This window comes from Lissotriton vulgaris, chromosome 3_1, assembly GCF_964263255.1.
Source record: "Lissotriton vulgaris chromosome 3_1, aLisVul1.2, whole genome shotgun sequence".
NCBI lineage: Eukaryota > Metazoa > Chordata > Amphibia > Caudata > Salamandridae > Lissotriton > Lissotriton vulgaris.
In genome coordinates this window covers 818,952,793-819,529,508 of record NC_141689.1, presented here as the reverse complement: position 1 = coordinate 819,529,508, position 576,716 = coordinate 818,952,793, and the positions used below count along the sequence as shown (strand labels likewise).

Genomic DNA, 576,716 nt, shown 5'->3' with positions numbered 1-576,716 from the left:
CCTTCTACATAGCTGATCCGAAGCTTAGATCTATTCTCTGTGCTCATCTTAAACTGACTGTCTGTGTCAACAGCTCAATATAATGACATTAAATGTCCTTCCCATTGTTCATATAAGAAGCGAGAGTCACATTCAGCTTTATGGGTTTTAGTGCCTTTACCAACAATGCACCAAAAGTCCCAAGTGTTTTTCATGACCATTGTCGAATGTAAATCCATCCATTTACATTCGTGTTCTCTTTTTTTATTGCAATGGATTTTGCTTTGCTTATAGGGAAAGCATTATGTATACTCACCTCTGACCTCAGCAGCTGCCTTAATTTCTTTCTATACATTGTCATTTGTAGTTTAACTTTAAGTTCCATTGAAGATTTGCATTTCTACATGCGAGGATTTATTGAAACTACTGTAGCTAAGAAGTTGAAAATATGAGCAAGAAGAGAAGTAAAAAGATCAGTATCTCTCTTGGGTGCTTCGATTTTTTTTCTTTTTATTGACAGGAAGCTGATATAAAATGGTTAAGCCCAGATCTTATGTAGTAGGTTTCAAAATTCACAATGTTAGATTATTCGTTTCTCTCTCCTCACTGTGAGTTATTCATTGTCTAAATTTGTATCTGCTCTAAATTCCACTTTATTAACACTTTGGATAATATCTTGTGGGTTATGATCATCAGTCTCTGGTCTTAGTAATATTTTAAAATCCTGTAAGTTGTCAAAATCATTATGCATGAATGTATAGTCAATGGCAGATTTTTGCCTATTGTTTAAAAGTTGGTTTTGTGGGTTGATCATCCAAATGTCTACCATTTAGATGGTATAGCCCCAAGTCCATGATAGAGGAGTTAACCAATCTGCCCAAGCTGGTGAATGTCACATCTTTGAAGACCGGAAAGGGGACTGAAAGTTGTTGGCCTATAGAATCCCCTTGGAATACTGTTTACCCTTGTTGGAACAAAGTTATTGTTAAAGTCACCTGATTTTGGAGCTTGGGATTGAGCGTAATAAAGTTCAAATTTTTGGAGAATGGTTGCTAGTCTCCTCCTGTCCAGGGCTTCTAAAGTAGGACTGTAGATATTGATTACATGAATTTGAGTGGTCACAGTATACTTAAATGTTAGACCTGATACTCCTGAGGTAGTACTTCACTAAACGTTTTGCTTTTTCCTCCAGGGTTTTTCTGATTATCTGTTAGTGGCCTTAGGGCTCTTGGCACTTTTCCACATAAAATGCAGTGTGAAAGTATGCATGCCATTTGTGCACATGTTCGAAAGTGGTGCTTACCTTACGTCTGAAGCCTGCCATTGCAGGCCTCTGTGTTCAGACTTGTACCTATGATGTTTTGAACAATGTAAGAGTGTCCGTCAGTGTGGCGTTAATATAGTGGAGATAGCACGTAAAAATATGAAGCCAGCTGTGGTTGTTCAAAACGCTGGCCCAGCTTTCAAGAAAAAATTCATGGTTTTTTCAAGAAACCCTCACTCACCCTAGTGGTGACATGCTTCATCATCGGGTCCACTGGGGAGATCGAGTACCTCCCCAGTGTGCTACGACGCCAGGAGACTGCGGAGCAGGTTTTGTGAGAGTGAAGAGTGAAAAAAGTGTGGTTAAAAATGTCAGAGGTTGTCCCAAAAAATCATTTATTAGCTGGTCAACTTTACATATTAAAATTAAGAACTATGTGCAGGGAAACTATCCAAAAGAAATACTGGTGTTTCCCTGTTAGGGGAAGGTCAACATGTTTCTGCCCTTTAAGTGTTTGAATGTACAGGGCTTTCGTCAGGACCAGTAAGCGAGTGTTGCCTCAACAGGTATAGGCGCGCTAAGGCCTACCCTGCCGTAGGCAGTGAAAGTTAAAAAGTTGTACTATGTGTAAAAATTGGTGCGTGAAATACAAACCAAAAGGCTAGGGGATTTGCCTCTATTGCGAGGAGCCCAGAAGTTTGTATTGATTGGGGACTAAGAGTGCCCTTGAACCCTATCTCTCCCTTTGTTGACTGGTTTTGAACAATGTGTCAAGTCTGCCATTGCAGGCCTGAGTGTGGGAAATTGCACTTATGCTCAGGTTGGCCTTTGCAAACCACTGGCCAATTCTGAGGGGACCTTTCACTACCACTAAAGCATCACTAGGATAAGTCTTGAGGGGTCAAGCAAGTGGTAGGAGAATGCCAAGGCAGGCAGGTACACATGTGGCTTACCTGCCCAGGTGGTGAAGAATACCCATGTGTGTTTTCATTACATATAAGGTTTGCCCTTCCCATAGGTTAACATGGGGGAATGGTTGAAATTACATCAAGCTCCAATAGTGATTTACAGTGGAGCAGCCTCATCATGTTTCCTATCATTGGATTTGCTGGTAAAGGTGGGTTTGTCATTAAGAGCTAAGAAACGCCACTTCTAGAAAGTGGGCAGCTCTCAGCTCTAAAACTCTTTGAATACCTTTAATCGTGACTTCAGCTCACACTGGAGGCTGGGGAGCACATCTGTGCATTCCCCAGCACCAGCTATAAACACTGGGTACGCAACTGGAATGAAAGATGTCTGCCATTTGAGGGCCGGACTGGATAGAATAGAGGGAGAGGTTTTGACACTTCTGGGAAGACAGATCATGGCCCCACTAAAGATTTAGATCTGCATTCCATGGCCTCATGGCAGACAGCAGTGAAATGTATGGGAAACATAAGTGGTTCTGAACCCCCCCCCCCCCAAATTCAAAGGCACACTACAGTAGAACTACTGGTGCCATACTTCAGTAAGGAAGGGATACACTTGTGGGGGTGCGGAACAGGCCATCCTGGAACTGCGTGGTGCACACTGCAAGAGGAATCTGTTGTGCATAAGGAGTATTACTGCCATTGGAAGGGAAGGTGCACCCTTCCTGAAAAGTGTCCAGCTTGGGTTGACTACTTGCTGCTGTGTAGCACCCTGAAGTGTGCTCTCCAAGGGCGTGTTGGCTTGCCTCCTGTTCTCTTGTGGAGTTCTCAGGGACATAAAAGACCTCCCACGAGGGACACACACCATCTACGTGTGACACCTGGAGAGCAGTACCCTCTTAAGTACCCACATTGTCTGCTGGATGCCAACTAGTAGCGCAGCATGAGCATGGAACTAAGTATTGTGCCTGGAGTCTGGATTGCCTTGTGCAAAGCCCCAAAAGTACTACCTGCATCTAACGAGTGTAGCACCCTGCATACTGGTTGCGGGATCCAGCAACGCTCGTTTTGTTGATTGTGCTGCATCTCTCTCGTGCGACACGCCAACTGCATGCTCATTGCGTGTGGTGTCCGATTCACAGGTTTCAACCTTCAAAGGCAGGTCTTAACCGTAATGTTGCCTCATTCTACCTTGTGCTGCACTGCTAAACTTGTGCCTGTGTGTGTAATTGGAATTGTCTAGAGAAATACGTATCAACGCACACCAGGCATTGAGGCTCACTTCCAAGAAGGTACAGAATTTGCAACTCTTCATTGTGTGTTACCGGTGTTGTCTGGTGCGACCCATATCAATGCGCACTGGACATTATGCCTCATTTCCAGGGAGGTACAGAATTCGCAACTCTTCATTGTGTGTGACTGTTACTGTTTGGTGTGACTTGGATCAACGTGCACCTGATGTTGTGCCTCCTTTCCAGGGAGGTTCTAAGTTTGCAACTCTTCTTGACCAGAACTGTCAGTGTCACTCATATCAATGACCACCAGATGTTCTGCCTCATTTCCTGGGAGGTGCGGGGGAGGGAATTTGTGTTCCATTGTGCCCGGATTGCCTGGGTGCTACTTTGATCGATGTGTGTCTGACCGGGTGCCTCCATCTTCTGAGAGCATCCCCTGCTTCATCCTCCATTCATCGATTGTTCCTTTTGTGTCCTCATTGCTGCGGATCAGCTGCCCTCTCCTTACCCAGCCCGAAGTCTTTGTGTTGCCACTGCCAGCTAGTATTTCCTGGATAGGGCTTGGGTGGTGAGAGTAATTGACAGGGCTAAGCAACGCTTTCGAACGCGATGGGAAGCAGGTCACCAGACTGCTAGATCCCCCCTGCTGTGGGCTGGTGCCAGGAGGCCAACTGTGGAACCCTTTGATTGAAAGACTTTAGCCCTCAGGCCGTTTCTGCTCCGCACACCGTGGGTGAAATCTCCGAGTGGTGGCCAAACCTCCATTTGTTGTCTGCCACCTAATTAGCCTTCCTACCTACCGCCACCTCCTTCCTGGGACCATGACTAAGTGTGACTCCAGCTGCAATCAGACTAGTATCGGGGAAAGGTTCTCTATCTCCAACCCGTGAGAGTAGGGTAGTCGGGTTAGCTAAAAAGTTGAGGAGGGTTTGAGCCATGGGGTCTGCATTTGGTATTATCTACTGACCTGCTGGATATCAGTTGCAAAGCATTACGGTGCTGCGTGCGAGTGTGCTCCATACAGACCTGCCTGATATCTGTGGCACAACGTATCAGTGCTGAATGAGAGTGACTGCATGAGGATCCTCCTATTACTAATTACACCATAGGTCTGTGTTGCTTCACACGTTGATTTTTTGCCAAAGGAATACTACATTTGACATTGGTTTTTACTTGTGCGACCTTGGCGCACTGTGCTGTTTAAAAGTGTTGTAACTATCTGTGTGTACACATTTCTGATATTGCAGTGATCTGGGGTGCACCCTATAACTGTGTGGTATTGAATTGTAATAATTGCCAGAGTGAGCCTAGTTCTGACAATGTTTCACATTGCATAAGGATGCTGGGGGGGAAGTAGGATCTTTCCCAAGTATGCATACTACTGATGTCTTTTTAGCACGGTTGAGCCTAGTACTGCTAGTGATATTTCAAAATGTGATTTATGCGCAGAAATATAGGATGTTCATTTTATGTTAATTAATGTGTGTGTTGAATACAAACTTAATTTACATACACTAAGTGTGATGTCTCTTTTGTTACGCTCAGTGTATTTATTGTGAGAGAGTGCTGTGCCAATGCTTTACACATTGCCTCTGTGATAAGCCTGGCTGCTTAGTGCCAAGGGTGAGCGCAGGTTACACAGTGAGTGTAATAACCCACCCTTGATGGGAGTAGTAGGTTCTCCCTGACTAGGGCATCACCTCAGCCAACCAGAAAGTGCCAGTTCCAACATTTACCCATACTACCAAAATGTTTTAGCCCCTTAGGAAATTACATATTTGGATACTCCAGAACCACAGCCCAATAGTACCAATAGACCTCCACTAGGTCTACCGAAAGGGCCTTAAGTTGCTGATATAAACAGGTATATATAGTTTTGAAAGTTTAACTCTGCTGTCTTCCATGTTTCCTGTAAACTGAGGATGTCTTAAGCATTCAAAAACGGTGTCATTTGTGATGATTTTTTTTCTGTCTGTCCCAAATGGTGATATTCCAAGAACATGCCTGGAGAGACTCTTTGACATGGCTTAGGTCTTCTTTGTCTCTATTAGGAATAGAGACAGTCTGGGTCAGATCAGTATACCCCAGAACTGCTAGTGGTTAAACCTGGACCAGTTTACTCACTTTACTGTTGAAGCATAAGGTTATTTCCAAATTGTCGGTAACCATATTAACTGTTGTCATGTGAGACAATGCAGTATATGAGGACTTATGCTTCAAACTAGAGGGAGAGAAGAGGGAGAACAGTGGAGCACTCATCCTCCTCAAACTTAAGCTATGCACACATTGGAGATCCCTACTCTGTAATGTGGACTATCCAGGCCACTTTCTTATGAAAACATCATAAATGCTTTTTTATAGAACGCATACCCACCAGGGTTTCCCCTTCATGGCCTACTTCATTATTGGGTTCCTTTCTGTCTCCTGCGGAACGGGGCATGCTGCTACCAATTCGCTGCATGGTAGCATTAGGTAATATCAGACTATATGGAAGAAAATAAGAGTTGGGGTGGGGGGGTCTGTTAAAAAAAACCTGGTTGGTAGCAACAGTTTCTTTAATAAGTGCCCCAGTTGGTATGATTAAAATCAAAAGAGCAAAGTGGAAAGTTGAGAGGGGTACTGTCAGTGGTTAATTTCAGCAGGGGCTTTCAGGTGCTCAGCACCTGCACTTCTTTCACAGGGCCGGGGCTACAATTTCAGACCCTGCAGGTGGTGGTCTCAATATTAATTGTTAAAATTCAAAATAAAAAGAATAACATGCATTGCATGTTGACTGGCTGGTAAATGTTCATAGACAGCCCAGCATACGCCTGTCCAAGCAGGCATGATTGTGTATCGCTACATTAGTGATGATGTCATCTCGCCGATCACAAATCCAAGAAGTCATCAACAAAATATGTCTTGCATTCTATTCCCGAGTCTGCTGCACCCTGCCACTACCCGAGCCTAAGCCTCCCATTGGATAATTGTGGCTGAGGGCAGGCTCAAAATGGAGTTGAGGCAAGGAAGCTGCGAGAGCGCATTTGGAACTTGAGCGTGAGGGCTCTTGAGGAAGAATAAACAAAAGTAAGTGTGGACTTTCCACTTGCTGTGTAGCCAGCGTAGCATATCCTGAAGCCCTGCATTGCTGCTATCCTCAACGGGCTTGATGCGGCTGTGGCCCAACACAACTTTTGAGCTCTATGGCGTCACCTGTAGAATCTATGCGCTGCACCCCAGCATGGTAATTGCTGAGCGTGCGTGAGTCCAGTAGGCACCACAGCCCTACTTACCGGCATTGGCAGCATTACGCCTGGGGACAATGCCTGTGCTGTAGCAGGTAGGGCCACAGCAAGCTGAGCAGTGGATGCCAATGCCGTCACCATCCCTGGACCTATTAATTACAGGCAGCACTAGTAGTTACATCACCTTCTGTGCTCGAGCAGCTACCTGTTCTGCAAATAACCCAGTTATACTTCACTGATTAATATATGCAAAAAAAGCATTTTTATTTTGTGTACATTTTGTTTTTGCACTCAGTGTAGGTAAGAAAGTAAAACATGTCATCTTCCTGTTCTTTAGGAAAGACAACAGGAAAATGCAGAGTTCAAAATAGCAGGGACATGTACAGGCTGACAACAGGGGTCACAGGCAGCAGCAGTGTTGTAGAAGAGAGAGAGAGCAGGAGTAAAGAGGAGAAAGAAACAACAGGAGATGAGAGAGATAAGACAGAGCTAAGTAGAAGAAAAGGAGAGCAAATCAGATACAAAGAGAAAGCAGCCATGATGTGAAGAAGAGAGTATGTCAGTTGCCGAATTTCATGCTTTTCCAAGGAGTATGTGAGCACCGCGTGCAAAATGCATTTAAAATGAATTACTTGCCGTATAAATTATTGATGTATTATTAAATGTATATAAAGATTTCTCTAATTGAAAAAAAATACAAATAGTGTTCTGGGTATCTGTAAGAAAAGCTAATATTTTTTTCCTTAAGTGATGATGTGCTCAATCTATACAGTCAAATACTTGACGAGGATTTTTGTGTGTGTTTTTTTCTTAACAACTATACTCACCAATAAAGTCAAAATGCTGTTTTGAAAACTCCTTCATCAGCAACATGTACGGTAGAAAGTTCAACCACTCAGACAGTAGAAAGAAACGAGGGATTTATAAACCTTCATATACCATTAAAACGTAATCCATCAGAAAACTATACCATACTTCCACAATATCAGGAGCATCAGCTGCACAGTCACGGTCTAGGTATTTCATTAGGTCTGATCTTTATAAACCTGACCCATCTGGTAAAGATAGAACAAAATACTAGACGGTTTTACAGCACTAGATTTATGGCTTAACTCAGCTGGTGTTAACAATGTTTTATGACCATCAATGATGCTTCTTTTGCTGCATATTTCAAATGTTCAATATGTTTTTACACAATGTGCTAAAACGAAATGAGCAATCCCTGCTTATTTATGGGTAAAACAGTGTATTTATTCGATTACCTCTGTTATGAGGACTCACTGTCTGCTTCACTTTTTTTAATTCACTGTTTTGAATTATCTTCACTTGCCAAAACATTCCAAGATCAGTCTTTATAACTACATAGTAAAAAGAGCCATTCAATAACTGCCACTTTTAATATAATTTGACCGTTTTTTTAATAGAACTATAACTTTTCACTGTGAATATGTGGAACACTCGTTATGTGAGATGTGCTTTCATTCAGCCAATACCACGTTATATTTAAAACTATTTTTTCCCTGAAAAGTTATGTTCAATTAATAAATATATGTTAATAGTCCAATTTATTACACTGTCACTGTGGTTCATACTTTGTTTGACTAGCTTATGATTACTGATATGTAAAATGCAATAAAATGTAATTTTGAACCATTTTATTTCAATGCCTAGAGGGGAGGAGGACACGAGGTGCTGAACGCCGACCTCGGTCAAAGCAGAACTAACTCTCCCAGAATTTGCAAACCCTTTTAATCGCAGTCTGGAAACGTGTTAGAACCTCTCTCAGTGTTCTTGTACACGCAGAGAGAGTTTTTCTTTAAAAAGTGTTTTAAATTGTAAAAAGCTTGGGCTGCACCAGCTGTTAGCTGCTCTGGGACTTCTTGGCCTGCACCATTTTGTAGGCCAAGGAGGTGATAGCAGCCTCAAAGCTCTGCTTGCACTTGCAAACACGGCACCGGGCAGATATAAATCACCACAATATTTTTAGAGGACTGCTCCTCAAGGTGGCTGAGGAGATAAAGATAGAGCTACCAAAGTCTCACCTACACCTCTGACGAAATGAAGGTGAAAAAGGCGCAAAAGGCTCTCCCAACCATGGGTAATGCCATGAATCTGCCATATGCCCTCCACCCACGGGGAAGGCAGAGCAGGGGAATTATCCCTTACTTTTGGAAGAGCAGAGGCCTAACAAAATTCCCTACCATCGCTCTTGGGAAATCCCCTCCAAAGCCAAGAGTATAGTAGTTCATACAACAATTTCCTCTGTTCAGCCCCGTATTTTGGCAAGGAGGAGTAAGTACAAAGAAATATATCCCGATTTTGTGCGTGGAAAGTCATGGCTAGAAAGAAACCCCCGCCTTTAAGTACAGCATGGGAGCTACTAAATAGACTTCTGTTCATGAGTGATACGAATTTATTTCTTGAAATTCACCAGGCCTTGGGCAATGCAGGATACATTTATCCTCATTAAGGCCGGGGTCCAATAACTATAAGATTGGGTTCCAACCAAAAAAACTAATTAAATTCAATGGAAACAAAATTCAGTTCAGTTAAGTTAACAGGAGTTCAATAGTGCCTGTAATTTAAATCCTCCAAAAGACCAGTAACAGACCAGGTAAAGTAGTATAAGGACCTTAACTTCCTCCTCCACCATGCTATCTTTATAACCTCATACATTATTGCACACATAAAATAGTGTTACAACATTATTATCAATAAAGGTCATTTGAATAATCTGTACAATTAATTGCATCAAAATTACAAACATATTAAATGTGAAAAGACAGAATAAATTACACTAACTATAATGTTTTCTGAGGAGTAACAAATGACACTGAAATACACATCAACACATCCGCCTATGAAGAAACTTATGCATAATCTCACCACTCTACCCGCATCAACTTTAAACTGAAAAATTACGGAGGTTATTCTATTGATATATATATATATATATATATATATATATATATATATATATATATATATATATATATATATATATATATATATACATATATATATGTTGTGAAAGCGCCGCATCAACCTCCGGCTGGAATCTATATATATATATATATATATATATATATATATGTATATATATTCAGTGAAAAAAGCAGAGGTTTTACAACCGTTATAGTGAGGAATTAGCATTTAAAAAACCATTGAAATTCACTAAAAAAACATAGGTTTCACATTTGTTATAGTTAGGAATTAGCGTTTAAAAAACCTTTGAAATTCATTAAAAAAAACAAAGGTTTCACACCAGTTATAGTTAGCTGAACATTTTACTCATACAAAACCATTGAAATTCCCACGTTATAGTTAATTGGACTCACTATAACTCGCGCGCCCGCAATCCACTGCTGATGATGTCACATATGACATCATTCATGACATGGTCAGTGACATCACTGATGACATCACTGATGACATCGCAACTGACATCACTGATGACATCATCTATGTGATAATATAATGCACCTTTTCACACTCTAATCTAAACTTTGATACATCCAGTATTGAATACAGACTACCATTCATGAAACCATTGACACACCAATACTAGTTACTACATACACACTCACTGATTCCTAAGTTTACACACACATCCACTCATTCACCCATACAATCACTCATACATACAGTCTCTCATCAATGCAACACTATCATATGCACTCATACACCTATACAGACACTGACACACTACCACTCAACCATGGACTTACTTACAAACCTAGTTAGTCATGCAAAGAATCAATCACACTCCCATTTCCATATGAGATTTCACTGCTTCACTTTTAGGACACCGTTGCGTCAAAATCTTGCGCCTGCCTCACAGCAGGCGTAAGACTGACGCAAGCCCTTTCACATGGGGCTGGCCCCATGTGAAAGGATGCATTGCTGGAGTTGCGTCACTTTTGTGACACACTCCAGCAATGCATCACTTTTGCGCTTACAGATACTTCAGAAATACTGACGTATCTGTAACTCCTTGCGACATATTGCGTCATACATTAAATATGACCCATGAGTAGAAGACTGAAGGCCTCATTTATGAGGCCATCCGTCACTTTTACGCCACCGGTGCGTCTCTTTTTGTGATGCACCAGTGGTGTAAAAATGCACCTTGTTGTTTCATATTTACAAAGTGACGCATCTAGGTAAATGCGTCACTTTGTAAACCCCTGTGCCACATTATACCTGTGCCAGGTGTAATGTATGCAAAGGGGGCGTATTGACGCAAGAAAGGGTTGTAGAAGTGACGCAGTGAAATCTATGAGATTTCACTGCGTCACTTTTAGGACACCGTTGCGTCAAAATCTTGCGCCTGCCTCACAGCAGGCGTAAGACTGACGCAAGCCTTTTCTCATGGGGCTGGCACCATGTGAAAGGATGCATTGCTGGAGTTGCGTCACTTTTGTGACACACTCCAGCAATGCATCACTTTTGCGCTTACAGATACGTCAGAAATACTGACGTATCTGTAACTCCTTGCGACATAATGCATCATACATTAAATATAACGCATGAGTAGAAGACTGAAGGCCTCATTTATGAGGCCATCCGTCACTTTTATGCCACCGGTGCGTCACTTTTTGTGATGCACCAGTGTTGTAAAAAATGCACTTTATTGAGTCATATTTACAAAGTGACGCATCTATGTAAATGCGTCACTTTGTAAACCCCTGTGCCACATTATACCTGCACCAGGTGTAATGTATGCACAGGGGGCATATTGACGCAAGAAAGGGTCTTAGAAGTGACGCAGTGAAATCTATGAAATTTCACTGCGTCAATTTTCTTGCGCCTGCCTCACAGCAGGCGTAAGACTGACGCAGGCCCTTTCACATGGGACTAGCCCCATTTGAAAGGATACATTGCTGGAGTTGCATCATTTTTGTGACACACTCCAGCAATGCATCACTTTCCTCTAAACACTCTACTATATTTTTTTACACTGTTTTTCCCCATGGTGCGCTCAGGGTGCGCGAACCGGAGAGCGTACCCGGGAACGCACCCAGCGCTTCAGGGTCCTTCTAGGCCTCCCTCAGAAAACCTAGGGGGTCAGGGGGTGTCTACTCTGCCCCCTTTTAATTATTTCCCCCTTTCTTTTTCACCTCTTGTGTCTCGATTCTACCGAGACACAAGATGGCGGACTCTCCGGACTGTTTAGAATGTTGACAGACACCCGACAGCCAATCAGCTTTCCGCTCACGCACTCCCGTAGCGCGCCAGGTGCGCTCCCCGGTACGCGCACCGGTGAGCGCTCGGAGCGCGCCTGTAGATATATATGTGTTTTTGTAGTTAATTTTCGTAAAAACCACTGAAACAATTTTCACCAAACATAGCAAAGGCACATCTGCGTACCAGTCCCTACAATTTTGCCAAGTTTGGCGTAATTCTGTTCAGCGGTTCGGGCTGTAGACTTGGCAGACCGTCCTATGGAAATTAACATGAAGAAAACACGTTTTGGGACCCCCCTTTTTTCTCAGCCCCCACTTGACGAATCCCCCCGAAACTTTCAGGGAAGGAGCGCAGCGGAGCTGGCCAAAATTTTGGAAAATTGCACACAAATTCCTCAACCGGCGCAAGAGTTATTCCCAATAGAATGTTGCGGATTTCCTATGGTAGCCAATCCTAACTATAACTACCTACTGGCGACTGCCGGTAGGTAATATAAATATATATATACATACATATATATATATAGATGGAATCCGGGTTACCGGAACTGCCAGAGCTCGCCTCTTGACCTGGACGATATTGCTGGTAGTTTTGGGGTCATTGACTTCATGCTGGGCGAGGTATGATTCTCATCCTTGCTCCTGCCTCATTGACACCAGGTTCAGGAGGTTGAAACGGTTTGGGGACTGGAGGAGACGGTGGCATTCCTGTGTCATCGGGCTTCGGAGGGTTCATTAGCAGCACAGCTCTGTCTGACCCCGAGCAGTATCCACCAGGCAAGACTCAGAACATTGCATCCTGGTACCGGTAGTCGCCGTGCATAAAGCGACGTACTAGGATAACTGCCATTGGTACTTACCCGGAGGGGCGGAGTAGAGCTCACACCTATTAGGAGGGGCGTGAGAAGTGCCGCCTCCTATCCTGCACACACCCGTGGTGCTGAGGAAGGCTTGAGATAAGCTGAAATGCATTCGCCGTGAACGGATGATGTGAACTTTCCTTACCTGCAGCACGGGAATAAAATTTGCCTTCTCCTACTCCCCTGGTTGGCCTCTTCACTCTCGTCGTTTGAGGAGGTGATGTGTTTACATTTTGCAACGCGGAATCCAGTGCCGCATTCAAGAGGCTCCCGTTTCTGCAAGCTGGCTCTGGTTCGACTGGACGCTACTTCGGTGGTTTTTGATGGAATCCGGGTTACCGGAACTGCCAGAGCTCGCCTCTTGACCTGGACGATATTGCTGGTAGTTTTGGGGTAATTGACTTCATGCTGGGCGAGGTATGATTCTCATCCTTGCTCCTGCCTCATTGACACCAGGTTCAGGAGGTTGAAACGGTTTGGGGACTGGAGGAGACGGTGGCATTCCTGTGTCATCGGGCTTCGGAGGGTTCATTAGCAGCACAGCTCTGTCTGACCCCGAGCAGTATCCACCAGGCAAGACTCAGAACATTGCATCCTGGTACCGGTAGTCGCCGTGCATAAAGCGACGTACTAGGATAACTGCCATTGGTACTTACCCGGAGGGGCGGAGTAGAGCTCACACCTATTAGGAGGGGCGTGAGAAGTGCCGCCTCCTATCCTGCACACACCCGTGGCGCTGAGGAAGGCTTGAGATAAGCTGAAATGCATTCGCCGTGAACGGATGATGTGAACTTTCCTTACCTGCAGCACGGGAATAAAATTTGCCTTCTCCTACTCCCCTGGTTGGCCTCTTCACTCTCGTCGTTTGAGGAGGTGATGTGTTTATATATATATATATATATATATATATATATATATATATGTATATATTTATATATATTCAAAGTAAGCCTACCTCTTGCTCCGTGAGCAAGAGGTAGGCTTACCTCCAAACACGTAGGGGTTGTTTTTTGCCAATAAACCTAAGCACTGCTAAAACGATTTGGTCCTCGACTCTGGTGTCTTTGAATAAGAGGATTACGCGAGGAATTTGATGAATTTTGCGGTTTGGCGATCCCGCCGAGTGCCCGCTGAAGCAGCGGCAGAATCACGCCAACTTTGTCTTTTGGATATATATATATGCCAGAAGGTAGTTATAGTTAGGACCTAGTTTCCATAGGAAATCCGCAAAATTCTATTGGGAATAACTTTGGCGTCGGTTGTTGAATCTTCGCGGATTTCTCAAAGAAGATGGCCTGCTCTGCTCTGCTCCTTCCCTGAAAGTCTCGGAAAGATCCGTCAAGCGTGGGCCGAGAAAAAAGGGGGGTCCCAAAACGTGTTTTCCCCATGTTAATTTCAATAGGACGATTAGACACGGCTACAGCCCGAACCTCTGAATGGAATTACACCAAATTTGGGGAAATGGTAGGGTCTGGTACGCAGATCACGCTTTTGGTTAAATGGTGTAAATCCCTCCAGTAGTTCCTGAGAAAACCAAAAGATATATATCTGGGCGGAGCATAAACCACATATCTTATCGTGAGATCTGATTGGCAGTCAGCACTTCATCCAAGAAGTGTTGGCAGCCATCTTGGGACCAATATACATGATAGCACCTCATTAAAAAGCATTGCAGTTAATAGAAGGTTTTAGGACTTTAGTTACATTATAAATCATTTGTTGATGGTACCATACTCATTTTAGGAATTGTGGTGTGTTCTAAGGTGATTTTACCATGTGGAAAAAGCCTTCTGCTGGGATATCATGAATCATGTTTGAAAGAAAACTATTATCTCATGCTTTTCCCACAGTGGTTTGGAAGGGGATCTATAAGCTAAACTGAAAGCATATTTTCTGTAAATTCACATTATCTTTCTCAGTCATGTGAGAATAAAGTCTGACATTCTCAGTAAAACATGTACATCCAACAAGGACAGAAACTGTCAGTTGATTCCTAGGGTTCTACTGCAGCTTCACAGAGTGTTCTAAAGAACAACTAGAGCGCTAACAGTCCTACTTATTACAAAGGTATGGCACACCTGAAGCCATCTTGATTGGAATAAAGTGGTAACTCTTAAAACATTTCATTTAAAAGGGAACAACATGAGGGGGTATATTTTGCCCTAGAAAGTATGATTAGTGCTGCAGAAAGAAAAATTAGGGCACATTTTGAGTGACTTCTCAAATCCTCTTCTATTTCATTAAAAAAATTCTAACATGCAGTCTCCCAAGATGGCCACCAGAGACAAAAGAGCCCAAACGTAGCCCAAATATCACCCAGATGCAGCCCAAGTATAGCCCAATGACAGAATGTCCCAGAGTGTTCTAAAGAGCAACTAGAGCGCTAACAGTCTTACTTAAGACAAAAGTATGGCACACCAGAAGCCATCTTGATTGGAATGAAGTGGTAAGTCTGAAAACATTTAATTTAAAAAGGAACAAAATGAGGGGTTCATTTTGCCATAGAAAGTATGATTAGTGCTTCAGAAAGAAAATTAGGGCACATTTTGAGTGACTTCTCAAATTCTCTTCTATTTCATAAAAAAATTCTGACATGCAGACTGAAACATGCACTTTCAATACCAGCAGCAGACTTCCCTGGTGAGCAGTAGCTTTACTACAGTGATCTAATAAGCAACTAGCGTGCTAATATTCTGAATTTATGGCAAATGTGTGTCACGTCTGAATGCCTTCTTGATGGAATCAAAGTAGAAAACTGAAAGTATTTCCTAATGAGAAGACTGTCGTACATGAGGAAATTAGGAAACTAAATAACAAATAAGTCTCCCAAGATGGCCACCAGAGACAAAGAGCCCAAATGTAGCACAAATATCCCCCAGATGTAGCCCAAGTATTGCCCAATGACAGAATGTCCCAGAGTGTTCTAAAGAACAACTAGAGCGCTAACAGTCTTACATATGACAAAAGTAGGGCACACCTGAAGTCATCTTGATTGGAATAAAGAGGTAACACTTAAAACATTTAATTTGCAAAGGAACAAAATAAGGGGGTTCATTTGCCAAAGAAATTATGATTAGTGCTGCAGAAAGAAAAATTAGGGCACATTTTGACTTCTCAAATCCTCTTCTATTCCATTAAAAAAATTCTGACATGCAGACTGAAACATGCACTTTGAATACCAGCAGCAGACGTCCCTGGTGAGCAGTAGCTTTACTACAGTGATCTAATGAGCAACTAGAGTGCTAACATTCAGAATTCATGGCAAATGTGTGACACATCTGAATGCCTTCTTGATGGAACCAAAGTAAACAAGCATTGAAAATGCAATAGATCTCGCCCTCGTTTAAGTTAAGCCATTCTGTTTGTACTGAGGTGGCTTTTTAGCTTTGCTTTTATTAGTGTTTTTCAAACTTTCTTATAAATAACATGCATATCTATGCATATATGTATATGTATGCATGCATTTATATTTGTATTTATATAGATATGCAGATTATATATGTTTATATATGTATTTATATATATATATATATATATATATATATATATATATACATATATATTACCTACTGGCGGTCGCCAGTAGGTATATATAGTTAGTACCTAGTTCCCATAGGAAATCCGCAACATCCTATTGGGAATAACTTTGGCGCTGGTTGATAAATCTTCGCAAATTTCTCAAAGAAGATGGCCCGCTCCGCTCCTCTCCTTCCCTGACCATTTTGGGGGGATTAGTCAAGTGGGGGCTGAGAAAAAAGGGGGGTCCCAAAACGTATTTCCCCCATGTTAATTTCCATTTCCATAGGACATTTAGACACGGCTACAGCTTGAACCGCTGAACGGAATTACACCAAACTTGTCAAAATGGTAGAGTCTGGTACGCAGATCACGCTTTTGGTTAAATAGTGTAAAACCCTCCAGTAGTTCCTATGAAAATTAAAAGAGAAAAAAATTATATATCTGTAAGCGTGCACCGTGAGCGCACCCCGCGATTTTTCGGGAAAAAAATTTGGGGGGGGGCCTTGGGGGGCTTCTCTATTTTATTTTAATCTCAAGGGTGCCCACCCCTCGTTTTGCCCCCGAGATCACCGCCGCGGCCCGAGCCGCCTCAAGATGGCCGCCGCCTGGTTGTGGGCGGGGCCGGGAGGACGTGGTTTCCTTCGATGTGCCCGTCCGGTCTCCCGTGCCGAGGGGGAGACCGGGTGATGCTGCCAGCCCGAGGAAGAAGTGTGGGCTGGTGCGGGGCTCCCGTGTGCCTCTAAGGCATGTTCTCTTTCAAGCAGGGGCAGCGCGCCGGGTTACACGTTCCTGACAGTCCCATAAGACGAGTCAGGGGAGACTTGGAGACAAGAGGCAGATGTTTTCAAAGCTCAGACTGGGCCACGTTTCCTCTCGTAGGGCAGTGTGAAGAAGCACTGAAATTAATTGTAAAGGCAACCCCCACCCACCCTTACTTATTGACGTGTTTATGCAGCATTTCCAGCAGTGTGCGTTGTGACAGGTACCAGGGACTTGTGTCTTCCTGCAAATCAACAACGCGTCGAATAGAACAAGAGACATGCAGGGTCATACTTCTACGAACAATAATGGAAGCATACATAATACACAAAGACGTACACACGTCGAGACATGCACACGGTCAAACACACATATACAAATACACAAGCACTGGAATAGACTGGTGGCATTTTAAGGGTGCATTCGTTCGCCGAAGGTACTCTAAGCAGAAGTGATCACATGTTACACCCTCAAATGCAGATGTTATGTCGATATAATGGCACTTTAATCATAAATAAAGCATTAATAAACATTCATGTGTCTGAACACACATCTGCAAGAGTGAATGTACGTTCCTTTTGGGTGCAGATCTGTGCATTCGAAACCGCTGCACGTGCCATTATTTCGACATAACATCTGGATACACAGAGGGACTAGGTTTGCGACTATTGCATCCGTTATCTTTTCGGAGGTGCGACTTTGTTCACTGTGGTTATGGTCGTCACATTTTCTTTCTTATTCAGAGACACAGCGCCCGCTAACCTTTCACCAGGCTTCGTGGCGGTGACAGCGTGGATTCAGAGTGGAAGGGACAGGCCTTTTTCTCTGTCTTCTTTAGTGGGCAGATACCTACTGGCATCGTCTGTTTGAAATGTTTTGCCAGCCTCCTATAACAAGGCTTTCACTTCATCTGTGTGGGGGATGGCTGCAGGGTGCTGGGGGCAGAATAACCCATGAGGGCCTGCGCTGGAACATTCCTCTCCCTAGGTTTGTGTGTGTGTGTGTGTGTATATATATTATATATATATATATATATATATATATATATATATATATATATATATATATATATATATATATATATATATATATATATATATATATATATATATATATATATATACCAAATCCTGATTCGAAAAAGTAAACTCATTCACCAGGAACGGACCACCACGAAAGGTTTGAAGTTTTCAGTGCAGTTTATTGATGCCTCTCACAACATGATGCGTTTCAGCCGGGTTGCCCTGGCCTTGATCACATGACGTGCCAGGAAAACACCACCCATAAATACTATGAGAACATTAGAACCCCTCCCATTATTTACATGGAAAGGGTGGAAAGACTAGCGATTATTTCAAAAGTGCAAGCTCAAGTCCTGAGATCTTAACAAAACCCATGTTTTCACAATTAAAATTATACATGGTTAAACAAGGCTTAAATATTTATATAAATATTTAAAAGCAGGTTTTTGCAAAAATATTTCATTATAATTAGAAAGAAATCCGGGGCAAGTGCCCAAATCCAAATTCATTTAGAGGACTTCAAATATTGCACAATTTGACAACGAAGAAAAATGCTCATTGTAGAAAATACCCAATAGTGCAAATAGTGAAATGTGGCTGGATTAATAGCCATCCATTAATAAAGAAATTAAAATCAAATAAGTATGCAGATGCAATCATCAAGCAAGATTTGCAGAAACAAAGTGAATGAATAGATCTTCAACTTTCCCCTGATATCATGAGTTCAAAATTGAAAGTTAAAAGGAACAGTTCAAAGCGTTGTGTGAATAAATATATAAATATATAAAAAATTAGGTCATCTAGTTGGAAAAATTTAGAGTACAATGCATTTCATCAAATAACTACAGATATTTACAATGGATTAATCACCCTTTTCCAGAGAGTCCATCAGTCAAACTAGAACAAGCTAGAAAACCAATAAAATAACACACAATAAAAGGTTATACTAAAAAATCCATTATTTCAATAAATATATACCCATAAAAAACCTAAATTAATATATATACACATACACACAACTTATATTTGCAGATCACAATTAATCAAAAAAGTAGACATGTTCAGAGTACGGATCCAAAGAGAGAGGATAGGAATCTGATATTGAGCCCAATATCAATAAACCAGAATCATATAAGTATAAAACCAACACTATTTACATATTCATAAAAAGTGGACCAAATCCTTCCCTGTATTTAAACCATTAGGTATTTTGGTGTTTAGCCTAACTATGTATTGACTCTCTAACTGGCGGAGTTTTTTCTCTCTATCTCCACCCCGTATTGATTTCGGAACAGAGTCAATTACATAGTACTTTAGATCCTCCAATTTATTTTGATGCACAAGTTTGAAATGGCGGGCAACCGGATATGATGGATCAGAGTTTACGATTGCCCGCAAGTGCTGGAGGATCCTATTAAACACAGGGAGTTTGGTACTGCCAATATATGTTCTGTATTTTTGCACGACCTTTCATTCACATTTATTTAAGGCGCCTAATGTTCATAATATTGTTTAGTAATGTTTCACCTGGCAACCGATAAAGTGTGAATTATCTAGGAATTTAAACACCTTGATAGAGAGGTTAAGTTAGCTATCAAGGAATTTAAACACCTCCTTAGAGAGGTAAGTTAGCTATCAAGGAATGAAAACACTTCGATAGAGAGGTAAGTTAACGAATGGATAAGTGTATTAGCCGGAGTAGAGGAAATGAAAGTTATACATTTTAAAGATAAGGTTTTACAGTCCATGGCTCATTAGAGCGTCAACATGTGTTAAAGTTAACAACGTTACATTGTTGTGCTGTTCAGTCATATAGAACTTACCGGGGAACGTAATATGGACATTTTGCCAAGTAATATTGAGCATTAAATATAAAAATGTAATACAGCAGGGCTACACATCCACCACCCACCCATCCACTATCCATCCACCCACCCATCCACCCATAAATTCACCCACACACTCATACAAATCCATCCATTCATCCGCACCCCCATCCACCTCTTTCTCTTGTGATACAATTCAGATTTCTCTAACTGGACAATGCCAGTGCTTGGACAGAAATGCCCGTGTAGGGATCTGGAGAGCTTGATTTATTGTCTTATGCCACTTTCTTGCAGTGTCTGTGTTTTTTACCTTAATAAACATGACAACCACAATTGTTCACTGAAATACCCTGCCCCCCTCCGATTTATATGGACTGAGAACTGAGACACCACAGTGTGGCCTTGAAGTCACGAAGGGCCCCCACTTGGAGACACAGTGCCCGCTAACATTTCACCAGGCTTCGTGGTACTGGCAGCGGTGGCAGCGTGGATTCAGAGTGGAAGGGACAGGCCTTTTTCCCTGTCTTCTTCAGTGGGCAGATACCTACTGGCATCTTCTGTTTGAAATGTTTTGCCAGCCTCCTATAACAAGGCTTTCACTTCATCTGTGTGGGGGATGGCTGCAGGGTGCTGGGGGCAGAATAACCCATGAGGGCCTGCGCTGGAACATTCCTCTCCCTAGGTTTGTGTGTGTGTGTGTGTATATATATATATATATATATATATTATATATATATATATATATATATATATATATATAATATATATTAATATATATATATATATATATATATATATATATATATATATATATATATATATATATATATATATATATATAACCTACTGGCGGTCGCCAGTATGTATATATAGTTAGGACCTAGTTTCCATAGGAAATCCGCAACATTCTATTGGGAATAACTTTGGCGCTGGTTGATGAATCTTCGCAAATTTCTCAAAGAAGATGGCCCGCTCCGCACCTCTGGCACAATCAGGGGGGCAGAAGCAAGAAATACGGCACAATCAGGGGGGCAGAAGGCAATAAATACGGCACAATCAGAGAGCATCTTGCTCCGGTCCAAAAATCGGATCCCTAGGGCTGCTCAGGTGGTCCCACAAGGATATTAACATATTTAAACATTATCCGCTAATAGAATTAGCATTTTAAAAACCTTGCAAATTCACTGAAAAAACCATACGTTTCAGGCCTTATTTAGTTAGGAATTAGCATTTTAAAAACCTTGTAAATTCACTGAAAAAAACATAGGTTTCAGGCCTTATGTAGTTAGGAATTAGCATTTAAAAAACCTTTGAAATTCACTGAAAAAACCATAGGTTTTAGGCCTTATATCGTTAGGAATTAGCATTTAAAAAACCTTGAAAATTCACTGAAAAAACCATAGGTTTCAGGCCTTATATAGTAAGGAATTAACATATAAAAAAACATTGAAATTGCTCCTATATAGTTAGTTGGACTAACTATATTTGGCGCACCCCGCAATCCACTGCTGATGATGTCACATATTACATCATTCATGACATGGTCAGTGACATCACTGATGACTTCACTGATGACATCTCAAATGACATCCCTGATGACATCATTTGAGATGTCATCAGTGATGTCACTGACCATGTCAGGAATGATGTAATATGTGACATCATCAGCAGTGGATTGCGGGTGCGCCAAATATAGTTAGTCCAAATAACTATATAGGAGCAATTTCAATGGTTTTTTATATGTTAATTCCTAAATATATAAGGCCTGAAACATATGGTTTTTTCAGTGAATATATATATATATATACACATACATACATATAAATGCATATGCATACATATATATATATATATATATATATATATATATATATATATATATATATATATATATATATATATATATATATATATATATTATGTGTATATGTGTGCGTGTAGAGAGAGGTAAGAGATAGATGTGTAGAGTTAGAGGTGTAGAGGTAGAGAGGTAGAGACTAGTAGAGAGAGGTAGAGAGTGAGTAATAGAGAGTAGAGAGTGAGTAGTAGAGAGTAGCAGAGAGCAGTAGAGAGAGTAGCAGAGAGTGAGTAGTAGAGAGTAGTAGAGTGAATAATAGAGTGAGTAGTAGAGAGTGAGTAGTAGAGAGTGAGCAGTAGAGAGTAGTAGAGAGTAAGTAGTAGAGTGAGTAGCAGAGAGCAGTAGAGAGTGAGTAGTATAGAGTAGTAAAGAGTGAGTAGTAGAGAGTAGTAGAAAGTGAGTAGTAGAGAGTGAGTAGTAGAGAGTGAGTAGCAGAGAGAGAGAATAGTAGAGAGTGAGTAGTAGAGAGTGAGTAGTAAAGAGTGAGTAGTAGAGAGAGAGTAGTAGAGAATGAGTAGTAGAGAGTGAGTATTAGAGAGTAGTGGAGTAGTAGAGAATGAGTAGTAGATAGTAGTGGAGAATTTTCCAAAGTTTGGCACAGCACCACTTGCACAACAAGTCCAATCAAATCATATCACTTTGAGTCCTTATTGAAGCGCTGAATCTTGGTGTATATTCAAATGCTTTTATTTTCCTTAAGTTTATATACCACAGCCAGCCGACGCATTTCGTTCTGTACAACAGAACTTCTTCAGGGCGTTCTTATTTCCTTCAAGTTATGTCGGTATCCTGTTGTCATATAACTAGATATTTCTTCCAAATGTTAGACGAGTCGTAAGTACATTCTTATTCAAAGTGACTAGGGATCAATTTTACCCACACAATTTGGGCAGACTTGAGTAATTTATAGCATCCTCAAAGTCCGTCTTCCAAAAATTCCAAAGTATAGGACATGATAATGCAAATCCAAATGTTTCTCAAGAAAAGTCATTTTCAATTGTTAAGAATATCGGCGTTTGTGCAGATATGACCCACGGACAAGGTTTATGACTTTTCTTGAGAAACATTTGGATTTGGATTATTATGTCCTATACTTTGGAATTTTTGAAAGACTGACTTTGAGGATGCTATAAATTACTCAAGTCCATGGATGCTGCTGGGAATGCCCCCAGCAACACCCATTGCACGCCCCTTTAACGCAGGATATTGCCTTAAAGGGACTGATATTTATCAGGCAGGATTACGCCACAAAAAGTGGCTTAGTCCTGCCTGATAAATATCACTTAGTCTTCTGCGCCCCCGGAACGTCACAAAAAGTGACGTTCCGGAGGCGCAAGGGGCTCGTAAATAAGGCCCCATAGGCTGAACAATCGTTATAGTTAGGAATTAGCATTTCAAAAACCTTTGAAATTCACTGAAAAAACCATAGGTTTCACACCAGTTATAGTTAGCTGGACATTTTACTCATACAAAACCATTGAAATTCCCCCGTTATAGTTAGTTGTACTCACTATAACTCGCGCGCCCGCAATCCACTGCTGATGATGTCAAGTATTACATCATTCATGACATGGTCAGTGACATCACTGATGACATCTCAAATGATACCCCTGATGACATCACTGATGACATCATCCAGTGAATGTGGTTTGCTTTGATATTTAAATATGTATTATAAATACACTACTTTGCATTGAAGAAAGGATGGATATATAAATATAAATATGTGCGTGGTGGATTTAGTAACAGTGCCATTGATTGTTTCCTTGACTAATTTGTAGAGTCTCACTATATATAATGTGTAATTACTAAACTGTGTGAAAGTCTTTATTGCTTTGTCTTAATTGCTATGTTAAAGACTATGGCCCAGATGTAGGTAAATCTGATTTACCGACTCTAGAATACCGAATGTTACCGATTCGTTATTCTAGATTCGGTAAATCAGATGTAGGTAAAAATTCGGTAATTGTTACCGAATCTGTATGATTCGGTAATTACCGAATCGGTATTTACCGATTCGGTAATTGTCATTGATTCCTATGGGCCTACAGGCCTATAGGAATCAATGTCATTTACCGAATCGGTAAATACCGATTCGGTAAAATTACCGATTTTGCAAGGGTGACAGGGTGTCACTTTGACACCCTGTTGCACCCCTGATTTTGCCTTGTGTGCCATGTGACACACATACATGCCCTTAGGGCATGTCTGTGTGCCACACGGCACTGGTGTATATGCACAGATGTGCATGTACACTGGAATTCGTTATTTACCATGTAATAGTATTACATGGTAAATAACAAATCGGTAATGGCCTGTGGCACTGATTTCAGTGCAACCTACATCTGTATTTACCGATTCGGTAAATTTACCGATTCGATATTTTACAGAATCTGTAAATTTACCGAATCGGTAAATATACCGATTCTGTGAATTAAGCCTACCTACATGTCAAATCCCAAATACCGGTCGGTAACGGCCGAAATTGTCCGTTACCGACCGGTAATTGGCAACCTACATCGGGCCCTATATTTGGTATTGGTTTCTTAACTGAGTATTTGTATGGGTAAATTAATGTCTATGTGGTTTGGTGGGGGGTGTGTGATTGTCAGTAGGTATATGAAGTTAAGACTACATGTTATAACAGTTGTTTCAGTGAGTGTATATGTTTATGGGTGTGGTGGTGATGAAATATTTCTCTCAATGGTACATCTCCAATATACTTGAAAAAAAAGGCAGTGTATGTGACAGTTATATCTAATTAAGTGTGCCTAAGACTTAGTGATTGTATGAGTCACTATATGGATAACTGTATACTTGTAATAGTGATTTTAAATCACACTAAGTGTGAGTTACTATCTATATAAATAGATGAAGTGGTGTTTGTATAAGAGTGTAGGTGAGTAAATGTAAGTATAATCAATTGTTTGCATAAGTCAGAAGGATGTCTAAATCCTTCATCCACTCATTCTTCAATATGTAAGACATATTTTAACTTTACAGAAAAATACAGTCACTGGATGATGTCATCAGTGATGTCATTTGAGATGTCATCAGTGATGTCATCAGTGATGTCACTGACCATGTCATGAATGATGTAATATGTGACATCATCAGCAGTGGATTGCGGGTGCGCGATATATAGTTAGTGCAACTAACTATATATGCGAATTTCAATGGTTTTGTGTGAGTAAAATAAGGTTTTGTAAATGCTAATCCCTAACTATATATGGTCTATAACCTATGGTTTTTCAGTGAATTTCAATGTTTTTTTAATAGCACATATCAAAAGCTGTAAAATGTATTTTTCTTTTAATGGAAAAATATATTTTATATGTTTTTAATATAATTTTTTATTGCATCTGCCAAACCCTGACCTCTTAATAGTGCACTGTGGTGGAAATGATTTTAGCACTATGACTGGGGTTGGTCTGGAAATGCTTTTAAAGGACACCTTTCATCAATTGATGACACTTTTTCCCCAAACTGCCTTGGTATATTCTAATATATGCCAAAGACAGAACTGTTCCAACCAATTTTGTCCACAATTTGAGAAAGAACGGAAACATGTGAATAAATCTGTTTCTGCTTACATGAGAGACTTTAGAATGGGTTCAATATACAACAATAGCTTGCGTTACAACATGCAAGACATCTACAGAGGAGATGGTGTGCACTTCTCAGATGAGGGGAATAGAATATTCCTCCTGAATTTAAGACTGTGCATTTGAACCTACTTGTAGGTACCTAAATCAGCCACAGAACCCAATAGCTCATTTCAGAGCTACCCTACCTCTGATCATTCAAAACGTTTATCTTTTTCTAACTTTTTCACTATTTTTCACCAAAGTACGCTCCCCGGTACGCTAACCGGTGCGCGTACCGGGCGCTCCCCTCGCGATTGTTTTTTTTTTTGCCTATATGAGCGTCCTAAGCCCCCCTCAGAAAACCTAGAGGGTCAGGAAGTGTCTACCGTGCCCCCTTCTACCTATTCCGAACATTGTTTGCCCTCCATGTTGTGTCTCAATTTTACCGAAACACAAAATGGAGGACTCCCGTAACGCTGCCGGTTCCCGTACCGGGGCGCGCACCGGTAAGCGCTCGCTAAAAAAAGGTGGGAAAGTAATTTACAGAAAAACCACTGGAGACACTTTCATCAAATATAGAATAAGCCCTATTACATAGCAGTCCCTACCATTTACCTACATTTGATGAAATTCCATTGAGACATTTATGCTGTAGGCCTGACTAAATATCCTGAGGTAAATGTCATGACAAAAACACATATGAAGTGTTAGAATTGACAACCAATTAAAATGTTACTTTCATTTTCTACTATTTTTTCATGACATTTTATTGGTTATGTACCTGAATATATATAAAAAAAGAGAGAGAAACACAGCCATTTTGACTACTTTTTCCTGAAGTACATTTCAAGAGCATTTTCACTGACAACTTAAACTTCTTTTTGAAAGGTAAGATGTTATTTTAAAAATTTGAAAGGAGAACTATGTTATGTACTTTAAATTAATTTAGGAAAACATTTTCAGATAGTTATATACTGTCCCTCTATAAGAGTTAGTCATTGAGAAAGGCTTAAGTATTTAAATTATTGATTGAGTTAGGCTTCTGTGGTATAATTATGAATTTACTTAGGCTTCATCACAGGCACTTTTTAATAGTTCTACTTCCTGCCTGAAACCATACAGTGCCCAAAGATAACTTCACTGTTAAAAACTCACAAGTACCTGTCTGAACTTAAACCCAACAGTGCCCTATCTCTACTGATATATATATTTTTTTTGCAATTTACAGCAAGAAAATGGAAGCACAACAGAAAGAAAATAATATTTCATTTCAAATTAAAATGGAAACCAATACAATGGAAGACAAAGAAGAAATAGACTTTTTGGATGACACTGTAGACCAAGAATTAATTAAATGTGTTGAAGAATGTGAATCATGGAATGAAAAGGAGGACATACCAGATGAATTAATGTACAAATTCTTTTAGATTTTGAAAAATCAGAACAATAAATTTTAATTTTAAAAGTTAAAATTGTTTGGGACATTATTCTTTTTTATATGAAAATTATGAAATAGTACCCAAAAACATATAATATAAAGTGAGACTTAAAATATACTGTGCACCTTTTTTGTGTTACATAGTAAGTTTGCTCATAGTTACTTCCTTTCTCCAACTATATTATCTCCAATGTGTATTTAACATCTCTTTATCATCTCCTGCCTCCATATTGTTTCTGCTTTCCTGACAGACTATGGTATGAATTCCATATACCACAATAACTTCTGAAACAACATGCAAGGTATCTACAAAGGAGACGGTGTATATTAATTTTTAAACTATGCATTGGTACCTACATGTTGCTACTTAAATAAAATAAAAAAAAATAAAAACAAAAATAACAATCAATAAACATACAATATTTGAAAAGTCTATCATTCATTTTTTCCAATAGTACGCTCCCCGGACCGCTTCCCGGTGCGCGTACCGGGCGCTCCCCCGCAAATAAAACATTTTTTTTTTTGCCCCGCGGGCCCCCTTTAAAGCCCCCACATCAAACCTAGGGGGTCAGGGAGGATCTACTCTGCCCCCTTATGGTCATTTCCCCCTTTGTTTTGGCCACCTCTTGTGTTTCGATCCTACCGAGACACAAGATGGCGGCCACTCTGGACTGTTTGGAATGTTGACAGACACCCGAGAGCCAATCAGCTTTCCGCGCGCGAACTCGCGTAGCGCGCTGGTACGCGCCCTGGTGCGCGTACCGGGGCGCGCTTACAGATATATATATTTTTTTAACCTAAATTACTCAAAATCCACTGGAGCACATATCTTGAGACCTAGCAAAGGCACATCGGGCTACCAGTCCCTACAATTTTGCCAAGTTTATTAGAAATCCATTCAGCCGTTCGAGCTAAAAGTGAGTCCAACCGCCCTATGGAAAACTCAATGTTAAAAACACGTTTTGGGACCCCCCTTTTTTCTCGGCCCCCACTTCACGAAACCCCCCCTTTCAGGGGACGCTCAGAAACAAAATGTACCATTTTCCTGAAAATTTCAGCCAATTCCGTCCTTCAACGCCAAAGTTATTCAACATAGAATTTTCTGAAATCCCTATTCAAAAAAATCCTAACTATATATATATATTTATTTTGTATACCAGGAAACGTACGTTGTGACATTCCACCAGATACTGCCAATGTATTGGAATGAGCGTGTGGCTGCAAAATGGAGATTTTGATACCTGGTGTATATATTCACTGAAAAAACATAGGTTTCACACCAGTTATAGTTAGCTGGACATTTTACTCATACAAAACCATTGAAATTCCCCCGTTATAGTTAGTTTTACTCACTATAACTCGCGCGCCCGCAATCCACTGCTGATGATGTCACATATTAAATCATTCGGTCGCCAGTAGGTAGTTATAGTTAGGACATAGTTTCCATAGGAAATGCTCCATTTTATTTGGAATAACTTTGGCGCGGTTGACAAATCTCATACACATTCTCAAAGAAGATGGAGCACTCCGCTACGCTCCTTCCCTGAAAGTTTCGGGGTGATTTGTGAAGTGGGGGCCAAGAAAAAAGGGGGGTCCCAAAATGTGTTTTCCCCATGCAATTTTCCATAGGGACCTTCAGAGCCGGATACAGCCCGAACTGCTGAACGGAATTACACCAAATTTGGCAAAAAGGTAGAGTTTGGTTTGCAGATCATGCTTTTTGTTAAATGGTGTAGATCCATTCAGTAGTGCCTCAGAAAATCAAAAGTAAAATCATAGATATATCTATAGACGAAGTACGGTACGCGTACAGTATACGTACCGTACCCTCCCGAGCACGAGCTTAATGCTAATTGGCTGTCAACATTCCAAACCAGGAAGTGTTGGCAGCAATCTTGTGCCTCGGTAAAGCCGAGGCACAAGAAAACAGAAAGAGAAACACGAAAACGCAAAAAGGGGGCAGGGTAGAAACACCCTGACCCCCTAGGCCTGCTTAGGGGGTCCCACAAGGACCCCCAGGGACCCAATTTTTTTTTTAAATCACGGAATACGCATAGGGTACGCGTACCCTGCCGATACAAAAAAAAATACTTTTTAGGGGTTAGGCCCTGGGGGATGAGGTCCCCAGGGCCCAAAAAATAGAAAAAGAAGGGGGCTACACAGCCCCCTTCTTAAAAACAACAAAAACAACAAAACGGGATGGGGAGGAGGCCACACCCCCTCCCTGCACCACTCTGAAAACGCACCCCCTGGCACGTTTGCAGAGGGGGAAGTAATTCTCCTTGAATACTAGGGGTCCCTGGGGGCCAAGTAGCCCACCAGGAACCTCCAGTATGCACCAGGGAACTGCATTGCAGAGAGGTGTAAAAAGGGGCTTTCTGGCGGGCTAGTTGGTCCCCAGGGACACCCAGTATTCAAGGAGATTTAGTTCCCCCTCTGGAAAGACACCAGGGGGCTGTGATGCAGAGCGGTGTAATGAGGCCGTGCCCCTTTTTACACCTCTCTGCAACGCAGCCCCCTGGCGCATACTGGAGGTTCCTGGTGGGCTAGTTGGCCCCCAGGGACCCCCAGTATTCAATGGGATTTAGTTCCCCCTCTGCAAACGTTCTGGTGGGCTAGTTAGCCCCCAGGGACCCCCAGGATTAAAGGGGATTTAGTTACCACTCTGGAAATGCTGTTAAAGGCAGGGGAAACCCAATAAACCCTTGTAGGCTTGGGCACAGAGTAGTTGAGGTCAGGGGGTGCTACAAGGGACTTATTTCAAACAGATTTGAAATCATTAATGAGTTGTACATACGTAACAAACTCTTATGTATCCACAGGATAACCGTCTTGTTTGAACTGCAACACATATATTGGTGGAAGGTGAAAGGAACATATAGAGCAAAAATCGTATTGAATGTTCAAAATTTTCTCTTTACTGAAAACAGAAGTAGGGAGACAAATACAAATAAAGTGAAGCAAAAAAGGTCATGAAAAGAGATCAATCAAATTTACACTACAATTCATAACTGAGAACATCAACTCCAGGTATTTAAAGACACAACCAAAATTAATTAATAAAGAAGGGTTGCGAATTGGTGACAAGGCAACCAAACAGGAGATGATGGAGTGTCGACGTTTCGGTCTAGGTAGCATTCGTCAGATAGACCATCATCAGGACGGTGTTTTTTATGCAGGAAAAACTCCCTTGAATCCTACAGTGGATTATTTATGAGCACGGAAACAGCAGTGGCATATGGCAAAGATGTCGCATATGAGTGCATGAACAACAATGACGTGTGGCCAGAATGTCCGACACGGAGCTTCAACTTAAATTTGAAAGAATACGCGTTGAAGCTGGTTGCCAGATTTCACGTAAGGATCTAATTTCCAAAGTTCTTGAAACAGACTTGAGAGCCGGCAAAAAGACGCGTCGTCGTCAGTTGTTTAGTAAAAATATGCCACTGCTGTTTCCGTGCTCATAAATAATCCACTGTAGGATTCAAGGGAGTTTTTCCTGCATAAAAAACACCGTCCTGATGATGGTCTATCTGACGAATGCTACCTAGACCGAAACGTCGACACTCCATCATCTCCTGTTTGGTTGCCTTGTCACCAATTCGCAACCCTTCTTTATTAATTAATTTTGGTTGTGTCTTTAAATACCTGGAGTTGATGTTCTCAGTTATGAATTGTAGTGTAAATTTGATTGATCTCTTTTCATGACCTTTTTTGCTTCACTTTATTTGTATTTGTCTCCCTACTTCTGTTTTCAGTAAAGAGAAAATTTTGAACATTCAATACGATTTTTGCTCTATATGTTCCTTTCACCTTCCACCAATATATTTGTTGCAGTTCAAACAAGACGGTTATCCTGTGGATACATAAGAGTTTGTTACGTATGTACAACTCATTAATGATTTCAAATCTGTTTGAAATAAGTCCCTTGTAGCACCCCCTGACCTCAACTACTCTGGAAATGCGCCAGGGGGCTGTGTTGCAGAGAGGTGTAATGAGGCCACACCCCTATTTACACCTCTCTGCAACGCAGCCCCCTGGCACACACTGGAGGTTCCTGGTGGGCTAGTTGGCCTCCAGGGACCCCCAGAATTCAAGGGGATTTAGTTCCCACTCTGTAAATGTGCCAGGGGTATGCGTTGCAGAGAGGTGTAATGAGGCCATGCCCCTTTTTACACCTCTCTGCAACGCAGCCCACTGGCGCATACTGGAGGTTCCTGGTGGGCTAGTTGGCCCCCCTGGACCCCCAGTATTCAAGTGGATTTAGTTCCCACTCTGGAAACGTGCCAGATGGCTGCGTTGCAGAGAGGTGTAATGAGGCCATGCCCCTTTTTACAGCTCTCTGCAAGACAGCCCCTTGGCTCATACTGGAGGTTCCAGGTGGGCTAGTTGGCCCCCAGGGACCCCCAGTATGCAAGGGGACTTAATCCCCCAACTTAGAATGCGCTACGGGGTGCATTTGCACAGTGGTGAAGGTAGGGGGCGGGGCTTGAGGTGATATGTGTGCAAACATGCCGTGTGGCGCGTTTTAAGTTGGGGAATTAATTCCTCTTCTGTTGTAGATGATTCAAGGACTCTAGTAAAAATTCCCGATTTCATGCCCTTATGTGGTTATATCAAATCATACCCTTATATAGGCATAAGAATCATACCCATATTAAGACATAGCCAATGCAGTCCAAATACAGCAAGGCTACTCCCATAGACTCCTAGAAACCCCAACGCGTTCTTAAACACACCAAGCCTCCAGCAGCCCGGGAATTTCCCCTGCTTCTGTATTGATTTGTCCTAGAACTCCTGTAGTCCTGAAAGAACTGCGAGTTCTTAGTGACGTCTTATGTCCAACCTTACATCAAACTCGGCACCTTCCAGGTTTAAATATACCAGCATCTGCCTTAAGCAACACACAGTGGTTTGGAGCAGATCTGCTATCTACTTGCCCGACGCCCTACTGATGCGAGTGCCGAAGGAAGCCGACCCTCCCTGCTGACGCACTGAGAGAGATGCTGTCTTCTCTCCTGTCGAGAAATCCTGCTCCAGTGTTTCCCTGTCACCCTTGCGGGTTGCTGGGAGATCGAGTCCTGAGAAAGAGATAAAAGACCTCCTTCATTCTATAACCAAGGTACGGAGCTGATTAGACCCATAGAGAATTCTTGATTCAGATTCTTGGCAAAAACGATAACTCATCTACTCCTTCCCTATACTAGGCTTAGGTTAGGTACACCGGGGTAGGCGTATCTTAGAAACACCAGCTGAGTATGTTTAGTCATTATTTTATCATTGCATGTATTTTATCTATTTTAAGTATCTTATGGCTTAGAAACCATATAAATGCTTTTACAGTATTAGTTCATAATACTCATTTTACTGTACACACTTTACGTTATGACACGTTTTGCAATTGTGGCAATTCTCTTCTCTTGCATGAGAAAGTAGACTGCTCAATAAATAACCTTTTTTTTTGTAAAACCTTCGTCTCTCAATTTCTCTGCACTCCTGGTGAAACTAAGCATGCACAATTGACTGAGTGAAATAGCTATCTATTGTTTCCGCGACTCTGGAGATATACTCCTTATTCTGGGGGAGCAAAGTTGTCATGTTTATGCGGTTTTCAGAAACTAATCCCTTCTTGTCTATTCAGGAAAGCTAACACCTTCTTGTTTACTCGAGAAAGTTTCTAGTGACCTCTGAGCTAGCTGCCATTTCATAATTAAGTCTAACATATTCAATAGAGACCTAGTGTACCTCAGTCCTATGTCTACACTGTCATTTGTGTTATTCCAATGCACAGAGCCTATTGGGAATATAGGAACTACACTACATGGCACCCAATGTTTGGTAAGGTGATAATTTAACGCTAGATACTAGAGTAACTCAGTCGTGCTTTGCACACAGACCCCTTTTTTCCGTAAAAACTCCAATAGACGTCTGGAGTGGGTAAAAGGTTAATATCCACCAGAACTTAGTAGGAAGAGATTCCTATGTAATAGTTTTTGGTTTAGTCAACGTTGAAGGATACAGTGTTCCAAAATATCGTGCACCTAATCTTTGTTTCCTTGAAACTTGCTCTGCAAACTTTCATTAAAAATTGTCACCTAACGGCGACAACAACGAAACCGGTGGAGCTGCAGTAGATGCGACTCAACCAGGTTTTGACGTTACAGGGTTTAATGAAAATGACCTGGATGCGAAAATCATCCAGGTAAATGTAAGGGAGAGTGTAACTATAAAACTTATAGAAAATGGTGTATCATCGAGAGGTGGTACAGTCATATTTGTGGTAGAGGCACATGAATGTCGGCAGACAGAGGTATTCTATTCTTGGATACATTTTCCAGCAGCAAATGCTGTAACACACGAGTTCCACTACTACAAAGCAGTGGAACCTCCAGTGGAATACGTTCCTTTTGAGGACGTTGAAATTCCACTAACTTACCAGGAGCACCAGCTCTGGTTTAATGGTGCCCTAAAACATCAAAATCACATTACAAGGCTCGGTTCATTAGGTAGACCAGGAACCACATGGCCGGTTCTAGCCAGCTATACACCACATCCTGACATTGAAGACATTTCAGACAGAGAACTTTTGGTTCAACTAGAATAATTAACAAAGGCATATAGACAATTAGTTCAATTGACAATTGACAGTACAACCTGCCGCCAAAACTTAAAAGAAACAGATATAGCAGAACAACCTTTTGAACTTGCCAGAATAATTGAAAAATCCTATGAAGAATTAGGTAGAGACAGTTTGGGTGGGGAAACCACTAAAACCACAACTAACTGAAAATCCTGAAAAAACGTTTATTAAAAACAGTCTAATAACTCCTAAAAAGAAGTGGGAGGGTAAGAAGCAAACCACTCCAAGAGAAAAACAGTTTCAGACCAGAGGAAGGTCTCCCCAATGCAGAGATAGATCTCCAGACCAGGGGGGCAAGTCTCCACAACGTGAGCCCTCTGAGAAAAGATATAACCTTAGAAATAAGGAAAATTTGAGAAAACCTGACAGATATAAAGATATTGATACACGCCCCTCTCGATATTTTCAGACTTCCTCACAGAAATCGGAAAGAAGAGGACGGTCAGAACATAAAGAAGAGCGTGTCAAGTCCAAAGACAAAGAACCTGCTCATCAAAGTAAAAAATTACAGTTTCCCAAAAAGAAGGTAGCCAGCATTAAAGTAAAAGATGCCGAGGATTCTGAGGACACAACTCAAGAACGGAGAATGGGCCCAGACAATGCTAGACAGCACAGCAGAAGTGACCATAGCAAGATCCTGATGAATCTTCTGGAGACAGTGGACACGAATGAATACATTCAAGTGGAAACTGCAGAGACCAGAGTTAGCGTGCCCCATAAATTATATGAAATAACATTACGTATAGAGGGGGACAAAATTAGGAAAATAAGAGGTCTCTTCTGGGAAAACCTATCTAAAGGTTATGATATCCTTCTAGCAGAAAAGGACTGGCCACCAGAGTTTGCCAGGGAGTGACCACATGGCGAAGAAATGATTATGCCTGCCTTCTCAAATCACATTCCAATTCATAAAAAATACACATATGCTAGAAAATGGGCAGTGGCCCAAGCTCCTGCATTATGTAAAAATCATGTAGGATGGGATGAGGATTCTCCTCACCATAAAATCCAGTTAAAAAATCAACATAGTGCACAAAGGCAGTATCCTGTTAAGCAAGAAGCTAAAAAACAAGTCAGGGAGATCTTAGATCAACTTGAGTACCAGGGGGTGATTAAAACATGCACCTCACAAATGAACAATCCTTTGTTTCCTGTCTCCAAACCAGATAATTCATATTGTCTAGAATTGGACTACAGACACTTAAACTCTTGTTGCAAAACATTTGCAGTACAAAATTCACACAGTGCAGCACCGATGAATAACATTGTGTGCAAAAAATATAAAACAACATTATATATTTCACAATGGTTTCTTCTGTCAAAACATTGCACTAGAAAGCAGGTATTTGACCGCTTTCTCCAGTATGGGGGCCTAAAAGCAATTTTGTCGTCTCCCTCAGGGATTCAAGAATAGCCCACGATTATTTTCAGCCAGAGTAACAGAGTTACTACAAATGTATGATGATGAGGCATTATCCTATGTTGACGATATCTATCTAACAGACGATGACCTGGAGACACACTTGAAAAGAGTGAACACCATAATACTTGGGTTCGCATCTGAAGGGTACAAATTTAACTTTAAAAAGTCACAAATTGCCCACCTCACTGTCCTCTTTTTAGGATATGAGTTATCAACTGAAGGCAAAAGCCTAGCAGGTAACTTCTTAGAGAAGTGTGCAGTAAAAAACGCTGAATACAAATGCTTTTAAACAATGTAGTAAATCAGTATAAAAAATATAACAATTAATACATTTAAAAATTATCATTTACAAAACCTTAGAAATTCACTGAAAAAACCATAAGTTTCAACCACGTTATAGTTAGGAATTAGCATTTAAAAAACCTTAGAAATTCATATATATATGCAAAAAAGAAGGAGAGAACTCTGGGTAATTCCCAAGTTTAGGTGGAAGGCACCTCCTGTATACAGCACCCTCATCACCAGCGGCACTCTAAATTTGCTCACCTCAAATGTTTGCTTTTCTATCAAAGTTTTTAAGCATGGGATTAGCACAGTGCTATCCAAGCCGAGATAGAAATGGACAAAGTATTTTGCCATTTGTACAACAAAGTCTTTATGCATAGGATTAGCATAGTGCTATCCATGCCGAGCTGTAAAAGGACAAAAGCCATTTAACACTCCAGGCACAATATTACAGCTTTGGATTGGTAAAATACCATCCAATCCTTTGTCCATAGCTTTTTCAGTGAATGTCTAAGGTTTTTTAAATGCTAATTTCAAACTATAATGTCTCTGAAACCTATGGTTTTTCCAGTGGATTTCTAAGGTTTTTTAAATGCTAATTTCTAACTATAACGTCACTGAAACCTATGTTTTTTTTAATTTCAAAGGTTTTTCAATTCTATTTTCTAATTATAATGTTCATTAAACCTATGTTTTTTTCAGTAATTTAGGAAAAGAAATTAGTGATATTTTGTAACTTTAATATCCTAAAAATATTTTTTGTAATTTTTTGTGAATGTTATTAAACGTATATAATATCTTCTTTTTTTTAAAAATAGTAAAATACATTTTTTTGGGATAAAAAAGTGGATTCGCGCACCCATCGTGTGCCTATCTCGGTGGGTGCGCGGATTCAAACCGCCATATTGGTGAAGTTGTGAAGGACACGCGTTTCAGCCAGCCACCTCTGCTTTTCTAATTATAATATTCAGTAAACATATGTTTTTTTCAGTAATTTAGGGAAAAAAACTGTGATATATTGTAACTTTAATATCCTAAAAATAGTTTTTGTAATTTTTTGTGTTTGTTAGTAAAAGTATATAGGGGCATATTACCAACAACTAGCCATAATTATCGCTAGGTTGGCTTAGCGGCAATAATTTTATCGCCGTGTAGCGACGATTTTTATCGCTTAGTAGCCTTGATATTATCAAGGTTTATCTCCTAAGCGATAAAAATCGGCCGAAATGCATGAATATCGCTGAAAAGTCAGCGATATTCATGCATTACCGAGAAATGCTCTTAGCCATGTTATCCACCTCCCATTGGATCACATGGCTAAGAACTGCTCAGGGCAGGTGTTAGCTTTTGGAGATATTCGCGCTTAGCGCGAATATCTCCAAAAGTTGGTAATAGGAGATAGAGATGTTAGCGACTGTTTCCAGTCGCTAACATCTTGGCACGCCCACTTTGCATGTCATTAGTGATAAATATCACTGACATGCAAAGCGGGTACCAAGATGGTCGCTATCTCCTACTAGCTGTCGCTAACTGGTGTTAGCGACAGCTAGGTAATAGGGAGATCATTTTATCTCTGCTTTCTTGGCTTTTAAAGCGAAAAAAGCGGAGATAAACCCCCTTGATAATATGCCCCATAATGTCTTCTTTTTTATCAAATTCTAAAAGACATTTTTTTGGGGAGAAAAAAGTGGAGTCGCGCATCCATCGTGTACCTATCTCGGTTGGTACACGGATTCAAACCGCCATATTGGTGAAGTCGTGAAGGACGCGCGTTTCAGCCAGCCTACTCCGCTTACGCTTACAGGGAAGGAACGACAATGCTACATGTCCCAGGTCTTCCCTGTAGTGATCTACTGATCACAGGTCTAGTTGTCAGCATGCCACAGCTACTCCCTCACGGTTGGTTTACATCCACACCGCACCCATGAAGCACAGGAGTCAGAGGACATGTCACTCTGCCAATAAAAAGGGTCGGGCGCACGTGCTCGATGCCATTTCCATTCTCTCCCATGAACTGAAGTGCAAAGAGTTGGTGGCAGCCAAGGCACTTTGCCCGACACGTGCCTCCCGCCACGTGGCGATGGCTTTAGTTTCACTGAGTTAGTGCCACAAGAGCTGAGCCGGTGTGCAGCCTGCGATAATGCGTAGGCCTCGAGACACCATCCTGGCAATCAAGACCCGATTTGAATTGTGAGCTCGGCTGGACCGTGTGTACGCCACACAAAGAAGACTCCTTGGTGAGGTGCATTTATATGTTTTCGGCCATTGCGATATCAAGACCCAGAATCATAGGTACAACCTTCTGGCTGCCAAGGACGTGGGCCTGGCCTTGGAAGTCGCTTCAGCATGTTGTGGGCCCTCTTGGACACACACCGTTGGCAGAAGGTGAGCAGAGAAGCGTGTTTGCGCAGCGGTGGGCAGTCACCTCTAGGCGGCAGGAGTGGATGAGGAGCAGCAGCCTGGGTGCGCAGGGGCAGGTAGACACCGCTGGGTGGCGGGTGTGGATGGGGTGCAGCAGCCTGGGTGCGCAGGGGCAGTACATCGATGAAGGAGTGTGCAGTTGTATGTTCTCTGCTATTACTGATTCTATACTATGTTTCAGATGAGTGAGCTTGAGGGTTGCAGTAAGTCCCGGCACATGGTTGGAGACACACCGGTGGTGGAAAGGTAAGCTGTGAGGGTTTTGTCCGCAGTGTCGGCACTCAATCTCCCTCTCCATCTCTTCCTTTCTCTCTCGTACACTTTTTCTCTCGCTCTTTCTCTTTCTCTCTCTCTTCCTCTCTCTCTCTCACTCTTTCTCTCATTCTCTCTCTCTTCCTTTCTCTCGCACTCTTTCTCTCTTCCTTTCTCTCGCACTCTTTCTCCCTGTCTTCTCTCTCTCTCACTCTTTCTTACTTTTTTTCTCTCTTCCTCTCTCTCTCACTCTTTCTCTCTTTCTCTCTCTCTGCTTTGATGGACGCATGACGCACAATCTTATCTTGCTTTTTGCCTTGCATGCTGTGATTCACAGATTGTCGAGGAATGACACGCCATGGCTGTACCTACTTTTATTTTGTTGTTTTTGTTTAAATAAAATGTTTTATATGTAAATCCATAGATGACTGATTCTCATTTGTCCAGCCTCATATGCATCCAGTGCGGCCCGCACGGAGCACGCATCATCGCAGGCTGCCCACACTCTCAGTGCTTCACGTGCCACTAACTCAGTGCACCACAAGTCGTCGCCACGTACCCTTATTAAGGCAGAATTCATTAGACAAAAGACATTGCTACCAGTGCAGCCCGCCCGGACCACACATCATCGCAGGCTGTGCACACGCTGAGTGCTTCTGGTGCCACCAACTGTGCATTTCAAGTCAATGCAATGTGGCTGTGGGCCCTTCCTGACGGCTGCCTCCGGCCTACACTGCAGTCAGCAGGGATCACAATTCAAATTCAATCTTGATTCATTAATTTCCCAGTCCAGTAGGCAACTAACTATAACGTAATCCATGTACAAAAGGGAAGGTGCACCAAAATCAAAGTCAATGTACTCCAAGAGTATCCAAACAATATCCCTTTAGTATCCTTACTTCAAGAACTGGTTTTATATCAGTTATAGCTTCAGTTCAATGACCAAATTCATCTTGCAAGTCCAAAGGAACACTGAATGACAGTCTACACTGCGGACAGCAGAGCTCACAATTCAAATTCAGTTTGATTTATTAATTGCAGAGAGAACAGTATGAGAGTGAACTCTATGTCCTCGGATTTTGTCAAAAGGAAGTGACAAAAAGCATTCCTCTATGTCTGTGATAAATACTGCCTTCGATCCACACTGCGGACAGCAGGGCACAAATTTAGATTGAGTCGTGATTGCAGATGAGGCAGTCCAGTAGGAAAGACACATTGTCCCCAGTGCGGCACGCCCGCACCAAGCATCATCGCTGGCTGCGCACACGCTGAATGCTTCTGATGCCCCTACCTCAGTGCATCACAACTCATGGACCCTTAATGATAGAATCGTTTGCGTATGATTTCAGATCTGTGGCCCCTACCTCAGTTCACCACAAGTCATGGACCCTTTACTGTAGAATCTTTTGTGTGTTATTTCACAACTGGTGCCCCTACCTTAGGGCAGCACGAGTCATGGCCCCTTTATGATTGAATCTCTGTGTGTGATTCAATGATTACTGTTGTACTTGCTGCCAGCACCAACCATTCCCTGAGGGCCGGCTTACACTCACCCCACAGGTATCCAGCACACACGTCACTGGTCATGTGACCTGGTAATAAAAAGGAACTGTGCGCACGTGCCCGTACCCAGTTTCACTATCTATCTAACTGTGTCCCTGTGTTCATTATGTATGCATGATGCCCCTGGGCCCTACCACATTACATTGTGCTGTACACAGCGCACACAAACATGTTACCTCTGGCAGTGGGGAAGACTTCGGTTCTATAACTTTGTCTGGGTCATTATATAAGTATATGGGTAGAGACTGGATCATTACAGTACTGCAAGGAGAGTATATAGTGAATATATAATTTCTTGGGGATTGATGGAGTGATTGGATAAGTACATATGTTGGCGGAGCCTAACCCCATGCACAAGCTTGGCTCTAATTGGCTGCCCTCCATGTGCCAAAAACTGTAATTTGGGCTTTCCATGGCCCTGTATTGCTACAGCTGCAACACTCTACTGAATGTGCAATAAACATTCATATCCACACAGATGTGTCATGTCCACAATCTTTCATGTGTGGAAGTATGGATGAATGTATGGTCAGTGATTCCCCCTACCTTCCATGTTGGACATGTTGTGGGACTTGGGTCACAGGGTGACACATTTGCACTTGCGGCCTGGGTAGCGGCAGCACTATCTATCTATGCTATTTCTATGCGGAATTTGTTAAGCGCACGGACACCCAGGGGTTTCATGGCGCTGAAGAAAACAGATGAGAGATGGATAGTGAAGGGTCAGAAGGTATAGTGTTCTAACCGTACGCTTGTTTGAATAGCCAGGTCTTCAATGCTCGCCTGAACTCTGTCAGCTTGGAGCAGCTCCGGATAGACAAGGGCAGAGAGTTCCAGGTTTTTGGGGCGAGGTATGCGAAACTGGATCCGCCGAGTCGTTTCTTTTTAAATGTCGGCACCGTAAGAAGGGATAGGTGGGCAGACCGAAGCTCGCGGGTCGGGACGTGTTTGTTGATGAGTTGGTTAATGAACCTAGGGCTTTTTCCGTGAAGAGCCTTGAAAATTATGCAGCCTGTCTTAAAGGTGATCCGATGGGTGATGGGGAGCCAGTGGAGGGAGGCTAGCAAAGGTTTGGCTGACTTCCTGCGATTGCTCTTGAAAATTAATCTGGCTGCTTGATTTTGCACAATCTGCAGGCGTTTAGAGATGGTGAGGGGGAGGCCGAGGTAGATAGAGTTAGAGAAATCTAATCGCGAGAGGACTAGTGCGAGTACTGCCTGGATGAGAGCAGAGTGGGACAGCAAATGAGCAATTTTTTTAATCTTTCTTAGTTGGAAGAAGCAAGAGGAGATCACTGTTTCGACCTGGGTTTTCAGAGAGAGATCGGCGCTAAGAGTGACCCCGAGGCTTTTCGCTGACTGGGAGGGGGATGGGGGTGTGCCCATTGAGGGTGGCCAGAAGTGGGGCCCCCAGCTGAGTGCACTGTCGCTAGGGAGTACTAACTCAGTCTTTCCTGGGTTTAGTTTAAGGTGGTTCCGATCCATCCAGCTCTGGATATGCAGCATGGTCTTTTGGAATTCCTCGATGGAGTCCGGGGAGTTGAGGGGGAATACCAACTGCAAATCGTCAGCATAGTTAAAAATAATTACTTTTCTGTTTTTCAGGGAGTGCAGAAGGGGTTTGATATAAAGATTAAAGAGTAGGGGAGACAGTGAGGAGCCCTGTGGGACACCGCAAGTGGTTGGGAGGGTGGGAGCTGTGAAGTTCTCCAGCTTTACCGCCTGAGACCTGTCTGTCAGAAAGGACTTAATCCAAGAGAGAGCCCCGCCACTGAGGCCAGCTTGTTCGACACGGTGTAATAGTATAGTATGGTCCACCGTGTCGAACGCGGCCGATAGGTCGAGTAGTACGAGGGCCTGATGAATACCATTGTCGGCGTTGGTCCTTAGGGTGTTCTGCACGGCGAGGATCACCGCCTCGGTGGAGTGTGCCTGGCGGAATCCCGCTTGGTTGGGTTCGAGATAGTCTGACGTTTCGATGAAGTTGGATAAGTAGCTGGTTACATAGGCTTCCAGTAGTTTTGCACAGTAAGGGAGAAGGGAGATGGGGCGATAGTTAGAGAGGTTGGAGGGATCGGCACCTGGTTTTTTGATAAGAGGAACCCGGGTGGCATTTTTGAAGGAATCGGGTACTATTCCTTGTGAAAGGGAGGTGTTCAGAATGGGGAGTATGCTCTGAGGGAGTATGGTATAGACCTCTTTCAAAATATGCGGGGGGCAGGGGTCGTTGGGTGAGCCCGATTTTACTCGGTTCATTAGTTCCAATAGTTTAGGTGGGTCAATGGGGGGGATGTCTTGCAGGATGTTGGGATTTCTACAGATGTCCGACTCGTCAGCTGCAGGGTGGTTGGTTTGAATGCTGTTTTTTATGTTGTCGATCTTCTCCTTAAAGAAGTCGTTGAGTTGGTTACACAGCATTTGAGATGCAGGTTGGGAGGGGGCGGTTCTGGCGTCATTGCAAAGATCGTTGATGACTCTGAAGATTTCCCGTGATTTGTTTTTGGTGTTGGAAATTTTATCTGAAAAGAAAGTGGCTTTAGCAGATAAGATAGAGTCCTTGTAATTTTTGCGGGCTGTCTTATAGAGTGCTCTGTCTGTGGCGTGGTAGCTATGTCTCCACTTCCTTTCGAGTTGGCGGAGTTCTAGTTTCTGCTCTTTCAATTTAGCGGAAAACCATTTGTGGGCGTCCATGCGACGGGCGCGAGAGAACTTGGAGAGAGGAGCCACTCAGAGTACGCTTTGTCCGTCAGATTGATGTCTGGCCCCTGGGTGGGGATGGAGTTGGTCAGGGTGGAGAGAAAGTCTTGGAGGTTTAGAGATCTCCATTTCCTGACTGATCCTCCCGGGGGCGCGTTGTTTTTTTTGGTGACCCTGAGTGGTAATAGAGAATTGCAGTAAGTGGTGGTCGGACCATATGCATGGTGAGGCCGTGGGGCAGGAGGTAGAGATATTGTGAGACCAAATGTGGTCTAGGATATGTCCCTTTTCATGGGTGGGGGTCGAGACATGTTGGTGGAAGTTTAAATTAGAGAGGAGTTCGAACAGTTCTGTGGCGTGAGGACCAGCATCTGCGTTGTTGTACCAGTAATTGAAATCTCCAATGACCATAACCTTGTCGTAGTCAACGACTAGACCTGCTATTTGCTCAGACAAGGAGGCAGGAAAGGAAGGCATAGATGTGGGTGGACGGTATATCAATGCTAGCACCATGGTGCCTGTCTCGGTGTCGGATTTGATAACTAGGTTATCCGTGTCTGGTAAGTCTAGGGGGGGTGAGGAGGTAAATGTGTGGTCTTTGTGAATAATAGCGGCAACACCTCCCCCAGCTTTACCTGGTTTTCTATTTGCAGACAGGGACATGGGACATCCACACCAGTTGATTCCTCATACAGTCCAGGGCGGAACCATGCCCAAAGCTCCGGAGTCATTGTTCACAGGCTCATGCAGTACTGGCAAACGCCAGGCCAGCCCACTCCGCTTACGCTTACAGGGAGGGATGACAACGCTACATGGCTCTGGTTTTCTTTGTAGTGCACTGCTGGTCACAGGTCTAGTTGTCAGTATGCCACAGCCACTCCCTCATGGCTAGATTACACCCACACCACACTCATCAAGCACAGGCATCACAGGACACGTGACCCTGCCAATAAAAAGGGCCGGGCGCATGTGCTTGACGCCATTTCCGACCTCTCTCACGGGGTATCCATGTGATGTGCATGTGGGCATGGAGGCCCAGGGGCCTGCAACATCACATTCCACCAGCCCAGAGGTGACATGATGGTGTCGGCACCACGTTACCCAATCATAGAGGGTCCATGACTTTTGGGGAACAGACTTGGTGGCACCAGATGCACTGTGGCCGGCACAGGCACACCACCAGTGGATGGTGACTTTCGGTGCACTGAGGTAGGGGCACCGTAAGTGCTGAGCAGGTGAGCAGCCTGCGATGATGCCCTATCCCGGCGGTCCGGGCAGTACAGGTTTTGTGTGCCCTGCTGGACCGCAGTGTTGACCTCAGCCATCGGACAGCAGGGGTCTACCGCCACATGGTGCGGCCTCGCTGGTCACAGAGTTAGTGGCTATTTTTGAAAAAGAGCAGTAGCACCGGGTTCAGTGCTGATTTACAAAAGTAATGCGCCAACTCTAGACACCCATTAACATAATGTACTCTATAACAATCAATTTAGAAAAATATTTTTTTATTTTATTGGTCTTTGTATTTTATATTGATATAAAAAATAGTTAAATATGTCTAATCACATTCAATTTATATGTCATACATTTTAATACATAAATAATTGCACTCTACCACATATATTACACAATGCTTGTGGCATATTGTGTACAGAAGATATTAAATGTGAGAAATATAATATGCTGTATAATTGTGAACTTCAGACAAATTAGCGTATTGATTTACTGGTGTAATATATGTCGTTTTATCCTTGATTCAGGGGCCCGTGCGTTTTCCCCAATTCACAGACTTAGTCGCAGAGAGCGGGTGTGCAGACTACGATGATGCTGGGTGCACTGGTATGTCCGCGGCCATGGCAAAATCAAGACCCAGCACGAAATGTGAGACCTGGTGGCCTGCAGAGTGGGGCTGCATGATGTGGAGGGTGCCCTATCTGTGCTGACCAGGCTTGGGGCTTGCAGCGCCATGTGGTGGGCCCTCTACTCTACACGCAGGTGGCGGAAGGTGAGCAGTGAGGCCTGGGTGCGCAGGGGGGCAGACACCTCTGGGCGGTGGGAGTGGATGGTATGCACAAACCTGGGTGCGCAGGTGCTGGCAGACACCTCTGGGAGGCGGGAGTGGATGGGGTGCAGCAGCCTGGGTATGCAGGAGCGGGTAGACACAACTGGGCAACAGGAGTGGATGGGGTACAGCAGCCTGGGTGCGCAGGGGCGGGAGAACAATGAAGGCGTGTGCAGTTGTATGCACTCTGCATTACTGAATCTATACTATGTTTCAGATGAGTGAGCTTGAGGGCTGCAGTATTTCAAGGAAAACGTGGTTGGAGACACACCAGTGGCGGAAAGGTGAGCAGTGAGGCCTGGGTGCACAGGGACAGACAGTCACCTTTGGGCGGTGGGAGTTGATGGTGTGCAGCAGCCTGGGTGCGCAGGGGCGGGCAGACACCTATGGGCGGCGGAAGTGGATGGGGTGAAGCAGCCTGCGTGCACAAGGTCAGCACAGCGATGAAGATGTGTGCAGTTGTATGTACTCTACCATTACTGATTCTATACTATGTTTCAGATGAGTGAGCTTGCGGGCTGCAGTATGTCACGGCACATGGTTGGAGACACACCGGTGATGGAAAGGTGAGCTGTGAGGGTTTTGTCCGCAGTGTTGGCACTCACTCTCCCTCTACATCTCTTCCTTTCTCTCTCACTATCTTTCTCTGTCTCTTACTCTCTCTCACACTCTTTCTCTCTTTCTCTCTCTCTAACTCTTTCTCTCTTTCTCTCTCTCTTCCTCTCTCTCTCTCACTCGTTCTCTCTTTCTCTCTCTCTCTCTCTCTCTCTCTGCTTTGATGGGCGCATGACGCACAATCTTATCTTGCTTTTTGTCTTGCAGGCTGTGATTCACAGATTGTCGAGGGATGACATGCCATGGCTTTACCTACTTTTATTTTGTTGTTTTCTGTAAATAAAATGTTTTATATGTAAATCCATAGTTGACTGTGATTCTCATTTGTCCAACCTCACATGCATCTTCATTGTTATAATTGTGCAACATTAGCTGATTTGTTACGTTCCAGATTTTGGAAGATTGTTGTCACATTTGTTTGTCGGGAGTCAGGGGGGATGGTGGATAAGGGGATGGTGGCGGAGGTGTTGGGGCACTCTTGGGTGTCTGAGCTGCATGATCGTTGGCTCCATGGCATCTGTTGTCATTCAGGTGTGGCTGTGGGCCGGGCCACCTATCATGTTGCAAGTTGTAGTCCGACTTTACACCAGGTCAGAGCAGGTGTAAACTTCCTGGTGTTAACGCACCTTATCGCCTGTTTAGTGTTCTCTTCGCCGATCTTGCTGGTCGTTGAGAATATTGCGAAGTGGTGTGTTTGCTGCTTTTTGCACGGGAATACCTACTCTGCATCTCATTAGTGATATTTGCCGGGGGTCATCCGTGACAATGTTTTTTGAGGCTCCTATCACTGGTAAACTGGTGATATGGGCTGTTTGCACCAGCTTGTGAATGACGAGTTAAATTTATCACCATTTTGGCTGCAATAAAGTGCTGTTAATTTGGTGATGTGTCCTTGACAATATGCCCCTCTGTGTTTTAAACACCTGAGAAGTACTTGAGTGCCGCACTGGGAGCTGCGCACCCAGCGCGTTCATACTAGGGGCCGCACTGAGAGCCACGCACCCAGCGCGTTCGCACGAGGGGGCCGTGCTGAGAGCAGCGTACCCTTCGTGTTCCCACTAGGGCGCTGCGCTGAAAGCCGCACTAAAACATTCACTTTTATTAATTTACATTCGCCTCAGGGGCCCATCCCCCAAGGCATGCCCACATCTACCTATTTTATTTTTATTTTTAAAGGGGAGGGGGGCTGCGTACACCCCTCCCAGACCACTTCTGGCCCCCGGGACCCCATTATCCCAGGCCTGGCCTCTTCGTTGGGGACCGTGTGGGGAGACCCAATGTCCCACGGTCCCGCCAGATTCCCGCCTCCTGCGGGTGCCGGCATTGCTTTTGGGCAACAGGAGCTGCTAACATGCAGCTTCCCTTGCCCAAAAGCAATTCTCCTTTCTTTTATTGAAGCAAGAGGAAGTTTTCCTCCTCTCGCTTCAACTAAGCAAACCAGGGTTTGCTATCACAGGGTGGAAGCCATGCTCCCGCCCTGTCCTAGCAAACAGCAATGTCCCGGGGGTGGACACCTCAGGAGATTGCAGAAGCCGGCCCTAGTGGGTGGCGGACCCCAGGGCCATCAAGAGCTCCAGGAGGGGTGACGTACTGCCACCCTCCCTCTACTTTCAAAGCCCCAAGGTGGTAGTGGTCCCACGGGGCTGCAGGAGGGCTGTGTACCCTCCAGCACCTCATGTATATAGCCCCGAGGTGGTGGCGGTATAATTATATGATTGCCCCCGGGTCCTGGCCCACCTGGGGGCTCATATAAATGAAGTGGGGGAGCCCCCGCTTATTTATTATAATTTTTTTTTCTTCCAGATTCAAGCAACCAGCGTGCTTTCGGACATTTTTTAAAATAAAAATAAAAATTGGGGGTGTCCTTGTGGTACCCCCTGAGCAGGTCTAGGGGGCAGGGTGTTTGTACCTTGCCACCTTTTCTTCACTTTTAACTTTGTTTTACTGTTTTCTTGTGACTCAGTACTACTGAGTAACCAGATGGTGCCTGGTTTGGAGTGTTGGCATCCAATCACAATTGAGCTCTTGGTCGGGAGGGTTCACGAACCCACCGCATTCCTAGATATCGAAACTTTTATGTTTTTAATTTCTCAGCAACTACTGAACGGATTTCCATCATTTAAAAAAAAGGTCACTTCTGAACCAAACACTACCTTTTTGCTAAATTTGGTGTCATTTTGTTCAGCAGTTCGGGCTGTAGCCTTGGTAAAGTTTCCTATGGGAAATTGATTTTCCAACTTTTATTTTTTTAATTTTTCAGGAAACACTAAACGGATTCACACCATTTAACAAAAGGACTCTTTCTGAAACAAGGGCTACCTTATTGCCAAATTTGGTGCAATTCCGTTCAGCAGTTCGGGCTAAAGCTGTGTCTAAAGTTTCCAATGGAAAATAACATGGGGAAAAAGGTTTTGGGACCCTTCTTTTTTCTCGGCCCCCGCTTGGGGAATCACCCCAAAACTTTCAAGAGAGGAGCTGACCTGAGCTGATTACAAGTTTTGAAAATTTTGCGTAGATTCATAAACCGTCGCTAAAGTTATTGGAAAAACAAAAAACGCTTTTCCTATGAAAACTAGGTCCTCACTATAACTACCTACTGGCGACCACCAGTAGGTGATATATGTATATACACAAACAGCATCTGTCCCGGTAAGGTGAACTCTGGGAGTTGCAGTGCCTACAACACTGCTTCTGATGTCACGTGATCAGGGACTGTAAGTGCTTCCACCAATGGGATGGTACAGGACTATTTAAAACGCGGTTGGGGCAGCATCCTGTTGAACAGCGGCATCCGAAGAAGGCTGTTTGAGCCGAAATTGCATCATGCCTTATGCTGTGAAATAAAAGGCTTCCGAAGAAATTCCCCATGTGGCCTCTACCTTTCTCCTTTCTCGGCTGGAGGGGTTCTGTATGTATGTGTATATATATATATATATATATATCAGCTCCAAATTTCCCCCAGGAACGAAGGAAGTGGCCGCACTCTTGTTGTAAGTTTCAGCAATTTTAGTAATTTATTTGCACACAAACAGGACGCGTTTCGGCATACGTGCCTTATTCCACTGTGTCAACGTAAATGAAGGCTCCCGCCATTTTATACATTTAAATCTCGAGGTTTTTTTTGCTCGGAAGCCCACAATTCATAAGCATAGAAAGCGGACAAAACATTTCTCGTCACTTTGGGGGCCTTTTTGAAGTTTGGCTATATACAATATTCACATAGATTCATATGTATATATGCTATGATAAAGTCAAAGTAATTCAAATTTAATTCTTTCAAAAATAATGCAGATTAGAGGTCCGACGTACATAGTGTAATTATATACAAAACTTATTTTTATGTACATAGTGACGGTTCGTCCCACTTTGCTAAGTCTGCAAATAACATAATTGAGCCCTGAATGGGCTAGTAGCATTACCTGCCGCTTCAATATCTTTGCTAACAACATAATTGAGCCCTGGATTGGCATATGCATTAATGATATTTACAAATCAATCATATCATTAGGAAATCGGGGGTGTGTATCACTAATTGGATTCATTGTCTTCATAATCGGTTTCACATTCGAATCCTAAAAAATAAGCCCATATATTACCATAATACAAGAACATCTAACATATATACAGGGACATCACTGTGCTCCAACTGCAGATGCATCAGAGCCCACTTATCCCAGGTGTATGCATAAATCTTCTTCAGAATTAAGGCCAAAGGGAATGATGGTATGCAAATCAATGATGTATCTCGATTCGAGTCTATGTCATTTCTGTTCCCTGTTGCCGCCTCGTTCACTGACAGGAACGTGGTCAATACAAAAGAATTTGAGAAGTGTGCGATCACTATTATGGCTTTCAGAAAAATGCCTTGCCACTGGGTATGAGGGATCTCTGTTGTCATTGGCACAAGCATGCTCCAAGATTCTGTGTTTCGCAGGATGTATGGTACTGTCTACGTACATTTACATGCATGGGCATACCAGACAGTAAACACATTAAGGTGTAGTGCATGTTAAGAATGTATTGATCTTCCTCTTATCCTGTCTGCCTGGGACCTTATAGGCTAGGACTTTAGAACTACTCTTGCAAGCCTTGCATTTAGAGCAGGGGAAAAATCCTGTCATTGTGCTCAATTTTGGGACAAAGGGGACTGGTTCATAGTGGCTCTTTACCAGGTGATCTTTGAGTGATCTACTATGTCTAAAAGTCATCTGGGGATGTTCTAGTAAATCTTTACTGACTACCAGATCTGCCTTTAAAATGTGCCAATTACGAAACAAAATTTGTCTCAGTACCCCTGCATCACCAGAAAATGTGGTGATGAATCTACAGGAATAGATCTCACGCTCAGTGGATTGTCTCTTTTCTTTCAATAAGCTGCTTACCAGTAGGTAGTTATAGTTAGGACCTAGTTTCCATTGGAAATCCGCAACATTCTATTTGGAATAACTTTGGCGCCAGTCGACGAATCTTCGCGAATTATCAAAGAAGATGGCCTGCTCCGCTCCGCTCCTTCCCTGAAAGTTTCGGGTTGATTTGTCAAGTGGGGGCAGAGAAAAAAGGGGCCCCCCAAAACGTGTTTTCCCCATGCAATTTTCCATAGGGACCTTTAAGTGAGACTACAGCCCGAACTGCTGAACGGAATTACACCAAATTTGGCAAAAAGGTAGAGTTTGGTTCGCAGATTGTGCTTTTTGTTAAATGGTGTAAATCCGTTCAGTAGTTCCTTAGAAATCAAAAGTAAAACCATAGATGTATTTGCGAAGTTGTATTGCAACCGTACCGTCCGAGGATTATATGCGTCCCATTACGAGCACGAGATGCATGCTAATTGGCTGTAAACTGTCTGTCAACACTCCAAACGAGGAAGTGTTGGCAACCATCTTGTACCTCGATAGAACCGAGGCACAAGTAAATTGAAAAGCAAGTGCGCAAAAGGCGCAAAGGGGGCAGGTTAGAAAAACCCTGACCCCCATGACCAGCAATCTTTTGCCCCTTGAGCAATATAAATATTTGTTTATACTTATGGTTCAGCCCAACCGGCTATAGAGACTAGGCACCAATATTCGGTGGCATGTTCCACCTTTTTTGGTGTAATATTGGACAGAAAATTCCAACCACAGAAAGCTCGCACATAGTGCTTAGGGGACTGCACTGCACAGTTAGCTGAACTAAAAGCCTTGCATCTAGCCCTAGAATATACGGACGCTGAATTCCCCACACTTATAGTGTATGATTTGTATTATTATAAGCAGGCTTTTAATGAAAAATGTGTATTATTGGCTTTGCTGAATTTCACAAAAATAAAAGATAGGTTGCCATTGACTCATTTCATTCATACATTGAGTCATCAGTCTGTGGGACCACACGTTGTATGGAATTCTTTGGCAGATGAAGCTGCCAAATCCACAGTTGCGACTGCAACTGTTGCTGTGATTACTCGTTCTCATATGAGGGAAGATGACAATATATTGGTTGCCATTAGTGCAAATGCTACGACAACCCTTTGCCTGGGGGCTTTCTTGCTGAATATACATACCATTTAAGTGAACAAAAGGTTCCCTTTCTTAAAATTCCATAGGTTGGTGAACATTTGATTCCCAACCAAGACCTCTGGCTAGCCTTAGTGACAGCTGTACTTGAACAGGTATGGCAGCCACAATTTCATTACTACAGCAATGGTATTGGTGGAATGGCTTAAATAACCAGCCCAAGAAATATGTTCTTTGTTGTGGCATTTGTCAACAAATTAAAAGTTCTACTGTTGCTCACTCACCGAAGACACACCTGTTAAGATCCAACAAACCTTTTGCCTGCATTTATTTGGACCACCGTGGTCCTCTTAATTCGGACATAGTGTTAAATGTAGCCTGCTTGAAGTTAATTCTTTCTCAAGGTTCCTCTGGGTGTGACCACAGCGTTCACCTGACCTTCGCACTATTATTAAAGATTTGCAAGTCGGAACACATGATTGAACTGCATTCCAATCAGACCAGGGACCTGGTTTTGCCTCTTAGGCTTACAGGGATACCATGGCTTCCTTGGATGTAGAGGTGTATCACTCTTTCCCCCTACTGTCCTGAGGAAAATTCGGTAGTGGAGAGGATGAACTGTGATTTAAAGCAATCCTTAATAGCTAGGGTATTGGTTTTAGTGCGTAGTTGGATCATTCACCTCTGTGGGGTACAAAGAGCACTTAATGACTGCCTAAATGATCTCTGGGTGTCCGGACCCCAAACAAGGTCCTTTTTGGCATCTAAACGTATGTTCCAGACATTGACAGTCCAGACATTCCTTTTACATATATAATCATTATGCTGTCTTACAGGATTTACAAAACCTCTGCAACAGCCAATCCAACGAGCATTTGAAGACGTCTGTTTCTACCCGAACCATGGAGCAGCAAGCACCTTTGGGCTAGATTCCACAAATTGGGGATTTCGTAATAGAAAAGTTTGCAATGAAAAAGGAATTCAGCCCACTATACCGTGCACCAGAGCCAGTCATTTGCATTAAAAGTACTAGAACTGTAATATTGCCACTGCTGGCTGGTTCTAAAGACAGTTGTTTTGTCTCCATTGATCACATCAAACTACATCATGTGGCTGATTCTAAGCAGTAGGCCACGAGAAATCCTTGGTAGTTCCCTGACTCATCTCGCTACCATACAGAACATTGCTCTACAGCTTGTGAGCAACAACAAAGTGTGGGGGAGGGCAGTGAATGAACTTCAGTAAATTCTTGATGCCGCTACAAATGCCAGCCATGTAATGGAAGTGAATACTGTACTTACTACTGCATCGCCTGCAGACGATGTCGATTATACTGATCCACCTCTTGTGGGATCTACCAGTTCTCTTACTGCACCTGTGGCCTCTGTTTTTCAACAATCTGCTTAGGGTTATGTTGTGGAAATAAATGACTTTTCAGCCGACTCTTTTGATAGTTCCACTGTTCTAGACACTTCACCTACACAGGCCTGCGTTTTAATTTCATGGCTGAAACACACTTATCTGGTCTGTCCTTGGATACATGTTTGGAAAACACTTTCCTTGGTCTTTCTATTTGTTTGGATTGAATTTGTGACTGTTTTCTTCTTGATAATAAATGCCCATTACCTTCTTGAATGCTCTGCCACAGAACTGGTTGACGAGGTGATAACACCTCACTCATCTTCACATGAACTGAAAAGAGACCTGTCCCTTGTGAACATTTCAGCTGTCCTGGTAACTGATGGAATTGTTTGGGATAAGGTCCCCAGTGATATTTTCGGCCTTACAGAAATACAACAGATTCTTTACATTTTTAAGCTGTCTACAGTAGATGTTATTGTACTTGTGTTACATTCTGACAATTGGGATATTGACACTGAAAACTCCATACTCTCAGAGCTGGAATATTATACTGTATTTGAAAGTGAAGCTTTGTATCTAAATTCTGCTAATTATGGTGAAATGCTCTGTTATCATCATTATGGACATCATTATTTACATTGAGCCAGTGTTCAACGCACACTTTTTAATTACGCGCAATGGGAACATTGTTCAACTACCCCAAATGGGAGCTTTAAAAAATATTGGGATATATCAACATATTTTTATGGACAAGATTGATAAGACCCGAAATTATTTTATTTTACATTTGTTCCCTACACCTGCAAAGAAATATATGCAGACAGAAACCAAGGTAATATGTACATATTTGTTTTCTTCAAATAGTTATCCTTAAGAAGTTCTTAGTATTTGAAGGATACCATTGACATGAAATCAGGTTGGAGTGCCAAACATTGACAAGTTCAGGGAACACAGATCTTATTTAGACCCTGCTTAATTCAATCACAAATTATGTTTCTAAATAACACAGTTCAATAGATTCCTTCCATTGCCCGATTTGATAATTGGCAACATTTAACAAATTATAGTGAAGAGCAGCTGAATATTATGGCACAGAATGGTACATTTAATTCCACATTTTCAGGTCCAAACTGGTGGTCAATGTGACGAGTGGACACATATGGTTATTATGCTCATATTTTTTATTCTACACCGATGTTTAAAGCAAGCAGATCCAACCCTGGTTATTCCCTTTCTTAACACTCAGGGATAGTCACTACCTATTTAGTAGGAAAATTGTGGCAACAATGGTTTGAACATTCCTTGCTATCTGCAGGAAAACAACATCTTTCCCTCCTGTCGGAAGAAATGGACCTTTCCGATTTCTTGTTTGGGCCTAAGTCTCCGCCCTCTAAAAGATTTATTTACGCAACTTACAATGAAATTTGGGAATTATCTAAAATGGAAGCAGCTGCACATTTAAGGCAAATTGATCAAGATAATTTGGATAAAGTTCTTGCTGTCTTTGATAATAGTATTAATACGTTGTCTTCTCACATTTACAGTTTAAATAACACTGTGTCATCTGTTATCAGTATTATGCAAAATAACATATTTAATATACCATGGGCGAAGTCAGATTAGATCTATCATGCTGTTTAGTTAGACTCTTCAGGTTCTCAAAAATGTCCTTGTGCTATGGCATTACCTAAATTCTATGCAATTATTCTTGCCTTTGAACCTGACATGTAAACAGAGACTCATGGGACAATGTTACATATCGAGAAGTTAGAACAATTGCCCTTTACTGCGGCTGAAACACCCTCCACTGTGTGGTAAGTTCTTGGCATAATATCTTTGCCAAGTTCCAAATCCCAGTTCACATCTTGCATGAAAAATTTGGCGGTAGGTAGATATGAAGCCATGGGAGGGAGTTTTAGTCATGAATTGTAGTCACTTCCTTTTGATTGCTGATGTGAATTTGCAGACAGAGAGGTATTCCTTACTGGTGATGAATGTGACTCATCTGTCGGCAACTCACTTGTTTGTAAACACTTTACCTCGATGAAGCATGCAAAACTTCTGTAGCAAATTTGGCCTGTTTTCTAAAAGGAGTACCACCCCCTTCAATTCTCCCTCCTTATCACTGTCCTTTCCAGATGGAAGTTATTTAATGTTAAGCGACCAAGACTGTTGTGGAATGAAGGTGTGATGAGGGGGACCCTATGACCCTATGCGACATGACGTTCAACATCCACCCTTGAACAAAACCCTATTGTTTAAACCCTTTTCTAACCAGCAAATGGAAAACTGGGAAGGAAATGAGGACATTCCATGCAGACCCGAGACTGGATTCCAAGAAGAACACTGTTTCTTTAATTGGGCGGAACTCGAGCCAAACCACGCCCACGAGTTCGCGGTAAAACCCAGCATTGAACACACACAGGTGTGTTCATCACCCGGAGGCGGAGTAGTTGGTTGGAGAGACGAGGAGAGCGACGGAGCGTAGTGAAGTACGGGAGTAAAGAAGGAGAAGACAACCGGAGGGGAGCCTGGAGCAGGCAGCGGAGACGCCGGAGGAACCCGATACCCCGAGGAGGAGGAGGCAACCGGAGGCGAGCAGAGAGAGAGAGCAGACTACAGCGACAAGCCAGGAGGCCAACGAGAAGGCGCTTCACCCAGCCACACTTCAAGGGAAGTGTGGCTCTCGCAGGTACGGTCACGCTTTGCGGGCTGGGCGGGACGTAGATGGGCTAAACCTCCCTGAAACCTCACACGGCTTTCCTCTGCACTAACCCCCCCTCCCTTCACCGAACCGGCACCATAGGACTCCGGGCTTTGACTGTTGTGCACGTGTGACCCTCACTCCCTTCCCTAAGCATTGTGAACAAAAGCACCAGGACTAAAGCCTGTCCTACATATCTTTTCTTTTCACATACCGCGACCCTGAGTTGTAAGGCAACAAGGCTGAATACCGGACTACCAGTCCCAGAAGTCCCCGGGAAAGGAGAGGAACCGGAACAGAGAGACGCAAGGAAAGGCAGTCCGCCACGGAGACAGAGACCAAAATCCCCCTACCCTACTACCGGAGGGTAATTCAGCGCAGACGCATCCTAAAAACAATAAAGCCTGCATTACCCCCAGTACCTGTCTCTGTGAGTCTGTTCCCACCCCTACAGAAGGCCAGAATTCTGTATGTACTTTCTGCTTCCTAGCTAGTGACCTGCTGCAATAATGTGCTTTTCCCTCCTACACATGCAGTATTTGATAGTCTGTGATAGCCTTCCATCCCAACTTTGAAGGCAGATTTTAACAAGCTAAGCCAGCTCAAAGCATTATAGTTTTCAAAAAGACGCGGCATCAACATCTGCCAGGGAGACCTTCGAACTGCAAGTTGCAAGGTCATCTAGGAAAATACAGTCACTTTTAAGCACAAATCTCACACTGCATTTCGGCGAGCTTGTCTTTCAAATTTGTAATGCTTCCACTACTGCTGTTATAGCGCATTTTTAAAAAAAACAATCAGGACCGGCTTAGTCAGTACCTTCCAGAACAGCTTCGGAGTAATACCAACCTTTATACATTCGCTGTTTGAGTGTTATTGAGGGCATACCGTTGGTGTTATTCCTCATTTACGGCATTTTGGTTCTATTTTTGCTACACTGCAACTGATGTTCCATTTCAAAGCCCACTGGCACTGGAACGACCACCGGACCAGCTGTGCCGTGAACACATGATATGATTCTTTGGAGTCCCCCAGCTCCAGGTACTGAACACTGACTGGTCATTGTCATTCCGATCTGTCTGGTTTACCTGAGTACAATCTGTTTTTCATTGCCTATGGTGTTTCTTCGAGTGGGCAATTGCCTGTTCCTATGGACATGAGCCTGGTGATCAGTTCCATAACGACCCATTTTCAGAGTTCTGCCATGAACTTGCAGCTACTTCAAGATGCATTGTATAAGCTGCTCCCAACTTGGTAGATGGTTGCTTCAACACCAGGATTTCCAAACTCTGGCTCTAATAACACAGATGCAAAACAACAGACTACTTCCTCAGCATTGGCTGATACGAGGATCATGTCTGTTCTTTGGAGCTTTTTAATGGGGCTCTTGAGGAAGCATTGTCTGTCGATAGTGAATCTGTTCTGGATCCACTAAACACTGATCTTGTGGAAGAAGTCTTGGGTGCCCATGGCTCAACTTATGTCGGCCACCTTCTCGAAATTTTCAGATTAATTTTCTATACTGCTATTATATTTGAATATTATGCTCCTTAGCATCACGTTGAATTTGCTTGGCTTGTGCAATTTATTATTTTGTTGGTCGCTAAGTTACTTTCCCCACCAAGGGGAAGGTGTAGTGATGTCCCTTCTGGGCCCACATTGGTTCTCCCTTAGTTTAGCGTATTAGAGGTTTTAGGCTGCCTTTGCTTTGCACAGCCACACACAACACATTTGTTTTTGCTCCATTATTTTAGGAATATGCTGAACGTGTCGTTTGTTATTCAGTGATTTTTCCCAGGAGTCAGTCTGCACACTTTGTACAAGCTTTCCTGGAATACATACAACATAATGTACTGTATCACTACATTCTGATTTGCTTGCTGCACAACACTTACATACATGTGTAAATATTGCAAACCTGGTCATCCGTATAGTCGCGGGTGCCATCGGCTTTGCAAGTATCACCTTTAGCTTTACCTTTGTCCGGTCAACAACAGCTCCTAATGTTTTAGACATGACATAATAGCACAGTTGCAGCTTTCCAACACAGTAGTTTTACCATATAAACTGTGTCTTGTCCCTTGAGGGTAGAGAGAAGAATTGCAGCAGAGAGACCTGTTTGGAACAAACACACACGGAGCCTGACATGCAGCCTTGCTTAAATTGAGTTTTCACTCATGATGTGGCCCACCTAACTAGATACACCAGGTATGGGGGTCCGTTACTAATCCCAGAGATCACTGATATATCTCTTTGTTTACACAGTAAGCATAGGTAGAGACAGATAGATAATTTGCTATGGTGGGGCTGCTTATTGTTTACAGCTTGCAAGTAATGCTGATTACGTTGCTTAGTTGCATTTGTCTACTTATTACATCACATTTTCTGCATAATAGATTACGATAGTTTCAATAAATCTATTGAAAATTCTCATTGTGTCTTTCCTTTGTTTACTAAGGACATGCATGAGTGAGAGACAAAAGGTAATGTGGTAGAGAAACTCAGTCCCTACATTCTGCTGTCCTGTCATCCCAAGGCACAATTATGCTTTACCCGGAGAATCCCTGCAAAAACACATCACCATGATGATTTGGGAAACAGAGCAAAAGGCTTGAGGAGCCCCCATCATGGGTTGGGTTTCCCAAATACCCAGAATTTCATCCTGAAGAATCCTAGGAAGAAGAACCAGGAAGAACATGGAGATGCTGAGAGCATACTCCCAGCTGACAACCCCATGGAGAAGAATGCAGGCACGTGAGATGGTACCGGAGGGCCGTCTGCCGTAAGGTAGGTGTTTTAAGGAGCAAATGTGATGGCCCTCAGGCCTCACCCCCACTATTCCCGCACCACTTGTCCCGCCCATCCGGGAACAGAATGAGGGTTGCTCCAATAAAGAGGTGCCACTGGGAATGAGTCAGATGTGACTTCTGCACATTGATGGAAAACCTTAACAATGTCAATAGGTTAACATTTGAAGAGCGTGCTACTCACCCGGGGGGGTCTCAAGGCGCTGAGGAGCGGGCAGCTACTGGTCTAACAGCCAGGTCTTGAGTAGTCTCCTGAAGGTCAGCAGGTCCTGGTCAGACGCAGGTGGGTGGGGAGGAAAACGGCGGAGCTGCTAGGGGGGAGAGACGACCTGGACCGGAGTCTGGTGTCAGTAGCCAGTTGTCGAGGTATGGGAAGACTGGTATTCCCAAACTCCACAGATGAGCTGCAACCTCCACCAACATATTTATATATATATATACATAAAGACATTTATAGAGCGCATGGAAGGTACGCCATCTCGGCGTGTCCCCGCGCTAAGAGAGAAAACTCATTTAGGGGGAGAGGACAGTGCGAGGCATAGGGCATTAAGTAAGCTATAAGGAGAACAGATGAGTTTTAAGTTGCCGTCGGAAAATAGTTTCTGAAGGCTCCAGGCAGAGATTGATGGGAAGTTTGTTCCATGCTGTGGCAGCCGCCACTCTGAAGGACCGACCTCCCATTTTTTCTCTCCTGTAGCGGTGGTTCACAAGCGTGCCCATACCGCTAGATCTCAGTGATCTGCGTGGTTCATACCTGGTAACCAGACCTTTCAGATAGCCGGGGGCTTTATGCCAGATGGTCTGATGACATATTAGGAGTGCTTTGTACTTAATTCTTTTTTTCACTGGGAGCCAGTGGAGGGCATCCAGGGTGGTTTTAGAGTTGGCTCAGCGTGGGAGTCTAAGCACTAGGCGGGCTGCAGCATTTTGCAATATCTGGAGTCGTCCTATGCTTTTACTAGAAGCTCCCAGGAAAAGGACATTCCCATAATCGAGGCGTGACGTAATCAGTGCCTGGGTCATAGTACGCCAGGTCTCCAAAGGAAGGAGATCTAGGGTTTTGTTGAGAGTCTTTAGGACTCCAAAGCACTTGCCTACTAAACGGTTGATGTGTGTCTCATAGGAGAGTGTGGGATCCATCCATATCCCTAATATTTGTGGACACTGACGTGCACCGGTAAGACCAAAGGGGAGCACAGAGAACTGAAAGTGGCCTTGGCCTACCTGAAAGGGCAGGTAGCATTTGTGGAACTACTGGACCGGGATATAGAAACAGACATCCTGCAAATCTAATGCCAATATCTAGTCTCTTGGGTCAAGTGAAGACAGAACTTGGGCCAATGTTAGAATTTTGAACTTGTCCTTCAAGAGGAAAAAGTTCAAAGGGTGCAGATCAAGGATAAGATGGAGACCTCCATCCTTTTTCAGCACTAGAAAGTAATGGGAGTAACAGCCCATCCGTATCTTTGATAGCAGCACCCTTTCAATAGCTGCTTTGGCCAAGAGAGCCTGAACTTCTGCTTGGAGTAGGGACAAGTGGTCCTCAGGAAGTGTTGGAGGGTAAATAATCTTCGCAACGCGGTCAAAACACTGCGGTGCCATTACGATGTGTCTTTTACAACGCAAGTCATTACCACGACTTGCGCTGGAGGGCGCTCTAGGCTAAGGAATAGTAGATTTACTATTCCAACACCTTCCCTACTGTACGTAGGCTGGAGTTGGAATAGTAAATCTTACTATTCCTAAGTCCGGCACCCTACAGCGCAAGTCGTGGTAACAAGTTGCGTTGCAAAAGGTGCGTTGTGATGTACCTCGATCATTTTGATCGCGTTGTAACATCATACATCCTGTTGGAGTGTAGGTGTCATACTCGAAGGTGCAACACTATGGAGCACCCATTGGTCAGATGTGCAGCTGAGGGAACATTAAAGCTGCTTTGCTGAAGCCATGGGAGGAGGGGTTGGGTAGAAAGTGCCCCCTAGGGGTTTGGAGAATGTCAGCTTGAACTCCGGCCTCTACCTCGACAAGCCTAGAATGCTTATTGCTGCTGTGGTACACACGCAGCTGGAATCCCATGGCAAATCCTTGAAAGGGGTTGAGTTTGTTGATTGACTGGTGAACAGGTGGAGCTAGACCTAGAGAGCGAGTAGTGGCTTTGATCTCATTAAATCGTTCCAAGGCAGAGCCCCCTTTTGCTCCAAACCACCTATGAGGGATTGTTGGACATTGGAAGAGAAGCCTGCTAAGTGATTGTGATCGTAGCTGTTTCACCGATCACCACACTGGTTCCAAATGCCCTAGACAGACAGTTGGTTGTATCTATGTCCGAGCGAATTGAGTACTTGGCTGCACCCTGGCCAACCAGAATAAGGTGGTGTAGGGTTTCCAGCATTTCATCTCGGACAGCTGGTAATATATCTGCCACACTGTAGCAAATAGATGCCTAGGAAGCAAATGATATGGGCAGACCGAAGGACAGGGCTGGCGGAAAAAAACTCATACGGTTAGTGAATGTCTCCATGTGCTGTGACTCTGTCGGGGGGAGTGGTGGTGAACGTGTTAGGGTTAAGGCGATGAGTGGATGCGTACACCACTGGAGTGGGGTATTGGAGTATGAAATCTGGATTCTGGGGAACGGCTCTAAGCAGCCTTGTCACTTACCTATTTACCTGGGCACAAGATCCTGGCTTTGCCCAGGTGCCCACTAAGCACACTAAGGGGTTCATTGAACAGAAGCAAAGGTTCTTAGTTTGTTTGGCCTTGGTTGTGCACCATAGTCAGGACATTAGTTTTTTACCTCTATTGTGGGCAGTGTAAGGTCCAACATGTTTGCTGACCCCTTAATCACTGTGGCAAAGGAAGCAGGCCCATCTGTTACCATGGCTAGATCAGGTGAGGAAAGACCAATGTCTGTAGAGGTGTCCTGTCTACTGGCATCAGGTAAGTCCAAAAATATGCATCTTGGTCATAAGGTATATCGCCAACGTCACTGTCATCATCAGCATGAGTTTGGAAGGTTTCTGGGTCAGACTACAGGCATGATATGTGTGACCTTGGGAGTGGGGTGAGACCGAGTTACGACGCCTGATAAAACTACCAACTCTGCCTCTGGATGTTGCACTGGGGCTGGAACCAGCAGAGCTGGGCTCAGAGACAGGGCAGGCCTCGAAGCAAGGTTGAGTGGTGCTGTCTGGGACAGATCCATTTGTGGTAACCCAACTGGAGATCATCTAGGATCCTTAGGGCCCAAAGACACCCCAGAGGGATCCAGTAGAATACCAAATATTCTGTCCAGGGTCATTTTAAATATCTAGACTTGTTGAGGTGTTGCTGATGGGCTGGGGAAGTCAGGGTGCATCCGGATTAATTGTGGAATCAGTTCCGAGAAAGGGGAACAACTCAACAGTGTAGAGGTTCTTGCACCACCATGCAACTCTTAATGGTGGAAGTGGAGGGATAGAAGGGACCAGTGCTTTGACTTCTTGTACTTATTCAATTTCTTAGGCCTGTCTGAACTCCTGGATTTTGAAGGCAACCGGTCACAAAAGCGGTCCCTGGAGCGAGAGTCGAACCACACCTTCGCCTTTGTCCGGGCCTTCTTCGACTTCCTCTGTAGTTCAGCAAGGCTCTCAACTAAGAGTTTCAGCAAAATCTAACGTCCTTAAACTTGGCAACAAGGCTCCTGAGGACATACAATATGGACATCTGAACTCACTGACCAAAAGCATGGATTTTCTGAAGGAGGCAAAGAGACTGTCTACCAGAGTAGAAAAGCTGGCATGTGGTGCTAACAGTAGAAGCTTGACCCAATTACCTGCCAAACGGAAACCATACTACCATACCTACCTAGGAAAGTCAAAGCTGCAGCTCTCCAGAAAAGTACACCCGGCTATGATTACGCCTTGTAGAACATATCCTCAGGGGATAAAGCTTCATGGGGGTATTTGGGATGTTAAACCCCCCCCCCCCCCCAAATAAATTTATTTTCTGATAAATAGTTGGGGACAGGTGCTGTCAGTTGGGCAGGTGAGGTTTCTGTTGGGATTCACCAGGAATGTTTACATACACAGACACTCTCTCCCTCTCTGTTTTGAAAGTCCTCAAATATGTGGGTTAATTTACAAATGACTATGCTTTCTTTCACTTAGTATTCCCACCAATACACATTCTACTCCCTTTTTATTGTCCCCTAGGCCCCTCTAATGCACCCTGCTAATCATATAATATATTTTAACATCATATGGCATTGGAAAATATTAAGCTCAAATCACTCCCAATCTTACTGATCAAGCTACACCTCTGTGTATCCTTTTTTATAATTCTATTAAAGATTTTTTGGAGGAGGTAATAAAAGTATATAACTCAGTTAGAATACTCACTCAAGTAACTTTGGTCTTCTTTAAAATAAATGTCTACTCCTTTTGAGCTCATATAATAGCCTTCATTAGAGCAAAGGAATGGATAGCGTTACTTAACTTTGCATCTTGTTATGCTCTAGATCCTATGTGGTGCACACTCCTGCAACTGATGGTGTGGCTCAGAACCTTTAAGTTATTTTATTTTAAACTGAAGGCTTTTTATTTTTAGATGACTTGTGGTACTCCATTGACACCCACATTGCACCAGGACACAGGCTACACCTCAGATTGTGTTCTTCTCCACATGGGTAAGTGCATGTGTGTAAGAGTAGTGTTCTAATGTCTGTGTACTTGATTAGCAAATCAAATGTATATCCATTGGTTAAGATGTGCTTCCATTCAGGGTGTTGAGTTGGGCGCAGATGAATCTATGGCAATACAAGCTGTAAGTCGATTATTACAGGTAGTGTTTCCATTTGGAGAAAGTGTAGCTATAGACCACGTGGTGTGTACAGATTGAAAATCAGTACCCATACCTATCATGCAGTGGCTTGAAAGAAAAGGCGAATGATGTTTGGGACAAAGTTTTAAGTCATGTTTGCTCAACTAACATTTCTTGGGTGTGAACGTCCACAAACTAACATTTTGTAAAAGAGTAAGTGGAACTCCATGCAAAAGTTTTACAAATTGAATATTTCCCAGGAATGCCATTGTGGCACATTTTCTATGAGTGGGAAGTGCTCTTGTTATGGGTATGCACATTTCATGTATCTTAGGCATAACAAAGCTAAATGCATGTGACAGTTCACATTGCTAGCACTGCCTTTCAGGTACGGTTGCCAAGATGTGGCTTCACGAAAGCAATAAAAGGTTGTTCTGTGTTTCTAATGGAGCAAATACTGTTAATTTAGTACATGATTCTACACACTAGTTGATATCAAGATTGGTATCAACAATCAACTCTTACAAAGACTTCAGACCACCCAGAATGCTGCCGCCAGACTCCTTCTCAATGTGCCCCGCAACGCACAAGTCACGCCCCACTTCACAGAACTACACTGGCTCTCAATCCAGAAGCGATGTCAATTCAAACTGCTCACAGACACATACAAAGCTTTCCACAACGTTGGACATGCCCACTTCAACCACCACCTCAACATCCACCAGCCTAACAGACAACTGCGCTCTGCCTCACTCTTCCTCATGCAAGTACCCATCAACCACTGGAGCAAGTCAGGAGGATGCTCCTTTTCCAATGTTGCCGCCAAATCCTGGAACTACCTTCCTCACCACATCAGGACCTCCCCATCCCTTCTCGAATTATTCAAGAAATTGAAGACCTGGCTTTTTGACTAAGAAACCGATCGGCCTACTTACCTATTCCAGCACCTGGATAGCCCTTGGGTGAAAATAATCACACTATACAAATCCGCATAACATCAAAAGGCAATAACCGTTTTTGCAAAAAACAAGGATGAGTGAGTCGGAGAACTCAATATAGGTGAACCTTTGTGAAGAGTTCCTCAACTGATAAGGCTTGAATTTTTCTACCTCTTCGGTGTGGCGCCGCGGCCAGGGTGACTGACTCTGGAATCTGGGGATCACGGTTCGATCCCCAGGGCCGGCTGCAGATTAGCCCAGCACCATGTGACTCTGGGCAATAGCTTGCTTAATCTTCCCGACGGCCCCCAGCGCCTAGAGACCCTTACGGGTGATTGTGCGCTTTACAAATGTGGATTATTATTCTTAAAGAAGTAATAGGCACCAGAAAAAAAACTACCTTGCAGAATAGTAACTCTAGTGTGCACAAGTGGGGTGCCTCGAAGCCCATTACGTCCTGTTGCTGTATAACAATGTCACAGCTGACCCAGCGGCTGTGTTTGTAACGGCCGGGGAATATTTTTTCATATATATGTTGATGCAGGTATGTATAGTTTGACTGCAATAGTGTTAAATGTGCTCATATGAAGTAGATACCTACTACCAGTGCTGGGGTCTAGACCAAATGGGCCCGGTTCAGTCAATGGGTAAATGCTGCAAAATGGACTTACCTGGATTTCGGCACCACCAGGGCCATTTTCTTTGTGGTCAAGATGCTGTTGTGAAGGGGGGCCTTGGAGGCATCTATCCATGTGGGAAATTGAAGGGAAAAAAAGGAAATGGGTGGGTATGCGCCCCAAATCCTTAGATTCCACCAACTCGAAGCAGGTGGACTTCCTGCCATGGTCATCACAACGGAAAGCCGACTCGTAAATCAGTTGGCGTGAACTTGTCAGAGGGTGGTACAGACAGCTGCATACCCCCTACCGCCATTGAGGCAGTCAGCGAATGGCTGGGTGTGACCCTCCGACGGTCTTTCGTTCTGCATCAGCCAACATCGTAATACGGTGGGCGGATGGCCAACGAGGCGGCAGGGTTTCTGATGCCGTTTTGACTGCAGTTCCCTTATCGCCAAGCTCGTAATCAGGCCCTTAGTTTTATTGGTGCCTAGTGCACTTTCCTTACTAAATTTAGAATCATTGGCAACAGGGGGAAAAGAGTAAGAAAATTACCCTTTGTAGTTTATCCATAGAGTATTGCCCAAGGACTGTGGGTGTAGTTACTACAGGAGAAGCTTTGACTCTTTGCATTCTCTTGTGTCACAAATAATTCTAATGTTGGAGTTCCCAAGAAGCAACAGTACTGGAATCATGGAATTTTATATTTCACTCGTATGTTCCCTGATTGGAGATCTCCTCAACAAAACCAAAGTCATTGTCCATAAGAGATGTTATGCCAATAAATGTATCTTATGACGTAACACCCAATGCCAAATTGTAAGTTTGGGCAGTTGTAGAGACAGTGTTACCTTGTTGCTCTATGCAGTATATGGTTGAAATATGTACTTTTGAAATCTGTACCACTTTGTAGCAAGGAAAAAGTTACTTACCTGTGGTAGCAATCATTCTTGTGTACATCCTATCGACCGGCAGATTCTTCTCCTCTTCAATATCCCAGGTTTCAGACTGTATCCAGAAATCTTCAATAACCCTTCTGCACTGGTAGGGAGTGCTGGCTCTGTTTAAGTCTCAGAAATGATGCTACTGTGACATCACTGGAGATATAAAGTTCCCATCATGGTGCCCTGCCATCAGTTTCCTATCCATTTGTTCCACATCTCAGGTAAAAATCAGACTGAGAAGGTGTAGTATGATATTCAGACTTCGAACTTTTCAACGAGTACAGTGTTCTGTGACCATTCTTTGGAATGGGGCGGTGAGTGGGATTGGTGATAAACCTGCAGGTACACTGAGTATCCATCAGTACAATAGTTACAGCAGATAATTAACATTTTCTTCTGATGGATACTTCAACCTGCAGATTCCTCACCTTAAGCAGTACTCCTTATGTGGCAGGTCTGAAGGAACAGAGGACAGAGCAAGCAAAGCAGCCATCCCTTCTCACCTGACCATTAAAGCAGAAACTGCAGCAGTGCTTTGTGAAGGTGTGAAGGAAAACTCTAATTGCAGCCCCACAAATTCAAGTAACTGTGACCCAAATCCCACTTGCTAAGGCTGAAGCGTATAATTTTGCCACGTGGAGAAGGCTCTGAGACCCTACTGTGGTTCCATTTCCATTAAAACATAGCAAAGTTTACTACAGAGAATCAACCAGCGGGATAATATCCTCTTTTAGCCTTTCCTGCTGCCAGCATAACTAATAAAGAGTTGCTTGCCAGGCTTGACCTCTTTTGATGTGGAAACTGATTCTGGGATTAAACCTGTGGGGATTTCCTCCTTAGTAGGATGTGGCAGGTGATAGAAGTAAGGTAAGGTGATAGATTGCCCCGAGTAGAATGGGGTCACCATTTTTGGCATGAAAAGCGGTTCTAGTTCAAAGAACAAACTTGTTGGGGGAAAACTTGCAGAGAGAGACCTAACGCTCTGTGCCTGTCAGCTCATTGACTCACCTTACCGAAGTGACTGCCATTAGAAAAATTGTTTTCAATGTCAACATATGCAATGACAACTGGTCAAGGACTCATAGGGAGATCACATTTAAAAAGTCAATGCCAAATTCTTACCACTGAGGCATGACAAATGGAGTGGGAACTTACAAATTTATCAGCCCTTTCAAAAACCTCATAACAATGCAGTGTTTAAACAAGGTTGATCTGGGAGGCAGAAGCATGCCAGTAGAGCAAATAGGTATCCCTTGACTGTGCCCACTATGCAACACTGCTGAGTCAAGGTCAATGCAGAGTGAAAGGTTGACAATAGGTGGGCCTTTAAGGCATCCACGTTGTTTTCCTGTTTCACGGCACCAAGCGATAAATCTAATCCACACTCCAGAACACATTGTCTTGGTTGAAGGGTGGCGTTCTGAGAGAATTATATCTCGGACGGCAGCTGAAATAAGCTTATGACCCTGCTCAATTCACAAGCATGAAGACAGAGGCTCTGGAGATTGTGATGCAGAACCTTTCCCTGCAACTGGGAGAGTAGGTCCATCTAGAGCAGAAAACAGAGCACGTGGCGAAGGGAGAGGTGCAGAATGCTTGCTTACCACACCTTCCTTGGCCAATCCAAGGCAATCCCTGTGACAGTCCTAATCTTAACTACTCCTCTATCATGTAGTTCACACGAATCGCAGGACCTGTGCGTTTGTTTGGACAACTTACATTTTGGGTGAGGTGTCTAGACTGATTCCAAGCACCCCCGCAGGATATGTTGGTCTAGAGACCAGCTAGCTCACAGTGCCACCAAAAGCTCCCCTAACCTTACCAGGGAGCGAATGGTTTCTGCCAACCGCTGAACATGACAACCCTTACCTCTTAGGGATCGTGGAAACAGATCAGAACCTTTCGCTCAGTCACTCGTGCTTACTTGTGCTTAAAGAAATATACAGAATACACAGTGGGACGTTTTCAATATATTTATTAAACCAATGTTATTCTTGTATAGAATACATGTGCCAAATATCAACAGGAGAGAGAGGGAATCTAAGGAGCACTCTTGGTCCCCCAGCTCATATAATCAAAACAACGAAGGAGTGTGCCTTCTCAGAGGAAGAGCAAGCATGAAGAATCAGACTTGATTCTTTAGAAAGCCCTCGCCCTCCAACGTTAGTTGGTGACATGCTTCATCATCGGGACCCACCAGGAAGGCCAAATGTCCCCTTGGTGTGCTTCAACGCCAGAATTACTGCGGAGCGGGTTTGTGTTGTTTGAGTGACAAGTGAACGTGATTGTGTGGTGGTTTAAAAAGGCCTAGATTGCATCCAAAGATAATTTTATTAGTTGGCCAATCAGACACAAATAAAAACAAAGTAAGGGATATATGAGCTGGATAGATTAATCAGCTATATCCCACTGTTAGAACTGGGGGTCTCTAGTTGGCAGAGGTAGGTACCACTGTCTAAATAGGGACCCTTGCTTCTAGTCAGGGCAAGGAGATAACCCTCTGAGATAACCCCTGCTCACCCTCTAGGTAGCTTGGCACGAGCAGTCTAGGCTAACCAGAGGCAATGCGTAAATTATTTGTACCAACACTCACAGTAACACAGTGAAAACACCACAAACTGACTCCACAGCAGTTTAGAAAAATAAAGGTATTTAATCTAAACTACACAAGACCAAAACGACAAAAATCCAACATACACAGTTCAAGGATATGGTTTCAAAAGAGTTCTTCAGGTTATAAGGTAAGTTCTTTAGGTTGCGATAAAATAATCCACAGATGCGTGAAAAGTTCACAGTTGCGTCACGTTTACTCACAGTACCTTTTAGGTGCAACAAAGTTCCAAAAGCAGAAGCTGGTGTGGTGGAAAACAAGCAATGCATTGCTCCTGAGACCCTGGGGAGGCGATGGACAGCCCCGATGCAGCAGCGGGCGTGCTGTGACGAATCCGGTCTGTATGGGGAGGAAGGCCACTTGTATGGATTCCGGTGCGGAGGTTCCATAGGAAGTTTGTTCTCGCAAAGGTATGATGCGACAATCTCATAGGGGCTCCTAAGATATCCGGGGCGACGATGCGCGGTCCAACGGTGATCCTCCCTCTCGCAGCTCCTCGATGCGATGGTTCTGCGACGATGCTCGCAGCGACGTGATGTGGTCCACAAGCAAGCGGTGCGGCGATCTCACACATCGACGACAGGCTCTGCGACTACACTCGCAGAGATGTTCGACTTTCCCGCACCGGTCTGGTGCGTCCCGCAAACGAAGGATGCGACGGCTCTGGCAGCGGCGTCAGGCGCTGTGACGATCTCGACCTTCGTAGCTGCGGGAATCTTCTCGCACTGTCGGGGATGCGCTCCGCAAGCGAGCGATGCAACACTTTTCAGTTGCAAAAGTGTCTCAAGCTTAGTTTCAAGCTTCCCAGCACAGGTACAACTTCCAGAGGCCCCACAACTGGATCAAGCACTCTAGGAAGGACAGAACTCTCTCAGCAGAGTTCAGGGAAGCTGGGGGTGTAGTCCTTTTGTTCCTGGGACTTCAGAACAGGGAGCCAGCTTTTCTCAGGCCCTTGGAGATTCCTTCAAGACAGGGGACACAGCACACAGCAAAGTCCTTCCCCTCTCCTTGGCAGCAAAGCAACAGCAGGTCAGTCCAACAGAGCACAGCAGGATAGTCTTCCTTCTTCAGAGTCAGCTTTCTCCTTGGCAGAGGTTCCTTCTTGATTCCAGGATGATCTATCAGGTGTCCAGGGGCTGGGCAGGGCCCAGGGAGGCGAGCCTTCCCTGGACCAAGCAGCAGCACGCCCCTGGCAGGATTCAAGTTGGCAACAATAACATTTTGTAAGGGGACACAGCCCCTTTTTATACAGAGACATTTTTTGTCTAGCAGGGTGCAGGCAGTGTGAGAACCAGCTACAACTGGTTATAGGGAACTCCTTTCACAGGCCAGGCTAGGGACATCAGACGCACCCCAGGGGGTGGAGCCAGCATTGTGTGGGGAAAACCCAGCCCCATTCAGGACCCAGGTGTATTCCTCCCCTCACATCAACATGCTAATCTCAACACTCACCACTGGGGCAGACCCTCCCGGACTCTTGGAGCCAGGCTCACCAGCCAATCACACGCCAGACACAAATTACACAAATATGCCAACTTCTAAAAGTGGCACTTCTACACTAGACACAATCATGCCGCATATATCATTGCGCAGCATTCAATCTCGCGAGTTCGCACATACCAAACTCGGCCCTGCACTCCTCACACATCAGGAACTACCATGGTCAAACATATATTTCCCATTCATTCCTATGGGAGGGCAGGTCACTCTCACCACACATACACAGAGAGCTCATGCACTTTACACTGTACCACAGTGAAAAAGTGCGCAGAGGCCTAAAATCACCAACACCAGGTTCCAAAAACAGGCTAGGAAAAAGCAAAAAGTTTCGGGGTGAACCTGCCAAAAGCGCCAGGTCCAACACCCACTGTGCGTGGTCAACATGTTTCTACCCAAATGATATTAATAGCCAGGCATTCTTCAGGACCAAAGTGTAAACCTCAGCAATATGAGCGCACTAAGGCCTATCCTAACCTGAGGTCAAGAATATGAAAAATGTAAATGATAGTAACACACTGTTACTTAGGCTTAGGAGTTCCTCATATCTGGAAGAACCAAAATATATCTTTAACAGAAGACAGACAAAGACAAACACACAAAGAAAAAAAACCAATGATTATTCAAATTGTAGTTATCGTGCGATTGTAGTTTGAGATTTTCATGCACTGGTGCTCCTCGCAAAGTGCACTAAAACCATAACTCTGAGAGCAAGGGTGTACTATGGTGAATAATAATGTGCACATGTTTTTACATTATCGGTAGTAGTAGCGACTTAGTCAGCTTATATTGGGAAGGTACCTCATTATAAGCGCTATATCACCTGCGCGCCAGCTAGGGCATTAACGGTTAATGTTATGTTAATGGGAATTTATTAAGCGCACTTACACCGGGTGGCTTCATGGCGCTGACCAGAGGGCAGAAAAATACTGAAGGCAGACTGGACAGGCTACAGCTGCCAATTATCCCAAGTTATGAGCTAGCCGAAACAACCAGGTCTTGAGGAGCCTCCTAAACTGCATGATGTCGTTATCAGTAGATCTGTGGAAAACCGCTGTCTATATCTAAGGAACAAGCTGGTGTTACTAGGCGAGTTAAAGAAACACATTCAGGAGATATCTTACATGCGGTGTAATGATTAATCACACCATGGATCTCAGAAGGGGGTGGTGGCAAGTAGGCACACCATGTAGGGAAAAACGAGGGGGAGGAAGAAGAAATAACCAAAAAATAATCAATTCTGACACCAAAAGGCAAGCAAGTTACTTATTTCGTGTTGTAGCAGAGTCTCACTCACGCTGTCAAAGCCAAGCACCCGCTCAATACCTGCTGCAACCCTTATTAACCGGACTCCGTGGATGGGTGATCCGATGTCCCTTGTGTTGTTGTAAAGGAAATGGGGAAGTGAAGAAACGCCTCCCGGACGGGGGCGTGGGAGTGACTATACACATCATCGCGTGTGCGTCTAAGACGCTGGATCAGTTCTGCCAATCCCGTTTAATGTCTTTCGTGTAAAGGCAGCTCAGCCAATCGTGGCTGTAAACAGAAATCATGTTCACAGTAGCACACTGTGATCTACTGCACCGCTAACTTCGGTGTGTAGTATGTTCAAAAGAAAATTTATTGGTATCAGGAAGCTCACTATCCCAATACTGCTGTAATCAATGTTAAAACTGCAGAGTAGCAAATGTCAAAGCAAGAATTGTGAAAAAATGGCTTTTGTAGGGGAAAAACCATGGGAAGGAAATGCTGTCAGAAAACACGGGGCAGGTTCAGTCTATGAGTCATGTGTGTTGTAGGCACTGTTCCCAATAGGGTGCGCGCTTGTGCGCCCGTGCACCAATACTTCATGAGTTGTAGTGTCTATTTTGAAGCGCGCACACTGTGAGAGACCGTTCGCACCGACACTTTTAAAAAGCGTGTGGCTCAAAAAACCCGTTGAGGGAGGCTGAGGAATTGACTGCCGTGAAGAGGAGAACACAAATTCCCTCTTACACAGCAGCCTGTGGGGGTCATAGGTCACAGCCCAAGCTTAGCAGCAAGTGGCTTCGGAACCTTCTGCATGCCTTTAGTAAAAGAGCGTACCTGCTGGGAGAAGATTGTGTACATGTTTGAAGGTATTCATGTTAATTGCAGTGCCATGTGAGCACTGCAATTACCATGACTACTTTCAAAAAATTTACACAATCTGCCCCAGCCTCTCTCTGTTAACAAAATGCATGCAGCAAGTCCAGAAGCAGGGCGCATGCTTTCAGAATCACTAATATATATTAGTGATTCTTAAAGCAGACGCCATTATTCTGGACTTGCTGCATGCATTTTGTTAATTGAGCGGAGCCTTAAAAATGCACACAATCTGCCTTCTATAGCGCTCTTTTAATTAAAGGCATGCAGCAAGTCAAGCAGGACGACCTCTGCTTTATAAATCACTAATCTATATTAGCGATTCTGTAAGCACACACCCTGTGCACTACATTGCAACAGGACAGCACCTCTGACATGCTGCTCCGTGTCCGTAAATTTTTTAAGCACCATACATACAAGCTACTTCCATGGTACTGTATGTTCGGCATAGTGGTTACAAGGGTAAGAGCGGTGGATTTGGTTCCGTTAATGGATTACCACTTCCTGATTGTCCTTGTTAGCTTTGTGCTAAATAGCCCTTGAAATCAAATCCCCAGAAAACAGACATGTTGTCAAGCGCACAGAGCCAAATTTGATGCCACTTTTATTCTGGCTTGAAGGATGGGGTGTTGAGTGTGTGACCTACTCTTTTTGGGGCGAGTCAGAAGGTTGTTCTTCCGGTTGTTCTTCAAGTTGTGCTGCAGAGACCCGGTGAATTAAACACTACAAAAGGGTTGATTTCAAGCAAAGCCTGCAGTAAAAGCAAATACTGGATCGCACGCTTCTTTTAAGGCTTTGTGAGCAAAGCTGCATTTTCTACTTTAATCCCTGTTTACATTATCATTTTACTTCGCAGATCTGTTTAAATAGCTATTTTATTTAACATTCAAAAAAGGGTATTCAGATGTCTTTCCTTTTTTTCCTGCATCTCTCAGATTTATGGTTTGTGTTCAGCTTTCCGTTAGAATGTATCTAGGGACAGGCAGAATGTCATTTTGCCTCACTTTATTCTTAAATAATTAGCCAAATTAGATTTCCAATTTAAACAAAACAAATTTAGCTTGATACTGGTACATAATGGCTTTGACGTGTAATTGCCAACATGACACAACCAGTGTACGCCAGTCACAAACAAGAAGGTCTGCTCCCAGGGACGGGCTGGCCATAGAGGGCAACGTGGGTTTGCGCATTAGGTTGGAAGGGTGGAGACTGGTTTTACAGCAGCGGGGTTTTTTTTTTTTGCTTGGGGCTGGCTTTGCAGCAATGCTGTAATATCAACCGCAGTATCAAAAGCAGCAGGGTTGGGGTCCGGTTTTGTTAAACAGGAGTGCTTGACACTTGCCCACCCCCTGCAAGTGTCAAGGGGGGCCAACTCGACAAAATTACCAATGCTGCTTTAGGATCCCCATCTGTCACTGCCTGCCCCATTAAGCAGGCCTCCTGCTTTCCAGTACTTACCCAGTTATCTGCACAATCAAGCAGAAACCCCTGTCACTGCACTCATACACAAGGTCAGATTCCTAGCGCACATAGCCTTGTCTGCAGAGCACAGAGACCTTCCACTGCTGCACACAAAGGAAAAAAATGAGAGGGAACATTGGTTGAAGATTGAAAAATCAGCATATGATGTTATTCATCTTACATGGTAAAAATCCCCAGGGGGTGAGAAGGATGTATCCAGTTGTAATATTGGAAAATTCATAGGGAAAGTGTCCAATGTCAATGAAAATGTTTCCTTTATCAATCCTAGGGTACTGAGAAATCAGCATTGCAGCACTGTGCCCCAAGGAATGTTGTCATAAAGCCCTTGCATGTGTGTGTCCAAACGGTAGACCCACCTTTGCTCTTTTTCGAACAGGATCTGCTGTATATTTCTCCCTGCTCTGACCTGTTCGATAATTGTCCACCTCAAGTCATTTGTTGTGTGGTTCTGTTATACGAAGTGCTGACTTAGTTTGGTCGTTATTCACCTACACCTAATGTTGCTTCTTTACTCAAAAAAGCGTTGCTTAACTTTACGTGTTGTCATGCCCACATAATGCAACCCACACGGGCATGTGATCAGATAGACCACATTCGTGGAGTTGCAGTTAGTGTGGGCACACGGTGTCCACGTTTTACCTGGCGCAAGGTCGAGGTCCTTTGTGTGTGCTCTTAGGTGGCAAATGCTGCAACTTGCACAAGGAAAGTGACCCACTACTTTCGGCAAACCCCATGCGTCAGTTATAGATGAAGTGTTCATGGTAGCTCTGTCTATAGGGCGTGTGTGAACTAGGGTGTCTCTGAGGCTCCGTTCCTTTTTAACTGAAAACAAAGGCTTTTTCCATGTCCTATTACTGCTAATAATTATCCTCCAGTGTTTGTTTATTGCTTTTTTAACACTATTTGATGCAGTACAGGTCAGGGGGATTTCTTTACTCTCCCTGGCATTGTCTTCTAACAATGTCTCTCTCGGCTGGTTCCGTGCTCTTTTGTAACTTTTGTTGAGGACTCTTTCCGGGTAGCCCCAATTTTTTAATCTGGAGGTCAAGTCAGCAGATTGGTTGCGAAAATCATCCAATTAGCACAATTTATTCTAATCCGAAGATATTGCCCATATGCCAAATTTTCCCACAGGGGTCTTGGGTGGAAGCTCGAAAATTGTAGCAGGTTATTTTTCGCCGTTGGTTAATAATGTGTCTTGGTAGTAAGACTGCCCTCTGATTTAGAGATAACCACATCCAGGAATACAACCTCCTGTCTGTTGCAAGTGTGGGTGAAATTGAAGAACAAGTCAAAGGTATTATCCAAAGTAGGAAGTCATTCAGGAAATCTTCTGATCCTTTCTATATCATGTGGATATCATCAATATACTTTTTCCAAAAGAATATAGAAGAGATATATGGGTTGTCAGCACTTAAAATAAATTTGCGTTCAAAATCATGAACAAAAGATAAACGTTCCCGAGCATACATCAGAGAATTTTCGTGAAAATGGACCCCATCTAATGCAGTGTGGAGTACTCTCCTTAAATACCAACTCAATTACTATATATACGAAGAAATTCAATAAAAGAAATGGAAACAGTACCTATTTTGCATTTAGAATACTATTGATCTTTGGACTCGATAATACATATCCTATTGAAGCTGGAAATTCTATATGCCCTGAGGAAGTCATTTGGGAGATTGTGTCCCATGACGAAACTCGTGTTGGCATTTTTTTCACTGGCTACGTTGATGTGAATTTAATGAACATTCATGAAGAATTCTCTGATGTATGACGAGACAAGACAAAGAGAAATAAATATATAAATAAGGAACTGATTCTTTGGACTATTGAAATTATCTTTAATTTTCTAGAGACACTTTGGAGTTTTCTTGTGCTCGGGAACGTTTATCTTTTGCATTTGAATCCTTTGTTTTACAGAGGATTGTCTTGGGGTCGCTGGTGGTCGCTTTCCCCTGTTCCCTTGAGCCACCTTACTTGGAGATCACTATATTAGTTGGAAGTGCGCATATTTTACCCAGCCACCTCCTGTTTTGTATTCAAAATCATGAACGTAAAGGCCCGGGACAAATGTGCTGCCCATGGAAGTCCCAGTTGATTGATGGAACAGGTTGCGTTTGTATTCGAAGAAGTTATGTTTGAGTGCCAATGAGGCACACTCCAATATTAACTCCTTTGGTGTCTCGTACTCCCAAGTAGTTCCGTCCAATGCCTCACCCAGGACTCTGATGGTATTGACCTGGAGAATGCTTGTATACAGACTCTCTATATCGAGGGTCACAAGTATGGTTGAATCTTCATCAATTGTCACTTCCTGCCAAAGGTTTAGGAGGCTCTTTTTATCCTTGAGATACGTTGGTGTCAGTTGGATTAATGGTTTGAGAAAAATGCCACAAAAACGTAACAGCGGCTCAAGTAAAGAGCCGATACCCAAAACAATCGGGCATCCTGGAGGAGGTGTCCTGTTTTTATGTGTTTTTTGTAACATATAAAAGTAGGGTATTATGTTATCTCCCACTGTCAGGAAGTCAGCCTCATGTTTGGTGATATGGCCATTCTGCCTCTTTCACTATGTTCTTAATCCGGGTCTTCAGTTCAGGTGATGGGTTAGTATGTAGTGGTGTGTAGTTCTTCCTGCCATCCAGGAGACATTCACATTCTCTATCGTAATCCACTATATTCTGGATAACAACGCCCCCACCATTATCTGCTGGTTTTATTGTAATAGCAGTGTTTGGTTGTAAGCTCTGGAGAGCCTGAAACCCAGCTGCACTTACGTTTTTAAATGTTTTGGACTCTTCAAATGTCTCAATTTCATGAAACACAGTGTAGGAAAGTAGGCTCTGCTTACTATGGTTACCCCACTTTTTGTTGGTGCTTCATTGTTTTACGACTTTAGTCTGGCTGGGACCCTGCTATCCAGGACCTCAGCCTAGCTGCTTCCTCTCCAAATTGATTGCATGTAATATAGGTGCACTCCAGTTTGGTTACTGGAGTACCCTTGTGAGTCCCTAGTATATGGTACACTAAGTACTAAAGACATAGGTACCCCAGAGGCCTACCTGGGGCTGCAGCATGTATTATGCCACCCCTGGGAAGACTTCCAAAAGGATACCACAGGACTGCTACTGCAGCCTGGGTACGGTGGTGCATCCACCCCTTTCTGAAATATAGGTCACCTATATCTACCTTAAGTCACTGCACATAGAAATATGTGCTGGCCTTATCAATCCTGAAGGCAGGGTGCTTGGTTTCATGTGAGAGGGTGCCCATGCATGAGCAGGGCCCCTCTGCAGCCTTTGGAATCTATTCTCTGGGGCTGTACTGTGATGCAGGCAGACCATATACTCATAAATGCATTATAACCTTGCGGTAAATGCTAACTTTGGAATGGCTGCATGGAAACATGTCATGTTTGGAATCCTTCCCCCACCACCAGTTCTGGCGGTGGGGGTAGAATTCCACCCTTCTATGGGGAGAGACATGTACACACCGGAATACCCGGTGACAGTTTAAAAGAACCCTGGCATCACAAAATGGATGCTGCAGCCACAGACACAAGTCTGGCCTCCTGCTGCTGACCAAAACTCTGGCAGGGGAGGACTGGACAATAGGTTTCCTGTCACAGGGAGGTGTAACCACCTCCCAGACAGGCCTTAGTGGATTGGGGCTGGGTGGGTGCACTCTGAGAGTGCTTTGAAGTCTGCACTGGGGGCACATTTGGTGTCCCTGTGTATAGCCCAGCCCCTGCTCTAGATTTAACCTGGACAAAGGAAATGGGTGTAGCCGCCCCTCTTTCAAAACCCCCCCATAGGTGGGTCCCTGGAGTTAGTCCAACCCCTTTCTTAGGTATAAGTAAGGAACCCATGGCAAAAGGACTTTAGATATCCTTGGATGAAACTCTACAACTAAATCCTGGAACTTTGACGCTCTACTCCAGACTAGAGGACTGAAGAAATCTCCCTTGGGGTCAAGGAGTGACTCCCCTGCTTGGCAGGCACCAAGAAAGCATTTGCCGGTCTGCATCTCTGAAGTTCTTGATGGATTCCGAAGTACCTGCAGCCCAGGAAGAGGCTTTCCAGACTTCTCAGATGCTGACCCGAGTCTCCAGCAAAGCTGAGATCCGCAGCCCTCGTGAGTGACGTGGAACAGAAACTCCTGAACACCATGTACATTTGCTAGTGCATTAACGTCTCTTGAAATCGTGCTTTGGGTTACTTGTAGCCCCAGCCCTGAGCACCATTTGCACTGAAGACTGTGGGCCTACACTCCACGAGTGTTCTGTGAGCCTGCTTCTTGCATCCCTGCTTGAGGCCCCTTTGCGATCCAGGGTCCGTTGACTGGTGGGTCCCCACAAAGGTAACTCTGATTTTCCTTGAGCTTCCCTGGTTGCTCTAGACGTGCCCTCACTCTTCATTGTGTAGTGAGTCCCTCGGACCTTGCTGGTCCACACCGAAGCATTTCTTTACTTTCTGCATGGGTTGCTGTTGCCAAGGCTTGTTGGGTCCAATCTGGGCACCTACATCGCAGCACTCAACATCCTTTGTGGGACAGCTCAATTCCAGATCCTGGTTGTCATCGACGCCTCCTGGTCCTTGTGGCTGAAGAGTCAAGCTTCACCTCCTTCACCTGAAATCACCCGACATTGGTGGGCATCCGCCTATCATGCTCCTGGTCACTGGCAAGAGGCCCAGACTCTGTCCTCTCTGCTTTCAGGTTCTTCTCATCTTTGATCCAGACTTGGATCCACCTGGACACTTTCCTCTTCCACGGCAGCAGCACTTTGAAGCAGATCGCCATTGGAAACAACGTCAATTCCCGACACTAAAAGACACCAGTGTACTCTGCTTCCCTGGGTGAGGTAACTCCAGTACTCCAGTTCCCCCGTGGGTGTTGGGCCTAGAATCCCTTAAGTCTAAAGGGATTTGCTCAAAGTCCTCTCCTAAGTGTCATTTATCTTTAAATTTCCAACTGCGACTTTCCCCATAGAAGCTAACGCCGTCCCCCGGCTGTGTTCACACACTGCACGCATCCTCTGTGGGTCCTCTGTGTCACTACCTTGGGTGGTTCCTTGCGGGCCCAGCAATTCTACAGGCTCTAGGCCTTGTGTCTAGCAAAGTCGTGGTTCTTATACTACTTTCTTAATATATGGTTTGGTACGCCCCTAGGGCTCAACGTCTATTGTGCTAATTTACTGTGTGCTTTTAAATTTTCTGTATGTACTTTTGCCTTTAGCCTCATAAAGAGACTAATGGGATGTGTTTAGAATAAATACATATATTTTATATATATACCTGGTGTGGTTCTCCTTTCATTTGGTCATTCATGAGAATATAGACTGGTAAAACAAGCTGCTTTACATTCCTTCAAGACTGAGCCTGAAGGCTGCTCTCCACAGCTACCACTAGTATAGCTTTCAATAAAGGTTGTCTTTTAACCTATCATTAGTAAGGGTTGTTTGGACTGGTGCAAGGTGCCCACTAGAATAGTGGGCAGCATATGCCAGGCCAACTTTTCAAAGACCCCCTGCTCAAAGGCTGTAATTTCTGCTGGCACTGAGTGAGGGGGATGGGTAAAGGATGATTTTAACCTCAACCCAGTGTTTACTGGGTTTGCATGTGGTTCATTGGGTTCGCATGTGGTTCATTGGGTTACTTACCCTCGAAGTAGGCTTCCAGTTTGAGCTTTTTGAAAAAGTCAGCTAACTCACAATGTGGGTAAAACTTGTCCAATCGCACAGTTGGAACAAAACCAAGGCCCTTTTCTAGAACTTGTTTTTCAACAGGAGATAGGGTTGTGTCAGAAAGATTAGTGATTAAACTCTCTGGGCTCTCGTGCCCGCCTGTTGGTCTCGGGACTTGCTGCGCGTGTTGTTGCCCACTGTGTCCTCCTGCTCCCACCAGACCTGATTTGGCCCTCTTCTCTTGTCCCTTCCTCTCCGGCCTCTCTCTAAAAAAGGAGAGCGATAAGAATTCTGATGAATTTGCAGTGCCTGTATGTAGGCTGGATTCCAGCCCATCATTGGGAACTGGGGGTGTTGAAAGTACATAGGGAGCATGCCACCCCCAGATGTAGGAAAGGGTGGCCACATTCGTTGTGAGTAATTCTGCCTGGGTGTGCCCCTAATTCCATCCCTTTGTCTTTGTCTGTAGCTACCGTTACTTGACCCACTAGTAGTGGAAGCACTGTCATCAGAAATGTCTGAGTTGGTGGTGTTCTTGGGAGGGGGTGTAGACTTTGTTACAGACAAATCTTTTCAGATCTTTTTGAAATTTAGGGGCATATGTATCAATATCCCGTTTTGCGAATCTCAAATTACGAGAATTTGCGATTCGCAGTTTCAGGTTCATAAAACGGGATGTATGTAAAAAATCGCTAACGTTTTGCGATTTCATAAACTTTGCAAAAAAAATCTCAGAATATTGTTTTGCGATTTCTTAATTGCGAAATTCGCAAAATAAGAAATCGCTAAATCGGGAATCTGCAATACAGGTGCAGCTTGATGACATCACAACTAGGAAGTTGGAGCGACTAGCTGCACCTGTTTGCCTGAGCCACAGTTAGAGGCAGTTTGGAGTGTGTTTGGAGGCTGCACAGCAAAAATCAAGAACCCCAATGGAGTCTCAGACAGAACAGGAGGGCAAGGAGGGTGAGAAGAGGAAAAAGAAACATAAATTCTCAGAGAAAGAGCAGGAGGTCCTCATAGAGGAGATGGTCTGCAGCCATGAGCTCCTTTTTGGGAAGAAAGCCCAGACAGTTCCAGAAGCCAGAAAAAGGAAGATATGGCTGCAAATACAGGAGAAAGTGAATGCTGTGGGTGTGACCCATCGTACCATCGAAGAACTGTGCAAGAGGTGGTACGATATGCTCCAAAGGTCCAAGGAGAGGGTGGCCAGACTAAAGGAGTCACAGAAGACCGGGGGAGGAACATCCACAGCAGTAAAGAAAACACCCCATGAAGAGCTGGTGGACCCCACTCTCCTGCCTGAGATTGTAAGTGGTGTGGCTGACATTGACAGCCCCGACCCTGCGTCTAGCAGTTAAGGTAAGATGCATGGCAAATTATTTTTGCATACCTCCCCATAGCATGCACACTGTCTAGAATGTGTAAAATAAACACATCACTTTTCACTCCGGTCCACTCCTTACAACACACACAGCAATGCATCATGGGAGTTGTAGTTGGATGTAGGATAGTGTGTCAATGAGAGATAGGAAATCATGTTTAAAATGTGAGTTACATTTAAGCCAAAAAGATAGTGTCAGGTGTCAGATAACTTAAAAGTTTGAAACTTTATTGAGTCCAAAATGCAGACAAAATACAAACTCATGTGTCCCCCTTTACCTCCACAGCACAAACCAGGGCACCTGAGGACAGTGCAGAGGGAGAAGACATACCAATTAATTTGGAGCACTCAGATGATGGGGGCTCAGGTGATGACTCACATCAGACAACCATTACGCGCAGGAAGCACACATATGGGCCCGCACTGACTCCACTGGAGGACGACTTAGATGCCACAGAGCAGGCAAGTGAGGATAGAGTGGCAAGGAAGGGAGTGTCTGACATTCGTGGACATGAAAGACCACAAAACAGTGTGGCAGTAATTGAGGCATGGATGTCAAGGCCCAGGAGCAGCACTGGCACAGAAGAGGAGCAGACTGTTTTTGCAGGACTTGAGCACAACATGCTTAAAGTTCAGCGCCTGCAACAAAATTCATTACGTTCAATTAACAGGCAGCTGAGCACCCTCAACAAAAATCAGCAGTACATGGGGGAGGGCATCATGGCCATGGCAGGTGCCATACAAAACCTACGTGACACTCTACAACGTAATAAAATTGTCAGGGGCAGGGCTGCCCAATGTGCCAACGCACGACTGCTCAATTATACAAAGGTAGTGAACCACCTCTGCACCACCAACAGCAACTTCACCCGTCGCAGCATTACAATGCAGCTGCAAATGACACACTGCTGCCAGGACATTGCAAGAGGGCTGGAACAGGTCACAAACACAGAGGAACAAATGCAAACTGCAAACTCTGGTGGCAGCACACTCATGGTCTCTGGGGAGAGCGAAGAGACCTCCAGTAGAAGTAGCAACACTCCTACATTGCCTGATGCACGACGACGCAGTGGCAGACAAGGTGCAGCACCTAGGCAGTCAACGGAGGGCACTCAGGCTGAACACTGACCTGCACCAATCCGTCATCTCAGGTGGTGAATTAAACATTTACACTTTTGTGGCAAGGGGTGAAGCAACCAACCAAAACAGATTTTGGAAATTATTGGTGAGTACCTTCACTGTGTACTAAACATGTGCTGGGTACTGCAAAAAATATTGTTTGTGAAGTGTGAATAAACACATCACATTTAACAAAAAGCATTTTGGCTCATCACCTTCATTTCTAACCTAAAAGTAGTTTTGTGTGATCTCAGTCCGTCTCTGTCATCCAGCAGCTGCCCCGACTCCTGCTGCTGCCCTGCCAGGGGGAGGTGGGCAATTATCATCCGATGTGTCTGTGTCGCTCACATCAATTGTGGTGCCTTTCCTCATAGCCATGCTGTGGAGCATTGCGCAGTTTGTCACGATTTTACAGCATGTCTCTTGGCTGTATTGCAGTACCCCTCCACTTTTATGTAGGCATCTGAACCGGCTCTTTAGTATTCCAAAGGTACGTTCTATGACGCTGCACGTTGAACTGTGTGCTGTTATACCTCCTCTCCCTTGCATTTGCTGGATCCAGATACGGGGTTAGGATGAAGTTTCGCACTGAATAGGCACTATCACCTGCAGGGATACAAATAATAGGTAAGTCAATGTTCCCCCCCCCCAAAAGATGTAGTGGATGGATGTAGGTGTGCCATTGCTTTACCTAGCAGGTATCACTCTTCAGCACTCAGACGTCTGTGTATCCCACTATGTCTGAAGATGAAAGAGTTGTGTATGCTGCCAGGGTATTTTGATACAATGTCGTTGATAATGTACTTAGCATTGCACACAATCTGTACATTCAGAGAATGGTAGCATTTGTGGTTCCTGGACACATATTTTGTTGCTGCTGGGGGTGTGAGGGTCACATGGGTCCCATCAATGCAGCCAATGACATTGGGGAAACGTGCAATTTGGTAAAAGTCAAGTTTGGTTTGCTGTAATGCCTGTTGGGTGCTGGGGAAAGTATATATGATGTGCTAGCCTATGCAGCATTGCATCCAGAAAGGCATGGAAAAGCGAGATAGTGCACTCTGTGACACCCCGCCAACCTCTGCTATGACTCCTTGAAAACTCCCTGAGGCCTGGAGGTGCAGTGAGCACAGGACCTGCACATGGATGGGAATTGTTTGTGTCCTGCGCATTGGGTGTTCCAAAATGGGTTTCAGCTCCTCAATCAGGTCCAAGGTGGTCTGTGGGTGCAGCCTGTGCTTCTCATGGATGTCCTCCTCAGTCTGCTGGAACAGCGTGATGCGCAGCCTGAAAATACATTCCTGTCTCAGTCTCCTCTGTGCAAGGGCACAGATACGCAGCCTCCTGGCTATCACATATTGTGCTGCCATTGTGGAAGTTTTAGTTGCATTGTGGGCTGCTTTTTTATACCTTGCAACTGGTTACCACCTGCATGCACTAGGTGGTAAATGCGATTTCTTAATTTGCGATTTTTCAAATTTGCAATTTGCGATTTTTTGTTACATTTCATTGCGATTTCTTATTTTGCGAAGTCCTGTTTGCGACTTTCGCTAACAGAGAAAATCGCAAACTAAGAAATCGCAAAGATATTCGCAGATTTCATGTTATCTCTCATTTTGCGATGCAATTGTGCCTCATACATCTGAAATAGCGAATTTTTAATCGCAAACGCAGTTTTTTGCAATTCGCAGCATTTGCTCATTTGTCACTTTAGATTGAATCAGGCTTTCCTTGTATTCTGTTATGTCTTTATTTATCTCAACTATTTTTTTCTTGAATCCTGTTAATGTTGTTTTAAAATGGTTTTCTATCTGTTGGATTTCAACCATTAATGCTTCTGATAGCCTCACAGCTGTTTTAATAATCAGCACTAGCCAATCGCGTGTGCAATACCACGCGATCATGGCCTATTCTTTTCTGAATACGGCATCTTCCAAGAAAATGCGTGGTGCATTTGTCACCAAGAGGCCTCTTGGTGCTGTATTTGTATGAAGGTATTCAGTGAGAATGGTCCTGTGTAGGATTGTCCGAATCCTATTCCGTTTTTGCTCTGACAGCTTATCCCACTCACTGGTGTGTGTGATTGCTTGTGAAATTGCAGGCTCTGCAAACATGGCGGACCTGCCAAAATGGAGTCCACCTCTGAGTCTGCGTAAGAGAGACCTAAGTTTTCCATGATGTATATATGTAAAATAGAAGAGAAAAAGAAAAAAGGGAGGTCTGAAGATATCACACCTCCTCAAGGCTCTCACAGCAGTGCGCTGCCTAATGCCAAATATCAATGGGAGAGAGAGGGAATCTAAGGAGCACTCTTGGTCCCCCAAATCTTATAGTCAAAACAACGAAAGAGTGTGCCTTCTCAAGAGAGAGCAAGCATGAAGAATCAGACTTGATTCTTTAGAAAGCCCTCACTCACCAACCTAGTTGGTGACATGCTTCATCATCGGGCCCCACCAGGAAGGCTGAATACCCCCCCTGGTGTGCTTCAACGCCAGAATTACTGTAGGGAAAAATGAGGGGGAGGGAGAAGAAATGGTAAAAAAATAATCAATTCTGACACCAAACGGCAAGCGAGTTAATTATCTCATGTTGTAGCAGTCTCACTCACGCCATCAAAGCCAAGCACCCTCTCGGTACCTGCTGGAACCCTTATTAACTGGACCCCGTGGATGGGTGATCCGATGTCCCTTGTGTTGTTTTAAAGGAAATGGGAAAGCGAAGAAACGCCACCCGGACGGGGGCGTGGCATGACTGTACGCGTCATCACATGTGTGTCTAAGACGCTGGATCAGTTCTGCCAATCCTGTGTAATGTCTTTCGTGTAAAGGAAGCTCAGCCAATCGCAGCTGTAAACAGAAATCATGTTCACGGTAGCACACTATGATCTACTCCACCGCTAACTTTGGTGTGTATGCTCAAAAGAAACTTTATTGGTATCGGCCAGCGCACGATACCAATACCTCTGTAATCAATGTTAAAACTGCAGAGTAGCAAAACTCAAAGCGAGATTTGTGAAAAAATGGCTCTTGTAGGGGAAAAAACACAGGAAGGAAAAGCTGTCAGAACCCACCGGGCAGGTTCAGTCTATGAATAACGTGATTCATCTTTCATGGTAAAAATCCTCAGGGGGCGGAGAAGGATGTATCCAGTTGTAAATTTGGAAAATTCATAGGGAAAGTGTCCAATGTAAGTGAAAATGTTTCATTTAACAGTCCTAGGGTACCAAGAAATCAGCGTCACAGCACTGTGGACACTCTTTCGTTGTTTTGACTATAGAATACATGTGCTGAAATAATTCGTAGACAGAAGCAGATGAAAGAGATTACAAGCACCAAAAGTGTAAACAGTAGATACAGTGCTACCATGGTGCTAAAACAGTGTATATATGCAGGCACATAAACAAGGCAATAACCAGGCGTACTCCTACTATGCAACGCTACTCTACGTGTACCTAGAGTGTGTGTAGGTGTAGAGCCAAGAATCTCCTCAAGGGACGATCCAACCCCATTACCAGGCAGGAGAGAATAAAGGACCCCCGTCTTGGTCACGAAATGGACACCCCTCACGAGATAACTGACCGCTGTGTGGTGAAGTCTCAGCATGCAGGGACCCTCGCTGTCAGCTGAAGTGCCTCCTTTGGTAATCTTATTGCATGCTCTTTATTTATAATAAAAAGCAGCCTTTTGATGTGTGTATAGATTAGCGATGTTATGCAAATGTAGATAGTCCTGTCACCCCGTGGATGAAGATAGAAATGACATATATACATAGTGCATAGAAGGGCCTTGTACATGATGTTCGAGGCATCGTGATAATGTTGTGCAAAGCTAGATGTGTAAACAAAGTAGTTTCAGGGAAACTAATCCAACATTGTCGTACATGCAAATATGTGCAAAAGGTCACAGCAGAAATGTTAATGTGAAAAATAGGAAAATGTCAGAAATAGGCAGCTTCACTACATGGGTCTAGCCTGGGCACGTAACACCCACTCCTCATACTAAGGGTTAATATATAAAAGCTATCTAAAAGCTGAGAGACTACAATCAAAATTAACTAAAAGGACTATAATCACTTTTAAAACCATCTAATAGCATTCCCTTTAAAATATTCATAAATGCCTTAAAAAGTCATTACACTATTTGAAATCCCAAGTACTCAGAAAGCCATGGTGCCTAAGAAAATAAAGCAAAAGCCGCTTTGATTCATTTTGCTTAAAAAACAGACCAAATTGTTCCCACCACACGGAAAAGCCAATTGTTTATATGTTTCCAGTGGTAGACGCAACATTACTGTTGCCCACAACTGCAGATGACAGTCTCAGAGGCGAACTACAAAGCAGGTTTATAGAGCAAAGATAATTCAATCCAGTTCCCACAGCAGCTCCTAAAGGGGGGACTGCATCCTGTAAGCATAGTGTTAAACCGATCTTGCATTCATCAGCAATGGAATACCCTAGGGACAACAATACCCATGGGCCTTTAAGGGGTCCAACAGTACTTCAAAGTCCAGTGGCACAAACAATTGTGATCCTAGGCATAGATCCAAAATGCATTTATTTCTCCAAAGGAGGCAGTGGAATACATGTTGAGGGCAGTGAAGTCAAACAGGCCTGAAGGACAAGATCCGATGCTCATTTAGTTCTCAAAGCCGAGGTGTGCCGAAGCTCTATACCATGCACTCACGGCATTGCAGCACAAGCAGTGCTGTCTCCATTCTGGGTTGAACTGGGACGCCCATTGCGGAGCAGAAAAAATAAAATCAGGATTCCTGCCAAAAGTAGCAGGACAAGTGGGAGCCTTCCAAAAACACTTCTAAACATGGAGTGTGTGAAAGATAGTATAACTCCGAAAATCATCTGAAAGGTGCTAACCAGTTCAGAGCTGATCCATTTAAAAAAGGGCACAATACCTTTTGTATCAGACATGTTAAAGATACAGTGAACCAGCTCCCCAAAATACAGTGGGAAGTTAGTGTGGAGTAATGTCTATATTTCAGACAAAGACCTTGCAACCTGGAGATCATACGTCTCTCTGGCTGAAGTTAAGGCCACATCATTTTGAAAAAGCATGGTTTTCAGTTTGCTCTGAGAATCAAAGAGTATGTTGGAAACATTTATCGAAAGCCATAGTGTTGCCTCCCTAACTGTGCGGGTAGGTGGAAACAGTTCTTGTGTGCAACAAGTGACTATGGAATAAACTGTCACCAGATAAGCGATAGTCGGATCCATTCCACAGCAACCTTGATCAATCAGTATGAAATAGCTCCCACTCCAGAGCAGCTTGAAAACAGGATGAATCACGGCAGCCGGAGAACCCTTAAGATAACAGGGCAAGTTTGCAACTGAAGCATTGTTGTAACATGAAGAAAAATGTCCTTGCAAACTAAAGACCCGCCTAAAGCATCCTCACAGTCAGAACCACCAAGGAAAACTTCTGTGTTCCGTTTTCTGCATCTAAACTTGAAAGGCAACTTCCAGTACTCATGCACATAACCTTCCCCTAATGCTTCATATTTGCCTATCTGCTGGTATTGGAGACAATACTTGAACTGGAATGTCATGAACGGCAGGGTAATGACAGCATGGATTATCCAGTCAGTGGAGTATGTCTCAGCCACGGTGAAAGGTAATTGGTCTAATTTTTAGGTTGGGCATGCGCCGCACAGGAAATCGACCTCTTGGAATCACTTCAGCCTCAGGAGAAGCTTGTGCATGTGGTGCTCACATGCCATTGGCCTTTGCGTCTGGCTTTAGCATGCAATTGGCCAAAGGCATGTAGATGTCCCAGCTTTTAGGGAGATGTTCACTCCCACAGCGTTTTGCTCTCGGGAGCGAGCAGTGGCACGCAGGGGCCATTTGTTTTTAATTTGCTTGGCTGTGCTTGTTGATTTTGCAATTCTGGTCACCCTACTCTCCTAGGAAAGGCCCCGCTTCGGTGAGTTTACTCTGGCCCTGAAACAACTTCCGACGAGCCTCAGGTGCCAGGGTTCTGATAACATGAAGAAAGAAATGTGTTATTTACCTGTAACAGCAGTTATCCAGTATTGGTGTCTTTCATAGATTCACATGCCTGAATCCTTCCCCGTCGTCGAGACGGGAGCCTCCGGTAAATAAAAAAGTAATGTCCTATAGACATACATAGAGAAAATAGGCCTAAGGGCCTCCCCTTAGTAGCCTTTCTTTGTCCTTATGTAAAAAGGACCAAACTCTCACAGTCAGCCAATCAGCTCTGACCTCCCTCTAGAACCTTCCTGGGAGGAGCCTCAGTCCCTCAGATTTTCGTACGCACCCAGCTAGGTTGGCGTAATATTGTCCGAGAGGGATGTGAGTCCTTCCAGGGGAGGCGGGAGGGTTGCATGTGAATCTATGAAAGACACCAATACTGGATAACTGCTGTTACAGGTAAGTAACGCATTTCTTATCCAGTATTTGGGTGTCTTTCATAGATTCACATGCCTGAATCAGAATAGCTAGCAGTCAGATATGCACATTTGTGAAGTAATGTCGCTCTGCAGTCATGTTAGACAATGCATATATTATCACATAACATGGAATGACAGCATAAGTAAAATACCACAAGAGCAAAGAATGTGCATACCTGGATGGCGGGATGTAGGAAGGCTCACCTCACTGAAAGAGATGGCGAAGCACCGCCTGGCCCACTGCCGCATCCTTCTGAAGTTCGATATCCAGGCAGTAGTGTCTGGAGAAAGTGTGCAGTGACTTCCAGGTCGCCGCTCTGCATATGTCCAAGATTGGCACCCCAGCGAACAGTGCTGCTGACGTGGACATCGCCCTGGTGGAGTGAGCAGTAACATGATCAGTCAAAGGCCGTCCGGCCTTGTCGTGGCAGAATGCAATCGCCGAGGAGATCCATCTTGAGATGCTTTGCTTCGTGAGAGGCAGGCCCATTCTTGGACTGCTGTATGCCACGAACAGTTGTGAAGATTTCCTGATAGCCTTAGTTTTATCCAGGTAGAACTTTAGGCATCGTTGGAGATCCAAAGAATGCAGTGCCCTTTCTGCTGCTGTGGAAGGGTTCGCAAAGAAGGACCTAAGGACAATTGGTTCATAGAGATGAAAGTCCGAGGGCACCTTTGGTATGAATTTAGGGTTCGGTCTCAGCACCACTCTGTCCCGTCTGAACTGCATATATGGTTCCTGAATGGACAAAGCCTGCAGCTCGCTTACTCTCCTGGCCGATGTTAAAGCGAGCAAGAGCGCCGTTTTCCAGGAGATGTATTTAATAGATGCTCGATGAATGGGTTCAAACGGACGTCTCATGAGTTGGTTGAGTACTAGATTCAGTTGCCATGTCGGAGGGACTTTCCGAGGCCTTGGAAAGGATCTGTAGAGTCCCTTCAGAAATTGCTTGACTAGCCTATTTGACCACAGAGAAGGTCTCGTGAAAGTTCTGGTGAACCTAGAGATAGCAGCCAGGTGAACCTTAATGGATGCATGTGCCAGTCCTGATTGTGCTAAATGTAGAAGGTATGGCAATATCTGTTCAGGGGTGACAGCGAGAGGTCGCAGGCCCTGGTCTGAACACCAAAGGCAGAACCTTTTCCACTTGAGAGAGTAGGTTTTGTTCGTATTGTCCGCTCTCGCTTTCGCCAGGACATCCCTGCAGTCCTGTGGGATATTTAGGTCACAGAACTCTCTGTGCTCAGGAGCCAGGCCGGTAACCTGAGCGATTGCAGGTTCGGGTGTTGCACCTGCCCGTTGGACATTGTCAGCAGGTTCGGGTGCCGCTTCAGAGGAATCTGTGTCCTGATGGAGAGGCGATGAAGATCCGAGAACCAGTCCTGCCTCGGCCAGAACGGGGCAATTAGGATCAGGGTACAAGGCTCCGCCTTCATCTTCCTGAGAACCCTGGGAATCATCAGAAACGGTGGAAAAGCGTACGCAAATACGCTGAACCAACCGATGGAAAAAACATTTCCGAGTGACCTTGGTTGGGGACGCCAGCTTGCGTAGTTTGGGCATTTGGCGTTCTCCTTGGTGGCAAACAGGACGATTCCTGGGGCCCCCCATTTCTGAGAATATGTGATCCAGCATACTCTTGTCGAGCTCCCATTCGTGGGAGAGGGATTTCTGTCGGCCTAGGGCGTCGGCAATGGTGTTGTCCTCGCTCGGGACATAGTCCGCCCTGAGCGTGATCCCATGGAGTACAAGCCAGTTCCAGATCTTTTGCGACTGGCGTGATAGAGTGAGCGAACGCGTTCCTCCCTGTCTGTTGAGATAGTGCATCGTCGTGGTGTTGTCCGTTCTGACAAGCACCTGGGAGTTCTGGATGCGTGGTAAAAAGGCATGTAGTGCTAGATACACAGCCCTTAGTTCCCGAAGATTGATATGGAGTTGCTTCTCCTGAATTGCCCATTAGCCGCTTATTTGGAGATCCTGGAGGACAGCTCCCCAGCCTTCCAGGGGTGCATCCGTGGTGATCACCAGAGGTGCTGCTGGAAGTAGGAATGGCAGTCCTATAGACAAATTCCTGTGATTTCTCCACCATTCCAGGCTCTTGGATATTTGTGGTGTTATCTTCACAATGTCCTCGAAAGAACCTGTCCATTGGTTCGTGAGGGCTTCTTGCAATGGGCGCATCCTGAGTCTGCAGTGAGGGATGATGAGTATACAAGAAGACATCATTCCTAGGAGAGATTTGTAGGTTCAAACTCTTAGGGACTTCCTTGATGCCACAGCCGTGGCCAGAGATATTATCCTGTTTTTCCTGTCCCTTGAAGGAAATGCGCTTGCGCATTCCGTGTTCAAGGTCGCCCCGAGGAAGGTGATGTTTCTTGTTGGGGTCATGCAGGATTTCTCGTGATTGAGAGTCAATCCTAGCTGGTGAAAGAGATTGGTGCAGCCGTTGGAGGATTTGGTCGAGCCTGCAGCTGAAGGTGCCGTTACCAGCCATTCGTCGAGGTAGGGGAAGACTTGGTGACCCATTTGACGCAGGAAAGCTGCCACAGGTGAAAGGCACTTGGTGAAAATCCCCGGTGCGGATTTGAGGCCAAACGGTAGGACTTTGAATTGGTAGTGCTGCCCTGCCACCTCGAATCTCAGGAATTTTCTGTGCCCCCTGAGAATCGGGATGTGATAGTAGGCATCCTGGAGATCCAAAGATGTCATAAAATCTCCTTTTTCCAGTATGCCTAGTATTTCTTGGATCGTCACCATCCTGAACGACTGACTCTTCAGGAAAGAGTTTAGTGCTTTGAGGTCTAGTATGGGCCTCCACTCTTTCTCCTTCTTGCGTTTAAGAAAGAAGCGGGAATAGAATCCTTTCCCTCTTTGAGACGAATGAACTTGCTCGATCGCTCCTTTCTTCAACATCGCAGATATTTCCTGGAGCAGCAGGCGTAGATGTTTGTGCGGAAGCCTGCGGGGAGGGGTTGCTCCAGCCAACTGGCGGAACCTTGTCATTGCGATATCCATCGCGCAATCTATAGTTTCTGACGCCGATTCTCCACCATCTAGCAGAATCCACTTCGGATGAATCTGGCAATTCCGACAGGTATGTGGCTATGTGTGCCCACAATTGTCAATGATAGCGTCCCAAGAGCGCTAGGGCATTCGCGGCCTTTACCATCATTGCCGACATTGAGGAAAACCTGTTCCCAATGTTGTCCACTCTTTTTTCCCCCCTTATCAGGAGGAAGCGACAAAGGGGCCGAAGGATTCCTGGAGTTCTTCTGGGTCGTCTATGTCACTACGCAGTCCGGCTTAGGATATCCTGTTAAACACGCCAGTGCTGTATCTGGCGCCCTATACCCCTTCTGACTATAGGTAATCGATAATCGTTAATGACCTTAATGCTTTCTTGAGAGGTTCTATGAAGTCATACAAGAAGCAGTCCTGTTCTTGAGAGGCAATTGAGATCTTAAAACGTTGAGCAGCCTTCTCTACCACCTTATAAGAGATTCCAGAATTGTCGGAATTTCCCTCGTCGACGAGCCAGTCGACGAGATCGCAGTCATAGACTATGCCGTCGTAGACGAGCAGTCATAGACGAGGCCGTCGTAGACGACGCCATAGACGATCCATCGTAGATGAGCCATCTTAGATGAGGCCATCATAGACAAGGCCATCATAGACGAGGCCATCATAGACGAGGCCATCATAGACGAGGCCATCATAGACGAGGCCCTCATAGACGAGGCCCTCATAGACGAGGCCCTCATAGACGAGGCCCTCATAGACGAGGCCATCATAGACGAGGCCATCATAGACGAGGCCATCATAGACGAGGCCTTCATAGACGAGGCCATCATAGACGAGGCCATCATAGACGAGGCCATCATAGACGAGGGCCTCGTCGACGCCGTAGACAGGCCGTCATAGCCGAGCAGTCATAGACGAGGTCGTCGATGGCGATGCCGTCGTAGACGAGCCATCGAAGACGAGCCCTCGTAGATGAATCCATCGTAGACGAGGCCATCGTAGACGAGGTCAACGTAGACGAGGCCAACGCCAACGCCGTAGACAGGCCGTCGTAGACGAGCAATCATAGACGAGGCCGTCGTCGACGCTCTCGTCGTCGACGAGCTGTCGTCGACGAGCCATCATAGACGAGCTATCGTAGACGAGCCATCGTAGACGAGGCCATCATAGACGAGGCCATCATAGACGAGGCCATCATAGATGAGGCCATCATAGATGAGGCCATCGTTGACGCCATAGACGGGGCCGTCATAGACGAGCCGTCGTAGACGAGGCCGTCGTCGATGAGCCGTCGTAGACGAGCCGTCGTAGACGAGCCGTCGTAGACGAGGCCATCGTAGACGAGGCCATCGTAGACGAGGCCATCATAGATGAGGCCATCATAGAAGAGGTCATCGTCGACACCATAGACTAGGCCGTCGTAGACGAGGCCGTCGTAGACGAGCCATCGTAGACGAGCCGTCGTAGACGAGCCATCGTAGACGAGCCATCGTAGATGAGCCGTCGTAGACGAGCCATCGTAGACGAGCCATTGTAGATGAGCCGTCGTAGACAAGACCATCGTAGACGAGGCCATCGTAGACGAGGTTGGCTTCTTAGTCTTTACCTCAGACGGTATAGAAGACGCCCTTCTGAAGGGTCCTATGACCAGAGGAGGTGATTTTGACGGCTCAGAAGTCGTCTTTTTTACATGATTATTCTCCAAAAGCCAGTCCTGTACTCTCCTTTTCCACAGAGTGAGGAGATTTTGAAAGACTGTGCCCAGAAGACCCATGAGTGGTCTTTTTGAGGGCCTTCTCAGGACGTTCCCCTGAGGAATGAGTCTGAGGAGATTCTCTTCTCTTTTGAGGTCTCCTAGACGTTGAGGACAACGCCTCATCTCGGGCACTGGAGAAAATAAAAAACCTCCTTTCTGGTCTTAGTGTCTCAAAAACTTACTTGAGAAAGTGCTTAGAGACCCCGGGGTTATATAGCGCTATATAAATCGAAAGAAATAAATAAATAAAGTGCGACAGACTTTCAGTCCTTGGCCTGCAGTAGACAGTAAATGCAGTCGGTGTGAGGATCAGAGCAGAGCAACCTCTTCCTTACCAGACCTTCTTTAAAGAATGTATTTGAAGATAATCCATAGTAGAAAAGAATCCTTGACAACAAAGTCATTTAATGAAGTGAAAAAACACAGAATCTGAGCAGAGCTCAGAGGGGACTCCCTTAGCACAACGTGCGGTAGAAAATCTGAGGGACTGAGGCTCCTCCCAGGAAGGTTCTAGAGGGAGGTCGGAGCTGATTGGCTGACTGTGAGAGTTTGGTCCTTTTTACATAAGGACAAAGAAAGGCTACTAAGGGGAGGCCCTTAGGCCTATTTTCTCTATGTATGACTATAGGACATTACTTTTTTATTTACCGGAGGCTCCCGTCTCGACGACGGGGAATGATTCAGGCATGTGAATCTATGAAAGACACCCAAATACTGGATAAACAAGATGTTTAGAGCCTCACTTTTGGCGCAGTGCAGAGAGAACGCAAGCAAAATTTGGCATCATTTTCAACAACAAAAAACAAATCTGGAACATGGAGCAGGTCTGATGTATCCTACATTGAAAAGATGGGGTGCCAATACAGTGTGCTTAGCAGATGTTGGAGATACATTTCTTTCTCTCCCTGGTGTTTGGCAAACAGTAGTAAGGCAGGGAGGGCTCTTTGTTTTTTACTTTTCAAGCCTCCTGCCCAATGGATCTGCTTTCCACCCTCTATTTCTGGTCCCATGTGACTGGCGTGCGCCATTCAAGGTTTAATGAGCAGATGGCCATCTTTAAAGGACCTGTAAAGCCGCACAAGGGGACGGGCTACTCTGACCCTGCTCTTCACCCCATCAAAAGAAACAGGTGCAGCGTGCCCCCTTGTTACAGCGCATGTACAATGTGAGCTGCTCCTTTTTATGTGCATTGCATGGCAGTCAGCTGATAGCAACATAGAGATGAGATCAAAACGTTTCAATTACTTTTTGTATGATTCAGAAACAAAGATATTAATTTTATTATTAGAATATGTTTATCTGTAGGAGCTAGTTGTGCAGAAAACAAATGTAAATTATTCTTTTAAAAACTCTCCAAACTCTCCAGGACCAACCATCATTGTGTACATCTTGCCTTCACAACGCCCACAGTACACCACCACCATCACCCCCCATCGCAGCTGGATGAAGGCCACCAAAGAACATCTCGTTAACTCCCTTAGCATCACTACTCCGCCAACACCCATAGACCCCAACACTGCAGCGCACAACCTCCACAATCGATATCCAACTGCGCTGACTCCCTGGCACCCGCCAAGAAACGACCAGGCAAATAACACTCCAAGATGGCCAGCTGGTTCACTCCCCCCCACCACAAGTTCAGATGCATCTGCAGACATCTTGAGAAGGGATGGAGGCGCAACAAAACTCTGGAAACTCAAGCAACCTTCAAATCCACCGTCAACGCACACCACCTCCACCTGAAAACCACTAAGAACATGGCCCTCCAAGACACAATCAACGCCAATGCACACAACAGCAAGGAACTCTTCACCATCATCAAGGAGTTCACCAGGCCCGACAGAGAGACCACAGAAGTGCCCCCCTCCCAAGACCTTTGCAACAAACTTAGCCCCTTCCACCACAAGATTAGGAAGATCTACAACAGCTTTGACACCACAGATCTGGCCACCATGCCCGCCACCATAGTACACAACCAAGCTGTACCCCAACAGACCGTGTTCTGCTGGACCCCTTTCACAACAGAGGACATGTTTAAGACCATGAAGAGCATCCACTCAGGTGCCACAAAAGATCCCTGCCCGTACCACATATTCCACAGAGCAGCCGCTGCCATCGCCCCCCAGCTTTGCCACACCTTCAACTGCTCCATTGAAACTGACACCTTTCCCGATGACTGGAAACACGCCGAGATCAACCCTCTGCTGAAGAAGCCATCTACAGACCTGACAGACCTCAAAAACTTCAGACTGATCTCACTCCTCCCCTTCCCAGCCAAGGTCATAGAGAAGGCCATCAAAACCCAACTCTCCAAAGTGAACCACGTTAAGGGCACCTCCCAATCCGGCTTCCGAAGCAACCACATCACAGGGACTGCATTCCTCACCACCGCACACAACATCCGCTCCCTCCTCGACCAGGGCAAGACCGCAGCCTTCATCCTACTAGACCTCTAGGCCTCCTTCGACACCTTCTCGCACTGCACCCTAATCCTAAGACTCCATGACTCCAGCATCCACGACAAGGCTTTGAACTGGATCCACTCCTTCCCAATCCTAACTGACCCTATCTAGCTTGTCAGACTACCGCAATTCTTCCAAGAACTATTGGAGATCAGTGGAGTACTCCAGTGTTCCTCCCTGAGCCACACCTTCTTCAACATATACATGGCCTTTCGCAGACATAATCAAAAGCCACGGACTCAACATCATCTACTACGCTGACGACACCCAGCTGATCCTCTCCCTCACCAATGAACCCACACCTGCCAGAACCAACTTCCACAGTGGACTAAAGTCCGTTGCTACATGGATGCAAGACAGCTGCCTCAAGCTCAACTCAGACACAACCGAATTACTCATCCTGGGACCCTCCCCTTCATCCTGGTATGACTCCTAGTGGCCAGCTGCTCTGGGCTCTCCCCCCACCCCGACGGACCACACACACAACCTCAACATCATACTGGACTCATCACTCACTATAAACCACCAAATCAACGCAGTTCACTCAGCTTGCTTCAACAAGCTCTGCCTGCTTCAAAAGACATTCAGATGGATCCCGACAGAATCCAGAAAGATGGTCACCCATGCACTCATCACAAGCAGACTCGACTATGGCAACACACTCTCCACGGGGATCACCCAGAAACAGCTCAAGAAACTACGGAACGTCTAAAACTCTGCAGCCAGACTGGTCCTCGACGTCCCCACCGTAGCCACATCACACAACACCTCAGACAACTCCACTGCCTCCCAGTCAACAAGAGAGTCAATTTCAAACTCCTCACTCACACCTACAAAGCTCTACATGACGACGGACCAGCATACCTGAACCACCGCCTCATAATCCACGTACCCAACAGATAACTCTGATCCTCGCAATTCCCCTCGCCTTCATACCCAGGATCCAGAAGAGCAGAACAGCAGGAAGGTCGGTCTCCTACCTTGCTGCCAAGACCTGGAACGCCCTGCCCCTACACCTCTGGCAATCCATGTTGGTGACCCAATTCAGGAAGGACCTCGAGACCTGGCTCTTTGAATGATCCTCCACCCAGTCCGACCAGCAGCCCCCCTTCTCCAGCTCCATTAGACCCTCACGGGTGAATAGTCACACTATATAAGTCCTTGCTTGATAGATTGGTTTGCCTCAGTGCCACCTAAATAAAGATTCCTGACTATCATACACCAGACTGGATGAGAGGAGCCGGATGGCCACACTGCACTGCACCGCATGTCATACATAGTGCCTGGGCGTCTTGCACAACGATGGGCCGCATGCACACATGGGGTGGCGTTGACACCGGGCTGCTCCTCCATGTAGGTGGACCGAGTGGCTGGGAGTCTCTGGCCGCTGGGGCAGGTGACAGAGGACCCCCTGGACTCCTAACTATATCCTGTACTCGGGGCATGTTGAGAAAACAGGTACCTCTATCGAGCAAACGTGAGTTTCCTTGATGGCCGCATCAACAAAAACACAGTCGACTTCACCCTGGTGTGTGCAGATCATTGCAAGCTGACTGACAAGGTACACGACATTGAGCATGAACCGGCTTAAGTCCACCATATTGCCCGGAATGCAGTGTTAGAGGTACAGCAGAAAATGGCACATGTGAAGTCACTAGAAAGAAGAGCGGAGAGTGTGGAGCTCTGATCCTGGCAGAACAGCGTGCAAGTGGTGAGTCCGCCCGAGGGAGCAAAAGGAGCTGATACAGTGGCATATACTGAGACATGATTGCGTGATCTACTGCCAGCAGTGTACTCTCCCCATTCTTTGTGTGGAGCGGGCCCATCGAGCGCTGACGAGCCATCCACCACTGGGGACAGGTCCTAGATCCTTTCTCTTCTGCCTCCTATAGGGATTGTGATGCTGTCCTAAGTGAGGTACGCAAGCTGGGGAAGGTGCAAATGGATAACACCACAGTACCCTTCTTCCCTGACTATGCCACATGGGTGCAGAGGCAGAGTGTGTCATTTCTAGTGGTTAAGCGATGCCTCCGAGAATTGGGCATCAAATACTCCCTCTTCTTCCCGGCATGGTTGCGTTTGGTCTCAGATGGTAACACGTGATTCTGTGACGCAGCTGAAGAGGTCTGGACTGGGCTGGAATCTACTAGTCGCCAGTTGCTGCGGACAACGACTGAAGGATCTGAGCAACAAACTGTCATTCACTGAGCCAGTTGTAGTGGGAGGCATAGGAGGAGCAGGCACCCACCGCCACAACTTCAAGCCAACCCTAATCTGGAGCAGGTTGTGCAAGAGAGGCGGAAGGCACCACATGCGGTAATGTGCAATTGCAATCAGAGACAGGATCCCAGCACTTTCCCTGAATGCTCCCCTAGCAACAATGGCTCCACTGCGAAGTGGCCATTAGGAGTGGAGTATGGGCGGCCCCTGGATGTGACTACTCAGATGGCAGATGACCTAATTTGAGGTTGAATGGTTGTGCGTCGCTCCTTCTTCCACAGTTCCAGATGGCTCTGGAAAATATCTGACTTTCTGCAGTTTCCGGTCTCCAGCTTCCTGTTGACGACGTTCCTGTCTACCGAGGTCAGCACTCAGAGGGCATCAGGTCCAGTCTTCACCCAAAGGGAACGAAGCAGTTGTTCAGGTGAGTGATGAATGACAGTGGTGGTGGTCTTATTGGTGCTTTCACTTGATATGGCAGGAGGTTAATGGCGTTGTTGACCTTGCCAAGGATGAATTGCGCGAGTTCTTTTATTGTCCAAAGGCCTCATTTATGTAAGCCTAGCAGCACTGTGCACCACTGAAATGTCCCTTTTTTGACATTCCGGTGGCACAATGTGCCACAGCATGTTAACAAGTCCTTGTAAAACCACTTTACGTTGTATTTCATGGCCTTGTAAATAGGTGCCCCTTTCACGCATGAAACTACATGAAAGGGGGGTTCCATGGGTGTTGCTCTGGGCGTTCCCACTCAAAAGCCATGTAATCTGAAGTATTCACAGATTTACGAGAAACCAGAAACCTAGGAATGTGTCAGAATCTAACACCACCCCAAGGGTGGCGTTTGGCAGGCGCGACGAGGATGAATGTTTTAATTTCTCTTCTTTTTTTATTTTTCCATGTGTGCAGCATTCAGCAGCACACATAGAAAGAGGAAATCGGCTGGATTGATTGATTTTGTGCAGGAAGATGTCCCTTACTCAACAACATCAATCAGCTCCACAACGCAGGCACCCTTGTTCCATGGCGCAGGGGTGCCTGCGTTGTAAGCGATTGTGCTGCAACACAAGGGAAAAAGACAGGAATGCACCCTATCTTATTGATAGGGTGCATTCCTGCCCTTTTGTTTGGTCACAGGGCGGCGCAGCAAAGTGCCTTGCAGCGCTGTCTAGCACCAAAGCGGATTAAATGAGACCCCAAGTGTGTTTGCACCATTTTTAAGATCAGGTATTTTATGACTTTAAAAGCTGCCTCTAATAGAATTAAGCGGCTGTTTTCTTTCTTTAGTGATGTACAAGGAAATCATTGTAAATGTTACGTGGTGTGTTTTGCAGGAGTTTTTATGCAGGAATGCCTACCTTGCATCACATTTTTGGGAAATCACGCTAACAGAAGTGCTGCGAGGAAAAATTCATGTTAACAGTAGAACAATGCTGCAACTTGTAAATACGGCCCTAAAAAAAAGCTGCTGTAACATTCAAAGATGTTACACTACGGCAGCTTTAAGCACAGCCAAAGTCTTTTCTAAATAATGAACCCTGTCGATCTTGCGCAATATCTAAATTTTCCATAGTTCATTGTATATTCCATACAAGAAGCGTTTTTGAAGTGGTTTCCGAGGACCTCCCAGAGATCCATGTCATCAGAAAGAAGGGAAACCTGAGAGAGTGCTGAGGTTTTTACAGAATCAAGGCACAACTTTACAACACTTTATGAGTTCATCACCGCAGAGTGTTCTGTCTTTACATATCGCTGATCAGGTCTATTTATCCTAAACCCTTCGATGTTGCCCAGGAATCTAGATTGACACCCATTTTTGTCCACAGGCCAAACCATCCATCCCTTCAAATTGGGATATGATTATTTAAAAGAACCATTTCACATCATGGTATCTAGTATATCCTCACTGTAGTGTGTAATAATGCCAGTTCTCAAAGATTGAGAACGCGGAATACGAGGTGTGTTCAAATCCTTCATCTTGGCTATTCCAAGACCGGAAGTTTATTGCACTGTTTTATTCAGGAGAATCATTTCATGTGGTATGAGGCGGTAAATAAGGCCTCCATTCCATGAAACTGCGAACTTTTGTCCCCCAGACAGATTTTGTGCCTATGGTGTCTTTCCAAAAGTCGAAACCCTGTACAGACGGTTGGGAAAAAAAGGAAACATAGTATATCAGATTGGTGTTTGTTAGTATATTTTTTTTCGCTGGTGTTGGTGCAAGTCTATAATAATAGGAGGTTGGGTCTGATCTGTCAAAACCAGAAAAATAAGCAAACTTTCGTGCAAATATTTTTGAACTACCTTTCTGGTGGTGTTGGGCACTGTTCCCATTGAGTGCAATTGTAAACATCGCATGGTCTGCGAAAAATATTGTGACCATAATGTTGATAACAGAACATGTCGTCAAAATTAGATAAACCATCATACAATTTATCATTAGAAAATGCAGCTGATTGCTGTAGGTCTGCAAGCAAATTTGCCCAGTTTCAATGTCCCAATGATCAGAGTAAGTACTAGAGGTGATGATATAATTGAAGGAAATTTTAAACAAATATTGTATTTGTAAAGGTTCAGTAGGACCATGCACATCATACAATAACCTATCCCATTCTATTCTTTCAAGAACTGGAGCTGCTGTAATTTTCACTAAGGACAGGTCCCTTCGTTCACGGTGCAATGATGCATGTGGTCTCAGAACCAAGTTCACAAGTTGTACTGCCGATCATCCTGGGAATAGTGTCCATCAGGAGTAGAAAAAAAGCCAGTTACCAAACGAATCAAGATGACCAGGAAAAGTAATCCAATTGTAATCCAGAGATGTATCCATGGAGCACCAAAATATATGTATTTTCTATCAGTCAAAGATAGAGAGTATGCACTTGTAGCTGAAAAAGAGAGGCGGTGGTGGTAGCTCAGGTTTACTTGAATCCGATAAGAAGTCGTCATAATGAATGAAGTAGCCAGAGGCCATACAGTCTATTTTTGGCAGCCCAGCAGGTTTTGTAGAACTAGGAGATGACTTGATCTGTGGCATATTGACATAGACGTCATCAATTTGTTGAATTGATATTTCTGTACATGTTGACTGTACAGTTGTAATTGTTTCAACACGAAGTATCAATTCATTGCTATTTGCAGCTTCTCTTTGCAGAGGGGAAACTTCAGTAGGTATTAAAGCTTCCATATGAACTTCCTGAATGGCAGCGAGAGGAGTGTAGTGGCTATATAGGAGCCCACCAGGCCTACTGTTGAGAATCGGCCACATAGTGTGCTTTGATCAGGTCAGTGGAGACATACCTTTTGATTCTACAACCAGCTAGGGGCGGAAGAAGTACAGTTCTGGTACCTTCGCCAGCCTGGAAAGGTACAGGCACTTTGTAAGATGGCCCAAATTCTTTCTTGTGCATAATGTTCTCTCAGACTAAGTCTCTAATCTTCGGGACCCAGGCTGGTCTTGCCAGTACATCCTTCACTTCTCCACTGGTTGTACGTTTTACTTGAATGTTACTTTGTGCTCCTCAGAATTCATTGAGTTCCTGTAAAACAGCCAAATCTTAATTAATGTCAAATGGTGTTTCTGCTGCCACTGTGCTGACATTGTTGAGGTCTGGTACCCACATTATTACGGCAAACAGGAGTTCATAAGGAGAATGACCCCCTAGGGATTTTCTTGGAATGGCATTGAGTGCCCACTGGACTCCATATGGGTGATTGACACAACTGCCACCCAAGCTTTATACCCTTGCTGCTAAGGACTGCTTTAAGTCACGTTTTTTTTTGCTCAACTACCAAATTTCCCTCGGATGGTGGGTGTAGGAGTACTGAAAGGCCACAAAGGAACTTCCCATGGCTTCTTGGGAAGCCTGAGAGCTATATGCCGGGCCCTGGTCAGAATGTAGTGTGCCAATTGTGTATGCCCCGATGAAGACTCTCAAATCCTTTATAACAGTTCAAGCATCAGCTGAGCGCTGTGGCCAAACCCACAGGAATCTGGCTCGAGAATCCACTGCTGCAAAGATGTACTTGTAAGTCCCGTCCAAGCGTAATGGGCCACAGTGATCCAAATAAATAACTGCTAGAGGCTTGCCTGAGATCACTAGGGGTGTCTGAGGTGGACATCCTGAGGTTCCGTGAGAATCGTAATGGTGTTTTTGACTCGTTCGAATATGGACGAGTTTGGTATCTATGAACCGCAAATGACGAGTTTAGTGGGTGTACGCGTTTTCGCTACGCTGCCTTGAACCGTTCCTCTTATTCGTGGGTTTCTTCATCTGAACCCACGGGTTCCATTTTAGATACGGCATCCATTTTGTTTCTTGCCCTCAAGTAGCCAGCGAACGGACACTGTCCGCTTCGTGACCCTGGGATTCCCAAGCTCTTGCGGAAGACATGTGTTCCTTTGAGGGTGTCTTTATGACGAGGGGGGTGACACTGCAAAGGCAGATGGCTTCGCTCGAGGCTCTTCTTGCCGTGCCGGTCTATTGTTTCAGTCGTGCATGCATTAGGCACGAATCCTTTGATCCTGCAATCGTGCTTCCGATATTGCCCCCTACACTCTTTTTCAATCTGTTGTCTATCTTTGTCTTCCAGGCACCTGTTTCTGTCTCTTTTCTTAACTCGTTTACAGCCAGAATGGAATGTACTTAATGGTGGGATAACGTACTTTTACAGTTGGGAACCGGCGATGTTACTGTAATTATGTTCCGGGCCCCTGAATACATGGAAGCAACCCTTTTGAAGTTTACTGTGGGAACTGAGTTGTAACCTTTTGTTCGCCATGTTGTGCTATGATGAAAATATGTATAAAAGGAGCGATCCACTGTTGCAATTCGAAGCAGTCTCTCAGAACCTACACGTAGTGTACTTCTTGCGATTTCTGTATCCCTGCAGTAAATGAACGCTGATCTTTGACGCCGAAGGAAGTGTCCCGTGTCTCTGTGATTTGTACGCCGGAACAGGTAACCCACAAAGGTTTCAGGTGTTGTCCCCTGGCACCGCTGGGCCTTAGAATGGCCCAGTCCTTCAGTTGGCGCCCAACGTCGGGCGACATCAGCGGTACCGGTCCAAAGCCCGACGATCGTGAGGAACTTCGTGTGAAATCTCCGAGGGAAGGGGCACCCCGCTTCATCGATCCTGTTGTCGAAATAAGTGGTCCGTAGACTTTTCCCGCGAAGATTCCCGCCTCCTCACGGCTGCGACGGACTGATGCCCTGACTGTTGACCTGTTTTGGCACCTGGCGTAGTCCTTTGTACGGTGAGACGATAGACGGGCCTTCCTGGTGACGCCATTGTTCTTTCAGTTAAATATTTGTGGGTCGCTCCCAGAATCCTTGGTTGTTACTTGGTTGTTTGCATGGTTCCATTGCATTTGTGGTTCTTAGTTGTTGGTTCTTAGTTGTTGGGTTTTATTTGACGATTGCAATTGCCAAAAACCGAGGGTCTTGCATTTTTGCGAGGACATCGTAATTCGATAACCCTTGAAGTTTGTAAACTCGGTTAGTGTGCACGATGCCTGGCCGTAGTACTTTGTTTGGTTTCCTTAAATGTTGCGGTACGGATTCCCGATTATAGGACTCATGTCCGATACCTCCAGTTGGAACTCCGATCTATGAGCTCTATAGTCGCCATGGAGTAGGTCCTATCGTATATAATGATTATTGGATTCGCTACACTAAAGACGATGGTGTCCTTAGTTGGCCACCTCATGGTAGTTTCGAAACTGCAATTTTGGACAATCTCGAAGCAAAATTGTTTAAAAAGAAAGCTAGGCCGGCCATGTTTGATTCCTTTTGGTTATGGCGCAAAGAGGCCAAGCAGAAAGAAATCAAACAGATTAAGAAAAATAAGAGAGAAGGTATCATTACGGTGATGAAAAAAGCAGAGCAGTTTCAGCGAGACATCGAAGAGAAGGAAAAGGAAGTTTTTGCTAGACTGCAACATATGGCGGTGGATAAGTGTTATCCTGTTTTATCGTTGAGTTCTGTTAAGAAGGGAGAAGAAGCGGTAGAGGACCCTTTGTTGTCCTATCTACTGAAATCACCACTTCCATACGCTCAGGATACTACAGCTCCTGTGGTTCTTCCTGTCCCTCAACCTGTTGTTCCGGCAGCTGCTGGTCAGCCTGCCGTTGGTCCTGTTCTTCCGAATCCTCTTGTTCCTCAAGTTATCCCTGTTCCCTTACCTGCCCATCTTCCTACTGCTCCACTGCCTATACCTTCTCAGTCTGTTGTTCCCGCTACTTCTGCTCTCTTGGCTACTCCTACTGCTCCTACGTTCAGTCCTCATGTTGTTGCCCCTGTACTTTTCTCCTCTTCTCCTGCTGTCCGTAGTCGCATACCTAATGCTGTTGCCAATCTTTACTCTCCATTTGGACCGATCCTAGGGTCCAATGTTTCTGATGTCTCTCAGAGACGAAGTCAAATTCCTGGTGGTAGGGAGAGTGAGACGCTAGTGAAAATGACGCGTAAATGGATTAGGCATCCTGCTAAATACACCCTGCGCATAGTTTTCGACACGTTCTCTCAATTTAATGAGCCCACACAAAGATTTGTGTTTGAGGAAATGTGTAAATCCCTAAGAGAGGAGTGGGATAATGATGAGGTAGACAATGTACCGTCTGAAATGACTGAGCTCCAGAATCAGTTTTCGAACGGTATGATTGTGGGTGGTAATGTTCGACGTGCTTTAGAGCGTATCTTATCCTTTCGATCTACAGTACAACCTCGAGCATTGTTTAAGGACGAAACTGAGGAGTGGATGGCACAACCTGGTCAGTATCCCATGCGAGAAGTTCCTCCAGTGTGGATGCCAGGTGATGCTGCTGCTAACCCTGCTATTTTGCCACACTTCCAGAGAGTCTGGATACACCTCCCATGGAAGCGATCGGAAGTTTTGCAGGTGAAACAATCTTTGCCTGACCCCCGGAAAAATCCGGCAGGTTATTACAAGGAGCTATCTCAGCTAGTGGATGCTACTATTATGAACCTTGCCGACATTGATATGTTGTTTGGTAACGTAGTACCTCAACCAATTTGGGCAAAAATCCGTCAAGAGAATCACGTAGCTGAGTTAGGCGGTGATTGGGCTGCTCTTGCGGCGGCGGACGGACGACAAGTTGGTGGGGCTAAGCCTGAACAGATCATTACGGATCTGCCACAACGAATAATTACTCTTATGAAGACACTTATGCCAGCAATGAGAGTTAACTGGGATAAACTGTCTGCGTGCAAGCAAAAGAAGGACGAGAGTGTCTCCGATTTCTTTACCAGATTTGAGGAGGCATTCATCGATCACAGTGGTCAGTATATGAGCACTGAGGGAGGTCAGCGATTGTTTGTAGATAAATTTGTGTCGAATTTGTTGCCTGAACTCAGCAACAAATCGAAAAATTCCGAAAGTTCGTGGGCTGTTTCTACCTCTGCTCAAATATTAGCCACGGCTCAATAATATGAAACTAGAGAGAAGGAAGAAAGTGATTGTGCGGATAAGAAAACGAAGGATCTTAAAACTAAGGTTCTGTTGCAGCAAGCGTATCCCCCGCGCTCGAATCAAAATGACTCACAGCAGCAAAATCGATCGCAATCACAGTCTTCTAGGACGCAGTCACGTACTGACTCCTCTACACCGAGATCTATGCTTGGATATAATCAATGCACATATTGTAGGGGTGAGGGCCATTTGAAGTTTAATTGTCCGGTTTTACGTGACCGAAATAATGGTGTTTCGGCTAGAGGAGGTCGTAGTGGTCCTCAACAGGCATCACGTGGTAGAGGTCGTGGTGTTACTCAGTATCAGAATGAGCATTCTACCACTTCATCAGACTCGAATAATTGCTTTGATCAGCAGGGTTCATCGTCTGGTAGATCTGCACAGTATCATGTGGACGACTATTACGTCGAGCATGATATCGATGCTGACGGTAATTACTAGGACAGCCACAGACAAAGAGAGGGAGTAGTATCAGTTCCGGTTGATCAGAGAGGGCCTTACGTCGCAATTGCCACATCGGGCGTAGTTGAGCCTTTTCTGTTGGACACTGGTGCAGCGAAAAGTTCCATCATGCATTCGAAACTCCCTGGCGCACCTTTGTCTGGCTTAACGAATGTTTCCGTTGGATTCTCTGGCGCCCCCGTTAGCAATCCGGTTTCTAGCCCTTTGCCCCTTACAATTGGGCCTCGTGAGCTAGAAGCTCCTTTGATTTTAACTACTGGTTGTGGTGAGAATCTTTTGGGCCTGGACTTGTTGAAATGGTTATATGCGACTCTGTACTGTTCTCCTGCGGGAGTGGAGCTTACATTGGGTCAGAGAGTGATCTCTCCTATGTACTTGTCAACTGATAAGCTCCCACCGGAATTGATTTCTCTTCCTGAGTCTTTGTAGGCAACAGGTCCCAATGACGTGGGCCTGATGGACATATCACCTTATGTTGTCCAATTGAAATCAAATGTGCGATTACCACGTATCCCCCAGTATCGTATCTCTCTTGATGGTGAACGAGCACTATTAGCGATCATTTATGACTTGATCAAGAAGGATGTTATTGAGGAAACTCAGGGAAATGTGTGTAATAGTCCTGTGTTACCTATTTTGAAACGAACTGATCCATCCAAGCCTCCTGTGTACCGTTTTGTCATTGACTTGAGAGAGGTAAATAAAATTGTGATTCCACAATTTCCTGTGGTGCCCGACATTACGGCTTTACTGACTCTGATTCCAGCCTCTGCCTCTTGGTTCTCGGTAATCGATTTGAAGAATGCTTTCTTTAGCATTCCGATTGCTGAGGAAAGCAGAGATCTATTCGGCTTCTCATTAGGTGGTCGCAGCTTCAGGTTTAAACGCGCTCCTCAGGGCTACTGTGAGAGTCTATCGATCTACAGCCAAGCCCTAAAGGGTCAACTTGATGCGTTTGTGTTACCGGCTGATGCGGCCTTGATTCAGTACGTTGATGACTTGTTAGTGGCTGCTGACGCTAAAGAGATTTGCAAAACTGCTACAGTTTCGCTGTTACAGCATCTCTGTGACTTACATCACAAGGTGTCACCTTCTAAGCTGCAATATTGTTGTCAAGAAGTAACCTATCTAGGTCACTTATTGTCAAAGGAGGGAAGAAGGTTGACCCCAGAAAGAATTGCAGCAATCGCTCAAATGACTGTGCCAACAACTCAGAGAGATGTGCGTGCCTTTCTAGGTATCACGTCATACTGCAGGCAATGGATTCCAAATTTTTCATTGTTAGCGAAGCCATTGTTAGCCCTCACGTGCAAGGATGTTCCGATTCCTTTACCATGGACCGAAGAGTGTCAGAAAAGTTTTTCTGAGTTGCGTGATGCGTTGTGTTCGGCTTCTGTGTTAGGTCCTCCTGATTACAGTAAGCCGTTTACACTATACGTCACGAGAGAGAGGGTTGTGCGTTGAGTGTTCTGACGCAACAATTTGGCGGTAAGCAGCGTCCATGTGCATATTTTTCCTCGACCTTGGACCCAGTAGCTAGAGCATTGCCGAGTTGTCTAAGAGCGACAGCGGCAGCTGCGGTGTCCATCCGGCAATCTGCAGGACTGGTCATGGATAATATGCTTACGGTGATGGTTCCGCATGCAGTTGACACTCTCTTGAATCGCACAAAAACTCAACACTTGACGAGTGCAAGGTTGTCTGGTTATGAGTTGACGCTTTTGGCAAGTCATATACAAATCAAGCGCTGTAATGTGCTGAATCCGGCGACATTGTTGCCGACTAATATGGAATCAGATGATGTACCACCACATGATTGTTATCTACGAACTGAGGAAGAAACGAAGTTGACCTAAAAAACACTCCATTGGCAGATCCCGATGGTATTCTGTATGTTGATGGTTCATGTTTTAAGTTGCCGAATGGTGATGTGACGACTGCGTATGCTGTAGTGACGTTGAGTACGGTTGTGGAAACTGCGAGATTGAGTCAGAATTCAGCGCAAGCGGCAGAGTTGATTGCGTTGACGAGAGCGTGTGTTTTGTCTAAGGGAAAGCGAGTGAATGTGTTTACAGATAGTCAATATGCGTTTGGCGATGCACATAGCTTTGGTCGTTTGTGGAGAGAAAGAGGATTTATGACATCGCATGGCACGAAGATCCAACACGGACAACTCGTGAACGATCTTTTGGACGCACTTACATTGCCTAAGCAGGTGGCAATCATTAAATGCAGCGCGCACCGAAAGGTTACGGATGATGTTGGTCGTGGTAACGCGTTTGCGGATGAGATTGCAAAGGAAACAGCAAAAAATCTTGCAACCCGAATGTACGTTACGAGTTCAGTAAGGTGGCCGGCTGAGACTGGTATGTGTGAGGACACTGTTGAGAGCGTGAAAGCGATTCAGAATGAGGCCACCGTAACTGAAAAGACTAAGTGGAAAGAAAGCACGGGAAAGTTAGATGCGAATGGATGTTGGATTGATTTGTCGGAATGTCAGATGTGGATGTTACCGGATGCATATGTGCTAGCCGTTGTGACTATGGCTCACGGCTTGTCACATATTAGCGCGAAAGGTATATGTAAGTTGCTGTCCCCTGTATGGAAGAATGATGGTATTGCTAAGTGTGCTGAGAGAGTGGTCAAGAATTGTATGGTATGTATGATGTATAATCCTGGCAAGGGCACCCCCACTCCACCTGGCCATTTTGCTCCTCCTACATATCCCTTTGAGGTTATCCAATTGGACTTCATCCATATGGAGAGATGCAATAACCTGAAGTACGTTTTAGTTGTGGTTTGCGCGTTCTCCAGATGGATTGAGGCCTATCCTCTTAAAGATAATACTGCCCTGTCCACAGCGAAAGTCCTACTGAAGGAATACTTTCCTTGGTATGGAATGCCACGGATTGCATGGTCAGATAACGGAAGTGAGTTTGTGGGGAGTGTGATGAAGAGTGTGTGTAAGGGCCTTGGAATTCGACAAAAATTCCATAGCGCCAATCATCCCCAGTCAGCGGGTTTAGTTGAAGGGTACAATGGTACTCTGAAACTGAAACTTGCTAAGATTCAAGCTACGACTGGTCTGTCATGGCCTGATGCCTTGCCTCTAGCTCTCTTGTCGACCAGGGCGACTGTACACTCTCGAGTAGGGCTTAGCCCATATGAGATTGTGTTCGGCCGTCCTGCGAACATTTGGGGAGTCCTGAGGCCTAAGGCCTTTGATAGTCTCGAATATCCAATGTTAATTGATTATCTTCATGATCTGACTGCTAAACTGAGGTTAATTCATCAACAGGTCTTTGAAGCTCTACCGGCACAGACAGAGGGTCCTGGACATCGGCTCCAACCGGGTGACTGGGTGGTCACCCGCAACTTTTGGAGAAAGCGTAACTTGGAGCCGAGATTTGTGGGTCCCTTCCAAGTCCTGCTGGCTACAAGGACTGCAGTTCGGTTGGAAGGCCGAAAGAATTGGGTGCACGCCACCCACACCAAGAAAGTCCCGATCCCTTTGCCAGCAGATTCTTGGGTGAGAACTGGAGTTGCTGCAACAGAAACTGAGACCCCAATACGTTTTGTGCCGTTCAGTGATGCTCAACCTGTAGGAGACAATTCATTGCAGTCAGACACATCTGTTGAATCATCAGCATTGGAGAATTCGAGGCTTGAACTGTCATCTGATCGATTAAATACTGTTCCACAATCTGAACAATTATTTGAAGAACAGACTCGACCTGGGAGAAGTCGATATTTCCTTCGTTCTCGTGACAAAGACTAATAAAGACATCCCTTTTTGTTTTCCCTTTTGAATTCATATTACCCCCTTACTGTTGCCGTGAACATTATGAACAATTGCATCCTCCATTAATTTTTGAGTTTCTTTTTACGTGTGTTTCTCTTCTTCCACAGCTAGGAGATTTGCATTAAAATTGAATGTTTGTTTAAGAAAACCTTTCATCCGGGTTGACCGTAGGGCCTTGCTGGTACTTCCTTCTGTTTATCAGGTTCCTGACACTAGGTCGGTTACTTTTGTCGTTTCCTGGGAACTCCTGGGAATTGATAATCGCTACTCAGAACGAAGTGCGTCAAGAACGTTACGGACGGTTTTTTAGAGGATGGATTTCTCTAAGTTGTTGGAAGTAGAGAGGATGTCGGCTCAAAGATCAAAACTACATGAGGTTGTACGAACAAAATGCTTTCTGTTTCAGGTATTCCTGCTGTTTCTGACTGTTTCTATGCTATTGGTGAGTGGAGTGTATTTTGGAATACAGTCGTTATTGCCGTCCGCTTCACCTACTTCTTCTTCTTCTGAACTAAATTCTATTCCCACTGTTTCTCCACATTCCTTTCATCCTCTGCCCCAACATGAACAGGTTAGACGTGCGGAATTCATGAACAACTCCTTTGTCCAGCTCCTACATCCGCATCAGTTGGTGATGATTACTACTAACTGTTGGGTGTGTGGGTTAATGCCACATACCATGGATAGGGGTATTCCGTATTTGGTTCTTCCTTACAGCTCCCAGGGGTCAGCTCGAGCATTCCAAACTATGTTCCGTAGTGCACTAGATTCCTACCCCATCGAGAGCCACGCTCTGCAGGTCTTGGTCCCGGCCCGTACCACAAGACTCTGGCAATAGCGATTGCTGACTTAGATAGAGATATTTTTGATGCATCGCTTATTCCAGAGGAAGAGGTGCGAGCATACAAGGATCTGAGTGAGGCTGAGTATAGTATGTCAGTGGGTGATAGACAGCTTAAGAGCTCGTCTCCGATCTGGATCGTACCCCACCTCGGTAATTTCTGTTTGCAAGGTCTTGGTCGAAATCCGCGAGCTCAGCTTGGGAAGAGTGCTTGCACTGAAACGTATGTTTTACCAATGCTCTCTTCCCCTGTTTTCCTGACTGCCAAGGGTACCTACTTTGTATGTTATGATCGCGCATATACGTGGTTGCCCCGTGACTTCTCGGGCACCTGTTATATTGCGAATCTTTTACCACCGACTTTTACAGTTGCCTCGGACTATCACAAGACCAGAGTTATGAGAGGCGTTATCAGCAAAGAGGACACTGCTGGTCAAGAAGCAGGAGACTTCTTTAAGGGTTTCCTGCCGTTTTGGGGACCTATGGTTAATAGTAGGAACCTGAGACAGTTGACTCGTGTGGTAGAATCGACTGCTAATATAACTGCAAGTGCTCTTGGTAATCTAACAGCAGAGCTTCAGGCGGATAGGCTTATGACGTTGCAGAACCGTATGGTTCTAGACGTTGTTCTTGTAGATAGAGGTGGTGTGTGCAAGGTGATCCATTCGAGTTGCTGCATTTTCATTCCTGATAACGCTCCAACTGTATATCAAGCCATCTCGAAGTTGCATAAGATCTCCGAGTCCATACACGTGGACGTAGGTGATTGGACGCTACTAGGATGGTTTTGGGGCCTAATGTCGACGTGGGGTTGGAAGATTCTGATGATCATCGGGGTTGTTGTGATGTTCCTGTTCACGTGTTGTCTTTGCGTGCAGTGTGGTCCTGCCTTATGTGGCCTCTGTGCTACAACGTGTATAAGACGGCCATCTGTTACCAAAGAAGCATTGATGGATAGAATAATGTTGCAGCAACATCTGAACGATCTGATGAATATCGAGATCGAATCCGATATCGACTAGTGCTTGCCTACATGAGGGCAAAAGGAGCGTCTGAGGTTCCGTGAGAATCGTAATGGTGTTTTTGACTCGTTCGAATATGGACGAGTTTGGTATCTATAAACCGCAAATGACGAGTTTAGTGGGTGTACGCGTTTTCGCTACGCTGCCTTGAACCGTTCGTCTTATTCGTGGGTTTCTTCATCTGAACCCACGGGTTCCATTTTAAATACAGCATCCATTTTGTTTCTTGCCCTCAAGTAGCCAGCGAAAGGACACTGTCCGCTTCGTAACCCTGGGATTCCCAAGCTCTTGCGGAAGACACGTGTTCCTTTGAGGGTGTCTTTATGACGAGGGGGATGACACTGCAAACGCAGATGGCTTCGCTCGAGGCTCATCTTGCCGTGCCGGTCTATTGTTTCAGTCGTGCATGCATTAGGCATGAATCCTTTGATCCTGCAATCGTGCTTCCGATATTGCCCCCTACACTCTTTTTCAATCTGTTGTCTATCTTGGTCTTCCTCGCACCTGTTTCTGTCTCTTTTCTTAACTCGTTTACAGCCAGAATGGAATGTACTTAATGGTGGGATAACGTACTTTTACAGTTGGGAACCGGCGATTTTACTGTAATTATGTTCCGGGCCCCTGAATACATGAAAGCAACCCTTTTGAAGTTTACTGTGGGAACTGAGTTGTAACCTTTTGTTCGCCATGTTGTGCTATGACGAAAATATGTATAAAAGGAGCGATCCACTGTTGCAATTCGAAGCAGTCTCTCAGAACCTACACGTAGTGTACTTCTTGCGATTTCTGTATCCCTGCAGTAAATAAAAGCTGATCTTTGACGCCAAAGGAAGTGTCCCGTGTCTCTGTGATTTGTACGCCGGAACAGGTAACCCACGAAGGTTTCAGGTGTTGTCCCCTGGCACCGCTGGGCCTTAGAATAGCCCAGTCCTTCAATCCTATGGTGGAGCCCTTCATCTGCTGGAAGATGTCACATTTGAGGACACAATCTTTAGTCTGTTTTGTAAGACCAGGCCATCAATGGTGATGCTTCAGTAAGGAAATTGTAGCATTGACCTCTGTGCATGCTGACCCTAGACCCTCACGTGCAGCAACTATTAAACCCAATATATGATCAGAGTTTGGGATTATCTGTCCCCAATATATGATCAGAGTTTGGGATTTTCTGGCCCCCACTCCTGGAATCTGAACATACAGACTATTTTGTGCATCTAACTTGTAGGAGTCCTTGAGTGCAAAACATTTTGGCAGGTGGGTGTCGTTGTGAGCAGCACTGACGGCCACCATGATGTCTCTTTCTATTCTCGTACTTGAATGAGTTACTGTAGCAACAGCAGCAGTGTGGACTGTTACCATGGCTGCCTCATCGACAATGAAATTCACTTCAACGTGAACGCCAACACTCTGATGACTCAATGTGTGAATAACATGAGCCAGTGGCAAGCATTCTTTCAGCTTTGCCACTTGTTCCCAAAGCAGCTTGTGCTTGGTTGTGCAACCCTTGGAAACTCAAAATCCATTTTGGCCCAAATAGGGAAGATAGTTGTTATATGACTGAAGACAGTAGTATGAATTGCACACTATAAGTATGAGGAATTCAGGATCCGTACTTTGTAGTTCCATTATCAGGGCTTAAAGTTCTGCTGGATGCAGTGTACAGTCCCCTAAAGACTGAGTGTATGTTTTTCAGGATGGAACTTTCCATCATGCATGCTCCCCTTTACTATAGCGCAGCCATGGATTGTTGGTGTTCTTTCCCTATGGCATGCTGATCAGATCCATCGGTATAAATGATGTTCTCATATTGATCTAGAGGCATTATCTCATTCGACAGAGGATATTCTTGTTCGTACTGAAGAAATGCGTGTTTGTAATATAAAATTGAATCTGTAACCTACTTCTGTTGCAGTGAGAGAGTTAGCCCATTGAATCCAACATGGATGTAATGCTTTGGCATTTGCAACGCTTGCTTTAGCAATGGACTTTAAGGTTGGTACGCGGATAATGACAATTATTTGCGTACCTTGAGCCACTGCTCTCTCCCTCACTACAACAGTATGTACTGCCATGAGAATTTTCTCACTGGGTGCAATTGCATTTCAGCTTGGGTGTATAAATGTGATTTGTATGCAATGGGTAATGTGTCCCCTTCATTGAAAGTGATATAGGTGTACCCGTTGGATCCAGCGACTTCGCAGATAACCAAGTTAGTTGTGTTTACACGTGTGTGCAAATGTTTGGAAGCTATCATATCAGCTTGTATGGAACGTAAGATGTTTGTGTGTTCCTGTGTCCAATGGTTGAGTGAAAAATCAGGACTGATTAAATCGTAGAATCTTTCTACTCATTCTGCGCAAAAAAATGTATGTTCTGCTAAACTTTTCAAATCCTAAAATGGATTTTAGTGTCGCTTGAGTCGTTGGAGCAGTGCACATTTCTCTAAATAAAGTGCTACCAGGCTTTGCCTTCACTTGACTACTCATTTCCCAGAAACAGGACATTGAGGTGGGCAATTTTTAATTTTTTAAAATGTCATTTGTAACCCAGGTGAGCAAACCCCAGAATTATGTGGGTTCCTCTATCCAAGTGTTCCATTAACTCTTCGTCCACCAGATAGAGGTCATCTATATTGGCCTGCTCATCAAAATTTTGAAGTAATCCTGTTCCCTGTTACCCTGTCTGACAACAGTCCGGGCTGTTCTTATACCCTTGATGTAAATGGCAAAATTGACGCTGTGAACCACGTGCTGAAAATACGGTCACATATCTGTTTCCAGGCCCTATATTCTGGCAAAAAAACTATTTGAGATATCTAGTGTTGTTTTGTATTTCTTACGCACAATGTTTATCATTAGTGTGGCACTATGTGCATTTTGCATTGCAAATGTGCGTGTTGAAGTGTTCAGGTGTCTGTAGTCTAAGAGTAGACGGTTTGAAATGTCCGGTTTCATTACAGGAAACAAGGGATTATTCATGGATGAGGTGAAGTTTTCTATCACACATTGGTATTCAAGTTGTTCTAGGCTTTCCCTAACTTGTTTTTAAGCTTCATGCTTAATTGGGTACTGTTTATGGGGTTGAGGAGTTGATTTTAATGGGATCTTGTGATGAGGTGACTCATCATCCCACCCAACATGATTGCGGTAAAGTGCAGAGGACTGATTAAATCGTAGAATCTTTTTACTCATTCTGCGCAAAAAAATTTATGTTCTGCTAAACTTTTCAAATCCTAAAATGGATTTTAGTGTCGCTTGAGTCGTTGGAGCAGTGCACATTTCTCTAAATAAAGTGCTACCAGGCTTTGCCTTCACTTGACTACTCATTTCCCAGAAACAGGACATTGAGGTGGCCAATTTTTAATTTTTTAAAATGTCATTTGTAACCCAGGTGAGCAAACCCCAGAATTATGTGGGTTCCTCTATCCAAGTGTTCCATTAACTCTTCGTCCACCAGATAGAGGTCATCTATATTGGCCTGCTCATCAAAATTTTGAAGTAATCCTGTTCCCTGTTACCCTGTCTGACAACAGTCCGGGCTGTTCTTATACCCTTGATGTAAATGGCAAAATTGACGCTGTGAACCATGTGCTGAAAATGAGGTGAAGTTTTCTATCACACATTGGTATTCAAGTTGTTCTAGGATTTCCCTAACTTGTTTTTAAGCTTCATGCTTAATTGGGTACTGTTTATGGGGTTGAGGAGCCGATTTTAATGGGCTCTTGTGATGAGGTGACTCATCATCCCACCCAACATGATTGCGGTAAAGTGCAGAGGCTAGCACTAATTCCCACTCCTGCACATATGAATGTTTTGCTCACCAAGCCACCCCAGTTCAGACATGGCCATATGCAAATCATTCTTGACCCTGTGCCTCATGGGAACAGTCCAGACCGAAACGGGTATCCCGTGCTCACTAAGCCACTGGAGTCAAGCTATCCTGGCTGAAGACGGCTGATAGCCGGAAACCAGTCCTAGGATGCTTGATTCCGGTCCAGGGAAGACATGGCTTGGCAGTTCGGTCTGGACTGCTCCCATGAGGCACAGGGTCATGGCTGATTTGCATATGGCCATGTCTGAACTGGGGTGGCTTGGTGAGCAAAATAACAATGGATTAAACCCAGATCTGTGACTGGGGGTGAATGTTTTGTCATTGTGCAAGATTCCGTCCATCATTTAATGTGTTTTGCTGTTCACCCTTTGTGGGAAGGGTATGCCCAGACGTGGGTCCCGTGCTCACTAAGCCACTGGAGTCAAGCTATCCTTGCTGAAGACGGCTGATAGCCAGAAACCGGTCCTAGGATGCTTGATTCCGGTCCAGGGAAGACATGGCTTGGCAGTTCGGTCTGGACTGTTCCCATGAGGCACAGGGTCAAGACTGATTTGCATATGGCCATCTCTGAACTGGGGTGGCTTGGTGAGCAAAATAACAATGGATTAAACCCAGATCTGTGACTGGAGGTGAATGTTTTGCCATTGTGCAATATTCCGTCCATCATTTTGTGTGTTTTGCTGTTCACCCTATGTGGGAAGTGTATGCCCAGATGTGGGTCCCGTGTTCACTAAGCCACTGGAGTCAAGCTATCCTGGCTGAAGACGGCTGATAGCCAGAAACCAGTCCTAGGATGCTTGATTCCGGTCCAGGTAAGACATGGCTTTGGAGTTTGGTCTGGACTGTTCCCATGATGCACAGGGTCAAGCCTGATTTGCATATGGCCATGTCTGAACTGGGGTGGCTTGGTGAGCAAAGTACGATGAATTAAACCCAGATCTGTGACTGGGGTGAATGTTTTGCCATTGTGCAAAATTCCATCCATCATTTTGTGTGTTCTACTGTGAGATGCTCATTCCGCGCTACTATCACTAAATAATCCATCAGGTTCCGGCAAACTATTGTGACTTCTGCAGCACTGTCCAGCATCATCACTGCCCACTTCCCATTCAGAAGCTGAGTCCTCAGTAGTCTGGGCATGTCTTATTTTAATCCATGCTACCTTCTTATTTTCGAAATTAGGTTTTTGAGTCTTTTGTGTGTCCTCCTAAAGAATGTAGTCTGATGTAAGATGTGTTTCCCTTTTCAGCTTCACATCCTCTTCTGATCTGCGCTCTGAGCATCCACCTCCCTCCGAACGTGTATCGGATGAATCCTGAAAGGAACAATAGAAACGTATATCAGTATCCTGATACTTGTCAGGCTTTCTAATATTATCATGGTTTCTTAAATTATATTTTTCCTCAGTTGTTTCCTGTTGAGGAGACCAACCCTGTGATTGTGTATTATATTGTTTATTTCTTTGGTTATTGTCCCATTTCTTCTTGGAAGAATCGGGTGCTTGCTTAGAGTTATCTTTTTCAGAATTACTCTTAACCTGTGGTTTCCCAGGTCTGGCTCCCAAATTATCTCTACCTACCGTAGCAAAGGTTTTTTTTATAATTCTAGGCAATTCCAGCTCCTGCTGTGCAGGAGTGAACTCCCTTAGGCGTTGGTGTATAGCCTATGTTGCTGCTTCCCCTTTTATGTTACTTAACATAATTGTTGAAAAAATGGCCCCTTAGTTTCATTTCCAAGTCCAGGGCAGGTCCTGCCCCGTACACATTCTGTACTTGTTTCAGAACCTCAGGTAAAACTGCTATTGAAGGGGTACCATATGTACTGGTGTAAACTGCAGCGAAAACTGCACCACAAGTGGCACAATCTTCCGGGAGAGCCATCCCCATTGGCCAGTAAATTGTCATGGCCAATTGACCAGACCGAGTTTAACATTTTCTACGGTATGGGGGTGGGTGCCTTTAAACCAATATATGTGTGTTGAACAAGTTACTTACCTTCGGCAACAATGTATCTGTAAGAGACATACATTTGTTATAGATTGAACAATAAAGAACAGAACGACCGATCAGGGTCCAGCTCAACCAAGACACATGTATCATCAACAATCATAGGTTGGTGCAAAAGACAGTTCCCACACCCATCGTCCCAAGGTGCAAATTAGGTCACAATGTTCATGGGAAAATGGAAGGTGCACTCGTTGAAATTAGATCACTTAGTCCCCCCCCCCAAACAAATTCTTTCTTTATTCTGTTAATCTTTTACAAGAGCGGCACACATACAACACGTTTCGTTCCAAGAAGGAACTTCGTCAGGGCTCTACGTATGGTAAGCCAATAGGAGATGGAAAGTGTCCATAGAGGTGCAAATGACAAGTTCACAAGAGGCACAGCATGCTGCGTCAAGTCAGTAACAATAATCTATTTAGAAGATGGGTGAGTTTACCCAAAGTGGCTAAGCAATCCACGTGAAGCCGCGTCTCATCCCAGGAAAGCGGAGTCATGGAAGGAAAAGTTTCTTCCTATAGCTAATCTGTGTACAACTTCACAGTACCAGAAGATAGGTGGCCAATATGATAAAGACTTGTTGCAATTAAAAGAGTAGACACAAGATATGATTGAGTATCCTGTAATTCTATTTGAATGTAGATATGAAGGTGAAAACAATTATGTAGTTCCTGGTGATAATACACACAAAGATAACGAGAAAGGCAATGGATGACATGTGGCTGCCTGACAGATGCCATCCGGCAGAACTCCACATCCCAAAACAGTAGTAGCTGCCGTCGCCCTGGTAGAATGGGCGTGCAGTCCTACTGGAGGTTCCTTTTTAGCAAAAGAATAACAGATCTTAATGCATGGGATGACCCATCGAGAAATGGTACGTTTGTGCACTGCCCGACCTTTCTTGGCACCTACATAACCCACGAAGAGTTGATCATCCACCCGGAAGTCTTTGGTGTGGTCGAGATAGAAAAAGATTGAACGTTTTGGGTCCAGACAGTGGAGTCTCTCCTCCTCTTTGGATGGGTGCGGGGTGGGAAGAAGATGGGCAATGTGATAGTCTGGCCTATGTAAAAAGAGGTAACCACTTTGGGCAGAAAAAAGGGCCTAGTACGGAGAACTACTTTGTCCGATGGACAGCAAGAAAGGGAAGCCCGGAAGGTAAGGCTTGAAGCTCATTCACCCTGCGACAGAGGTGATGACAAGCAAGAAAGCAGTCTTCAAAGTAAGGAGACGAAGAGGACAATTATGCAGTGACTCAAAGAGAGCACACATAAGATAAGGGAGGCTAAGATTCAAGATCCACTGGGGCATTACAGAGGAGAAGGAGGAAATAGATGAGTTATGGCCTTCAGAAATCTATTAGCAATAGGGGACTTGAAAAGAGAAGGCTGCTCAGGAAGGCGAAGAAAGGCCAAAATGGCTGAAAGATAGCCTTTCAGAGTGCTCAGAGTAGAGCCCTGCTGGCCCAAGGAAAGAATGAAGATGAGACCCTCTGGAAGAAGGGCAGAAAGGGGATCCACAGCCTTTGCTGCGCACCATGCCACAAATGCCACAAATTTGCCATGCCACAAATTTGTTTCATCTACAGGCGTATACCAATTTAATGGAGGGACGCCTGGCTGCCAAGATGAGATTACAGACTTCGGGAGGAAGGTCGAAAGCTATCAACTGTCGCCACTCAATCTCCACACAAGGAGGTAGCGACTGGACAGGTTCGGGTGGAGGAACCTGTCCCCTGCTGCTGCAACAGATGATCCTCCCGAAGAGGCAGTCTGATCAGAGGATTGACGGTCATGCTCAAGAGTACGGGGTACCAGACTCTTCGTGCCCACTCCGGAGCCACAAGAAGTACTTGGGCCCGTCCGCACTTGATCTTCAGAGCTCTGGGTAGAAGTGGTAGAGGGAGAAAGGTGGACCGGAGGCCGCAATTCCACTCGTGACGAAAAGCAGTGCTGAGCGAGTGCCGCCTTGGAAACTCCAACGCGCAGAATTGCTGACATTGCACATTCTCTACAGTGGCAAATAGATCTAACCAAAGCTTTCCCCACTGCTGAAAGAGACCTTGCACCACCTCTGAGTGAAGACGCCATTCGTGATCAATTATATACCGGCGGCTGTGTTCGCCCGCCCTGGCGTTCAGGGATTCTGCCAGGTGTTGAACCACCAGGGACATGCCCTGATGTTCCAGCCATGTCCAAAGGCGAAGAGCCTCTTGACATAGGGTCCACGACCCCACCCCGCTCTGTTTGCTGCAATACCACATGGTAGTGGAGTTGTCCGTAAACACCTGCACTACTCCGCCTTTGACAGAGGGAAGGAATCCCTTCAGTGCAGTACGAATCACCAGGAGTTCCAGAAGGTTGATGTGGAGCCCGGACTCCACCGGAGACCAGAGGCCGCTGATCTCCTCCTCCCCTATGTGGCCGCCCCATCCCAGAAGTGACACATCTGTCTCTACTGTGAACTCTGGTTGGGGAAGGGGGAGGGATCCGCTGCTGACCCAATCCTGGTTCGTGAGCCACCACTGCAGTTTGCAGTCCCCCCGAGATCAGGGCGACATCGGAAAGATTCCCCTGATGCTGTGCCTGCTAGTACTTAAGGTCCCCCTGCAAAGCCTGCATATGCCATCTGCCATGATCCACCAGCAGGATGGAGGAGGCCATGAGGCCCAGCAGCCCCACCGAAATCGGGGATAAAGGCTGAAACATTGGTATCATAGCCTCAATATCCCGGACTTGTTGCTCAGCAGGATAAACCCGAAAATGCATTGTGTCCAAAAATGCTCTGAGGAAGACGAGCTTCTGAGAGTGAATCAGGTGCGACTTTGGCACATTGACAGTGAACCCCAGTGAATGCAGGAAGCCCGCAGTAGTCTGGAGGTGGGATACAGCAGCCTGGGTCGAGCCCGCCTTCAACAGTCAGTCGTCGAAATAGGGGAAGACTGAAACCCCTGATCTGTGCAGATGAGCTGCGACCACCATCATCACTTTCGTGACACCAGAAGGGTGCTGGTAAGGCCAAAAGGGAGCACAGTGAACTGAAAATGCTTGTGGGCTACCGTTAACCATAGGTAATGCAGATGGGCAGGCAAGACGGGGATGTGAAAGTGAGTGTCCTGCAAGCCCAACGCTACCATCCAGTTTCCAGGATCGAGGGTAGACAAGACCTGAGCCAAAGTTAACATCTTGAACTTCTCCTTCCAGAGGAAGAGGTTGACGTCCCCGAGGTCTAAGATAGGATGCAGGCCTTTGTCCTTCTTGGTTACCAGGAAGTAGTGGGAGAAACAACTACAACCTACTTCTTGCACAGGGACGAATTTGAGAGCTCCCTTGACCAGGAGAGCCATAACTTCCTGGAAGGGAAGGGCCAAATGATCCTCCAACATGTGATGGAGTGTAGGTGGCATTGATGTAGAGGTAGTCTCGAAGGGGAGTGAGTTATCCCTTCGGCCTATCTGCAAAACCCACCTGTCCGGCGTGATGTTGGGCCAGTGGGGGAGGTGATGGTGGATCCTGGCTCCCACTGGCAACTGGTGGCCCTGAAAAGTTGGACTAGGAAGGCTTGGAGGCTACTGCAGGGGGAGTATTAGTGGACTGGCCCGCCCGCTGGCCCCCAGACCTACAGTGGGTCCCATGTTCCCGGCTGCAGAGAGGCTGGGTAGCTTGTGCAGGCCTGTGGCTCCGGGTGGAGTGTGGTTGGGCGAAATGGCGAATGGAAGACTGCATGGGATGAGTGGTGGCAGTGAGGCCCAAGGATCTGGTTGTAGCCCTAATGTCCTTGAAACGCTTGAGCACGTTGTCCACCTTGTCACCAAACAGGTGACTGCCATCAAAGAGCATGTCCAAAAGGGTCGATTGAACATCCCCAGAGAGATCTCAGCCAGGGGTAGCACCGCAGAGCTACAGACAGTGAAATCGTTCTACCCAGCGAGTCAGCGGTATTTAGCCCACAGACGTTGTTGAACTTTTCTGCGTCGCTACCCTCTGCAACAGCGTGGGTGAGCAAGGCCCGGGCCTCTTCCAGGCACTGTGGCAGCACTTGCACAACTGTGTCCCACACAGAGTGTGTGAACGGCCCAAGAGACATGCAGTGTTCACCGACCGCATCCCAAGATGGTCTAGCTTCTTGGATTCCCTATATGGGGGAGCAGTAGGGAACGCACCTTTGGATGTTGAGGCTTTGACCACCAAGCCCTCTGGGGTAGGGTGTTGGGAATGGACAAGTGGGTCACCCGGGGAAAGGCAGTGGTGTTGGGCAATCTTCCTGTCCACAGGAGCCCCTGTGCAGGCCTTGGACCAAGTGCCAAGAAGGATGTCAGTAAGGGTCTCATTAAAAGGCAGTAGTGGCTCCGAAGAGGCCGCTGCCAGCTGAATCACCTGTCAGGAGATTAGTCATGACTGCCACCATAGGAATCTCAAGGCCCAAGGCCTCAGCCGCCCTACGCAACACCACAATGTAGGAGGCTCCCTCCTTCAGAGCCACGGTTGGGACAGAAAGCACACCAAGGTCTGGGGAGGTATCCAGACACCTGTCATCACCCAGCTCCTCTTGCCAGTCCAGCTCCTCAAGTTGGTCTGCTAGAGGGTCACAAGACCCCTCCCAGTCCTCCCCACCCTCACTTGGCTGCCACTCAGGGGGGTAGGGAACACCAGGGAAAAACAGCGGTACAAAGGTACCCTATGGAACCGGTACCGACGTCAGTCTAGCTCAGTGTCCAAGTCAGGGGTGAGGCAGAGGTTAACGCCAGCTGGGGGCACGGATGGCGTCGGGGGCACAGCCACAGGAATCGGTGCTGGGGAAGTGAGCGTGAGGCATACAAAAAAATGCAGTAACGAGGCATACTCCTACTATGCAACACTAGTCTAAGTGGACATAGAGTGTGTGTAGGTGTAGAGACAAGAATCTCCCAAAGGGATGATCCAACCCCATTACCTGTCGGGAAAGAAAGAAGGACCTCTTCTTGGTTGTGAACTGGACACCACTCACTAGAGTTCAGACCGCTTTGTGGTGAAGTCACACCATGGAGGGCCGCTCTGTGTAAACTGAAGTGCCTCTTCTGCTAAACTTATGGGATGCTTTTTATTTATAATCTAAAGCAGCCTTGTGATGTGCATACAGATTACCGTTGTTATGTATATGAAGATAGCCATGTCGCCCTGTGGATGAAGATAGGTCTTGTACATGATGTTCGAGGCATCATGATAACATGTGCGAAGCTAAATGTGAAAACAAAGTAGTTACAGGGAAACTAATCCAACATTTTGTGCATGCAAATATGTGGAAAAGGTCACTGCAGAAATTTTAATGTGCAAAATAGGACAATGTAAGAAATGAGCAGCTTTGCTACATGGGCCTAGCCCCCTGGCATATAACACCTCCTTAGAGCCTGAGGAATCAAGTGTTTGGGAGGAAACCCATAAGTGGAAAGATCAACCTCAACCTAAACACATTCACTTTCACTGATGCTGGCAAACACAACAATTGGCAGAGGCCATTGCCCCAAGCAACAACTTGAGACCTGCCCACAGAACAACATCCAGATTCAGACACCACTCCTGGTGTCCCGCCCGCCCGCCCCCCCCCACCCCACCCCACCAAAGGCTTCCACTCAGACTATCAGCCCTAACATTCAATGACCAGGCTAGATGATTGGCAATCAGCCAAATTCCATGCTGTTGTGCACAAGTCCAGAGCCTCAGTGCTTCTCAACAGAGAATAACCCCCACTCCTCCCTGTTGGTTGATACAGCGCCTCACAATTGCACTGTCTGTCAAGATCCGGACAGAATATGAAAGGATGAGAGTAAGGCCATGGGCACAAGCTCAATTGTCCACGGCTCAAGTTGATTGATGTGAAGAATGTGCTCCTTTGGTGACCAGAGCCCTATGATCTCCAGTTTCTCCAAATGAGTGACTATTCCAAGAGTGGAGGCATCCATTACCACTGAGGTCATGGCAGGTAGAAAGGCATCACCACAGTAGGATCTCCAACACAGACGTGGAAACTACATCTGCTGCAGCATCCCAGGAGATTACTATGGTGTCCCACATATCTCCTTCATGCTGAAACCATTGCCTGCGGAGGGACCACTGAAGAGCCCCCATGTCCCAGAGAGCATATGTAAGTAGAGAATTCAAGATGTCAGGTGACCCAGCAAGAGTAAAATCAACAGGACTGGAATCAGATCCCCCTATCGGAATATCACAAGCATAACCTCAATGTCTCGGATCCTAGGGAAAGGAGTGAAGGCTGAAATGTTATCCAGAACTGCCTCTATGAACAGGAGGTGCAAAGGTGTGATTTGGCATATCAATAGAAAAGCCCAGTTTAAACATAAGGATGCAGTTGATTAAAAGTGGCACACCATTATCTACAACAATCTGGTTTTGAGCAGCCAGTTGTTCAAGTGCGGAAACATTGGGATTCTCTTCTCATTCTCCTGAGATGCACTGCCACCACTGTTATGACCTTCAAGAATGTTTGAGGTACTGATGTCAATCCAGACAGTAGGATCACAAACCTCAGACTTCAGGATTAGTATGTGAAAATATGCAGCCTGCAAGCCTAGGGACACCGTCCAGTCTCTAGCTTTAAGAGCCAAATGAACATGAACCAGGAAAGGTATCTTGAACTTCTGTTTGCAGAGAAATAAATTCAACATCTTGAGGTCATGGATCGGACTAAGACCACTGCCCTTCTTTTAAAAAAAAAATATTTCTTTATTGGCATTTCGTCAGTTCAACTGCCGAACAGTTACAAAGTTTCAACAATAGGAGGTTAGAATGGCAAGTGTATTTTCACAAATATTTTGCATATCTTATCTGTTTCTGCCACACGTCACCCTTTCACATTTTTTACAGATTAAATCTGCTTTGTAATAAAGAAAATAATAAGGAAAATTACCATTTAGGGTGAGTCTCCCAATGGCGTTTTCCAGAAAGAGCTAGTGCTATGGTCTTTTCCTCCATGTCAGTTCAATTGTTTTGTGGTATAAATGTGTGCATTTGATTTTAGGGAAGGCCAAAATTATCGGTATCCCCAGTGCCTGGGGAATATAGCAGCAAATATGACTTTAAATACTCCCATATATCTTTTTGCCTGGAGGATGGTGGTAACAATTCTGAATATATGGACATTTGTTCCTGACAGTGTAATCATTCAGCCAAGCTTTAAATTTGTCAGCTTTCCCGGGTCCCCATCTGCATGCCACTCTTCTTTGGCTATACATATATAAGGGTCCCAGTGAGACAGCGTATCAAAGACGTACGCAATGAATTAATCAAAACATTTCGGAACACAGAATTTATCATGTTTAATAAACCCAACACTGTCTTTGAATCACAAAGTGCTATTCAATCAATTCAAATATTTTGACATAAAAATATTAGAGCCCCAAGCACAGAAAGGGGAGGAAGTGTAGGGTGTGAAATGAAAGAAAGTAAAGTGATTCAAAAGAAAGAGCTAAGTTTCATTTTCAATACAAAACATTCATTATTATTAAAGAAAAGGCTGTAAATTATTCAAGCCAATGTTGCAATTGAAATAGTACACAAATCATTCTACGGTCACAATCATAAATATTTTAGTCATGGATAGTGCCGGATGACGAGACTGGTAGAGCCGTCGACGTTTCGACCCCTATATGGGAGGTTTACTTGAGCCCTTAAACGGGGTCTTCATCAGGACAGGCAGTGTAGTAGTGGGGCAAGGCAATTCTAAAAAATAAAGAGGACTAAGTAAATTCCGGACAAAAATTAAATTTAAAATTTATCTATACAATAAAAAGAAGGAAGATTTACCATGGTTTTTCGGGCCAGCCGGCTCCGATTGTCAGGAATCTGAAGGACCACCTTCCGTGTGGTCAGGTGTTAGTGGGCTTAAAGGTAAACTAAAGAGGAGCAAGAATGGACTTCGATCAGTAAATCAGTCAACCTGCACAGCAATAGAGCCAGGATGGACTTTATTCCAAAAAGGGGTCTCACTTACATGGATCTTTCACTTTAGGACTAGAGTCAGTCCATCCATGTAGAAGGACTGCTGGGGTATATCGGGATATCTTCTCCTAGACTGCCGCTAAAGGAGAAAGACGATTGAGGTTTTAGCCTAAAAACTCTATAAGGTATAACTGTTTAAGAAAATGCGATCCCTGAGCAAAAACTTACATTAATCAGGCGGTCGCGGTGGATTTCAATAGTCCAAAACAGTGGCCCTTGGGGGTAAAAGCTCATCACCGTTTTCAAAATCTCTGAAAGATTTAAAGTAATAGAACGGATATTAGTAGCTTCTTCTCTGTAGTCATCGAAAACAGCAAAAATCTGCCGAGGTATAGTACTTACTGAAAAGCGTAGCCGCAGCCACGGTCTCTCGTTACAAAGGTGCTCACTTCTTCGTATACGTGAAGCGAATGCACTTCCGTGTTTCATTTAAGAGCTTAGTGGCGTGGTCACGTGGGTGACTAAAAAGTGAAGAGATACTACTCAAACTGTGGGACAGCAGGACAGGTGTTTTGAATTGCCTAATCCATGTTACAAAATAGGTCAAACCCGAATTTCAAGGTTAAAATTAGATTAAAAAAACGTGTACCTCTCACGCACGAGGGTGTAAACGTTATTCATTATTACAGTTCTAGAATATTGTTCAGACACATCACGGAACAGTAAAATTGGGATGTAAGTAATCAATAATTATGGTGAGATACAGTCTCACATAGTAGAAGGCACATTGTAAATTGTTCGATACTAGAACTGATTCAAAATCGTGCACCTCTCCAGTATGAGGGTGTAGACGTTATCAATTAGTTCACTTTTGAAACAATTAGAAGTTATTTTGATACATGTACATTTTCAATAACTACTATGATCACTGTCCCAATGCTGCCATCTGGGCATAGCTACTGTCCGTTTCATTGAGGCCATTTGTAATTGAGTTAAATGTGGTCATCCATTTCAATTCCCGGGTATTAAGCACTGCCGCCAAATTACCACCCCTTCTGCCCAAGGTAATCTTCTCTATGACTAGCCATGTCAAATCCTGTGCAGTGTGTCCCATTCTTTGACAATGCTCTACTAAGGGGGCTCATGGAATGGCACACCGTATCCTGCTGCCGTATTGAAAATGAAACTTAGCTCTTTCTTTTGAATCACTTTACTTTCTTTCATTTCACACCCTACACTTCCTCCCCTTTCTGTGCTTGGGGCTCTAATATTTTTATGTCGAAATATTTGAATTGATTGAATAGCACATTGTGATTCAATGACAGTGTTGGCTTTATTAAACGTGATAAATTCTGTATTCCGAAATGTTTTGATTAATTAATTGCGTACGTCTTTGATACGCTGTCTCTCGGAGACCCTTATATATGTATTGCTTAGCACCCAGGTCCCAGCGACTTTTTGGGTAAAACCCTAACACTCTTCTTTGGCTAGCAGTAACCCCAGTGAAACGAATCGCCTAACCAACACATTTACATTCTCCATGTATCCCAACAGCATGAGTGGGGTAAGTTGTATCTTGGATCCCGTCAAATGTGTCAAGGCTTAGGTTATCTCCTCTTACGAACCAAAGATCCATGCCAGGTGCAGGAAATTTGCACCTTCTGCCCTATATCTGTCGCACTTGTCAGTCGTATGTAAGCAATACTGATGTAGCTTCGCCAGATTGCATTAGGTAAGGTGCAAAAACCTATAAGATAATACGTAGTCGACTACTACCCATTATCTTCTCTGTTTGTTGGCAGCAGTAGTACCACTGCTTGGCACTGAGGGGAACTCCCAGCTTAGCTTCCCACCCCTATCGAGACCCGCCTTCTGCTTCCTCTGAGTATTACGATACAGCTGTATCATGTATGACTATGTACGTGGGATTAGGTGCCTCAAGCAGCGGGTGTAGGGGGGTCAGTGTGGGTGGCCCATTCGAGAAGTCAGAAGTGGATGATTTGATATTGTGTCTAAATCAGTTGTACAGAAATGATTCTTTTGGGGTTGGTAAGTAATCCTCAAAAAGTCATCTCGGTTCCGGACACTGCCTTCTTTCTATACGTCCCACCCCATGTATACATGTTGAATCTGTGAATCATCTGCCGGCAGACCGCCTTCCTTTCACGGGGAGCAGGGGTAGGGATATGACAATGGTAGCCTGAGGAACACCATAACCTGCTGTGGATTAGTGAAGAAGTGTTACTTCCCCTGGTTGTAACTCTAAGCCGAGCCGGGTATAGCATGGTGTATGGGATATTGGCCTGTTGAAATTTTCTCTTAACTGGGAGGAATTCTTTTCAGGCCTCTTGGACCGCCATTGTAAAGTCCAGGTAGATGGCTACGTTGTTGCCTTCGAAAGTGAGTGTGCACTGCTCCCTGACCAGCCTAAGGGCCTCATCGCCGCCTCGATAATTTAAGAGTCTAGCCACTATGGGCTGTGGGGCAACCCCTGTAGGAGGACAAGCTGTGAGCGATCGGTGAGCTCTTTCCACCACCAGCAACAGGGAGAAAGTGTCATTCCCAAAAGTAGAGGTGAGTATTCGCTCTACATATTCCTTCATTTTCCCAGTGTTGGTGGTCTCCGGAATACCAAGTATCCTTATTCTGTTTCTCCTTGACCTCACCTCTAAGTCCTCGTTCCTAGACGCTATGGCTCTTAGTAGGTGTTCCACGTTGCTCACTTGTTCTTCTCTCTGTGAGGATTATTCCAATTCAAATATTTGGTGATCTGTTTCCTCCAGTCATCCATCGTGTTTCTCTTTTGGGCTATGAATTTCATGCGGGTACACATGCTGTCCATCTTGGACTCTATTGAGGTGAGGCTATGGTTCATTGCTATGAGGAGCATTGTCATGTCGTCTTCTCTGCCTGGCTGGTCTTCACCTGCTCTCTCCGCCGTAGTATGCAAAAGCACAGAGAAGCGTCAGGGCAAACCCTGCACAAGTCGTTTACCGTGTCTTGGCTATATGGTTCATGTGGTTCAATGTGGTTCAATGAGCCGGGGACGTGACCTTCATACAACCCCAATAACAGAGAAGAAAACTTCCCCCCCAATTTAGACACAATTGGCTCAGCACTCAACTAAATAAATAAATGCTTAATAAATGGATATTAGTGTCAATAGTCCATCACACATGAGAATAAGGTGGTATCTCCCAAATAAAACACGTTGTTAGGCGTCTCTGCTGTAAAAAGAAGTGATTTTTATTCTTTTATTCTTTGGAAATTCCTCAAAATCACAGCACACATTTGACAGAAGACTCGTTTAGTCCCTCTTGGGACTTCGTCAGGGCATAGCATGTAACAAAAATGTTCCACAAGTTCTTGTCGTTTAGTTTTAAAATAACGAGAAAGGTTGTGCGATGAGTAAATGGGAAATGTATCTCCCAAATGTGTGGTCTGGTAGTCCGGTTGAGTTGAGTGGAGTACAGAGCCAATTGTGTCTCTCCACCATAGTGTAGCTGTCGTCCTGACTATAATTGCGGGCAGATTTGTGGGGCTCAAATGGCAGTTTTGACTGCTTACCCTCTACCCATTTCCGGAAGACGAGAGAAAAGCCCTCAAAAATGGTGCCATGCTGGGGGGTCAGCACCGTAATATCAGTCCCAGCTAGCTCCACATGCAGTGACCAGCATCAATGTTTTCCAACCTGCAAATCTCAAGTTCTGCCTTACCCTCCCAAGGCATCTGCAAGAGGCACAAGCAGACATCTGTCCCCGGCCTGCTCCCCACGTGTGCTAGGCAGCCAGCAATAGCAACATGCTGGGCGACGCATATGGCCACTTTGTGTGCAAAGGTGGGAGGGGCAGGTAATTTGGCCAGTGTTTGGCCAGTGTCATGTACACAGAATTCCTCACCTGATTCCCTCGCTATGATAATGAGGCATTCACCGCAGGGGTTCTCTTCCACTTCTGTAACTACTGCTCATGTCAGAACGCAGGCCCTTGCAGCCCACTGTCATGTAGTAATCCTGCTGCTCCACCCATTCCTCACTGCTGTGCCATGGAGGAATCTGGGTATCACCTCTTCAGCCGATTCCTACATCGGGAGTGGTTCTTCTTACTTCGGCAGTGCCATCCTGAGCCGCCAGGTCCGAGCGGTGCAGCCTAATATTTCTCACTGCGCCAGTCTCACAGCTCCAGAGCCGGAGACACGGCATAGTTCCACAGGCCTCTCTACACCATCACTGCTCTGGGAGGATGCATGGTAGTAGAAAATAAAAATCTACACTTAATCAATCAATCATAACACTTGTATAGCGCACTACTCACCCGGAAGGGTCTCAAGGCGCTTGGGGGAAGGTATCTGCTACTGCTCGAACAGCCAGGTCTTGAGTTGTCTCCTGAAGGCGAGATGGTCCTGGGTCAGCCGAAGGTGGATGGTGAGGGAGTTCCATGTCTTGGCCGCCAGGTAGGAGAAGGATCTGCCTCCGGTGGTTGCTCTTCGGATGCGTGGTACGGCGGCGAGGGCGAGGCTAGTGGACCGTAGCCAGCGGGTGGGCGTGTAGAAGGTAAGGCGGTCGTTGAGGTATTTGGGGCCCAGGTCGTGGAGAGACTTGTGTGCGTGGGTGAGGAGCCTGAACGTGATCCTCTTGTTGATGGGGAGCCAGTGCAGGTCCCTCAGGTGGCCGGAGATGTGGCTGCGTCGGGGGGTGTCCAGGATGAGTCGGGCGGAGGCGTTCTGGATGCGTTGGAGTCTTTTCTGTAGCTTGGCTGTGGTTCCGGCGTAGATGGTGTTTCCATAGTCCAATCCGCTGGTGATGAGGGCCTGGGTGACCGTCTTCCTGGTTTCGGTTGGGATCCATCGGAAGATCTTGCGAAGCATGCGTAGGGTGTGAAAGCATGATATGCCAGCCTATGTACTTTCCGGGACTTCGCACAGCATTTTGAATCAAATTATGTGGGCTTACAGGGCAGGAATATGCTGTTTATCAGTCCTCGACTGAAGAAGCCTCACTTAGGTGCGGCCATCTTGCTGGCCCGCCCTCTAGCGCCCCCACCACCGTCCTTCTTAGGGGCCAGAAAGTACCAACTTCCTGTTTTGACACAAACACTACAGGTCTCTGGAATGGTGCTGCCATTTCTTCCTGCAGAAAATAGATAGTCATTCGTCTCATGGAACGGTGGAGGCGGGATCTGTTGTCCGCTGGAATGGTAGGGCATACCCCCAGTCTGCACTTTCAAGAGTTCTTTGGTCCAAGATTTTGGCCTGCCAGCACTGTAGGTAGGACACTAGTCCTCCAACAGATCCCATAGGTGAATTCAAGAGCAAACTAGAGTTACTTTCTCTGTGGTGCAGGGGAAGAGTAGGAGGAGGCGCATTCTTGTGGTGGTCTGTCTTTTTCCCCTGTACTGTTTAAACATAGGATTATGGGATGGTGTTGAGTAGAATGTTGTATGTGAAACCTTTGCATGAAGCCAAAACACATTTTGTCTGCCATGGTCCTTTTTGAGCAGACAGCAAGCAAACCACGACTTGCCCAAAACTGAATTAGTCAAAGGTTGCCTGATCTGTGAAGAGTTTTGCACCATCAAAAGGTAGGGTTAATTAATGTTACCTGAACATGTGAAAAGAATAATGAGGACCTCAACCGCCTAAGGCATCCCAAGGACATTGAGGAAAATACTGTAAGCACAATAGTCAGCCATGTCCAGGCCTACTTTGATTATGGGCTTGGAGGCATCCTTCCCTTTCTTCCATTTTCAGAGCAGTGCTCCTTTATGATTGCGAGATGAGGGAGCACAATATGGGGCTACTACCCCAGTGCAAGGATATACCTAAACAGTGGTCATGCTGCATTTAGAAAATTTAATACTAGACTACCCACAGAAATTATTATTTTGCCTCCAGTTGTGCTCTTCATAGACTCCCTGTCTGCTGGTGAGGTTGGGAATACACGGGAAAATTCCTTTGGGCAGCATGAACCTTAGACCATCCAACTCTCCGGAGAAGGGCAAAACAAAAGAAAATAGAGCTGGTAAATATCTCCTGGCTATCTGTTAAGCCTGTTAATGGCCGGAGCCGGTGTAGGCTTTCACCACACTGCTAAAACAGGGTCTAAGAGTGCATCACTTAAGAGGAAATGTGGCTCAGATGCTTGCACTGATGGTTGCAGTATCTCCGTGAGATGGTTAACCTTGCACTCCGAGAGTAGTTGTAATTCTAGCAGATCCACTGATTTGCAGAGCACTGATTGATAGGGAGCCACCTCAGGAAGTAGTCGCAGAAAGAAACTTAATTTCAGTTTCAGGGGAAATGTCAAAACTAATAGCCAGTTGCAAAGATAGAAAATCTGCCATCTCTGAAGTGGAGTGCTCGCAAGTTCAAGAATTGTCTCACAGTTTCTTTTTCGGGGATCCGGAAGTAGAGAGAACACTCCTTGTTATTGCTGATTATTCTGAACTCCTTGTTCGTATTTGTAGGCACTTTTATCAATAGCATTTTTGTTTGGAATAAGAAAGGTCCCCCTTCATGGCTCTGGAGAGCATAAACATCTGCCTCAAATTCCCCCCACAACAAGCTGTAGTATTTGAACCTGCACATAAGCACACACAAATATCAAGTGTGCGCGGCACTGAGACCTTTCAGTAATATGGAGTAAGACACAGCGGGGCTCTATGCTCATGGAGTCACACTAAGTACACCCTTCTGATTGGTGCGACTGTCATCTCACTGGTTGGTAGAGGACTGACAGCGGTAGCAGCAAAACTATTATAGTGGGAGGGCAAGCCTTTTTACCTGCTTCTAGATGGGAGAGCAACCTACCAGCCTCTCTTCTTTGGCAAATCACAAATGGTTTAGTGGAAACATGGCGGTTAAACCTTTCGGAAACGCATCATCACAACAGGTGGTTTCAACAATAATGCTTGATCTGGTAACTGTAAAGAGGCCGACAAATAACAATTAACAGTGGCCAAAGCAAGTACTTGTTGGGGTAAATATAGCACAAAAAACAACTTATCTGACAATGTGGCTTGTAACGGTCTTGTGATTTTAAAACTGTTCTTCCAGTCCGCTACAATTGGGTCCTTCACCCATTCATGTAGCACATGGATGACGCATGCATGATTACTGAGGTGTGTGGAGAACCTATGATGTGGTTGAGGCCACACCAGTTTCCATTTTCTATGAGGCATGCTTCAATGGTATCTAATATAGAGGGTTAGAGGGAGAGTAAGATCGAAAATTTTGAATGCAGGTATTCTCCCAGAACATTCCAGAAATCCTTTGTAGTGGGTCAAGTTGAGGAGTTTTAAAGAAGGATACAGAGGAGCCCTTTGAAACCAGGCAGTTTCCCACTGCCCCCTTCAGTTCCTTTGTTTTCTAGGAGAAGCTAACCCCTCCTCAGGTTAATAGGTAGTTAAGTAGGGCTGTCTCTCTTGCCTTCATGCTCATTATGGGTTGTTCCAGTCATCCTGCTCACACTTGCAATAAAAACCATGGCTGGACCAGGATGTGTGGAAATAGCAAAAGGACAGAAGTGCCCACAATTGTATTCAGAGCAGAAATGCTGAAATAGACAAGGACTACCTGTAATTTGGGTATGGGGCAGCAACTTCAAAGTCTGCCAAGATCTAAAGAGAAGCTTGGAGCTCCACACTACTAGTGACTAGGAGATTCCTTCCAGCTCATGGCAGTGGTACTGACAGCCAACTTCCCTTTCCTTGAAAAACGCAAGTACTTTCCCAGGTGGGCTGCCGGATAACTAATTTGATGTACAAGATGAATGACCACTCAAGAGGGGGTACTGAAGGTGCCATTGCATGAACATTCTACTCAGAAGAGGGGGTTGCAAAGGAGCCTAGGTGAGGTGAACTGATGCTGCTACTGTGACATGAGGAAAACCATGCAATGCTTTGCCACGAGAGGTCTGTGGGCCTGGATGAAAAAGTTACTTGCCTTCAGTAACGCTTTTTATGGTGGACAATCAATTTAATTGCATATTCCACAACTTGTAAATACCCCTAAAACATTTCTTTCCGCAATCCCCTCACACACTTGTAGGTGGGACTGTGAGGATCTGCATAGACACCTTGCCACCCGATAAGTGATACCAGAGCCACATATAATTGTCATCTCATCATGCTGACATCAGTTTTGTGGAAACAAGTGTAAACCCCTTCAGAGAATGCATCACAAAAGGTGATTAGAACAAGAATACTTGATCTGGTAAACTTAAAGAGGCCGACAAAGTACCTTTAACAGTGGTCACAACAAGTCCTTGCTGGGCTAAGATAGCACAAAACAGAATACATCTGATAATTTGGTTTGAAACTGTTCTATCTGACAAGTGCACCAAGCCACAAACTTCTTACATCATGAAGCTTGAATTTTTTTTATGGATTAGTACCTGGCTACCAAGAGGAGATCCACTACTTCAGGAAATTAAACACAGTCAGCCATTGTAGTTCAATCGCCACGCAATGAGGTGTAAATTGTGCAGATCTGGGTGAAGGGCCTGTCCTCCTTCTGGGGGCAGCAAATCCTCCCGAAGCCGCAGCCTAAGCAGTAGACAGATTCTCATGCCCAGGTGTTCCTGGTACCACACTTTCTTATTCCAATTCAGAGCCACTAAGATGACCTGGACCTGGTTTTTCCTGATCTCCATAACTTTGGGCAGTATAGGCAGAGGTGGGAATGGGGAGACATACAGGAGTCTCGAGCTGCACTCTTGGCAAGAAAGTTGCACTGGGACCTCCACACGTAAAAGCTTGTACATTACACCTTCTAAGAGGTAGTGAAAACAACGAGCAAGGGTTCTCCCCATTGCTGGAAGACTCCCCGTACCACTTGGGGAGTAACAGCCACTTGTGATCTGCTAGGCAATAGCTCTTGAGTTTGACAACCCTGGCTTTCAAAGATCCTGCCAGGTGATGGACTATCAGGGAATCACCCTTGTGGCTCAACCAGTTGCAGATGTGCAGAGCCTCTTGGCCTATCATGTTCCACAAGGAGGATGAAGGTGGCGAGAAGGCCAAGAAGCCTTAGGCTGCTCTCACTGAGATCCAGGACAGAGGCTGAAACATCTGGATCATAGCACGAATGTCCTAGACTCATTTAGGTGGTGTAAAGGCTTGAAAGAGCATAGTATCCGGGACTGCTCCGATGAATGGATGCTTCTAGGAAGGAGTCAGGTGTGACTTTAGCACATGAACAACCATGGGGAACTGGTATGGCCAAAAGGGAGCATGCAAACTGAAAATGCTTGTGGCCAACCCTGGACCGCAGGTAACGCCTGTGGTACTGCAGGATGGGGTTGTGAAAATAGGAATCCCACAAATCCAGCACTGTCATCCAGTTGCGTGCATCCAGGGCAGATAGAACGTGGACCAGCGTAAGAATCTAAATTGGTCCTTCTTAATAAAAACATGAGGGCGAAGTCCTAAAATAGAAAGAAGCCATCAGTCATTCTTTGGTACTCGGAAATAACATCCAGTCCCTATTTCTGACGCCGGTACCCTCTCTATGGCTCCTTTGAAAAAAAGAGGCTAAACTTCAGGCTGCAGGATGGACAAATGATCCCCCAAAAGCTGATCTGTAAAGGGGAGTATATGAGGTGGATCGGCATAGAATGGTAAGGTGTACCCTCATCTGACAATCCAGAGTACCAAATGATCTGATGTGATGCTCGGCTACCCTTGGAGAAACTGTTGAATCCACTCTCCAACTGAGTGGCCACTAGACAAGGGGAACAAGTTAATACAGTTTGTGCTGTGGTAGAAGGGGTGGGTAATTGGGTAGTGCACGGTTCCGGAGGATCTGGATGCTATTGGCTTGATCCACAGCCTTGGCCTCAAAAGGGCTGGGAGGTCTGTTGTTTTTCTGGTCCTTGAAATTGCCTGTGTTGAAGCCCCCTCCTGAAACCTTGAAAGGGGTGGAACTGTATGGAAGCCGCTGTACAGGGGCAGAGATGCTAAAAGTCTTTTAAAATTGCATGTCCATCAGAGACACATGGAAGTGAACTGGAAAATCCTAAATCTCATCCAGCTGTGATGCCTAAGCACCACACTGGTACAAATGGCCAAGTCTAGGCAAAGCACCCAGATAACGGAATTCACTGCATCCTCCCCATCCTGGATAATTTGTGGCAGGCCTACTCTGCATTCCTCTGGGGCCGTCAGCAAGATCTTACCAACCGTGTCCCACAATGTGTGTAAGTAATGTCTCAGGAGAAAGCGGACATTGACTGATCTTAAAGCCCGACTAGCAAAGGAGAACATTTGTTTCCCAAAGGCCTGCATTTGTTTGAACTCCATATCCAGAGGTGTAGTGTGAAATGACTTCAGGTTAATTGTGCTCGTAGATGCCTGGCCAACCAATAGTTCAAATATAGGATGTTGTGACAGAAAGGCAATGTCTCCTGGCGCGGGTCCATCAGGCAGCCAAGAGCAGGGGTTGGCCCTTGTTCTGAGTAATGCAAAGGAGTTTCATTGACTAGTAAGAGTAGTTGAGAGAGTCTGTCTAGGCTACATGACTTCAGTGAGCACTATGTTTTAACTTCAACAGAGGGTAACTGAAGATTAAGAACTTCTGCAGCATGGCGGATAACCACTGCTTAGGATGCTGATTCTTCAGTAGAGGAAGTGGGGTGGGGTGAGAATTTAATCCAATGACTGGGGAAGTATCAAACCCACTGGCCTCCTGTAGATACATACAGAAACTATCATTATTTTGGTCGTCATATTGATTATCATCTAGACCCTATTTGCTATGGTCTGAATTTGAGCCAAATATGTTGAATAGTGAATTTCTGTTCTGAGGCAATGGTAGAGTTCTCTCTGACTCTAAAAGAGGCTGTATCAATTGTGGCAAAATTGAAGGACAATGCGACTTCAGCAGATGAGGGGCCAAGTTCTGTCCTGAGTCCGAGAGCACAATGGGTTCTTCCTCCGGTGGCATCAGGCCAGCATTGATGTGGGAGGGATGGGCGTGTGTGTGGTGCCTGCATCGGATTAGGCATCAGCTGTTGAGTTGGGCTAGACAGTGTCGGGAACTGCTTCAGATGCAGTGACCCGATTGAAGGCCTCCTTGGATCTGTGGTGTTCGAAGGGGCACCAAAGGGAGCTGGTAGGATGCAAAAGATACACCGCATAGCCTCTTTGAAGACTTCCACAAGACAATAAGAGGGAATAACAATATTATTACACAATCCATTAAATTAATAACTTTTTGCCCTTCTTTTTTTAATCTTTTGTAGGTCGAGAATTCGAGACCTTTTGTACATACTTTAGTATATACTTATATGTACTTTGTGGGCTCTGGAGATCAGCCCTAGGACTTGTCTGCTTCCGATTAGGGACATTTTTTACTGTTCAACTGCCTCTATTTAACTGTCTTGATAGAAAACGAGTAGAGGTCAGTAAAATATCAGAATTGCTTTCTGCTTGTTCAACTGCCTCTATTTAACTCTCTTTATAATAAACGACCACCAGAGGTCAGGAGGTCAGTAAAATACCAGAATTGCTTTCTGCTGAGTGGCTTTCTTTTTTTAATTTGCCGGAAATATGCATCACATTTTTGTTGCTGTATTGCATTTTTTTCGGTTTTGTAAATATATAGCTATATGTTTTGTAATTCCTTATGAAACTTGCAATACTGGAATAAAGTGAATCTTTCTTTTTTTAAATATTTTTCTGGCAACTGCCTCTATTTAACTTTGTTAGTAGGAAACGACCAGCAGATGTCAGTAAAATATCAGAATCACTTTAGCATTCTCTAGATTCCAGTCCATAGAAATGGTCTTCCACGAGCACCCGTACACAATAATATTTTTTTCAGAACTTATATTTTCAGTGATATGACCACGAAGACCCTGATTTCATAATAAAAAAAGGGCTTAGGACTATACCATTTCCCACTGAAAAGCAATATTTCTCTCCATGTGCTCCCATATCTGGTGTGTCACGCAGTTTGGTGCTTACTTTCCCTCCATGTTAAGGAACAGTAGATGTTTCAGCACCCAGGCTAGAGTGCTGCATAGCTGAATACATTTAAGGTCCCAAAGGCGAGATTGATTGCATTGTAAATGCTTGATAATTTACTGTATGACTACAGGGAGGTGCTCCCTTCACCATTACCAGATGACCAAGTTAACTCACATTAAATGTAAGGCAAATCAGTGAGTGCATGCATTGAATTCCCGCATGGCCACATAGCTATTGTTGCAGTGATATAGTAATTTCGTTGGTACACATGATTAAACGTGTTTTGCAGTGTGCACAATATTTGGGGGTGCTGTTTTTTAAATTGTTTTATTTATAAATGAATGCTTTTTATTTTTACATTATTTGCTGGTAAAAAACATTAATCCATTAGTGCAGGTATGAGAGACTCATGCCTTCATCACATTACATGATTGGTATACAAAGCAGGAAGACAGTAGAATAGCTCTGAAGAAGGCAGTTAATCTGTTCTGGGCATGTAATAAGGATGAAACATGTTGGCAAATTTGACTGGACGCTTGACTCATTGTTTTTCAGTAGGCATCCAACCAATTATTGAAATGAGATTTATTAGTGGTTATACCCCAAGAAATGTGTATACATTGTTATGGACACCCTGCTTATATCCAGAGAAGACATATTACGAACTCCCAAACAACAGATGAGTCCACCAAGGTTGTATCTCTTCACCTTGATATGGTTAGGTCAGCAATGGTGAAGCATGCCATGGTAACCTGAGAGTAAGATAACCTTTCCGTGATCTGTTGTGAACACCTGCTTTTTGGTTTTCTCTGGGGATAAAAATCATTTAGCTCAAAGATTGGATCCTGACACTCTTGGGGTCTTAAATGCTGTAAGAGAAGTAGTAAGTGGGCCCTAAGCCTCTCTCTTTGTCATTGTGCATGTACGTAAGTCCAATTAAGTAATTTATCACTGAGAACTGTCCGAAGCACTAGGTAAACTGCGACTGCCATCTGCATTTGGATTAAGAAGAAACTTAAAGTGCCAAGGGAAGACTGTTATCACAGGTGTATCACTGCTGAAATTCAAGGTGCACAGTGCGAGTTTGGGTGGAAGGGCCAGAGGAAGATCCAAGTGGCAAATCTCCAGAACCACAAGCACCACACCACCTGGTGTGCTTCCTTCTAACTGGTGCTAGCACTGCAATGGCTTAATTGAGGTTGAAAGTACCAGTAGTACTGAAATGTGAATAGTGATGCCCATTAGCTGGGCTGAGGCAAGGAGTACAACATTCCTACTAGCTGAACCTTGCAGGATGCATACCACCCAGAAGGGTTCGACCTCCGCTGACCAGTGACCCTTGCAGTCACTGCCCACTGGAAGGACTTCACAGTCCGGTACTGTGACACTCTCCCCAGAACTAGGGGGAGAGAAGAGTGCATAACTACTGGGGCAGATAGAGAGAATTTATAATGCTTTCCGGTGAGCAACTATTTGAAGCAGTGTCTGCAACTCTTCTATTAAGATGGTTTTTGTTGAGTTTGGGAGTTCATTATAGAAGATTTGCATGGCAGGTCAGAAACTCCAAACAGCAGCTGGGTTAAATAGTGGATTCGAGGTTATGTCCTCCCATTGTGGGATGTACAACCACAGCATTCGCTTGCAAGGTGCTCGGGATGAGAGGAAGGTCATTGCTTGGTGGTAGAGGTACATACAGCACAAACACCCCTGGCTTGTATCTGCCATTGCCACGAAAGGCTTATCTGGAATAAAATCCTGGTCTTCCGGTTATCCTTCAAAAAGCAACTGCTATTGGCAGTGTTGTCTTGGCTCCATTCGGAGTCCTCAGGAGTGTAGGTCTACTTTTCAATGTTCTCCAAATTCTCATCTATTTGTGGTCCAAAGAGATGTTCAGCATTAAAATGTAAGCCAGTGAGGTTTTGTTGGACCTTTGATCAAAAGCCACAACTGGGCAGACTGGCATGATGCTGTAGCAGTATATAGATCTTCAGTTGTCTGTAGACTGTGTCTGCATAGCTTAAGTCACACTTCATGTCGCATTTAGGGATGACCTTCTCTTAATCATTAATGTAATTTGCTTTTTTGTTTCAATTTCCTCCCACTGATGCTTGGAAGAGGCATGGAGTCTGCAACGCGACAGAGCAGCAGCGCTCATTTTTTTTACTTTCATAACCAGTGGAGTATTTTCTGTTTCTTGCATTAGAGCTTTTAGTATTCTATATATAAAGCCAATGAATCAGGAAGCAAATTGTGGTATTCTCCTCTTTTCACATTATGTTTTGCATGCTTAGCAAAGTAGAATGTAAGACTTAGCAGCATGTCATGGGGGTCAATAGAATGGCATTATGTCGTAGAGTTAGGGGTTGAACGAGTAACAGTTGCTGTTGATCTATGAAGCAGGTTGGATGGGATCTTCTGCAGAGAATAAAAATATCTTGAATATCACTTATACTGGAGCCTGCATCTTAAATTCTACACAAATGCCCACAAATGCGTATGAAACCTTGTAGTACAACATTGATTTTTTTCTGCACCATTGGTGTAACAATTCCACCTCAGGAGACTAACATTTTTCCCACAAAACTTTGTTTTTAGGTCTTGGCCTGTTGTCAGCAGCGCATGCGTTGCTCTCGTCATACAAGACTTCTTGGAATCAATAAGATTCCAGAAGCCTCGTCCCAGTTCTGCCTTCAGCTTTCATTCGTACGCATCACTTGGAGTCACAAATTATGCCTAAAGCAGTGCAATGATTGCACTGAAGGCATGCCAATCATTCCTTGCTGCCACCCTGTCTCCTTTTAGGCACGCCCACTGGGATTGGATCGTTTCCAGGCAGATTTACCCTTTTTCTTTAAAGGACCCGCAACACCTTTTTTTCTAATTTGCAGCGTCGTCTACACGCTTGTAATGGCGGCTGACAGCCTCACCTGCTTCAGGCCCCCACCCTCATAAAATGTGGAATTCTGATGCATCATCAACGCAACTCATCTCACTGGTGTTAAGCTTTTTAAAGCAAACTATTCATGCATTCATTTGCACATAATGATGAGCTGATACGTATATTTCTTGTGAGGAGGAGTTGGACTACAGAGGTATGTTTGAATGGTCAGAGCCTTTAGAGCCAGAGAACCAGGTCAGCAGAGCCGCTCTAGAGCCAGAGGCACAAGTTACTACTTGTGTAATGATATATCTGTAAGAGACATTAGTTAGTGATGGATTCCTTACCTTAGAATATCCCCAGGCGTCAAACTGGATCCGGAAAGTTCTGCTTAGCAGTACCCCTGCGCGTCAGTAGGTGGCTTCCTGCGGCTCCGCGTCCGTCACTGGAGTCGTAAGCGCCTAGATGGCATCACAGAGACTACTTAGGCGCCACCCATGCGCGCTGACGTCAGTTCTGTACATGACTTTCCGCGCCAGGAACGCAGAGCCATGCAAGATACTGATCATTTGTGCATAAAAATAGGGCCCAGAAAGGGATGACCTTAACCCTAGTAATCAGAATGCAGAACGGGGAGGATGGGTGGGGGCTGGAAGGAATCTATCACTAACTAATCTCTCTTACAGATATCTGAAAGAGACACAGTAGTGATAGATTCCTTACCTTAAAATAGATACCCAGCAATACCAACCCCGGTGGTGGGTCTGCAAACAAGATTACACAAGAAAGTCACGAAGCACAGAACGGCCAAAGAAGCCGTCCCTCCGGACCGGACTGTCAAGGCAGTAGTGCCTAGTAAACGTATGCAGCAAGGCCCACGTAGATGCCTGACAAATGTCCTGCAAGGGAATGCCGTGTCCCAAGGCAGTAGTGGCTGCCGTTGCCCTGGTAGAATGGGCATGCAGCCCCACAGGAGGCTCCTTCTTAGCCAAGGAGTAACATGCTTTGATGCACAGAACGACTCACCGGGAGATGGTCCGCTTGTGCACAGCCCGACCTTTTTTGACACCCCCGCATCCCATAAAGAGCTGGTCATCCACCCGGAACTGTTGTGTACGCTGCAGATAGAATGAGAGTGCCCGTTTTGGGTCCAGACGGTGGAGCCCCTCCTGCTCCCTTGAGGGAAGAGGAAAGAAGGTGGGCAAAGTAATGGTCTGCACGATGTGGAAGGGCGTAACAACCTTCGGCAAGAAAGAAGGGGGGGGGGGGGGGGGTCCTTAAGACTGTGTGTATCAACAACAAGAGAGTAAGGATATTCAAGAGGTCACTCCTATATCCCCAATAATAAATGCAAAAAACAACTAAAGAGTGACTTTTCGGTGCTGTGGTCACGAAAAATAAAACCAAAATCACCAGAAAAAAAAATCTCTCACCGTCAGTGACGAGGCGATACCAAAACTGAAGGCAGGAAAAGAGTGAAACACATACAAAAAGACAAAGAAAATAACTTATATTTTGTTAAGAAGAACCCTCCCTCACCCTAGTGGTGACATGCTTCATCATGGGGTTCCCACTGGAGGAACCGAATGTCCCTCCAGTGTGCTTCAACGCCTGATTTACAGCGGAGCAGGTTATTGTGAAAAAAGGTTATTTTAGGTATGTGTTGTGTGAAAGTGATAGTGAGGTTAAAAAATATCAGCAGTACCAGAACCAACTTTATTCAACGGTCAGCTAATATTGTTAAAAACAGTGTATTGCATACTTTTAGTGGTAATATTCTTGACCACTTGTATCCTTTAAGAATTAGGTCGACATGTTTCAGCTGTCTGAAATTATTAATGCAGCTTTCTTCAGGACCAAAACAGTGAATATCCCCGGTGGTCCGCGCTCGCTAAGGCGTATCCATACTAGTGGATATATTGTGTGAAAAGATATGTTAAAAAATACCGGAATTTTCTGTGTCTGCAACCCTAGTATTTCTAGGGGCCAAAAATAGCATGATCCGATGGTGCTGTAGTCATAGGCTTAGCGGAGGGGGCACTATTCACGCTACGACCTTTTGCACGTAGCGTCTCGCCGCCATGAACCTGCTCAATTCACTGCCGCCGCCCGGATAGTGATAGTCCTTAAGACCACCTTTTCTGGATTAACAGAAAGGAAAGGAGGTTTAGAAGAAAGAGCCTGGAGCTCACTCACTCTTCTGGCAGAGGTGATAGCTACCAGGAAAGCAGTCTTAAGAGTGAGAAGACGTAAACAACAGTTCTGAAGTGGCTCGAAGGGAGCGCACATCGGACAAGACAAGACAAGATTTAAGTCGCACTGAGGCATTATGAAAGGCAAAGGAGGGAATGTATGCATAATGCCTTTAAGGAAATGGTTCACAACCGGGGACTTAAAAAGAGAAGGCTGGTCTGGAAGCCGTAGAAAGGCGGAAATGACATGAAGATAACCTTTGATAGTGCCCAGAGCAGAGCCCTGCTGGGCCAAAGATAGAAGGAACTGAAGGACCTCAGAAAGAGGGACAGAAAGAGGATCCACAGCTTTTGCTGTGCACCATGCCACAAACTTGTTCCACCTGCGGTTGTAGCCGTTTTTGAGAGGGCCGCCTGGCCGCCAGAATGACATCACAGACTTTCGGGAGGAAGATTGAAAGGTGTCAACGGTCACCACTCAATCTCCACGCATGGAGGTGAAGGCTGGACAGGTTCGGTGGAGGACAGTCCCCTGCTGCTGCGACAGAAGATCCTCCCGAAGAGGCAGCCGGATCAGGGGATCGATCGCCATGCTGAGTAGCTCGGGATACCAGTATCTACGTGCCCAATCCGGAGCCACAAGGATGACTTGGTCCCGGTTGCGCCTGATCTTCAGCACTCTGGGCATAAGTGGTATAGGGGGAAAAGCGTACAACAGACCACAGCTCCACTTGTGATGAAAAGCATCGCCGAGCGAGTGCCGCCTAGGAAATTTCAACGTGTAGAATTGATGATATTGCACGTTCTCTTCGGAGGCGAATAGATCTAACCAAGGCTCTCCCCACTGCAGAAAGAGACCTTGCGCCACGTCAGAGTTCATACGCCATTCGTGATCCGCCAAGCACCGGCGGCTGAGTTCGGGGAGAACCTGCCAGGCGTTAAACCACCAAGGTAATGCCTTGATGTTCCAGCCATGTCCAGAGGCGCAGAGCCTCCTGACATAAGGTCCAGAACCTCAACCCGCCCTGTTTGTTGCAATACCACATGGCGGTGGTGTTGTCCATGAACACCTGCACTTAGCTTCCCCGGACAGAGGGAAGGAAGGCCTTCAGTGCAAGCCGGATCGCCCGCAGGTCCAAAAGGTTGATATGGAGAGGCCTCTGATCTCCGCCTCTCCCACATGGCAACCCCATCCCAGGAGGGGCGCCTCCATTACCACCGTATTCTCCAGTTGGGGAAGGGAGAGGGCTCTGCCATGGACCGAATCACCATTTTTGAGCCTCCACTGCAATTGTTGAGCAGTGCCTTCCGAGATCTGGACATGATCGGACAGGCTGCGTCACTGGAACTTCAGGTCCCAATGCAGAGCCCGCATATGCCATCTGGCATGTCTCACCAGCAGGATGCAGGGGGCCATCAGGCCGACTAGTCGTAGGGTCACCCTGACTGAAACCCAGGAGAGTGGCCGAAAGATCGGAATCATAGCCGGGAGGATAAACCCAAAACAGGGTCGAATCCAGAACCACTTTAATGAAGGGGAGCTTCTGAGAGGGACTCAGGTGCGACTTCAGCACGTTGATGGAGAAAACCAGAAATTGCAGGAGGTCGGCCGTAGTCTGAAGGTGGTTGACGACTGCCTGGGGCGACCCAGCCTTCAACAACCAGTCATCGAGGTAGGGGAAGACTGACACCAACCTGCAAAGGTGAGCCGTGACCACCGCCATCACCTTCTTGAACTCCCGAGGGGCGCTGGTAAGGTCGAAGGGGAGCACGGCAAACTGAAAATGCTCCTGATCTACCGTGAACCGCAGGTGGGCCAGCAGGACGGTGATGTGAAAACAAGCATCATGCAAGCCCAACACTATCATCCAGTCTCCAGGGTCAAGGGCAGCCAGGGCCTGAGCCAGAGTCCGCATTTTGAATTTCTCCTTGCGCAGGCCCCCCTTGTCCTTTTGGTGGACCAGAAAGTAGTGGGAATAACAACCACTCCCTACTTCCTGCCCAGGATCGCACTCAAAGGCCCCCTTGGCCAAGAGGGCAGTGACTTCCTGTTGGAGAACTAAATGATCCCCTGATATGCGGTGGCACCGAGGCGGCATGGCTGGAGGGGAGGACTGAAAGGGAAGGGAATAACCCTTGCAGATTATTTGCAACGCCACTTGTCCGTTGTAATATCGCGCCAGTGGGGGAGGTGGTGGCAGATCCTGCTACCCACTAGCGTGAGGTGCTACACAAAGCTCAGACTAGGAGGTTTTGGAGGTAAGAGCAGCGGGGGCAGAGGTGGACTGACCCGCACACTGATTCCCGACCCGCCCTTGCGGAAGCTGCGACCATGGCTGCGTTGAGGCTGGGTCTGCACAGGCTTGTTAAAGGAACGTGCCTGGGTGCCTCTGCTCTGCCCACGAAAGGAACGTAAACCAGAAGTGGACGGGTTCTTTGCAGAAAGACCCAAAGACTTGGCCGTGGCCCGTGAGTCCTTAAAACACTCTACAGCACAGTCAGCCTTGTCGCCAAAGGGGCTAATGCCATCGAAGGGCATAACCATGATCGAGCTCTGGAAATCGGAAGAGAACGCAGTTGAACGCAACCAGGCGTGGCGTCACAACGCCACCGATGTAGAAATCGCACTGCCTAGCGAGTCTGCGGTGTCCAAACCTCACCAAATGGCGAACTTAGCTGCATCCTTTCCTTCAGCAATCGCTTTTGAAAAGAACAGCCTGGACCTCCTCAGGACACTGACATCGGTAAGGGCATCATCGAAGGGAAGCAACGGGTCCGATAAAGTAGACGCCGTCTGGAGCACCTCAGTAAGGAGGTTGGGTTTGAGGGCCACTGTGGGGAGGTAGAGATTGAGGGCCTCCGCAGCCCGACGGAGCACCATTGTGTAGGAGGCACCCTCCTCCATGGTAGGCGCAGGAGAGGCAAACCCCGTGTCAGAAGAGACATCAAGGTTGCCTGCGTCCTCCAGGTTGTCCACCCAATCTTGCTCTGAGTCACATTGCCGGGCAAGAGGGTCTTAGCACCCTTCCCAGTCATCGTCCGCCTCTGGCATAGAGGGGGGCTGGTCGCCAACTGGGGCCGGACCGGCGCTGCATCCCAATGCGAATCTCAGATCGGAAGAAAATGGTCCTGGAAACGGGGCAGGGTGGGATAAACGGCAGTCAGTGCGGCGCAGAGGGTGGCACCGGAGCCAACGGCGCAGGATCCTGTGGCGCCAGTGGCAGAGCCGCCAGGCCAACAGGATCTGGACACAGGACCGCGGGGCCCGAAGGAGTGCCGGCGGGGGCCCGAGGCCTAAAAAGGTGGCCCATGGCAGCAAGAAACTCTTGCACCTGTTCGGGAGTCAACGACGGAACCGGGTATGGCAGGTAGGCTGCCGGACTACCAGCCAGGCTCCCTGTGCCCCTCGTCCGCCTCCGGGGAGCGACGGGGGGCGGACATGTCGGAGAGCGAACACGCTTCTTCGACTTCTTTTTATGGTGTCGCATACCGGAATCCGAAGGCGAAGACTTGGAGCCCAAGGAGCGACGGCTCCGGTCCTGCGAGGGGTCCCAGGAACGGCCTCTAGACCCAGAGAGGTGACGCAACGAATGCTGAACCTCCAGAAATTTCCGGCACCGCTCCTGCAAGGCCTTGGGGGCCAAGCTCGACAGTCCCGGGAGTCGTGGTCTGTCTTCAGGCAGTAGAGGCACACATCGTGGGGTCCGCCATAGACATATTACGGCAGTATGCCCCACAAGACTTAACGCTGGCTATCCCTACGTGCACCAGGAGAAAAAGGGGCGAGACAAAAAGTCTCAAAAGAGTAGTCAAAAAGTGACTAAGGTACATGCTCAATCCGGATCTGCGCTTGCTGTCGCAGCAAAAGAAAGAACTGTCGTCAGCATGCATGGGTGGTGCCCGAGTTGTCTCCGGGATATCATTTCGGCGCTTACGACGCCAGTGACGGACTCAGAGCAGCAGGACGCCACTTTCTGATGCGCAGGGGTACTGCTAAGCAAAACTTTCCGGATCCAGTTTGACGTCTGGGGAAATTCTAGGGTAAGGAATCTATCATTAACGTGTCTCTTTCAGATAACCAGGTTAGCAGAGCTGCTCTAGATGCAGAGAACCAGGTTAGCAGAGCTGCTCTAGAGCCTAAGAACCAGGTCAGCAGAGCTGCTGTCGAGGAGAGAACCAGGTCAGCAGAGCTGCTCTAGAGGCAGAGAACCAGGTCAGCAGAGCTGCTTTAGAGCCAGAGAACCAGGCCAGCAGAGCTGTTCTAGAGCCTAAGAACCAGGTCAGCAGAGCTGATCTAGAGGCAAAGAGCCAGGACAGCAGAGCTGCTCTAGAGGCAGAGAACCAGGTCAGCAGAGCTGCTCTAGAGGCAGAGAACCAGGTCAGCAGAGCTGACTTAGAGCCATAGAACCAGGTCAGCAGAGCTGCTTTAGAGCCAGAGAACCAGGTCAGCAGAGCCGTTATAGAGCCGGAGAACCAGGTCAGCAGAGCTGCTCTAGAGCCTAAGAAACAGGTCAGCAGAGCTGCTCTAGAGCCAGATAAACCAGGTCAGCAGAGCTGCTTTAGAGGGAGAGAACCAGGCCAGCAGAGCTGCTCTAGAGCCTAAGAACTAGGTCATCAGAGCTGTTCTAGAGCCATAGAACCAGGTCAGCAGAGCTGCTTTAGAGCCAGAGAACCAGGTCAGCAGAGCCGTTATAGAGCCGGAGAACCAGGTCAGCAGAGCTGCTCTAGAGCCTAAGAAACAGCTCAGCAGAGCTGCTCTAGAGCCAGATAAACCAGGTCAGCAGAGCTGCTTTAGAGGGAGAGAACCAGGCCAGCAGAGCTGCTCTAGAGCCTAAGAACTAGGTCATCAGAGCTGTTCTAGAGCCAGAGAACCAGGTCAGCTGAGCTGCTTTAGAGCTAGAGTACCAGGTCAGCAGAGCTGTTCTAGCTGACACGGACTGACTAACAGACACTGATTGACAGACATGGACCGACTGACACGGACTAACTGACCTACACGGACTGACTGACAATAACTGAAACTGACTGACACTGACTCTGACTGACCGACTAACATTAGGTCTCACCTTTCATTAAGTTAAAGCCCTTTACTTCGCTATACAATACCATTAGCAAAGCAAATGGCTTTAACTTAATCAAAGGCGAGACCTATTGCGTTTTCAATGCTTGTTTAACCATTTGGCAATATTTGTGTTCTATACAATGTCTCTGAAAGAATCCTGATGAGAAAAGTTTTTCCTTTTCTCAATCCACATACAGTTTAACCTCAGGATGCCCAGCAGGTCTTGCTGGGACCGCATGATACATAGATGATCAGGCAGGGAGGCACTTACTGAGTATAGCTTCCATAAGATTTGGTTCTGTGCATTGCATCTGCTTGGCAATCTTGGTATGATTCATCTTGCTTGTCTACAAAGCCTGGTTCGTCATGTGAAGACACTGTGTTTAATGGGTGCTTTTCCTTGTAAGTGGAATAGATAGCGTGTGGTGAGCAGGGCTGGTATTGTGTTCTAGGAGTGGTATTCCTTTTATTAGGGAGTAGAAATACCCTGATGTCTTAAAAAATAGCTTCCTCAAAAGCAGCCTACAGTTTTTGTGAATGTGAAATGTGAGGGGTTTCAGCAACAATGTGCTCCATCACCAGGTCATTATGAATTGCCCTTCAGAGCATATCTGGCTGTATAAATAGCTCTGCATCTTCCTGTCGGGGTAGTTGCTCACTCAGCTTTGAACTGTAATTCAGATTCAAAACAGTTTTTGGAGCATAATTCTTTTATGACTATCTCAACTCAGAGGTGTTTTGTTCTTTGCTGCAAGTATCTTTTATTGCTCAAAGAGACTTTCAGCAACAAATGGTCATGATTACAGTGGCCTGCGCAAACTGTTGAGCCTTATTTGACGGTGAATGGTTAAGGCATGTTACTCACAGGCCATTCCTTTCCATGGAGTCGAGGCTCCTCCAGAGTTTTTTCCCCAACATGGAAGAGCTTCTGTATATGGCCATGGTGTCCTTTCAAGGCTGGGGGTATTGGGATAGGTCTTTGGTGTCAGGCCCCAAGATCGTAGGAGTGGCCTTTGCCCTGGGTAGGTGTTATAGGGCGGATCGAAACGGGTCATCTCTGGAGACAGGGGACATTGAAATGGTACTTCGCTCTTCATGGGCCTACAAAAGACTGAGGCCCTGCCAACCTTTAAAAAAAACCTCTGAGTCAAAGTCCTCAATGTCCCCTGCTACTGTGGGAGGGCGTAGGTGGAAACAAGTGAACCAGCCATTTTAGAAATCTATTTAAAATAGGAGATTTAAAAAGAGAAGCTTAGTGTGGCAGCCGCAAAAAGGCAGAGAGAGAGCAGAAAGGTAACCCCTGAAAGTTCCCAAAGAAAAGCCCTGCTGGGCAAGGGTCAGAATGAACAAAAGGACAGTAGTAAGAGGAGCAGAAAGAGGGTCAATAGACCTTTCTGTACAGTATAATACAAATTTATGCCAACGGCAGGTGTATACTGACTTTGTGGAGGGCTCCCTGGATGCCAGAATAACATTACAGCTCTCAGGAGGAAGGTCAAAAGCCATCAACTGCAGCCTCTTAATCTCCACGCATGGAGGCGCAGAGTTGACAGGTTCGGGTGGAGAACCCTCCCCTGCTGCAACAAAATATCCTCCCGAAGGGGCAGCCTGATCAGAGGATCGACACTCAGAAGCTCTGGACACTAGACTCTTTCCCCAATCCGGCGCCACAAAGATGACTTGGGCCCGGTCGCTCCTGATCTTCTTCAGAACTCTGGGCAGGAGTGGTATGGGCTGAAAGGCGTACAATAGGCCTGAGCTCCACACGCGCCGAAAAGAATCAACGAGCGATAGCCCCCTTGGAAACTCCAGCGTGCATTGCGTGTTCTCTGCGGAGGCAAACAAATCTAACCAAGGGTCTTCCCACTGCTGAAAGAGACCACGCACCACCACCAAATGGAGACGCCATTTGTGATCCGCTAGGCATCGAAAGGCGACATCGTCTGGCCTTGCATTCAGAGAACCTGCCAGATGTTGAACCACCAGGGTTATGCCATGTCCAGAGAAACAGGGCCACTCGGGAAATGGTCCATGACCCCACCCTGCATTGCGTGTTGCAGTACCACATGGCGGTGGTGTTGTCCGTGAACATCGGCACCAACTTCCCCTTGACAGAGTGAAGAAATGCTTTCAATGCCAAGCAAATCGCTCGGAGCTCCAATACGTTTATGTGGAGTCCCGTCTCCACCAGTGATCCCTGAACTCCATCTCTCCCAAGTGGCTGCCCCATCCCAGAAGTGAGGCATCCATCACGATTGTGAGATCCGGTTGGGGAAGGGAGAGCAGTATGTCTTTGACCCAATCTCGGTTCGTTAACCACTACTGCAGATCCTTTGTAGTTCCTTCAGAGATCTGAACCACGTCTGTGAGATTTCCCTGATGCTGTGCCCATTGGAACTTCAAGTCCCACTGCAGAACCTGCATACGCCATCACGTGTGACTTACCAACAGGATGCAGGAGGCCATGAGGCCCAACAGCCTCGGAGTCAAGCTCACCGAAATGCAGGATAGAGGCTGAAGTATCAGAATCATAACCTTAATATCCTGGACTCGCTGCTCGGGAGGATAAGCCTGAAACTGCACTGTGTACAGAACAGCTCCAATAAAAGGGAGCATCTGAGAAGGAGTAAGGTGTGACTTCGGCACTTTTATAGAGAACCCCAGCGAATGCGGGAGGTCTGCCGTAGTCGGAAGGTGGGAGACGACTGCCTGGGGCGAGGACGCCTTCAACAGCCGGTCGTCAAGGTAGGGAAAGGCTGAAACCCCTAACCTGCGTAGATGAGCTGCAACCACAGCCATCACCTTGGTAAACACCCGAGAGGCACTGATAAGGCCGAAGGGAAGCACAGTAAACTGAAAATGCTTGTGGCCTACCTTGAACTGCAGGTAACGTCTGTGGCCTGGCAGGATCGGAATTTGAAAATTTGCATCCTGCAGGTCCAACGCCACTATCCAGTCTTCTTGGTCTAAGGCAGATAAGACCTGAGCCAATGTGAGCATTTTGAATTTCTCCTTTTTGGAGGAAAAGATGGACAGTCTGAAGATCCAAAATTAGCTGAAACCCCTTGTTCTTCTTTGGAATCAAAAAGTAGCAGGAATAACAGCCACTGCCTACTTCTGAAACTTGAACCCTTTCTCTCGGCCCTTTGCCCAAAAGAGCTGTAACTTCCTCTTGGAGCAGCTTTAAGTGATCCTCCGCCAGCCGATCCGAACTCGGCAGAATAGTAGGAGGAAAAGAAAGGAAAGGAAGAGAATAGACCTCCTGGACGATCTGCAAGACCTACTTGTCTGTTGTAACAGATCTCCAGAAGGGGAGATGATGACAAATTCTCCCACCCAGTGGAGAAGTGTGGTCCTGCAGAATCAGTCTAGTGGTAGACTACTTCTGGCCTCCATTCTGAGGATGGAATGTACCATGTCCACGTACATGCATGGTTTGGGCAGTCTGTGCGGGACGGTGGTTAGGATAGGGTTGACGTGGCTGGAAACCCCTTCGGTTGCTCCGAAAGGAACACTGACCACTATAAGTGGAGGAGAGGACCAAGGATCTGGCCGTAGCTAGAGATCCTTGAACGTGACCAGGGCCGAGTCTGCCATCAAAAGGCATGACCATCAAATTGGCCTGGACATCCCCGAGAAACCAATTGTGCAAAGCCAAGCTTGGCGCCTCAAGGCCACTGTTGTTAAAAAAGACCTGTTCAGCGAATCGATCGTATCCACAACATATTGTGAATTTTGCTGCATCTCTCCCGTCCTTGACAGCCTGGGTGAGCACAGCCCGGGCCTCCTCCAGGACTTGTGGCAGCACCTGTGCAACCATCTCCCAAAGAGAGTGGGAGAAACGGCCCAATAATCATGTGGTATTCACTGACAATGCGAGACTGGAGGAAGAAAACATCTTCCCAAATGAGTCCAGTCGCTTAGATTCCCTATCCGGAGGGGCAGAAGGGAATGCGCCCTGGGAAGTAGAGGCCTGCAGCACCACTTTCTATGGTGGGGTGTTAGCTGAGGAACTATAGGTTTGCCTGGTGCTGGGAGATGGTGGCATGCAATTGTCATATTCATAGGAGCCCCTACACTAGGTTTGGACCAAGTTCCTAGTAGGATGTCCGTAAATGCCTCATTAAAGGGCAAAAGGGGTTCAGACGTGGAAGACCCAGATTGAAGCACTTCTGTCAGATCAGTCCTGACCTGCACGGAGGGCAGTTCCAGTCCAAGGACCTCAGCTGCCCTCTTAACCACCAAAGCATAGAAACCCCTTCCTCCGTAGCAACTGTAGGTGGAGAGAGCATTCCAGAGTCTGGGGGAAGTATCCAGACCACTGGCTTCCCCAAGTTCCCCATACCAGTCCATTGTCTCCTCAGACATTCCGGTTCTCTAGAGGGTCTCCAGACTCCTCCCATTCCTCTCCTGATCCTAGCACTTCCACGAAGTGCTGTGACAACATAGAACCCCTGGGTTCTGTCGACGTCTGAATGGGCATTGTACGACGCTGTTCCGGCTCTGTGTCATTGGAGAGAAGGATGGGGTTGCGCCGACAGCCACCGGCGACGCTGCTGGCACAGACGTCAGGTTTGACACCAGGAATGCCACATTGGTATGACCGGCATCAAACCGGATCCGAGATCAGATCCCCGAGGCCCCTCTGGCGCCGAACCCGATGGGCCCGAAGGCTCACCAACGGGGTCGTTCCACTCAAATGTGCGGCGGATGGCCTCTTAAAAATCCTTCATTTGAGCTGGAGTCGCTCCGGCTCCTGGAAATGGAGGGAGGCAAAAAGTTGAATCTGGCTCTGCAGAACAGAGCAAAGAGCGTCGGTGCTCCCTACCTCTTTCGACGACGGACGCCAGTTGAGGTGAAGTCGATGTACGCATGGACTTCTTCTTGTGCCTCTTCCCAGAGTGTCCAGATTACCTTGAATGGGAGGAAGAGGACTTAGGGCTCCGTGATCGATCCGGCGACCTTCTTCGAATGGGATTGTGACCTCCTCGGAGTCTTGCTCAATTATGTCGATTGCCAGGCCGTGAGCAACTTTAACGCCTGCTCCTTCAAGGTCTTCAAAGCCATCGCCCTGCACTCTGAACAAGACTTCGAATCCCGGTCGCATTCAAGACACCACAGACACAGAGGCGGCTCTAAGCTCATGGCGGCCCTGGGCAGTGAGAGTAGGTAGGGGGCCACGGAAGAGGGGGTCCAGGCGGGGAAGAGCGCGGAGGCCAGTGAAGGGGGGTGGGGGGGGGGGAGTCAGGGTGTTTGGAAGTGGAACAGAGCCGGAGGCTACCAAATCCCTGCCAGGGGCCGCCACGCAAATTTGTATCCATCCTCAGAGGATTATTATATTAAGGATATATATATGTGTGTGGCCCCTAGGGTTTGGTGGCCCTGTGCAGGTGCACAGTGTGGTAAATGGTTTCTATCTCTTTTCCCTCTCTACTACTTTATCAGAATGTCCTGTGACATCATGGAATGTTTGTGTGCCTCACTCTGTGCAGATTGTCAGTTGGTCATCACAGGCTGAGGAGCTGGTAGCTCTCTCCTGGTGGGGTTTCTCCTTGTAACTTCCTATCCTGTAACCTGCCACCTTACTACCTGCTAATAAAGAGGGATCTACTTCTACACCTGGACTACGCATCCTTGTTTGTGTACCACATTTTGGCTACGTTTTTGGTCTAACCTTTGCTGCAAAGAAGGAATACTGGAACTCAGCTATAAGGAAACCAAGGACTGTTCTACATTTAAGTAAGTTTATCTCCTGGAGATCAGAGTAATGCCCAGTAAACCCCACCAGTGTCCTTTTTACCTGGACAGCCTGCACCCTGGGCGTCTGTGTTGTGAGAGAACTAACTGCCATTTCTCTGTCATCTGAACACTGTCTGTTCCCAGCTACAAGAGCCACTGTCTCAGCGGGCCTGATCACACTGTTGTGCCTTCTGGTCTTCTTGTGTGCATTGACAGTTCGCTTCTATTACAACCAGTGTGTATATTGTGTGTTTTCACAGAGGGTGGGCATTTATTTTGAGCACTATTTGTGTTTGCTCTTATTGAGGTGCCCTGGCGCTGGCAGTACACTCTCAAGCACAGCAACCTTCGTCAGTGAAGTCACGTGTTTTTTTAAAGTTGGTTTTTGTGGAACCTGAGTGTCACTTAACATTTTCAGTGTGCCGTTGGGATTTACCCGTTCTCGCACTTGTAGGAATGAGTGACCGCCCCTCCTTCACTTTTGTGCCGGCATCCTTCAATTTGGAAGTACGGAGCACATGTTCAGCTTTGAGGGTGCGAGTGGCCGCCCCTCCTTCACTCTTGTGCCGGCATCTTTTGGATTGAATATGCACACGGGCGCATGTACAACTTTGGGGGTGTGACTGGCCCTTCATGTTTGAATTTAAAAATGCGCACAAGCCGCGCACATCTTACCTCTTCACGAGCGGCATCTATGACGTTCTTCTTTGTTCCTCTTGCCTTGGCTGCCCTCAGGAGTCTTCGCACAGCAACGTGCCATGAGCCATCCTGTGTGCGTCGTGCGGACGTACCGCCATCTTGGGATTGCCTTACTCTGGTCAGTTTGTGACAGCTTCCCATGCAGTTTCTCCCGCACGAGCGTTGCCAACCACGGTGTAATCTTCAGTAAAATTACAAGCGTCAAGCACTTTTGGCATATCGTCTTGCTGTTTCGTTGGTGCTTCTTGTGGAGTTGTTGCTTTTGCCTAAGTTTCCCTTCCAATGCTCAACATTAGATGTACTTCTTCAGCAGTTTTCTTCCCTTGGCTGGATGTCTCGTCTTGCCTGCACGTCACCTGGTGTCAAGTCACTCATCGGAGTTTATGGACAATCCTGGCCATGAAGATCTTGGGTGAGAAATCGCTCACCGGAGCTAAAAACTTTTTTTTTTTCTTCAATAGCCTATGCTTTACCTAATTTGTATTTTGGTGTATGTTGAAGGTTGATGTGTGTGTTGGGCATAATGGATTCTTCTATTTACCTTTGGGGGGTTGTAGTATGTCATTGTGGTGAACTTTTTAGTATCTCCGTGCATGTTGTGGGTGGGTGACATACACCTAGAGTTACACAGAACTTTCTCTGGGTGATCTAGTACTTTTTGCTGTTCTCTTTTGTGTGGAGTTTAGTTTCCTAAGGCAACATCTCACCCTACGGTGTACCCTTATTTAGGGGAGGGTCTGTGGCTAGTCAATGCCATATTTTGAAACTAGGGGGATGTTGTACCTTATGGTGTACCCTGTATATTTATATATAGGGGACGTTTGGTCTCACAGGGTGTGTTTCCTGTGTTTTACCCTGCTTTGCCAGCTAGGGTGTTTGTGTCTACTTAATACCCCATCCATGTACTTAGGGTTAGTACTTATGGTGTACCCTTACTTAGGGGAGGTTGTGGGGTTGTGGTGCCTGTCAGTGCCTACATTTTGTTTCCTAGGGTCTTGTTGTTACCCTTTGGAGAAGTTACGTTGCGCACTTTTAACGTGGTGTACCCTTTTATTAGGGGAGGTTGTCTGCATGTAACTATTTTGCTCAAAAGTTTCAAGGATTAGTATCCTTGTGTACCCTTTTCTGGGGAAGGTGGTGTGCGTTGTCAGCGCCGCCATTAAGTGATGTCGCGTTGAACAATTTCTACATTGTTCAATTGTGTACCCTTTTGTTAGGGGAGGTTGTCTGTGTTGGTCTAAGTTGCATCACTCTTTGTGGGTAGTCAGGGTGCGTTGTCAGCGCTACCTCTTGGTGTAGTTCCTCCACTTTTGTTAGTGTGTGGATACTGTGTATTTTGTTCCAGGGGCTTTAGTTTCCTCTGGTGTACCCCTTCTTGGGGAGTTGTTTTGTTCCACAGTTTAAAGGTTGCCTTTCTTGGTGTACCCTTAAAGGGGAGGTTGTAGTGCACGTCTTGCATTAGCGATGAAGACTAGTGTTAGTCTTTATTTCAGGCCTTTTCCCCTTTTTCTGTGAAGGTTGCTAGTTCATCTTATTGTGCTTATTTCCATCTGCACTCATTTTGTCTTTCAAGTGTTACACCCTGCTTGATTTGCCAGGATCGCTACCTTGTTTTATTAAGGAGGGTGGATGGGCATGTTATGTAATTTGCATTTGTGCATCTTATGTTTATCTTTCTACATGCCTCTTTTTATTGTCCTTTGTTTCTGCTTTCACGCTTGAGTTTCCTGCTTTTCAAATTGTCTCTTTGACTAGCTCTTGTGTCTATAGTCTCCTTTGAATTCTTCTGCTGTGTCTTAACTTCTTTCTTGCTGTTGTTCGCTAACGGAAGAGGATGTGTGGTAAATGGTTTCTATCTCTTTTCCCTCTCTACTACTTTATCAGAATGTCCTGTGACATCATGGAATGTGTGTGTGCCTCACTCTGTGCAGATTGTCAGTTGGTCATCTCAGGCTGAGGAGCTGGTAGCTCTCTCCTGGTGGGGTTTCTCCTTGTAACTTCCTATCCTGTAACCTGCCACCTTACTACCTGCCAATAAAGAAGGATCTACTTCTACACCTGGACTACGCATCCTTGTTTGTGTACCACACACAGCTTGCACATGCCTAAGGCCGCCCCTGACAGACATACACGGTGGGGATCGGTAACTGACATTGTGCGGGAAAAAGTCCTGGACGGTTTAAACCACGTCTTCCTTTCCAACATCCCTAGCACACGAAGTCGTCAAAAATAACAACAAAAGTCGAGAAAAAAGCCTGCCAAGAAGCGGCCGAGGAGTAGCTCTTCCTGGATCGGCGCTTAACTGGCACGGAAAGAAAAGAACTGACGTCCGCTCGTCTGGGTGGCGCCTATGTAATCATGGTTACATCATAACCGTCATCATGCGGAGTCGAATGGAGCCACCCGATGTCTCTAAGGGGTATTGCTCAGCAAAGTTTCCGGATCCAGCCGGACATCTGGAAAATTCAAAGGTAAGAAATCTGCAGCTAGAAATCTCTATCAGATTTTCTATTTTATACTTTAGGACCTGTACTCCAGATCCTAAAAATACTCATAGGTATCTTCAGTGAAGTAAAACACAAGATACTCTTCTCTAAGCTACTCAATGTTGTCATGGTATATCAAGGATTTAAGTGGGCTATCTGCGTGCTTCGTAAAGGAGCATGGCCTGCTACAACAATGTAAAACTATGATTATAAGCAGGAAACTTTTCAGTCCCTTAGTTCTGCAAATGATAAGTAAAAATGTGAGCGCTTGAATACATAAATCAAAATATCTAATTGTTACAGAAATATATTTTTTTAAATGTACAGAAAAATAAAACAATGACCTAAAGACAATGTTGTGAGTTCTGGCATATGCGTATTGGTACAACCATACTTTGCCATTTATTTATTGTTTTTTGAAAAATAAAACAAAGTCAGTTTATAGGAAAACTATTTTAATTTACAACAGAGTTCTGTCCCAGGTGTAGCAAAATCATCATCGTATTTGCAATTAAAAGGCACATAAGGTATATAAAAACTTAAGAAAAACTCAATAGAAAGACAAAATATTCAATGCAATTTACAGCACTAATAGTACTTTAACATATGCAGTAAATGTTTATGTCACAAATAGCAGATATTAACAATTTAACATTTTATCATAATTGAGAAGATCTATGATTGCCAGCCTGTTTCAATAACATGTTCATTTGAGGGCATGAATAGTATTGCACATAAAATGCATAATTAAAATGTCTTCTATTAAGATACAAAGTCTCAATATGGATCTACTCTATCCGACAGTAAGAGCACCCTATTCGAATTATAAAGTTACATTTATGCTTTCAGGCAAACCTCCGATATGAAAAGAAAACCGATGTCCAAGCAAGGGATACATTTGCAAAAATGTCAGCATGTAACTTCTTCCGAATCAGAACTGTCAAACTTGGAATGTGGACCTAAAAAAATAAACAAAAAACAGATGATAACAGCTCATCAAGAACGAAGTACAATGACCCATTTTCAGGGGTCTGTTCTCCCAAAATGTACTATTTAGGTCGTCACGTATTTTCTCAAGCCTTGCAAATATATAAACTGAGGTCATTTCAGTGCATAAAACAGATTTTGAACGGTTGCGTTGCTTTCACCATCAGAGGTTTCATCTGTCTCGAATTAGTTGCAAAAACAAATAGAAGATGGCTGCCTATTCCATGGTCAAAAGGGTATCTGAGCAAGCTCCTCTTCAGTGAGCCCCAGTCTCCAGACCAAAGTTAGATGCTAAACCTTGGGTTTTTGCCTATGCACGATTTAGTTTGGTGTTCCTGCTACTAAGCAAATTAGAACATCTGCGTATTTCCTATTGTATTAGTAATTGTTTAATCCGCGTTCAGATATTGTGCAGTCACAACACGTGGGTGTAAGCCTACATCTTTTCGGTATTTTGAAGTAGAGAAGGCTCATCACCTTATGTTAATTTAAAATGATGCAGTTATTTGGAGGGTTTGTTTTGTATTCCAGCTCCTCGGCGGGAGACTGAAGCTGTTTCCTATGGCTGTAGAATCAGTCACGCAGCCTTAAAGCCCCTATTTATTTCCAGGGCTGGCTTTCCTTCAATTATTCAGTGAGAAATTCAGTTTTGATCTTACAAATATTTCACACAAAAAAATCCTAAACGTTCTAGGAGGTATGGAAATGATTAAATATAGGCTTCACTTCAGTGCTTTATAAAATAATTGTCAATGATGTGAAGCGTTAAACCTCGTTAAACAAAAAAGCGTACAATCAAGGCAAAACTCATTGCTATTCCTTAACATGGGACACACGTGGTTAAAAATACCCCATTTATACAATGAAAAACGTACAGGAGTAAATTTTATTAAAACAGACACAATGCTAATATCACGTTATTTTTTGGAAGGGCAGATCAATACCTTGAAAGCAATTCTAGAAAACGTATTTTATTTTAAATAAAGATTGCAAATATATTTTAACATTTAACATGTTGATACTGCCAAAGTGCTTCTCAATGCTCAATAAAAATATACGATCCATTAGGACGCCTGGATAAAAACAGACTGCAAACAGATGCTCTCATACTCAATCATGAAATTGGCAAAATAAAGAATGGCTTAAATTCTTTGTTTTATAATGGATAAGGTAATCCTTATTAAAATAATAGTATATCAATAAGGCTCAATTTCAAGTGTTAAAAACATGTTAGGTGCACCATTGCTTTGTCATGCTCGAGTCGTTGTTCCGCACAGCAGGTCTTTGTTTATCCGTCCAACTTGAGAGAATCAGAAACGATTCAGCACTGAAAAACGTTTTGTTTCATAAATGGCAATCAATAATCCATGTGTAAATCTCTTCCGAATGGAAATCCAAGCACTCGACACTGGAAAACATGGTTGCATCAGGGGAAACAAGCTATTTCCGGGTAGAAACGACATTCAATTTAGTATCGACTGCACAGCTTGCTTGATCGTTAATGCAGCTTTGTCCAGTTCATCATCAGTCTGCTCTATGGTTACAATAACACGAATGCTGTAGAAAGGAGAGAAACAAAACAGGTCAATATTTAGGGCGTCTTAGTGTGGTGCACTAGAGTTATAAATATAAGGCGCTGGATTTTCACTACATTGGTTATTCCAGAGAGTTTGCTTGATATTCTTGACTGCTTTGTTCAAGCACTGATAAAGCACTATATCGAAAAAATAAACTTAAGATGGCGCCACGGTTTGAACCCGCAGCAACCATGCCTTACTAAAGCGCTCCCCTCTGTGAATCTGCAAACGGTCAGAGATAGCGCTTCTTTTGTGTTATCCGCCACACTGCACCAGTTCACGCAGGGGACACCTAGTTAAGGGTGTGCCAGAGAGCAAACCGGTACAGTGTGCCGGATAAGTAATCAGGCGGTGTTGAGGATAACGCAAGACTTGTTACTTTACAACACAGCACACAATAAGCAACTCCAGTTACATGTGACAAAATGCATTCTCTTTCGAACTTTTATTGATGAATGGAATTGTGCCAATAGCTTATTGGGCTGACCATGTCACCAAATAAATTCATGCTTTGTAAATCTGGATTACTGCTTTCTGATGGGTAGGCTGCAATGCTATTGATACGCTTCCCACTGCAGAACAAATGATTCACAGAATACACATATTATGAATGTTGAGATAAGGATATCACTGTTGATTTTCTTCGGTGCAGAGCTTTGAGGAGTCCTGTCTCTTTATCTCTTAGGCAAATAAAGAATATGCGCCAATATGTCCTCTCAAGTCGGGCGTGGATGACCCGAGGAGCATGCCAGCTCATTCAAAAGGGACCACATTTTTGTGCTAATTGCCAATTCTTTGAAAAGGGATTGCGTTAGATTTCCTTCAGAGCTATTGCACGGATTTAAAAACCATTTTCCCCACACACTGTCGGCAGAAAAACCATTTAGCCCTGCAATGGAGCTCGATTTTCTTAAGAATCACAAATTAACAGTGAAAAGTAAGGTAGGTAAAATTCCGAGTCATACAATTAACCCTTTCTCTCAGTGTTTTGCCTCCAAATGGGACCATGAAAATTATACCAGATACAGCATGAAGTCAATTTCTAATGCATAGGGGAACAGTCTAGATGCTGGGACTACAGTCGTTTTCAATCATTTTCTTAAGTACTGGACTGAATAAGAAGGTTGGCCCATATGCCGGTATATTTAGCTAAAGGGTCCTAATACCAGCTGAAGACAAGTGATATCAGAATAGTTTTTGAGAACTTAGTCCAACAACCCATGCCAAGATCCTTAGGGGGAATAAACGTGGTCTCAAATTATAATAGCCATCTCCAGATAAAGATGGCTGTTGTGCCAATTCGGGCAAAGGCTGCATAAGTAATAATGAAAAGATGCAATATGTCCACAAGTTTGAAAGAAATGAAAATAAAAACACTAATATTGATATTTTACAGCTAACAGACAATAGACCATAGTAAAAGCAATGGAATGTTAGACATGAAGATTCAAGGCCTTAGTAAAAGAACTGCAAAAAGAATGGAGTTGCACCATGCCAACTCACAAAAAAAAAAGAAGTTCCGTTAAGTGTGTCGACAACATTGAGGAAAAAACGAATGAACAATATTCCAACAATTTTTCAGTCAAAAATATGTTGAAAGCAGTATCCTTTGTAGAATGCACTGAACCTTACCCACTGTGGTGGAATGCTTCTTCATCGGGTAGGTGAAATTGTCCATAGGAGGGGAATTTCCCAGAGGTTATCAAACCGTGCGGTCCGTAGGTTTCTAGTGGGTTTTGTGGTCATACTTCAATAAAAATTTTGATTTCTAAATCTGAGCAGTTTTCCTACTACATTAGCCAAAAATATTAAGACACATCCATGAACCATAACTGCAGAATTTTAAATCCATACACTACTATATGTTTCTCAGATCTGCATGATCTGAGAAACTTGATGATTGGGAAGAATGTATGTACACCACCACATTGAGGCCCACAACCTCCATGAACAAACCGATATTGACCTCTATCAGATGGCACTTAAAGTAGCATAGCAGGAAGAATGCCATCCCCATTCAGCAGTGACACTCTACAGCGTCACGAGAGAAGTCATTTATAATGACAGTAAGCTGGAAATTAGGTTAGACAGACCACAAAACATCACAAAAAAATAATTTAGAAAAGTGTATACTTTGGTCTATTCCTTCTGAGAACACAAATTACTTGGATCTTTAGTATTAATCGATGGAACCCACAGGTGGTAAGACAATGAAGAACATATGTTCTTCTCTTGCCCTCACCTGCAGTCCAACTGGCACAATGTCCCCCTACAGCTACAAAAAAACTTTTGTTATCCCTTCCAATAATGTTACTAGGATCTTATCTGGCAGATATCCCCAATGAACCTCTTTGCCATATATCTTTACTTCCTTGACCTTTAACTCAACATTGCGATCAAAGTAATAATGAATGATTGGTAACCTGGTAACAAGGTATCTTACCATACCTGGTGGGCCTGGGTTACCTATCTAAGAAGCACACAAATAACCCAATCTAGTAACAAAGGCTGCCCTGTAACATCCAAACGTATTTGGGATACGCTTGATAGCTTTATTCACAGCATGCCTCAGGCCACAGGTTCTATCCTCGTCACCACTACTTCGGTTTTTGCCACCTCTCATACTGAATCACATGACTCCACCTCTCTCTCCCTCACCAGAGACCCCTTCCCCCACTTAGATATAGTAACAGACACACTCGTAGGATGTGTACAGTTGGAATATGTTTCTGCTTACATTCCTCAAGACTCATACCTCCCCTATACATCAACGCTCCAACCTTAAGTCAAACTCTCTGGGTATGGTCTACAGATAATAGTATTCTACGAATTCTGTCAACAACAACAGATTGATGTACACATCATGTAATTACTCATTTTAATTAGTCTTTTCTTTCCCTCCTTGTTTCCTTCTGGATAGTTTTCTCCTTATTAAAGTACCAATAAAAACACCTTTAACACAAAACAAAGACGGCACCCAAAGTAGCTTGTAAACTCTGCAGCATTAGGAGCCCTGTGGCCTAAAAACACACATGCCCATATCTGCAAAGCAGACCGGGCCTCGGCATCTGCTCGTGATTATACTACAAGAACAGGAGCTTAAATAACGCTGATCCTGGCTCATCCAAAATAATATGCGAGAGGGGGGAACAGGGCACATGAGACTGCAGGCACACATACAACGCTTAGTAGGTATTCCTAAGATCTTTTAGGTAAATATGGGCACACATTTTCCCTCTATTATGACAGGCTAGTGCACTAAAAGGGTGCCACGTCCCTGCATCCTACAGGGGTCCTGACAAACTAGAGCAGGTGTAAGACCATCTGATACATTAAATGCATCCCATGAAACAGGCTTTTATAAAAAAAATAAAAAAAGAATGTCTAATGAGTAGCGATCTACTAGGACTTCTAGTTTGCCGTGTTCACTCAAGTGCATGTTGAATATGTAGAGTGTGCACACGTCAGAGTGTGGGTTAATATCAATGGATCAGTCTAAAAAGGTCACGTGGCAGTGCCAATGTTTAATACGTATGCCGGTTTACGTACCTATGCATGTTCTTTTGTTTTGTAGGTTCTCCAAATTATTAGCACGAGTTTCAAAGTATGGGACACACTTAAAGGGTCCTTCCCAAATACAATATAGATTCATCATTTGATATAGCTTTATGAAGCAGATATAGACCTAAGTAAAGTAGGGTTCTACGCTTCGGTCTGGAAAAAAGCCGTCGACTAATCAAGGAGGAAAGGTCAGAAATGTGTTGATTACAAATTTGAACCAGAAAACAACTCATGTTCCATTCGTCCAAATTTGTTTTAACATTGTCAAAAATAACACTGTAAAATAAAAGCATAATGCATTTGTCAACAATAGGCAATTTATGAATCACCGTACCCACTAATTACTATTTCCACTGACATCACAATCCCATCCAGATAACGGTAATAATGATCTCCTCAAAAGACCACCCTCTTTGAGGGGCACGCTGGGTGTTGCACCCAGCGTGCAGCATGACCCAATGATGAAGCATGCTACGTCGGGGGCCAAGGTCAGTGTCAGTGCCCCTCAAAGAGGGTGGTCTTTTGAGGAGATCAATGTTACCGTTATCTGGATAAAGGATACCCTTAGGGACAAGAACGACAGAAAAATCGTTGCAAATATTTTACTTTGTTTTTTCCACAAGGTTAGTCCGAAATCTCACAGAATGTCACATCTTTAAAGCAGTCATGTTAAGTGAGAACATGTGACAGACAATCAAAACCCTCTTTTCCCTTTTGCGATTTTTGGGTTACACCATGTCAGTCATAAAAGATAACAGAATTAATGTCAACTTAAGCCTTTCAAATGTAATCTCCAACATCCATTCCCTATGGTCTCACTTCATGTGACCTGTCAAATGTAATATGGATGATTGGGTGTTGAACAGGTGGATCGTCCTGGCAATTTTATTCTTTTGTCCTTTTTCTTCAATCCTTGTATGTTAGGAGATAGTAGTCGTTTAGGAGTTATTTCAACAAAGTATTATCAGATATGTCCCCAGGACTGCTTTCAGGGAAGTAGGCCAATAGGGATATGAAGTATGTGAAGTAACACTACAATCAAAACATCATGGGGGAGATTTTACAGAAAATCCCATGAAAATACAGGCTAAGCTTTACCCTGCTAACAAGACCCACAACAAAGGAGTAAGCATGACTCTGTTTCTAGGTGCTCTGGGGTGGACATCTGAAGTAGCTATCAAGCTACAGCTTCCCTAAGCTAAACATTGATGCTTAACCTCCTCTTTAGGTTGCTCCTACCAAGTAATGCAAGCATTCTGGTTGTGAAAGGCTCACTGTGAACCCATCCATTGCTTACTATTGGTTCACTTTATTGTCAATTATAGGCTGGTTCTTATTTGTTGGCTTACCTTCCTATTCTTGTTTATTGATCCTACCCTAGCGGCTCCTTCCAATCCTTTTCTTTGGCTGACTAGTTCCCTTCTACTGCTCACATTAAGGGAAGTACTTTTTCATTCAGCACTCCAATGAGAGGACATGTGCTCTTCTAGCGCTCCCTCATGTACTGCTTCATACCCAATTCCCCTCCAAATAGCCCCTTAACCCCAAGTGCTGCTCCCCACCCCTCCCAGTTAGACTGTAAAAGTACAGCAAGAGGGATATTTTTGCTAAAATATGGCTGAAGAGAAGATTTTAAGGGCTGCTCATGTTTTCTCGCCTGCATTTCACACAGCATGAAAGCACAAGGTCTGGCGTACAAAGACTTTAAAAGTGCCGGGGGAAGTGTAGGCTGCAGGACTCACCCACCCAGCTGGCATTTGAGGGAGAAGGTGGACTTATGACATGTCTCCCAGAGGTCCATAAATCTGCTCCCTGGGCTACTGCAGAAGATCAAATCACCACATCTAATAAATTAGGCCTTGGCAAGCGTTTCCCTTTACGGTCTGATAACTTCCCTATTGTTTTTACATTTTACTCAGACGTTCTGATTAGAAGTATTTAAAAAAGAAAGCATGACATTAAGGAATTGAACACTAAATTCAATTAACAGTTTTGAGGCACCATAGATAAAAGATTGCTTTTCCTCCACTATTTCGAAATGGCTTTTTCTTTTACTTTTTAAAAAATATTACTTTACAAACATTTGCTAAGTCAAGAGCTCAGTACACCCATTATAAATGCGCAACCTATTGGCTTCACCACTGCTTGTTGAACTTCTGTCCCACAAGGAAAATGCTTTGGGAAATTAAGCTACAAGTTACAGATGGATTAGTTATGAATGGGCTGCAATAATGTATGCATGGTGGTAATTTTTTGCAAGATCAATGGAACCCTGATTTGTAGAGAAGAGGAGGGAGAAGATAGTCCCATCAGATAGCACTGCTCTTTTTAAGACCTACTTGTGGCATTCCTGAAAGCTTCTGTAAACCGCATCGGTCTTCTCATTTTGGACTCCCTCGAAGTTGGGGGAGGGTGGTTTGCAGGTTCATTGTTTATTCAGGGGTCTACAACTTTATCTGAAAAGAGCTCTACTTATGTTCAATAGAGAGCAACTAATATTATTAGTGTTGCATAATCTCAATTTTGTTTTATGTATATTAATTCAACCAAGCAAAAGCGTTCTAATTTAATAAGATGGGCTGCACACAGGTGAGCAACTCATATGTAGCTGGAGAGCTACAGCAGCTCATGAGTTGATGGTTAGAGACCCTTGGTTTAGATGTATTCACAGTCTTTTTAGGGAAGCGCAAAGAATCTAACATGCCTACTTGTTAAGGAGTACATTGTACTGTGTTTGCACAAGCAGTGGCTTTTACTTGAAGACTGGGAGAAAAGACTTTAGGATAAGATGGACTGCTCGGAGTTCTAGAAGATTTATATAGTAAGTGGAATTCCCTTGATCAGAAGAATGGCCCAAATGTGTCCCAACATGGAAGCATTGGTCACCATTGTCTGTCAGGATCTCCATATGAAAAGTTATTCCTTGCATCAGGTTTTTCGGGTGACGACAAGGCAAAACACTAGATAGCTGCATAAGAAAGAACTAGCCTGTCTTCCCAATTGCCTCTATTTTGGTACCGTGGATCATCCAGAGACTGGGGAAGAAGCCTTATTTGGAGGCAGGCATGTTGCACTAGAAGAAAACACTATTCCACTGACCCAATAAAAGACGAGGGAAGGTAGTTTCCATCCAGAAGAAAAGATTTTGCCTTCTGACTGTATAAACCACTCCTAGACGGTGTATAGACTGTAACCGGAGTGGATTGGGCTCTCAAGAACAAGCTACTTATCTTTGATAATGCATTATTTGGTGGAGACAATATCTAGTTGAAGATTCCTTACCTTTCAATCTCCCATGCGTCCAATGGGATCTGGAACTTTTGTATGAGCAGTATCCCTGCACGCTGTCGGTTGGCTCCATTCGGCTCCACATGGAATCATTGGCGCAGACTGATGTTGCAGTGCCTTACATAGACCACCCAGGTGAGCGGAGGTCAGTTTATTTTCACGACTATCCATGCTAGGAGTGCAGAGCCATGAATTGGACTGACTAGTGAGTGTCCAAACTAGGGCTCTGAAAAGGAGATCAACCGTAGGTCTACAAATGTGTCTGCAGAGTGGGGAGTCATGGGTGGGTCTGTAAGAAATCTGCAGCTAGATATTGTCTCTACCAGATAATGAGTTACTGAAGGTAAGTCACTTTTTCATCTGATAGAGACTTCTAGCTTCAGATTCCTTACCTTTGAATAGATACCCAAGCCATAACATCCTGAAGGTGCCCAGAGGACACATTACTAGACTGTTAAGTCCTGCAGGACTGAACAAGCGAAATGCCCATCCCCTTCGAATCAGACTGTCTAGGCACTAGTGTACAGCATACGCTGCTACCTGACAGATGTCCAGGACTGCCACTCCACGAGCCAAAGTTGTGGTTGCAGCCGTCCCTCTGGTGGAATGGGTTTTTAAGCCTTAAGGAGGCATAGCAGATCTAAATACAGATAACAACCCAGTGCAAAATAGTTAGTTTCTAAACTGCCTGACCTTTTTTTAGATTCCACCTAGCCCAAGAAAAGTTGGTAGTCCACCCGGAACCTTTTTGTGCGTTCAAGGTAGAAAGACAATGATCTTTTTTGGGCCCAGAAGATGGAGTCTCCCCTCTTCCTTAGAGGGATGTGGAGGAGCATTAAAGGTGGGCAGTGTGACTGACTGACCCAGGTCACCACTTTCTGTAGGAAAGAGGCTCGGTGTGAAGTACCACCTTTTTCAGAAATATCATAAGATAGGGAGGCTTAAATGACAAAGCCTGCAGCTCACTCATCCTCGGAGCAGATGATATTGGCACTAGAAATGCTGTCTTGGTAGTAAGAACGGTGATGGATTAAACCCAGATCAGTTGACTGGGGGGTGAGTGTTTGATTTGCTCAAATGCTCCGTCCAACATCCCCTTTTATATCGCTTTGTTCGCCCTAAGTTAGCAGGGTATGCTCAGACGCGAGTCCCTTGCTCACTTGGCCACTGGATTCAAGACAGCCTGGCTGATGAGGATTATGAATCCGAAACCGGTCCCAGGATGCTTGTTTCCGGTCCAGGGAAGACATGGCTTGGCAGTTCGGGCTGGACTGTTCCCATGAGGCACAGGGTCAGACTGATTTGCATATGGCCATGTCTGAACTGGGGTGGCTGAGTGAGCTAAAGAACGGTGATGGATTAATCCCAGATCAGTTGACTGGGGGTGAGTGTTTGATTTGCTCAAACGCTCCGTCCATCATCCCCTTTTGTATCGTCTTGATAGTAAGCAACCAGAGGGGACTCGAGGGGAACACCCATGAGGTAAGTGAGAACCAGGTTCAGATCCCACTGAGGCATTATGAAGGGAGTAGGAGGAAACATGTACAAGTCCTTTCAGGAACTAGTTACAATAGTGGACTTGAATAAAGAGGGTTGGTCAGGCAGCAGTAGGAAAGCGAACAGAGTGGAAAGTTAACCATTGGGAGGGCCCAGAGCAGAGCGCTGCTGGGCAAGGGTAAGAATAAAGAGAAGAGTATCAGAAAGAATGTCAATAGACTTTTCTGTACAATATTTTACAAATGTTTGCCAACGGCAGGCATATACCGACGGTGGAGGGTCACCTGGCTGTCAGAAATAACTATACAAACGTTGGGAGGAAGGTTGAAAGGATTTAAACTGTCGCCACTGAATCTCCACGCCAGGAGGCAGAGAGTTAACAGATTCGGGTGTGCGAACCCTCCCCTGCTGCTGCCACAAAAGATCCTAATCAGAGGATAAATGCTCATTTTCAGAAGCTCGAAATACCAAACTCTCCGAGCCCAGTCCGGAGAAACTTGAGGCCCAGTCGTTCCTGAACTTCGTGAGAACTCTGGTGAGGAGTGGTATGCGTGGGATGGCATACAGGAGGACTGAGCTCCACTCGTGCCAAAAGGCGTTGCTGAGCGATAGCCGTCTTGGAAACTCCAACGCACAATACTGCTGACAATGCTCGTTCTCTTCGGAGGCAAACAGATCTAACCAAGGCTCTCCCCACTGCTGAACCAGACCTTGAGCCACCTCTGACTGGAGAAGCCATTCGTGATCCATTAGGCATCGACGGCTGAGTCTGCCCTGGCATTCAGAGAACCTGCCAGGAGTTGAAACAGCCGGATTATACCCTTCTGTTCAATGTCCCGAGACGCAGGGTCTCTTGACAAAGAGTCCATGACCCCACCCTTCTTGTTGCAGTACCACATGTCGTGGTCAATGAACACCTGCACTAACTTTCCCTTGACAGAGGGAAGAAATGCTTTCAATGCTAGCTGGATCGCCCAGAGCTCCAACAAGTTGATGTGGAACCCTGAATCTGCCAGAGTCCACTGATCTCCTCTCCTTAATGCTCCCCCCATGCCAGGAGTGACACATCTGACACCACTGTGAGGTCTGGTTGAGTAAGGGAGTGGTGTCCTCTGACACAATTGCGGTCCGTTAGCCACCACTGCAGGTCCTTTGCAGTTCCTTCCGAGATCTGGACCACATCGGAGAGATTCCCCTGATGATGCGCCCACTCGAACTTCAGTTCCAACGTCAGAGCCGGCATACGCCAACTAGCAAGCTTTACCAACAGGATGCAGGATGCAGGAGGCCATGAGGCTCATCAGCCTCAGAGTAATTTGACCGAAATCTAGAATAGAGGCTGAAGCATCGGTATCATAACCTGAATATCCTGGACTCGCTGCTCAGGAGTTTAGGTCTGAAACTGCAGTGTCCAGAACCAGACCTTTGAAAGGGAGAGTCTCAGAGGGAGTCAAGTGTGACTTCGGCATGTTGATAGTGAACCTCAGCAAGTGCACGTCTGCTGTAGTTAGGTGGGAAAAAACAGTCTGGGATGAGGACGCCTTCAAAAGCCATCAAGATAGGGGAAGACAAACTCCTAAACTGCGCAGATGAGCTGCGATCACCGACATCACCTTGGTGAACACTTGAGGGGCTCTGGTAAGGCCAAAGTGTAGCACCATGAACTGAAAGTGTGCATGGCCTACCTTGAACTACAAGTAACACCTGTGGGCAGGCAGGATAGCGATATGAAAATACACATCCTGCAAGTCCAACGCTACCAGCCAGTCTCCTTGGTCTAGGGCAGACAAGACCTCAGCCAATGTGAGCATCCTGAATTTCTCCTTTTTGTGGAAGAGATGGACAGTCCAGAGGTCTAGAATAGGAAAAAGATCTGCGTTCTTGTTGGGATATCAGAAAGTAGTAGGAATAAAACCACTGCCTACTTCCGATATTAGAACCCTCTCTATAACCCCCTTGGCAAGGAGAGCTGTTAACTCTCGGAGCAGGATAAGATTATCTTCCGCCACCCATTCTTGAGATGGCAGTAAAGGAGGAGAGAAAGACTGGAAATGAAGGAAGTAATCATTCCGAATGATCAGCAGACCCATTTGTTCGATGTTATGGATTGCCAGGGGAGGAGATATCAGATCCTCCCGCCAACTGGGCTCCCATGGTCTTGCAGAATCAACCTAGGAGGACCTAAAGCCTGCAACTGCAGGGGGGGTTGGTGGCAGAATACTTCTGGCTACCATTCCCACGAGGTCGGAATGCATTGCGTCCACGTCCTCGCACAACTTGGGAAACCTGTGAAGGACAGTGGCTGGAGCATGTCTGACTCAGTTGAAACCCGCTTCCACAGCACCAAAAGGGTCAAAAAGCAGACTGCCAGTGAGGTGTCACTGAGAGGCCCAAGGACCTGGCCATAGGCTGCAAGTCCTTGAAGCGCTCCAGCACTGAGTGGGTCTTTGAGTCCGATCAAAGGGCGTGTCCATGAGGTTGGACTGGACATCCCCGAAAAGCCATATGTTTTCAGCCTGGCATGGCGCTGCAAGGCCACTGTCGACGAAACCGCTCTGCCCAGGGAGTCAGTCGCATCCAGATCACACCTAATGGTGAACTTTTCTGCATCCCTCCCATCTCTCACTGCTTGGTAGAGCTCAGCCTCCTCTGGCACCTGTGGCAGCACATGTGCAACCGTTTTCCATAAGTATGTCAGAAATGGACCAAAAAGCATGTGGTTTACACTGACCACAATGCTAGGCATTTTCCCCAAGTCCCACATCTTTCCAAGTGCATCCAGCCTCTTTTGGATCCCTGTCCGGGAGTGCAAGGGGATTTTGAGGCTTGGACCACCAAGCTCTCAAGAGTAGTATATTGGCTAAGGAAACTTGGATCACCCAGGGCAGGGCAATGGTGGTGTGCTATTGTCCTGTTCACAGGAGCCCCTGTGCTAGGCTTGGACCACATGCCTAGAAGGACATTCGTCAGTGCTTCATTAAAGGGCAAAAGGGGTTCGTATAAGGAAGCCCCAGGCTGAAGCACTTCAGTCCAAAGGTTAGTCTTGACCTGCACCTAAGGCAAATCCAGGCCAAGGACCTCTGCTTGCCTATTCACCTCCATAGCATAAGAAGCTCCCTCCAACGCAGCCACAGTAGGTGTAGAGAGCATGCCAGTATCCAGGAAGGTGTCCAGTCCACTGGCCTCATCAAGCTCCTCATATCAGTCCAATTCCTCACCGAGAGTGTCCAGCTGGTCTTCTAGAGGGTCCTGTGACCCCCGCCCACTTCTCCTATGAATGAAACATCCTCCAAAAGTTCAGGCAACTACCTAGAGCCCTTGTGCTCTGTCGGTGCCGGAATTGACTTCGATCGACAATGATCAGACTCTTGAGTTGTTAGGAATCAGAATTGGGCTGGCAGCGCTGGAAGCATAGACTATGGGAACAGCATCAGGGAAGGTCACATTAGCACAACCCGCGCTGATCTGGGATCAGATGCAAGAGCTCCACTGGAGCCAAGGCCGGAGCTGTTGCCGTGTAACCTGACGGGGCCTCTTCCGACCCCATGAGACCCAGAAGCACACCAGAGGGGTCAGCCAGCTGAAATATCCGATGCATGGCCTCGTAAAACTCTTGTTTAAGTTGGGGTCGTGTGGCCCCCCGGAAACAGCACCAGGTCCACAGAACAACGCCTGGTACGCCAATCTTACTCACTCCTCTTGTCAATTTTCAAGTGACACAGTGAAGTTGAAGTCTGTTTAGGCTTCAAGTGCAATGAAGAAGACTTAGGGCTCCTGGATGGGGCCTGCAACCTTCTCTTCCTCAATCGGCACCGGGACCTCTGAGGAGTCACTCTCGTTGGTGCTGACTGCAGGGCTGCAAGCATCTTTAGGGACCACTCCCTCAAAACTTTAGCCGCCATGGCCTGGCAGTCCAAGCGCGATTTTGAGTCGTGGTCGAGCTCGAGATGCCATTAGCACACAAGGTGCAGGTCAGTAACCGACATGGCGCGGTGACAGTCGCCACATGGCTTCAACCCTACCTTTCTAGAGGTCATCCCTCGACACACAATGAAAAAATATTTGCCAAAACTTCGAAAAAAGTTGGCCAAAAAGAGACAAAGAGGTAGTTCTTCTCTAGATCAGCGCTAACTGGAGTGGAAAGAAAAAAACAACGTTAGCAAGGTGACTGTGCAGTCATATCCGGTCCCTGCAACGCCATGCAGAACAAAATGGAGCCAGACTATGGCGCGCAGGGATACTGCTCACGCAAAAGTTTCTGGATCCAGTCTGATGCCTGGAAAATTCAAAAGTAAGAAAGCTGGCCTGGGAGACTATCAGATGGATAACTCCTGTTGTATGGATGTGCTTGCTACCTTTCACCCCTGAAAATGGAATTAGAGGCTCAATTAGTTGAAACCCAAAAGAACTTTAAGCTTTTACATAGATTGTACCAAGGACCATCGAATGAACTATCAACTAATGGCGCGATTCTCTGGAGCAAAGAAAGGGAAGGAGTGCAAAAGAGGACCTTGATGAGGTGGATAGTCCTCTACATTATGATCTGCTATGCACTGGTCAAGAAGCGGCCCTGGAAGGTCTGAAGGCTCATTCCACCACAGCATAGGCTACTACCACGGCATTGGTGACAAGTATGTGGGGGAGGGGGACAATGAAATGTCCAAGGTATCTGCTGCTATCTATTGCATGTCTTTTGCAAGGTAAAGAATCGGAGGTTAAAGTATTCATCAGAATAGTGAGTTACTTAACTTCGGTAACACTCTTTGTGGTGGATAACAACCGGATTCTTCAATGCCTCCCACCTGCAAATTCTGTGGGGTGGCTTATTTTTAACATATGAAAACAGGCCAAGTTTGTATTCATTGCACTGTTACCAACCATTGTTCATGCTCCACATCAGAGTGTGGAAAAGGAAGAGACAAGAAATTAATGTCAGTGAGCAGGGGCAGTGCTTATATGTAGCTCCGTTCCATTACATCCAGGTCTGTATGGAGTCAGTATGGAGTCAGCATGGAGCTGCACGATTGTACCTAGCAGTATGCGGATTCGGATACAGTCTGGTGCCTGGAGACATTCTAAGGTGGGGAATCTGCGATTTGAAGTATCCATCGAAATGAAACATCTTGTAAACCTATGGCTCATTTCAAATCACCTTAATGTAGCTGGAGACAAGCTAGATAAAGGGTTAATATCCAGAATGTTTCCTTTTTTATCCACTTGTTTGTTTTTTTTTAATCCAGAAAGAGTGGATACAGTCTTTTTTAAAGCCAGTAACTATCAGGAATACATTACCTTTACTTACTTGAAGTTGGCAACACTCTCCAAAGCCTGTTTCCCGAAAATAATGGCGATGTCCTGATTTAACCTCTCCTGTTGGCACTAAAACAGCATCATTTGAGGTTACTGCAGGAGGAAAAGACTTGAACAAATATGTAATATTGGACAATATTCAGTGCCCATGTCTTTTGTGATTTATTAACACTCTTGAAGATGGTTTGACATGCTTCCCTCGACTGGAAAAAATGACCAAAGAGGGTGATGAGAAATCACTTTTTACCTCCAGTCTAGTGCTTGTGTTCCGCAGTAGAAGCCATTGTTTATCTTCTACCTTTGGAGGGACCGCTCTGATATTATGACTGCCATTTATTTGTACTGCTGCTGGTCTGTTGAGGAGTTGCAACCCTCTGCTAACGGTACCAACTATTCTGGGGACATAACTGATTCTTCAGGTATTCTTTCTTTTTCTCAAGTCCAACTGCTCTAGGGATGACCGCGTCTGAGCTCCTAGACAGTGTAGTTGGTCAACAAAATGTTTACAGGGAATGGTAGCTTGGGCAAACACGGTTGTGTTTCAGGACTCTTAAAAGACCCTTTTTACCCCTCAAAATATCCATGAGCAGCTAGAACACTAGTGCTACCACCACCCTGATGACTTTGTATGAGTTAATCATCTCATCAATGATTAACTCATGAAAATAAGGCCATTTATCCCGAAGATCATCTTCCACAAACTGTTGTAGAGTATATTTATATTCGATGGCCTACATTTTTCTGCACACTAAAAGCTGCTTTTGGTGCAGCAGATGTACGAAAACATTCAACCGAGAACAGATGTAGAACTAACATCACCATGGCTTAGAAGTATATTTCTGGTTTTAAGTTTCAAAAATCACTGAGGTCTTGGTAGACAGAGATGGCATTAGGAGGGATAATTTAGGTGCATCTCTCACCAGACGCTGTAGATCAGGATACTGCCTCTAAAATGGAGATGCCTGAAGCAATCAAACAAAGTCTAGATGGCAAAAAGTGTAAGACAGAGTACCAGCAACTGAGAGAAAATGAAGCCGAAGGCAGAACTAGAAGTGGTGAAGCTGGATATGGAGGGATTGTGGTGGTCAATGAAGGCAGAGTGACTATCAGTACTGGCGAAGCTCTTCTGGAAGTAGGATGGGTAGGAGAAGGTACTGACAGAAAAGTTACTTTTGTCAGGAATTGGTTCTAGAATATTCTGAATTTGAGAAGGGCATACAGATCATAAAACAAAATTGACCACATAACACCCAACTGACAATGCATAGATGGGTTATCTCTTAGATTATGTTTTTGGAAGACAATTGATAAAGATTTGATATTACATATACTGAACAAAAGAACAAAGATTTTTAGTTAACCTTGGAGGAGGTAGGTGCTTTTCTTCTTTTTCCAAATAGCGAGCTTGCGTTAATGCAATTTTTCTGTTCATGCACTTAAGGGAGAAAACAAACAGTAGTTAATAAACTCAGCTTTTACAAAGGAATTAAAATCTACATTGAAATACATTACGTACTCCGCAAAGATGAACAATACAAAGTCAATCAAACTTATCATAAATGGACAGGATTACAATGAATATGAAGTAACTTCCCTGGTACAGATTTACATGATACCATTGCTAACACTAACCCGCTCTTATGCATAATCGGTAAATGAAAGTCTGAACAGTGTCACAGCACAATGAGCTCACTGACGCGACCACATACTAAGGCTACTGATACTGCTATTGGTCCTAATATTGCTCCAGATTCAACTATTCATCTTACTAGAGAAATGAAAGACCATTTCACTCTTTCTTTGCATACCATAAGCAGACAGCATGTCCTAGTGACCCTTGCAATTCTTCTAAATGACCATGTCATTTGAGGCAAAGTAGGGTTGCTAGCATTCAGTAAAAAAAGTCTTCATATGCAAATAAATCCCCATTCCGTAATGCATTTTATATTTCAATGACTAATGGCCGACATTCAAATCTCATTGTTCAAATTAAATATCAGCAGAAGGAGAACATTGATCCTGGAAAAATGCATCAAAAATAAAATCAACCCAACTCTTGATGTAAACAACCTCATTTCTACCTACATTCAACCTCAACTAGGGAAAAACTAAATAAGTCCCTGGTTTCACCCTCACCTAAGAAAAGAACACTATCAATCCCAATGCACACAAGATGTCGGCAAAAACTTGATTATTACCAAGAGCAAGAACTTTAATTGCACAACCCCATAAAGGTGGAGTGATCAGATCAAATATTATCTTTTTGGCAAAGGACAGCAATGCAGTTGAGACAAAAAACTATCACACAGAAACAGGTCGCTATTTAAAGAAAACACACATACCTGAAATCTAGAAACAGAAATACAAACAAGCGAGTTAGAAGCTGGAAATTCACTTTGATGGAGTACTTAATCAAAAAGGATGGTGAAATAAAAGAAAATATGCCCCCCAACGTCAGCAGTGGATGAATGCACACAATCAAAACCAAGGGTTAAACTAAATGCTCCATAGGTAGGACAACAGAATAATAGGGAGCAAAGACTCTGAATTGGGAGCAACACATTTTTTTTGATTAGGCACCATATATGCTCACTTGATGGTTTCTTTGTCGAAGTAGTATTAATAATAATGCATACAGTCTTGAGCCCATACAAAAAAACCAAAAAACAACCCAATTACCCAACTTTGCCAAAACGAACTATGCAACTAACCTAAAGTTAAAATATACAGGGCTCTGTCCACTTTAGAAAGAGCATGACTTAAGGTCGTGGTCGCGCTCCAAACACCACAGCCGCATGAGGTGCAGGTCTGTCATAGACATCGCCTTGTGACAGGCGTCACAGGGCTTGAAGCCGGTCTGACATAGGGGCATCCCTCGCGCACCAGACGTCGAATGACTTGAAAGGAAGTCGACAAAAGTCACAAAAAGTGTAGCCAAAAATAGGCTGAGGGGTAGCTCTCTCTGGATCTGCGCTAGGCTGGTGCGGAAAAAGAAAAAACTGACGTCAGTGCGCAGGGGCGTCGTCTATGTAGGCACCGCAACGTTATCCCGGCGACTACAAGGCCGGAAGCGGAGGCGACCGACTCCACTTACCGACGCACAGGTGTACTGCTAAGAAAAAATTCTCCGGATCCAGTCTGACGCCTTGGGGTAATTCTAGAGCAAGGAATTCTAAGGTAAGGAATTTATAACTAAGTCTCTTCCCGATAGGGGGCAAATATAAACAAACAGACAAAAAAAGCATAGTGCATAAGGAACAGGTTACTTACCTTTGGTAATGATGTATCTGGTAGAACATATTAGTTGTAGATTCCATACCATAGAATTTTCCCCAGGCGTCAGCCTGGATCCATTGATTTTTCAACAGCAGTACCCCTGCGTGTCTGTAATTGGTGTCGGTCAGCTCCGAGTCTGTCGCTGTGGACGCCGTGGGACCTATACAGATGCCACCCATGCGCACCGACGTCAGTTCTTAACACTGCCTTCCACGCCAGAAGTGCGGAGCCATGGAAGACAGTGACCACTGGTGCGACAAAACTAGGGCACTGTAGGGAAGTCCCTATCCCTAGAAATCATTTTACAAAATGGGGAGGATGGGTGGGGTGGCAAGGAATCTACAACTAATATATGTCTCTACCAGACATATTGTTACAGAGGCAAGTAACTTGTTCATCTAATAGACACTATTAGTTGTAGATTCCTTACCTTAGAGCAGATACCCTAGCAATACCAACCCCGGGGGAGGGTCTGCAAACCAAGATCACACTAGGAAGTCCTGGAGGACCAAACAGGCAACGTACCCGTCCCACCAGACTTGGCTGACAAGGCAGTAGTGTCTGGTAAGTGTGTGCAGGGATGCTCAAGTCACTGCCTGACAAATATCAAAGACTGTAACTCCGCATGCTAATGGTCTAGTGGAGTGAACACGTACCCAACAGGAAGTTCCTTCTTCTCCAATGATTAGCATATTTTAATGCAGAGGACAACCTTTCGAGAGATGGTCCGTTTTTGCACAACCTGACCTTTTTTGGTTCCCATATAGCTAATGAAGAGTTGATTATCTACTCTTTGGTACGATAGAAAGACAATGCACGTTTTGGATCCAGTCAGTGGAGTCAATCCTCTTCTTTGTTGGGATGTGGGGGTGGGTAAAAGAGGAGCAGAATGATGGATTGTCCCACATGAGAGTGTCCACTTTAGGGATGAAAACAGCTTTCCTTTGAAGCACCACTTTATCTGGATGGACAGACAGATTAGGAGGCTTGGAAGATAAAGCCTGGAGCTGGCTAACTGCGAGTAGAGGTGATGGCAATAGGGAAAGCAGTTTTAAGAGTTAGAAGCTTGAGAGGGCAATTATGAAGAGACTTTAAGGGAGTGCACATAAGAAAAGTCAAGACTAAATTAAAGGTGAGTAAGGCCCTTAGGGAACCTATTTACAATGGGAGACTTGAACAAGGATGGCTGATCCCGAAGTCTCAGAAAGGCAGAGATAGCTGCAAGATAACCCTTAAGAGTGCCCAGAGCAGAGCCTTGCTGGACCAAAGAAGGCATGTACAAGTGAACCTCTGAAAGAGGGACAGAAAGGGGATCAACAGCCTCTGCTGTGCACCATAACACAAATCTGTTCCATCTACTGGCGTATACCGTTTAGTGGAGGGATGCTTAGCTGCCAAGATGACGTCACAGACTTCGGGTGGAAGGTGGAAAGCTGTCAAAAGTCGTGGCTCAATCTCCACGCAAGGAGGTGGAGGCTGTACAGGTTGGGTGTAGAACCATCCCTGCTGCTGCGACAAAAGATCCTCCCAAAGGGGCAATCTGATCGGAGAATCAATGACCATGCTCAATAGGTCGGAATACCAGACTCTTCGTGTCCCGTCCAGAGCCGGAAGAATGACTTGAGCCTGGTCATGCTTAATCTTCCTGAGCACAAGTGGTAGAGTCAGAAAGGCGAAGAGGAGGCAGATGCTCCCCTCATGAAGAAAAGCATCACTGAGTGAACGCCGCCGTAGTAAATCCAATCCGTAATACTGTTGACATTGCGCATTCTCTTCGGAGGTGAACAGCTCTAAACAAGGCTCTCTCCACTGCTGAAAGAGACCTTGCGCCACCTTCGGATGGAGACACCATTCATGATCGACCAGACACTGACGGCTGAGTTTGTCTGCTCTGGCGTTCAGAGAACCATGTTCCAGCCATGTTAAGAGGCGCAGAGATCTTGACATAGGGTTCACCACCCCACCCGCCCTGTTTGTTGCAGTACCACATGGAGGTGGTGTTGTACATGAACACCTGCACCACATTCCCTTTGCGAAAGGGAAAGAATGCCTCCAGTGGTGATCTGATCGCCCAGAGCTCAGGAAGATTGATATGGAGATCAGACTCTGCAGGAGACCAGAAGTCTCTGAGCTCAGCCTCTCTCTCTCAGGTGGCCGCCCCATCCCAGGAGCGATGCATCTGTCACCACGGTTACATCTGGTTGGGGGAAGGGAGAGGGATCTGCCTCTGATCCAATCTTGGTTTGTTAGCCTCCACTGCAGTTGTTGTGCCGTTCCCTCCAAGATCAGGATGTAGTTGGAAAGATTCCCCTGATGCTGCGCAACTTCAGGTTCCACCACAGAGCCCGCATATGCCATCTGGCATGATCCATCAGCAGGATGCAGAAGGCCATGAGGCCCAACAACCTCAGAGTCATTCTCATCGAAATCCAGGATAGAGGCTGAAACATTGGTATCTTATCGTGAATATCTCAGATTCTCTGCTCTGGAGGACAGGCCCGAAACTTCCAGAACCACCCTGAGGAAAGGGGGATGAGAGGAAGTCAGGTGTGACTTTCGCACGTTGATAGTGAAACCCCAGCGAGTTCAGGCGGTCCGCCGTAGCCTCGAGGTGGGAGATGACAGCTTGGGGCAAGCTCAACTTCAACAGCCAGTCGTCGAGATAGGGAAAGACTGGTACCTCTGATCTGCGCAGGGGAGCTGTGACCAACCCAATCACCTTAGTAAACACGCGAGGAGCACTGGTAAGGCCAAAGGGGAGTACGGTAAACTGAGTGCTCGTGGCCCACCGTGATCTAGAACGTCTGTGGGCAGGCAGGACGGGGGGATATGGAGTAAGCGTACTGCAAGTCCAATGCTACCTTCCAGTCTCCTGTGTCGAGGGCATAAAGGACAGGGGCCAAAGTCACCATCTTGAACTTCTCCTTCCAGAGAAAGAAGTTGAGGGTTCAGAGGTCTAGGATAGGAGGCAGGCCTTTGTCCTTCTTAGTGAACAAACAAAACAGGTGCCGGACAGTATCAATTGGGAAAGACAAATACACACCTAGTATAATGAATTGCTAGGCTGACAAACCATTTGTGTTTAGTCACTTGTATTTTTTATGAAAAAGGGTTATGGAAAAATGCTTTGGCATCAAAGAATTCACACCGCATTTACAAAGGTTCACAAATACATTGAAAAAACCATAAACAATACATTACATCAAAACATAAACATATGACAATTATGATGAGTCAAGACAACAGTGTAATGCCTCAAGAAATTCTCTTTGTTGAGGCACCAATCCTAAATGCAAAATAAACAAGTGGACCGCTATGATGACAAACTAGCCTACTTGTTTTTACCACCACTAGATACACATGAATTGGTTTGTCAAATGGTGCAGAAATAGGAAATCACAAAACTATGTAACAATGTAGAATTGTGTGTTAATTTTATTCCTATTATGCCCTGATGATTCAGTATCTGGGTGGAGCAGGACGCCGACGCGTTTCGAACCCGTTCAGTAATTAATGGGTTCTCCTCAGGACAAGGATTGGGAAGGTCGTTGTCACTGAAAGTTAAATTAAAAAAATGGTATCAATGGAAAGCTGACTACTACCTCACTTCAACTCAACCACTATAGAAGAATATGCAAATACCTTATGCTGGAAAATATCAGGATGCTTCCTGTGGAAAAGACGGTATAGACCCTAGTTAGTCTCTGTTATTTAGAATACACTCTGAGCCACCATGTACATGTTAGCGCTTGTAGGCACGTACCTTGGTGTTAATTGTACATGCACCTGTCCGGAATGCCCAAGTGCCCGGAATCAATAAATGCGCCTGAGGGAGGTAAAACAAAGTGTCACCATCCCATAAAAAATGCCTGTAACTGTGCAACACAATGTGTGTCTACTCGGTCCTACCTTTGTATGTAGGAGTTGAGTGCCTACAAGCGCTAACATGTACATGGTGGCTCAGAGTGTATTCTAAATAACAGAGACTAACTAGGGTCTATACCGTCTTTTCCACAGGAAGCATCCTGATATTTTCCAGCATAAGGTATTTGCATATTCTTCTATAGTGGTTGAGTTGAAGTGAGGTAGTAGTCAGCTTTCCATTGATACCATTTTTTTAATTTAACTTTCAGTGACAACGACCTTCCCAATCCTTGTCCTGAGGAGAACCCATTAATTACTGAACGGGTTCGAAACGCGTCGGCGTCCTGCTCCACCCAGATACTGAATCATCAGGGCATAATAGGAATAAAATTAACACACAATTCTACATTGTTACATAGTTTTGTGATTTCCTATTTCTGCACCATTTGACAAACCAATTCATGTGTATCTAGTGGTGGTAAAAACAAGTAGGCTAGTTTGTCATCATAGCGGTCCACTTGTTTATTTTGCATTTAGGATTGGTGCCTCAACAAAGAGAATTTCTTGAGGCATTACACTGTTGTCTTGACTCATCATAATTGTCATATGTTTATGTTTTGATGTAATGTATTGTTTATGGTTTTTTCAATGTATTTGTGAACCTTTGTAAATGCGGTGTGAATTCTTTGATGCCAAAGCATTTTTCCATAACCCTTTTTCATAAAAAATACAAGTGACTAAACACAAATGGTTTGTCAGCCTAGCAATTCATTATACTAGGTGTGTATTTGTCTTTCCCAATTGATACTGTCCGGCACCTGTTTTGTTTGTTCACTAAGAGTGGTCCAGCCGGTCAGGGACAGGACCCAGCCTTTCCCCTTTTTCCCTTTGTCCTTCTTAGGCATAAGAAAGTAGCGGGAATAACAGCCACTTCCTACTTCTGCACAGGGACCCTCTTTATGGTCCCCTTGCCGAAACGAGCTGTAACTTCATCACAGAGAAGTGCTGAATGATCCTCTGACATTCAGTCGTAGGAAGGTGGCATGGAGGGAGAAGTAGTCGCGAAGGAGTAGCCCCTTCCTACTATCTGCAGAACCCACCTGCCCGACGTGATGGATTGCCAGCGGAGGAGATGGCGGCGAATCCTGCCGCCGACCGGCTGATGATGGGCCTGAAATGTCAGACTAGGAAGGTTTGGAGGCAGGGGGAGGGGGTTGGACTGGCCAGTCCGCTGGCTAACTGGCCCATGAGAACACTGGGTCACACATCTACACAGAGGCTGGCAGCTTGCATAACTCGGTGGCTGGTCCGTAGTAACGAAAGGGACAAAAAGCAGACTGAGGTGGGACAGGTGGTAGCTCGAGATTTCTTGAAGCATCAAGCACTGAGTCTGCCTTGTCAACAAAAATGCAATCAAAGGGCATGTCCATCAAAGAAGATTGTATATCCCACAAATAGCCTCAAGTCCTCAACCCGGAGTAGCGTCTGAGTGCTACCAATGAGGCAACTGTTCTGCCAAGTAAGTCGGTGGTGTCCAGTCCACAACGTATGGTAAATTTGCTGCATCTCTCCCATCCGCGATTGACTGGGAGAGAGCGGCCTGGGTCTTCCATGGGCACCTGTGTAACCATATTCCAGATGGTATGGGAGTATGGGCCCAAGAGGCAAGCGGTTTTCACAGACCGCAATGCCAAGCTGAAGGAAGAAAAACTCCTCTTCCCAAGATAATCCAGCTTCTTGGATTCCTTTTCTGGGAGTGCAGAAGGGAATGCACCTTTTGAAGAAGAGGCGTGGACAACCAATCTCTCAGGGGAGGGAGCTTGTGTAGGGAACACTGGGTCACCCGGAGCGGGCGGTAGCTGCAGCAGATTGTCCTGACTACAGGAGCCTTGTGCTGGGCTTGGACCAAGTGCCCAGAAGGACATCAGTGAGGGCTTCACTGAAAGGCAAAAGGGGTTCTGAAGTTGAAGCCACAGGCTGAAGTACCTCAAAGGAAAGGAGCTGGAGGCCAAGGACCTTGGCCGCTCTTACCACCACGGCGTAGGAAGCCCCCTCCTCCACAACCACAATAGGGGGAGAAAGAAAGCGGGAGGGGGGTGTTGGGGGGTTGGGAGGGGTTGGAGTACAAATCACTGGCCTCACCCAGGTCCATTCACCAGTCTATACGATCATCAAGCTGGTCGACTAAAGGGTCTAGCTCCCCATCCCATTCCTCTTTACCACCTCTTGGCACAAAATAAGCACTAGGGATGAACACATGCCCGAAAGTTTTTCAGCTTCGCAACAGACATCGGTCCGGCTCCGTGTCCACTTCGAGGACGAGGATGGGGTGAACGCCGACCGGGGGAACGGTCGACGTCAGGAGCATCGGCACCGAAGTCGGGGACGGTAGAGTAAGATCGATCAGTGTCATTCCTCATCTGATAGCAGATCCAAGGGGCCCTTCGGAGCCGAATGCATAGGGCCCCTGACCGACTACACCGGGTCCGAAGATGCACCAGCGGAGCAGGGCTGCCCAAAGATTACATAAAGAGCCTCATAGATCATTTGGATCTGTGCAGGAAACGCTCTTGCTGGGAGGCATGGAGTCTTCTTAGAAGGGGGCTTCAGGGACAGAGTTTTTGAGCGATGATGCTCAGAGTCCAGCGTCACGTCAGCCGACGGGGTGAAGTCAAAGAATGCCTGTGCTGTTTCGATTTCTTTTTGTGCTTCCCTGACCTTCCCGTCAACTTGGAATGCAACGAGGAGTGCGGGCTCCGCAACCATTTTTAGGACATTCCTCTTGAATGAGTTGAGCACCGGACCTCCAACAGCTTTTGGTACTGCTCTTGCCGGGCCTTCATGGCCCAGCACTCCGAGCACGAGGTTGCACTCCATTCATCAGAGGCACATGAGGTGCAGATCCGTTATGGAGATCGTACGAGGACAGGAGCTGCAGAGTTTGAAGCCGGTCCTACGATGGAACATCCTCGACCCACCAGGAGTCCAAGTCCCCCCCAAAAAAGTCGACAAAAGTCAAAAAAGGATTAGCCAAAAAACGGCTAAGGGGTAGCTATCTCCAGAACTGTGAGTAGGCAGGGGCAGAAAAAGAAGGAAATGACATCAGCGCTTGTGGACAGCGTCTATATAGGTCCCTTGACATCATCCCGGTGCCCACGACGCAGACGATGGACATGGAGCCAACCAATGCCATCTATCGATGCCCAGGGATACTGCTGTAGAAAAGTCTCGGGATGCAAACTGATGCGAAATTCTACGGTAAGGACTCTACAACTAATAGTCTCTGCCAGATGCTGCAGTTCAAAGTATATGTCCCTAAATTATTATCCCATGCACAAAATGTAAGACTGCTTTACGTGCCATAAAAAACAAGGTAACGGCCAATGTGACGGGAAAGAAAGAGTGATTTTGTGAAGAGGTGCACTATCGTCAGCAGTTGGCATCATCAATATCTATTTCAGTGGCCAGTAATTTGTGTATTGCCCATTTAAAGGCACTGAAATGTATGGAAAGGCAAGGCATGTCTCCAGTTCACTAACATGGTGCAAGCAGGGGTCTTGTAGTCACTGCACATTAATGGAATAAGCTCCGATGCCTGTGCAATCAATTCAAGCCATTAACAGCATGGTTTAAAATGCCAAGGCACCCCGAATCGGATGGGGCCTGGACTATGGTGGTCGCGACTGAGCAGCCCATGGGTGTTGGGGCAGCATGTGACGCCACCAGCCAATAGTGGGTTGGTGACTGGGCCTCAGGCACGCAGAAATCCAGAAGCAGTTTAAGTGATCCAGGGTCACGCCCATTCTGGTTCGTGCTGCTCCACACCCCTTTCAAGAGGCTGCGAAACAGTGAAGCAGTCGCTTTTCTGCTCCACCGACAGAGCATTGCTGGTCCCTCAACTGGGGGCTGGTTTGCCCGAATGCTGATCATTCTGGTGTGGAGATTGAGACTGATGAGGGCCTGTGTGCTTTGCGCGAGTGTAAGACGGCTCTTTACTGCCCGCATGCACAGTGTGTGATTTGTGAGGGCCAGTACTGCATACATTGAAGCTGTAGGAATGAGGATACTTAGACTGCATGTGAGGAGTGTTGCATCATATGCATGTGGGGCTTGGGTTAAGTCAGTCAACCCTCAGCTTCAGCCTGGTATGTGGAGGACCCCCGAAAGGCTTACAGGGACACCAACATGTCATGAATCCTGCCCATTTCCCTACAGGTCGGTTTGCCCCTGAGCAAGTGATTAAAAATCCATGGCTTGGCTAGCTGAGACGAATAGTTGTTTCCACATGGACAGTGTGAGACTGAGGGGCTGTTAGGCCCAGTACGTACATAGCAAAGGTTAAGTAGGGGTGTAGCTACTCCCAGAGTGCCACGCTCGACAGGCTGGCTGCCTCAGGGTGCCCTCCGCTGCTCTGTTGCTTGTGGGAGTGACCCGATCACCTAGGTGCTTGGTGACTGTTATTTTCTTAGGTGAGCGAAGGGACACAAAGCAGGAGGATTAAGGGCGGTAATTGATGCCCTGGGTAAACGTAGGGGGATTCTTTGGGATACTTGACCTCCTTTAGGGCTGGGCAAGGGGGAAATCTCATGTTTTGTTCTATTTTTTCCAGACAGAGGCAGACATGCAAAGGCGCACAGAGGTATGCAGGTTGCTCATGAGGTGGGGGAAAGGAGGCGGTTATCTAGTTGTCGCCCAATCAGGAGTGTTGGTAATAAAGCACTGAAGTGCGCTCAGTGGGGCATGGAAGGTTTGGTGAGCTATGCGAATCTGAGGGAGTGACCATGTGTGGAGGCACAAGCGGATGTCCTGTTCAGAGGCCCAGAATTACAAGTGCTCTTGGTAATGCATTTTGTTTGTAGTTTTCTGAGCCAGGCTGTTTGTACTGCCAGGCCAGGCCCTCCCTGGACTGGAAACAGACTGGAATGTTCCCATTGGGAGCAGGGTCAAAATTGAGGCACCTGAAAGGTTTCATCGGTCTTAGGCATTGATGGGCACTGGAATGGTTTAATTACAGCTTAAAGCCAGGCGCCATAGGACTGTAAGTGTATTTAGGTATTGCCTCACAATATTATCCCAAGCTTGAGGAGATGGAAAGGTTTTGTGGCAGACATTTGATGGGCTATGGCTGCTTTATAATTGCTTCTCCGCAGAGGAGCTGTGGGCAGGGGCATATCCATGCCTGGGGTGGCTCAGCATCTTCTTAGACCAAGGTATGCAGGTTACAAAATCTACAGCGGTTTTATTTGGCATTTCAGTTCGTTGAGGGTTTATTTAACTTGTATTACCTTTGGGAAGCAGGTGCACATAGAACATATCCTGGGGGGTAGCCGCGAGGATGATATTTCCTTCTGTGGTCCTTAGCCCTGTTAGACGTTGCAGGCATTTTAACACTTTGGGGGGAAAAACTCAGTTTCCTATGCTGATCTGCCCCATTGGGTGCAGTAGATTTCTACTGGCTCAAACCTTTCCTATCTTCATCGTGCAGTAGTACCCTTTAATCGGAGGAGTGCTGCTTCTGATCCATAACAGCGTGGATTCATAGTAGTAGGTAAATTTAGTAGACTGTTTGTGGCAATTGCGATGCTTCCCCAATTTAAAGATGGGTATAGTGTTGGTGCACACAAATATAACACAAGCTGCACCGAAGAACAATCTTCGGAAGCATTAAGGTGTACAATTATTCAGCGTACCGTCTGCGAAATAACTCAGTCTTGAAATGGTCATTAACCGCCCGAGGAATGCATGCGCAGTCATTGCTCTAGAAGATTTGAAACAGCATTTACGTGATTAGAAGTGGCAGGGTATAATGTTGAACGAAAAAACAATGGCAATATTCAGCAAGGCCTTGTTTATGGTTCCTCGAACCACTATTTTGGAGATGGTCAGCTCTGGCTGTGCCATAGTTCTCTAAAATAGCATTTTTATTAACTTCCTTTTCAGCATAATGTCATCTCTGCAAATATACACTAGGAGGGAGGGTCGCAGCATGGTGTATTTTCTCGCCGACTCTCCATGGCAGGCCATTTTATTTCTTTTTCAAGGTGACATCCAGTATTTTTTATTTTTTATAGGTTGCCCCTTTTGCAGCCGTTTTCTAGTTCCCAAGAGGGGATTTCCCCCTTTTCCTTCCCCTCTTGGCTTTCCCTATACACATACACACTCTTCCTTCTCAGTCTTTCTGGGGAACTCTGTGCTTTATTTTGCTAAACCTTTTGCAGCCGTGCCTGGTGGTGGGGGTCAGAGTTAATTAGTGGCTACTGGTAAAAGCATTCTGGCAGCAGTGAGAAGGCCTGCTAATAGGACCTCGGCCCAAACACATTCAGGTGTACTGGGTTTTCTTAAGAGCATTTTTAAAGAACTGACACTGCCTTGACAATGTCATTCATCAATTTCTCGTAATGCTGAGGCAACAGTATGGTAGGCTTCTTGGGAAAAAATGGCTGACGTGAGATCATCACATTTGGGAGTTCCTCCGGCAGAGTTCTTGGGTGTATTTGGGTCCACAGTAGCTCAATGGCCAACATCTTCCCAATGAGAAGTGGAATTTTTATAATGGCAGTTACGGTCCCTTTCGGTTCATCTACTCTGATACCTGCCCTGCCACCCGGTAGGAAGTTGCCTACAGACAAAGCAGATCACCAGCATTAAATCTTCCAAGCATTATGGTAATTCTGGGGGAACTTATGTGACTCCATAATATTCTGTTATGAATAAAGGTATGAGGTGGTGCTTCACTTTCTAACTGATAACCTGGCTATCAAAGGGAGGCAGGTCACCTAGAACACGACTGCTTCCTGCAGAATAAGCGCCTGGACAGTCAAGAACAGTGGTTTGTGCTGAGAAACACGTTCATGACTGTTTTGCTTTATGTTCGATGTCTTTACGGCTCCTTTTTTCACTGGCGCTTGGTGTCTTGTGGTACCTGGCTCTATGGGCTGTAGGGGACCGGCACTAATATGCAGTGAAGGCAAAAAGACTATTCCTTTTTCCACTACAATGCTGCGCAATGCGTGCATTGTCCATTGCGCATTTTCCTCATTGACCCCTTTTTGTGTTTTTGGGCCATTTACTGGGCTAGGCTGTTTTTGAACTAGGTCAGCGCTACAGAAATACCAGATACATGCAGTCATGATACCCCAGCTTATTTGGGTGATACTAAACCATGCTTTTACTCTAAAATGTCCAAGTGGATTTAGCAGGGGATATTTGCGACGGTTGCTTTACATGTTGACATGCAACCATTTGAGTATTTTAGTGTCCTTGATGTGGTCGGATAGTAAAAAAGTCTGTAACAACCGGTTTTGTTTGATACCAATGGGAAGTGGCCTTGGTTGCTTACTGCTGTGCTGCTAGTCTCGCGTTTTGTTCCCTGCCTCTCATGTTAACTACAGCTGTGCTAATATTCGGTCTTAGTTTCGGCGGTTCATTCAGATTTCACTAAAAGCACCTTGACTTCGTGGTTCAAATCAAGTCCTGGCAAGTGTTCTTTCAATGTCCACAAGGATTTTGAAGTCTATATTACTATAGCCAGTCATATGAAGCTGGCGGTGATCATGACCAGCTGTTGAGGGGTGCCCAGGCCGCCAGATGAAGTTCACTGGATTGGGTTGAAGGGGACACTAGGGATAGGGTAGTCTGTGGCAAAAAAAGCTGGGAAGACAGTAGTTGTGTTTTTGGCAGATGGCAGTGATGCAAGATAAGCACAGCTTTTTGTGGTCCACAGTTACACATTCTGGGTCAGACCAGAGGGTTTGGGAAGGGGGGGGGGGCTCATTATGTGTCACACAGCCCCTGCGGAATGAGGGTCACCCTGTCGGAAACTCTGGCAGCCATTGTGGTACACTCGTGGGTCTGTTGTGGTTGACGACTTAACAGATCTGCTATAGTATTTTGTACTCCTGGGACATGTTGGGCTAGAAGGAATATGTTCTCAGGTATGGCTCACCTCCATATTTCCTGTGCTAGTTGAGATAATTGCAGGGAGTGCTTGCCTCCTTGCTTCTGTATGTAATACATTGCTGTCATGTCTGTGCGGACTAACACAGCTTTGTTTGCTACTTGCTTCTGGAAAGCTTTTAGTGCCAGGAATACTGCTAGTAACTCCAGATTGACGTAGAGTAATTTTTGTTGCGGTGTCCACCTGCCTTGCATGGTGAGTGCAGTAGGTGGGCTCCCCCACCTAATGCCTAGAGCGATGCTTCCGCAGTCAAGATTATCTGAGGAACTGGCTCTAGGAACGGTGGTCCCTTGGAAAGGTTTTTTGGTGTTCCACCACTGCAGAGAGCGATGAGTTTGGCCGTCTACCAACACTAGGTCTGTTAAGTGACCTTGAGTCTGGTTCCATTGACGTGATAAGCACTCTTGCAGTGGACACATTTGAAGTCTTGCATGGGGTACTATGAAAATGAAAGAGGCCATCATCCCTATGAGTTGCATGAACACTCGTGCAAGGAGGGAGTGTTGTGGCTGAAACTTTGTTAGGAGAGTTTGCATGCTGGCTATCCTTGCTGGGGTGGGATAAGCTAGCGCTGTTGAGGTGTTTATTGTGGCACCTAAGTACTGTTGTACTTTGGATGGCTGTAGATGAGACCTGGTGTGGTTTATTGTGAACCCCAAGTCGTGGAGCAGCTGGATGGTGGCATGAGTGTGTACTGCGCATTGATTGTGCGTACTGGCTTTTATGAGCCAGTCGTCGAGGTACGGGAAGACATTGATGTGCTGTCTTCGTAGATGCGCTGACACCACTGCCAAGCACTTGGTGAACACCATTGGTGCTGTTGTGACTACCAATGGGAGTACTTTGCACTGGTAGTGCTGCCCGTCTATTATAAACCTGAGATACTTCCTGTGAGCTTTGGGAATGGGAATGTGGAAGTATGCGTCCTTGAGGTCTATAGTAGCAGGAAGTCGTTTTGTGACAAGAGAGGAAGGACTTGCTGGAGTGTGACCATGTGAAAATGGTCTGCTGTATGTATATATTTAGTGGTCTGAGGTCTAAAATAGGCCTTAGAGAACCGTCCTTCTTTGGGATTAGAAAATACAGAAAGTAAACCCCCTTGTTTTGCTGGTGCAGAGGAACTAGTTCTATTGCACCTTTTTCTAGCAGAGATACTACTTCTTGCTTTAACAGTGACAGATGTTCTTGTGACAGTGGACTCGTGACATTGGTGGTATGTTTGGGGGGGTAATGTTAATTCTAGACCGTAACCTGAATGAATAATTTGCTGCACCTACCGGTCTGATATGATGTTGATCCATGCAGGCAGGAACTGTTGGGAGTCTTCCCCCCACAGGAGTGGAATGTTGGGGGGAAGGGGAGGAAAGTCATTGGGTAGCAGTGGTGGCAGAGCGGGAGGTGTTCTTGCCTCTGCCTTTATTGTTGTTACCACTGTAACCCCCTCTCTGGGAGCCCTTGGTGAATGTGGATTGGCCAGGGGTTTTGTAAGAAGAGGATGGACTTTCTGAGAAGTAGCCTCTTGTGTTGCCTCTGTACGATGAGCGACAAAATGAACGTCTGTGAGCTTGCTGCTGCAAGGCTCCCATAGATTTTGCAGTGTCAGGGTCTTTCTTCATTTTATCCAAAGACACGTCAACATTTATTTATTTTTATTTATTTATTATTAATCTTGTAGAGCGCGAACAGCTACCCGTGAGGGTTTCCCGGCGCTAATTGACATTATAGCATAGTAGTCCAGTAGGAGATAAAGCACAGAAAGCAAGATTTAAAGGCTTGGCAGCTTTCAGAAGGGAATTATTGGGCAAAAAGCCAGGTCTTAACGGCTTTGCGGAAGCGAAGATGGCAGTGCTCCACTCGTAGATCTAAAGGAAGAGATTTCCAAAGTCTGGGTCCCAGTACAGAAAAAGAACGACCGCCCGCTCTGGTGAGCCTAAACTTAGGCACACAGAAAAAATGTTGGGAGGAAGAGCGGAGGGAGCGTGCGGGAACATAGGGTATAACGAGAGACTGGAGATAGGTGGGGGCGGCTTCAATCTTTATCTTATGCATAAAGCATAGTGTTTTGAATTTAACTCGTTTGTCAAGGTTAAGCCAATGGAGTTGTTTGATGCGTTTGGAAATTGGGTCATATTTCCGACAACCACACAGAAGCCGAGCAGCGGCATTCTGGACTAGTTGGAGACGGCGCATAACCGCACTGGTCGCCCCCAGATAGAGCACATTACTGTAGTCCAATCTGGAGGTCACCAGCGCCGTTACAACAGATCTCTGGGTGTCAGAAGGCAGGATCCAAAAGATTTTTCGCAGCCACTTAAGGATGGTAAAGCAGGTGAAATGAATGAAACTTATATAGCGCACGACTTACCCTGGGGCATCTCAGCGCTTGCTTAGGGAACCCGTCCTGGTATTCCCCTGTGAGATAACCCTGGCAAGGTATCCACAAGGTGAAAGCCAGGCATCCCGCCGCGAGGGGCCGTTGTGAAGATTAAGCAAGCTATTGCCCAGAGTCGCAGAGTGTGAACTCGTGAGTCGAGGAGGCACCGGAGCGAGAATTAACGAGTCCGTGGAATTTTTGAGCCCAAGACCCGCCGAGGCGGGGAATTGAACCCTGGTCCCGGGCCGAACTCAGGCTCCAGGTCTGCCGCCTCTAACCCCTGAGCCACACTTCTCCACAGGTGGCTGCAACCTTATTAGCCTGATCCTTCATCGATAGCTCCCTATCGATAATGACCCCGAGATTTCTCGCTCGTTCCGATGGAATGGGTAAGTCTCCCATAGTTGATGGCAAATGTCTCGAACTCCATAGGTCAGGCTTATTACCGAAGACAAGCACCTCCGTCTTATCGCTATTGAGCTTAAGAAAATTACAGCTCATCCAGCGGGAGATGTCCCTAAGACCAGATTGTAAAGAAGAAAGTGATGAAGGGTCAGCTTGGGATAGGGAAAACACAATCTGTGAATCATCAGCGTAAGTAAAGAGTTTAAGACCAGAGTGAGCAGCAACATGTGCTAGAGGGACAACATAAAGATTGAAAAGAAGAGGACTTAGAATAGAACCCTGGGGAACACCATAAGGAGAGAGATAAGTGTTGGAAGTGGAAGTGTTGGAGAAAATTTGAAAAATTCGATCAGTAAGAAAGGACGAAAGCCAGTGCAAGGCTTTGTCACATATACCAAAGGAGGCAAGACTACCGAGAAGGATACTGTGCGAGACAGTATCGAAGGCTGCACTGAGATCGAGCAATATCAGTGCAGCCGTTTCCCCTCGATCGAGTAGTTGGCGAATATTCTCAGTTACTCCTAAAAGAGTGGATTCAGTGGAGAAGCCTTGACGGAAGCCTGACTGGGAGGGATGAAGGAGATTGTTAGTGACAACAAAGCGAGATAAATGTAAATGAATATGCCGTTCCAAGATTTTCGAAAAAGCCGGCAACAACGAGATTGGACGGAAGTTAGCAGTAACATTTGGGTCCGCATTGGGTTTCTTAAGAAGTGGAGTCACCATTGCATGCTTCCATCTCTGAGGGACCGTAGCTGAATCAAGAGAAGCATTTAACAGAGTGCAAATTGAATCAAGTTGAGGAAGCTCAAGTTGGCGTAAAACCGAAATGGGTAAGGGATCCATCGGTGAGCCAGACTTAACGTTGTTTAAAATTTCCAGGAGGGTAGCGGGTACAAGATTAGGCCAAGTCTTCAGTGAGGCCAAAGGGCAAGGGGTGGTGAGGGATAAAGATACACTAGCAACGGATTTCTCCTGGGCTGCTATGTCTTTATAAATTTTATCAATTTTTGATGGGCCAAATAGGTGTGTTTCATCAAATGGCTGATTAAGTATGGAGTTTTTCACCTCAGGTTTAAAACCTGAAATACGTAGCCAGGCATGTCTACTTAGTAAGGCGCTGGTGTTGATTGCCCTTGAGGCAGTATCTGCAGCATCTAGGGCACAACGGATTGAAGTATTTGTGATATTTTTACCTTCCTGTATAAGTTCATTAGCCCTGTTCTTGTATTTGTCTGGTAGGTGCTGCATTAGGGACTCTAGTTCGTCATAATGTGCCCTGTCGTATCTGGATAGCAAGGCTTGGGTGTTGGCAATGCGCCAGATGTTAGCTGATTGTGCCACAGGTTTTTTTGCCAGAGGCGTCAAGGAGTTTAGATTCTTTGTCTGGTGGGGAGGCTTCCGCTGTTTGGGAATTAGCACGTTTACGTGCATTGGATACCACTAAAGAATCTAATTGTGTCGGACCTTTAATATAAGCTGGGTCTGAAGGGGCAGCTTTATATTTCTTCTCAATGTGGGGATTGAGGACCCTAGCTCTAACGGGGTCTTTAAAAACTTCTGTTGCATGTTTGATGACGCCCTTAAGCATTGGTAAGATGGTTGTAGACCTTTGTGTGTTGTGAAAGGTGTCTAAGAGGAAGTCTTCCTCCACTGTGTCAGTGTGTAAGTCCACCCCTTGATATGGTGCAGCCCTATGGACTAGCAGGTTAAAACCTATGGTGTCCTCTGGTGGGGAAGGTCTGGAAGGATAGGCTTCATCCTGTGGGACATAAGTCACATCAGGGGTGTTGTAATCATCCATGGATTAGGTGACTGAGGGGGACTATTAGCCTGTGGTGGGAAATGTGCACCTCCACCTCCATAATCAGAATGTGTGTCTACTTCATGGTCTGGATTAGGAGATGGTGTAGGTGAATGCTGTGGTGGAGGAGGTGTTTGAATAGGAGCAGTATGGGGAGGTGGAGCAGAAGGGACCCTTAATGGAGAGGTTGCAATGTTGCACTTCTTTGCAGGGGGAGGAGGTACAGGCGCCTCAAGTGGTCTCTTGGAGTCAATTGTCCAGTTTTGGGATCCTTTGCAAGAGTCTTTTTTTGTGGATCTGGTGTAAAAAGTTCTTGTGTGCCAGGTACATCCTTTGGGGGGGTCGAAATTTTCGGCTCCGTACGTTTTTTAGGCACAGAGTCGTCAGTTGGCTTAGGAGTGTGCCTTTTCAAAGTGTCTTTTGAGGGAACCTCTTTTCGGTTCCGAGGGTTTTCTCGGCTCCGATGCATGTGAATCTGGAGCTTTGGCTGATTTTTGGCTCGGCTCCGAGTGCAGTTTCGGTGTCGATGAAGCGCTGCCAGTCTTCGGCGCCGTGTGCTTGGATGTCGAAGCAACGGTTGACGTGGAAGAGGAAGATGGCTTTTTCTTTGGTGTCGGTACTGGGTCGGCACCGGAGTAGGCTGGCTCAAGCCCGAGCCGCCTGAAGGCTTTGTTGTCTTCTTTGCCGGAACCCCGAAGGCGGGGCTGTTAGAAACAGTGTCTCGTGTGCACCCGAGCCCGAAGGGGAGGGTGTGACCGGAGCCTTTTTAGATGGTGTTGAGGAAGGGGTGGGTTCGACTGTCTTACTTACGACCCGTTGAGCTGAAGTTACCTCCTCGACGTCTGAGTCTTCGGCATGTGATGATCAGATACTCTCTTCGGCGTGCTGGTGTTCTGGCACGTCGACGCCTTCATCAAAGATGTCGTCGGGAATCGGAACCGAGGAGAGAGCCATAGTTCTGCGAGCTCGTCGGTCCCGGATCGTCTTCTTGGAGCGGAATGAGGCACAAGCCGAACAGTCTTTGACCTCGTGGTTCAGTGAAAGGCACAGGTTGCACACCTCATGTAGGTCGGTGTGGGGAAACTTCGACCCACATTGAGGACACTTCTTGTGTGGCGTCCTTTCCATGAGCCAGAAAGTGAGGCCTAGGTAGGCCCGAAGGCCTTCGTCGACGACCGGAATCGAAGACTTCGAAGGTGGTAAAGATTCGCCTCTTAGATTGCGATCGAGACAATGTCGAAATGGGTGAGGATTGCGCGCCAAAGGAAATTTGGTTCCAAACCGGAGCGCAGGAAACACATCCAAGCCCAATGGCGGAAAAAAACTATCTGGGGATGGAGTCGATGCCCATGCGCAATGTGGTCCTAAGGAGGAGTCACCTATCTCGTGACTTCCAAAGAACTTTTCAGGACAACAACAAACTGCAAACATCCGGGCCCAACACCAGGTGGCGATCTATGCATAGTGTACAATCTGCAGCTCATATGCCTCGAACACAACATTTACACAAAGACAATAAGTACTGTGGGAACCGTGACTAGCCATGTACACAAACCAAACGTGCATGGCACCTCTGCTACACACTGCAGGGAGAGATGGGAGCAAAGTATGTGCGACAGTGGCAAGTGATTCTCGATTATAAAAGTATACAAGGCAAAGTGTTGAGGGGATGTGTTGGACAGACTTGGTAAATGTCAACGTACACTGATGGTGTATTGAATGAAGTGGACAATGGACGTTACCATGATAGTACAGTCTGTAGGGAAGACTACGTAAACATAGCGGGTGCGTGGCCCCTCCCCCCAAATTCTTTAGCATAGTGGGCTGGCTCGGCGTACGCAAGGCTAGCGTAGGGGTATGAATAAAAGGCACGTTTCTCAGTGTACGGTTCTCTTACGGAATGGCGAACGTGTCTGCCAGGTCTGCGCAGCCTACACCGCCACGAGGCTGCCCACGTGCGCGAAGGTGACTGCGTGAATGATGCTCTCAGCGTGCTGGTACTCGGAAACCGTCATGGACGCTGCAATGCATATATGCCGCACAGTTCACCTTTTGACACCGCCGTATGTGAAAGAGGGCCCACCACGTGCCAGTGGAAGCTCCTGGGCAGAGGTCTGCAAGCTCGGAAGGCTCCGGAGATCAACGCTGGATACCGCGACACAGGCACACAGCGCCCAACCTGAGGCCCAGCAGCGTGCAGTGGTCAGTATTCTACTAACACAGTAGTCGAACAGGTACCAACAGTGGAGATGAAGGTACTTCCTTCGATCAGGTGCAACCAACTCTAGGTCCAAACAGTGGAACAGTGTCTTGATCCCACAATGGTCGATGTCCGATATTACCTGCTGCTTGGTTTTCACAGAACTCCGTGCGTTGAGGTGCATTAGACTCTGTGCTTCTGTAGCCAACTGCTGTACAGAATTATTGGCTTGGTTTACGGTACTCGCTGGACTACATCGCGGTACAGCAGGTCCGAACAAAGAAATGGGGTCTTGATTCTATGATTGAGGATGTCAGAAGTCTGGTGAAGACCAGAGGCAGCGGGCCCCAACGTCTCGATTACATGAGGCTGAAGGCCCCTATGACTTCTTCTTGTGCTTACCTGTGGAAGGGGAACAATGTCTGCGGGAACAACACCGCAACCTGACTCGAGCCGGAGCTTCTGATCGAGTTGGAGATCGGCTACGCTTGGACTTCGAAAGGGAGATCCGACATTTACGCGGGGACTTCGGCTTTAGCTGCCGACAGGCGTCGCATTGCTCTGAGTCGTGGTGCTCTGATCTTTGAGTTACCAATATGACATTGAAAAGTGCCTTTTGCTTGGTATACCTCGTTCATACTCTGCATATTCTCACATTGTTATGGGCCACCAGGACCAGCTAAATGGTTTGCTCAGAGATTCATAGGATTTTGTATTAAAAATATCTAAGTGTGAGACAACATGAAAATAGATTATGCAGTCCATTTCAGTTGTGCTTACAATGCCAATAACACCATGTGAGTTTCTGAAGCAATTCAAAACAGAACAACTCTCAAATTGACATACTTTTGCAATGATATAACGGTGGGGGCCAGACAGCAACACATTATGAAATATTAACAAAAAACACATGTGCTACTTATATTGGGCATTCATGGCTGTTGGGGCCAAATGGAATGTCACTGCAAAGTCATACTTTAAGAATACAGCTACTGATTTGCATAGGGGTGGGATGGCACATTAACTGTATGCCAAGGACAATCTTGCACTTTAATGAGTTACACAATGCATCCTAATCAGCAGTGCATTTAATAGATGAGGATATACTGTAATTAACTGAATACAATATTCATAGCAGCAAACATGTTTGCCTTTGTTTATGCCATTCATTTTTTCTATAGGGTAAAACAAGCCCAAATAGTGATCCATTTTTTCCTTGCGTTATTTAATATACACTTCAGCCTATTCTAAATAAGGATTACACAGACTTTGCGAATACCAACTCCACTTACAAAATCTACAATTCCCTGAAGTAATTTGACATCTTTTTCCCGAGATCCACTGCTCTTGTTCAGCTGCAAGTGTAATGCTGGAGAAAGATTCTCACCTACAACTTTCAGCCCAGAGATCCTGAAAAAGAGGACAATGTGTTTACTACGTATAAACAAATAGATTAGTACATTTAAAATGAGACATTATTGGTTAGCTGAAATGTGTTAACAGAAGGGCAAAAGAACAAGTTATTTACTCTCTGTAAAGCTCTTTCTAGTGGATTCTCTAATTGTTGAATTTTTAATTGCTGAATTCCCAAAGGCGTCAAACTAGTTCTGGAACTTTTCAATATTAGCTCCTGTGTGCAGACATGAGGTGCTTTGGACTACGCAGCAATATCGCACCACCTCCATTTCCGAATATAGGCATCACCCCTCTGTTATCAACTCATCAACTCTGTCAGATGTGGGTCAGCCTTCATAGACTGGAAAAATGATGGAGTGTGAGGAATCTGTGGTTAGAGTTTCCACAGAAACAGCGATACAAGACGAAAGTAAAACTGGCCCTCCAAATGATTATTTCGTGCTACACATTACTTACATTTTGAATAGACATCAAACTAGTACATTTTAAAAGGTGGAGGGTTTGAGGGTTGGTCTTTACACCAGGAGATCCTGCAGAACTGAGCAGGCGAAATGGCCCTCAGCCAAAATGAGCATTGAGGCAGTAGTGTCTGGTGAAGATTTTGAAGAAAACCCATGTGGCTGCCACACCAACACTGGATGTCCTCTTGCCGGTGCTATGGTGGCATCCCCAGCTCTGTTATAAAGGGTCTGAAGGCACTACGGATGTACCTTTCTGGCAAAGGAAAAACATGTTTTTATGCATAGGAAAGTCCATATGGACAAGGTCTTCTTTTGGACCACCGTACCCTTCTTAGCATGGGAAAAGCCAATAAAAAGTTGGTCATCTTTAGAACTCTTCGAACTCAGAAAGGAGAGAGAGTGACAGACTGTCCCATGTGGAATGGTGACAACACTATCTGCAGACAAGAAGCATGACTCTGTAGCCCCAACTTGTCAGGGAAGAATGTGGTATATGAAGGTTGCACTGAACGCTTGTAGCACCCTGACATTGCACACAGAAGTAATCACAATGAGAAATACCATGATAATGGTCCACAGTCTCAATGAACAATTGTGTATAAGCTTGAAGGGCATGCACATCAAAACCGTAAGGACCAAGTTAAGATTCAACCGAGGCATAATAAAGGGCGCACGAGGGAGGAGAATATAAGTAAGTCCTTTTAAGAGACAGGTGGCTTGAATACTGAAGATTGGTCAGGGAAATGCAGCAAGGCCAAAACTGCGGACATCAAACCTTCAACAGTGCCTGCAGCCTACAGCAAAGCCTTTCCAAGCAGTGACAGAACAAACATCAGAACGCCTTATTACTTGGCCTAAAGAGTCTCTATACCAGGCCACGAACTTCACCCAACCAGAGTAAACAGATCTGGTTGATCGGTGCCAAGGTCAAGGATAACATCAATCAATCACAGAATCCAGAGCTATCAGGATGAGTTGTGGAATGGTACCCCTACTGATATTTTTCAGGACACAGTGAACTAGAGGCAGAGGTGGGAAAGCATAGAGGAGACCAGAGTTCAACTGGAAGGGAATATGTCTCTCAATTAGCCTTCAGGCAGAAGGTTCAGTTCACAGTGAGTTCAACACTGCCTGTTCTCGAAGAAAAGCTCGATCATATTGGGTGCTGAAGCCTTGAACAACCTTGTGGTGTAGACGCCATTTGTAGCCCACAAGTCAGTGTTTGTGAGCTAGTCTGCCCCGGGAATGAGAGAGCCCAAAGACTTCAAAAAGATTCCCTTATGTTCAAGGCTTAACTGAGTGTCTGAACCTCCTTGTTCATGACCTCGCAAACTCATCCCCCTGCGGTACTACATGGGAGGTGTGTTGTCCATCAGGACTTCGATCAACTTCCCCATGATGGATAGGAGAAAGGTCATCAGGGCCAACCGATTGGCACAAAGCTCCAAAAGATTGATATGGTGCTTCTGCTCCACTTGGGGTCAAAGGCTCCTGACTTACATGTCCCCCTGATGAGTGTCCCATCCCAGAGACCATGCATCAGTTAATACTGTGACCTCTGGGTGAAGTAAGGTCAGCCTGGTGCCTCTTCCGACATCCAGATGTCAGCTTGCTGATTCGGAAATAGAGATGTTGCCTCTTCTGAAATAGATATTCTCTGACAGGCAACCTTATACAGGGCCCATTGCAGGCCAAGGTTTCACTGCAGAACCCACATATGCCAATAAGCATGAGGGACCAGAGAGAAGCACGATGCTATAAAGCCTCACCAAAACCCCAGAGGGAGGCTAAATCATTGGAATCATGACCTGAATGTCCTGGACTTGCTGAGAAACAGGAAAGGCCTTTAAAGCCACCATGTCCAACATTGCCCCTATAAGGGAATCCTCTCTATCTGCTTTGGATGGCGTTTCTTCTCTTTGATGACAATTGTCTGTCGGTGGTCAGCGATAGACTGCAGAGAGTCCTTCTTCAAGAGCAAGTCACAGATCTGGGAATACTACAATACTGCCATCTCTTTTGCAAATAAGAAGGACGCTGAAGTAAGGCCAGGGGGGCAGGACCATAAAATAGGTGTTCCAACTCCTCCATGGAGTGGAAATGGCATCTGTGGGACTGCAGGACAATGAAAGCATGCGTCCTGCAAGTTCAAAGACACCATCTAGTCTCCTAGATCCAGAACAGTGAGAACCTGGGCCAGATCACATCTTGAATTTTTGCCTCTGAAGGTAGATGTTCAGAAACCAAAGGTTTAATTTCATTCTGAACCCATTGTCTTTTTGGGGCACCAAAATGTATGGGGAGAAACACTCTGAACCTGCGTGTCTCAGGAGGTCTAAGTCCACTTTGATGAGCAGTGATTGAACTTCCGGGGAAAGGATAATAGAGTTGTGATATGCTGAATCAAAATCAGGTAGATCAGGAGGAGTAGCGGATGTAAAAGCAAAAATGTACATGTACTGAGAAACCTGCAACATCCACTGGTCTTGGGTAACGGCATGCCAGCCAGGTATATAAAAATGCATTTTGTCCCATGCATGACCATATGAGGGATAATCAAAGTGGCTTGGGTGCAGTCGCAGGCGGCAATGAAGAGAATAGGACTGCGGTCCTAGCTGGTCATCACAGCCTATGCCACAACATCCTCTGAAGCCATCAAGAGGATGCAGGAGCTGCAAGGGCTAGCTCCTGCAACAGGTGAGAGCCTGAGAGTATTCACTGAATTGGTAAAATTGGCAGGCTGGGTATAGTAAGCCAAAAGAGGGTCATAACCTGATGTCTTTAAAGTACTCCAACGGAGAATCCACTTTCTCTCCAACAATCATGAAGACATCAAATGACATGTCTATCAGTAATGCCAGCATCTCCCCAGAAAAACCTGCAAAGGTAGGGATGGTGTTGGCTCTTGACCTGAAACATGCATCAGAGTTGGACCGGGAGCAGGAGCCATTGGAGCGGAGGCCAGTGCCGAAGTAGACAGGACTTGCATAACCTTTGGAGCTGATGTGGAGGTATTTGCATATACAGGCTGGGGGTCAGGGAGGTCCCCACAAGCAGAAATTTGACTGCGGGTGCTTACGATTTAATAGGGACAAAAGCATAAGAGGCAGAATGGCATCCTTGAAAGCCTCTACTAGCTACAGGATGGGGCATTCAGGGCTTTCCTGGTCCAGGCTGGGGATAGGGTCCAAGTCTGACAAGAGGGTTGAAGTTGTGTCCTTCGAGCATTGATTCCGTTACTTATTCCTGGATTGGGAGTAGTGATGGTGAGAACAGTCTTGATTGGAATACTTGTGTTTATAGTGGGACTTTTCTTAAATTTTGCCTTTAACTAACCTGATGACGATGACTTGAAGGGGGGCTGGGACCAGGAATGGCACTCCAATGAAGGAGGAGCAAGTCTGAAAATTGAAGCATGGTCTGCCCAGTTTTTTGTGCTCTGAAATGTCAGTTTCACCTCCCACTCAGTGATGGCCTTCAGGTGCATCAATGAGCATTTATCACAGAACTTCGACTCACACTTAGATCGTAGACACTAAAGCCTTTGTGCGGATCCCTGACCAACCTTTACTTTCTGTAATCACACAATTTCAATCCATTATTCTTCTAGAAATACATTTTCACTAGCACACTATCGTGAAGAGAACAATTTGGAGTGAGTAAACTGTAAGATAAAAATGTTGCAAGTGGAGCTCATGATCTGCGTTGAAAGGTGTAGCAAGAAATGCATACGGTTGGCTCATTGCCATCACTTCTGGAGGCAGTGCAATACTGCTGATGAGTCTGATAGCACCACCTGTTGGTGTGCAGGAGCCATTCCTAGAGAAGTTCCAGATCCATTCTGGGGCCTGGAGGGAATTCAAAATGTGTAGAACATGCAGTTAGAAGTATCCCTCCGAAAAGTGCAATGCAACCATATTATTTATTTTATTCTACTTATTGGCATCTAGTAGCATACAAGGAGCAACAGTCAGGAATAAGTCAGTTATACTAGGACAATTCCAAAACCTGAGATAGAGGAGGAAAACAGAAACAGTGTAGAAAGCAAAGAAGTATTACATCTCTGTGCAAGTATATTGAACATCATGGAGTGGGTCTAGGAGAGACAGTCATCTGGTGCTCATCAAGTAGACAGTGTGTGTTACATTTCACTGTGTTTAACAGTACTATATTGGCAGTAGCATTCTTACAATTTTCCACTACCATTGTGTGGAGGTACAGGAAACTGTATCATAGGAGCAGGTTGGCCTACTTCTCGTGGGCATGGGTGCTAATATGTAATCTATCATTGCGACAGAGGTGGTTGGTGGTGATACAGAACCTGCTGTGACCCTGGATCTCAGATAAGCCAGTAAGGGTTCCTAAAAGTCTCTAGGACAGGATATTGGTGGCATTGTGTTCCAGTAATGTGACAGTTGGTTGGAGCAATAAGCCACATCTAGTGGCCAGTCCTTCACTGTAGGTGCAGTCTTTTTACCCCAATTCATAGCCACTCTGCACTTGGCCAGGAGAAGAAGCATGCCCGACAGTTACTGATTATCAACTAGAACATCCTTGACAAATCCCAATAAGCCTATTAATGGTGTGCACTAAATATGTGTTTTGGTTATAGCCTGATTTACCAGGAACACCTTGTTCCAAAAAGCAGCAACTTTCGGCAATCCTACGCAAAATGAAAAAAGTCGGTGGCACCGCACATCTAAGGCAACTGGGGTCGCCAGTCGGCCCCATCTTGTCTAGTTGCAGTGGGGTGCAATAAATCCGGAATGGAAATGTAAAATATATGAGGCGGAGTCTGTTAGGTGAGATCATTTCCATCTGTCCACAGCAAAACGACCAGGGGACATCCATTAATTCGGGACCTATATCAGTGTCCCATAGCTGTCTAGCAAGAGGGGGCAGTATCAGGGAGGTACATTGGACCATTGTATATAGCTGCATTAGTTTGTCTGATGCCGTCGTGGTGAATGCATGTTCCAGTGCTGGCAAAATCAGGTCTAGTGCAGTTGCTGGATGCGCGGCATCAATGGCATTGTTTGTAGGAATGTGTCATTAGGATAAAGTGTATATACTAAGGCGGCCAGTCTTCTTTTTTCCCCCTTTTCCTGAAGCGGGGGCATGGTAGGGTTATCATGCAGCGGTATAGATGCAGCATTAAACTGCTCTAGCCCACACCTTTTTCTTACGCCATCCCATGCCCATCGGAAGCACTCAACCTTGCGAACTTCACCCCAAGGTGCCATGTATGGGGCCTATAGGGCTGCATTTAGAGGCCATGGGTCCGCTCTATTCTTTTCTATTGCAACATGGAGCTGGAAGGGAGTTGGGTGAATCCAGAAGTGTAGAAATTGTGCCTGAGCACAAAAGTGGTAGAGAGTCATATCGAGTGCGCCCATTTCTCCATGTACGAGCGGTAATGGGAGTAGTTTCCATGAAATGCGGGCTGTCTACCGGCCTATAACAGTGAGATCACGTTAGAATAAAGGCGTTGCAGTAAAGCACATGTTGGTGGTAAAGGAAGGTTTTGAAATAGATATAGCAATTTAGGCTATAGCAATGCGGCCAGCTAGTGAGAGTGGTAACTTTAGCCACACTGGCATTCTATCTTCTAGCAACTCCAGCGCATGGCCAAAAATTGCAATCCATAATTCCTGCATATCACAAGGTAACCACATTCAGAGGTAACGCACTGGGGGCGGTCGCCCATTTCCGAGGGTATTCAGTATGGAACTCGCAAGTATGTTCTGTGAGGGGGAAGAGCGTGGACTTATATTTATGCCAGAGAGGCCCGAAGTGTACCACCCCCTGTATTATAGGGGCCAGATTTGTTTGCGGATCACTTATGTAAAGTGTAACATCTGCATATAGGGAAATTATTAGCCCCCTAGAAGAGATCCCTTGTCGCATGTAGTGCTGTCGAAGCCTGGCAGCCAGGGGTTCCATTGCTACCTTGAACAATAGCGGAGAAAGGGGGCATCACTGTCGTGTGCCGCAAGTGATTTGTATGCATATGGAGATGAGCCCCATCATGCAGACTCCTGCTGCGGGGAGGATGTATAGCAATTTTAATATAATGAAGAAAAGTAGAGCTGAGCCCTGGCCATTGGAGCAATGGAAAGAGTTAGTCCAACTTAAGATAGTCCAACGCCTCAATGGTGGCCAGCAAGGTGGCCACTGCTTGTACTTGTGGGTCCAGGTGAGGCATCAAAAGTGTTCACAAGTAGTATGAGGTGGAGCGACCTGGAATAAATCCTGCCTCATCCGGCCGCATCATTCTGGGCAAAAATGGTAGTATGCAATTTGCCATAATTTTGATGTCCACATTTATTATTGATAATGGCCTGTATGAGTCACATCTGGTGGCAGGTTTGAGGAGAGAAAGGATTACGACTTCTGAGCGTGGGGGGGAAGAATACCCTCTCTGAAGGAATCCTCAAACATGGCCAGCAGATGGAGGGAAGCATATTCCATATAGAAGAAGGTAAAGCCATCAAGGTCAGGTGCCTTGTCGCTTGGAAGAGAGAAAATGATCTGCATAATCTCTACTGTGATGGGCATGTCCAGGGACTCCATGTGTGTGTTATCCAGCCAAATTAATTACAAGGTGTCTAGGTATGCAGTCAACTCATCTCTGTTTAGGGTATAGCTTGGCATAAAACGTGGACATGGACCAACAGATGTGTCCAGGACACAGTCACCTTCATCTAGCAATTCCAGTACATATGTGGAGGTGTGCAGGCTTCTGAGAAGATCTGCTAATGTCTTCCCGGGTCTATCCCCTTCACCATAGCAGCGAGCTTGAGCATTTCTGCTCAAATATCACACTTCTTGCTCTGCCTCCTCTGTGGATTCCAATATTTTCTCATAGATGATTGCCAATGTGCTTGGGTCATTAGTACAATGATAGTCTGACTCTAAATCCAGTATTGCATTTTCAAGTTAAGTTGTGTGTGTATTGCCCCAAGTACTTCAGCTTGTTTGGAAATACAGGCACCACTCTGGGAGGCCTTAAACGCCTCCCAGAGCACCAACAGATGTCACAGTGCCCTTATTTTGTTCGAAGTAAGCAATGATGTATTTTTGTATCTCCTCCCAGAACACTGAAGATGTCACGAGAACACAGTGGGGGGGCCTGCAGAATTGACGGTTCCAAAAGAACAGGGGCATGGTCCGATAACTTGCGAGCCATGTATGTAACCTTTGCACCCCACAGCTTTACCTCATGGGATATTAGCCAATAATCTATTCTCGACCTCGTGTTGTGGTGAGAGGAGACATGTACTCTTACGCTTCCCTCCCCAGTACCATCTCCATATGTCCAGCAGATGGTTGTCCTGTATGATCATGTTGAGTGTAGATTCTGCGCCGGGGTGTGGACGGCAGAACAGACCAGACCTATTGTAGCTATCGTCTAGGACCCAGTTCAATACCTCTACCCAAAGCGTTGCACCATTTGATCTTCCAGCCACCAATCGCCACAGATCACCGAAAAAACTGGGGTCATCTGGGTTAGGTCCATATACCTCCATTAGTGTTAGGGGTTCAGTCTTCCTGTTGCAATAACATACCGCCCCTCAGTGTCTACAATGACATCCTTGGATCACCAGGGCAACACTTTGCGAAGCAATATGGCCACCCCCCTGGCATAGCTGGAATATGGTGAGGTGTAAGCCTCCCCATACCATCTGGCTTTTAAACCTGGAGCAGTGAGTGTAGTGAGGTCTTGTAGAAAACAGATATCTATCCGGTGCCGTACCACAGACGTGTGGACAAGGCGGGATCTGCGATACTCATTAAGTCCTCGGATGTTCCAGGTTAAACATTTTATAGACATCTAAATGGAGCCGATATATTTTGCTTAAGATTGTGTTGTTGTGCGTGTCTAATGCATGAGGCATGACGGGGTGACCATGTTGTGAGATGTCGCTGAATGCTACATATGAGTGTAAAAATAGCAAGACAGAACATTTCAGTAAGCACAATCCCCAACCTCCCGCCCCTCACCAACTCCAACCCCAGAACATGGTTGAGATTCAATACCCTCCCAGAACCCCCTGGTTTCCCCCAACATAACAACGGGAAGCATCCCAGGAGGCAGAACAGGGCTGAGCTTACTCCCCTACCAACAAGGTCAGGTGACCAGATGGTGCTCGCGCCCCGTATATAAGCACCGTAAACATATTAAAACAGTAATACAATCGTCATTGTGGCGTACCAGCAGGCTGAATGCAAAAAAACCCTGTCTCTCTTATCTGAAGGTAGCCCCAATCCGGGCTCCCTGATATTGCCTGTATTCCTGCATATCTGGGCCGGTTCAGTCATTTTCATTTAGGGCATTTTCTGTGGAACCCTTACTCGACTTTGCTGGGAATGCCTGTATCTCGTTAAGATGCATACCAAACTTAAGGGCTGCCTTGGCGTCCGTGAAGAAATGGGGCTTGTCGCCTTGCGTAATACGGAGCTTTGCTGGGTACCGGAGTGCATAAGGAATGTTTGCTTGCTGGAGAAGTCATTTAGCAGGAAGAAATTCTCATCTGGTGGTTTGAACTGCAATGGTAAAGTCCGGATAAAAAGATAGGGAGTCTCCTTGATGGGTTGATTGTTTCTCGCAGGCCAGACATAGGATCATATCTCCATTTCTGTAATTCAGTAGGGGCGCCACAATGGGTCGTGCCAGTGCTCCCAGGGGAGGTTGGGGCCAAGGGACCTGAGTGTCCTCTCTACAATGATTACAAGTGACAGGGCCTCCCGAAACAATTACCGGAGGAGTGACACCACAAAAACTTCCATGGGGGTGATGGTACTGGATTCCCAGATCTGTGACTGGGAGTCAGTGTCAGAAAACGTTCAGCGCTCCGTCCATCATCTCCTTGTGTTTGCACAGAATTCAGGAACACTTGTGATATGAAGGTTGTTACGCCGTGATCGTGATTCAAGGTCTTCATTCTTAGCTCTGATAAGATCTAGGATCTTGCCCATCTGCAGTAGATGTTCCTTGGACTCCGCATTGGCATCCTCGGCATCGGAGACTCAGCTTGCCACCTGTTCAAGTCTGGAGTCCTGTGTGTGTGTCTACTCTATGCTTCATGTAATCTAGCCTGGAGGTGAGTGCGTCTAACTTGGAGTCTATGGCTCTGATGTTGCTTTTAACATCTAGAAATAGTTCTTTAACAGCATCCTGCATATCGCTGCTCAGTTTCCAATGTTGTATCCTGGTCAGCATGGAGAGTAGCGCATTTGCTCTTGAAAGTGAGTTTAGGCTACCTAGTGTCCTGCTTGCCCATGTTTTCCACTTGAATCGATGTAGTGTTGGTGGGTGTGCCAATGTTCTCACCACGCAAATAGTACACCACCCAGCATTCTGGGCACCTCCATCCGCTGTGAGGCTGTGCCCTGGCGAGTTATATGGAGGCAAATATATTAAATTAACAGCTGCCCAAGAGACACTTCCGGACCTGCTTTGTTCATGGCTTGCTCTCTCACTCGTCCACAAACTCCCACTGGGCAGGCAGTATACAATTGCGCCGCACAGACTCAAGCCACGTAGCCAGCCAGCAAGTTCAGCCAGGGACACGCATAGGCCTGTTGTCTTTCCAACCAGCGCGTTATTTGTGGACAGCTGATAAGTCCCTCCGGCTGCTTCAGGTCCAGCCTGCTTCTCCTCGCACTCCATGGGGCTCAGCAGGTGTCTGCTCCCAGGAAATCCACAACATGTATCTCGTTGGCTGCACCCACACAGCAGGGTTGCGTTGCAGTAGGCCCAGGCCGGTGCACTTACCGGCGGTGAAAACCCAGCTCCGGCACGCAGATCTCATCGTCTTCCCGCGTCTGCCCTGCTGGGATCCCAACCCCAGGGTACCGGCATCTCAGTGGCAGCATAGTCCTTTAGGAGTGCAGGCAGCCAATCCTCCACTCCGGCGACGCCAGGTAGGCCCCGCCGACCACCCCAGCAGCCGTGGCGAGTTTTCCTGTTGCGGAGGGCTTGCGAGCCACATATTTTTACCCTTTTAGAGCATCGGCTGTTCCCCGATGTCTCTCCCGAGATGCGGAGAGTTATTGCAGTGTTTGCGCCTGATTTTTACTGATAGAGAGATCCGGTCTGCAGAGCCTCTATATCGAGCCTATATATCGAGCGGCCATCTTGCAGCTTGGTCAGGCTCTACATGTGTATGCCTTTATCAATTCTTCCATTAAATTATCAACCTTAACCAGGAGTCAAGTTTCCTGGAAAGAAAAAAAGCATCACAATCTTGATCACAGGGAGGTACGCAGCAACTACATCAATCAAGAAATCAGTATGGATGTAACGCTCCCCCACCCGTGATTGTAGAGATCGCTATAATAAAGGCAATCCCTATGGATCGATGTTTATGGTGGGCTTTGTGGGAAATTAATTAACAAAAACACTACCTGTACACAACTGGTTCATGACGTTTGAAGCTTACTATGTATAATGGCAAGGAAAACAGGGTAAAAGGCAGTAAATCCATGATGTTAATACTTGCAATTTAACAGTGAGCCCTATTCACAAACAACTAAAACTACAGGTTCCAAAACATTTTTAGACACAACCTTGCAGTGAAATTTTCGTCTTGTCACATTTCCCAACAAGTAATGAAAGAACTCAATTTTAAGGAGGATTAGTAATAACTACAAACCGACACATTAGCACCTTTGTTGATGTTGCTTAAGTTACAATGATAAAAACAATATATAAATGTTCATCACCCCTTTGCTAAATTAGGTTTGCATTAAAAGGATGATTTAATAAAGGGAACAGACCACTAAATCGAGAGACTGCACATTGTGAAGGAGAAGGTTACTTACCCTATACGCACCTGTTCGGAGTGTCTAGTGCTGTAGATTCACATGCTGCTGTGCATACTCCTGCCATCTATTATTGGACTTGGAAGTTTGCAAGTTGTTTTTCTTCAAGGAAGTATTTTGAGGCACGAGATGTACTGCAACTCCTCCCTTTGGTCGACAATGCTCAAGGGTACAAACTCCATATTAGACTTTTTTTGCACAGCTGGTGACAATGTGTATGGAGTGTCAAATCAGTGTAGCATCATACACCATGCAAATTGTGCAATGTCAACATGGTAATCACAGATCTGCAATCAACATACGCTTCTGGGGAGGAGGTTGGCATAAGTGAATCTACAGCTCTAAACGCACAAATAGATGTGTACAGGTTAAGTAACATTTTTTGTTCATAGCATACGTGGCTGTAGATACACTTGCGCTACACAGACTGGAAAGCAGTACATTCCATAAGTAGTGGATAGCAAGTGGATGAAGCATATTTCTAAAACAAAGGTCTGGTCAACTTGTTCTAGGGTGGGTAGGGGGAAGAAGCGAGCTAAAATGTCCACACAATAGTGGCTGGTAAGAGTGTGGTGTTGACTTATTGGCCGCTTTGCGGAGGCCAGCTAGAGGACTGCTCCCTAAGAAATAAAGCCTTAGTCTCTGTAGGAAGCTGGCTCTGTATATACTATACCAAAGTGAGGTATTGTGTGCACAGAGTCCAGGGAATCCCCAGAGGTATAGCAGAGGGTAAATTATGTATGTACGAACAGCTTTCTTTGTGGTGGTGTGGGCAAGCAGTTAGGCTTATAAAGAGGGTGCATTTAATGTATTCACTCAATCAAGACTGAGGCACACACTCCGACTGAATCCAGACCAACTGAGTAAGTATAAAAAAAAGTATACTTGTATTTTATTTCTAGAAATAAGCAGGACTTGGTACCGGTAGAATACTTTCCAGTTACTTTAAATACTCTGGGTGGTATGCATAGATACCACACCTAAGGATCTCACAAAACAAGATAAGTAAGACCTTTGTTGGTTTGAATTGTAGTTACTTTTTCCCCATCCCAAACAGTTCAACACTTAGAACATTTTAGTCCCAAAATCTCATAACATGGGTTGCTATGGGAAGAAATGGTCATCGGTTTTGCAGGTAAGTGGGAGTTTTGGGGGTTAGGACCAAGGTCTCCCAATGTATAGATGGGCACTTGAGTTGCACCACCAGCAGCACTGGAATGGCCGTGTGCAGAGTACAGAGGCCCAATATTAGCCAATGAGGCAAAGGGGGGCCTACGGTTAGGGGCTGCTGATGAACAGGCCACTCGGGTGTGATAACTAAGCTCCTGGGGTTAGGGTCAGCACAGCATGGGGCAAACGACCAGTACAGGAGCTGCAGCCGGGTGCCCAAAATACATCAGGGACCCTGCGCTTTTCAATGGAGATCTTCGGTTCGGCGAAGATGCTGCAGGCTCTGACAGGGAGACTTCCTGAAGGCAACCACCGGCTGGAGAAGTCATAGGGTTCTTGGGGGAAGCCGGGACACTGTTTGGTGGGAGAAGTGTTTTCCGGCATCCTGTTTTCTTACCAGCTGTGGTATGGAGGGGGTGGACACTTCAGTCTGAGGCTGCAGGTGTCATCTTGAAAATTGAGGATGATTGGGGACCCCCAGATCCCAGGTCAGGTTCACTGGGGAGATCCAGTTGTGGTGTTGGGCAACTTGAACTTGGGCGGCGGTGGAATCCGAATTCTGGTCTTGAAGTCTTTCTTGAGCTAATCCTGTGCTCACGGGAGACCGAGTCTGTGAGGTGAATGCAGGGCAGGTCCTCTGGAGGGCTGCTGGCAACGCTGGTTTCTTCGCTGTAGGCAGGTAGGATTCAGGAGAAGCCAGTAGGGCTGGGGCCAAAGCAGTAGGTGTCCTCTTTTCTGGATCGGCACGGTTTTTCGGTCCTTCTTTGTTCTTTGAATCTGAGGAGGCAAGGTTCAGGGATGCCCTTAAATACTAGATTTAGGGGTGTTAATGGGGTGTGCAGGTCAGTACCAATGGGTTCCTTCATTGGGGTTGGTAAACCCCTATTATGCCACCCTCCAGTGGGAGGGGGCATAAGCCTATCCCTAATTGGCTGATTCCCATCTTCAAGATGGAGGGGACTGAGATGTATACTTCACCTCGCCTCCCCCACCTGAGGGGTGGGGTTGGCAAAGGTAGGCACACCTCTCTTCCTAGCTTGGTTTTCTCACCGATTCTCCTGCCCAAAGTGGGGGCTGGAACCTGTGGGAGCAAGTAGCTGGGGGCAGCAAAAGGCAGTGGCAGCTTTCCAAGGAAGCAGGCCTTTGAAGCTTCCTCTTTGTGGACCCATCCTGGGGCTGGAGGCATGACACCTCTACCCAGGATGGGCTTTGTTTATGGTCCCAAAGAGCGGAGGCTCCCTACCCAGGGGTCCTGACCCCTGTCTTGTGGTGGCAAATGGCAGGAAGCCATTCAGGAACTACACCAGGGTTGGTTGATTTTCAGGGGGCATCTCTAGGATGCCTTCAGAGTGCATTTTACATTGAATCCCACACTGGCATCAGTGTGGGTTTAATGTAATGAGAAGATTGCTACCAAACTTCCCAGTTTTTATTAAAGCCATTATGAAGCTGTGGAGATTGTAATGAACAACTCCCAGACCATATACTCTTTAAGGCTTTACTTCACTTACAATGTCTAAGAATAGTCTTAGACACTGTTGGGGGCTCATGGCTCACGCCACTGTAACCTCACCTGAGGGCTAGTGCATCCTGCTAGAGGGGTGGCTTTCCTAGGCCCCAGGTAGTGGGTTGCAAGCATAGCACACAGAGATGTGTGCCATTTCGAACTCTACACTTTTCTCTGCACCAAAACACGCAGCCTGCAATGGCAGTGTTTGTGTGTTAAGGTACGAGCCTCTACAGGTGGCACAATAGGTGCTGCAGCCCTTACAGGCCTTCTATAGTCATATTGCCCTTGCTATCCATGGTACCTTTTACAAGGGACTTACCTGTGGCAATGGAGGAGCCAAATGTGGGTACAAAGGTGCAGTTTTGGGAAACACTGGCCCCAGGGAACCTGGTTGGCAGGGACCCAGGGCACATCAAGTCAGGTTGCATCAGACGTCAGGCGAAAAGTGGGGGGCAACCATGCAAAAAGGGGCACTTTCCTACAGTCGCCCCTTTCTTATTAATGAAGTGTGGTGGGAGGCGAAGAAGAGCTGAGGGGGGATTACACGTACAACTCTTAGCTTGATGGTAGCAAATCCGAAGGCACTCTACTATCCATCTTGCTATACCTGTCTCAGACAATGGATAACCCTTGTGAGGATCCGTGAAGGATACAAAGCTGATCAGACTTGCAAAAATGTCTGATCCTGGCAATGTACTACATAACAGCGCTTTTAACATGTAGCATGTGGTGGCCCTATATAGTCTGGTTGAAATTAGTCACCTCTACAGTCTGGTCAAGGTGAATTAACTCTGGGAAAAATGTGTAAACGGTCCTTATAGAACCTTATCAGCGTGAACCTGAATGAATAAGACTTGCAAAATGATTGATAGCAGCTTGCTACTGTGCCTAAAAACTTCTGGCCAAGAAGGTTGCCACCTTCTAGGAAAGAAACTGTGTAAAGGATCAAATCGTGTCCCCACGAACAGACGACTGGGATGAAAAAGGAGGCAGCAGCTGCTGGAATAGCACCTATCTCGGTTTGCTTGGATAGGCTTTCCCTGTAACTATATTCAACAAAGATTCCTGGAACGGTTGGATCTCTGGAAGTTGACTGCGGGATGTGGCATTTAGATAAATCCAAATCTCAGGAACACGGAAGATTGTACATGTGGTCTAGGCAGTACTACCTCTTGTGGGCAAGTATGGACTACTAGGAGACAGATAGGGGAACGAGGGAGAAGGGGAGGTCCTGATGTAGGTAGAGTCACTGGGTTGGGGCTCATAATTCTTCTCTTCCCAAAGTAATACCATCCAAGCCCTTAATGGCTCATTGATATTTTCTACAATAGATTTGACCATTGCCTTCAGTATGGGTAGGAACAGGACTAGGCATCCGGACTAGGAAAGGGTCTCAATTTAGGAAGTCCCCTTCTTCCTGAACGTACATGTCCACTTTACAGTGCACCGCAGCCCTCTGGATGACCGCATGGCAGGCTGTGGTATCATCCGGCAATGATGCTATAACCGGGTAGGGTTTCAAGCAAGCCTCACCAGAGGGACCAACCCTGTAGTCTTCCCATGGATTATCTGTGGGCCCGGTCATATGGTGTATGAGGACCCCTCAGGTTACTCTGGTGGAGGCAGAGGAGTTGGTATGTGTCTTAACATGGTGGCAGGGTGGTGGAGTTGGTGATAGAGGTGGGGGAAGGAAGAGGTAAAGGTGGAACAAACCGAGGATGATGGCTTGCGTCACTGTCCTTGTGTTTCTTCAGTGCAGGCTACCAAAGGGCTTCGAACAAGGGTTCTTCTTCAAAGGCAAGTCTTCTGGTGCAGGGATGGATCATTGAAGGATTTGGCAGAGGAATTTTCACCAACATCCTACTGGGGACAGGGTGAATGAAGGCGCACTTCTGCCTGGAGTTGAGGGGCTTTTGGAGTCGCTGCATTATCGGAGCATCAGATTCCTCAAATCCAGCTGTTGACGCAGTATCTTAGGCATAAATAGGATTTTCACAGTAAACAGGATCTTTAGGGCCAAGGTGAAGGTGTTACCAAAGCCTTTGGATGGGTGGGTGGGGGGGGGGGGGGGGGAGGAGAGGGTCGACATCAGTACTTACGACCCTTTGCCTTCGGCGTCAGATTCTTTGGCCTCAGAGACTTCTTCTTCCATCCACTCCTGTGTACCTACGACCCTTTGCCTTCGGCGTCAGATTCTTTGGCCTCAGAGACTTCTTCTTCCATCCACTCCTGTTCTGGTACATCAACGCCCTCTTGGAAGACGTCATCCGGTATCGATGATGATCGAGCCATGCTTTTTAGAGCTTGACGATCTCTGATTGTTTTCTTGGAGCGGAAAGAAGCACAAGCCGGACAGTCTTTGTACTCGTGTTCAGGTGAAAGGCACAGGTTGCACACCTCATGCAGATCAGCGTGTGGAAATTTGGATCCACACTGAGGACTTTATTTGAATGGAGTCCTTTCCACAAGCCACGAAGGTCTGATGGCGCAGGTTGGCCCGAAGGTCTGCTTCGACAAACGCAACCAGAAGTTTGTAGAGATGCGTGTCGAAAGGGTAAACGCGATTGAGACAATACCGAAGAATTAGGTAAGGATTACGCGTTGTAAGTTAACTCAGTAACAATACCAAACTGGAATGCGTGGAACACATCCTAGCCCGATGGAGGAAAAAAACAATCTGAAGATGGAGTCGATGCCCATGCACACTATTGTTAAAAGGAGGAGTCACCCAACTCGTGACTTCCAAAGACTTTTCCAAGACAATAAAAAACTGCAAACATCCGGGCCAACACCAGATGGGGATCTATGCATAGTGTATGATCTGCACCTCATATGCCTCGAACACTAAGTTACCTTCAGTAACACACTTTCTAGCGAATACTCAAATTGCAGATTTGTCACCTTTAGGAATAGCCCCAGGCATAAGGATGGATCTGGAGAAATCTAACAGTAATGGTCCTGCTTACTGTTAAGTTGTACAGTGTGGTGACTCTGTACCAACCCATGAGTGATGGCACAGAGCAATCTATAAGCGACACCCCTGTGAGCAGACCACTGTATGCAGCTTTTTCCTGCTGTGCCCTCAGACAGGGAGCGTGGAACAAATTGTTTGAGAAAGTGTTCTGAAATTATAATATGGGAACTCTTTAGATCTTTAAGAGGCCACAGAATAGGATGAGGAAGTGTGAGAGCAGTGAGTAATCTGCTGCTAGATGGGAGTATCGACCAGAAACCGAATTAGAGAGAGAAAGTAACTTGTTACTCTGATGGACACTTATAACCAAAGTTTCTTCACCTATAGAATAGATACTATAGCAGCCCCAGGATACCCCGTTGGGGTAATTGTGCGCTTTATTTATGGCCTAACATAATATAACTTCCCAATGGTGGAGGGTTTAGGGTTTGGACTCGAGCAAAAAGTCCTACAAATTCAAAAAGTGACATTCCTGCCGGATCGGACCGTCAGGGTAAGAGTGTTCCATGAACGTATACACCAACAATCATGTCAAAGCCACTGCAGATGGCTTGTCTCTGGTGGAATGAACCTCCAGGCCTTCTGGGGACTGCTTCTTAGCCAATGTCTAGCATATTTTGATGCAGAGGACTATCCAACTTGACAGAATCCTCTTTTGCACCATTTTCCCTTCTATGAACCAGAAAATCCTGTAACAAGCCGATTGTTCATGCAATGGTCCTTTGTGCAGTCAATGTAAAAAAAAATGTGCCCTGTTAGGTGATGGAGCCTTTCGTCCTCTTTCAAAGGGTGAGGCAGGGCAAAGAATGCTGGTTCAGTGATCGATTGGCCAAAGTGGAAGGGAGTCATGACCTTAGGACCCGGGCGATTCCTATCTCCATGCCAGTTTGCCTCAGAAGAAGATTGCACCCAAAGCCCCTGTAATTAGGAAGGCTGCTTTAAGAGTCAAAAGCTTCAAGGTGGTGCTTTGCAATGGCATGAAGGTTGTGCCAATGATGAACGTCAAGCCCAAGTTCAGGCTGCATTGCAGCATAACAAACTGCTTGGGAGAAAAGATGCAAGTTACGCGTGTTACAAAATGTATCACAACCGGCGACTTCAGCAAAAACGGTTGACCAGGAAAACACATTAAGGCTCGCTGAATAACCTTCATTATGTCCACCTCAAGGCCTTCTGGGCTAACAAAAAAACTGACTGAAAGCCATCAGAAAGTTTAGCCTGTAAGGGACTGGTATTTCAGGCATCACACCATGCGTCAAATGTGTCCCAGTGCCCAGCATAGATGGACTTAATTTAATTATGTTTGGCCGCAAGGATGCTATCAACCACAACTGTCAGCAGGTCAAAAGCATTAGTCTGCCAACGAAAAAGGTTTAAATTTCACACTCAGATGCAGGATCCTTCCCTGTTGCCGAGTCAGAAGGCCCTCCCAAAATGGAAGACTGATCGGAAGAAAAAGGTTCAGGCCCAGGAGCATCTGGTGCCACACTCTCTTGGCCCAGTCCAGGGCAATGAGAATTACTTTGGCCCGGTCTGTCTTGATCTTGCTCAGACTCTGAGGCAAGAGAGTTAGTAGTATACAAATGCATATAGGAGTCTTTCCATCCATTTCTGCCTTCAAGCTCTTCCTAACGGGCGCCCAGGAGGAAACTTCATTATGCACAATTGTTGACACTGCACGTTCTCAAAGATGGCAAAGAGATCTAGTCAGGGCATTCCCCATTAATCAAAAACGCCCTGCATCACCTCTGGATGAAGATGCCACTTATGGTCAGCCAGACGATGTCTGCTCTGTTCATGGGCTATGGTATTTAGGAACCTTGCTAGGTGTTTGGAAATCGGGGAATTGTTCTGATGGTCCAGTCACTGCCAGATGGGTAGCACCCTCTTGGCACAGGATAAAGGACCCCACTCACATTTTCTTCGTTTTTGATTTGAGGGAGTAAAGGATTCCATGTCTATACTACACCAATTGTGCCCTATCTGGAAGACAAGACCATGTAAAGCACTACAATGCCTGCCAAATCCTTGGTGTGCATTGATCTTGTTTTCTGTTTGGGCAGCAACGCCATAGTCTGTATGAGAACGGTGACAGAGTTCCTATGCTGTAGAAACAAAAAGATCCACAAGTGTCAACCAGTGTCTCTGTGATTATCCTTCAAATTCCTTTGGTTGCTTGGCCTCAGCATCAAAGTATACCCAAAGAGAAATGTACATGAAGCATCCAGCATAAACGTACAGCCAAACAAGAATATAACAACTTAAGTTTGATTAAAACAAGTGCACAGTTAATAACTTCATGCTAAAAAGTTTAGAAAAACGAAAAGGAGGGAAACATTTTCCTTGAAGGGATAAATAATCTATATCCTTTATGTACATAAGTGAGTTAAGCAAAAAAACAAATACATTCACAAGCATCAGCAAAATATTGATGTGAGGGAAGAATTCTCTTATTAAGCAGGTAAATGAGCACAACAAACCTAAACGTCTTATCATTAGTTACATGGTCCTTTTAAGTATGTAGCAAACTCCCTCTGCTTCAGTAACCTACGGATCAAGGCATTGTCAGTCTCAAGAGGTGAGTTATGCTTCAAATTGCAGGCTTCCCTAGCAGACCAAGATTCTAATATTCTTGCAGACTGCGCTGTAATTCAATCAAATAAATAATATAAAACTCTGCTGGTAATTCCTCCAGCAGGTAAAGCAGGGACTATTCTCCAGAACTCAGTAGGGATTCTTCTCTTGTTTTTAGTCCTGAACTGAGTATTGTAGGCCCACAATAGGTTGTTAAATTGAGCATGCCAACACGTCATTAGTAGGCATTCCTAAACCAGTAACAACCATTCTTCATGTGTCCCTCTCCAACTTCACAGCGGTGTGGTGTGGATATCCCAGCACTGAAGGATTTGTCTAATGTGAACATCTCACATAACAATTCGTAAACAATAAAGATGGTAAATGCCTCTCTGATAGGTCAGAGCACTGCTAGACTAGCCAACCATCAAGGTTGGCGAAGGAGCAGTGGTCAAAATAGGAGAGAGTACTCTAGTTCAGTCCTACTTGGCAGCTTCCACATTATCCATCAACAGTCCAAGAATCAGTTACGTTTGGGCCACAGCAGATGGCATGTGAAGCCAAGCTACGAATGCTTATATCCCCTTAATCACCCTCCACTAGATAATATGCACATCTTTTAAATCATCAAAACTCTTTATTCGATCAAAATTTAAAATGATCATAAAAGAATACATACACATCACAATTAGATAAAATACCATCATTAAAATCCAATCATATCACACTAACACATAAGAAAGAGAAATGACACGAAATCAATTACTGCTCAGAATACATCTCGCAGGACTCGTAACCAACCCTTTCTCTTCTTCAAACAAGCACATAAGAAAGAGGCCATTGAGAAACAGACAAACGGGTCTGGTAACGATTTTAAAAAGTACGTAAATATACACATCTTTCATAACGTTTTAAGAAACTGTAATCATTTAAATAGCCAAACCTTGCAAATATCCCACTATTTACCATCAGGCCTGAAAGCAATAATTAGAATAATACCGTTTTAGAGAGGTTTTGCCAGTGGCAATAGCCGGTCAGCTTTCTATTCTTAGAATTTCGTGTATAATATTTTGCCTGTTGTATTGCATGCACCAGTTAATGAGAATCTGTCTTTATAAGCATTGCACAAAGAGAAAAATTCTGCCTTTGGTAAAAGTAAGATGAGGAAATGAACATATACATGAAAAAGTGTTACCCTTTTTCAGAGTCTAGGCAAACACCTTGAGAGCGTTTAAGTAAAAGAAAGCGATGAAGATAGTTTAAAATTGACGGACAGTATGCCAGTATATACTTTTCTAAATATTGGTTCATTCTATCAGACTGAAGCATAAGAACAAAAACGTTTAGATTGCTGCAACGCCAGTTGTTGTTAATATGTCACCGCCCAAAAATGCAAGTTCTATCAATAATAGCCAAGCTCCATGTAGGGATTCACAGATACATTTGACTAAAAGGTTTTTTGGCACCGAAATGACTCCAACTATAGCAAACCTATATACTACAATGCATGAATATTACCAGGCAGTACTGGCATGCACAGTTAATCTCACTTATATAATCCAGGATTAATTGAACATCCACAGAAATACCAAAACAATGCCGCGCTAGGAGGATGCTCTGAATGCAGCAAATTATATCTTGCCCAACACAGTTTTGAGCAATGTCTAATCTTCAGTGGCGGATTACTAGAACATAGAAAAGACAAGACACACATGCAGAACCAGGCAGAGAAAGAGACCGGCCGAGTCAGGGATGCCATCAACTAAACCGTGATGTGAAATATCGGGTGGCTATAGCATACAACACCCGAAATGAACTTCACAATGTAGTTCACATGCGTTTACAAGTTACACTGGGGAGAGTGTAATGTTAAAGAGAACAGCAAGAGACTTGCATTTACTGAAGCACAAGTGACTTCCTGCACATCAAGAGCTCAACCAGCTCCATTTTAATCCCGCAGAGTCCATGAAACATTCCATAACAAGCATTTGCAATGCAATAGGTCTCGTATTTGCGAGAGTTTAAGCTATTGGCATTGTAAATGACAACTCCTGTTATTTATCTGTTTTGCTACTTAACACATAAATAAAAGCCATGGTAATTTACAATGCCAATAGCTCAAACTCTTATAAATGTGAGACCTATTTCTTTGCAAAGAAGCGGATTCCATTGTCCCGATCTGCTTAGAAAGTGAAAGCGTACATGGCACGCTGAATGCTGCAGTAAAATATGTTGTGCCTGCAGTAGGAGAAATTCATTTGAAAACCAGCAATAGACTGTGCTGTGCAGCACTAGACTCTAGTGTTCACCAGGATCCATGAGTGAAAGCCAGCCATGTGGGAAACCAGCATTAGAATGTGCTGTGAAGCATGAGACACAAGCGTGTTACAGTATTAGTGTATGAAAACCAGCGTAAAAATGTGTGCAGTGCCGCGCGAGACACGAGCGTGCACCAGGATAAGTGCATGAAAAATACCCCTGTTGAAAACCATCATTAGAGTGTACTACTGTCCAGCATGAGAGACCAGCGTGCACCAGAATCTGTGCATAAAACCAGACATGTGGAGAAGCAGCATTAGAGTGTGCTGTGCAACATGCGACATAAGCATGCACCAGGATTTGTGTAGGAAAACCTGCCCTGCCATGTAGAAAACAAGCAGAGTAATATTTATTGTTTATTATTATATAGGATTTACTGTTACTGGGTATGAGCACAAGTTATTTTAGAATATTGTATACATTTTCTTGTTTCTATGTATTGTGAATTTCTTATTCTCAAATAAATAATTATGACAAAAAAAAAAAAGAAAACAAGTAGAGTGGGCTGGGCAGCGTGCAAGATCATTTTGCACCAGAATCCCGGTTTGAAAATCTGCCACGTAGGAAGCCAGCACCAGAATGCGCGCAGTGAGCCACCAGCGCGTACCAGGATCCCCGTATGAACAAAGGCAGTAAGGGAACTAGTGCCAGAATGAGTGCTGTGCAGCCTGAGACACGAGCGTACACCAGTATCTGAGCACAAAAGCCAGCCAAGTGAGCAACGAACATCAGAATGTGAGCCACCAGCATGCACCAGAAACCATGTACGACAAGAATTTGCAACGCAATAGGTGTCGCATTTGCGAGAATTTTAGCTATTGGCATTGTAAATGACAATGCCTTTTATTTATCGGTTTTGCTAATGAACACACAAATACAAGGCATTGTCATTTACAATGCCAATAGCTCAAACTCTTGAAAATGCAAGATATGCTCAGAGAAGCGGCCATCATTGTCCTGAGCTGCTCGGAAAGTGAAAGCGTGCATGGCGCACTGAATGTTGCAGGAAAGCATCTGGTGCATGCAATAGGAAAATCTCATTAAAGAATATAGTGCTTACACACTAATAAAGACGTACCGTGTAACAAACGAAGTAAAAGGGCCAGTCCTCATGGGAGATCACAAATGAAATTAAATGGTGGAACACGCACTACAGGTTGTGAAAAGTTATTTCGGTTTGTTACGTGCCTCAGGAGTATCACTCTCCGGTCAATGAGTGTAGGATACTGATACTGAAATAGTGTCTCCTTCAGCACTTCAGAAAACCCGCCTTCCGGGGTATATGAAATGTTGCAAAATTATACCAACAGTCAAATCCAATATCAATTTATAGCGGTGGATTTTTAAGGTTATCGTGATTCCATCTTCAAATTTACCCTGACTAAGGGCTCAGGAAGCCCGAAATGCATTGGGAGGGATGATCAAAACTAATGAATGCTTCATTTAACTAAGTTTACACAATGTATTTCCTTTGACCTATTTCATCGATATGAGAGCTTAATTTCGAACTACGAATAAAAACCTTACAAATCAACCGCTATAAATTGATATTGAATTTGACTGTTCATATCATTTTGCAACATTTCATATACCCCGGAAGGCGGGTTTTCTGCAGTGCTCAGGGGGACGGACCCTAAACAGGGACGCTATTTCAGGTTACAAATGAACACAAGGCGCTACTAAGGAGGGACTAACAAGCCTATTAACGAATCAAAAGCCAGCATTTAGGAAGGCCAATGACCAATATGGGCGGAAAGAGTCTATTCCCTACTCCAATACAGCATGCCGCAGAGCAGCGCATGGGCAGACTACCTTAAAACAGGCCCTAAGGAACTGAATCAGAAACCAAAGAGAACTCTGAATACTGGTAGTCGTAGTGAAATTACTTCTGCTAATTCCTATTGCAATCTATATAAAATTCTGAGCTTCCTTTTAAGCTTGCATTACCGACCCCAAACACACACACTTACACAATGAGGTTCAAACTACTATGTCATTTTCTGGCATAAATACAAATTTAGTAACAAAATAAAAGTGCTTTAAATTGTAATAAGGTTTGAAACACCACGAAACTAATGATTCACATAGTATAAATAAGCCTGTCAAGGCTGAACACCACACTTTAGTCCCTGGCAGAACACGTGATCAAGGCTGCAGAGGTAGTTACTCCTCTTCTGTTGGTGTATAATGTTGGGCAGCGACTAAATGAGCTAATAGCAGAGACCCTCATGGACTAAATGTGAAGAACAGTAATATCTTTATTAAGTGGGTGGTGGTAGTGATAGATGCCATAGCCTACAGGCACGACCAGCTGGACCATTCTAGATGGGTAAATGGAAATCATTGAGGAGCTCACTTAAATGTACATAATTTACTGTATTGTTGGGTCTTATTGAATGTCTGTTTAAAAACTCAATAAGGTTTGTTTAAAAAATAGTATAAATAAGCCCTTTGCGGCCCTCTATTTAATTTCAAGTATACGACTAAAGGTACTCTGGTGGCACTGCAATCATTTAATGTCCTACATGGCATGGGATAAGAACTTTACAAAGCAGCTCAGAATCTTAAGTGCCGATCGGTTAATTACTTTTTGGTAATCTAAATACATGCATACATACGCAATCTTACTAATGAATGCACAGCTAATGAAAAACTCACCCAGTACTGATACCATAAAAACGCAACTCCTCAATCAACTCCCTAGAATCAGGCGTTTGAAAGTCAATTACAGTTGAAAATATATATACAAGGTACTGTGATATGCAACTAGCAAAATCATGCAGAATGGAAAAACGAAATCCCAGAATTGTTATTTTTAGAATGGCTGATGATTTTCTGAACTCCCTGAAACATGATGATTTTGTGCACATGTGGGTCATTTACTAAACACCCCCGGTATCAACCAACTAAAACTGACAAAAAAAGTTCAAGGATAAGATCATTAATATCACGTCCAATATCTTTAGAATTGGCTCAAACAGAATGATTGAGCACACAGCCATACATTCAATGCATGGAGACTGCAAATTAGATCATAACACCTATTATGATCGCCCAAAGCTAGGATCGGAGGCAGAGCATTGTGCCATTTCTTACTATTTGTATTCCTTTTTTTTATATTTTAAAGTGCTATTAAAGAGTAATTCATTTTTTTCCGAATACAAGCTTGGCTAAGCATTCAGTCCCTAATTAGTGGGCCGTTAAGGCCTACTCCATGGCCAACGATTTGACCATCAGCTTTGGCAAAAACGAAAACCATGGCGTATAACAAGAAAACACAAACAGTCATGGTTTTGGGGTGTGACCCAGATAGAAAGTGCAGACGAGTACAAATACGTAGGGGTGCTCATTGGTAAGAAAGGCTCCTTTACAGCCCAGAAGGAGGTGACCCAAAGGAAAGGGTTAGCGCTGGCTAGAACTTAAAAATCTAAATAACAAATTAGCCCCTACTTGAAGTAATACGAGCAAAACTAATGCAAACAATTACATACGACGAACACAAACCGATGGACTACAACTGGACCACCCTTCCCCAAAACACTGAACAAAAACAATTTAATACAACACTGGTGCACTTTCTGCACTTGCACTCTATCACATTTTATTTATAAGGAAATACTGGCCTTCCCGCGGGAACAATGAGACTGATGTGGACCATAGAATTAAAAAAAAAAAAGTTTTAAGTACCATATAATATGCCAATCTTAAACTTGTTTTATGCACACAGCCTTTGACTATGAATTTAAAAGAATGATTGAGGTTGCCAGTTGGCGCTTTAAATGTATTTTATGCTTTATGTTTTAAGTTGTTAACTTGGCACTTCAAATATATCTTTCACACATAGCCTTCAACTATGGATTTTGATGCAAAGATTTTAAATGACTAAGCATAATCAATAAACTGAACTAAACGATGTTTTAATACATTTTCTCTCTAACTGTGTGTTGAGGCCAGTCAAGCCCACCAATGTGACTTCTGGTTCAGACAATGTCTATGCCGTCAGAAAGGCTCCCAAGGTAGAACCAGAGGGTGGAAATATATACATATAGAAAATAGACAGTATAGCGATCTGTGAAGCTTAGATCTGTTCTTCAAAGCTCCAGAAGTGGGAAAACATACCTGATTTTGCTACTGTGATTGAAATACCGGCATGAATAGTGACTATTTCTTTTATCAGTAAAGTATCATGAAAAACCAGATCAATTAAAACACAGTAGGCTTCCGTTAAGCACGCTCTGTAAATCGAGAACTCTGGCTCAAGGTCTGAAATGGGTGAGACATGATCACCATGTTTTAATGAAGTTAAGAAGCTTCACACATTTTACGAATGTACTTACCCTTGTAAAGCCTTATGAATTCGCTTACATTTCTCTCTCAAAACCTGAAAAATCTCTACAGGAGAAAAAGAAATAAAATGCTGTTAAATATTCTGGAAGAGATAAACTGTACCATTAATCCAATCCCGCCACTTTTCACATACGTAAAAATAAATGCAAAACATATGAAACATTACCATTTCATTAATGTAATATGAGGACACAGAGACTGTAAGAGGAGCTAAAAATCTCATGCTACTTTTCTAACATTATATGATCACAAATAACTACCTAGAATTTATATAAGATTACAGAGAAACAAGGAATAATAAATATTAGAACTGATAACACTTCTCTATATTGTTCTTTTTAAATGTAAGCATAGATAGAATGCCCTGCCTTGTAATTACTCTGTTCCTTGACACATTCAGGTTCACTGAACCAAACTACTGCAAATATAGTAATCGTAAATAATCTATCATTTCCTAAACCACACACACTCTCCGCACAGTGTTAAAAATGGCAAACAAACTGGAGTCCCAAAGAAACCAAATGTAACAAATGGTAAGGCAATGATTGCAGGACGTGTGTGGCTCTGGTTTTCTGGAAGAGTGAATGGATTTTGTAAAAGAAACAGCACTGTATTCCCTCCTTGATAGTGATTACAGTTTAGATTTAGCACATGAATAAAATATGTCAGCACAAATAAATCAGGGAATCGGTGAAGGAGGATATTTATAAAAAGTAGGATGAAAGTGAGAATTCTATGTTAGCACTTGAGGCGTGGGTTATGATGCAACTTTCTTTATTCCTCCTTCCAGCAGTCCTGAACTTTTAGCTTTTTATAACAAAAAAATAGCACTCCCATGGTGCTTCAGTGAGGTCGTAATCAGTCCACCAATAGGCCGTCTCCACTATCCCCAAGGGTGTGTGCTTCTTGTGTCAATTCTATTACAGGACCGGAGGCTTCAGATTATGCTTCTTTTTTTTTTACTGTAAACTCACAGCAGCCAATAAACGCAGTTTCTTAAAAATAAACTACATTAACCATGATGCTTGGCCCAAGCCACGCCTCCTTAGCCCTACAAGAGCCCTGGTAACAGTCCCAGCTTCCTCTTTCTTTGCTGCTCACACAGCAAGAGATAAGTGCTATGCTCCTTATTCTTTACATTGACTGAGTAATATGCTTATGTAGCGTTACGATTATTGTGATAGATTTTACCTTATTGAGGCTTGTGGCTGGTGCTGTATTGTGCACAAATCGTTTTCATGCCATATCTGTTGAATTTGTTCAATTTGCTTATTTCGCGATGTTTCCGCGCTCTGGGACCTGTCAGTGGGTCTGCGGCGGCGGCCATGTGAGGAGCGCTTCAGCGCTCGTGATCGGAGCCTTGCTCCTTGCCCTTCGTGCTTTAGCGCTTCAAGTACCGACCCGCTCTGCGGAATTATAAACCCTCGGCCGGCGCTTCTGTCGGTCGCGAAAGGCGCAGGGCTCCCCTAATCGCCCGAACGCCTAGAAGAGCCGATAACCACTCGGCAGACGCGTGTAGCGTCACCCACGTCCATTGGGCTACTATTTGGTAGGATTTTGGACTTGAATTGGGCTACACACGGTTTTTGAACGTTTCCACTGATTTGCACCACGTTTTTTCGAGTTAGCTGGTGGAGATAGACGCCCAACTGGCTGTAATCAATAGTTTGCCTTTTGGGGAGTGAGCACACGCTCCTTATACTTGTTATTCTCGGCTCTGACGCCCTTTGGGCTGCAATAATCGACATACAGCTTTGCTGAGGGGGTCTGGTACTAAAGTCTTGATAATTCCTGTGTGCAGTGTGGATGACCGCCCCCCCCCCCCCGTTTTACTCCTCTTGTGCCTACCTCTGATTTTTATTACTGATCTACCCCACTGTGTGTTGTAGCTATGGAAGAGTGGGTGTATTTTGATGAGGAGGGAGGGGAAGAAACCTATGAGGAGCAGCCTGCTGCTGCAGTGGAGGACAAAATTGTTAATGTTAATGTTAATGTTAATGTTAATGTTAACTGGTATTTATTGAGCGCTCGTACGCCCGGAGGCTTCATGGCGCTATAGGAGGAACAAGGCGCGTCAGACATTTGATAAAAAGAGGCAGCTCAAGGGTGTGCCTGAGAAAAGAGCCAGGTCTTCAGAAGATGTCTAAAACTGAGGAGATTGTCACTCAGCTTTAGGTGAGGGGGAAGGGAGTTCCAGAAGGCAGCTGCAAGATGGTCAAAGCAGCTGCCTCCGAGACGTTTCCTCTTGTACGACGGCACAGTCAACAGAGATTTATGGGTGGACCGGAGGTGTCGGGAAGGATTGTATTTATGGAATAGGTTCCTGATGAATTGGGGGCCAGTATCGTGCAGGGATTTGAATAAAATGCAGCCCGTCTTGAAGGCCACACGTTGTTCCACCGGCAACCAGTGTAATTGTTTCAGGCCAGATCTAACTGATTGCCTTCTGGGAATATTCAGAAGAAGTCTGGCTGCTTGATTTTGAACCAGCTGGAGGCGTTTAAGCTCTCCTTTTGGGAGCCCGAGGTAAAGACTATTGGAAAAATCCAGTCTGGATAAAACCAAAGAGATGACAATCTGAGTAAGGGCGGAAAAGGAAAAAAAGCGTGCAATTTTTAAAAAATTTTTCAGCTGAAAAAAACTGGAGGAAACGACTGATCCCACCTGTTTCTTTAAAGAAAGATCTTCACTGATGTGGATGCCCAAACTTTTTACCGAAGATGACTTAGACGGAGGGGCACCCATACAGGAGGGCCAAAAGCTAGGATTCCAACTATGTATACTCTGTCCAGGCAAGACCAATTCGGTCTTTCCTGGATTGAGTTTTAAATGATTGCAGCTCATCCAACTCAGAATGTGGGACATGGTGTTTTGAAATTGTACCACTGAGTCCTTGGTGTTAAGGGGGAAGATGAGCTGCAAATCATCAGCATAGTTGAAAATGGTTACCTTGGCGTTTCTAAGAGAAAACAGAAGAGGACGCAGGTATAAATTAAAAAGTAGGGGGGACAGCGAAGAGCCTTGAGGCACTCCGCAGTTGGTGGATATGGTGGGGGCCGTAAAGGTACCCAGTCTGACCGATTGAGTTCGGCCAGAAATGAACGAGCGGATCCAACTCTTGCCGGACCTCTGAGGCCAGCCTGCTCGACACGGTCGACCAAGATGGTGTAGTCGACCGTGTCGAACGCAGCGGAAAGATCCAATAGCACCAAAGCCTGGTGGATCCCCTCGTCCGCATTCCGTCTCAAAGAATTCTGCACCGAAAGAATAACTGCTTCGGTTGAGTGGCAAGGGCGGAAGCCGGCCTGGTTGGGTGCAAGGTACTCAGATTTCTCCAGGAAAGCGGAGATACTATCACAGACATGGGATTCCAAAAGTTTGGCGCAGTAAGGCAACAGAGAAATGGGCCTATAGTTAAGTGGGTCTGATGGGTTGGCTCCTATCTTTTTTAGGAGGGGAATGAGTAGGGCTTTTTTAAAGTTACTTGGGACTTTCCCTTGGGTGAGCGATCCATTCAGCAAGGGAAGTAGACCCTCAGGAATGAGGGTGCCTACTTCTTTCAGAATGAAGGGAGGACAGATGTCGTCAGGGGATCCTGATTTAACTTTGGTAAGAAGCTTGGATAAGGTAGCATTATCAATAAGAGGGTATGAAGTCAAGGTAGCAGGATTGTGAGAAACATCGGAAAACAAAAGAGATGGCTGAGTGGTGGAGATGCTCTGTTTGATGGTGCAGATTTTGTCAAAAAGGAAAGAATTGAGTGAGTTGCAAAGTTCCTGAGTGGGAGTTATCGGAAGGGAGGTTCTGTCACTGGTACTAAGATTTTCCACTATGTTGAATAGTTCTCTGGATTTATTATTAGCTTTGAGTATTTTGTCAGAGAAATGTTCAGTTTTGTGTTTTAGGATAAGCTTGTGATAGTCCCTGCGAGCTTTACGGTAATTATCCTTGTCTTGCTCTAAATAGGCAGTGCGCCATTTTCGCTCCAGTTGACGGACCTCAAGCTTAAAGTTTTTCAAAACAGGTGTGAACCACTTGTGTGCGTCGTTGGGGCTGGAGCGAAGAAAGTTAGTGCAGGGGGCATGAGCGTCAGCTGCCTGAAGTAACCAACCTGAAAAAGCTTCTTCCAATTTGTCAGTGTCCTGGTCGAATGAGGGAGGGGAGGAAGATAAGGATTCAATAAAGGTGGGAATGTTGACACTCTTCCACAGTCTGGTTAAGGCCTTGGACGCTTCGGTTCAAGCTCTGTCAACAAGGCAGTAGAGAGCACAGTGCCTACAACTGTGCAACAAGCATTGGCGGCGGCACTTAAGCCTATTACCAAGCAATTAGAGAACTTTGCAAAACGCCATGGCTTTACTAAAGACAAGTCCACAAAAAAGGTTTCACCAGCTACGGAGGCAGGCAGCACTGACCAATGGCCACACACTGACGCGTTAAGTTCCCTACCAGCGACATCAGGGCAAGATCATGGCTATTCTACCAGTGGCAAAGCTAAGAGCAAACACCACCATGTGGACACAGACACTACTACCACCACAGGTACAGACACCACAGATACGGACGAGGAACCGCCCCCAAAGAAGGCAAAGAAATGCGCCTCTTCGGCCTCAGTCCCTCCTCCTAATACCCCCTTCACATTCAACCCTACAGAGATCGTTCACCCTAGATCTTCGGATTGGGTCCCGGCCAAGGCTGTGGCGGAGTACCTGCAAGAAAACATTAGAAAAGGGTTTGATAAAGAGGTCCGTAATCGCCTGAGATCTGAATGCCCTCGACCCGAGCTCGCCCATAAGGTGGCGGAAACCCCCGAAATAGACGTTAGCCTGCTAACCTTTTTGAAAAAATTTGCAAAGGATCCTAAGAAGGGCATCGACCGCGCCTGGCGCGGTTGCCAGGATAAAATGCTGAACGTGGTAGGTCCTTTGGCAAAGATCCTCGAGATGGCGCTGCAAGCCAAGGAATCCAACGTGCCAGTTGACCCAGATATCCTAGCTGGTTGGACCCAGCGTGCCATCTGTTTATTAGGCAATGCTAATTGCGCACTGTCCACGGAACGACGCAAGTCACTGCTAATGAGAATGGACTCTAATCTGAGTTGGCAGCGGCAGAACCCGGCCCCTTAGCTGAGGGCAACCTGTTTGGTGACCGCTTCGTGAAGGACGTCTCCAAATACGTGGGGACCTTCACTTCGCTAGATAAGGCTCAAGCGTGTGTTTCACCAGCACATATTTAACAATGCCGGACGAGGTCGGGGACGCTCGCCAGGCCGCTTCACCAACCAAGGTCCCCCCAGAGGTGATTTCGGTAGAGGTCGAGGTCACTGGGATTCGACCAGAGGTGGTACATTCTACCCCACACGAGGCCAGTTCAAAAGAGGCAGATTCCAAGGAGGTGGCAACAGAGCAGGCTTCCACGCCCAGAACTCCACAGGTGAGCGCAATCGATTGTTTCCCATTCCACTGGGCGGTCGCACAAGACCTTTCATTCACAATTGGGGTCTTCTGACCCAGGATTCGTGGGTCTTGCAGACTGTTCAAGGGTTTCAGCTAGAGTTCTACGAGACTCCCAGACAGAGGACCAGTCCGAAAACTCTCCAATTTTCCCAACAAGAGAGGCTTTTTATAGACAGCGAGATAGATGAATTGCTTCACAAACGCGCTATAGCGGTGTGCGATTACAATCCACACGGGTTTTGCAGCAAAATCTTTCTAGTTCAGAAGAAGGGAGTAGGTCACAGACTTGTGTTAAATTTGAAGGACTTCAATTACTTCCTGGTGTACAACCATTTGAAGATGGAGGGCATCCATCTGTTGGCAGATCTACTGCGGCAAGGCGACTGGATGGTCCTTTTGGATCTAAAAGACGCCTATCTGTCTATTCCCATCTATTCGCCTCATCGCCGATTCCTTCTATTTCAGTGGAACGGACGATGGTTCGAATACTCGGCCCTTCCTTTCGGGCTTTCCTCAGCTCCTTGGTGCTTCACCAAGGTGATGAAGCCGGTGGTCGCTCACCTTCGAGAACAGGGTATACGGTTGATAATCTACCTGGACGACATCCTGATCATGGCTCAGAACCCGGATCTAGTGTTGCAACATCTGCAAACGACCATTTCGAATCTGGGGTTCGTAATAAACCAGACCAAATCGGCTCTGATTCCGTCACAATTGACGGACTTCCTGGGGTTTGTGATCAGTTCACAGGCAGCACAGTTTAGCCTTCCGAAGTCGAAACTGAAAGACACAAGGAAGGAGATTCTCTCTCTTCTCAACAAACAGATGGTCTCGCTCAGGACGGTGGCCAGAGTAGTGGGTTTATTGGCGTCGTCCGTTCAAGCGATATTTCCGGGACCCCTTCACTACAGGGCGCTACAGAGATTGAAAATCCAGCACCTTCAGAGAGGGCTGGCTTCCTCAGACCTGGTTCCATTGTCACAGGAAGTGAGAGACGAGATGCAATGGTGGTTGAACCACATGGAGGCATGGAACGGCAAGGCCATTTTCAGTTCGCTGCCCGAGGTGGTTATAGAATCCGACGCCAGCCGTTGGGGCTGGGGGGCGCGCTGTGGCGCAGTTTCAACAGGAGGAAGATGGTCTCCTCAAGAGCTGGAGTTACAAATAAATTGCTTGGAACTTCTAGCAGGATCCTTCGCGATCAAGACACTCTCCCCGCAGCAGACGTCGTGTTGCATTCTTCTCAGAATGGACAACGTCTCGGCGGTACGATACATAAACAAATTGGGAGGGACGAGATCGTTCATGCTGGCGCAAATAGCCAAAGATTTTTGGCATTATTGCCTCAACCGTCAGATCACGGTTATAGCGGAATACATACCGGGACAGTCCAACGTGGTAGCAGACTGGAACTCGAGACACCTGCGGGATTACAGCGATTGGCAGCTGCATCCCAGGATATTTCACTGGCTGTAGGACCTTTGGGGTCCTTGTCAGATCGATCTGTTCGCATCCAGGCTGAACAGCCATCTGCCCAAATTCTTCAGCTGAAGGGGGGACCCAGCGGCAGCAGCGAAGGATGCTTTTCTGCAGGACTGGTCGGGGACAGTGAACTACGCGTTTCCCCCCTTTCTTCTCATTCCATGAGTAGCGTCGTACATTCTCAAGCAGAAAGCAGAGGTGGTCCTGGTGACGCCTCTGTGGAGGTCGCAACCTTGGTTCTCGACGCTGTTGGGGATGTGCTGCGACCTTCCCAGGATGTTGCCAGGGTCGGAATCCCTTCTTCTGGAACCTCTTCGGGAACAACATCCACTGATCCGGTCTCAGCGCCTAGAATTGATGGCATGGAGGCTTTCAAGCAACAGTGGAACTTGCCTGGAGTTTCAGAAACAGCTAATGACTTCATCAAACAGGCTTGGGCCCCTTCCACGAGAAAAAGGTATTCTTCCGCCTGTAAGGGATGGTTATGTTGGTGCGTGTAACGGGACTTGGATCCCGTGGGGGCAAGCCTTTCACATGTTGTGAATTTTTTGTCGGAAAAGGCAGCTAGTGGCTTAGCCTATCGATTGGTGAATAACTTCCGATCGGCTATTTCCGCGGGACACTCCCACATTGATGGGAAGCCAGTGGGAGTGCACCCCTTGGTGTGCAAACTCCTCAAAGTAATTCGTGTCGCAAACCCTTCCAAGCCCAAATATTCGGGGCTGTGGGATGTTTCTTTAGTTATCAAACTTCTGGATAGTTGGCCCTCGAATGAATTGCTTTCTAGAAAGCAGTTATCAGCTAAATTAGCTATGCTACTATGCTTGTCAGCATGTAGGAGCTCTTCGGATGTACGTGCACTGGATATTACAGGTAGAGTATTTACTCCAGCGGGGGTTTCCTTTACTATTACAGGTCGCACAAAAACTATGTCTAGACTGATTGAATATAATGCCTTTCATAGTAATGCCAAACTTTGTGTTGTCCAATGCTTGAAAGCCTACAAGGAGAGTACTCGTTCTTTGAGACCGCCTGGGGTTACCCAGCTTTTGATAGCTGTGCAAAAGCCGTTTAAACCTGTTTCCTCTGCCACTATTGCTAGTTGGCTTAAGTTTATCATGAAAGAGTCTGGTGTTGATGTTCAACTGTTTGGGGCGCACTCAGTGAGGGGTGCTATGGCTTCAAAGTCATATTTGCTGGGAGCTAATATTCAAGATATTATGCATTGTGCTGATTGGTCGTCTGAGTCGACATTCAAACAGTTCTACTATAAGCCGGTGGGAGATATTACTTCTGTTGTTTTTGATTCAGCGTTAAACTAGCATAATCTGAAGCCTCCGGTCCTGTAATAGAATCAAAAATTAGCTAGCATTCGCGCCAAGATTTTTCAATTCTATTAAGGACACGGAGGCGAGGATTATCCCACCCAGCTATGTCATGCTATGATCATGCTTACCCACCCGTTATTATAGGATTGATACTGGTTTATACAAAAGTTACGGGTTCTTTATATTTCTTTCTAGGTAATGATAAGAAAAAGGATTGAAGATTCTTCTGCTGAAGACTGAAGTTGGAACCCTGTTCCCTGTTATCCCATGTTGGAGATTATTCTTAAGTTGGAAAGAGATTTCCGTGTTATTCCATGTTGGAGAATGTATAAGACTTTTGGAAATCGGACTTATTCTACATGTTCGTACAAAGAAAGAGGAAGCTGGGACTGTTACCAGGGCTCTTGTAGGGCTAAGGAGGCGTGGCTTGGGCCAAGCATCATGGTTAATGTAGTTTAGTTTTTATGAAACTGTGCGTTTATTGGCTGCTGTGAGTTTACAGTAAAAGAAAGAGAAGCATAATCCTCGACTCCGTGTCCTTAATAGAATTGAAAATTCTTGGCGCGAATGCTAGCTAATTTTTTACTCCTCTTCCTTTCCTGCTGCCAGAAGTCAAGTCGTTTTTTTTCTTTTCCTCTTCAGAGTTGTGAGAAAATTTGTGTTTATTCTGTCTATGGTGCACGCTTTCTGCATAAATCACGGCAACGCTGACAGTACATGCTCCCCTTTCGCTTCGCGTGAGAGGGGAACGTGAGTTTCACATTGCGCCATTTTTTTACTGTTCCCACATTCTTTGTGAGTGTTCTGTTGTGTGGCGCAGCACGGAGTTTTAACTGGCGCATTAGCTGCTATTCTGTTCTTTTTTTGTTAATACCGGGGCCGCGGGAGCAACGTTGGCAGCTCTGCTTGCGACCCCTCCATACAAGCAAAAGGTGCAGTGCGCGTCGGCACGGCGGGGGGCGCCTGACTCAACTTGTTGATCCCAGTCGCGCTATGCGGTGGGATCGGCAAGTTTTAGGCACGGAGCCCGCATTTTCCTGACAAGCATTCCTGCCTGCAAAGTCTGGAGGCCCTGACGCCCACTGGTGTGTGGGTCCGTGATTAATTAGAATTGCTCACAGCTTGACGCCCGCATCTTAGCGGGTGTGTATAAACGCCGGGAGGCGCAATGAACGCACTGCTAGTGCCACAAGGCAGGAAGGGGGGAAGGGGGGGGGGGGGGAGGCTTGGGCCTGACTGAAGGACACCCGGTAGATTAAGGGTGAGTCGCCCCATTCCGGAGTATTCCGGCTAGCCGCTTGGCGGCACAAAAATTAAGCAGTGATTTCCTCACTCCATAAATCTGTCAAAGCACCTAGTAGGTGCCGGTTATCACGCAGAGCGCTGTCAATAGTGACATAAAAAGGGTCTTTTTGGAAAGCACCTAGTAGGTGCCAGTTATCGCACGGAGGGCTGTCAATAGTGACATAAAAAGGGTCTTTTTGGCATTTTTGTACAGTTTATTAGTCCCAGCCAACCTAGTGCCTTATTTTTTCCCTCAGTCATGGAGGAATACGCAGAGGAAGAATCCCTGCAGATGCTGCCCCTCGATGATGAATTTTGTGATGCAGCTGATGCATCCATTCATCAGGCAGTGGAAGAAGCGATGGGACCCTGTGAGCGCCACATAATGCAATTTGCTTATGCTTGCCAGGCTGGTAGACCCCAATGCGCTGAGAAGTGCAAAAGCAACTCGAGCATGGATGTAGGTGCATTTAAGAGGTTGAAGAGGGCATTTTTAGCGAGGACAGTGGTAAGGGGACAGGATACCACCCCAGACAACCTAGAGACCCCCCCCAAGTTTAAGCAAGATGAGGAAGAGGAGTCCTTGGTGGACTCAGCAGATGAGGCAGGCCCCTCTAGACCCTGGTGCCCCAGAGTGCCCCAGTCAGGCACATCCAAGGAATCAGAGAAGCTCTCTGACATGTTCGTTCCGGAGGACTTGATCCACCCACGATCAACAGAGTGGACACCCTCCACAAAGGTCTCAGCGTTCGGTGCAGGAAGGCTGCGAAACCTCTTGAAAAAGAGGTACGGGCTTGGCTTCGAGCAGAGTGCCCTCGCCCTGCCCATCCAGGCAAAGTAGCAACCACACCAGTGGTAGATACAAAGATGGCCACCATTCTACAGACGTATGTGAGGGAACCAGAGAAGGGGATAGATAGATCCTGGAAATCCTGCCAGGATAAACTCCTGGACATTACTGGCCAAAACTGGCAGGTACCCCTGTGTCCCCGGAGAGAATTTACAAATAGGTATAGCGTGCAATCGTTTTTTGGGGTGAGGAAAATGAAATTTTATATGGCCAATATGTCCCCTGCGTGTACCGCAACGTGTAGTATATGTGCATGACATCCATGCATTTTCCCTCTATGGCCGCCATAATGACGCCTCTGCATTTGCGTCCAACGTTAGCATGTCAGTTATCTAGTCCCACATGAAAGAAACGTTAATTCTGTACTGAGGCCTATGTTGCCAATGCATTTACATGGTACACGTTTTAATGTCGAGATGAGGTCGTTTTCATGGCTCAGCCGAGCCAGGACCCGAATTCAGGCTCCAAGCCTCCTGATACTCTGAAAGCTGCAGTTTAGCTATGTATCTCTGACCTCTCACATACTTCCTGCTCAGCCGAGAGGTGCCCAGCCTGGCCTGCCAAGACAGTATTTTGCCTACAGTTATCTGCTCTGCTCCACAGAAACACATTCCTGTCTAATGAAAAGGGTAAACATATTCCGCCAGCAGAAGATTAGGGCCTAGCCTTCCAGTCTCCATTCAAGTGATTTACAGAACCCAAATCCATAGAAGGCCCATGGCCCCATGCAATGCACGAAGAAATATAGGCACACACTAGCATTCAGTGATGAGCAGCCTTTGCAGCCTTTGCTCCAACGACCTTTCTTTTCAGACAATACATCCTCCAAGCTCAAGATATCAGATAGTACCAGAGGTGCAGGTCGTCCTGACATCCAAGACTCCTCTACTAGCACGAAAGTCAGCTCCCCCCAGTTTTCCCCAGTTGCACGTCAATTCCACGTCATGACCAGTTTGCACGAACAAGTAGGGTAAAGGTTCCTGCTGGCCATGCAGACCCCCTCTATGTATCCACCCACCTATGACACACCTATGACTCATCAAGTGAACACCCACGTGTACGCCTTCTTACACGCCTCTTTCACGCCCATGTGCTCTTATCTCTCTCTTTCACTTGCTCCACCTTGAGCGCTTCACCTTCTCTAGCCAAGTCAATGTATGTTTTAACTATATATATTGAACTCTGAATAAAGTTCAGATGCCGATCCTTCCTGATCCCTAGTGGAGATGGAACCCGATTCTCCAGTAACTCGAGTTATTGAATAAAGCCCTCCTGAATCGGACACCACAGACTCTGCCTCTCATTATATACCTGATCCTTGTTAATGTATAGAAACTCCGACAGGGTAATTATTTTATTTACCACATTAATCTGGCGCCCGAATAGGGACCTGTCCCCTTCCCCACGCGCCGGTGATGTAGGTCCAGCCCCCAGCCCGTTTCTACAGCCGTGACGGACTTCAAGTGTACACGACAGCAGGACTTCCTGCCTACTCCCTCAGGCCCACGGAGGAGACGGAGACTGCGACCAGGCATCCACACGAGGCGGTGAGGATCGCGGACCATCCCAACCAGAGCCCAAGCCGAGAGAGCAAGGTCCGAGGTATCCCGAAGCCCACCTGCTCCGAGGCGCATGCGCAGCAGCAGCAGTAGCAGCAGCAGTATCGAGTTTCCGAGGCCTTCGGTTCTGCTTCCCGGTGAGTACCGTTATTGGGAATGCATAGAGACAGGTTCATTTATTTGAGCCCGGTAAAGACGTGTCTGGGTACACAGATGCGGTAAAGACGTGTCCATTTTGGTGGACGCGGTAAAGACGTGTCTCTTTACGAGACCGGTATGGTTGTGCTGTTTTGCAGTACATAAAGTAAACAGTTTTTCAGGATCATGTTTCTTTTTCTATGTACCAGTTAGGACGTATCTGTTTTTAATGTTTTAATGTTGTAGTGTGAATGGTTGTTTCCAGTCTATTCTTGTGTATATTGTGTTTTCATAAAAGTTAGTTCCAACATGCCACTGTTTTCGAAATTACGTCAGATAGGGACCAGGAAAGGGATACTCGAAGAGGCAGTCCCTGTCCCGCCTAGAGACACCCCTGGCCATTTCATGTACCAAAAGCATGGGCTAGATGCCATACTGTTTTTAGACTTATGGGTAGATTACACGAAGGATCTGGAAGAGAAATATAGATGGCCTGCCTCAGGGACATGGGATGCTGATTGTATTATGAGAGTAGAGGAAGCACTATGGAAAAAGAAAGCTAGACAGTCCCAAAAAGATGCCATTGAGTTATGGCGTAAAGAAGCACATAGGAGAACAGAGAAAGAATTCCAGCAGATAAAGCCAGAGAAAAAGAACTAAAGGAAGAAGGGGAACGGGTCAAGGCAGAACAAGCAGATAGAGAAAGAAATGCCCTTATCGGAGGCATGTATCCCGTACTCGCTGAAGGACTAGCTAAAGTGACCCCGGAAGTACCCGGTAATTTGCCGCCACCACTGATCCCGACTAAAGTACGTAGTCATAAACAGACAGCCGCTGAGGTTTTCCTTTCCTCCTATTTAGAGGAGCCCGCTCCAGAGTATGTTAATGGAGGTTTTCCTCCTCCTCCTGGCAACAATCCTTTTCTCCCTCTGATCACGTCACAGGATCAGCATGCACAACTGTTTCCGCCACCGACGGTGAAAGACGATTTAGGACAAGGGGCAGTGGGAGGGGGGACGACAAACACGCCGCGAACACCATCACCACCAACACGAGCACTCCAAGAGCTAGCATTGCAACGAACGCCGCAGACGACGGCATCACCCTATAAGCTTAATGTAACGATTTCACACTGTATATACGATCCAGTACCAGGTGTGGGCCCAACGCTCATGTACTCACTACGATTAAGACGCGTTGTAGAGTATTTGATCACATTACCAGGCATGAAAGACAATTTAGACAAAATCTACCATTTCATTAGAACGAGGGAGGGACCCGAGAGTATACATGAGGCCATGGCACAACAAAAGGTGGAGGTTCAACGCGCACTTTTACGTTTTTTGATTAATTGTCTGATCAGGGAACAAGACCAGCCAGATAAAGGAGTAACTAGAGGTATGATTGATTGGAGTGACAACATAGCTGCCTGTAAACATGATACAATGGCAAAGATAGAATGCATGTATAGGAAAATACGAAAAGAAATTCTAAACTTACACAGGAAAGAGTCAGACGAGAAAGAGGACGACTTAGCATCTGATGATGCTGAGCCCGAAACAGAGGAAATGGATAAAATGAATTACGTAGGCAGAGCAAGACAGTTTGACAGGCCCAAGTGCCTCGACTACAGCAAACATGGACCTCCCATACCAGAAAGATATTCTCTCGAACACCTATTCCAAGCTACCGAGAATGCATTGAAAAGACGAGTAGGGGGCGGTAGACACCACACTATACACGAACAGGACCTAGCCCGGTCAGCCGTCCAATGGGTGAGTAATTCTAATATATATATATAATAGCGACGTAGTGGCTCAGACCTTTTTGAGCCTTCCCCCGGTAGAACAGCGTTTGGCTGGTATCTACACGGTTCAACATCTGATTACGTTGTACGAGAGTCAACGTTCTGATCCCGGTCACTTGTATAAATTACTGGATGATATACTCCTAGAGAGATGGATAGGCCTAGGTACCGAATTAATTAATGTCATTCTAGACCAACGACATAAGTACTTGACATTTCTGACCACGCACATGATTCCTGCCCCACACCACGACAGAAAGAGTTTGCACATAGACAGACAGAACCCCCTACGAGAGGTACATCCCGTCAAAAATACCAACAATGAACTTCAACGAGTATATGTTTACACACCCTTGACGAAAATAGAAATACTGGAAATGAAAAAGTTGCTGCCCTGCCATGATAAAGATCCCGGGGGGTTCCACCGTGAATTAAAAGACATTCTCCGCATAGGGGATTACACGTACGCTGACATCATTAAATTATTAAAAGTACTGTTACCAGCCGGCATTTATGAAAAGCTTAAAGAGAAAGAGTGGGAGGTGGGAGAGAAAAAGATAAATTGGACAGAATTGGAAGATGAGGATAGAACACGGCTCCCTGGTGTTGGTCTTGGGGACAAAGTTAAGGAACTACCTGAACTCTTGATACAGGTCCTGCCGAGATTATTGGTTACTAAAAAGGAGGATTGGGATGCTATTTCAGCATGTAAACAGAAACAAGACGAAGATACCAGTGATTTTTATTCCAGATTCGAAAAATGTTTTACTATTAATAGTGGCCTTAAGCCAAATAGTGAATCGTATCCACATCTTTTTGTGAGCAAATTAGTAGAGAATTCTTTACCCCCCGATCAAGAATAGAGTACTGAAGGTTGAGAGTACCTGGCAAGCAAACAGCCCTTCTCAAATGTTGCAAATGTTACAATACCATCAGAACAGAATTAGAGAGGAACAGGAACATGAAAAGAGACGCATGAAAGATACAAAAATGAAAGTGCTAGTCGCACAATCAGTACCAGTTGATGGCCATAAAAAAGGCAAGACACCTGTTAAAGGGAACTGTAATTATTGCAAGCAACCAGGTCACTATGTAAATGAATGTGCTGTCCTGAAACACAATATAGCTACAGGCAAGACAAAAGAAAAGTTGCGTCTTCCCAGACAGAATAGCACCCCACAGAACACGCAAACGCCACAGAACACGCAACAGACAGTAGCTTTACCACAACCAATAGCTGCTGCACAACATGTCACGCAACAAATGTACCAGTATGCACAGTCAGACTATCCAGAATATCAACAGTACTCATGAAATAGCCTAGAGAGGGAGGTTGGCTTGCCCCTTATTGAAGTTCCTGTAGATCAAGAAGGTCCATATGTACATAGTCGTGTATTACGAAAAGACAGAACATTTTTGATTGACACAGGGGCGAGCAGAACTACCATCAGTCATGACGAGGTTCCAGGGGCACCCCTCTCAGGCTCACAGAATATTTCCCTGGGATTTTCAGGCAAGCCTATTGTTAACGAAGTGTCAAAGCCAGTTTCCCTAGGAGTCGGTCCATTGTCCCGTACCACAGACTTGTTACTTACTAAGTCATGTCCAGAGAATTTGCTTGGTATGAAGACCTTGAAAGAACTAGGAGCAGTAATTTGTTGTTCTCCGGAAGGAGTGCGATTGTTTTTACGTGATTTTAAAGGACATTATGTGCTGAAAGATTTTGATCCCAGACTCCAGAATGTACCACAATATTTATGGGCACGAGGTCCGACTGATGTAGGTTACATGCACATTACACCACACCGTGTCACTCTCAAACCAGGAGTAGTACTGCCACGAATCCGACAATACAAGTTACCACCTGATGCCGTAGTAACATTGTGGAAAATTGTTGACGAACTCATTGCACAAGGAGTGGTAGTAGAAACTGACTCAAATGTATGTAATTCACCTGTCATCCCTATTCTTAAACGAACTGACCCTAATGCACCACCAGTCTACAGACTAGTGATTGACCTTCGAGAACTGAACAAATGTATAATACCCCAGTACCCAGTGGTCCCAGACATTTCTTCGTTATTGATTGCAATCGATTCCGAGGCAACGTTCTTTACTGTAATTGATCTAAAGAACGCCTTCTTCAGTGTCCCAATCCATCCAGAGAGCCAATACCTTTTCGGATTCTGTTTAAATGGACGCAGCTTCAAATTTACGAGAGCTCCTCAAGGCTTCACAGAAAGTCCTAGTATTTACAGCCAAGCATTAATGAGACAACTAGACAGTATTCACATGCCTGCCAACACCGCACTGCTCCAATACGTGGACGATATCCTGATCACAGCACGAACAGAACGAGACTGCGAACGTGCATCACTGACAGTCTTATACTTTCTGGCAGACAAGGGGCACAAAGTGTCCCCTTCGAAGTTGCAATTCTGTGCACAGCAAGTGGTGTACCTTGGACACTTGCTGTCCAAGAGGGGTAGACAGCTGACACAAGACCGTATTCAGTTAATTGCAAACCTTTCGCAGCCCAAGACACAAAAGGAAGTACGGGCTTTCATTGGTCTCACTTCTTACTGCAGACAATGGATTCCCCAGTATGCATACCTAGCTTAACCACTCATACAGTTAACAACACAGGAGGCAGCGTCTTCGACTGTCCTCCCTTGGACACAAGAACATACACTTGCATTCGAAGAATTGAAAAAAGCTCTATGTCAAGCACCAGTTTTAGCGACTCCTTGTTACAGCAAGCCTTTTACGCTTTTTGTCACTGAACGAGATGGAACAGCATTATCTGTCCTTACACAAGATCAAGCAGGAAAACACAAGCCATGTGCTTATTTTTCTAGTACATTGGATCCAGTGGCCCAGGCTCTGCCTGCGTGCCTGAAATCAGTTGCAGCAACAGCCCTAGCAATAAGACAGAGTGATTCCATAGTGTTAGGACATCCCCTGACAGTACAAGTTCCACATTCAGTGGAAGTTCTCTTGAACAGAACACAGACACAACATCTGACTATAGCGAGACTGAAAGGATATGAACTGACATTATTCCAGCCACAGATAGAGATCAGACAATGCAATATACTGAACCCTGCGACACTCTTGCCCTCAAGCACAGCAGACACTGCACCACATGACTGTGTGGAAGTAATTAATACAGTGACGAAGCCAAGACAAGACTTGACAGACATTGCATTACCAGACCCCGACCTGACACTTTATGTGGATGGTTCATGCATGAGAACAAGCACAGGAGAGTTAGTGGCCGCATATGCAGTAACCACTGATACTGAAGTCATAGAGACACAACAAATTGACACATTGTCAGCACAAGCAGCAGAGCTCATCGCTCTGACACAAGCCTGCATACGAGCCAAGAACTTGAAAGTAAACATATATACAGATTCACAGTACGCTTTAGGAGTCGTTCATGACTTCAGAGTGTTATGGCAGGAGAGAGGTTTCCTGACCTCTCATGGGGCCAAAATCCAGCATGGTCCCCTCATTCAGGCTCTGTTAGAAGCAATACATTTGCCCACAGCCATAGCCATCATGAAATGCAAAGCACACACAAAAGTTACAGACACCATTTCCCAGGGTAACGACCTGGCAGATCGAACAGCTAAACATACAGCCCAGACTCCAACGGACACGACAAAGACGGACAGAAGAGTACCCAGTCCCAGATTACACTGCTGTAACCACTTCCAGGCAGTTGGTTCGAGAGTTTTTTCCACGTTATGGATTGCCTCGTGTAGTGTACTTAGATAACGATCAGCCATTCTCCTCTGAATTAATGAAACAAGTATCTCTTCTGTTAGGGTACCAGTGGAAGTTCCATTGTGTACGACACCCAGAGGCAGCCGGACTCGTTGAGAGACATAGCCAGACACTTAAGACAAAATTAGCGAAAGTCTGTGCAGAAAAAGGCGTGGATTGGATGGTAGCCTTGCCGGTTGCCCTCTTTTACATGCGTATGGAAGCTCATTCCAGAACAGGACTGTCCCCTTACGAGGTGGTTTTTGGTAGACCGCCGAATATGTGGGGTACGCCTATGCCAAAAAGAATTACCGATGTTGACAGTAATATGCTGACAGATTACCTGGCTTCCTTGATGTCTGCACTCCTTTCTTGTCGTTCACAGGTTGCAGCCGCCTTCCCCGACAACACCGAAGTTAAGGAACACTCCATCGTTCCTGGAGATACCGTGTTGGTGCGGAATTTTGATCGTTCAAGTCCTCTCGAGCCCCGCTGGCGAGCACCGAAGTTAGTACTGCTTACAACGAGGACCGCCGTCAAGGTAAGGAAGGGCTGGATCCATGCCCAGCACGTTAAAAGATTCCATGGACACGGAACTGTAATCGAAACTAAGGACTGCCCCGAAACTAGTGACTCAAAACCCCCTTTGCTAGAAAAAACTCCGCAACAGGAGTATAGGTCAAAATTACGGTCTAGTAAGTCAGACAGCGTTTAATTGTTTAAGTCCACCCTGTGGTGAATCGGTTAGACAGGTTCCTGACATGTATAAGATCGTAGACACGAATAATAGACAGAGATATAAGAAAGAGAAATACTGCAAGACCTTACGCAGCAGATGTATAGTAACTCTGATCATTATGTTTATTCTAAGTATATCTATTATATGTATCAGCTTGACGCTACATGTTTTCTTTCCTCCTCTTGGTTCACATATACATTCTTCCTTCAATGATACTGTAGAGCACACATTCAGTGATCTGCCACCTCATGAACTATCATATCGACTAGCACTGCGCAACAATACTTTTATTCGCATGTTGCACTATTCTCATCAGACCAGCAATGTAACAAATTGCTGGGTATGTGGCCGACTCCCACCTTATCAGAAAACGAAGGGAGTTTTGCCTCTCTTTCCTTTCCCGTTCTCGCACAATGGTTCGTGCAGAGCATGGTTTGCTTTAATGTCATCACAAGACAGTAAATTCACAGACTCCCAGAGTGAATGGACCTGGGGAGACTTAAATATAGTAATGAATAAGACATGTTTTCCAGACAAAGATGGGTTTCCCCAAAGGAAAGGAACAGATCTAGATAATGAAGTATACGACCAAGGAAATGTTTCCCTTAACTTTATGATTCTGAATGTCCAGTCCGAGAAAAATACGGATCCACCGTTCATAACAGTCTTACCAGTGAAAGGTGAATTATGCGTTAGAAAGAAAGGCTCAGTGCATTTAGGACACAGTGATCGTAATACTGTAGTCGAGTTCAATGATAAAGGAAAGTCTAATTTCCAAGCTTCCAGCCATTCCTATTTTATTTGCGGTCAGACGGCCTATGCGTGTCTGCCCTTAGACTGGGGTGGGACGTGTTATATAGCGTTCCTACTACCACCTGTTTTTCTAGCCCCATCCCACTATCATCGAGATTCCCGACTAGTACATGTTAGACACAAGAGAGAGATCGATTCTCCAGTTGTCGATCAGACTGAGACAGCATTGGAGCAATATATAGATTTCAATAGAGGATTCTTTTTCTTCATAGGTCCCATCCAAAACAGTAAACTGATACGCAGGTTAACAAGAACTCTTGAAGCAGTAGTGAATGAGACTACTTCTGCTCTAGCGAACTTGACAGAGGAGCAGTCTGCGATGAGACTTGTTGTTCTTCAGAATCGCCTTGTTCTTGACGTCATCTTGGCAGATAGGGGCGGGGCTTGTAGAGTGATCGGCTCCAGTTGTTGCGTGTTTATTCCTAATAACGCGCCATCCGTGTATGCAGCAATAACAAGACTCCATAAGATAGCTCACGAGATACACCAAAATCCAGGCACATGGACTTGGTCCGGTTGGCTCTGGAGTGTAATATCAGCATGGGGATGGAAGGTACTGTCGTTCCTAGGAGAAATACTACTAGTTATTTTCAGTTGCTGTCTCTGTCTACAATGTGGCCCAGCGATTTGAGGCTTTTGTGCCACTGCCTGTATTCCCCATCCACGTATCCAGAAGAGAAAAGAAGAACAAATGATGCTGTATGACCATATACAAGGTCTTATGCAAATAGATGTTTCTTGAAGGGAACGTAGGGGACAAGGAGGGAATGAGGAAAATGAAATTTTATATGGCCAATATGTCCCCTGCGTGTACCCCAACGTGTAGTGTATGTGCATGACATCCATGCATTTTCCCTCTATGGCCGCCATAATGACGCCTCTACATTTGCGTCCAACGTTAGCATGTCAGTTATCCAGTCCCACATGAAAGAAACGTTAATTCTGTACTGAGGCCTATGTTGCCAATGCATTTACATGGTACACGTTTTAATGTCGAGATGAGGTCGTTTTCATGGCTCAGCCGAGCCAGGACCCGAATTCAGGCTCCAAACCTCCTGATACTCTGAAAGCTGCAGTTTAGCTATGTATCTCTGATCTCTCACATACTTCCTGCTCAGCCGAGAGGTGCCCAGCCTGGCCTGCCAAGACAGTATTTTGCCTACAGTTATCTGCTCTGCTCCACAGAAACACATTCCTGTCTAATGAAAAGAGTAAACATATTCCGCCAGCAGAAGATTAGGGCCTAGCCTTCCTGTCTCCATTCAAGTGATTTACAGAACCCAAATCCATAGAAGGCCCATGGCCCCACGCAATGCACGAAGAAATATAGGCACACACTAGCATTTAGGGATGAGCAGCCTTTGCAGCCTTTGCTCCAACAACCTTTCTTTTCAGACAATACATCCTCCAAGCTCAAGATATCAGATAGTACCAGAGGTGCAGGTCGTCCTGACATCCAAGACTCCTCTACTAGCACGAAAGTCAGCTGCCCCCAGTTTTCCCCAGTTGCACGTCAATTCCACGTCATGACCAGTTTGCACGAACAAGTAGGGTAAAGGTTCCTGCTGGCCATGCAGACCCCCTCTATGTATCCACCCACCTATGACACACCTATGACTCATCAAGTGAACACCCACGTGTACGCCTTCTTACACGCCTCTTTCACGCCCATGTGCTCTTATCTGTCTCTTTCACTTGCTCCACCTGGAGCGCTCCGCCTTCTCTAGCCAAGTCAATGTATGTTTTAACTATATATATTGAACTCTGTGAATAAAGTTCAGATGACGATCCTTCCTGATCCCTAGTGGAGATGGAACCTGATTCTCCAGTAACTCGAGTTATTGAATAAAGCCCTCCTGAATCGGACACCACGGACTCTGCCTCTCATTATATACCTGATCCTTGTTAATGTATAGAAACTCCGACAGGGTAATTATTTTATTTACCACAGGGGAACGCACACTGCGCCCCCTCTACCGAGAGGAGACACTACTTCGCCCTTAAAGTGGATCCCAAGCTTGGGGACCTGGCCTCTTCGGAGGCGGGCAAAGTAGGCTGGGTGTACACTTGGGAGACCCATCCAAAGAGTTGATGAAATTAGTTTCAACATTTACATCCTTAGATAAGGCAAAGTCATCAATCAAAAAAGTTTTCCACCCTAGAGTTTTTGTTGGGGCCGGTTGTAGCTGAGGGCGCTCGACAGATCGTTTTTACACACAAGGCCCTCAAGGAGCGCCATGAAAGCCACAGACTCAATTAAGCAGGAATTCTTCCAGTCCGGACGAGGTTTCAGAAGCCATGGAAGCAGAGGAACAGCCAGAGGCCAACCCTTGGCCACAGAAGGCGCCCCTTTCGCCTTTTCACCATCTCAGGGTTGGGGGCAGGTTGGCGTTTGTAGAAAGAAACTGTAGAGCCATTACCTCAGACGCTTGGAAACTTCAAACCGTCCCCCTAAATGAGTTTTACGGCACTCCCATTCAGGCCACCCGACCCAGACCGCTGGTTTTCACAAAAGACCAAGCCTCGCTAATAGACAAGAAGGTGGCGGACCTGTTGCGAAAAGGAGCGATCGGGCCTTTCCCTTTTGCACCCCAGAGGTTTTCTCAGCAACATTTTTCTCGCCGACAAGACGGACGGAGGACAACAACCAGTAATAAACCTGAAAGAATTCAATCTGTGGCTGGTATACCGCCACTTCAAGATAGAAGGAATCCATCTTTTGAGGGACCTCCTGCAACCCAACGATTGGATGGTCTGTCTGGATCTGAAGGACGTGTAATTAGCAGTACGTATTTAATCCTTGCACAGGCGATTCCTGCAGCTTCAATGGAGGGAGCAAGTTTACAAATTTGCAACTCTTCCCTTCGGTCTCTCGTCGAGCCCGTGGTGTTTCACGAAGGTTCTCAAACCGGTACACTGGACACTACAGGCCAGGGGTGCACGGCTCACCTACTTGGACAATATCTTGCTTTTAGAGCAATGTCCTTTTCGCCTCTCAAATAGTATGCAGGAAACAGTGGATCTCCTCCAGAATCTGGAGTTTGTGATAAACGACAAAAAGTCGCTAATGACCCCTTCCTGACCAGTGTCATTCCCTGGGGTCTACCATAGATTTGGTGGCTCGCACTCTGAGTCTTCCAGCGAGAAAGATGACCAAGATCCGCAGGGAACTGAGGAGGATGTTAGCTCGCTCTTCCACTTCGCTGAAGCAGATAGCCAGTTTGGTGGGTCTTCTTGCCTCTTCGATTCAAGCAATCTTCCCTGGACCACTCCATTACAGGGCATTGCAACGTCTGAAGCCTTCTCACCTCCGCAAGGGCCTTCAATACTCAGACCAAGTTCCCAATACAGAGGAGGTCCACATGGAAATTAAGTGATGGCTAGACCATATGGAAGCCTGGAACAGCAGAGCTATTTTCAATTGGGATCCAGATTTGGTAATAGAGTCGGACGCCAGTAAGTTGTGCTGAGGAGCCCATTGCGGGGACTCCTTTACAGGAGGAATGTGGTCTGCTGACGAAGACCAGTTCCACGTCAATTCGCTAGAATTGATGGTGGGCTCCTCCGCGATCCAGTGCCGGACAAAGGACAAAGTGTCCTGCAGCGTGCTGTTGAAGATGGACAACATCTCGGCAGTGTGTTACATCAACCACCTAGGGGGTACGAAGTTCAAGGTGTTGGCAAATTTGGCCAAAGAACTTTGGGATGTTTGGTCTTTCCCATAACATCTCGGTAAAGGCGGAGTACCTTCCGGGAGCTTCCAACGTGGTGGCCGATTGGTGTTCCATGAGTTTGTGGCAGCTGCACCCACGGATTTTTCGGAGAGTTCAGCATGTGTAGGGCCTGTTTTCCATAGATCTTTTTGCGTCCTGGTTGGATCACCAACTTCCAAAATTCTTCAGCTGGAAGCTAGATCCTCTTGCGGCTGTGACGGACACTTTTCTCTAGAATTGGTCGGTGGAAGCGGGGTATGCCTTTCCTCTGTTCGCGATGATAATGAGACTCACGACTCATAGCCGCAGACAACAGGCGAAGGTAGTGTTGATCACACCTTATTGGATGTCTCAAGTGTGGTTTCCAGTTCTTCTGGAACTTTCCTGGGATTCTCCAATCCTTCTACCCCACGATCCTCTCCTTCAGAGGTATCTCCAGGGCAATCCCCACCCACTACTCCAGCAAGGGAGAATGCCGCTAGTGGCCTGGCAGATTTCAGGGGTCGTTGAAGAGTCTCTGGCCTTTCGAATGAGGCTCAAAAGCTGCTGGGAGCAGCGTGGGCGGACAGCACGAATAAAAGATACAGATCAGCTTGGTCAAGATGGGTTAGTTGGTGCATTTGGAATGATCAAGATCCCATGGGGTGCGAAGGGGTAGCAGTTCTGAACTGCTTGGCGTCCCTGGTGGCTTAGGGACTAACATACTGCACGATTACCTCCTACAGGTCAGCAATTTCGACGGGCCATATACATGTTCAGGCCCAGTCGGTCGGGGAACACCCATTGGTCTGCAAGTTGATGAGGGTTATACGTCTCCCTCCAGAACCCAGATACTCGTTGCTTTGTTGCATCTATTCCAATCTTGGCAACCCAATAAGTACCTGTCCCGTAAAGAGCTACCAGCGAAGTTAAAGATGCTTTTGTGTCTGGTTTCTTGCCGAAGAGTATCGGACGCTAGGGCACTGGACATTTCAGGACGAGTTTTCACTCCGCAGGGAGTTACATCCCATATTATCCGCAGGACTAAGTCAGACTCCAGATTGATATCTTACCCAGCTTTCAATAGATCCCCCAAAACTTTGTTGTCCGATGCCTCAAAGAGTATGAGACTGACAGAGGAGACTCGCCTTCCTGGGGAGCGCCAATAGTTGATTTCCTTAAGAAAACCCTGCAAAGCGGTTACGCCACCAACTATATCCCATTGGATCCGATGGGTGGTGCAGGAAGCGGACAAAAATGTCTCGTAGTTCGGCGCCCATTCGGTTTGTGGAGCCATGGCTTCAAAAGCTTTCTCCCTGTGGGCCAGGTTGGAAGATATTTTGAATGCTACAGACTGGTCTTCAGACTCGATTTCAAGAGATTTTACTTGAAACTAGTTGTGGACATGGCGTCGCTGGTGGTGGATAAGTTTTGAGCGAGCATAATCCTCGCCTCCAGTCCTGACATAGAATGAAAAATGTCCTAGTAAGCATGATGGAAAGTTTCAATTCTATTAGGGATACGGAAGCGAGGATTATTCCCACCCAGGGCTCCGAAGGTTTCCTTTTTTCCACCCAGTATTGTTACAAGAGTGTACCCGTCAGGGTGGAAGCCTGCTGAATAGTATAAATATATGTTTTTTACAGAAATTGCTTTTCAATATGGTTAAGGAAAACGGTCTTGTATTGTTCATGTTGAGAGGTTCTCACTTTAGGTTAAAGAGTAAAGTTGAGATTGCTATTGAGAGTACTGAGATCAGAGACATGGGTTGTTGATCTATTACAGGTCCGGACAGTTCCAAGAATGATTGACGACATGCAAGGATTCAGTGTTCGTAGTCAAGAAAGAGGAGTTGACACAGGAAGCACACACCCTTGGGGATAATGGAGACGGCCTATTGGTGGACTGTGCGTGACCTCACTGAAGCACCATGGGAGTGCTAGTTTTTTTGTTATAAAAAGTTAACATTTAAAAGTTAAAGACTGATGGAAGGAGGAATAAAGAAAGTTACAGCATAATCCTCACCTCTGTGTCCTTAGTAGAATTAAAACTTTCAGTCATGCTTACTAGGAAATTGTTAATTGAAAGGCAGAGTCTTGAGAAGAGACATTACAGTACACCTTTATGGAATGGATGCCAATGCACAGGCATATCTAGTGCAACAACAATATTCTATTAAAACCCTTGACAGGTCTGATCACAAATCCGCTTTAAGTGGCATCACAATAAGTTAGCTAAACATATCTTAAATACTTGCATATGCATAGGACTTATGAAGATGCTACGACAGTGGTTGTATATTTCTGTACTCCTTGTCCCAAGGGCCCCTCATTTTACCAACTATTAAGAATGCAAATATCTTGCTGAAACAATGCTGCACAGTATCAGTCATGGGGTGCTGTCAGGCAAGCATGGTTTTTCGCACATATTCCCAAAGAACTACATACACAGTTAGACATTTCATCCCTGGCCGAATTAAAAGCTATGGATCAAGGTAAGTATATGAAATGAGAGCCTCTACAGACTAATCGCAGCAGGGAGTAAAGTGCTCTGATCTCCAACTCCTACAAAGTGGGATCACTTAATTAAGTTAAAGCAATAGGGATGTGGTGGCAGCATATCTTTGAGGAAAACTAAAAGAGAACATACTTCATATACACATCCGCTTTAAGAAAGGAATGCTAGTGTTGATGGGTTCAAAAAGCATAAGGGGTGCCAAACAGGACTACCAAGCAAATCTCCATTATTGAGAGAAGCTGCTGCAAGGCTTCAAGTCCTGGTGGAGTGAGCAGAGGGAGATCACACTGAGGACTTGTCCATCCTGTATAGGGCATAGCCTTCAACAAAGGTGATCCAACACTTTATTCTAACTAAACACAGGAGATATCTATAGAGTACAAACATGCGTTTTACATTTTTTCATGAAGATTACATAATTTTTTTAAATGAAGCTCTAAAGGAAGCTTGTTCCAGGAAAAAGATATCCTGTTTATTTGGGTGAAGAGAAGAAGCAAAGATGATTTAGGAGTGTAGGGGATGAAATCTTTCCTCTAGATAAGGGCCCTTCAAATGTATAACACAAAATGCTACTAGGCATGGAGTTTTAAATGGGGCTCTATGCAACCGTGAGCCAAGGCAAAGTGACCAGTCGATCAGACACGTGCTCTGTATTCCAACATGCTGAATGACTAGGAGTCTATTCAGTAGATATTTAGGAAGGCCAAGGTAAAGAGCATAATATAATTCAACCAAAAGAATACAAAAGCTTTAACAAGATATTTGCTGTAAAATTCAGGAATGGCAGACTCTTTCTCAGTCTCTAGATCAGTAAAAAGTATTTGGAATACAGGTTCATAATATGCATGACAAATGTCAAGGGAAAGCATACAAAACAACTTACCAGTAAGCGGACTAGAGGCACCTGAAGAAGGCTCAGTTAGTGAGGCACCAACCAAATATATAGCAACAAAAAAAGATGTTGGACGGAATGCTCTACATATCAAACCTTCACCCCCAGTTACTGATCTGGGTTTAATCGATTGTTCTTTTGCTCACTGGGCCACCCCAGTTTGGACCCAGCCATATGCAAATCAGTCTTGGCCCTGCTCCCCATAACAGCCAAGCCAGGTCCTCCCTGGACTGGAAACCAGCATATTGGGACCGGTTTCGGTGCATCACTCCTCATCAGCCAGACTAGCCTGAATCCAGTGGCACAGTGAGCATGGGACCCACGCATGTGTCACAGCCATGATGGGATACAGTGGGGCTTCACTGCCTTAGCAAAACTGAAGCTAGGGTTCAAAACTTAACTGAAGCGACCCTCAACTGAGAAGTTGAGTGGGTTGAGCAAGTCAGATCAGATGCTGCACTCTTCCAGCTCCTTAGAAGTGAAGTTGAGGAAGCTCACGGCCTTGCATGATGGTTGCACGTGTCTCTTCTAAGTAAGGCTATTACAGCTGGGTGGCCCGACCGAACTTGCAAAGATCTTAAAGATGAACGTAGAAGTTTTTGCCTGTGGTTTAGCATGGCCGGGCATACATAGTAAGTGTAGCAGCGTTTTGTTGGTGTATACCCACAAAGACAACACTGACTGTTGCGCCAAGACTATTTCCTGGGGGGCACCTAGTCCTTTTGTGGAAAGACGCCAAGGCAGATTAGCATAAAATCATGTTTCTTGGCCTCAGAGAAATGGGAAGACTGGTAGGGATGGTGAACCCAAGCCACGTACGATGGCTTGACTGTACACAAGTGGCGTTTGCTTACTAATGCAGGCTTGTCTGTGATGAGTAATAAAAGCTTGCCTACTCTGTTGATGATTCGTTTCAAGGCAGCATACTCCATGGGGGTGTGCCAAGCTTTTTCTAATTGCAGCGCCGAGATGGGCCGCTGTAAATACAGGGAACAAGGATTCTTTACATGGACCTGCTTTTTTGTTTCCAGCCAGCACGGATGTGAGTGGTATTTAAAAGTAGGACATGCAGAAATGTAAAGTTAACTTGTCCTTAGAATGGCTAGCACCTAAAAGTAATTTTTGCTGAAAGACCTGGCATCCTTCACCTGGGTTCCCCTGACTTTTTGCCTTCCAAAACGCTTCTTTTTACTGTTTTTGCGGACTTCGTTTTTGATGGCATTAGGAATCTGGGAATTTTGCCACTGCTAATCAGTGTTTAAGTACATGTGCTCTATACTTAAAACATGGTAATATTGACGTACCCACAATTGGCATATTTAATTAACTGACTGGTAAGCCGGGGGGGGGGGGGGGGGGGGCAGCTCTAGGCTAATCCGGGTGGGTACGCTTTATCATACCGTCTAAGGTTGTGGGTATTTAGTAGAGAATCTTTTGCCCAAAGTACCTGGGTGATATATTAGGTGCTCCCCGAACCATGGCCAGAGAGGGGTGATGTAATATCTTTACGCCTCGTTGAAATCAGGGTGAAAGGTCCCAGGGTACGATGTGGCCAGGCTCATTGGATCTCTTGAGAAAGGACAATCAAGGGTGAAGTCTAACATTAGAGATGCCAGTAATAAATAGGGAGAAACCGGACCTTAGGGCAACCAATTGGAAGTTCTTAGTACCATAGCATTTTAAGTATCATGTAAGTCTTTTTGGTGATCCATGTAGATGTGGGTCGCAATGATCAAGACACATTAAGGTAGTTTTAGGAGTCCCTGAGGGACATTAATTATAGAGATATTCTTTCCTCCTCTAGACCCAATCTTTGGAAGGTGGGTGCCGAGACACGATCAGCAAGACCAGAAACGTGCAGGGAGTGTGACAGGCTCCGCTCTCAAAGTATGTGAAATATATCTGCCAGTATTATCAGGGAAAGCTAGGCTTCCCGTAGAGGGGTGTACAGTACTTCACTGATATTATATCTTTGTAGACCTCATGAAAGAACAGTGTTTGGAGAAACTTGCACATTTGCACAAAAAGCCCTTTTTCGTTCGTTCAAAATCTTTATTTCGGTTAAGACAAACCATAAAAGATATACATACAATGTTAAAAAACAGAATCAATTTACCATTGCGGCCCATTTTCCCACAATTCATTTAGACCAATTGAAATTCATTCACAGGGATTTGTGATTATAAAACAAATAAATTTCTAGGTTTAAAACTATAATTCAATCATCACTGTAAAAAGAATATTTACAATCACAGGATTAAAATTAATATTTAATTGGAACAATTTACATATATGTAATAGAGATAAAAAGGGTCCAAATTTTTAAGACAAATAAATTATTTAACCCCTTCAGCGCTAATGACAAGGGTAACTCGTCATGGAGTTTCCATTGATTTCAATGGAAATTACATTGAAGCAGCAGAAGAAGCATAGCATCCAAGTGGTTAAAACGAACTAAAAGGCATTAAAGCTTAAGACCCAGTCTCTATCGTACTATCGCCACAGAAAAGAGATATCTGCCTACACTAAAAACCGTTGATTGCGTTGTTTCAGTTCTAAGAATACTTTCTGCCTCACAGTAACACCTAAATCCCAGGAGGCGGCAGATTGGTTTTATCCACTTTTTCCTCAAGTATGTGTTTGCAGAACAAAAAAAAAATGTGCCTTATCCTCTTTGGCGCTGCTGCTACACAATTCACATCTAGTCAGGCCATCCTTCCCTACATTACCCTCATAACATGCCCATCTCGCGGTATTAGCTTTGATTTGCAATATGCCATAACGAAACTTTAAGTACAGTGATTTGGCTAGGCCTGGTAGAACCTCGTCCATAAAGGGTTCGAATCTACTCGGTCTTCATTCCCAGATACTTGAGAGTTAAAACCCCAAAGTCCGGGTTGTTTAATTTTGAATTTAAGACAAATGCCTAGTACCGTTCCTTTAGCAATTTTTTACAACTCAAAGTAAGACCCTCAGAATCCACCCAGTAGTGACTCAGCCCCAACTTGAACAACCAGTACTCGATATGGTTTAACCATACCAACTTCGTGGTATTTTTTATCTTCAGAATTTCTTTCAGGGCTTCTCTATAATCTACTAGTTCGTCTGTTGACCACACGCGTACCCAATACAACAGGGGTCGTAAGGCCGTGTGGTCATCAGTACGATGGCTATCCAGATCCATTGTGAGTGGGAGGAGGGGTGTACGCCGTGGAAACGCTAGGATTTTCCGGAGAAAGATGTTCTCTTGAACCATAAAGGCGTGTTTAGCAGCATAGCCCCATAGCTCTGCCCCATAGAGTGAGGCCGATTGTGCTTTATATTTATACAACTCGAAAGCTGGAGAGACTGCTTTGTAGTGACTACTCTTATGGCGCCTTGTTATTGGTACCAAATTCTGTGAGAGGATCATTTTGCTTTTATCTATTTGGGTTTTCCAATTTAATTTAGTATCTATTGTAATACCGAAGTAGTTAAAATTCTGAACATGTTCAATCGATTCAGTGTTAACAGTTAATGTTTTTTTAAAGTTCTATGGGGATTAACCGCCATATACTTAGTTTTAGACGAGTTAATCTCCAATCCTTTAACATCACAGTAAGACCGAAAGGCATCTAATAAGTTTTGTAATCCTTTGGGTGTCTGTGAAATTAAAATAGTATCATCTGCGAATAACAGCGCAGGCACACGGTCACCACCCAACTTGGGAGAGTCATGCTCGCAGCCCAAGAGGGTATCTGGTATATCATTAACGTACAAGGAGAGCAATGTTGGTGCCAGCACACATCCTTGCCTGACACCTCTATTTATAATAATGCGGTCTGACAGTTATCCATTTAGGCCCCATCTCACCCTGGCGTAATTTGCCTCGTGCAGCCTGACGATCTGTCCAAAAATTTCCACAGGAACACCCTGGTCCCTCAATCTTGACCACAGTAGATTTCTAGGATCAAGCCAGAGGCGGCCTTGAGGTCAACAAAGGTCACGTACAGATGTGCCCCCTTTATTTTAATGTATTTCCAGATGATGCATAAAAATCTGAACACATGGTTGATTGTACTAATCTGTTTCAGTCCATGCCCATCAGTTTGTCTCTCTTTTTATGCCCGGTATGGTCTGTCTTCTGGCGGCGCACTTCGACTGGTGCCAGTGGATCAGGGGGAGTTAGTCTTAAAGGGGCTTTTCTGGTGATGCACACAGCAAGTTACAAAGCCCTTTTTACATCTTCCTCGCTAAGCACCATGGAGGAACAGGTGAGGTTTCTTAAAAAATATAGGATTGTTTTAGACAACCTGAACTAAATAATGATTTATAGTTTCAGGCCTGTATCAACCCCACAGCTGCGCTTAGGTGAGCAGTAGTACTGCACCAATCACGATAGGATGCTCGTATCTTTCACCTCCTAAAAGGCAATACAAGTTGAGAAGTGTTTTGGTAAAATAAGTGATTAGGTGTGGTAGGGTCGGGACAATTGTGTCTTGGGATCAAGTGAATGTAAAAGGAAATGTAAAAATAGTGAATATTGCTCATAAAGAAGTTATTGCTATTGTGCTGGGGTGGGGGTTTCATGTTAATGTGATAGCCAATGCTTGACGACAACGATAAAATACAACACAGTTTTATTTGAGGTTGTATATTAATATAAGTGTTTTATCACACAGGAAGTTGCTCCGGAAAAATCAATTTGTATAGAGAGTAGTATACATAGTCTTGAAAAAGATGGTGTAATACTTTTTTCCATCGAAACGCGTCGACTCCTCATGACATAATCCGTGGAAAGGCAGGAACCACAGATCATTAATCAACTTCGCAGCATTGGTTCCAGCTTTTATTATTGTGGTACCACAGATGTGTTTTTTTTCTAAGACAAAGTGTGTTGTCTTTTTTTCTGTGTACTCTCTTTAAGTTGTATTGTGTAATATGTTTATGAATTAGTTGTAGATTCTGTGTTAGCCCTGTCACAAAAATACATTTGCACTCTGTGTGAACACATTTATTAAGTACTACGGCAAACAAACTTTGTTTAAAAAAAAAAATAGATATTAGGTTGGTTTTAACTTATGTAGCGATTCATGCTTTATATATATATATATATTTTTTAATACAATTACCAATAAATAGATCTATTTTTTTGTATAATTTTGTATTGTTGGCCTTGGGCTTACAGTTATACTCACCTCATTTGCATGGTGAATGAGAAGTGTTAGAGCTGGTGTGAACAGTGGGAGCATTGGGTGATGCGGTAAATAATATAAGTGAGCCTTAGAGTTTAGTCCAAAGGAAAACTTTTGTGATCATATTTAATTTACTTACAAGTCCCTGGTAAAGTGCACTAAATGTGTCCAGGGCGTGTAAATTAAATACTACTAGTGGGCCAGGAGCAAGGATTGTGCAACCCACTTGAGTAGCTCTTTAAACATATCTCAGAAAACAATTGCAAAGCCTGTGTGTTTTAAACTGCCATGTCAACTTGGCAAGTTAACCTACTTGCCAGGATCCAACCTTCCTTTTTAATACATAGAGGTCACCCCCTATTATAGGCCCTGGACACCCCATGGGCAGGGTGAAGTGTATTCAAAAAGTAGGACATGTACTTTTAAATCCTACATGTCTTGGTGTTGAAATACTTTAAAATTAATTTTAAACTACTACAAGGCCCTCCTCTACAATAGGGTAACATTGGGATTGTCTTATTGCATTTTAGAAGTATAATTTACAAATAGTATTAGATGGGACCCCAAAAGTTGGTGGCCGTGGAATCACAATTTAGAAACATAACTTATGGTGAAGTTGGATTTTAAATTGCAATTCTGAAAATGCTACTTTTAGTAAGTTGGCTTGTTCTCACGGTAACCATTTGGTATATTCTGCCCGTTCCTGAATACACATCTGAGATGGGTGACGGAAGGCTTCTTGCATTCCATCTAGACAGCCACACACAAAGGAAGCTTAGGTGTGACTGAGTGGGCATCTGCATCGTGATGGGTCATACAGGGCAGGATGGGAGGGAGTAGCTGCCTCACCTGAAAGGGCAGTGTCCTGTCCCCACACAAAGGTTTGCATACCCCACTGTAGCGATTCTGAAGCCAGAGCAGGAAAGAAAGGGACTTGTGCCCTTCAGAGGCATCTCTTTGAAGTCTCCCCCACTTCAAAGGCCCAATTAAGTATAGATACTGGACCTGTGACACCGCAAACTCAGAACACTTCTGGAACGGAGGCCATACTACCGGGAAGAAGGACTGCTGTGGGAACTGCCACTTTGCTGAACTGCTTTGTTATGTTGGCCTGCTGCCCTCTTGCCTAGGAGTGAGAGGGACAGCACCTGCTTCTATACATCATAGAACATAAGTATCTCCGAGGGCTTGTTGGCTTGCATTGTTTTCTGAAGAGTCAGGGTTATCAAAGAGGTCTCTCTTCTACCTACAACCAGTAGCTCAGATCTATCTGCTGCGAGTCCTATTCTGGCAAGTGGTACAATCTACTTGAGGGCCCTTGGAAGCGGGTTTAAAGCGCTGCATCTTTAAAAACTCACATATCAACGATGTTGCGCCAATGAAAACCGCCACATTCCCATCAGCGCTGCTGCTGCACAGAATGCAGACTTCGCATCTTTGAGTGTGCGATGCATAGTCTCTGGTTTCTGAAGCATCTCCAACTTTGCACGGCTCAGCACCGATACATAGCTTTGTACTGCTCCCATCACCGTCAGCCTGGCGGCTCGACAATGATGCCTCACCCTAGTGTTCCTTGCATCTTGACTCTAGACATAACCTCAATGGTGTGCAGCTCAGACCTGATGCATTGCCAACATCTGTAAAAACGACGGTGATGCATTGCCTCCTTTGCTCCCTGCATTGCCCTAGAGGTCGATGCATCCAACGTACTGTTGCGAGGGCCAAAGCTGGTCCCTGTATTCATGTCGGTTGGCATTTACTTTTGCATCTGACCTGATTGAGAGCGAACAGATAGCCCCGGTTGGTGCTATTAGTTTCTAAGCACTACCAAACAGTCTATTCTTTAAAAATTCATATCCTGACTTCTACTTATTAGATATTTGTAGTTTCAGTTGGTTGAGGTGGTCCATATCCCTAGAGGGAATGGACTTTACGGTGGATTACTGTCCTGGAACAGACCACACCAAATCTGATGGTCTCTCCAAGTTCTTCAGCCTTAGTGAAGAGAACTCCCAAGGGATTGGGAAGCTCTCCCCACTTTCCAATGGGGTGGACATGTGTTAGACCTGGAATCCTTGGCATGGTTTCCTCCAACTCGATTCCTTCAGACCTCCTGTTTTTAGGGGCTTCGTTTTTGATGGCTTTAGGAATCTGGGCACTTTACCACTGCTAACCAGTGTTGAAGTCCATGTGCTCTATACTGACAACATGGTAACATTGGCTTATCCACAACTGGCATCTTTAATTCACCCATAAGACCCTAGTAAATATTCACTACATTTGCCAACGGCCTGCAAAATAAGCAATACTAGTGGGCCTGCAGCACTGATTGTGCCACCCACTTGTGTAGCCCTTTAAACATGTCTCAGGCCTGCCACTGCAGAGACTATATGTGCAGTTTTAAACTGCCACGTTCACCTAATTGTCAGGCCCAAACCTTCCTTTTTATTAATAGGATAATATTGGGATTGCCTTATTAAATTTTATGTAAATTGATGAGACCCCAAATTTGATGTCCCTGGAGTCACATTTTAGAAACAACTCATGGTGAAGCTGGATTTTAAAATTAAATTGTAAAAATGGCACCTTTAGAAAGTTGGCATTTTCTCAACATAACCATTTGGTGCCTTCTGCCCGCCTCTGAATACATGTCTGGATTGGGTGACTGCTGGCTTTGTGCATTCCCTCTAGGCAGCCACACACAAAGGGAGCTAGGTGTGACTGAGTCGCCATCTGTATCCTGATGGGCAATCCTGGGCAGGATGAGAGAGAGGATCTCACACTTGCACCTGAAAGGGCTGTGTCTTGTCTCCACAGAAAGGGCTGCATACCCCATTGTAGCAAGTCTGAAACCAAGACCGGAAAGTAAGGGACTGGGACTTGTGCACTTCAAAGGCATCTCTTTGAAGTCTCCTCCACTTCAAAGGCACAACTGGGTATAAGTACTGGACCTCTGATACAACAAAATCAGAACACTTCTGGAACAGATGACATTCACTTTGGGCGGGAGAATCGGTGGGAAAACCAAGATAGGAGGAGAGGTGTGCCCTCCTTTGCCAACCCCACCCCTCAGGTGGTGGAGATGAGGCGAAGCACAACTCATAGTCCACACCATCTAGAAAGGGGAGACCCAGACAACCATAGTGAGGCTTATGCCCCTCTTCCACTGGAGGGTGGCATAATAGGAGGTGTACCCACCCCAAGGAAGGGACCCATTGGTCCCAACCTGTACCTACCTGAAACACCCCTAAATTTCAGTTTTTAGGGGCAACCTCAAACCATACCTCCTCAGACAAGAAGAAAGAAGCACTGAAGAGCCGTGCTGAAAGAAGAAGAGGATGACACCAACTGACTTGGCCCCAGCTCTATCGGCCTGTCCAGACCTCGACCTGCACCAGCGGAATTCCGGTGTGCCCTGCAGCCAACAGCCCCCCAGAACCTAGAGGACCTGCCCTGCCTTCCCTAACATGAATCTGTCTCCAGTGAGCATCGGATTTGCTCACCAACAGACTCTGGTTCCAGCCAATTCTGCGAGTCTGCACCAGACGCCCACAACCAGAGTTAACGAGTGGCAGAACACCTGACCTGGGATCTGGTGATCCCTGAACTACCTCAAGTCTGCCGACGACTTGTAATGTTTGGTCAATACCTCTAGAATTCGGGCTATTCCCTGCTGATCCAATTTTCACATCTTCCTCGAAGGTTGCAGTACTCTCTGCAATACTATCCAGTGTTTCCTCCAACACCACACATTTCTCCTGTATATCTTTCTGAGATCTCAAATTTCTTAAGGATGTCGGAGTTTAGGCACAATATTATATTTTCCAGAGGGGTTTCAGCTCTCTCCACAGCATGGAATTTGGCCTCCAGCTGACATGGGCTTGCCTCAGTGGAGGCCTCCGTAGGGACTTGACCCTCCCTTTGGCCCACTGGTTCCCGTCCTCCTTCAACTAAATGTTCCAAAGGGGAGAAGCGGTTACTAATATAAATTACCGGTGGCCTCACTCTTATCGAGGTGGCCTGTTCTTGACCCTCAACACCCCCCCCCCCCCCCCCTTGAACTGGTCCTGCAGTCTTTGCATAATCCATGATTTTGAAATAGGAGTTAAGTGAAGGTGTGGGTTTAAGAAAAGCACAACCTTCTTTCAGCTCACAGCATTTGGGTCTCCCAGCACTTTTCACTGATTTTTAATTGAGAAACACAGTAATCTACTCAGCAGTCCGCTCCCCTACCCTTAGGCCCTTCACTTTTTTCTCTGGGGCAGATCTTAGCTGGTATCTATTTTTTAAATGAGATACCTGGTGTGTATCAGCTGGGGAGGCACACCATTTAACTATGTGTTTAACACTGTACTGCAAGGAGCTTCCACACTGACACCTTCCCCTTCAGCCCATTCCAGGTGGCCCTAAGATACTGGTAGTACCTGAGGGGAGTCTTTTTCCATTGATGAATGCTGTACTTGCGCACTGGCAGTGCCATTCTCACTCAGTCTCTTACGCCTCCATGCACTGAGTTTGGTTAAGCTGTTTTGGCGACATCTAGGAGGCTGTTGCTTCCTCTTTGTTCCCCCTCTTCCGGGGGCTACCAACTTTCTGTGGAGTCCTGAACAGTACCGACTCTGCTGGAGCCCACAAGGAAGACAACACGCGCCATAGCAGCCATCACTCATGCATAGATTACTTCTTGGTGGACCTGGCTCTAAACAATGAGGTTGAGCTTATGATCCATGCCCCGCAGTGCTTTCTGCTCATTCTTCTGTGGTGCTAGATTTAAAGAACCATAAACAATTGGGGCAGAGATGGTGGACCCTGAATAGAACTATGATGTTGGATGAGGAGGTGGCAGTAGGCGTGGCAGATAAGACAGCTGATTTCTTTCATTTTAATAGAGACTCTGCTAAGCCACAAGTAATGTGGGATTCTTACAAAGCGTACTTAAGGAAAATAACAAGTGCCATAATGATTGCTAAGAGAAAATCTACACGGTTGAGACATGAGGTTGTTATAGCAGAAATCAAGGTGAAAGAAACCAAACTTCAGAAGGCCTCACTAGCGGGAACATATAGGATACCAATGCTTCGAAGAGAACTAGAGGACCTGCAGGCAGAGTATGAGACCCAGCTGGTTAAAACAATTCAGGACAGATGGAAGGTTAGCAAGTTACAGCATTTCCCCTTTGGGGAGAAGTGTAGCTTTTTCCTGGCCTGGAAAGCTAAGGTAGACAAAACCAGGAATTCAATAAGGAATCTGATAAATCTGGAGACTGGGGTGCTCTTAAAAACAAATGCAGACATCAAAGCGGAAGCACGGAGGTATAAGAGTAGTTTATATAGAGAAGATATACATCCAGGAAAGGAGAGTATAGTGCCCTGGTTAAGTGAGTTAGATCTTCCAATATTAACAAGGGAGCAAGTAGATATACTAGAGTCAGATATCACCAAGGAGATTAGGGCACAATGACGGAAAAGGAGTGGTGGGAAGGCGGCTGGCCCAGATGGCCTTCCAGTAGAGCTCTATATAGGAATTATCGAGAAGCTAATTCAATTTGTAAAGGAAGTTTTCAATGCAATATACATCGAGGGTTAAGAAGCGCCAGCATCTTGGTCATAGGCAAGTGTGGTCCTCATTCTGAAACCTGATAAAGACCCTGTAAGAGCAGAATCATATAGAGCAATATCGCTATTGAATACTGATTAGAAGATCTTTTCTGGGATATTAGCTTCAAGGGTTGCATAGGTTACCAAGGGCATTAGCCACTCTGATCAAAGAGGTTTTATCCTGGGGAGGCAGCTAAATGAGCTCACATATCTGATGATGGGGGTCATAGATATGACAGAAGTGCAGAAATTCTCTTTAACAGTAGTAGGGGCAGATGCTGCTAAAGTCTTTGATCCAGTACACTGGGATTATCTTTGGGAAATCCTTAAAAGTTTTTGAGTCCCTCAAAATGTAGTAACCACAGTGCAAAACCTGTATAGGCTGCCTATTGCAAGGGTGTTGGTTAATGGAGAGCTCTCAGACTGGCTCCACATTACCTGGGGTATGAGACAGGGTTTCCCCCAGTCTCCTCTACTTTTTGACCTGTATATTGAGCCTCCAGCGTATCAGATTAGAGCAGATACCACCTTAACCCCCTGTAAGTCAGCTGGGTTGGAGGTTAACCTAGCTCTGTATGCAGACGATATGGTGGTATATACAACCAATTCACAGACCGCAATTCCCAGTCTGATGGCGAGGGCAGAGAGCTTTAGCAAGATATCAGGATATAAGGTAAATGTGGACAAAACTGAAGTTATGGATTGGAACCAGGGAAAGATCAGCCAGGGGGCAAAATCCCAAATGAAATATTTGGGCATCTTAATAACTCAGAGGTTGGAGAATATTCCACGGGTCAACTAGAAAAAAGTAAGCCAAGAGGTGGGGAGACTTCTGGTAAGATGGGCTAATTTACCATTAAATATCTTAGCGTTAAACTTATTAAGATGATTATTCTTCCAAAAATCACGTTTCTCTTTAACTCTATACATTTTACTTTCCTGAGGGAGGCTATAGCTAAGCTACAGGGCAAAATTAGTTGTTTTATCTGGGCGGCGAAGGGACCTAGGATTGCCTGGAAAAAATTGAGGAGAAAGCTTGGTGTGGGGGACTAGCTCTCTGCTTATATATCATTCTGCTTTTCACTTTAAGAATTTTCGTATGTTAGCAAATAGGCCAGATAGCTAATTATTGGAAAAAGTATAAGGGGCAATGCTCTTTTTTTTTTTTAAATATGGTGACCCGAAATATTTTTACAAGGTTAGGCTGAAGGTTTTGAAAAGTGTCTTACGAACATGGCTATATTTCCAACGGAGGTTTGGTATACCCTATTATACATCTTCAGCACCAATTTGGGATTCCCTGGGCACCCCAGATTGCTTGATAGACCAGCTCAGCCAACCCTTACAATCAGCAGGTTTTAGCTACTGGTTAGATCTTAGAGCAGGATCGGGCTTGGTGGACTCGGAGGTGTTAAGAAATAGCACAAAGGGCTCAGCTAACGAGATTCAAATACTATAAGCTGCGACCATGGTGGGATTCCCAAGAGTGGGCTTAAGAGAATGAGCCTTGGCTCAAACAGGTGTAGAAAGTTGTCCCCCTCAATAAGGAAGCTTCGATATTGTGCCGGGATTTTTTGGAGGCAGAAGATATGAGATTTCCACATATAACCAACATGTGGGAAGAGGGAGATTTTGAGGGAAACAAAGCAAAAATGTTAAGTATCCTTCTCTACTTTATGTGGGCTTTCGAAATCTGAAAATCCCCCACTTATAGCGGATTGCCTAAAAAGCATCAAGTACAAGAGCCAGGTTGATATTGCTAGTAACTCGAAAAGTCTGGAGAGGGTCTGGGCGCTCTATGTAAACTGGCAGCAAACAAGTGGGTCCAATGATTAAGCCATAGAGGCAGGAGGTCCCGGCTTTCTCCTCCTTTTTTTTATGTATACGAGGGAGATTAATGTGGAAACAGCTTTATCTTTGTGTGGAAAGGCTTACCCTTTCCCACAGTGGAGATGAGAGCTGTACCAGCAAGAAAGATGGTGGGATGAGGACAAAAAAATGTAATTAAAAGTCTCCAGACTACACATGCAGCCCCTTTTTGGAGGATCCCCCCTGACCGCAACCAGAGCCGGTAAGGAAAACCCGATGCCAAAAAACACCCCTACACCCGGTGCCCCAAGGCCTTGGGTGGCCCAACCTACAGTGTCCCCGCATCGCAACTTACCTCTCCAACTGGTGCTCACCTCCAGAAGATCCTTGTGCCTGAGCCTGCAGCGATTGTTCTGACCGGAACAACCCCATTGAAACCAACAGGGCTCCCGACGTCGATACAGCACCCTGCACCCGGCAGCCCCTGTACTGCTGTGGGTGCACCTTATGTGCTATCTTGGATCCCCCTTTGCTCAGAGCTAAACCCTAGGAGCTTTGCTCCCACATCAAAGTGGCGTGCCCATGAGTAGCAACCAACTGGAGGCCCCGTATCCCCATTGGATAATACTGGGCCTCAGCACTATGCACCCGGCTGCCCTAGTGCCACAGAGGGTGTTCTTGAAAGTGCATCCTTGAACCTGGGGAAACCTTGTTTCTAACCCCAGAAACCCAACTCCCACAACCAAGTACTTACCTTTGTGGAGTTGTAATTTGTATGAAAACCTAAGAAACAATGCTTTGACCAAAACCGACTGACTTACCTTTAATCCAGGAAATGTTCCAGTGTGATATCTAGGTATATCCCACGGAGTAGAAACAGTAATCGAAAAAGTAGTCCCAAAGTAATTGCAAAGTAACCGAAGAGTAATTTCAACTGTTTATGTCCTATTGACCCACCTGCAACAAAGCCAACTGCATTCCACTGTATTATACCAAAAAAGTTACCGGCACCAAATCTGGCTTGGTTCTAAAAATAAAATAAAGAAATATTTTTATGCAAAACAATTGGTCTGAGTACAGTCTGAGTGTGTGACATTTCTTGCCTGAGTGTGTACAATAAATGCTTAACACTATCCTCTGATAAAGCCTTACTGCTCGCCCGCACTATCACAGAGAATAAGGAATTATCTACTTTAACCTCTGTAAGCCTTTGGGGATCCACTGGACTTTGTGCACACTATACCTTACTTCGGTATAGTATATACAGAGCCAGCTTTCTACACTATGTGCCAAACTACCAGAGGGTGAGCAGAGGTGAATTTCAAGTGTTCCTGCTGTGGCGCTTGCTGGTGTCTCCACAGCCACAGACACCAAGAGGGTACATTGGGGCCCTAATGCCTGTCCTGCGGGGCATAGACTGTGTGGAAGGCGGCATATTACAGGCACAGGAGGGAGGTTCTGGATATGCTGCCTTTGCATGGCTCGCTGTTTACATTGTGAAACTCTAGCATGAATGTGGCATGTGCATAAAAGTGAACAGAACAGACTGTATAACAGACTTTGCTTCTTTGTGTTTTACATGGACTTCTGTGAGCTGTTTTTTATTGTTGGAGGATCAATCCATGTTGCCAAAGCCATAGTAGCAGTCAAGGACCATGTCCCAGTATCTGTTGAGCGGCGGCCATCTTGGTAGAAGCATTACTATAAAAGCGCCCCGGCCCAACACTGCGCGCTAGTTATTCTTCTTTGCAGCGCCTGTGTTGGCTCTCCTGTGGTGATCGTGATGCAAGGGAGCAGCTAATTGCTGGCTCCCGCTCCCAGCAAGAAACAGCCGATTCATCGATGGCTGATCTCGACTGACCAGAGGCTGAGGCGGGGATTTCCAGGAATCCACGACCCTATCGCCTGGAGCTCAAGAGGCCGTTTTATACAAAAGGATTGTGTATAACAGTGGCCATACTGGGCATTTCAAACAAGAGAATGAACGGGACTCTGGAGTATGCAGGTTGCTCTCATGTGACTCTGTTCGAACTTCTAGTCTTGTACAGTTTAATCTCTCGAGAGGCATGACCTGCAAGTGAATCATTTCAGGAAAATAAAGGAGAGACCAGGCAAAAAAATACTGTATTTAGATAAACCAGAAACTACAGAACAGTGTTTTTTTATTTCCCACGTTGAAGATGCAGCAGGAGAGAGAATTCAGAATACTGTACCATTTCATTAGCCTATGTATGAAAACTGTGGCATCTGATTACAGATTAATCTAACAGACAAGACTTACAACAAGATACTTTATGGTACGAAATGCAGTAGCAGTATATATGGTCACCTTGTGATGTTAGTGATTGTCTAAGAAATAACCACAGTACACAGAGGTGATATCACATTGTGCTTTATTTCTTAAAAGTTCGTGCAACGCTACCAAACCATCCAAGCAGAATCCAAGTCAGGCTAACACACAGGTAACAGTGCTGTGACACATTATATACACCATACTAGAGAGTATTGATAGCAATCCTCATTTTGCCGCTATTCTTTTGAAGATCTCCTTCTCTGCTATTTCGACCCAAACACCCTTTCCCTCTCCCTGACATGCAGACATGGTGGTGCCTGGAGGTGGATATCTGAATTCATCATACAAGTCCTGAGGAATGGCGGTGCATACAACAGTTACTGACTTAACCTGACCAGGATTGTGGTTCCCGATTGGACTTGTTAGACTTGGCATCTTTGGCATGGTTTCCACTGACTTTTTGCCCCTCACTCCTGTATTTTTGATGCTGTGCTGGATTTTTGCTGTCTTAGATGCTTTGGGCATTTTGCCACTGCTGATCATGGTCAAAGTGCAAGGGCTCCCTGTCTAAATTGTGATTACAATTGGTTCTCCCTGATTGGCATATTTTACTTACTGGTAAGTTGCTAATAATTTGCACAGTGTGTGCCTGGGCCTGTAAATCAAGTGTTGGTGGGTCTGCAGCACTTATTGTGCCACCTACAGGAGTAGCCTTGAAAAGGTATCTCAGACCTGCCACTGCAGTATCTGTGGAAAGTTTTAAGCTGCCATGTCGACCTGGCAAGGCACTTACTTGCCAGGCCCTAACCTTTCATTTTCACACATGTAAGACACCCCTATGGTAGGCCCAAGGTACCCTCCCACATCCCCCCAAGGGCAGGGTGCAGTGTATGTGAAAGGTGGTACATTTACTGGTGTGTGTGACATCTCCGGAGGGTGAAATACTGCCAATTTCGTTTTTCGCTATTGAAAGGCTATATGTCCCATATGTAGAATGGGAGATCCTTTGTAACTTCTTACAAGTATAACTTCCTATTGTGACATGATAGAAGACTAAAGCTCAGGTTCTCTGAACTCAGAATTTAATAACACATCTTTTAGTAAAGTTGGTTTTTAAATTATGTGTTTGAAAATGCGACTCTTAGGAAGTAGGCATTTTCTTGTTTCATCATTCTGTGTGCCTCAGCCTGTCTGTGGATTGACTTGTTTTGGAGTGAGAGGGGTTGGGCAGGAGAATTCACTGTGGACAGCCACTGGGGTTTGGGTATGGGGTTGAAGTGTGCCTGGCCCTTCCTGGATGACTCAGAGCTGAGCTAAATAGGACTTGACTGAATTTAGAGTAGTGGGAGGAGTTTTTCTTGCACCTGAATAGGGCCCGTCTCCCATGCACTATGCTGTCTCCACTCCCTGTGGCCATACTGCACCCGTGATATAACTGGTTTGGACTGGGCTCAGAGAGCCTTGCACAAAGAGAACAAAGGCAAGTATAAGTAGTAGACCTTAAACACCAGAACTTTAGATCACTTCTGGACTCAAGAGGAATCTTTGCCAAAAAGAAGAGCTGGAGAGCTGTGAGGAGGAGTACTGCCCCTTTGCTCTGTGGCGTTGAGCTGCAGTTGCTGTTTCTGCCAAGGAAAGGACAAGGACTGGAACTTTGCTGTGAACCTACTTGAAGAAGAATTTCCAAGGGCCGGAGTGTGCTGGCCTCCTGTTCTGAAGTCTCAGGGACACAAAGACTTGACCCCAGCTCCCCTGAAATCTAATGCTGAGATTTCTGACCTGCCAGCAGGTGCCTATTCCAGTTTTGGGCCTCTGGAGGTTGTTCCTGCTGTTGGGTGCTGGAAGAAACTTAAGAGAAGAAAGAAAACCTGTCTGATGCCTTCAGTGACACCGCAACCTGCACAGTGGCCAGGGACAACACTTGTGAATAGCACGACAGGGGGGCCGGCCTGCACGCAGCTCCAACGCCCTTCGACGCCTGCTGTTATCAGCATTTTCGGGGCCAATGCTTGCACGGACTCAGTCACTTCCAGCTCCTGCATCCTGTTATCGCGGCGCAGATAACAGCTGAGGGGGACTCCACAAACTCGCCGACGTCGCATAGTCACTGAAACCAATGCCTCATCGCTGACGCAAAAGTCTTCCCCTGTCCTGGATTCAACATGTCGCCTCCTCGTGGACATGACGCCTCCTCGCGGACATGACGCCTTGCCTCTCCCACGGCAGTTAGGGAGCCGGCAACATAGCCTCACCTTCATGACGTGCATCGTCATAGAGTTTGTTTCCAAGGTGCTGTTTGTTTGGGGGTCCGTTTGACTCTGTGCCCGACACTGCGCTCCTCGCAGTCGATGCCGTACGTTGGATTTATCAAGATACAGCAAGTGTCTCCCTCATGACCTAAATAATTACACAACGGAATCAATCCTAATACAGACAGTGAGCACCCAACCCAGATTTTGAGTCCACCGGGCAGAAAATTCCAGCAGTTATCAAAAATATTTATTTTATTTATCAAAAACTTTTTTCATTGTTATTTCTTAGTATTTTTAACATACATTGTAAATACATTTAAAAAAAAATCACTGAATAGAGAGACAATACATACAACTGAATCAAATAAGAAACCCCAGTAGAGGAAAGCAGTACAAATACACACCAACTCATTCAAACCCTACTCACACACATCCAGTCAAACCTTCACATTCGTAACATATCTGGGGAACACAACTACAAGATGGCAATGTATTTGGAAAGACCAAAGACAAGAACTGCAGAGAGCAGGATATTCTCAGGGTAGTGGTCGACGCATTTTGGTGGCTGAGAGAGGATAATATGCGACCTTCATCAGGACCTGCCAGATATGATGCCCTCACAAGGGCTACTCCACCCGGCAAAACATTTTAATCACACTAGGTGTACAGTTGAACAGTCCTCTATTTGGGAACAACCAAATGTTTCTAGATATATAATGTCTGAGGACTGGAAACTCCTCAACCAGTCACTAGCAGACACCGCTCTCAGTACCTAGGGCGGCTCAATACCATTTTACGTCATTTAAAGTTGCCTGTAGAAACTCAGACAACAACCATTTCCTCCTGGAGGGAATTCTTTCCACAAAGTGAGTTCAACTCCAATCCCAACACTTCTGAAAGAATATATTCATGCGCAGGACATCAAATGTCTCAGCCAAATAGGTAATACGATATGCCTAAGATAGCTCCATGTCGATCGTAGGGCCTCTAATTGCTAAATTTCCAAGCATTGTATGCTTCAATTTTAAAACAAGCTTCATGTAAGTAGGGATTTCCATGTCAGTCACGGAACGTCGCGTCCTCAAGTCAGTCCACTCAGAGCTGGATTTATAGCCCAGGTGGAGCATTTGTTTTCTACAAGCTTTATTTTTGCAATAACTGTTCTAAAGTCATAGCTTATTACTTGTATGTTGGATTTTTGTTGTTTTAGTCTTGGTGAGTTTGGATAAAGATACTTTACTTTGCTAAACTGGTGCGGAGTCCATTTGTGGTGTTATCACTATTGCTGTGTGTGGCGGGGTTGGGGTAGGAGAAATGGCCCGGAGACTACTTCTAGGTATGTAAGGCTTTATTTTGATAAAGGACTTCTTTTTCTTGGTCAACAGTCTTTCCCTAGTGGAAGCAGCAGGATCTGTGGTGGCGCTGGTTACAGGGAGTGGTCCTGCTTCTTAGGGTTCCTTTCTGTTAAGAGTCTATAACAAGGTCAGGAGCTCTTGATGTTGCCGGATGTTCCCTCCGGGGTGTGAGCCACAGCGCCAATGGAAACTAACAAAAAAAACAGAGGGGTATAATCAGATCTCCGTCTGATATATCGTCTGTCAGGGAGCGAGGGAAATCACTGGTGCTATTGTTAGTCGGACTGCCTCAAGTGCACTTTGTGAAGGGGAGTAGTGTAGGAGGGGGAAGAAGTAGGGGTGCCCAGAACAAGGGAAGAGTGCCTCAGAAATATATATACACGGACACTTAACTCCTCTCGGCCCCGCCAGCCCGCCTCCCAACCCAGTTCGATACCCTTTGTCGTACCTGGGAGAGCCACACTCCTCCGTGAGTGTGGCTGGGCGACTCGTGGGAAAGTTGGCCTCCAGGCGTATCCTCTCCTTCTCCGACTCTCGTACTTGACACAGCTTCGTATCCTTCTTCCTCCGGTATCCGTCTCAGTTCCTCTTCTCTCGCTTCCTCCTCGGTGTCGTCACACGCAGAGTCCAGTACTTCTTCTCTTTTGACCAATCGACAGGCTGCGATGCCATGCCAGGGAGGTTCCTCTAACTCCGTGCATGCCCCCTTAAAGGAATATTCCTCTTCTTCTGATTGTCGTCCCCAGAGCGGCTCTGGTCGGTGCTCTAGTCGTTCTGAGATGTTTGAAGAGAGGGGAAAGGTGAGGCGTCAGCAACCCACCATTCTTTAGAGGGAGCCATATATTAGTTTACAGAGTGCTCCCGTTTACACACCTCCCCCCTTGGTTTCTCCCGACCGGGGAGAAGAGCAGACCGCGACAGAAAGTCTGCATTACTACTTCAGTTCCTTTTCTATGCTTAATGATCATGGAATATGGCTGCAAAAACAGAAACCATCTGAGAACTCTAGGATGCTGTGACTTGTTTCGGTACATCCCCTGTAGTGGGGCATGATTTGTATATAAGACAAAGGGTTTTCCTTCCAGACAGTACTTCAACTTGTCTACTGCCCAACGTATTGCTAGACATTCTTTTTCTATTGTTGGGTATTTGGTTTCTCGCGGGTGCAGTTTTCTACTAATATATATAGGGGGTGTTCTAGCCCGTCTGTACCTATCTGGGAAAGCACTGCCCCAAGGCCGGTGTTAGATGCATCTGTGGCTAAGAGAAAGGTTTACTCAAAATTTGGAGACACTAATACTGGACTGGTAGTGATGGCCTTTTTAAGTCGGTTGAATGCCTGTATGGCTGGTTCTGAGGGGTGCTGTATTTCTGCTTTACTGGAGGTTTTTTTAAGGAGATAGGTCAAGGGAGAGGCTGTCTCCGCAAAGTTGGGCAGGAATCTCCTGTAATAGCCGATTAGCCCTAGAAAAGCCCTTAGCTCTTTTTTTGTGGATGGGAAAGGGGTGTTTACTATTTCCTTGACCTTTTCCTCTTGAGGTGCTATGACCCCTTCCCCTAGCATGTATCCAAGGTATTTCACTCTAGAGAATGCGGCTCTTGATTTCTTAGCATTTATATGTCGTCCTGCTGTTTGCAATGCTGATAGAATATTCTGTATGTGTTTCATATGTTCGGGCCAAGAGGTACTGAAAATCACAATGTCATCAAGGTACACGGAAAAATAGTCCGTATACCTACGTAGAACTTCATTCATCAGCCTCTGGAAGGTTGCCGGGGCTCCACGGAGCCCAACCGGCAGAACGTTAAACTCACAGGCCGTCCTCTGTGGCGAAGGCTGTTTTAAGCTGGTCTTCTTCACGGAGGGGCACCTCCCAGTAACCCTTTGTTAGGTCTAGCGTTGTTATATATTTGGCCTCTCCGATATTTTCAATTAATTCATCCACCCTTGGTATAGGGTGTGCATCACATGAAGACATAGCATTCAGGGCCCTAAAGTCCATACAGAACCTTGTGGTACCGCCTGGCTTGGGAATCATCACAATAGGGGATGACCATCTACTTCGGGACAGCCTTATTACTCCTAACTTTAGGATCTCCTGAACCTCGCAACTGACATCTCATCTTCTGGCTGCGGGTATTCTAAATGGTCTTAATTTGACTTTGAACATAAAATCGAAACCGAAAAAGGGGCCAATCAGGTTGGTACAGCCTGGTAGATCCGAGAACATCAGGGCGAAGTTTTGAAATGTGAGCTGAAGTTCTTTTTTCATCACCTGAGGTAACTCCTCATTGATGGGCAACTGACTTAGGGTAGAGGTGTCTTCTGTAGTCGGTAACCCAAACTGTGCTACTTTTGGAAGTGGACCCAACCATTTTTTAAGTAGATTTATATGAAAACATTGGGTTCTCGAAGGTGAAATCTTGACCCTATAGATAGTATTCCCCAAAGTTTCTTTGACCTGGTAGGGCCCCATCCACTCTTTGTGAAACTTCCTACCAGAGGAGGGCAAGATGACCAAATTCCAATCACCCTTTTCCATATGTCTCCATTTCTTCCCTTTATTATAATACCCAGCCTGTTTCTGTTGACTTTTCTCTAAATTAGAGTAGGCCAGGTCTCTCAGCTTACCCAACTTGCTTCTTAACATTTGGGTGTATTCCAGTATTGCCCTCTGTTCTTCTCTTTCCTCATCCTCCCAAGCTTCCCTGGTGAGGTCTAGTAAGGTTCTTAGTTGTCGTCCATATAACAGCTTGAAAGCTGAACACCCCGTACTACTCTGAGTCTGGGCTCGGAGGACGTAAAGAGCCAAAGGCAATAGTAAATCCCAATCTTTATTTTCTAAAGAAAGCATTTTGTGCAAAGTGGTCTTTAAGGAGCGGTTGTACCTTTCGACCAGGCCATCTGTCTGGGGATGGTATGTTGAGGTCCTGATTTGATGGATGTTAAGGGTTTTGCACACTTCTCTCATGAGTCGTGAAACAAATGGGGTTCCCTAGTCCGTTAATATTTCTTTTGGGAACCCCACCCTAGAAAACAATTCTATGAACTTTTCTGCAATGTTCTTGGTAGTTGGGGCTTTGAGAGCGAATGCCTCAGGAAACCAATTAGAATAGTAGACTATAACCAGGGCATACATGTGACCTTTAGCTGTTTTAGGTAGTGGCCCAATCAAGTCCATTCCCACTCGTTCAAATGGAGTCCCTATAATAGGGAGGGGTTGTAAAGGCACCGCTGGCAGTTTGCTTAAATTTCTTTTTTGGCATACCTCACATGTTTTACAAAACTCAGAAGCCTCCATGTAAATACCCATCCAATAAAAGTTCTTCAGAATGTTTTGTAGGGTTTTTTCTGCTCCTGAGTGTCCGGCCGTTAAATGTGTGGGAGCGTAATAGAGGATTTGTTCCCTGAAGGGTTTAGGTACCACCAACGTTTTTGGCTCTTGGGCTTTGCCCTCTCTATATAGTAACTCCTTTTCTATAATGAATCTTGGGAAGGCCACATGCGTACTAGACTGACCAACAAGAGCCATTTCCCACCCATTAAACAAGGAGGCATCATTGGCTTGGGCGAATTTGAAGTTTCGGTCCAAAACCCACGGTTCAGACACCACTAGTGGTGGGACAAGGCTTTCCTTTCTTTGGGGAACTGCACTCGGTTCCTTTTTAAATATAGCCATAAAATCAGGATTGTCTACCCCTATAATCAGGTCTTCTGGGAGCGACTATAAGTCCTACCTTTACTTTACAGGGAGGCCTACCCGAGGGATACAGGGTTATCATTGCAACTGGATAAGGTTTTACATCCCCGTGCACACACCTTATGTGCACTACTTGCCCCGGAAGAATGTGACGGGGTAGTACTAGGGAACTTTGTAGAACTGACTGCCTGCAACCAGAGTCTAGCAGGGCCCTTAAGGTTTTCTCGTTTACTGAGACACGTACATAGTACGATGTTCCCATCTCAGCGGTATACAGCACTGCTCTGGGGAAGTAGCCGACCTCCATAGGCTCCTCAGGAGGTTTTCTTCTAGGGCAAAGTCTAGCAATATGGCCCCATTCCCCACACTCCTATCATTGTGGGGGTTTCAGAGGGGGAAACTCAGTCTTAAATGGTCTTGATCTTCCTGGTTCCACAGGCGGTTTGGGTTTCCTTTCGGTCTTTTGTGCCGGAGTGGATTTCGACGTTTTTTCCCCTTCCCACAGCAAAGGCAGAGGTTGTGCCCTGGAGTAGTTTGCAGCCATTTCTATTGCCTGGGCAGGGTTGAGCCCAGAGTGTTGTCTCAACCACTGTTGTGTGCCATAAGGCAATGCTTCTATAAATTGTTCAAGGTACATACCATACATTATTTCCTCCTTACTCTGGCTGTCAGACACAGCCATTTGTCTGCTGCTGCTTTTAGTCTAAAGAATAACGTCTTAGGGTTCTCTCCGTGGGTTCCCTTTTCTTTACGAAACCTCACCCTATTGGCTTCTTCATCCAACCCGAGGTGATCTAATATTAAGGTTTTGATATCCTTGTATGGTGTATTCCCTAACGGGTTGGCTACTTGGTAGGCCTCCTGGGCTGGCCCCGTCAATAAGGGTGCTAGGAAGAATGGCTACTTTTCTTCTGGCCAGCAACACGCTCTTGCGGCCCTTTCAAAGTTGGTAAGAAATGCATCCGGATTGTCTCCTGTTATGAATTTTTGTAGAGCCACTCCTGATGGGCGAGGCATAGGAGATCGCTGCTCTGTGAAACCTCCAGGAGTTCCGGGGTCTTTAATCGCCTTTTGTAATCCTTCTAGCTGTGCCGACATCGCATTTCTAAAAACTTCCTTGTCCTCCTGGGCTGATGTCATCGGCCCACTCCAGTTTTTCCTGCCCTTTGATTAAGTGTTGGATTAACTGATCCATCGCAGGTGACGGGATGAAAGGGGGAGATCCCACTTCTGACACCAGTTGTGGCGGGTTGGGGTAGGAGAAATGGACCGGAGACTACTTCTAGGTATGTAAGACTTTATTTTGATAAAGGACTTCTTTTTCTTGGTCAACAATCTTCCCCTAGTGGAAGCAGCAGGATCCCTGGTGGCGCTGGTTACAGGGAGTAGTCCTGCTTCTTAGGGTTCTTTTCTGTTAAGAGTCTATAACAAGGTCAGGAGCTGTTGATGTTGCCGGATGTTCCCTCCGGGGTATGAGCCACAGCGCCAATGGAAACAAACAAAAAAAACAGAGGGGTATAATCAGATCTCCGTCTGATATATTGTCTGTCAGGGAGCCCAGGGAGTGAGGGAAATCACCGGTGCTATTGTTCGTCGGACTGCCTCAAGTGCACTTTGTGAAGGCGAGTAGTGTAGGAGGGGGAAGAAGTAGGGGTGCCCGGAACAAGGGAAGAGTGCCTCGTAAATATATATACACTGACACTTAACTCCTCTCGGACCCGCCCCGCCTCCCAACCCAGTTCGACACCCTTTGTCGTACCTGGGAGAGCTACAATCCTCTGTGAGTGTGGCTGGGCGACACGTGGGAACTTTGGCCTCCAGGTGTATCCTCTCCTTATCAGACTCTCGTACTTGGCACAGCTTCGCATCCTTCTTCCTCCGGTATCTGTCTCGGTTCCTCGTCTCTCGCTTCCTCCTCGGTGTCGTCACACCCAGAGTCCAGGACTTCCTCTCCTTTGACCAATCGACAGGCTGCGACGTCATGCCAAGGAGGTTCGTCTAACTCCGTGCACGCCCCCTTAAAGGAATATTCCTCTTCTTCTGATTGTCGTCCACAGAGCGGCTCCGTGTCAGTGCTCCAGTCGGTCTGGGATGTTTGAAGAGAGGGGAGAGGTGAGGCGTCAGCAACCCACCATTCTGTAGAGGGAGCCATTTATTCATTTACCGAGTGCTCCCGTTTACACTGTGTTTTGAGTACAAATACTTTTTACACATGGTCATTGGGATAAGCTTATCTGCTCGTGCCAAGCTACCAAGGGGGTGAGCAGGGGTTATCTAAAGTGTGTATCCCCCTTATCCTGACTAGAAGCAAGGGTCCCAATTTGGACAAAGGTACCTAAATCTGTCAACTAGAGACCCCCATTTCCAACAATACCTCTGCCAATCAGAAACCCAGTTTCTAATACTGCCCATAGAGAAACACTGGGAAGCAAAGTTAAATATGAATTCTGATATCTGAAACTAGAGACTGGCTGGAAAAATGATTTAATGACTATTTTTGATATTTATTTAAAGCCCAATTAATGGCGAGGTCAGATATTTTTGATACTTATCAAGTAAAAGGGACTTTAAGAATGTTACCTTTTTTCAGTCCAAAGCTCCTGGAGGCTAATTTGCATAAGCTCTCCACTACTCACCAGCTGATGAATCACCCGGATGAGGTGTGAAAACAGCTCTCAGAGCAGAGGCAATGGCCTGGGTGATCGGTGGTGTTAATATTCTCCTCCCAGGAATACCAGGCACTCAATTTTCTTCAAAGGGGCCTCGCCTGTCATATGCAAATGTCAGATGACACCTGCCCCTTGCTTTGTCCTTCCAGTAAGTTAGGAACCAAACCGAGTGGAGGAAAGCTGCCCCCAAAACTGGGTCAGAGTGACCATTGGGGAAGTGGCTGCTCATTAGCCTGCCCACATTTCTGGAGGGTCGGGGGTAAACAGGGTCTGCATAAGGGCAGAAGTGTTTCAAGATCTTCGATTTGGTGAGTGAGGGGCACTGAGGGTTTGTCTGCGGTCAGGCAAATAGAAACTGCTGATAAAGTGGGAAGGATTACCATTGAAAATTTTTACCCCAGTGGTTAGGGAGAGGCCAGGCCTCACCCCACCCACAAGTTGGTGCATTTGTGAGAAGACCTGAGGGCTCGACCTGCTCCCACTTGCACCCAGGACAAAGAAGAGGACTCCCAGGGTGAGCTGGCTGGCCTCTTGAATGGATACAGGGACGCAAAAGCTGCAAGAGACCTTTTGAATTGCCCCGCTGGAGGATTTCAAATTCTGAAATCTAGACCAACTCGGAATCTACAAAGGTTGGCCAGGTGGTGGCGCCAAAAGTATCCCACCGTGAAGAGGACTCACAGAATTCAATTTTTTCTGTTCATGGCATTTCCTGCCAAAACAAATTGCTTCACCTGGCCTTAGTCCAATGCCTGTCTGAAGCCATGGAGACCCCTGTGGATGGCTTGCCCCCATGTAGGATTTTGACTTCTAGCAAAAAGACTAACTCCAAAGGTAAACTGTTCAGTCGGGTCAAACCTGGATGCGGTACCAAATGTGCTACACCGCAGTCGGTGTAAAATCACACCTTAGACCCAGTCTACAGTGACCATTTACTACCATCGTCACTTTGCACTTTTTGGCGCTCCTATTTTATTTCAGTCTTTAAAAATCCGTATCTCCAGTTGACGTATTGAATATTGGTTGTTTTGCTCATTAAATTACCCTCTATTTTAATTGCTGTGCTTTTATTGTGCTATTGACTTTTAACTGTTCTTGGATTACTAAATGCTTTACCCATTTTCTATAAATTAAGCTTGTCTGCTCTGTACCATAGCTACCAAGGTTGAGCTCAGCTTTAAATTACTGAGACTTATAACAGGACCTTAATAGTGCCTTTATTACTTGTGGTGGATTACAAGCCACCCCAACTAATAACCACTTTCTCACAGTGGACCAAGTGGCAAATCCAACCCTGTAACAGAGGCGGTATCAATACCATTGGCTTCTTGCACATTCATGTACCAATTATCAGTCATAATAAGGGGAAAGACTACCATATCCATCTCCACCCCTCCTCCCCCCAGCATAATCATAATCTCCCTCTGGTGGGATAGGATGAGCACAGAGTCAAAAAAAGAAATGGAACTTCTGCCGGTGCAATAGCCCAGATAAGAGGCATTAGTACAGAGCCAGGCTAAATGATGGCTGGTTGTACATTAGTAATTTCATAGTGCAACATCGGTTGAGATCGGGCAAAAGTCCATTTGGGGGTCAGGCACTAGAATCAGCACCAGACCCTTTTCCGGCTCTGGTCGAACTGGTACTGGCATCAACAAGAATGGGTCATAAAGCGTAAGGCAATAGGGATAGACCTGCCAGTTAGAACCAGACTGGATTCCTTGCAGTTCATTGGGGTCCAAAGGAGTGTCAGAGGGAGCTGGAAGTGCGCTGAAAAGCTGAAGCATGGCCTTTTTAGAAAGCCTCAATCTGAAGCAGCATGACCAACGATGTGTGGAATTTGAGGCGCGCCAGGATCACTTGTGGAATCTGCTCTACGACCCAGGAATCCAAGTGTGACAAACTGAAATGATGACATCCTTTCCTTGGATACAGAATAAGGGCATAATCTGTTGGAGTTGCACTTCATTTTTTTACATTTTCGCTGGGACCTAGATTTAGGCTTACTGGATGACTTCGACCACAAAGCTAACCTTTCACAGGAACGTCCTTGGGAGCAAGAACGAGTCCACGTCTGCAACCTAGAGCATCACTTACACAATTGTTTGATGACTTCTTATGTTCAGCGACTTACAGCCTTGCTTTTGGTTTACGGGTAAAGTTTGGGGTGCATGAGGTCCCTTCTTATCTTATTACTTATGTCCCTAACCCAAACATCAAAGAGGCACTCTGTGCTGGTCTGTGACGGACATCTGTTTTCTACAGTAAGTGTGCGGTGTGAATCCTGTAGTTTGGGTTGGGAGCATCATTCCCTAGCACACTGGATTTTCATTTAGGTGTCGGTGGTAGGCTAACAAATTTGAGGGCAGAGCTTCCAACACATCAGAAGGGGCTGAAAGAAAGGAACTGACATCAGCAAACAAGGGTGGCAGCTATGTGTGACTCCACACCGTCACTACCAGGGCAGTACAGAGCTAGCACATAGCCGTATGGCACCACTTAGCAGTGCGCTGGTGCAATGCTTGAAAAAGTTTCCGTATCCAGTCAAGGGCAGGTACAGGCTATGCTTCCTATGTACTTGTGCATGTTTGGTATCCCTACACTCACAAGGCCCTGGACACGGCCAAGGGCATATTACTATATGAACAAGCATCTTTTAAGAGAGTACACTACAGGTGGGGTTTTTAGGAATTCAGAAGGATAGGCGCACAGCCTTGATTAAACGTGATAGTATAACGAAAATACTTATAGGGTTGTGATGCGGAAGAGCGAACGGATATGACCCCTTAACCGTTCAAATGCGGGTTAGAATCTAACCTGCAAAACAGCAAATAACTACAAAGCCCTCGCACACACAATTATAGTATAGCCAAATGGTAGACAAATTGCAATAACAAACACAGTATAGAGCAGAAATAAGACAATTGCAATCCGGAACGGTTTGTGATGGAATCTGGTGTAGCTCTGTAGTTCCCGGTCGCCGTTTTCCAAGTAAGGTCTTGGAAAACGGCGACCGGGAACTACAGGAGGAGGGATCACACTGACACGATTATCGGTATCAGGTAGAAAACACCGAAACCGAAACACAAAAGAGCGTCCCCTCCTGGTCCTTGGCTTGATGCACACTCACATTGAGCACTATTGGAGTTTACAGTCCTGATTGGTACTGTTCGACGGAATAATTTTAAAGTTGAGAATACCCCTCGATTAAGCGTTTTAGAATCCATCTTTAGACTACTCACAACCAAGGGTTGTACCACCACACCTGGGAACCACTATACTTCGGATTTTTTATTCCTTCGATTGCTGCAAATACGAATATTGATGGCTTTTATGAACCACTACTCCGATTACGTAATCATATTATATGATACATATCGACCAAAACAGACGGGTCTTTAGATCGTGCCATAAGCCCTGAGGAGTTGCATTAATTTGTTCCCATGCGACGAAACACGTGTCAGCTGGCTTTTTGGAACCAATAAATTTACACCAGATTCCATCACAAACAGTACCGGATTGCAATTGTCTTATTTCTGCTCTATACTGTGTTTGTTATTGCAATTTGTCTACCATTTGGCTATACTATAATTGTGTGTGCGAGGGCTTTGTAGTTATCTTTTAAGAGAGATTTAAAAAAAAATCTAAATGCCTATTTAGCAAAATACCTTCATCAGCCATTCAGAAGGAAAGTAATCTGCCACCCAATGATCAATTCCCTATGGTGTTTGAATTCAGAAACATTATGGTTATGCTACGTTTTCTTTTAGTACTGAGGTAGATTCTCATCATCAAGATCATGAAGCCCAAACAAGATTTTCCAGAGGCGTTGTTCTAAAAATAATCTTTATATAAAGTTGATTCTAGAAACTGTGACAAACCAAATCCTATTGAAAATCTCAATCGTTGTCCATGCCCCAATGACTGTCTTTACCCAGCATTACCACAGGCAGTTCTGCGTGGGGTTGGAAAAAAAGACGTGTTTTGCTTATATTTTTAAGTACAGGGTGGGTTTGAGGAACAGATTAATTTGCATTGGTGGTAGCTTAGACCACAGCCACAAGAAAGACTAGCAATGGGAAAGTTAATTGGTCTGGGTTTAATGTGCTTAATGTTGCAGCGTTAGCATGTAAGAGCCAGTAAAAACATACAGTGCTACAGTCATAAAGTGGCCCCACATGCAATTCAAAACAAGCATGAAGTGGAGGCAAAAGGATATATCCAAATTACCCACAGAGGTAGACGAGGCATGCATACTTCACTCAGCTGAGCCAAAACATGAACAACAAATTTGCAAGCCAATGGCTGAACGAGGTTCGTTAACCCTTTGCATGCTGATGACGAACCCCAGCCGTCATGCACTACGGTGCTCGTGTGCTGATGACGGCTGGGGTTCGTCATGGGAACGCCTGTTCATTTGTTTACAGCACAGGGGCGGAAACGGGCCAGCAGTGAAGGGGTTAAAGTAAGCTAATGGTTGAAAAGGGTGGTCTCAAAGCACACACCATGTTAATTGTTAGCAACAGGGTGGTTTGACAACTGTGATGGCCAACCCAGATCTAAAAAATTGGACCGAGAGCAAAGTTGGTCAGCAGTGGTATATTTTATAGTCTAAGATACTCTCTCCAGTTGCTGCTAAAATAATGGAAATGGAAAACACAAGAGGAATGAGAAGGGAAGTATAACATTTATTTATTAAGAAAAACATCTACTAAAAAAGACACAATAAGGTGACATCTGTAAAGGGATCCACTTTAAGAACCACATAAAGCTTAAAGTTTCCAGCCATCTATACATATACTGTAGGTATGAAAAAACAAAAACACTGAATCAAAAGACGATCCATTAGAATACAATTTTAACTTACTAAGGAGCATTAACGGTTGTAAATTTCTCCACAAACCCCCCACATTTTACTGTAATTAAAACCTGCATGGTCTACTAAAATGCTACATTAATATAGTAACGTGAAAATTATTTTAGTGTAACTTGCATAAGAACACTGAATCCTTACACACAGATAACAGTGGCATGCCAGAACACACTATCCTTAACATAGGAATTAAGCAGCAAACTTACCAGGATTGTCTTCCATTACGTTGAGGGCCTCAATAGCAGCGGATGCTAATAAAGGAGGCAAGGAAGCCGAAAAGCAGTAACCTTGACCTGACAGGCGCTGATAAAAAAGAATAAACATCTTAAAAATGTAGAATTTTCCAAGTCCTTGTTTGAAGATTAGCATGCTTCCAAGTGTAAAACAAAATATTTCCTAAGCAAAGGTAGAATAGGGTAGCATTCTGATTACTTTGTAGTGCACTATTGTTCCCTGACTAATACGCAATTCAGTAATGTTGCCAAATTGCACTGAGGCTAGAAATGTTCTTCAGAAGCTGGTACAAGTGTTTGCAATTGGTACCCTCTACATGAACCACCTAGATGGATGCCATGTGTATTCAACATACCTGGTTCAGTTCAGAGATGTTAGTATAAACATTATCAACACATATTCAGTTTCAAATTGAAATCATGTGTAGGTAACCGGGATTTCGGCCCATGACATTTGAATTCAACACAAAGATAACTCTTCCTTATTTTTGGATGGGGATTTTTGTTCTAGCTATTGTGAACAAATGATAAATAACGGAAAACTATGGTAGGTGGAAACAGCATATGTTCAGGTCAGAATTCAAGCAGAGGCTAATTAAGGACAACTGTCAGTAAACTATTTGTTCGCAAGGAAGATTGGTTTAGAAAATAATGAGTGCCTGTTGACACACACGTGGGTACAGGAATGAGTTAAACTGGAAAAACAGCAGACCAGCTGCATTGACCCCGCCAGACCCTTATTATATGCTTAACTGTCCTGCAAAGGAATGTATGATGTGAGAATAATACTACTTTGGCCTGTTTCTACAGTGTAAAGAGGTTAATATTTAGGGAGTAATCTCGGTTGTCGCTTCAAATGATAACACAGGTGTATATTGTGTAAATATTTCAAGGTATTTTTTAAACTTGCATCAGTAAGGAACATTTGTTAAAACCGGATTAAAAATACAATGAAGAGAAACAAGCTATTTTAAAGTTACATTCAAAAACAAAGATTTACCACTGCATCATTACTGTTGGCTTCCCTTAAAATAGAAATTAGGAAAAGTAGATTAATCAAGCCAATCAATGGACAAAAAGTATTACCAGGTGTATAATTATATACTACTTAATCCCCAATATTACACTATTTACATTGCTAAATTACATTTTAGACCTAGTCATAAATTGTCCTGAACCTGAATTATTTTGACACAAAATATTTAAAGGCATATGCCTGAAAGCATCTGTTCGGTGCATGTGCTTTGCATACTCCTGCCATCTAGTGTCGGGTCTGTATTCGTGCAAGTTGTTTTTCTTCGAAGAAGTCCTTCGAGCCAAGAGGTGGAGTGACTCCTCTTGGGGATGTTGCACATGGGCATCGACTCCCTTGTTAGATTAATTTACCGGGTGAGAATGGAATGTAAAATTAAGTAAAGAGCTGGCCATTCATTTACAATAAAAAAGAAACTGAGAAACTGCAACTGCCACAGGTGTCTGTGGAGGAGGGTTGACGCATATAAAGCTAAATAAACCATTACATGCCACGAACAGATGCTTATGGGGAATATATTCAGTTCAAGGAATGTGTGGCTGCAGATACAAAAGCTTTGCATAGACTTTAAAGCAGGCCTCTTAAGAAGCTGTGGCTAACCTGTGGGCGTTGCAATTGTTTAAAAAAGTGTACACAGCACTGCCTGAACTACATTAGCTCATTGTTAAGCTAGAACAGCCACATAATGTTGATTGAAAATGTGTGGTGTAGACCATATAGCTGCTTTACTTATTTCAGCTATTTGAGTGTTTCCTAAGAAAGTCATAGATGCGCCTTACTTTCGAGTAGTGTGCTATAGACGGTGTAGGTAGAGTTCTTTAGGCTTTCGCGTAACATGTTTGAATGCATTTACCTATCCATCAACAATATCTTATTTGGATACAGGCTTTCCTTTACGAGATGGTGAGAAAGCAACAAATAGTTGTTTACCGTTCCTAAAAGTTTTAGTCCTATCAATGTAGTACAGGATGGCTCTTTTGATATTTAATGTATGAAAAGCTCTCTCCACAACAGAGTCTGGCTGAGGGAAAAAACTTTAGCCCAATTGATTTATTAAGGTGGAAATGAGAGACGACCATTTGAAGGAATTTGGGATTGGTGGTGGGGACCACCCTATCTATTTGGAGATGGAAGAAGGGCTCTTCAAAGGTCAGTGCCTGGAGCTCAACAACACACCTGAGCGTGGTAATAGCAATTAAAAAAGCTACCTACCAAGACCAAAATTGGAGGGGGGAGGCATGCAGGGGCTCAAATGGAGGACCCATAAGCAGTGTAAGAATAATGTTAAAGTTCCAGGAGGGTGCAAGTTGAATCCATGATGAAATTACTCTGACCTTCAATGAAGGCTTTAATGACTGATAATTTGAATAAAGAAACGCGTTGCCTGTTTTGAAGATAGGCAGCTATTGAGATCGCTTCTTTAAGAATGGCCACACATTCAGGTGGGAGACTCAGGTAACCGAAATCTATGACCTTAGGAGCCAGATCGCTGGGCTGGGAGACTTGGGATCTGGGTGCCTGATTTCTCAATGGTTCTAAGCAAGAAGGTCTGGCCTGTTGCTGAGGTTCTTGTGGGGAACTATAGAAAGTTCCAGTAATGTTGTGAATCAGGGCTGATGGGCCCATGTGGGAGATGCTTGCCCGAGCTTCTGAACCACACATGGAAAGAGGGAGAAGATGAAGTGTAGGCAAATGACCCTGACCAATTCATCCATAGTGCATTGCAGATGGATAGTGGATGTGGGAACCTGGAGACGAAATTTGGGCATTTCGCATTGACTGCGGTTGCGAACAGATCTATTGGAGGGAACTACCATCTGTGGAAGTATGGGAGGAGGACTTGAGCTTGGAGTTCCCACTTGTGGGCCTGTTGCCACATCTTGCTGAGGTGGTCGGAAACATGGTTGTCTATTCCCAGAAGGTACTGTAACAGGTGAATGTTGAGATAGAGAGCTCAGCACCAAATGGTCTGAGATAGGTGAGATAATTGTGGAGAACATGCCCCCCCCTTGTTTCTGTGGGTAATACATTGCGGTCATATTGTCCATCCAGACTAGGACAACCATGCCAATTAGGTGAGGTATGAACACGTTCAATGTTAGGTGAAAAGCATAACCCTCTAGGTAGTTTATTAGGAGACTCAGATGTTTGGTCTGACAAACACCCCGTACTGTGAGATCCTGCAAGTGTGCACACCGTACCATGAGTGACACATCCGTTGTGACAGTGAAGTGATAAACCGGGATGATGAAAAGCAGCCATTGTAATAGGCTTTTGGTGTTCCACCACTGCAGAGAGTGAGGAGTGTGGCTGTTTATCAACACCAGATCTTCCAAATGACACTTGACTTGAGCTAAGCATTTATGCAATGGTCGCATGTGTAGTCGTGCTGCGAGTTGGTGATTTCATTGAAACTGGGGTATTAACGCTTGGAAAGATTGGATTCTATGGCAGGACCGGAGGCTTCGGATTATGCCATACTTTCTTCACTTTATTCTTCACAGCAGCAAGAAAAAACATACACCTACTTTTCCCATGAACACTTGGGAAACAGGAAATCAAAATATAAGTCCTTTGTCAGTCTCCGTAGCCCTTGAGGCTCCCATCATGCTCCTCTGCTGCCTCCTCTTCCTTCGCTGCTCAGCAGCAAGTTAAGTGCTTTTTTCTCTCTCTCCTGGGTTTGGGGGCTGTTTAGGAGTGTTTCTTGCCTTTCCTGGCTAGCGCTAGCGTTTTGTACCCTTACAGAGTCCCCTACAATCGCGGGACGCTTAACGCGATCCTTACGCGATTTTGAGCCCAGTGACAGGTGCGGTGCGGTTCGCTCACCGCCCGGGGGCGCAGGTTCAGCTCTGTGGTCAGCGCGAGGGAAAGTCGCGTTTATTAGCGTTTTAACTCGTTTTTACCACAGAAGGTTACCGTTTTTGCCCCTACCACCATGATTAACTCCCCTGGGGGGGTCGCAAACGTCTTTGTACTTCTGATTGACGCCCTGTGTGGGTTGTATTGTGGAAAGTGAACACCCTGCGGGGTCGTAATTTAGGCACCGATCCGAATAGGTGGTGCTTTGGGACGCCTTGGTCCGGGTGGTAGCCTATATATTTGAAAGGGTGTTTTGCGTCCCCTGGGGTTAGCTCCCCCTTGAATTGGTGCTCCGTTGGGGCCCCCACATCTTTCTGGGTTCCCCCCAGTTTAAAGTTGGTGACGGCCCCGTTTTAATCCAATGCCCATTTTTCTGTGAGTTCCTGCGGAGCCTGATTTAACTCGATATGCAGGGAGACCAAGGCAGATACCCTGAGAAGGACCCTCTGAACTATGGCCCTTGGGATGATGATTTTTATCAGGCCGTTGATGATAGTATCTACAGGGCAGTTGACCAAGCGATAGTTCCCCTAGAGCAGCGAATCACTGCGCGCATGGATGAGGCTTATGCAAAGCTTGCAGCCCTGATTCCCGCGCCGACCCCGGTAACGTCACCGGCCCCGGGTTCGTCCCCCCTCCCCCACCACCTAAGAAACAGTGTACTGAGGGGGTAGATTCCGAAGCCTTTGCAAGGGTTAAGCGTGCCTTTTCAGAGCTTGAGGCCCCCTCACCAGCTTCTCGAACCCCGGCTGAACTCCCCCCTCCTTCTCCGACGATGTCCCCGGGTTTTTGACCGGGCCGGACGTGGCAGGGGCCGCTCGTTCGGCCGTGGAAACAGCTCCGATCGGGGGCAAGGCTCCGGCTGCGGTCAGTTTCAATCCAACGACCGCTTCAACAACTTTTATCCCACGAGGGGCCAGCGATTCCGCGGCCGGGGAGGCCAGAGGCCAGCAATAAAGTGTTGGAAGAGGTGGTGAGTGTGCTGCCCTCTGCGAGTCTGCGGGTAGGGGGGCGCTTGGCGCAGTTCTTCCCAGCCTGGGTTTCCCTAACAAGCGACGCTTGGGTGCTGGAGACAGTCCAGGGCTTTCAGATGGAGTTTCTTGGTCGTCCTTGTCAGCTACAGCGTCCTTGCCCCATTACTTTCTCGCAGAGCGATGCAGACTTGGTGAGCGCAGAGGTTTCCGCCCTCCTCCAAAAAGGGGCGATCTGCTGAGCGCAAGAGCATCCAGGGGGGTTTATCAGCAACCTCTTTTTGGTCGACAAGGTCGACGGCGGCCGTCGTTCGGTCATCGACCTGAAAGACTTCAACGAATGGTTGGTGTACCACCATTTCAAAATGGAGGGGATTCACCTCTTGCAGGATGTTTTACGACCTGCCGACTGGATGGTCGGACTCGACTTAAAAGATGCCTATTTGACAGTCCCGGTCTTCCCTCCCCACCGCCGTTTCCTACAGTTCAGGTGGGAGGGTCAGGTCTACGAGTTCACCACGCTTCCTTTCGGGCTCTCCTCGGCGCCGTGGTGCTTCACAAAAGTGTTGCGTCCGGCAATAGAGACCTTGAGAGCTCGGGGTGTCAGAATGATTGTGTACCTGGACGACATGTTGTTCATGGATCAATGCCCACGAAGGCTGGCGTCCCAGCTGCAGATGGCAGTCAACTTGCTTCAGAGTCTGGGTTTTGTGATCAACGAGAAGAAGTCTCTTCTGGTTCCCGTCCAGTGTGCCACCTTTTTGGGGTTCAACATAGACTTGGTGTCTTCCACATTGAGCCTTCCTGCCAGGAAGATGTCGAAGATCAGACACGAGCTGCGACACTCTCTGGCGAGGCCGCTCATATCTCTGCAGCACTTGGCGCGCTTAGTGGGCCTCCTGTCGTCCTCTATCCAGGCCATTTTTCCGGGCCCCCTCCATTTTCGGGCGATGCAGCGTCTGAAGGCGTATCACCTTCGGAGAGGCCTGACGTACTCTCAGCTCATTCCCCTTTCGGAGGAAGTGAGAGGCGAAATGCAGTGGTGGCTGTCGCACATGGAGGCCTGGAATGGCCGTGCGATTTTTGGGTCAGCCCTGGACATAATCAGAGTCAGACGCCAGTCGATTGGGCAGGGGGGCCAGGTGCGGAGACTTTTCCACAGGTGGCGCCTGGTCAGCCCAAGAGCAATCTTTGCATATCAATTGTTGCTCGCGGGATCCTTTGCAGTCCAATGTTGGACGAGAGACAGAGTGAAATCGTGTGTCCTATTGCGTATGGACAACGTGTCTGCGGTTCGCTATATCAACCATCTGGGTGGGACCAGATCCAAAATGCTGGCAGACCTCGCACGGGACTTCTGGCACTTCTGCCTGGATCATCAAGTGTCGGTCACGGCGGAATACTTGCCGGGCCGGCAGAATGAGGTAGCGGATTGGCACTCTCGGCACCTGTTAGATGCCAGCGTCTGAAGTTGGATCCCCAGGTCTTTGCTCGGTTAGCGGACAGGTGGGGCCCCTTCACGGTGGACCTGTTTGCATTATGTCTAGACCACCAACTTCTGAGGTACTTCAGTTGGCGCCCGGACCCGCGGGCGCAAGCAACGGATGCGTTTCTTCAAGATTGGTCAAACGAGAAGGGCTACGCGTTCCCTCCATTTTCAATGATAACCCGAGTGTCTGCGCTGTTGCGCCGTCAGTTGGCGGAGGTAGTGTTGATCACGTCTTGGTGGAGGTCACAAGTTTGGTTTCCAGTTCTTCTGGAACTTTCCTGGGATTTCCTACTCCGATCAGCATGGCATAGGTGGCGTCGCTGGTGTATGCGACGGAGTCTCGATCCTGTGGGGGCAGATGTAGTACAAGTCCTTAACTTCCTTGCTTATTTAGCGGAAGACCGTTTGGCCTATCGATCCATCAATACTTTCCGTTCCACGATTTCGGCTGGCAATGATTTGGTGCAGAGTTCCCCGATTGGGGAGCACCCTTAGGTGTGCAGATTGTTGCGAGGGATCCGTCTCTCGCTGCCACCGGAGCCGCGTTACTCCGTCCTGTGGGACATGAACAGGGATCTGAATTTGTTTCTGTCATGGCAACCGAATAGGTTTCTCTCCCCTAAAGAGCTTACGGCTAAGCTGGCGATGCTGTTGTGCCTGGTGTCTGCAGGCGAGTCTCGGATGTTCGAGCTCTTGACATTACGGCTAGAGTTTTTTCACTGGATGGGGTGTCCTTTACGGTAACAAGACGAACCAAGACCCTTTAACGGGTTATTTCATATCCAGCTTTTCCAGACTCCCCTAAACTGTGTGTAGTACAGTGCCTCCGTGCCTATGAGGAAATGACTGATGATACTCGCCCCCCCGGGCGAACGACAACTTCTCATTGCCATACGTAAACTGTATAAGGCTGATTCTTCCCCTACGATCGCCAGATGGGTGCGTTGAGTGATGATGGAGGCGGGGATGGATACCAAACAATTCGGCGCTCCTTCAGCGCGAGGTGCTATGGCCTCAAAAGCATTTGCCCTTGGGGCTCGGCTGGAGGATTTGATGAGAGCGGCTGATTGGTCCTCAGATTCGACTTTCAAGAGCTTCTATTTCAAGCCAGTGTTGGAAGTGGCTCGGCTGGTTGTCGACAAGCTTTGAACTGGCATAATCCGAAGCCTCCGGTCCTGCCATAGAATGAGAATTTGCCTAGCCTTAGTGCTGGTAAGTTCCAATTCTATTAAGGACTCGGAGGCGAGGATTATCCCTCCCAATGACTTCCAAGAAGTGGACCCTCCCTGTATGCAATGTAAGTAAATCATTCATGGGAATTTTCTGCTGTAACATTAAGACTGCTGTACTGTGTTCAGTATTTTACCTGACTTCTTCTGGTTAGATGTTCGGAATCTGATGATGTGATCTTTTTCAGGAAAAGATGGTTCCAAACAGGATGCGTGAGAATGCCGGAACATGGGCTTCGCGCGAAGGAAGAGGAGGCAGCAGAGGAGCATGATAGGAGCCTCAAGGGCTACGGAGACTGACAAAGGACTTAGGTTTTGATTTCCTGTTTCCCAAGTGTTCATGGGAAAAGTAGGTTTAGATGTTTTTTCCTGCTGCTGTGAAGAATAAAGTGAAGAAAGTATGGCATAATCCTTGCCTCCGAGTCCTTAATATAATTGGAACTTACCAGCACTAAGGCTAGCCTAATTCTCATTCTTGCAGTATTGGGATAGACTAGCTCTACTTGTGTGTTTAGAATAGCCCCTAAATAAGGGTGAACCTGTAGGGCTTGAAGAGGAGACTTGGTAAAATTGGTGGTGAACCTTAATCAATGGTGCAGATCTGTTATGACAGAGTGTGGTTATGGTTTTCTTCGATCGAAATGAAGCGCAGGCCGGGCAATCTTTGTCCTTGTGTTCTAGAGAGAGGCAAAGGTTACAGACCTTGTGGAGATCAGGGTGTGGGAATTTGGCACCACACAGGGGGCATTTTTTGAATGGAGTTCTTTCCATTAGCTGTAGGGCCTGACAGCGGGGATAGGCCCAACGGCCCGCGTCAACGACCGGAATCTAAGGTGTTGAGATTTATGGATCCTCATCGAGGAGCACCATCGAAAACAATACCGTTGAGCGGTGAAGGATTGCGCGTTTAAGAAGAATCGAATACAATACAGACCCAGAACGCAGCCGTTAACATCCGAACCCAATGGCGGAAAAAAAAAATCTGAAGATGGAGTCGATGCCCATGCGCACTATCACCATAAGGAGGAGTAAACTATCCTGCGACTACAAAGACTTCTTCGACAAAAACAAGGTGCAAACATCCGAGCCCAACACCAGATGGCGATCCATGTATACAATCTACAGCTCATATGCCTCCAACAGTTATTTTCTCCTTTGTGCTCGCTCACTCACTAGGTGGCACAGCCAAATGCATTCATGTTTGTGAGGCATGCAGAGACAACAAAGGCATTTTGCAGGTACATTCAATATGGAAAAAAGGGAACAAAGTGCCTTTGCTTGTATGGATTAGTTGTTTTGCATTGGTCCATTTTTCCAGAAGAGAGAAAGGGGATGTATGGACCCTTCCTTACTTGAAGAGAAGAGGCTGTTGCTGGCATTTGGTGTGGCTGGAGCACTGCAAAATGTTTCCCTATTGTGAGATTGTGTGTTCCACCATAGTAGTTTGTGCTTGATCTGAGTCGTCAACAATAGAATTCCCTAGATGCTTATGTTCACTGGGCACCAAACACTCCAGCAGTGGATGCATCTGCAGATGCGCACTGGAAACTAACTATGAAGAAAGCCATTATATCCAAGCACTTCATGGCCATTCTCACAATCTGAGATTATGACGTCTAAAACAATGTTTGTACCCTTTTGGAAAAGCTTGGGCTAGCTGGTCATTCGTTCCGTTAGTTCTTGGACTGCAGATGATATGCAGCAGTTCTAGATGGGACATTCTGGCATTGAATGTGAACTCCAATTGACAAAGCTGGAACACTTTTCTTCAAACGTGACACAGGCACTGCTGATATGATATAAAGACCCTGGTAAACAACACCTTCCATAAAGTGAAGGTACTTAAGATGATTCTGGAGCATCATGATATTAAAGTAGGCACCCATAAAATCAAATGATGCTAGGAAGTTAGAGTCTTGAAACTAATCATTTTTAGGGACATACTGAGGATAATTGATCCAAGATGGAATGCATTGTACTGTCTTTAATTTTTTTGATTTCAGGCAGTACACAGAGTAAGAACCGCTAACCACTATGACATTAAAATACTTCCTCTATTGTGCCTTTACTTGGTAGTGAGCAAATGTCTTTTAGCAACAAAAGTATATGATCTCTGTTGATTTTGTATTTTCATGGAGGTATATTTGGGTGCAGGTGCGGGGACTCAATGGTGTAGCTTTGTAGCACTCTGGACCATACCAATTTGTCAGTTGTTCTCTTCCTTCACTAAAGAGGGTAATCTTCGAGCCTTCAACTGTTCTGTGTTTTGTGCTAGGAGGGATGCTTTACTTTGCATTAAGCAGTACCCTCCGAAAGTTAGAGGGTCGGAGGACTGAATTTCACACCATGAAGTTCTGCATGACAGAGTGGGCAAAATGACCCTCCTTACTGATTGTTCATACAGCTACCAGGCACTACAGTATTAAACACCCATGCAGCATCTTGGCAGATGGTGACTACCGAACACCTCTAGACAAGGACAGAGTCACTGCCTTTGCCCTTCTGGAATGAGATTGAAGATCCTCAGGAGGCTTCTTGGCCATATCAGAGCAGAGCTTAATGCAAAGTAAAACAAAGTCAACAGGTTAAGTTTCTGGAATTATTTTCATTCTTCTGCCCTGTTGAACCAAACAAGAGGTGGTCATACACCCTGTCTCCTTAGTCCTACCAACATGAACACATGAGGGTGGGTTTTGGAGGTAGCGAGGTAAGTTGAAAGGCAGGACAGTTAACTGAAAGTCTCTAACCCCATTCCAAATCAGAGAAAACCTGGAGGGACTGCAGCACTGACAAAGGAAAGAACACATTCAGCAATTCTAAGGACCGATCCAGTCTCTAGAATACAAGGTCGCAGGGAGCTGGGACAACATCAGCATTCTGGCCTTGTCCTTCCTGGGTAAGGTATTTTAGTGGACTTGCTGGAGACCGCGAATGGGACCGGTCTCAGTGGTGAACAAGACTATCCTAAATTATTGCACCCGGTGACATAAATCTTGACTTGATGCTTTGGATGCTGCAGAGAAATTCTGTTGCTGGCTTTTTAGGGCCAAGGAACCGAAGACAGACATTGTTTGGGTTCGTGATTGACATCTACTTCATTCCTTTCTTTTGGAAAAGTTGGTAATACACCCAAAACGTTTGGAGAATCGCTCCAGGTATACCAAAAGGACTAAGAAAAAGAGGCGCCACTGTCAACATGCATGAATGGCGCATACATTTAGCTCTGTGGCATCACTGAGGTCGGAATGAATCAACACGGAGTCGAATGGAGCCATCTAACAATATGCAGGAGCTACTGCAGAAAGTTTAAGATCCAGCCTGGCCCCTAGGAAACTTCAAAAGGTGAGGAATCTACAGCTAGAAGTATCCATCAGAAACGGAATTACATTTAGCAGTATATTAAAGCTTTAAGAAGCAATTCATACTGAGCTAAGTGAGTAACAAACTATCCTTTACAAAACACACATCAATGCTAAAAGAAACCAGCATTGAAAATGCAATAGGTCTCGCCTTTAATTAAGTTAAAGCCATTTGCTTTGCTAATGGCAATGTATTCTAGTTTTGCATTATTTAGTGTATATTTGTGATAGGTTGTAGTTCTATGCAGTTAGAATTGTTTTGTTAGCTGTGTAGTAGTTTAAAGCATAGGGTTAGTAGGAAAAGAGCAGTTTTTCAGATTTGGGAGGTGAATCAATAGAATAGTATGTGTGTTAATTTCTATTAGTGAGAATTACAATAGCAGGAGGCAGAAGAAAGGGGTGAGGGGAGACCAAATACATGTTCATATCACAAATATACACTAAATAATTAAAAGCTAGAATACAATACCATTAGCAAAGCAAATGGCTTTAACTTAATCAACGGCGAGACCTATTGCATTTTCAATGCTTGTAATGCATAGTAACTCAGAGTTCTAGCTGCTCCTAAAAATACTTGGTTTTAATATGCCCAGGCATCCCCATAGTCTGAAATGCAACAAATGTGTTGGCTGCACAACATGAACCATAAGAAACAAACCAGCACCAAGTATAAGTGGCTATGGTGCTGCCACAGCAACGACCAGACGCCCAAACGTGCTACATACCCACGAACAATAGTGAGAGCAGAATATAAAACCGTAACGTGCTTTGTGAAAGTATATGCCTGCAGTACATGAAGACCTCTAACCGCCTCTGCAAATCCCACAATGTTGTAAACCATACTAACGCCCTCACACTGGAAGTCCACGGGCCCGTAACACTCTGCAAAACCTCAGATTCCTTATAAGCACTGCAAACCCTACTGACCTTGACATCATGGCTTAATTTGAGTCTGTGGTTGCAGTTCGGGCCAACTTGCGGTCAGTTTTGTGCACCAGGACGCTATTTTTACTCAACTGATTTAGACACAGAGCAAGAGAGAGAAACAAGTGTTGCATGGGTAAACACTTATAAGGTCCCAAACGCAAGACCTTTTGGCTATGCCAATGCTGGCTATTCTTTCTCATTTATACCTGTGACGTGTAAATATGCAAAATTCAGTTTATGTAACGTACTTGGTTCTATTGTGAAGCGTCTGACACCTTTGGGTAAAGTCCGTGCTATATAAAAATGCATTAAATAAATCAAAATAAAGTGTGCCTTCAGCAGTTGGAGCCACTGCCCCCCTTCACAAGAGTTATCCCTGCACACAGCTGTGCACTCCAACTCCAGCCTCCTTCGCATCCTTCCCCGTTGACAGCGGCTCCCGCCCCGTGGTGGGCCAACCAAGCGCTACGTGGGTTCCCCCCGACCCCCCCCCCTACCCCCCCTCCAGCCATCATTCAGAAGGAACACAGCAATCACGTCAACTGGCCTTGGAAGAAGGAAAGGCTGAGTGCCAGGCGAACTACCGCAGGCGCACTGCCAGGCATGCCAGCAAAGCACACTCTAGCACAGACAGACCCCCGCGAGTGCCATCCCATCTTCCAGCATATACTTAGGAAAAAATATGGTGCCAATTGGGTCTCCTGGCCTCACTCCTGAAAAAGCCTGATTCTAGCTTGCTTCCCATGCATGCCTCTTCGCAGCACACATGCGCCCGGTATCTCGAATTACCAACAACATGTCCAGCGCAGAGTCTCCTGTTCACGTTAATGCTCATGCCATGAGGAAAGCGCGCAGACAGCAGCAGTCCCATGCTCTCCACCGTAACCAGCAGGGAGGGGCACGCTTCTCACAATAGATTACGACCCTCAAACCCCCCCCCCCTTCACCCCGCGCCTGCATATGGCGGCCTTATCACGACCGTGCTGCACTCAAAGACCCAAGACGACCCGAGGGCATCCGAGGTCACCACACTGAGTCTAAGACTCAAATCTTGTTTTTAGTGGCAACTCTAAAGTACTCCGGTACAATGGAATGGAGCCAACCCCCCCCCCCCCGATGTACCCCCCTCTGCCCCCACAGACTAGATCTGAGGGTACACCCGATCGCTTACAGCCAGCCTCCAACCTATTCTCGTCTCCTGCCCACCCTGTCCCATCACTGTGCCTGCCAGGAGGTGCCCCCCTGACTGCTGGTCTCCTTGTAACAGTACTGCCTGAGATTCAGACTCCAGTCCCCTGCTCCAGAGCAGGCCGGTCCGAGCACCAGGCCCCCCTCTACCCTAATCCCACCTACAAAATGAAGAACTCCTCCCATGGCCCCCCCTGCGTGCCCTCGGCTGCTCCCACTCTGATACTTAGTACATCACCCCCAGGCCAGAGACACCACAATGACATGGACGCATCTGCACAGGATCACCACATGTTGAGTCGACCTTGAGTCGGTCGCCCTGCCCACAGGACCGCACCGCTCCCACCTCTAGTCTCCACCACTTCCCCCTGTGGGCCCCACCAACCGCTCGCAAACCTACACCGAGAGGCCAGCCTCCCCCACAAGCGACACCTACTCCATGGGAGACATTGCCCCCCTCCAACATATCCACACCAGTGACACCCCCCCCGCCCCCGTTGCCATCCGCCGGCCCTTCACCTCCCAGCCCCAGCGTCTATCCTGTGCGCCGCTGCCTGCTGAGGGCTAAAGCCCCCGCACCCACCCCTAGTCAACGAGTGCCCCAAATCCGTGCTGTGCCCCCCCTCCTCTCCCTCAGAACAACACCCAACTCCCTGACTGGACTCCAAACCCGTCAAGCACATTGTAGCCTCATTTCTACTCACACCTCCAACAAACTCTGCAGGGCTAGAAACTCCTCTTTTATACAAGTCGATAGGCAGGAGGTGCACTGTAGTGCTTTCATTGTACATTACACACAGATCGCGTGTCCTCCGTCCCTTCTTCTGGTTATGTTATGTTTCCATCCAAGGTTTGTATTCACCTTCGTTTCCTTCACGTCTCGTTTTCAGGTTCAGCCTTCGTGCGCAGTGACACCGGACCTTCTGTCCAGATCTCACATGAGCATTCTCACAAACCGACATAAACTAAGCCGCTGTCTTGCGTCCTTCATACGGACGGCCCCGCCACAGACCCCCTGCGGGCCGCACTGTGCGTGTTGTGTACCATTTTAGGACCCTATTGTAATTTTCCCGATTCATGCCCTTATATAGGTATAAATCACCATATCCTTATATAGGCATAGCAATCAACCATATTTAGACATAGCTCAAGCAGTCCAAATACGGCAGGGCTACTTCCACTAGTTCCGAAAATCTAGTTCCGAAAATCTACAACGATTTCTCTGAAAACTCTGCTTCAGCAGCTAGGGACTTACCCTTGCTCGAGAACTGCCTTGTCCAACACCTCATGGAGTTTTCAAAGAAATTAGACTCTTTGATGACGTTATTATGTCCATCTTTACATCAAACTCGGTATCTTCAAGGTATAAATATGCCCACACTTGCCATAGCAAACACATGGTGATTTGGAGAAGTTGGACTATCTACTTGCCAGACGTATCCTGCTACAGCAAGTGCCGAAGGAAACCGACCCACCAGCAGACGCACTGAGAGAGACGCGGTCTTTTCTCTTGCCGAGAAATCCAGCTCCAGTGTTTCCAAGCTACCCTTGCGGGTTGTTGGGAAATCGAGTCCTGAGCCTGACCTTCATTCCAAATCAAGGTACGGAGCTGATTAGACCCCCAAGAGAAATCTTGGGCAGATTCTTGGCAAAGAATAGTACATTTATGCTACACCTCACTTACTTCTTCGCTCGTACTAAGCTTAGGTTAGGTATATCGGGTAGGCGTATTTTAGAAGCACCAGTTGAGTACTTTTAACCTCTGTTATTTATGTATGTATTTATCTATGGTTTAGGAACCATACAATGCTCTTAAAGTATTATTTTATTCCACTCTTTCTACTGTATGCATTATATTTTGCAACCAGTTTTACGATTGTAGCAGTTCATTTCTTATGCTTGAGAAAGAAGACTGTTCAATAAATTTTTTATTGAAAATGCCCGTCTATCTATTTCTCTGCACCTCTGGTGAAACGAAGCATGCACAAGTGACTGATTGAAATATCTTATCTATTTGTTTCCACGACTCTGAAGATCAGTTTTATCTTGGGGAAACAAAGTTGTCATGTTTATGCGGTTGTCAGAAACTAAATTCCTTCTTGTGAACTCGAGAAAGTTTCTAGTGACCTCTGAGCTAGCTGGCACTCACAATTAAGTCTAATATATTCGATAGAGACCTAGTAGACGTAAGTCCTACGTCACATCTATAGGATATATTATACCAATGCTCAGAGCCTATTGGGAATATAGGAACTACACTACATGGCACCCAACATTTGGTAAGGCACTAATTTAACGCTAAATACTAGAGTAACTCAGTCGTGCTTTTCACAGAGAGCCCTTTATCCCATAAAATACTCCAATAGACGTCTGGAGAGGGTTAAAGGATAAAAAAATCTGTCATAACCGAGTAGGACGAAAAATCCTATGTATTAGTTTTTGGTTAAATCAACGTTGAAGGATACAGTGTTCCAAAATATTGTGCACCTTATCTTGGTTTCCTTGAAACTTGCTCTGCAACTTTCATTAAAAAATGACGCTTAACAGCGACCACAACACAACCAGTGGAGCTGCAGTAAATGCAAACCAACCAGGCTTTGATGTTACAGTGTTTAATGAAGACGACGATGATGCTATAATCATCCGGGAAAACTTAAGGAAAGCCATAGCTATAAAGCTTATAGAAAATGGCCTATCACCGAGAGGTGGTAGGGTAAGATTTGTGTTAGAGGCACACGAATATCGGCAGACAGATTATCTTTCCGCAAGCAAATCCAACAACACATGTGTTCCACTTCTACAAGACAGAGGAACCTCCAGCGGAATACGTTCCTTTCGAGGACGTTGAAATTCCACTAACTTACCAAGAGCATCAGCTCTGGTTTAAACGCGCCCTACAACATCAAAATCACATTACCAGTCTCGGTCCATTAGGTAGACCAGGAGCAACATGGCCGGTACTAGCCAGCTATACACCACATCCTGCCAATGAACAAAGGACAGGTCCAGAACTATTAGCTCAGCTAAAACAATTATTAAAAATACATAGACAATTGGTACAATATGTCATGCGGACTCTAACAGTCCAACCTGCTATAAGAATTCCACAGCACACCCCTCATCAGGGGAACACAAACAAAATTACACCGCAGACTATACAATCAGTCATTGGTAAATTGCCCGCAAAAAGGGAACAAATTCCATTCTGGTTAGCTCAAAAAATTACTCAAAAAAGAGGCAGTATTTCCCGATAGTACACCTCATGAGAAACACAGGATTCTAACAATCTGTTTACTAATGTGGATCGCACCACACGTAAAGGACTGACACTTGGGTTAGAGTCTTTGCTTCAATCTACACAAAAACACATGGTGTTCCGTCTATGGCGGTAATACCAGACGTCCTGAAACAGATTCAAAATGAATATGGACCAGAACCTGCCTTGAATCTTGGTATGAAATTACTAAAAGATTACAAACAGGTCTCGGCTATATTATTAACTAACGTCTGTGGCAACCGCCAAAAACTAAAAGAACTTGATGTAACTGAGCAATAATATGAACTTGCCAGAATAATAGAAAAAATCTTATGAAGAACTAGGTAGAGATAGTTTGGGAGGGAAATCAGTAAAGCCCGAACTAACAGAAAATCCTGAAAAGGTTTTTATTAAAAACAAACTCAACACTCCTAAAAAGAAATGGGAAAATAGTAGACAGTCACTTCCTAAAGAGAAGCGATCTCAGTCCAGAAGTAGATCTCCTCAAAAGGAGCACTCTGAAAAGAGGTAAAACCTCAGAAACCGGGATAATTTGAGAAAACCTGATAGATAGATAGACTGTGGAGAAGTGTGGCTCAATGATTAGAGTGGCAGAACCTGATGCAGAGGTCTAGCCCGGGACCAGGGTTCAATTCCCCGCCTCGGCGGGTCTTGGGCTCAAAATAAATTCCACGGACCTGATAATTCTCGCCTCAGTGCCTATTCCAATCATGGAGTCCCACTCTGCAACTCTGGGCAATAGCTTGCTTAATCTCCACAACGGCCCCCACAACGCTAAGGATGCCTGGCTTCCACCTTGGGGGTGCCCAGGAGTGGACGCCTCACAGGTAAAGCCAGGATGGGTTCCACAGCGGTATTCGTACAAGCGCCTTGAGACCCTTGCGGGTGAGTAGTGCGCTATACAAGTATCAATTTACATTTACATTTTACATATAAAAATACGGATACACGTTCCTCTCGTACCTTTCAGACTTCCTCGCAGAAATCTGAAAGAAGAGGACGATCAGAACACAAAGAAGAATGCGTGAAGTCCAAAGACGATCAACACGTTCCAAAAAAATAAGAAAATTCAATTCACCAAAAAGAAGGTAGCAAGTATTAAAATCAGACATGCCGAGGATCTTGAGGACAAAACTCAAGAACGGGGAGTGGGCCCAGACAATGCTGGACAGTGCAGCAGAGGTCACCATAGCTCGCAGGATCCTGAAGGATCATCTGGAGACAGTAGATCTGAATGAACGCATTCAAGTTGAAACTGCGGATACCAGGGTTAGGGTACCACACAAATTATATGAAGTCACACTCCGAATAGAGGGAGACATAACTAGGAAAATAAAAGCACTCTTTTGGGAAAAACTATCAAAGGTTGTGGCATCCTTCTGGCCGAAAAAGACTGGGCACCTGAATTTGTCAGGGAGTGCCCACATGGTGAACAGATCATTATGCCATCTTTCTCTAATCATATTCCTATTCATAAAAAATACAACTATGCCAGAAAATGGTCTGCGGCCCAGGCTCCAGCATTATATAAAAGTCATGTGGATGGGGTGAGGATTCTCCTCACCATAAGATCCAGTTAAAACAAAAAAATCAACCAACCGCTCAAAAGCAGTATCCGGTTAAACGAGAATCTAAAAAACAAGTCAGGGAGATCTTAGATCACTTGAATACCAAGGGGTGATTGAAACATGCACCTCGTCCATGAACAATCCTTTGTTTCCGGTCTCCAAACCAGACAATACATATTGTCTAGTCTTGGATTACAGACATTTAAACTCCTGCTGCAAAACATTTGCAGTGCAAAATGCACAGAGTGCAGCACTGATGAATAACATTGTGCGCAAAAAATATAAAACGACATTAGACATTTCAAACGGTTTCTTCAGTCAAAACATTGCACCTGAAAGCAGGTATTTGACCGCTGTCTCGATAATGGGGACACAGCGACACTTTTGTCATCTCGCCCAGGGATTCAAGAACAGTCCTGGATTATTTTCAGCCAGAGTAACAGAGTTACTACAAACGTATGATGATTAGGCATTACCTTATGTCGATGACATCTATCTAACAGATGATGACTTGGACAGGCACTTGAACAGGGTGAACACCATAATAATTGTTTTCGCCTCCGAGGGGTACAAATTAAATTAAAAAAAAATAAAAATCAAGAATAGCCCACCTCAACGTCTTATTCTTGGGATACGAACTTTCAAATGAAGGCAAAAGCCTGGCAGCAAACTTTTAGAAAAATGTGCGCTGCTCCAACCTCCAAAAACACTGAAAAATGTACAGTCAATTTAAGGATTCCTGAATTTCGGAAGAACTTACATTCTAAACTACGCAAAAAGGGTTAAACCTCTCTACGAACTAATAAAACCGGATTTCAAAACAACTAATTGGAATCAAAAACACACAGAAATTTTGCAATCAGTACAAACAGACATGTTAGCAACAACACATTTACAGACATGAGTAAACAAACGCAACCTTGTAATCCAAATCATCCCAGGAAGATGCAGATTCACATACCTAACCTTTAATTAAGGTGAAAAGGTACCAATAGCTTACAAGTCACACTTGTGCATGCAAGCTGAAATTAAATTCAATAATTCTGACAGCGGTTCAAACTGCAGTAGCAAAAGAGAGCCCTCTCACAGGGAAAACGCTTTTAAGTCGTTACTCCTGTACCTGCCTTAGAGGCAGTGACAAAGGCAAGCATTCCAAATGCAAAAGCTTTATATTCAAGATGGATACAATGGGTTAATTCTCTTGCTGCGACAGACGGTGAATACGTTTTTTATCCTTACTTGAAGACACAAGAATTTCTCCAAGTCGAACAAGAACGTCCTCTACCCACTGAAATTCTGCCTCTAGAACATTACGGATGTATGCTTATAGTGCTGCATGCGCGATTGTTAAAGGTCACTGGCGCGATGGTAAATTCAGACCCATGGTCACAAAAACTCAATCTCTAGGAGATTGTACAGCTCAGCGAGCTGAACTACATGCTTTTAAGATGGGGCTTGAAAATACCGATCGCGAATTCCCCCCACTTATAGTGTGCGATTCGTATTACTGAGTCCAGTCTTACAATGAATATCTACAGAACTGGGTTCAAAATGGTTTTAAAGACGCAAAAGGTGGCACAATCAAGCATAAAATGCTTTGGGAACAAGTAGTTCTTTTACAGAAAGAAATACAAAAGACTCATGTGATCCATACACTGAGTCATCAACGTGATGGCGTTCACGTTGAAGGAAATTCATTGGCTGAGGAAGCCGCATAGGCAGCTGTGCAAACTGCTTCCGTAGCTGCAAATACTCGTTCAAAAACAAAAATAGACAGCGAAATAATGCAAGCTGTCACTGCCTCAATAAAAGACAGTGGTAAAACATTACCAAAAGGCTTTCCACTCAAGTACTCATATATAACTGATGCAAATAATGTTCCGTCTGCTCGAATCCCTGGAGTGGGGGATAGAGTAATCCCACACATGGAACACAGGTTAGGACTGATCTTAGCAGCACATGAAGGGCTATCCTCTGCACACACAGGTGTTTCCGCCACAGTTTCATTATTAAAGCAACAATACTGGTGGCGCGCATGAGGAAACGAACCAGAAACTATGTTTTGGAATGTGAAATCTGCCAGAAAATGAAAGTTTCAACAGTGAAACGCCCAGCGTAGACGCCCCTCCTAATTTTAGATAAACCGTTAGCATGCGTTTACCTGGACCACTGTGGTCCCTTGCAGAGGGATGGTAACTACAAATATATCATGGTCGCAGTGGATTCCTGCTCGAGATTCATTTGGATGTGGCCTCAGCACTCAGCTGACGCCGGAACTGTTATAAAAGATTTGCGAGTCTTTATCGGCACATACGCAATTGGCATGCTACATTCTGACCAGGGTCCTGCGTTTAGCTCTAGGGCTTACAAAGAGGCCAGTTTGGGCGTTCCATTGCGGTTTTTGAGTCCATTCCATCCTGAGGGAAATTCGGTTGTGGAGAGAAAAAACAGTGACATAAAGCAATCTATAACAGCTAGGGTACTAGGTTCGGGTGATGGGTGGGTCAAACATCTAATAAATGTCCAACGTAGTCTTAATAACCTGCCAAGAAATTCTCTGGGTGCAATCATCCCATATGAAATCCTTTTTGGTACTAGAATGTTGGTTGAAGACCTCGATCGTCATACTTCAGTGGTGGAACAAAAATCCTTTGATATCAAAGATAGTTTGGCTGTTTTACAGGACTTAAATGAAACAAGAAGAAGTCTAAGCAACACTATCGAAAAGCCAACGACCACTGAAGAAAAACCACCTGTCCCAGCAAGACCTGTCTGGATTCCAAAGATTGGGGATCTGGTCAGATAGAAAATAGCAGATAAGAAGGAATTTGGGCCTTCTTACAGAAAAGCAGTACCTGTATTAGCAGTCCACTGATCAAGAACAGTGTTACTGCCGCCCTATGCTGGAAGAAAGGAGAACCGGTCCGTATCAATTGACCTGGTAAAACCACATCATGTGGCCGATAATAAGGAGTAGGTCCAGTGGACTCCCAAGATGTAGCAGACTAACAAATCTTGCTACTATCCAAGAGGTTCAAACTGAAAGACTCATCACGTTTGAAGAATCTGCATTGAGAAAAGAAGGACTATGCAATAAAGCCATGGAGCTTGTGCCTCTGAAACCCAAATAACAGTTTGTCAAGACACTCCCGTCTACAATGATGTAGCATCTGACTATACAAACATGTCAAGGGAACAAGCAGATCCAGCAAGATCAAATAATCCGGATGCAATACCAACAATTGACAGAACTGCCTCTGGCTATTTGATCACCTTTGATAAGTTTTCTGAGGATCCAAGTGAGCCAGAAACAACGCCAGCAAATAAAACTTTCAAGGAACAATTAACGGAACTTTGTCACCAGCTTGCAAATACATATCTAATTTCACCATGGGTTGAATTTTGGAGTGTGTTAGGTGTACATTTTCTCCTGCTATGGCTCATTCTTGTTTTAAGTTTGGGGAAGCTGATAGATGGAAAATATAGTAAAATGGACACAGCAAGTAAGAACATCAACTTGCTCCTGAAACCACACAAATCATCTCATCGTGAAAAACAAGACCTGTCATCAGTGAACATCACAGCCGTTCCTCTACCTGGGATAGAACTGATTATGACATTTATGGCCCTGTCGAGCTGCTGAAGATTCCACACCAATTTAAGGTTTCCTTGAGTGATTTTGTTTCACCAAGAACATTTTCTGATGATTGGGACTTTGAGACTGTTAATAACATGATGAGACTTAGAAATATCAGCATAATTTGCAAAACATGAATACTTAGAAGGTTCATCAGATTATGAACAAATGTATTGTTTTAATCATTTTGGTAATCATTATTTGCACAAATAAATCTGCACACCATAGAAATGTTTTAACTTATAAGCAATGGAAACATTGTCCGACACCTCCAAAAGGTAGCTCTAAAACATTCTATAGAAAATGTCCATACTTTACATGTTTTAATGTCACAAATCCAGAAAGCATTTACTTAAAAAATGTTAATAAGACGTGTGTGAAAAATATGTTGACAAATACTAAACAGATTTATTCTGCGGCCTTTTATGCTCAATTGTCCACATTAGGCTTTGACTTTTGGAAAGACAACATGGAGACAAAAACTGTTTGGGGCACAAAAGACTTGCAGGTACAAGGTTTAGAAGCATTGTTCAGAGCCTGCATCATCCCAGAACAAATACTGTTCTTAAATGAGACTGTACTACAGACATCTTTTCTTGGCCTGGCTAAGATAAAAGATTTAAACAAACCGTCCATACCTAAGCCCACACCTGATAGTAATAGAACTACAGATGAGAAGGTAGACGTAAATTATATTTTACAACAAAACAGAAGTAATCCTGAATGGAAAAAATGGTTAATCTGGCCCACAGACACTAATATCTGTCAAGCTAGATTCCTGAAAAAGACACAAGGATTTACATTAACTCGGCCAGATCCAAGATATGTCCAGAGACAACATCCAGGGATAATAACTTACAGTGTAGGAAAACTGCGCCTTGAATGGCTACAAAAATCCACACTCCCAGATATAAAACAACACTTAACTTTACTTAAAGATGGCATTGACTTACGAAAATTCTTACTTGGATTTCGTAAACCACGTCATAAACGTTTCATATACGCAGGTATATACGCTGCTTACAATGAAGCTTGGAAAGTCACGCAAATGGAAACAGCTGAATGAATAGGAGAAATTGATCGTATTAATTTGGAGAAAGCTCTATCTGTAGTTGACAATGGGTTAACAACTCTGTCGTCCAGAATTTATTCTTTGGACAGCATTTTATCCTCTGCCATAGACATAATGGAACAGTACTTGCTAATATTACAACATGGCCAGTCTCAATTACGTTCTATAATGCTGTTAGGCTGGACGTTACAAAACCTTTGTTCTGGCTATGTGCCTTGGCTTCTAATCAACACCACATCACTGTTTACTGTATTTAACCTTACAGATAAACAAAACTCTTTGGCACAGAGGGGAGCAGACTATACGGTGCTGAGCATAGAAAAATTGGAGAGATTACCATTGACCGTTTCTGAGAAACCATCAGTTGAATGGATAATACATGGCACCACCAGGATACCAGTGACGATTTTCCAGTTTCAATATTGCTTCAAACACATACCAGCAGGTCTGTATGAAAGGTTGGGTAAAGAATACATAAAGACAACCTGGGATTTACCATACACACACAAATGTTGGAGTGGGGGAAAGGAGGTGTTTCTTAGTGGAAGAAATTGTAAAAACACATTAGGCGGTACACTTCTGTGCCAAGGCATTAATTTACATGGAGCCTGTGAGGGTTCTTTAAACAACTTATCATGCCACCTGCAGGGTTCCCCGGCAGCGGTGATCGATCCAATTTTTAGGCAGCTTTCCAATGGTAGCTACATAATGTTGAATGATCACAGCTGTTGTGGAATGATGCCAGGGACAGCCTATCTGGTTTGTGGGTCAGCCAGGGTCACTTGTTGTATGCAAGTATTGTTTCCAAAAACTAAGACAGACGGGGAGTCGCCACTATGGCCTTCACTGAACATCTCTTCTATAAGAATTGATACTTTAAACAGAATGAAAGCCATTATTTTACAAAAAATTGTGCCACTGACCTCATCCAGAGAGACGTATGATCTGAAAGTTGAAAGGTCCTCTGCGTATATACATGCATTATTATCAACAAACTGCCCCATACATTTTGCAGAAGTGTTAGGTCGTATCTTAAACATGTGTGATGCCAGCGGTATTGTACATGTATTTAAGACTATTTTTTCAGGAATGTTAACACCATTTAAAGCCGTCCTGGGCATTTTTCCTAACTTCGTGCACTCTGTGTTCGGAGGCCTGCCTCTCATCTTGGGACTCGTAGCAGGGATCCTATTTTTATTCCTCCTGCTCCTTTATGGCAAGTCCGGCCACCAGCGATACCCAAATTACCATGGAGAATGCTCTACTGGCAATGCAGTATCGTGAAAGAAGAACACAGATCCTTGGCTTGGCTCGTTTAAGAGATCTGAATACCACATGGTTCCTGTCATTCAGACCAATCTGGCAAGATTGCATCTTACCTGTTCTACGATGCCTGCTTTGTGGAGAGGAATGAGAGTTAGATATCTGTCTAACACTTCCATCGGCAAGGCCAACAGATGTTGACGCTTTACTGAGTCCGGTAACGGCTCATGTTTTGTGTTGCCCCGAAAGTCTACCAATCCTGATGACTGCATTCATTGAGATCTCACCAGCAATTCCAGCTGAAGGTGTGATTCGCGGGCCAACAGGCACACAGGTACCATTTACTACAAACAATGCTAACGCGGCTGACGGCGATGTTTCACATCTGTGTACGATTGATCTTCTTAATGAAGTGGTTCAACTTTCATCTACTATGGTAAACTATTTCTTTGCCAACCTTGACTACTTAATGTTTTCCCCTGACACCGAGAATAACTTTTGAAGTTAGCACACAGCGTTCTTTTGAAATCTGAATTTCGACCTTCACTTTTTTCAACATAGAAAACTTCTGAACTCTATTTTTTTTCTCATTCTACTAATTTGATTTTCTTCCAAAACACAATGAACTTTGGCACAAAGCAATCTGCTTATAGTAGAACTATTCATAGAGAACAAGAATTCTTTGAATACTTCCTAGAAACAATATTGACCCAATCGACGAACCAAAACAACTTGTATTTCTGCTATGGGATGGTCTTGATTTTTCTTCTGTAACTAAGCGCGATTTCATAAATGTAATTTCATGATTTATTCAGTTAGTATTTCCAATATCATATTACAGGCTTACAATGAAATCATTGCTTTTGAATGCGTTCAGTACAAATGCTCGTTTTTCGTGTGCAACCATTTCAAATGCATTTTATATGTATTTTTGGGTGGGATTGTAAACACATGCTCTAGATTATATGTTTTAGTGCTTGATCTTAAATGAACATGATAATGTGGAGTGGGTGTTGTGTACCATTTTAGGACCCTATTGTTTCCCGATTCATGCCCTTATATAGGTATAAATCACCATAACCTTATATAGGCATAGAAATCATAACCGAATCTAGACATAGCTCATGTAGTCCAAATAAGGCAGGGCTACTTCCACTAGTTCCGAAAATCTACAACGATTTCTTGGAAAACTCTGCTTCAGCAGCTAGGGACTTCCCCTTGCTCGAGAACTGACTTGTCCAAGAACTCATGGAGTTTTCAAAGAACCGAGACTCTTTGATGACATTATTATGTCCACCTTTACGTCAAACTCGGTACCGTCAAGGTATAAATATGCCCACACTTGCCATAGCAAACACGGTGGTTTGGAGCAGTTTCACTATCTACTTGCCGGCGCATCCTGCTACAGCAAGTGCCGAAGGAAGCCGACCCTCCAGCACACGCACAGAGAGACGCTATCTTTTCTCCTGCCGAAAAATCCAGCTCTAGTGTTTCCAAGCTATCCGGGTTGTTGGGAAATCGAGTCCTGAGCCTGACCTTCTTCATTCCAAATCCAGGTACGGCGCTGATTAGACCCAAAGAGAAATCTTGGACAGATTCTTGGCAAAGAATAGTACATTTATGCTACACCTCACTTCTTCCCTCGTACTAAGCTTAGGTTAGGTACATCGGGGTAGGCGTATTTTAGAAGCACCAGTTGAGTACTTTTAGCCTCTGTTATGTATGTATTTGTCTAGGGTTTAGGAACCATACAATGCTCTTACAGTATTATTTTATTCTACTCTTTCTACTGTAAGCATTATATTTTGCAACCAGTTTTACGATTGTAGCAGTTCATTTCTTATGCTTGAGAAAGAAGACTGTTCACTAAATCCTTTTATTGAAAACCCCCGTCTATCTATTTCCCTGCACCTCTGGTGAAACAAGCATGCACGAGTGACTGAGTGAAATATTTATCTATTGTTTCCACGACTCTGAAGATCAGTTTTATCTTGGGGAAACAAAGTTGTCATGTTTATGCGGTTGTCAGAAACTAAATCCCTTCTTGTGAACTCGAGAAAGTTTCTAGTGACCTCTGAGCTAGCTGGCACTCACAAAGTCAAACATATTCAATAGAGACCTAGTAGACATATCCTATAGATGTGACGTAGGACTTGTATTATTCCAATGTGCAGAGACTATTGGAAATATAGGAACTACACTACAGGCGTGGCGCTCGCCCTTCTGTTTACGGTACTTTCACCCCAACCCACCCTCACACAATGGAGCAGCAGCGCCCCCTCCTCAGTAACATTCCCAAGAGAGAGAGGGTGTTGCGACCCGTGCCTGTACTTAGATACCCACCAATCTCCCCCCTCACACAATGGAGCAGCACAGCAGCGCCTCTCTTCTCTGTAACATTCCCAGACAAGGGCTCGCCACGACGTAGACTTTTCGCTTTTTCTGCCGTCCCACTTGGACGGCCTCGGCCTGCTTTCCTTCTGAAGTAAAAGGTTTATTATCTTTATGGGGCCATGTGTTTGGCCCCATAAAGAGAAGAAACCTTTAACGCCAGAAGGAAGGCCATCCAAGTGGGACGGCAGAAAAAGAGAAACGTCTACGTCAACAAAAGCTCTTTCCCAATGGCTGGCCACCGTTTAGCATAAACGGTGACGCTGGCCAATGGGAAAGAGGGGCGGGGCTTAAAGCCTACTAGTGAAAGCTCCTCAAAATCATTAGATCTCACCAGCGAGACTGCGCATGCGCAGTCTACGCAGGCGAAACCTAATTAATATTTAAGCTTGCAATAAAAAATAAAAAAATCACCCCAAAAAAACAGTGATTTTGTTTTTACATTAAGACCACAAAAGAAGTTACAACCCTTTACAAGGATTGAAATTGCTGTTTACTCCCGTCCAACCACAAAGTTAAGTTGTTTCAGCTATCTTCAGATCACCATTATGAACAGTAGCCTGTCATAAAAAAAGTATCCACCCAGTTGTTGCATTAGAAACAGTCTAGTTTCAGTGGTTCGCAAGCAACATAAGCACTTTCAAGGACTATAAGTAAATCAATCCAAATATGCGTACCTGGTGGTCAATAACGAAGGATCGTCCACAACAGAAGCCACCAACAGAAGCAATAGCGTTCTCCATGTTTGCAATTATAAGATCTATATCCTCTATCTAAAGGCAAAAGAACACAATCAATCAGAGCAATTCCAAGTATTTATGTTTAATAAAAGGTTGTTCGCAACTTTTCACTAACTGCATACGCTCTCAAGCAACATATTACAGAAAAGTACACATAACTTGGAGTAATGTGCGTATCTGAAAACTTGCAACCTTCATCGGTCTACTGCTATGCAATCTGAAAATGTGAAAGTCTTTAAATATTAAATATGTTGAATGAGTATTTAAGGGGAATTAACAAATTCTAAAGAATAAGTTACTTACCTTCGGTAGGTAATGCTCTTTCTGGTACAGACTAACGCAGATTCCTCATTGTTTGAAAACTTCCCCAGAAGTCAGACTGGATACAGAAAAGTTTTAGCAGTATCCCTAGGCACTGGCAGGCAGCACCAGCAGCTCAGCATCAATGTCATTTCACGTCAAATGTGATGTGTGTGGACCTATTTAGGCACCACCTATGCACAGTGACATCAGTTGCTTTCTTGGCACTTTAACATTCACAGGCGTGGAGCCAAACCGATTTGCTGTGACCAGTGTGCAGATTTTTATTTTGGGATCTTTTAATGTAATGAGACTAGTTTACAGGACAGGGAGGGAACGTTGAGAGGGCTGTGGGTACTAATAACAGGAATAAGCTGTTGGATAGAGTCTCCAGAAGAAACAGTGTTACCTAAGGTAAGGAACTTATTCTTCTAATAGGGTCCTCTAGTTGCAGATTCCCCACCTTTTGAATACATACCCAAAACAATATCTCCTAGGTAGTGGAACTGGCTCAAACTATAAAGTCCTGAAGGACAGAGAGGGCAAAGTGGCTTTCTTGGTGGACCTGGCTTGTCCGGACAATAGTTCTTAGTAAACCTCCTGAGTGACGAACAAGTGGTAGCCTAAGTAATATCTAGAACAGGCAACCCCATGGGCCAAAGCAGTGGTTGCTGCCTTGGCTGTTAGAATGAGCCCGCAAAACCTCAGGGGTTGGCCTCAGTGCAGAGTACAATCCAGCGCAAGATGATCCACAATCTTGCCTTTCTTCTTTACAGTGAGTTAAAGAGCTGAATGTCTACCCAGTGGTCTTTGGTAGATCAATATAAAAGCAGATCTACCATTCAAAGCCTTTCCTCTTACTTGGAGGGGTAAGGCAGAGCAAAGAACACTGTAAGGGTGATGATCTGATCAACATGAAATGGAGTCACCACCTTTGGAAGGAAAGAAGCTTGAGTCCAGAGGACCAACTTGTCTGGGCAGAACATGATATAAGGTAGGTGAATATAAGGGCTTGTAGTCCGCTGAGCTGTTGCACTGATGTAATAGTGACAAGAAAAACTGTCTTGAGGGTAAGGAGTCAGAGAACTGTGGAGGGGCTCCAAAGGCATACACGAGGACCAAATGTAAGTCCCAGTGGGAAATTACAAAAGGAGGAGAAGGAAACATTTACTGTAACCTGTAGAGGAATGTCAAGGCAACAGATTTATATAAAGATAGCTGGTACAGCAACAGTATAGAGGCCACAGTATACATTAATAGAGTCCAAACACATTGCTGGGCTAGGGACAACATTAACAACAACAAAAAAGTCAATCTATTTACATTCATACCAAGGCACAAACTCATTCCAACAGCAGGAGTATGCAGATTTGGTTGAGAGAAGCTTGTGTGCTCAGATGATGTCAACCACTCCTGTTGGAAGGTTTAAAGCAATAAAGTTTCACTGCTCAATTTCCAAGCATGAAGGTGGAAGTTGTGCAGAGTGTTGCTGGCTGGGTTCAGGACCCTGCTCGGTTGCTGTGACAGGAGATTCTCCTCAATGGGCAGCCTGATCAGAGAACAGATGCTATAGCCAAGGAGTTCGGCATATCATACTCTCCGTGCCTACTTCAGAGCCACTTGGGTGACAGGGGCCCAGTACTCTAGGCAGGAGAAGTATAGGCAGAAGGTGTACAGGAGTCCCTAATGCCACTCCATGTGGAACATGTCTCTGAACAAGAGGCGCGAGCAGTTCACAATCTCAGAAGTGCGGCAAAGATCGAGGCAGGGTTCTCCCCATTCGCAGAAATACCCTGTGCCACCTCCAGATGTAACTGCCGTTAGTGATGCGACAAGCCGTTTACGGTTTAGCTTGTCCTCTCTGGTATTCAGGAAATCTGTCTGTGGTGGGTCACCAGAAATTTCTTGGCCATCTAGCCACATCCAGAGACGCAAAACCTCTTAGCACAGGTTCCACAACAGGACCCCGACTGCTCGTTGTAGTACAATATCGCAGTAGTGTTGTCCTTAAGCACTTATGATGGAAGACAAAAATGCTTTCAATTTCAAGCGGATAGCTCTCAGCTCCAGAAAGTTGTTATGGAGCCAGGCATCTGCTGGGGATCAGATAACTCTGATCTCCACCTCCCCCAACTGACCTCCTCAACCCAGAAGCAATGCATTGGTCACCACTGTGAGCTCTGGGTGTGGTAAGGAGAGGGGTGGGCCACTGTCCTACAGCCACCACTGGAGATCTTTGGCAGTCTCCTCCGAAAACCAGATGTAATCAAAAATCCCTCTGGTGCTGCACTGACTGGGAATTCCAATACCACTACAAAGCCCGCAAATGCCACTTAGCATGCTTGACAAGTAGGATGCAGAAGGTCATCAGTCCCAGCAGCCTCATAGTCATCCTCACGGAGGTTGAAACATAGGGATTGTCGATCAAATGCCCTGGACTCTCCACTCCAAAGGTTAGGTGCGAAACTGCAGTGTCCACGATAACTTTGATGAAGGAGAACATTTGCAAAGAAGTCCGGTGCAACTTCAGCATGTTAATAATGAAATCCAACAATCCTAAAAGGCTTGTTGTAGTGTGGAAGTGACTGACGACTGCCTGGGGAGAGCCCACCTTCAGCCTGTCGTTGGGGTAGGGGAAGACTGGGACCCCGAATATGTACTGCAAAACCCGCAATCACTTTCATGAACACCCTAGGGGCGCTGGTAAAGGTGAAATGTGAGCAAGCCCACTGAACATGATCATGGCCTACCGTGAAATGCAGGTAATGCCTATGGGCTTGCAGACCAGTATGCAAAAATAATTTTCTGGCAGGTCTAGCACTACAATTTAGTCACCAGGGTAAAGGGTAGATAACACCTGGGCCACGGTGAGCATCTTGAACTTGTCATTTTCAGAAAGGTATTTAGTGTGAAGATTTAATATAGGACGGAGGCCTTTGTGCTTTTTCATCAACAGGAAGTAGTGAGAATAAAAACCAAAACCAATGTCTGGCACCAGAACCCTCTATGTGGCTCCTTTAGCCAAACAAGCTTGTAGTGCCTGCTGCAAGAGACAGCTATGGCCTTAGGCCAGTGGTTTGGAGTTTGGTGGAAGGTGCAGCGAGGCTCAAGAAATGAAAGAATAACCACACTGAACAATTTACGGGACCCACCTTTCCGAAGTAATCACCAGCCACCCTGGAAGAAAGTGTCAGATCCTGCCTCTGACAGGATGGCTCTGTACTGTCCAGAGCCCCTCAAGAAGCTTGGAAGGGGGCAGCAAGTGGGGGTGTGGAAGGCTGGGCCGCCTACTATCCCTGTTGCTCTCTACGATAGAAAGAGCTGGGGATATTGCTACACCTGTTGATGCTGTTGAATGCAAAGGGAGCCCCTATGAAAGGCACAGATGAGGGTGAAGTGGTTGGTGTTGCTGGCATGGAGGAGCAGAAAGAAGCAAGGAGCGTATTGTGGCACGTCTTTGATGCTCAGTAAATAGGAATAGTCACTCGTCAGGCGGCAACATCTCAGTCAAAACATTGGTTTTAATTTCTTGTGTGAGAAGGTGATGATTAAGGACCTTTGCCACCTTTTGTATAACCACAGTAAAGGAAGCACTTTCTTCCATGGCAGAATCTGGTGGGGGGGCTGGTGCAAGGGAGGGGCTGGTGCTGGGGAGGGTGGTGGGAGTAGACCAGTGACTGGGGAGGTATCCAGACCACTGGCATTGTGGAGATCCTCTGAAGTAGGGCAACTTAGGGAACACAACGTGGAGGCACGATGACCCTTGTGCCTTCTTAGCGGACCACAAGTGGTGAGACGAGGCTGAGTTCTGCTTGGACTTCTTGAACAATGTTTTGGATTTTCCAGAGAACTAAAAGCTCAAAGACCGGTCACCAGAGCGGGATCGTGACCTACCTTTAGATCTAGACAGATCCCAGCGTGGGGGTCTTGCAGTGCTTTGCCACGAAGAGCTTTGCTTTCCAAGCTTGAATGGCCGTGGCGTGCATCAAAGTGCAATCACTGGAGGACTTGGAACAGAGACACATCTCTAGGCACCATAGGCAAACCACACGTGGGTCAGTCACAGAAATGTTTTTTGCAACATTACCCACAGGGTTTAATCCCAGGAAGAATAGAACAATATATAATCTAGAGACAAGGAGTAGCTCCGGATCCGAGACTTTTGGTGCCGACAGAAATAAACTGATTTCAGCCCATTTGGGTGGCACCACTAGGTCCGCTCACCTCACATCTGCTATGGAAAGCCATTGGCAACACACATGCAGCTGCTATGGGGTACAATCTGCGGGTAGAGGTCTTTATCAGAACTGACACTTTAAATAGGACAATCTGATGTTTCATAAACTGTAAACTTGTCATGAATACCAAAAGATGTGGCTGCAACGTGCTCCACTTTTAGGAACCTGTGAAACCCCGGAAGAACCATTTTAAAACGGAAATCAAGCATTAGGACTATGCACAATGTTTTGTTTTGTGAGAAACTGCACCTTATCATTTCAGATTTTAATCTACATTATCGCAAAATTATTAATCGAACACAATTCCCAAGTGTCTAACACCCCGTGTCTAACATATTTACTTAAAAAATATATCAAAAAGAGGAATGATTATAGACATTAAAACTACTATTAATACTGAGTTATGGGCAAAGTAGTAGTACACAAAATACCCAAATTATGTTCCTTACATATACCAAGAACCTCTATACCAGCACCCTAACATGCCAATTTCAAATTAAATTCAGATGCTGACAGCAATAAGTGCAAAAGCAATCCACGCCGCTTGTTCAATGCTATTTAAATTCTAGAAATAATCTTTCTTGTAAATGGATTAGGGTGACCCCACTAACTTACTAAAAAAAGAGAAGATAAAAATGTTAGAAATGTGAGCCCAGCTGAACAGAATCCAGGGCTGGTTTCAAAAGATTTAGATTTAGATTTAGCACTTTGGATGTCATTTGTTCCAACTTTCCCCTCCAAGTGAAAGCCCCTCAAGCTCTGACGTGGTCGGACCATCAGCTGATCAGATTTGCGTGGTCAGCTCCGAAAACTGCCACTGGGGGGGCTAAAACTACCTGTGCCAAGAAAATTAACATACAGACTTTGGGTACCACCCTGTCCGAGTGCAGGCCCGTGTTAGGCTCTGATCTGGCTGAAGCGGTGCTGAACTTTAGAGTGTGGGTGGAAGCGGGGGTGACTGCGTCATCTAAAAGGGGGAGTAACGGTAGAACTAGATCCTCCCCTTCTAAGCCTTGGTTCTCCCCTGAACTATGCATTCACAAGTTGGCCTGTAAAAAGCTCGAACGGGCTTGGCGTCATTCGTATTGCCCCTTAGCTAAGGCGGCTTTACGGAGGGAGCAGAGAGTCTACTATGCCAGCATTAAAACAGCTAAGGGAGAATATTTTACTAGCCGGATTGACAAAGCTAACAACAGCAGTCGCGAGATTTTTGCGATTGTTAACAGTTTCCTTTCTCCCTGTGCTGAGCAAAGGGCGGTTCCAGCTTCTGCAGTATGGTGCGAGAGCTTGTCTGAGTTTTTTGAGCAAAAAATAGCGGCTATTCAGGCGAGTTTTAGCTCTAGCCACTTTCCGGATGACTCTTTCCATCTTTCCCCTCCCTCTGAGGGTTCATCTCCCCGGATAGTGGAGCTCACGCCTCCCACTGCTACTGACACACTAGCTGTGATTAAATCCTTGAAATCTGGATCACCTTCTGACCCTTGTCCAGCGCGAGTGTTGGCAGGGGTCGCGGATGTGGTGGTGCAGGAAGTGACGCTGATTGTTAGCCTTTCATTTAAAACAGCCACAGTTCCTGCTGAGTGGAAACAAGCCAAGCTTCTTCCCCTGCTGAAAAAGGCTGGAGCAGACCCTGAAGTGCTGGCCAATTATCGTCCAATTTCTCTGCTCCCGGCTATGGCAAAAATAGGGGAAAAACTGGCTTTCCGGCCGCTTAATGAGTTTGTGGAATCATCTGGGGCTCTCCACCCTGCTCAATCGGGTTTCCGTGCTGCGCACAGCATGGAATCTGCTTTGGTGGAGATCTCTGAGGCAGTTAGGGAGTGTCTGGACGGTGGCGGCAGAGCAGCTCTAATTTTATTGGACCTCTCTGCCGCGTTCGACACGGTGCCTCACCAACGCCTCCTCACTAGGCTTGCGGACATTGGGGTTGCTGGCCTCGCTTTGGACTGGCTGCGCTCCTTTCTCTCGTCTCGATCACAACAGGTTTGGCTCCCTCCTTTTTCATCTTCGGCTAAGCCCCTCATGACGGGGGTCCCGCAGGGCTCCGCCTTGAGCCCTCTTCTTTTTAATGTTTATCTGACCCCCCTGATTGAGCTTGCCGAACATTTGGGGGCCAAAATCATCGCATATGCCGATGATACGCAGCTGTTGTTCACCTGGCCTAGTGATGTCTTAGATACCGATCAGATTCAGTTCTGTTTATCCGCAGTTTTCAACTGGCTAGCCTCCGCGCAATTGAAGTGCAACGAGGATAAGACGGAAATACTGCTTTACGGTCAATTCCCCCCTAATTTTAGAGAAGCACCTTGGCCGGCCGGTTTCCCGATGCCCAGTTCAGTCAATGTCCTCGCCAAGAATCTAGGGGTCTGGTTCGGGGAAGACCTCCGGTTTGAGGGGCACATCAAGAAGCTGGCAGGGGGCTGTTTTGGGACCCTCAAGGCGTTGCGGACGTTTTTTCCCTATTTGCCTGCCTCAGCAAGAGAGTCAGTGGCTAGAGCTCTAATTCTTTCGCGACTCGATTATGCCAATGGCCTGCTGAGTTGATCCCCGGCTTATATGGTGAGACGTCTCCAGGTGATCCAAAACGCAACCGTCAGACTGTTGGGTAATATCCCCAGTCGGGTCAGCGCTAGAAACCACCTGCAGAGCCTGCACTGGCTGCCAGTCTCCCAGAGGATTACTTTTAAAATCTTGACCCTGGCCCACAAAGCCATTTATGGACAAGGCCCCGCCTACCTGATGAAACGATTCAGGCGCTACTCTCCTAAGCGACCTTTGCGCTCTGCCGCCCAACATCTGCTTCAGGTCCCTCGCTTCCGGCTTTCCCGGCTGGGAGGGCAATCGGTGGCGGTGAAGTCCGCTTTGGCTTGGAATGAGCTCCCTCTATCCTTGCGAGCAACGGTGAACTTTATCTCTTTTAAAAAAGGGTTGAAAACCCACTTGTTTCGATTAGCCTTTTAGTTTTTGTCCTGTGTAGGGTAGGCTGCTTATTCTGTTTTTCTTTTCGCGCCAGGATACTCCGGCAGTAATGGAGCGCGCTATAAAACAGCATAATAATAATAATAATAATAAAAAATAAAAAAAGCTGAACTCCTGAACATAGACTGTAACCAATAGTACTAGAGAAACTCTAACCTCTTACAGCCATAAGAGATAAAGATATTCTGAATAAAACGGCCTTACAATTATCATTGTGGGACTGGGTTCCAATTGTTAGGATGGTGGCACAAAGCTGCATCTGTACTGGGAATGCCCGCTTTTGCCATCCACCTCTTGATTTTTCAAACTAAAAACAAAGCAATCAGATTCTTGTTTGGGCATGTTAGAATGCATCACTAATGTCTATCTTGAGCATTTGCTCTTCCATTTTGTGTGTCGCCTCTATTTTGTTCTGCGTGATGAATTTAGATTCTCTGCAAAGTTTCTGTCCTTGAGTTATGTTTCAGCATTTCTTGGAAATCATGAGACTTACATGCAAAAACCCAGCTGTGCTTGGGTCTTGGACTTGTTTTGTACTTTCCCCGACCACAGAAGTTTGTTACTGGGCAGGTTAGTTTTTGCTGCAAATGCAAAATTTCTCAGTTCATGTACAAACCTGTTTTCACCTGTTATTTCCAGATGCTGTTTGTTCACTGGTAGGAGTATAACCCTCAGATATTTGATGTAAGCTCACTGCTGTACACCCTTCCTGGAGGCTGTACGGTCTTGTGCCAGCTCAAGTGTGATAAATATTACTTGTTATACTTTCCCTCTGACTATTTGTGTAGTAGTGGACACAGTGGTTTTGGAGCGAGACGAGATGACAGGGTTGTACTACTATCTTCACAAATGGCGTCCAAACAGGGACCTCTTTGAGGATGATCCATCAGACGAGTCTAGAGACCAACTGAGGCTGACGAGCATTGACCCGAGATGGCTGGATTACATGGGCCACACACAAGGAGAATGGTTTCTCACATCAGACATCCGAAGCTTCAAACTGAGGCTCTTGGGAATCAGGTCATCTCGACAGAGGTCCAGAACTGGAGAGCTTGGAACAGAAGACCCTTTTGGTCCCAGAACAGGTGGTCTGACAGAGGGAGGAATCGGGAGACATTATCAGGTGAGATTGTTCCGAGTCTACATTTGGATTTATTTGCTTGATAATGACCCCCAAGTATTGGTTTTTGGTAAAATTCCTCGAGGCGTAGTCTAATTAGATCAACATTTAATCGGCATTAAAATATAATTTTGGAATTGGATAGGAAAGGTATACTTTGAAGATGCCAAATCTTAGTAAATTGCTAGAAATGTTTTTCCTGATGTTGCTGTTCGAGTGTAAGGTTGGAAGAAAGTCAGCCAGTTCCCCTAGAGGGATCGCCAGCATGGGACATGATGAAGAGTAAAGGTTACGATGCGGTGTTGTTTAATTGTTTGTGACATAAATAATGGCCTACAAATGGAACTTTTGACTTCAATACAATAATGTATCCATTGTTTGAGAGGTATAGTCGACAGGCAATGTTTGAGACGCTAAACCTTTGGAAAAATTAGGCACTTTGCATACAAAATAAAGAGCAGCAAGGGATACAGAAAGAACACAATAAGTCAATTTTGGAAAAAGCAGAGTAACTTGAGAGAGACAGGATAACACGTAATATAGAATGTCACGATAAGGAACATAAAATGAAGACTAATAAGATGTTTGTCACCACAGAACTTGAAGGGAACGAAGACAAAGTTTTAGATCAACTATCATAATAGACCATACACACCCCCTCCATATGTTCGTCAACAAACAGAAGAAAATTGAGGAAGACTCAGATTTCTTCACTCATTTGGGGACACATTTTCGGACTTCGGTGACAAGGATTTGTCATTGGATGCAGGTAAAAGACTCTTTGTTGACAAGTTTGTAGGGGGACTGTTGGTTGACAGATAGACTAACGCAGTCAGAAATTTCCTGGGCTGTAAAGAGTCCAGCAAAAAGTTTGCATATGGCACAGTATTATGAGAAGTTGAAGAAAGATGAAAGTGAGAAGCCGGGGAGAAAGACTAAAGAACTGAAGACTAAAGTTTTTTAATGCAGCAAGAGTTTCCTAATAGGGGACGAGGAACAGTAAGGGCTAGAGGTAGAGAAAGAGGTTACTCAGCGCCTTTTCCTGGTAGAACGCTCAGTCCTAATCAATGTGCCTACTGTAAGCAGAGGGTCATTGGAGGACCAAATGCCCTCGACTTGTGGAAGACAGAGGCAGATTGGCACAGAAAGGAGAGTACGTGGACAGGAAAGGTACCCAGGGAATGAAGGTCTAGAAAAGCAGAGAACAGACTATTTCAATGATGACTATCTTGAAGATGGCTAGTGTTAGGACAGCCACAGGAAGAACAACGCTGTCAGGTTAAAATATATGTTGATCAAAAGGGACCATATATTGATTAGGCAGATGATAGCCAACAACATACGTTTTAAGTGGACACGGGAGCCACTCTAACTTCAGTTGCCCATCACACGTTCCCTGGTGCTTCTCTTTTTGGGCAATCTGTGGCATCCCTGTAAAGAGCCTCATCTCTGCGCCTATGAGAGTCATAGTTGGCCCCTTTACTGTAATTACTCCTTTTGTGTTGACAAGAGAATGTGCTGAAAATGTATTTGGACTGGACATGCTGAAAACATTACATGCTACAATTTATTGTACTCCAATTAGAGTTTGTTACCATGGGTGCTACAGATTATACCAAATGTATGTTCTCTAGACCGGATTCTCTGCACCCTGAACTGCACGCAATAAATACAGACATTTTGGCAAAGGGTGACAATTATTTGGGAGTATGGATATAGATCCAGTAACAAACTTACTGTATGCAGGCATAGTTAAAGAAATACTTGGTAGTCTTTGCAATAGTCCTATCCTCCCCGTAGTTCAAAAGAGAGAGCCAGGTAAGGCAAATACTGATCAACTAGTTGTTGAGCCATTAATAAAAAGTTTGTTCCCAGTTCAGCCCGACATGAATGCCATTTTCACTATGATTCCACCCACATCGAGATATTTTACTGTCCTTGATCTCAGAAACGCCTTCTTCAGCATTCCCATTGCTGAGAAAAGCCCATTTCTTATTGCGTTCTCCATAGGCGGACGCTCCTTTATGTTTACCTGTGCTCCTCAAGAGTATACGGAAAGCCCCAATATTTATAGTCAAACTTTAAAGAAACCACTGCATGATTTATCTTGGCCATAAGGGTCAGTCAGTGTACTGTACATCAGCAATATTTTCATAGCCTCAGATACCGAGCAGAGTTGTAAAAAAGTTACTGTCTGCCTCCTTCAACATCTCTTAATTAGGTCATAAAGTTTCCCTTTCTAAATTGCAATATTGTCAACAGGAGGTCACCTATTTAGACCACCTCCTTTTGAAGATGGGTAGAAGTATACACCCAGACAGGATAAAACTGATTCAGTCAATGCCACAACCAAAAACCCCCCAAAACATGTCGGTCAGCTTTGATGACCAAAGGCATGAGTTAACTTTTGCCTTGGACCTATGAATGTGAGAATGCTTTTGTACAACTGGAATCAGACATATGTAGCACTCTAGCGCTAGGAAAGCCAGACTACTGCAAACCCTTCACTTTGATTGTGCATGAAAAAGGGGGTTGGTCTCTGGCGGTTTTGACACAGGCTCAAGGAAGGAAGAATCGGCCTTGCGCATATATTTTTCTAACTTGGATCCGATTGTAAAGGTTTTGCCAAGTTGTTTCCCAGGAGTAGCTTCAGCGGTAAAGAAAACAGATATTTTGTAGGAGGTAATGACTCAACGTGGTGGTACCCCATTCGGTTGACACTTTATTGAACAAAACACAGACATGGAACCACATCAGTACACCTCTAACGGGATACAGATTGATTGTTTAGTTCTAATATTATCCAAAAACAATGTAACCCTTTGAACCCAGCTACATTACTACCCCTCCCTTGAGACGAATAGGAGGTTGATGAGGATTGTTTGTTTACGACAGAAGAAGAAACAAAAGGACGGGTAGACCGAACAGACACACCTCTAGCCAATCCCTTGGGAATGCGGTTTATAGATGGTTCATGTTTCAAGCTTTCTGATGGGAACCCAACAGCTCGAACGTTTTAAGAGACAAAGAAGGCACCCCATAATTCTGCCCAAGCTGCGGAGGTGATGGCTCTGATTCAAGCTTGCGAGTTGAGTGAATGCCTCAAAGTAAACCTATATACAGACTCACATGTGCATTCAGAATGACTCACAATTTTGGGAGGCTTTGAGCAGAACGTGGGTCCCTTACATCTCATGGTACACGCATACAACACGGAGATCTGGTTCTAAAGCTATTAGACGCACTGACCCTGCCTGAAAATTTGGCAATAGTGAAGTGTAGCGCACCTAAAAATATTGACAACTTAGGTCAAGGTAACACACTTGCAGATGAGTCATAGCCCAACATAGTGGCATTAATTTGGGTGGGTGGGTGAAGGCAGAATTCCGAGTGTGGAGAGTGAAGGGTTCCAAAATACGTTCCCTTTGGTGATGGGGTCTTGGTCTAGGATGTGGAGCTGAAGGAAGTTCAAAGGTGGCCGAGGGGCCTCCAACGCTCTATGACGCCAGCTCACTGTTCAAAGACCAAGAACAGCCAGATTCTCAGTGCTACAATTTAAGGCAGAGGAAGCATCCTGTTCAGAACACTTATGCAGGAAAGTGTCCGCTGTGATAGTAGACACCACCTTTATCTGTGTGGGATTAGTTAGGAAAGAGCAGGCTCCAACTGCCAGGTGCTCAAGAGTGCCAACTTCAATAGACTAACTAGATCAGTGGGATTGGTCAATTAAAGGTGCTGTAAGCATTCCTTCTCCTATCCCATCTTCGGTTTCGCACACACTCCTAACAGTTGTTGTTGATTATTCATCATGGTTCCCTGATTTAATATAAGATATCTAGTCGTAAGATTTTTATGTTTTTGGATTTCTGCAACATTTTAGACATATAATTAGGCTTTCAGAGAAATAGTCAGGGCACAGTTTTGTAAAGATATCGTCCAACGAAGGGATCCAAAGTAGATGTGGAGCTACACCCATTGGGAAGAAACGTGCAAGCATAAATTGTAGAGGAAAGTGTCCCGTTGGTTCCAGACCACCTCATAGGCCAGGGTTTCGTAAAGAAAAGTTCACTTTGGCATTTATATTAGTAATATTAGTTGCAGGAATATTTAGCATATCTTGGTTCTTAGAGCAAAGGTTTCTAGTTCATACTTTTGTGGACCCAACTTCCACACTGCAGGAACATCACTATTTTACTTTGTCCCCTTTTAAAGCTCACCATTGTCAAGCACATTTTAATTCTTTCATACAGACATTACATAATACGCATAATGGTTCAAACATTAACAATTGCTGGGTTTGAGGGATGCTACCATCCATAACACATCGGGGAACGCCCCTTATTTCTCATTCCATATTCGTCTGGGGGTTTAGCCACGGTATGGAAGGCAATATTGTGGGGAAACAAATGGCAGTACCTATATTTTAAGGCGAAACCAATATATGCGCTGGCAGAGAAAATGTATAGTAGGTTTGTGCAGGATACCTTTTATGCTTTCAACATGAAGCCACCTTTGAACGGCTCTAAGGTACAAAATTGAAGAATAGGAGGCATTTATTGCCACTGAATGGATATTGGTATTCCAACAACAAAGGGTGAAAGATATGTTACGCCCTATTCAAGTGCATCAAATTCGGTAGGAGAGGAATAGGAACAATACACCTAGGAAATGGCACCTCCGGGAAACCGATTACCTTGAACATAACAGCATGCAATTTACGCCCACCTCTTGCCATCATACCATCTCTAGTGACATCTGAAAATACCTATTTTGTGTGCGGAGAAAATGCGTATGTATGGCCCCCTGTTGGGTGGGCTGGAACGTGTTATATTGCCTTTCTTATACCCCCTATGTATATTAATCTAAAGAATTAACATCAAATCCATCATCTGACCAAAAGACCAGTAGAAGATAATGTAGATCAGACGGATTCTTCTGCACAGCAGTTTGTGGATGCTCTTAAAGGTCTAATACCATTTTTGAGACTGGCAATAAATAGTAGAGATGTAAGGCGCCTTACTAGAATTTTGGAAGCTACCATAAATAGCACTGAGAGTGCATTAGCCAATAGTCCTTTGGCTGTATTACCGCATTACTGTAAGCTAACCGCCTAATGACTTTGCAAAATTGCATTGTTCTAGACATTTTGCAGGCTGAGAAAGGAGGAGTATGCAGTTTAATAGGTATTTTCTAATGCATGTACATACCGGACAACGCCTCCAATGTCAATTTGGCCATACAGAAATTGCATAAGATTGCTGCAGAAATACATGTAGATAATGATACTTTGGCATGGTCTGGTTGGCTTTGGGGTTTAATATCATCATGGGGTTGGAAGTTATTAATGATTGATGCACTTATAGGTGGAAGTACTCTAGCGTGTCATCATTGCGTTCAATGTATGCCCTTATGTATCTCTTGCTGTGTTTCACTTTGCAAGCTACCACAAATGTCTGTACCTAAAAGTAATGCCATGTTAATGCAACAGGAGCAAATTTCACAGTTAATGAATATTGAGGACAGTATTCTTACTGCCCATCCCCCGTTTCTTTTGATGTCCTCCCGGTTACTTATTATCCTTTGCCATATGATGGGAGTGTTATTTATAAAATACATACATTGTCAGAGCTTTAGCATGTTTACAGACAAAATGTTTGAGCAAAGCTCAAAAGGGGGGTTTGTTAGAATATATCACTTATGCCCAACTTTGGTTTCAATCAATCAAACAATCACAGCATTTCTAAAGCACGCTATATACCCGTGAGAGTCTCAAGGTGTGGGGGGAACTGATCGAAGAGCCAGGTCTTGAGAAGTCTTCTGAAGGCCAGCAGGTCCTGATTCTGTTGTAGTCTGGTAGGGAGAGCGTTCCAGGTCTTGGCAGCGAGGTAGGAGAAGGATCTGCCACCGGCTGTGGTTTTCCGGATACGGGGGACTGTGGCGAGGGCGAGATTGGCTGAGCGGAGGCTACGGGTGGGGGTGTGGAAGCTGAGACGGTTGTTGAGGTATGTAGGTCAGGTGTTGTGTTGTGCTTTGTGGGCGTGGATGAGGAGCTTGAAGGTGATCCTCTTGTTGACGGGGAGCCAGTGCAGGCCTCTCAGGTGGGGTGTGATGTGGCTGCGTCGGGGGACGTCGAGGATCAGTCGTGCCGAGGCGTTCTGGATTCGTTGTAGTCATCTCAGGAGCTTGGTTGTTGTTCCTGAGTAGAGGACGTTCCCGTAGTCGAGTCTGCTGGTGATGAGGGCATGGGTGACGGTTTTTCTTGTGTCGGGATGGATCCATTTGAAGATCCTGCGGAGCATTCAGAGGGTGTTGAAGCAGGACGCGGAGACGGCGTTGACTTGCCTGGTCATGGAGAGGGTGGAGTCGAGGATGACCCCCAGGTTGCGTGCGTGGTCTGTGCGTTCCTGGGCCGTGCCTAGCGATGTGGGCCACCAAGAGTCGTCCCAGGCTGATGGGGTGGGTCAGAGAATGAGGATCTCCGTCTTGTCTGAATTCAGCTTCAGTTGGCTGTCCTTCATCCAGTCGGCTACGGCCTTCATTCCTCTGTGGAGGTTGGCTTTGGCGGTGTGGGGGTCTTTGGTGAGGCATATGATCAGCTGGGTGTCGTCGGCGTAGGAGATGATGTTGAGGTTATGTTGTCGTGCGACATGGGCGAGCGGTGCCATGTAGACATTGAACAGCGTCGGGCTGAGGGAGGATCCCTGTGGGACGCCGCAGATGATTTAGGTGGTTTTCGAGCGGAAAGGAGGGAGGAGGACGCTCTGGGTTCTGCCGGAGAGGAAGGAAGTGGTCCAGGCCAGGGCCTTCTCTTGGATTCCAGCATCATGGAGGCGAGCTAATAGGGTGCGGTGGCAGACTGTGTCAAAGGCTGCTGATAGGTCCAGGAGGATGAGGGCGGCTGTTTCGCCTTTGTCCATCAGGATCCTGATGTCGTCAGTGGCGGCTATGAGGGCGGTCTTGATGCTGTGGTTGCTGCGGACACTGGATTGGGAGGGGTCCAGGATGATGTCTTCGAGGTAGCGGGTTAGCGGTTTGTTGACAATCTTCTCTGTCACTTTTGCCGGGAACAGGAGCAGGGAGATGGGCCGGAAGTTCTTTAGGTCCTTGAGGTCTGCCTTGGGCTTCTTCAGAAGGGCGTTGATCTCGGCGTGCTTCCAGCTTTCCGAGATGGTTGCTGTCTCGAATGAATTGCTGATTGTTTTCCGGAGGTGGGGCGCGATGGTTGTGCTGGCTTTGTTGAAGACGTGGTGAGAGCAGGGGTCAGATGGAGTTCATGGTTTTGATGGTGTCTTTGATGGTGATGATCGCTGACGTTGGACCAGGCGATCAGGCGACTGGTGCGGGTGGTGGTCGCAGTGATGGTGGACTCTGTGGTGGGTGCGGGGGTGTCGGAGTTGAAGCGGTCGTGGATGTCGGGGATCTTGCGGTGAAAGAAGGTGGCCAGGGAGTCACACAGGTCTTGTGATGGTGGGATGTCGTTGGTGTTGGAGCAGGGGTTGGAGAGTTCTTTCACGATGCTGAAGAGCTCTTTGGTGTTGTGTGCGTTGTTGTCTAAGCGGTCCTTGAAGGCGGTCCTGATGAGTTGGTGGTGTCTGCGGGTGGCGTTCTTGTGGGCTGTGTGGCTGTCTAATGTTCGGTCGTGGAGCCATTTCTTCTCCATCTTCCGACAGGTGCGCTTGGAAATCCGGAGGTCTTCAGTGAACCAGGCGGATTTCTTGTTGGTGTGGTTGGTTGTGGATGTCTTGAGAGGGGCGAGGGTGTTTGAGCCCTTTCTCTTCCATTTTGTGTGTTGTCTCCATTTTATTCTGCGTGGTAAGTTTAATTATTCATCTAGGTTTTTTTCCTTGGTGAAATATGATTTATGTTTTAGCATTTCGTAAAGATCATGTGACCTTTGTGCCAAAACCCAACCACACTTTGGTCTTGGGTGTGCTTTTTTACTTTCCCAGCCCACAGAAGTTTGTAATGGATACGGTTAGGTTTTGCGGCATCTGCAAAATTCTTATGTTCATGTGCAAATCAGTTTTGGCCAGATATTTCCAGATGCTGTTTGTTCACTGGTATAAGTGTAACCCTGATGTTAGCTCACTCATCTACACCACCCCTGGAGGCTGTACGGACCTGTGCCGGCTCAAGTGTAATAAAAATTGTTATACTTTCCCTTCGACTACCTGATTATTTGTCTAGAAGTGGACAGAGTGGTTTTGGAAGCAGACAAGATGACTACTGATAATTTCTCGTCTCCACAGGCAGGCAAGTGAACTTGGCTCAAAGCGTCTAAATTATATATTCAGCCAAAAGAAAAGGGGAGCTCAGGCTGCACTTATTTAACAATTCTCCCAGCTTACAAGGCTGTTATTGACTATACTTTCCCAACTCTGAGTGATCATTGAAAGAACTCACTTTAGGCAAAGCGCCTGGCGTTTATGGTGTATGACAACCCCTATCCTACTCCATCAACAATCAAAGCCTCATTAGAGGCTTGGATGAGGTCCTATAATCATTTGAAAGTGAAAAATGTACATACAAAATCAAACTCCGCTCTGGTATAATGCAGGATAGTTATTTGGTGGCTTTACTTTTAAATGACAAGTTTGGGAATCATGGGAAATACTCAGGCTAAATGATCTTTTTATAGTGACTGCCCTCAAGTCTTTTTATGACCTACAATATGAATATGGTCTCCCAGCATATTTGATTTGGAAATATCAACAGCTTATGCACTAGCTTAGACAAGTAATAGGGTCAGCTCTTTACTCCATAGTTTTTCCTCTCTTAATTTATCTGCAGAAATGGCACGACTTAAGTTCAGGACTATACTCAATACTGTTGACTCATGTACATTCCAAACCAACATTGTGAGACACACATGCTTACACTGTTCTCGTCTGTTAGGTCAGGAATACACAGAAGTGAATTGGGCACTCCATCTTTGCAATGCATGATCTATGAGAAGCTGGAGAGAAATGGCTGTACTTTAAAATTCTGCAAAACTGGTACTGGTCTCCAGCTCAACAGCAACGTCCCTTTTACTCACTCAGTTAATTTAGCATTATAAGGAGATAGGACTATTGTGGAAAGCTCCTCTTCAAATTGGGGTTGATGAATAGCTACAGCCATTTCCACTGCCAAAGTTTGTATTCCTAGACACAGTCTCATGCCCTTTGCTCTCATAACTAATAAATGGACAACAGAACTCTTGCGACTTGCAACACATGAACAACTCATATATAAGCTGAATGACCAAGCACTAATGTTTCACAATACATGAACTCCTTTACTTGAAAACTGGGCAGAAAACCTTTCTGTTGAACCATATAAGTGCATCCATGTGTACAATTTCACCTCATCTCTTTCCATGCCACTCAATCATACACCCCCCTCCCAAACCCTTTTTTCTCATAACAAACCCGGGAGATTAAAACAGGTCACACCCTTCATCTACAGGTATTATCCCACAACAATGCTCTTTTCCTCTTCAGGGGGGCAGAGATTACATTAAATTATTTCTTTTTAGCAGAATTGTCCTCCCCTTCAAACCTCTTATTTCTCGTTTATCTAGAAATGTTCTGATATGCCATGCTAGTTTTAGATGATGACTATAATCGTTCGTTCACTCAACGTCCACTCCTTTTCTTTGTTCTAATGGTAACATGTTGAAAATTATTAAAACACATTCTTAAAAAACACCTTATCTGGGAATGGTTGCAAAAGATGTAGTGCTTTTGCATGGTCTGATCTAGTGCACACTGAGTCAACAACAATAACCCTACCTGTTTTTAATGGTGTCAAGGTTTTCTAGAATGAAGTTACACCGTTCTCTCATCTTTTAAGACTAAGATGGGGCTAAACACACCACTGAGACTTATGGTTATAGCAGAAGGCATTAATTTCAAAAGCTTCTATCCAATGATGGCACATTTTAAAGAAGCTGTCCTACCCCAAACGTTTAAAGCCCTAGTGTAATTTCTGGAAAATTAACACAAATGTGACATGTCACTTTGCACTAAACACGAACACATAGTAAACAGAAAAAAAAGTATGAACCAAAACAGACTAGGTTTATTTAAAAAAATATATCCTAATTGAGTGTCACAGAAACAAAGATTAAATGTGTCAAAATACTTGCATTTATCCCAAAATGTTCAGTCACTCCACGCCCATGTTCACCAAGGACTCCAAAGGATAGACTTTCCTCAACAAAAATTCTCACTTTGTATTTATATTTTAATTTTACCTATAGAATGTTTCAGAAATGAAAAGGAAAAACAATTAAAAGCAATACTTGGCGTGTTTTGTTTCAGCATTTCAGTGAGAAGAATTACAGGCAAAATATGAAATCAAAATTACAAAGTCTGATCAAATCTTTTAGGTAGTGCGGGGGTTATGGTAATTCTGCCACCCTTTTTTAAAATGTTTTTTCCCATGGCTGTACGACGTTTCATGCACCATGTTACACCATTACAAAATGTGATGGAAATGCAATTAATTCTAGAAGCATTATGCAGAACATCAATTTCTTTGATTGTGCACATAATTCCACGTTTGTAACAGTAAGATCTTAATCATATCTTAACCTTGCTGAGGAACAGCACTGCATTACAAGAGGTATGCATCCTCCCAGTGGGAGGTAGTCAACCTTCATGTTAGTCCTTCATAAGCATTCCTCTCAAACAAAAATAAATAAAACAAAGCAGGTAATCCTTGACACAAGCATCAAGCCTGAAGTAGAATTTGGACACAGCTCCTTCAAGGCATTTTAAGTGTTCCACTGTCCACTGAAGCACAGCAGTGTTAGTTAGCTGTTCAATTAAAACATCCAGGTAATTAAATCAATGTTCAACTCTATTCCATGGTTTAAGTCTAGAAGAAGGAACATGGGTGATTTAAGAAATCAAAGACATTGCACAAAAAAAGAGGTAGAAATAATGTACGTTTATATTTATCATCATTAAAATAGACACGCAAGCTCCTTTCTCTCCTCTAGAAGGGAGTAAACTAGGTAAGGAGATAAAAGGCTGCAAGATGTGGGCTTGAGAACATACTGCAACTCCGCAAATATGAAACACTGGGGCAAAATAGTGGCTGCTTTGCCTCTTTGATAAGAATCTTCATCCGGAAGAGACGTTGGCTTTTTTGATAACAAGCAGTACTATGGCAGTTTACAGTTTGGTATTGATCATTTGGAGGATGCAGAAGAGGTGCTTGTTAGAAATGGGGGGGTCTCACTGGCAATGGTTGGCACCGTTGTCCAAGTAGGGGGATACACTTGTAAAATAAGCCACTCCCACCCCTTTGGTAGTTTGGCACAAGCAGACAGGTGCATCTCAGAGGCAGTGTGTAAAGCATTTGTGCACACATACAGTAATACAGTGAAAACACTAGAAATGGACTCCACACCCGTTTAGAAAAATAAGTAATCTTTATCTAAACCAAACAAGACCAAAATGACAAAAATCCACAATACACTGATCGAAATATGACTTGTAAAAAGGTAGAAACAGTTCTGTTCATAGAAAACTATAGATGCAACACTTTCAACACAAAGTACATTGGATCTGTTAAAATCATAACAAAACTGCTGCAGGGAAGGTGATGCATCGATTCCTTATGCACAGGGAAGGTGATGAGTCGGTTCTTTACTGCCACACAGAGGAGGTGATGCCTTGGCTCCTTACTGCCATGTAGGGGAGGAGATGCCTTGGTCTCTTACTGTCCGGGGAGGTAATGCGTCAGTTTTTACTTCGGCCCCAGCATTGACGTAGACTTGGTGCCCCGGTGCGATGCGCGAGGACCGGGATGCATCGGTTCTTGATAATGTTGGCAGCAACAACGCTGCATTGGTTTTTCCAGCTGCAGTACCATGATGTGTTGGTTCTTACAGTCACACAGCAGGACCTGCGTTGGAATCCGAGCAGTGATTTTTGACTCCGTAGATCGGTGCACTCGATGTGGCTTGCGGCACTTTCTCCCACCGCGGGCAGGTGTAGTGCTGGTTTCTTTTGTGATGTGCCGAAAATAGGTGCGGATGCGTCACACTTCTCTTCGTTGTATTACTTTACCAGCGCCCAAAGGAAAGAACAACCTATCAGAGGCCCAGAACAGCAACAGGCCCCTCTTGAGAGGTCAGAACTCCAAGCAGGAAATGTTCAGGGGAGTGGGGGTTAAGTCTTTGTATCCCTGAGAGTTCAAAACAGGAGGCAAGCTCTACTTCAAGCCCTTGTAGATCTTCCTCTAGCAGGGGACACAGCACACCGCCTTTCCTTGGCAGAAACAGCCACTGCAGGCACACAGCAAAGGGCAGTACATCTCCTTCAGTTTCTCCAGCTCTTCTCCTTGGCAAATTCCAGAAGTAATCTAAAGTTTAGGGGTCGGGTCCCACTCTTTAAAGCACAAATTCATTTGTTCTCTGGTGGCAGAGTTGCGCTTTTCCAAGCCAAATCCAGTTCTGTCGTCTCTCGTGCAGCTGCCTGGCAGGAGGTAGAGACAGCATTGTCCAAGGCAGACGAGGCCCATTCAGGTGTGAAAGAAATCTCCTCCCCTATTCTGAATGCAACCCATGTCTATTCAGCCGGATGTATGTCATTACATCACATACTAATGCCAAGTGTGCCATTACAACGCAGGTATGACTACGTGATGTCAATGCTGACATGCCATTACATCGCATACTTTTGTCACAAGTATGACTTTACCACGCATGCCATTACAACAAATAGGCATGCGTGGTAAAGCTATACTTGTTGTTAATGTTTGGAAGGTAAGTGACAACCCTATCCCTACACCTAAACACACTACTTCCACCCCTACACTACCCCTAACCCTGAAACACTACTACATTACAACACTACCCACACTACTCCCACCCCTACACTACCCTAAACCCTACAACACTACAACACTACCCACACTACTCCCACCCCTACACTACCCCTAACCCTAAAACGAGTACCACACTACAGCAGTACCCACACTACTCCCACCCATACACTACCCTAAACCCTACTGCTCTACTACACTACCCACACTACTCCCACCCCTACACTACCCTAAACCCTAAAACACTACACTACCAACACTACTCCCACCCCTACACTACCCTAAAACACTACTACACAACTCCACCGCTACACTACACTAAAACACTACAACACTAGCAACACTACTCCCACCCCTACACAACCCTAAACCCTAAAACACTACTACACTAAAACACTACCCACACTACTCCCACCCCTACACTACCCTAAAACACTACTACACTACTACACTACAACACTACCCACACTACTCCCACCTCTACACTACCCTACACCCTAAAACACTACAACACTACCCACACTACTCCCAACCCTACACTACCCTAAACCCTAAAACACTACTACACTACCCACCCTACTCCCAACCCTTACACTACACTAAACCCTAAAACACTACTACACTACCCACACTACTCCCACTCCTACACTACCTGAAACCCTAAAACACTACAACACTACCCACACTACTTCCACCCCTACACTACCCTAAACCCTAAAACACTACTACACTACCCACCCTACTCCCACCACCCTAAACCCTAAAACACTACTACACTACCCACACTACTCCCACTCCTACACTACCTTAAACCCTAAAACACTACTACACTACAGCACTACCCACACTACTCCCACCCTTACACTACCCTAAACCCTACAACACTACAACACTACCCACACTACTCCCACCCCTACACTACCCTAAACCCTAAAACACTACTACACTACAACACTACCCACACTACTCCCACCCCTACACTACCCTAAACCCTAAAACACTACTACACTAAAACACTACTACACTACAACACTACCCACACTACTCCCACCTCTACACTACCCTACACCCTAAAACACTACAACACTACTCCCACCCCTACACTATCCTAAACCCTAAAATACTACAACACTACCCCCACCCCTACACTATCCTAAACCCTAAAACACTACAACACTACCCACACTACTACCACCCCGACACTACCCTAAACCCTAAAACACTACCACACTACCCTACACTAAACCACTACCCGCGCCCCAAGCACAATCCGCCTTACATCTTTCTTCGTGGTTCCAGCGTCCCCATCTCTGTTCCTAGTTCGTCAGAGGTCCACGTCGTTGTGAGGAAACAGCCTCAGTTTCCTCACAACGACATGGATAGCCATTACATCGCATGCGTTGTAAAAGCACATGCGATGTAATGGTATGCGTGGTTTTTACCAAGCGTTGCAACATCGCATGTGTTGTAAAAACCGCGTTGCAATGGCTGTTCCCAATTCAGCCCAGCCCTGACCCATTCAGGGAAGGCAGGACACACATCAATCCCCTGTGGCTGTCTGAGAGAATGCACATACCCAGTTTTTTTCACTACAAAGCCAGACAGTCAATCCAGAAACCAGCAGAGACACACAGGATGGCTAAGCAAGAAAATACCCACTTTCTAAAAGTGGTATTTTCAAACACACAATTAGGGGTGGGCGGAATTTGCGTAATCGTGTTACGCAAATCTCCGCGAAATGGTAAAAAATCTCTGCGAACGCGGAATTGCTTGTTCGCAATGCTATTTTACTGTTCGCAATCGCTGTATGCATGCTTGGGGGTAAATATCGCGAACACGCATTTGAGAACGCGAACAAGCAAAAAATTTTGCGAAGTCGCGGCACGCAGAATTTTGGGCAATTTCGCGTTCCCCGCGGAACACGAAATTACCCAAATTCCGCAAGCAGAATGGAATTTGCTGCCCAGGCCTACACACAATATAAAATATTATCTTTACTAAAAGATGCATTTTTATGTTCTGAGTTCAGGCATACTAAACTCCATCTTTCCATCTTGTCCCAATGGGAAGTTCTATTTATAAGATGGTGCTTTGCGGCCCCACACTTACGCGATTCCAACCTGGAGAGACATGCAAGGCTTATGAAGGCCACACTCCCGTGTGCTTTCATCAGTTTCTGTAGAGACTGTACATGCCGCCAGACGTGAAGCCCCAAAACAAACTGCTACATCAGAGTGCAGATTCTTAAACGTCGGATCTTATTTAAGGGCAAAGTCCAAGCACAGAATGGGGACAATGGGTGGGTCGGAGAGGAAGCTGCGACTAGACAGAGTGTCCACCAGAAAGCCAATCAAAGCACATGTTCATGGCATTTAGTGCTATAGATTTACATGCTGTATATGCTCCTGCCACCTAGTGCTTGGTCCAGATGGATGCAAGTTGTTTTTCTTCGAAGAAGTCTTTCGAGACACAAGGTAGAGTGTCTCTGCTTGGCGATATTGTGCATGGGCATCGACTCCATTGTTAGATTGTTTTCCTGCATGGCGGTTGAGGATGGAGTGCGAAACAAAGTGATAAGAAAACAGATGTCCATTCTTAAGAGTTAAAATATATATTAGGAGAAAACTGCAACAGTCACAAGTGTCCGGGGATGAGTGTGCACGAATGTGAACCTACAGCACTACATGCCACAAAAATTCCTACAGGGTGGCTGTAGATAAACATGCTGTGCATAAACTGTAAAGCATTCCTCCCAAACAGTGGTGGCCAACCTGTGGGTGTTCCAGTTGTTTGGATAAGAGAACATAGTATTGCCTGACCCACATTAGCTCTAGCAAATTTCACAACGAGCTGGCCATCGACCCGGTGGTCTTTGGTGAGATCGATATAGAAGCTGAGATCTCTCTTGGAGTCCAATCGATAGAGCTTCTCCTCCTCAAAGGAGTGAGTGGAAGAGAACATCAGAAGAATAAATCAATAAGGGTTTGTAAAGAGCGGCTACTCACACGTGAGGGCCTCAAGTGGCTGGGGGGGGGGGGAGGGGAGGGGGGCTGGTGGTCCGTATGTGCTTAGGTGTTCAGTTAAAGAGCCGGGCCTTGAGGTCCTTCTTGAATCAGGGCAGCGACGGAGTGGTGGAGAGGCTGACGTGGAACAGCGTCACAAATTTCGAGAGATGCCCTAATTTCCAGAATCAGTTTGTCAGGAAACAAGTTGGTGCACAGAGGATGAACACAAAGCTTGAAGCTCATTCTCAAGCTGTGGGGAAGCAATGGCGACCAGGATAAGTTTTGATGGTGAGAAGCTTTAAAGGACAACAGAGGAGCAGCTCTAATATAGAACACATCAGATATGATAGAACAGGATTGAAATCCCATTGGGGCATCACGAACTGAGACGGTAGAAGTATATTTTGCAGCCCTTCCAAAAAAAAGCATCAGAACAGGTGAGGTAAATAAGGAGGGCTGATCAGGCAATTGAAAGACCGAGAGGGCCGAAAGATAACCTTTAATTGTGCCCATAGCAAGGCCTTGCCAGGCAAGAAACAGCACAAATTCTATTCTATTTAAAATATTTGTGGAGCGCGACAGCTGCCCCAGCCAAGGGGTGTCCCGGCACTAACAGCAGAAAGGCAGCATTACCACAGACGGCAGGCTACAGAGAAGGAAAAAGAAAGGTTTTAATAGCTTTCCTAAAATCAATGAGATTGTTGAGGCCATGAATATGAGGGGCCAAGGAGTTCCAAAGGATCGCCGCTCTGTGCCTGAAGGAATGACCTCCGGCCTGAGTTTTCCTGACTCGAGGAACCAACAGCACATATTGGCCCATGGAGCAGAGCTGACGGTCAGGAACATAAAAGGAGAGCAGATCCGTCAAAATGTTGGGGGATCTGAGCTTCAAAATTTTAAAGGCTATACAGAGAGCCTTAAACTCGATCTGTTGAGCCACGGCCAACCAGTGCAGGCGGCGGATAGTGCTGGTCACCGAACAAACTCGTCGCAAGCCCAGAAGAGCTCTAGCTGCGGCGCTCTGTGCTCTCTGTAGCCTATGTATCTCTGCCTTATTCACCCCTAAGTACAGGGAGTTCACATAATCAAGCCTAGATGTAATCAATGCAAGCTATTAGTGACATTTAAGTGGCACTCCCTGAACTACATAGATCGGAAAAGATTAAACAACTCTCCAATAATCATATTATGCAAGGTGAGTGAAAGGGTATCCACAGCTTCATAATATTCGTTATCTGTATCAGAGTATAGGGTTTACATCTTCAGCTACTTACCAATTCTGGAAGAGGACAAATATCACCAGTATTCATGTACAGTCCCTCCACCACAATAAATCTTCGAGTCACACGTGCCTTCCGTGGATTCTTCAGGAAGAAAATTATTTAAACTTAAGAAATGTATACATATAATATATATCAGACAAGGTAACCACATTCTTCTCATCATCAAATGGACTAAGAATCAGTTTGCACATATGTGAAAATTATCGAAAAGCATAAACCTTAAAAAACATTTGAGAACTAAGGGCCTCACAACGAACTTGGCGTACAGGGTAGCTCCATCACAAACGTGAGGATATTCCATATGCCAAATTACAAGTCCATTATATCCTATGGAACTTTGGAGGACGGGATATCTGTCACGTTTGTGAGAGAGTAAGCCTGTTCGCCAAAGATCGTAATCAGGCCCCAAGACACTATTTTCTGAAAAATAAATACCAATTGTGCTCTCTTTTCTTTCAGATATTAGAAGTCACATAATACAGAGAAAAAAAATGTTTTGCTAATAAATCATTCATCTCATTTAAGTTTCTAGTTGTTTTCCTTTGAATCTAAACACAACTGAAGCTTTGAGGACAGCATATTAGGCAAGTTAAGGGGACCATCCACTAAGTCTCAATTTGATATATAAATGACTAGTGTTAAACTAGACCGTATCCATTAGGGCATTACAAATCTGTTTATTATGCGAGGTGTGGCAACTTATGCAAGCAACAAGCCAGGTGGTTGGATGCCTCAGGTTTAGCTAAAATACATGGTTGCTTCCAAAACACAATGCTCACCCATCGGCACTTTAAACATGCTACTTTAAACTCAAAGTGGACTATAATAGGTGGAGTGCAACAGGAACAAAGCAACAAAATACACTTAAAATCAAATTAGGGTCAGGTTGAAAGTACAGAAAATTAAGGAGAACATCACAGTTCAACTAACGCCATGCAATCCAATTTCACTACACAATCCACAGGTACAACTGTAGCAGCACATAGGCAGTGAGATACTGAGTTATCTACCCTCAAATGTTTCCCTTTCTTTTGTATTCCTCCTGGGATCCCTTCCTAGATTTAATTGCGCAAGTACATACTTCGGTGACGCTAAAGCAATTTTTCATTCAAGAAACCTAAGCCTGTTCTCAATTTAATCATCAATGATCAGAATGGTCTCTGCTTAGTATTGTTTGAGTAGCACTGCATATGTTTGATGTTAAGTTGTTATTCGGTAATGAATTCTTTCTTTTTAGAATTTAATTGCTTTGTGTGAACAATACATTCACATCAATAACAGTTCTACTGAGATGTGTATGGCTTATCATGCAGCACTCATGCTAAATCTTCACACTGGCCATGCTACCAAAAGGTGGCCTAAGGCTATCCCAAAGGATCACTGTCTCTTCCCCAGTTAGGAATAACAAAATTCAAATGCAGCGAGGTCATATAAAGTGCACTAGCAAGGGGAGTTGGGAACGGCCATAGGCTTGTTATGAAGTTCTTATAATAATTGTTAGAAAAACTGATAAATCCAAGTGATTGGTTTTCTGTGTTGCATAAGCCAAGATCCCTCTTTAACCCTCAAGTTATGTTGTTTTTCCTCTTACTGTTTGCTTAAAGGAGTACCCTCTGTCCTGAGATACAATTGTAAATATAATACATACTAACCCTTGAATGGGCTATCATTCCTTTGTGCACTGCTGGGTGTTGGGAAGAATCTGCTCCTTTTGGAAATAAACCTAAGCCTGTGTTACTGATCACAGCCCTCAATTGTAGTCAATAATTTGTGTGTCTTTATTCACCAAGAACAAAAGTAAGGTGGTCAATTACAAAACATTCGATCTCAAGATCTTTTCTGTCGTACTTCATCACCAACGTGGTTGTAACCGGTTTCAAGCAGAACAATTTGAAGTGTACCCTAGGCATTTGAGACCTTTAGTCCTCCATAAGAGAATAAAGAAATTCCAACTCGCCTGTGTCCTAGAAAAGCATGAAAAATGAGGATCGCCTTCCATGTTTATGAGAATCTTAAGTCTCTATTTAAGTGTGGTAAGAAGAGGTTATGACCTCCTCTAGCTACTGTTGTCATTCTTGCCTAATTAGGTGGTACGGAGGAAGAACAACTAACATGATAGCGGTGGCTCTGTCTCCACTCATAGTCCAATCTGCTGCCTCTGAACTGGCCAGTTAAGAACTTCGCCCAACTAACTGGTGGGTGGAGGTGACTGGCAGATGCCAGTACACAGATTATCATCCTGACCTCCGTCAGGACTGGCTGGCAGGCTCCTTTCTCCTCCTCTTTTTTGATAGGATGGCAACACCACTTGGGGCCATCATAGTAAAGTTGCACTGGTGTGCCCATGGGAAGACATAATAGGACAAGACTGGCAAGCTTAAAGCAAGGGAAGAAACACACCAAAAATTGATGAAGGAACAAAATTCTCCACCAAGAAAAAGAACTTTCTCGAAGTAAAAAAAAAAAACAGTTATCAATGTAAGGTCACTTGAGAACGGTATGTCCATCTGTGCAAAACAAGTATGAAACTGTAGCATATTAACAGGACTATTCCTAAATGCAAGAATTCCTCTGCTTGAGGTAACTGTTCGTGCTCTACAAGTGTCGATATTATTATTACAGAGGGGAATGTATAAAAAAGAGAGGTAACCTTATATGAACACACTCCTAACTTTCTAAGCAGCTCTTTTGTGAATTAAGCTCTTTATTATTCACAAATCAGACCCATTCCAAATACTGATTTTAAGGGCTTAAACTGCGTTTTCAAAATTTTGACAAACGTACAATTTACTTTAAGTATCACAAAACCTGGTCAGTGAATGAGAGTGAGGAAAAATGCAATTCTCAAATTAATAAAATATGGACTATCATGAGGGAGATCTCGAGTTTTGCTACCTACAATACCTTTATAGGGCTGGTTGTAATATGTGTTTCAGGGTAATCAACATCTCATTAAAACTCTTGCTCATGGAATGAGTGAATGTAAAGATGAATGCCTTTGAAGGGAATCCTTATAGACACTCGGAAGGGTGTCTACAGAAGATCTCTGCTTGGCCCTAAATAAAGTGTGCAAACATGATCTACATAGCTCAATCTGCTAAAAGCAAGTATGTTCATTCAAGGAAGTTCACTCTTGAGGCACACCTCTGTTAGCCTGCTGAACAAAGCCCACTGGCAGGGCAATATTAATAAGTGTCAGTAATGCACATTACTGCTAAACAATAAGTTGAAGAATCACTTACATTACTGTTAAATAAAAAAAAATATCCTAGGCCAGCAAATTCAGTCTCGACTTAGCAGCTACAAAAGGATTTTTTTTAAACTAAAATCATGGCCGAGATGTTCTGACACCTAACAGCAATTTTAAACATAAATTAAACAGCTTGCACTATTCAAAGATGACGATGACAAAGGTACAATGCAGCTCCAAGAAGATCACACCTTTTGATCTTCAACCTCCTGTTCTTTCAACAGCCTTTCTAAATCAGCTATGTCATTGTGCTTGAAATACTTAATGTGGCTTCGAGAGGCTTGTAATCCCTTCTGTATAGCAAAACAGGATGCTTCATCACTGTAAGAAAGAGAACACATGCAACATGAATAGTAATACAACATGCAACTAATACCATGTAAAGTACTCCTCTATTTTATGTGTACAAGTGTTAATTTCGTTTTCCTACAATTACAATCTATAGTATTATGCACTACACATTTCTTCAAGTCTCTATAACGTCTAATAACATCGTTTTTTTTTAAAGACTGTCATGTTCAATTACTTTATAGAAATAGACTTTCAAAGACCGCAAACAGGATTTTCCTTTCATGTTTGTCGGCTTACTTTCATGGGTTACTCAGCCCCTTCCCCCTTTCTTTATTTACACATATTCAAGAAACGGAAAACATTGAGGTAAAAAGGTTTACTGCAAAACGTGATCCTTATTACCTTCATAAAAAAGCACATTTCCAAAGGTTTCTACCCATAAGCTATAGTCTTCCCTGATATAAGTCACCTGCTACAGTCTTCCAGTGGTGCAAGATCCTGAAGACATTGCTCAAGACTAACTCAATTTAATCTGCTACGTCTTCATTTTATGATGAACCAATATTTTTCCAGAACGGAGGACAAAGGCTAATAATCCTGTGCTTTGCACACAATAGAATCAACCTTGCATAGGACACTTGTAAAACATTCACATATTGCACAGAGAAAGTTGCTTCAGGCTTGCGTTTCCACATGAACCCAAATATCACAGAGGACTGTGCAGAAACCTTCCAGCTACCTGAAGGCCCCCTCGTAAGATATCTTATGAAATAAGGGTTTGCCTCTTTGGCACTCCATGATCAATCCTGCAGAATATTATGTGATAATTCCTCTGGGATGTGAAGGGTCAAGTTCCTCTCACTTTTTGCTTTCAGAACTAGTAAAGGAATATCAATGTTATACTGCAGATAAGCACATGACCACATAATGGCCCATTTCCCAAGATCTTGAATATTCTTGAAACGACAAGTCCTTGCTAACGCCCTTGGCAGTGTTTCCTGTGGATTAGGCAGCCAGTCAGATAAAAAGTAATAAATAAATAAGCCAGATCCTGGTGATAGATATAAGACTCTGGGAAAACAATTGGTCTTGCAAACAGCTCTTCAGCTCTCATCTGCTCCAGGTAAATAAAAAGTTCAAGTCTGTTTGGCCAAGTACAGTGTTTTCAAATATTTCTGATACTGAACACAGTCGTTTTTAAGCTCTCTGTTGGACAGACCACTCGTGTAAAACTGCACACGGGATATGATAAAATTACACCAATTACCAATTACACAAATCATCACAGAGTTCACCATGAAAGACCCAAGAAGTCTTTTTAGACAGCAACATTTCTGGTACAATGGCAACATCTTTGCCACTGGATGGGGCCACAGGACTCTTGGGACCAAACTTTGGATCCAACATAATGCCAACAGTGTTCTTCTCAAGAACAGACTATGTCCATTTCTTTCCCTACTTCCACTGGATGACATGACTTGTTAAACTGACTTAAGGGAATGGCCAGAACTGAGCTGTGGACAAATCGACTGGTCTGACTTAAAACAGTGCCCTGGGACAAAACTAACTAAACTCAAATCATCTTTATTTGCAGCTGAAATCATCTCCATTTCCTTATTTCCTGCACCGCTCCCCCTCTTTGAGAACAGGGACAACACCGAGGGATGAGACTTCAGGAGAGGGAGATAGAACGGAGGTTTCTTTTGCTGAATAGTATTTTCTGTTCTTAAAGGTTGAGTAGAACTTATGTGGATAAGCGGTTGGGCTGGAAGTGGCAATTAAACGGTAAGAGCGCAAGCACCTAGATGGGATCTTATAAAAATAGTTAACCCCAGATGCATCTGGCAGCCAGATCCTTTCTCTCCCACACCTTTACTCACCCCTGAAACTCCACAAACTGGCATCAATCCTCTTTCTATAGGGTGAGGGCAAGAAGTGAATGAGTGTATGTGCAGAGACAAAAGCCCCCGTCCCCAAGGCACAGCCGCACCAGGCTAGTGCCGGCCGCATCCGCATCACCAAGGGTGCCGGCGTCCTAGGCCTCCCCTGCACACCATCATTGGAGCCCTTAAGTCACCGAGTCAGGAGGCCCAGCAAAGGCACAGACTCAGACGCTTCACAGTCTAAAAGAAGGCACAGGGAGTCAACCTTCTACCTCCTGCCCCCAGGAGGGGTAAAGTAGGCAGTGGGCCGACAATGCAAGGTATTTCTCAGCCGGCCAGCCGAACAACAAGCGAGCGGGCGGTGACTGAGCTCTCCCACAAATCTCGCCCACAACCCAGCAAGTCTAGTAGGCCACTGGGCTGTGGAAAATGCTGCCACATCAGGTCTCTGTGCCTCTTAGAGGCACACAGGTGCATCTCCAAAAGCTAGTCACCTCACTGGCTCAAGGGAGCCTTTTTAAAGAGAAGGGGGATGGGAGCAAATTGACTCTCAACCCAGCACAGTTCGAGGTTTGTGGCAGCTTTCTCAGCAACCCCTCTTGGAATTCATTTTTTTAGCTCTACTGATGAAGGATAATATGCAGAAACACATGTGTCTAAAGATTTACAGCACTAATCTGCACCAACTTTGGTGAAATACTACAGCTAAAATGGAAAGGGGCGACCAATCGGTCCCCCCGAACGTATGGTGGAGTACCCCGATCCCCCCGGGAAGCCATTTTGGGCGGGAGGCGCGTCTCGGCTGGTATGCCCGAAGCGGCGTAGCCGGGGCGCGCTTTTTCCCGCCCATAAGTGGGTTGTCCTAGACACCGAAGCCGTCCGCCACGCCCAGGGAGGCGGGAGGAGGCGGGTTCACGCCCGCCCAGAGAAGAATAAAAGGAGCCACAAGCCAAGGAAGCATCCTCTTGTTCCTGTGCTCTGAAGCTGCACCTCCTCGCTGCACGTGAGCTCGAGACGGAACGAAGAGCCATTTTTGAAATTTGTAATTTCTCTCTTTCTCTTCTAGCACTGCAAATCGCGTTCAAGATCTTTCACCTACGAGAAAATGCCGGGTAAGAGTCGCAAAGAAGGTCAGCACCGACCAGATGCTCCGGATGTTGGTGAAGGACATGGCGGAGATTAAGAGAAAAATGGCGGCCAGGGACGGTGCGGGAAGGCCAAAAAGACCCAACCCGACGGAGGCCCCGGCCGGAAGAAGGAAGAGGGCCAGGAATGGGTCAAACGAGGACGAGGTCCCAGTTCCGGAGGCTCCCCCGGTGAGCCCTCCTAGACCAGTGGAGATCCCCGCGCCGGCTCCTGCCGAGGGCCAGCGGATCCCCGTTGTGGTTACCCCAGTGGACGAAGGGGACATGCCTCCGGAGTTGGCCGCCCAGTTGGCGGCATGGCTGGGTAATAGCAGCGGGCGTTCCGTGGCTCCGGGGGACACGGCTGAGGAGGCCAAGCAATTAATGAGGCAGTTGCGGCAGTCTCGAGAGGCCGCGAAACCTCCTTGTCCGTTTGTTTCCCCGCAGGCTCCAGTAGAGCAACCCGCAGCTGGCACGAGTTCGGCAGCAACGGCGGTTACAGCTTCTAGCTCAGGTAAGCAGTTAATGCCGATTGCGGGGAAGGGGTCTGTGCCCTCGAGAAGGGAGAAATTGGCTCAGCATATCCCGATGGAGGTCAAAGAACGGATATGGGCTGAGAAATACGTAAACATGTTCTCCTTACTAACTGACCATTATGAGATTGAGCATGTGAAAGCTCAGAAGGAACTCATGCATCCGAGTGTTTGGCGCGCAAAAATGGCCGCCTTTAGAGTCGATGAGACGATAGGTAACGGGGGTAGAGCATTTGGCATATTCACTTCGATTATGGGGGAACGGAGACCTGATTTGTTGACCGAGTTACCTGTGTACCAGTCACGTATTATGGAATATTCTCAGACATATGTTGGCAATGAGTGGTTTTGTTATGACAATATTTTTCGTAAGGCTAAAGAGTTCGATACATGCCTGACGTGGGATTGTTACGACTCCATTTCTTGGCAAAAAATGGAAAAATCAGGCATGTTAAAGGCGCCATTGTTGGGGGGTGGGGCGGGGGTAAACTTTCCCGCCAACCATCCGGGGCGCCCTTTCGGACAGGGGCAAGTAATGAGTATCACCCAAGGCCGAACGGCACTACAGGTAAAAAAGGGGTATGCTGGAACTTTAACAGGGGAAAGTGTACGAGGCCCCAGGGGTCATGCAAGTTTAGACATGAATGTGGGGGGTGTGGACAGTCTTCGCATCCCGAGACCATGTGCAGAGCCAAAACGGGTGATAACGGTAGTAAGGCAAGCGCCAAACAGGTCTGACATAGTCCGAGGGGCGGCATTACCCACACCGGTTGATACCATGGCAATGATTCCTTGGCTCAGCAAATACCCTGATCATGTCTCCGCTGGGGTGCTGCGAGACGGGTTTTCTTACGGTTTCCGCATCCCGGTGGGGAATTTCCAGGGTAAAGCACAGTGTAGGAACCAACTTTCGGTCCTGCAGAATACGGCAGTGGTGCAAGCAAAGATTGGGAAAGAAGTAGCCCGGGGTCGGGTGGCAGGACCATTCAACACGCCACCAGTTCCTAATTTTGTTTGTTCGCCATTGGGAGTGGTCCCCAAGAAGGACCCGGGTGAGTTCAGACTGATACATAATTTGTCAGCCCCGAGGGATTTGTCAGTTAATGATGCAATAGACCCAGGGCTTTGTTCGGTGCGGTACGCATCCTTCGATGATGCAGTCGCCATGTTGAATCGCCTGGGACCCGGAGCGCTGATGGCCAAATCTGACATTGAGTCCGCTTTCCGGTTGCTCCCGGTACACCCGGACGATCAGCGTCTCCTGGGCTTTATGTTTCAGGGGCGCTATTACATGGATAAATGTATGCCAATGGGCTGTTCCATATCGTGTGCTTATTTTGAAAAATTCAGTTGTTTTTTGCAATGGGCATTCACAAGGATTACGGGTTTTCAGCATGTCATGCATTATCTAGACGATTTTCTGTTTCTGGGGGCAGCCGGGGACACAGAATGTGCACAGGCTCTGAATGAATTTTGTGATTTGATGGGACAGTTTGGTGTGCCATTGGCGCCAGGTAAGACTGTGGGGCCCTCAACTTCGCTCGAGTTTCTTGGAATAGAGCTAGATTCCGAAGAAGGTTGCTTCCGCTTGCCAGAAGAAAAAGTGCGGAAATTCAGGGCTTCGCTTGAAGCATGTATTAGAGTAACTAAGGTGAACTTGCATCAATTGCAGCAGACTGTGGGGCAGTTGAATTTTGCCCTTAGAATAATGCCAATGGCCCGCCCCTTTTCCCGCTCGATTGCACAAGCCATGGTCGGTCTTAAAGAGGGGCATCACCGCACAAGGCTCTCGGCCGAGATTCGCCAGGACATGCGCATTTGGTTGGCATTCCTGGCGGACTTCAATGGTCGGGTTGTCTGGACGAAGCCGGCGGTGTCCTCCGAAGAGTTGGGGCTGTGGACAGATTCGGCGGGGAGTATAGGCTTTGGCGCCATCTTTGGCAATCACTGGTCGGCTCAAACGTGGCCGTCATGGTGGCACGAGTGTGGACTTACAAGTAACATTGCTTTTCTCGAACTGTTCCCTATTCTGGTGGCTTTGAAAACATGGCATGAGGGGTTTAGGGATCACTCTGTGGTGTTCTGGTCTGATAACATGACCGTGGTTGAGTGTATCAATAGTCAGGCAGCACGATGCAAGTGGATCCTGAGGTTGCTCAAGGAAATTGTTTTACTATGTATGCGATTGAACGTGCTCTTTAGAGCGAGGCATGTGCCAGGGGTACTGAATCAGGCTGCTGATGCGCTTTCTCGTTTCCGTATGCAGGCCTTCTGGGGTTTTCTGCCCACAGCGGACCCGGTGGCGGCACCATTTCCCGAAGCTCTCTGGTCTCTCGGTGCCCCGAACTACAAAACCTCGTGGGAGAGGGTTTAGCACCCAGGACAAGGAAGGCATATGAAGGGGCGTTCCGTTCCTATTGGTCCTTTTTGGGTTCTGCTAGGGGAGAGCTTTGGGGTCAGGAAGAATTTGTCATACAGTTTTTACTGTCTCTACGCAGGGCAGGCAAATCGGTGGCCACGGCCCAGAGGCATCGGGCCGCCATTTCCTTCATGGCGCGGGCTCATGGTATCCAGGACCCTACAGCGTCTTTCGTGGTACAGAAAGCGCTGCGTGGGTGGCAACGCCTTGAGGGTCGCAGAGTAGACGAAAGGCACCCGATAGGTCTGGATAGGTTGGCCCTGTTACTGTCCGTACTCCCTGCTACATGTTCATCCCAGTCGGAGACAGTGTTATTCCGGGCCGCTTTTGCATTAGCATTTCATGGGGCTATGCGGGTAAGCGAGCTAGTGGCAAAGAATAAGCAGGATACGGGGGGTGGACTGTGCCGAGAGCACATTCAAGTAAAGGGGGAGACGATGATTGTCTCGTTTGTCAGGTCCAAGACCGATCAAGGCGCGATCGGGGATAGTGTAGTAGTCCAGCGGATTCCCGGATCTCCCATGTGCCCGGTTGCATGCGTTGAGGAGTATTTGGCGCAGAGGGCGGCATCATGGGGAGGGACCTTGCTGAGGCATGCAGATGCCACCCCACTGACGAAGTTTCAGTTCCAGCGGGTGCTTGCAATGGCAATTTCGGCCGCGGGCCTGAACCCGGGCGAGTTTGGGACTCATTCCTTCCGGATAGGGGCTGCTACAGAGGCTACAGCCAGGGGTCTGAGTGTTGAAAAAGTGAAACAGTTGGGGCGTTGGTCCTCGAATTGTTACAAAAGGTATGTGCGGTTGCACATGTTGTGAAGCTGATATCATGTACTCACGCTTCTTGTTTTTTGTTTGGTTACAGTTTCGCAAACCTACGAGGCGGGGCGGACTGTGCAGTCGGCCCGACACCTGGGAACCAGCGGTCAGAGATCACCGGCTGAGGAAAGAGTGGTGTGGGTCGTGGGCCACTCATACGTGAGGCGTGCCGGGGACGTATTCAAAGCAGGTGACATGATTCACACAGCTGGGGAATACGGGTACAGGGTGACCTAAGGAAAGGGGCGGGCTCTGTATTGACCAGTTTCAACCTTTTCTTGAGGGTTTGTTAGGGCGGACAAGGTCACCGCCAGCTATAATCATAGTACATCTTGGGGGCAATGATTTGGTGACCACTGGTAGACGACTACTTTTCGAGGCGATACTATCCACAGTAAGTTGGTTGGCGAGGAGGGTTCCAGGGTGCACGATTGCATGGTCCCATATGATTCCACGAAAGGTGTGGCGGGGGGCTAATTCAGTGTCTGCTATAAATCATTCTGTGAAAAAGATTAATAACAAGCTTGGTAGACTGTTCCGTACCAGTACATTGCATTCGATTCCTCATTGTTGTATCAGGGGGGACAATATGTATCTAGAGGATGGGGTCCATTTGTCCCGGGTGGGGAAATCTTTACTCATAGGAGACCTCGTAGCCTGGTTAAGGAGTTTGCAACATGACCTTTAGGTAGGAGTTTTGTGGGGGGTCCGGATAGCCGGTCAACTATCCGGCCTGTGGCGGTAAGGTCATGATCGGTGAGCAGTCATTGGAAGATCCCTAGGGGGGGGCGTCACCCATTACGGATGGGAGCGCCCGGGGGGAGGTGGCCATTGGCCCCTCAACGGGGAGGCGGTCCCTTCTAAAGGACGGGACGCCTAAAGGAAAGGGAAGGCGGTCAAGGCCCCTCCCTGGATAGGAGGGGCTACGGGCCCCTCCTGGGAATTTCCCGGGGCCAGGACATCTGCGACGGCAGATGTGGTAAGTTGTGTAGGGTGGGGAGGGGGGTCTACGCTACCTTCTAGACACCTCACACGAGTCCTCGGACGACCACGTACATGGCGTCGAGTTAACAGGGGCCCCCGTCAAGACAAGGGAAATTGGTATGGCACACGAGGTGCAGTCCTCTGTGCGGCCGCCCCTCACAAGTGAGGGGGGAGTTCTGGTTTAGGGATCTGACACCGGTTACGACCTTGCCGTTGGCCCTTAATGTTAGGATGTACAATTTCAATTTGAAATGCATTTTTGTAAGGATGTTAGTATCGGCTAGGAGAACCTTTGTATTAGATATATGTTAAGGTTAGCCAAACATCGTAATGTGGATATGAAATTGTACATGATATGAAACTGTTATTTTAATGTTTTGATTTTGTTTCATATTTTAATAAATACGGCCGGGAAGGGTAACTCCCTTCCCGCCTTCCAAAAGTTCAAGAACTGTTTCCGGTTTCCCAATTCTTGGGGATTGTGTTGAGAGGGGGTGGCGGGTATCTCAGCCATATGGAAAGGGGCGACCAATCGGTCCCCCCGAACGTATGGTGGAGTACCCCGATCCCCCCGGGAAGCCATTTTGGGCGGGAGGCGCGTCTCGGCTGGTATGCCCGAAGCGGCGTAGCCGGGGCGCGCTTTTTCCCGCCCAAGAGTGGGTTGTCCTAGACACCGAAGCCGTCCGCCACGCCCAGGGAGGCGGGTTCACGCCCGCCAAGAGAAGAATAAAAGGAGCCACAAGCCAAGGAAGCATCCTCTTGTTCCTGTGCTCTGAAGCTGCACCTCCTCGCTGCACGTGAGCTCGAGACGGAACGAAGAGCCATTTTTGAACCCACCCACCATCCCCTGAAGACAGCAAGTTGTTGTGGTACAAAGTTCGTTTTACGTAGTAGTTTTTTCTTGCAGGTTGTTTCTGAATAAAGTTTATGATTCGGTTGCAATAAAGTGGATAACTCTGTGCGGTATGCTTTATTAAAGACTTTCATCAGAGTGATTAGTAATGTTTTAGATGTTTTAGGTTGAGACGTGATCTGTTTTAAGTAGGAATGTCTCTTTCTTTTTAGTCATTAATCTTGTCGTATTTATTGTTTGGTCGGGCGGTAAGGTCATGATCGGTGAGCAGTCATTGGAAGATCCCTAGGGGGGGCGTCACCCATTACGGATGGAGCGCCCGGGGGGAGGTGGCCATTGGCCCCTCAACGGGGAGGCGGTCCCTTCTAAAGGACGGGACGCCTAAAGGAAAGGGAAGGCGGTCAAGGCCCCTCCCTGGATAGGAGGGGCTACGGGCCCCTCCTGGGAATTTCCCGGGGCCAGGACATCTGCGACGGCAGATGTGGTAAGTTGTGTAGGGTGGGGAGAGGGGTCTACGCTACCTTCTAGACACCTCACACGAGTCCTCGGACGACCACGTACATGGCGTCGAGTTAACAGGGGCCCCCGTCAAGACAAGGGAAATTGGTATGGCACACGAGGTGCAGTCCTCTGTGCGGCCGCCCCTCACAAGTGAGGGGGGAGTTCTGGTTTAGGGATCTGACGCCGGTTACGACCTTGCCGTTGGCCCTTAACGTTAGGATGTACAATTTCAATTTGAAATGCATTTTTGTAAGGATGTTAGTATCGGCTAGGAGAACCTTTGTATTAGATATATGTTAAGGTTAGCCAAACATCGTAATGTGGATATGAAATTGTACATGATATGAAACTGTTATTTTAATGTTTTGATTTTGTTTCATATTTTAATAAATACGGCCGGGAAGGGTAACTCCCTTCCCGCCTTCCAAAAGTTCAAGAACTGTTTCCGGTTTCCCAATTCTTGGGGATTGTGTTGAGAAGGGGTGGCGGGTATCTAAGCCATATTCAAGTACGCATTTACTGTGAACTGCATTTACCACAATACTAATGGTGAACTGTGCTTGGAGGAGAGGCAGTGTGATCCCATCCACCCATTATCTTGAAACTCTGCACTTGAGATGTAGAGAAAACAATTGCTAATTTATTCACTGTGATTTTACACACGTTGCTGAATTGCAAATTTTTGAAATGGGTTCAAGACAAGAACCTCAGTTTCATGGCTCCTAAATGAGGACTTAATATCTAGAAAACTTTCATACAGAGGATGGCCACCACTGTTGAGGTCTTGAGTTACTCAGTCTTTAAAAGCTGTTAAGTTTAAAACAAAGATTACATTACCTTCTGTTCAAAGAGTTCCTGAACAAATCCTTTGTCCTACTCCAAGATCAGGACTATGAACGTTTGTTGAGCACTTTACACAAGCCTCGGTGATATGACAATGCACTTAATTTCACAAGCATGGTAATAGCATTAATAACCAAAACATTAACATAACGGATATTTAACAGGCCATGCGACCTAATCTAAACACATTTTAATTTTGTAGTTTATTTCCTTTTTCTAATGTGTCAGCATGTTCATACGTTTAAGCACAATAATGAGTCGTGTTCCTGCCATGTATTTACATATTGAGAATTACAAGAAACATATGTACAAGAAACTAATATTTCTAAGCAATTCAACTTTATGCATGTGGATCACATTTAAAGTAGTGATGAAAACCTTTCATACATAATCAAAGAACCATTAAAATGCAATCAAAGTATTAGCAGTAAGGCAAAAACCTGAAATTGGAGACTGAGCATGCAGTTCACAAATTCATCTTAAAATATTCTTTAGGAAAATGCGAATGCTTTGACACATTACATTAATTTGTCATGTTCCCTTATACCCCAACCACATACAAAAGAGTAAAATGAACTTACACAAAGACGATGTCTCCTCTTTTAGAGTAAGCAGGAATAGCACTAGCAATTGTGGCAAATCCATATGAATAGAGAATTGCTTCCTCGGTCCTTGTGAATTTAGCTAGTCGCTGTTCCAATTCCAAATGAACATCTAAAATAGAAAGTGAAAAATATTCTAAACAAGGCCAAACTATGTATTCCAGAATGACTACTAGAAGCAACTGTTTTAGTAGTAAACGTTTTTCCAGGAGTTTAAAAGATTGCAGTAACAAGGTAAAAGTGGCAAAAAATATGGTTCGTGCTAGTAATTTTGCATATTCCTTTCCCTGAAATAAATACCCTGCCAACTCATCATTCCCTTCACATTTTCTCCCTCCTAATCTTGTAACTCCTAAGCCTGCTTGACTTTTAAATGGCTCCATTCCCACTACTTTGTCATACCAACTAACCATTTTATGTATGCCACTATAATCCCCATACTACAACTGAGACACACTAATTCTCCTCATTAAGGCAAGATATTTGAAGAATTGCCTTAAAATCTACAATTTCATGTCAGAGTAAAAATATCAACCAGTTTGTCATCACTGACATATGGCTAAGCGAAGGCAAAGAACCATTCTTACCATGGCAATATCTGCTACAAAATCCTCATGAGAAATGCAGCCTCGATGAAAAGCTCATGCTCCTACAAACTCCACTGTAACATGCATGGCTCCGTAGAATGAATAGGACTGTTTGATGTTCTCCTACCCCAACATTTACATATTCTTTTCTCTTTAAGCAATAGCACTCCACTTTATAAGCCTATGTATCCTTATTTCTCTCTAGATGGTCAAAAACATCAAAACTTTGCATACCTAGAGACTTTCCGTCTAGGGAAACCTTAATTTTCCACTCCTAAAAGAAGAATAGCCAAAAACGTTCTGTTGAATCTAGTTCAAGCAGTCTCCTGACCTACCCACGCAGCAAGCAATACCTTATATTTACCTCTTCCTTGCCTCAAAGCTCAACTTTCTCTGTTCAACAATTTTATATTTGACACATGCTGGTCCTCAACAAGTTTATACTTGTTCAAGTCTCCACCACTTACCATCAATGACAAAGTCAGCTGGTAACACAAGAGCTGAAATCTCTCAAATTCAACAAACGATCTTTGCAAAGACTCAGACTTCACTGAACCTTTAACAGTTATGTAGCTACATCCCTAACTAGGGACCTTCACAGGAGAAACACTGTACTTTCAAACAGAGAGCACAAGAACTACTCGACTTGCTCCTGACTATTTAATCACTAACTAAACAAACAAAAAGGTTACAGAAGTTAGGCGGGATTTAATTCCTTTCACTGGTGATTACTATGGGCTGCTTTTCAGTCTATAGTTTTCAATTCAAGACAGAGACTACCCATAGGCAAATCAGGCATTGGTCCTGCTCCAGCAGGACCACTTCAACCCTTTAGGTCAGAACACAAGCAACCTCAGATTGGTTTTGGCTTACTTAGGCTTTGTAAGTGATGTGCAACTAAGTTCCTCTTAAACAATGACCATAGCACCCACGCCTCTGCATATCTGTAACACTTGAGGCATTTACTGCAACAAAAAATAAAGTGATGGGTGGAATGTGTGGGTTACTTTCAGCCACTGGTGATCACTCGGGCTGAATTCTATAAAATCGTTTTTGCCCATTTTGAACATCTAGAAAGAGAACGTTGGTACATGTAAATCAGCCTTGGCCCGACCAATAGAAATGGTACAGGACGCACTGCCAGACCAGGTCCATTCGCGAAGGGAACACAAGCAACACTATAATTTTGTAACCTCATAATTCCACTAGAAGGTAGAGCTTAATCCACAAACAAATGCCATGATTTGATATTTATTTAAACGTAGCCTTAAAACCTAGCATAACAGTCGCTTCTTTTTCTTACATTCTCCTTTCAAACAGTATTTGACAAACAACACAAAAGGCAACAAATGTGCTAAACCTATATAACCATTCATAAAAATAATCTATATTTTGTATAACAAATGTTCATACGACATTTGGGGTAACCTTTCAAAAATACAATAAATGTATGTGCCCTATGATCAGCATGAGCAAGACCATCAGTCATCACTGGTCTTTCACCTCAATTCCTAAATTCCACTTTCAACAATAAAGCAAATTAATGGCATTAACGTAAAAGAGGAAGGTATGTAGGTATACAGGTACCCAGTTTGAAAAATACAACTAGGGTGTTATCATTGCATATTAAAAACACTGACCTTCCAATTTCTACTCTTTATCGCTCCTTCTATGCAAGGTGTGTTTTGTATTCCAGACACATTCGCAGAGTATAATATAATAGAGTGATATGTATCGTAGGATTGCCTCATGCAAATGAGAATCCCCCCTGTCTCCTCTAGCAAATAATCCCATAAGGAATATGCAACAAGACGAGCCTCCTGTGTGCACACAATGTAGACTAAAGACAGTGTGTCCACAGCAACCTGCTTCCAAGAGGTCTATGACGGTCCTTGTAGGAAAGTGCCTTTTTGAATGCCCCCCTTCCCACCTTTTTGCTCCAATGCTGATGGTTATGACTCTAAACATGCACTGAAGCCTGCTACTGAGGCCCCAGTGCCAGTGCACACCCTGAAACTGTTGTATAAATTGGAATCCCAAACTGCCAAAGATGTTACCCCCCCCCCCTTTATAAGTCTCTAGTATATGGTTCCAGTATAACAAGGGCATGGGTGGTAAAGGGGTCCCAAGGACTTGCATCATAGTTTGATCCACTCTGAGTAACCCTAATAAAAACTACTGACAGCAGGCATGCCATTGCAGACTACAGGTAAAATGTAATCTGCTCCATTTATTTCGACTTTGCCCTCACAATGTGTGGCAAAGTTAATACACTGCTTTTAATGTAGGCCAGTCTCCCCTGAGGAAGACCTCCTAGCCCAGGAGGCAGGGTGCCTTATATTAAAGGAGTGGGAATGCATGTGCAAGCTTTTATATCCCTACAGTGGCCCTTAACGCACAAGTTACTACTTGTGTAACGATATATCTGTAAGAGACATTAGTTAGTGATAGATTCCTTACCTTAGAATATCCCCAGGCGTCGGACTGGATTCGGAAACTTTTGCGTAGCAGTACCCTTGCGCGTCGGTAGGCGTCGTCTGCGGCTCCGCGTCCGTCGTCGGCGTCGTGGGCGCCGTGATGACATCGGAGTATATAGACGCCGCCTCCGCGTGCTGACGTCAGTTCTTAGCCACAGCTTTGCCGCGCCAGAAGCGCAGAGCCATGACAAAAACCAACACTGGTGCCATGAAACTAGGGCCCTGAAATGGGATGACCTTAACCCTAGATATCGGTTCGCAGAACGGGGAGGATGGGTGGGCGGTAAGGAATCTATCACTAACTAATGTCTCTTACAGATATATCGTTACACAAGTAGTAACTTGTGCATCTGAAAGAGACACGTTAGTGATAGATTCCTTACCTTAGAATAGATACCCCAGCAATACCAACCCCGTGGTGGTGGGTCTGCGAACCAATATCACACCAGAAAGTCCTGGAGGACGGAACGGCCAAAGCGACCATCCCTCCGGACTTGACTGTCCAGGCAATAATGTCTTGCAAACGTGTGCAGCGAGGCCCCACGTAGCTGCCTGGCAAATGTCCTGCAAGGGCACACCACGGCCCAAAGCAGTCGTAGTGGCTGTAGCTAGAGTAGAATGAGCTCTCAGCCCAACAGGGGGCTCCTTCTTAGCCAAGGAGTAACACGCCTGGATACACAAGATGATCCACCGAGAGATGGTCCTCTTGTGCACCGCTTTACCTTTCTTAGCGCCTGCGTATCCAACAAAGAGTTGATCATCCACCCGGAACTGCTGTGTGCGATTCAAATAGAATGAAAGCGCACGTTTTGGGTCCAGACGGTGGAGCCTCTACTCCTCTCTCGAGGGGTGCGGAGGTGGAAAGAAAGTGGGCAAGGTGATAGACTGCCCAATATGGAAGGCCGTGACTACCTTGGGTAGAAAGGAGGGCCTTGTCCGTAGCACAACTTTGTCCGGATGGACTGAAAGGAAAGGAGGCTTACAGGATAGAGCCTGGAGCTCACTCACTCTCCTGGCAGAGGTGATGGCTACCAGGAATGTAGTCTTCAAAGTGAGAAGGCGAAGAGGGCAGTTGTGAAGTGGCTCAAAGAGAGCGCACATCAGAAATGTAAGAACCAGGTTCAAGTCCCACTGAGGCATCACGAAGGGAACAGGAGGAAACGTATGAGTGATGCCCTTCAGGAATCGATTAACGATAGGGGACTTGAACAAAGAAGGTTGGTCAGGCAGCCTCAGAAAGGCTGAAAGAGCTGAAAGGTAGCCCTTGATAGTGCCCAGAGCAGAGCCCTGCTGGGCAAGAGAGAGAAGAAAGAGGAGAACCTCCGAAAGAGGGGCATTAAGAGGATCCACAGCCTTTGCTGTGCACCATGCCACAAATCTGTTCCACCTGCAGGCGTATACCGACTTTGTGGAGGGACGCCTGGCTGCCAGAATGATGTTGCAAACTTCAGGAGGCAAGTCAAATGGCCTCAACTGTCGCCGCTCAATCTCCAAGCATGGAGGTGGAGACTGGACAGGTTCGGGTGAAGGACCGTCCCCTGCTGGCCAGGACATGGTCGGACAGGTTGCCCTGATGCTGGGCCCACTGAAACTTCAGGTCCCACTGCAGAGCCCGCATCCGCCACCTTGCGTGATGCACCAGAAGGATGCAGGAGGCCATCAGCCCCAGAAGCCGCAGCGTCAACCTGACCGAAACTCGGGATAAAGGCCCGAAGATCGGAATCAGAGCCTGTATATCCCGAACCCGCTGTTCGGGCGGGTAAACCCGAAACTGCGCCAAGTCGAGAACTGCTCTGATGAAAAGGAGCTTCTGAGAGGGGCACAGGTGTGACTTCGGCACATTGGTGGAAAATCCCAGCCGGTGCAGGAGATCCGCCGTAGTCTGGAGGTGGCTGACGACTGTCTGGGGCGAGCCCGCCTTCAACAACCAGTCGTCGAGGTAGGGGAAGACTGAGACCCCTAACCTGCGCAGATGAGCTGCGACCACCGCCATCACCTTCGTGAACACCCGTGGGGCGCTGGTAAGGCCGAAGGGGAGCACGGTAAACAGAGTGCTCGAGGCCTACCGTGAACCGCAGGTAACGCCGGTGGGCCGGCAGGACGGGGATGTGGAAATATGCGTCCTGCAAGTCCAACGCTACCATCCAGTCTCCAGGGTCTAGGCCAGCCAAGACCTGAGCTAGAGTCAGCATTTTGAACTTCTCCTTCCGGAGGAAGCCGTTGACGTTCCTCAGGTCCAAGATAGGGCGTAGGCCCCCTTTGCCCTTCTTGGGTACCAGAAAGTAGTGGGAGTAGCAACCATGTCCTACTTCTGGCCCAGGAACGCGCTCGATGGCCCCCTTGGCCAAGAGGGCCGAAACTTCCTCTTGCAGGAGCCGCAAGTGATCCCCCGATACGCGGTGGTGTTGCGGTGGCATGGCTTGAGGAGTCGTCTCGAAGGGGAGGGAGTAGCCCCATCGGACGATCTGCAGCACCCACCTGTCCGAAGTGACGGTGCGCCAGTGAGAGTGGTGATGGCGAACCCTGCCTCCCATTGGCGTCCCATGGGCCGAAAAGCACGGACTAGGAGGGTTTAGAGGCGGATGCTGCGGGGGAAGGTGTGGACTGACCTCGGCTGTTACCCCGACCACCGCCACGGCGGTTTCCACGGCCGCCGCCGCGCTGGACGACAGTATGCGGCGAGTGGCTGGCGGCACGTGTGGGGACACCCCTTCCTTGGCCACGAAAGGAGCGAAACGAACCCGTTTGCAGGCGCGGGGCCGAGAGGCCCAAGGACTTGGCCGTAGCCCTGGAGTCCTTAAAGCGCTCAAGCGCGTTGTCCGCTTTGTCGCCAAAGAGGCGACGGCCATCGAACGGCATGTTCATCAGAGTGTTCTGGACATCTGCCGAAAAATTGGCGGATCTCAGCCAGGAGTGGCGCCTCACCGCCACCATTGTTGCCATCGCTCTGCCCAGCGAATCGGTGGTATCCAGCCCACACCTAATGTTATATTTAGCTGCATCTCGGCCCTCCACAAGGGCTTGGCCGAGTTTGGGCCGTACCTCCAACGGGCACTCTGGCAGCACTTCCGCCACCGTCTCCCACAGAGAGTGGGTGTAGCGGCCCAAGAGGCACGAGGTGTTGCAAGACCGCAGTCCCAAACTCAGGGAGGAGAACATTTTCTTGCCATAGTTCTCATACCTCTTGGATTCCCGATCCGGCGGGGCCGTCGGGAACGCGGTCTGGGAATTAGAGGCCTGGATGACCAGGCTCTCGGGGGTGGGGTGGGTGGACAGGAAACATGGGTCGCCCGGAGCCGGGCGGGGGAGTCTGGCCACGTTCCTATCTACGGGCGAACCCGTAGCGGGCCTGGACCAAGTGCCAGAAGAACGTCGGTCAAGGCCTCATTAAAAGGCAGCAGAGGCTCAGCCGAGCATGACTGCGGTTTAAGGACCTCAGTGAGGAGGTTAGTCTTCACGGCCGCGACGGGGAGCTGAAGGCCCAAGGCCTTAGCCACCCTCGTCAACACCACACTATACGTAGCCCCCTCCTCCGAAGCCACGGTAGGAGGAGAGACAAATCCAGTGTCTGGAGAGGTGTCCAGGCCACTGGCATCCCCAAGGTCTCCTGTCCAGTCCATATTTGACTGACACTCCCTGGTCAGAGGGTCCTCAGACCCCTTCCAATCCTCCCCTTCACCCATCTCCTGAGACTCAGGGTCGTAAAACGATGGGGTCGGTTCATAGAAGACGAAATCTCCAACCGGCGTCTGATGCGACTCCCAGCGGCGCCGCTCCGACGTCGGAACCAAAGTAAAGGAGGCATCGGGGACGGCGCCGCCCGAGGACGGCGCCGGAGGTGACACCCTGTGGACCGACGCCGGGGGGGGTCGTAAGGTCCACCGGAGACGATCCATCACCCGAAGAGGGCCCCGCAGCTTCCTGGCCCGAAGGCACCGGCGGCGCCAGAGCAGCCGAACCCTGCGGCGCCGGGCCCGAGGGCACCGGCGGTTTCGGGATCATGGAGCCCTGCGGCGCCGAGCCCGAAGGCATCGACGGCGTCGAGGCCGAAGCACTCGACGGCGTCGGGGTCAAAGCCCCTGACCCACTAGGGCCCCCAGACGGGTTCACTGGGCCCGAAGGCGCCGCGGAACCCATCGGAGGAGAAAGGGACCTCATGGCCATGAGGAAACGCTCGATCTCCTCCGGCGTCGCGTTCAGCCCAGGGACCGTGGAGTATGGGGCCGAACGCGGCGCCCGCGACTCCCTAGGAGCCGCGTGGGTGGTGTCACCCGAACCCCCGGCCGCATCGCGCGAGCGTCGGGGGGAGTCGGAAGAGCGATGATGTCTCTTCGACTTCTTATGCTTCTTACCTGACGACTTGGACCCGGAGGAGTGGTGCCGACTCCCGGAGCTGTGACGGCTCCGTCCCCGCGACCTGTCCCTCGACCTCCTGTGGGACCGGGACCTCACTCGGCGCGGGGCCGACTGCCGGATTTCGAGTCGCCTGCGAGACCGCTCTCGCCTGGCTTTCTTCGAAAGGGCCCGACAGTCGGGGCAGGCCTCGTCGTCGTGGTCGATGCCCAAACACGTCAGACACTGGCGGTGCGGATCCGTAACCAACATGGTGCGGTCGCAGTCAACACAATGTTTGAAACCAGGCATCCCTACGGCACCGTCGACTTCGAAAAGGATCAAAAAGATCTCCAAAACTTAGTCAAAAATTGACTAGAGTACTGCTCTTTCCAGATCTGCACTGGCTGGCGCGAAAAAAAGAAGAACTGACGTCAGCACGCGGAGGCGGCGTCTATATACTCCTAAGACGTCATCACGGCGCCCACGATGCCGACGACGGACGCAGAGCCGCAGACGACGCCTACCGACGCGCAAGGGTACTGCTACGCAAAAGTTTCCGGATCCAGTCTGACGCCTGGGGATATTCTAAGGTAAGGAATCTATCACTAACGTGTCTCTTTCAGATATTAAAGCACACTATAAGTGATAGGAGGTCCATAGGATATGGGCTGGCACTCGGGCAAACCAGAGGTTGGCAGGTCCATTATGATACCGCATAAACAGGTCATATTTGGACTCAAACAATGTGCCTTCTCACCCCGGACATGAATCTTGTGTCAAGGGCGATGTGGCAAACACCCAGGTGGCTACCTTAGAGGTTGCCCCACCATCTCTGTGTGCTTGCTACCACCAAGACAGGATTCTGACCTCCTTCCAGGCAGTGTGATAACTCCCAGAAGTCAGCAACAAATACATGGCCTGGAAGGAGGTCACACCTGCTCCCTACAAGGAAGGCTGGAGTAGTGGCACATCAAGGAGGTGAGCTTCAAAGGCTACACTGCTTCCGATATGCATCATAGGAAGAAACAGCCCACCCCCTGCCCCGGGCACATTTGCACCCGGGCAGGGGAGAAATAAGGTATGCAGGAGGTGTACACCCTCAGAAGGCCAACTAACACCTCTAGGGGAGGCTGCCTGGTTTGTACAGCTAAAGAAGACTTCTGCCATTTTGAAAATGAAAAATGTTAGAAATGGGTTCTTGGTAGAAAAGTGGACCTACACCCTGGACTGTGGCCACCTCAGAGGCAGATTAGCCGCAGGGAAAGCAGCTCTTGCACCCACGCCCCTAAATCTAGGATTAAAGGGGCTCCCCTGACCCCACAACTTCAGTTGTGAACAACCTGCATTGAAGAGGAAAATGTAGAGACCCATGTCAGCGACTACAGGACTTTCACAAAGCATAAGAAGGATACTCTGTCCCTGTGGTAACACTCCTGGAACTGAATGATTGAGACTCGTCCTAAGCGAACTCTTGGTTCCCCCAGACAGAGGGACTCCTGTTAGAGCCTGAAGCACCTTCAGACTCCCCTGGACTAGTGGCACTAGCCCCCTGCAAACTGTAGGTAAAACAATGTTCCAGATCTGAAGAATCGCTGGCCAACGGGCCCTCCGAGTGATCACCCAAATTGATGGTCTAGTGCATTGTGGAGAGCAAATGGTGTTTGATGCACAAGATATCCCCGAGCACAGTTACAGCTTACCCTCGCCCCAATCACTACAAGGCAGAAAGATATACTCACCAGGTAGGGAACTGCATTTCTTCTTTTATGCTTTTGTTCTTTATCTCTTATTCAGGGCTCACACTGATCCACCCTTCTTACCAGAACTGCTAATTAAAGGTTTTATAGCAGAGCACGGCCTGGGAAGGGATTGTTGACCCCACCAACTCCAGATTAAAGAAACAGTGTAGAGATCTCCCAAAAACATTTTATGTCATAACAAAGTATAAATATTACACAGATCCCAGAGATCAGTATTCCAGGGATTACACATGGATAGGTGTACCAGCAGAACATAAACGTGTACTGGAGAGGATTTCTAAATTGAATGACTAATGCCTTTGGAAGCCAGTATTCCATTCTTGGCCAGACCCACAGACTTCAAGTTCTGCAACATTATTACTAAAACAGTTGCTGATGAGGTTCAAAGGAAGAAGTGAGATAGGGGTACTGGAGGTATTCCAAGCGCAAGAAGCTGCCTGAAAAAGTAACTCACACCCTCACTACCTGGAGGAATAAAAAACTATAAGGGAAAGCACTACACATGAGAAGCAAAGGACTAAAGGGAACATAAGCAAGATGTGGTCAAACACTGCTTTTTTAAGAGCGCAAGCACCACTGCAATCCAGAGATTTTAGTGCACGGGCACGAGGTGTCAAACATAAATCCCCATTGGACTCTAATGGCCTTTGTGAACTGACTCTAGGGTGGCTGCTTTGGTCGTTTTTCTGTTCTGAGTTTTGATGGGTTTACACAATATTTCTGGAGGCTGCACATAAAAGATTGAATTTACCTGGGCCATGAGGAATAAGCGAGGCTCAATCAACACGCCATCATTCAGGGTCCATGCTAGTTTTCCACGCCTAGAGCAGGCTGCAGTACAATACCCCAAATAACCTGCATGCCTCAACAGCAGATTGGCGGAGCGAAATGACTGTCAAAGGCTGGAAGGGCTGGATGTCCCCTAAGTGGGAATGCACCTTGGCAGTATTTTCATGGCATTGACAACCAGAGTGGGGACCATGTCCCGAGAGGAGTACGGTTAATGGAGTACAAGTCTCTGGGTGCACCATGCAGCTTACTATTAAGCAATAAGTGACTGCTGGAGAACGGCCTGTGCACATAGAGGTAGGGGATCCCTCACACTATTAGAGGTCTGTGGCTAATGTTAGTAGAATAACCATTATTGCCTGTTTAACTAACTAGATACGGGGGGCGTGGCTTGGCGCCCGGCGAGGACGGCGGCTCTCATGTGAGCGCTCCGGGTCTGAGGGGGATTTCGCCTCACTTCTCATCTTATCCTTGCCTGCTAAGCTGCTCTACGCGAACCGGAGAAGACAGACGCCAGCGGGCTCCCGGAGGCAGCCTTAAAACGCAGCGGAATGCTCGTTCCAGCTACTTTGTAGCGGACGCGGCTGAGAGAAAGTCGCGTCCGCCATTTTGGTTTCAGCCGCCGCGTACTGCGGCGCTCCCGTTCGTCAGCATGCGAACACGCCACGGAGCCCTTCAAGCCCACAGCCACACCTGGTGAGACAATTTTTGCATCTTGATACCACCGCTATCGAACCCGACCTTATGATACCTTTTTTTTTTCTCTTCATAAGTTTTATGCAAGTCTCACTCACTTTTCTTTAACCTGGGCGGCCATTTCACACGACTGGTGCTCCTTTCACCTCAGGCACCCTGTATGGATATATTACTGCAGTTCACTCTTTTAAGAGCGTTTCACTTCATCACGCTCTCATTCCCACAGATGATTACAACTTGGAGCTGGTTTACCCATGGTTTCTGCACGTTTTTCTACATGCTCTTCCTACTTATGGTGTGCCTTTCCTGATGAATTTCTTTCACAGCACAACATGTCATTCTTCTACACCTAAACGCCGTGGTGCTTTTTTGCTTCAGTCATCGATGTACTAGTTCTTTCAACGACCCGACTGTTATTCTATTCAGCTGCCTAAACCCGGGACGTTTTTGAATTTTGCGCAGGTAGCCTTCTTTTCCTTCAGAACTTGCTTGCCTTCTTCCTGTCAAAAGCTCCTGCGTACTCTCACAGTTGCCTGTAGGCTCACAGTGTCTAATACTGAAATCCATTTCTCCTCACCAATACCTCCTTCTTATGGAAAGAAAGACAATTTCTCGCACTCCTAAAATTCCATGGCGTGTATTCATTAAAAATTCAAAAGTTTTCTCTGCTTTGGCGCACCTTGAAGCTGCTCAGACGCTCGCAGATCAGATGTCGCAGTCTAGCACAGAGCGGCCTGCCCAACCTTCAGGGAAAGCTACGACGAAACGCCTTAAAAAAGATCCTCAATCACCAACAGGATCCACCTCGAGTGTCTCCATGGAGCTCTTGTTAGAGGAAATTCGTGCCCTCAAACCTTTCATGGAAGACACCAACTCAAAGTTGCAGATTCTTACCGATAACTGGTCTCAGATGGATGCCAGGGTGACAACAGTGGAACATTCTTTGACCTCTCTCAAAGAGTCGTCCTCCAAAGTCTCACACATGCAGTCTCAGATTTCCTCTCTCCAAAAGCAAGTCGAAGAGTTGAGAACCGAAATAGACGCAACAATCTTCGTCTCTACGGCCTGGCAGAGAATTGCGAGGGGACTGATCCCATCGCCTTCTTCAAATCATTTTTACCCAAACTTCTTCATCTGCCTGAGGGTACTACGCTCAACATCCAGCGTGCACATAGGTTGGGTCGCCTCCCCTCTACTCCTTCTCCCTCTTCAAAGCCGAGAGGTGTCATCATGTACTTCCTAGAATACACTGACCTTCTCAAAGTCATTTCAGCAGCCCGTGCTTCACCTCGTCTCCAATGGTCAGGATCCAATCTCTTCTTTGCACAGGATTATGCCAAAGCTACAGCCAGCCGTCGCAAAGCCTTCTTAGATATGCGTCCAGAGCTACGCGCTATTGGAGCCAGATACGGCCTTTTTCATCCTTGCTTGTTCAGAGTGACTCATAACAACAAGACCACGACCTACGAGGATCCTGTTCGTCTCCGAAGTTTTTTGAATGCTGCACAATCGTCTGGCATGGATTTCTCTAGCTCCTCATCAGCTTTTCCTCCGTGAATCCTGTTTTACATGACTTCATTGTCTTACTCAAGTTACATGTTTCATGTTTGATGTTCGCTGTTTTACTGTTTGCCTTCCTTGGGCATCCCGCTATCTTCAATTTCTATGTTTTCCTCTGACTCTTTCCTACCTCCTTTGCATCCCTGTTGGATGGATAAATAATTTTCTTTTGTGTCTTTTATAATTTACTTCGTTCCGCACCATTGTCTTGTTTCTTTCTTCTCTTCTTCACATTATTCCTGTATCCCTTTTTCTCTTTTAACGTTGTTCTGTTTTCTTCTTCCTTCATTCGTCTCACTCATTTATATTTTCCCTCCCTTTTTCTTGCAGGTTTATAATATATATGGCGTTTTCCCCTCGACTTGTTGATTCGCTTGCATTGGATGCTTGCTTCCTCTGCCTGGCGCTCCCCTCTCACTCATTTTTCCTCGTCTCCTCTCCCTGGTGATCATTCCTCCCCGCCTCTACCCTGCGTAAGTATGTTTCCCCTTTCCTCCTGAATGTTCACTTTCCTCACTGTGATTTTCTCCCTTTCAAGTTCATTAGTTTCCTTTATTCCACAGGTGTCTTCCTTTCTTATTTCTCGACAACTCTTCTACTATCAATTCCTTCCTATCATTCTTGCTACTTCACGGTCTACCTTCTCATATTTCTTATATCAATTGATTCTATTTCTCTCTCCTCCGCTCTATTTTCTATTTCATCACCCCTCTTTTTCTCATTGTAATGCATTGCCTTTTATTGCCTTTCCTACTTTCTTTGACTTTCTTCTTCCTCTGGGTTCCTCTTGCATTTTTTTTCTATCTCATGACATTTTTCTCCTTTCTTATTTGATATGTCTCTGAAAGTAATCACATGGAATGTTAAGGGCGTTAATTCCCCCATCAAACGACAGAGAATCCTATCTCACCTTGCACGTTTGAATGTGGATATTGCTTTTTTGCAAGAAACTCATTTATCTGCTGAGGAATCTGTTAAATTGAAAAGAAGTTGGGTGGGTGATGTTTACTACTCTCCTGGGGATGGTAAACGTAATGGTGTTGCTATTTTATGTCACAAAGCTCTTTCTCACTCCCTGCTTGTTCAAGAATCAGATGCTGAAGGCCGATGGATATATGCCAAACTCTCTATCAAGAATGTTCCAATTTCTCTCCTAAATGTTTATGCCCCAACCACTGGTGATCCCACTTTTTGGCACTCATTTTCCCAGCACATCACCAGATTAATTGATGATAATTTTATACTGGCAGGAGATTGCAATCAGCCCCTAGACCCCTTCCTAGATAGGAACTCCAAAGCACACTTCATCCCTAACAAATCTCATAAATCCTTCTCACAAGCTATTTCCCAACATAAACTCACAGACGCTTGGCGCCTTTGCAATGCCGAACTTCAGGAATTTACTTTTTATTCTCCATGCCACCATTCCCAATCCCGTATTGATTACGTTTTTGTTACCCACAACATCGCCCAAACTCTCACTCATGCGTAAATTGGTCCAATTTTACTTTCTGACCATGCCCCCACATTAGTTCAATTGGACATATTACCCAAATCAATAGGCCCTAAACGCTGGCGTTTCAATAATTCTCTCCTGCTGGACCCTAAATTCACCACCTCCTTCACTTCCTTCTCCAATGAATTTTTCTCCCTAAACGATAACTCTCCTGTCCCTAAACACACCATTTGGGATGCCTTTAAAGCGGCGGCAAGAGATTTCATCATTGGCTTTGTTGCTAAAAAACGTAGAGCTGCTCGCGATTTCACCAAAGCTATTCTTTTGACCCTTTTAACCATTTACAGATTGTCTGGTAAGCTAAAAATCCAAGTTTTCAGTAATTTCCTAAACACTGATTCTGAGGTGGTTTGGCGAAGGGGCGGGTTCCCGGCCTTTGAACCCAAAACAGCCAGGGCCTTTCCCCCCTTGATTTTTAATCTGAAGGTAGGGATGGTTAACAGATTGGCGTTTGAGGATCTCAAATTACGTATGGGGAGGTATCGTTCAAACATCCTCTGAAGATATCTGGGCCCTCGTGAGTAATAGGCCCTAAATGTGATCAGTAGGACTTTAAATAGTACTCTTTTGTGCATCGGTAGCCAGTGGAGGGCGTTCATCGCCGCTGTGGCCGAAGTTCTCCTGCACCATCTCAGCATCAGTCTGGCTGCGGCATGCTGGACCATCTGCAGTTTGTGCACCACCACTTTATTGGTTCCTGCATGTAGACTGTTACAATAGTCCAGCCTGGATGTTATAAGTGCCACCGTCACCATTTTTCGGGCTGAGAGTGGTAATAGATCGAAATATTCTCTCAGTGCTTTTATGATGCTAAAACAGGTCCCTGCCACGGCCATGGCCTGTTTAAAAGATAAATTAGCATCAAACTTGATCCCTAGATTCCTAACTTCATTGATAGTGTTTGGAGGGACAGTGGCATCTTCAGTCCACCACTGCTTAGGACTGAAAGTATTGTCTTGGCCAAGAGGAAGAATTTCGGTTTTCCCTGAATTACATTTCAGATGATTATTTTTCATCCATTCAAAGATGGCTATGAGGCAGTTTTTCAGATTTTCTTCAGCCTTTGTTGTATCATCGTCCAGCACCAGGATGAGCTGCGTATCATACGCATATGAAATGGTGTTTCTTTTGAAGGATGATATCAGTGCAATCAGGGGGGCTATATATACTTTAAAAAGCGTAGGGCTCAGGCAAGATCCCTGCGGAACCCCGGAGGTAAGCTGTTTTTCCACCAAACTGAAATGGCCTAGTGTGATCACTTGCCGCCTATTTTCCAAGAAGTTTTTAATCCAGCCAATACATTTCCTGCTATACCAGCCGCGGCTAGACGGTCTACAAGGATGGTATGCAAGACTGTATCTAAAGCCGCGGACAGGTCTAATAGCACCAGGACGGTATTCTTTCCTTGGTCCATAGCAGCTCGCAGTGTTTCTGTGGTGAAAAGGAGGGCTGACTCTGTAGAATGTTGGGCTCTAAAACCTACTTGATTGGGGTGCCATGCGTGGTTTTCTTCCAAAAAGGAGGTTACCTGTCTATTCCCGAATTTCTCTGTTAATTTGCAAACAGCTGGCAGCAGCGAGATGGATCGTAGGTTTGATTGCAATGTAGGGTCAACTAGCTGTTTTTTTTGTAGGGGTTTTACTGCCGCCAGTTTCCATTCTACAGGAATTAAGGCCTGATCAAGTGAAGAATTTATAATATTATTTATGGTGGGGTTGACAATGTCCACCATAGACTGCAGGACCAAGGGCGGACACGGGTCAAACGGGGAACCGGATTTAATGGCCAGTATGGCTTTGCGTGTTTCCTCCAAATTAATCGGAGAGAACGCGTTCATATTGGAAGTGTATAAACCTGCCCTGGTATCCCCTTTTGAGTCTAGAAAAATTGGAGGGGGAAAGTCTTTAATTATGGTATGGATTTTTTCCTCGAAAAAAGTCAGCTTTGGTGTTACAAAGTTTTTGGGAGGGGGGGGATTACTTTCAGGAGAGTTTTGGGATTCATAAAAGTGTTTACTATCTTGAAAATGTCTTTTTGTTTGTTCTTATTATTGTTTACGGCTTCCGTGTAGAAGTCGGTTTTTGCAGTTTTTATCGGGGCATGATGATACTGTCGCTTTGCGGCTTTGTACGTATTTAGGTCATTCCTGTCATACATTCGACGCCATCTTCGCTCTAGAACCCTCACTTCCCCTTGCTTATTATTTACAAGCACAGAAAACCATGGTGCAGATGTGTTCTTATTTTGTGCTTCCTTTCGGGGGGAGGGGGGTGGGGGGACTTGGCTCCTTACGGAGTTTGGTTATCCAGTCCCCAAAAGATTTTTTGTCCTTAATTGGGTCTCCTATCAAGGAGGGTCTCATTTCTAGGGCTTTATTCCTAAAGTCGGGGTGTCCTATGATGTTTTTCCAGCAGGGTTTTCCCTGCGGGGGTGCTATCGCTTTTACTGTACTTTTGCCCACTAGGGCCTACTTAGGTAGGAGTTTGAACGGGATAAAGTTATGGTCTGTCCATGTTTGTATCAGGGGCCGTTTTACCGTAATTATTGCTAAATTGGAGCAGATACAGTCGAGGATGTGGCCTGCTCTGTGTGTCCCGACTATTATGAGCTGGGATAGGCCTAGGACACTCATTATGTCCTTGAAGCAGGTTGCTGCTGAATCTGTGGGGGAGTCGATATGTAGGTTAATGTCTCACAGAAGTGTAAAATTTGCAAACCTAAGAGTCAGGTTACGGAGTACTTCCCCGATGCTTTCCAAGAATTCCTTTTGCTGCCCTGGAGGTCGGTATATTAAAGCTTCTGCAAAGGTAAACAAGTCATGGACCTTTATTGAGAAACCCATATTCTCTGCTCCTTTGAGGTCCGGGAGGTCGTATGTTAGACACTCCAGAGTGTCCTGATACACTATTGCAAGGCCTCTTCCACGTTGTTTCGGTCTGTCTACCCTTGAAATAAGATAGCCAGGGGGGAGAGCGTATGCAATGTCCGGGTTACACCAGGCTTTCAGCCATGTCTCAGTTATGAAGAGACAGTCTAAATCCCCTTCAGTTATAAGATCAAAAATGTGCAGTGCGTGCTTGCTCATTGATCTTACGTTTATGAGCCCGCCACGTAGGCCTTTGGGACGACTCTTTTTCAGTGCCAAATTGCATGCCCGAAACTTTTTCTTGCATTGGTTGCAGCTCAGTTTCCCTTCCCAGTTTGCCATGTTCAGGGTCTGAGTGCATGTGTTTGGGCCGGTGTTGAGTGATAGTATAAAGTCCCTCGTCAGCGGGTGAGTAGGACGTAGAGTGGCAGCATATTTGGCCCTGGGCCCTGTCATGGCGCGGACGGGTGCAGACGGGCATTCGTTTGGCACGTCTTCGGCGCCAGCGGCACGCCCGCTGCGCGCATCCGCTGCGCGTCCACATCGTCTGTTCTTTAATGGGGGGGGGGGGATGGGGAAGAGATTCAATCCTAGCCCGAAAGACTAGACCGTAACCTCGCCCAAAGATGGCCTCCAATAATGTGCCCCCGGAAGTGGGTCAGATTCACTCCCCGTGTGGCACGCTTGTAGCCTCCCTCCACGCTAACAGCACAGGCTGCGGTGGACCGGGGAGAGAAAGCGGCGATTTTAAAAGTAAGTGGCAGTAATTATATCACCAATATACTGTTCCACATATGGATTTTTAAATTGAAGTGGACTAAAGCAGCCGCTGCAGGGGCCTGTGTTCGACCTCATGGTCACAGGTTCGAATTCCGGCGAGTTCACTCAACCTTTCATCCATTTGAGGTTGATAAAATGAGTACCATTGAGTTGGGTAACAAACATTGTTTTTCAGCGCCAGGACACATTCAGGTAATGGTGCGCTTTACAAATACATCTGTTATGTTTTTATGTAAGTAGGATCCGAGCTTGCTGCAGAGATCCTGGGAGGGGGTGATGTCCATGGTTTCGTTGGGGAGTTTGGTGAATTCCTGGATGACACTAAAGAGTTCTTTGGAGTGGCTGGAGTAGCGAGGATCTTGCTCTGGATGATGGTTCTTTTGGTGGATCCGATGCGTTGGTGGTGTTTCGTCATGGCATGCTTGTAGGTGGTACAGTCTTCTGGCGTTTTGCTGTTTCTCCAGTTCTTCTCGAGACGTCTGGAGGTGCGTTTGGATTCTTGGAGGTCGGTGGTGAACCAGGTTGCCTTCCTGGGGCGCAGTCTGTCGGAGTTGCGTAGAGGAGCGAGCTCATCTGCGCAGTTGGTAATCCATCTGTGGAGTTCCTTGGCTGCGAGTTTGGCGTCGTTCGAGGTGGTCGGGCGTCGCGGTTGAGGGCAGAGTTGAGCTGCTCCTTCGTGATTTTGTTCCAGTTCCTTCGTTGAGGGCGTGGTGCAGGTTTGGGGGCAACGGGTTTATTGACGTTGAAGTGTGCGCAGTGGTGGCCCGTCCAGTGGGGGTTGCGTGGTGTGGCTGAAGTGGATGCGGTTACCTCCTGCAAAGATGGGGTCTAGGGTGTGTCCTGCGTTGTGCGTGGACGTGGTGATTAGCTGTTTCAGGCAGATGTTGGCAAGGTTGTCCAGGAGGGTGGTGGAGTTGGAGTTGCTGGGGTTGTCTCCAATGAGTATGTAGTCCAGGGATGCGTTAGTGTGGGGTGCAATGAGGTTGGCAATAGTTGTGGTGAACGGGGCGCAAGGTCCAGAGGGTCTGTACGCAAGGGTGACGCGGAGTGTGGTTTTGCGGCTGGTCTGGATCTAGAAGTGGAGGTGTTGAGTGGTGGAGAGGGTGTCATTCGTGGTGGAGGTGGAGAGTCGGAGGGAGCTCTTTTGTGCGATGGTGGAGAGTCCTTCTCCTGTGCAGTTGGGGCGGTCTTTCCTCTGAATCTTGTATCAGTCTGGGATGGCGGAGTTAACAGGGGCGGGGGGCATGGGGGTCAGTGGCGGGAAAGGGCAGCAAAAACAGAAAATAAAATATAGGGAGACTAATAAGGCAGCTGGAGAAACAAGGCAATTACAATACTATAATGAGGCACAGGGTCAGACTGATTTGCATATGGCCATGTCTGAACTGGGGTGGCAGAGTGAGCTAAAGAACGGTGAAGGATTAAACCCAGATCTGTTGACTGGGTGTGAGAGTTTGACTGGTTCAGCTGCTCCGTCCATCACCACCCCCTTTTGAATCGTGGGGGGGAACGGCATTGTGGATTATTTGGGCTTTGAGCATTTACCAGGTAGCGATTATTTAAACAGAATTGTGTTTATACAGGAACAAGTTCTTACTTACGATTTAGCCTGAGACGCGGTTACTAATCAAGTCACTTTTACAGGGAAGGGAACTAGTAGCCCGATTCATTTTATTGCTGCTTCAAAAGAGTAGGGCAAAAAGGATTCTAATTTTACAGTGCTGCCCGAGTGATCATAACCCCTTAGTGTTGTCCCTATTTTTAGGTCAACCTCAACCCCAACAGATACATATTGTCCTCCCCTATCGAGCATACCAAGAATAAAGATATTTGTCATAAATGTGTGGACAGTGATTCTGGGGTCCTGATGACCGCTCCGAAATGTAAAAGCAAGGTACACGTTGAGGTCTGCCAGGGGGACGAAGAGGATAGGTCAAGCATCCTAGAGATCACATTTTCAAAAGCAAAGCAAAGAAAGTATTTCGATAGTTCCTGCTCGCAAGCTCATGGCTGTTTAATCAGTGGCATAAAAAGGTCACCAAGGGAATAACGAGTAAGTAAGACTATGCAGACTGCGCTATAAACATACAATCAAAGCGAGGAAAGAAACCATAAGAATGGAAGCATGAGAGAAGTTATGCAAGGCAAGTGATGTTAATGGTGTGTCTATTTTGGAGAATTGTTAATTCTTTTTTTTTTATTTTAGACTGGCCAGAATTCAAGTCTATAACAGACATATTTTACCACGTTTTACTAATCTATCACATTGGTAGATATGGCCAGTAATACAGTGATATAAACTGTAAGTCTAGGGGAAGAAGGCTTTCCACCTATCACTTTAAAAGAGTATCTCGGTGGTGGAATGGAGCCAGAGTAACCAAGCACCAGGCCCAGATAAAGTGCTGATTGATCTCTTTAAAAGCAATCCTGATCTTTGGGCGCCACTTCCAGTACATGTACTACATAGTGCAATCATTGCTAGTCCATCAAAGTCATGGTCGAAAGCAATCATTGTTCAGATTTTTAAGAGAGGGACGGGCTAAATCCCAAAATTGACTCTACGGCTAAAGTGGTGGGCAGAATCTCAGAGACCTGGGCCTTTGAGAAGGGTTTCTTATCTAATATACAATAGGAGTTTAAGCAGGGCCTTTGGGACATAGATCACTGCCTGAACCTTCACCTTTCACCTTTTTCTCAGTTAGTATGTGAAGGTAAAGGGAGGGTGCAAACACCTTGCATTCACGGACCTTGCTTCTGCAATCGACAATATTGACAGAGGGAGGCGCTGAAGGAAGATGTTGGCAACAGGAGCGGCTCCTGAGATTGTGCACCTATATATTAAACTCCATGAGGATGTACAGGGATGCATTAGATATGGTTCGAATGGAGAGTGCACTATTCCCATGAAGATCAGGAGGGGCATCAGACAAAGCGGTGTCGTGGCCTCCTTTTTATTTAGTCTCTACATTAATGATCTTGAGTCAGAATTTCTGGTAATAGAGGCAGATCCACCAACGGTGGGAACCAAGTACCTATGGTACTCATACGATGACAATTGTGCTCCATTATCTAGAACTGATGGCAGCTCTGCAAAAGTTACTGGACAGTTTTTTAGTGTTTATGGACAGACTGGGATGGTCCACCAAGAAATCAAAATCTTTTGCTGTGGTCTGTGATCGGCCGCTGAGTAAGAGGAGGTTGTCCTATGTTAGTGGCACCAAACTTTCTGAGTGCCATCATTCACATAGTTAGAGATTTTCTTTGTTAAGAAAAGTATCTGGAAACATTTGGTAAGAGTAAGGAGTTATCAATTTGAATAGTCAATGGCTGCAATATTCAAGTTTGCTGCTGAACTGGGCTCATCGCCCTTGCAGGTGATACAGAATCTATAAGGCAAGATGTATATCGGTTGCAACATATGGTGCAGGTATCTCAGGACTCTGATATCGTTCATCTACAGATCAGTGGAAATAACTTTTTGCGCTGGTTGTTTCAAGTTCCTATAAGCGTACCTACCTCCTTATGCCATGAAGAACTTTTTTTACAACATTCGTTGTAAAGATTGCACCGACCATATTGTAGTTGTCAATCTTGTCCAGACCTGAAGTGTCACTTAACCAAGCAGTGATCGCTGATGGAATGAATCAAGATAAAGCTGAAGTTCCGGCACTATGAACAAGGAGAGAAGACAGGGCGGCTGCTGGCGATGCAACTCAGGCAGAGGGAGGTATGAATGTATATTCCTGCAATCATCACTGACTTTGGGACGCTGATCACCAAGTTGCAGGAAATCACAGATGCATTCAAATCCTACTACAGGGTCCTCTACCCCCCTGAAATTGTACAGGGACTAAAGCAGACAAACACCTTTTTGGGTGGTAATAGCTTGCTGTGTCTCTCTGAGGAAAGCAGACAGCTGCTTAAGGGCATGATCAATAAGGAGCAGATGGGGTAGATCCGTTTTGACCTGCTCTATCACAAAGTCCCAGGTGAGGACGGCTTCCCGACAGAGTCCTACCAGTGGACCAAATCAGAGGTAGTGGAACATCTCCATGAGGCCTTTGTTGAAGATGATCGCTCTGGCTCCTTGGGTTTATGGTCCAACAGGGCGCTGATTTTGGTCCTCTCCAAACCAGGAAGGGACCCTTTCCTTCATGGCATTTACAGCTCTATATCCCTGCTCAAATGGGGAGGTCAAGATATTAGTCAGCATTCTAGCTACCCACCTCAAGTGAGCCATCCCATTTCTTATTTACCATTCACAAGTGAGGCTTGTCCCGGGCCGCTCGTCACACAACCATCTTCGCATGCTAGCTTATATGGTCTGGCTAGAAGCAGATCTTCAGGATGAGGTCTTTGCGCTGTCAGTGGATGCTGAGAAGGGCCTCTTAACAAGATAGAGTGGGACTACCGGTTTGCCACGCTCGGAAAATCTGGCCTTGGCGACAACTTCCTCTCTGGAGTGAGATGGCGCTACACCACGCCTTCAGCGCAGGTTAATTGTGGGGGCTTTATTTTTTTACCCCTTTCCGGTCCGCTGAGGTACCCTTCAGAGTTGCCCTATCTCCCCCTTGCTATTTCTCCTTGCGATGGAGCCTTCAGTCGGGTCCCTGCACCAATCGGATTGGATCATATGTATTCCTACGTCCAGAGGTCCCTCTACACCATCTATGTGCATATAACATCCTAATCACCTTAACGGCCTTAACCTCAAGCATTCCAGAGATGCTGGAGACAACTGATGTTTTTGCTGAAATATCCGGCTACAAGGTGAACTGGGAAAAGAGCAAGGCTTGCCACTGTCATGGATCCCCACATGTGCCGCTATCACCGGTTACACATTCCGGTGGAAGAATTCCCGCCTCAAGTATCTGCATTCTAGTTAACAGGGGCCTGGAGCGCATGATAGCGCTGGATCTACTTATGGAGCGAATACTTTTGGACTTCACAAAGTGGTCCCACTTAAATCTCTCACTCTGGGGATGGACTAAAGTGGTGAAAATTTTATTTCTACCCCAATTTACATACATGTTTGGCATGCTTCCCTGTCAGATAGACAAATCCATTAAGTCCTTCATCTGGGGTTCAGTGAGACCTCGCCTGGCAATTCAGAAGCTTATTGCTCATAGATCAGCAGGGATCAGGGCCTGCCTTCTGAGGACATTACTGTCTAGCCCTACATTTGGCACAAAAGACGTACATGCACCTCCGGGTCTAAGACCCCTTCCCCCATTGTGTTGCAATCCTTCCCCCATTGTGTTGCAATCGAATGCAGACTCCAGGAGGCCTCACTGGGACTACAGGCTCTCTATCTTCCTAGCCCCACGGCTGCTGGGTCTCCCAAACCCATGTTGAAAGCCATGTACGCCGTATGGAAGCGGACTCACAAGCTCTTTTCAGAGGTTTTCAGAGATGCTTGACTGGGGCACTTGGCGCAGAGTTGGGATCCTGAGACCTACACATTTGATCTCCAGCGGTGTACTCAAGTGCTTGGAGATGTTTCAGGACAAATATGGCCAGCTGCATAAGCAACAGTGGTGTTATATATCATTGTCTACTAAGAAAACTGGGTGTCCTGCTCTGAACCATCCCCTGTTCCTCGGTGCGCTCTTACCTTAATACTAGGAATCCGTTTAAAGGCGTGATGTCCAGATGCTACAACCTCCTGATTAATCACCTCTACTCCAAGCCATCACCTCTACTCCAGGCTAGTCTCAGGACGACCTGGCATGCCCAGCTGCAGGTGGGACATAAGAAGGAGGATTGGGATGGCCCTGGAATGGGGAGTTCGGAAGGCACAGAAGAAGCTCAGACTTTTTAAGATCAATCAAGGAAGGCACAGAAGAAGCTCAGACTTTTTAAGATCAATCAAGGAAGGCACAGAAGAAGCTCAGACTTTTTAAGATCAATCAATCAGCATTTGTAAGGTGTAACTCTGTCACCCCTAGGGGTATCTGGGTGCTGTCTCTCCGAAGAGCCAGGTCTTGAGTCTCTTTCTGAAGTCTGTCAGCGAGGGAGCCACATGGAGCTGGGGGGGGGGGGAAGGGTTGTTCCAGGTCTTGGTTGCAATGTGGGAGAAGGAGTGCTGTGGGTTGGGCAGATGAAGGGAGTGAGTGCAATGGCAAATGAAGAGGTGCATATGTGTCTGGTGGGTTGGTGGAAGCTCAGTCAATGGTTGAGGGAGGCATGTCCTATGTCATCGAGTGCTTTGTAGGCATGTGTGAGGATCTTGAACTGGCATCTTTTTTGAATGGCGAACCACTGGAGATCTCCCAGCTTAGGGGCGATGTGGGTTCCTTTGGGGAGGTCCAGGATGAGGCTGGCCTTTGTGTTCTGTATGGTCTGGAATCTACTGAGAGTTGGATGGAGATGCCGGCATAGAGGGCATTGCTGTAGTCACGGTGGCTGGGGACGAGGGCCTCAGTGACAGTCTTTCTGGTGTTGGTTGGAATCCATCTGAAGATTCTGCAGAGCATGCGAAATTTGTGGAAGCAAGAGGTGGCAACTGCATTAACTTGTCGTTTCATGATCAGTTGGCTGTCGAGGATGATGCAGTGGTTGTATGCGTGGTCCGTCAGTCGGTCGTGTGGGTCCATCTGTGGTCCCATGCGGAAGTGTTACATTTGGCTACATTGGTCATGGAGGTACAGAAGTTGGTTTTGGTGTTGGTGGGATCCTCTGTGAGCGAGAGAATCAGTTGAGTGTCGTCTGCATTGGAGATTATGTTGAGTCCATGGGATTTGATGACGTCTGCAGGGGAACGGAGTGGGAGGGTCATGCAGATGTTGACTATGGGGGTGAGGGAAGATCCTTGAGATACGCTGAATGATCTTTCGGTGCAGAGGTGAAGGGAGGCAGTAGGATGCTCTGTGCGCGTCCTATGAGGAAGGAGGTGATCCACTTGAATTGAAGCAGCATTTCTACAGCACATGGTTACCTGAGGGCATCCCAACTCTGCGGCAATGCGATCAGAGGCTCCGAGCAGTATTTAGGGGAAGAGAAAAGTTTTAATTTGTTTCCGAAAGGTCAACTAATTCGGTTCAAGCCGGATATGAAGACGGAGGCAATTCCACAGCATGGCAACATTATATGAAAAAAGGCGTCCTCCGCTCCTTGATCTTTTTATTTTTGGTACAACTACTAGATTTTTGTTCCCCGACTTGAAGACCCTATTAGAACGATAGGGCAGAATAGTACATCGGATGAAGGAGGATCCCTTCCCTGAAAGTGCTTTGTGAGCCATGCTTAATGCCTTGAATTAGGTCCTATCATTGATAGGAAGCAGAGCGGGGAACCGCAAAGGCAGGCTTTGCTGACAACCGATTGGGGATGTTCAATAAGTCATGCTGCACACTTTTGCACTATCGTATTTTTTTTGTGGTACGGCGTGGAGCTCCTAAGTAGAGGACGTTGGCATAGTCAAGCCGGGAAAGAATCAATGCTTGCACCAGCCATCTTCTGGCTGCAGAAGGTAACAAAGGGAGGATTCGCCTTATCATTCTTAGGATCCCATAGCAACTGGCTGCAACCTTCCATGTTTGTACCTTAAAATCAAGGTTCCGGTTAAGCCAGATGCCCAAGCTCTAAATCCTGTCTTTGGGAGACTGGGCTGGACCCAGGAAACTGGGCCAGGATGGTCATATGTTGAGGGAGGATAAGTTGCCGAGGAACAACAGCTCAGTCTTAGCTCTGTTAAGTTTCAATTATAAACATTCCATCCATAGTGAAACCTTCTCAAGGCACCTTATTAGACCATGTCCAGTACTATCCGGCTGATTGAAAGAGATAACCAGTTGGGTGTCATCGGCATATGTGATAATCTGGATTCCGAAAGGTAGAACCACCTCGGCCAGAGACCTCATGTAGATATTAAATAGTGTGGGGCTAAGGGAGGAGCCCTGAGGACCCCATTTCTAAGTGGCATCCGTTCAGAGGTGATATCATCCTCATAGACATCAAAAGAGCTGTCCTCCAGAAAGGACTGCAGCCATTTCAGTGCTGTCCCAGCCACTCCCACATCAGTAAGTCTCTAGATTAGCAGATGATGATTGATTGTGTCGAAGGCTGCGCTGATGTCCAGAAGGATAATACAGGAGCAGCCTTCGTCGTCTAGTATTTTTCTAGTCTCTTCTACCACTGCCCGGACCTCGTAAGGGTCTAAATCCCATCTCTGAAGGGTGGAGAGAGTCCTTATTTTCCAAGGAATCAGAGAGTGCGGAGTTAAGATGCTTCTCAGCAATTTTGCTGATTCCTGGCAGTAATGAGATGGGACAGTAATTCCCCTCCACTTCTGGGTCTTGATTGTTTTTTTAACAATGCTTTGACCAGTGCCCGCTTCTAAGAATGGGGCGACAAGTCCCGTCTGGAAAGAGGCATTGATCAAATCGAGGCTTTCCGGGGCAACGGTCTCCGTGACTAAGTTAAGGATGGTCTCAGGAGTCATGTAATGTAAACATCCCAATCTTTTACATGTGTTTTGATAAAACATTTGAATTGTGATGATTTGTTTTGCTATTTCCACATTTATGGTTAGCAATAGTGCTATAATCTCCTTGTTTTCAATCTGTTTTAAGATGGCAGACAGGTTTTCAGTTTTTCTAACCTGGTCCAAGATGGTCACCATGGCGGGGACATCACGCGAGAATCACGTCATTGACGTGATCTTGGCAGTGAAGGAAGAGTTATCTCCATGCACTGCTGAGGTCTCTCGAACTTAAATTTTAGGACCGGACGTGTCCGGTAGCGGTAAGTGGTTTGCGCGAGAGAGTGAGTGGGCGGTCTGAGAGGGCCACAACTTGAAGTGGTTGACGCACGAGTTCACGTGCCTCCTTCAATTTAATGGGGCATGACTCTTGAATGTACTATGCACAAGTAACGGCCCCACCAGACCGCCGGGGATGCCTGGTCTCACCCTGGAGATACCCATTAAGGGACCATCTCTCAGGGAAGCCAGGAAGGGTTTCGCAGCGGTCGAAGCGCGGAGATACTCCTCCGGGAGTCTATCCTAGCGCTATATAAACCCACAATTAATTAATTAATTAATTAATTAATTAATTAAGTAGATATAGTTGTGAGAGGCTGATTACGGCGCGGCACTAGAAAATGGATTTTGTTTACAATAAATATTAACGTCAAACATTCAGTGTCTATAAACTTAAGATGCCCCGCGTCTCAGTTTAAATTGGACATGAATTCTGAATATAACCTGCAGAAACAGTCAAATCTCTGGATAATGAGGAGTAATAGAAAATAGCACGGCACCAGAGGTTACATTACGATCATTATGGCCATTATCGTGATACATTCTGCCCATGACTATAAGCGCATGATGTGGCCAGGAGAATGCAGAGGTTTGCATATTGGTAGATATTGGAATTTATATTTTTATATTTTTTTGTGATACGACTATCCTGAAATTCCTTGCAGGTGACAGGACCTGTAGGCGGTCACTAAGGGGAAACGCGATCAATTGACGCATGGCTCACCCCGACTGATGGTTGCAGGTATGCAGTATGGATACAACCAGATGGTACAGGAGCTATATGTCATTAGTGAAAACTGAATTTATCACTGTTGAGAAGCAGGTTTTCACAGTTGGCGCTTTTCTATCCCCTTTTTCTTTTGTATTTTATACCATCATAGGTTTGATGTGAACCTCCAATGAAGGATTGATTTGGAACCCCAGTAGCCCTGACGAAGTTGCCCAAACTGTATTTGGCGACGAAACATGTTGGCTCATAAGAATTGATCATGGTTTGAAGGGAACCATTTTTTATTTGGGAAGCTAACAGCACTGAATAAAGTTATCCCACGCTAGTTAGCTTCACCAATTTTTAGATGTGAGGATTATCTGTCAATATCCTCACGGGGTCCAAAGGGCATGCATGGCAATAGAATGTATTGATATTGCATTCACATTTTAGGTTTTTATAGTGATTTTGATTTCATGGGTTTGAGATTTTGTTAATAACACACACACCCACATTACTTTTCTTTCCTTTCAGAGAGAAAGTAACAGATGATAAGTGGCCTGCTGACGAGTACCATTCAGTAGTCCCCTTGGTGGTGCTACCGTGAGGTGCTTTCTCTTTCCACACATTTTTCATTGATTCTTGGGTGGCTCTATGATGGTATAACGTTTTAATTAGGATACAATACAGCGATTTAGATAAGTCTGGGAGGGAATTATAAAAGGTTTAGGTTACCCCTCTAGTGTTGGGAGCATAGATTTTGGTGTGACTATTGATGTTGTGTAGCAGCCTGGCTGTGCAATACTGCACCACCTGAAGTTTCCTTGTTGAGCGATTCGGTGTGCCCAGGTATAGTGAATTAGAATAGCCAACCGTTGGAGTACTAATGCTTGCACCATGGTTCTGAGTGCTATTTTCCGGGAGCAAAGGCAATATTTTCCTCAATTGCCTTGGGATTACAAAAGCATATAGCCGCTACTTGTATCCATCCGCGGTCGGTAGTGGGTGTACCTGCAGGGCGGTGACGTGGGGAGGGGGAGGGGCAGGGCGGGGGTAGTAAAGCTATGGATTACGGAGCTTTACAGGCAAGTAAACATATAAATAAATAAAACTAATTTTGTTGCGTGCACTGCATCCCCAAATGCGATGCAGTGCGTGCAACGAAATTAGTTTTATTTATTTATAGGTTTACTTACCTGTAAAGCTCCGTAATCCATACATTTATTACCCCCCACCCCACCCTACCCCTCCCCCTCCCCACGTCACCGTCCGTCAGGTACACCCACTACCGACCGCGGCTGCTTGTATCGCTTGGTGGTCAAGTTTATGTGATCAGTCCAGCCAGATACCTAGGCTTTTAATCCTTTCTTTGGGTATTGGGGTTGGACCCAAGCAGACTGGCCGGTTCACCTCTGAGGGCTTTATTAGTGGGTTTGCCTAGAATCATTAGCTCAGTCTTTTCCCGTTAAGCTTAAGGTATGATTGGTCCATCCAGGTGGCCACCTTTCGTTGGCATGCTTCAAGGTCAATTTCGCTCTTCTTTGGGTGGTTGAGGGCTACCACCAGCTGAGCGTCGTCTGCATAGGTCACTAACTGGACCCCATATGGGAGGACTAACTCAGCCAGAGGTCTCAGGTACACATTAAAAAGAGGGGGAGCCACAATTTAGTGGGATCTTTTTTGAGATATGCCTGCCTTCAAATACCTGGAATGATATATCTGTTAAAAAGGACTTGACCCAGGAGAGAGCATTGCCTGCCACTCCGACCTCCTAAAGTCTATCCAGTAGAATGTTGTGATTCACGATGTCGAATGTGGCACTTAAATTAGGCAAAATGATTGCCACTATGCCTCCCAGATCAAGGACTTTCCGTGATTCCTCCAGAACGGTTAGTAGGGCTCTCTCTGTGCTATGGTTCGGTCTGAATCCTGCCTGGGAGGTATGTAAATTCTTGTGGGATTCAAGATAGTTGGTAAGGGTCTTATTTATATGTTTTTCTAAGATTTTACTGGTCAAGGGGAGTAGCGAAACCGGGCTGTAGTTAATCCAGACTTCTGGGTTGATGTTGGGCTTTTTTATAAGTGCTTTAACCATGGGGTGTTTCCAGCTCACTGGTACTATTGAGGTAGTTATGGAGGAGTTGAGAACTTCCAGTAATACCGGTAACATAATCTCCTTTATCTTATAGAGCAGATGAGCTGGCGCTGGGTCACAGAGCGATACTGATTTAACTGTTGTGAAAAGTTTGTAGAGCATGTCCAGATCTAGGATTGGGAGGATCCACTCTCCTTATCCTACTTTCTAATTTAGTGCTAGGATTCCAAGTCTACCAACTCCTTACGGCGCTGAGATGCTAGTTCTGTGAACCTTTCTGGCTGGGGAGAGACTGACAGCTTTTTTAGGTCTCGCGACCTATCGATGTGCGCAAGCGCATCGAGCGGAGCGAGAATTCATGTGGCGAAAACATCTTCAAACCAAAGGGCTTTCAGCCCCGCGGTTTTCATGAAGTTCACGTGAACATGCACGCGCATCGCATGCAAGCCCAGCCCAGCCTCTCGCATTCCCAGGCTCTCCCACCCCCATCCGGCATCAGGCTTCCCCTCCCCTAGCAGCACTCCTCCCACACCAGCACCTCCCCCCTCCCACACCAGCCTGCCTCCGCTCGCTCGCATTCCCGCCCCCCCCACCATTTGCCAGCATACACTCTCCAAGTGCTTCGCACACGGCCATCTGTTCCCCAGCTCCAGCACCTCCCCTCTCTATCCTGGCACACAGCCTTACTTGTTTTATTTTAGTTTACAACGTGATTACATCGGTACATTCTTAAGTGGAAGCATCTTCTCCATCAGACAAGCATGTTGTTACACGAGCTCGTTCTCATGTGCCTCCTACCCCCCAGCGCCCCTCCCCCCTCCTCCCACAGAGGAAGTACTTGTGATAAAATCGCCCGGTGGCATGTTTACACGTCACACCTGGATGCTCTGAGACAAGATAGCACGTTGATTTATATGCTTTTGAAAAGACACCGAACAAGCCGAAAGTAATCAGTTTTGGGAAACCAGTTAAGATATGGGTGGTGCGGGTCGGCCCACCTGGGAGCTGCAGGCGCTCGTGCCCGGGTAAGCTGTAGTTAGTTCAGTCCACCGCGGCAACGTATCTGCAAACCCGAGAACTAGCCAAGGTTCTCCCGCCAACACTACTGCATTGCGTATTACCATCCAGTCAGCTGTCAACCTTCATTTTCTGTCGAGCCTCCGCCTTTACGCTACTTTATTAAAGGTTTAAAAACATTCAGCACATCTCCCGCATCGACTATCCCACAACGCCGTCCGACAGGGCTCCGCAGAAACCACTACCTGGCCCCTCTTTCACCCTGACCCTGGCCCCTCTTGTAGGGTTTGCTTCCCGAATGTAAACACACCCGACGCCCGCACCGGCATCTTGCCACCCCTCAGACCTAATCCCTTAGGCGGAGCTGGGTTTAGGACGTGAGTCGGGCGATGAGCACACGCGTGCACATTTGTGGTAAGTGGAAAACATCCCCGCCATACTTATTCACCAAAACAAGAAGCACCTAAAGTAAACAATCCTTGTGAAAGAAAAAACGTGCGCATTAAACATGAGTTAATAATATGATCGCTGGTACAAATCCGGCCATGCCTACCTTTACACACAACACTTATTCAATTAATGTTTGTGTTACAGTAAAATATGACCCTGTCTGCCTCCTCCCGGGAACGAAGCTGAAACTATACCCAGGGAGGAAGGGGTCTACTACCCCGTGGCCCTCCTTGACCCCACAAACCAGAACTGGGGAAAATGAAAGCGAAAATGGTATTTGTTGCCCTAGTAACATGAAGTGCGTAAATGCTGTCCTCTTTCCAGACTTCAGCATACCTGCAAAAGGGCAACCATGACCTGCATGACATTCTAACAGCCACCAGCCCCTTAGTGCACACTGGTCACAGGACCATACTCAAAACAAGCACTGGCGTTGCCAATTAGTCTCGCAGTAGGAAAGTTGGAGCTATTGGTTTTGTAAATGACAAAGCCCTTTATGTTTTTAAAATGAAAACAAAAATAAAAGGCATTGTTATTTGCAATTGTAATAGCTCCAACTTTCCTACTGCGAGACTTATTGGCAACGCCAGTGCTTGTTGCTATTCTGGCTATTTCCCGGGGGGCATTGGCTGCCTGGTTAATTTTCTCCTCATAGCATTTGGCCTGAGCTCTCTTAGTTTCTATCTGGTAATTTTTAATCCCTTCTCTGTATTTTTGCTTTTTCTCTGGGCAGTATTCCTCCTCCATGCCCTCTCCAGTTTCTTACATTTTTGCTTAACTTCTCGTATTTTGGGAGTATACCATGGGAATCGTTTTTCTGTAGGTCTCTTTGAGCTCCATTGGTGTGGAATAATGGAGTCCAGTGATGTTTCGAGCCATTCATTGAAGGGGGAAGGAAAAGTGCAATATCTCAGTGCGGCAAGAGGACAGTGGAGGCCCGTGCTCCATTAATTACTATTAACTGTATGGAGCGACATAATGTTTTGAGTCAGAGTTACTACCTGCTGGACTCCGCCTCAATATTGTCCATATGCTGGTCACCCACCCAAGAGAAGCTTTTTGTGACAAAGATCTTGCACCCTGTCCTTGTGAATCTACTCCGTAAATGCTGCATTTCTTTTTCTTTTGTTAATTATACTAAGCACCAAGGAAATGCATTTGAGTCCCCCAGCGTGATCACGTAACCTCAGAAGATGTAGACCAGCCTTACTTTATTTACAACTGCTACAATCTGATAAGGTGTACCATATGGTATACAGAATTATCGTGGCCGCAAAAAGGAGGAGTAGCCTGGCGGGCAAGTAACTTAGTTTGTCACATTCACTTTCTAAATGAGTAGGAAACAAAGCTTCATGAAATTTGTATAATCCGGTTGAAAGCAATTTTTTGCATGTATACATTTCTTATACGTTCTGCTGAAATCCAAGTGTGGGATATATTGTTGTACACTATTTTACTCTAGGGTCATTTATATGTATCTTCTTTGTAATGTTATATTAATTTTAGCGGATGTTCGGGGTAGTTCATAAGTCTGCCTTTAGAAATTTTAGGGAGTGCCATTATCAAGGTGATTGCACTGAATGCGAAGCATAAATCACTTTCCAATCCTTGACTGATCACTATCTTAACACTATGACCTCAATAATTAACGAAGTCGCACCCTTGCAGCTAAAAAAAGCCACCGCAAAAATCTCCAACCCCTGGTACGACGGGAGTCTCAATGACGATAGACGCGCAATGCGAATGGCAGAGCGCACCTGGAGATCAGCTCCCTCTGCACTGAACCTAAAAAACCTGAAGAAAAAGAGAAATGACTACTTCAGGAAAATAAAACGATCAAAATCAGACTTCTTCAAGCGTCAGCTCGACCAAGCCAAAAATCGTCCGAGAAAGCTGTTTGAGCTTATCCGAACACAATCCAAAGAACAACCCCAACCTCTCAACACCATGCGCGAAGCTCCCTCCTGCGAAGACTTCGCCTCTTTCTTTAACCAAAAAACTGACAACATAAAGAATGATCTCCTCATGGACGCAAGCCTCTTCCCCAAACCCCACCGCATAGCACCCACCAAACCAAAAAACAATGCCTCCTGGTCAACCTTTGTCACCTACACAGAAGAAGAAATTGGCAAACTGCTCAGCACTCTGAAACCATCCAATCACCTCACGGACCCCCTTCCTGCTAACGCTGTCAAAGTCCTTACCCCGCCGCTCATTCCACTCTGGACCAAAATCATTAACAGCTCACTTCAACAAGGGATCATCCCCGACTCCCTCAAAGTCGGACAAGTCACACCTTTGCTAAAGAAACCTACAGCCGACCCCTCTGACTTAAACAACTACCGTCCCATTACCAACATTCCGACTCTTGCCAAACTGCTGGAAAAATGCGCACAAATACAATTGACTAAACACATTACTCAGTTTGATCTCCTCAACTCTCATCAATCAGGCTTCCGAGCAAATCACAGTACTGAAACTGCTATGACTCACATAATCGACGACGCCCTCCAAATCCTAGATCATAACGACACCTGCCTCCTCATCCTCCTTGATCTCTCCTCCGCATTTGACACCGTCAAACATGAGAACTTACTCGAACTATTAAACACAAGAATGGGCCTATCTGGAACTGTGCTCAAATGGTTTACGTCCTTTCTGCATAACAGGTCGCAGAAATTCAAGAGCAACAACTTGATGTCCGCGCCAAGACCTGTATCGCTAGGCGTACCACAAGGATCCTCCCTATCCCCAACTTTGTTCAACTTAGTTATGGAACCTCTAACCACTTTGCTGCAAGAATCCAATGTACACTTCCACATGTATGCTGATGACACCCAACTTTATCTCAAACTACAATCACCCAAAGACATCACGCTCTTGAACTCAACGATCAGAAGCACTCAATCTTGGCTGGCCGCTAATCATCTCAAACTCAATGCCCTTAAAACAGAGTTCCTTCTGATCTCACCACCCGCGAAGATCACTACCGCACAAATGTGGCTTAAAGACCTCACAGCACTTAATGTCCAACCCACCATTGTGGACTCAGCAAAATCTTTGGGCATAACACTTGACACCAATCTCAGCATGCAGGAACACATCAACAAAGCAACTAAGGGAGCGAACTACCAAATCAACACCCTTAGGAAACTTAAACCTTTCCTTCCAGCCAAAGACTTCCAAACTGCGGTACATTCACTAGTCATACCTCGAATAGAATACGGCAGCACCGCACTCTGCGGTCTCCCCCGAGCTACTACGGCACCCTTAAGAGCCTCTTTAAACGCCGCAGCGAGACTTATCACTGGATCAAAAAAACACTCACACATTTCCCCTGATTTCAAATCCCTGAACTGGCTGCCGTTTGAAGCCAGAATACACTTGAAAATCGCTTGTTTGACGCACAAGGCTATCCACCTGAGCTCACCTAGATACCTCGCACAGAAGCTGACGATTTCTGGAGGCACCAGAAACACTAGAGGTACAAACAATCTTTTGCTAAAGCCTAAAAGATTCCGCAAGGAAAAAACCTATAAACGCTCCTTCTCGGGAATGGCTCCCAGGATTTGGAATTCGCTTCCCCCTGAAACCAGGCTGATCACATCCTTCATACTTTTCAAGAAAGAAGTAAAAGCGATCCTCATGGCTAAATACACTTGAACCACTACTGGAGATAAAACTACAAAGACTCGTTACTCATCTGTACTATTTGTTCGAACCCTTTGTATTTTTATTTTGACTCTGAATTTGATTTACTTCACTGTTTTATGATATAACCTCAATGTACTTCTAACATGATTGTTGTATCTGCGTATACATGCTCCCCTTCTCTGTAAAGCGCTCTGATATCTGCGAAGATCTTGTTCGCGCTATATAAAACTTTCAAAATAAATAAATAAATAAATGATCTAATAGCTTGGTTGAACACTGTTGCCAGTGGTTGCTGCTGTTTGAGCATTTGCACATGGATTATTGCAGCCACACGCAAATTAGCATTACTGAAGCATAGTTTAGGCATTGAAGGGATAAAAATTATGAAATCGCTATTTAGACCCATGTGTGCAGCTTTGAGAAAGCGGGATGGGGAAGAAATGTCAGAGTCGGAAGAGGCAGTTACTGACGAGTATGTAGATGCGATGAAAGCCTTGAAAGACTATCACGGCAAATAACGCCCACATGTTCGTGAGAGTGATACTTGTGTTAGACACAGCGAGTAAATATGGTACACTACTGTACATTACTCCGAGACCTTACACATCGCCACACGTGTTCACTTGTTTAAGGAAATACGTTTAAATAGAACAAATACCGCATTATGAAATTTAAAATAAACTACTGCATATTAAGGACTACATTTTAACACACGACAAAAAAGTTGAGGATGGTTGGCATAGACAGCAGATAAAAGTGTTATGCAGTGGCATCTTTGTTGGAGAAGAAAGGACGAAGTAAAATAGACAAGCATGGTAAAAGATTAACACACGATTGCTTATCCATGTGGACTCGCAGCAGGAGGACAGCAGACAAAGGCATTCACGGGCTGAGTCACAACAGTTCCTCTTTTTACCCTGGAGGGCAAACGTTTGCTTCCACTTCACCAGAGAGAGGCTTCAATTTGGTTTCCTATTACCATTGCACGTACTGTTAGTCTCAGTTTAGTGACATCACCAAACTCATTGAAAGCGGAACAAGGTTCTTTGTACAGTAATGAGCATGTTAGCAACAACTTGGAAAACAACAAAATAAAGGGATTGTCTGCCATCTTGTGGCCAATTGAAGCAATGATCAAGCGGAGCATTACTAAAATCAATCTTCACTTAAACAGAATGAAATGGATTGCTAATTTCTTTTTAGCTGATTAATTACATTTTAAATGACAACATATGGTAAAAATCGTGGAATGATATAACACTTCTGGAGATAAGAAAAAAATGACTCACCAAACGTGCCATAAAATCCTCTAGGTCCACATGTTCCAACGCCATAGGTATTCAAAGACGCCAAAGCTGCATTCTTTACATGGGTCAGAAATAACTCATTGTTACTATTGCGGAATATTACTCATGTGTACAGAGCTATCAATGTATTAGACTCCAACGTGATCCTCAACCGAGGTGTGATGATTCACAATGTATAAGGCATAAAGTACACCCTGCAAAGCATTATAAGGATACTGCAAGCCGCCGATGAATTCATAATCCTATAGAGAAAAGAGGTCGAATATAGAGTTCCTTTCTAAGTTTATGGAACTCCGAGGTGACTTGCAAGATACTCATCATCATCCCAGCTGTGTCCAATATAATACATGGTAATGATCACCTTTCCCACAAACCACTTAAATACATCAAAAACCTGTTAGTATTAGAAACAGTCAAATAGAAGTCAGTTTAAAACAAAACAAAAACCTGCACTAGCTATGAATATGTAGACGCATGCAGATTTTTTTAGCTTTTGTCTAACTATCTCAGGAGTTAAAAAAATAAAATAAACCTTTTCTCTCTGCTTGTCACAGTAAGCTAAAAATAAAAACAGAGCAGAAGAAAGAAAAGCAACGTTCCGTTTTAGGTGCTTTAAACAGCTCGTTCAATTAAGCTCCCAAGTGACCAGACCAGCCATTCATCTTGGCTGCTGCCCATGTTATGTTATGTTATGTTATTTAAAATTTATAAAGCGCACATACGCCCAGGAGCTTCTTGGCGCTGGAAGTAGCCATTGTGAAATCAGAACTTGACTGCAATAATTTATTATAGTTGAGTTCTGACGTAATTATTTCATAATCGGTGACTGGGTTTGTCACAAGTCACAGTTTATAAAGAAATTAGATACTGGCGTTTCTACAGGGATTACAGAGTCCCATGTATTATAGATGCACAATACTACGCTACACGTTTGGCTACTTTCATTGCACAAAAAGCCTTGGCTCAAAACCCATATGTTAGATGAATGAGGTCATACGGTGAGTAAGTTTCCCTAACTCCCAGATATAACAGTCTCGTGAAGTACTGAATTTATCCAATGGGACATCTACAGGTTTTAATTTTCTTCAACTTACTAATTACTGTTTACGCATTACAAATAATCTAGATATATCACCAAAACAGTCTCATATACTTCAGTACTACAATTTAAGGCTTTACCTTTATGCAAATGCCACAAAACAAATAATGGGGATTGTGTGTTATAGTCCAATGAAGCCACCAACTCTGGCTTCTGGCAACACATTGGACTTATACCCAAATGTGCCTTTGAAGTGGTGGTGACTTCAATGAAGAGTCCTTGAATAGCACAAGTATCCTTTCTTCATCAGTCCTGGCTCTAGACTATCTGTGGGGGGTAGCTTTTTGGTCTCGGTTGGTGGTATTTATTCTAGGTTTAGGCGCCCCAGAGGAAAATCCACCTACGTTATTCTAAATGGATATTTCTTAAGACGGTGCTACAAAGAGAAGAGAACCACACTCCCTCTTCTAAATTAGGCTAGAGCCACACAAAGCTACAAAGTCCTTAGCACACGTTTGATAATTCAAGTAGTATACATGTGTTTCCACACTACAGCAATCATACATTCATAAATAATGAAATCCTTTTTAGTCAAGGTTGTCTTTGGTGTTGTTTAATTTCTGGATAATTATCAAACGTGTGATAAGGAGTTTGTATATCTGTGGGGGGTAATCAGCCCCTGTGTGGGGTCAGGCCACTAACTATTGAGATGCTAGTGTTGGCCCCTCCCTCCCTTCCTAGCACCTTCCTGCATATGTGGCGGTCTAGAGGGAGTGTACAAAGTGTCGCTGTCAACCACCACAGAAGTGTATTGGAGACAGGCTGCAGGTGCACAGAGCAGTAAGAGGAGAGAAATGCGGACTTTCTAAAATAGTAATGTTAAAGCCAACTTTATCAGTAAAAAACGTTCATCAATACTATTCCAAAGATATAAAACACATTTCTAATCCGGAATAACAGTTTAAGTTGATTAAGGAATTCCAAATGTTAACCTTTGGCCTCACAATAGTGAAAAATGAATTTGGGTGTTTGTCACAACCAGAACATGAAAAAACTTGAAAGTACAGGTCCTACCTTTTACTTACACAGCAACCTGCCCATGGGCTACCTAGGGCCTACCATAGGCAGGGTTGGATGGGGATTAAAAATCGGCCTGGGCATGCATAAAAAAAAAAAAAAAAAAAAAAGTGCCCCACATTTGCACAATGCCTTCCCTCAAATCACTGCTTTCAGCGTAATTTTACATAAAAGCGGGGGGGGGGGTGCGCAGTTGAGCGGGGGTAAAAGAAAAATGCACGCATCAGTTTACACTAGTGAAACACACCTTAAAACAAGCGAGGTCACTTCTGCTCAGGCCCCCTGCCCCGCTCAATATGCCTACATTAATGGGAGGCTCAGCGAGAGAAAAGGGGTGACACCTCTACCTGTTGCTGATATATGGAAGGTAATGATCGCCCATCCCCCTCCAGAAAGGCTACTTAGACACCCACTGGAAAGCTGGTGGTATAGTCAAACAGAGACACCACTCAAATCGGCCCCCAGGCTGCTCAAAAGCAGCCCTCAGCTCGAACTTGGACCTCGGCCCCTCGGGCATTGCCCAAATGCCCCCGTTACCAATCTGACGCTGACCATAGGGGTGACGTGTAATAAAAGAGGAGTTTAAGGCTTGGCAAGTAGATTTAAATGTTTTGAAGTGGCAGTAAACGGCACTCACAGGCCCTGCAATGGCAGACCGGAGACAGATTTGAAAGGCTACTTGTGTGGGTGGGGCACAGTCAGTGCTGCAGGTCAACGAGTAGCATTTAGGTTACAGGCCCTGGGTCTATGGTATACAACTTTACAAGTGACTTGCAAGTAAACTAAACAGTCAATTGTACAAACACCAATGTTACAATGTTTAGAGGAGAAGCCCATACACTTTAGCACTGGGACAAAATGGTAAAATGCTCAGAGATCGACAGCCAACAAAAAGAATCTGCAACAAGCGTAGGTAAGGAGGCAAAACATCTGGGGGAAGACCCCAGTACGGTTGACAGGTTTAAGACTTTATAAAGAAACCCTACCTTAGGCTTCCTCCCTCTATATTGTCATGAAACACCTGTGACTTAGAATAAATCATTACAATGTATAATAGGGTGTACTTTATTGCATATATTATGGTTAAGACAGACTTAATACTGCAATTACTATTTTATTAATAACAGTTGATTCACCAGTCAAATATTTGGCATATGCTTAGTTCATGGGTTTCTGGTTTCTGGTTTCAAATTGGGAGATCAGTAAACAACATCCAATGTTATTCTATGAAAACACTGGTGAAGACAGGGATGGACTCCTAGAAAATTGTCATTTTTACTTTTGTACTCCACCAAACAAAACGTGGTATTAGGACAATTTTGTTTTCAGAATAGATCCTTTCCGTGATTTGAAGAAAATCCGTTAAATATTTTGGCAGAGAACAGGGATAAAACACCACAGATGCAACAGTCCATTTTATGTTTAGCTGGTTCATTGGAAAGTGACAGATTATCACTCTGACCAGGGCTGTGTATGTGTGCAATCAGGCTGTAGTTGCTAGGCTACTGTCTGTAAGGGTTTCTCTGTAAGGGTTTCATTGCAGATGGTCATTTTAGTTAAGACAGTGTCTGCACGAATGTTCCTCAACTCTTTGGAGCAGGTAAGCAGCCTTGCACAAGTCTCTGCTCTGGAAACGGTCTTTCTCTCATTTGAAGTGGCAGCATTGTGGGGTAGGGAGCGAATTGCTTCTTCCTCCAGGGGCTAACTCCCAATATGGGTTCTTAACGGAATGGAGCTGCACTTGTTCAATGAGGGTGAGGGGTCTTCTACTGCATCCCAAGTATAGTTGCTTTGCAAGGGGTGCTACCTGGATCAGAGTATCTATGACGTTTGGATTCCCAAGGAATCTGGCATTTCTTCAGTAACTATAGTTTATGCTCAATTCATGATGGGCTTTACCTAAAAAGGCATAGGTCTATTGCTTTACACATATGGTCTCAGCTGGTTGCAGTAATCGTGCCCCGCTTTCAGATCTCCCCTTTGGTAGCTATAGACTATACTCATCCTATGAGTTAGTTACAATTGGTAAATCCTGCAATGATGGTTCTGTTTGACTTTTCCTATGCAAAGGCATTCTCTGACTCCCACTTGTGTAGGTGGCTGAATTCTTTGGGGCTGATGTAGCACTGTCACTTTTTCCAATGTGCAGTTAGCTGTGTTAGTGGGATCTATGTCTTCGGCTCTAGTTGTCGGGATGGTGCATCTTCTTTAGGATATTTCCTTCAGGGTGGTCAGGGTCTCCACCTTGGTGAATGTCATAGGTAGACTAGCACGATCTGCTCTTGAAGGACAAGCATAGTAACACTGTTCAGAAGTCTGCCACCTTCTAGCTCCGGGTCACTGGTACTTTATTCATTTGGGTTCGCAATGAGCACTCTTTGATAATTGCTCCAAATCAGGTAGCATTTTTCTTTAGTCTGTAGCAACAGCAGTCTTTTGCCCGCTTTCCCCTGGGAGGCAGCACTTAAAGTCAGGTTTGCATCAAGGAAAGGGTGCTGAATGCTCACTCCTTATATGGAAGCATGGTTAGCCTGGTAAGTCTCTGGATGTCAGTCGACTATTATGGCCCTGATCTCTGACAGGGAGGTATACACAGTCGTTGCTAAGGCTGGATAGGCTGGATAGGCTTCTGTGCTGCCACCTACGCAAATCATAACTCATACGCCAAATTCAATGTTTATGACATCACATTATTAGTGTCAATAAATAACACTTAAAAGCGAAATGCAATGAAACACATTATCAAACCAATTAATGATACTACAGTCATCTTTGTAAGATTGGCAATGTGATATGTACTCTTGCCCGCAAGATGGTTTACAACCTTTGTGATACCAACAGTTTCACTGAGTGAGAGGCCATGAAGAACAAGTTACTTACCTTCAGTAACGATATATCAGTAAGAGACATATTAGTAATGGATTCCTTACCTCACAATTACCCCAGGCATCAGACTAGATCCAGAGAATTTTGTTTCGTAGCAGTGCCCCTTCGCGACGGTAGGTCACGTCGTTAGACTATGCGTTAGTTGTCGGCGCCGTAATCGCCGGGATGACATTGCAGTATCGATTTAGACGCCGACCCTGGCTGCTGACGCCAGTTCTTTACATGACATTCCACACCAGAAGTGCAGAGTCATGCAAGACACTGAACACTGGTGCATAAAACTAGGGCCCTGAAAGTGAGCCCTTAACCCTAGAAGTCAGTTCACAGAACGGGGAGGATGGGTGGGGCAGTATGGAATCTATAACTAGAGGAGTTGGCCTAATGGCTAGGGCGTCTAACCTCGAATCTGGGTTCGAGTCTCTGCAAAGACGCTGAACATCCTGTGATTCTGGGCAAATCACTCAATCTCACCGTGCATAACACAAATGAATGTGTCCTCATGTACCGCAACTGGTGCTATGTAAAGCGCTCGGATACCCGATTCGGGTCAAGTTCGCGCCATATAAAACTGTTAAAAACATATATATATCTATATATATATATATGTCTCTTACAGATATATCGTTACAGAAGGTAAGTAACTTGTTTATCTGAAACTATTAGTTATGGATTCCTTACCTTAGAATAGATACCCCAGCAATACCAACCCCGGAGGTGGGTCTGTGAACTAAGTTCACACGAGAAAGTCCTGGAGAACTGAATGGCAAAATAAGCCATCTCAGTAATGCTTAGTGAACGTGTGCAAGGAAGCCCACGTAGGTGCATGGCAGATGTCATGAAAGGGGACTCCACGTCCCAAAGCAGTAGTAGCTGCCGTCACCCTGGTGAAATGGGTGCGCAATCCTACTGGAGGTTCCTTTTTCGCCAAGGAATAACACATTTTAATGCAAAGAACGACCCATCGAGAGCTGGTTTGTTTTAGCACGGCCTGACCTTTCTTGGCGCTCACATAGCCAACAAAGATATTATCATCGACCCAGAATTGTTTTGTGTCCAAGTAAAATGAGCGCACGTTTTGGATCCAGACAATGGAGCCTCTCCTCCTCTTTAGAAGGATGTGGGAAAGGAAAGAAGGTGGGCAAAGTGATGGTCTGTCCTATGTGGAAAGAGGTAACCACATAAGGAAGAAAAGAGGATTGAGTTCGGAAGACAACCTTGTCCGGATGAACAGCAAGGAAAGGAGGCTTAGAAGAAAAAGCCTGAAGCTCACTCACCCTGCAAGTAGAGGTGATGGCAACCAGAAAAGCAATATTTAAGGTCAAGAGTCAGAGGACAATTATGTAGTGGCTAGAATGGAGCGCACATAAGGTAGGTCAGAACCAGGTTCAAGTCCCACTGGGGCAATACGAAAGGAATAGGAGGAAACAAATGAGTAATGCCCTTAAGGAAACGATTTACAATAGGGGACTTGAAAAGAGAAAGCTGATCAGAAAGCCAAAGAAAGGTCGAAATGGCCGAAAGATAGCCTTTAAGTGTGCCAAGAGGAGAGCCCTGCCTGGCCAAAGAAAGAATGAAGAGGAGAGCCTCTGATAGAGGGGCAGCAAGAGGATCCACAGCCTTTGGTGTGCACCATGCCACATATTTGTTCCATCTACAGGCGTATACCGTTTTAGTAGAGGGACACCTGTCTGGCAAGATTACAGTACAGAATGTAGGGAGGAAGGTCGATAGCTGTCAACTGTTGCCGCTCAATCTCCACACAAGGAGGTGGAGCCTGGACAGATTCAGAGGGAGGATCGTCCCCTGTTGCTACGACAGAAGATCCTACTGAAAAAGGCAGTCTGAAAGGAGGATTGATGGCCATGTGCAAGAGCTCAGGATATCAGACTGTTTGTGCCCAATCCGGAGCCACAAGGAGGACTTGGTCGCGCCTGATCTTCTTCAGCACTCTGGGCAGAATTGGTATAGGCAGAAAGGGTATAGAAGACTAACTCCACTTGTGACAAAAAGCGTGGCTGAGCGAGTGCCACCTTGAAAATTCCAAAGCGCAAAACGGCTCACATTGCGCATTCTTTTGGGTGGGGAATAGATCTAACAAAGGCTCTCCCTTCTGCTGTTAGGGACCTTGCACCACCTACGAGTGAAGATGCCATTAGTGATCCATCATGCACCTGCGGCTGAGTTCGTCCGCCCTGGGGTTCCATGAACATGCTAGGTGTTGAACTACCAGGGATATGCCCGGATGTTCCAGCCATTTCCAAAGGCGGAGAGCCTCTTGACATAGGGTCCACAACCCCACCCTGCCCTGTTTGCTGCAGTACCACATGGGGTGGTGTTGTCCGTGAACACCTGCACTACTCTACCTTTGACAGAAGGAAGGAATGCTTTCACTGCAAGATAAATCGCCCAGAGCTCCAGAAGGCTGATGTGGAGCCCGGACTCCACCAGAGACCAGAGGCCTCTGATCGTGGCCACCCAAACCCAGGAGTGACGCATCTGTCACCACTGTGAACTCTGGCTGGGGAAGGGAGAGGGATCAGCCATTGACCCAATCCTGGTTCGTTAGCCACCACTGCAATTGGTGTGCAGTGCCCTCCAAGATCTGGACACAATCGGAAAGATTCCCCTTATGCTGTGGCCACTGGAACTTTAGGTCCCACTGCAGAGCCCGCATATGCCACTTGACATGATCCACCAGCAGGATGCAGGAAGCCATGAGGCCCAGCAGCCTCAGGGTCATTCTGACTTTGAGAGGATAAGCCCAAAACTCTGTTGTATCCAGAACCGCTTCATTGAAAAGGAGCTTTGAGAGGGAATCAGGATTGACTTTGGCACGTTGATAGTGAACCACAGCAAATGCAGGAGGTCCGCCGTAGTCTGGAGGTGGGAGACAGCCTGGGGCGAGCCCGCCTTCAACAGCCAGTCGTCAAGATAGGGGAAGACTGGAAGCCCTGATCTGCACTGATGAGCTGCAACCACCGCCATCACTTTTGTGAACACCCGAGAGGCATTGGTAAGGCCAAAGGGAAGCACAGTAAACTGAAAATGCTCATGGCCTACGGTGAACCGTATGTAACGCCTGTGAGCTGGCAGGATGGGGATGTGGAAATAGGCGTCTTGCAAGTCCAACGCTACCGTCCAGTCTCCAGGGTCGAGAGCAAACAGAACCTGAACCAATGTCAACATCTTGAACTTCTCCCTCCGGAGGAAGCGGATGACGTCCCGAGATCCGAGATAGGACCCAGGCCTGTGTCCTTCCTGGGCACTAGAAAGTAGTGGGAGTAGCAACCACAACTTATTTCTGGCACAAGGATGCGCTTGATGGCTCCCTTGCCCAAGAAAGCTGTAACTTCCTGGAGGAGAAGAGCTAAGTGATCCTCTGACATGCGATGGAATGTAAGTGGCACAGATGGAGTAGTATTGAAGGGGAGAGAGTAGCCCATTCGGACAATCAGCAAAACCCGCCTGTCCGACGTGATGTTCTGTCAGTGGGGGAGGTAATGCAAATCCTGCCGCCCACTGGCAACTGGTGGCCCTGTAGGGTCGGACTAGGAAGGTTTGGAGGCTGCTACTGAGGGGGCACTGGTGCACTGGCCTGCCCACTGGTCCCCTGACCCACGACGCTGGGTCCCACGTCCCCAGCCACGCAGAGGCTGAAAGTTTGTGCAGGCCTGAGGCTCTGGGCGGAACGTTGTGAGGCAATCCTTCCATAACCAGGAAAGGGGAGAAAAGAAGTCTGCACGGGGCGAGAGGAGGTAGCAAGGCCCAAGGATCTGGCCGTAGCCCTAGAATCCTTAAAGCACTCGAGCACGTTGTCCGCTTTGTTGTTACCAAACAAGCGACGACCAAAGGGCATGTCCAAAAGAGTCGATTGGACATCGCCCAAAAAGACAGAAGACCTCTGCCAGGCGTAGCGTCTCAGGGCTACCGAGATTGAAATTGTCCTGCTTAGGGAGTTGGCTATGTACAGCCCACATCGTATGGCGAACTTCGCTGCATCTCAACCCTCAGCAACTGCATGGGATAGCATGGCCCGGGCCTCCTCCGGGCACTGTCGGAGCACCTGCACGACCGTGTGCCACACTGCCCAAGAGACATGCAGTGCTCACCGACCACAGTCCTAAGCTGGTGGAAGAAAACATCTTCTTCCCAAGGGGATCCAGCTTCTTGGATTCCCTAGCAGGTGGAGTGGTAGGGAATGCACCCTTGGAAGTAGTGGCTTGGATCACAAGCTATCGGGGGTAGGGTGTTGGAAGAGGAAAATGTGGTCGCCCGGGGCCAGGCGGTGGAGTCGGGGAATCGTCCTAGCCACAGGGGCCACTGTGCTGGGCTTGGACCAAGTGCCCAGAAGGATGTCTGTGAGGGCCTCTTGAACAGCAGAAGGGGCTCCGAAGAGGCAGCTGCAGGTTGAAGCACCTCAGTCAAGAGTTTAGTCCTGACCGCCACCGTAGGAAGCTTAAGGTTCAAGGCCTCAGCCACTCTACACTACACCACAGCATAAGAGGCTCTCTCCTCTGTAGCCACGGTAGGGGGAGAAAGCATGCCAAGGTCTGGAGAAGTGTCCAGACCACTGACCTAACCCAACTCCTCTCTCCGGTCCAGTTCTTCCAACTGGTCTGCCAGAGGGCCTACAGACCCCTACCAGTCCTCTTCAACCTCCTCTGGTTGCCGCTCAGGGCGATAGGGTACACCAGGGTAGAACACGGGTACAAAAGAATCAGTCGGCGCCGGTGCCGGTGTACGTCAGTCGGGCTTCGGGTCCATGTCGAGAGGGAGGCTGGGGTAGACTTCAGTTGGGGACACAACCGGCCTCAGGAGGGGTGGCGGTGTAGCCAATGGTTTCGAGAGGAGGTGTCATAAGGTCAACTGGCGCTGATCCGGATCCAGCCTGGGACCGCCGGCATCGAAGGCCTAGAACCCCCAGGCGAGTCCGTGGCACAAAGGCGCGCCTGCTGCACAAAGATGGAGTGGAGGGCTTCGTAAAAGCTATGAAGTTGGGCAGGGGTCACTCCGGCTTCCAGGAAGGGAAGGAGGCTCGGAGCCAACCCAGAGGCTCCGGGAGAGAGACCAAACGACTACCTTCCGCATCCCGCGTTGCGTCGGCTGACTGATACGGAGAACGCGGAGAGCGACTGTGCTTCTTCGCCTTCTTTTTGAGCTTTGACTTACCCGAAGACAAAGACTTGGACGAAGGAGTGGTGGTGTTGGCTCTGCGACCTCCCTCTAAACTGGAACCTCGAGCGGTATGGAGCAGACTGCCAGGCCTCCGGAAGATTTTGGAACCGCTCCTGCAAAGACTTTGGGGCCATGGCCCGACAATCGGAGCACATCGTCGGGTAGTGGTTGTGCTCCAGGCACCAGAGGCACACTAGATGTGAGTCCATCGCTGACATCAGCTTGTGGCAGGAGCCGCAAGACTTGAAGCCGGTCCGCCGAAGTGACATCCCTATGCACCAGGAGTCAAACGACTCGAAAAAGAGGTCGATAAAAGTCGGAAAAAAACAGTCAAAAAAGGATTAGAGGTACCGCTCTCTCCGGATCTGCGCTGTTTGGCACGGAAAAAGAAAGAACGGACGTCAGCGCGCAGTGGCAGCGTCTAAGTAGATACTGTAACGTAATCCAGGCGATCACGACACCGACAGTGAATGCGGAGTCAAACGATGTTCCTACCGACACCCAGGAGTACTGCTACGAAAAAAATTTCTCCAGATCCAGTCTGACACCTGAGGGTAAATCTAAGGTCATGAATCCATAACTAATAGTGTCTTTCAGAGCATTATGTTTAGTGTTCAATTTATGCTGTGCATGGCTGCTGGCTGCAAGAGTTATGGATTATGCTCATAACCATAACTTCGAATAACACCAACATTCACTTTTAATTTTGAGCTATAACAGCACTTTAACTGCGTTTTTTAGATGAATCTGTGTGTTTTTTTTTTTAACATACATTGAGGTTTTATAACCCAGGTTACCCTTAACTGCACTTTAATCTTTGTATTTGTACCGCCAGTAGGATATATCACCGCCAGTAGGATATATATCCTGCTGGCGGTCGCCAGTAGGTATTTAGTTATAGTCAGGACCTGGTTTCTATTCAAAAAGCGTTTTTTCTTTTCACAATAACTTTGGCGCCGGTTGACAAATCTTCGTGAAATTTTCAAAACTTATGGCCCGCTCTGGTCAGCTCCTATCTTGAAAGTTTCGGGGTGATTGAGCAAGCGGGGGCCGAGAAAAAAGGGGGGTCCCAAAACGTGTTTTGTCCATGTTAATTCCCATCGGAAACTTTAGACACGATTATAGCTCGAACTGCTGAACGGAATTACACCAAATTTTGCAAAAAGGTAGCTGATGTTTCAGAAAGAACTCATTTTGTTAAATGGTGTGAATCCGTTCAGTAGTTCCGGAGAAATAAAAAACAAAAAAAAAACAGGAGGTCGAAAAATATATTTCCCATATGAAACTTTAGACACTGCTACAGCTTGAACTGCTGAAAGGAATTACATCAAATTTGGCATAAAGGTAGCCCTTGTTTCAGAAAGAATTGTGGAAATCCATTCAGTAGTTGCTGAGAAAATCAAAAAAATAAAAGTTTTGACATTTTGAGGTACCGAGGATCCGCGGACCCTCCCGACCACCAGCTTTATTCTAACTGGCTGTCAACACTCCAAACCAGGAATTGTTGGCAGCAATCCTGGGCCTCGGTAACCGCGGCACAAGAAAACGGGGGGGAAAACGCGTAAAACAAGAAAAGGGGACAGGGTAGAAACATCCTGACACCATAGGCCTGCTCAGGGGGTCAAACAAGGACCCCCAGGGCCAGAATAAGTATTAAAAAATAAAATAAAATAAAAAACGGCAAAAGTACGCGGATTCTGCCGCGAAAATAGAAAAAACGAAGTGCGGGCTCCCGTGCATTGTTAATATTTAGCCCCGGGGTGGGCCAGGTCCCGGGGACAGTGAAAACAAAAGTGTGGGGGGTAAAATCCCCCCCCCACTGCCCCGGGGACTGCCACCTCTCCAGGGCAAGATAATTGAGTTGCGGGGAGGCACGCAGTCCCCCCGCAGACCCAGGGACCACCACCCCGGGTGTCTTTTTTAATCTATCAGGGGGCCTCCAAGGGCCCCCATGCCCCGGGGACGGCCAGCCGCGGGCTTTTTAAAAATATTTGAGGGGGAGCACATGTCCCCCCTGCAGCCCCGGGACGCCACATACCAGGGCTTCTATTATTTTTTTTTTTTAAAACAACCAGTGTTGGGGGGCTTGAGCCCCCCACACGCCTTGGCACCCCCACCCCCCTGGGGCTTCACACACATTGGGAGGGGGGCCGCACAGTGGGCTGGTGGGCTAGTTGGACCCCAGGGACCCTCAGGATTCAAAGGGACTTAATACCTCAAATTACAACGTGCCAGAGGGAACATTTGCAGAGTGGTGGAGAAAGGGGGCATAGCCTTTGCCTGCCGCTCACCAATCCCACTGCGTGGGGCTTACTGGAGGTAAAAGGTAGGCTAGTTGGTCCCTAAAGGACCCCCAGCAGTGAAGGGGACTTCAATCCCCATCCAAAAGCGTCCCAGGGAGTGCGTTTGTAGAGTGGTGGACAAAGTGGGCCTGGCCTGGTACAAGTACTCACCAATGTTGCTGTGTGGGACTGACTGGAGATAATAGTTTGGGAAGTTGGTGCCCAAGGATGTCCTTGGGGGCCAACTACCTCTCTTGTTACCTCCAGTAAGTTCCACACTGTGGGATTGCTAAGACTTCTTCGGAGGCCTTGGCCCCCTTTCTCCATCATTCTGCAAACGTGACTCGTTGCAGAGTACGGGATGGCGGATGAAGTCCAATTTAGTCCTGAGGGAGTTTGGGGGCTAAAAATCCCTCCTGGTACCTCCTGTAAGTCCTAGTCAGACTCGCCCACACTGGAGAACGTTCCTTTCAATACATGGCTGCCAAACTATGGAACGCACTACCACTGTGGATCCGAAGTATAAATGACCTTCTTGCCTTCAGAAAGGCATTAAAGACCCACCTGTTTTGCTAAGTTGACCTGATGGCCTGTCTGTATGTTGTGCTCTCTCCTGTCTAGTCCAGCGCTGGGACGCCCCTTCGCTGGGGCAGCCGCCGCGCTATATAAGCAGATGTAACATAACATAACATACGCAACGGAACTCCTGAGCGTTGTTTGGACGCCCAGCACCCTTTCTCCACCACTCTGCAAATGTGACTACTAGTTAAAGTAGCATATTTCTGCACCTCTGACTTGTTTTAATCCCCCTGCCATATTATATACAAGGGTCTTAAGGAGAAGGTCATGCTAATCACAGGGGTACCCAAAAGCATAGTGTTTCCTAGTGTATGTAGATGTTTTCACTGTATTCTAAGTGCCTTTTAGCATAGCACTGGCTCTAGGCCTGGTTAGTCAGTGTCAGTTACCACCAGTACCCGTCGGAAAAAGTTGTGGGCTCAGGATGATTTTGCAGTAAGGCCTCTTTCTGCTCCTCTGTTTGTACTTACTGCAAGTCTTGCTTCTTCCTGCAGTTTTCTTCGTCTTTGTGGACTTATGTAGCTTCTTTCTGTGCATTTTCTCTTCTTTCTTCACATGTTCTACCTCTGTAGGCATAGTTGGAAACTAGCATATAAAAAAACCTTAGTAAATCGATGAAAAAAACGTTTCAGGGCCATTATAGTTAGCTGGACATTTCACTCGTACAAAACCATAGAAATTCCCCCGTTATAGTTAGTTCAGCTAACTATATCTCGCGTGCCCGCAATGCACTGCTGATGACGTCACATTACATCACTCAAGACATGGTCAGTGACATCTCTTATGACCTCATCCAGTGAATGTGTGTTTTTCTGAAAATTAAATGTTTTATATATGTATATCTCAAGGTCGATAGGAGAATAAATGGGTATATAAATGTCTAAATGGATTCATTTTTTTTTGCAAAATTGATTGTATAACTGAATGATTGGTTTTCAACGAGTGAAATGATCAACACACTATAACGCACCTGAAACCTATGGTTTTTTTCAGCCAGGAGATCGTCCTTCAAAGCCCGACTGGACAACAATGCACATGACAGCAAATAACTTTTCAACATAGTGAAGAAACTCTCCAACCCCAGCGCCAACACCAACGACATCCCGCCCGTCGTAAGATCTGTGCGACTCACTGGCCACCTTCTTCCATCACAAGATCACCGACATCCACAACAGCTTCAACTCCTCAGCCGCCCGTCCGCAACAGACCCCACCCCGAACTCCACCTGCACCAACCAGTTGACCTCCTGGTCCCACGTCAACGACAAAGAAACACGCAAGGTCATGAACTCCATCCACTCAGGATCTCCATCAGACCCCTGCCCACACCAAGTCTTCAACAAAGCTGACGCAACCATTGCACCCCAACTTCTCCTTCGACACAGCGACATTCCCAGAAAGCTGGAAGCATGGCGAAATCAACACTCTCCTCATGAAACCCAAAGCGGACCCCAAAGACCTTAAGAACTTCTGGCCCATCTCCCTGCTCCCCTTCCCGGTGAAGGTCATCGAGAAAATTGCCAACATACAGCTGACCCGCCACCTCAAGAACAACAACATCCTAGATCCATCCCAGTCCGGATTCAAACGCAACCACAGCACCAAGACTGCCCTCATCGCCGCCACAGACATCAGAAACCAGCTAGACAACGGCGAAACTTCAGCCCGCATCCTCCTGGACCTGTCAGCCGCTTTCGACACGGTCTGCCACCACACACTAACATGCCTCCAAGAAGCCGAAATCCAGAAGAAGGCCCTAGACTGGACCACATCCTTCCTCTCCGGCAGAACCCAGAGAGTCCGCCACCCTCCCTTCCGATCCGAAGCCACCGACATCATCTGCGGCGTACCCCAGGGCTCATCCCTGTTCAACGTCTACATTGCCTTCCTCGCACAAGTGGCCCGCCAGCACGACCTGAACATCATCTCTTACGCCGACGACACCCAGCTCATCCTCTCCCTCACCAAGGACCCGCACACCATCAAAACCAACTTCCAAGAGGGAATGAAGGCAGTCGCCGAGTGGATAAGGAGCATCCGTCTGAAACTGAACTCTGACAAGACGGAGGTCCTCATCCTAGGTCCCACACCATCTACGTGGGACGACTCAGTGTGGCCAACCACACTGGGAGCAGCTCCAACACCCACGGACCACGCGAGCAACCTAGGATTCGTCCTCGACTCCTCCCTCTCCATGTCAAAACAGGTCAATGCCATCTCCCCCTCCTGCTACAACACCCTCCGCATGCTTCGCAGGATCTACAAGTGGATCCCGACCGAAACAAGAAGAACAGTAACCCAAGCCCTCGTCAGCAGCAGGCTGGACTACGGCAACGCACTCTACACAGAAATCACGGCCAAACACCTGCGATGATTACAACGCATCCAAATCGCTTCCGCCAGACTGATTCACAACATCCCCCGCCGCAGCCACATCACCCCCCACCTAAGAGACCTGCACTGGCTCCCCGTCAATAAGAGGATCACCTTCAAGCTTCTCACCCACGCACCCAAGGCACTCCACAACACAGGACCAGCCTACCTGAACAACAGACTCAACTTCTACACCCCCGCCCACCAGCTCCGCTCCTCAAGCCTCGCCCAGCGCATCGAACGAACAACCTGCGGCAGTAGATCCTTCTCCTACCTCGCCTCCACGACCTAGAACACCCTCCCCACCCATCTGCGGCAGACCCAAGACCTGCTCACCTTCAGAAGGCTCCTCATGACCTGGCTCTTCGAGCAGTAGCAGACCCCCCCACCCCCCCAGTGCCTTGAGACCCTCATGGGTAAGTAACCCGCTTTACAAGTTCACTGATTGAATATATATATATATTAGCAGCCCGTCCCGACGTTGTCCGGATATTAATTGCTGCCTGTCAGTAGTATATTGTTTTGTAGGATTTCGTTTTGATAGCATTTCTTATCTGTGACAGGCCAGTGAAACGCTCCGATTCACAGTGCACATTCAGTAGTGTGTGAACTCGAGTTTCCCTACTTTATTTTTCCTTGCAATATTATATAGTGTGAACTCGACAACATGGCATGATCACAATTTACATCACAGAGGAACGCATTCGTTTGTGGTAGGCACGGGGAGACAAAGCAATTTGCCTTTTATCACAGAATGTTGAGCTGATACCGAGATTCGAACGTAGCTCCCCAGCTCTAAAGATCGCAATTATAGAACTTGTGGCAGGAGGTGTGTCTAAAAGTGTATGTCGGTGCTGGCCATCAATGAGAGACCTGTGCATTTTTCAAATGGGTGGTGAAAAAATATGCGTATGTTGCTGGAGATGTGGGCCGCCGTGCCACCAATGTACTTACCGGGGGGAGGGGAAAAACCCATTATTCCGCAAATTTCTTTCCACATACCATCACTCCGCATACTTTCATTACGAAAGTACCATGACTCCGCAATGCCATTATAACGCATGGCATTACATTTTATATGCTTTTACCACGCATACATTTACAACGAAATTCGTTGTAAATGCATGAATGGTAAAAGCATGTTTTTTTTAATGTTTGGATAAGGTAAGTATGGGTATATGTTTTGAGGTACTGAGGTATATATTTTGGGTTTTTTGGGTATTTTAAGGGTTCACGGCTAGGTTTGGGGTACATGGGTAGGTTTAGGGTTTAGGGATAGGTATGGGTTTTGGGGTACAGGGGTATTTTTGGGATTCAGGGCTAGGTTTGGGTTTTGGGGTACAGGGTTATTTTTAGGGTATAGGGGTAGGTTTGGGATTTAGGGTACAGGGGTATTTAAAGGGTTCAGGGCTAGGTTTGGGGTACATGGGTAGTTTTAGGGTTTAGGGATAGGTATGGGTATGGGTTTTGGGGTACAGGTTTTTTTTGGGTTCAGGGCTAGGTTTGGGTTTTGGGGTACAGGAGTATTTTTAGGGTTCAGGGGTATGTGTGGGTTTTGGGTTACAGGGGTATTTTTAGGGTTCAGGGCTAGGTTTGGGTTTTGGCGTACAGGGGTATTTTTAGGGTTCAGGGGTAGCTTTGGGTTTTAGGGTGCAGGGGTATTTAAAGGGTTCGGGGCTAGGTGTATATAAAATGTAATGCCATGCGCTATAATGGCATTGCGGAGTCATGGTACTGAAAGAAAGTTGTGAAATAATGGGTGTTTACCCTCCCCCGGTAAGTACATTAGTGGCACGGCGGGCCACATCTCCAGCAACATACTCATATTTTTTCACCACCCATTTGAGAAATGCACAGGTCTCTCATTGATGGCCAGCACCGACATACACTTTTAGACACACCACCTCCCGCCACAAGTTCTAGAATTGTGAACTTTAGAGCTGGGGAGCTACGCTCGAATCTCAGCATCAGCTCAACATCCTGTGATTCCAGGAAAATCGCTTTGTCTCCCGTGCCTACCACAAATGAATGTGTTCTTCTGTAATACAAATTGTGCTCATGCCATGTTATCGAGTTCACGCTATATAATACTGCAAGGAAAAATAAAGTAGGGAAACTCGAGTTCACACACTACTAAACGCGCACTCTTAAGTGCATTAGCAGTGCACTGTGAATCGGAGCGTTTCACAGGCCTGTCACAGATAAGAAATGCTATCAAAACGAAATCCTACAAAACAATATACTACTGGCCGGCAGCAATTCATACCCGGACACCGTCAGGACGGGCTGTGTGTGTGTGTATGTGTATATATAGCTATACTACTATTATAAAGAGAGAACGTTGTCCTTTGAGCCAGGTAAACTCAAAAAGGTACACCACCAATCGCAACACCCAATACAGCGTTGGAAAGGGGAGGTCCAGGGGATGGACATAGGCTATATAAAAAAATTTAAAAAACGAAATTTTAAAAATTTACCATAAAAAAAAAGTAGTCCCTTGAAAGCAGCGAGGTGCGTCATGACATCAGGAGCGAGGGGAGGAGCGGCGTACGCTGATGTCCGAGCATTGATTGCAAAGAGCGGAGACTGGAGGACTGGTGAGACGTGATTGGAGCAACTGACGCCGACGGTGAGACGTGATTGGAGCAACCGAGAGGCGAAGAAAGGAGACCCGATAAACGAGAGACGTGTGGCGAGTAGCAGAGAGGGTCAGGAAAGGGGTCACTCACTTGTGTGATAGTCACAAGGCAACAGCGCTAGGAAGGGGGCGGAGTGACGTGATGCTGAGGCGGCCAGGGAGCAGGTATTAAGGTACAAAGACCGAGCGCACGGGAAGGGCTGCTGTGACAAGGTGTAGTAGATGCCGCGTGGGAAGGGGTGCTGTGACATGGTGTAGTAGATGCCATGTGGGAAGGGAACAGGTATGATGTATACAGCCAGCTGAAGCGCAAGGGATATGGCAGAAGGCTTGAGAGGGCTGGTATGCATAGAGAGAACCAAATAGCGGCTTTTGCAGTACGATCATCCTTCAGCAGTCAGAAAGTCAGTGAGCAAACTAACAAGAGTGGATATGATGCAGATGTGTCTACAGAAGTCGAAAGAATGCTGCCCTAGCATCTAAAAAGGTGACCAGGAGGTGGAAAAGTGGGCTCTTATGCAAACCCAAAACATGGTCTGAAAGAAAAGGATTAAATACACCCAGAGCCTAACTGATCCCTTTTTTATAGTTAGCTGGAAATTTTACTGACATAAAACCATAGAAATTCCAACTTTATAGTTAGTTGGACTCACTATAACAAGCGCGTCTGCAATGCACTGCTGATGACGTCACATATTACATCACTCATGACATCACTGATGACACCAGCCAGTGAATGTGGGTCTTTCTTTAAAATTAATATGTTTAAGATTTGTATTTGTAAAGGTTAATGGAAGAATAAATGGTTAAATAAGTGTGTAAATGGATGTTTTTTTTTTTTTTAAATGATTGGTTAACTGCCTTAAGTGTATTTTATTGAATACATATATTAGCGAGTAACTTTTAAATATTGAAATATATGTATCAGTTTTTCACTTTGTGTATAAGTAGCTGCATGGGTTGGTGACTTACTCACTGTTTGTATGTGTTTTGAAGACAGCATATGTGCAGGACTGTATGGGTGGATGAGTGTGTATATGTGTGTGTTAGTGAGTGAATGACTGTCTCACTATTGTGTTTTTTAGTAACATATATTTTAATCTAGTGTATGTGAGTTTTGATGTATATAAGTGAGTATATGTGAGAGTAAGAGATTGTAAGAGTTCCTGTTTAAATAAGTATATGTTTATATAAGTGATTGTTTAAGAGAGTAAGTATGTGTAAGTTCCCTTAGAAGTTAAGAGGTAGTGTGTGTATAGTTTTATATGCAAATAAATGGATGTTCAATAATTTATTTGCATGTGTGAGTATGTGTGCGAGTAACTTTTGGATGACTGTCGGTGTATAACAGGATGTATAGATGTATCACTACATATGATGAGTGAGTATATGTATGAGTGACTATATAGAACTGTTGGTGAATGAGTGGATGTGTATATAGATGGTGGAATTACTGAATTTGTTGTAACTGGTATGGGTATCTCCATTTTTTTGAAAATGTTAGTTTCTATTTTTGAATATCTATTTCAAGGGTTACATTACACTAAAAGGAGGTCTTTCACTGTCACAAGGATGGAGTCATAAGTGATGTCATGAGTGATGTCACTGACTATGTCATGAGCGATGTAATATGCGACGTCATCAGCAGTGCATTGCAGGCGCGCTTGTTATAGTGAGTCCAACTAACTATAACGTTGGAATTTCTATGGTTTTATGTCAGTAAAATTTCCAGCTAACTATAACTGGTGTGAAACCTATGGTTTTTTTCAGTGAATTTCATAGGTTTTTTAAATGCTAATTCCTAACTATAACTGGTGTGAAACCTATGGTTTTTTCAGTGAATTTCATAAGTTTTTTAAATGCTAATTACTAACTATATATAGGGCCTCAAACCTATGAAATGTAATATTTTTTATAATGAATCCTATATTGTATATTTATAAAAGACTTTTTTTTTTTTGCCCTGCTGCGCTCCCGGTGCGCGCCCCAGTGTGCGCACTGGAAAGCGCATTTTTTCGGAGCGCCCCGGGTCGCGCACCGGTGAGCGTCCCGTTAGCGCTATTGCCGCGAACGAAAACATGACGTATTGCGTAGCCGCATCCGCGTGATACGCACAGCGTAAGCGCACCCGGAAGTACTCTAGCGAATACGATCGCGCAACGTAATCATCTGACGCGCTTACGCAACGCGCCCCATGGCGCGCCCCGTGGCGCGCCCGGGGGCGCGTCGCGTTATGTGACCTAAAAGTAACACTTTTTATTGGTGCAGAACAGTTTTGGTGGCTAAATGATGAAAGCCCGGGTCATGTGACCTGAAAATAACACTTTTCATTGGTTCAGGACAGTTTTTTTTTTCCAAATGATGAAAGACCCCACCTTTTTTCCTTATTCTGACTTTGTCCTTTGACTGAGGAAGACCTGTTTGGAAATCTATCAGAAGTATTTTGTACTTTAAAATGGCTACAGTAGCAGCAGCAGCTGGAGCATCTGCACCACCACCACCACCAAGAGGACCACCACAACATTACATTGGTGGTCAAGAAGAGGAGGAGGAGGAGGAGGAGGAGAGAAGGCAATACCCCATACAAGCCAAGGCAGCACATTGTATGGGAGTTTTTTTCTATCCCAGAGGGCAAGAAGAAAGTCAATGCGCCCAAGGTGACTTGCCTAATCTGTGGCATGGAACTTTCAAGGGGGAACCCTAACAAAAAATATTCTTTTGGTAATAATACCATGATTAGACACATGCAGCGCAAGCATCCGAACAACTATGCTGCCGCAGAGGTGAGAGAACTGGCCAGTAACCCTCCCCAATCTTCAACCACCACCTTCAAAAGAAAGCAACCCACTCCATCAGGACCAGAGACAAGGGAGACGATCCCTTGCATACAACCACGATTTGGGGAATTCAGAATTACATGTATTTTTTGTGGTAAGACCATCTCCTATGGTGAACAGAGCATAAAGCTCATCCTCCTTGCTGGTGGCAACCACAATTGCCCAAAAAAAACCCTATTTTTTCCTGATTTTTTTTTGCTCCAGTTGAGCCATTTTCAATTCCCTGTTTTTTGTTTCTCCCCATAAAAATAACAAAAAAAATATAAAATAGTTCATAAAAGCCAAAAAAAGTACAAAATGTTCAAAAAACATTAAAAAAATATAAAACAAAAAGAAGAAAAAAAACTGTTCTTTTTAGAACTACCTCCAATTTTTAAAAAAAGGCTCCATTTTTTTTAAAACTATCATTCTTTTTTCCCATGGAACGCTTCCAGGTACGCTCCGCGGTGCGCGTACCGGGCGCTACCCCCGCGCAAATCAAATGGTTTTTTTTTTTGCCCTGCGGGCCCCCTCATAGCCCCCACATCAAACCTAGGGGGTTCGGGGGGCTCTACTCCGCCCCCTTATGGTCATTCCCCCTTTGTTTTTGCCACCTCGTGTCTCGATCCTACCGAGACACAAGATGGCGGCCGCTCCGGACTGTTTGGAATGTTGACAGACACCCGAGAGCCAATCAGCTTTCCGCACGCGAACTCGCGTAGCGCGCTTGTTAGCGCCCCGGTGCGCGTACCGGGGAGCGCTTAAAGATATATATATTTTTTTTAACCTAAATTACTCAAAATCCACTGGAGCACATATCTTGAGACATAGCAAAGGCACATCGGGCTACCAGTCCCTACAATTTTGCCAAGTTTGGTAGAAATCCATTCAGCCGTTCGGGCTAAAAGTGAGGTTGACCGCCCTATGGAAATTAACATGGGAAAAACACGTTTTGGGGCCCCCCTTGACAAATCCCCCCCCAAACTTTCAGGGAAGGACCGGAGTGCCGCGAGGCAAATTTGAGGAAATTTTCAGGCAGATTCCTCAACCGGCACCAAGGTTATTCACAATAGAATGTTGAGATTTTGTACTGAAAATAATCCTAACTATAACTACCTACTGGCGACCGCCAGTAGGTAGGTAGGTGTAGGTGTGTGTATATATACTTGGGAATAGCCTCTTGGACAGATCAGAGGTGTTTCCGCTAAATGTATATTACTTGTACACTTAATGAGAGCGAAATACTGAATTTTTAAAAATCCCCGTTTTGTCCGTTTTTTTGCTGTATTATTTAGGCACTGTACCCTGCTTTTAAAAATCATTGTGATTGCATACCTGCACCCGTTTTTCGCCACATTACTGTGTTTAGAGCTGAGCTTTTCTATCAGGGAAGGGCACCACACTGCCTGAACGGCAGACATCTTTGGTGAGGGCAAGGATCCAAAGCAAGGATTGGCTGCTCTAGTTGTCAGAAGGACGCTAGAACAGTATTTAAGACAGCCATGCTGACGCGCAGCGGGCACGCGCGGCGGGCTCGCCGGAGCGTGCGCGGAGTCGCGCCAGAGTCCAGCCCGTCTGCGCCCGTCCGCGCACGGACGGGCTCGGGGGCAGGGACCTCTGGACTAATGCGCTCCTACACCTCGGAAGACCTACGTAATCTGGATAAGGGTGAGGCTTGCCTTGATAACAACACCCTGAAGATACTAAGAACACATGCTATCTACAAGCCATTGAACATTATACATCAAGATGCATTCTCCACCCTGAAAATAGCATATCTAAATACCAGATCACTCCACTGCCACCACGTCGAGGTCTATAACCTGTTGCAAAACAACGACACTGATATACTGACCTTAACAGAGACCTGGATGAGTGAGAGCTCAATGCCAGACATCCTGGCCGCCCTCCCCAGCGGCTATGATGCTTTATGGCAAAACCGCCCAGGAAACACACGGGGAGGAGGGGTAGCTGTGATTTTCAAAAAGATGCTGTCAGTAGAAATCCTACTATCAGAGACAGTCGACCTGGCTGATCTGCTTGGGGTGAAAGTCACAGTAAACAGCTCATGTTGGGTGGTGTTAGCGGTCTATCGCCCTCCCAACGCAACCCCAACCTTCCAGGACTTATTCGCCCCCATCATATCTGATCTTTGTACTCGCTACTCGAAAATCTTAGTCACAGGAGACTTCAACTTGCACTGGGATAATCCTCACTGGGACGCTCCTATGCGCCATTTGGACACTTTGATGTCAGCGCTAAACTTTAAACAGATCGTGAATGTCCCCACGCACACCAAAGGTCATACCCTTGACCTGGTATGGATTACAGACCCCTCACTAACGCTGAAAGAAGTTGCCCCATGTATCTGGTCTGATCACTACCTAATTTCCTGTGAGCTACGTATTAAGGGCCAAATAATCAAACCAACATTGGAGGCTAGGAAAACCCGCAAATGGGCAGAGGTCGATTTGAGGACCCTGACCGAGGTATTCCTGCCCAGAGATTGCCCCCCGAACTTAGATCATAGTCTAGATCAGCAATACGCGGATTTAACGCGTTCCCTGACACTAGCTATTGATCAGATAGCGCCAATAAAAATGAAGGCGCTAAAAGGCCCGGGTAAGGATGCCCCTTGGTTCACACCAGCACTGAGGGACCATAAAAAGAAACTTAGAGCCCTAGAAAGAAGCTGGAGGAAAACTAAACTGGACTCAGCCAGGAACCTCTACCATGCCTCCTTGAACGCATACAAAAAACACATCATCCTTGCCAAAGCCGAGTACTACGAATCCCGTCTAAGTAAGGCAGTCAACGTGCAGTAAGAGACTTTTAAGATCCTGTCGGAGTTGACCAAAAAAACAGACAGCGTTCAGTCTCCCATAAACTGCAATTGCTTTCAGGATTATTTCTTGGAGAAAGTAAGAACCATCATCCAGGACATAAAAAATGGGCCGCTTAATGGAATGGCTACACCTATAATCCCCCAAAATCAAACTGACTGTGCTATCACACTGTTTCCAGAGATTGACATCTTGAGCCTGCAGCAGTTGATGGCCAGAATCAAATCTGGATCTCCAGCGGACCCTTGTCCACCTAAAGTTTTTCAGGCAGCCCGTCCACTATTGGAGGAGCAAGTCATCCATCTCCTAAATAGATCCCTGGAATTAGGACAACTACCAGCAGCACTTAAGGAAGCGCGGGTAAGACCGCTGTTGAAAAAACCTGGCGCAGACCCCGCAATACTAAAAAACTATAGGCCGATCTCTCAGCTACCATTGCTCTCTAAAGTACTGGAGCAACATGTATTAAAATCTTTGTCCATGTACTTGGAGTCCCACTCCCTGCTTCACGAACGACAAGCAGGGTTCCGAGCACACCACAGCACCGAGTTGGTGATGCTCTTGGTGCTGGATGAATTGAGAGGCTTGGCTGACGGTAAAAAACCGAGCGCCCTGATTTTATTAGACCTTTCAGCGGCGTTCGATACCGTCAGTCATGCGCTGCTACTGGAAAGGCTGAGTGACTTTGGCATCAAAGGCCGGGCTTTCGAGTGGTTGCAGTCCTTTCTGTCAGGAAGGACACAAAGAATACAACTCGGAGAAGAAATCTCCGCAGTGGGAGAAATAGAATGTGGGGTACCTCAGGGCTCGGCCCTATCCCCACTGCTGTTTAACCTATATCTGCAGCCTCTGATTGCCTCCCTGGCGAGTATGGGCTGCACAGTATATAACTACGCAGACGACACGCAGCTGCTGCTGAGTGTTGACAATACAAACACCGCCCAACTCCACACTCAGAATATTTTGAGACACACGGTCCAGTGGATGACAGGAAACCTCCTAAAAATCAATCCAGACAAGACTGAGGTCTTGGTTATTTCATCTACCACCTCACCATGGTGTGACCTCTACTGGCCCGCAGAGTTAGGTCCAGCCCCAAAACCCAGTTTGAACGTGAAGAGCCTGGGGATCAAACTGGATTGTGACCTCTCTATGGTCAGCCAAATCTCTTCAGTGGTGGGCAGCTGTACTAATATCATCCGACAGCTACGGAAATTAGTGCCTATCATTTCCCAATCTATGCTACGTTCCATCGTCGCAGCTACTGTGATTTCACGCATAGATTATGGAAATGCCCTCTACCTTGGCCTACCAAAAACCTTGATAAATAGGCTACAGGTGGTGATGAATGATGCCGCTCGTCTTATCTTCAGACAGCCAAGACACACTAAAGCATCCCCCCTGCTACAAAGCCTCCACTGGCTCCCTATTAAGGAGCGAGTGGAATTTAAAAATCTGTGCATCGCCCATAAAGCCATCTATGGCATGGCACCTGCTTACATCAAAGATCGCCTGGCAATGTATAGCCCAAAGAGAGCTCTTAGGTCCTCAGACTCTCAGCTATTAGTCTGCCCTCGGTACAAACTTGCCACCAAGGGCGGTAGAGCCTTTTCGGTGCTGGTTCCGCATTTATGGAACACACTACCTGAGCCACTACGAAAGGAAGGAAACCTCCTACGTTTCAGAAAGGGGCTGAAAACGCTGTTGTTCAGGAGAGCCCTGTGAGCCACGTAGGCTAGTGGATGCCCTCTGTACTGTCAAAGTTGTTGTTTACCATCGATTCCCGAGCGCTTAGAGGCCTGTAGGTGATTGAGCGCGCTACAAATCAAAAATAACAATAACAATAACAATATATATATATAAAAGAAATCCCGACCGCTTCTCGTTGCGGTCTTAACGGGCGTAGACCTCCACTCCACAATTAGATCAGCTGGATGTTAAATCATCGAAGCCACAACACCGATCAAATAGCCAGCAGTGCAAAAATTATTTTTCAAAGGTGTGTCAGAGCAAGTGCCCTCCCTGGCGCGTTTCGCTCCGCGAACGGAGCTTGGTCACATGACGCGTCAGGAGTAGGCAGAGCATTATATGGTTGTTAAAAGCCCAAGCGCCTAAAGAAACAGGACGCATGGGTTAAATGTGATAACAATCAAGCAGTAAAACAAACAAATGTGATAAGCAAGATCAGATAACTGGAAATAATCTGAAGAAACAATTAAAGCATAGTGCTTATGAATAAAGGAGCAAAGCAAACCAATGTAAACTAAAATGACTTGGTTAAATCCATTCAAATTGAAAAAAACTGTTTGTACAGGCATTGTAATATAGTAAGTTTCGGATTATAAACAATGGAACATTTACGATCCGTATCAAAATTGCACATATAAATAGTGTAAATAAATAAATTGCAAGTGCAAAATGCAACTATATGACAATGCAACACTAGCCTTCACAAATAGATTTTATACGATCAACTCTTGCATGTCAATTTCTCAAAATGCTTGACTGCTAAAGTGCAAGTGCTAAAAAACGTGATCAACACATTCAGATGTTGGATACATGTAGTATTAAAAATATAGGCGGTTGAAACTCTTTTAGAACCTACAGCAAAGTGTACACTACATACTATCAAATATTCATCATGTATATATATATATGTGTACTCTGTAGCACATTAGAATATAGGCAAAGGATAACTCAAAGAGACCGATGATTCAAAAATCAACACAATTATAAAAAATGGTGTAATTCATCAAAAGCATTTAAACCGTTGGAGATCTTATGTCGAGCAGCAGTATAAAGTAGGCTTCTTTTTGTCGCAAAAGTTTCTCACGATCCCCACCTCTGCCCGGATTAGCGACAGAGCACAATAAGGTATATTTGAGATCTTTACGTTTTTTATCTTGCACTGCCTTGAAGTGGCGAGCCACTGGATAATTCATGTCAGAGTTTACGATTGCTCGTATGTGCTGCAAGATGCGTTGGTTTGCTTGCAGCTTAGTGCTACCAATATACGAAAGTGAGCATGTGCAGGTAAGTTGGTATACCACAAAATCATTGCGACATGTAAGATGTTCTTTTATTGAAATTGGTCTCTCACTAAAAGCTGATGTGTAATGGGTGCCATTAACAGCAAACGTGCAGGCCCGGCACGAAGTACACCTGAAAAAAACTGGTTTATTAAGCCAGGAAGTTTTGGGTTGGAGCTCAGGTTGTGTTTTATCCAACAGATCTTTCATGGAAGGAGCCCTCCTAAAGGTGATGGCCGGTAGCTTGGGTAAAAATGGGCCTAAGATAACATCTGTTAGCACAATCGGCCACTCTGACTTTATGATCTTTCTTAGTTTGGGTACCTGGGAGCAGTAGGTGGTGATGAAGCGAATAGATCCAGCAGTAGCAGAATCTAAGGTAGTATTAGTTCTCGGGGTCAAAAGTTCCTCCCTTGGGCGTGCTAGAACCTTTGTGAGAGCACGATCCAAAGTGTCTCATTTGTAGCCTCGCCTGAGGAATCTTTCCCTGGAGTCAGCCAAACACTGATTGGTGGTATCAGAGCTGCTACAAATTTGTTTAATACGAATAAATTCGCCTAACAGTATGCTGTTGATTGTGTGTGGAGGGTGAGCACTGCGGGCATGTAGGATGGAATTTCCTGCAGTGCTTTTCCTGTGTAATTTTGTCTGGATTGTGTCGTGGTCAATGTAAACTTGGACATCTAAAAATTCTGCAGAACTTGATGTAATGTTAGCAGTGAATTTAACGTTCCTGTTGTTCATATTGAGGTCTTTGACAAAGAGTGCTGCCTGCTCGTGTGTTCCCTTCCAGACGATAAAAATGTCGTCTATAAACCTCCAATAATGGGCAAGGCGGGGGAGCCAGTGCCCATGGGTGACCCGGAGAACATGCTTCTCCCACCAGCCAACATGAAGGCATGAATAGCTGGGGGAGAAGCACGAACCCATGGCCACTCCACGTTCTTGAAGGTAGATATCCCTATCAAATTGGAAGTAATTGTTGTATAGACAAATACGTATCACGTCTAACAACATGGAATTATGCTCTCGCATGGTTGCCTCCCGTGTGTCAAGAAAATATTGAACAGCTTCCAAACCTTGCAGATGATTAATGCTGGTGTAAAGTGCCTCAATATCCATCACCAGGAAACAAAAATCAGAACACCAAGTGACTTGACCAATTTTGACTAAAAAATCAGTGGTGTCTTTGAGGTAAGAGGGAAGTGAAATCATATGGGGTTGTAAGAAAAAATCCACGTATTTAGAAATGTTTTCATTCATGCTGCCTTGTGCAGAAATAATAGGACGGCCTGGAACAGGGAAGGTACACTTGTGAATTTTGGGTAAAAGATAGAAAAGAGGGGTGATGGGATGTGCTACATTCAAGAATTTGGTTTCTTCTTTGGTGAGAAGACCCTGTCTATACCAAAGATTGATTTGTTTTTTAGTGTTTTCATAAGTTTTTAACATCACAAACTTGGTGGATATATATATATATATATATATATATATATATATATATATATATATATATATATACATATATATATACACACACACATATATATATATATACATATATACACACACATACATAGATTTATATATATATATTTATTTTCACTGAAAAAACCATAGGTTTCAGGCCTTATATAGTTAGGAATTAGATTTTACAAAACCTTTGAAATTCACTCAAAAAACTATACGTTTTAGGTGTGTTCTAGTTAGCTGGACATTTCACTCATACAAAACCATTGAAATTGCTCCTATATAGTTAGTTGTACTAACTATATTTCGCGCACCCGCAATCCACTGCTGATGTCACATATTACATCATTCATGACATGGTCAGTGGCATCACTGATGACATCTCATATGACTTCAATGATGACATCACTTTTTTTAAATCGCGGGGTACGCGCACCGTACGAGTACGGTAAGCTTGCTGTAAGCTTACTGTACTCTGTACAGTAAGCTTACTGTAAGCTTACTGTACGGTACACGTACGGTGCGTGTGGGACCCCCTGAGCAGGCCTAGGGGGCCAGGGTGCTTCTACCCTGCCCCCTTTTTGAGTTCTACACGTATGTTTTTCTGCTTTCCTGTGCCTCAGTCTACCGAGGCACAAGATGGCTGCCAACACTTTCTGGTTTGGAGTGTTGACAGACAGTTGACAGCCAATTAGCATTCAGCTCTTGCTCGGAAAGGTAAGCTTACAGTAAGCTGCTATAGATATATACATTTTTTCTCTTTTGATTTTCTCAGGAAATACTGAAGGGATTTTCAACAAATATAGAAAAGGCACTTATGCATACCAGTCCCTACCATTTTGCCAAGTTTGGTGTAATTCCGTTAAGCCGTTCGGGCTGTAGCCGTGTCTATCGTCCTATGGAAATTAACATGGGGAAAACACGTTTTGGGACCCCCCTTTTTTCTCGGCCCCCGCTTGACGAATCCCCCCAAAACTTTCAGGGAAGGAGCAGAACTGAGCTGGCCAAAATTTTGGAAAATTGCACGCAATTTCCTCAATCGATGACAAAGTTATTCCCGATAGAATGTTGCAGAATTCCTATGGAAACTAGGTCCTAACTATACATACCTACTGGCGACCACCAGTAGGTTATATGCAGGATATATATATGTGAACAAGCTCCCTAGTGGAGCGAAACGCGTCATTTATTTAATAAACGTTTATTCCTGCTACTCACTCGAGTTGGATTCTTTGTGAGCTCCGTTATGACGGTTTGCTGAGGGGTATTGAGGTCTGCACCCTGATGTTGCCTGTCATCCACTGACGGGTTGGGATTGTATATATATATATATATATATCCTCCTTATCACAAAAGAGTCCTGTCACTCAAACGGAGGGTGGGGTTAGGAACTTTATTAATGCAGCTATTTCCCAGAGTCACGTTTCGGCATTCCCTGCAGATTTTAAAGTTTCCATTTGTGTAAATATGAAAGGCACAAACTCATTATATATATCAACTCCTCCAAAGAAAGAGCATAGGCCGCAGTAGGGGAAAATCCACGGAGGCATCTTTATTCAATTGCGTTTCATGGTGAATGCATTTCGGCTTCATTAAGCCTTCCTCAGCGCCCAGAGTCTTTAGCAGGTATGAACGCCAGCGCAGTTTTAAATGTCCTTCCACAAGCTGATAGGCTGTGTTCCGCTATGCTCCAAAGCCTGTGTCTATGCTCACCTGCTGCAGATCACGTAATGTGCGCGAACTGCAAGTCACAGAGTGCTTGGTTTCATCCAGGTAGGTAATGCGGGGGTGACTGATACATGAGCGGAATTCAGGGCACCACAATGTCGTTAAGTGCAACTTGCTGTGTGGTACTAGAACTCGGATGCCCCCTTGGGTCCTCAAACCGCATCGACCCCCAAAGCTCAGGAAACTTCATGAAGGGAGCAAGCATGGAAATACAACTCGCCCGATGTGGAGTTAGTAACTCCAACACCGCCTCTTCTCCTTCTGATCCCGGTGGTGGGCTTTGGCTCATCCAATCGCTTGGAAACTTGAACAGTCTGCCGCAGCAGAAACCAGTGACAGCCAGGCCAGCTTAGCGACACGGGGGCCTCTGTTGCGTGTCTCTGGCTGACACGCTAAATACAAGAAACAACTCCTCCAAAGAAGGAGCAGAGGCTGCAGTAGGGGAAAAATCTCGGAGGCATCTTTATTCAATTGAGTTTCATGGCGAATGCATTTCAGCTTCGTTAAACCTTCCTCAGTGCCCAGAGTCTTTAGCAGGTATGTACGCCAAAGTGGTTTTAAATGTCCTGCCACAAGCTGAGAGGCTGTGGTCCGCTACGCTATATTTTGTTATCCAAAGTGGTCAACGGTTGGACGGTGCACTTGTCCGTTGGTGCTAACGGTGGGGGTAGACCAAATTCCCCTTTTAACATTGCTAATCCACTTTTTATGGGGAAAAAGGCCGCTGCACACAAGTCTTCAGTGAAATTTCACAGATTTATTGCAGTAAGCAACAACCGGTTTGCTTGCTGCAATAAATCTGTGAAACTTCACTGTAGACTGGTGTACAGAGGCCTTTTTCTCCCCATAAAAAGTGGATTTGTAAAATATATCCATCTATAAAAAAACACAATTCTTTAGTCGTGTTTGCAGCAAAAGAATGGCACTTCTTGTAGTGCATATTCAAATTTTATTAGCACAGCATATCACGTTTCGGCCTGAAAAGCCTTTCTCACGAAGTGATAAAGGCTTTTTTTCAAGCCGAAACATGTCCGACTCTGCATTGATGTGCTCGGGGGTACTAATTACATTTGAATATACACTACAAGGAGTGCCGTTCGGTTTCTGCAAAAATCATAGAAGAATTGTCAAGTTAACAAGCCCAGGCGTTTTACGAGCACCCCGACGATCAGGCTGCACATCATACAAACGGGGGGGGGGGGTGGAGGGGGAGAGAGAAAGAAACACTGAAGAATTTTTTTTTTAAAAAAGTTACAGGGACTTTAAAGTTAAGAAATAGAATTTAGCAGACTTGAGACGTTCACGTCTCAAGTCTGCTACGAATAGCAGACTTGAGACGTGAGCGTATTTTCGGGGCTTGCCCATTTAATCCTTAGGCCCCCCTGACGGACTGTATCTGTGTTGCATTCTTGCAATCATTTTGTTGGACTTGGGATCTACATCAATAATTTTAAGACCCAGTTCTACCAGCACATCTGCTATCCGTTTTGAAGTCCGTCGACCGAAGAGAATGAGTTACTCATAGGAGGTTGGGAATCTATTTTCATTAACGTTCTTGGGCTCAAAGCATCTATTTCCGTGCCCCTTACCCGATACCGGAAGTATTTAGGTTTCAGATTCATCACCACAGAGGTTTGACCTTTTTCCCAACCCGGTCGTATATCCTCGATTGAGCACTCCCAAGTTAATGACAGTTATAGATACATCAAGCTCTCTAGCACCAGCTGTTCACTTCCTGGAGGCTCTTATATTTTACCTCCTTTGCAATTCAAGTGGTTTCAACTGAAGAAGGCGTGGGATATGCCGAAACACGCGTAGAGATTGTCATCCTTATCTACCCAGATTTAGTGACCCTTGTATTAGTTTATTATCTGTTGTCCTATGTTTTTTGAAGATTCATGTAACAATTGATTTTTATCTATGATCAAATTGTGTTTGGTTAGGTAACTGATGTTTTAATGTTTGTTTTAAAATCAAGATATATACATGTATGACCTAAATAAAATGACATTTATAACTGTGTTTTGTTAGTACACTGAGTTTCTGTCTTTCAACCGAATGTGTCAGACCTGATTTCAGACAGGCGTTAAGTTGCCTAGGAATTGTTATTATATAACGCAAATATTACATGACTCATGACATGGTCAGTGACATCACTCATGACATCACTGATGACATCACTGATGTAAACTTATCTTTCTGAATCAGGCCTGCAGCATTTACCAATAAGAAGTGAACTTGCTTTATCGCCATCAGACATTCCAAAGTATATATGTGTAGATGCGCCTTTGGTTGACTTGATCCCTCCCATTTTGGCTAAATGAAAAGTGATGTGTATAAAGTTGAGCAGTACCATCTGTGTTTGGTTTTTTTTTTATTCCAAATTATTTTCATGGTGCCAACGATTTGCAAAAACAACTTTATATGATGTGGCTACTAAAAAATACACCTAAATCCAACTACGATCAAGGTTAGTCTATCGGCATGAAACTTTGGAAAGTTGTTGAGTATACTCCTGCAAAGGTTTCTAGCAAAAAAAAAAAAAAAACATTGTTAAAAGTTGTTGAGTAACTCCCGCAAAGGTTTCTGGCAAAAAAAAAAAATTGTTAAATATCGGCCCCCCGGACCCCTCATAATCTTTCCAATACTGAACGTTTACAGTTTCCGGTGCGACTCGCTTTTGCAATGACCATCAACAAAGCACAAGGACAATCGCTGCAAGTGTGTGGACTAGATTTGGAGAATCCGTGCTTCTCACATGGACAACTGTATGTGGCTAGCTAACGCGTCGGAAAACCGGATTTATTCGTGTACGCACCAGACGGAAAAACAAAAAGCACAGCGTATCCAAAAGCACTCTAATAAATAAACAGAATTAAAACACTTTAAAATGTTTTCCATATTAAAATGAATAAGTTTCAATAAAAATGACACAATGTAAATTGAATGTTATCATAACAAGTTTCCTTAAATTTCCTTTCTTCTGAGATCGCAGCAACGCGCGACGGGTAAGCTAGTAGTCAATAAAAAAATATCCAATATGTGAATATTATGTTCCAGGAACTGGGAGCATACATTTTGACCAAGGTACCTTAGGAATCTTATTGGGGATTAATATTTTTTTAACACGTCAATGCATGACCCTGTTGAAGCTACCGAGTACCTGCATATGGGTCAATTATTTTAACAAAAACATGGCAATAGTTAAAGGAGAAGACACTAGCATGCACAGATGGCAAAACATAATGGATAAGTACATAGTTATACAGGAAATACAGGATAATAAAAGGGTACGATACAACATTTGTGGCAAAATAAACCAAAATTTACAGGTCTACAAAAAAATCTCAGTAAAGATTTTTCACAGCGCTTGCACCACACCTTGATGCCAGTTTATTACCCATAAAATGATTAAGCTGGGTGCATAAACTATCTTGTTTTGGACAAAGCAAATATAAATCGAGCAACGCACAAGGACGAAGGGCATTTCAAAACAAGAGTATCAATTAAAACTAAGCTTGCAGAACCAGGTTTGCGGATTCAAAACTCACCTTAATTCTTTCATTATCCAGAAGTCCAAGGAAATTAAAAGAAGCAAAGTTTATGCACTCCTTTCCATTTACCACAATGTTGTGGCTTGGAGGGCTACAAAAATTTAACAAGAGATACATGTAAGAACTGTAATAGAAACAACTGAAAAGTATGCAATACATAGCTTATAGCTTTTTCTACAGATGTACATTTTAATTTATGCATGTACATTAATATACACATTTTGGAATAGGCACAGCAAGTCAAGAAAATGTTACTTGAAATTCTAGTTCTGCACCGTAGGAGTATTTACAAGTCTAACAGACTATATCTGTCTGTGTGTGGGGATCCTGAAACACTTAATTAAACACTTATAAAAAAGCCCAAAAACTGTTTTTCGAAAAGCAAGCACCAGCTTCACAAGCCAACTTTCCTCCCCCAAAGGCCTTCTCTTATATTACATTCCTATTTTCCCATGATACAGAGACAACATCACAGCCTCAAACCTCAGAAATGCTGCAATTGAGACACTTAACTCCTACAAAGACTAAAGTACAGCTATGCTGAATGAACAAAAAGCTGAAAAGAAGCTCCTGTAACCTTTAAGAAGCCATAAGCTTTCATATCACAGCATGACTTGTATTGTCACAAGCTCAGTTAATTTTGAGGAAGCAATGTATATTTTTTAAATGTACTAAATAGGTTGTCAGTTTTTAAAATGAGATACATGGGAATGTTTCAAACAATAGAGATCTAGGATTATATGTTAAGATTTCTTACTGCATCAGAAAATGTTCACTAAAAGCCACAAAATAAAATAAGTACAGCCCAAACAAATGCAGTCTCTAAAGTTTTAAGGCAAGACAGTCAAGAAGGTTTACCTGAAAAGTAGAACCTCATCTAAAGAGATTCCGTAGGACATCCAACCACCTTCTATATTTACTCTAGAGTCTGCATCTTCATAGTAATGTTTGGTGAAAGTACAAACTTCAACCAAGAAGTGAAATCTACTATCAGGAAGAGGCGTGCTGGTAGCCGGAGATACAAGAAACAATCAATGGGGAAAATGCAATGTTGAAACAAAGCTGAACTTTTATCAAGTGGCCCATAGTTGATTAATACCAGAGAGATGTGATTATCGGAAACTAATTTTGGTAAGAAATAAAAATGTATTGTCATAAAAAGGCTCCACTACTGATAAGAGAGCGAAGTTTGCCAAATCTGCTATGTGATGGCCACTGGAAAAACTGCCTTCACCTCTTGAGTCTATAGATAGAGGCATCACCACAACATCTAAAGAAGGAGCCACGGACTTAAGAGCAGACTTAACTGCCATGAAGGAGAAGTCTGATGTTTAGGAGGGTAAATTTACTTTTTAACGTTTCCAATTTGTTTTTTATGACACAAACATGTCGATGTCACAGCAAAACAATAGTGAAAGTAGACCACGCTAACAGCGTGGGGGAGCAACCCACCTGGCATGGGCGTGTCCTTCCATCCCAACCCTGGGAAAAATCAATGATTCTGCCCGAACCCTACCCACCTTCCCCCCCCGGACAGGGTGGACTGGGAGAGTTTAGCCCAAAGCTGCCCCAGTCTAGGAGGGTGTTTGGATGAGGGTGGCAAAAAGTCCATTGTGTACCAGGGGATTACGGAGTATACTATTTTTGAGGGGCGATAGCGGCCCCCTTAGGCATGGGCATCTGCTTCCCTCCATCCTTGAGCACAACAGGCTTTCTGTCTCCACTCATGATGGATAGGGGGTGTTTAATCCCAGTCTGCCCATCGAGGCGCAGGGGGCAGAAAGCCCACTAGACCATCAGGGATGGATTTATATACTGTTTTGGGGGGAGGTGGGGGGGGGGGGTCCAAAAACAATTTTTTAAGAACAATTGGTTGGGCGGCCTACACAGACATCGGGCTGTGACCCCTAATCCCAGAATTGACCCAACATCTTTCTGCCCTCCCGCACCCCTCGTGGGGTATACCACAATTCTACCCTTAAAAAACAAAAACTTTGGGCCCAAGGGTAAAAGTTATTTTATAGTTAGGCGAAAATGTCACATAACCATACTGTTTTAAACAAACAAAAATTCACCCATTTTAAAAGAGCTGTTTTTTTAATTAAAACCAACATGTTGGAAAGATTTTTTAGTGCACAAGATGCGATCATAAAAACACCACAAGAGGGCCTTTCACTCCAACTGAAGAACATGGAGCTTCAGCACATAGAGCGTTAAAAAAATATGGTAAGTTCTCCTGGGGTCATGGATTTACTGTGGTTTTTTTTTTATGTCGGGAGGCTGCTGCACTCTCTGCAGCAGCCATAAAAAAATTATTGGTGGGGTCCATTCTTCTAGGTTCACCGCAATAATATCAATATTGTGCTGTAAAATGCCCTAGTGCATTATGAGGTGTTCCTTCCTAGGAGAAGCCAAAATAATAAATAACTGGCTCCTGGGTTATTTATTATTCCTTTTATTTATTTTTTTTAATCATTTTCGGTGTTCCGGTCATGTGCTTACGGGGGGACCCACAAGTCTCCCTGCCAGCACACCTCTCATGGGTGCAGACGGGAGGTGGCAATTTTTCTTTTTTAATATTGGGAAAGAGGGTGAATCCCAACCCTCCTCCCTTAGCCTTTAGATCCTCGGGGACCCCATCCCAAAAGCCAGTTCTATTTATTTACAGGGGGGATTAGAGCACTCCACCCAGAGTCACTTTGGGCATCAGGACATCTTCCCCCTGGCGGTTATCAGCAATTAAGGGGAGGGACGGCAGTGGTAAGAATTTCCTGTGTCTGGGGAGGATAGGGATAGGAAAATAGTTGTGCTGAAGGTTTAGGGTCGCCATGAAATCTTCCTGATTTATCAATTGAAGCACCTCCTGAAGAGAACACATCTGGAAGGATTGCTTTTTTTTAGTAATTTGTTGAGGTAAAGAAGGTCCAAGATGAGACGCCACTCTCCAGATTTCTTTCTTATCAGAAAAAACCTTGAATAAAACCCTGTTCCTCGCTGTGAATTTGGTACCACTTCGATCGCTCCCTTTTTAGGTCTCGCAGAGAGACCCGTTGCAACCAAACCACAAAACTGACTTTTTACGATGAGGATTTTCAACAGTTCACGTGAATCACGTGACCACAAGCTCCTTGTGCACGAGCTTGCATTCGATCATCAAAGGCAGCCCAGTCTCCCTCACACAAGCTTCTCCCAGCAGGCAGCCCACCCCCCTCCCTCTCCATATGGTCGCTCGAGTTGCAGGTAGCCCACCCCCTCCCTCTAATCTGACATCTGCCCGAGCCTTCTGCCTATCAGCCTCCCTCCCACCTCCCCCCTAATTGCTTTAATTTTCACGGCCTCAAGGCCGTGAGCTACTTCAAAGAGATCCGCTCCGCAGCTAATCAGCCTGCCCACCCCCTCCCTACATCTGACAGAACAATGCAAACGTGTCCTGCAGAACTTGGGCATGAATACGTGGTTTCAACATTAACTAAAAAGCCTTAAAGGCACGTTCGTCTACTCCCAAGCATAGCTAAAAAAGAAAGTTCGACAAGAGTCCAGAGTGAGAAAAAGCGGCAGTCTAGACTTACTGAAATGCACATAGAAGGAGGGCATGGTATCTATTATACAGTAGAAGATGCTTTGACGGGATAGGCAGGGTTATTAACAGTATGAAAATGAGGGACTCGCGTTCGGATCGTCATCCGAAACAATGCCCTCTGGGTACTAAAAAGCGTCAAGGTTTTTACTGAGTTTACAAATTATGTTTTTTTACTGAAATGCACACGGTTGGTTCGAACATAGAAGGAGGGCATGGTATCTATTATAGAGTAGCAGATGCTTTGACAGGATAGGCAAGGTTATTAACAGTATGAAAATGAGTGACTCACGCTCTGATCATCATCCGAAACAATGCCCTCTGGGTACTAAAAAGCGTCAAGGTATTTCCCGAGTTTACGAATTATGGTTTTAAAAGGCATGTCGGGAGAAGCACGGTCATGCCGCAAACGCGTTTCACTAAAATCGCCTTTTGGCAAAGCTTTATCGGCAGATATCACACCCAAGACAGAACACGTACACCCTGGTGCAAACAACATCAAAACGATACAAAGGCAAAGGGCTACCAAACCAGCAGCAGTGTCACACACCACACCATTATACACCCTACACTACAGGCAGCAGTGGACAAATACCACGCCATCATGTGCACGCTGCCTCAATCACCCACTTGTACTGTAATACACAGAACAAATTTCACTCTGGATGAGCAAAGCACAACCAACCGTACAATCCAAAGAGCAAAAACCCACACAGCCCCTCGCACATCCATCAATGCACATAAGAGATTACAAAATGCCCAAGATCAGATTCATTTTAATTTCAGATTGATATACAAAAAATACTCCTGAAATAAACTTCGAACAAAGACTCTACTAACTGCTCACAATTAATGAGCAACAAACAGGCACACTCAACTGATGGCAGTCCCAGATCTGCATGAAAGGGCGCCCAGATAGAGAAAGTGCTACAATGCCATTATAATGATGGTACCCGCTTTACAAATGCCAATAACTAATTCTTTAGACGATGGTGCATTCGCATCTTACCCCACTCCCATGGCTTATGTCTGTGAAAATTACCGTTTTCTCACCCTAACCTACTCACACCCCCACCCCCTCACACCCCCTCACCCTCACACCCCCTCACCCTGACTCCCCCCACACCCTCACACCCCTTACCCTCACACACCCTCTCACCCTCACCCACCCTCACCCTCACACACCCACTCATCCTCACAACCATCTCACCCCTCAACCACCCTCACCCTCACACCCCCTCACACACCCACTCACCCTTACAACCATCTCACCATCACCCACACTCACCCACTCACAGCCCCACACCCCTCACCTTCACACACCCCCTCACCCTCACACACCCCCTCACCCTCACACACCCCTCACCCTCACACACACCCTCACACACACCCTCACCCACACCCTCACCCTCACCCACCATCTCACCCACCCTCTCACCTTCACACACCCTTTCACCCTCACACCCTCTCACACTCATCCACCCTCACCCCCTCACCCTCACCCTCTCACACCCCCAGACCCCCTCACCCTCACCCTCAAACCCCCTCAAACCCCCACACACCCTCACACCCCCTCTCACCCTCACAACCCTCTCACCCTCACACCCCCTCTCACCCTCACAACCCTCTCACCCTCACAACCCTCTCACCCTCACCCACACCCCCTCACCCTCACACCACCTCAACCTCACAACCCCTCACCCTGACACACCCCCTCACCCTGACACACCCCCTCACCCTGACACACCCCCTCACCCTGACACACCCCCTCACCCTGACACACCCCCTCACCCTGACACACCCCCTCACCCACACTCACACACCCCCTCAGACCCCTCACCCTCTCACCCCCCACACACCCTCAGACCCCCTCACTCAAACCCCCTCACCCTCACACCCCCTCACCCTCATACCCCCTAACCCTGACACACCCTCACCCACCCTCACACCCCCTCACCCTGACACACCCCCTCACCCTGACACACCCCTCACCCTCACACACACCCTCACCCTTACCCTTACACACACCCTCAGCCACCCTCTCACCCACCCTCTCACCCTCACCTCACCCTCACCCACCCTCACCCCTCACCCTCACCCACCCTCACCCTCACACACCCTCACCCTCACAACCTCACACATCCTCCCACACACTCTCACCCTCACACACACTCTCACACCCTCACACACCCTCACACACACTCACACAACATCTCACCCTCACACACACTCTCTGACCCTCACACAACCTCTCACCCCCTCACTACCCCTCACCTAACGCCTCACACTGCTGCATGCTGCACACTGCTGCATGCTGCACACTGCTGCATGCTGCACACTGCTGCATGCTGCACACTGCTGCATGCTGCACACTGCTGCATGCTGCACACCGCCGCATCACTCTGGCACACCGCCGCATCACTCTGGGACACCGCCGCATCACTCTGGGACACCGCCGCATCACTCTGGGACACCGCCGCATCACTCTGGGACACCGCCGCATCACTCTGGGACACCGCCGCATCACTCTGGGACACCACCGCATCACTCTGGGACACCACCGCATCACTCTGGGACACCACCGCATCACTCTGGGACACCACCGCATCACTCTGGGACACCACCGCATCACTCTGGGACACCACCGCATCACTCTGGGACACCACCGCATCACTCTGGGACACCACCGCATCACTCTGGGACACCACCGCATCACTCTGGGACACCACCGCATCACTCAGGGGCATCGCTCGGGGGCACCACCACATTACTCAGGAACACCACCACATCACTCAGGGACACTACCACATCACTCAGGGGCATCACTCTGGGACACCACCACATCACTCTGGGACACCACCACATCACTCAGGGGCATCGCTTGGGGGCACCACCACATTACTCAGGAACACCACCACATCACTCAGGAACACCACCACATCACTCAGGGACACCACCACATCACTCAGGGACACCACCACATCACTCAGGGACACCACCACATCACTCAGTCCAACCACATCATCACTCAGCACCACAACAGCATCACTCAGCACCACAACAGCACTGTCCTTGCTTGCTACCAACAAGCATTGCAATAGCAAATAGGACTCACATTAGGAAAGTGTAAGCTATTGGCTTTGTGAATAACAATGGTATTAATTTATATATTTTCAAAGCCAACACATTAAAAAAAAAATGGTCATTTACAGTACCAATAGCTCACACTTTCCTAATGCGAGACCTATTGCATTGCAAATGCTTGTTTAACATTATTTTTATTTGAAACAAAACTTCTTTAGATGAGCAGGAGGGGGACCTCTGGGAGGGTAGTTCGGAGGAACCTTTACAAATTCCAAAACCCATCTGTCCGTTGTTAATGCAGACCATTCAGGAAGGAAAAAGGAAATTCTTCCACCAACTTTGACGGAATTGGTGGGAACTGTGGCCGGAAGTGGGCGTTTTGTCACTGATTCTTGGAGTTCTCTGCCTCTGTAGGCAGTCTTTCCTCTGTAATGTTTATAGGAGGCAGCAGGAGGTTGTTTAAACAACTGTTGCTGTTGTGAAGAGGAGTACCTTGATTGACCTGGATATGTATGGCACTGCTTGTACTGGGTGTAACCTCCCCGAAAGGAGGACGTGCCACGTCCCCTTGCTCAACGAAAGGGCTGCTTCTTGAACTGTAGAGTACCAAGAGCCTATGCAGTATCTGTGTCCTTAGTGGTCTGAAGGGCTTCATCTATGTGATGTCCAAATAAGGCATGTCAATTATTTTAGTCTGAACCTCTTGTCTAAAAGAAGTAGCCTTTATCCAGGCCGGGCGCTTCAGGACTGCAGCCCCAGCCAGTTGGTGGAATCCAGTGGAAGAAATATCCACTGCGCAATCTATCTCAGCTGAGATCCTTTCTCCCTCCTGCAGAATTTTGAGAGCCTCAGTTTTGGATTCCTCTGGTAACATTCCTATAAAAGGTGAAACGTCCGACCACATTTGGCAGTATTATCTATTTAAAATAGCAAGAGAATTCGCCGCTCTAACGGCAGTTGCCGCCATGGTGGACATTTTTTTACCAATGGAGTCAAGACGCCTTCCATCTCTATGCGGAGGGGCAGACAATGGAGAAGCAGGATTTCTGGCCCGCTGTTGAGCCGCTTCCAGAATCACAGAGACTGGCTTGGGTTGCCTGATAAGGAAGGCAGGCAAATTATCCAGAGCCATATATTTTTTATCCAATTTAGGCAAAACAGCCAGATTTGAGGCTGGGGGTTTCACGACCTTTAAGCCCTCTTCCCATATTAAGTCTACTATGGAATAGAGCAAACCTGTCTCTTTGTTTGTTCCTTGAAATCAAACAGGAAACAATCAGCCTGCCTAGTAATCATTGGAAGTTGTAACCTATGTGCCGCTCTCTCCATGAGGGTATGGAAACCCCTTATATCTTAAGGTGGTGAATCTATTGGAGGTGGAGTGGAAGGTGGATCTGATAGTCATACAATTCGTTAGGAAGGGATATCTCATCCAACTCTCCCTCTTCTCTCTCCTCATCAGTGGTATGTGCCTCCTGGTCCTAATGTTGCGTTGCTGCAGGTACTGGAATAACCGGAGGGGAGGATCTAATTAGCAAGGAAGGTGGTGTAATAGGCGTCTGAAAGAGGGAATCTGCTGTAGTAAACCTCTACCATAAGCTGTAAATTTGAAACCAGAGAAACCGGCATTTGGATGGTTTGTTCACTTTGCCTCTCCTGGTTGGCGGCTTCAGGGTAATACACATAGTCCTCATCTTCATCACCCTGGCATTTAAGGAGAAAGTCAGACGGACTGTGAGCCACCCCAAACATACCCTTATCTTCCGGTTCCTCCTCATCTGCTCCATAATCAAAGATTTTTCTGGAAGACATGGAGACACCTTACTGTGTGGAAAGGCAATATTACCTCCTGTGAGTGTCTTCTAACCTTAGAAGTGGCTAGATTTGTTGACGGAACTAGCATCAACGACAATGTCAAGCTAACCACTGACTATGTCGTAGATGTAGTTTTCATCAACAGTTCTTCCGTCGAAGGTCTTGATGTCAATGAGGTTCGTCAGTGAGGATCTAAATCCGAATACTTAGGTTCCGCAGACGAGGCTACCGCCGACAAAGCCACCGCCGACAAAGCCACCGTACACGAGGCTACCGTAGACAAAGACTGTGCTGACAAAGATTGCGATGACTAGGACAGCGTCAACGAGAGAGACTTGCCTTTGGGAGCCGCCGCAGTGGCAACGAGACTTCAGTCGACGAGGGAGACGAAGTTGTAATCTGTGACAGTCTCACACTCACAGATACTAACGTCGACGGAGAAGATCAGACTATATGATCATCTTAGTCTGAGAAGAGAAAGTCAGCGGTTTCGTCGACGGAGCATCTTTTTTGTGAGGTAAAGTTGTCTCAGGAAGAGGTCTTGATGCCTGCTGAACTTTCGATGTAGTTTTAGAAGGCATATAGGGTACAGACTGACCCTTAAGAGAGGCTGGATCTTTTTTTGAAGATGAAGGCTTTTTTTCATGTTTTGAGCTGTGATGATGCTTTTTGATCACCTTCGCAGCCTTAGGAGTTACCAGCTCCGCCTCAATAGCTATTTTCTTAGATGTAGTACTTTTATGTGAGGAATCACTCTCCTCATCAGATAATGGATTGTCTTTGGTTTTAAGCTTCTGTAGCCACAGAAGAAGTTGTCCTCTATCTCTCAAAGTGTTTTGAGAGCGAGTCCTCCATATTTTAATGTCGCTCACCTGATGTTCAGGGTGAAGGCAGTAAATACACTTCTTGTGGGGATCATCTGACTGAAGTCTTAGTTTCCCACAAGAATCACAATGCCTGAAGAGGGATCTTTTTGAAGAAGACATGTGGAACTGAAGACCTGAAGAAATTCAGAAGGCCAAAAGAAAGTACTGAGCAGAGCTCAGGAAGATTCCCTTCACCCGATGTGTGGTAGAAAATCTGAGAGCCTGAAGCCTCTGTGGACAGGGTTCTAGAGGGTGCTGTTACCTGATTGGCTGGAGTTTGGATCATTCCTAATGACTAGGACGAGATATTAAAGTGAATGGTTTTCTCCATTCACTTTAATGTTCAAATCATTGCTTACTGCTTTTTATGTACAGTGGGAGTCCCACTTCGACGACGAGGAAAGATTCAAGCATGTCAATCTATTAAAGATACGCCAATACTGGAGAAATGTAGGTCATCTTCTGCTGTAAAGAAGCGCTGCTCCACCACAGTGATGTATGCCATCTGTTTGTCCAATTCCGACGTCAAGTGGCCCACGCACAGATTCAGTCTGTCGATCTTAGTATCAATAGATTGCAGACTCTGCTACATGGCTATAAGTGTGGTCTCAAGCTCAGTTGCACCCTGGGGTATTGTATCTAGTTCCTGATCGGAGATAACATCATGCTGAGATTTAGTTGCATGCTTCAATTCAAGCGAGAGATGGGTTTGGCCTCTGTGCGTTTTCCCCCATTTTAACCAGTCAGTGCAGCGCAAAGGTGTTGAGATCCAGGATGGCATACCTTCACTCACCCTGTCTGGGAGACCCCACTATCAAACTGCCAGTTTCAGAGGGCGCTTCAGTCAGTGTGTCCAGAATGACCTCGTCTAGGCACACACAACAGTGCGAGGCATGTTCCCAAAGGTAGCATAATTCATAGTACCAGCTGCAGTTTATAGCAGAAGGAGCTGCGCTCAAATATAAAAGCACACTGTAAGCAACATGATTCCCGAAGTAGATTCAGTGAGGCCTGGGCAGCCAACCTCGACTCGGGATAACAATGCTCACCTGCTCCCTTGGTCAGGCCTCACTCACTAATGTCTTGGCAGTGGCCTTGTCTCATTGGTGAGCCGTATACGCACACTACAGCAGGGAATTATTCCGGCCTCTGGTCAAGAGGCCCTCCACTGCATTAAGCGCTAAAAAGTTGCACGATACAGGTGCGCACCACTCGGCCGCTCCAGCCATGCAGTCAATCACCACCCCTGATCAAGGGCCTAAGTCTCAGGTGCACTCTTCCCTGCTCTCTACCTTCAAGCAGGACAGGACAGTCCGCACTACAGAGACAGCCATCCAACAGTGTGCTCACCAGGCGAACCACATCACTCGCAGCTGCGTTCCACCCAGCATTCCCTTCCGGCACTGGAGGCAGTACGGGCAGCTACTGCCTCCTCACAACGAGAACAGCAGCGATGCAGGCCCCAGCCCGTGTCATCCACAGGCTTGTGCCTCACCTCAAGGATTACAGGAATCCCTCATTCAGGGTTCCATAGTCTTGTTTCTCTTCGCAGCTGCCGACTCCCTTCTGGCAGCTGTACACAAGTTGCTGCCCTAGTAGGTCTCAGCCGCTCACATTCTCACCCCAGGGTCTCAAGATCAGGTCGCACAGACCCTCAGCATTGTCACCCACACAGTTCTCTGTAGTGGGATGGATGTGTGCTGGAAGGCAGGAAAATTAATGGATTGGGCTCCCGACTGGCAGAGCTGCACTAGGGTGCAGTCATCTTGCCGTGGGCTCTCCCCACTCACACCTTCCTATTAGTTACTCTGAAAAGAAATTAGGATCTTTTCTGGAGAATTTTGATACTGAACCAGAAAGTTACACTGGTGAAACTATTGACGTGATGGGACACAGGAGATAAAAAAATCATAAAATTGTAACTCGACATGCATGTTTGAGTAACATTAATAACCTACTTGACCTAACAGAAACGTACTTGACCCGTTTACTGGTCTCAAATTGCGTGATCATTGGCAAATATTTCGCCTTTTTCTTCATTCTCACATATTAGTGCACCTTCAAATATGCGAGTTGGATTAGTTACTTACCTGTAATCCTAGTTCTCTTCCAGGGGTATCCTCATCAAGCAAGCATTAGAATATTCCCGCCCAAGCGCGGGATCCCGGAAACACTATATTATATGTGCCCCACATATATATATATATATATATATATATATATATATATATATATATATATATATATATACACACACATATATATATATACATATACATATATATATATATATATATATATATACATATATATACATATATATATATATACATATATATATATATAAACAAACATGCAATAGCAGCCAAATAACATCAGAGCTGAAATATGCTGTGAAGAATTTCCACCATACATGAATAATAAGCATGAGAAACAACAACAAAGATTGTTTAGAAACTGTTTTATTGCTCAGAAAACAGCAGAAATTCTCATAACACACTGGAAGCATAGAAAGCTCCCAGGCTGCATTGCAAACACACAGTCTAAAAAGGCTGAAAAGCTAACCTGTAGCTGCATAGCAATAAACTGACACCGTGCCTTTAAGGCACCCATGACCCCCAGTATCCCATCATGCCTCAGGGGTGACAGTTAGGTCAGTTCTTTTTGGAGACTGAAAAAACCCAGTAACAAATAGGTTAACAATATCTCCTTATTAAAGAATGTCCTTTGCCCGGGGAGGCGGGAGGGTTGCTTATGACTTTGATGAGGATACCCCTGGAAGAGAACTAGGATTACAAATAAGTAACTAATCCTTCTCTTCCAGGGGATCCTCATCAATAGTCATAAGCATTAGAATAGAATAGCGAGCCTCACCTCATCTCCCTGCGGCCAAAGGAGTAACAATACAGTAATAACCATACTAAGCCTAGTAACAACTAAGCTCGTACAGGCCACAGGCTACCCAAATAGATTCCTCAAAGAGGATTGTCCAACTTGAGTATCGGCCCTGGAATCAGATTCTAGACAGTAATGCCTCGTAAAGGTATTAATTGATTTCCAGGTTGCAGCCTTGCATATTTCTGACATTGGAATGTCGTGCAAGAAAGCCACTGTGGCCGCTTTCCCTCTGGTAGAACGCGCTTTGGGTGACACCAATAAAGGCTTGCCTGCAAACTGGTAGGCCAATTTAATGCAGGAGACAATCCATCTAGAGATGGACCTCTTGGCCGCTGGAAAACCTGTTCTCATTGAACCATAGTTCACGAACAGCTGATCCAACTTCCTGATTCCCTTGGTTTTTTCCAAATAGAACTTGAGCACTCTCTTCAAATCCAAGGAGTGCAATGACCGCTCTGCTACGGTCGCTGGATTTGGAAAAAAAGAAGGGAGGGAGATGGACTGATTTATGTGAAAATCAGAAACCACCTTAGGTAAGAAGGATGGGTGAGCCCTCAGGACCCCCCTATTGTGATGGAAAACAGTATATGGTTCCTTCGCACAGAGCGCTTGTATCTCGCTTACTCTGCGCACTGATGTGATTGCCACTAAAAAGGCTGCTTTCCAAGATAGATGCTGCAAAGAAGCCTTGTGGATAGGTTCGAAAGGAGGTGACATTAACATGGATAGAACCAGGTTCAATTCCCAAGGAGGAGAAGGATTTCGCACAGGGGGATAGACTTTTTTCAACCCCTGGAGGAAGTCCTTAACCACCGGAACCTGAAAGAAAGAAATCTGATGAGGCGATTTCCTGTACACTACTATAGCTGGCAGATGCACTCTAATGGAAGCATATTTCAACCCAGAAGTTGCCAAGGAAAGGGGGTATGGCAGAATTACCTCCTCCTGCCCTTTGGTAGGATCCAGGAGATGATCCCTACACCATAAGTAAAACCTTTTCCACTTGAACGCATAGGACGCTCTCGTGGAAGGCCTCTTAGCCTCCTTTAAAATGTTCATGCATTCGGGAGGCAAGTTCAGATGTCCATATTGCAGAACATCAGGTGCCATGCTGTTAGGTTCAGTGATGGGAGGTTGGGATGCAGTATCCTCCTGTTCATCCTGCTCAACAGGTCCGGCCTGCAAGGAAGTCCTCTGTGTGGACACACAGAGAGATGTAGAAGGTCCGGATACCACCACTGCTGTGGCCAATCCGGAGCTATCTAGATCATTTCCATGTCAGACCTGAGGAGCTTGGACACTACCTTCGGAATCAGAGCCAGGGGAGGAGACGCGTAAGCGAATGTTCCCGACCAATCCATCAGGAGAACATTCCCCTGCGTCCCTGGACGGTGGAACCTGGACGCGAAGGCGTGGCATTTGGCGTTTGTCATCTGCAAACAAGTCTATGGCTGGACGACCTCAGCAACGAAAAAGCTCTTCTACCACTTCGTCGTTCAGCACCCAGTCTGGCTGATCTTCGAAGTGCCTGCTGAGTGTGTCTGCTTTTACGTTCAATTCGCCTGGAAGGTGCACCGCCACTACTGAGAGGCCGAGAGAGAGAAGCCAGTGCCAGATGGTTTGAGCCTCTCGGGAGAGTGGGTGAGACCGCGTGCCTCCTTGTTTGTTCAGATAGAACATGGTGGTCGTATTGTCCGTCTGAACTAGGACTGAGTTGGACTCTATCGCTGGAAAGAAAGCTTTGAGAGCTAGAAATACCGCTCTGAGTTCCAGCATGTTGATGTGGTATTTCTGCTCCTGCGCAGACCACTGACCTTGCATTTGAAGTGGACCCATGTGCGCTCCCCAGCCTTGCAGAGAGGTATCCGTCACTATCGACTGGGATGGAAGAGGTTGGTGAAAAGGCACTCCCACCAGCACATTCCTCATCCGAGTCCACCATTTGATGGCATCCTTCGTTGCTTGGGAAAGAGTGATACGATCTTCCCAACTCCCTGTCGCTTGGTCCCACTGGTCTTAAAGAGCCTGTTGCAGAGGCCGCATTCTCAGCCTGCCATTTGGGATAAGAAAAATGCAGGACGCCATGGAACCCAGCAGGGATGCTACTTGTCGGGCTGTCGGAAACCGAGACTCTAGCAGAATCCCACATTTCTGTTTCATGGAAAAAAGTCTCTCCTCCGAAGGAAACGCTTTTCCCAATTTTGTGTCCAGAACGGAGCCTAGGTAGTGGATGGACTGTCGGCCGCTGGACTGACTTCTGCAGGTTTACCAGAAGACCGAGCCTGTGCAACTGGAGCAGGCAAAGTTGCAGATCGTGTGCTACCCGTACCGGAGATGGACACTTTAGGAGCCAGTCGTCCAGGTACGGATAGATGAAGAGTCCCTTTTTGTGAAGATAAGCCGCCACCACTGCCATGCATTTGGTGAAGACTCGTGGTGCGGACTTGAGTCCGAAGGGTAGCACCCTGTACTAGTAGTGTTCGTTTCCTACGACAAACCTCAAGTACTTGCGATGCCGCAGTGCAATCGGAATGTGAAAGTATGCATCTTGCAGATCCACCGAACACATCCAATCTCCGGTTTGAAGATGTGGGCATATTTGGTGAAGAGCTAACATGCAGAACTTTTCTTTGATGATGACCTTGTTCAAGAGACGAAGATAGAGTATGGGCCTGAACTTGTCCTCCTGATCTCTTTTGGGGACAAGAAAGTATCTGGACTAAACCCCCTTCCCCCTTTGAGAGGGGCGAACATCCTCTATAGCTCTTTTTTGTAGCAGGATTGCCACCTCTCTCCTGAGTAAGCTTAGTTGGTGAGGGCAAGAGCTCTTTGGAGGAATGCTCCTTGGAAGCGCACGGAAACGTAGCATGTATCCATTGCGCAGTATATTCAGCACCCACCGATCTTTTGTGATGCTGACCCACTCTGCCAGGTGTTGTGAAGCACTTCCTCCCACTGGAGTGGGCAACGGCGCCAGAGGAAGCCACTGCTCAGGCCTTTCCTCCTCTTGTTGTGGTAGAGGACTGCTGGTGACCCCCTCTACCTCTGTTGGATTTTCCTCGAAACTGGGATTTCCCCTGGTTCTTATTTTGGGACCACTGAGGGGTTTGAACCCTCTGTTGAGCCCCTCTTCCCTTGCTGGTCTTGAAACGGCGTTTGAACTCTTTTTTCTTTTCCAAACCCACCACCTTTACTGTATCCAGTTCTGTCTTCATACGAGTCACCTCCTCGTCGGCATGTTGTCCGAAGAGAGAGGACCCTGAGAATGGAAGATTTAGGATGCGATGTTGAGCATCTGGCTTCAAACCTGTGAGACGCAACCAAGCTGACCTCCTGGCACAAACCCCATGTGAGTAGGAGTGTGCTGCAAGAATTGCACCGTCCGCTGCTGTGCTTATCAAATGGTTCGCCACCAGACATCCTTCTGTCATAGTTTCTTCGAAGTCCTTCTGGTCTTCTTTTGGAAGCTTTGACTTAAACCTCTCCATTGAGTCCCATAAGGCTTCATCGTATCTGCCCAACAGTGCGGCCGCACTCGAGACTTTCAGTGTGGAGGCAGCTGAATTGCACACTTTGCGACCTCATGAGTCCTGTGTTTTGCTATCCTTATCTGGTGGTGCAGAAGAGGAAGCAGAAACTGCATGCGTCTTCCTTGCAGCTGCCACTATCACAGAATCCGCTGGAGGGTCTGATTGTACAAAAACTGGGACTGATGAAGCTGGTTTGTACTTCTTCTGTAAGCGGGCTGGCACCGCTCTGATGGCTGCTAGGGTAAGGAAAACGTCCTTGACCGGATCGATAATCCCCGGAACCAAAGGCAGCAGCGGGCGAGAGACAGATTGTTTGTGCAAAGTTTCAAAAATTACTGTCGTAGCCACCTGGGGGACAGACATCTCAATGTTCAGCTTCTGTGCTCCTCTTTGTAGGACATCTAGGTAAGTGCCTATGTCATCTACTGGAGAGGATCTAGAAACAGGACTATCCGTTATCGCAGGAGAGTAATTCCTCTTGGAAGACCTGGTCGAAGAGGTAGATGAAGTAGACTGAGTTCTTCGACGTCTACGGTGCGCACCGTGCCTCCTCTCCCGTGATCTTCTAGCGTGTTCTTCCCTTCTAGGAGAACGAGATCTTCTAGGTGAACGAGATCTGACCGGATCCTGTCTTCTGGGAGTACGAGATCTTCTGGGAGAACGAGATCTAACCGGATCTACCCTTCTGGGAGAGCGGGATCTGGATGGTCTTCTCACAGGCGATTTGCTTTTTTGGCGCCTGGGAGGACTGAGTTGGTCCACTTCCTCCACCAGCCTCTGGAGAGAAGATCTGTGCTGAGGACTGACATACTCTTGTAAGCGTCTGGTAGCCCCTGATTCTTGCCAATGATCCAAAGACTTGTACCATCTAGGTGATAGTCTGATCTCCTCAGCCGAAGGATCTGGCTGCCGTACAGGCGATCTGCGGACAGGACTTCTGGATCTTGAGGATGTTGTCGAAGAGCCAGAAGACTGCGACGTTGAATGGCGAGAAGCTGACTCCGTCACCATGATCACAGAGTTCGACGACGATCGAGCTCTCTCTGAATGTCTCGACGTCGAGCGTTCCGGTGTCGAATGTCTCTCTCGACGTCGAATGCCTCTGGGGAGTCGGCGGCGACATCAATCTCGACGTCGAATGCTTCAACGGCGATCGATGTGAGGATTTACGATCTCTCTACGCCGAGCGGCGATGAGCAGCCGATGGCGGAGCCTCCCTCGACGCCGAACGGCGATGACAAGCCGTCGACTGAGCCCTCTCTCTCGACGCTGAATGTCTGTGCGACGACGGCGGAGGGGTCTTGGTCACCCTCGACGCAGAGCGTCGACGAGACGGCGTAGGAGACTGCCTCCTCAACTCCAAACGATGTTTCATTGTCGACGGCGGAGGGGTCTTGGTCCTCGACGCCGAACGTCATTTCTTAGACGACGGCAGAGGAGTCACAATTAGACGCCGGTCGTCGCCGGCGGAGGGGTGACCTCCATCGACGCCGGTCGTCGCCGGGTTGATGACGGCGGAGGGGCCTTGGATCTCGACACCGACCGTCGCCTGGTTGACGGCAGCGGAGTCACATTTCTCGACGGTAATCTTGAAGGTACATGATCCACCGGTGGTTCTTTCCTCAGCGCCGAGCCCAACGCTGAAGTTGAAGGACGTGAAGACTTCCCTTCTGAAGATGTTCTAGCCTTCTTAGAGCCCTTCTTCACCAGAGACCTTCCTCTGGATGACCTGTGAGCCAGGCCATAAATGCGAATTCTCTCCCTGTCTTTGAGAGTTCTTCCTGACAGGTGCTCGTAGTGAGGACAGGTCCCTGGATCATGTTCCTCAGGCAGACACAGGATACAAACATCGTGGTAGTCTGTTTTTGCCTTCTTGTTGCCACAAGAAGGACATTTGTCAAAAAGTGAAGGCATTCTCAGTTTAAAATGCTCACTAAACTGACTGAAAAAGACAGTTTCTTACTTGACTAGGTGTAAAATGTCAAAGTAAGTCAAAAGTTGTTTAAAAGTGAAGTAATTTTCTGTCAGAAAACAGAAATTAGTGGAGCTGTGTAACCAGGATCCTTCCTGAAGGAGCCGGAAAGAACAACTGATCTAACTGTCACCCCTGAGGCATGATGGGATACTGGGGGGTCATGGGTGCCTTAAAGGCACGGTGTCAGTTTATTGCTATGCAGATACAGGTTAGCTTTTCAGTCCTTTTAGACTGTGTGTTTGCAATGCAGCCTGGGAGCTTTCGATGCTTCCAGTGAGTTATGAGAATTTCTGCTGTTTTCTGAGCAATAAAACAGTTTCTAAACAATCTTTGGTGTTGTTTCTCATGTTTCTAATGCTTATTATTCATGTATGGTGGACATTCTTCACAGCATATTTCAGATCCGATGTTATTTGGCTATATATATATATATATATATATATATATATATATATATATATATATATATATATATATATATATATATATATATATATATATATAGAGTGTTTCCGGGATCTTGTGCATGGGCGGGAATATTCTAATGCTTATGACTATTGATGAGGATCCCCTCTAAGAGAACAGCATTTCTGCTATACAAAACTAAACTCTTGATTAAACAGACTAAACATTTTCTCCATGTGTAATAAGAATCTAGCCACATATAGAGGGTACACATGATCCCAGACTTGTCTTTCAGCTTACAAAGAGCAAGCATTACCATCAGGGCAGGAAGGTTTCTCAGTTCATGTTTAAACACTCACTTTTAATGAATATATTACTTAAGCATGATGTCTTAGTGCACTGTCATTTACAGACTGTAGATTTCCAAGGGCTGGCCAAAAACCTTCCCAGTAAGTACCATGCTTCTTTACTAATAAAACGATGTGGTGTATTAACAATAACCTGCTGTCAAAGTGTAGTATCAGAAAACATTTATCATTTGCACATCACCAAGTAAAGCGTTCTGATTTGTTTTTCATTCTATTAAAATATTGTTTTCATCACAGAAGTACAAAAATAGGCGTTCACAACTACTGAAATATATTTTGAAATGTTTGTACAGTTGCCTTATTAGCTATCAAAATGTGTGCTGGGAAAAAAAGATACCCTACAGCCTTTCATTGCACACTTGGTATAGCAGATCAGACAGTTCACTTGGCATAATCCTTAAACTCTGCAGTCAGAGAAGAAAAGGTAATTGTAAACTGACTTCTGTCTCTGCACACAGAGGAAATGTGACAAGATAAAAAGATTCATAGGCATATTTATTGCTCCTTCACTTTGACTGAACTGAGCACCTGGTTTGTGTCAACTCGCTAGAACCGACGAGTAGGTCCTAAATACAGCACGACCCAATAAAATCTGACTCACCATAGTAGATTTTTCTAGGCCTCTTCCATACTATTGATAAAACATTTTTGAACACTGCTTTACCATTAACTCAGTTGCAGGCAGGGCTGTTTATTTAAGTTAGGAAAAAAAACAGACATGTTGAACTTTAATAAACAGGTTTACAATAATCACTTAATGAACAGTGATTTGGATGAGTTATTGAAATATACATTAGATTGAAAATATTGGAGATATCTAGACAAAGGTAATAGATCTGCTTCATTTATATTGATAAACTTAGCCCCCCCCCTCCTTGATAAAGCTATTAGGCCTACTTTCCATATTTTGGTGCTGAGACTCTTTGAAAAAGTCAGTCAGTCTGCCTGAATGAGACCACGACCTGTAAGACCAACCACATGCTGCACATGCCAGAAGGCGTGTGCTGTGAAAGATATGGCCTTGCACCCCAACCCCATGCAGCGCATGGCCAATGGCGAGTGCAGCGATTTAGGCGTAGGGCCTGGCCACAGCGATGCCCTGCCTGCAACTAGGGCTGGTGGGGATCCTCCAATATCTTTTTATTTTTTTAAAAACAGAAATAAAACAAATACATGGTGGTCTCCCACTTTCATAGATAAATTGATGCCCTTCAACCCCCTCCACCGGGTGGGGTTAGGGCCCGAAGGGGTGGCGCATTTGTATTCTTTTAGGAGAGCGACACATGCCTCTACCCCCTCCGCCACCCCACTGACCCAATCTCCCCTCCCTCCCCTCCCCTCCCCCCACGGCTCACTGCCCAAGTCGAGAACTGGCACCCAGGAACCCATCCCCAAGGGCTGATTATTATAATACAGGAAGGAGGGAGCGCTGCCACCTTACCAAAGGCTCAGAGACCCCAAGGACAGTGTACTTTTCTTGGCATGAGTTGAGGCCCCAATCCCCGAAGACCGGCTCCAGTAACCACATCCACCAGAGCTCGATCGCAGTGACCCAGAGATCCCATTCCCCGGGACACTGTAGTTCCCTGCCCAGTAGAGTGGGGTATACCCTGCCTGCACCCTCCTGGGCATAGAGAACACAACTTTGCCTCCGAAGCAACGGAATGGGTCTAGCCAGGTATCTGGCTGACGTCACAGGGACCATTGGGCTCCCCCTTCCCTCATGGCCCCCCAACGAGTGAGAATCTGTGGGTGCCCCAGGTGGGCAGCGTTGGTCCCACTAACAACTGAAGGGGCCACTGCAGCCCACAGCAAAAATGAAGCTGTGAGTGCCCTAGGTAGGCACTGGGCCAACCACTTAAAAAAAAGTGCAAAGCACCCTCGATGGGTGCCGCAGGGCCCTGGGGCTTCGCCGGAGGCCACATTTGATTTAATGATTTGGGTGTCCCTGGTGGGAACTCATGTGGTCTTGAGTGTGTGTCCAAGTATAGAATCGGTTGAGACCTACCTGCCCCCTCTTATATGGGTGGCAGAAGCAGTCTATTAAGGGAACCAGTGGTGAATGTCCCAGAGATAGAGTCAGGCGATTGTTACCACGCCCTCAGTGTGCCACCAGGTTATTAATATTCGGTGTCAGGGAGAGGGCAAGGTAGGTGGGGTGTGGTATGGTGTGGTTCTGACCCTACCCCAGAGCCTGCCCTCCAGTTGATAAGAGCTACACCTCAAAAAGGTGTAACTGAGGGGATTCCTACATTGTATCATGGAAACTGCAGTCAGAACCTAAGTACCCCAGAGGGCTGTGCCGTAACCCCAACATTCTGCAGACTCACAGGGGAGGTCCACTTTATTGTGGATCCAAGGGCTTGGAGGCTGAAGCTTCATTCACTGTGCCCTGAAGGGAAATGTTTCAATCTCCTCCTGCTGCAGCTGGTCGAATGTCGGACCTCCTTGGTCTAAGAGATACAGCAAAAATGCCCCACAGCCCCTTTGCGTTGGTGATCTCCCTCTGGGTTCTTCATTGCTGCCAGAAGCCAGACGCAACCCTGATGTGTTTACCACCACTACACAATCCGGCCTAGGTCTATACTACCAAATTCCACTGCCTTCCTCCTTGACTATCCAGCAATGCCTTGTTGGGAGTTTGTGGGATGCACAATCAAAGAGGTCAGCAGGTGCTGCAATGACAGAACCAGGAGGAGGCAGTTCTTGCGCACCAGGTGTTGTCACCTGGTCCTCATGGGGTTTTCCACAGCAGCAAGAGATTCAAAATGGGCAGGAATCAGACTTGGCATAGAGGTCAGCAATTGCCCACAACCCCAGTGTCCAGAAAATCAGGGAGAGCTTGGCCCATCCCGGTCTGCTCCACACTGTCTCCTCACTGGTTGATAACATCCCCCCCCCCGCATTCTCCCCCCAGGCCATTCACACTACAGTGCAGGTGATTCCCTTGTTGCTGCAAGCCTTGTGCACGTCGGGACCCATTCACTGCTAATGTTGAGTGAACACGGCAGAATGTTCGAGGATATTCTGGCATTGGCAGAGGAGCACTGAAGCTAAGCTACTGCCATCTTGCACTGCCAGCCTGTCCTCTTAGCCCCCAGTTAGCACTTTCTAACAAACAAAATGCCCCCAATACATTCAGAGATATTTACCTCTTGCCCAGTCTTTGTTGCTACCCAATTAATTTCTGCAAATCTCACCTCTCACCCACATACACATTTATGGAACTTTGAGATTGCTGGTCATGGGAAGAAGCTTGCAGCACACAATCAGTTTTGTCACACATGTAATCTTGATCTCGAGAACACACATGTTGTGAACTGATACACCCTAGAAAAAGAAGTTTACATTTTGCCTTTAAATGAATAAGGGGCTCTAAGTTCTGATGCAGTCTGAATATATTACCGTTTTCAGTCAGAAAAAACTGCAACAATGAAGCAAGATACTATGTCAGGACGGAGGCGAGGATTATGCAGTCCTTTCTTCTCTTTATTAAAATAGCAAATTTAAAGTGGACCAATAAGAAAACTTTATAGAAACTTCAACTCCCATGAGCACATGGGCCACAGTGTCCATAACAACCGCCATCCAATCACGAGGCTGTCCACTGTATAACTGGTCCTGACGTCCCTTCCTCTTCCTCTTTCTTCTCTGCTCGTCAGATAAGTCATTTCCATTTTCTTTCTGACGTATTGTGCTGTTATTAATATTATCGAGTTTATCCTGTGCAGTATTCTCTGCTTCTGTGGTATTTGCCATATTGTGCAATTGTTGTTATCGCTGCGTGTCAGCGTCTTGTGCGGCAGTGAGACGAGCGACAGGCGCTGCTTGCGCCGTCTCTGCCGCTGAATCACGGAACGTACGGAGCGCGCTTCAGCACTTCTCGGCTCTGTGGGGCGCCGGCCTCTGGTGAACGGCTGCGCTCGCGGCTATTTGCATAGATCATAGGCGCGCTGAGGCAGGAGTGCTCTCCGCCTCACCAACCATCGCCAGACACCGGCTTCGGCGATTTTAAACGCGCGCTTCAGCGCAACGCCACCTAGTAGCCGCTCAACAGTATCGCACCTGCTTTTACAGTTTTTTCAAGCAGATTGCGTCCTGAGCACCGGCGAGGGGGCTACCTCATAAAAGTCAAGAGGTGTTAGGTGCTCACACCCTCCAATATGCAAACTAATGAACAGTTAAATACCTCCATTCAGGAGGCGGAGGAGCTTTGTGTCTCCCAACCCTTGTCGCGTGCTTTCGCAGGCGCTGGACTATGTCCTGGCGCCGCTGAGGGAGAGAGTGGACGCACTCGCCCAGAGCATCCCTGGGGTGTTTGGGGGCTCAGCGCCTGTCGATCGTGGCCCCAAAGGAGGGCAGGGTGGTGGCAAAGTCTCAGGTAAACGTCCCGCGGGGCACCTGGAAGAGTTTGATCATCTCAGAGACTCTTTCCGTAAGAGTGCGCGGACGTTAAAGAATGTACCCTGCCGGGAGGGATTTTACCCCGGAGATGATGGCGACTAGGTCGCCCCGGACACGGACCAGGAGGATGGTTTCCCCGTGGAGGGAGAGGGTGTTTCTGATGACGACGCCTCCTCGGAGGATGAGGATGGTTACTCGGGTCGACCCTGGCGCCCGGAGTCTCATTCCTCAGAATCCCAGGAAGGTGATGATAAATACTCTGACATGTTTGATCCAACCAGAATTTATCACCCTAGATCATCGGAGTGGATCCCTGATCCCAAGGTGGCAAAATATGTTGCGAGCAAAGTTCGCCAACCCCTTGAAAGGGAAGTTAGAACCCGCATGCGGGGCGAGTGCCCTCGCCCGAAATTAGAAGGGAGAGTGGCGGTCACCCCGGATATTGATGAAAAGCTCTGCGCATTTTTTGCCAAATTCATGAAGGACCCCAAGAAGGGTATAGACCGCTCCTGGCGCAACTGCCAGGATAAGCTCCTGGACGCAGTGGGACCTGTAACTCAGATCATCCAGTTGGCCGAGAGGGCCAAGGAGTCGGGGACCGCGATGTCCAGGGAGATCGTGGCAGGTTGGGCCCAGCGAGCCCTATGCTTTTTGGGCAACGCGAATTGCGCATTAGCGGCTGAGCGGAGGAGGTCTCTCCTCATTTAAATTGACCCTAAGCTCGGAGACCTGGCCACCTCTGAAGCGGGGGCTATTGCACAGGAAAAACTGTTTGGCGAACCATTTAATCAAAGAATTTAACAAGTTCATCACTACCTTTTCTGCCTTAGATAAGGCACAGACGTCGATTAAAAAGATTTTTCCCGGATGTGTTTTGGGGGGGCCGGAAGAGGTAGGGGTCGCTCCTCCGGCCGCCAATATCAGCAAGGCCCCAACAATAAAAACCAACAGAGTCGTAACAACGGATGGAACGACGGCCGACAGGGAAATTTCTACCCCAGTAGAGGCGCCGGCAAAGGACGCGGCAGAGGCTACCGTGGCGGAGCCAATGCACCTGGAAGTCCATCCGGTGAGTGTTACCCTTTTTTCCCCTTCCGTTTTGGGGGGAGGTTACAGGACCACTTTCACAACTGGTGCAAGATCACTTCAGACCCTTGGGTTCTCCAAACGGTACGAGGTTTCCAGATAGAATTCTACGGAACTCCCCGTCAGAGGGTTCGCCCTCGCCCCCTCGTCTTCTCTTCGGAAGACAGGGTTCTGATCGACAATGAGGTAGCAGATCTCCTCAGGAAAGGGGCGATCCACATGTCGCAGTTACACCCTGCGGGCTTCTTAAGCAACATCTTCCTAGCCAAAAGAAGGACAAAGGTTATCGGCCGGTAATAAACTTACGGGAATTCAATGAGTGGCTGGTGTACCGCCACTTCAAGATGGAGGGGATCCATCTGCTTCGCGATCTTCTCCTCCAAGGGGACTGGATGGTGCGTCTGGACTTGAAGGACGCCTACCTAACAGTTCCGATCTTCCCACCACACCGGAGATTCCTCCAGTTTCTTTGGAACGAAACGATCTTAGAGTTTCAAGCTCTGCCCTTCGGCCTGTCGTCGGCCCCATGATGCTTTACGAAACTCCTTCGGCCGGTGGTGGAGACCCTTCACGAGAGAGGCATTCGATTGATCATTTATCTCGACGATATATTGAATTTGAATCAATCGCCAGAGCGTCTCCAGCTAGACTTGAACATGACTATTGCGTTACTCCAGGACTTGGGCTTTGTGATAAACGTCCAGAAGTCCGAACTCCGACCGTCTACTCAGATTACGTTTCTGGGATTTCAGATAGGTTCGGTATCGGCCTCCTTCAGTCTTCCCTCTCAGAAAGTAACCAAAATCCGCAAAGAGCTCTCCCACGTCCTCCGGAAGGACAGAATTTCTCTACGCCAGTTGGCTCGAATCGTGGGTCTCATCTCCTCCTCGATGCAAGCGATCTTCCCGGGCCATCTTCAATACAGGGCCCTGCAGCGATTGAAGGCGCTGCACCTCAGGAAGGGGCTCACGTACTCCGAACTCATCTCCCTCACGGAGGAAACTAGGACGGAATTGCGTTGGTGGATAGAGCACATGAGTGCGTGGAACGAGAGAGCGATTTTCGGATCCAGCCCGGATCTGGTCATCGAGTCGGATGCCAGCAGATCGGGCTGGGGTGCCCGCTGCGGCGACATTACGATGGGAGGTCGGTGGTCGGAGGAGGAGCTTCACCTCCACATCAATTGTCTGGAACTCCTGGCAGGTTCCTTCGCGGTGAGATCCACGGAACCAGGTATCGTGCTGCATTCTGCTACGCATGGACAATGTGTCAGCAGTACAGTATATCAATCGCCTGGGCGGCCCACGATCTCTGGCCTTGGCGAACCTGGCGAAGGATTTTTGGCATTATTGTCTGGAGAAACAGATCTTGGTGACGGCAGAGTATTTGCCGGGCAGGCAGAACTCGATGGCGGACTGGCACTCCAGGTACTTCCAGGATTTCAGCGACTGGCGACTGGAGCGATCGGTCTTCCTGGCTTTGATGGTCAGGTGGGGTCCATGTTCGATGGACCTGTTTGCATCCCAGCTCAATCGACAACTCCTGAGATTCGTGAGTTGGAGACCGGATCCGGAAGAGTCGGCAGTCGACGCGTTCTTGCAGGATTGGGCTCAGGAACAAACGTATGCGTTTCCCCCCTTTCTCATGATTCCACGAGTGGCGGCTCAGGTTCGCCGTCAACAAGCTTCCATGATCCTGGTGACGCCCTTCTGGAGGGCTCAGGCATGGTTTCCCTCTCTGTTGGAACTGTCATGGGACTTTCCCATTTTACTGCCCTTGTTCCCTTCGTTGCTCTCGGGCCCTCAGGGGGAACCTCATCCTCTGGTGACCCAGGAGACTTATCGACTCATGGCATGGAGGATTTCAGGGGACACTGGCAGGACGGGCGCCCTTCGGCAGACGCTGAGGACCTCATCCGTAGAGCCTGGGCTCCAGGAACGGTCAAGAGGTACCGCTCGGCTTGGCAGCGGTGGAGTCGTTGGTGTTTGGGACGACACACCGATCCCGTGGGGGCCGATGTTAGCCACATCTTGAATTTTCTAGCTGAATTAGCCCAATCAGGACTGGCCTATCGGTCTATCAATTCTTTCAGATCAGCCATTTCGGCTGGGCATGCCCATATCGATGGGAGACAAGCAGGAGAGTACCATTGGGTTTGTAAGTTGATGAAGGGTGCTAGACTGTCTAAACCCCCGGAGCCCAGATATGACTCCCTCTGGGACGTCAATATCGTTCTCCGTTTCCTCTGTTCTTGGAGGGACAATCAATATCTCTCCAGAAAGGAGTTATCTGCCAAGTTGGCAATCTTGCTCGGTTTGGTCTCGTGCAAGCGTGTCTCAGACGTCAGAGCCTTGGACATTACTGCACGGGCGTTCACCCCGGAGGGAGTCACCTTTACGGTGGCTAGAAGAACCAAGACTAATATCAGGTCGGTATCTTACCCTGTTTTTCCAGATCAACCCAAACTCTGTGTGGTACGGTGCCTCAAGGCATATGAGGACTTGACGTCAGAATACCGCCTCCCGGGAGAACGTCAACTCCTCATTGCTTTACAAAAACCGTTTAAGGCGGTTTCCTCTCCAACCATCGCCAGGTGGGTCCGATGGATCATGACTGAGGCGGGGGTGGATGTGACCAGATTCGGAGCTCACTCCACGAGAGGAGCAATGGCTTCTAAGGCTATTCAGGTTGCCGGCCGCTTAGAGGATATTATGGCTGCAGCGGACTGGTCTTCCGAGTCCATATTCAAGAAATTTTACTTCAAACCCATCTATGGTGCAGCAGAATTGGTGGTGGAAAGGCTTTAAACCTGCATAATCCTCGCCTCCGTCCTGACATAGAATGAAAAATTTCCTAGCTATCGTAATGGAAAGTTTCAATTCTATTAAGGACAAGGAGGCGAGGTTATCCCTCCAGAGACTTGATGGTCTCACCCCACCCGGAGTCTCCGCAATCTCAGTAAGTAACCTTTCGAATGGGTTTGACGATGTTAATACAACTGTATTTGTTTCAAGATGATTGTGAGGCTACTTGGGGTTTCATTATCAGGCCTGTTGGCATATGTGACTATTCTAAGATTGTCTAGGACATGTTTCAAATGTTATCTGGTATGCAGCTCTGTGTATCGCATTCTATGCTTCCGTATACGGAAAGGAATCAAGATAACGGTTTGTCTTATATTGGTTTAGGACAAGACCAGAAGGAATGATGTACGCCCTCGAGATCTTTCCTCGCAGAGAAGAAGAGGAAGAGGAAGGGACGTCAGGACCAGTTATACAGTGGACAGCCTCGTGATTGGATGGCGGTTGTTATGGACACTGTGGCCCATGTGCTCATGGGAGTTGAAGTTTCTATAAAGTTTTCTTATTGGTCCACTTTAAATTTGCTATTTTAATAAAGAGAAGAAAGGATGGCATAATCCTCGCCTCCTTGTCCTTAATAGAATTGAAACTTTCTGTTACGATAGCTAGGAAATTTTTCATTCTTAGAGGAAGCACGGAGCCTGCATAATAAAAAGAAACACATAAGGACATGTATGACCTCCACAGAATATATTTCTATAGGCTTAGCGCTGTTCAGGTTAGTAAAACCAATTTAAAATTCTGTAATCAAGTAGTCCCTACTGGACCATTTTGATATTTGCCTACAGATATAGAAGATAGTTGGATCCTTACTCTACCTTACAGTAGTACATTTCCAATCTTACGAAACCTGAAAAGTGACTTTCAGAACAACTACATTTAGACAATGTTTTCTGGATTTTTGTGTAATTTTATAAGGGTATTATTTCAAACGTCTCAATTAGCTAAACAGATTTTCAGATCTATGGGCCTTTTTGAGTCGTTTTATGATGTAATTGATATGTATTACACTATTTGCAAATATATAAGCTGGACTATCAAGAGTCATTATACTATAGTCCTCCATCAGGTCCTTTTTGTTGTGCCTCAATTCTAAACCTCATATCCAACCCGGAGCTTAGTTGCTTTGGGTTTGCTTTACATGTCCACATACATACATAAACAAATGTAGGTTATTTCTGCTTGTAGATCTTCTGATGCAAAAATAGAAACATTAAGAATAAGCGAGTTTACTCTGGACATGCTACATAATGAAGGTATCACCAATGTTAACATTATTCCTTAAGAAAAGATCAAGCATCTGTATCCTTGACAATCAGATGTCCTCCATAAAATTTAAAACCTACAAAAATTAAGGTGGTATTAGAGAGATGGATTGGCCTATACACTGAAAGAAAAATTGATAGTACTATAATAATCAGACTATACAGACCCGAAACATTCACTTCTTACAATGAAACCAGAAACATACCACTTAACAGCTTAGTACTGTAGAGGCTGACTATTGGTATAATATGCTTTAAAAAGGGCATTCCAAGCTGCTCTTACCTTATAACCCGCTGCTAAGAGATATACGGTTAAAGGCTCTGAACCAGAGTTATTGGCCTGAGCCGCAGATTTAGGCGGGCCTAAAACGGAGGGAACTACCTTTACCCCTTTAGCTAACAGGCCTGTTTCCCCTAGAATGTGAATCTCTTTTTTGGCTATTTGGGCTAGTTCACACTTAGGCCTCTATAACTTTTTTCCACATAAGGGATAAACGTCAAACTTGTGTCCTTTTTTCCCCCCAACATACTGGGGATTCTAAAGGTACAGAGGGATTGTGGATTCCCCTGGAAGAGGACTATGAAAATAGCCAAAATATTGCAAAATATGGTTTGGGGGGCAAAAGAAGAAAAATGTTCACACAAAAGCTTCCTTCTTTCCCCCATAGAAAATGTCATCAATTAAATATTTGCTGTGCTAAAACCACCATTGTCCTAGCTACCAGGAATATGCAGAGCTAAATCAAAAAAATATTTGAGAATTTTGGCATTTTTCATAGAAGTCTGTTTTCCTTATTTTGTGCTTTCAACCTACTTCCAGTTGGAGATGGAAACCAGGACGACCCCAAATGTGATCTGGGAAAGCTATAAGTTTTTTGAAAAGTAGGCAAAATTCTAAATTCAGGAAGGGGTCATTTATGTAGATACCTCAAGGCTTTCTAAAAAAAAAAAAAAAAAAAAAACTAAATGTTGAAATAAAAAAAAATATTGAAAAAGAGTACCCAAAAAAATGCCCATTTATGAAAACATCTTCATTTGTAACTTCTTGTCACGCTGGCCGATTTATAAAAGCAATATACCATTTCGTCCACTTGTGGGGATATATAGGGTTTGTAGGTTTGTAGTTTCTCCAAGAACCCGAGGTGCCCATAGCCAACAACTTAACTGCGCCTTACAATGGTTTTTCATTGTGTACCAGGTATAGAGCAATCATATGATAAAATATAAAGAATAAAAAATGGGTATCAAAGAAACCAATGTATTTCTGAAATGGACATCAGATACAGAGTTTATGAGCAGTGGCTATTTGTACATCTCTGTATTTGTGGGTGCCCCTATTACTGTGTGATTTTATAGAGCATTTATCAAAATGTCTTCTTTCTTACACACCGTCTTACATTTGGAAGGCACAAATGCAGTGAAATACAATTAGTATTAACAAAAGTTCTACCATTCTGTATTCTCACATGTATCCTGATAAAAATGGTACGTCATTTCTGTGGGTAGGCCTGATGTTCACAACAGGAAAGGGCCCTTAACACATCATTTTTTTCTCCAATGTGGGTAGCTGTGAATTTTGGGGCCTATCTCAGCAGGCATCTAGGGAAACCTAGCAAACCTGTAAAAATAATTTAAACTAGGCACTTAGGGAATCTAGGGTGGGTGACTTGTGGCTCACATCAGGTTTTCTTACCCAGAAACCTTTGCAAACCTCAAACAGTCACTATACAACATACATTCTACTCACATTTCTGTGATGAAAACTTATGGATTCTGTAGGGAGAAACAGATTTCAAACCACCCAGTATTTCCCGAGTGGCCAGATAAAAAGGATACCTCACTTGTGTGGGTATGGCTAGAGCCTGCAACAGGATAGGCCTCAAACACAATGTGGAGAGATATCAACAATTCCAGTCACAAAAAAAGATCGGATTTGGCAATGTGGTAGCGGCTTTTGGTAGCCAAAGATCGCCAGTCACCCAGGAAAATCTACGACACCCAGCCATTTCTGAAAAAGAGACACCCAGGTCAGTCCAGTGTGGTAGTCCTGGTGCGGATCCCTAAAATGTTCTTCCAGACAATGCCCTACAAACCTCAAACTTTGCCTAAAATTGCACATTTATTTGCCTTCCATTCTGTGACGTAAACTTCAGGAATTACTATGAAGCCCCACAATTCCTACCACCCAACGTTCTCAAACTTGTCCAGATAAAAAGGATACCTCACTTGTGTAGCTTGGCCTAGTGCACGAGACAAGCAAGCATCAAACCAAGATCAATGGGAGTTTTGTGGAGAGACTGTCATTGATCCTGGGTTGATGTGTACCTGTAGGATGGCTGGGAGGGCCATCGCCACCCATTTTGCCTTTAAAAAAAAGATTCCAGGTGTCTAGTGGACTTTCTGCTACCTCCCCCCTCCTGAGGAATCCCCCAAGCACCGATCCCCTAGGGAAAGGTACCACTGGAAAGGGAAAAGTATCCCCTTTCCAATGATACCTCTCCTGTCTGCTCGGTATTCGGGGGGAGGTGGGGGTGGTGGGGGGGGAATGGTGAGATATGCCCCAAAGTATAGAAGCAGTGAAAGTGAAATGAGCCAAAATGAGCCGAAATAAATACATAGCCTCATGAGATGGGGAAGCTCTTCCCCAGCTCTCAATACTAAAATAAACTATAGGAAAGGGAGGACAGCTTCGAACCATCCCGCCCCAGGCCGTCCTCAGCACCGAACAGGTTAACAACTGGTCCAGCCCAAGGCAGAAGGGCTATAAGGCCATTAGACCCTTTGGCCTACTAAAAGATACAACACTTTCAATTAAAAAGGGAGAAACAGAGAAAGACATTGGAATGTTGGAACAGAAGGCTTATACCAGCCATAATAAGCCTAGAGCAATTCCATTGTCTTCCCTAGAGCTACCAACATTCCAGTGTTCTAGTATAGCCTTATAGCCTGCCGTAGCGGGCTATGCCGGCTATTAATGGCCCGCTCTAGCGTTAAAGCTTCGAGCCGAAGGAGAGGGCCTTTAACAAGGGAGCAGGACTTTAATAGCCGATATAGCCCACATACAAAGCGCTATAGGGCTATTAGAACATCCTGCAACTAGAGGGCAGAATGTTCTAACAAATAAAAACAAAGGCTTCAGGGGGCACAAGAGGTTTGAAATCCCTTCTGGCTCCCTGATGCCTTTGATGCCCGGAGCCCTTTTTTGTTTTCAATAAAGCTCTCAACATTCCAATGTTCTAATTTAATATAAATGTATGTTGCTTCAAGCACCGCAATTCAGAACTGTCCCTGAAATGTCCTTACCCTGAAACAATGTTATAGTTGAGTGCAGGGTGATCTTTCGGCACAGGAGGAACAAGAGGTTCTGGAAGCCATTCTTCTATTAATTCTTCTTTTTCCTACACAATAGGAAGAAAAAGATACATTTGGATAGCTTGAAAAAGAGGGAGCACATATGAGGCACTGTTTATAGTTGGATCAGGTAGAACATAAACACCAGAAGGAGGTCACTGCATCAGAAAATGTTAATTTCTCTAGGAATAGCTTCTACTCAGTGGTAGGGTTCATTCTGCTACAATAATCGTCTGATCATTGTTCTGTATGTACAAGTACAGAATCATTCCATCAAAGTGAAGAAATAAGTTTCTCACCTGTAACTACAGTTCCCCATAGCACATTTCTTTAATATATTTGCATGCATGAATCAGTCCTAGATATCAGGCTGGAAATCCGAATAATTCCAATGCAGTAGTAAATAGTATTAACATGTCCACAAGAAAAATAATGATGCATCTTTAATAGCCCATTCACTTCATTCGAAAGTGCCAAACATCCACCCAATAAGATAAAGATGCTGAGCATTCTACTATGGCTGAAGCCACCATTGCTCAGGGAGAATTTATCAAAGTTAGCTAGAAAAAGGTTAAGCGCATCTATGAAAAATGCCAATGATTACAGTAATGTAACCTATTTCTTTTCCAGCATTGTATCCTCTGTAGGCTCACATGCTTCAATCAGCAGTATTTAAAATATCATATAGAAAGTGGTAATCACAGATAACTTTGCTGAAACATGGTGTGCAAAACTGCATGACCTGCTGAAAAATCAACTGATATATTGAGATCTAGGCAGTAGTGTTTGGAATGCGACTCTGTTCTTCCAAGTTGCCGTAAGGTTCATCAAGTGGCACATTAGCATACTGTAAAGCTATACACAACACTGCTTTGAGTGAGCAGCAACTTTCTCCCTTCAAGGTGTTTTTCCTTTGCGTGGCAAAAGGTACCGCCACTTGGCTACACCTAATTGAACTAAATCCATGGTGTCTAAAGGAGACGAAGAGTTCATAAGAAATCCAAAGTCCGTGGTCTTACCAGGTCTGTTCCTTGTTTGAAGACAGATTGGGAAAGAACGATCTGAGCATCAACAGTTCGTATAGATAACAACCATGATGGGTCTGCCCCGGTTTGTTCGTAGGGTGACTATCTGTACAAAATGAAGAACTGAAATTGGGGTTTGTTTTAATTAATTTTAAATGTCACTCATCCGTTTTGTCCATATTAATACTAGAAGAAGCATCATCTTCCAGGAGAGGAACTTCAATTAGAACCTGTGAATTAGCTAAAACGGAGCGGTCATGAACCAACTTAGGAAAGGATTCACCTCCCAGGGTGCCGGCAGAAATGTCCTAAAGAGGCCCTGCATAAACTGTTTAATCATCTTTTGCGAGAATAAGGAAGGCGAAAGTAATGCTCATCTATTATGAAATCGTTACCAAGTGTACACAAAATGACGCATATCTCAGCACATCTTTGGATCTTTGGAAGGAGCAGCAGTTCTGGCAGACCTGTGATGATAAAGGGCACAATCTCTGCTCTGCACACCATACTTAAAACTTGTAAACTTGGAGCACAAGTTTGGTCGCCAGGAGGGGAGCCAGACCATGAGTTTCAGAGACATCGAGTCATCATGCAGAACCTGAAATGGAAACAAAGGAAGAACCCCCAACCGCTAATGTCCAAAAGCTGTATATCTTACTCTTTAATGGGATAATAAATTCCTGCGTGCTGACCAAACCAACATGGGATACAAAAAATAGACTACTGTGCGTGAATTACGTAATTATATATATGTAATACAAAATGTAATATCATTTCAATAAACATAACAATCCAGAATCCATATTAAATCAGAAATATAAGAAAGAAACAGCACAAAAATAAAGATAATTCTCACCCCCCACTCAAAACACCATTCATACCTCATCAACCACTCCTACTCACAACCCAATTCTCTTATACCATACATATTCAATTCTCATCACTCACACTCTTCTTACTATCCATTTGCGTGTCTACAGTGTGGGTACAAAGCCCAGTAGTATATATCAGGGGCAGTACAGAAGGAAGTCATCCAAATATTGTTGTATAATATGAACTCCAACTGTTGACATATTTTCCAAAGAGACGGTTCGTTATAATGAATACCCTCCATATCATTTGATTCTGGTGCCCAAAAACGTGCTACTCTTCGTATGGGTTTTCTAGTTTAACACTTTCCTCTCTGGTTTTATGAGAAACTTTAGGTTACATACAGTCAGAACCCCTATTTTTCTTATATTTTTTCTTATCTTTTTTGATCTCTATTAAAGCACAATTTCCTTTTTCTTTTCCATTTAGTCAACACATCTGGTGGCTTGGGAATTCAGGTTTTTCTTATCTGATCGAGTGTACTCCTGTACACTAGAGAGATGCTACCAACTTAATGTACCTTTACCTCATTTTTGTAGATAATGCTTTTTAACGTGGTTTCCTGATGAAGGCGGCACACTCGCCAAAACGTGCGTCGGTACCTTGAGGGACCAGTGCCACAGTTATTTATTCAATTAAATGTTTGTTTTCTTTCTGTATTAGTGTGTGTTAGAAATGGGATCTCTGGCTGGCCAAGGCTTGCGCCAAAGTCAGTCAGAGACCACCACTCTATGTCAGGGCAAGGGAGTTACACGCCAAGATAACCCCTGCTCACCCCCTTGGTAACGTGACACGAGCAGTCAGGCTAAACTCGGAGGCTATGTAAGATAAGCGTGCACCCAGCAACAACACCCAAGGCCCACCACAAAGGAAACTCCACACAAGGTTATGTATAAAAATAGCCTTTGTATTACACTAAAACACATTAGATAAAAACACACACTTTACAATGTGCCAACAGGCACGGGCAGAATTTACAGGGGATATGTACAGGACAGGGCCACAGGGACCACTGTCAGGAATATGTACTTGTAGATTTTAGAATAATAATCACTGTAGGACAAAAATGAAACATAGAGCACACAACCAGTAACTACTGGTAAGAGGTAAATACCACCTACGCAACCCTATCCACCTTAGGAAAATATTACGCACGGAACCAGGGCCTCACTAGTAACACCTGTACTAGGAGAAAACAACCACCTAAGTATCACTATACATTTAGGGGTATAAGCAAGAACATATTACACATGATACATCACAACATTCAGAGGTGTAGGGAAGGAAAACACATGATGCTTAAACATACATTCAGCGTTGCAAGAACAAGGCACATGACGCATCAAAACACATTCAGAGGTGCAGGAAGAACAATTGCGCAGAAATCACATAAGGTCACAACCTGTGACTGCCCCTAGACCAACTGACCTCTCAGGGGGCTAGGACGCCCTGTGTCCCAATGTCAGGGGGGCCTAAATATGCAGGGAAAGAAAGATTGCTCACAACCTAAACGGAGCAGCTGCCCACTAAGTGCTGGGCAGCTGTAACGGAGCCTGGCACCAGCGTGCCTCCTGGCTCTCTTCTGGGGCCTTGAGGACCAATAGGGCCACAACCATGTGTGAGCCTTGCCGGCTCTGATCAATAAAATGCCCGGGTGAGCCTCGTGGGCTCTGATCAATTAAACGGCCGTCGTTGGAGTCCCTCCCTGGGGGACTCGAGGTCAACAATTGTGCCCTGAGCCTCTCTGGGCTCCGATGAAACAAATATGCCCCCCAAGAGCCTCTCTGGGCTCGCAAAACAAGGAAATGCCCCGGAGCCTCTCCGGGCTCGTAAGAAGTGCCCCCGACGTTGGAGTCCCTCTCGGGGGACTCTGAATTACACCAATGCCCCCGGAGCCCTTCCGACTCGACAGGCCGCCTGCCTCTTGCTCTGGGGGAGCGCAGACACCGTTTGAGCGGCCCGCTGCCTCTCGGGGCTGCTCACGGACTATGCCTGGGCCCTCACGGGGCCTCTATGAACAACGGAACCAACAACGGCCAGCAGGCATTACTGGGGGAGGGGGGGCAGGCACCAGCAATGTGCCCCGACGCCTCCCCCTCCTCCCAATCCAACACTACAGGCCCTCACTCACCCGGTCCTGCAGTGGAGGCTCGGTCTCTCTGACGGCAGGCGGGACTGAGCAGCAGGCGGGGCTCTACCGGGACACGGGAGCCCCGCGGACGGCCTGCTTCTTCTCTCTTTGGACCGGAGCGCGGGGTGGGCTCCCGTCCGCTTCCTGGGTTGGTCTCTCAGGGGCAGCCAATGGCAGCGCGGCGATTCATCTCTGGGGCCGCCAATGGCAGCGCGGCCCTGGGGGTATGAGGCGGGAGCAGCGCCTCACAGGAGATCCCCGGGCCGGCCGCGGGACTTCCAGCACCAAATGAGGGGTGGGCACCCTCGAAATTGGACTAAAACGCGAGGTAAGCTCCCGCAAGCCAAATAAGCTGGAACACGGCCACAGATACCGGGCACCAGGCCAAAGGCAAAATAAAGCGATCCCAAGCGCAAGGAGGCAAAACCAGCGCTCCCAGGCGCTAGTGTAAAATAAAGCGCTCTCCAGCGCTAGGGGCCAAAAGGAAGCGCTCCCAGGCGCTAGTGGCAGAAATGTCAGCAACAAAGTCCTTCAGGAGTCCAGGACATCAGCAGTCCAGGGGCTGGGCAGGGCCCAGGGAGGCAAGCCTTCCCCTGGGCCCCAGTACCAGCATGCCCCTGGTAGATTCGAGTTGGAAACAAGAACATTTTGTAAGGAGACACAGCCCCTTTTTATACAGTGAATTCCTTTGTCTCAGGGTGCAGGGTGGGGGGAAAACCAGTCGCAGCTGGTTTTGGAGCACTGTGATGTGCTCAACCACCCTTTCCTTTCACTGGCCAGGCTAGGGACATTAGACGCACCACAGGGGGCGGAGGCAGCATTGTGTGGGGAAAGCCCAGCCCTATTCAGGTCCCAGGTGTACTCCTCCCTCACATCACTCATGCTAATCTTAACACTCACCACCGGGGCAGACCCATCATGACTCATGGAGCCTGGCACACCAGCCAGCTCCAGCCAATCACAAGCCAGCACATTCACTGCACAGACAGGTACACTTCTAGAAGTGGCACTTCCATAGTAGACACAAACACGCTGCACACACCATGGCGCAGCATTCAATCACACGAGTCCGCACATACCAGACTCGAGCCTGCACACCTCACGCATCAGGAACTACCAGGGACACATACATTCCCCATGCATTCCTATGGGAGGGCAGGCCTATCTCACCACACCCACTCAGAGTGCGCACGCACTTTCCACTGGGACACAGTGAAAGTGCGCAGAAACCAAGAATCACCATCCCCAGGTCACATACAAAAAGCAAAAAGTTCAGGGGTGAACCTGCCAGAAGGGCCAAGTCCAACAGTGTGGCTTATCTGCAAATGTGTATGTACTGCTCCCAGCTATAGTGATGCTTTCGCACTGAAGTGAATAATCCATTTACATTGTGTGATTACAAAACGTTTGTAAAATCACTCAGAGCTGGAATATTACTAATAGGCATTCAACTTGCTTTTCGCACCGAAGTGAATATGTACTGCTCCCAGCTATAGTGATGCTTTCGCACTGAAGTGAATAATCCAATTTACATTGTGTGATTACAAAACGTTTGTAAAATCACTCAGAGCTGGAATATTACTAATAGGCATTCAACTTGCTTTTCGCACCGAAGTGAATAATTCCATTTACATTGAATGTTTTTGCAAGCGTTTTGTAATCACAAAGAGTTGAAATATCACTAACAAGCATTCGACCTCTGTCTAGAGCAAGGTCATATTGGATCGTCATCTGTAATATTTGTTCCAGTGATTGATTCATGAATTGAGCTACATTTTTAATTACGTTTCAATAAAAATAAAATTATATTTTAATACTAGTTTGGTACATTGAGTTGACTTTCACCAGTGTTTAATTGGGGACTGTCATAATTGTTTTCTGATCTATATGTTGCCTAGTGATTCTGTATTGCCAATTGCATTTTCCCTGTCTTAGGAACGTTTATTAGTTACAGCGGGTCCCTATTTTTCACATTATACTTCACCAACCCTGCTGCCACAAGATGGCCTCACCTGCCAAACTGCAGAACAATTTGATATGTCCATTGCCAAAGCTATAACTGCAGCTTAAGCACTGTCACCCTCTTTCTCACAAATGGTGACTTCTGGTTCTGCATTTCCTATCCTCCGGGATTCGGTCAATGGAAGATGGTATTCCACATTTAGCTATTGTATTGTATTGTATTTAAGTTGCCAACATTGAGCTTGCCATCTTTCACAGAGAGTCTAAGCATCCTGGTGCTGCCTCTAGGGTACTGTACTACCAAATATAAGCCTGTTACTTGGAGCTTAATTGGCTTCAGCCTCCCTTACATCGATGACTGAAAAGGATTTGATAAACCACGTTGTATGGACCTCAAAACCAGAGGAATCACAGTTTTTCAGCCTATGTACTGGCAGGTCGAAAAGCTTGAAGGCATTCTTCAGCAGCGCATGAAACCAAGCAAAGTATTGAAATCTTGCAAAAACTTACTTACTAAAGCATCCTCTTCTCATTGGCTTGATTGTTTTTCTGCACATCCTACATTGAACTTTCTTCTTCGCCCTTTGTCTCAACTTACTCCTTCTTACACTTACCTACTCTGGGTCAGGGATGTGGCATTCCTATAGCCAAAGCCCAGGACATCTTAATTGGGGTCAAGGGCAACAAGTTTACATGTGTATTTTGTCCTTGGGACGAGTAGGCCCAACCCCCTGCACCACAAACCCCTTGGCTGCCAGTTTGCAGTACCACATTATGAATCAGGGAAGGGCACTGACTGCAGTTAAGGTAATATTTTTGCCCCTATTTAATGCTGTTCAAACTTGTATATATGGTGCATTAATTGAAAGCCTTTATTTTTATGGTGATTGCTCTAAGTAAATGTCGCAAGCTCAGACTGTACTACTGACAGTGGTTCCAGTATAAAAATGTGTACACGTTTTCAAGGTTTAGCAATAAAACCTTATTGGTGTGGTGGGGGGTGCGGGGCGAAGAGAGAGAGAAGAGCGAGGGAGAGAGAGAAGAGCGAGGGAGAGAGAGACGAGCGAGGAGAGATGGGGAGAGAGGAGAGACGAAGGAGAGAGAAGAGATGGGGAGAGAGGAGAGACGAAGGAGAGAGAAGAGATGGGGAGAGAGGAGAGACGAAGGAGAGAGAGAAGAGATGGGGAGAGAGGAGAGACAAGCGAGGAGAGATGGGGAGAGAGGAAAGACGATGGGGAGAGGAGAGACGAGGGAGAGAGAAGAGATGGGGAGAGGAGAGACGAAGGAGCGAGAGAAATGGGGAGAGAGGAGAGACGAAGGAGCGAGAGAAATGGGGAGAGAGGAGAGACGAAGGAGAGAGAAGAGATGGGGAGAGAGGAGAGACGAGCGAGGAGAGATGGGGAGAGAGAAGAGACAAAGGAGAGAGAGATGGGGAGAGAGAAGAGACGAAGGAGAGAGAGACGGGGAGAGAGAAGAGACGAAGGAGAGAGAGACGGGGAGAGAGAAGAGACGAAGGAGAGAGAGAAGAGACGAAGGAGAGAGAGAGAGAGGGCAAGAGAGATGGGGAGAGAGAGAGCGAGAGATGGGGAGAGGGAGAGCGCGAGAGAGATGGGGAGAGAGCGGGAGAGAGCGAGAGAGCGAGAGGCCCAAATATTAATTAAAGTTTCAAAAGTGCACCCATGGTATATGTCCTTGCATTAAGTGTAGCTATACGGCTTTCGTGAATTCCAAAGGATTTACAGAAGTAGGACAAGAAGTAGTACTACTAGAAAATATGTGTGAACTGCATTTTAGCATGAGCAAATATGAATGTGTAGATTTGCTCATGTGAAAATCTGTCTGTTTGCAAGTTCACTTTCCCTCCAACCACTTTTTTCCCAACTCCGGAAGAAGATTTACGTCTGTCATTGTCAGGAGTAAATTTACAACAGTTCTCAGTATAGGAAAATATTAGAGTTGTTGAAAACCCTTAAAACATGGAGATTACAACATTTGCATAGACTCAAAGGGGCATTCTAACCCTGGAACTATTGCATATCACTAGCTTCAGCCCCAGTACGTAGAACTACGGAAATGTGACAACATAAGCAGATTGCGAGTATTCAAACACTACTATGGTATGAGCCCTGGCATAATCAGAGAGGCTGTATCAGAGTTCCTATATAACTAGATTGCGGCCTTAATTTGTCGCTGCACTAAATGGCACCAAAGGGGCAAGTGGATTTTGTTACAGGACAAGTAGATTTATGAAGCAACCTGCCCCATGGACAAGTAGATATTTTATTAAATTCCACACCCCTGCAGGGTGTCTGAGGCACCAAGCTGCGGGGTTGAGAGAGTAACTGGTCTTGAATTATCAGAGAATAACTACTCTACCTCGTAGACTCAGACTATGAGTGGCAGTCTTCAGAGATATCCAGACGAAAGAGTCATATCCAGGGAAATGGCATCTGATGAGAGAACTATCCCTCATTTCCTGGTTCATATTCTAGGAAGTTCATGCTCTGTGTTCAGTTGGCGTGGCCAATATGTTATCTCGGAGTGCTGAAATGGTCATCTAGCATTTCCTCTATAGTCAGGATCTGGATCACTGGCTGTGTTGCCTCTTTCAACAGAAAGGTTGGTTGACAGCTTAATAGGATCTGGATCTCCAGATTAGATGGCACGGTGATGTCCTGACTGATATATTATAGATTAGATATTTCTGCCATCTGTTTCATCAAAAAGTGCAAACGCTGAGCTACTGCCCGATGGAATGCCAAAGATCTAATGACTGAACACGCATACTTAAAGATCTGGCGCAAAAGCACTTGTCCAACACGATTAACTTCTATTTTTGTGAAATGCTTATAGATCGTCACTTTCACCGGAAGAGCATGCATTGTGGATTACTGGTACTGTTTTTGATATCGTGCGGTAGAAATAGTGTCTTCTAAAAAAACAGAATCAGAAGTTTCACCATAACATTTTAGTAAATTAGCGTACCCCTATGCTCGAATGAATTTCAGACACATATCCAAAACAACCCAAAAGAAACAAACCACGCAGATCCCCAAGTCTCTCAAGCATATTGCAAGTTAAGTTGGTACGTGAGTCACAACAGAAGGGCATGAAACAATGACAGTGGGAACGGAAATTTTAACCTTCGCTGTCATATTAAAATGAAATCACCCTGTGTATGCATCGTAAAACCGCTCGCTCTGTTGTCTCGACACTGAACACAGAACTTGCATGAAAAAAACATTTTTATTGATCACAATGTGCCATTGTCAGGTTTTTGTCCCAAATTATTCTCCTTTTTCTGTGACACAAAGTGATTCTAGGCGGAAGTTTTGTAGCATGTTTTCTGACGAGTATAAGAAGCAAGAAAATATGTCTTGATATTTCTTTGTAACTATTGAAAATTAAATCATGGCACGTGCGCTCCCGAGTATCATAGAGGAAATAAGTGTACTCAACACCGTGGCAACTCGAATGCAGAGACGCTGCATCAATTTTATAAACGTCACGGGAAAGGAGTTTAAATAAGCATTTGTAATGCAATAGATCTCGCATTTGCGAGAGTTTAAGCTATTGGCATTGTAAATGACAATGCCTTTTATTTATCCATTTTGATAATTAACACATAAATAAAATAAATCATCATTTACAATGCCAATAGCTCAAACTCTTGTAAATGCAAGACCTATTGCTTGGAAAGTGAAAGAGGGCATGGCGCGCTGAAAGTTGCAGGAAAGCATGTCGTGCCTGTAGTAGGAGAAACTCATTAAAGAAAATAGTGCTTCCAGACTAAATAAGACATAGCATGTAACAACCAAAGTAAAAGGGCCAGTCCTCATAGGGAGGTTACAGATTAAGACAAGGCGGTACTAAGGAGGGACTAACAAGCCTATTAACGAATCAGAAGTCAGCATTTATAAAGGACAGGGACACAAGCCAGACAAATATGGGCGGGGAGTGGGCGGGGCTTCAAGCCCATTCTTTAATACAGCATATCTCGTAGGGCAGCACATGTGCTGCCCAGGCTCGACCTAAAAAAGGCCATTCTTCTTGCAGCATGACATCCATGGCAGGCGACTTGGAGAAAGACTACAGAACAGCTTTCTCTGAATAAACAGTTTGATACGTGTCCCGGACCTAGCACCACAGAGGATGCAAAACACTGCAAATCCAAGCTAAAATGTTTTTTTTTTTTTTTTTTAAACTACCAGTACTATTACGGAGTTTTGCTCATCAGCAAGTTGTCCTTTGCCAGAGAGAGCAGTCGTATTGTAAAATACTCTATTTATCTGTGAATCAATATAAGGTACGTGAGTCAAGGTAGCCATTTATAAACAGTCACCTTTGATAGAGTGTTAAAGGTCAGCAGTCTGTGTTTATTACGGAGAAACACTAAGCCCAAGGCAACATTTTAAAGTCCTTTCAAGTACAGCCAGGTGGGTGTGTTGGTGCAGAAATCCTGTAGAATCAGAGAACCACTGATATGTTGTGGGTTAGCGTGGGAATCTGTCAGGGGACCTGCCAGAGCTTGTGTTTTAGTGTGATCTGGTTCTGCATGTCACTTGTTAGAGGAAGATGGGGACAGGGCATTGGGTGCAGAGTAATAAAGAAACTCCCAGCATGCACGAGGTCAGGCAAGCCCTGGTAGGGCACAAACAACTGTGCTGATGCAAGCTCCAGGTAAGGTGAGCAGATGGGAGCTATGAGCATGATTCAGCCAAAAACCATTCAATGTGTGGAGAGTACAAGCCTTGGGAGAGGAGTTGGTGCAATGGCAAGAGCTGCCGACTTTGGAACTGGGGAACCAGGTTCTAATCCCGGCTTCAGCTCAACGCCCTGTGATTATGGGCAAATCGCTTAATCTACCTTTCCTGAAAAAGAAAATGAACCTGACCTTGTGTAACTCAACTGGTGCTCATGTAAAGCGTTCCAACGCCCTCTGAGTTAACACTAAATAAAACTGCAAAAAAGAAAAAAAGCTTTAGCCAAGGAGGTAAGATCCTGAGGCGGGTGTGCATGCAAGCCAATGGCGAAGGAAGGCGAACTGGTCTGCAAAGCAATCACTGGAGAGAGTGTACACAAGGTTGAGGCCTACCCCATATTTAGAGCTAAAAGTAAGAGGTCGGAAAGGTGGCAACAATAGTAGAACCCCCTGCCACGTGAGGCGACAATGCTGGGCTACTTGTGCAAGACACCTCATGACTTATGATGAGGCCTGGCACAATGTTAATCTGACAAGACTCAAGGAGGCTGCAAGGGCATGCCTAGGTGAGGTAGAGGGAAGATGGAACAGACAAGTGCCTGGGGGAATATGCACCAGCACCATGTGATGTGGGAATCAGTCCATAGTGCACCAGGTGCTTTCAGGTTCTTTGTTAAGAAGGATGATGATGATGATGATGAACAGACATTTATAAAACGCACAGCTGCTCCAAACTCTGTCCTGGCGCTAAAGATAAAGCTATACAAAGGGGTATATGTTCACCACAGTTCAGGGAAGTATGAGTCATTTCCAGACGGTGTTCAGTTTTGTGTTAAATTCCGGGTGGGTTATTGGTGACTGAGGGACAGACAAAAAAACATGGGGAGCGCTCCACCCCCAAATGCTGTTGTGAGTAAATTCAGCGTAAATGGATTGAACATTGGCCCATGGTTCGAGAGTATGCATGCACATCTCCAAGTTGAGGACGTCTGCCAGCTAAAATACATTCCAGAGTGAGCATTATGAACAAGAATCAGGGAAGGGTGGAGTGAATGAGTCTGTCCATGGAGTGATGTGCACACTGGATCCAAGTGGACTGGATGGTTGTACATGTCAGTGGGTGGATACTGCTGGTGCTCAGCACCGGCAGGTCTAAAAAGCAGGTGCTGAGAGGGGTCCCTATCGGGCTCTCCATTTTTGCCCTCACCCTCAAGGTGAAAAACTAATCTTAACTCTGCAGTAGTACCACCCTTCACTGCCTGTGATGAAACTTCAAAGAGATTTGTTATAGTTCTTTCACAGTCGCACCATATCAGAACTGAAGCATTTTTTATAATATATACAAGGAAGCTAAAGTTGTTGCTTATTTATGTTAGGCAACTAACACCCATTTCAAATCCAAAAGTCCTGGCTTGTTGTAGGTGTAATGTTACTTGTTGTATCATATATCTGGATGCAATGACTGAAGCAGCAAAATACCAATCAGGCAACACGCTATGCTCAGCAAAGGTTTTTAGGTTATGTGTTTTAAGCCACACCCATTTGAAAGGCCCCTCCCAATTTTTTCATCCCACGTAAACCTCGGATGTCAGAAGTTTAGCAGTCCCTAGGTGACCACAACCCCTCCACACACTGGTTGTTAGGAAAGACTGAAACTGGTTGTGGTGAGAGAACAAAACAAACATTTTGCTTCTATTAAGGCGAATGCCTGCCACTTGTGAGTGTCCCAAGCCTAAGGGTGGTAAATGCTACGGTGTTGTGTAGCCCTCAACACAGGTGAGCATTCACTCCTGATGTTGAAGGCAGCAGCCAATGTGGTGTGGGTGGTGATCGGAGGTAGATGCTGCCTCCAAGTAGGGAGGCTACCGAAGCGACATGGGGATTACAAATGGGCATGTGTAAAGTTGCCAGCGGCCACCGTGATGTGTGGGAGTCTCCAGATGAGGCGGTAAGTGCTCGTCAGAGGTAGATGCTGCCTCCAAGCAGGGAGGCTGGTAAGCCCACACGAGCTTTACAAATAGTCATGGGTAAGGGTGTCAACGCCCAAAGAAATGTGTTGGAGTCTCCACACAAGTGGTAGGTGCTGGTCACAAATGGGTGCTAGCCTCATTTTGGTTGCCGGCTGGCACTGCTTGACCAGGAAGATGGTTGCAGATGAGCTGGCTGTTAACTCTAGCTGGGTACTGGTCCCTGGTGAAATTGTCTTCACTGGTCACAGATGGGCGCTGCTCTCCAGCTGGATAGTGCTGATCCAAATGTAGATTGCTACTGGCCTCACATGGGTTGAGTCTTGATGACTAATATGATCCTAGATGGAGTGGATGCTGTTCTTAGGTGGGTGATGGCACCTAACTGTGGGGTGATAGACCCAGATGAGTGCTGTGCAAGGATAATCTTGGCCCTGCTGTGGACCTGAGAGCTGGCCTCACATAAGGTGGATAGAATGAAGCCAATGTGGAACCAGATAGGGCTTGGCAAAGGTAGCTTGGCTGCTGCTCCACTCCTATGCTGGGAGGTGTGCTGTCGTAGGTGGTTGGATGGGAGGTGTCTGTCGCAGGTGGTTGGGTGCGAGGTGTCTGTCACAGGTGGTTGGGTGCGAGGTGTCTGTCGCAGGTGGTTGGGTGCGAGGTGACTGGCGCAGGCGGTTGGGTGCGAGGTGACTGGCGCAGGCGTTTGGGTGCGAGGTGACTGGCGCAGGCGGTTGGGTGCGAGGTGACTGGCGCAGGCGGTTGGGTGCGAGGTGACTGGCGCAGGCGGTTGGGTGCGAGGTGACTGGCGCAGGCGGTTGGGTGCGAGGTGACTGGCGCAGGCGGTTGGGTGCGAGGTGACTGGCGCAGGCGGTTGGGTGCGAGGTGACTGGCGCAGGCGGTTGGGTGCGAGGTGACTGGCGCAGGCGGTTGGGTGCGAGGTGACTGGCGCAGGCGGTTGGGTGCGAGGTGACTGGCGCAGGCGGTTGGGTGCGAGGTGACTGGCGCAGGCGGTTGGGTGCGAGGTGACTGGCGCAGGCGGTTGGGTGCGAGGTGACTGGCGCAGGCGGTTGGGTGCGAGGTGACTGGCGCAGGCGGTTGGGTGCGAGGTGACTGGCGCAGGCGGTTGGGTGCGAGGCGACTGGCGCAGGCGGTTGGGTGCGAGGCGACTGGCGCAGGCGGTTGGGTGCGAGGCGACTGGCGCAGGTGGTTGGGTGCGAGGCGACTGTTGCAGGTGGTTGGCTGTGAGGTGACTGTTGAAGGTGGTTGGCTGTGAGGTGACTGTTGAAGGTGGTTGGGTGTGAGGTGATTGTCGCAGATGGTTGAAAGTGAGTCTCAGGTGAGGTGCCTGCCCTGGCTGCAAGGGGGATAGTCTACGTTGGTTGGTGTGAAGTGATTGTCTAAGGTGAGTGTCAGTCTCTGGTGAGGTGTGTGCTCTGTAGGGGTGATTGTCTCAGGGGGCAGGGTGTAAGGTGATTGGGGTTGGGTGTGAGGAAAATGTGGTTGGGTTTCAGTCTCTGGTCAGGTGCGGACCCTCTGAGCCTCAAGTGAAGTGGGTTTTAGTTTCAGGTGACACTGGCGCCAGTAGGAGAAGGTGTCTGATGAAGTGGTCAATACCTGGCACAGGTCCGTCTCCTTAGGTCTCCAGGTGCATAGATGCCACTCAGGCTCCGCACTCCACACTTCCAGATCCTGCCGCACTGGGCCAGACACGTGCTCCTGCCTCTTGGAGCAGGTAACACATTGACTGATCTGTTCCCCTGGGAACCGGGCAGAAGCTATCAGAAGCTATGTGACTTACTGGAACGTCACCACCAGTCCCACTGCAGTCCTGTCACTCCCTCGGAGACTACTTGTCTTAAAGGGAGCTATACCCAAGGGAGTAAGGTGTCAGGAGAGCGAGCACTGGGCAATGGGAAAATACCTGTGCAAGTTTGAAGAGACGAGAGACTGGTTTCTCTCCTTACTTTGTATACATGGTGTTGCCCCATAAGATGCGCATCGTCTTTCCTCACAACTTGCCCTTATCGGCTCATGCCCCTTTAAGCGCTGGCGGCATATCTGCCAAGTATCTCTGTGTCCTCAGTGACATTCAGTGACTATTGGTGTTTAGCCAATCGCCATTTGCATTCTGGGAGTTGTGGTACTGCTGTTCTTGCTGTATTGGCTAAAAAACACACCATGTGAGATGCTGCTGGCTAAAACGTTGTGACTGAACAATAGTACTGTGCTTGACTGATTCAGGTGAAAGTTGAGTGTCCCTGTTCCCTACCTCGGTCCTAAGAGGAGAGCTGTAGTTTCAAACATTGCTTTTTTTTCTACTTCAAACTTTTGCCGATATACCAGTGGTGACACCCCAAGGAGCACGTGAGCCTGAATTTTCCCCATATCAGACATGCTATGCTGAACTAATAAATATGAAGATGAAGCCTTCCCCAATAACAAGCATTTGCAATGCAATAGCACCTATTGCATTGCATCACGGACAAATGGGAGGAGGGGGGAGGCACGGACAACGGGAGTGCAGGTGGAAGAGGGGGTGAGAAGGCACGGAAAAAGATAGTGCTCACAGTCTGATTAACACATACCGTTCAGTGTAACACTCGAAGTAAAGGGGCCAGTAGCCATGGGAGGGTACAGATGACGACATGGCCATAATAAGGAAGGACTAACAAGCCTCATAATCAATCAGAAGAAAGCCCTTACGAAGGACAAACACACAAGCCAATGAAACATATGGGCCGGCTAGTGGGTGGATATTCTCTCCCGTACAGAACTACCCCCAGATCAGATCAACCACAAAGCAGCGCTGGCTCAGGGCTCGAGCTAAAAAAAAAACAGGAACTCGCAAAAGTAAGTTATAACGAAAATTATAACACCTGGATCACCAAATCTCTTGAACTGGTGCTCCCACTTAAAAGTACCAACCCCAAACGTGGGAACGTGACCGCCCCGTGGTACACCACTGACTTACGAGACGCCAAACGGAATTGCAAAAAAATTGAGAGGAAATGGCGCCTCAATTATTCACCTACTGGAAAAACAGCCTACAGGGCAGCAATTAAAAGTTATAAAACTAGCATCAAACTGGGCAGGCAAGGTACTTCGAGGAAAAGATTGATAAGGCAGCCTCAAAGCCGAAGGAGATTTACCGAATAGCGAAATCCCTCCTTAAACTGCCAGAGACTCCCAAGGAGCACCGTAATACCCAGGCTCACTGCGACGAACTAGCGGAATTTTTATTCCGCAAAATAGAAACTAATAATTCTCTCTTCTCGCAACACACCCCTCCTACTAGTTGCTCTCTAGACCTAGACCCTAGAGTATCATGCAGCAGGTCAAATCAGGCTCACCCAATGACCCGGCCCCTCCGCGAGTTCTCATCCCGATCTCTAGTCAAATTGCACCTACTATTCTGGACGTGCTCAACACCTCCCTCCACACTGGCACTGTCCCGCCCCCATGGTAACAAGCCATGGTCAAGGCCCTTCTAAAGAAACCGAGCTTGGATCAGAACAACCCCTCCAACTACAGACCCATCTCCCTGCTACCCTGGATCAGCAAACTACTAGAAAAGTATGTCCAATCAGTCGTAACAAACTTTCTAGAGTCAAACGCCATACTTGACCCCTCACAGACAGGCTTTCGGCCCCTCCATGGGACAGAAACGGCCCTGGTCGCAGTGACGGAGGAGGCAAGGAGGATCTTGGACAACAGTGGGTCAACGGCCATCATTCTCCTCTGCCTTAGTGCTGCCTTCAACACTGTTAACCATAACATCCTACTCCACCATCTCAGAAGGAGGATAGGCATCTCGGGAATGGCAATCACTTGGTTGAAATCCTTTCTCACAGATCGCTCATACAAGATATTCGAGAAAGAACACACCTCCTCCAGCAAACCCCTGAATTGTGGAGTGCCCCAGGGCTCCTCCCTAAGCCCCACCCTTTTTAATGTTTATTTAAGTCCACTAGCTGAGATCATCCGCCCCTTTGGAGTGAAGATTGTCACCTATGCGGACGACACGCAGCTAGTGGTAGCACTGGACCCCCCATTCAATTTCCATCATAGCTTATACAAATGTCTGGAAGCGGTCGCCGCATGGATGACCTCATCTTGCCTAAAACTAAACTGGGAAACAGAGATTATGCTCTTAGGAAATACCATCAATAAACCTATTGACCCAATCTGGCCCTCCTGCCTAGGCTGCCACCCCCTACCCAAAGAACAAATCAAAAGCCTCGGCATATGGCTGGACAGAGCACTCAACTTCAACCACCAGGCCACTAAATTATCTGCCACCTGTTTCGGGCTCCTGAGGTTACTGCGCAAGATTCTTCCCCTCCTCCCTTTCCACTCAAGACGGATCATGGTACAAGGGCTCATCTTATCTCGCCTGGACTGCGGTAATGCCCTATACCTTGGGGCCCCGCAGTCCACACTAAACAAACTCCAAATTATCCAAAACTGTGCCGCCAGGACCCTTCTAGAGATTCCCTGACTAGTCTCGGTCAAAGCCCGATTAAAGGACCTCCACTGGCTCCCGGTAAAATCCAGGATTGAATTCAAGGCCATGTGCATCGCCCACAGGTCCTATTGGGGAACAGGTCCCTCCATTAACCGTCCCCTTGTGAACGCCTACCACCCCAATAGACACCTTAGATCTGGGGCTTCCTTCTTCACCACAGTGCCTCGAATTAGGAAAGCTAGATGTGGGGGCCAAGATCTGGAACACGCTCCCCCTCACAATCAGATCAGAGTCCAGACTGCCGACATTCCGAAAGCTTCTTAAAACCTGGCTTTTTAATAAATCGGTATAAACTGTAGCAGCTCTGCCTCATCCGATACCTACGCAGCGCTGGGACGCCTTAGGGTAGCCATCGCGCTATATAAGTTATCTTTTCATTTAATTTAATTCATGGAATTTCAATGTTAGTTCCCCAATCTTGTTAGGAAAAAAAAGGGCCTTGAGATATATGTGCAGCAGCAGGTACGTGATAGACTTCTTGTGCTTGTTAAGACTTAGTGGAGCTGGCAGAAGAGGTTCTTGTACACAGTGCAGGGCTGTAATCTAACAGCTTCAAGAGGGAACAAAATGTGTTCTTGGTTTAAATGTTTATGACAATTGCGGTTTATTGGCCCAGATGCAAATGATGGGCTTTGCCAAAGTGAAATTTTAAGAGGAGCAAACTCCCCCCTTTTTTGCAAATTGAAGAAGTGAAACAAAAAGAGGGTAAACTGAGACGGAGAGGCCTTTTAATGGCAAACATGAAATTAAGACTGATTTACACAGCAAACTCCCTGTTTTTCTGATCAGCTCATTTGGCAGCAAAAATGGAGTAGTAATTGTTCCCCTTTCAGTGCGTGGGCCTGCAAGCGTTATGTATTGGAGGAAATTAATCGCTATTTATTCTTGCTTTGCGGTAGAAAGCACTCAATCAGCACTATGAGTCCGGCAAACTTGAACCCAGTGGCGTCACTAGGGGGGTGCGGGGGGTGCGGACCGCACCGGGTGACACCATAAAATGGGGTGACACCGTGGTCCGTGTCAACAATAATCTTGACCGGCGGCCGGGTTAGGTTGGACATACAGTAATATTATTTTGCATTTTGGTTTCACGGAGTCCGTGTCACCAGAATGCAAAATAATATTACTGTCCGTTGAACCTAACCCGGCCGCCGGCCAAGATTATTGTCCCAATTAGGCTACGACGTCAGCGTCCAAAACGTCGATTACGTTTGAAACGTCATTCACGTGACGTGGCTTCCGGACCCGCCGTTTTTATCACTGCTCATGCCTGTCCCCTCCTGCAGTAGCCGGGCCTGCGAGCCCCAACAGTTGCTTGTAATTAGAAACCCGTTCGATTGTTGGGGAGCGCCTGACTCGCCTCAGCCTCTGAAACCCCATCTGCTCCCCCTTCAAAGCTCGGCTCGTGTCCCCGTGATCCGAGGTCCTGGCCAGCAGACCCCGCGCGGAAGGAAGAGGAAGCATCCTCTGGCACACCAAGCCCCCTGGTGATGTGGCGTGGCGTGCCTGCCATAATGGGCAAGGCTGCACCTTTCGCTTCGCTGCACAGTAAGAAACAGGATGTTGTCACTTATTTTATATAAGACAGTTCTGAAGGAGATGCGTGCATTTGATATTGTTACACACACACCCTGCAGTCGTTACACATGCGCACGTCAGAAGTATTGTAAAAATCAACACCACTGACAGCAAGGCAAAGGCACTGTTGTGATAATTTCACAATGAAAAAGTGTCCACTACCAACTTTGATGTGGTTGCATCGGTGATGAAACGCCATCAGCAGTAGGTGCGTTGTCAGACTGTCCCACAGGTCCAAAGTCACACAAAAAACGCACTGGAATCTGTGACCTAAATATGGAAAACGTGAAAGCTTGTAATGCAGAATAATACCAAAGGGGGTGTATTACAATATCACTATGAATATCGAGCTGCATATATTTCAAATATCAACATATTGCTGAGGTAAGCATCTATTGGGAAGTTAACATGGATTTATTATTTGAAATCCACATATGCATATACTTACCTAAGATGACATAGTGTAAGTCGATATTGTGGAGACAATATATATGCTGGTCGATAGTGAAACTTGTAGTATACAATGACTTCTGTGGCATGCTCAAAGGGCCGAAGATGTGACGACAAGACAGCACAAGAGCGTACATGACAGGTGCAATGGGGCAACGTATCAGCGGCCAGAGGTTATATGACCAGAGTTGAGGTACACTGCCCGTGAGTCGTGACCTGCGGCCAGGTTTGACAGGGTTTCATGGTCCCTGGCAGTTTAGGAGATGAGGCAATGTTTAATATGTACAGGTGGTTACAGATTGTAGTCCTCGCTTTTTAGGGTGTAGACTTATTTTGCTCATAAGTTATACATCCATTTTAAAGCGCACTGAGGCCGAGGGCATCCAACTGCTAAACACTCCACAGCCTCAGAAATCTTACCAGACCCGACACCAAGAAAGGGGAGGATGGATTCCACCCTTGAGATCCATGCGATGTGGGCACGAGGAATCATTTCAGGAAAACTAAAGGAACAAAGAAGTCCCTGCAGGCTGAACTCTGGCTAACCGACCGGGAAGTGAACCAGGGTTTTGCAGCGCCAGGTACACGCTTGTCTTCCTCTGCAGCTGGTAAGTGGCACCCCCATTCTTCCCTTTGCTGTGTTTGAAAGTATGCCCTTTGGGGATTACAACCTATGCTCCTTGTGTCTGAGCGTGCGATATACCCAGTAAACTGCTTTGGTCTGTAGTTGCGCTATTGTGTGCAAGGTTAACGTACTGCCCACTGACTAGGTGTTGCATGTGGGTGTCATGTTTCCATAAGTTACTGTGCGCATCTTTCCGAGTCCGTGCAGACGTATCATGCTATGCCCGGAAACAGTGTAGCCCTGAACGGGCATGTAGGGTTCTTGTGCTGCCAGTAAACCTGTGTCTAACTGGGCAAGGGTAGACTGGTGCCATGCGTCGTGTGTGCACATGACACGCAGGTGCCATGTGCATTTTAGTCCCTGTGTAAAGCCGTGTATGGGTATCTGGGGGGCATCATGGATTCATGGGGTAAGTCGTGAGGGGGTGACACCATGAGTTACCCGCACTGGGTGACACCAACCCTAGTGACGCCACTGCTTGAACCTGTCCCTGGCAACTGCGTCCAGAGGTAGCGAAAGCACCGATGAGGAGTGCCTTCATTTTCTGTGTTGTGGGAGTCAATGAAGACTCCCATCCAAGGTGGACATATTTGTATTTCCACAACATTTATAATACCATCCCAATCCACTCTTCCTTTCTGCTAGCGTAGGTAAAATTTAACAAGAATAAATAGACGCTACAACCTATCATTAGATCAAGAAGAAGCTAGCAGTGTTTGTTTACCTTCCCAAGGATAGGGAATAAATGAACATGGATAATAGAAAGCAAGTAGCCACAGAGAAGCATCGAAGAGTGCCACTAGCCCAGGGAACTGAAGGTCTTGCAATGATACATGATGAAGGGATCAGCCGACTGCAGAGTGGTTTTGAAGAAAGAAGTCTCCATGATCTTGGTTCGGTGTCTCTAAATGTTGTACCTTGTACGATTTGTCTGAAAGCCGTCATGAAGCAGGAAGTCAGTAGAAAATGTGCAGGGCATGGGGCAAAATCATGTCCTGCTCTTCCTATACACAAATCTGTTTCAGTTCAGTTCCAGTTCAAAAGTCTTTATTTCGAATATCAATTCATAAAAGACAATACATAAAAAACACCAATATTTTGTAAAACCATAGTAACGATCATCATCTAAAAGTTTTCCTCATTTAAAAAAGATATTAAACAATTTAATAAACAATTTAATAAAGACTTCTAGTTATAATAACAATCAACTTTATAAAATATGTAAAAAACAGGCATTAAGAGACATTAGAGTTCCTAGTTCGAATAATCCAGGCCCAGCCTAGATACTTGGCCACACCAACCACCACCATTTCAGAAGTGTTAGTGCGAAATATCCTCATGGCTTCTAAAAACCCTTTGATTTCAAGATTACTACATATGGGTTTAAGCCATTTTAACCGCAGTACACGGTAGGCTGGGCATGCAAAGAAAAAATGACCCATGCTTTCCGGGTGATTAGGGTACCAAGGACAGGTATAATTTGTATTTGCAGACCATTTCCCAGCAAAAGAATGGACTGGGAGTGATCCGACACGGAACTGGTGGAATAATTTCCGGTCGAGGGTTTTAGTGATCACATCCCAGTAAGATTCTAAAGAAGGGGTCAGTTTATGTACCAGAAAATGCCCAGTTAGGTTAGAAGAATCCGACTGGACCACTGCTAGATGTTTTACTGTGGCCCAGTATAAATCCTTGATATCCTGTTTAGGGGGGAAAGAGGGAATCCCCCGGATTGGACCAAAGGTGGTTGAGACCCATCTCATCCAGCACAGATTTTACTTCCCTTAGCCAGGGGATTTGAGAAGCCACCCACAATGACCTAACTTCATCCAGTTCCTTGGCAAATAGGCTAAGCTCTGGAGTAGTCCATAGCCGTCGCCATAGGGCCACCAGACGGAAACGAGCCAAGTCATTGAAGGGTTTGCAGCCCAAATCTAACAGCAGTGGCTTGGTGGGTGTAGATTGAGGAAGACCCACCAAATTACGCAGGAATTTATTTTGTGCCTTAACAAGGAGAGACAAATCTTTATACTCCCACACATCAGCGCCATATAATATGGCTGTGTTCATTTTTGCTTCGTACATTTTTATCACTGGGGCAATACGTTTGGTCAGGGACTTTTTTTGCTCCTGTAATAAGCAACCCGAGAGGCGGACAAACTTAAGATATAAAGCCTCAATCTGGGGTTTCCAGCTAAAGCGGTAGTCCAGGGTCACACCCAGGTACGTCATTGTATCCACTTGTTCAATCAGGGTACCATTCAAAGTAATAGAGGTTTTGATAGGGCTTTTATTGCTAAAAACCATAAATGTGGTTTTATCTGTGTTGATCTGCAGATCATTAACTGTGCAAAACTCAGCAAACCTGTTGAGGGCTATTTGCAACCCCCTACGAGTTTTTGAGAGGAGCAGGGTATCATCTGCAAAAATCAACATCGGGTATTTAAGCCCGCCCAAAGATGGTGCATCGGTCGCGGTATCAGAAAAGAATTTTACAACCTGATTAATAAACAACACGAATAAGGTGGGTGCCAACACGCATCCCTGTCGCACACCGTGTGTAACTGGGAAACTATCAGTCACCTGACCTTGTTTACCCCATCTCACTTTAGCAAAGTTTTCTTCATGGAGTCTAACCACCAAGTCAAGAAGTTCAGGTGGCAGACCCATGAGTCTAAGGGATATCCACATTTTCTCTCTTGGTACTAAATCGAAAGCCGATTTAAGGTCCACAAAAGCGGCATAAATGGCACCACCACCCAGCTTGACAACCTTCCAAAACAACATGTTAAGTCTAAAGACCTGATCTAGGGTGCTGGTGCCTACTCTAAATCCAGCTTGCATAGGGGCCAGAATATTTTCTTGCTCCATCCACCCCTGGATTCTCACAAGTACCATCCTGGCAACTATTTTTCTATCTATCAGAATCTATCAAGCTTATAGGGCGATATTTCCCCGGAACTGAGCGGTCTCCTTTTTTAAATACTGGTAGAATCTCCGCCCCTTTCCAGGAGTCCGGGATCCTTGCCCCTGCAGCGATTGCATTCACAAGCATGGTTATGTAGGGAACCCAAATTATTATTATTAAAGGCTTTTATAGCGCGCTCTATTACTAAAAAAATAGTATCCTGGCGCGTTGAAGGCAGAGCAGTATGGGAGAGGACAAATATCTAGAAACAGAAATAGAAAAGAGAAAAATTTAGACTATAATATTAAAAAGGTGAGTTTTTTGTCCTTTCTTAAAAGCACTGAGAGTCGATGCAGTTTTTAAGTGGAGGGGAAGAGCGTTCCAGGATTTTGCTGCTCTTACTGAGATTGATTGGCCGCCAAGTCTGCAATATTTAAATTTGGGAACGGACATTTGGCACAGGTTGGCCGATCGCAGAGGGCGATAAGGGACATACAAACAGAACCTTTTCCTCAAGTAGACAGGGCCAGTTTGATGAATAGCTCGGTAGGCCAGCACTAGAATTTTAAACAAAATCCTGTGGGCAACTGGAAGCCAGTGGAGAGCACATAGCAGGGGACAAGCACTGGAACGCCTAGGAACATTAAACAGGAGTCTGGCAGCGGCGTTCTGAATGACCTGAAGGCGGTGAATCAGGTATGCCGGCAATCCACAGAACAGTCCATTCGAGTAATCCAGCCTAGAGAGAACTAAGGCACGAATGACAGTCTCTTTAGCTTCTTTCGGTAGGAAAGGAAAGAACCTACGTAAAGTTTTTAGGGTAGCAAAACAGACCCCCGTGAGTTTCTTTATGTGGTCCTCAAACTTAAGGTTCTTACCGAACCAAACTCCTAAGTTTTTCACTGGGCCAGATGTGGCTTTTGGTGGGGGTAGGTCAGCAGGCCAAAGACGCTCACTAAAATCCTCAGGAAAGGAGCCGTACAGCAGGATCTCGGATTTACTTTCATTGCATTTTAGCTGGGCATGTGCTAACCATTGAAAAACAGAGGACAAACAAAGTTGGGCCGCCGACGTATCTAAATTATCTCTAGACCAGGTAAACAAAAGCTGTGTGTCGTCGGCGTACGCCATAATTTTAGCCCCCAACTGTTCAGCAAGGTAAATCAAAGGGGTAAGGTAAATACCCCTAAATACTAGTAAAGGGCTTAAAATGGACCCCTGGGGAACACCTGTAGAAAGTAGTTTAGGGGTGGAGGCAAATGGAGGCAGCCAAATTTGTTGTGTGCGGTTATTTAAAAATGAAGTCAGCCAGTCAAATGCAGGGCCAATAACACCAATATCGGCTAGTCTGGCGAGTAAAAGGGAGTGAGGCACCGTATCGAAGGCAGCAGAGAGGTCTAGTAAGATCAGAGCCGCTCTGCCACCTTCGTCAAGACACTCCCGAATAGCCTCCGAGATTTCGACTAAGGCTGTCTCGGTACTATAGGCGGCCCGGAAACCAGACTGAGCTGGATGTAGGGCCTCTGTTGATTCAACAAATTTATCCAGCTGCTTGAAGACAGTCTTTTCGCAGATTTTTGCAAGAGCTGGGAGCAGAGATATAGGCCGGAAATTAGACGGCGTGGCCGGATCTAGTCCATTTTTTTTTAGCAATGGGAGCAATTTTGCTTGCTTCCAGCAAGCGGGGACAGTAGCCGTAAGAAGCGAAAGGTTGATGAGCTGGGTGACCTCATTTCCCACTGTTTCCGCTAAACCCGCAAATACTCTAGCCGGGCAAGGGTCAGAAGGAGATCCTGATTTTAAAGCAGCGACAATAGAAATAATGTCAGAATTTAGTTGGGGGGTGAATTTAGCCAGTTGCTCAGTGCGTGGAGGCATTGAAGGAAGCAGAGTAGTTAGAGACGATGTGGGGCCATTACAAACATTTTGCAGATCCTCCTGGATTTTAACAATTTTTTCAATAAAAAAAAACTCAGATAGTTCTTCACACCATTCCTTCGATGCAGGTAACAAAGGTTGTGACGCACAGGGAGATACAAAACTTTTTACAATCGTAAAGATTTCCTTACTATTGTTGTTCGCTTTATTAATACGTCCTGCATAGTAGCTACGTTTGGCAGATCTGATGGCTGCATAATACTTTTTTTGCGCAGCCCGCAGATCCTTTTTCGCCTCGGGAAGATAGGCTTGTCTCCACAACCTCTCTAGCTTTTTACAGCCTGATTTGAGGTCGCGGAGGGCATGAGAAAACCAGGGTTTGGAAGGGGTATAAACGGAGTCTGCAGACCCGGCTGCTATCGATTGATGCAGCAGTCGCGCATTCCATCCATGAATTAAATGCGCTGGCTGCAGCCTCAATATCAGGAGGAAGCAAAGGGCGAGAAGCAGCAAGGCCATCAGAAAGGGTATTTAGGTTAATCTTCTGTGTATGGGCGGTTTGGGGATGAATCACAGCAGAAGTCAGTAGAGGCCAAGAGAATCTGATAAGCTTATGGTCCGACCAGATTACTGGCTCACGATGGGCCATAATGATGTCAAAATTTGAGCATACCAGATCCAAAATATGCCCTCCTAGATGGGTTGGAGCAGCCACCCATTGTCTTAGCTGGGCCATAGAAAGAGCTTCTGCAAGGCGAACCGCCTCTGGCAGGTCCGAACTATCAACATGAATATTGAAGTCCCCTAGAAGGAGATACCGGGAGTGACGTAAAATCCGAGGGACTATTAACTCTTCTAAGACCTGCACAAAATTACCAACGTGGCCTGGAGGGCGGTAAACCAGCGTGCCACCTATGGAGGAGTGAGCGTTGAATATTAGGGAAAAGTGGAGCATCTCGGCTTCAGGCAGTTGTTGTTGGGAGTCGTAAGAAAAGGTCCACTGTTCTCTAAAGACAACCGCAATCCCACCACCTCTACCTAGAGGGCGATCAGATCTAAAAAATTTAAAACCGCGTGGAATGGCCAGTTCAACAGAGGGGGCACAAGTTTCATTGAGCCAGGTTTCCGTTATAAAAAGTAAATCCAGCTAATTTTCACTCAGCAGCTCAAAAATATCTGCTGCATGTTTGACCAATGACCTAGCATTAATCAAACCAGCTTGAACCAGTGAAGAGTCAGCGGGACGAAGAGGCAAATAGTTAAGCGTAGGCTGAAAGCGAAAATTACACACCTGGCAGACCCGGGATGCACTGTTTGCCACTTCCCATGTGGCATTGCACAAACAGGAACTGGCTTTCAGCGTCATGAGGTACCCGCGTGAGTACCGCATGGAATTGTTATAGGGACGCCGAGGAGTGTTGGTAAGGAGTGTTGGTAATGTCAAAATTCATTTTAAAAATATCAGATGGTATTGCGTCCATCCCAGGCGCTCTACCCGAGTGGACTGCACCCAAAGCATACTTCGTGTCAGAGGTATTAAAAACAAGCGAGCAATCAGGGTTAGAAGGCAAGACTACTCCAACTCTTGATGAGAATCCTGATCCACATCCGGAGCTCTGAACTGCAATGAATAGAAAGCCACCCAGTCTTCCACTGAAACATGATTCACGGGGGTTTTGGAATCCTGGTTCGCACCCCACTTAACGATTTCCCAAAACTTAATTTGGTTTGATGTTAGACATGCCGAGAGGAGCTCTGACCAATGTCGGTCCTCCCACTCCTTCGCGGCCCATAGGGTTTTTTTATAGATGAGCCGGGCCGTTCCAATATCTGCAATGTCTCTAGATTTAATCGCTAAGATCAGTCTGCTGTGTGCTACCCTACAACTTTTATTATACCATTTGGTCCGGACTTTATCCTTCCTTGGAATTAATGGGGTTGTTAACAGGGTTTTTAGTTCCGCAAAGCACTGGTCGTGAAGATCACTAATCTGGGAGATAGTCCCCTGGGAGGATGATACAACTTCCATTGCAACCAATGTCTTTGCCACTTCTTCCTCTATATCTTTTATTATGGAAGGGTCTGCAACTACCCTAGACCATTTTACTCTTTTCCTGTCATTACACAGTATGACCTCTGACGTTGAGCAGGTGGTAATAGAAGGCCCATCTCCAACGCCTAGAAGCTGGAGACTCAGCGAAAGGGGGTTATGGTCACTCTCTGGGCGTTCCACAACCTCCATGTCAATAACCTGGGACCAGAGCTCGATTTTAACAAGAAAGTAGTCAATACGACTCTTACTGACCCCGTTGTTAAAAGTCGGTTGGCCTGATTTGTCGGAGGGCGTGCGTCCATTAGCAGCACGCAGCCCCCACTCCAGACATAAGCCCAGCCAAAGAAGTGCTGCCTCAGTGCCCTTGACGCCCCTTGTTATTAATAAGGGCGGGATGTCCCATGCCGCATCTTCATCAGCCCCCAGATCCTCCTCCACACTGTTCAGAGGCTCAAATGAACAGTTCAAGTCACCAGCGATCAGAACAAAACTGTCACTGCCTATTCTCATCAGCAGTGAGTCCAGATCGTCCATAACTGACTGTTTACGACCTCAAGGGCGTCCTCTAGCATATATATTTATGAGTACTAAGTCCTTATTGTTGCTTCTGCTACACTTAATACACAGGAGATCCGGATTATCTACCGAAATCTCCAATAGACTAAACCCCATAGACTGTCTTATCCATACCACTAACCCTCCTGAGGGTCTGCCCTTTGGGCCCTATATAGCAGGCTTGAAAAAGTTTAGGTACCCCGCCCTATGCATCGGGGTAACTGCCCAGCTTTCCTGTAGAATGACAATATCAAAGGAGTCAATGAAATCAGCCCAGTCTTCACTATCCATACGACCCCTTAGTCCTGCTATATTCCAGGAAACTATTTTAGCTGTCCCCACCTGGTTACAAGATGGGGCTGCATCTAAGGTACACTTATCCTCTTCTAATGCAGCATTCGCCCTCCAAAGGGGACTAGATCTCAGAGGAGGTGATTTAAGGTATGATTCTACATGGTCCTTGCTATTACCCTCATCAGTGGCATTATTTCCTGGGGAGATGGAGAGTTGGCTACAACCTATGGAATCCCTACTAGAGCTATCTGGACCATGAACATACCCCAGTCAATCCACACATTCCAGCCCAGACAGTGGATCAAACCTGTTCGAGAGACGCGGATAGAAGGGCGAGTTGGGAAACCTCTCTACCACGTTTCTCCCCACCGGTCTATGAGATGGAAAATTTCTGGGAGGGGGCGGACCATACCTTTTAGTATAAAAGTAAGACAAGCTTAAGGATTGTACATCCCCTGTTCTTCAGAATCTTGCCTCTCTGCGGATGTAGTCGACCACCCATGGATCCAGAAAATGTATTAAAATGCAATCGCCTTCCAAGTCCTTTGGACAATAACCCACCCAATCAACTCTGCGGACTGTCAGAATCTTTGTGGAAGAGGAAGGTGGAAGGGGACGATTTTTTTTAAGCCAAAAGGCTACTTTGTTCATTAAGTCTCCATGTGATTCCGATGGTCTGTCCCTTAAGGGTGCAACACCTGTCAGAACGATAGTATAAGGTGTGGCATCGAATGGTAGATCTGCAGGGAGAGGCCCTCTTCTAGTAACTCTCTTAGGAGGTTGTGTACACCCAGCTGCCACACAAGTACTAGCATTTTGATGTGAAGTCGGTTTGGAGCTGCCTACCCCTGAAGTAGAGGCCTGTGCAGAGCTCACAGTCTTGGAGGTAGATAGCAGTGGTAAACCATGAGATTTAAAACTTGCCTTCTTAGGTAAAGCAGTTTGGGTAACCGGGGTAGAAGGTTTATTTAATGCACTAGGTGGCTTCGAAGTCCTAGCCTTAGGGACCGGTCTGGTGTCCCTAACCTTTGATGGATCCCCAGGTGGGATAGCCTTGGTAGCTGTATCAGTATGGCCTGAAGATTTGGGGTTAGAATGACCAGAACCACTAGAAGAGACCAAATGCTTAGCCTGATGGCTAGCCAGCTGTTTAAGTAGACAGGAATTATCTGTAATGAGGGTCTCTAAGCTGTCAATTTTTTTATTCATAAGTCTAGTTCTCTCTAGTACCGGGAGCAAAAGTGTCTTAATTAGGATTTCCATTTGTGCTAGCAGATCAACATTATTTCCATTCGTATTTACTATGCTAGTAAGAGGGACCCCTGTGGGATTAGAAGCGGAAGTAACAGAGCCACCCGATGGTATAGTAAGTAATGGGTCATATCTTGAAAGGAGAGTTTCAGACACACGCAACGATGGACTAGCGGTTTTTAATGCCTTTGAAACTCCACCTTTCTGCCTGCCTTTGTTACGCTTCCTCTTACCGGGGTGATTCATCTCCAGAGTCTCCTCTTCAGAGGAGGAGTCCAGTAGTGAAGGTGTAGCAGATAGTACGCTATCTTCTACTCCACTCACAGATGAATCTGCATCACCAATGTTATTATCAGAAATACAATGCAGTAGAGGGGAACCTTCAGTGTCATTATGTATCTCAACTGGAACAAGAACCAAATTAGGGGGAGGTGGTAAGTAAGGTGATGGGCTTGGTACTGTAACAATGTGCCCCAAAGAAGAACGCTTCCCATTTATTAAATCTAAGGACAACCTTTTCTCAACGAAAGCTATTTCTTTTTCTAAAATACCCGTAGCTTTAGTTATGAAAGCATCTAATGGACCTGATACCAACCCCTTTGAAGTCTGAAGTGCTACAGAACGATCTCTACCCGAACGTAGAGGCAGGGTGACAAGTAAACAAGCTATACAACCAGAGTACAGGAATTAAAGTCACAACGGACACCCAACATCAACTATGATTATATGGGCAACTAAGCCACTTTACCACCTAATAGTAGTGTTCACCAGGTATTTGTCCAAAAGCCAAGAGGGGTGGCCTAGCCCGGCCTCCTACGGCCCCTGACGGCCACAGACGGTCCCCCCCTTGTCCCGGGCTGCTCCCGCGCGCTCCCGCGCAGCGTCACTGATCTAGTCAATTTGTAAGTCTGTGGTAAAGGGGAGGGGCCAGCAGGGAGAGCAGCCCAGGTGCTGTTGATCTGGGCGGCGGGCGCTTCTGGGAAAGGTAGTCCCAGCCCCGCGCTCCGCTTGCAGCCCTGCAGCTCCTACGACCCACCTCTCAGCTACAGGCAGAAGTCCTGGGGCAACAGCAGGCGATCCCAGCGATGCGGGACCCGGAAAGCGGGTTCCGCAAGAAGTAGGCAGGAGAAATGATCCCAGCACGCTCTGCCCCGCACACTCCAGGTAATCACAGCAAAGCGTCCCACAGGAAAAGTGAAGGCTCGAGTTTTTCAAGCTGATGGGGAGGGGCTAGCAGGGAGAGCAGCCCAGGTGCTGTTGATCTGGGCGGCGGGCGCTTCTGGGAGAGGTAGTCCCAGCCCCGCGCTTCGCTCGCAGCCCTGCAGCTCCTACGACCCACCTCTCAGCTACAGGCAGAAGTCCTGGGGCAACAGCAGGCGATCCGGGACCCGCGAAGCGGGTTCCGCGAGAAGTAGGCAGGAGAAATTATCCCAGCACGCTCTGCCCTGCACACTCCAGGTAATCACAGCAATGCGTCCCCTGCATTGCCACTGGACCCAATCCCCAGACCGTGTTACAGTTTAAAAATGATGAAATAATGAAGTGATACTATTATAAAATGTGCCGCATTATGCAATGTTATTGGCCTTTTCTTGCTGTATAATTTACTGAACCCTGTCACTTAATTGGCCATCTCTTGCTGCATAATACCAGTTGACCCGACTATAGCTTTCTCGAGAAAATATAGATACCCAAAGTTTGCTGTCTATTTCAATACACATTTTGACTTTGGAGGTGACTGGCAAGATACGTGATCATTTATTTTAAACCAGATGGGAAAGCAATACACTGGTCACCAGTGGCCTCAAGTTGAAAAGTTACTCTACCCTCATTTCTTTATTTAGGTGTTTTGTACAGTGTAACATGTTGCTGTAAGACGACTTGCATAGTGTTCATCAGAAGGAGATCAAATTCATAGGTTTTCAGGCAAGATTTACAGGAAGAGTTCACTTGGGTGAGCTGGAGTCACCCTACCTGACATTCTTCAAGTGTAGCCTGGCTCAGAACTTCAAGTTTATGACTGTTTACACTGATCTGTGTTGAGGCTTTTTAACAGCAGCCAGCTTGGTTCTGTTATAAGCAGGTCCACTAGGATTATGTGGCAAGAGAGGAACAAATTATGCAGCAGAGTCTACTAAATGATGCTCATATGGGGAGTGTGAACCGATTACAAGGGCGGAGTAGGAGGGGCTGGGAGAATGGGGGCTGGGGCAATCATTCAGAATAAGCGTTCTCTGGGGTACATTGGTTCTGTAGTCCCCTCCTCCTCACGCCTCCTCCCCACCCCCACACACAGCTGTAGGAGCGCCACTTTCGTCGTCATTTTAAGTAACAACTGCCCCAACACGGCAGAATTTGTCTAACCTTTTCTGCATTGCCTATGTTATGTTAACATTGTTTTCTATGGCGCTATATTGCTATTAGTAAGGCTTTGCAGCCCCCTGGTCTCAAGCATTCTGTAAATGACTGGTGTCTGTTTTCAGTTTCTTTCGAGTAGGGTTGTCAGTAGTATGGGCACGGTTAATATTTTGTGTATTTTATGTTTGGTTGTAAGCCTTGTGTGTGTGTGTTAGACCGGAGATATAACATTCAGTACCAACCGAAAAGCGATTTAAACAATACACCAACAAAAGTAGCATACTCAACACCACATCTGTACGACCAGATTAAATCATTCACAACAGACTTCCGTTCTTAAACTCGCACCTGTCCAGAGGCGTGCCTTGCACTTAGGAGTTCCTGTGCTGAGAAGCTTTAGCAGAGTCGTGTGACGTATTGCCCAATGGTTCGAATTGTAAAACTGTTGAAGACCAGGTCGTACCTCACTGGCAGAGTTATACGATGTCCTTGTCCTGAATGGCTGAGTATGTTTGAGGGGCCTGTTCTCAGAATTATGAGGTGCATTGGCAGAGCGGTGTGACATTCCCAGCACGGGAATGGTGTGTGTTACTGGTCATGGTTGAGTTGCACTGGCAGAGTCCTAAAAAAAAGGATTGCTCGTCTAGAGAAAACGCAGTGTGTGTGGATCCAAGTACTAAAATATATAGATTCCAGGTCCGGATTTTCTGCATTTTCGGTTGAAAGTACAGAAAGATTATGACAGGAATGATGTAGTTGAGATTTGAGGGGCAATAATAGAGTTGTTTTTAATTCCGTGATCTGTATGGAGGTAGCTCTACATGTTGGAATTGGGGTGCAGTGACTGTGTGTGCCCATTTGTCAGCTGTGTGCCACTGGGGCACAGAGGGGCAGTGTTGATGATGCACTAAGTCCATTGCAGGCAGCAGCCTTACGGTGCACAGCACATGAGAAGAGGATGACCGATTGTGACAAGTGGTCTAAACTTGCCATTTATTTCCTACACATATTATATTACCTTACATTGAGCGCTCTGTCTCCCCCTCTACCTCTTTCTTTCTCTTACGTTTACCTCTTTCCCTATGCTTTTTAGGTCTTGCCTAGGCAGCGTGCATGTGCTACTCTAGGAGGGCCTTTAGCCATTGGTCTTCACTTTTCAAGCACTGCACTCGTGCTTGTGGCGGCATCCACCTTGCAGGAGCTAGCAGCGGCGTGCCACAAGCTCGAGTGTAGTGCTTAAAAAGTGTAGACTGCTCTCCCAAGCGCGCCCGCGGACCACTCGCAGGCTCACCTCCTGCTCTCCCTCTCTCACAACCTCTTACTCGTCCTATGTCACTACCTCCTCCTGGCACCCGACTATCCACAAATACACTGCATTTATGGACTGGTGTGGCCCAAATGTATCCCTCCTACCGCTTCCTCTTTGGAGCGCTTTTAAATAGTTACATTATACATGGCATACATGATCCTTTTAGAAAATATTGTTTGTTCTCACTTCCATACAGCAAGGGCGGGGGCACTCTTGGGCAGGGGCCACATTCAGTACAACAAGAAAAGGGTTACACGCATGTTTCTTGGATGTGCACATGGGCAAACTGGTCTTAAAATCCTTACATTGTATGTTGGGTGTTCTTGTCGGAGCTCTGTGTTCCTTGTACCAGATCAAACGTGGATCTGTGAAAATACAGATTACTGCTTGGTAGCAAGAGACTTCTGGATAGAAATAGAAGTCAACCATTTGTTTGTGCGCAGACTCCCCGCCTACTGACGAGAAAGCATGCAGCGATCTAACAACCCACACTACCAGTAACCATGAAGGGTTCGATAAAGTTCTAGATACAAGAAGTTAAGCAGCGCTTTCCACAACGCCTTATATGGGCCATCCAATGATGATGTCACAATACACCTTAAAACACAAGGTGACATCATCACGGAAACGCACGTTCGAGAAACTTATTGTTGGTGAAATGTTTTTTTCTCTGCACTGGAAGGTTTTAACAGTGGTGTACATCATGTATCTCACCCACTTTCCCCAACATCACCACAAAAACCCACCAAAAATGTTTAGAACTAGGATTTCCTTTTTTTTTTTTTTAATCAACTTTCAACTTTTATCAACTTTCATTCTTCAATCAACTTTGTATTTATACACATTTCTAACTCTGGATAGAGGCGGAGATAACAATATATTATGCAGAGAGACCATTATCTTTGCTATCAACATCTTGATAGATAAACTGCATTAACCCGGAGAGAAGCGCCCGGGTCTATACGATTTTACTGACTCACGGGCTACGTTTGCATGACTCTAGGTCCGAGAGGCAGAGGGAGTGATCCTGACCTGTTTTGGGGGCTCATCTGGGTCGGATTCGCTCTACCGCTGCTGTTTAGTTTTTAAAAGCACTTTTAAAGCAAGGCTGCTCGTAACTGTGTTTTACTATTTTTCAAAAAGTGTATCATAAAATAGCTTGTTTTGTACTGTATCATAGGTGCTGCTAGTTAACGCCACTCACTTGCACTTCAAAAACGATCCCTGCACATCTCCCTTGCTGCTAGAGCGGGAGGCCCTGCACCTTAGCACTTGTGGGCTGCCATATTGGGGGAGGACGGGACACTTGTCGGGCGCTATTTTGGTGAGCGCTCTAGTGCCTGGCCCTCAGCCCCGAGTTACTTAAGGCAGGAGATGCAAACGCGCAGCGTGCGCGCCGGAGGCTCGCCAGAGGAGAGCCCGTCTGCGGCCGTCTGCGGCCGTCCGCGCCTCGGCCGGGCCTAGGGCCAGTCAGGCTGCCCATCAAACGGTAGAGGCAGGCAGAATACATTCCAGAGAAGAACTCCTGGAAGTAGGTAAGAGGGGAGGTCCAACGATAGTTCCGCAGCATCCCCAAGGGCATATCAGGAATATAGAACTGACATGGAGGCTACTAAATACACGCTTGCTTGTAAAACATCACACGGAAGTGGCCTCCCTGATAGAAGATTTAGGGTTGGACGCCCCGTTCCTAACCGAAACATGGACTAGCGCTGATAATGGGGTAGAATTAGGGCTGGCCTGTCCACCTGGGTATAATATCCGTCACATTCCAAGAGGAAAGGGCAGAGGAGGGGGGTCAGTGTTATCTTTCAGGAGGAACTGAATTGCACCGCCCTGCAGGTAGAGGAGGTTGTGGGGATGGAAATGATGGGCCTCACGTTTCAGGGACGGGGGGGGGGGGTAACTTGCTCACAGGCTTGGTCTGCTATAGACCGCCAGGGAGTGCCACATCCTTTACAGCCTTCCAAGATGTAGTGGTGAGCCTTGCTCTAAGCCATTCCAGAATGGTGATACTGGGAGACTTCAACCTGTGGGACAATGTTGAGGCCCCATTTGAGAGACTTACTGGATACTTGTAACAATCTAAATCTGGCACAACTGGTAAACTCCATGACCCATCAGGGTGGTCACATGCTTGACCTCCAAATTTGCCAACCCGCAGGAGCTCGAAGTACTAGAAATCACTCCGCATAGCAGGACAGACCACTACCTAATCCGTTTTAAAATCTTGGTAGGGGGGATAGCTGGCCCCATCAGTCACTCAGCGGTAGGCCGAACAGGCAGGGAGTGAGCAAAACTGGATAGGATGGATGTCCATCTGACCCTCCCCAATGCGGACAGGTTTGATCCCCAGGCTACGGTAGAAGGGAACTACAAAGCCTACTGTGAATTTGTCACGGGAGCTTTGGATAGGATGATCCCGATTAAAAGGATAAAAAGTAGGAAGAAGCCATCCTTTCCCTTGTATACGGATGAGCTGAGAATGCTGAGACGGGTATGTAAGAAGGCTGAACGAAAGTGGCGTCTTAACTACCTAGCGGGGGAAAAAACAGGAATTAAATGCGGTACAGGGGAAATATAAGAAGCTGATCCTGGAGTGTATAGCTGAGTACTACGCCAATTCCATCTTACAAGCCCCTAACAGCACGAAAGCTCGGTTTAAAATAGTTAGGGAGCTTTCCGCTCCGACCTGTCTTGGTAATAAGACCACTGGACAGACCCTGTGCAACAATATAGCCTGCCACTTTACAGACAAAGTGGCAAAGATTGTTGACAGGTTTCAAGGCCAAGATCCCGGTGACCCTGCTCCCGCGGAAATATAAGGCGGAACCAATTCCTCCCCAGTCAGCCACCTTGGATAGATTTCCTAGCCTAAATGATTGTAAATTTAACAGCATGGCAGATAGTGTATCCTCGGTTTCTCCGGACGATCCTATGCCGGTAAAAGTTTGGAAAACATTTGGCCTTTTAACTCTACCATGGCTGCAACGCATCTGTAATCAATCCCTCGAGGAGGGAGTGGTTCCGGATGGCTGGAAGCAGGCAGTGGTGGCACCCCTGCTAAAAAAACATCTCTGGACCCTGCCAAGTCGGAGAGCTACAGACCTATTTCCCTGCTCCCCTACCCGGTTAAAATACTGGAGCGGGCAGTGGGCAGGTCACTTTCCGGCTTACTGGAGGAAAACCAGAGGCTGGACAGAGATCAGTTTGGCTTCCGCCCAGCCCATGGGACGGAGTCCGCGCTGACTCTGATGCTGGACAAACTGAGAATGCGGGCAGACAGCGGGAATGTCACGGTGTTAGTGCTTCTCGATATGTCAGCCGCATTCGATACGGTTGACCACTCTATTCTGTTAGGAAGGCTCGAGAGCATGGGAGTGCAGGGATGTGCACTACAATGGATGCGGTCCTACCTCTCAGGACGACAGCAGGTGGTCACATTGGCACCCTCCTCTGCTAACAAAACGGCAATAGATCATGGGGTCCCTCAGGGGTCGGCCATCAGCCCCATTTTATTTAACGTAGACCTACAGCCGCTCCTCTCCCTCATTAAATGATTTGGGGTGGAGGTAGTCAACTACGCAGACGACACGCAGCTGGCGTTTTCCCTGGAAGGGAAGCACGCAGTCACAATGGACACATTCCAGGAATGTATGCGCCATACAGCCAGGTGGCTCAGGAAGAACTCCTTACAGTTCAATGAGAAAAGACAGAGGTGCTGTACTGTGCCCCAGCAGGATTAACCAAGCACCTACCGAGGGAATTTACACTTACCCCGGAAGAGGAGCCAGTGCCCCCGTCTGACACTTTAAGAAATCTAGGGGTCTTGCTTGATAAACATCTACAAATGGAGTCACAGGCCAACAGGATAGCTGGCGTGTGTTTCGGTCTCTTACGGATGCTGCGCCGGCTCCTCCCGATCCTGCCAGACGACCAACGGTCGTTGGTGGTGAGGAACATAGTCCAGAGTAGGCTGGACTATTGCAACTCGTTATATCTGGGGGCGCCTCAGTTTGTCATTGACAGGCTGCAGAGAGTGCAATAGGCAGCGGCTAAACTGGCACTAAAAAGAAATCGCCGCGCCTTATCACACCAAGCCCTATGGGATCTGCACTGGCTGCCGATCAAGGAGAGGGTACTATTTAAATCTCTGTGCATGGTATTTAAAGCAACGCATGACCAAGGCCCAGCTCCGCTGAAGGGGTGTTTCTCCTGGTACCGGCCACAGAGACAACTTTGATCGGCTGGTGCAGGTCTGCTGGAAGTCCCAAGAGTCAAGCGGGCTAGGCTGGGGGGCAGGGCCTTCCGGGTGGTTGCGGCACGCCGGTGGAATGAACTTCCCCTGAGCATCAGACAGAGTCAGTCCCTTATTAGTTTCAGGCGTAGCCTGAAAACTTGGCTTTTCCCGCCGACTTGTTAGTGCTTCTCTGTGCCCTTGATTCATCTTCATCTGAGTCTGATACTGTAAAATCTAAGCGCCAGGATACCCGTAGGGTGACAGTATGCCCGGTACAAAACCTTCATACAATACAATACAATACAAGAAGAAGAAACAGGGTACCCTGACGGCCATTGAATTAAATACCATCAACCCGCCAAAGTCATTCCCTTTGTGACTTTGCAAATAATATTTCTTCTACAAGAATGGGCCAGATGTAGGGCACATTTTTGAAAAACACTATATGTGCCACCAATAGAAAGAGTTTATAATATCTAGTTTTCAACCCTGGGAATTTTACCACTACAAAGAAAACGGGCTGTTCAATCTGTAGAACAAAAATTTAAATAAACAAGCATTGGCATAGCCAACAGGTTTCGCCGATGGAACTTTATAAGTGTTTACTTATCCAGCACAATATCCTTGGTGCAACAACATCAACTGTTGCATAGCTAAACACTTATAAGGTCCCAAAGGCGAGACCTATTGGCTATGCCAATGCTTGCTCACAAATTCACTAGATATCTCCCAAGCGCCTGCACCCTGACACCCAAATGACTCTCCCCTAGCATAATATTACAGGAGTCCTAGTTTAAGCATGTTTAGAGTGCCAGACGAAATTCTATACCGCCTTTTGGGTGCCTTCTTTCCCGTGGGAAGAAATGGCAAGTTCAGACCACTTGTCACAATCTAAACAGGCACCTCAAACACCCTCGGCTATTCAGGATTGAGTTGAGGTCTTGCCCCAGGATTGGAATCGCAGGAATGCTGAAGACCACGCCCATACCTCACTGGCAGAGATATGTGATGTTCATGTCCTGAATAGCTGAGGATGCTTGAGGTGCCTGTTCTCAGAATTATGAGGTGCATTGGCAGAGCTGTGTGAAATTTCCAGCATGGGAATAGTGTGCGTTACTGGTCATGGTTGAAGTGCTCTGGCAGAGCCCTAAAAAAATGTATCCCTTGTGAAAAAAGCTAGACGGGGAGAAGGGAAGTAAAAAACATAAAATGCATGGTTACCTTTAACATTAACCTAGTCCATCTAATTGTTATATGACACTTGCAGCTGTACCCCGTGACTCGCTAAGTAATGGGCATCCTGTACAAATTTCTACAAAAAAACATAACGGAGTTCCTTGTTTTTTTAAGGTGGGGAGGGCATATCCTTACCAAGTGCATTAATGTTTGCCCATTTACATAATGTATTATGTAATTTTATAAGTCTTATTTCTAGGCTTTTTGTGCCATGGAAGGCAGCCCTCAACAGCACACCACATCATTAAACTCCACAACACAAAATACCATTCCACATGACTATAGTACACTCAAAACCACATAATTACCATCCACATAATTCCACAGCACACCATGCCACAATTTCAATACACAAATCCACTCCACGCCACATAATTCAACGAGACAATTACACAACTAACTATTCCATTCCAAGCCACATATTTCCACAACATACCACATACATACACTCCATAACACATAAGTAAAAAACATTGCCATTTACAATGCCAATAGCTCCAGCAAATACAAGACCTATTACAGAAGTAAAAAACAATGCCATTTACAATGCCAATAGCTCCAACTCCAAAAAATGAGAGACCTTTTGCATTTCCAACGCTTGTTATAAAGATGCAGCCCGTTTTCCTTAAAGGAAAACGGGACGCATTTAAAAAAGAAAAAGAAAAATTGGCAGTTTTATTTTTTCAGGGCAGGCAGTGGTCCCTGGGATCACTGCCTGCTCTTAACAAATATTTACGCACACACTCACAAAGGGTAAGGGAGTCCCCTGGAGACCCCTTCCCTGTTTGAGAGTGGCTTACCACCTACTTGAAATGAAGTAGGTGGTAAACTGCGAGTGCTTTGCGACCCCAAATGCGGCTGCAAAACAGTACATGGCATGGTGACTCGCTATAAGGAAGGGACGCCTCTTCAGAATAGCGAGTGTCGCAAATGTTATTTTGTTAGTCAGTGACTAGCAAAATAGCATTTGTACATGCCTGAAACCTTTTTTGTTTAGCAGTCGCAAACGGGCCAATATCCCATTTGTAGCCACAAAAAAGGATTGTACATCTGCCCCTTAGTCTTCTTTGAACGTTTAATTATCACATATAATGAGATGTCTTAAAAGCTTTCACCTTTCGATTAGAAGGTTTAAACAACAGCATAAAATATGCAGTAGATACTCATTTTTTCTACATTTACTTAAGTTAATAATGCGCTTAAGCCCACTGCCTCAGATTTCATGAGTGGGTCTTACCAGGAAGCACATGCAAATAATTCTCAAGCTATTTATTTGTATTATTTGATTCTGCAAGGAAAGATTGTTTATTATGTTCTTAAAAGTTTATTAGCGAGTCCCGACCCAGCTTTGTGAAACCCTGCGGGATGTACTGACAGACTCCGCTGACTTGCCAACAATGCCGCCATGAGACTGCCACTACATGATAGGGCTGGATTATTTTTTCCATATGAGATTATGGTGGTCTATAGCCCTCACTACAGCAAAACTGTATATACGAAGGCATAGATCCTCCGCTCAGCACCCCAGTAGTGAAGAATAGCTCCCTGAAATGAATAATTGCCATCTTATAAACAGATCATTAGTAGGCTGCAGGGCAGGTTAAATCAAAGCTCACTGATGCTCCTGTGCTAAGCGAAGTGCCGAGATACACCTTCGGATGCGATTCATGCGCTATAGCATGTTAAATTAACATAACATAACGCGGGCTCTGGAGTAAATCCAGCCAGTGGATCTGAGAAATGCATCGTGAGTGCCCATTCAGTCACAGCACACCAGGGTCAACACTAAAGAATGCTACACCGTAGTCCACATAACATGTAGGAACTCTCTGTAAAGATGGCTGGGGTGAAATTCTATAAATGATAGTGAAACATTGTTGTCCACTGCACTTGAGCCGGAAACCAGTTTGAAAAAAATTATATTAATTGTGTTTTACTTGCCTGTTCTTCTTGTTCGTCCAATAAAAGCCTGCAACAGGCTTGAATTTATATGCCTAGGAAATTAATTCAACTGTAGGGTCAGCTCAGGAAGGACCGAGCACAAGTAGTTCTGGAAGCAGTGGTATTGAGGTAGACTAGCAGTAGACAGACCATTAGCCTGTTTCTAGTACCTAATATAAGACCATCTCACATGGTCAAATAACTTTGGTTTCTACACTTGTGCATCCTCAAATTGCATGTCATCGCTAAAAGTCTCTTCCCAATTTATTCCTAAAACCATGCCTGATAAACTGACCTCAACTTAAAAAGAGCTGTGCGTCGTCACTAATTTTCTTTTGCAGTACTCGCTCTTTACTCTCCATCCTCTGCATGCTGTCTCTTTCGGAGTACAGCCTACACTAAGTCACATGAATGCTTTCCCTAATCTCCATTTTCATATTTCTCCAAAATGCCCACACTTATTTTCATAAATCACAACCTCTCCTTCATTGAAACCATGCAGCGACAACCTAATACACCCTAATATCCTCCTGCCAATCTATTAATCCCACCAATTATTTGTAAAAACTCATATATACCCCATTAATGATCATGCCTAACCCCTATTAATTTAATCTATCACAAAGAAACTAAAGCAACTGCCTGCAATGGTTTCCTCGAGAGCACAAGACGTACCCCAATAACCACAACATTAACCATTAACCTTGGTGGTTTCTGCAGAAGCATGCTGCTTGGCATAAAGTGCTTTAATGCCTCGTGAGGGTTGTAAAAGCTATATAAACGCAACTACAATAATATTCTACATGTATCCCTTTGTCCCTGAAATGAACATCATAAAGAAATTCCTTAAGGAACACACACCAGCTGGGGCTCCCCTAGCGTGAATATCACTCTGTGTTATTTACTGCCTCAATGATGGTTTGTTGGACATTTTGAAATGGATATACATATATAGGCCTGCTGATCTTCCTGCATGGTCCATGTGTGCGTGCTTAATACATAAGTGAAAGCTATTTACTTATCAGTGTTCGCTCTTAAAATGGTGTGCGTGGACACGTGCATGCTTTTACTCAATATATGTTTTTACATCTTTCAACAAGAAACCTATCCATCACAAGGGAACTTAATGGGCACGTGCGCCAGAACACAAATAAGGAAAAACAAGAAAATAAATTAACAAGTTCATCCTTGCAACTTACCCTGTCCGTAAGGTCAGAGCGCTCCTGAAGCTTGTAAGTCTTGGAAAAAATTAGCCTGATGATCCAAAGAATTAGAATTCCTTCCAAAATTAGATGGTAAGCAGGAGCCTAGAATGATTAACAAAAAATAAACATACTACATGTTATCAGCTGAATTAAGCCTCCTGGACAGTAAGTTAGGGTACTCGCATGTTTCCGGTTATGCGGGTCAAACATAGGGCGTGTAATTGGTTTTGCAAACTGAAATCACATGTACAAAAAGTGTCACCATGTCAGAATACAGCGAACGTCAGTTATGATTTAGTTCTATTTCAGACGTTGCACAATGTTGACTAAGATATGCCGAACAGGCAGGCCTTTCATTTTAATTTGTGTATGATACAATCGAAATGTCCGACAGAATCTTATTACCAAAGTAAGATGTATCCATTTTAAGAAACACTGCTTCCTAGATTCCCTTTTTGCCTTTTAACCGGATAATTTGTGTCTTTTAATTGTGATCATGGGTTCAAGACATCTTTTCCTAAAGATAAAGTCAGGAGCCCGCTTTTAATTTGTTTTTGCAACCATATTCTCCCAGGAGCAGTGAAATAAGACGTTTCAAGCTATCAAAAATCTTAGCAATAAATACTTAAGCCACCTATGAGCTTGAAACCATTACTTCTGGAAAAGCAATTGTGTAAACAGGAATTACCCCAGCATCTTCAGCTATCTGAAACACACCACATTGGTCTCTGTTCTGGGCAGAAAAACAAAACACACACACTTAAAAAAAAAATTCTAAAAACACCAAAACAAGCTCCAAAAGAATCCCATTAAATATTCAAAATGTCACCAGCACAAACACAGTTAGCCTTTCAAAAGGTCCAGACCTAAATCTTTGCATCCACAAATCTCAAGCCCCTCACAAAGATCATTCCCTCACAGCTCAAATTAAAGACCTAGATCACCCATGCATGTTGCTGAGAATCCCCCTTGATCCAGAAAGTGCCACAAGTGCAAAGCCATGGTTCATTTTGCAGTAGTTTGGAAGACAGCCAGCACTTTTTAAGTGACAAAGCCTCAGCAGCCACAGTGGTGCACAAGTAGACCACAGTCCCAGCTTTACTATCCCAGATTATGACCTCACAGGCCATGAGACAAAGCTAGAAATGTAGTCGGTAAAGTAGCCACCCCTTCTCTGATCAACTTTCCAGATGCTGCAGTGTCCAAGATCAAGGCGCCAGGAGTGACTCTGCTCCCACCCAAAAACGGCGTACCCAAGATGGCATCAACAACAAGTGCACTGCACAAACGAGAGCAGTAGGCTTGCAGCTGCTACAAAGACTGCAGCTGACTGAACAGCCCAAGCAGTGACTTGAGCTGTGAGGGGTGCTAAGTCCTTCTCATATTAAGCCCAAGAATATGTGATGGCAGCTGAATGTTTGAGTGTTTGTTGTGGCTCATGATTCAGATCAATCTCCTACTAGAAAGTGATCAAGAAGAACCAGAGATCCTGATATTAACGACTCTTGAAGAGAGAGTTAAGACATTTTACTGGACACCATGGAGGGAATGCAGGATGTCCCTAAGAAATCTATATATATAAAAACAAAAGTATGTCTGTTTGTCCTTTATGCTTTACTACACCATTCATCCGATTTCCATGAAACTTTGGGAAGTTGTTGAGGACACTCCCGCGAAGGTTTCTGGCAAAAAAAATAATAATAAATTGTTAAATATCGGCCCCCCGGCACCCCAGGGCCCTCATAATCTTTCCAATACTGAACGTTTTCAGTTTACGGTGCGACTCGCTTTTGCATTGACCATCAACAAAGCACAAGGACAATCGCTGCAAGTGTGTGGACTAGATTTGGAGAATCCGTGCTTCTAACATGGACAACTGTATGTGACCAGCTCAAGCGTCGGAAAACCTTCTCATTTATTCGTGTACGCACCAGTCGGAAAAACAAAAAATAACCTGTATCCACAAGCACTCGAATAAATGAACAGAATTAAAACACTTTAAAATGTTTTCCATATTAAAATGAATAAGTTTCAATAAAAATGACACAATCTAAATTGAATGTTATCATAACAAGTTTCCTTAAATTTCCTTTCTTCTGAGATCGCAGCAACACGCGACGGGTAAGCTAGTCAAATTATAAAAGGGTGAAGATTTCTTTATCAGGCAGTCAGGAGTGATAAGCCTTCCTTACAGCCAATCTAAATATTGATATGGAGATGCGTACCGAAAAAAGAACAATCAGGACTCTGAACGAGTGTACAAAGGGATACAGCATCTTGTGTATTTATAGTCAAAAGGGCAATGTTACACATAAGAAATTTAGGAACTAATCTCTTGAAGTTCTGGATGCTGCCATCAATGGAGAACAACAAGACAATTTCTGTGAAAAGGCAGATCTCAATGCAGCCTCTATGGAAGCTTAGGACGTCTAGCTTGACCCCGAGCCTCCCTACATCCGAACAACCAATGCCAGTTTAGCAGGTATGGTTTGGGATGGGTGACTAGCGTAAATTGCAGGACTCAGGAAAGATGGACTGTGACACGCAAGCCATCAGTTTCAAACTGGAGAGAATTGTCTGTAGTCTGAGAAACTTTAAATATCTTTCAGAACATTCTAAAACATCACTATGCACTGGTTCAGACATTCAATTGCCATGCATCGATAGAAAGAGGAGATTGAAATCTTCTTTCCTGAAGATAGATAGATAGATAGATAGATAGATAGATAGATAGATAGATAGATAGATAGATAGATAGATAGATAGATAGATAGATAGATAGATAGATAGACAGACATATAGATAAATAGATAGATAACGGAAGGACAATTGTTTAAGCAGATGCTGAGCATTAGAAGTTTCTAACATCCTGAGATCTGTCTCTCTCACTAAGGGCGTTTCGAGAGATGCCACAGGTTCGGATATCTGTTCTTGAATCTCTTTGCTTCTCACAACTCTCAACTGGAGACATTTTGTGCACAGTTTCCAACTAAAAGGGCATGGGGGTAGATGATCTGGTGATTCAGTGGCCTTGCGGGATGCAGAAGTGGAGGCAATACAGCAGGAAATAATACAAATCCATGATCAGCAGGTGGACCTTCAGACCCACCTGGAGGATTTAGAAAATCGCTCCCGACTCCATAACATCAGGATTAGAGGAGTGAAATTGTCCGAGGACACAAAGGACCTTTTTTGTTTTACCCGAGAACTCTTTAATCACATTCTGGGGCACCCTTCTGACGTGGAGCTCCGCATCGACAGAGCACAACGGGTGGGTCCCCTGCGTTCCGCCTCTGCTCCACCTCCCGATATCTTAATTTGTGTACAAGATTATTGCACAAAGGAGGAGATCCTTTAAAAAGGCCCGCCAAATGCATGCCCTTTCAGAGATCACTCACCGGCCCCTTTTCAGGATTTTTCTCCTTTTTTGGGGGTTGGGAGGGATTCAGCTGTCCTTTGTCCACCAAGAGCCTAGGCATGTTCTGAACAACTGAGATCGCAAAACTGGGGGATTTGGCATTCGAGGGGACGCACGGTCTCTCCCTGGTTAGTAAACTTCGATGGCTGTCCAAACACAACGTGGTTAGATGCCGGTTACGAAACTGAAAATACTTACAGTTAACGCGAGGGGGCTGAATAATCCAGTCAAACGCAGGGCTGTCTTACTCTGTTTGGAACAAGCCGACATTTGCCTCCTGCAGGAGACGCATCTCTTACAACGAGACTGCCAGCCTCTTCGGTCCCGGAAGTTTCCCCTACAGTTTTTCTCTTCTAGCTCCACCAAGACGGCGGGGTGGCTATACTTGTGTCCCAAAGATTTAAGGGTAAGGTCCTGGATAAATTAGCAGAGATTAAGGGAAGGTTGTTAATCTATAGGTTTTCCTTAGGCACTACTCGGTTTGCTATTGGCTCAGTATATGCACCAACCCCGGGGCCTGATGAGTTTCCCGCGAGCTTTTATAAAACATTCTGTGTGCAAATTGTTTCAATACTGTTGCCCCTTTTCAATTCCTTTTCAGAGTCAGAAGCAATCCCGAGTGACCTCTTGGAGGTCTCCATTGCAGTTGTACCGAAGCGGGGAAAGGACCGAGCTCGGTGTGAGGCGTACCGACCTATTTCACTATTCAACGTTGACCTCAAATTGTATACAGGGATCTTGGCTGCTCGCCTTGGACCACACATGGGGGGTTTAATTGATTCGGATCAGGCCGGTTTTATTCCGGAACGCCAGACCTCGGACAATACTAAAAGGGCCCTGCATCTTATCGAGAAGGTCACACGGATTGTTGGGGAATCTATGATGCTAGCCATCGGTGCCGAGAAGGCGTTTGATAGGGTCCACTGGCACTATTTGGCGAGGGTTCTTGAGAAGGCAGGTATGGGTCCAAAGTTTAAAAAAAACTCATGTGCTGACTTGTTATAGATTCCCGACGGCTACAGTACGAGTCAACTGTTTTACCTCCCCTCGGTTTGCTATAGAGAGGGGAACAAGACAAGGCTGCCCATTATCACCCCTCCTTTTTGCTTTTTATATGGAGCCTTTGGCGTAGAAGTTGAGGCTTAACCCAGACGTCACAGGGATCAAATTCGGGGGCTACGTGCACAAGATCAGCTTGTATACTGACTATGTCTTGATATCGTTCTCAACCCGCGGTCGCGCGACCTGCCTGTATCGCAGACTTAGACTCCTTTGGCCGGATTTCAGGGTTCAAGGTCAACATGAGCAAATCAGTGGCCCTGGATTGGTCCCTAGAGAAACACACTCGGGATCTGCTGTTTAAGGCGTTTCCCATTCAGTGGGCGACGGAGGCGGTTCCCTACCTGGGGATTAGGTTGGCCCCATCTTTGAGAGACACATTGGACATCGATTATGCTCAGTTACGGTCTAAGACTCGGAAGGTATTGGGGCGATGGAAACACTACCCTCGGTCATGGCTAGGCAGGGTCGCAGCAATAAAGATGACTGTCCTTCCACAGGTCTTATATTTATTTTGCACCATTCCCCTACGTCCCCCTAAGGGTTGGATAAAACTTACAATCAGAATTGACCCAATTTATATGGAATGGAAGGAAGCTGTGTCTCAAATTCCGAATAGCGATGCTCCCGCCAGAGCACGGAGGGATTGGTCTCCCAGATTTGACATTATATTTTCAGACGGCTCAGTTACGCCTTCTAATGGAGTGGATATTGGGAGTCTGAAAAGCACTGGCTCTTTCAGGACCAGGCTGTGGCAGGTAGACCTTTACAAGAAATCCCCTTCCTTCGCAAACACCACGACCCCCCCAACTTAAACGCCTCACATATCACATGGGTCCCTAGAAGTTTGGGACAAGACGAACATTAGCCATGACTTTACCACTTTCCCGTCCCCCCTTAACCCAATCTTGGACAATCCGGATTTCACTCCAGGATTAGACACTGCGGCCTATGCGAGCGGGCAGACAGCGGGATGCTAGTTTCTTTTCCATTTATATGCAGCTTAGGGGGTGATTCCCTTCTCTCATTTTTGGCAGGAATATGGGCTGTCGGAAGGGGAGAGACTACTTTACTTGCAGGCTCGACATTGGGCTCTTAGTGAGCAGGTGCGATCCGTGGCTGACAGACGTCTTACTCCCTATGAGTACTGGTTCATCATGCGCAAGACAGATAAGAAATTAATATCTGACCTCTATAAGATGCTACTGACTAAATATACGTATATTTATAGTTCTAGCAGGGCCCCCTGGGAGAGGGAATTAGACAGGACTTTTTGCCCCAAAGAATGGGAGGGTATTTATTATAGGGCGCGTCACTCCGCCTATCATATGGGGCTTACAGACACCCTAACAAAAATTGTGAAGAATTGGTATTACACCCCTGAACGCATTCACGAAATGGATCACACCAGAGAGGCAGTGTGTTGGCGGGGCTGTGGACAAGTGGGGACTTTGGTGCATTTGCTCTGGGATCGTACACACCTTCAGGGATATTGGAAACCGGTTCTGGATGAAGTGGACGCTCACTTTGATACAGAGATACAGAGATTCCCCGTCTCCCATCATATGTCCTCTTGGGGCTCCCAAATCCCGACATACACGCTGCGCTCCCGTAGAGGTCGCCTGATTGCGATTGCGCTGGGCTCAGCGCTGCAGAACATTATCGCTCACTGGCGGATTGTCCCTACACTGTATAGGTGGTTATATCGCCTCTGGCTAGAAAAACTCTCTAACAGCTGCTGGGAAGGGAGCAAAATATGCAGAGCTGTGGCAGCCCTTTTTGTCCCTGCTGTCTTTTGAGTTCCGTGAGGTCACCTTCCCCCGGTATCTTAGATGTTACGTCTCTCAGAGACGCAGGGTGGAGAACAGGGCTAGCTTGACTAGAACGGCACAAATGTGGTGGACAAGGACCATAGGGAGGGGGGGGGGCAGGGTAGGAAGGTAGTGGGGGGGTGGGGTAGTTATTTTTTTTTCCCTTTGTTCTTCTTTCTTTCTCCTTCATCTTTTCTCCTGATGGGGGTTCTACGCACTTAAGATACTGCGCTGGTTTCAATTTATCTTTGCCCGCATGGACTCATTCTATTCAGTGTCTTCAGCTTTGGTTATGCCATTGAATGTAATATCGCTGATAGTTTGTGTATGATTATATGCGTGACACTCCTTCAATAAAACGTATTACTAAAATGTAAGCGAACTAGACAATTACAATGTATTATTATATCAGCATTTACATAACGCTTTCTCAACGCTTGTGAGCCCCAAGGAGCTGTAACAAGTATTCAAGACAAAATATAAATGTTAATTACTTTTTCTTTTCTTAGCGCCTCGAAACCATTCATAAGATATACAATTCAAAAAACTATTTAAACAGAATCTTTAATGATAAAAAGGTATATTCTGTCATCGGCTTCTATAAATGATTGTATTTAATGGCCCTGCCTTCCTTGTCCATCTGCTCACCTTCCAAGTAATAGTTGTGTTTAGCAAAGTGTATTGTGGGTGCTGCAAGTACTGTTGCGTCACACATGGCCCAGCATCAACGAGTCCTCCCCCCCCCCAACCACACAGCCAAAGCCACATCCATCCAACCCCCACTCCCTTTAGACATAAACGATGCTCAATCCTTTTGATTAGGGATCGTAAGTCCCGGACTTATTTTATTTAAAAAAACATTATTAGCAGAGAACACATATTTCAATTATTCATACGCAATAACCTTTAATATTTACAGCTTTATTAACACATGGTGATGTATGCCTAACCTTAGAGACACTAGACATCCTATTTCTGACCACTATCTGGACATGTTCCTCCGTACCCCAAATTATGCCCTCGAGTGAGATCATGACTGGTCCCCATAATAGTTCCCTGGTCCAGGCCCAGACTTTCCCCACAAAGAACTGTGGTGGGTCCCTCCTTAGGGGAGTACCTCAACTTCCCACATCCCCTCTCGGAGGTACACCTGTGTAGGAGGGCCCATCTGTCCACCAGGATAACCACCTCGGGCACTCCCTACACCCATCACTTCCTCACCCCCCTCCCCCAAGGGCCAGTGCTATCCTCATGTCCACTGCGCATGCGCTGGTGGTTGGCCAGTAGGGCCAGATGCCAGAGATCGCTCTGAACTCCCGCACCCCTTGATCCACTGTACGACCTCATGTTAGCAACTCATAGGAGGGTCCCACTACCTCTCTGTCACGCAAAGGTATGGAAAGGTAATGCCAAATTTACCCCCTCCCCCCCCCCCATCCCCCATCACAGCCTCACCTGCAAGGCTACAAAACAAACTACAACAACAGCAATCGACCACCTAGAAAGGAAAATATTAGTTAAAGACCAAAAAAACAAGTACTCCCACAAAATGAACAGCAAAACCCTATTTTTTTGTGGGAATTGTGGGCGGGACAAATAAATTCCTGGTCCCCTGGTTGCTGTGTGGCGAGAGCGGTGCGGACGCGACTCCCCCTTTTATGGACGGGTAATCGTGGGCCTTCTGACGTACACCCCTGTAGGCAATCAAAAGTGCCTCTGGGAATAACGTCCCCGCCAAATCCACATGCCACCCGCCTTGCTGAGGGGCGGCAGCGACTCCCAACACAATGTCGGCCCAGCGAAATCCCCATTTGTGCAGCTCCTCCGATCTGGGGGAGCCTTCACCACTTGCCCTAAAAGAAGCTTCTGTAGAAGGAGACTGGGTGATCTGATGTGCCTTTTAACTGTGTAAAACATTGTTTGCACTTCTGAAGGTCGATACCCTTTATCTCATACGAAAATAGTGCAAACATAGGCCACAAGGCACTCAATACACTTCTATTCCATCCATACATTTGAATCAGTCAAGAGCAACCAGTCGCTCCTTTTCACCTCAAGTTCATGCATAAGAGCCATAAAATCACATGGTACGAGCACAAGTTTGATCACCACATACAACATATGCACACTTTAAGCATTAAAACGGTACTAAGGAGCTGAAACATTTGCTCCTACAGTGTTGATTTGTAAAAATGCCAATATAATGAAGTAATACCATCACAAAAAGTGTCACAATATGCATCATAATTTTCTTTTTACTGCTGCATAATTTAGTCAATGCGGCCACATAATTTGGTAGTCCGTGATCTGTGGGAAATCCATTATTCTGAGAGTAAAGCTCAGTTGGTTAATATGGAGGTGGGCGAGCCAACAAATTAACAGGGTGAACCTAGTCATAACCGAGCTAAATGTCTGGCTTAGCTCTTAGAGCCTCTGCATGAGCAGAGAACTGAACATGTTTGCCATGAAAATCATACACCAAACATCACTTACAATATGATAAACGAGTCTTCAAATTAAAAATAAATACATTTCTTTAATATGTAGAAGTTCAGGGGCTTATTTTAAAAGCCTCTTGTGCCGCCGGTGTTACGTACCAGCAATGCAAGGGGCTGGTAAATAAGCCCCTTTGTATTTAATGTGTCACATTTTAGCACTGCACTGAGAAGGATTTATTAAAGTGATAGCTTTTAAACATGAACTTAGAACCATTCCTGTCCGGACAGTTGTTATGTAAATCCTTTGTACAGCCCAGAGTCTTATAAGTAAAGCAGAATTATAGTCTATTAAATTTAACACCATAAGTTTTACACAGCTGGTACTCAGAACTCATGTATTTGAAGGTGCTTTCATATGCAATTGCGAAGAAAAAAGATGGGTAAAATAAAATACTTAGCTAATATCACAAAATTTGGTTAAGTGGGGGAAGCCATAGTTAATCCTAGTTTTCTAGTTTCACTTTGTACCAATCAGCCACTAAATTGGTATTTATTTGCCTCTCCTTTTTACCTCAAATGTTAATGTTTTGCTTTACCTTTTTGTGCATGAGGGTAGAGTGAGGGTGGCAGGCAGAAGCCTCAAGAAACCTTGGCTTCCTACGGGACGCCAATCAGAACCAGGGCCTGGCTTCAGGCTAAAGTCTGGTTACGCTTTCAGCGGTTCTCCCACCTCTAGGTTAATGATTATTTCAGATAGCTGTATGTATTACCAGTTGGTGCACTGGGGACAAGTGACTTGTGTGTTTATAGACCTATGCGGTCCCAGCCCGACAGTCAAAGCACTGTGTATGGAGGACAATTCAAAAATATATTACATGCTATACACACTATAAGACAGACTGCCAGAAAATGTGCAGAAAGACTCATGGCTGCAAGGGCCCATCCATACATGCTGCATGGCCATGCTCCCACCTTTGTCCCCTGGCAAGAAGAGGGTCCATCAGGCTGAGCATTGGTCAGCCTGACAGACACGCTTCTTGTTCAGGGCAGACAGCTAGGAGCTGTAGAGGAGATAAATACTCAGGCTCCTGGCTGAACTTTGCCAGGCTGAGGATTTCACAGCCCTGTGGGTGTGACCTCTTCAGCATGGCAAAATGACCTAAATGCCCTCTCCCTCATGACAAGGGGGAGCGTCACGGAATGCCTCTGACCTGGGTGCTTCAGTTTTAAGCCATGAAGTGCCCAGTGTCAATCAGTGACACGTCGTCAGAGAGTCGGGTGGGTTCAGAAGTCTCACTGACCCCATCCCACTCCGCAACGAGTGAGGGACTGCTGCCTTCCCTCCTTGGCTGACCCTGGGTCAGCTCATGATGGAAGGCTGCAATCCCATCCCTCTTGGGACTCCCAAAGCTTCCCTCCCAGACAGCAGTACTGAACGCAAATTTTTTTTTTTTATGTTGGTGCGTGCATGTATGTATATACATGTGCATTTGAGTGAGTCTTGTGAATGGGTTTATGTGCGAGTGTGTATGTGTGCCCCCTTCCTGATAAAATTACTGGCCGCCACGGACTCCAGGGGAAATTAACTTTTTTCACCAGGTTAGCGTCACAAAAAAGTGATGCAAACCCGGGACAAAGTGTTGTGCTGTAGCCTACTTTCCAACGCACATGCTGATTTGCGTTGGAGAGTTACCCAACGTAATGGAAAGAAAAGGTAAGTGCTACTTTGCAGCATGGGTATGTTCCATGTGCTGTACATGGGCATTCCCGTTAGGCATGGGCAAGCCAACAAATTAGCAGGGATAAAGGAGTAAGAGCTGAGCCAAGGGTCTGGCTTGGATCTTAGAGCCCATGCACGAGCAGAGTCCTGAAGATATTTGCTATGTACATCATACAACAAACATCACGTAGAATATAAAGTCTCTTCAAATCTAAACATAAAATGTGTACTTCTTTAAGATGTGGAAGCTTTGACATTATAGCACTCCACTGAGAACCACTTGTTAAAAGTGACAGCGCTCTGCCATTGGTAGTCTGAATTCACGTATTTTACCATGCTTTCATAGGTGAAAATGAAGGGGAAAGTATTGATGAAATTAAATATTTACCTAAGAACACAAAATTTAAGCAGGGAAACAGCAAATTACTCAGGTTTTCTCATCTCAATTTGTACAAATCAGCCAGCAAATGTGCATCTATTGGTCTTTCCTTTTGTGAAGGCTTTATTTTTACCTTTTAGTGCTTTTTTCTACAATTTTTTAAATATAATGCAAACTCAACCAAGAAACATTGGAGTGCTTTATACGAGCACCAGTTATATTCAGGGCCACTAGAATTATGCGGCAGGAGAGGACCAAATTATGGTGCAGGTTTGAGTAAATATTGCAGCAAGAAAAGTTAAATTATGTGGCGCAATGCAGCAAATTAATATAAAGTAATACTTCATTGTTTTGTCATTTATACACTTGTTAATACTGTCTGGGCTTTACAGGCACCTCATTAGTACTGGTTTAATACCAAAATATAGCAATAAGCAACAGAAAGGCTACCAGTTAACCTTTGCAAAAGGCCTTCCATGCGCAGCAACACGTGGTGCTGTTTTTTTTGCAACTTTTGAACCGTTTAAACTAGAAACATCTTTTTTTTTTTTTTATCTGCAAATTATGCAGCAGATGACACCTGACCCTTAGCGTCAATCTGGTCGTTCTGGGCTCAAGGAGATGGTCCTCTCTCTTTCAAGCAACAAAGCAAGTCTCAGTAAGCAGGGTAGTCCTCTGGAGTACAAGGCAGTCCTTTGGCAGCAGCAGGGTAGTCCTCTGAGAAACAAAGCAGGGCTCAAGCTGCATGGCAGTGCCCTGGATAAGGCAGTCCTTCTGTTGTCTTCCACAGCTCCAGCAGTGTGCTGAGGAGTTGGTCTGAGGGTAAAGTATTTATAGCTGGTGCCAGCCTTTGAAGTGGGATAAACTTATAGATTTCCCCACATCTAGTTCTGGAATTTCATTTCCTGGCCAGTCTGGGCTCCAAGGGATCTGAGGTGACAATAGACTGTTGTCAAGTTTTTTGTAAGTGTGCTGAGGCAGCCCCTTTGAAATGGTATTGAGCCAGGGGATAACAGCTATGCTCCTACCATTCTGCCAACACCCAATCTCCTTTGTCTTACTGTCTGGGAGGAATATACACAGGCCAAATACACCCAGTCATGTGACTCAAGACAAAGATACCAAATGGTTAGGACAAGAAAATACCAGAGTCTAACTGAACGTATTTTTTTTTTTTAACCCATCACCATTTTTTGGTCTACGCAAAGGAAATGAATTGTCTTGGCCTGTGTATTTACTCACAATTATTCATAACCATTTTTAGAATTCTTATATAGACTTATACATGTCCTAAGGAACACATTCAAACAATTTTTGTACACTTAAATCTACTCCACCAAAATGTACAGTTTTTCACTTCTAAGCTGTAATTGTGCAAGAAAAACAATTTCTCAACATATGTCTATTCTTTCTGCTGAAAAAACAAAACTATATAGCGCTCATATGACCAGTCAACAGTTTTGACATAATGTAGAGGTTTTCATCAGTGTGATTCTCTATGTTGTGAACATCTTGCTGTAAAAGGCTCTTGGAGGTTCCAATGCTGTTTTAATTATATTGGGCTTGCCAGTTCATTGAAAATGCCCTCTAAACAGATAGGTTTGGATAAGGATCTCCCCAAATATTTCCAATTACGAGTTTCGAACCTCTTATTACTTTGGGATTCTCTTAAGGACCCAGACTAGTTGTGTTCTCATTTTAGTAGTTGTACACTCACGTTGACTTGTCCAATCAGTCTACTGCCAAACTTTATCCTTTTAATTTGCGTCTTCTTTCCGCTTTTGTTTGTTAGTTCATTGTGTAACATCAATATTTGCGCTTTTCAAGTTCTGGCGTGGCAGATCATCGTTTCCTACACGAGAACAAAAACTCCAAAGTAATAAGAGGTTCGAAACGCGCCGAACAATGAAAAAGACTGAAACATAGAGGGAGCGTTCGGTTTGGTTGTGTGTGCTCCTCGAACTTTTAAGAAATCTGTGCATCCAATACAATCTTAATTTACACGTGTTTCTTGAAGTACCCTTCTCTGCTGCTTACTCGTTGCTCTATAATGCAGTCTCCAAACGAAACAATCAAAAAGTATTGATGCACAACCTTTCACCACCCGATAATTCCGGAATTATTGAGCCGGGAGCCCGGAGAAGAGCGAGATGTCGGTATTTTTTAATACTGGCTACTCTAGGAAAACTAAGGAATAGGACGAATTGAGTATTCGAACTGCCCACTCGTTGATACGACGTTGCGGACAGTTGGGGATCAGATACGGCCATATTGATGAAAGGTTGTGCATCAATACTTTTTTTTTATTGTGTCAGACCAAAGTTCAATTTGCAAGGTCGAAATGGCAGTTTAAAACTACACTACAAGCTGCAGTGATAGGCCTGAGACATCTTGAAGAGCTACTTAAGGGGGTGACAATAGTTGCTGCACGCCGACTAGAAGCATTTCATTTACAGGCCCTGGGGACAAGCAGAACAACTTTGCTAGGAACTTATAAGTAAATTAAATATGCCAATTGGATGCACACCAATTTTACCATGTTTAAAAGGAGAGACACAGCACAAGCACTTAATCGTTAGTTAGCAGTGATATAGTGCACAGAGCCCTAAAAGCCAACAGAAATAAGTTAGGAAAACTGGAGGGTAGACAACAAAATGTTTGGGGGTGACCCTGCATAGAGGGCTAAGTCCAACAGATATTGCTTTTTTTATTGCTGCCCCATTGCCTAAGATATTACATTCCAATTCAATAAGCCTTATACAACTAACTCTCCAAAAGTGGGCAGTCAAGGTTTATCCGAGGTTATAGAGGGATGATGAGTTCCATACAGCATGATAATACATTAATCACACTCATTAAAATCCAATGAGTGATTACAGCTCCATCTTTCAAAAATACTGAGGGCTTATTTTAGAGAATGGTGGTATGGACTAAATCCTCAAAAATGGGAAGAGAGAAACACACAAGACACCGTTGCTCAAAACCAAGGCATTGACTCTTTGCTACCCTCACCCGAGTTAACTGTATTATCAAGTATGTTTAGGTACTCTTCAGGGGCAGAACATGCAGACATAGTTTGCAAAAATGCAACCAACAGAGAGCTTTCTTAAAAAAAAAAAATTAAACATAGGTTGAGAAGCTACAACAGATTATCTTGGCTAATCCAATATCTTCTTTGAGGCTAAAAGAAACTTCATTGGTCTGCGCCAGCTGAAAACGTGGTTACGGTCAATTATGTCCAGAAAAGACTTAATCATGCCATATACAACATATATAAAGAGATGATGAAATAATTTGAGATCCAAACAATAGCAGAAGAATGTGTCCTCCACACTGAACAGCGCAATAAAATATTTGACTTCAAACAATGGTTTCCGATTTGTCCAGTTGCATTTTGAGGTTTATGAATGTCGCTAAAAAGATTTTGTTTATTCTTCCTTTTAAGGTCGAGCCTAGGCAGCGAATGCGCTGCTCTGCGAGGCATGAGGTATCCAGAATATGTGCTTAAAGCGCCTCTCATCTTTTCTATTGACTCACGTTAGCACCCTTTTTAAATGCCTGCTCTTGCTTGGTGGAAATGCTTAATTAGTCCTGCCTTTTGATGTTTTGAACTCTCCCAGCAACTGCCCCTGTTACGCATGGTCTCACTCTTAGTTTTTATGTATGTTAGTTCCTGCACACTTTTTTTTTGCTTTCCCCGGCTTGTGTATTTGCACGGTGCTCGCTTCACATACGGCGTGCTTCATGTTTTGGACGGTAACGTGATTCTGTGGTTAGCTGCAGCATTAGGTTTCCTCCTCTGCTCGTCTTTGGTCTGCTCTCAATAAATCCAACAGATTGCATGGGTTTCTGCTGCACCAAAGTGTGAATATTATGAACCTCTCCTCCCTCGCTACACCCATCTCACACCACCCACCTCCCTACAGTGTTCATGTCTCCGGCTGGCAGCTCTCCCCCCTTCATTCTTTCTTCCTCTTCTTCCCTCTCTTTCAGTCCTGCCTCACTTGCTGAAAGCCATGACTTCAACAAACTGCTCTTATCCTCTCTTTCCTCTACTGTATTTGCTCCCTTGTTAAATAGATCCAAAAAAGAAAAACATCTGGCTGCAGATCTCGTCTTTTTCTGAAATTTTTCTATTCCAACGTGGAGCCCGGGTTGGAGAATATATTAAAAAAAAAGGTTCAAAATACAAAAAAAAAAGCAAGACAAAGTGGTTGCAAAGTGGCCAGATTCGTTTTCTTCACAACCCCACACATTAGCGCCACTTTACAGAGTTTACTTACATTGTCTCGCCTTTCATTGAACAACATTGTTTTCCCCGGGTAGCGAAGCACACCATTTCTGTAGGTATTGCAATACCCAGTTGATGCATAGAATAGAAAACCTTCAATGTGATCCTTAACAGCTGTTTTCCGTATTTTACTTTTTAAAATGTGTAGCGCAGCACTGTGTTCAGGGATGTGGTCTTTTTAAACCATACTGCATACATCTTGCAAGGATATAAAAAATGGGTATTAAAAAGGGTCCTTTCCAGGCCCTGTAGTTGTGTCCTTAACTTTTCAGGCAAAAACGCTCATCAATTTTGGAATAATAAATGCAAAAGAGCAAAGGTAAACAGGTTGTTTCTGCTTACATTTCACATGCTTTTCTTAAACTTGCACTCCCTATCAGAGTTTGCTTTTTTCAGGATTACTTTTTTTTCAGCCTGTATATTACTCTCGTCTCATCTCCCTTTTAACCTATTTCCCAGTTTTACAGCACAGCAAGGTCATACAAATGGCAACAGTGGTATGAAAATATCATCGCTTTAATGCAAACAAAAATAAAAAACACAGTCATTTCCAAGAGCTCTGTCACATATGCAAGACTGCCTGCATTGCAAATGCTTGTTTCTCTTCTACCCTTGTTTGCTTGGTTCCTGAAGATGCAAGGTTCGTGTTTCACATATTTTCTTATTATGTCCCAAAATGTAATTAACAATAAAGCATAATTACAGACTGTGGACATCCCCTCCATTCTTGCCATGTTCACTTCAGAACCATGAGACTGTATACATTTATCAAAGCTTGCGGCTTCCACACGACAGACACTTTCTATAGGATCAATAAAAGTCCCCAAGGTTACCCTTGCCCCCTCCCCGGAAATGTAGTTTCTCCTACACATCTGGCAGATTGTCGTACGCACAGCAACATACATTAAAATACAACAAGTGAAGGTAAGGGGGGGGGGGGGGGGGAACAGATAGAATGGCAAAATATAATGAAGACGAGAAGTCCGGAAACACCTGGGAGGTCGCGTGCAAAGAGTGGAATACAAAAAATTACTTAGGGAATCAACTTGGTTGGCACTGCAGGATGTCTTTAAATGTTTGACACCATACATTAAAATGCAATAAGTGAAGGTAAGGGGGGAAAAAACAGATAGAATGGCAAAATATAATGAAGACGAGAAGTCCGGAAACACCTGGGAGGTCGCGTGCAAAGAGTGGAATACAAAAAATTACTTAGGGAATCAACTTGGTTGGCACTGCAGGATGTCTTTAAATGTTTGACACTATGATCTACCGCCACAGCCTCCCACAAATTTTGGCTGGGTGCCTTTATAGCACTGCAGGTTGATTATTTTACCACCTTGACAGTAGGCTATGAAGGCCACTCCCATCTACGAGTGAACGGTCCCGTCTCACCAAAGAGTCCGCGTGCCACGTGACTGGTTGCTGAGTTACCCTTTAGTTAGCGTACGTTTAGGGTTAACAGTAGAGAAGCCTCTCTCCTTTTGCCCCCCATCCCCTGTTTCGGCGATCTCCCAGCCCATGAACGCTCACCTCGTAAAATGCCTGAACCATCTCTACTAGCACCCACTGCTGCCCCCCGGCCGTGGCCATCATGTCCCAAAGCAGGAGTATCCACAGTGAAGAACCCAAAAACTTCCGGCATTCGGCGACGAGCTGACGTCACGTAGCGTGGAGCGTCTCCCAAGACGCATATCGACGCCAGGTGATCGCAAAGGGTGGGGTCTTGGAAATAGCCTATGGAAACAAAAGGTTACCAGAATGCAAGGCTAAACTCTGTGAACTTAAAACAAGTGTGAATAACGACGACTCTGTGTCTGTTTTCTCCATACTAACGCTTTTGGGAGCAAACCTGGCGGCCATTTTGGAATGGAATTATTTCTTTCGTTAAGTTAACATTTAAGTATGCATCACTGCAGCCTTAGAGCGGGGTACCACCGTAAAAGATCAATTAGAATCAAACACTTCACATTCTCTGATGGAAATTCCCGTCTAAAACATCCAGTGTGGCCTCTAAATAGTAAAGGTGTACATGATGTATCCCATATTTTACGTATAGACTTGTTCGTTATTATCTATTGAACTTCCGACCTTTCTGACAATAGTCCGTGGGATGTTAAAATGACCAAAATCCCAATGTCAAAATGATAATGACCGAATAATAGTGCATAGTTGTGAACTGTCCCGTTTTTGAAGGGACAGTCCCGGAAAGCTGGAGACTGTCCCAGGTAATATTGTTGCAGAAACTGTTCCTCTTTATTGCATAGCTACCAAGGTTTTAGATTGCTATTTGTGACATTTTCATAATTTCAGTTTAATTATGAGTGACATTCAACGACTATCAGTGACACTTTCTTGCGAGCAAAATCAAGCAATGAACGCAAGGGAAACACATAAATATAAAAAATTACACCCACTGCTCCTCTAAAAGTAAATTAAATGAGTGACACAACTTTGCAGAAAGACTAGTAACTGCTTAGTTTGGTGTGCTCTTGATCTCTGCCTGAGTCTGAGCACTGCAGGCATCAGGTCTCTGCCCCATGTGCAGCAGGCCTCAAACTGCCCGGCAGTTATTGCGCTGCCTTCTGGCGGCAGGCCTTACTGTCTGTGTCTGTGTATTATAGACTGCAGGTTTGTTCTGTGTGTGGCTGTGGACACCACAGAGTCTGCAGCTGTGTGATGCTGTTTGCGTTCAGGAGGCTTGCGTCTGTGTTGCTGAGTACATTGTTGTGTGCGTGCAGGAGGCATGCATCAGTGAGCACAGTGTAGCTGTGCATGGTGCTGTATGCATGTAGGAGGCTTGCATCTGTGTGCATGGTGGAGCTGGGTCCAGCAGGCCTTCTTAGATAGTGATCTAGCGCTCCTGTAGAAAAACTGTCTCAATAACGCTACCTATCACCTCAATACTCACAATTAATCATGAAACACTTAAACAGGCCCATAACACCAATGAGTCAATTTTTGAGCATCTGAATCATGTGCTCTGATTTAAAAATCTACTCACCTAATAGTGACCCTATTATATACAATTCAAAATTTGCAAACATTCGTGACAAGAATTGTCAATTCTATTAAGGACAAGGAGGCGAGGATTATGCTAATCTCATTTCTTTAATAGAAGTGCCCAGCAGCCATAGAAACAGATAAAAAACCACAATACCCATAAACACATGGGCGACAACCATAGAGTCTATGCTATATAAGGCCATGTAGATAGTCCCACTTCCTCTTTCTTTGGTGAGAAATTGGTCAAGGAAAACAGAAAGTCAAATAAGGAACACCATCTCCAAACCAGGACAACGCAGGAGAATCCAGAAAGGCAACGGCAGCAGAAGACAGGAACCACAATCCTCAAAGGAGCAGGCAGGAAAAACCAGGCCTCAACGAAGATTTGTCACTTGGGATCAGATCCTGAAAAGAGACACAGAGCCATAATACGCATTCCGTGCAACCATGAGCATACAAAAGAAGGGTGGGTAGAAAAACAAGTCAATGATATTTTGTCGACATGAAGAAATCCATGAACATATTTACAGTAACAATAAAGAATACAGAACGGGTGGGATAATCCTCGCCTCCTTGTCCTTAATAGAATTGAAAATTCTTGTCACGAATGTTTGCAAATTTTGAATTCTATTTCAGGACAGGAGGCTCCGATTATGCTTGTTTAAAGCTGATCCACCACAACAGAAGCAACATGATCAATAGGCTTATAATAAAAGGTTTTAAAAACAGAATCAGCGGACCAATCAGCGGCCTTCATAATATCAAACAAAGTGACACCCAATGAGACATCCTTAGAAGCCATAGCCCCACGAGCAGAGTGGGCCCCAAAGATGGACACATCAATCCCAGCTTCTGCCATGAGCCAACGTACCCAACGAGCCAGAGTAGCCGGGGTAACGGGGCGAAAGGGCTTCTGTAAAGCAATCAACAGCTGACCCTGCATATCAGAACGAAAAGAAGAAGTACTTACTTCGTAATCCTTGAGACATTGAACAACACAAAGATTGGGATGAGCAGGGAAAGATGGATAAGAAATTAATGCAGTATTGGTCTTGGTACGCCGAGAAAGACGAAACGTGACTCCCTCTGGAGTAAAGCTGCGTCCGGCCAGATCTAAAGCACGGACATCAGACACCCGCTTGCAGGAAACCAGGCACAACAAAATAGTCAGTTTGGCTGACAGTTGCTTACGGGAAAGTAAAGAATTGACCGGCCAGGCTTCCAGGAAACGCAACATAACCAACACGTCCCATAATGAAACATATTTAGGACGCGGAGGAGTGGCAAGGCGGATACCTTTGAGCAATTTAGCAACCAACGGATGTTCACCCACCGGTTTGCTGTCTACGTGGAGATGGCCCGCGGAGATATCAGAATGGAAATTGTTCACTGTGCGATATGCCAAACCAGAGGAAGCAAGCGAGGCCAAAAAGTTAAGCATCACAGAAACATCTGCTGATGCTGGATCAACTTTCCGTTGAATACACCAGTCACACCAACGCTCCCAAGAACCTCTGTAGCGTTTGTGGGTACCTGGAGATCAGGCGTCACTGATGAATCTGGAAGCGTCTGCAGAAAGGCCCGGGATCGACCAGCGTTCCCCGAAATCCGCCACTCCAGTAGAAGGAGAGAGCCTGACAGAATCAGGGGATGTGGATTCTGAAGAGGATCGAGCAGGAGATTCCACTTCTGGGGAAGAAGGAACGGCATTGCGCAAGCCATCTCCAGAAGAACCGGGAACCACGCTTGAGCCCTCCACAGAGGAGCTATCAAGATCAGCTTCGCTTGATATCGCTTTGTATAAGCCAAGACTCTCTGTATCATCATGAACGGAGGAAAGGCATAACACAGAGTCGAAGGCCACGGTTGGAGAAAGGCATCCGTGGCCAGGGCTTCCGGATCCGGTCTCCAACTGAAGAACTGCGGGAGCTGAGTGTTGAGGCGGGAGGCAAACAGGTCTATTTGACACTGACCCCAGGCCTGAAGAAGACGACGGAACACACAGGGATGGAGACTCCAATCGCTGAAATCCCTCAAGTGCCTTGAATTCCAATCCGCAATGAGATTGCTGTGACCAGGGAGATATTCGGCAATAACAGTGATCTTCTGTTGCAGGCAAAAGTGCCAAAGATCCTTGGCAATCTCCGCCAGTAACTTCGACCGGGTCCCCCCAACTTGTTGATGTAGCGGACTGCCGATATATTGCCCATGCGGAGAAGTATACAGCAGTTGGTCTGAAGGGGAGAGAGGTAACGAATCGCGAAAGAGCCCGCCAGAAGCTCCAGGCAATTGATGTGGAGGGAAAGCTCCTGGGGAGACCACCGCCCCCCCGTCGATACTGGACCGCAGTGGGCCCCCCAGCCCCAACGACTAGCATCCGACTCTATCACCACTTCTGGCGTGGAACCGAAGAGGGCTCGACCATTCCAAGCCTCCATACGATCCAGCCACCATTGCATCTCCGACTTCGCTTCCTCCGATAGAGGAATTTGATCCGAATATCTGAGGCAGTTTTGGAGATGACGAATCTTCAGGCGCTGCAGAGCTCTGTAATGCAGCGGGGCCGGGAAGATTGCCTGTAGGGAGGAAGCCAAGAGACCGACTACTCGTGCTAACGACCTCAATGATACAGTCGGTTTCGAAATAACCGCAGTCAACTCCCTCTTGATATACCAAATCTTTTGATTGGGTAAAAGAAGCTGACATGAAAGAGAATTGACTTTGAAACCCAAGAAGTCTATCACTTGAGTCGGGCACAACACAAATTTCTGAGCGTTCACCAGAAAGCCGAGGGATTGCAAAAGGTCTATGGTCCATTCCAGATGAGACATCAGCTTGAGAGGACAGTCCACCAGAAGGAGGATGTCGTCCAAGTAAATGATCAATCGAACTCCTCGCTGCGAAGAGATTCCACGACCGGCCTCAACAATTTCGTGAAGCACCAAGGTGCCGACGAAAGGCCGAACGGGAGAACTTGGTATTCGTACCAAGTCCCTTGCCAGTGGAACTGGAGGAAGCAGCGATGAGGACGCAAGATGGGAATGGACAAGTAAGCGTCCTTGAGGTCCAGGCGAACCATCCAATACTTCTCGCGCAGAAGATCTCGCAACAGATGGATCCCTTCCATCTTGAAGTGTCTGTAGACTACTCCTCCGTTAAAATCTTTTAGATTGAGCACTAATCGTGAGCCCCCTCCCTTCTTCTCCACAAGGAAGACCGTGCTGACGAACCCCTGTGGATGACGCACTGTTGGAGCAATTGCCCCTTTTAAGAGAAGGGACTTGAGTTCCTCGGTGATGAACTCCTGATCCCTTTGTTAAAAGCAAAGAGGAGAGGGAAGACGAGATTGATGCTGGGGTTGATAAAACTCTATCTTGTACCCCTGGACCGTCTCCAGCACCCATGCATTGCTGGAGATCAAGCGCCAATTGTCTAGGAAAAAACGTATCCTGCCCCCCAGAACAACACTGCATGCAGAAATCAGGCTCACCTGAAGTGGCGGAATCTTGATATCCACCGGAGTTTCCACCGGAAAGTCCTTTTTTTTTGTACTGGCCACGGCCCTTTCTGGAGGGATAGAAGTTGGATCGTTGGGAATATCCGGAATCCTGATTACCACCTCTGTGGGACTGGAACCCTCTCTGGTTGGGTTGTTGTTGACCACGGCCGAACGAGCGCCCCCTATTTCGTTCGGCCTTACTGAAAACCGGACGAAAGGCACGTCGAAGCGAAGCCTGGGCTTTGTCTAAGCCACTGAAAGTGCTGACAAATTGGGTCAATTCCTTCAAAAATGGTTGACCAAAAAGCAAACCCTGAGCAGCAGGCCCCGACTCTGATGTGGAAAGCTCTGCCAGTTTGGGATCGAGTTTGAGGAGAATAGAACAACGCCTCTCACTGGAGAGCGCGCAATTGGCGTTGCCTAGTTGGCAAATCGCCCGCTGAGCCCATTCGATCAGTTCATCAGTATCCACCATCGTCGAGGATTCCTTTGCCATGAAGCCAAGATCCAAAATCTTGGCAAGGGGGCCCAACAGATCCAGGACCTTGTCCTGGCATGAACACCAAGACCTGTCCAGACCCTTCTTTGGGTCCTTAGCAAACTTACGCAAATAAGTTACCATGGTGGGATCCACCTCAGGTGTGTCTGCCAGGTTACGATCTAAATCAGGTCTGGGGCATTGAGAGCGCAGACGAGCACGAACCTCCTTTTCAAAAGGCTGACGGATATGTTGTTGCACATATTCCGCCACCGCCGGGGATGGGAGCCACGCCGTGGACTGTGGATGTATAATGTCTGTGGGTTCAAAGGTCAGAACAGGAGGATGAGTTGGAGCATCCACAAAGTGTTCTTTGCATTTTTTCTTTTTGGGAGGAGGAGATGTGTGATCCGAGGATGAAGAAGAAGGGTGGTCATCACTATCAGCATCATCCGCAACTGCCTTGGAAGTGGAAGAAGACAGAGACTGCGCCAACTTCCGAAAATCAGAGGCATGAGGATTGCCTGGAGACACCGAGGATTTTTTGGAAGCAGGCGCCCAACCTTGTTGTTGAGCATATTTAGTTAAATGGCGTTTAAGGGGCGTAATAGCGCGAACCAGTGCCTTATTCATGGAGTGTTGCACCCCTCTGTCAAGAGCCTCCACTAAGTCCTGTTCCAAAGACTCCGACGCCTCCTCCTCATAGTCACCTTCCTCATCGTAATAATAATCACTCATTGTACACAAGGAAGTGTAATAATATGCCCACAAGGTGACTAAATGATAAATATGCTCAAGGCAATTCGGAGGAGTGAAAAACCCCGCAGCAAGTCAAGATACGGCAGAAAACAGTGCCAAAAAACAATAGACGGTGGAGGGAGGGCTTGCTGCCAACAAAAAAGTCACTCTAGGCAGAGCCTATGCGAATTAATACAGCCGGGGACCTTTAGCAGTCTCCGGCGTCAACAGGGGATAATTGAGAGGCTGTGGGCGTATACGTCGTGCAGGACGAACTTCAGGGAAGCTCCGGTATGAGAGGAATGCTCGGAGCGCCGGACACAGCAACCACGCATGCGCGGACACTGGCTTGCCTCAGCAGGAAGAGAGCAGCTCCCGCACCAAGCGCGAGGCTGCCGAACCCCTAAAACTCCCACTCCACAACAAACAGGACACGGGCAACACGCGCCCGGCCACCAGGGAGGTGACATGCTCCCAGCTGCGAAACGCCACAAGACACGAAGCAGAAGAAATACACAAGAACGCGGCATGAAGCGCGAGCAACGCGCTCAGCAAAGAACAATACAAAACACTTTAAACAGTAAGAAGGTAAGACAAAAGCACTTAACTGGCTGCAGAGCAGCAAAGAAAGAGGAAGTGAGACTATCTACATGGCCTTATATAGCATAGACTCTATGGTTAACGTCCATGTGTTTAGGGGTATTGTGGTTTTTTATCTGTTTCTATGGCTGCTGGGCATTTCTATTAAAGAAATGAGATTAGCATAATCGGAGCCTCCTGTCCTGAAATAGAACTGCAGTTTATCATCTTTACCATGGTTTTAAAAACATTTATTATTTATTAAACGGATCACTAAGGCGATTGGATCAACTGATAGTAACTAGACCATGAATAAACAAGACCAGCTTGTCTTTTCAAATCTATTTTATTTAACTTTATTCTTCAAAGAAAGAGCATTTATGTTTAGAATCTTTATTTTATTAGCAAATAAGAAAGCAGCATTTTATTAGGAAACAAATGAATGAACTGACATTTATTAAAGCAAGATCAGAAACATGAAATATTAGCAAATAACAGTTTCCATACCCTAATTCTATTTCCCTGTCTATCTCTCACTTAACCTGGAAAGGAAAATATTATTTAAAGTCTGCTGTCCTTACGTGCGCCAAAAGTCCAACAGCACGTCATTCAGGAATCGGGAAGCAAGAGCTTTTGCCCTGCTCATGATGTCAGGTTTTATACCTTTTCTCTATCTAAAACTTTCTACATTCTGCATTCTTTCAACGAAATCCAGGTCTCTCATTGGCTGAGCCATGTCAGTCCACAGTTAGGTCATCTTTATATTTTGGCCAAGTCCGGGCTTCACATAAGCCCTATTGTCTTTTTCTTCCACGACATTTGGCTTCCTCAAAAGTGTAACTTTTTCTCTCGAGTACTGTACTTTTAACTTCCTAACCTTGGCAGACATTCACAAATCCTGTCCTTGGGCCTTCTTTCCGTGAGCACATTTTATTCAAGCAAAAAGTTTTTTTCTTTTTATTAATAATGTTTGTGCAGCAAAAATCTCCATTAGTAAATGCAAGGCTCCACTCTGGACAAGGTTTCACGTCTGTGTCTCTGTCAGCCATATTTGTCTGAGCCACTTTTCAGGCCTCACTTTGGAAACTATTATTAAACAAACACAAGACATCGATTAATTAAATAATTGAGACCCATTCTGTTACCCTCCACCTTCACTAATTAACAGGGTTAATTATGTTACCTAGCAGAAGCAACACAGATGCAGATTTTTATATTTACATTTTTTTTTCTTTCAGGAACTGAACGAACTCCAAAGGCTTTTGTCACATAAGACATAACATAAGCACATATATAAGCACATGCCATTAGTTAAACAGCCACAGTTAATATTGACAAAGACAATAGACAAGAGTTAGTTTATTATTTTTCTTCTTTGCATTTGCAACATAAAGCACATTAGTTAGTCCAGCGTGTAACGTTTGCAATTTTTAAACTAAGTTGATTAATACTTTCACCACATGCTTATTAGTCAAGTTATATATTATGGATGATTAACTTCACAGGTTAGAACAAAATTTTGCTCTTCACCCTGCTCCATCAATACCATGCCTCAGGCCTCATCTCTCAGTCTTGGCCTACATGCAGCTGGATATTTGTGTGTAGCAAGCTTCAGTCTGCATACAGTGCGCTCAAGCCGTAAACTCTGTGTGCACCATGACTCAGATTTGGCATCAACCCCTATTGCCCAGACTCTGCATGCACAAGACTCCTGTCTGGCTGTTAGCACCAGATTTAAGCTTTCACCGCTGAGCAGGCCTCAGGCTATCTAGTGCAGCAGGCCTCATTGTGTTTAAGTGAGGTTGTCTCCAAGTTACACGTTTATTTATCTTTACCGCTTTCTATAGTGCGCACTGTCACAAAACCCCAATGGGTATCCAAGTGCCTTATAAAACCCTAGACACACAAATACTTGAAATTAATATGCAGCTGTATTTCCATGCAACGGGCGTCGGCAGCCCATACTTTTCAAAGTGCGCAAAGAGCACCCCCCTCGCTGCCAATAAATACATGCAATTCCATCCAGCTATTTAGTATTTCCTGAATTAAAATGCCTGTAAATACTCACAGAACGCATTTTGTTCCAACTTAATTCAGGAAAGCACATTGATGGAGCAAGGATTCACACATTGAGCGACTTGCTTGTATCAAGAACCTCAAATAATGTTAATAAACGTGTTACTAATATTGCACATTTTTACACTACACGGGGGTGTCCCAGTGAAGCTTGCCTATGTGTTTACTAAATCTAATACGCTTGCCATTAAAATGGCCGCTGCTACGCGGGAATTTAGACTGCGCATGTGTCGGTCATACTCATGTGACGTGACTTACTCGCAGTTCTGGTGGGAAAGTGTTTGCTCATGCGCAATACAGCTGATATGGCCGCTTTGTGTTCTCACATGCTCTGAGCTTGCATTGACGCTTTCGCAAATCTGTCTGTTTTGCCTAAAACTTAATGCTTTAGTTCTTATTAAGTAATGAGAATATTATAGCAACTCATGGTATACAGTGAAATCATGTATTCTATGTATTAAAACTGTTCTTTTCCATTTCATGTAACACTTCGAAAACTTGGCCTGTTCTAACGTGATCTTGCTTGAATCTGAGTCTGCGCGAGATCTGCGAGTCTCCACAGAAAGGACCTTTGGACGGAAGCCAGATGGCAACCCAAGCGAAGCTGAGCCTGGGAGAGAGCCTTCTCACCTAGTTGAAGAAGCCGAACTGTACTACATTTGTAACAATTGTATATGAAAATAGTATTCACCATTGTTATGTGAAAACATATGTCATGGGAACACAATAAAATAAGGAGTGGGTACAAAGATTGAATATTAAGCCTGAGAAAGTTTTAATTTTAGGTGGTGTGATGACCTAACCTCCTCCTTTGTCCAATCAAAATTGGGGATCCTTACACTTGCAACATTGGGGGGTGGTACACTGACCCGAAAAACAGTATAACTAGCGTAGGTTTAGCTAGAGAATTTGTCCGACTTGTCCGAATAGCTGACCTGTCACTGACCCAACGCACTCTATAGGTGACTGAATTCAGAGAGCTGTGAAGCACTCTGATGGAAGGTTCAAGAAACCCATTCGGAGTTTACGCAGACTTAAAGTGCTGGCAAAGCATTTTGCTGGGAGGTTCGAGAACCCAATCGGGGTTATTGGCAGATTCCTTGCAGAGAGGGAGTAGCGCAGGTGTTGCAACCGAAGTTGCAGGTGTTGGTCGTACCCTTTGGTGAACCCGGTCCTGATCCAAATTCTGGGGTTATCCTGTCCTGACTGTCCATGAGCTGCACCTGCTCGCCTACTGGCACCTAAGTCCTTGGTGGTGCTTTCCCGTCTTTCCAAACTGACCCGTGGCCAGGGTTGGTCTTCACTCTATCCTAGGTAAATATAAAGTCTGTGTGGGTAATTGCTTATCTATATTTTCATTTCTAATTCTCGAATATTGCAAAAGCCTTTAGTAGAGTTGTTGATCTAAATTAGCTTGTTCCTTATTTTCACCTTCCCTTTATTTTTCGCTTCCTAAATGATTAGTATTCTCTGCCTTATTCATAGCTATACGCTATTTCTAATTCTAGTTATAGATAGTCTTATCTGTGTGAACCTTATGCTCATTACATATGATGATGATGATGATAATTAGTAAAGGTTTTCAAAACTTCACAAGTCTGTGGTTATTTTAAAGAGTGCAAACATTTATTAAATTGATATTATTATTGTGATGACTGCTTATCCTTACAGCTAGCTCCTTGATTCATTGTGATTTTAGGTACCTGTGACAAGGATTGGTAAGTCAGGTGCGTTGGAAATGAAATAAAAAGGAACAGGGTTACTGTTAGTAGAGTGTAGGTTACCCGATTAAATAAGCGTGATAAATAAATTATGGGCCCAAGTGTGCATATTTGGTAACAAAATAGTTGGGTGACCTGCGCGCTATATCAGTAATTTTCTGGTAGCAGAATGATGGTTAAGGAGTAGTTAAGATAGGTAGATAGGTTATTTGCTGCTAACTGTGAAATTTTATTGCTGCTAAAAGTATTGATCGATCAAATGTAAAATTACTTTAAAACGTTATGAAATGTTTTTGAAATATTTTTGGTGAAATGCTGTTAGATTGATCTATGTATTAACACAATTTGTTAGTAATTGTTATATGTTGTCTGGAATCCCCGGGGGCAGAATAGCGGGTGGTGAGGAGAATCCACCTCGCAGAGAGGTCAGTGGCTCGAGGAAAATTATTGCATGGTTAGGCAGAACTGGAAGCGCTAATTAGGGTTTTCTGTATGAATAATTGAATGAATGATAGCGAGTTTGCTAGCAAAACTTCTATTGTGATATAACCTAGTAAGGGTCACACGGGAGGAGTAGTAGGTTCGTCGGAGCTTGAGTGATAGTGATAGAGCCCAGAAACTAAAATTCTTTATAAATGATGACTCAATCCACTATCACACTTACCAATCAATACCAGGCCCATAAACATAGAGAGTGAGGTGAATGGATACTATATGTTTGTTTAAGACATTCATAATAAACAAGACCAGCTTGTCATTTTAAAAAGTTTATTAAAACATATTTAAGAAAACTTAGGTTTGGAACTTTATTAAGCAAGCATTAGAAAAAGGTCATATAAGTTTTATTCAGCATTTTATAAAGAGAGCTTATTTCAAGATAATATTATTAATTAGCAGAAATAAGTGAAAAGGAAGAGCATTTCCAAAACCTAACTATCTCTCTGTCACTACCCTCATCGCCTGAAAACAAAGTCTTAAAAGTTACATTTCTTACGTGCAATCATCGGACAGCAGAACACGTCCTTCTGGAATCAAGAGCGTAAGCCAAAAGTTTGCAGCTAACGCCTATTCTTATACCCTAAAATAAGCTGAGCTAACTATTTTTCACATTCCAACAGCTGAATTCTGGCTCTCCATTGGCTGAACCACCTCACGCCACAGTAAACTGTGACATCTTCCACCACGAGACCAGGCTTTACACAGAGTCATTGTTCATGCACAGAATCCTGGCAACAGTTCCTTAGTCCGCTACATTTTGTAGCAAAAATGTTCAAGCAATACAAAATCTTGTCACGTCTCTTCCTTTTAGCCTTGAGCCAGACCGTTCTGAGCTTTCGTGGCACATCCAAACCCACTCCACAGAGTTGTCTTTAGCAGTTCATTTTCTAAAGATTTCATAATAAAAGTTTGTAGGCTTGTCATCTTTTTTTCAAAATAAACTTTCTCCTGTGGCTTAGCATCAGCAGGCCTCTTTTAGAAGGCGTCAATTTTCTGCGCCACTTTTTGCTTGTGTCACGATGTCCAGGTGCTCCAACGCTTCGCAGGGGCAGTACTGACGAATGTCCCGATCACCCTTCCACCGGTACCCTCGCTTCAAGAGCAAGACCACCAGCAGCAGGGAAAGGGGAAGTGGACAGAGAAGAGAATACCTGTACTTCGACTGGCACCCTACTTCCAGCGACTGCTATTCATTCTGCCGGCGTTTCTGTAGGTGCCTAATACACAGAAGGGGGAGAGACAGAGAATATACCACAATCCTTCTTACACTGTGCAGACTACTCTCAAATGGTAAATGAAACTTGTCCTACCAGTTTCTGCTCAGGTATTTGCCTCTCTTCTATATTGAGGAATGTTATCTGACTGAACTTCCTGCAGTGAAGACATATACGAACATTATTATTTCTACCCAGAATATTTCTACACTCGCGCTCACTCTCTCTCGCAGACTGAATGAGTACCTGTGAAGCTCTTCGTCAGACTTGGTCTTGGGGTTTCTATGAAGTTGATCCTCTGGTCAGAAATGCGAGCAAGAGTTCAACAGAAATCTCCGTAGCACGCAAAAAGGATATAGGAAGGTACAAGGGGGAGGAAAGGCAAGGAAAAACGCAATGGGGAATGTCCAGGGGAAAATGCGAGTGTTGACAATACAGTTTTGGTATTTGCTGGCTTGACGAGAAGATGTAACACCTTACTTGTAGAGTTCGGGATTCTCCTCAGCAGAATACTCAACTTCGTCGTGTCTGTCAAATCTTCCTCGACACTCGCCTTCTCCTGAAGAACAGTAGGATATCTGGATGACAGCTGTCACCGCTCTGGGACAGCAGACGGGAGCTTCGTTGGGACGGAGGTGCCTCTCTGAGCCGTGAGAGCGCACGACAAGGATTTCTCTCATAAACGTCTCTATGAACTCTAGCACTATGACACTTGGAGGGTCTAAGATAATTGCTGTTATTCTCCCGTCATGAATAGTTGACGCGGAGCAGCGACAAGAACAAGCTTCTCGAACGGAATCTTCGTTGAAGTGCGCAGTTTGGAGCGCGCGCCTTCCAGAAGTCCCCTAGAGGGCGCATCTATCGAGTACAATAAATGGAACATTGATCGGCCATCTTAGGGAGGGGAGCTATATACAGTCTCAACAGTACTTTAGTTCAATGACTCAGATTACCTTGGAATATCTCAGTCTGCCAGAGGAACAAGGAAACCACACATTAGATCGTGCGGAACGGGGCCAGGACAGGGAGTTGAACAACAGTCTTGAGGGAGCTACAGTGGCTACTCGATGAATCCTGACAGTACCCCCTCTCAAGGACCGATTCATCGGTCCTGGTTTGTGTGGAAATCTGGAATGAAAACGTTTCAACAGTTGTGGAGCATGAAGGTTGCTGACAGCTTCCCAGGACCTTTCCTCTGGGCCAAACCCTTTCCAATCCACTAAATATTTCAATTTACCTTTTACGTACTTGGAATCTAAAATATCCTTAACCTCATATTCTATGTGCCCTTGAACGTTAAGTGGATCAGGAGGTGTTGTAAGCCGTATAGGTGATGGAACCTTTTTCAGCAAGGATACATGGAAAACTGGATGTACACCAATCTTGGTCGGAAGTTTCAGTTTTACAGTAACTGGTCCTAACACCTTTTCTACTGTATAAGGACCCACAAATCTAGGCTGGAACTTTCTGTTTCCTTTCAAATGTAAATTTTTAGTGGACAACCACACCTGATCTCCTTCTTGGTACTGGGGGGATTTTTTCCTATGTGAGTCTGCAAACTTTTTATAGGACGCCTTAGCTTTCTCTAGATTCTTTTCAGCTGATTTGTGCAAAGAACTCAAATCTAAAAGGGCTCTCTTGGCTGCAGGGACATCTAACTCTTCTTGTAAAACCATAAAGTTAGGATGTCTACCAAAGTTCAAATAAAACGGAGAGTAACCCGTAGAGGCACTCTTCGCATTATTGCAAGCAAACTCTGCCATCCACAACTTTTCTGACCATTCCCCACCCTGATCCAATAGAAATAATCTCAAGTACTGTTCCAACTCTTGATTGGTCCTCTCTGTTTGCCCATCGGATTCTGGGTGATAACTAGTAGACAGTCTACCCTCTATTCCCATTCCTTTTAAGAAGGCCTTCCAGAAGTGGGAAATAAATTGGGGACCTCGATCCGAGACCACTATTTTAGGGACACCATGAATTTTTACAATATTTTCACTGAATACTCTAGCTAATTGGACCGCAGTTGGAATTCCTGACAAAGGGACGAAATGACTCATCTTAGTGAATGCATCTACCACCACCAGGATGGTATCAAATCCCTTGCTCAACGGTAGGTCTACTATGAGATCTAAGGAAATAGTATGCCAAGGAGAAGGGGGAGTGGGCAAAGGCTGCAACAAACCTTGGGGAGCCTGTCTAGTGGGTTTACTTTGAGCACAAGACTCGCAAGATTGAACATATCTTTTGATCTGATCGGACATTCCAGGCCACCAAAAACAACGCTGCACCAATTCTTGAGTCTTAGCAATTCCTTTGTGACCCGCTAGAGGATGGTCATGGCAGTTCCGCAAGGCCTTTTCTTGGAGCTCTGTGGTTGGAAGATATAAGGCTTCTTTGACATAGGGTAACTGCTGTCGACACTGGCGTTCTTCTCCTTGTAGCACCCACTGTTGAATATCTTCTGTGGTTAAACTCTTACGGACCTCTTCTTTGAAATTATCCAACGTAAGTGCCCCCACTATCTTTGTTTCTGGAATGATTGGTTTCGCTTCTACTGTATGCTCAGATTCTTCGGTCTGTAATCGAGACAGCGCATCTGCTCTCCCGTTCTTGGGGCCAGGTCGGTATGTAATCACGAAGTCGAAGTCTGCAAAGTAAAGGGACCAGCGCAACTGACGAGGAGTCAAGGTCTTAGCCGTCTTTAAAAACTGCAGATTCTTGTGATCGGAGTAGACGGTGACTGTGTGTCGTGCCCCCAACAGATAGTGCCTCCAGTCCTCAAAAGCATCCTTTACTGCCAATAACTCTTTCTCTGTGATGGTATAATTTATTTCAGCAGAGTTCAGTTTTCTAGAGCGGTAGGCCACGGGATGCAACTGCCCAGTCTTTGGATGGCGTTGTGAGAGGACTCCCCCGATGGCCTGATCTGAAGCATCGGCTTCCACATAAAATGGTTCCGCAGGATCCGCGTGCAGAAGGATGGGGGGCCGAAGTGAATTGTTTCTTAAGACTCAGGAAAGCGGAATTTGACTCATCCGTCCATTCAAATTTAACTCCTTTCTTCAAGAGAGCCGTGATGGGAGTTATCAATTGCGAGAATCCTTGAATAAATCGCCGATAGAAATTGGCAAAGCCCAGAAATCTTTGAATTTCCTTCACATTCTTGGGGGCTGGCCAATCTTCCACTGCTTGTACTTTTCCTGGATCCATGGTAACTCCTTGAGGTGATATAACGAATCCCAAAAACTCCACTTGTGACACATGAAAAACACACTTTTCCAATTTAACAAATAGCTGATTCGCTTGCAATCGTTCTAGGACCAAACGTACATGCTGGGTGTGTTCCTGAGGGTTCTGCGAGTAAATCAAGATATCATCCAGGTAGATGATGGCAATCTTATCCATTAAATCACTCATTATGTCGTTGATAAAGTGTTGAAACACGGCAGGAGCATTACAAAGGCCAAATGGCATGACACAATACTCAAAAAGACCAAACTTGGTTCGAAAGGCGGTCTTCCACTCATGCCCTTCTTTCATTCGAACCAAGTGATAAGCTCCTCGCAAATCCAGTTTGGTGAAAATTTGCGCTTCCTTAATCTGATCCAAAAGAACGGAAATCAACGGCAATGGGTACCTGTTTTTAATGGTGACCTGATTTAATGCACGATAGTCTATGCAAGTTCTTAGACTACCTTATTGCTTCTTCGGTATGAAGAACAATGGTGAGGAAACTGGGGACTGAGATGGCTGGATAAATCCATTCGCAAGATATCGATCTAGGTATTCTTTTAAATGAACATTTTCAGCTTCAGTCAAAGCATAAATTCGACTACATGGGAGAACTGCTCCTGGTTCCAAGTCTATGGTGCAATCACAAGCACGGTGTGGTGGCAACACTTCAGCTTCCTGTTCACTGAACACTGTCTTGAGATCTCGGTACTCTGGAGGGATTTCTTCCGTCACTATCGCTCCAATGGACTGTCCGCCAAACGACAACAGCATAGATGGCGTAGGTTCCTTCTCTAAATTCTTTGTACTGTTACAGTGGGACAGGCAAAACTCTGAATGCAGACTGACCGTCCGTTTTTCCCAATCTATAGTCGGGTTGTGGAGGGTTAACCATGGCAGTCCCAGGATCAATTGAAATTGTGGGGCATCGATCAAGTTGAATTGCAACACTTCCCGATGTCCATCCCCTTGAGTAATTTCCAGTTCTTCTGTGTGACTAGTAATTGGTCCGGAGGTCAAATTTGTCCCATCTACAGCACGTACCGGCTCTGGATGCTCTTTTGCGATTGCTTTAATTCCCATCTGTTTAGCATAGCGGATGTCACAGAAGTTTCCAGTGGCACCGGAGTCGAGCATAATGGCCACTCCAAAAATCTGATGTTCACGGAATTGCATGGTTACATGAAGGATTACATGAGGAGTCATGGTCTGTAGTGTATTTAAAATCAAATGCGATTTTGGAGTCGTCTTATCTTCTTTCACCACCAGAGCGACCCCGTCTACTGGCGGTTCACCTCGTTTCCCTTAAACGGAGTCTTGGGGCGCTTCAAACAATCCTTTACAAAATGGCCGGCAGTACCACAATACAAGCACAACTTCTTTTGCCTCCGTTGTTCCTTTTCTTCATTGCTCAAAGGGCCTCGAACAGTCCCAATTTGCATGGGTTCCGACTCCGAATTCCCGCTAGGTCCTTTTTCGCTCTTTGCTCTGTCAAAGCGCGGGAAATTTATCTTCCAATCTCTCTTCTTCTCACCCTTGCGTTCTGAGTTCCGAAAATCCAATTCCAAAACCAAATCTACCAAAGCTGACAATTCTGTGGGCCTATTAGGAATCTGAGCCAGGGTGTCCTTGATTTCATCTCTTAAGCCACGATAGAATAAGGCAGCTCTTTTTTCTTCTGGCCAGCTAGTTTCCAGGATCAATTTATTAAACTGTGTGAGGTAAGTAATCAAATCTTTAGATCCCTGACGCAGCTCCAATAACTTGTTATCGGTGGCCTGAGATATCCTTCTCCGATCAAAAATTCTAAGAAACTCAGCCTTAAATTTAGGGAAGTCACTAAGCAAAGGATCATCCTCACTAACTAAAGGCATGGCCCAATTGGCAGCATCTCCACTCAAATATGACAGGATAAATGCTACTTGAGATTGGGCGTCCGGAAACAATGTGGGGCGGCACATGAAGTGAAGGGAACATTGGGTCAAAAAATATTGAGCTTTTTGTGGATCTCCCGAAAACCTTTCAGGAGTTGCCAATGGGATCAACGGGGATACCGAATGAATTACTTGAGCTACAGATTTTGGATCCACAGTAGCACCACTAGTGACTGGAACAGCTGAACTCTGCACGGGATTCCCCATAGCTAAACCATCTACCTTTTGTGCTAACAGCCTAGCCTCTTGACGGGAAGCCACTAACTCGATCTTAACTTTGGTTTTCGTCTCGAACTGCTCCCAAATCTCTCTGAATACCCACTAAGATTGCACCTAATTCCTTCAAGTCCATACTGCCCGGGCGAAGATAAAATACGTGGGCACTTCAATCTGTCACGATGTCCAGGTGCTCCAACGCTTCGCAGGGGCAGTACTGACGAATGTCCCGATCACCCTTCCACCGGTACCCTCGCTTCAAGAGCAAGACCACCAGCAGCAGGGAAAGGGGAAGTGGACAGAGAAGAGAATACCTGTACTTCGACTGGCACCCTACGTCCAGTGACTGCTATTCATTCTGCCGTCGTTTCTGTAGGTGCCTAATACACAGAAGGGGGAGAGACAGAGAATATACCACAAACCTTCTTACACTGTGCAGACTACTCTCAAATGGTAAATGAAACTTGTCCTACCAGTTTCTGCTCAGGTATTTGCCTCTCTTCTATATTGAGGAATGTTATCTGACTGAACTTCCTGCAGTGAAGACATATACGAACATTATTATTTCTACCCAGAATATTTCTACACTCGCGCTCACTCTCTCTCGCAGACTGAATGAGTACCTGTGAAGCTCTTCGTCAGACTTGGTCTTGGGGTTTCTATGAAGTTGATCCTCTGGTCAGAAATGCGAGCAAGAGTTCAACAGAAATCTCCGTAGCACGCAAAAAGGATATAGGAAGGTACAAGGGGGAGGAAAGGCAAGGAAAAACGCAATGGGGAATGTCCAGGGGAAAATGCGAGTGCTGACAATACAGTTTTGGTATTTGCTGGCTTGACGAGAAGATGTAACACCTTACTTGTAGAGTTCGGGATTCTCCTCAGCAGAATACTCAACTTCGTTGTATCTGTCAAATCTTCCTCGACACTCGCCTTCTCCTGAAGAACAGTAGGATATCTGGATGACAGCTGTCACCGCTCTGGGACAGCAGACGGGAGCTTCGTTGGTACGGAGGTGCCTCTCTGAGCCGTGAGAGCGCACGACAAGGATTTCTCTCATAAACGTCTCTATGAACTCTAGCACTATGACACTTGGAGGGTCTAAGATAATTGCTGTTATTCTCCCGTCCTGAATAGTTGACGCGGAGCAGCGACAAGAACAAGCTTCTCGAACGGAATCTTCGTTGAAGTGCGCAGTTTGGAGCGCGCGCCTTCCAGAAGTCCACTAGAGGGCGCATCTATCGAGTACAATAAATGGAACATTGATCTGCCATCTTAGGGAGGGGAGCTATATACAGTCTCAACAGTACTTTAGTTCAATGACTCAGATTACCTCTGGAATATCTCAGTCTGCCAGAGGAACAAGGAAACCACACATTAGATCGTGCGGAACGGGGCCAGGACAGGGAGTTGAACAACAGTCTTGAGGGAGCTACAGTGGCTACTCGATGAATCCTGACAGTTTGCGTCACTGCGCCACTTTCAGCTTGCATCACTTTTTCAGAAAACTATTATTTAAACAAACACATAAGAATAATTAATTCAGGTAAAACAAACCCTTCTGTACCACCCAGCCCTTGCTAATTATTAATTAACCCACTAATAAAAAGACATTTAGCAAAAGCAAACATTTAAAGCAACACATATAATAACTACCATTCTTCATGTAATCCAGCTTTATGTTTCTGAAAGAGCAAAAAGATAATTAAATGATACACAGACAGACAAACACAACATAGGACATACATGTAAGCACATATAATAATAATAATAATAATAATACTGGATTTTATAAAGCGCGAACAGCTACCTCACGAGGAGGTGTCCCGGCGCTAGAAGAACCACAGAAGTCCTGGGGCAGAGAAAGGAGACCTAGCGTGGCTGGGAGAAGAGCCAAGTCTTTAGCATCTTCTTAAAGCAGGGTTCGGATGGAGCCTGCTGGATTGCTTGAGGTAGGGAGTTCCACAGAACGGAGACGTTTGCTGAAAAGGTACGACCGCCAAGGCGTGCCTTTTTTGCTCGTGGGACGACCAGTTGGACACGGTCATTTGACCGTAATGCACGGCTTTGGGAATATCTTGGAAGGCGTTTTTTTAGGTAAAGTGGGCAGGAGCCATGCAAAGATCTGAACGCAAGCGTCAGCGCTTTGAATTTTATCCGGTTGGCCACAGGGAGCCAGTGCAGGGTTCGAAGATGCGGAGAGACTGACTGCTTGAAAGGAATTCGCAGTAACAGCCTCGCAGCCGCATTTTGAACTACCTGCAGTTTATGGGTTAGGAATTTTGGGAGGCCCAGGTATAGACCATTGGCATAGTCCAGCAGTGAGGTGACAGTTGCATGGACTACCATTTTCCTGCAGCTCTCTGGTAGAAGTTTAAGAAATTTTCGGAGGTTTCTTAGTTTACTTAAACAACAACCAGCCACTTGTTGGATATGGGAAGTAAAAGACATTTTATCATCCCATCTCACTCCAAGGTTTTTAGCCGAGTGACTGGGCAAGGGGGGGGGCCCATCTCCACCGGCCACCATAGCTCAAGGGCGGGGGTGGGACCCTTACCGAAAAAGATAACTTCGGTTTTATTGGCATTAAGTTTTAGTTTGTTAGTATTCATCCAGTGAGCAATGTCCTGGAGACAGCCTTTGAAGTCTGCGAAGGATTCCTGTGTCATCTCAGAGTATGGGAATACCAACTGGGTGTCGTCGGCATAAGAAATTGCCTTAACACCCCAGTTGGCAATTTGCGTAAAGAGGGGGGCCATATAAAAGCACATGCCATGAATGATCAGCTGCATATTAATAGTGACAAAGACAATAGGACAGACATAACAAACAGGACAATATTAATAATGTGTTACAAAAACAGACTTGCAAATGCAACAAAAGCACATATAATTAGTTTCCCGCGTGTTCATGTGTGGTGCAAACTTAATCTAGGTTGGTTTAATCAAACAAATCATGCAAACACTTATTAATATATTAATTCAAATTATGAGAGTATGACATCACGAGCTAGAATAAAATATTTTCTAAAGCTCGCTCTATCAACTCCCTCATCTGGTGATTTCAAAATCACCAAACAACACCCAAAAATTTTAATTAAAATTTTTATCTATTGAACACGTTTCAAGCTTACTCTGGATTAGTATTTAAGCTCTAATTTCATCTATCTCATAATTAGTATTGAGTCTTACATCTTACTAATTCTGTATCCTTTACCCTTTCTTTATTCAGCTAAATTGAATCCTTTCCACCTTTGAATCCCCAACCCCCAATGAATTTAGGGAACTAAGTTTTAAAATTACATAACTACATTTTGAATTGCACCAACAAACAAATATCAATCTGAGTATTATAAAACAAAACAAAAAACAAAAAGTAAATTTTTGAAAATTTTTGAAAAATTAGTACTTAGTATATACCCCCTCTTTTTTTTTTTCAAATTCTAAACATGTTTTCTTCGACCTTGCGTCTTACATAAAAGTGTTTCCAGCTAACACAATTTCTTCGACCTTGTGTCACCCTAACAAAATTTCTTCAGCCTTACGCCAAAAATAAACCTTAACTTAAAGAAAACTAGACTTAGTCATTGTCACCATTTTGACTGCTACTGCACTCCTCAACTATTGGAGTGATAGTTATGTAGGCCCATTCTGGAGACTTGTATTTTACATTTGGTCTCAATGGTCTTTTGCTTTTCCTGGCAATCATTTCAATCTTCTCTTCAGCTTGCTCTTTTTTGTCTGAATCACTCTTCTGACTTGACACTACAAATTTGAACTTAGGCCAGACATCACCTTTAGGCCAGACATCATCTTTTCTCAAGAGTTTCTTCTTAGGCTTGCTTTCTTTACATTCAGCTTTCCAAGCCTTTTTTCTGAATTTTCAGACTCTTCATTACTCCCATCTGTATTTGTTTCTGAGACTTCAAATCTGTACCTAGGAACTTCTTTACTCAGCAGCTTCACTCCATTAGGAACATCATCCTTACAGCTGGTACTTGGTAATTCTTCCTCTTCTTCAGGGATCACCTTTAACTTCCCAGTTTCAGGATTCTTGTTCCTGCACACAGAGCCACTCTTCTGCTTTTCAATACTCTCCTGGACTAGATTATCTTCTTGCTCAGAGTATTCTGCTTCAGAATCTTCTTCCTTTTCTTGAGATTCTTTTTCTAGCAGATTTTCATCATTTTCTGAATCTAGAATTACAATCTGTAGATCTTCTTCATTCAATGTTTCATTCACATTGACATCATCATCCAGATGTCGACCACCTTGTCGATCTTCAATATCTGGATTTTTGACATCATCATCCAGATGTCGACCACATTGTCGATCTTCAAGATCTGGATCTTCTTCAAGAATTTCTTTTTCAGAGTCTGAATCAGTTATAGTGTTTTCGCTAACTTCATCAGTGTTATCAGGTGCAGGTGCACAAAGGGTATTACTGATATGCATCCAACCAGTATCTGTTGTCACCTGACTTGCTTTCTGCCACCTGGGTACTAGACAGTTTCTCCTCCGATGAACCTTTATTCTGACCAAGTCTCTTGGCAATAGATCATGAGCCTGCTCATTTTCCTTTGCAAACACATGTGTTCCCAATTGATGGAATACAGAAATTGTGTCATTTTTTCTTGTTGGAAAAGCTTCTAACCATTTTGAAAGTAAACAAATGATGACTAGAACATATCTCAGTTTGTTTTGTTGGGGCATTTCAAAGAAATCTATTTGAATTTTTGCAAATGAACCACCCTCCCGGCCTATGGTTCCCAAATTCTCAATTGTCTTTTGATCTGGATTGTTTTTCTGACATGTGTTTTCCTGACATGTCAGACATGTTTCCCTGAACAGTTGAATCATTGTGTCTCTTGCTAAATGACCTGGACCATGGTACATCTGTGCCATGTCAGCAATCATGCAATTGGACATAACAGGTCCGCCATCTTTGTAAACCCTTTCATCTTCTTCTTGCTGTCTGCAACCTTCTTTGAGCCATGTGTTTTTCTCCTCAACATGTGCCTCATCTTGTAATTGTTTTAACTCTTGCCATGTCTGAATTGCAAAGATTAGTATGAGGATGCTTGAAACATGTTCATTGAATTTTTCCCCTTTGATTGCAACCCTCTTCTGAGCACAAAATTTAACAATGGTACCTGCGTGCTCATTGCCTTTTAAGACATGATCATTTTTCTCTCCAGCACATTTTATCTCTGCTATTTGGTCTAGAAGCTCATATTCTTTGTTGAAGTCTGGCATGCCCTGAACAGGAACTTCACACAAACTTTTTTTAAACTGCTCAATAGCTTCGAGCTTTATTTCTGTCAGGACAATTGGGTCTTTTATATCTGCTTTTGTCAGACTCTGCAATTGTTTTGCAAATACTGAGAAAGCACTAATCCATTGGCAACAGTAACCAACCATGCTTAAGAGCATTCTTACCTGTTTTTGTGTCCCCGGGTATTCCATTGCCTGAATCATTTTATTTCTCTCAATAGTTACCTGTCTGGGAATTCTCTCTTGGAACCTGAAAACAAAAATTATTTGACTCTCTGGGTACATTGGAACCCAATACCACTCAGTATCATGTGGTATCTGACAAAGGATCTCTACTAGTTTGGGCACAATAAGACAAGAAGCGATAACTATCTTGTTAGCTTTTCTCAGGTCCTGTACTATTTTGTACGTTTCATCTGGCTTTCTAATTCCCATATTTGGTGAATTACAAAGATTGTTCTCAATCTCTTTCAGGACACCCTGCTTAATGAATGTTCATCTTGTACTGTGGAACATTAGGAAATGAATTTCCCTGCTTGTTTGCAATTTTAACTGGATCAGGTCTGTTTTCCTGAACTCCACTGAATCCTGTATCTGTATTGTATTTCTGCTCATTAACATAATTTAGTAATGGCGGCTGAATCACCACCTGTCGCTGTATTTGTAGCTGTTCATTCAGTAACTGTTGCTGCTGACTTATCTCACTCTGCATCTGTGTATTTTTACACTCTCCTACAAAAGCTAAAGTCGCTTTTTCCTTCTCTTTTTTATTTGTCCATTTTGTTTTCCATTTATTCAGACTACCCCTTTTTCTCAAAGCCCAAATTAAATCTTTTATATGGGCAGAGGCAAACCTACCTGTATTGTTCAATCCTTCCATGTCCTCATCATCCTGCAATCTTTTTAATCTATCTATACTTATTGTATTATCCAGTAATTTATACTCACCAGGCTGTGTCAGGTCAATCAGGTCAACGTCAAAGTTTTCACTAGGTAAAGCTAGAGTCATCACTCTCTCTTGCTGAGTTGCAATCATTATTAACTTATTATCAGGTACATTAGAACAAAGTTTTTCAGCAAACTTTTGAATTGTGACCGTTAAAGCTGTGGGACTAGTTTCATCTTTTCTAAGCACTGGGGGAACCGGTCCAATTACCACAGGAACTGTCTCTGCTTCCATGTCTGACTTTAACTCCTCCATTAAATCATTTGTAGAACTTACATGATCAGGAATATTAATTCCAAAAGTACTAGGCATCTCATCATACCTACCTGTTGTGACACCTTGAGAAGAGGTATGGACTGGGACTCTATTAATTTGAACTGGGACTCTTGGCGACACATTAATCTGTTTTCCTGACATCACATTAATCTGTTCTGGAGATCTACTTTTATTTCTGCCCTGTTCTTTATTTACAACATAATTTCTACAATGATCAATAAATTCTACTATGACATATTTATTATTTATTTTTGCTGATTTGGGAATTATTAATTTGCTCTCACATGTAGCAACAACCCTTTTAACCTGTTTGAATATATTTTCCATTTTCTGATAGCAGAAAAACGTTTTCTTCGTCTTTAAATAATAATTATCCATGTTTTAAAATACTCACCTTTAATAATAATTAATCTCAATTAGTAAATGCGTTCACTTAATTGGCCTAATAGCGTTCGCTGATCAATTAATTAATTAATTTAACAAGGTTAGGTGAAGTATAACTTTATAACCTGATCAATTTAATATATCTCCTAATTTACCTGCATCGCTAATTTTAATAAACCTGGAAAGGAAAACATAAATTTGCAAAAACAATAACAACGCAAAATATTTATTTATTTACAACAATAAAAACCAACATATAATCACATGTGTTTTAAATGTACTTATTTTTCACTTACACACCTTCTGCAACATATACCTGTAAAAAAATAAGCCTAAATGTGCTTGCCTTTAATTCAAATAAAATGTTTTGCTGCAAAAACCCTTAGACCTCCCCCTGCAATAATCAGCTTTAAATTTGCCTCCTGCTGCAAAATACACTTTTAAAGTGTTTCTGAATTCTTTTATTTATTCACTGTGTTTCTGAATTCTTTTATTTATTCCTTCCTCAAGCATCAGCTGGCTATAATCAATTACAGCGATCACAGCGCTTTAATTTCCCTTTGCCACTCCTAGGCAGGCAACTCCTCGGCAGTCTTGATACCAGCGCACAGCCAATCCGGTCACAGCTCCCTCGCCGTCTTTAACCAATTAGGGCACAGCTCTTCTCTTCGACCAATCAGGTCGCAGCTCCTCCCGTAGCCCAATCAGCGCGCCACTATCCCTTGACGCTCAGCCAATTTCAGCCCGCCTTTACTGTGACACACACTGTCACAGCAGTCTCTGTTTCTCTCCTCGAGCTCTCACGCTCCAAACAGCCCCTCCTCTGCCAACAAGCCCACTGTCACTTAAACACATCAGCTGTGATAAACGCAGCTGCAGCAAGGGATGAAAATTATACGGGGCAAATATACACATTTGGCAAGGAGCAACGCGCATTCAGCCAATCACTGAGAAAGATCGTTTTTATTTACATGCGCTTCACTGGCAGGGCATTTGACAACACTCGTTTCACTAAACCAATGCCCTGTTCCCACACTGATGGGAAACCATGAGAGGACTGTGCACTAGGCTCTCAGAACGCAAGCGCTACGTCTGAAACTCAGACAGTCACAGGCTTTAAGGCTCAGTCTTATTAGTATAAGAGGAACGTGTTCTTTCATCTCTCCTTTATGAAATTAATCAGCATGTGCAATCGCTCGCCATGTGCATCAGTTGCAACATGCTTCCTCCAAATTATTAATGCAATCAGCAAGGAACCCACATCGAGGACATTTAAAATGGTAAACAACTCAGTAGCGCTTTAACCAATCACAGCGCGACTTTGCTGTGACATCACAAACGCCTCAGCCAATCAGGGCGCTTGTTGACGATGTTTCATCCAATTACAGCGCGACGGCGCATCAGCCAATCACAGCACAGCGGCTTTTGCTATGATGTATGCTGGCACTGCTGCAGTCTCTCTTCCCTCGATCTTTGCTTTGGGAATTATTATTTTTTACACAGCGCTCAAACACGCTCCTCAAACAACGCAAGAAGGAGAACAAAACGGAGACATTTGCGGCCCCAGCCGATCACAGCGTGACTTGACGCTCAGGACATTATTATTACACACCGGGAGCTTTACCAATGAGAGCGCGGGGCTTCTCCTCAAGACCAACACGGAGCATCGCCCAATCAGAGTGCGGCTCACGGAGCCTCGCCCAATCAGAGCGCGGCTCTGCCTCTGACACGACGCGTCACCATCCAATGGTTGCGCGGCTTTGCTATGACGCGACGGAGCGTTTAACCAATGGGAGCGCGGCGGCTGACGTAGACAGCCGCTGCAGGCAGCTCTCCCACTCGCTCCAGCCCCCCTCCTTCACAATATACTCGGGATACAGATACCATTAAATAACGAGCAGAACAGAACGAGCAAGCATCAAATAGGCTCGAGGTGAGCACGTGTAGTTAGGCGGTGTGTCAAGAAGCTTATTTAAAGAAATTGAAGGAGCGTGCAAACAACAAGAATACAGCGTGTGAACTAAAAGGAAAGCACATGCAGCAATGTGGCAACCAACAGAGAATCTGGGATCAAGCCCACATATCCACACTTCGCCAAACTAACCAGTATTTTTCTTAAAAAGCGCAAACTGCTAGAGAAAGTCAATACTTATAAACAAACTACTTCGAGCATTGATCGTACCTCAACCAATGAGAGCGCTGCTTTGCCCAGACACTCCAGCCATATTAACCAATCAGAGCGCGACAGGCTCTGACGTATGCAGCAGCTGCGGCTGCAGGCTCTCTCCCCACACGCTTTCACTCCTAAAACAGCCCCTCCCTTACAATTTTCGATCAGGGCACTTTTACATGTATTTAAACAGCGCACAATGTTTCTAAATGTATTTAAATGGCAGAAATCACTATATAACACTCTAAAACAGCGTTTTCTTTACTCTAAGGCTCAAAAAACGTTTCCAATCATTTTATAAAAACGCAATTAATAACAACATTTAAAACAAACCATTTGTCTGCTTCTCTAACAAAGAGATAGTTTTAAACATTCATCCAAGTATCCTTAGTGTGGAATAGACGATGCTATTCTCACAGAATAGTTTCAATTGCTAATAGAGTAATTCTTACCCTACACTTCAGTTTTTCAAAGCATTCACACACTTTCAAACAAAGAAAACCCTGTTCATACACACACGAATTCTTGGCAGGACTTGAACCAACCACAGAAAACATCAAGCGTTGATAAGAATAGACGACGCTTATTTCCTTCCTCAGGACTCTAACCTTGGAAGAGAAATCAACTCTTATTTTTCTTCCTAGGACTCTAACCTTGGAAGAGAAAACAACCCTTACCCTTCACACAAGCTTGAATATATCTACTACTCTTTTCACAGAAAGCTTTAAAACAGGCTCACCAGGTCCCTCTGCTTAATGCTACAATTCCATAGGCAATCCTCACTAAACATTTAACCATGCAATCTAAGGTCCCTAAACTTGTGTTGTACACCCACAACACGTGATATATGCTATACCACAATTTTGAAACAGACAAATGCACTGTGTAACTCTTCTAGTCACACTACCTTGCCGGCAATAAACCAGGAATCTTTCACACTACTGGAAAAATTCCTTAAAACCACATATAACACTCTGACATAACCAAAAACTTAACATATGTTAAACATCAATCCTATGTCTATACCAACATATATGTAACATGCATGTCAAAAACAACATATGAACCGTCTGATGCTACCAAATTGATAGAGCCCAGAAACTAAAATTCTTTATAAATGATGACTCAATCCACTATCACACTTACCAATCAATACCAGGCCCATAAACATAGAGAGTGAGGTGAACGGATACTATATGTTTGTTTAAGACATTCATAATAAACAAGACCAGCTTGTCATTTTAAAAAGTTTATTAAAACATATTTAAGAAAACTTAGGTTTGGAACTTTATTAAGCAAGCATTAGAAAAAGGTCATATAAGTTTTATTCAGCATTTTATAACGAGAGCTTAATTCAAGATAATATTATTAATTAGCAGAAATAAGTGAAAAGGAAGAGCATTTCCAAAACCTAACTATCTCTCTGTCACTACCCTCATCGCCTGAAAACAAAGTCTTAAAAGTTACATTTCTTACGTGCAATCATCGGACAGCAGAACACGTCCTTCTGGAATCAAGAGCGTAAGCCAAAAGTTTGCAGCTAACGCCTATTCTTATACCCTAAAATAAGCTGAGCTAACTATTTTTCACATTCCAACAGCTGAATTCTGGCTCTCCATTGGCTGAACCACCTCACGCCACAGTAAACTGTGACATCTTCCACCACGAGACCAGGCTTTACACAGAGTCATTGTTCATGCACAGAATCCTGGCAACAGTTCCTTAGTCCGCTACATTTTGTAGCAAAAATGTTCAAGCAATACAAAATCTTGTCACGTCTCTTCCTTTTAGCCTTGAGCCAGACCGTTCTGAGCTTTCGTGGCACATCCAAACCCACTCCACAGAGTTGTCTTTAGCAGTTCATTTTCTAAAGATTTCATAATAAAAGTTTGTAGGCTTGTCATCTTTTTTTCAAAATAAACGTTCTCCTGTGGCTTAGCATCAGCAGGCCTCTTTTAGAAGGCGTCAATTTTCTGCGCCACTTTTTGCTTGCGTCACTGCGCCACTTTCAGCTTGCATCACTTTTTCAGAAAACTATTATTTAAACAAACACAAAAGAATAATTCATTCAGGTAAAACAAACCCTTCTGTACCACCCAGCCCTTGCTAATTATTAATTAACCCACTAATAAAAAGACATTTAGCAAAATCAAACATTTAAAGCAACACATATAATAACTACCATTCTTCATGTAATCCAGCTTTATGTTTCTGAAAGAGTAAAAAGATAATTAAATGATACACAGACAGACAAACACAACATAGGACATACATGTAAGCACATATAAAAGCACATGCCATGAATGATCAGCTGCATATTAATAGTGACAAAGACAATAGGACAGACATAACAAACAGGACAATATTAATAATGTGTTACAAAAACAGACTTGCAAATGCAACAAAAGCACATATAATTAGTTTCCCGCGTGTTCATGTATGGTGCAAACTTAATCTAGGTTGGTTTAATCAAACAAATCATGCAAACACTTATTAATATATTAATTCAAATTATGAGAGTATGACATCACAAGCTAGAATAAAATATTTTCTAAAGCTCGCTCTATCAATAGCAAAAGGGTTCGCTAGTGAAACTTTAGAATTAGTAAATATCCCGAAAATAAGTGGATGAGTCGAAGAAGTGGCAGGTTCTCTAATGCTTGTGTGAATGATAGCCAGAAAGGATCTATCCGCAGTTTATGAAAAGTAGACAGAAGAGGTTTACTTGCAGTGAAACAAATCTTTCTTTTCTAGACACTCGAGTACAGTGGCGAATGTTTTACGTTGTAAATTAATTAAGGCACTTGCACTTTAAGAAAAAAAATTGAGTTTCCGTTACCTTGTGAAGGAGGGAGTCAGTCGCGGAGCTGCGCTGACGTCACTCTGTGCCTCGCTGGTATTGTTCGAAACAGCGGGTGTGTAGCGGAGCTGGTATTGTAAAGGAGGGGTGAGCGCAAAAGCGTGAGAACTTGTCTCACCGGAAGGCCGCGCACCCATTGGTCGAAATTATTTGCAACCACTGTGTTGATTGGTTGTCGAAAATTGAAAGACGCGCTAGCATTGGAAGAATATAGTAAACAGAAGTACGTATTTTCACACGATCTAAGTCTTTGCGAGGTATATGTGGTATCTGACTCATCCCGAGACTCAACCTGATCCAAGATATCAAGGTTTTGTGAGAGATCAGAGGAAAGGCCATAGACTAAACGCTATGTACAGAAGCAAGAGAAAAATGACTCTGGTAGACAGAGTAAAGAATTATTTTAAGAAATACAAGCCAATAAAAACTAGAGAAGGAGTCATTATTCCACCACCAAATACTCCCACATCATTTATGATGGTTGATAGAGGCTACCATGCTTGCGTACGGTTGGAAAATTTGGTTGAATACACTAAAGATGACGGAATTTTAGCATTTCCCTTAGAAGGTACCTTTAATGGTAGGATTTTGTTTAATTTGAGGACTGGAATGAATGATTTACATCCCAGACCCAGACTAATGCAATAGGAGGCCTTAGAAGAATGGGAAATAGAGGCTTTTGAGCGAGACAGACCCAGAATTGACAAAGGGTTAGCAAAATTGTATCCAAAAGTACAGAAAGGGACCCGAGAGAAAAGAATGAAAGAATGGGGACAGAACATGATGGTAGAAGGACTGTACCCAGTACTAACCGTAGAAGAGCCTGTGGGAGGGAAAAGGAGGGAAAAGGACAGAGAAAACGAAGCATTTCATGACTAGTGGTGACTCTGATGATGATTACCTGGAGGATTTATTAATGAAAAATCCACCACCGTATAATGAGGAGCCCAGGTCCCTGAATACTAGAAATCCATTCCTGAAACCAATTATGATGAGGGACCAAGTATGGCAAATCCGAGTGCACCAAATCCACAGATAGTACATGAAACAACCATGGAAAAGGTATTACAGGACCGAGAGAGAGAGGCTTTAATTAAACAGAGAACTGAACTTATCCAGATGATTTCCCAGTTAAATACAAGTCCTGAAGCTCTAACAATTCCATTAACTATTGTCCCAGTTGTTCCTCTGTACGGGGATAAACAGGCTAGTCCAAAACCTCCAGTTGTAACTCCATCTGTAGTACAGCCAAGAAAAGAGCCCTTAATAGTTGATGACCAGGCAAGTGAATGCGAATCTGTAATTTCCCTGATGGATTTACCCATAAGGGAACCAGAGGCAGTTCACAGAGAAAGAACACTCATTTTAGTTCAAGAGAAGTCCAGATTGAGTCCTCGTCTGGTTCTAGAAGTGCCACAGTAGTGACTCCGGAAGAAATAGATCGATGGACCCGAGAACGAGAGAAAATAAATCCTCAGCCAAAACCATTAGATATTTACAAATTAAGAATAAAATTGGAAGAATTAATGGCTGGGAATGTGGGATTGGACAGGCTGAACACCCTTAGTGAGGAATAATTACTATTCATTTGCAAAAGTATTACCCGAAACACCAGAGTGTTCCATGAAAAATTAATGGACACCGCAGCTAGCATGGTAATAGACGTTAGCAGATCCAAAGTGTTGCAAAAACCCTACAGAGCAGAATCTTCTGACAAGGATTTAGAAAACATGAACGTATCAGGAAAAAAGGTGCAGATAAGATAATTGCTGAACCTGTTACAGAAATGGGGAGACTTAGAAAAATGGAAAGCCAGGTGGGCAAAGAAAAAGGAGGACAGTAGATCCAAACAAATGACTTCTGAATATGTCTTAAAAGAAGCAGACAAGGCAGAAAAATTATATCCTATGAGAGAAGTGCCAGGTTGAGGATATGTACATGTTCCATGGTCCAGACAAGATATTGTGTCATTTACAAATGATTTCCCAAAATTGCGAGAGAAACCTGTAGAGTGGTACAGACAAGTTGAGAGATTTGTTAAAGTTCAAAAATCCCTCCTGAAAGATCTAGATGGGTTCTTTGGCGTTGTAGTTCCCGTAGATTTGTGGACAGAATGTAAAATTGCTGTTGATTTGCCAAGTGAAGAATACGCCAGAGACCCAGAGACAGGAGCTCCCTCAGGGGAGGTAATGAGGAAGTACAAGCAAGTAATACTGTACCTGAAAGGAAAGGTGCCTGCAAAAGAAACTGATTGGACATGAATAGATAGAACTACTCAGAATCGAGATGAAACTGCATTCATACTATGAACGTCTGTTACAGGTGTTCAAGACATACAGTGGCTTGGATAATATTGAGATGAAGGACATGACCCACTTAATTTATCGATTTGTGTTAGGATTAAGACCTGAAATTTCACAGTGGATTAAAGACAATAAAATCTGTTGGCAAGCTAAACCTATAGATGAGGTCCTAAAATATGCAAAGTATTGTGAAGATGAGCTGGAAAACAAGAAAAAGGAACTAAAAGAAAAAGTCATGTGGGCACAAGTAAAATTAGCAGAGCACCAAGAACAGCAGTTAAGCAAAATGACAAATACTCAGAATCAGAACCCTGGGGGTAGAGGAAAACCAAGAATAAAAATGAGCAGAGAGGAGGCCAGGAAGAAGTTACCCTGCCATGGGTGCAGAAAGATGGAGCACTGGAGGGACGAGTGTAAGGCTGTGCAGAATGATAATGTGCAAATTATTGATTTAAATCCACAGGCGCAGAATGAGGGACCACGGAAGACACAGCACCAGGTAAAACAGAATCAGTTGCCTCGTGCACCTAGGCCAAACTATAGGAGCAAAGCACAACAGGGTGAGGAAGCAGAGGTTTGGGAAGGAAGGGAGGATAGAAATGCAGCAACTTCGCAATTTCTGTTGAATGATACATTCCTCTGTGACGAACCTTTCTGACAGTGCCTGAGGGGGCGCACGAGGAGTGCGCGCTTGGCGCCTCCTTGCAGGTGGACCAGTCAGGGCCATACATTGAAGGAAAGGTTGAAGGAAATGACGTCACCTTTCTGTTGGACACTGGTGCCACCCGTTCTACTGTGAGAACAGCAGGCGTTCCAAACCTACCCCTCTCGGGAGAAGCGATCCAAGTAGTGGGCGTTTCTAATAAATTAATTAGTACCCCAGTTACAGAACCCATGGAAATTAAAATAGGGAATTTCAAAGAGATGCATAGATTTGTTGTTTGTGATTCAAGTCCTGTGAACCTACTAGGACGAGATTTGCTGTGTAAAATTAACTGCACCATCTTTTGCACACCAAATGGCGTAGAAATTCAGACCCCAGATGAAGACGGAATTTACAAATTAATGTTAATAAGACCTGACTCAGAAATTAAAAGACTGACAATACAAGACTTACCTGAAGAGCTGCAACAGACAGTGAAACCAGAAGTATGGGATTTTACTGGAAAAGATCTAGGATTAATGGCAAATGTTGACCCAATTAAAATTTTGATAAATGAAGATGCAGTTTACCCGAATACTAAACAGTACAGAATGAGTGCAGAAGTGAAAGCAGGGGTTGCTATTGAAATAAAAAGGTTGTTGGAAGCAGACATCAAACAGGAGGTATTGAGCAGTCCTTGTAATTCACCCATAATTGGAATAAAGAAACCAAGTGGTAAGTACAGGGTAGTACAGGACCTGCGCAAGGTAAATCAAATTGTTGTTCCTTGCTGTCCTATTGTGCCGAACCCTGCAGTGATCTTGTACCAAGTACCATGGAATGCTGGATGGTTTACTGTCATCGACCTATGCCATGCATTCTTTTCAATTCCATTGCATCCAGACAGTAAATTTCTTTTCTCATTTGAATTCGACAGTCATGTTTATGTCTGGAATCGTGTCCCTCAGGGGTACACAGAGAGTCCTTCGATTTTCAATCAAATTCTGAAAAAATGCCTTGAATCCTTGGTATTGCCTAGAGAATCAGTCCTGGTGCAATACATAGACGACCTCTTGGTGGCGTCTAAAAGCAGGAAAGACTGTGTCGTTGACACCATTGCCTTACTGAACCATTTAGGTGAAGGGAGACATAAAGTATCACCAGACAAGTTACAGTTCTGTACCTCTTCAGTGAAATATCTGGGGCACCAGAACGAGAAAGGTATCAGGAAAGTTACCACAGAAAGAATTAGGATAATTCGAAACATACATCTGCTCAATGCCCAGAAAGAAATCAGAATGTTTCTTGGAGTTGTAGGATACTGTAGGCAGTGGATTGTGGGATTTGCAGTCCTAGCAAGACCATTGCTAAAAATGACAAAGAAAGGAGCAAAAGACACAGTGGAGTGGGATGATGAAAGCATGACAGCTTTTATGAAATTACGAGAATGTCTGTGTACAGCTCCCGCATTAGGAATGCCTGATTACTCAAAAGAGTTTGCACTGTTTTGTGACACACGAGACAATCGTGCACTTTCAGTCCTGGCCCAAAGTCATGGTTTAACCAGACGTCCTGTAGCATATTTTTCCTCTACTTTGGATCCAGTGGCTGCTGGATTACCTGGATGTCTGAAAGCAGTAGCTGCAACTTGCATGAGTCTTGAACAAAGTGAATACATTGTTATGGGACATCCTGTAACTGTGTATGTTCCACATGCAGTTGAAATTTTGTTGACCAGAACCAAAACTCAGTACCTCACACCTAGTCGGCTGACTAAGTATGAGAGAATTCTTGTAGGTGCAGGAATGTAACCATTGCCCGATATAATATCTTGAATCCAGCTACTCTCCAACCAAACTCACTCACAGCAGGAGTGAAGGGAGAAGTTGAGCATGGCTGCCTTGACCTGACTGAGTACAGCACAAAACCACGCCCTGACATAAAAGAAGTGCCCCTAACTGATGAAGATTACGAGCTGTTTGTAGATGGCTCATGCATGAGACATGAGGATGGAGGCTTAAGTGCTGCTTATGCTGTATGCACTTTAGGAGGTCCAGTAGTAGCATCTTATTTGTATGGAGTCAAGTCTGCACAAGTAGCCAAATTGGTTGCATTGGCAAAAGCCTGTAAATTTGGGAGGAACATGAAAATAACCATATACACTGATAGCCAGTATGGTTATGGGGTTGTGCATGACTTTGCCCAATTGTGGCCGCAAAGAGAGTTCCTGACTTCTTCAGGTACTCCTATCAGAAATGGAAAATTTGTGCAAGAATTACTGGAAGCAATCCAGTTACCAAAAGAATTGGCAGTGGTCAAATGTGCTGCTCACAAATCTGGCGATGACGAAGTGACAGCAGGTAATCAATATGCTGACCAACTGGCCCACCATTGTGCTAAATACAAAATAGCAATCAATACCAAGATGGGGGTAGGCGGAAACAGCTGCCAACTTATGGTGTTTGAAGAAATAAAAACATGGGAAGAATTGAGAGATTTGCAGAATGCAGCAGAACCAAAGGAAAAGGATAGGTGGAGAAAATTTGGTTGTCGGAGAAGGAATGAGGATGGTGTCATTGTTTACCTTGATGATATGCCTGTGTTGCCAGACTGCTTGCTTACTCCTATGGCTAGATTGATACAAGGAGATGCACATTTAGGAAGAGATGCAATGATTTGTGTCTTTAGACAGACATGGTTCAATGCGAAATTCAGAAACATAGCAGAGGCACTCTGCCAGAGGTGCTTAGTATGTCAGCAATTCAATCCCGGAAAGAAAACAGTAGTTTTACCAGTAACAAATTGGAAAAGCAGAAGGTCCTTTCATAAGATTACAAATTGACTTTATTCAGTTACCCCCTTGTCGAGGAATGAAGTACGTCCTCGTCATTGTCTGCCTATTTTCAAAATGGTTAGAAGCTTATCCTGCACGCAGAAACGATAGCATCACTGTAGCCAAATTGTTACTGAGGGAATTGATTCCTTATGTACTGTTTTCCAGTCACAATTGAATCAGACAGAGGTAAACATTTCCATAGCGAAATAATAAGACAAATCTGTGAAGCATTCAAAATCACGCAAAAACTACACTGTGCATATCGCCTAGAGGCTTCTGGAGTGGTAGAACAACTGAATGGCACTATCAAGTCAAGATTGGGAAAAATGTGTGCATCTACTCAAATGGAATGGCCTGACGCTTTGCCCCTTGTCTTGATGGGACTTAGAAGTATTCCAGACCGGAAGACAGGCCTGAGTCCCCATGAGATTCTGATGGGAAGAGCAATGCGGCAAGCATGGGTGCCAGGACACAAACTGATGAACATATCTGATGATTTGGTGCTAGAGTACTGCAAGCAACTGGGTGACCAAGTGCGTTTTATCTCTCACCAGATTGGGGAAGACGCCGTCGCCAGACCAGCAACTCCAGCCCATGACTTGAACCCAGGTGATTGGGTTGTAATTAAGAAACATACTCGGAAGAGTTGCCTTGCAACGAAGTGGGGAAAACGAAGACAGGTGATTCTTGTTACCACAACAGCGGTGAAGTGTGCAGGTGTGCCACGGTGGATTCATGCCAGTCATACAAAGAAAGTGACTGAACCAGAAGAAACTGAGGCTGAAGGTTGTGCAGCTGAGGGGTCTCCTGAAATTGGTCCTGAAGTAGCTGAAGAAGAACAACCGAGCTCCAGTCAAGATGATTGGGTCCCAGTAATCGACCTGACTCTCGATCCAATAAGAACCAGAAGACAAACCTACTTAGATAGAGAGAGGGATAGTGAGGATGAGACAGGAATAGAAGAAGCTAATCAGGTCTTCGAAATCCAAATGAAATCTGATGATGAGGAAGGCCAGGTAGGGACAGAGCAGGTTATCGACACACCTCCAAAAACTCCTGAGCCTGAAAAGAGACAGATAAAAATTAGAGCAGAAGTTCAAGCGGAAGAAAATCAAAATTTCGGAGTGCTTGAACAGGATCAGATAGAAATAGATAAATGTGTTCAGGAAGAAGAAATTGAAACAAAACAAAGCCAAATCCAGCACATACCTGAACAAGGCCAGTTTAGTAACCAGGCAGAAGAAACTGAAATAAGACCTGGAACTAGTCAGACAGAATAGGAAGAAGACACCGAAGTAGATGTGCCACAACTGAGTGAAAATAAAAGAGCCTTTGAAGAGTGCCAAAGCACAGTGCCAGTTAAAAGATTCAAGAAAAGAGATAAAGTACAGAGATTGGTCAAAAGACTGAGACTGAGACTAAAAACTATCGACGAAGAACTTGAGCAAGAAAATCAAGACTCCAGTAGACCTGACCAGTCTGGAACAAAGCCTAAAAGAAGAAGTGCCCGAATAAAGAGACTAAACAACAAGTATCAGAGTCCTGAATGGACTTATCTGGTGTTGGAAGACTTTGAAAATCTTGAAATAAGTGACAAAAGTGATGAAGAATTGATTGCTGACCAGACTGACGAAGAAGTAAAACCAACCTGAAAGTTGCCCTGAGTAAGCAACCTGTGTAAAGTTACAAAGAGGGGTTGAAGCTTCTTTTGAGCCAAAATGTCTGATTCCTCTCTGAATGGAAGATCGAGACGAAATTGTTGCAAAACATGCTGCAAAGTAGGTTTGTGTAGTATAGCATTAGTACTGATATTATGGATAGGACTAACAATAACTCTTCCTTACATGATGAGTAAAGATACTAATTTGTACCCTACTAAACCAGTGACAGATGACACAGAAGAGCTACAAACAGAAGACGCACCACAAAGAGTAGATACACTAGAGAGAGCAGTTAGCCTTAAACAAACTAAATTGGACTTAGATACACCAGATGAGGAAGGACTACATTATCATAGAATCAAGAACAAAACTCATTTAAACGTATTTGCAAACTTGTTAGTACATTACGTAGAAGCAATGGAAATAGAAGACTGTTACGTCTGTATGAAGCTACCTACTTCAGTAGCTGAGGGTGTGACCTACCATCACTTGCCACTAACATATGGAATTTCCTGTAGTATTGTAGCTAGTTTATTCTATAAAAGAGGACCTTTACAGTATTATTACTCAAACTTAGATGTGATATTTTCTGAACTTCCTGTGCGAAGAAATCTGAACCCTGTACATACTACTAGAGACGTAGCAAAATACATGAGTGAATATTTTCTAACTATAGGTAAAATAAGTATAGATGACGCACACAGAAATAACTTGACCTGTACATTACACGAACAAGAGAAAATGTTTCTAAATATGGTAGAGAAAAGAAGAGAGAGTTTCCAAAAGAAAGCAAAGCACAAGAATCAGAAAATTCCCAAGTGGGCTGAAAATATGGAGAGCACCTCAAATGGTGGAGCTAATGCTGCATTGTTGCTGGATTTTGAAAAGAAAGGGAAACTTTGTCTTCACAGAGAAAAGACTAGTTATTATAATAACATATTCATTGGTTCCAGTGAATGCGAACACAATTACAATTTAATTGAAGGATGGGGTTTCAAAGATGGGTCAGAGCCTGTGTTTCCTGGAATTTATTATATATGAGAGAACAAGGCTTACTTCAAATTGCCCGACCATTGGTACGGAAGTTGTTATTTTGGTATTGTCTTCCCAAAGATATACCATATGGGGAATGTCACTGGAAGCACTGAAAACACTAATGAATTAATGCGTAGTAAAAGAGAAAGTGTAGGAGAAATAATAGGGGATATATTTAGTGCAATGATACCTACAGTGGGAGTGGCTCTGAATACACACAGAATTTGCAAATTGTCTACAGTAGTAGATCGGTTATCAACTGACACTGCTGGAGGATTCTTAATGGTTAATACCGAAATGGTTGCGATCAGATCTATGGTTTTACAAAATCAACTTGCTCTTGACACTTTATTGGCAAAAGAGGGCAGAGTCTGTAGAATGTTGAAAGCGCAACATTGTTGCACCTATATTCCAGATAAAAGTGTTGGAATTAAGAAATATGTAAGAAACATTACTAATTTGGAAAAAGAGCTCAAACCACTGGAGGTTGATAGTGCCTGGAAGAGACTAACTGATGGGCTCTCCTCTGTAGGTAGTTGGTTTTCTAATCTAGGTAAAAGTTTTGTGAGTAAAATACTGATGCCAATAGCGGGAATAGGCTTATTTCTGCTCATCATAATAATTTGCTGTAAATGTCGAAAACACAAAAAGAAGTATGCTGTGAATAAGAAAGGAATGAAACGAAATGTGGAAGAACTCGAATTAGAAGAATTGAATAATAAAATGTATAAAAAGATGAAAAATTTGCATCCTAATAAAGTTGCAGGAAAGAGACTGAATAGAAAGTTCGAAGAGATTGAAATGGGTGAAATGTGAAAAGTTGGCATCTGGTTCCATTAATAGTGATGATAGTAAATATCATCAAAGAGGGGATTGATGGAGCAAGGATTCGCACATTGAGCGACTTGCTTGTATCAAGAACCTCAAATAATGTTAATAAACTAAACCAACATGTTAGTGTTACTGATATTGCACATTTTTACACTACACAGGGGTGCCCCAGTGAAGCTTGCCTATGTGTTTACTAAATCTAATACGCTTGCCTTTAAAATGGCCGCTGCTACGCGGGAATTTAGACTGCGCATGCGTCGGTCATACTCATGTGACGTGACGTACTCGCAGTTCTGGTGGGAAAGTGTTTGCACATGTGCAATACAGCTGATATGGCCGCTTTGTGTTCTCACATGCTCTGAGCTTGCATTGCCACTTTCGCAAAGCTGCCTGTTTTGCCTAAAACTTAATGCTTTAGTTATAATAAAGTAATGGGAGTAATATAGCTACTCATGGTATACAGTGAAATCATTTATTCTATGTATTAAAACGGTTCTTTTTCATTTCATGTAACACTTCGAAAACATGGCCTGTTCTAACATGATCTTGCTTGAATCTGAGTCTGCGCAAGATATGCGAATCTCCACAGAAATGACCTTTGGACGGAAGCCAGATGGCAACCCAAGCCAAGATGAGCCTTGGAGAGAGCCTTCTCACCTAGTCGAAGAAGCCGAACTGTACTATATTTGTAACAATTTTATATGAAAATACTATTCACCATTGTTATGTGAAAACATATGTCATGGGAACACAGAAAATAAGGGGTGGGTACAAAGATTGAATATTAAGCCTGAGAAAGTCTAAAGTTTAGGTGGTGTGATGACCTAGCCTCCTCCTTTGTCCAATCAAAATTGGGGATCCTTACACTTGCAACATTGGGGGGTGGTACACTGAACCGAAAAACAGTATAACTAGCGTAGGTTTAGCTAGAGAATTTGTCTGACTTGTCCGAATAGCTGACCTGTCACTGACCCAACGCACTCTATAGGTGACTGAATTCAGAGAGCTGCGAAGCACTCTGTTGAAAGGTTCGAGAAACCCATTTGGGGTTTACGCAGACTTAAAGTGCTGGCGAAGTACTTTGCTGGGAGGTTCGAGAACCCAATCTGGGTTATTGGCAGATTCCTTGCAGAGAGGGAGTAGCGCAGGCGTTGCAACTGAAGCTGCGGGTGTTGGTCATACCCTTTGGTGAACCCGGTCCTGATCCAAATTCTGGGGTTATCCTGTCCTGACTGTCCATGAGCTGTACCTGCTCGCCTACTGGCACCTAAGTCCTTGGTGGTGCTTTCCCGTCTTTCCAAACTGACCCGTGGCCAGGGTTGGTCTTCACTCTATCCTAGGTAAATATAAAGTCTGTGTGGGTAATTGCTTATCTATATTTTCATTTCTAATTCTCGAATATTGCAAAGCATAATTGCATATGTTCCTTTTTATTCCCTGTCCCTTTATAAAATGAGATTTCATTATTTGTCTATTAGCATGTTCTACTTTTCTACCTACCTTTAGTCAAATGCTAAATCATTTTCTTATATAGTTTATGTTCCATTCTTACCCTCCCTATAGAGAATAAGCACATCTGGATAAATCAAAATTGCATAAGTTTAATTTCCTTTTAACAAGTTAGCAAATTACGAAAGTCTACTTTGATTTAGCATGTTCCCTTTCTTTACCCGCCTTTAGTAGAGTTATGATAGTCTTTTGATCTAAATTAGCTTGTTCCTTATTTTCACCTTTCCTTTATTTTTCGATTCCTAAATGATAAGTATTCTCTGCCTTATTCATAGCTATACGCTATTTCTAATTCTAGTTATAGATAGTCTTATCTGTGTGAACTTTATGCTCATGACATATGATGATGATGATAATTAGATAAAGGTTTTCAAAACTTCCAGAGTCTGTGGTTATTTTAAAGAGTGCAAACATTTATTAAATTGATATTATATTTTGATGACTGCTTATCTTTACAGCTAGCTCCTTGATCCATTGTGAATTTAGGTACCTGTGACAAGGATTGGTAAGTCAGGTGCATTGGAAATGAAATAAAAAGGAACAGGGTTAATGTTAGTAGAGTGTAGGGTACCCGATTAAATAAGTGTGATAAATAAATTATGGGCCCAAGTGTGCATATTTGGTAACAAAATAGTCGGGTGACCTGCGCGCTCTATCAGCACGTCTCATCATATATTCAGCAGTGAGGGGAACAAACCTGAGACCTGCAGTGGGCACTCTACTGTGACACAAGTAAAGTCAGTGGTGGCTGGGCACCAGGCAGCCTGCCTGACCAAAGTACTTACTTGTCTTGTTCAAGGTCTCACAGTCCTCTGGTACTCTGTCTCTTAGTGCGAGTTCGGTTTCCGGCGCGGGAGGCGTGGCAGTTCTTCGTCTGGTTCATTCCGGCCTATTTAATGGATGCAGAGCGGCTAATTGGTGTAATCACGATTACTAGAAAGTAATCTGGCCATTACACCCTTACACCTTCCTCTCCACATACCATACTCCATCCTCAATACGCAAGGCGGCAAGACTCAACATAGTGGGGAATAACGCTCAGTAATCTAGCCATTCAGCCTCATGGTCAAAACGTGATGTTGGAAGACAGCACTAGCTAGGGAAGGCGAGGCGCCTGTTGCACTAGGTTGTCCAAAAGTCCTTTCAGTCCTATTCCAGCGATGCTTACACAGATTGATAACAACTCGGGACCATTCAGGAAGATTCCACAAGCACGTGTCTCGGCCTCTGAAGGTTCCCACACGTATAATGTGCCTGAAACATTAGAAGAGTCCCGAATGTGTTTGTTCTGTTTCCTGTATTTGTAAGGCCACTGGGAGACCTCTTCAAACAGTACTGCAGGAGGCAGACAGGTATTTCGATGAGGTGCTTTTTATCAGGGTGTTTGCCTTCAGGACGAGGATGGGACAGCAGACAGAGCACTTCATTCGACTCCTCTAGAATTCCCCGCTGCTCGAGGATCCGACCTCACTTTCTTCCAGGATGTGAGGTCACGAGCCAGCCAGGACGCAACCACTGCTGAGGGCAGGCTTCACGTTGGGTCTCGGTATAATTGGGCAGTGACTCTGTCACAGACAGCAGCGCGTCGGAGGCGGGTATTTTAATGCAGCCAGGCTGGCAGGGGTAAAATGTAACATTGTAGCACTCAGCCACTGCAGACAATCAATCAATCAATCAATACATTTATAAAGCGCACTACTCACCCGTGAGGGTCTCAAGGCGCTGGAAGGGGGGGTGCTGCTACTGCTCGAAGAACCAGGTCTCGAGGTGTTTCCTGGAGGTGAGATGGTCCTGCGTCAGTCATAGGTGGGTGGGTAGGGAGTTCCACGTCTTGGCAGCCAGGTAGGAGAATGATCTTCCTCCGGTGGTGGTTCTGCGTATCCGTGGTACGCTGGGGAGGGCGAGGTTGGCGGAGCGGAGCTGGCGGGTTGGAGTGTGGAACGTGAGGCGGCTGTTGAGGTATTCGGGACCCGTGTTGTGGAGCGCTTTGTGTGCGTGGGTGAGGAGCCTGAAGGTGATCCTTTTGCTGACGGGAAGCCAGTGCAGGTCTCTCAGGTGGGCAGATATGTGGCTATGGCGAGGGATGTCGAGGACGAGTCGTGTGGATGCATTCTGTATGCGCTGGAGCCTTTTCTGAAGTTTGGCTGTGGTTCCTGTATAGAGGGCGTTCCTGTAGTCCAGTCGGCTGGTGACGAGGGCCTGGGTAACAGTCTTTCTGGTCTCGGTAGGGATCCACAGGAAGATCTTTCGGAGCATGCGCAGGGTGTTGAAGCATGAGGATGAGATGGCGTTGACTTGCTTGGTCATCGTGAGGGAGGAGTCCAGGATGAATCCCAGGTTGCGTGCATGGTTCGTGGGTGTTGGTGCGGTGCCCAGCACTGCAGGCCACCAGGAGTCATCCCAGGCCGATGGGGATGGTCCGAGTTCAGTTTGAGACGGCTGAGTTTCATCCATTCCGCGAAGTTGATCATTCCTTCCTGGAGGTTGGATTTGATGGTGGCTGGGTCTTGTGGTGAGGGAGAGTATCAGCTGGGTGTCCTCTGCGTATGAGATGATGTTGAGGTTGTGTTTGCGTGCGATGGCGGCGAGGGGGCTCATGTAGATATTGAAGAGGGTTGGGCTGAGCGAAGAGCCTTGGGGTACGCCGCAGATGATCTCGGTGGCCGCTGAGCGGAAGGGAGGAAGGTGGACTCTCTGGGTTCTGCCGGAGAGGAAAGAGGTAATCCATTCCAGGGCGTTACCTTTAATCCCGGCGTTGTGGAGGCGAGTAATTAGGGTGCGATGGCAGACTGTATCAAAGGTGGCTGAGAGGTCTAGGAGGATGAGAGCGGTTGTTTCTCCGTTGTCAATCCGGGTCCTGATGTCGTCGGTGGCTGGGATGAGGGCGCATCGGTGCTGTGGTTGGCTCAAAATCCGGACTGGGATGGGTCAAGGGAGCCATTTGCCCCGAGGAATGCTGTCAGCTGTTTATTGACGGTCTTCTCGATGACTTTTGCAGGCAAGGGAAGAAGAGAGATGGGGCGGAAGTTCTTGAGGTCTTTAGGGTCCGCCGTGGGTTTCTTCAGTATGGCATTGATCTCAGCGTGCTTCCAGCTCTCTGTGAAGGTGGCGGACGTGAGGGAGTTGTTTATGACGTTCCGGAGGTGGGGTGCGATGATGGAGTCAGCTTTGTTGAAGATGTGGTGAGGGCAAGGGTCGGAAGGAGAGCCGAAGTGGATGGTGTTTATAACGTGGGTGGTGTCTTCAGTGCTGATGGGAGTCCAGTTGCTGAGGGTGGTTGTCGGGGGCGTTGGATCAGTGGCTGAGGCCAGGTACTGAGTCTGAGCTACGAAGCTGTTGTGTAAGTCGACGATCTTGCGGTGAAAGTATGTGGCGAGGGAGTTGCAGAGGTCTGGTGACGGTGTGATGTTGTTGCTGTTGGCGCTGGGGTTGGAGAGCTCTTTTACGATGCTGAAGAGTTCCTTGCTGTTTTGTAGTTTGTTGTCCAGCCGCATTTTGAACGAAGTCTGTTTGGTGGTGCGGATCAGCTGGTGGTGTTTGCGAGTGGCTTTTTTGAGGGCTGTCAGGTTTTCTGTCGTTGGTTCGTGGTGCCAGGTTTTCTCGAGGGTTCGGCATGATTTCTTCAATTCTTTGAGGTCGTCGGTGAACCATGTGGCTTTCCTGTTGCCGGGCTTGCCTTGGGGGTCCTTCAGTGGTGCAAGGGTGTCGGCGCAGTTGGTGATCCACTGTGTGAGGTTGCGGCCCGCGTCGTTGGTGTCCGCGGTGTTGATTGGTGGGTTCTGGATCAGTGATGTGGTCAGCTGGTCTGTGGCGACTTTGCTCCAGCATCTGCAGGGTATTAGTTGCGGTGGTGGTGGGATGTGGTCTTCTTGTAGGTGAAATGGATGCAGCTGTGGTCGGTCCAGTGTAGTCCGGTGGAGTGGCTGAAGGTGACGTGGTCGCAGGCAGAATAGATGGGGTTGAGCGTGTGGCCGGCATTGTGGGTGGGGGTGTTCACCAGTTGCTTGAGTCCGAGGTTGGCGAGGTTGTCTATCAGGGTGGTGGTGTTGTTGTCGTTGTTGTTGTCCAAGTGGAAGTTCAGGTCCCCTAGGAGGATGTAGTCTGATGAGGCGAGGGCATGCGGGCTGATGAGGTCGGCGACGGCTTCACTGAATTGTGTGCGTGGGCCCGGGGGTCTATAGATGAGGGTTTCTCTGAGGGTGGTCTTGGGGTCGGTGCGGATCTGGAAGTGTAGGTGTTCGGTGGTAGTGAGGGTATCTTCGGAGTTAGTCGAGACGCTGATGGTGCTTCTGTGGATGATGGCGATTCCTCCTCCGGTTTGGTTGGCGCGATCCTCTCGGATGATCTTGTAGCGGTCCGGGATGGCTATGGCGATGTCGTGGGCTGAGGAGGCGTTCATCCAGGTTTCCGTGAGGAAGGCAACGTCTGGTGCTGTTGTGTCTAGGAGGTCCCATAGTTCGACAGCGTGCTTGTGGACGGAGCGGGTATTGAGCAGGATGCACTTGAGGTGGTTGTTGTCTGGTCCAGATGGTGGTGTGAGGTTTCGGACGCAGGTAAATTTGCAGCCTAGGCAGGAGAAGGGTCCGAGGGTGTGCTATGGGGTGGCTCGGTAACAGGCAGGTGGTCTTCCGGTTTTGAGTGCGTTGAGGGCAGTGGTGTTGTTTCTCAGTGGGGTTTCCTGGCTTCGGCAGGGGCCAGGGGTTCTGCCGCTGGGCATGGTCCGGGTGCGGATGGGCGCGGATGGGCGCGGACGGGCGCAGACGGGCTTGCCTTTGGCGCGCCAGCGGCGTGCCCGCTGCGCGGCATCCATATGAGGGGCTGTGGGAGGGAGGAGCTGCTGGGTGGCGGGAGTGGGGTGGCCAATTGGATACCAGGGGGCGGGGCCACAGGGGACGCAGCAGCAGGAAGTGTGGGAAGAGGGTGACACAGAAGGCAGAGGCAGCGGGGGAGAGGGCTCAAAGGGCACAAGGGAAATCGACAACAACAGTGCAACAAAGTGGACAAAAAGTAAACAAAAGTGGCAACAGGAACGAAAAAGGTGGAGGGAGCACAGGAAAATAAAACAGGTACAGGCAATGCAAGGCCGACCTCGGTGGGGAGAGGCTGTCAGATCACGGCGGGTAGCGGCAGCGGGGTAGCGTCACAGGAGGACCGTGTGGTGGCCGAGGGGCGACCTACCTGATGACATGGTCAAGGGTCGCTCCGTTCACCACCGCGCGGCCTCCATATGAGGGGCTGTGGGAGGGAGGAGCAGCTGGGAAGCGGGAGTGGGGCGGCCAATTGGATAACAGGGGGCGGGGCCGCAGGGGTCGCAGCGGCGGGAAGCGGGTGACACAGAAAAAGGGCACAAGGGAAATCGACAACAACAGTGCAACAAAGTGGACAAAAACTAAACAAAAGTGTTACAGGAATGAAAAAGGCGGAGGGAGCACAGGAAAATAAAACAGGCACAGGCAATGCAAGGCCGACATCGATGGGGAGAGGCGGTGAGATTACGGCGGGTAGCGGCAGCGGGGTAGCGTCACAGGAGGATCGTGTGGCGGCTGGGGGGGTGACCTACCTGGTGACATGACAACATCATTGACCAATTACTGAGCCTGCCAGGGAGCAGCAGAGTGGGCGCACAGAGGTGTCATAGGCGCCGGCGCGCACAGAAGCAGCCTGGCGTAGCCAGTTTCAGAGCTAGGACAATGTTGAGACAGTAGCATTAAAATGCGTGTCAATGCATTTCAGTGCGGTGATGCAGAACACCACACTGAAATGCGTTAGCGTCATAGCAGATGCGTGATACTTGGCAGACCTGTTATTACACACATGTATGTAAACAAGGACTTGCTATCTACCGGCCCCCCAACTCTCACGCCTGCATCCAGGCCTTCTAAGTACCACGCCTCCGGTGTTAGACTAATGCATTTCAGTGTGGTGGTCCACATCACCGCACTGAAACGCAAATTTTTATAGCTTCCTGAGCTGTCAAGTGCCGGAGCACTGCTATAATAATTAACAGTCGGAGTAAGCAAAGCTGGCAGCGCGCGTATAGGGGCTGGCTCAGTAGCGCTTGTTCTGGTTTAGCTACATTCAGGCACGGCACTCCGATTCACATGACCAGGTTGCGTGAGGCTGCAAAGATTTGCCCAATGGCGAGACAGAACACTTATAGGGACCGCCTACGCTGCAGTGATAGTTTGAATAGAGCTGTGCAGGCCAGTGCACCGTTAGAAACATTACATAAATGACTTCGTTCAGATGAACATGCCAATTTGTGCACAAGAGTCTGGACCAGGACTGTGGTAGTGTCTGCAGTGCAGCAGAGGCCACATGCGTGAGTCTACAGAGATTTGCATAAAAAGGTTAGTCTACTCCACTCCTAGTAAAAAAAACATTTGCAATGCAATCAGTCTTGCCTTTGGGACCTTCTATGTATTTAGCTATGCAGCACATTAGCCTGGGTGCTGAAACATCTACTGATCTTTAACATGGAGAGAAAGTAAGCACCAAACTGCGAGACACACCAGGTATGGGAACACATGGAGATAAATATTGCCTTTCATCTGGAAATGGTATAGCCCAAAGCGCTATTTTTAATATAAAAGCAGGGCCTTTGATGGTCATATCACTGAAAATACAAGATTTGAAAAAAAATATTATTATCTACTGGTGCTTGTGGAAGACAATTTCTATGGACTTGAATCTAGAGAATGTTAATGTTATTCTGGTATTTTACTGACCTCTGCTGGTCGTTTTCTATCAAGAAAGTTAAATAGAGGCAGTTCCCAGAAAAATTAAAAAAAGAAAGTCCCTCAGCAGAAAGCAGTTTGGGTATTTTACTGACCTCTGCTGGTCGTTTTCTATCAAGACAGTTAAATAGAGGCAGTTGAACAGAAAAAAAGTCCCTAAGCGGAAGCACACAAGTCCCAGGGCTGATCTCCAGAGCCCACAAAGTACATACACATATAAGTATATGCTAAAGTATATACTAAGGTATATATACTAAAGTATTTACAAGAGGTCTCCAATGCTCAAACTAATAATTGGGCTTACTTAAAGCCATGTTAAAGCTAAGGTTTAGCGTGGGGCTCACTCTGTCACGCTAGTGTCTGTCACAACAGGTATTTATGTCCTACACCCTTCTTCCTGGGGTGGAGGGCACTTGCATTATGTTGTTGATTTCACTCGGGCCTTGGTTCGGGCGCGGGCAAAAGAAGACATGAATCATTATTAGTAACCAGTCAGCCCGTGTTTTATCCGCGTGCGTGGCTGCTCAATTGGTGATAAGATAATTGCAATCGCCTGCAGATGGTTCCAGGCACATGTGGATCCATAGGGAAGCGCTTTGCCTGTTGATATATTTTGCCAAGGTGTGCCTTCCCTGTGACTACGCTGCACGGTTATTTATAATTCCCAAAAGGTAGACATTCCAGCACCTCACCAAAGGCCCACTAGCTTTGCAGCAGTGAATGTACTCTTTCCTGATTAGCTTGAGCCTGCCGTGGTCAGGAGAGCAGTTGGTATGCTGCATGCTAGTGCCAGATATCAGAGTGACAACTCTGACGAATTCAAGTCTGCAACCAGCAGACTCTCATGCAGGTGGACTTACAGCAGCACAAGCACCACTGCAACGTCACCAGTGAAGCGCTCTGTCAGGCAGACACACTCCCCTAGGCACTTGTGAACTGGCAGCCTGGGGGAGTCCAGCACTAAGACTCTCTGACTCTGTACTGAAGTTTACTCTGACCGCTTCTGGCATATGTTTTAACAGTGGTAGGCCGTAATTCCAATTAGTTTACACCAAAATGAGTGGGAGACATAGTTTTCCTAATTTAAAATTCACTCATTTGAAACACACAAAAATGTCATGTGTGTAGGTTAACTTGTCCACAAAGAGTGAATGAATGCATTAAATGATTTGAGATGTGACTTCTTAGAGTTTCTTGTTGCCCAAATGGTTGTAATTACTGATATTTATATGTTTCCCTATATGATTCATTGCTTGATTTTGCTCGCAAGAAAGTGTCACTCATAGTCATTGAAATGTCACTCATAAAAACACAGAAATTATGAAAATGTCATACATGGCAATCTGAAACCTTGGCAGCGAAGGTCATCATTTAGAGCTCAGAGGTGCAACCTCAAGATGTATGTGTGCTGCATCACAACTGGCATGAACCAAACCTGAGAAACACCAGAAAAAATCTTTAACCCGCTTCTCAATCTAGACCACCTACTGTACTAAACTGACTAGAGTGTGTTGTGTTCAGCCTTGGACCTTTGCAACCATCTGATGTAATGCACATATGAAAGTCTAGTAAGAAACTATTTCTAAACTAAAGTGCTCCTTTGTTCTTCATGTGATCCAACCAGTCAAGTGGAAGTTCTGGAACCATGGGTTCCCTTACCATCAGAAAAGTGAGACTGTGACTAAATAGTTTTATCATAAAATGCTTTTGCACTCTTCGGAGCCAAATGCAAGTTCCCAGGCCATTTCCTGAGATCTCTTGAAACTCTGAACACATTTTGTGGCTAATTGGATCCATACCTAATCTCTGAAATAGGTCTGATACCCTCCAACCATTAACCCCTCAAGCCCTGCCAAGGTTCCCAGGAACATGAGTGATGTGCTGCTCCAGTCCAGTTTTTTCCTTTGAATTCTGGGAATTGTTGGCTTTTTTATTCCATGATAAAACAGGACTACAAGTACCAGAATTCGAAAGAAACAAAAATTGGACTGCAGCAGCATATCACACATGGACCTGGGAAACTTGGCAGCTGTGAGCCGACCAGTATCTTAAGTCGCTGTCTAGTTTCCCTTATGCCTACCAGTGCATCTTGAAGAGTTTGGGTTGGCATTCCCTCGATAGGTGTTTGGTTCCCGCTGCAGAGTCCACTGTGAGCATCATTGTAAACTGCTTAAGGCCTAGAACTGTGCTTTGTGGTTTGAAAAGGATCCAAAGTGCACCCTGTCTTTTGGAAAGTGATTACCAAAATCTTTCTGGGAACATGCTTGCAGTGGTGGAAGCATTTTTGATTTTAGTAGTAAAGTAGACCGGTTTCTTGTTACCTTCATGAGGGAGACCACTCCTGCTTAGCTTGTTCTGCAAGTTTACTTCTTATCCAACTCTTTCCTTCCTTCCATGTGTCATATGGAAAGCATGTTTACCCTGGATACGTGTGGTAAGAGGAATTTGAGGTATATGAGTGTACTTGATTTTTTGATGAGAGAAAATTATTTTGTAACTTCTTTGAGGTAGTGGGAAACAAAATGGGGTTCAGAGTCGAGCTTGATAGACAGGGAAGTGAATTGAAGGTAGCCGAGAACATTTCTGAGGTCCTTTTGAAGTGGACATGGCTCCACTGATTGGTAGGTGGTAATTAAGTGGTCTTAAGGTGTTTAACACAGCTCCCCATGCCAATTCCTGCTACTCTTTTCCCTCAGACATGTGAAGCAGACAGGTCCTGTTGCACAGTGATGTTATACACACTAGGACCCTCGTGGTTCTGGGGCAGACTCTGAACAGGAGTTGCATCATATGTAAAGAGATGCTAGGGTGTGGTTAATGTTGAGTATGAGATAATGCACAGTGTGTGAGTGTCTGTTGAGGAAAAAGAAGTGTTTGACCTCAGCTTTCATGTGGCCTATTTCTTTCACATGAGCCCAGGCTGGGGAAGACGCTACATCTGGCGATGAGTAATGGATACCGGCCACTAAGAAAACAAGGCTGTTCTCCCTGAGAGTTTTCAATGGTACTGCTCGTGCCAAGTGTGTCTCAAATAGATGCAAGCCTAAAGAACAGATGATGGACGAAATACTGGACAAATCAAACATTCACCTCAGTCACAGATCTGGGTTTAATCCATTGTTTTTTTGATTACCGCGCCACCCCAGTTTGGAACTAGCCATATGCAAATCAGTCTTGACCCTACACCCTTTGGGTAACGGTCCAGTTCACCTTGCCAGGCCAGCTCCTTTCTGGACCAGAAACAAGCATCATGGGACAGGTTTCGGGGTAACACTGCTCATTAGACCAAGTAGCCAAATAGTGTCTTGACAGATCCCACCCAACCAGTGTTTGTGCCCGCAGTTTGGTCTACTTGCCTCTGACCATAAATTTTGGTAAGAGCCGATGTAGCGTTGTCCCTTTCACCTTTCCACCGGGTATGCCAGATACCGTTCTCTCCCTCCTAAAGGCGTTTCTCGTTACTCCACGTCGCAGTCAACTCTGGGCTCTTGGAGGATGAGATGTCCACTGCCTCTGACTGGATTCTCCTCTCCTTTCATAGTTCCCTGCCGTCAGCACAGAAGCCAGCCATCTTCTCTCCAGCAAATACTTGACCTCCTCTGCCTTTGTTCGCTTCTCTGTCCCGTTTTGCTCTCCTCGTTGTCGCTTCCTCACGACTTCCTTCTTCGCACGCTCTTGCCGACCCCATAGTCCGCCTATGAAATGGGGTCTGATGATCAGGGGGTGTGTCAAATTAATTGGAGCCTCAAGGGGATGGAAGAGGGAGCAGGCCGCCCCTCACTCAAAACTGTAATAAACAACAAAATGGCCTCTCCCTCCTGACACATTTATTATTCCAAATTTATATACACAAAATGTAGTGGTGAACAATTTCTACTACCACAAGCCCACCGACTTTAGGCTATTCATAACTGTATATGTGTCAGAATTTATTAAGGTACACACAAGTTCAAAATAAAATTGTCGCACCACCAACACACACCAAAATTTAAGTGGAAAAAATGTGGCAACAAGAGTGAGCCCCTCACGGAAGAACCGCCAATTGGGTTATCTGGCTAGCAATTGCCATTGTACCCATTTATCATCATCGGTAACTCACTCTTGAAACAGTGGAAAGAAAGAACAAACACAAGAAAAAGACCACCAACATAAAACAGTGCTTTTACTTAACATCAGCCCCACGATCTGCTGAATGTTATTACCATAGCAAGGTAACGTAAACCCTTTGCTATTGCAGTGTGCACATATAACAACCCCTAGTGAGAAATTAAAACATGCATCTCACACAATTAAAATTGAAGGATTCACTGGCCACTATGTATTTCTTCTGGGCTGTGAGTACTTCAAATTAAAATGACTCACACCAAGCAAAATCTTGTGTGAATCAATGTCTCCAACATGTTTCATTGCTATCAATTTACGCAACTTCTTCAGGGCAAACATGGGTTATCCACTTTGCTTTCCACTCTTTGGTAAACCACACCTGGGGTTAGCGTCTCTCACGCATACCTGCTACCCCACTCAACTCTTGCATCCGTGTCCTGAATGATCACGTTGCCCACTGAGAAACCTGCTATCGTCAAGAACTCTATCCACGCCGGATCACCAGCACCTCTTGATATCAGCCGCCAAAAAGGGGTGTGGCCTGTAGAACGACCAGTACGCTAGTCGCGTTGTCTGTGTTGCACCCAGGTTCCTCTCTAGATGCGAGTCCTGTCAGGGGTTCAAAGTCCCAGCGGCACCACCTCCCTTCCAGAACTGGCCGATAGGACCAGGAAGACACAGCCAACCTGAAGAGGCAATCAGCGTTCCCCTGCAACATTCCTGGATTATGACGGGTCCAAAAGGAAAATGGTCGAAGAGCTAGAAAACAATGCAAATTTCAGGGATTGGTGTCTTTGTTGTGGGTTAACCAAACCAGAGGTGGATGGTCAGTAACTAAAAGGAAAGGTCGCCCAGGAGGTAGTACTGGAGGGCTTCCATCGCCCACTTGATAGCAAGGAACTCCTTTTCAATGGTCGAGCAATTTTTTTCTCTAGGCACCAACTTCCTATCTATTATAGGCTACTGGATGTAGACAGTGATACTGGTCCGGTTGGGACAGTATAGTTCCAAGCCCCATGCCAGAGCATTCAGTTTGTAGAACGGATAGCTGTTGGACGTCAGGACACAATAGTACCAGATCCCCACACAACATGTCTTTCAACCAGGCAAAGCTCTTTTGATGTAAGGGAGACCACTCAGTGATATGGTTGGGTTGGCTTTTAGCAACAGGTCAGTTAAAGGAGCAGCCATTTCATGGAAGAGTGGTCGTGACCTTCCACTCCTAAAAAAGATCTGATACACTTTTTGTCCACCGGTCTTGGTATGTCTCAGATTGCTTTCACCTTGTCTACCTGGGGACTAATTCTTCCCTCCTCGATATAGTACCCCAGATATTGTATGGAATTGGTGGACAGTGTGCATTTCTCAGTAGAAAATCCCGCCTCCAAATGCTGAAGATGGTGGTCCTATGATTGGCTATGGATGTATGTCAGTACAACGCGATCTTTTAGATCGCGGTACTTTATTACAAAGCAAGTCGTTACAACGACTTGCATTGGAAGGCGCGGATTGAGGAATATTATAATTTTATATTCCAACACCAGTCCATGTAACACTAGGGAAGGTGTTGGAATATAAAATTACAATATTCCTTAACCAACAGCGCCATCCAGCGCAAGTCATAGTAACGACTTGCAATGTAATGGTAGCGTGGTAAAGGTCGTGAGGTGTAAACACTGCGTTGTAAAAGACGTTTACCATTGGCTATATATGACTATGTTGTCGTAATTTAGCAGCGATTAGATTAAGCATTAGCAGAAGACATCCTGTATTATGAGACTATCTTGTCCGTTTTATAGAATCCATTTTGTATTTCTGGCAGCCATTTTGTTTGCCATGTGCTCACCATGTGCTCTGTCCTACCTTCCTGTTAACTGCTCTTGAAATCTGCCTAGAGACTAGATATATTTATCCTCCTCTGCTCTGCACATGCCCAGTAAAGCCTACAGCTGACCCTAACTTGTAACTGTCAGGATGTGTCCACCAGAATTAGCTTACTGTCAGCCCTTCCCACTTGTTACTAGCACACTCCCTGTATGACCTTATATGTATTTGAAACCAACACTCTGTGCCTTGTACCGCCTTCATTTGAGCCCCTGTGTGGGTATAAAAGGACCAAGCTCCTTCCAGTCAGTGTGCTACTTCATACACTACCGAAGGGTGTTGTGTGAATGTAGTTCCACCTCATGAGGTTTAATAAAGTTTGTCTTTTCTATTCCAGTTTCTGTGCCAAATTCTTCCTAATGGTCTAAGGACTCTGTGCAGAGAAGGGCAAATCCCTTGCACTGGTAGGCCTTGCTGAGGCTCACCACCACAATGTCATCTAGATAAGCTGCAGAGTAGCCATGATGAAGACATAAGATCACATCCATGAGATGTTGGAACGTGGCTGGTACCTCGTGTAGACCAAATGGTATCTGCCTGAACTGGTACACACCAGAGGAAGAGGAGAAGGCAGCTGTCTCTCTGGCACTCGCGATCAATGGGATTTGCCAGTACTCCTTGGTAATAAAGTATAGATTGCCAGCATACCAATGTTCTCTATCTGTTCATCCACTCTAGGAATGAGATATGTCAAATTTTGACTTGCTGTTGAGTTGTCGGAAGTCAATACAGAACCTAATGGACTCATTCATTTTTGGGACTAGCACCACGGGAGAACACCGGGCATTGTGGCATGGTTCGATGCCTTCTTTTAACATATTAATCACCTCTGTCTCCACTGTCTCCCTCCTAGCCTCGTGGATCTGGTAAGGTCACAAGCAGACCACTTACCGGTCTTTCATTGCTATATCATGTTGTAGCAACCGGGTTCTCCTTGGTTCTGTGGAGAAACTGTCTTTGTATGCATGCAACAGTCCCATGAGTTTGCCTTGGGTGTTATCTAATGAGGTCCCAGCCAAACTGTCCCTTCCTCCTGTACCAAGCTCTTAGGCAAAAAGGGAATCTCCGGAGATTGAGAGTCTGTTACCAGTAAAGTCGGTTGGACCAGTTAGTCCAAGGCATAGTCACTTTCCCACTTCTTCAGTTGGTTGATATTGTATATCTGACTCTTTTTCCCACAGTGGAGATCTGCAAAACTATATTTCACTGGAGTGACTTGGGATTAGGCTAGGGTGGTAACGTCCGCTCCACTCGAGGAATGCAGGTACTCCGCGCAGGAACGTTGAGTTCCTGAATTCCACCATTGAGGAGCGAATCAGAGTTATTTTTTCCGTTCGCATGCTCGAGTTTTCTTTTTTCTCTTATACTCGAGCGCCAAGAGTCTTGGGCCGCTTGTGAGCACTGCAAGACTTCTCACACAGCTAGCGAGCTCCCGTGAGACTTTGCGCTCACCCGCATGGTTTCTGGCTGCGGCAGCCCCAATCTAGTATTTTTAGGGCTGATCGCAAACGGACCGGTCACGCAGCTTTTCTCCTTGAGAATGCAGCTGAGAAGCATTTGAAGTGGAATTTCTTCTCAAACTGGTGGTTGGAGTTGTTTTTTTTTTGGTGTGAGAAGCCATTTAAACAAACTTTATTTTTCAAACAGGAAGGAAGTGCCCCAGAGACACCAACTTCCTATTCCTGTCCAGCAGGCTCCTCCCAGTGCTTTGTCTCTCTCCTCATCACTTTTAATTGGGATTTGGCGCTGGAAGGATCACTCTCCTTGTCTGCTGCAAATATACCATTAGATTAATTTTTTTTAAATATCTTATTATTGGCATTTATATAAGTAACATGAATATATTCAACACAGTTATAGTATCATCACAAGAGGAGCACCACCTTTTATGTAGTTAGTTGTTATGCAGCATACTGTAACAATCACCTACATTAATAGCAAAGGTCTATAGTAGTCGTACGATCCGTTGTCTACATTTAGTGGTGCCCAAGACAGTTTTCCCTTCCAAAAATACTGCTGTACTAATGTGATCTCTCACTGATTTCATATCAACAATAGGGAGTGGTCCGGCCCATAGACATCATTGCCTGGCATAGTTGTGTGTATGTCCATTGGGTTCAATCTCGCTCTATTGTGCAATATTCAACCAATGTAATAAGAATGGAATAGGCCATTTAAAAAGAACAGAAAGTAAAGAAACATAAATAAAGGAAAAAAGAACGGATCTAAAAGTTTGTATCCATAACAACAGAAAATAAACATACTACAACATCTAAATACAAACTGCCAGGGGTCTGCCTTTTGTGTAAACAATAATAAGTTATGAATCAAAGCAATTTTTGGGTGGAGGGTGTATCAGTGGGGTAGAGGGGTAGAGGGGGAGGAGCAAGGGAGTACGTACAATTGTTTCTCTCTATTCCTCAGAATCTGTCGACTCAGTATGCGGCGTTTGGTCGGGTGTATGTCGTGTTTCCAGGCTTTTACAATGTCCGTCCATGGCTCTGCTAGTGGTTTACGACGCTTAGTGATCCTATCTTCTTTAAGCAGCACCTTTTCCTCCGCCCTAATCCAGCAAGAGACATCCGCCTCCCAGGAAACCACCAGTGGTGAGTGTTTCGACTTCCAACTAAGGACTATCCTCCTTTTGGCTAAAAGAAAAGCTAAATCTATGAACCTATGACCCAGTCTTCTAGCTTTGGGTCATGGGAATAGGCCCAGAAGACAACCCTCTGGGGAGCACGGCAGGGCGCGAGACAACACACCATTGACTATGTCCAAAATCTTGGTCCAGTAATCCGTGAGCCGTGGGCAAGACTGAACCATATTGTCGAAGTCTGCGTCTCTCTGTAAGCATCTGGCACAGACTTGGTCTTCCCGGCTATATGCCACATTCAGTCGATGCGGGTGAGGTACGTTCTATGGAGTATATTGAATTGTATAAGATTAATGGCTGTATTCCTCGATACCTTTTTTAGACTTCCCAGAACCTTCTGCCATTCTTTTTCAGTCAGATGTCTATTCAATGTACCTTCCCATCTCTCCCGTAGGCGAGGTAGTGTCTGTGGCATCATGTCCATTATTGCTAGGTAAAGCCACCTCACCAGGTGTCCTGCCGAGCCCAAGGTCACTAGCGCCTCCAGGGTCAGATGGACATCTGGTTCCCTTATGTCTGTCCCCCATAGTTCCGCCACCGTTCCCCGTATTTTATGGTAATTTAAAAATTGCCCTGACCGCAACTCATGATAATCAAGGAAGTCGTCTAGTGGCAGTAATTTGTTATCTCTGTAGCAGTCACCAATCTTCTGTACTCCCGCATCATCCCAATCAGACAGTTTTTGCTGTGTGAGGGGGAGCCATTCCTGCTTGGGGGATTCCCATGAGTGCGAGGCTTGGCGCATAGAGTGGTTTTCCCCTTAAACGACTCGTGCATCTATCCCAGCACTTCACTGTTACAGAGAGTAACACCCCCATATGTCGAATCTGCTGACGCGATTTAGTATCCTAGGGAGCAACCTTGTGTGTATTACACCAGCAGGGAGCGATAACGCGACCAGCTCCCTCCCATCTAGCCATCTGGCCAGCCACTGCAGCTGGGCCACCAGGTAGTAAGCTTCAAAATCAGGAGCCCTCAATCCACCTCCCATAAATGGGAGTCCCATGGTCTATTACGGCCGCCATTCCACACTGACGGGCACATGCATCAAGCGATTTTGGAATCGCAAACGGAGCGAATCGCAAAATTCGGCCATTTGCGATTCCAAAATGACTTTTTGGGATGCATCATTCATTTTTCATTTATCGCAATTTAAGAAATCACATTTTTTTGCGATTTCTCAAATTGCGATAGCATTTAAGAAATCGCAAATTTTGCAATTTCTTAAATGCTATGCATGATTTATTTTTATTTGCAAATTCGCGATTTGGAAAGGGAAAATTACCATGAAGTACACCTTCATGGTAATTTGCGAAAAGTTTCAAAAATGCAATAAATGCATTTTTGAAACTTATATTTTACACACACACATGCCCTTGAAACATGTGTGTGAGTAAAATGTACTTACGTGACATTTCAGGGGTGCAGGGGGGGGGTCCTTTGGACCCCCCCTGCACCCTTGAAATTGCATTCTCATTTTGCGATTCCTTAATTGCGAATTCGCAAAATGAGAATGCCTTCCCATTGATTCCTATGGGCCTCCGCTGTATGTCCCTTAATAGCTCCATTTTGGACAGCGCTACTCTAGCCATAACCAGTAGTTTGAGAGTGCGCCAAAAGGTCACCTGTGTCCGAAGCGCTCTCAGGGCTCCTTCGAGATTACCTTCAAACAAAACGACCGAAGTATGGTAGATCTGAATCCCCAGTTATTTAAAAGAGGTTGGTGCCCATTCCAGAGTAGGCAGGAGGGTCAGAGGTCTATCAAAGGTAGGGTGTAACTGGAACACACATTTGTTTTTCACATTTACTCGCAAACCTGAGAATTAAGCAAATTCCTCTAATGTACCTCATATTACGTGGATCCCACTAGTCCCGTCCCATAGGTATATTAACATTATTCGCGTAGAGTGATATGATATGTTCCGTCCCAGCAAGGGACACCCCCAGTCTTCCACTATCTCTTCTAACTCGTTCGACATGGGGCTCCATCACTAGTGCGAAAATCAGTGGCGACAAGGGGCATTCCTGACGGGTTCCTCTATGAATGGGATAGGGTGCCGACACCATGCTTCATGTATGCATCCAGGCCCCAGGGTTTTCATATAAAAGTCGGACCCATTGTTGCCATCCATCTCCCATCTGCATCTTTGTAGGCTCAATAATCACCAATAAATTTGATAGAAGAAGTAGTTTATTCGTAGGTAAAGGAAGCACCACAAGGCGCGAGATAATAGAATACACAAGGCGCGTGAAAGAAAGGGCACGTGTATACACAACAATCTTCCCCATTACAACTAATAAGAAGTCCCAGCGCAGGGTATCGATGGCCTTTTCCAGATCTATCGCCACTACCACTGCATTCGGATAGTATCTCAGGTCCGGTTGAAACAGGACATAATACAGACTCCTGAGATTATTAGACGTGGAGAGAAAGGGAATAACATCATTCTGGTATACATGGACCAGCCGCTGCATGTGAGGAAAGAGCCTATGTGCCAATGCTTTGTTTAATATTTTAAAATCCATGTTTAACATGAATAGGGGTCAAAATTCAATGAGCTTGGCGTGGTCATTCTTGGTTTTGGGCAGAGTAATCACCAATGCTTGTCTAAGTGAGGGTGGCAATTGCCGTCCCTGAAGCGCAGAGGCATACACTTGTTCCAGCTTGGGGCCAAGATATCTACATAAGTGACATCAAATTCAGGCAGCAGGTCGTCCGGTCCAGGCATTTTCCCTCGAGCCATGGCCCAGATTGCTGCTCTGATTTCGCCCGTTTTAATCAGCAAAGCTAGCGCATCTCTGGAATCTTAGTCTAATTGTGGCAATTGCCGCCCATTTATATATATATTCAGGTTTCCCCCCTGGCAAGGCCCTGGTAATCAGTAGAGTGTCTCATAATATTCCCGAAATGCGTTGTTAAAGGCCCTTGGAGAGGAAAGTATCTGTCCTTGTGCATCAGTGATACTAGGAATTGGTCTGCCCCTACTTTCTGGTTTGATTAGCCACGCCAATAGTCTCCCAGCTTTACACCCCTCCATGTGCTGTGTTGCCTGATGGGTTTTACGGTCCAATGCCCTCAGTATTTCCCAGGTGGCGTTATAAAGACACGGGGACTCCTCACGGTACAAGAAAAGAAGGATGAAAGTCTGGAGAGAATAATCTGCGCAACTACATACTGCACACAGAGTAATGCCATTTGCAAGATTGTTAATAAACATTGGGCCTTGATTGCTGATGACATTGACCAACGGTCTCCCCCAATGCATTCCTTTAAGAAGGCAAAAAGTATTAGGGACCATGTGGTCAGTTCCTTCCTGGACATTCCTGAATCACCTACATTACAAACCTTGTGGAACTTGCCTGTGACAATAGGACACTTCAGGTGCGGACAGTGTAAGGCATGTAAAATGACCATACAAACCAAACAGTTCAAATACAAACAACACAACATAGATCTCAAATCATTCACAAACTGCAACATAATCTATTGTATTACATGTCCATGCGGGCTCATTTATGTAGGACAAACTCAGCAAAATATTAAGGCACGTATCCTGCAACACTGCAGTAGAATAAGGTGTGACTTCCAGGGAGCACCACTGGTCGACCACTTTAAAACAGCCAATCATGCACCCGGAGACTTACAGTGGGTTGTCGAGAGAAAGTTTCCTTGGGCCCAAGTGGAGGCAATATAGGATCCATTTTGAATCTGAGGGAAAGTAAATGGATGACCCGTTTTGACTCAATCCAAGATGGACTGAATGAACACGATGCCAGCTATGCCCAGTTAGCATGTCTCAGTTAAACTGGATTCAGGGTAGGGTCAACACTATGCATTAATGGCCATATTTGTTGTGTCTATGTACTTTCGTCCCCTCTATAGGTATCTTACAGATGAAACAATGAACATCTACAACATTATGATTACTTCCATTATGTATGTGTCCTATATGAAAATGCTGTATGCTGCCTATTCGCGTTAAATATTGATTGAATCAATTTACGCCAATCGTTGGAATACCCTCCTCTGATAAGTTTGAGTTTTAGGACGCCTACTATACACTTAGTATGAGCTCCTCTCTCCTGTCCAGCATGCAGGGAGACTGCCTGTATGTATTTCCAGTACCATTATCATGAATGAATTGTATGCTTACATGTACTGTACTCTATATTACCATTAAGGACTTTCCCACACCAGTCTGCGCCCCTAACTGACTCTTAAATGGGTCCTGGCTAACATGATCTTGCGGCCCTTACCTGGATAGAACCACCCTCAATTTAATATTCTACATAATTGACTCTACTTAGCCTTCATGATTTAGCAGTGGCCAAACTGATGAGAGCTCACTTCCCAGTCGTATCCTATTAGTCCCAATGCTTAATTTGTATACTTTCCAGCAGTGTCCCACATGTGCAGAGCTCATTGCCCGCTATTAACAATTGTAATGTTTGGCATGAGTACCCCGGGTTTTATGCTCTATCAGGGTTTATTATTCCCATTTTATTTATTTGTGGCTGTCTGCAAGCAGTGATTGGGACTCAAACAGATTTAATTACAGAGCTCGGTTACTCCTTTTACTCCCCACACGATTTGGTGACAGAATGCCCCCAGTTGGAGACTCTTTTCACTTTTTCTCCCATCCGGACCTGACGCGTTGAAGCCATGCCCTGTCAGCATCTAGCGGCTGCAGGGACACGCGATGTACGCACACGCGTACTTAAGTCGTCTTCGCCGGCCCGCCCGCACTCTCCGTGATTCACTCGGGAGTGCAGATGTCGAGTCCCGCGGTAAGTTTCGCGCTAGTGTTCTGAGCACATACTTCACAATGTTAGTTCTCGAGCTGGGTTTTCAGAGTAGTTAATGTATCTCTTTATTATTCGTTGACAGATTGAGGCCCGGGCTTGATTCCTTTTTTCTTGGATCCCTTGAACAAACGTAGGAGCATTATCAGGCTTTCATATTAGGAATTGCACAAACTGCTGTTCAGGTATTTATTACGTCTGTGTGTCTAATACTTGGCTCTCTGGTTACCCTCAATTATGTATATACTGATAATCACGTGTAAGCAGTTTCAGTTTACGAAACCCTGTTTATGGCAACTAGTGGATACCACTGATTAGACTCTTAGTTTAAACTATGTTTAGGTGTTTGGCGCCTTGCGCTCTGTCCTCACCCACATTACTTGATGGATGTGATTAATCATGCTGAAGTGTTTTAGCAACTAGGAACCGTACTAGTTATTGCATACACCGCTGTTCAGGTATTATTAACTAAATTCATGTATCTAGCGCTTTGCGCTCTGGTTATCCTCACTGATTAATATACTGATGATCATGTGTAATCAGACATAGTCAGCAAAATACTGACCATCTGCAGAAGAATATACCCTCATTTCAGTCATTCTTTCAAAGCCCGGAAGCAGCTACGGATTATTCAGTGTAATAATAGAACACTAGTTAAAGCCCTGGTACAGGAGGTGCCAACATGTTGTAACTCCACCATTTACATGTTGCAACATCCCTTTGAGCAGTACAAATAGATGAATTACCATGTTATTCATAGAGGAGGGGTACAGTTGGGAAAGCTATCACCATGGATGCGGACAAATGGGGCAAAATCAAATTTCTGACACAGATGCTACTCCCTTTTGAGGTTTTCACATGGGAAGTTAGCAAGAAGGACAGTATGATGGGCCAAGCTATCCCATTGTTGCATCTCCTACAAGGCCAGGTAAATAAGATGTCTGAAAGTTTCTCCCCGCTGGTGTGAATGAAAACACAAAAGTGCATGCCTTGTCTGAGACATTAGTCCTTCACTTGTCTTGCAATATAAGGCTTCAACTTGACATCTTCAGGACCAAAGAGTACATCTGTGCCACACTACTCGATCCATGGTACAAAAAAAGTCTGCCCACTTTCATTCCTATTTCTGAAGGGGCTGTTTTAAAATACAAGAGGTGGATTGTGGAGCAAGCCGGAGACTTGGAAGAAGAATGGTTGGAACTTCGAGCCCGCCCCGCAATTCCAGGGTGCCGCCTTCAACTTCGAGAGGGCAGTCTTGTCTCACAGCAGCCAACAACACCATCAACCAGAACACCAGTAATAACAGCAATAGAAAGACTGGACCCAAACTCTGCATTGTATTGGTTTCAATTGGCAGGGCTCAAATCCAGTGCAGAGGCGATGGTAAAACAGGTTGAGCAAGTGGCAGCACCAAAGACCTTCCACAGTATGTTCCAGGAGAATCTGGATGATCCAAAAGAGGTCTGTGTGGGTCAAACTCCATTGATGTATTGATATGGGAAGGTGCGCCAATAACCAGAGCTCAGCAGGCTGGCAATAACGTTTATGGCTTTTCCTGTGGCCAGTGTGTCTGCTGAACCTGTGTGCAGTGCAGCTGATGCGGTTGTCACAGTGAGAGGGATCAGTCTCTCACCTCAAAATGTGGAGAGATTGACTATGATCAAATTGAACCAACATTTTATACCACACAATTACACCGTTCCCGAAACAGCAGCACAGGAAGAGGAGGAGGGTGATTGGTCTGAAATTAAATCAAATGTGTTAGCTGATCAACTTCTGGGGGAACCACCTGAGTTTGAGGACATACTCTACTTCCCAGACTAAGTATGCCAGTGCCCCCTTAGAACTTTAAAATGTTCTTGTTAAACTTAGTTCTTTCTTCGCAAAAAACAAAAACATTTTTTTGCTAGAGAAACATTATTATTTTTGAGTCAGATTTATGCTGCCCCACCTTTTGTATTAGTTACATATATATTGGCAGATTGCAGTTGGACCAGTGTGCATTGAATAAGCCTCCACAATTCTTTCTTTACATTGGGGACTATGTCTACCCCCCTCGCATGCCTACTGCTTAGTGCCTATCCCTTTTTGCATCACTTAGCACTTGAAGGTCTGGCCCATAAAATCATTTATCAACTTCAAGACTGCTGCCACTGCCAAATTCCAATGAGTTGCCAGCATCAAAGATGATTGAATACCTAATACTTAAACTACCTGTGTTTGAATTGGAAGAGGTAACTTCAACTATTGCAACGGTGAGTGACTGATTGCATGCGTGATGATTTAAGATGATTAATGATTCATGTGATATCAGACTGAGGGAGGGTGTTGAATTGTAAAGTGGGATCTTGCCTGAGATGACTGATTTGCAATGTTTGGTGCCCGAGGGGTGGGCCATGATTTTTTTCCTGGAGGTGATTGGCCTTCACAAACTTACTTAGCAAAAAAGAATAAACCTGTATGGTCCAATCCTATGATCCTTCCATTGATTTCATCATCTAGGTACCCCAGACAATCGTTTTCTTTACAAGACTGCCAACTTCCAATCAGTTGCTTGCATTTAAGTGGAGCTAGTTTACCTACCACTGTGCGTGGAGTGGAACAGGTAACCATTGCACCAATAAGTGATCAGATTATCAAGTGACTGTGAGTGATGATTGATGTGGAGGCTGACAGTGAGAGAAGGTGTGTTGAACTGTACTATAGGACATTTCTTAAGATGATTATTGATTTACATTGGTTGGGGCTTGAATAATGGGCTCTCATTTGTTTCCCTGGAGGTGATCAGTGCTTTCACCCTTGGCTAGATTTAGTTGCAGGGTGATCTCCTTTTTTCTGGTTCTATAGAGAACAGAATAGTCACTTTAGTTAACAAACTAAAACCTATGCAAAATACTGCAATTCTGTTTCTCTCCCTGGTATTCAACAGCAGTACACTCCATGTATATCTTGCTCAGGTCATCATGATTCATGATGATAATGACTGGTCTGAGATGGCGTTACTAGGAGTCAGGAGAAGGATCATCGAGGAACTCAGGGCGAGAGCTGGAGGACTAACTCATCAACAACTAGAAGCAAAAGGTTATTGAGTATTGACTTCAGTTAAGAAGTATACCAAGAGACTGTGGCCTAGTGCTCAGCTATATGGAATAGAGAGAGGTGCTTTGTGAAATGCTGCTCTGTGTGTGTATGTGTATTAGACTTGTGGCAAAAGTGAAACTCTGAGTCCCCCTCTTGTTTTCTTTGCCCTGCCTCTGAGCCTTCTTGATACACTCCTCATGAAGCTTACCTTCCTTCTCCTTAACTCTAAAACACAGTTTCCTTTTACAATCCAAAGACATTCTTCTAGTCTCCTTTACGAACGAAAGGCAAAAGCTAGCTGAGCTCAACTACAGTCCTGCTTACCTACCGGACCAGTGCAGACAGGCACCAAAGAGTGGACATTCCCAAGGAGAATGCAGATGCATCACCCAATGTTGCAGTACAGTATAATTTTTCTTTTCACAATCGTATTAAGAGAAGTGGGTGGGTGGGTTCACTCTCCAACCTAGAAGACAGAACTTTTAGATATCTGCTAACTTGGGAGTCAGGGGCAAAACAGTTTGCAATACATTTATCTGTACTCTGTCATACTTATTCCTTTGTTTCCTTCTAGCAACATATTGATGGCAAATGATGTGCTGCTGCTTATTGCCCAGATGAATGTTGTCCTTGTGTTGTGCTGTTTGTCTTTGTCAAACCTTTTCCGAATTCCCCTTACCCATCCATTCATTAAACCCTTAACCTTCTTCCCCTGAGCTGTGTGATTTATTGAGGTGTGGTTTAAATTACACCATTAATGGATCACACACTTGGTGAGGAGGTTGTGGTAAAAGCAACACCAACTTACTGTTGAACCTTCTTAGCAGTAGCTCACACCAGCCCATTACCAACACATGCATTAAAAATGATCCATATTTTAGATATAGAATGAAGAACATCAGTCGTCAGAATCATCATTCGGTTCTTGTGTTCCGGAACCGTAAACGCCTAACCTAAGCTTGTCCACTCCAGACTTTGAGTCCATTTTTTTATAACTTGAGGATTTCACAAATAATACTACTAGCACTGCATTAGTCAAAACTTACTAGTGTTGTTATTATTTCTATTTTAGCACAATCAGGCATTCTCATTGTGTCATCACATAGTACTCAGGTGGTGTTAATTCTTTGAAAAATATATAACCCACTAACTCAGTCTTTCTACTTCCATTTAGTAGCCTACGATGGATAATCAATCAATCATTCAGATTAATCCTACAGTTGGAGCTCACCTGGGTGGAACTGGATGTGGTACCTCGCTTGTGAAGTTGGGATGCCTCCCCTGTTATTGCTGCATCTATATTCAGGTAAGACAACTAGTATTGATGAAATTTAACTTAGTAAGAAAGTAACTAAATGCTACTGATCTTTATTTAGATAGTTGTAAACAATATAGGTCATCATGGTAGAATTACGAATAATGGTCAAGAAGATAGTTAGAGAAGTATAACTCTATACCTCAGTGCTACTCTCTTTCTTAAGTTACAAGCACAAAAACAGGCTGTGTAAACTACTTGAAGGCATTAGTGCAAAGTAAAATAAACTACTTCAGGCACACTTTTAGAATGAATAAAATAGTTTTCCCCTTTATTTATTTACCAAGAAACCCACCCTCTCCACCCAAACTACATGCACACCCTCTCCCCAAACAAAACTGACCCAAACCCCAAAACTCAAAATGTCCAAGATAAAGTCTCTCCAGTCCCAACTCCCTTTCCACCCGATCTACACAGCTCTAACAACCAACTAATCCCTACCACCAAAACATTTTTTTTAAAGCGATAGAAGAGGATATTATGTATATTGGTCTGGAGCTGGTCCAGGCTCTGCTCTATCGTGGTGAGCCTGCCCTCGATGATGTCCAGCCCCTGCAGGATACTGCGCAGCAGTGGCCTGTTGTCAGTATGGTGGGGTGGCAGCAGTTAACTGGCAGCGGCGTAAATGATAGAATGGCCGGGTTGCTGGAGGCTGAGGGGGACCGGTTGAACTGTGGCCCAGCTTTTATACATTCATTGCCACCTACTCTTCCAGACCCACCCGCCGGATACGCTCCAGCCTCTGCCGCCGCTAATGGGCCGCTATCTCCTGCCTGGTGGGTGGTCCTGCTGCACCAGCAGGAGCAGCCATATTGAGAAAAACAAAAAAGACAAGTTGTAAATAATGCTCTGCGCAAACAATTGCTTACAATTGCTGGCTGGCACAGTAGCAGTACATTGATGGTCCCCTAGGGCCATTGGAATTTATTTGATGCGATTATTTATAATGAGGAGAGTCACATGGCCAATTCTATGTTTTACCTACACATGCCAAACATAAAAAAGCACTGACTTTGTGGCAGAGAAGTATTAACAGATAGAATAACATCACAGGATTAAAAAAACTGTGCTTTAATTATTTTTTTCTTCTAAAGGCTTTTCATGTAACTATAAACAGAGTCAGACACTTTGAGTTGAAAAATAAAGTACCTTTAATTAATGAGTACAGAATTATGCACTATATGGACTACAAGTTGTGTGTTGTGCTAAAATAATGAGGCCATGCTCCTTGCTAGCCAGCGCCTCGGATAATTTGCTACTTTCTGCAGCTGTAGTTGACAATTATCCATTGCTAATTCCAAAGGCCCTGATCTTCGCCAAATGAATTTCTCTTTCTACCCTGTCTGCAAAAACGCAAATGAATAATAAATAAGATACATCACACACCTTCCGTATGAAATGCGGATATTAATATATTATCCTGTCTGCGGTAAGTAGACGTTGAGGAAAATTACTCTAAAGGGCTGCACTACAGGGAAAAGAGCAGGCTATATAGATTTTATATGGCACATTTGTCACTCTGTATCCAATACGCCAAACTTGACATCAAATCATGCACTTAGTCCCTTTTTACTCTGTGGCTTCGCCCACCACCACGTACTTCCAACAAATTTATTTGCTGGGCTGTAAGTGTAATAACTGTATTTCTTAATGTTGCCGTGTATGAACTCCATCTTGCTCACAAAACCCTTTCTTGACCCTTCACAAAATTGCCTTCTACGTGACCCTGTGTTGATGCCCTGGGCCGGTTTCTACTGCACCCACGCATTTATCTCTGGAACCTACAGGTCTGTCTCTGCCAACGGCCTAATACCTGGCCAGGTCACGAAACCCTCACCTGCAAGGCATGAAAGCTGCCTCCAAACAGGAAAATGTCCAGTGCACTCCTGAACTTCCACATTCCATGGACTTTCCGTTGGCCCCAACACCTGAAATCCTGCTGCACACACCTAAATTCCTGCATACCAACTGACATTTCTGTCGTCCTACCACACCAGAGGGGAGGGTCTACATCCTATAAAAGATGCAGCATGCCAAGGACACGTTGAACAGTCTCCTGACACCTACGCAATCCGTGGGTCTTGGACACTCTTCCATCTCTAGAGATTATCTTTTTGTTGTACTAAAATAAATCTTTTGTTTCCTTGCTTCCAGAAGTGTGGTCTCCCTTTCTTTGGAATTACAAAATTGGCGCATCAACGTGGGACCCGTCAGAGACTCGGTGGCCCAGGCTTGACGACCCGGAGAGGAGGGAAATATCGGTAACTTAGGAACGCACCTACGGAAAAGCAGATTAAAGTCCTCGTAGCCGAGGCCGCCAATATCTCCTTCCCTCAACGGTGTCCTCTACAACAGTGCCCCGGTCCTGACTGGGGATCCTTTCTTAATCCACTTGATTTGTTTTTTGGGAAAAAGAGGAGAACCCACTGGAAGCAGGACACATCAGTATTCTGATAAGGTCGTCTTGAGCGACATGTTTACTTTTTTTTTCTATTCTGAAAGTCATACTAGACATGCCTTTGGCTATTCTGATTCTGGATTAAATTATCCGGTCTTTGCAAACAACAAAGGGCAGGTAATGTGTTCTTAATTTTGAACAAACTGCAGTCATAAGAGAATATCCTTGTTAATACCTATATCTTAGACATGCCTGCCTCTAACAGATTAAGGAAATTATGTTGCTGTTTCTATGGCCAAAGTACTCTCAAAGACAGTCAGCCGGCTCCTCCGGAAGGAACTCCTAATAAGGAAATGTACATAAAGTATGGTAATTCCGGCATTATTTACACAAAATCGAGGCGGAAATACACAAAATGTAAATGTAAATGTAGATTCATTTATATAGTGCTGTATCACCGACCGGTTTCTAAGCGCTTGCTTAGGGAACCCGTCCTGGTATTCCCATGTTAGATAACCCATTACTGGGCATCCCCAAGGTCAAAGCCAGGCATCCCGCTGCGAGGGGTCATCGTGGAGATTAAGCAAGCTATTGCCCAGAGTTGCAGAGTGGGACTCCATGATAGGAATAGGCACCGAGGCGAGAATTGTCAGGTCCAGGGAAATTTGAGCCCAAGACCCGCCAAGGCGGGGAATTGAACCCTGGTCCGGGCCAGACCTCTGCATCAGGGTCTGCCGCTCCAACCACTTGAGCCACACTTCTCACTTCAAAATCATATATAGAATTACAATGGCCAGAGTTTGGATCATTTGAAGTTCCGCAAATAACGTACCTAGAAGAACAACTTCACCGGCATAAGGTTAGAGCAAGTATGTTCGATTCCTTCGGCCTTTGGAAGAAAGAAATACATGAGAGAATAAGGAAGGCCCAGGCTTAAGAGAATAACCAGAAAAAGAGGACACCCCAATCAAATGTAGCAGCCCTTAAAGGGAAGGAAATAGAGCAGAATAAAGAGAGAAATGACAGTAAATATAGTTTAAATAGAACAGGTCAATATCCGGTACTACCCACTAAACAAGATGAAGAGGATGCACTATTGTATTCTAGACCCCCTGCTTATCAACCACAATTGTTAATGCCACCACTACAGCCTCCGCCCGTCATCCCTAATGTACTCTCAAACGTGCAAAATCAATCTGCTCAGCCATCCGAAGCAACAGCCCCGATTCCCCCGGTTAGCGAATCAGATTCCGTGCCTCTTACCGTTCTTACCTCTACCGAACCAGTGGTGAGATTAAAAATAAAAAAACAAAAGAAGCGAGCCCCGTCTGCTACAGATTCAGACTCTGAGTCAGAATCCTTGGTACTAGGTCATGAATCAGATACTAGCGAATATAGACAAAATCATTCCCCACGATTAAGAGGCCACGAAATGAAAACAATAAATCACAGAGCCCAGCAGCTAATATACAAAGGTGCCACCCCAGCGGACATACACAGTGCAACCGCTGAGCAGATCCAAGTAGTAGGGAAAAACTATCTAATAGAGAGGATGGCTTATCACCTAATGGACAAAAACGATGATACATATGTAGATACACCTGCGGCGTTTCGCAAACTCTATCGTTCGGTAGAAAGTGGTGGGTCAACAAAAGATGAGAGAGATGCTTTATTGACAAAGATTAAAACAGCGTTACATAAAGAAAGTGTTTCCAACGAGGTAGAACCTATTGAAAAGATACAGCAAATGCCTGTTAAAGAAGCAGCACCCGTTTTTGTCCCACCTCAGGGTGATGGGTCTAATGTTACTAACCCTAATGACCCCAATGCGTGTTCTAGACGGCTGTTTAATTTTGTACACACCCCCTGGACAAAAGCAGAAATGTTGCAACTACGGAAGGACATCCCTGATATCCGAAAGAATCCCACAGGATTCTATGAAAGCGTCCAACAGGTTCTAAGTTCATATACCCTGACCTTAACGGACATAATGTAGTTTTTTGGACTTATACTTCCGGCCGAACTTGGAAACCCCTACGGTTCACAGATGACCAGGCAGCCCTTGGGGATACATGGCAAGAATTGGCACTAAAGGATACAAATAGGAAACCGGGTGAAAAACGACACAACAATATTTTAAAATTGCCCCAAAGATTGTTGACAAAATTGAAAACAATTGCCCCTGAGAGGAAAATAGACTGGACATTACTTGCTGCCTGTAAACAGAACCAGGATGAGTCAGTCTCTGATGATTTCACAAGGCTGGGAAAAGCATATGCTGACTTCAGTGGTCAAGATGTGACTACTGAAACTGGCAGACATCTCTTAATCCAAACCTTTGTAAAGGTTTGTTACCTTCAGTAGGGAACAGACTAACATCTAGTGAAAGTAGTTGGCCAGCGGCCACTCCGGCCACTATTCTGACTATGGCTCAATATTACGAGACACAGAATAAAACAGCGGAGGATGAGAAAGAGAACAAAAAGTAGAAATTAAAAGAACAAGTGTTGCTTAGTCAAATAGATACGCGTCGCACAAACAGCAATATGCCCAGACCAATGGACTCATACCCCCAACCCAGAACATATACCTCAGATACCCAACGCCAACTACCCAGACTAGGCCCTCAACCTACTGACATCTGCGCTTATTCTAAAAAACCAGGACACTGGAAAGGTGATTGTAGGATTCTAGCAGCCAACATCGCTTCGGGGAAAACTCAACCCAGAACACATAATACCCCGACGCGAGCTACACCACTTTACAGGGAGAATAGATTTGATAGAGGCCCAAGACAGCAGGAACTTCAAGCTACCCTTCAGGACTATACCGAGGATAATCCTGAAATGTCATCCATGTATTGGGCAGCATAGGACAGTCTAGGATGGGGGAAGTACCTGTAGATCAACAGGGACCATATGTTACAGCATCAGTTGCAGGGTCAGCGGGACCTTTTCTAATAGACACAGGACCATCCCGTACCACTCTAACCACACCACTGAATCCGAGGGCTACTCCATCCGGCAAACTCATTACATCGACTGGATTCGATGGTCAGCCCTCTGTCAATTCCCTGTCCTACCCAACCCCATTCTCAATGCAGGGTGAACAGACTTCAGCTACCTTTTTACTATCTTCCCAATGCCCAGAGAACTTGCTAGGCTTGGATCTGTTGAAACACTATAGAGCTACCATTCGGTGTTCACCAAATAACGTTCGGCTAATACTGTACGATAACATTACACCTTCTGCCTCTGCCCAGCTTTTACAGTTATCACACACACAAGATGATTTAGCGACTGTTTCCCCCTGTCTATGGGCAACCTCTGACACAGACGCTGGGTCCATCCAAATGCCTCCAAACCGGGAGCAATTCTGCCAAGGATCCGACAGTATAAAATATCTAAAGAGGCAGAGGTCGGCCTCCAAACCATTGTTCAGGACCTCCTACGCGCTGGTGTAGTGGAACAGGTATCAGGAAATGACTGTAACAGTCCTATTCTCCCAGTTCGTAAACGTTCCCCTACATGACAAAAGATATATAGATTTGTGATTGATCTTCGAGCTATTAACAAAATAGTGCAGCCTCAATTTCCTGTAGTTTCTGACATTACCACCATTCTCACCATGATCCCACCAACAGCTAGAGTATTCACCGTTATAGACCTTAAAATGCATTTTTCTCTATTCCTATACACAAGGATTCCCGTTTTCTCTTTGGATTTACATTGTTGAATGTCTCATATAGATTCTGTAGAGCACCTCAAGGCTACACTGAAAGTCCCAGCATCTATTGCCAGGCTTTAAAAACACAACTGGATCAGATTCAGCTTCCACAAGGAGTAGCATTAATTCAATACGTTGACAACATTCTTTTAGCAGCAGACAAAACACAACTTGCCCGCAAAGCATCCATGATCACACTCCAGTTTCTTGCTACTAAGGGACACAAGGTCTCTAAAGACAAACTACAGTATTGTAAACAACAAGTGACCTACTTGGGTTACTTATTGTCTGAGGAAGGACGCACCATCGGGGCCAGCTGCTGTGTTTATATTCCTGATTCATCACCCTCTGTCTACGAAGCAATCTCCAAACTACACCGGATTGCCACCGAAATACACCCAGACAATGGGACCCCTTGGACCTGGACAACTAGCTTTTGGAACATACTGATCACTTGGGGATGGAAGATACTGGTGTTCCTCATGATCCCCTTGGGTACCGTCTTCTTTTGCTGTCTATGCATTCATTGTGGCCCAGCACTCTGCTCTATCTGTAATTCCATTTGCTGATCCACCCCTATGACACATCAGTCTGAAACCAACAAAATACTATATCATCAGACATTTGAAGAACTCTGTAATATTGACGTTTACTAATGATGTTGCATACGGCAAGAGGAGGGATTGTAATAACTGCATTTCTTAATGTTGCCGTGTATGAACTCCATCTTGCTCACAAAACCCTTTCTTGACCCTTCACAAAATTGCCTTCTACGTGACCCCGTGTTGATGCCCTGGGCCGGTGTCTACTGCACCCACGCATTTATCTCTGGAACCTGTATAGACAACAGAACAGGTCTGTCCCTAACCGGTCTGTCTCTGCCAACGGCCTAACACCTGGCCAGGTCACGAAACCCTCCTCACCTGCAAGGCATGAAAGCTGCCTCCAAACAGGAAAATGTCCAGTGCACTCCTGAACTTCCACATTCCATGGACTTTCCGTTGGCCCCAACACCTGAAATCCTGCTGCACACACCTAAATTCCTGCATACCAACTGACATTTCTGTCGTCCTCCCACACCAGAGGGGAGGGTCTACATCCTATAAAAGATGCTGCATGCCAAGGACACGTTGAACAGTCTTCTGACACCTAGGCAATCTGTGGGTCTCGGACACTCTTCCATCTCTAGAGATTATCTTTTTGTTGTACTAAAATAAATCTTTTGTTTCCTTGCTTCCAGAAGCGTGGTCTCCCTTTCTTTGGAATTACATAAGTAAGGAAAGGAAACATGATTTACTCTACTGCTCGGAGTGGAGTAGAGGGATTAAACAGGTAGGGTAAAGCTTTTTTGATATATAATATAGGGGCCACTACACTGATCATTAATTCATCATCTTTGGCTTTGTCGGGTAACTGTACTATTTAAAAGGGGAAAAATCTCAACACATGGAAATTAAATCTGTTATGGGAAACCATGAAATATGTTCTGGATCACTTCACATGCTTATCAAATTAAATGTGGCACATGCCAAGAATGGATTTTCCAATTTGGTAAGCTGGGATGGAAGAATTTAAGAAAAAATAAAGTAGTGAAGTAATAAGAGGTGACTGAGGGGGAGAAGGGACAACACACCTTGGGGCCTATTACGATGTCGGGTGGACACCGTCTCAGAAACAGAACCGACCTCCAGTCAGCAGAAACGACCGCCTCATTATAACGGTCGTATTCCGACATTTCCCTAATGGAGCATGTGTTACGAACGTAAACAGGTCATAGTACATGCTCCCATAGGGAAATTTGAGGTGGTGTTAATCTCTGCACCCTTAGGAAGGTACCTCAATGTGCCTGCCACGGGATGCAGGGATTAACAGGGTGGCACCATAGTTACCCCACTTGACAATCAACCAGAGGCTGCAAAGGAAAGGGGGCCCTGCTAGGAGCCCCCAAACATGCTTCCCGACATGATTTCCCTGTCGGAAAGGACGGCATGGAAACCCTGCAGAAAACTGTGCATCATAATCCATTTGGATTACGGGCTAGTTCTGACTGGCCGAATGACCAGCCATTTTCAATTAGTACCAGCTGAATCATAATCAGCCGGTCGGAATTGAAACCGACGATTTCGGTATGTCGGAGGCCTTACAACTGACATCGTAATAGGCCCCCTTGTGTGTTTGGTAATGGTTTGCAATGCATTGAAAACATTGTAAAGGCTGCATTAACTGAAGCAGATGCACATTAAACAGCCAACACTGCAGTCACAAATTGATTGACCCATACTGCACTTCAGTCATAGTTGGCCAAACTGCCATGGGAGGGGATGGGGGATGACGCACGCTTCCCGACAGGATTTCCCTGTTGGAAAGGCTGGCATGGAAACCCTGCCGGAAACCATGCATTGTAATCCGGACGGCGTAAACTGCTGTTCATTTAGATTACAGCCTAGTTCCAACTGGCCGAATGACCGGACGGTTTCAATTTCAACTGCCTGAATCATAATCAACCTGTCGGAATTGAAACCAATGATGTTGGTCATAAGACCTTCGACATATGGTCGCAATGGTTTGCAATGCATTGAAAACATTGTAAATGCTGCATTAAAGTGTTTACCCTCATGAATCCAGGGAGGACTCCATCTGGCGGACCGTACAGACGGACGATCTGGTAATGGACGGATCCTCACAACCACAGATGGAGTCCTCCCTGGATTCATGAGGGTAAACACTTTACCTGCATCAAACAATCGTGTCCTGATCGATGGTACCATATACCTTTATATAGTCAATCCATTGGAAAGAATACCACGCATATCCACCGATTCAATCATTGTACATAGGAGGACCCATCGTTCACGCATCCATAGACCACCGTCAGATAGGATATCTTCCACACAACAAAAAACCAGCAGGTGGCTTGACTTCCTTACCATATTACATCGGCTTGGGCTTTATCCGCCAGCAGATACTGGTGCATGAATACAGACTTCCTGAAGAAGGCTCACGCCGAAACGCGTTGAAAAGGAATGCACATCTGTATTTTTAATAATTAATCAAATTGTCTATTTTTGCACTATTTGCACATATCTTGTCTCTTTTTACCTATAACAATTTGCACGTATAATGAATTAAGAAAAACAATTGCTAAGGGAAAAAAAAGATGTTAAAAAAAATAAAATATCATAAGAAATCAACACTAGAGTGTTTCCAGTCATTAGTTATTTAGTTTTCCTTCCCCATTTTTCTACCAGGCACATAACCCGGTGTACTTTTGTTCGTACCTTACCCCTACATGCTGTTTCCTTGCCAGGGTTCATCCGATTAGGCAGGGGCCCCTTATTTTCCTAAATGATGGGTAGGATACATCTGGTTCACTTAACAAATAGAGCGAGTCAAGGGAGTAGAACAAAGAGTGAAAAATTCCCCCCACTTTGAACCATAACTTTGAATGATATTGATAACCTTACATGAACCGAGTGAGCAAAGTAGGTGAGCGCTGAGCAGCATGCTCCTCATGAGACGAGCTGCCTTGCATATTCATCCAAACAATTCGAATATTCATTCATCCTTTCATTCTAATTTACCCATAGCCACCATGATTAAACTTTACTTTCTCTCATCCAGTCTTTGACCAGAATTTCCAATTCATAATCCACCCATTCAATAGCAACCCTCTCTTCAAACATCCTTTCACCCATCCATCCCTTTACCGATGCGCGCACGCTTTCACCCACCCACCCATTCACTCATCATATACCATTTCCATTCTTTTAACCTTCCATTCTTTCATGTCTCCCTCAAGCCATCAACACTTATTATTCGAGATTTTGCTCAGTTGCAAATAGAAGAGGCCATAATAATAATAACTCAGCCACCACTGTCCCTGGTAAAGCTCAGAGGGGGTTCATTTTACGGTCCTATTTGATGATGAGCGACGTCATGGCAATAATTAGTGAGCACAGTAACTGCAAGAAATGATGTGCTTTATCAGTGCCTGTCCCAGCTGCCGCTTTTCCCCCTCCAACTGACCCTTCTCCTCCTGCCGTAGCAGTGGAGCCGGCATCACCAATGTTCTATGCAGCTAGAATAAAACATTACACATAATTTAGATGTCAGATAAGCAATTCCAAATATGACTGAGATGCAGCACTACAACTCAGTTAGCATATCAGTATCTTCCAAATTTCACTCTGGGAGTTTGATTGGTTGGTTCACAAAGTTAGACAATCCAGACGTTGAATAATAGTCAAAGAAAGACATATGGTGTTGGTTGGCAAATGCAATGGGAG

The 576,716-nt window shown here is 45.4% G+C and overlaps 2 protein-coding genes and 1 pseudogene across 2 annotated transcripts; 1 reads left to right on the top strand and 2 right to left on the bottom strand.

Annotated features, from left to right (window-relative positions):
* The first annotated feature begins 42,456 nt into the window (after nucleotides 1–42,456).
* On the top strand, nucleotides 42,457–52,229 carry LOC147727076 (uncharacterized; annotated as a pseudogene).
* A 102,680-nt stretch (nucleotides 52,230–154,909) lies between these two features.
* Nucleotides 154,910–501,622, bottom strand: SPTLC1 (serine palmitoyltransferase long chain base subunit 1). Its single transcript, XM_086961127.1, has 15 exons — nucleotides 501,346–501,622; nucleotides 484,691–484,798; nucleotides 443,583–443,677; nucleotides 412,143–412,236; nucleotides 378,640–378,712; nucleotides 343,278–343,410; nucleotides 332,642–332,771; nucleotides 329,192–329,281; nucleotides 322,223–322,330; nucleotides 303,394–303,489; nucleotides 276,427–276,523; nucleotides 220,160–220,214; nucleotides 193,864–193,981; nucleotides 172,053–172,126; nucleotides 154,910–157,015 (listed from the first exon to the last, which is right to left on the bottom strand). The coding sequence occupies exons 1-15, from the start codon at nucleotides 501,406–501,408 to the stop codon at nucleotides 156,922–156,924; spliced, it is 1,428 nt and encodes a 475-aa protein (XP_086817253.1). The 5' UTR covers nucleotides 501,409–501,622; the 3' UTR covers nucleotides 154,910–156,921.
* Nucleotides 501,623–506,304: 4,682 nt separating this feature from the next.
* On the bottom strand, nucleotides 506,305–507,533 carry LOC147727074 (uncharacterized). Its single transcript, XM_086963046.1, has 2 exons — nucleotides 506,443–507,533; nucleotides 506,305–506,398 (listed from the first exon to the last, which is right to left on the bottom strand). The coding sequence occupies exons 1-2, from the start codon at nucleotides 507,531–507,533 to the stop codon at nucleotides 506,305–506,307; spliced, it is 1,185 nt and encodes a 394-aa protein (XP_086819172.1).
* Nucleotides 507,534–576,716: the final 69,183 nt, after the last annotated feature.

Bases quoted from the DNA above. Each gene is read 5' to 3' on its own strand.
- SPTLC1 (XM_086961127.1), bottom strand. From the start codon at position 501,408: ATGATGGCCACGGCCGGGGGGCAGCAGTGGGTGCTAGTAGAGATGGTT. The intron at 443,678-484,690 runs GTAAGTTGCAAG...CCTATTGTGTAG, and splicing joins GCTCTGACCTTACGGACAGG to GAAAAAGAAGAATTAATAGA. The intron at 332,772-343,277 runs GTAAGTTCATTT...TCTTTCTTACAG, and splicing joins AGAGGAGACATCGTCTTTGT to TGATGAAGCATCCTGTTTTG.
- LOC147727074 (XM_086963046.1), bottom strand. From the start codon at position 507,533: ATGAGTGATTATTATTACGATGAGGAAGGTGACTATGAGGAGGAGGCG. The intron at 506,399-506,442 runs CAGAGGTGGTAA...AACGATCCAACT, and splicing joins CAGAGAGGGTTCCAGTCCCA to TCTATCCCTCCAGAAAGGGC.